Source organism: Eleutherodactylus coqui, chromosome 13, assembly GCF_035609145.1.
Source record: "Eleutherodactylus coqui strain aEleCoq1 chromosome 13, aEleCoq1.hap1, whole genome shotgun sequence".
NCBI classification, from domain to species: Eukaryota; Metazoa; Chordata; class Amphibia; order Anura; family Eleutherodactylidae; genus Eleutherodactylus; species Eleutherodactylus coqui.
Genome location: NC_089849.1, coordinates 111,510,185 through 112,086,900, shown reverse-complemented (window position 1 = coordinate 112,086,900; position 576,716 = coordinate 111,510,185). Strand labels below are relative to the sequence as shown.

At 45.8% G+C, this 576,716-nt stretch overlaps 1 long non-coding RNA gene across 1 annotated transcript; it reads left to right on the top strand.

Moving 5' to 3' along the window:
• Nucleotides 1–238,682: 238,682 nt before the first annotated feature.
• LOC136588517 (uncharacterized) lies at nucleotides 238,683–517,559 on the top strand. The gene is made up of 5 exons (XR_010787585.1): nucleotides 238,683–238,802; nucleotides 281,214–281,356; nucleotides 285,359–285,501; nucleotides 318,680–318,724; nucleotides 517,006–517,559. It is a non-coding gene; the product is annotated as an uncharacterized lncRNA (long non-coding RNA).
• Nucleotides 517,560–576,716: the final 59,157 nt, after the last annotated feature.

Here is a 576,716-nt window from a genome sequence, read left to right as displayed (position 1 = left end):
GGAGGCGGGTAGTGTTGTTGAAAGAAAAAGTTAGGAGTCGTTATCAGGGACTCTCAGGTCGCTTGTAGATGGAGAAGGAGGAGAAGAGCTAGATCACGGCTATAGAGCACAATAATTGTGCGCTGGTGCAGTGGCAGGGTCAGGCTTTTATAATGAGCCTGATTGTAAGCAAGGCGAGGCCAGGACAGGGGGACTGAAATTAGATTAACAGGAGCATGGAACAAGGCTAGGTTCAGCAGGGGAGCTTGTCCAGCAAGCTGGATAGCTCAATAGGGAGAGACACTGCTCAGAGCAGAGGAGTTCCCAGGTATTAGAGCTGACAGTGTGATTTACTGTGGTAAAGGAACTGGAAGCAGAGTAAATAAGAGTTAGAGTATGTGTGTATACACAGTAGTAGTATTATGATGTCTATTTAGCCTCCAGCGATGCTATCACTATAACCTCATCCTCTAATTAGAAAGAATCCCTGTGATAACATTTTGTCTGCAAAGCATAGATGATAAGAGACAATATTGTGCATCTTATTGTATGTAATAATAAGGTTAAGATTCACAGTTAAATGCTACGTTCCTCTCAAATCGAACCCCCCTTTTTGGATGTTTTCTAAAAACAACCTCTATAATTTAAGATTGTCACTAGAGATGAGCGAGCGTACTCACTAAGGCAAACTACTCGAGTGAGTAGTGCCTTTTTCGAGTACCTGCCCGCTTGTCTCTAAAGATTCGGGTGCCGGCAGGGGGGCGGGGGAGAGCGGGGAGGGACAGGGGGGAGATCACTCTCTCCCTCTCCCCCCCCCCGCTCACTCCCGCAACTCACTGCTCTCCCCCGCCAGCACCTTAATCTTTAGAGACGAGCGGGCAGGTACTCGAATAAGGCACTACTCGCTCGAGTAGTTTGCCTTAGCAAGTACGCTCGCTCATCGCTAATCGTCAATAAAAATAGTCTTATAGATGTTTATTTTGTAAAAGCATCAAAATGGAACATACTCAGCCCATGAAAATAGAAAGAAACAACCAATCAATTCACACCCAATAATGCAACAGCTGTTTTGAGTTCTTTGAGTCAGCTTGGTGAGTTGTCCCTCCAGACACCCTTATTATGAATTTCTAATGTGTAATGTGATAAGGGGAGAAGTGGCGTTCCAGCAGTAGACATGCATAGATGTCCCTCATTAGTAGTCCTGGGTACACAGGATCTGCTGGGTCAGTTGCTGTGGGTGGGACAAGAGTTGTTAGTAGAGTGAGTAGCCCATCACTGACTTAGATGGGTTACCCTCTTGGGGTGAGCACATGGGGTTCCATAGTGGTGATCACGGGATAGGTGTTGGGTATTGTGGCATCTGAAGGGTCTTCTGCAGGAGGAATAATGGAAGGGCAAAAGAAGAGTCTGATGGTGTGTGTTTAGCTGATAAGGCAAGAAGAGAAGTGTACACGTTCTTTGAGGGGCACTTGGGGGTCATTCCATTTGAAGCAGGAAGTATGGGAAAAGATTTGGAAAGGTAACTGCATTAAAATATTTTTGCTTCTTCCCCTAGAGAAGTTAAATCTGGACAAGGTAAGGTTTGGAGTACTACAAAAACGAAGTGGAAATATCTGTTGATTCTGAGGACTTTTGCCAATTACCCGGAGGTTTCCACCATAATAGCAAGCGTTGGAAACAAAAAGAACCTGAGCATTGCTTGACTCTGTTTTGCTATATGGATATGATTGGGGAGACCCATACGGTGTAGTAAAGTCTGGCTGTGGTATGATGAGCAGTTCCATCAAGGATATACATCCAGCGATACACTGGAATCATAAGGACATGTTTTTATGGATGGATCTTATGTCAGCTCTTGGTTTTCAGTCCTTTTGAAGGGAAAAGAAGTTGTCAGGGGTCTTCAGCATTATGAAATAAGGGCAATTGTTAGCAGTTTAAGGTAAGTTCAGCAATGCTTATCCAAGCAATCTAAAGAAAAATTGAGAGATACTTTGGGTAAAAGGGAAGATTTCGATGTGGGTTGCAGTGATGCTTCCTTTTCTAAGTATGCATCTGGATCACTGTTGTGCTCTGGCTTTACTATCAGTTTTAATATCTCCTTTGATCTTTTTGCCACGGTGTTTCACCTGGATAATCTAAAATCAGCCCATGTATATCTCAAAATATTTTGCTTAAAAAAGGTAGAGCTGGGGCACAACCGCTTAGTGACCTGCAATAGCCTCACCTCAGGGTTTCACCTTGGAAGAAATGCCAATGTAGTACCGAAGAAATTTTACCTAACTCATCACTTGGCTGGGGCGTTGAGTAATGATGGGAATCGGCCCAGAACTTTGTTAGGTTTTGGAAATGGGATTGGTGAGAACAGCAGGAAAGGCAGCACTCATGGCTAAAATGAATATCAAGGCAGTCTTTTGGTTGCTCTCAGTCCATCCTGATCACTTCCACTTGCTAGAATGCACAAGGCATGAGCAGTATTATCTAGTATGTTGTCTGTCCATGGGTTGCTTTAATTCCTGCTCTTACTTCAATGCTTTTGGAACCTTTGTGTAGTGAGTGGTCAGGGATGTGTCTGGCTTCACATCTGTCGATTCTTTTTTTCTGTGTGGGTTCCCCTGTATCCAAGGTTTGTTCAATGTTGTTATGAACAGTCAAACAGGTTGCACAAAGTTTGGGAATCCTATTAAAGGCTGTGTTTATTTAGGATTGAAACTGATTTGATTGCAATGGAGTGCCGTCTGCTGAAGGACAAATTAGTAGATCTGAAATCAATGGTGAAAGGATTCATGAGTTTGTGAAAAGTTAAAGAGCCTTGCATTCATTATTGAACAAATTCAATTTTTTCTTGTTTCATCATGCCAATGGAAGAGTTATTTGCCGGTGTTTAGCTGTGGCTACAGCTCATGTCAGATCCCCTAATGACTTTGTATGCCTTCAGAGGGAGCTTTGGGAATATTTGGAGGTCTGGAGCTTTTCCTTTTTAGGAAAGTACAACAGGTACTTTTTCTGGATGAAAAGCATGGTGTCAAATAAAACTCTTGATCTGGGGATGGCTGTATTGGGTTTGCATGGTTTTAGTGCATTCTTCATGGAACACTGGAGTGCAGGTTCTTGCCAGAAAGTTGGAGAAAATTGGATTGGGTTAAGAACCTTAAAGGGGTTGTCCCGCGGCAGCAAGTGGGTCTATACACTTCTGTATGGCCATATTAATGCACTTTGTAATGTACATTGTGCATTAATTATGAGCCATACAGAAGTTATAAAAAGTTTTTCACTTACCTGCTCCGTTGCTAGCGTCCTCGTTTCCATGGAGCCGACTAATTTTCGCCGTCTAATGGCCAAATTAGCCGCGCTTGCGCAGTCCGGGTCTTCTTCTTTTCTGAATGGGGCTCCGTGTAGCTCCGCCCCGTCACGTGCCGATTCCAGCCAATCAGGAGGCTGGAAACGGCAATGGACCGCACAGAAGCCCTGTGGTCCACCGAGGGAGAGGATCCCGGCGGCCATCTTCAGCAGGTAAGTAAGAAGTCACCGGAGCGCGGGGATTCAGGTAAGCACTCTCCGGTGTTCTTTTTTAACCCCTGCATCGGGGTTGTCTCGCGCCGAACGGGGCGGGGGGGTTGAAAAAAAAAAAAAACCCGTTTCGGCGCGGGACAACCCCTTTAAGTTACTGAGGTGATTTCCAATTCTGGTGGCAGTAGAGCTGTGGGGAACGAAACTGTGCAACAAGCTTGTCCATTATCACTGTGGCAACCAGTTATAGCTTAATGGCTCACTCTTCCTGGATGATGGTGTGTATCTTTGTTTTACGTGGTTTAGAACTGAATGTGCAGTTGTCTGCCCAACATGCTACAGCTGTCAGTAACCAGATTTCTGATGAGTTGTCTTGATAGTTTTAGTTTGACAGATTCTGAGCACTGGTCCCCATGGCAGACAGAGTTGGTTTGGAGTTCCCCATGCAACTCTGAAAGATAGTATTGGTGCAATAGCAGATCTATTGTGGTGCTCAGTGACGGACACAACTCGGTGTTGATACCAGCAGGTTTGGTGTGAATGGGACAAGCTGAATGGAGATACAGGTAAATGTTGATTAGATGGATGTGTTAGCTGGAATGTTGTTTCTAACCAGGCGTGACTTTGCTAATCAGCTATAAGCACAGTTTTTCTAATTCTACCTGCATTGGCTTTCAGGTTTAAGGTTCAAGGGGTTAAAGATAGTAAAAAAGGAATTCTTGGAAAAGCAGGCAATGAAGGGTTTTCACCAATGAGCTCAGATGTGTCACTCTTGGCGACTTGTTTTGTTATTGGAATTAGTGGAGCGTTGAGAAGCAATTTGTCCCATGAAGTATGAAACTGTTCTTTTTCGAATGGTGTTTGTTCACTTTTTTTGGAGCATTTCATATTGAGAATTTCAGTCAGTCACGTAAGGTCCAAAGAGGTTTACAAGTAACAGAAGTTGAGGCTTTCAAGAATAGAATTGAGTATTGAGTTAGGTAGTCAAAGACGGATCAGTGTGGGCATGGGAGGCTGATTGTCTTGCATGCTGTATGGGGATCAAACGTGTGCCCAGTGGAGAGCTTGTAAGGCTATTAGGAGAAGAGGGGGGATTGTTGGGCTCATTGCTAATATATGCTGATGGTTCTGCACTTTAACATTATCAATTTCCGACAGTTATTCAAAAAGGTTTACTGCATTTAGGAGAACCGCTGGGGGAGTAAGGGTCACACTCTGTACAGTTTGGGGCAGCTACTGAAGCTTCTAGGTGTGGTCTCAGTAAAGAAATAGTGTAGTGCATTTGTTACCGAAAACCCTTCAGGTATCCTTTGTACGTTCACCCACATTTGTTTACGTAGACTGCGTTAATGGATTTCTGTGGTAATTATAATAAGAGTGGTATAATTCTATAATTTCAGATTTTTTAGGTCCCTGTTTAATTAGAATTTTGGGGCACTCATTTGAATATTAGGGAGCCCTCAGAGCAGATGTTCATCAGGATGGCCACCATATTGGTGTATTCCTTGAAGTGGCGACGATGCAGTGGATCAGAGTTCAAGGTACGATTTGGAGCCAGGTGCCAAAGAGTTTTATTGCAGGGTGGATCGCCTTGTTTTATGATGTTTTTGTAGAATAAAGATGTGTTGCTGTAACTGGTGAGACAGTTTTGTAGAATTACTTACCGTACATACTTGAATATTAGCTGACCTGAGTATAAGCCGAGTCAATAAGTTTTACCACAAAAACCTGGAAAAACTTATTGACTCGAGTATAAGCCTAGCTATACTCGAGTATATACTGGGTAAAAAAATCCCTCCATACTCACCTCCCAGCCGTCATCTGTGTCTGTGCGGCAAGCTACTTGAATTCTCCCCGCTGTCTTCTCTGCTCGGCTCTGTCATCTCTGTCAGTGCTGTGTAAGTAAGCGCTGTGATTGGATCAAGCACCAGCCAATCACAGCCAGCACTCGATCCAATCACAGCACTTACTTAAACAGCGCTGATGGTAGGGGATTTGAAAGCCGAGTAAGGAGATGACAGCGGTCATCTCTCTGACGACTTTCAAATCCCCGCCATCAGTGCTGTCATCTCCCTGCTCGGCTTTCAAATCCCCCGCCATCAGCGCTGTCATCTCCCTGCTCGGCTTAAGTAAGCACTGTAATTGGATCAAGTGCCAGCCAATCACAGCTGGCGCTCGATTATTCACAGCCAATCAGTGAATGACAGTGGGGGATGACAGTGCTGAGCAGAGAGGATGGCTGGGGATGACAGCGGGAAGAGTTCAAGCAGCTTGCCGCACCACCGCCGGGGACACAGATGCCGGCTGGAAGGTGAGTATGGAGGCTGTTTTTTTTTAACCATTCCCTGACTCGAGTGTAAACCGAGCGGGGGTTTTTCAGCACCAAAAATGTGCTGAAAAACTCAGCTTATACTCGAGTTTATACGGTATTTCATTAATAAGTCAACTGCCAAGGCCTTTAAAAGACAGTCATATACAATCTCTTATATTATTTATACAGTTTGGGGGTCATACTAGGAAACACAAAGTCAAGTGGAGAATCCCTCTTCCCCAGGTCATGGGCTATTCATGTAAATGCACAGATATGCTGACCCTCCAACAGAATAGAAGATGCTCTTTGTAGCCTTCTGTACTCTTGTTTATAGATAAGAAACCCACCTATATTAACTCAAAGTTTCCAAATAAGGGTCCTTTTAACACTGGAGTGCAGGTTCCTGCCATAAAGTTGGAGAAAAGTAGATTTGGTTAAGAACCTTAAGTTACTGAGCTGATTTCTGATTCTGGTGGCAGTAATGATTCTGATTCGTTCTGATTCTGGGAACGAACCTCTGCAACAAGCTTGTCCATTATCACTGTGACAACCAATTAGGTACAAGTTATCAATAACTTGATGGCTCACTCTCCCTGGGTGATGATGTGCATCTTTGTTTTGCGCGGTTTAGAACTGAATGTGCAGTTGTCTACCCAACATGTTCCAGTTGTCAGTAACCAGATTTCTGATGAGTTATCTTGATTTCAGTTTGACAGATTCTGAGCACTGGTCCCCGCGGCAGACAGGGTGGGTTTGGAGTTCCCCATGCAATTCTGAAAGATAGTATTGGTGCAATAGTAGATCTATTGTGGTGCTCAGTGTTGAACACGACTTAGTGTTGATACCAATAGGTGGGGGTCATACTAGAAAACACAAAGTCAAGCGGAGAATCCCTCTTCCCCAGGTCATGGGCTCTCCATGCAAGTGCACAGTTATGCTTGCAGCATCTGAGGAGCAAGCCCACAGCTGAGGAGATAGCGGGGTAGATAAAGACCTGTCACAGGGCTCTACCATCTCCTCACCTGAGGGTATCTCGGAATCCGACCAAGTCACTGCTGGAGGAGGTCACAGGGAAAAGTAACCATACGTTACCTGTAGTCTTCTTGTCACATGTGACGCCATCATCCTCCGCTGTGAATCTTGATGGTGAAATAATTTAGTCCACAGACAGGGAAAACTTTCTGGACAAACGGGGAATGGTCGGTAATTTCCATTTATTGTAACTTGACAACTTCAATTAACATCAGCAGTCTGGCACAGATACAACAGAATAAAGTGGATTCTGGATGATCCACAGTCCAAGTTATCATTCCCAGCAACTCTCTTTCTCTATCTAACGCTCTACCGGTCCACAATCACATTACTTGTCTTTTCCTTTAGCCATGCAGCGGACCTTCTCTATCACTCAGTGCTTAATGCACTGGCATATCCTGGGTAGACTGGCCCCTGGCCAAGCAGAAGGGAATCGCTCGGCTTCCTCTATTCTCTCCACACACAGACTGATCAGTCTCTAGGTGGCTTGTTCACTGACTTGCTCTTGCTAACTCTACTCTGCACTCCCTTCCATAGCATCCTTGCCAGCATCTTACCTCGTCAGACGCCAGGAGCAGCGGCACGAGACGGAGGCACGAGCGGGGAGCTGAAGGGGACAGCGGAGCAGCTCAGCAGCCGAAGCAGGTGCGGGGGCAGCCGAAGCAGGTGCGGGGGCAGGAGTGACCAGTGAGACCGGAGCGCAGCAGCCGGCGCCAAGAGGCCACCAGGAGTTCAGCGGAGCAGCTGAGACAGGAGGGCAGAGTGAGCGTCTGCCGGGACAGCGGGTGACGTCACCAGGAGGAGCGGAGGAGTGGAGGAGCTGATAAGTATCTTCTGTGTGTGTTTGTGAGCTAAGTGTGTGTCTTCTGTGTATCTGGTTAGTGGTGTCTTCCGTGTGTGTGTGTGTGTGTCTGGGGGTCTAAGTGTTTGTGAGGGGGGGAATAAAAAAAAAAATAATAATAATAATAATTTTTTTTTGACTGGTTGCGCATAAGTGTCAGCGGGTAAGAGGTTACGCGAGAGCGGCAGCGTGTGAGTGGTTCCACAGAGGTAGCAGCGGGTGAGGGGTTGCGGCAGCGGGTGAGGGGTTGCGGCAGCGGGTCAGCGGTTGCGGCAGCGGGTCAGCGGTTGCGGCAGCGGGTCAGCGGTTGCGGCAGCGGGTCAGCGGTTGCGGCAGCGTGTGAGCGGAGTGTGAACAAGTCCATCTTCACTACTTCCACAAGTAAATTGTAGATCCCCATTAGGATGAGCTCCATGCCTGGCAATGTCATCCAGTGTGCTACTTGTGCAATGTATGCGGTCCTTGATCAGCCGATCGAGGGTGCATACTGTTGCGCAAGATGCGTGCACGTCAAACATTTAGAAGCCCAAATTCTGGATCTAAATGGGCAACTGGCAACACTGAGAGCCATTGACAATATGGAAAGGAGTTTGGTGCTCACTGAGCAGACACTCGCTGGGGTAGAGGCGGGGGCGGATGGTAGTACGGAAGAGCAGGGGGAGCAGGCAGTCAGCTGGGTGTCAGATAGAAGGAGGCATAGAGGAAATAGATCCAGGGAGGCTGGTCCTGAACTGGCACAACCCAACATGTCTGCAACGTTGGCAGATGAGGGCAATGCCATTACAGAGCCAGCACCACTGCAGCACGACATGCCCTCTGAACGCCAGGGGGATGACTGCTCCAGTGAGACGGGGACGGGGAGCGCAGGGCAGGCTAGACAGGTTCTAGTGGTGGGGGACTCAATTATTAGGGGGACAGAGAGGGCAATCTGCCATAAAGACCGGGATCGTCGAACGGTGTGTTGTCTTCCTGGCGCTCGAGTTCGACACATCGTGGATCGGATTGACAGATTACTGGGAGGGGCTGGTGAGGATCCAGCAGTCATGGTGCACGTTGGCACCAATGAACAAGTTAGAGGTCAATGGAGGGCCCTCAAAAATGATTTCAGGGACTTAGGGTCCAAGCTCAGGGCAAGGACCTCCAGGGTAGTTTTCTCGGAAATACTACCTGTACCTAAAGCCACACTAGAAAGGCAGCAGGATCTTAGGGAGGTAAACAAGTGGCTCCGGAGTTGGTGTAAGAAGGAGGGATTTGGGTTCCTGGAGAACTGGGCTGACTTTGCGGTCGGCTACAGGCTCTACCGTAGGGACGGGCTGCATCTTAATGGGGAGGGTGCAGCTGTGCTGGGGGAAAAGATGGCTAGAAGGCTGGAGGAGTGTTTAAACTAGGGACTGGGGGGGAGGGTAAAATGAGAAATAGTGGGGTAGCCAGTGTAATTAGCGATCCGGGTCCAAGCAAAGGGAATGGGGGACGAGCAGGGGGTGGGGTTAGTACAGTTAGAACTGATAGATCAGCCATAAGTACGAATAGCAACAAAACAAATTTAAAAAACAAAAAAAATGATATAAATTGTATGACCACGAATGCACGAAGTCTGATCGGTAAAGTTGGTGAGCTTGAAGCGAGAATGACTGATGAAAGCTATGATATAGTCGGAATTACTGAAACATGGCTTGATGATAAGTGTGATTGGGCGGTGAATTTGCAGGGGTACAATCTCTTCAGAAGAGACCGAAGGAACCAGAAAGGGGGAGGGGTATGTCTGTACGTCAAATCGAACTTGAAGCCGAGGCTACGGGAGGATATAGGGGTAGGAGACGAACAGGTGGAATCTCTGTGGGTAGAAATACAAGGAGGAAAAAATAACAAAATCCTGATAGGGGTCTTCTATCGACCACCAAAAGCAACAGAAGAAACTGAAAACTTACTACTAAGGCAGATAGAAGAGGTGTCAAAACGAAACGAAGTAATTATCATGGGGGACTTTAATTACCCAGATATAACATGGGAGAACGAAACCTGCAAATCTCACAGGGGTGATAAGTTCTTGAGAGTAATTAAAGACAATTACCTGAACCAACTTGTGCAGGAACCAACAAGAGGGAGGGCCATTCTGGACCTAGTACTAACCAACAAACCGGAACGTATAAAGGGGGTGCAGGTTGAGGGGCACTTGGGGAACAGCGACCACAATATAATCAACTTCCAGCTGTCAATCAATAGGAAGCCTTATCAGGGAGTGGCAAAGAAACTAAACTTTAGTAAAGCAAAATTTGATGAGCTTAGAACTACTATCGGTAACATTAATTGGGACAACATCCTCAAAAATATCAGTACAGAGGAAAAATGGGAAAAGTTCAAAAGGATCCTAATCGCCTCATGTGAGCAGTTCATTCCCTTTAAAAATAAAAGAAACTCAGCTAAAAGGAAACCAATGTGGCTCGACAAGACGGTACGAGGGGCAATAAACGAAAAGAAGAAAGCGTTCAAACTACTAAAGCAACAAGGCAGCGAAGAAGCGCTAAAATCGTACAAGGAAAAAAACAAAATATGCAAAGATACAATTAAAACTGCCAAGGAGGAAGCGGAAAGACGGATCGCAAAAGAGAGCAGAAACAACCCGAAGCTATTTTTCAACTACATAAACAGTAAAAGGATTTGCAGGGAGAGCGCTGGACCTTTAAAAAACAATGCAGGAGAAATCATTGATGATGACGAAGGGAAAGCAAATCTACTAAACAGTTTCTTCTCAAGTGTATTCACAAACAAAAAGCAAATGCCACACGAGATGCAGGGGAATAAAACGAACCCCTCACAAAATATCTCATACCTAACGCAGGAGGAGGTGCGGAAGCGTCTAAAGAAATCTAAAATTGATAAATCGCCGGGCCCAGATGGATTACACCCAAGGATACTAAAGGAACTAAGTGACGAGATAGCTAGGCCGCTATACCTAATATTTCTAGACACTATCAAGACCGGTGTAGTACCATTGGACTGGCGCATTGCCAACGTGGTTCCTATTTACAAAAAAGGGAGCAAAAGTGAGCCTGGTAACTACAGGCCAGTAAGTCTCACTTCAGTAATGGGAAAAATTTTCGAGGGGATTCTGAGAGACGCCATCGATGAGTACCTCAAGGAAATTAAGGGAATAACTCCTCACCAGCATGGATTCATGAAGGGTCGCTCATGTCAGACAAATCTGATCAGTTTCTACGATGAAGTAAGCTCTAAGCTGGACCAGGGAGAATCTATTGATCTTGTATATCTGGACTTCTCTAAAGCCTTTGACACCGTGCCACATAATAGGCTAATATACAAAATGAGGCAGCTCGGACTGGGCGAAAACGTGTGTAAGTGGGTAAAAAATTGGCTAAACGATAGAAAGCAGAGGGTGGTAATAAAGGGTTCGGTTCGTACTCTGATTGGACCACAGTCGCTAGCGGGGTGCCACAGGGTTCAGTATTAGGCCCCACTCTGTTCAACATATTTATCAATGACCTGATAGAGGGGCTGCACAGCAAAATATCAATATTTGCAGATGACACAAAATTATACAATATAATTAATGCAACGGAGGACAATGTACAGCTACAAACGGACCTGGATAAGATGGGGGCTTGGGAAGAAAAATGGCAAATGAAGTTCAATGTTGAAAAATGTAAGACTATGCACATGGGCAGGAGAAACGGATGTCACAAATATTCACTTAATGGGATACCACTAGGGAAAAGTGATATGGAAAAGGATCTGGGGGTATTAGTGGATAATAGACTAAACTGGAGTAACCAATGCCAGTCAGCTGCTGCAAAGGCAAATAAAGTCTTGGGGTGCATTAAAAGAGGTATAGGGGCGAAGGATGAGAACATTATCCTTCCACTATATAAGGCACTTGTCAGGCCTCACATGGAATACTGCGTACAATTCTGGACACCGGTGCTCAGGAAAGATGTCACAGTGCTTGAGGGGGTTCAAAGAAGGGCAACTAAACTAATACATGGAATGACGGGACTGGAATACCCAGAGAGGCTATCCAAATTGGGACTATTTACTCTAGAAAAAAGAAGGTTAAGAGGCGACCAAATAACCATGTATAAGTACATGAGGGGACAACACATGGATCTCTCCCGCGATCTGTTTACACCCAGGACCACGACGGTAACAAGAGGACATCCGCTACGATTAGAGGAAAGTAGGTTTCATCACCAACACAGAAAGGGGTTCTTTACTGTAAGAGCAGTTAGACTGTGGAACTCTCTACCGGAGGAAGTGGTGATGGCAAAATCCATAGAGGAGTTTAAAAGGGGACTTGATGTCTTTCTGGAGAAGAAGGATATTACAGGATATAAATATTAGGTTAAGTGTCAATCCTGGTATATAGGCAGGTAGGAACTATTAGGGGTTGATCCAGGGAACAGTCTGATTGCCATTAGGAAGTCGGGAAGGAATTTTTCCCCCAAAAGGGCTAATTGGCTTCTGGCCTTGGGGTTTTTTGCCTTCCTCTGGATCAACACAGTAGGATAGACAGGCTGGACTAGATGGACAATGTCTTCATTCGGCCTTACATACTATGTTACTACGTTACATATATAAAACTTAGTCACATGACACAAAAAGTGATACATTTTCCAGACATAACCCAGACATTAACCCATTCAATCCTGCAGAGGTGCAATACACATGGCTCAAATGCACTCCACAATTAAGACACTGACAAGACAATAGCATGAGACATTATGGAGGGGCCCCACTAACTCTAGACCACTACATGCTGACCCTCCTCCAGAATAGAAGATGCTCTTTGTAGCCCCTCTCTACTCTTGTTTATAGATAAGAAACCCACTTATATGAACTCAAAGTTTCCAAAATAAGGGTGCTTTTTACACGGGACGATAAATCGTTCAATGTAAATGCAGGCCCCGACTGAACGTCGAATGAAAATTCATTCACTTCTCTTCATTATTCAGTTTCTGCATGCAGAAAAGTGAATGATGGATTGGCCTGTGTAAACTTATGAACAACTGCCTGTTTACTGTGAAAAGAGGCAGGGAAGCTGGAACGATCCCCGGCCCACTCCGCCTAAAAGTCAATTTTTAATAGAGATGCCTCCTTAACTCCTATAAAGTCTACAATCATGAAGAGTTAACATACAAGTTACCTACATTTATTGAAATTGAGAATCATAAGACTCCATGACTAATTATGTTCCTAAGTAAGAAAAACTACTGTAACCAATGAATCTGCATTCTGATGACATTATGTCATTATCTTCCCATCTGCTTAAGATTTTATTAAGGCGACCCTTGAACTGTTGTTACATAGAAGTAGGTTTCATCTCTCCTAATTCAAAGTAAATTGAGTGAGAAGTCACATACTGGCCAGATCAAATTCATATCAGATGGGAAATTGTTGAAGAATCCAAGATCTGGAAACAGAAGCCTTACAGCAGGCCCTCTATGTCAATATCCTGTGTGTACGCCAATGGTGTTTCAGACATGCTCCGAAGTGTGAAAATATAGTAAAATACAGGTGTATGGTGTAATCACACAGCATTTGGAATAAAGAGATGTCATCAACTATTTTAGGAAGGGATAAAATTACAATATTTTTTCAACACTTAAAGGGGCATTCCCGTATACAAAACTTGACTCATATTAACAGTATGCGGTACAAAGTAAAAATCTTCAATATATAGTAATTATATATTTTCAATCATTTCCCATTCTAATAATCAATTACCCAATTACTGGCCCAAAATGTGATGTTTATAGCTCCCTGTCTAGGGTTACAACCTGTAATTCCATTTCACTTTGCCGGTCAAGCATGCTCAGTGGTGTATGCTGGAATTTCCTCGTTTGTCTGGTTTAGAAAATTCAATTTTCAAATACATTAAATCCTGTCCAAAGGAATATCCCTTAGGCCTTTTTCACACAACCATATGCATTTTTACGTGCACCCGTTCAGACGACACAGGCTGAGGCTGCAATGCCGTTGCCTCCCCTCCCCTTCCCTCCTCCTCATCTCCTCTCTCCTTCCCTCCGGCTGTTTGCAATGAGAGTTGCCGGGACATGGGCGGAGCTAAGCACCAGCCCCCGATTCTTGTCCACACCCAGCAATGGGAGGGGTAGAGTGGGGTGAAGCTTAGCTCCGCCCCCATCCCACCACCTCCCATTGCAAACAGCCAGAGGAGAGGAGAGAGGAGGAGAGAAGAGGTAGAGAGTTTAGCAGTCACGCTGCTAAACTCCCTCCCACCTCCCCTCTCCAGCCGCTGTCATTGGCTCCCATAGGAGCTCATTCAGCACCCGACGTATTTTGGCCAGAAAGATAGTTCCAGGGCTATTTTTTCGGCCCGGCGTGAAAGCACCCGGCACTATATTGGCCTAGCTGGACGCCTTAGCGCTGCGGGAATATGGCAATGTGATCTAATGCATTGGAATCTAATGTATCAGATCGTAGCGTATATTGGCCAATCGTGAAAATGGCAGCATGTGAAAGAGCCATTACCCAGACTAGAAATACTGTGACTGATTTTCTGATTTTCATTTCCACCATACACAATGTATACTGGATACATTCTTTGAGATCCCCACAAGAAAACCTCTTTTCAATGCAGTTTTGGGTGGTCATCTTAAAAGAGGTTTTACTGTACTTTATCAGGGAAGTTTGAGTTAATAGAGTTAATTTTAACTAAGAGCAAAATAAAGTAAAGTCCCTGCGCTCCTGGTGGGTGAAAATGTTAACCTAGTGTAGTTGGATTAATGCTATAGCTGCAGAGGTTTAATTAAAGAGATGATGTAGGAACTTGCTGATTATTAAAGGAGATGTCCCGCGCCGAAACGGGTTTTTTTTTTTTTAACCCCCCCCCCCGTTCGGCGCGAGACAACCCCGATGCAGGGGTTAAAAAAACCACCCGCACAGCGCTTACCTGAATCCCGGCGGTCCGGTGACTTCAATACTTACCGCTGAAGATGGCCGCCGGGATCTTCTACCTTCGTGGACCGCAGCTCTTCTGTGCGGTCCACTGCCGATTCCAGCCTCCTGATTGGCTGGAATCGGCACGTGACGGGGCGGAGCTACACGGAGCCGCTCTCTGGCACGAGCGGCTCCATAGAAGACTGCTGAAGACCCGGACTGCGCAAGCGCGGCTAATTTGGCCATCGGAGGCCAAAAATTAGTCGGCTCCATGGGAACGAGGACGCCAGCAACGGAGCAGGTAAGTAAAAAACTTTTTATAACTTCTGTATGGCTCATAATTAATGCACAATGTACATTACAAAGTGCATTATTATGGCCATACAGAAGTGTATAGACCCACTTGCTGCCTCGGGACATCTCCTTTAAGAGACATTTTATAAAAAATGATATTTATTAGGGCAAAGGTCTTAAATGCTGATGTCTAATGGGAGAAATATTATATCTTATTATGCAAAAGCTGAGGGTTATCAGGAGAAATAATGACGACTGATGGATATAATACAACTGATGATTGTAGCTGTGCAGTTAGGTTATTGTAACAGTCTCTACTGTGGCCCACGCAAACATTTTGGAAGTGATTTTGATCCCAGTCACAGTGGCCTTTATAGAATTGCATAACTGCTCACCAAGCTGTTGAGCAGCAAGTATAAGAGGTCCATGGAAGCTTGGTGTGGACTTGGAGTCGTAAGTAACAAAAGAAGCCCTAGAAGCCTGCTGTGAGAGAGGTTGGGCAAAAGCAATGGAGCCTCCTGGTTGGAGCTAAGAGCACCTAGTTACTATGGCTTGTCATAGATATGGTAGCTGCAGTAGGGACCTGCTGTATTGCTAAGAGAGTGGGAGTCCATGATTAAGAGACTGTGAGTGCATAACATTGGAAGCTGTGGAGTGCATTAATGAAAGTCTTGTAAGCGTGTCCAGGAGCCCCGCTAAGCCTGCTAAGTAGCTGGTAAGACTGTGAGTAGCTAAGGAAACTGAAACTTGATTCTACAAGGGCTGACAAGCTGAAACAGTGTTTCCAAGTATTAGAGTCAGCATGGCCAAATACTGAAACTGTGTTGCAATATTCTGAAACTGTGTTCCAAGTTAAAGGGTTTTTCAGGCAAAAACTATTGATGATTTATGCTAAGGATAGGTTAAACTCTGGAGACCCACCACATGGGATCCTTGGCAAAAACCTGATCACCCGGCCTGCTGTTAGTACAATGGACAGTAAGCCCATCAGTGGAGGCGGGAGGAAAAGGGAAATCAATGGGAACTGAAGCGGCTATTACAATTCTGGCACTTCAACCTTCAACACTGGGGATATACATGGAAGTGCAATAGCAGTGAAGCCAGCTAGGCCACTTCCACTCCCATCTCCTTTGATGAATGTTCAGCCCACTGCACTAACAGTGACCCAAGCAATCAAGTGATCACCGGTGACTCTATCACATGTTTTTACATGGTAAAACCCTTTAAATGACTTTACCACTAATTCAGCTGCCAAGTAAAGACTGTTATTGTTTATTGCAATGTATGCTTTGTCTCTTTATCCATCTGCACTAGGTACCACCCCTACACAGTGGCGTATGAAGGGGGGTGCGCCAGATGTGGGCCTCCCCGGGTGCTGTCACTGAGAGGGGCTGACAGCTCAGCTGTGGTCCTGCCCGCCATCCCGGAGCAGCAATCAATAGAGGTGGACACTGAGCTCTCATCCTGCCCACTCTGGACGGAGGCGGCACAGCTCAGGATCTCCGTGACTTCCGCCACGGACAGGAGTCCCAGCACCTTCTCCTGTTGCATAAAGACCCGCAGTGCTTCGGGACCCCCGGACAGCACCTTCTCCTGTGCCAGGTCGGGGGTGGGTGGGATGGTGACAAAAAAAATGTCCATACTTTTTGTAAGAGGTTCAGTTGAGTCAAAATAGGTACATCTGAGGGGTTGGTCTGCATGGAAAGTAGTCTAGACAGGGGTGCTGCAAGCACAAGACTCTCAATATATCAATAGATAGCAAATATACAAGATTGTTATGCTGTTTTTGTAAATCTACAGATTTGTTCCTAACAAAACCCTTAAGTAAATCTCTCATCTACTATAAAGGAATAAAGTAACTTGTCTATTGAAGGGTGTCAAAGGTTAAGGTACCAGAGAGGCCACTTCAAGGCTTGGCGAATATAGCCTGCTACCTTTGTGGAGTTATTTCCATAAACACGCATGTGATTAGCCTCTGCACAATCCATTAGTGTCACTGAAATTAGAAATTATCAAGCAGAGTTTCATTCACCAAGCAGGAATGTCCCAAAGGTGATGGAAGAAGGTAGAAAAACCCAGCAGGGCTGCATATGCCAACACATTGAGCATGATTGTTATTCAGGAAGTTAATACAGTCGGCAAGACAACTTGCTAATGTACACAAGAGAACAGACAGGGCGTCTGTTACTGCTAATGCAACACGCCGTTGGCTGTCAGGGTCATGTTCATGCTTTACTATAGACCTACTGCGTCATACCCGAAGGAAGGATGCTATTAACACAATTATTTTTGTTAATTTGTTAGAACATTTTGCAGTCATTATTTTTTGTACAGATGAAGGACGGCCGTAATTTGCAGGGTTTTGTTACATACCAAATCAATGTTAATAGAAACGGTGAACTTCAAACCAAAAGGAGAATGACAAGTAAACCCTCCAAATAAAGGGAGGAAAAGGGCAAAAAGAAATTCTAGGATAAATTAATTATGGGCTATTGATTACATATTCTCAGTGCTGCTTAATGTGATGCACTGGATAATGCTGATATTAGCCAGATTTGTTTCACTTTATGTTATTTACATGTATGGGAGGCAGCAGAGGTGAAGTCCATTATGAAGTATGTAAAAAAAATAAACCTCTATTGAAATTACTGTATGAGTCCCGGGACCATGAAAAAAGCAGAGTTATAGTTTGTATTTGCACTAACAGGTACATTATACGTCATAATGCACAATGCAGCTTCTGCAGAACCTTTTTTTTAACAGGAAGGAGTTTGACAATCATAGTGGGGGTTGAGGGTTCCCTAATGAAACAGTTGCAGAACAGATTTCTGAAATAGCAGTTTACTTTTCATCCTGTCAGGGTTTAAAAAAAAAAAAAAAAACTTTTGAAAATTACACTTCTCATATGAGGGACAACATCTTAATGGATGCAGTATACACTAGGTGGTGCTATTACACTTGTTGGTTACTATACCCCCTCCTCCTCCCAATAATAAGGAACACTTGAACATTCTAGAACTCTAATATTCTATAATGCTAGAAAGTCACAGTTAGTTTCAGAGAGCTTAAAGATCAATACAAAGCTCGTCAAGGATAGACTTGGTCTAAAAGTTTGTAGTGGCAAACTTTGCATGACACAAGTTTGCTACACTTTCTGGGGTTAATATGGGGGTGGAGGGGTCATTGGGGGGGCATATCATAATTGACTGCTGCCTACTGTGGGCAGCCTCAGTCTGGCCCTGCTAAAGACAGGTCTGTATGTGTGTTCAAAAGCAAATCCAAATATGGTTGTTGGCCGTCCATCAGCTAAGTGCAGCCTGAGTTAAGAAGTATTGAGGTGCTTTCCCTCTGATTGACTAGTTTCCCTCTGCTGATTGACTAGTTCAATTTTGTTTACTGCCAGTCATTTGACCAACTGTTGTTGACTGCCAGTCCAAACTGATACTACAGAGAGGGTGCAGCAATCCTTGATTAGTTTTGTATTAAAAATAAACAATACATTTTGTGTAATACAGTTGAGTTATTTTGAATTTCACCCCAAGCCTCAGGGTAGAGCACATTTTTCATATTCTTTTTGCTTTAGGGCACAGATGTCAAACACAAAATACCCATGGGCCAAATCTGTCCCACTGCCTCATTTTATGTGGCCCATAGCCCAGGCTTAATAAAGGGATTATCGAAGCAGCGCCCACCAGAATAGACCAGAGTCGGAGCGGAAGCCGCTGCTCCAACCCGTCTAGTGGCCGGCGCTTGTAATTGCAGACGCAGCTCTCATTGAAATGAATGGGACCCCATTCTGCAATTATAAGCGCTGGCCACTACACAAGTGTCAGAGCAGCCGTTTTTGTTCTGATGCCACTGTATCCTGGCAGGCACTGTCTGTACAAACTAAAATGTTTCTACACAAATGCCCAGAGCATGGGAATTAAAAAAAAAAAAAACGATGAGGCAGAAGCCAATTAGCCCTTTTGGGAGAAAAAACTCTTATCCGACTCCATAATAACAGTCATAATAATCCCTGGTTCAACGTTTGAAAATTTCTACCTGACTCCTGGATCAACAACCTCACTGGTTATTTAATGTCTATATCCCATATGCATAACCATACATTGATCAACATTGAACTTCATTTGCCATTTCTGCTCAAGCCCCCAGCTTATCCAGGTCCGTTTGTAGCCGCACATTGTCCTCCGTTGTATTGATTATATTGTATAATTTTGTGTCATCTGCAAATATTGATATTTTACTGTGCAGCCCCTCTATCAGGTCATTGATAAATATATTGAACAGAATGGGGCCTAGTACTGAACCCTATGGCACCCCACTAGTGACGGTGGCCCAATCAGAGTACGAACCATTTATTACCACCCTCTGCTTTCTATCATTGAGCCAATTCTTTACCCAGATACAGACATTTTCACCCAATCCGAGCTGTCTCATTTTATATATCAGCCTATTATGCGGCACAGTGTCAAATACTTTAAAAAAATCCAGATATACGAGATCAATAGACTCTCCCAGGTCCAGCCTAGAACTTACTTCATCGTAGAAGCTGATCAAATTGGTCTGACATGATCGCCTCCTCATGAACCTGTGCTGATGAGGAGTTATAACATTGTTTTCCCTTGAGGTGTTCCAGGATGGCATCTCTCAGAAACCCCATGAATATTTTTCCAATTATTGAAGTGAGACTCACCAGCTTGTACTTACCAGGCTCACTTCTTGACCCCTTTTTGTATACTGGAACTACATTGGCAATATGCCAATCCAGCGGTACAACCCTGGTCTCAATAGTGTCCCTAAATATAAGGAAGAGCGGTCTGTCAATCACGTTGCTTAGTTCCCTTAGAACCCTTGTGTGTATTCCATCTGGCCTGGTGATTTGTCGATTTTAATCTTTTTTAACTGACTCTGTACTTCCTCCTGAGTTAGGCAGGTTATATTTTGTGGGGGTTTCGTTTTATCCCCTGCATCTCGTGTGATATTTCTTTTTCCTTTGTGAATACACTTGAGAAAAAACTATTTAATAGATTTGCCTTCCCCCCATTATCTTCTATGATTTCTCCTACATTATTTGTTAAAGGGCCAATGCTTTCAGTGAAAATCCTTTATTGTTTATATAATTAAAAAATAGTTTAGGGTTATTTTTGCTCTCTTTGGCGATCAGTATTTATGCCTCCTCCACAGCAGTTTTTATCGTTTCATTACATAATTTGTTTTTTCCCTGTATGATTTTAGCGCTTCTTCGCTGCCTTCTTGTTTTAATAATTTAAACGCTTTCTTTTTTTCATTTATTGCCCCCCTTACAGTCTTGTCGAGCCACATTGGTTTCCTTCTATTTGTAGTTCTTTTACTTTTAAAGGGTATGAACTGCTCACTTGAGGTAATTAGGATGTTTTTAAACTTCTCCCATTTGTCGTCTGTACTGTCATTTTTGAGGACGTTGTTCCAATTAAGGTTACCGATAGTAGTTCTGAGCTGATCAAATTTTGCTTTACTAAAGTTTAGTTTTTTTGTCGCCCTCTGATAAGGCTTCTTATTGAATGACAGCTGGAAATTAAGAGATTTGCAGGTTTCTTCTTCACATATTATATCCGGATAATTGAAGTCCCCCATAATAATTACTTCATTGCAGTTTGAAACTTCTTTTATTTGCCTTATTAATAAGTTTTTAGTTTCTTCTTTTATTTTTGGTGGCCTATAGAAAACCCCTATCAGGATTTTGTTATTCTTTGCTCCCTGTATTTCTACCCACAGTGATTCCATCTGTTCATTTCCTACATCTATATCTTCCAGTAGCTTTGGCATTAGGATTTAACATACATACACACCCCTCCCCCTTTCTTTTCCCCATGGTCTCTTCTGAAGAGATTGTAACCCTGTAAATTCCCCACCCAATCGCACTTATCATCAAGCCATGTTTCAGTTATTCCCACTCTGTCGTAATTTTCTTCAGTCATTCTTGCTTCAAGCTCACCCACTTTACTGATCAGACTTCTTGCATTTGCTGCCATACAATATATACAGTTGTTGTTATTCTTATGCTACTTATCGTCCTATTAGCTGTTATATCAGTTTTAACTGTACTAACCCCTTCCCCCGCTGAACCCCATTCCCAATACTTGGCCCCAGGTCGCTGTCTACACTGTCTTCTCCCCTATTACTCTTTTTGCCCTTCCCCTCAGTCCCTAGATTAAACATTCCTCCAACCTTCTACCCATGTTCTCCCCCAGCACAGTTGCACCCTCCCCATTGAGATGCAGTCCATCCCCACTGTAGAGTCTATAGCCAACAGCAAAGTCAGCCCAGTTCTCCAAGAACCCAAAGCCCTCCTTCTTACACCAACTCTGGAGCCACTTGTTTACCTTCCTGAGCTCCCGCTGTCTTTCTGGTGTGGCTTGTGATATAGGTAGTATTTTTCAGAAAACTACCTTGGAGGTCCTCGCCCTAAGCTTAGATCCTAGGTCCCTGAAATCATTTATAAGGGTCCTCCATTTACCACTAACTTTGTCGTTGGTGCCAATGTGCACCATGACCGCTGGATCCTAACCAGCTCTTACCAGTAATCTGTCAACCCGATCCTCGATGTGTTGAACTCGAGTGCCAGGGAAAAAAAACACAGTTCGACAATCCTGGTCTTTGTAGCAGATTGTCCTATCTGTCCCCCATATAATTGAGTCCCCCACCACTAGAACCTTTCTAGCCTGCCCTGTGCTCCTGTTCCTTTTCTTACTGGAGCAGTCATCTCCCTGGCGTTCAGAGGGAATGTTGTGCTGCAGCGGTGCTGACCCTGTAATGGCATCCCCCTCATCTGCTAACTTTGCAAACTTATTGGGGTGTGCCAGTTCAGGACTAGCCTCCCTGGTTTTCTTCCCTTTATCCCTTCTAACTGTCACCCAGCTAGCTGCCTGCTTGTCCTGCTCTTCTGAACTACCGTCCTCCCCCGCATCTACCCCAGCGAGTGCCTGCTCAGTTAGTAGCAGACTACTTTCAATATTGTCAATGGATCTCAGTGTTATCAGTCACTCATTTAGATCCAGGATTTGGGCTCCCAAATGTGCGACGTGCACGCATCTTGCGCAACAGTATGCACCCTCGATCGGCTGATCAAGGACTGCATGCATTGCACAAGTAGCACACTGGACGGCATTGTCAAGCATGGAGCTCATTCTAGTGGGGATCTACAAATTTACTTAAAGAAGTAACGAGAATAAACTAGATCCCACTCCTCTGCCCATTCGCAACCGCTCACATCCCTCTGCTAATTCGCGTCTTAATTTTTTATTTCTTAAATCGCTCACATGCTTGCACTGCCTGCTCACTCTCAGTCACAACTGATTCACTTCGCTTACACACTCACTTACTCTCTTATACCCCATCGCCTACACACTTATACATACTAAGACACACACTTACATACACAAAATATACTTATCCGCCCTTGTCAGCAGCTGTCTTCTTCACAGCTCCTCTTTAGCCTGATGATGTCACCTGCAGGCTCTGTGTCTGGACCTCTCTCACAACGGTCACACTTTCTGCCCTCCTGCTGCTCCGGTATCCACTCTCTTCTCCTCTTTTCCCCGCCGGACAGATCCTTCCAGCGTCTCTACCCCAGAGGCTCTCTTGGTCTCCCTGCGGTTCTGGTGCCACTCCAACGCTCCCCTACTGCTGCTCTCTGCTCCACGGACTCCTGCTGACGTCACTTTCGGTATGTATTCTGGCTTGGGTGCTCTCTCTAGAAAATGGAGTCCACCTCCATGAATGAACTCTTTCTACATCAGATGGCCAAGTTCTCAAAAAAGCACAACACAGTGATCATGGGAGATTTTAACTATCCAGATATCTGTTGAGAATCTCTTTCAGGTCCCTGAAATCATTTATAAGGGTCCAAGATTAATTGGATCCAAGAAATTCTTATCCGCTCTTTCTGACAACGTTATCTTCCAAAAGGTCAAAGAGAACACAAGGGGATCTGCTATCTTGGACCTAATTCTTACCAACAGGTTGAGGAATTTAGGGTGGCTGGAACTTTAGGAGGCAGTGATCATGCTATCCTTGAATTTTGGATAACAAGGGGAGAAAGACCTGAGAAAACTTAGACCTCAAGGTTGGATTTCAAAAAGGCAGATTTTAATGAACTCAGAAAGAGGGTAGGAAGAATCAAATGGCTGGATGTTCTTAAGGACAGAAATGCCCAAGAAGGTTGGGAAGTTTTGTGAAATGAGATTCTCAAAGCACAATCGTTAACAATCCCTAAAAGGAAAAATGAGAAGCAGGATGGACAAACACAGAACTTGCACACATGTTCAAAAGGAAGAAAAATGTGTTTATCAAATGGAATGAAAAAATCATATAAAGAATGGGAGGAATTGAGATAAGCAGCACATTTGAAAAATGCTTGGGTATACTAATAGATCACAGACTGAACATGAGTCAACAGTGTGATGCAGCAGCAAAAAAGGCAAACACAATTCTCGGATGTATTAAGAGAAGCATACAGTTTATATTACATGAGGTAATTATCCCCCTCTACTCTTAGACCTCATCTGGAATACTGTGTCCAGTTCTGAGCACCCCGATTTAAAAAAGAGATAGACAAACTGGAGCAAGTTCAGAGAAGAGTTACCAGGATAATGAGCAGATTGAAAACTGCCTATGTCCTATGAAGAACAGTTAAAGGATCTGGGAATGTTTAGCTTGCTTAAAAGAAGGCTGAGAGGAGACTTAATAGCTGTCTACAAATATCTGAGGGGCTGTCGCTGTGCAGAGGGATCAGCCCTATTCTCATCTGTACAAGAAAAGACTAGAAGCAATAGGATGAAACTGAAAGGGAGGAGACACAGATTAGATATTAGACAGTGAGGGTGATCAATGAGTGGAACAGGTTACTACTGGAGGTGGGGAGTTCTCCTTCAATGGAAGTCTTCAAACACAGGCTGGACAAATATCTGTCTGGGATGATTTAGTGATCCTGCACTGAGCAGGGGGTTGTATCTGATGACCTTGGAGGTCCCTTCCAACTCTACCATTCTATGATTCTATGATACGCATCCCGAATGGCTAAGCGCTGCCTGTAATTGGCTGAGTGCTCAGCCAATCAGCACAGCCCTTTCAATAGGTGGGGATTTTTAAATCCCCGCCTGCTGAAAGCTTGACAGCAGTGCAGGGGAGCCAGCCAGAGGATGCTCCTGAGCGGCGGAGAGGTGAGTATATAATTTTTTTTTTCACCAGCTATGGATGATTTTCAGAGAAGGGCTTATATTTCAAGCCCTTCCCCGAAAATCAGGCTGTGGGAGTTGCCTAAAACCCATTGCTTTCAATGGGGCCGGCAGCAGCAGCGCCGACCCCATTGAAAGCAATGGGATTGCATCCTGGACTTCTGCCACAGCTGTGACAGCTGTGGCAGAGGATTGCTTCATCCTCGTGGTCCCCACAGGGATGAAGGAAACTCCTGCCACAGCTGTGGGAAAAGTCTGCGATATACTTCCTATGCTTTCAATGGGGCTAGCGCTGCTGCTGTTGCTGCAGGCCCCATTGAAAGCATTTTGCGATATTGCAGTGGTTTTTTTGCGTTGCGAGGTGAGTTTTTTCACTTGCTCTTGCGGCACAGGAAAAAAAAATCTAGTGGGTGTCCACCCTAAGGGCGAGCACCCACTGGCGTTTTTTTACCTGCGTTTTGCGTTTTGCGTTTTTCCTGCACAGGCATAGAGATAACATGTGTTCCTGTCCACAGGAGTTTTTTTTGCGTTGCGTTTGCGTTTTTAACATAGGAACTGTCAGTTGCATATGTGTCCTTATTTTTCTCCTAATGCACCCATGAAAGTCAATGGAAATTAATGGAAAAGCCGCGAAAACGCCGCGAAAAACGTGCGGAAAAATCGCGGGAAACGCGGCGAAAACGCTGCGTTTTTTTCCCGTGGAAAACGCAAACGCCAGTGGGTGCTCGCCCTTAGGCTGATGTGGCCCTCATTGAAAATGAGTTTGACGCCCCTGCTCTAGGGGCAGCTTTCTCCTGTTTTCACTACTACCATCTGCCGAGCAATTTTTTTTTTTTTTGGAGAACTAGAGAAGATAAGTGACAGCTACTCTAAGCAAAATATTTGCTCCCAAAATAGTTGTCAAGTTTGAAGCTTATTTAGTCATTACTACTGATATCAATGAATAATTATATGGATTTGGATGGATAAGATAAATGTCATATTTTACTGGAGACATAGCAAATGACCTGCAAAGCCAACTGTCTTCATCTAATATTTGTTTGTGACAACTTCAGATGCTACATACAAGCAGCTACTGTATACAGTGAAAATTTCAATTTTGCGATTCCGACTCAAAATATTTTTTAAAATGTGCTATTTAAAAAAAAACATATACAAAAACTCATATATCTATTCTGTAGGTCTTAGCAACTTTATGCTAATTTAGACAGGGTTTTTTTTTCTTGTTTTTTTAAAGCTATCCATATAACTAAAGCAAAAATGTTTTATTCATTTTAAATTTATATTTAAAGGGATTGTTGAAGATTAAAAAAAAAACTTTTTTTGGGGGGGGGGAAATAGTGCCATTTGTATCCATGGGCGATATATATGCTATCCCCCCTCAGCCTTTTCTACCTAAATGGGGATAAGATACAATACCGGACACAACTCACGGATAAGAGTGCCACCGAAATATCAAAAATGACTATGAATAACAACTTTAGGATTAAAAATAGCAACCATCTCACTGGTGACACGGGTGCTAATACACATTTAATAGGGCTGTCTTGTCAAGAACAAGAGGCAGGAAAGAACAAGGTAACCTGAACTTCAGAGTAAAAATAATTCCATGTTCACTCGTGTCATTAAGATTGTATTTTTCATTTATCACATCCATCATATTATGGGTCCTGTTTCCAATTCATTTCCAATATAACTCTGGTAAAACAAACAATTATTATAACCGTTGTACATCCATTGCCAAGAATCTGATTTTAAAACAATACGTCTGCAGTAATTATGCCTGAGGAAGATGAATAAAGGGTTCAGTTTTAGAGAGTTTGTTGTTTCTAGAATATTAAAACGGATGGAATATTACAAGGCAGAGAGTCAGGAGCTGGAGGAGCTCAGTGACAGCAGACGGCCCCCTGCACACCATCAAGGTGCTCTCATACCAATGGGCTTGTCTGCAACATGCAATGGAATATGCCATTGTGCAAAAAAAAACTGCATTTCTAACATACGGATTTTGACACATTCAGCACCAAAATGTGCATTTTAGACATACAGATTTTGGTGCAGATTTGCACATTGCTAATTGGGAATAGGCTAAATCCTACCTACCAAAACCGGAAAAAGTTGCACAATGTTGACCAAAAAATACCACCTATTGGATTTTTTATTATTATTGAAATTAATGTCCGACCCTTTATACAGGTCTTTATAACAATGATTGGGAATAGGAAAGCAAGCCAGAAAGCCATACACAGACAGCTGATTCAGAGTGTTTGCCTCTCATCAGTGTGCAAAGGGTCTGACATTGACTTGAAGGAATGCTGCCATCCAATAGATGGCACTGCAGAGGTATTGTTCCATCTTCCTTATTTGCATAAATTAAACCTACTGCACATTGATAAGGGGCACCCTTATAAACACCCCAAAACAGCTGTTTGTGTATGGTTTTCTGGCTTGGTTTCCTATTCCCAATCATTGTTATTAAGATTTATATAAAGTGTCTGACATTGATTTGAAGGAATACTGCCATGCAATAGGTGGCACTGCAGAGGTATTGTTCTATCTTCCTTATTTGCATAAATTACCCAGAGGACCGTGCATAGGCGTATAAGTCTCTTCACTCACCTCTTGGGTGTCTTCTCATGCCCCTTCTGGGTGCTCTCCCTGGGAAAGACAGTGTCATCCCCAACCCACTCACCCCCTAAGTGTCTCCACACATTTTTTGGGTTCTCTCCTTAAGGAAGGATGACACCCTGCTTGACCTACTATGTTGACCAAACTGTCAGGTGAAGAAGATATGCAAATTGGATGTGTGAGCATTAGGTATAAAGGAGAGTATCACACAGGCCTACCGCAGTACAGAAACACACATCTTCTGCCAAAATGTTTGCTCAGGAGGCCTCACAGGCTATTGGAGCATCTATTCGCATCAGAACCATCCATAGGCAACTACATACGAAGCGTTACCATGGACGAGCAGCTGCACACAAGCCCAAAATCATAGGAGTGAATGCACAGAAGCACCTGCGATGGTACTTGGAGTGTCATTCTTAGACTCTAAATGAGCGGAAGCAAGTGTTGTGGACAGTACTATCAGTCAGTACTCCATCTTCTGATTGGGTGACTGCACTTGGGTGTGATGGTTACTTGTAGAGCAGTTTCTACACGACTGCATTGTCTCTACAGTAAAGTTTGGAGGAGGTTCTGTTATGGTGTAGGGGTGTTTCTGCTGGGAAGGACAAGGGCCATTGGTTAGAGTGAAGTCCAACCTCAACGCCAATGGGTACAGAGACATTCTGGACAATGTGGCATTACCTAACCTGTGGAAATACTTGGGTATATCCTCATGACTCTACAAACATGACCAAGCACCATGTCATACAGTATGCAGTATTGAAGCTTGATTTGAGGAGCAAACTTTCTACAAACTTCATTGGCCAACCCAAAGTCGAAATCTCAATCCTATCAACCATCTTTGAGATAAACTAGAACACCATATCCATCGAGGAATTGAGGAAAATCTCTCCACCCATCTATCAGAATTTGGAGGAAAGCATGTCTAGGAGGTTTATTGCAATCATTGATGCTAAAGGCGGCACAACACCATATTGAAAAATGTGAATAAAATAGAATTTCACCACCTTTAGGCCTCCTGCACATGGGCGGATTTGCATTGCGAAATCCAGAGCAAATCCAGCCCATAGCATGCTATGAAAAATGCGATTTCCTGCCCATGAGCGGAAATCAATAGTGATTTTCCGCTCGCGGGTAAAAAATTGCAGCATGGCGCAATTTGCCACAGGCTACGCATGGCCGCCTTCCATTAAAGTCAATGGAAGCAGTCTGTGCCACGGCCATTCCGCAATCATCATTGTGGAATGGCCTCAGGGGCCACGTCATCACTATGGCAACAGCGCGGTGTCCTCTCAAGTCACCGGCACATTCGCAGCAGAAGAGACCACGTCATCGCCATAGCATAGGCGCAGCGTCCCCTGTACTGTGCATGTGCCACCTGGCACATTGGCAGCACAGGAGAAAATGGTAAAGATGCCAGACAGGTAAGCAAGCCTGGCACCAGGTCGAATCTCGCATGTGGGGCCCGACCCGTCCGTGTGCAGGCGGCCTTATATATGTCCCAATACTTTTGACAAAATAGTGTAGATGTACAATAGTTTACAGCCTAAAAGTTTTTTCTGTTATGATTTTAAGTAGCCACTAGAGATGAGCGAGCACCAAAATGCTCGGGTGCTCGTTACTCGAGTCAAACTTTCAGTGATGCTTGAGAGTTTGTTTCGAGTAACGAACCCCATTGAAGTCAATGGGCGACTCGAGCATTTTTGTATATCGCCGATGCTCGCTAAGGTTTTCATTTGTGAAAACCTGGGAAATTCAAGAAAGTGATGGGAACGACACAGAAACGGATAGGGCAGGCGAGGGGCTACATGTTGGGCTGCATCTCAGGCTCCCAGGTCCCACTATTAAGCCACAATAGTGGCAAGAGTGAGACCCCCCCCCCCCACTGTCAGCATAAGGATCGTTCTCCTCTGCCACAGCTGTAACAGCTGCTGTGGCAGAGAAGAACGATGTTAGCCCATTGAATTCAATGGAGCCGGCAATACAGCTGGCTCCATTGAAAGCAATGAGCTTCCGGCGATCGCGGGATGAATTGTCGGGAAGGGCTTAAATATATAAGCCCTTCCCTGCAATTCATCCAGAAATGTGTAAAAATTAAAAAAATATATACTCACCTTGACCCGGCAGAACGATGTTAGCCCATTGAATTCAATGGAGCTGGCAATACAGCTGGCTCCATTGAAAGCAATGGGCTGCCGGCGATCGCGGGATGAATTGTCGGGAAGGGGTTAAATATATAAGCCCTTCCCTGCAATTCATCCAGAAATGTGTAAAAATAAAAAATATATATATACTCACCTGGTCCCAGCAGACGGAGTTCAGCGCGGCCAGCGGCAGTCCTCCTGAACTGCTCTGAACAGCTGTGAGTAGTATTCAGCAGTCGGGGATTTAAAATCCCCGCCTGCTGAATGAGCTGCCTCTAATTGGTCACAGCCTGACCAATCAGAGGCAGATTCCACTCACACACCCATTCATGAATTTATGAATGGGTGTGTGACTGCTGCCTCTGATTGGCTCAGCGGGACCAATCAGATGAGAGGCAGCAGTCACTCACGCATTCATAAATTCATGAATGGGTGTGTGAGTGGAATCTGCCTCTGATTGGTCAGGAGGACTGCCGCTGGCCGCGCTGAACTCCGTCTGCCGGGACCAGGTGAGTATATATATATTTTTTATTTTTACACATTGCTGGATGAATTGCAGGGAAGGGCTTATATATTTAACCCCTTCCCGACAATTCATCCCGCGATCGCCGGCAGCCCATTGCTTTTAATGGAGCCGGCTGTATTGCCGGCTCCATTGAATTCAATGGGCTAACATCGTTCTGTCGGGACAAGGTGAGTATATATATATATTTTTTTTACACATTTCTGGATGAATTGCAGGGAAGGGCTTATATATTTAAGCCCTTCCCGACAATTCATCCCGCGCTCGCCGGCAGGCCATTGCTTTCAATGGAGCCGGCTGTATTGCCGGCTCCATTGAATTCAATGGTCAGTGCTCGTTTAATCGAGACGAGTACCGCGTGGTGCTCGTCTCGAGTAACGAGCATCTCGAGCACCCGAATACTCAAACGAGCATCAAGCTCGGACGAGTATGCTCGCTCATCTCTAGTAGCCACTGTTAATTCACAAACAATGGTGCCTATTTGATTTTAGGAAGACTAATTTCAAGGAAATGGGTCATTAAAAAATGAATCAAAAGGGTGGAATAAAATAACAGTCAGTGCCCAGGGGATCCTATTAACAATAACCACCCTGAAGAAAGCTAAAATATATGTCAAACAAATTATCAAAGGTGAAAGGAAGAAGGAAACAGTATGGTAAGTAGAGGAGAAGGTAGTAGTATAGTAAAAGAGAACAAGCTCGCCTATTAGAGATATAAAGAAACTGGAAGTGTATCTTACAGAGAGTTGTGTAAAAGTAGACTGGAGCCTAAACTTAATAATGCTGCTAAAGGAGGAAGAATAGCCACATTTGTTACGGAAGGGGCTAAAACGTGTTTTTCAGGTATATTCGTGAAAAAATAAAAATGTGGAATCGGCAAAATTTGAAATGAGAAAAATAAATATATTGACGGGGATCGGGCTGTTGATAACCTTCTGAATAACTACTTTGTTCCATATTTTCTGAAGGAATGATAAGGTGATTGGGCCTGGTGTTACTGCTAGCTGTAAGGGTTCGGATGCAGTGTTCTTGAAGGTTTGTAGGTAGGCTTGCATGGTTAAAAGGTCAACAAAGCAATGTGTCTAGATGCTCTGGGGGGTAAAATAATTTGGAGGAAAAAAAACACAGTTTCTCTTTCTACCATATAGAAACACAAATTAGGGAGAGCGCCATATCTATGGGGAGAGATAGTAAATACTGTCGATGATTCTACTTACCGGGTGTCAGGCGGAGCAACAAAAACTTTTGTGTCCCGCCTGCACCTGGAATCCAAGTTCCCCAAAGTTCTTGCAAACAATGGGGAAAATGTAATAAATAAACAACCAGAAAAACCTTTTTTACGGCTGCGCTACAATACCGACCCTTAGGTAGATAGGGAATAAGCTCCTGGAAACCACAGTTCAAAGTAAGCTTAATTTTTATTCCCCAAAAAACATATACATAAAAAAATAGATATTAAAAGCTTTTTTTTTTTTTTTTGTCAAAGTAAGCTTAATTTTTATTCCCCAAAAAACATATACATAAAAAAAAAAGATATTCATAAATATCTATTTTTTTTTTATGTATATGTTTTTTGGGGAATAAAAATTAAGCTTACTTTGAACTGCGGTTTCCAGGAGCTTATTCCCTATCTACCTAAGGGTCGGTATTGTAGCGCAGCCGTAAAAAAAAGTTTTTTCTGGTTGTTTATTTATCTTTCTACCATATGTGGTTTTCTGAAGTAAAAGTGCCCCTGCCCCAGAAGAGGATGCATCGACCTCAAGAAAGAATTGTATCCCCTCCTCTGGTCAATGTAACACAGAGACCACTGAAAATGCCTTCTTAAGAGCCTGTAAGGCAGCCTCTGCCTCTGGGGAACAGTGCTTAGCATCTGCTCCCTTTTGTGTGAGGGTGGATATGGGCGCCTTCAGGGAGGAAAAATGCGGTATGAATTGACAATAGAAATTGGCAAACCCCAAAAATCGCTGCATAGCTCGGAGTCCAGAAGGATGAGGGCAATTCAAAACCGCAGACACTTTTTCTGGATCCATCTCAAAACCTTGTACCCAAGGAAGAGAAGTGAATCTCCTTCAAAAAGACACTTCTCTAACTTAGCGAAGAGACTGTTCTCTCTCAGACATTTGAGAACTGTACGGACCTGTCTGCGGTGAGTGAGAATGTCCAGGAAAAAAACAGAATGTCATCCAGGTTCACAACCACACATAGGTGAAGAAGGTCCCAAAAAAAAATCTTTGACAAAATCCTGAAATATGGCTGGAGCATTGACTAAACCGAATTGCATTACCAGGTATTCATAGTGCTCGTCATGGGTATTAAAGGCAGTCTTCTACTCATCGCCTTCACAGATGCATATGAGGTTATAGGCGCCACGTAAGTCGAGCTTGGTAAAAACCCGGTCCTCCCTTAAACAATCAAATGGTTCAGAGATCAATGGCAACAGATACTTGTTATTCACCATGACAGCATTAAGCCCTCCGTAGTCTATGCAAGGCCTCAGAGAACCGTCCTTCACAAAAAAAGAAGCCCGCCCCTGCTGGGGAAGAAGATTTATGAATAAACACTTTCTCTAGGTTAACCCTAACATACTCGGCCATGGACCTAATTTCTGGAAGAGACAAGGAAAAAAACTCTGCCCCAAGGTGGTACTGTCCCTGGAATAAGCTGGATAGGGCAATCGTATGAACAATGCGAGGGCAGACATTCCGCCTCTCTCTTGTCAAACATGTCTGCAAAGTCCTGTACATCTCCGGAATGTCCTGGCGATTTGAGGATAGGTGAGAATCAGCGGGATCCATGGCTTTTGGTGTTCTGTAACAATGCGGTTGTGGATCCATTGTGTCATCCTGCCGAGTGAAACCACCCGGCACGATGGACAGCTGACTCCAAGGCGGAGGCTGCACAAAAGCTGGGACTTGGTACAAGGGAGGAGAATGAACCTGACCCTGAAGTGAGAAGGGCTACGCGTCCCTTACCTGGAGGTCGCCCCGGAAGGTGGGGAGGTCCAGGCCGCCTCTCCTATCCCTAACTCCTAGTCCTACCTACCTACCTGGTGACGATAGGAAGCCAGAGGGAGTTGTACCGAGCCAAGCAGGTATGGAGGAGTGAATGTAAAGAAAGGAAAGGGCACAGGCCTAGACAGAAGTAAGAGACACAGGGGAGAAATAGCAAACATGCTGCAGGAACCAGCAGCAGAACACAGAGAAATCTGGTTCACACATCAGCAGAATACCATCCAGCATAAACAAACACAAGGAGCTGGATGCAGACAGAATAGCTGCAGCAGCTAACATGCAGTCATGTAAGAAAATACACCAGACCTGGCACATTATAGCCAATTAGGACTGATAGTCCATGCATCACGGACGAGAATCAGACATGCAATGTCCAGTGCCTGCAGGTATCGGACGTGTGTCTGTGTGATGTGTGATGCCAGTTGCGCCTGAGAATCTTGGGCGTAATTCTTATACAGCCTTGTGAATCCAGCCTTAGAGTTTCTATGTCCCATACAGCAGGACTTGGGAGGGTTCTGGTAAAAGAAGAGGCAGAATAAAAGTTAAATATATAGAGGCATCTTCTGAGCACTGTGTGCTTTAAGAGGACCTCTTCTCCAACTCTTTGTAGAACAAACTACACTGAAAAGAAGACTCCCGGCACCCGCAGTCAACTGTTTGGTGGGGGTGCCAAGAGTCAGACCATTGATGGCCTATCCTATGGACAGACCACCAATACTGTAGTCCCAGAAAACCTCTTTAAGAGTATTTACTGAAGATATTTTGGAAGAAATTGTTCTTTAGACAAAGTGACCTACTATTAAAGTCAGACAGTGGGCCCTCCATCGATCCAAGGACAAGGGAATCTATGTCCCTGTTCTTCCTGATCTTAGAGGGGATGTGGCTGCACATTTTCCACTGAAATATAGTAAATGAGAGAATCAGTATGAAAAAACCAAGTGAGCGCGATTGGTTGTTGTTTGTCATTAGTATTGTAAAGCCTTTTTGCAGTCTTGAATCGTCATCTTCTGTGAAGTTGTTAAACACTCTATTTAGTTGTCTTTTAACTACATGTCTATCAGTTTCTGGGAATACTGGATAATATCCAATTTGGCCTACACAATATCTTGCACTGCATTGATGTAATGAAGAGGGTTTTCCTGTTGTAGCTCTTTAGATCCATGCCGATCATTTATGGGGGTAATTGATGCTACATTTTATTACCACTGCCGTTCTAAACAAATTCTGTAAACTAGAACATTGCCCAATTGCACTAAAAAGTTCATGTCAGACAAGATTATTGCAACTGTTCATGTGCAGAACAGTATGAACTCTTCCTAAAACTGTCAGTAGAAATGTATATAGACTATCATAAACACATGAAATATCAAAGCAGAAATTCAGAAGTTTACTTTGACGTACATTTTGGAAAATTGTGAGCTCCTAAGTATATTCTACCGATCATCACTTCTTCTAAGTGGACTTGTCCTTCTGCGTGCCAAGCCATCTCACCAGATCTTCATCATTAGGGCAGGGTCCAAGGGAATTCCATGAGGTTTAATGAACCATCAAACCTTATGAACTGTATGTGCTGGAACAATATATTTCTTCTCATCTACAGTAAGCGGTTTTGTAAAAGGTTAGAAAACTGGCAGCCGCTGAGATCCTAGGTTTTTACATGGCGGCCAGATAGGACATGGGAAGCTTCTTTGGTCTGCTACATGTTCCCGCCAGTGTCTTCACATCACACTTGTAAGGGGAGACCTGGGTAGGTGAGAAGTGATTAAATTTCTATGTCTGTTCTGTTCTGAGCTTTTCAAGAGCAGAAGCTACCGTCCTTTCCGTGCCAAGGTTTGAGCAGTGGTTACTGGAAGTTACAAGCTGGTTTCTCATGAATGCTAATTTCTAGCCCTTTTACTCTGCAACTCCTTTATATGAATGTGCCAGGATAAATTTAAATATGGCATTTTATTTGAAGGAACTTAAATGTTTAAAAGGGCTGCATCATTTGGGGTGGGGGTGAAGGGGGAAATGCCGAAACTCACTAAGACCTGTATCAAACATAAGCCATTTTACGTGCAAGAGTGACTTATTAGTACATGGATGGAAAGTTTCTGCTATAATTGGCTGGTCTATGTACCCTACTGTTTATTTCATGTTCCACAAATGTAATCATTATTCTATGACAGTGCCACATTAAACATTACCAAGATCTTGACCCAATTAACAACGCTTTGTCTGTGGATATTGTATGGGCTATATACTTAATTTTTCTGCACCTCTTATCAAAGCGTATAGCTGAGATGACTAAATCCACCAAACCTACAATCAAATAAGACACCTAAAGACGTTTTCTGGAGATCACAAAATTGGCCACTGTGGCAATCTGGGGGATTACACCCTCTCTGGGATCGCCATCTTCTCCATTCAGGATGGTTGGCACCATATGCATAAAGGCTCAGGACCACCAAATTACTTTAAATTCTGGCTTCCACCACTTGTATTTCATATACAGCAAACACGTACTTGAACACACAATGATTTTTAGGGTTTCCAACCCTGCAGGGTCCCCGTCACTATCCCCCACCCAGGGTGTCTAGAGAGCGCCCTCCTCTGTCAGACCCGTGACGGGCTGTAGACTGGTCCGCAATGGACCTCAGACTTCTAGTTCCTGACACTACTTCTGCAGCCTCTCACTCTGGCTTTTAGCCAACTGTACCCTTTGCAGGAGCATGTCTGGAGGTTTTATCTCCTCCAACCACACACCTACAGCTGTCCCAGCTGAATAGCACACAGAAGGCCTGCTTTCATGCCCTCTGCAGGCTCTTTTGGGAACTACCTTGCCACACCTTCCATAGAATCATAGAGTTGGAAGAGACCTCCAGGGTCATCGGGCCCAACCCCCTGCTCAGTGCAGGATCACTAAATCATAGGCCACCAGGATTAGACCAGTGATGTCTGACTCTCAGCACCCCAGCTGATTGAGAGGGCTATGGAGCTCCAGAGAGTGTTGCGCCCCCTACATTGCTTACAAGACACAACTGCATACTTTCGTAGCGGCTGTGCTCAGTATAAATAGGACTGAGTATGAATGACACTAAACTCCTCCGAACTTCAATAAAAGTTACAACCACTACTAAAAGTGCGGAGCTGTGCCTGATGAACAATAAAAGGCATATGGTGCTCACTGGGATGTTGCAACCCTTTCAAACAGCTAATTAGCCTCCACCAACCTGACATTTATGGCCTACCTTAAAGATAGGCTATCAGTTTTGCAGTCCCAGAAAACCCAGCATAAGATTCACTTTTTTATTAATATCTATAATTCTTCAACTTTTTCTTAATATACGCATTTTTACACGAAATGATGAAATAATATATAAGACATTTTCAAGAGACTGACTCAACCCAGGCATTCATCTGTAATGGCTGGAAAAGTTGCATCCAGACACATACACTTCAACTAGCGATCGTAGAATGAGGGCTTAGTCAGACGGGCATTTTTTCGCGCGATTTGCGCATGCGTCCGGCGATTTTATAAAACCATTGCTTTGCAATGGTATCAGACACATGAGCGCTTTTTATGCGCTCGTCCGAAAAAATAATAGAACAGAAATCGCAGATCGCACCTATCTGCGAACTGCGATTCCTGTTCTCTTCTCTATATGCGCTCAATGGGGCCGGTGGCAGCAGCGCCGACCCCATTGAGAACATATACTAAACAAATCATTCTTCTCTGCCACAGCTGTAACAGCTGTGGCAGAGGAGAATGATGTTTGCCCATTGAATTCAATGGAGCCGGCAATACAGCCGGCTCCATTGAAAGCAATAGGCTGCCGGCGAGCGTGGGATGAATTTTCGGGAAGGGCTTAAATATATAAGCCCTTCCCTGCAATTCATCCAGAAATTTGTAAAAATAAAAAAAATATATATACTCACCTTGTCCCGGCAGACGGAGTTCGGCCGCGGCCGGCGGCAGTTCTCTGAACTGCTCTCTGTAGTATTCCGCAACCGGGGATTTAAAATCCCCGCCTGCTGAATGAGCTGCCTCTGATTGGTCACAGCCTGACCAATCAGAGGCAGCTCTCATTCATACCCATTCATGAATGACAGCTGAGAGCTGCCCCTGATTGGTCCCTGCGCTGAGCCAATCAGAGGCAGCACTCACTCACCCATTCATGAATTCATGAATGGGTGTGAGTGAGAGCTGCCTCTGATTGGTCAGGCTGCGACCAATCAGAGGCAGCTCATTCAGCAGGCGGGGATTTTAAATCCCCGGCTGCTGAATACTACAGAGCGCAGTTAAGGAGAACTGCCGCCGGCCGCGGCTGAACTCCGTCTGCCGGGACAAGGTGAGTATATATTTTTTTTTTATTTTTACACATTTCTGGATGAATTGCAGGGAAGGGCTTATATATTTAAGCCCTTCCCGAAAATTCATCGTGAGATCGCCCACAGCGCATTGCTTTCAATGGAGCCGGCTGTATTGCCGGCTCCATTGAATTCAATGCACTGGACAGCTCCGGCCCGTTTCTATTGAAACGCGGCTAGGAGCATTTTTTTCGGGCGATTTTTCGGCCCCGGTCACGCGATTTGCGGATGCGCATCCGTCTTGCGATCCGCAAATCGCGGGAAAAAACGCCCGTGTGACTAAGGCCTTACAATGTGACTATTTAAATAAAGGCTTCTTTATGTAATGCATAGACTTACTAGGTTTGCCAGAGTGGGAGCCAAATGCATAGAGATGTCCTCTGATCTGGCACATTAAGGGGGTACACTGCTTTATCCGTATGGCCTAATGATATCCATATGGCACGTGGAGAGGGGTTGTCATACTGGGAGAACCCATTTTAGTGTGCAGTTGCAAACTGCATATTAAACACAAGCTTTAATGAGGGCTGCATTTGACTGTGCAGATAGTCCCATTTTGCCATGACCTAAATGGTCAGTTGACCTCTGTTTTCAAAGCCAATATATTAAATCTACAACACGAGTCTGTTAATTATTTTGAAAAGTGTGACATTTTTTATGTGGGCATTAGGGAAGTAGGGGGACACTTAGTAGGTATGATGCAGGGGTGGGATTCAGACGGTTTTCCCTGGTTCTCCAGAGACAGTTATTAAAATAGTTGCCAGTTTGTAGAATCGGGAGGATCATCAATGGAATCTGTGCCTTTCCAATAAGGCTACAATCCAATATGGCTGCAGCACGGCAGGAAGTCTTCTTCTGATCCCCGCCTCACTGTTCTGCACCTTCTCTATGATGCAGACAGCACAATTATGTCATTGCATTTAAGACCCTAGTCAAAAGGAAACATAGCAACTGGAAGACAGTTTTATTGTGGGGGCACAGTATGCATGTTTTTTTTTAATTGTAGGACATAGAGAGTATATTTTTTCACTGTGGGGTTAAGCAGGTATAATTTTCTATTTTGGGGCACAGATTCCATATTTTTTCTTATTGCAGGGCACAGTAGGCAACATTTTCATTGTGGGGCACAGTGGGTATAAAGTTTCATTGTGAGTCACACCGGACATTTTTTTAAATTGGAGTAGGGTAACGGTGTTTTCTTTTATTGTTGGGTAAAGTGCACATTTTTTATTGTAGTCCATAATGGGCATAAATTGTGTGATACAGTGGGCATAATTTATTGTGGGGCAAAGTGGGCACAATTTTTTATTGGTTGTGTTTTTTTTTTGTATTTTGACGCACAGTAGTCATATTTTTTATTGTGGGCCACACTGTGGCTTAATATATATTCAGGAGGCATAGTGTGGTTTTTTGTTTTTTTTTGCTGAGGGGCACAATGTGTGGCATAGTTTTACTCAGAGGCACAGTGTGTAGCACTGTTACATTTAGGGGCTTTGTGTGTGGCACTATTAAGAGTCTTACTATACAGGTCAAGGAGATGAAAAAGCAAAGAGTTAAAAGACATTTGTGCTGCAACTTCTGCAGAGATGAGTTGTGTCCAGAAAAAGTCATCATGGCAGTCTGGGCCAGATGGAGAAGAGAAAGAAAATGACTCCTATCAGAGACATGCGAGTCATTGTTTATTGTGTCACTACCTGCATCTGATCAGTTTGTAGTCACTGTATGGTCTGCAGATAATAGGGGGTAGCATTCTTGTTTGTGAAATAACACTTCCCAGCATAGTCTGATCAAAAGTAAGGTTATGCTAGGAATTGTTATCTCCAATGATAGTAGCACATATCACAAGGGTTAACCTCAGATTACTGAGGTTAGTCCCCTGTACTGATGATAGTTCTGTTGCCAAATTTGTTTACTGAGCTTGGTTCTGGTGCAGAGCATATATTTTGAGCTTGGTTCTGATGCCTCATTTATGCTATAAGCTTAGTGCTAGTGCCATATTTATGTCATATGCTTGATATGTGCTGTATTTACAGTCATAAGAAAAACAGTACACCCTCTGTGAATTCTATGATTTTAACAATCAGGACATAAGGGCATAATAGAAAAACATCTGGTCTCAGGAGGACTTAAAATTCAACAAGTACAACTGAGGATGAGGAATATGGGTGAGGGGGAACTTGTTATTTGTATAGTGCCAACTAATTCCGCAGTGCTTTCAGGTAATTTATTACCCCACCACCACCACCACCACCAAGCTGGGTACTTGTTTTACCAACCTCAGAAGCATGGAAGGCTGAGTCAACCTTGAGCCGGCTACCTTAAACATGCGGGGATTAAAATCACAACCTTCAGGTCATGAGCGAGAGCTGAGGACTGCATTCTGCTGACTAAACACTCTGCACCACGTGAGGCACATGACAAATTACACTACGTCATTATTTATTTAAAATAAGAACTAAGCCGAAATGCAGAAGCAGTGTGTGAAAAAATAAGTATACCTCATGAATCAATAGCTTGTAGAACTACCTTTAGCAGCATGAACTTGGAAGTAATTTTTTCTGTATTACTTTATCAGTTTCACATCAGTCTGGAGGAATTTGGGCCCACTCAACATTGTTTCAGTTCATTGAGGTTTGTGGGCATTCCTTTTTGTACAGATCTTTTAAGGTCCCGGTATATAATTTCAATTGGGTTGAGGTCTGCACTTTGATTGGGCCATTACAACACCTTGATTCTTGTCTTTTTCAGCCATTCTGATGTAGATTTGCTGCTGTGTTTAGAATCATTTTCTTGTTGCATGACACAGTTTCAGCCACACTTTGGCGTTTAGATAGATGGCCTCACATTTGACTCTCGAATACTGTTATACAGAGGAGTTCATGGTCAACTCACTAACTGCAAAATGCCCAGGTCCTGTGGCTGCAAAACAAGTCCAAATCATTAGCCCTCCACTACCGCGCTTAACAGTTGGTACGAGGAGTTTGTGCTGCTATGCTGCTTTTAGTTTTCACCAAATGTGGCTCTGGGCATTATGGCCAAACATCTCCACTTTGGACTTGTCTGTCCAAATGACAATGGAGCAGATATATGAAACTGTGAAAAAGAAAAACTGTCTTAGTTGCCTCTAGCAACCAATCACAGTGAAGCTTTCATTTTACCAGAGCAGAATACAAAATGAAAGCTGCGCTGTGATTGGTTGCAAGGGTAAGTAAGAGTTTTTCTATAGACAGTTTCATAAATCTCCTCCATTGTTCAAAAAGCCTTACAGTTTGTTCAGATGCAAGTTTGCAATCTTTAGCCGTGCTGCCATTTTCCTATTTAAAAAGAAGAGGCTTTCTCTTGGCAACCCCTCCAAACAAGTTATAATTGTCCGATCTTGTTCTATCAGGAACTTGGACATTTCACACGCTGAGGCCTGTAGAATCTCAGCTATAGCTTTTGGGGGTTTGCCATTTCTCTGAGAATTGTATGGTCTGACCTTGGGGTGACTTTGCTTGGACATTCACTCTGTGTTTTCCACTTGTGAATAATCTTTCTCACTGTAGAATGATGAACTCCAATTTGCTTAGAAATGACCTTATAATAACCCTTCCCAGACTGATGGACAGCAACAAATGCTTCTCTAAGATCGATACTCAATTTTGTCCTCCTTGGCATTGTTATAACACATGCATGAATGCTCCAGAGCAGCAAACTGCTAAAACCTATATTATAGAGGTGGTCACACTTGCTGATGATCAATTTATCAAAGGCATTTGATTAGCAGCAACTGGTTGCTATGTGTTATTTTAATTCCTATGGAAGGAGTAAGGGCTCTTTCACAGGAGTGTAGTCGTTGTTACTTTTTCTCGCTGGCGAAGTAATATCGAGCAAAATAACTTTTTTTCCGCCAGGGTAATTAGCGTTTTCTCGCCCATTCTCACGACTTAAATCCTATGAATGACTACTAATGCCTACATAGAGGCACCAGTAAGCTTTTCGCAGTGTTGGCTGCTGCAAAAATGCCTCCTCCTTCCTTTTGTCCCCTGCTCCAATAGGAGTCCATGGGACCCGCCGATGTATGTTGGCCAACAGATAGTTCCAGAACTATCTTTTTGCCCAACGTAGATGCGTCAGGGCATATTCCGATCGCGTATGTTCCATTTTTGACGGTTCAATGTTTTTACGCATCATATATTCGCCCACGTGAACTGATGCATTGAAAACCAATGGCTCAGATGGTCGCGTATAACGGCTGGGCATAAAAGCGACAAAGTATTTATATTTCAATATAGTGCTGAGCGCTTTCACGCCAGCCCGCAAAGATAGTCCTGGAACTATCTTTTGGGCCTGAAAACCTTGGCCGCTGCATGGGCTCCTATGGGAGCCATTGACAGCGGCCGGAGAAGGGAGGTGGGAGGGAGTTTAGCAACGTGACTGCTAAACTCCCTTCCTCTTCTCTCATCCTCTCTCCACCCCTCCGGATGTTTGCAATGGGAGGGGGCAGAAAGAGGTGGAGCTAAGCTCCGCACCTGTCCCACCCTCTCCTATTGCACACAGCCGAACGGAAAGTGAGAGGAGGTGAGCCGGCGAGGGGGAGGGGAGGCCCACAGGCATTGCGGGCTCAGCGTGTATGCACCTGGGCCTGTACCGTCTGAACGGGCGCACAAACATTAGATTTGTGCGCCCATTCACGCGTTTTTACGGTACTGAGACTTTTTAAGGACCAGATTTTTTTTTATTATGACCTGATACGTAAAACCAGAGAATTAAAGAGGGTTTACCTACTTTTTCTCATGACTGTATGTTATGAGCAAGCTTAGACTGGGCCGGTGATAATGATTATATCTATGCAGTGAATTGTAAGTGAGGCTAGCCTTCAACAGGTGTGCACGTGAGAAAAGGACTCAGTAATTAGCAGGCCTGCCATAGTAGATAGAGTTAATATTATAAACACAGAACTTTATGCAAGTTTTGGGTGCTCAAAGCTAGTTTGGGGACTGTGTTAAAGGAGCATCGCACAAGGGGAACTAGCTTTCCTGAAAGACTCGGGGGCGTATTGATTAGCAAAAGTGATTTGTTAATCCTGTATAGATGGACTATATTACATTATGGAATTCATATTTCTGTTCAAAGGAACTGATCCAGTTACAGCATTACAGGTAATGTGTTGCTGGTATTGCTATTATATTGTGCAACATATTATTACTTCTTATTGTGCATAAAGTATTAATAATCCTAGGATTTAGTTAGCCGTATTTAACGTTAAGCAAATCTACGGTAAACGTTAAATTGCTTATTTGTTATTATAACAATCACTTTCATTCTTTCGTTCGTAAAGAAACATTGTAGAATTTTTTTTACGTTTTCTGCTGCATTATATCCTGAATCTGTGTCATGATGCCACCACCTGTGGCTCTTATATTATGAGCTTGGTTCTTACACTGTACTTATGTTATGAACTTGGATCTGGTGCTGCACTTCTGTAATGAACCTTGTTCTAGTATTAATTATTGTAATAGTTTTTTTGGTCATTGGTTTAGGGGTAATTTCCATTGATACGCTATACCACAGTCCAGTAGAAAACCTGTTAAAATGTAAATACTACCCATGAATCTATGGTAATTGTGGGTGAGGAATGCTATCTTTTCTCCATAGGGAGAGCACCTAGAAGGTGAGTGAGGAGACTTATAAGGCCATTCATGGGTAATATGCAAATAAGGGAGATGGAACAATACCTCTGCAGTGCCACACATTGGAAGGCAGCATTCCCACAAATCAATATTAGACTCTTTATACAAGCCTTGTAACAATGACTGGGAATTGAAAGCTCTATGGTAATTATAATGTATGTCCAGTATGTGTTTGTTAGTAGTCTATAGGTAATGTAGTACTGACACTCTATAATAAGGATGTCTTACAATGAAGAAAGACTCCAAAAGATAAATTCATACTTTAGGTCCGTGGGGGGCTGGGGGGGGGGGGGTGTTGAGACAGAGCAAGTTCTACAGTATCCTGACTATAAAACAGGCAAATGATCAAATAGACGGTTTTATAGCAGGTAGGAAACGGCAGACTGGGTGGCAAATTCCAATTTCTTCAGCATCAAGGACTTTTATTTGGTTCATTTTGATTTACAGCTAAAAAAAGTTCTTGCACATTGGCAGTAATTCAAAATCATAAAAGCTGTGATATTTTTAATGTGCTTTCTCCCCCCTCTATGTTAAAAGCATCTCAGTTTATTTCAATAATAAAAACTTGATGACAGAAAATACCGAGGCCGGGACCTGACAACCGAGCTAATTTTACCGACCTGGGATTCGCTTACTATGTGACAGCCCAGCTGTCATTCCTATGCCTTTATCCTAGAACCCAAGACTTTCATGACAAAGGGTTAAATGATTTGACACTTTATTTGATTTGTGGTGTGTCTCGGCAATCATCTGAAATAATTTTCCCCAAATCATTAGACTCCGAGACTTTCGAAGGAAGTTCTCCAGACGACTGGCAAAATCCAGAAATTAATGGCATATTTTATTAGCTGAGAATCATCAGTGCTTGGTGAAAACTGGATGGGACATGATTAGAATATTCTGTAAAGGATTCTGGAGAGACCCTGAGTCTTAACCCCTTCCCAACATCAGCCATGTATATTGTGAAAGTATTTAATTATATTTTACACAGTAGTGTCATTTGCATAATTTTTGTGCCGTGTGCATAGCAAGAAGTATGTGTACAAAAGACAGGCATTGTAGTTTTACTAACAGGGTCTCAGACACTGAGCATGCAGCTTTGTCATGATTAACCTTTGTAATCGTCATGTCTGTGCAGCACAAGGGCGCCATGCCCAGCACAGACGCAGGGTGGCGTTCACACAGAACGCAGAAAGCATACAGAATACAATGCTGGACAGTGAGCACCACTCCAGGCACAATAGGATAGAAAAAGACCTGTCCCTCACTTAACTAGGAAATGGGGAGCCCCTGCCTAAAAGCTGAGTAAGTGGCCCTATAAGGACAGCCGCGCTGTCTTCACATGGGACCTGACTATCCCTGACAGGACCCCTGGTGAGATGCACTAACACAGCAAAGCAAAATAATAAAGGTTAATAAAACAAGAGAAGAGATCCCCAGTACTTAAAGGGGTGGTCTCGCGAAACAAAGTGGGGTTATACACTTCCGTATGGCCATATTAATGCACTTTGTAATATGCATCGTGCATTAAATATGAGCCATACAGAAGTTATTCCACTTACCTGCTCCGTTGCTAGCGTCCTCGTCTCCATGGTTCCGTCTAAATTCGCCGGCAGCTTGCTTTTTTAGACGCGCTTGCGCAGTCCGGTCTTTTCCTTTCAGCACGAGCCGCTTCAGTGTGCTCCCCGCTACAGCTCATCTGCGCATGCGCAGACGAGCTGTCACTGCTCGGGAGCGCGCTGGAGCGGCCATTCTGTACCTTCCTCTGTTAGAGGAAGGTGCAGAGCTGCCGAGCTGTCCGGAGAAGCCGCCCAGCTGTCCCACCGTCCAGCTGTCCCGGTAAGTGATGGGTCGGGGGGGCTGCCGCTGCGCCGGGCTGCGCCGGGCTGCGCCGGGGGGGGGGGGGCTGTTGCTGCGCCGGGGGAACTAGCGCTGGGCCGGGGGGGCTGTCGCTGCGCCGGGGGAACTAGCGCTGGGGCGGGGGGGGGCTGTCGCTAGGCCGGGGGGGCTGCCGCTGCGCCGGGGGAACTAGCGCTGGGCCGGGGGGGCTGTCGCTAGGCCGGGGGGGGCTGTCGCTGCGCCGGGGGAACTAGCGCTGGGCCGGGGGGGGGGGGGGGGCTGTCGCTAGGCCGGGGGGGCTGCCGCTGTGATGGGGGGGGGGGGCTGCGCCGGTTACCTGCTGCCTGGCGGTGGGTGACAGGTCGGCCATGTTCATTCCTGGGGTCCGGTCGGCGGCTGCGGGGCGTCTGGTCGGCGGCTGCGGGGCGTCCGGTTGCCATGGAGACACAGCTGGCAGCGTCTCGGGAGCGTGCACGTCGGGCTACAGCAAGCGATGCGAAAAGAGCTGGCGGCCATCTTGGGAAAAAGTTTTATAAGTTGCTGAAACGCTGGAACGGTAAGTAGAAACCAGCTAGGAAAGTAATTTACAGGGGTAATTAGTAATGTATGTTTAATTAGGGGGACTGGGCAAAAAAAAAAATTCACTGCTTCCTCGAGACATCTCCTTTAACTGAATAGAGGAAGCTTTCTACCAGGTTAGAGGTTCCAACCAACGCCAACCACTACTGGAATAAACAGCAAGGGTGTAAGGGAGGGGTAGGAATATAAAGCCTTCCACACCTGCTGATAGGTAGAGCAGCTAGGGAACCACACCCCAAACCCTCTCTCAAGGTATGAATCATAGGTAGCATATAAGTATACAGCATACTGAGAGATAGCAGCCAGCAACCTCTGCACAACGTACGTTATATAGTACTGCCTGTTGAAATTCATTGGAGAGCGGTGCCAGGCTACCAGTATTGTTTCTCCATTTGTCCCTGTATCATGGCCACCATGCCATTACACCACCGTGACTGACAAGCCATGACAGTACCTCCCCTCTGAGAAGTGGCCTATGGACCCTTAGGACCTGGTCTACCAGGATTCCATTTATGGAAGTTTCTAACTAACAAGTCAGCGTCAATCTCAGCCGCTGGAACCCACATCCTCTCCTCAGGACTGTACCCTTGCCAATGCACCAGATACTGTAATGAGCTCCTGACTCGACGGGAGTCAATGATGTGGCTGACTTTGAATTGCACATTCCCATCTACCAACACCGGTGAAAGAGTGGACGACCCAAGCGCTGGACTCACAACCTTCTTAAATAAAGATTTGTGGAACACATCAGTGATCTTCAACGAGCTAGGAATCTCCAATCTAAAGGACACAGGGTTAATGCTCTCCTTGATCTTAAAAGGACCAATAAAACATTTGCCCAGCTTAAAGGATGGTTGTTTAAACTTGATGTTCTTGATAGACAACCAGACCAAATCACCCACCTGAAAATTACTCCCCTCTGACCGACTGTTATCCGCCACCTTCTTATAGCTTTTTACCAATCTTTTAAGATTTCTCTGGACTTCTTCCCAGACTGCCTCGAGGCTGGACAAGAATTAATTCCCTTGGAGCACCTCCGATATAGACTTAGTAAATGAACCAAAACACAGATGGAAACCATAATTGTAAAAAAGGAGATGTGCCCGTAGACTCTAAAGATCTATTATTCAAAGCAAATTCTGCTAAAGTTAAATATACCGACCAGCATTCTTGATTATCAGAAACAAAGTACCGCAGGTACTGTTCGATACTCTGGTTACACCTCTCCATCTGACTATTTGTCTCTGGATGGTAAGCAGAAGAAAAAGACAGCTGCATATCTAACTGATGATGCACAAAATGCCAGAACCCAGATACACACTGAGCCCCTCGATCAGAGACAATATTAGATGATACCCCATGTAACCTAACAATATGAGCTATGAACAGCTCAGACAATTTTTTTAGCATTAGGTAGACTAGGCAGAACAACAAAATGATACATCTTGCTGAAACGATCAACCACCACCCGACCCAGATAATAGTGTTTCCCTCCGAGGACGGTAAGTCAGTGATGAAATCCATGGACAGATGAGTCCAGGGTCTTTCAGGTACTGGTAGGGGTAACAACTTCCTGGCTGGGAGATTATGAGGCGATTTGGCTCTAGCACAGACCTCGCATGCAGAAACAAGACAAAAAACATCCTGTCTTAAAGACGCCCACCAAAAAAATCTATTTACCAACCCTATATTGTGGCCACCATGCCACGATGCCGTTGCGACCGACAAGCCACGACAGTAATGTTTTAATAAGAGAAAAGTATCACACATGTTGTAGACTTTGAATTGTTTACCTTGTGAATGTTGCCACACTATATAACCTCTAGCATAGGAACATTAACACAGAAGAGCTCAGAAACATCACTCGTGTTTTTCTCATAGTTTTCTTCTCCGATGCATGAAATAATAATTAGGCAAATCTGATTGATAAGGCTATGCTATCCCTTATGTATCACCTAAATTGAACATATGCTCTAACAATATACAGCACTTTTGGGAATGACTTCTGCAAATCTGCCTTCGTAGCATGAAGGAGTCACCATGTCTAATGATACAGTGGCCAAATAAAAATGGCTGCAGTCCCTAACTGTCCAACTGTATGCTTCTTTATACTTTATGCCTATTATGAAATTTGGACTGTGTGACAATCATTGTGTGTGATTATCGCCATCACCTGCTGCAGTCTGTAATCATATGTGTTCCCTCCTCCATTACCTCCCTTCCTGTGTCCCGCGGCCGCTGAGCACTGATTGGTGACAGACATCACCGACTTTCTTTGTATGTCCTCTGGCTGCGGAGTAGCTGAGTGGAACTGTCTACTTCTAGCTCTGTACATGCTGATAGTAGAACAGTGAACAGCTGGTCGGTGTGGGTCCCAAGTGGTGGATCCTGCTGATCAACTATTGATGACCTATCCTGAGTATAGGTCATCAGTAATTCAAAACTGGACAACCACTTTAAAAAAATTACCCCCAAAAATGTTTTTTTTCCTCCAGATCTGTTACTGTCAATTTATTGAAACAGTGGTGTACTGTTAGTAACTCTTTCCAATCCACTGTCTGACGTCTAAAGACATTCTGATTGAAGGCTGTACAGTTATTGATGTCAGAAGACGTCCAGCAGGGTATTCTTACTGTATAATACTGGCCGCTCTGTTGTTGGGGCCTCTCCAGCATGTCTAATATCACAGTACTGGCTCTAGCCAGCAGATGGTGCCATTGTATAATCGCAGAAAGAGAAAACCCGCTAGGAAACCGTGAATCCAAAATTGGATTGCAAAGGGTTAAGGGTGCTTTTACACGGGACGATCTGTCAGGTGCAGAGGCCCGTCAGGCCATCCCAGCGATAATTGTCTTTGTGCTTCTACCCAGGAATGATCATCGCTGGTGAATGGAGGTGGAGAGGGCCAGGGATCGTTCCCGTCCACCTCCATTCACAGTAGGTAGGCAGTCGTTTATAAGTTAATGCAGAAACTAAGCGACCAACGAGAAGTGAAAGACTTCTCTACGGTCATTGAGTCGGTGCATGGATTTACACTGCAGTTAATTGTTCAGATTCTCGCTGGATCGTAGGAGTCCAAACGATAATCGTTCTGTGTAAAAGCAGCCTATGGCCTCATTCACACGAGGATTGCGATTCTACACCGGCCGCATTGTGGCCAATAATTGCAACAATGAAGAATAGCTGTGACCAAGTCCCAAGATTAATTAGTGTTTTCTCGTCCATTTACACGGGCGTATTGCGTGCCCGGAATACCATCAGTCGAAATTCTCGGAATGACTTCTAATGCTTAAATAGAATCAGCTGTAAACTCCCTACCTGTGTATTTTCAGTTCCCATAGGAGTCTATGGTAGCCTCCAGCGATTTCCGTCAAAAGATAGGTCAAGACTAGAGATGAGCGAGCACCAAGTTCAAGTTGAACTTTCAGTGATGCTCGAGAGTTCGTTTCGAGTAACGAACCCCATTGAAGTCAATGGGCGACTCGAGCATTTTTGTATATGACTGGTGCTCCGCTAAGGTTTTCATTTGTGAAAATCTTAGCAAATCACCAAAGTCATGTAAAAAACACAGAAATGGATAGGGCAGGCGAGGAGCAACATGCAGGGCTGCATTTCGAGCTCCGAGGCATTTCGGGCTCCGAGGACCCCCCCCCCCCCCTCCCCCAGCTGTGGCAGAGAAGAACGATGTTAGCCCATTGAATTCAATGGAGCCGGCAATACAGCCGGCTCCATTGAAAGCAATGGGCTGCCGGCGAGCGCGGGATCAATTTTCGGGAAGGGCTTAAAAATATAAGATTTTTAGTGTAAAAAAGAATAAAAATGCAGGCATTCTCTTCAATGGAGCCGCTGCTGCTGCCGGCGACTCCATTGAAGACAATGGTCCGCTGGCACACCTGAATTCTTTTTCATGGAAGGGCTTTACATATAAGCCATTCCCTGGAAATGAATTAAAAGTGATTTAAAAATCACCGGCTCCATTGAATTCAATGGGCTAACATCCTTCTGCCGGGACAAGGTGAGTATATATTTTTTTTATTTTTACACATTTCTGGTTGAATTGCAGGTAAGGGCTTATATATTTAAGCCCTTCCCGACAATTCATCCAGCGATCGCCGGCAGCCCATTGCTTTCAATGGAGCCGGCTGTATTGCTGGCTCCATTGAATTCAATGGTCAGTGCTCGTTTAATCGAGACGAGTACCGCGTGGTGCTCGTCTCGAGTAACGAGCATCTCGAGCACCCTAATACTCGAACGAGCATCAAGCTCGGACCAGTGTACTCGCTCATCTCTAGTCAAGACCTATCTTTTGATGCAGCATGAAAAATTGTCAACCGAAAATGGTCATTTTAACAGTGCGATTTTATTCACGCGCCCCAAAATCACCCAAGGATATGGATGCATTGCAATCCAATGCTTCACATGGCCGCGATTTTCGGCCAACGTTTTATTGCGGCTAAGTAGCTACGCAAATCGCCCATTTGAATAAGGCCTATGGCAGAGATTGGAGCTAGAAGTGCTCCTTTCGCACAGATCCGTACAGCCACCATGAGCCGCATCTGTCGGACTCTGCGCACAGAGATCTCCTAGAAGGCATACTTGCTTGCACCTCGGTACATACTGAGTTTAATGGAGCGCAGCATGATTTATTTTTGGATTAATATGGAATGCGACAGAAAAACCTCCGCATGTCTCCGTAGAAAATTAAAGGCATATGCCGCTACAGTAGAGTCCTTATGGACGTCTACGGAAGCCCTATTACTGCTCAAGACAAAGCGGTGATGTAAGGGGGCTGCGGACAGGAGCCCCTCCGAATGACTTCACTGCGATTGGTGCAGGCGAGGAACTGAGATGACAAATGCCGTCTCAGAAATACAGATGAGACTCCAGTTGGCCTTGTGGATAAAATGTGACAAAACCGTGGAGCAATTGTCTGCAGCGGGCAATCTGAATTTAGTGCTCAGTCTTTAAGGCCAGATTCTCACATGCGTAATTAAGATGCAAAATTTGCGCGCACAATATGCAGTGAATAGAACCCATTGAATTCAATATGCAGAGAATAGAACCCATTGAATTCAATGGGTTTGTTCACATGCACATATTTTCCTGTGCATTTGCGCACCAAGAGTCTCCATAGAAGTCAATGGGGAAGCGCAAAATATGCTAGGACATGCGTGAAACACTACGTAATTGCGCTGAAAAAAAGATCACATCTGGAACTCATTAAACTAGTAAGCCATTTCAATCGGTTCTTATTCTTTTTACACATGCCCTTGTGCGGAAAAAGTACAGTAAAATGCGGATTTTATTTTACAGCGTCTTTGTTTGCCATGCGCAAATGATCATGCCTTGTGGGCGCAACAAGTACAGAAAAATATGCCGATGCGTGCAACAAAAGCATTGTTTGTCCTGTAAAACACTACGCTCATGAGCGCGCAGATATGCATATGCTCGGGTGAATATGGCCTTGGAATGTAGCAAATAGGTTACCTGATTAGCAGATCTATCAATGGCTCCTCTTGGGCCTAAACACACAGGTGCATGTGCAAATACGCCTGCCGCTACGGAGTGTCTTCGCGCATGAACCCGGCAAAAGTCTTCTTTTTTATCTACAGTTCACATTTCACGCTATTGCGTGAAGAGAAGGTTCTGCTCTATCTTCTCTCGCACGTATAAAAACGACATGCGATAAAGATCGGGCAAGTATTAACCCTTTCCAATCCATTGTCTGACGTCTGAAGACATTATGATTTAAGGCTGTACAGCACCGATGTTGGAAGACGTCCGTCGAGGTTCTCTTGCTGTATATTGCCGGCCTCTCTGCTGTTGGAGCCTATCCAACGTGTCACCTCATGCAGTACTGGCTTTAGCCAGCAGATAGCGCCGTTGTATAACAGCAGAAAAAGAGTAAGCCCCCTAGGAATACCAGGATACAAATTGGATTGGAAAGGGTTAACGAACAAGAATCCCAAGAGTCAAAACTAAACCATTTAAATTTCAATTACAGCCATGTGTGTGAGGCCTCTGTCACACGGGCGTCGCGTTCATGCAGTATAGGCGCGTGAAAAAATTACATCTATTAGAACCAATAGTGTCCTATAGAAACATTTAGATGAAGGAATTTTAGACGCGCAAAAAACTCGCACCTTCCAAAGATAGAACACGCATGGCTACAATGCCCGCATCTAAGGCTTCTTTAGCATGAGCGTATATCGGCTGCTTGTTTTATGGCCGGACGATAAATGCTATCATCTGGGGCGTAGAAGCTCGTGAAAGGGTGCACAAAAATGTAACGTTTCGTGCGTCCGTTCACACAGCATGTACGCCGAGGTCACTATGCCGTCGCCCCTTTCCCCTCCCTCCCCATCACAGGCTCACCTCTGCTCTCCTCCCCGCTCGTTCTTTGCAATGGGAGGGGGCGGGAGCAGAGCTAAGCGCCGGCTCGTCCCGCCTCCTCCTATTGATGGCTGTGGACAAGGGGCGGGGGCTCATCTCCACCCATGTCCTGCCCCTTGTCCGCAGCCAACAATGGGAGGAGGCGGGACGGGCCAGCGCTTAGCTCCGCCACACCTCCTTTTGTTGCAAAAAACGAGCGAGGAGGAGAGCAGAGGTGAGCCTGCACTGGTTGAGGAGAGCAGAGGGAGGGAGTTTAGCAGCCAGGCTGCTAAACTCCTTCCCAACTCCGGCCGTTGCCTTTGACTCCCATAGGAGCCCATGCAGCGGCTGACGTATTCCGGCCCGTAAAAGTTCCAGAACTATTTCTTGGACCCGACGTAAAAACGCCCAGCGCTATATTGGCCGGCCGGGTGCTTTTATGTCTCAGGAATACGGCCATGTGATCTGATGCATTGGAATCCAATGCATTAGATCACAGCGTATATCAGCCGGCCATGAAATGGACAGCTGATATACACTCGTGGGAAAGAGCCCTAAGGTCTGTGCTGCGTGACAAGATAGAACCTGATACATCTTTGGTACGCGAGGTGCAGGAGTTTCCATAGACTCTTATGGGAGCTGGAGTTTACTTGTATCTGATGCTCCGAAAAGAAGATTACAAATCATTAGGAGGATTTCTGCCGACCGAGGGAATTCCTTACCGCAGCGGCGCCGCTGCACCCAGAAGCACATTTTAAATGTCTCGCTGTAAACTCCTGTTAGTCACCACGGGGATGAGGGGAAGCCCTGAGAGTTCAGTTCATCTCCCTGAGGGTTCTCTTAATACCCGCAGGGACTAACAGGAGTTTATAGCGGGATATTTAAGATGTGCTTCTGGGCATTAAGCTTTAAATGTCCCACTGTAAGCAGCAGGGAATTCCTCCAGCGCTGCTTCTAAGCAATTTGCCAGCAGTGTGTGTGTATGTGTGGGAGAGGGGGGGGGCAGTAGGGGACTCCTTCCACCTCTCTCCCCAGCATTGGGCTTTCCAAGGGATTTCCCCATAGCCGGGAGAGAGTGAGAAGCAGGGTTAGAGGGCTTCCCTGAGAGCAGGGGTGGGGCTAGGGGGCCTTATCAACTTGCCCCCTCTCTCTAGCCCTCAGCTACTCTTGCCCCCTCCCTCAGCGCTATGGGGATATCTCTTGGGGATCCCTATAGCAGGGAGAGAGAGAGGAGGGTTATGGGTTAATCTCTCCCTGCTGTGGGGAAATCCCAAAGCCTTGCGGGGCTTCTTCTCTCTCTCTTACTAGGACAGCTGTACTTTCTTTAAGCAACATGCTGCTCCAGTGAAGCTCAGGTCTTCTGCGCGTGAATTTTAGCACAGTACAACTATAATATTTTTGCGCGCCTATACTGTGCTAAAACCACGTCTGTGTGAAAGAGCCCTACGGCCTTAATCACACAAACGTTAAATCGCGCATATTTTGCTGCAATAAAACTTTGGCCGAAAATCATGACCTTCTGAAGCGCTGGATTCCAATGCATTCGTTCAGATGGGCGATTTTCTGGTGCGTAAAATTGGCTGGCCGTAAAAGATAGCGCATACGGTTCCGGAAAAGATAAGCCTTGTCCTATCTCCCATGAGAGCTGCCTGCAAAGGGATGGGCTTTAGAAGCTGGTCATGCTGATAAACTCCCTCCCCCTCCCTCCCCTTGCCAGCAGCTCTCAAAGGCTTCTATGGGAGCTTCTAATGCGGCGATCACCTGACAAAGTGAGGGGGGAGTTTAACGTGGCTAAACTCTCTTGCCCCGGCAGGTGGAATTTCGGGACTACTTTTGAAAAAAGCTGGTGGTATAGTCAAACATTTTGGTGTGCAAACTGATGGCTTTGGGCCATTTTCTTTTTACTTTCAAAAACGATACTTTTGCTTTATCGTTCCATGTGTTTCATCACAGATAGTCAGAGTTTTACTATACAAAACAGCTGAACCTAAATCCAGCAGACTCTCGTAGCCATTAATAGTCTACGTCTGATTTCGATGAAGAAACCTGCGTATTTATCAGGCAGGCACTTCCTGATGTGATTCCTAAGTGGCCGCTACAAATTCCCAAACCTCTTAACTTAATGTTTTAATTGCCTGATTTGAATAAAATCCAGACACTTCTGCAGCTCATTTTTTTTTGTCTCTTTCGGCATCACATCCCACACAAAACCAAGACAAAGGGACGGCTCCGCTCCTCCGCTCTCCCGGCTCCCGCTGCAGGTTTTCTTTCATTTTTAATGTATTGAAATGAATGCTTTGAAAATTAAACGGAAAGTGTAGCAGCCGGGCGAGGAGCGATCGCTTCATCCGCTATAGATGGGGGGGGGGGATTGTCTTTGGAGGCTTCAAATTCCCATTGTTAACAAACTTTTTGGAAAAGTTAAACTCCTAATTAATGGGTGAAACCGAATATAGACGGTCAATGGAGAAGTAAACAGGAATCCGGAAATAGCAGAAATCCAGTACGGCCGCACGGAATGTGAAATCCGCAATGGAAAAAGCACAGCGTAGTATCAGCAGGTTTTACTAAGGTATGAGTAGAATTGCGCACGCCTTAGCGCAACATTTTTGCACTATGAACACGGCTTTTTTGCTCGCATCGGCATACTTTACTGTACTTCTTGCGATTGGAGGGCATAGTATTTTGCGCACAGGACACAATCACACCCTGATTTAAATGGCTATTTAGTCTAAAGTGTTCAAGATGTGTTCTTTTTCCAGATTTGTACTATTTTGCGCATCACCATGTGTATTGTGTGTGCATTAGGGACAAAAAATGGCTTCTTTTGTTTTTTTTTAGCAAACAAAATATGAAAATGTGAAGAAACCCATCAAAATCCACTGTGTATTGTGCGCAAATTTTGAGCATGCAAATACACCCGTGTGAAGCCGTGCTAAGTCTTATCCAGATGCAGTGAAATTAAATCCGGAGTGTAAGGCCAGCCACACAGCGGCGCATTTGCAGCTGTAAAATCTGTGCGACGAATGCGCAACAAATAAAAATCATTTATTTCAACGTGATCCTTCACCTGTGTTCTTGTTCCGTGCGATTTAAACGATAACACTTGGGCATAGCAAGTCAGCTGCCTCGCCTATTCAAACATGGTGCTGCTGCGACCGAGCCGATGTGTGCAGTTCCAAAAAATTACAGTAAAAGGGTCTTATTCACATGAGCGTATATCAGCCAGCTGTGAACGCTACCATCTGATGCACGGGCTGCCAGCATTGGCAGGGGTGGAGTTTAGCTCCACCTCCGCCCGCCCCCTCCCATTGGAAACAGCCGAAGGGGAGGAGAGAAAGGGAAGCCGCTGTCATTGGTTCCCATAGGAGCCCACGCAGCAGCCGACGTAGTCTGGCCTAAAAGATACTTCCAGGACTATATTTTCTGCCCGGCATAAAAGCCGGGAGCTTTTACGTTGTGGGAATATGTCTGCGTGATCTGATGCATTGGAATCCAATGCATCAGATGGTAGCGTATATCGGCCGTGAATATGGCGGCCGATATATGCCCATGTGAATAAGCCCCAAAGCACAGATACGGGGGTTATAGCTCGCAATCATGAACCCTGTAAAGCCCATATACATCTCATAGTAGCAAGCTTTTTTGCGCTTACGCCTTTGTGCGGCCACTCTAAGGCCGGGTTGCCATGACTGCATTTGCGTACGCAATACGCAGTGAATGTAACCATTGTTTTCAATGGGGTTCATGTGCACGAATTTGACCTACACATTTCGATCGCGCAAAAAAAAAACACAGTAGGTTTTATTTTCCTACCCATTTGTGCACCAAAAGTCGCCGTGCAAATCAATAGGGAGGTGCAAATGCACGTGGAACATGCTAGGAGATGCGTGAATCGCTGCGCAAAAAGAAAAAGAACACATTAAACTTATTGGACTATTATGGCTGGGGGCATCGGTGCATATTTTTTGTTGCATGCGAATGCAACACTACTTGCGAGCGCAAAAAGTATAGTAAGATATGCCGATGCGTACGCGAAAAAAAACAACATTCGTTCTTCAAAAACCCGCCAATACGCATACGCTCGTGTGAATGTGATTTAAATTGACTTGCTGTGTGGATATCAAATCTGCAGCAGATTTTTGCTGGGTATTTGGGCCTTTGCGTTGGGTGAGGTCGGCGGTACATCCTGTATTTCCACCACCGGGCACAGTATGGCACGTGTATGTCAGCGGCGCAGGCTTTCGGTTGCTTCTTGCCCTTTCTTGCAGCTCTATGCTGAGTTGGTTACAAGCAGTTACATAACTCAGGCCGGGTGCCAAGGACAACACATGGGGGTCACGTGCGCTCGTTCTCATCTGCTCCTCTGAGTACTCAGCGCCTCTCACAATAATGCGCAGCTTTCCCCTTGGACAAGACAGTAGGAGAGCGGGGAGGGGGTATTAGAGCGGAGGCTCGCAGCCTGGAGCTAGTGTTTTTGCTAACTCTAGATTAGAGATGAATGCCACACACAGTTAGCAATCTCTGCCTCCAAGATTAAGATAAGATTCCAGTGTGTTAAACCTCAGTATAAAGTTTTCAGAGCTCCCAATCAGAAGTTTAGTAACATTGTAACACTACAGTCCCCCTGAAAGTGATAGGAGGTGATGGGAAATCAAACTTTCTTCATGCCCTGCAAACTGGTACAGCTGTTAGAGGGATGAACAGCTGCGAACTTCTACACAGAGCTGAATGTGACACTAAGGCCGCCTGCAGACGGGCGGGTCGGATCCGGCGGCGAGAATTCTCGCCGCGGGACCAGACCCGAGCGCCTGCAGGGAGGAGCGCGTACTCACCCGTGCCTGGCGGCCCCGGCTCCTTCATGTGTCGGCGGCCGGGCTGCCGGCGCATGCGCAGACCGGAGCCGGCGGCCGGGTGAGTGACGTTTCTATGCGAGGCTTTGCCGCGCGACATTTTGCGCGGCCAAACCGCGGCCGTCTGCATAGGAGTGCGTATTGTAATGCACTCCTATGCAGGCTTTCAGTGGCGGAAATCCCGTGGGAAATTCCACCGCGGGATTTCCGCCCGTCTGTAGGCGGCCTTACAGTCCCATGTAGCAGTTAGGCCTCATTCACACCGGTGTTTTCATACAGAATAGGCACGTGAAAAAAAATTGCATCTGTTAGAACCGATGGTTTCCTATAGAGCGTTCAGATGGAGGAATTTTAGATGCTCAGAAAACTCGCACCTTCAAAAGATGAGACATGCGTGGCTACAATACATCTAAGGTTCGTGCTGCGAGACGAGATAGGACCTGAGCCATCTTTGGTGCGTGCTGCGCAGGAGTTCCCATTGACTCCTATGGGAGCTGGAGTTTAGTTGTGTCTGACGCTCCAAAAGACATTAGGAGGATTTCTGCCGACTGAGCGAATTCAAAACAGCAGCGACGTCGCTACACACAGAAGCACATTTTAAATGTCCCGCTGTAAACTCCTGTTAGTCCCCGCGGGGATGAAGAGAAGCCCCGAGGGTTCATTTCATTTCCCCGTGGGTTCCCTTAATCCCTGTGGGTACTAACATGAGTTTACAGCAGGACATTTAAAATGTGCTTCTGGGCAGCACGTTTTAAATGTCCTGCTGCAACAGCTGGGAATTCCTCCAGCAGCAGGGGGCAGTAGGAGATTTCCTCCACGTCTCTCCCAAGGATTTCCCCATAGCTGGTAGAGAGAGGGGGTGGGGTTAGAGGGCTTCCCTGAGAGCAGGGGTGGGGCTACAGAGATCTGCCCTCTAACCCCACCCTCTCTCAACTTGCAATGGGGAACTCCCAGGGAGAATACATCTAGCCACGCCCTCTCTTTCTAACCCCACCCCTCCCTATGCACAATGGGGAAATCCCTCGGGGATCCCCATAGCAGGGAGAGAGCGGGGCTATGGAGGATTAACCCATAGCAGGGAGAGACGGAGCGGGTCTATGGGTTAATCCCCCATAGCCCTGCTCTCTCTTTCTCTGCTATGGGAAAATCCTGAAGCCCTGCAGAACTTCTTCTCTCTCCTCCTGGAGCAGCTGTGTTTTTATAAAGTAACACGCTGCTCCAGTGAATGGGCGATTTTCACGCGTATGAAGCTCGGGTCTTCTGGGAATTTTTTAACGCCCCTATACTGCGCTAAAGTGACGTCCATGTGAATGAGGCCTTAGGCCTCGTTCACATGAGCATAAAACACATGCTGTATTAGCATTCAGACGGGAGAATTTTAAGTGTGTAAAACAATTTCCAGTAAAATAATAGGAAATCTGCGACTGAAATTCCCTTCTGCGTGAACAGATAGGACCTGACCTATCTTTGGTGCGCGAGCTGCAGGTGTGTCCATAGACTCCTATGGGAGCTGAATAGCGAGGGGGAAAGGGAGATTAGGTAATCATTCAGATTGTTTACTTTTAAACTTCTGAACAATCGGAATGGGGATGAAGCGAGATGAGAGGGGCGCGAGTGCTGCCGCGTCGCTAAACACAGAATCAAATTTTAAATGTCCCGCTGTAAGCTCCTGTTAGTGTCCACGGGGATAGGGGGACTGACAAGAGTTTACAGCAAGACATTTAAAATGTGCTGTTCAGTTGTCTCCAAACGTGGAATTCCCCGTAGTTGGGAGAGAAGGAATTCCTCTGCATGGGAACCTCTCTCTCTCTGCAGTAGGGAGAGAGAGAAAGATGAAGGAAATCCCCGGGGGAACCCTATTCTCTGCAGGGATTCCCTTCATCTCAGCCGGGGTTCACCTGCAGGGGAGAATAAGGAAATCCTGTGCTGCTGGGGATTTCCTTATTTTCCCCTGCGGACGAACACTGACATTGGCGCAGGGGGGATATCCCTCCAGCTCAGCTGAGATGAAGGGAAGCCCTGCGGAGAAGGGCGTTCCCACATCATTCCTTCATCTCTCTCTCTCCCCTCTCGGAGTTGCTCAATTTCAGCACCATGCAGCTTTGGATCGTGTGAATGGGGAATTTTATAGCTAATTAAGCTCATGGCTTGATTACGGGAAATCGTCCATTCATGCTATTTTTCGCACACTTAGCTGCAACTTTTTTGTGCAGGGATGTTCAGCGTAAATCTCACGCTCGCGAAAATGAGGCCTAAGGCCTCTTTTACATGACCATATGTGTTTTTAGGTTTGGCCATATGCGCTCAACAAATCACATTAATGAAGAATAGCCACGATCAAGTCCCGATCTTTAACTGCATATTTCCTGCTGCAATTGCAGCGTATCAGCAAAAAAAATACGCTGCAGCATGAAAATCCCTCGGAGTGACTGCTAATGCTTAAATAGAGCCAGCTGTCTTCTCTTACCAGCGCTGGATGCAGCTAAACTCCCGCCCCCACGCTTTTTTCCCCCTTTCATAGAAGTCTATGGGAGCTTCCTGCATATCTTGGCAAAAGATAGGGCAAGAGCTATCTTTTAACACAGCATATAAAATCGACGACCACTGTGCTATTTTTCCCGACGTGATTTTATTCACGGTCGGCCGATATACGCTGCCATCTGTGGCATAAAAGCTTGCGAACGGGCGCATAAATCTAATGTTTGTTCGAAGGGGCTGCCATGCCGTCGCCCCTTCCCTCCCCCTCGCCGGCTCCCCCCGTCTCCTCCCCTTCGGCAGATCGCAGTGGAAGGGGGCGGGATGGGGCCCTAGCCTAGCTCCAACCCCATCTCGCCTCTTGTCCACAGCTAGCAATGGGAGGAGGCGAAATGGGGTGGCAATTAGCTCCGCCCCTGCCCCACCCCCTCCCATTGCGATCAGCCGGAGGGGAGGAGAGAAGAGGGAGGGAGTTTAGCACACAAGCTGCTAAACTCCCTCCCACCTCCCTTCTCTGGCCGCAGTCATTGGGTCCCATAGGAGTCCATGCAGCGCCTGACGTATTTCGGCCCAGAAGATAGTTCCAGGACTTTCTTTTGGGTCTGATGTAAAAACGCCCAACGCTATATTGGCCAGCCAGGAGCTTTTACGTCACGGGAATACGGCCCTGTGATCTGATGCATTGGAATCCAATGCATTTGATCACAGTGTATATCGGCCAACCGTGAAAACAGCAGGCCGATATACGCTCGTGGGAAAGAAGCCTGACTTGTATACCAGGAGAGATATTTGAACAAATTATTAGCATGTATGCAAGTACTTAGATAAAGTAATGAAGTAATTACCCACAGCCAGCATGGGTTTGTAACAAACATGTCATGCCAGACAAATCTAATTCTTCTATGACAGAATCACTGACTGGGTTGATCAGGGAATTGCAGTGGATATAGTATATCTTGACTCTAGTAAAGCATTTGACAAAGTATCTTATACCATACTTATTGAAAAAATGACCAAATATGGGATTGACAAGGCAACTGTTAGGTGGATTCACAGCTGGCTGAGTGATCGTCCTCAAAGAGTGCTCATAAATGGCTGCACATCCAAGTGGAAGAATGTATCAAGTGGGGTACCACAAGGCTCTGTCCTAGGCCCAGTGTTGGTCAACATTTTTATAAATGGTCTGGAGGAAGGAATTGATGGGAAACTGATCAAATTTGCCAATGACACAAAGCTAGGAGGGATAGCTAATAGAGATGAGCGAGCACCAAAATGCTCGGGTGCTCGTTGCTCGAGTCAAACTTTTCGTAATGCTCGAGAGCTCGTTTCGAGTAACGAACCCCATTGAAGTCAATTGGCGACTCAGGCATTTTTGTATGGGACCGATGCTCCGTATAGGTCATGACTTGTCAAACACCAGAAAACATCAGAAAGTCACGGAAACACCATAGAAACGGATAGGGAAGGGCAGGGGCAGCATGCATGGCTGCATCTGAGGCTCCCAGGTCTCGCTATTAAGCCAAAATGGGGGCAAGAGTCTGGCGTCACCCCCTTAACAATTTACTTGGGAAAAACCCTCATTAGCAAGGCACACACGCTGGCAAATCTTAGCTAAGCACCACACTACCTGCAACCAAGGACAATCACTGCCTGCGGCTGACACCGCTGCCTCTTCTCCTGGGTTACATGCTGGCATTGCTGTCCAACCCCCCCCCCCCCTCCCCGCACGACCCTGCGTCCACAGCGCACATAAAATTTTCCCTGCACAGCGTTCAGCTGGCTTCATGCCACAGGCTGGCCTCATAGCCACACCACCCTCATGTCTATTTATAAGTGCATACTGGATGAGGAGGAACCGGAGGCACACACTGCAGAGGGTTGGCAGGGCCAGGCAGCGACCCTCTCTTAAAGTTTGGGCGATAGCCCACAATGCGGTTGAGAATGGATGATAAATTGATGTACAATTATCATTCCAATCCCGTGCCACCTCCGTCACAAAATTGTCAGGAGCCGCAAATGTGGGCATAAAGGGGATTCATGTGCAAGCACTTCTACACATCTCCACAATGCAGCAATACTCTGTGTGGGAAGCACGTGAGCGGGCCCAGGGTCAGGCTTGGTCCCAGCCTCCACCTTATGTGACCCAAGGTGCCGCGAGTTACATAGCAATGGGAAATCCATGTGTCCCCATTTTTGCCAGACAGGTAAAACAACGCAATGGGAAGTATTTGTGCACCCACAGCATTGGCGAGCCCCTGGAAGCCAAGGAAAGTATTACACATAAAGAAATCAGAGTGCCCTCAGTAATCGTGGACATAAAGCGGACTCGGATGCTAGTGCAGCTGTGAACGTCTCCTTAATGCAGTTACGCTCCTTTTGTTTGGCCCAAACCAGTGTCTCAGATAACTGTGGTAACACAAGAGAAAATACATGTTGCCCAGCGCTGATCCCCAAACCCCAATCAAGAGGAGGAGGTGGCATAACAAGGCCGAGAAACCATGACCGAGGTAGGACCTGCAATATTCTGTGTGGGAAGTACGTGAGCGGGCCCTGGGTCAGGCTCGGTCACAGCCTCCACCTTGTGTGACCCAAGGTGCCGCGGGTTACATAGCAATGGGAAATCCATGTGTCCCTACACTATTCATTCTGCGTAGGTGTCAGATAGCTCAACACCGCAATGGGAAGTCTTTGAGTTCCTTGGGCTTGCCTATGCTGTCGGTCCACAAAGATGGTATCACATAGGAAGAAATCAGAGTGCCCAAACATGGCAGAGTTTCACCCCGCCAAGGACCTCGGTCTCGGCCCAAATTTGTGCTCAAGTCAGTCAGTGTATTTGTGCCAGCTAGGTAAAACACAGCAATGGGAAGTCTTTGTGCACCCACAGCATTGGCAGACCCCTGTAACATTTCTGTAGCAAGAGTATAGGCGGACCCCAGTAACATTTCTGTAGCAGAAGTATAGGCGAACCCCTCAAATCATTCAGTAGAAAAAAGTATAGGCAGACCCCAGTAACATTTCTGTAGCAAAAGTATAGGGAACCCCCTGTAACATTTCTGTAGCACAAGTATAGACAAACCCCTCAAACCATTCAGTAGAAACTGTATAGGCGAACCGCAGTAACATTTCTGAAGCCAAAGTATAGGCAGACTCCAGTAACATTTCTGTAGCACAAGTATAGGTGAACCCCTCAAACCATTCAGTAGAAACTGTATAGGCGGCCCTCAGTAACATTTCTGAAGCAAAAGTATAGGGAGACCCCAGTAACATTTCTGTAGCAAAAGTATAGGGAGACCCCAGTAACATTTCTGTAGCAAAAGTATAGGCAGACCCCTGTAACATTTCTTGTGCAAGAGTATAGGCGAACCCCTCAAACCATTCAGTAGAAACTGTATAGGCGGACCCCAGTAACATTTCTGAAGCCAAAGTATAGGCAGACCCCTGTAACATTTCTGTAGCAAGAGTATAGGCGAACCCCAGTAACATTTCTGTAAGAAGAGTATAGGCGGACCCCTTAAACCATTCAGTAGAAAAGGTATAGGCAGACCCCGGTAACATTTCTGTAGCCAAAGTATAGGCAGACCCCAGTAACATTTCTGTAGCAAAAGTATAAGCGGACCCCAGTAACATTGCTGTAGCCAAAGCATAGGCAGCCCCCTGTAACATTTCTGTAGCAATATTATAGGCGGACCCCAGTAACATTTCTGTAGCAAGAGTATAGGCAGACCCCAGTAACATTTCTGTAGCCAAAGTATAGACGGACCCCAGTAACATTTCTGTGGCAGAAGTATAGGCGGACCCCAGTAACATTTCTGAAGCCAAAGTATAGGCAGACCCCTGGAACATTTCTGTAGCAAAAGTATAGGCGAACCCCTGTAACATTTCTGTAGCAAGAGTATAGGCGAATCCCAGTAACAATGGTGTACCAAGAGTATAGGCGAACACCTGTAAAAATCTGCTTATTAAGAGTATAGGCGAAGCCTGGAAAAATGTGTTTGCTTACAGTATTGGCAATGGCCTGAAAAATTGGTGTACCAAGAGTACAAGTGTTCCCCTGAAAAATTGCTCAACCACGAGGGCAGGTGAAACCCACAAACATTTTTTGAAGATACAGCTCGTTATTGGTTAATTTGCAACAGAGCCTCAAGGCAGCCCTCTGCAAAAATTGGTTTAAGTTTAACTTTTAAAACAGATAAAACTTTTAAAAGTTTTAAACAGAGCACTTTGGGCCGCATAGAAATTGGCAGTTCAGCGTGATGACATGCTGTTTTAGGAGGAGGAGTAATAATATCCGAGAGGGATACACAAAACTAATTCTCCCCTTTTTTAAGGTGATAGGGGATACATTTTTCTCCTTTTGCAGCGAAAAGATTCTTTAGGATCCCCTGCTTTCCACTGGTGGAGAAGAGAAGTCTGGGGAAATCCAGCCGTTCTTCATCTTTATGAGGGTAAGCATGTCGGCGCAGTTAACAGGCGGGTACACTTATCCGTGATGATTCCCCCAGCTGCACTAAACACCCTCTCTGACAAGACGCTAGCGGCAGGGCAGGCAAGCACCTCCAGGGCGTACAGCGCAAGTTCATGCCACCTGTCCAGATTTGACACCCAATAGTTGTATGGAGCAGAGGCATCACGGAGGACAGTGGTACGATCGGCTACGAACTACCTCACCATCTTTTTATAGTGTTCCTTCCGACTCAGCCTTGACTGAGGAGTGGTGACACAGCCTTGCTGGGGAGCCTTAAAGCTAGCAAAGGCCTTGGAGAGTGTTCCCCTGTCTGCGCTGGACATGCTGCCTGATCTCCGCGCCTCCCCTGCTAGTCGGCCCTCTGAACTGTGTCTTCTGCCACTAGCGCTGTCAGATGGGAACTTTAGCATGACTTTTTCCACCAGGGCCCTGTGGAAAGGTTCTCCTTGTACCGTGGGTCAAGAAAGGTGTACACCCAGTAATCCGTATTGGCCAGAATGCGTCTAATGCAAGGGTCACGGGAAAGGCAGCCTAACATGAAGTGTGCCATGTGTGCCAGGGTCCCAGTACGCAACACATCGCTGTCCTCACTAGGAAAATGACTTTTAGGATCCTCCTCCTCCTCCTCTTCAGCTTATACACGCTGAACAGATGAGAGGCAAGCAGCATAGGTACCCTCTGCAGTGTGGCCAGCTGTCTCTTCCCCCTCCTCCTCCTCCTCTACTCCCCCTTCCCCTCCTCCTCCAAAATGCGCTGAGATATAGACATGAGGGTGGTCTGGCTATCAAGCGACATACTGTCATCCGCCGTCTCCTGTTCCAACCCCAAAACATTGGCCTTTATGCTTAGCAGCAAACTTCTTAGCAGGCAAAGTAGCAGGATGGTAACGCTAATGATTGCTGCATCGCCGCTCACCATCTGGGTAGACTCCTCAAAGTTTCCGAGGACCTGGCAGATATCTGCCATCCATGCCTACTCCTCAGTAAAGAATTGCGGAGGTTGACTACCACTTCGACGCCCATGTTGCAGCTGGTATTCCATTATTGCTCTACGCTGCTCATACAGCCTGGCCAACATGTGCCAGTCATCCGCGCTCTTACTAAAAAACACCCACACCTTTGAACACCGAGCCCTCTGCACGGAAGCTTCCCTCGAGGGGGTACTTTGCGAAACAGTTGGGGTATTCTTCGCTCTGGCCCTGCCTCTACCACTGGCCACTCCACCGCCTCTTCCAACCTGTCCTGCAGCTGCACTTGCCGCCCCTTCTGAAGCCCTGTCCTCAGTAGGCTTCGTAAACCAGGTGGGGTCAGTCACCTGATCGTCCAGCTGCTCTTCCTCCGAATCCTCTGTGCGCTCTTCCCTCGGACTTATTGCCCTTACTACTACCTCACTGACAGACAACTGTGTCTCATCATCCTCATCCACAAAAAGCTCTTGAGACAGTTGCCGGAAGTCCCCAGCCTCATCAGCCGGACTCCGGGAACTTTCCAAAGGTTGGGCATCGGTTACGACAAACTCCTCAGCTGAGAGAGGAACTGTTTTTTCCCTCTCATGGCAGGGACCCGAGAACAGTTCCTGGGAGTCTACCTGCTCAGAATATGTCATTTTCATGAAGTGAGGAGGCTGGGAGGAAGGAGGAGCAGCAGCCAGAGGATTCAGAGTTGCAGTCCCAAGGCCGGGAGTAGTGGACTGCGTAGAAGACTGGTTGGTCGATACATTGCTGGATGCGTTTTCTGCCATCCACGACTGGAACTGCTCGCACGGCTCTGTTTGTAATAAAGATCTACCACGCGGACCCATAAATTGTGAATCGAAGCTGGGAAGCCCAGAAACTTGCCTCTCTCCTAATTCCTCAGCAGCCGGCTGTGATTCACCATATCCAGGAACTCGGCCTGTGCAAACACCCTTACCCCTACTCCTCATCATGATGGATTAAAAATAGAGTAGGGCCCAAATAAATTACCCCACTGTACAGCACTGACAACAGTGGCTAATTCACCGCACACAGAGACTCGTAGATAGCGTAGGTTCTATGCTGTGACTTGAAAAAATTAACCCGCTGTCTTGCGCTGGTACCTGCACTACTGCTCCCAGCCAGCCACAACAGTAATGCACACGGTCAGATGTAGCCCAAGAAGGACCATTGGGGTTCTTGAAGACAGGATCCTACTCTAACACTTTCCCTATATCACCAGCTACTCTTTCCCTAAACTCTGCATAATACACTGCAGACTGAGAATGCTATAGTTGAAATGGCCTGCACAGCCCGAGATGCTTAAAAAAAAATTGGTGCACTACTGCTCCCAGCCAGCAACAACAGTAATGCACACTATGAAGAGTAAGTAGCTCTAAGAAGGACCATTGGGGTTCTTGACGACAGGATCCTACTCTAACACTTTCCCTATATCAGCAGCAGCACTATCCCTAACCTCCTACAGCATGCGTCTGAGGCGAGCCGCGGGCGGGACCAGTTTAAGTACTCGGCAGTCACCTGATCGGCCCAGCCACTCACTACTGTGGGGGGGGGGCTGTCACGTCACAGCAGGAAGTGGTAATGCCTTCCCCGCATGTTTATTGGCTAGAAAATGGTGCTAAACATGCGGGGAAGGAAACGCAATTGACTCAAGTACCACGTGGTGTTCGTCTCAAGTACCGAGCATCTTGAGTACCCTAATACTCGTACGAGCATCAAGCTCGGACGAGAGTGCTCGCTCATCTCTAATAGCTAACACTAGGGAAGAGAGAGAGAGAGTATTCAAAAAGATCTAGAAAAGCTTGTACAGTGGGCGGTGACTAACATAATGGTATTTAACAAGGAGAAAGTCCTACATCTGGGCAAGAAAAATGAAAAAAGCACATACAGAATGGGAGGAATTGGGCTAAGCAGCAGAATATGTGAGAAAGACTTAGGTATACTAATAGATTATAAACTGAACATGACTCAACAATGTGATGCAGCAGCCAAAAAGGCAAACACAATTCTGGGATGTATTAAGAGAAGTATAGAGTCTAGATCACGTGACGTAATTATCCCCCTCTTCTCTTCCTTAGGCTTCTTTCCCACGAGCGTATATAAGCCGGATGTTTTCACGGCTGGATGATATACGCTGTGATCTGATGCATTGGATTCCAATGCATCAGATCAAATGGCTGTATTCCTGAGACATAAAAGCATCCAGGCCAATATAGCGCCAGACGTTTTTACATCAGGCCCAAAAGATAGTCCAGAAACTATCTTTTGGGCCGGAATACATCGACAGCTGCATAGGCTCCTATGGGAGCCAATGACAGTGGCTGAAGCTGGGAGGGAGTTTAGCAGCATAGCTGTTAAATTCCCTCCCTCTGCTCTCCTTCCCGCTCCCAGGTTCACCTCTGCTCTCCTCCCTGCTGGCTCTTTGCAATGGGAGTGGGTGGAACGGGGGCAGAGCTAGCTCTGCCCCCTTCCCACCCCTTGTCCACAGCCAGCAATGGGAGGAGGCGGGGCGCCGCTTAGCTCTGCCGCCATGCTCCCCCTCCCATTGCAAAGAATGAGCGGGGAGGAGAGCAGAGGTGAGCCTGCGAGGGGGAGGGAGGAGAAAGAAGTGACAACATGGTGACCTCAGCGTAAATGCACTGGGCCCATGCCATGTGAACCAGCGCACAAACAGTAGATTTGTGCGCCCATTAACGGTCTTCTACACCCCAGATGGTAGCGTATATTGGCCGGCCGTGAAAACGCTGGCTGATATACGCTCGTGGGAAAGAGGCCTTAGTCGGACCTCATCTGAAATACTGTGTCCAGTTCTGGGCACCCCACTTTAAAAAAGACAAACTGAACTCCTATGTGAGCCTATGGGAGCTTTAGCCTGTCCCGCCATCTCCTCTTACCGAGAGCCAGTGAGGGTCATTCTGGACTCAACATATATGCGCCATACCCCGACCGTCTGAACGGGCGCACAAACGGCAGATCATTTGCAGTCGCAGGTGGCAGTGAAACGGCTGACCGAAAATCGCTACACTTGTGTGAAAGAGCCCTTAGTTTAGCAGCAAAACGACAAGTCATAGGGGCGGGATTTGTTTTGACATAGTAGTTTTTGCATGGGAGAACAAATAGCATTGAAGTAGCCGGCAATTATGAAAGTCAATTTATAATAAAGGTTTTTTTTTATTTTTGCAGGCTGGAAGAGTTTTTGGGCTCAGTATATCCTCCATATATTTTTATATTGGTAGGATCTCAGTTTCCAGTTGGCAGACCCCCTAATGCAGTGGTCCCCAACCTTTTTGGCACCAGGGACCGCCTTCAAGCAAGACCATTTTTACAAGGCCCGGCAGGGTTGGGCGGGACATGGGCGGGGCTTTGGTTATATGGGGCGGAGTTACAAAGGGGGTTGGAGTTTAGTGCATTCTTATTTAATTATGACATTTAGAATGTCCTGGCAGTACACACATAGGGCAGTATATAATCTATCCCCCCCAGCACACACATAGGGCAGCATATAATTTATGTCCCCCCCAGTAATAGACAGCCCCCATCCCTCAGTAATTAGCAGCCTCTCCCCCTGTAATAAGTAGCCCCCACCCCAGTAATAAGCAGCCCCCCCCAGTAATAAGCAGATCCCCCCCCAGTAATAGGCAGCGCCCCACCCCCAGTAATAGGCAGTGCCCCCCCCCAAGTAATAGGCAGCCCCCCCGTAATAGGCAGCCCCTTCCCCTGTAATAAGTAGCCCCCCCAGTAATAAGCAGCCCCCCCAGTAGTAAGTAGCCCCCCTCCCCCGTAATAAGCAGACCCCCCCTGTAATAGGCAGCCCCTTCCCCTGTAATAAGTAGCCCCCAGCCCCCCAGTAATAAGCAGCCCCTTCCCCTGTAATAAGCAGGTCCCCCCAGTAATAAGCAGCCCCCCCTAGTAATAAGCAGGTCCCCCCCCAGTAATAAGCAGCCCCCCCCCCCGTAATAACCAGCCCCCCCAGTAATAGGCAGCCCCTTCCCCTGTAATAAGTAGCCCCCACCCCCCAGTAATAACCAGCCCCCCCCCCAGTAATAGGCAGCCCCTTCGCCTGTAATAAGTAGCCCCCACCCCCAGTAATAACCAGCCCCCCCCCCCAGTAATAGGCAGCCCCTTCCCCTGTAATAACTAGCCCCCACCCCCCAGTAATAACCAGCCCCCCTCCCCCCCAGTAATAGGCAGCCCCTTCCCCTGTAATAAGTAGCATCCCCCCCCCCCCCCCCCCCCCCCAGTAATAGGCAGCCCCCCCCAACCCAAATACTTACCTCCTCCCTGCTGTCGCTCTCTCTCTGCTTGCCCGGACGTCAGTGTGCAGCCCGGAACGCTTCCTCCCTGAGTCCTCTCCTGCTGAACTAATGAGCAGGGGACTCGGGGAGGGCTGGCTGCACAGACGTAAGTGTGTGAGCTGGGAACAGCGCGATTACCAGCGGGGAGCTGCGGCGCCCCCGCTGGTAATCGCTTCAGTGGTCAGCGGCGTCGGCACGCCGTGGGCCACATAGCACAAGGCAGCGGGCCGGATTCGGGCCGCGGGCCTTGTGTTTAGAGCAAAAGGTTCCCGGCGGTGCCGCGGACCGGGGCTAACCACCCAACGGCCCGGCCCTGGTCCGCGGCCCGGTGGTTGGGGACCCCTGCCCTAATGCTTCACCGTGCCTCTTTGCTTGAATAGTCCGTCTGCACTGTTGAATACCCCCACGGCTTTCTTCATTGTATGGTATAGATTCTCTACATATAAAGGAATCACATATTTTGCACATTATCATATGGATTGGAAAGGTCTTCTCTTGTAGACATGTATAGGGGCCCGGTATATACAGGTCAACATCAGTACGAAGAACAATCTGCATGGAAAGGATATCAGGAGGATTTCCCTGGTTGTTCTATTATTTTCTAGGCTGCACCATAAATATTGTGTATGTAAAGCGCGTGCCATAAATAATGCTCCCATTGGTGGAGAAGCAGGATGTGCTGCAGATTGTGCAGCCCAATTACAATAGTTTTAGACAATGATTAATATGCAGTCATTTCCCTTAACGAGCACTTCCCAGGTAATCATTTACTAATTAGAACACCAATCAAAAAGACGGGGCTGAACTGCTAACATTGTTATTGCAATCTAATTGCCAGGTCGTTGCCATAATCTATAAAAGATTATATGAAATGAGCAGCGTAATTAACGGGCCATTATTTTCACGAGGGAGGTCCAGACAAAATTGCTCGGCTTCATTTAATATCACCGATGTAACATGTCAAGTGCTTGAAAATAAGTCTTCCAAATGGAAGTTAGAAAACAAGTGCAGAAGAAGTATCTTATTTCACTGAAGCTCTAGAGTTCGTTACTCCAGGAGCAATTCTATACTAGTCTGATTATAAAATGAATTGATTCAATTGGAGGTCTACATAAAATTCCTTTGGCCTGGCAAGAGATGGTCTGGAATCCCCATTGGTCCATTAAAATATTACTTCTTGGGGCTCTTTCATGCGAGTGTAGTGATTTTTGGTCAGCCGAAAAATGCATGAACGGGTGCACAAATCTGCGTTTGCGCGCCTGTTCAGACGGCCCTGGGTCCTGCGCATATACGTCGAGCCCGGAATGGCTTCCCCTTTCCACCCCCTCGCTGGCTCTCTGCAAGGGGAGAGGGCAGGACAGGGTGGGAGCTAGTGTGCTAAGGCCCCGCCCCCTCTCTGCCCCATGTTGGCTGCCAGCCTCGTCCCGCCCACTTCCATTGCAAATAGCTGGCAAGGGTCCGGAAAGGAGGACGGAAGTGGGTGTGAGTTTTTCATCTTGTTTTCTCTTGTGGTCTGCCCTACAATGTCCGGTGCCCTGCTCTGACGGCGCAAGCATTTCTGGATTTTGCTCACAATTCCCAGTCATTATTATAAGGCTTGTTTAAAAAGCCTGACATTGACTTGTTGGAATGCTGCCTTCCAAAAGGTGGCGCTGCAGAGGTATTGTTCTATCTTCCCATTTAAAACGGTAATAAACACATCGCACTTACATATAAGTTACATGACATGCAAATGTGATGCATTCCCCCCCCTGCAATAGGAAATAATGGGTGATTCTTGAACATACTGCAATTTCTTTGTCCGTCCAAGAAAAAAAATCACTTGTATCAATTGATGAGTGATTTTTGGGCGTTTAAAAAAATTGTGTCGGCAAAAATAGCACATCGACGACCCAAAATGGTGATCAATTTTTATACACAGCGTCAAAAGATAGATCTTGCCCTATCTGTAGCCAAGATATGCTGGATGCTCCCATAGACTCCTATGGGAGTTGAAAAAGAAGGAAGGGGAGGAGTTTAGCTGCGTCCAACACTGAGAAAAGAAGACAGACAATTCTATTTAAGTATTAGCAGTCATTCCAAGGATTTGGGCCGATCGAGGGATTTCCGCGCTGCAGCCACCCATGTAAATGCCAGAGAATACACAGCTAAAGATCGGGACTTGATTGAGGCTATTCTTCATTGATGCGATTTTAAGCTGTGATCAGCCAAGCGTAAAAATGCATATGGCTGTGTGAAAGAGGCCTTAGGGCTTATTCACACAAGCGAATATCTGCCCCAGTTTCACGACCGGCCGATATTCGCGACCATCTGATGCATTAGATTCCAATGCATCAGTTCAGATGGACAATTTCTGGGAGCATAAAAACAGCTAGCTGGAAAGGATAACGCATACAGTGCGCATTCCGGTCAGAAAAGATAGTCCTGGAACTCTTATGGGAGCCTGTGGGAGCTGCCAAAAAGAGAGGGGGAGGGAGTTTAGCAGAGACTTTGCTAAACTCCCTCCCCCTTTCCAACCCTTACTGGCTGTTGGCAAAGGGAGGGGGCGGGATGGGACAGGTGATTAGCACACTAGTTCCTGCCCCACCCCCTTCCTTTTGCAACAGCCGGCAAGGGGTGCAGAGGGAGCTGGAATCGGGAGGGAGTTTAGTAGAGCTAAACCTTCCCCCCACTCAACGTTATCCTGATTTTGGCATATACTCGCCGCACCCAGGCCATCTGAACAGGCATATAATCATCAAGAAAGAGTGGCAGCATGTGTGGTGCAAAAAATATTAAAGTCTTTTTATTCTTCCATGATAAAATCCAAGATGTTTTGACCTTAGCAGTCTTCGTTAAGCTCAAAGCATACTGACATATATACACATGTAAGGGCTCGTTCACAGGAGCGTATATCAACCCGCTGATTTCAATCCTTTATTGTTTCATCCATAAAATCAAGGTAACTGAATACAGCAGCAGGGTAAAAACAGACATGCAGGCAGAATTCAAGGAGCGTTTTGGACAACGCATTTCAGACTATGCCCTTATTCATGACCAGGTCGTCATAAATAAGGCTGCGGCCTGAAATGCGTTGCCATAAATTCTGCCTGCATGTCTGATTTTACCCTGCTGCTGTATTCAGTTGCCTTGATTTTCTGGATGAAGGATTGAAAGATTTTAACTGGTCTGAAATTCTCTAGTTTTCTTCTTTTTTCCAAGTACAGTATCTTCTAGCATTAGAGCTGAATTTGTCAATTAACCCTTTAAAGCTGTAACACAGTAGATTGTATATGTAGAATATTCACCTGCAGACGTTTGTAAAACCACAGATAATGTCCAGCTCAGCTTTGCTACATTTTTTTTTTTTTTTATTATAACAATTTTTATTCAAAGTTTTCACTTTTTTCAAATGACAATAACAATGGTCACAATCAAGGCTGGACCCTAAACAGAATCGGGTCTTATGCAGATCACCGTTGAAGACCAATAAAACTTTCAGCATATAAAAAAGGGAAGTTATGCATCTGTAGTTCTAATGTCCATATGTCCAGTTGGGTCCTACTATATGCAGTAGCCTAACGCGCGGCTATCCTTTACTCAAGATATCTAACACGTATAACATAAAACACAACATAGGGGGGGAATGGGGTAGGGTAAGATGGGGTAGGGTTGAGGAGGGGGGGAAGGGGGGGTAGGATAAGTGTATGTTGCTCTTCCGAGTTTACCTTTCTCTCGAGGGGGGGGGGGGGCGCTCGCAGGTACCACCTCCCTCCAAATGTCTCCATGGTAGTTAGCTTTTGACTCCTACTGTGGGGGCTTTCTATGGGTAGCACCTTGTTGAGATCTCCTCCAACGTCCGGAGCGTCTCCCCCGCGGTGCAGAGCGTCCGCAACTTGAGTGTAGAAGCTCATTTTGTGAGGGAGTGAGATAATGCTGCATCCTCCCCGGAAAGTCCAAGGGAGGGCATATCTCCTCCTGTCTTTGTGGATTAACGTGTGTTACGGGGCTTAGCTCATGCGCTTCCACAACTCCCAATCCTTAATGAATTTGTCGTGGGTGTTCCTCTTCCAACTAATGAGTTCATCTATGTTATAAATCAAGTCAACCTTTTCTCTCCACTGTGCCCCGGTGGGGGCTAATTTTTGCAGCCACCATGTCGGAATAAGCGCCTTCCCGCGTCAATCAGCAGGGCGATCAATTTATCTTTCGTGGGGTGGAACTCGGAAGACGGCTTCCACAGAAAAATTATCTTCGGAGTCAGCACAAAATTGGGCCTAATGGTTTTTATAGAGCGTTCAATCTCTCTCTAATATGGGATGATGATTGGACAGTCCCACCAAATGTGGCGGTATGAGCCACCGTCGGCTTCACATCGCCAGCACCTGTCGTGCGTGGCCAGTTTGTGCGTGTGTAGCCACTGAGGTGTTCTGTACCATCTTACGAGGGCCTTATAATGGCCTTCTTGCAGTGCCACACACGGAGACAGACCAAAGGCTAACTTTAAAGTAAGTTTTGTGTCCTCTGCTGTAAGATGAATACCAAGCTCTTTTTCCCAAGAAGTGAGAAATGCGGGTTTGTAGCCTGTGGTGGGGTTGATAAATTTCTTTTGTACTCTCGCTATTTGTTTTTGTTTGGACGCTCCATCCGAGAAAAATTTCTCGAAGGGGGTGTGAGGTCTGGTAGACCTGTGTTTCCTGAGAAATTCTTCTGTTATTTTACTGATGTGTGCTCTGTGTAAGAAAGAGATTTGTAAATTAGCGGTCAATATCTGTCCAGCTTCGCCCGGCATCTGGTTTGCCAGAGCCTGTGCGTCTCCTACTTGGGCACCTGCAAGTCCTTGCCAAATATTCCTCATGCTCGGGTCTGTTTCAATACCCACCAAATCGCACATGATGCTCAATGGGGCTATTGGGGAAGGGTCGGGTGCAAGGTTGGGCCTGTATATATCCCAGGTCTCACAGGGGGCTCTCAGCAGGGGATTGAATTTTTTGGAAGAGTAGCGCTGTCTCCCGGGTAGCCAAAGGTCTTTGACCATGTCTTCCCCGTGTGCAAGTTCTGCTAATTTTTGGAGGAGGGGGTCTCTACTTGGATGAGTAAGGTCCATCCAGTACGTGAGCTGTATGGCTCTGTATATGTTAGGAATATTGGGCAGGTCCATCCCTCCCTCCTCTCTTCGTTTGGACAGTAAGCTAAGTGCTATTCTTGGCTTCTTCCGGTTCCACACATACGTGGCTAGTAATGTGTTAAGGACCCGGAAGAATGGTTTGGGAATGTAAGTCGGGATCATGCGCAATTAATAAGTAATAATAGGGGTCACATAGGATTTGACAATATTCTTTCTCCCGAACCACGAGAGGTATGGCAGGTCATAGGTATCCAGCAGATTTTTGATCTGTGTCAGCAGGGGTTTAATGTTATATGTGTATAGGTTTTCTACCTTCTTCGTGATTTTAATCCCTAAGTACTCAATATAGTCCTCTTTCCATATTAGGGGTGATTCGGACCTCAAAACACTGCTAAATTTTGGAGACACTGAAACATTCAATATCTTTGACTTTGTGTAGTTTATTTTAAAGTCTGTTATGGATCCGAAAGTGTCCAAAGTTTTAATTAATGTGGGGATCCCTTTCCGCGGGGTCGTTACCACGAACATAATGTCGTCGGCGTAAGCCGCCAACGAAAGCTTTTGACGGCCTACTGATAGCCCTTCAATCTCTGGATGTCTCCTAATCTCCTGTAGCAGGGGCTCTAGCGCTAGGACAAAGAGGGTCAGGGAGAGCGGGCACCCCTGTCTTGTCCCGTTGCGTATGTCAAATGCCTGTGAAAGGGAGTCGTTGATTTTTAGCCTTGCGTGGGGGTTACTGTATAAGGATAGTATTGCTGTGACCCAGGGGCTTGGGAAATTGTAATTAAGCAACACTCTCTCTAGATACGTCCAATTGACGCGATCAAACGCTTTTTCAGCGTCAGTGCTGATCAGCACTGTAGGAATTTTGCGTGCTTGGGCTAACTTTATCGCGTGTAACAGTCTGTATGCGTTATCCCTCCCCTCCCTGCCCTTAATGAACCCTGCTTGCTCTTTATTAACTTAGGGATATGGTCCTTCATCCTCCTTACGAGGAATTTAGCCCATAATTTCACGTCGACATTAATAAGCGAGATTGGCCTGTAGTTTGCACAGTTTACTGGGTCTTTATCCCCCTTTTGAATAAGAGCTATATGAGCTTCTAATGCTTGTTTAGGGAGAGCTTCGCCTTATAAAAGTGAGTTTAAAAGATTTTTTAAGTGAGGGATAAGTGTAGTTTTAAAAGTCTTGAAATATGTGGCTGAGAAGCCATCCGGCCCTGGACTTTTGCCTGTGGGGGTAGCTGTGACTATGTCTTCTATTTCTTGATCTGTGGCTGGTGTCAGAAGGGCTTGCGCATCCGACTCACTTAGTCTGGGGAGTATTAATGACTCTAGAAAAGCGTTGATTTTACTTATATGTAGGGTTTGCTCTGTCGGGGTTGGACATTCTCTTAGATTGTACAATTTAGTATAAAAATCCTGAAATACTTTGGCTATTTCCTGCGTTGAAGTTTTTATCAGGCCCGCCTGATCTTTTATTGAGTTAATATGATTTCTGGATTTGGCTTTTTTAAGAAGAGCCGTCATATACTTACTCCCTTTGTTCCCTTGGATATATACTGTCTGTTTAAGGAATAAATGCTTTCTATTAAATCTGGATTGCAATAGCCGACTCAATGCCCTTCGCTTTTCTGTTAGCTCGTCCAGATTGTTCTTGATAAGTGACAGTTTAGAGGCGTTTTCCAGCTTTGCAATTTGGGATAGTAATATGTCGATCTCTCTGTTTCGCTGTTTCTTATGTTTGGTCCCTAGGGCGATGAGTAACCCCCTCATATAGGCCTTATGGGCCTCCCATATCACCAGGGGCTTGGGGCCATTCTCTCCGTTTAATCGAAAATATTCCTCCATAAGTTCCGTTAGTTTAGCCCTATCCTCCTCCCTGTCTAATAGGGTGTCGTTAATTCGCCAAATCCACTCTCTGGGGCTCTCAGTTGCTATAGTTATGTCTATATGAATGGGGGCGTGGTCCGATATTGAGGTCACACCTATTTCTGCTCTGATGACTTTTGACAGAAGGGTTGTGGATGTAAATAGATAATCCAATCTTTGATACGACCCATGTTGTTGTGAAAAATGAGTATAATCCCTGGTTGAGGGGTATCGTGTGCGCCAAACATCTGTTAGGCCAAGGTCCCCGGTAGCTTTAATGAATTTACTAATGCGTCCCTGTGAGACCTGGGATCTCCCCTTTGAAGAATCAAGATGGGGGTTCAGGGTAAGGTTCCAGTCGCCTCCCATCAAGATTTCTCCACTGGCGAAATCCTTGAGAATTTTGACTTGTTTGGGCAACCAATCAATTTGGCGGGTATTGGGAGCATAAAGGTTTGCTATAGTGAGTCTAACTCCGTTGATCGAGCCCTTAACAAACAGCGGTCTACCCTCCTGGTCGGAATATTCCTCAGAGAGAATAAAGTTAACCGACTTGTGGAAAAGGATAGATACCCCTTTGGATGCTGACGAGGGGTGAGAGTTGTGGAAAGATTGCACGAACTGTTTCCCTGGTAAGGGGAAGTGTCTGCCCCCCTTAAAATGTGTCTCCTGAAGGAGTAATATTTTTGATTTGTATTTTTTGACCAATTGGGATATTCCATACCTCTTCTGCGGCGTATTGAACCCCCGGACGTTGAAGGACGTGCATCTCAGTTCCTCCATGGGTAGAATTCGACCAGGGAGATCACTGTGTCACAATAGAAAAGGTAGAGAGATTAAGAGTCTGCAGGACCCGTATTGGTTTTTCAGAACTGGGGCTCGGCGAGTGCTGTGCGTGGTACTGTATTTCGCTCACCCGATCGCGTCAGGCGGGACAAACCCGTCACCGTCTTACTTGGTCTGCTTCGAGTTGCAGTCCGGATTGAGGAGGCGGGGTTGGACGTCAGAGATCCGGGAGAATCTAAAGAGGAAGGCAAACCGGAGAGGGGGGAGGGGGGGTGGAAGACACACGTAGGGCTAGGGGATTGGACACCACAAGACAACACAACAATTAAGCGATAAGACAATAAAGTAGTAAACTAACTCTATTTATGCAAACTTTCTCTCACTTTGCCGGTGAGAGACGAACGTGGTCAACCGTAGACCTGGATCCGTTCGTAATTGGGAGGCAGAATTAAACTACAGTTTGAGCTTTATAAACTTTAAACTCTCAGTGCCTGATCCGGATGAGGCCGTCAGACATCCCTTTTCCGTAGGGGTTCTTCTTTAACGCAGTCTTTTAAGGACCGAAAAGTCTGAAACAATCCAGGAGGGGGGGGGGGGGGGAGGTGTGGGCAGAGAAAAACGAGGATAAACGAGGAAGGAACGGGGCTCTCCATCCTCTCCGTAACACGTAAGGTCCCGGTGGTCCCCAAAAGAGCCTAGAGAGTCCCAAAGTTCTCTTGCCAGAGGGTTGTGGAACTGACCTGGGTGTAGCTTTCAGGTATCAGTCTCAATGAACTCCTCTCTTTGCTTCTTCTTGTTTTTGCCCCTTGGTGATTTTGTATTAGTTACCGTATTCCAGTTTTCTGCGGTTGGCAAGTTAGGTAAAGAGGGGAAGTCCGGCAGGGGGAGCCAATTGGGGATCTCCATGGGCTCGAGGTCCAACAGTTGCCAACTGTTGCGCAGGTCGTCAGGCGTTCTGATGTTTATTCTTTTGCCTCTGTGGGTCACTCCCAGGCCAAAAGGGAACAGCCAGGCGTACCTTATATTTTTTGCCTTTAATGCTTCCAGCAGGGGTCTTAACATCCTGCGCTTGGCCAAAGTGGTGGGAGAGAGGTCTTGATAGAATTGGATTAACGCCCCTTCATACTGTAGGCCCCTCTGATTTCTAGCCGCTTCTAGAATAGATACTGCATCCGGATATGAAAGCAGTTTGCAGATTAAGTCCCTTAGGGGCTCCTCTACAGATGGTAATGGGCGCAGAGCTTTATGAACTCGCTCTATCACGATACTCGCTGCTTTGTCTGCACCCAGCAATGTGGCGAAGATCTCTCGGACCACCCTAGGGAGAGCCTCCGACGCCCAGGATTCGGGACCCCCTTAATGCGCACGTTACTGCGTCGGCTGCGATTCTCCAAATCTTCCTGTTGCAGAAGGGCTTTGTTAAGCTGTTGGTGTTGTGATTGTAGGGCTTGTGCAAGTTCCAGGGAGTGTGAGGTTATGGCTGCGGACGATCCCTCCAGATCTTTCACCCTCCTGCCCATGTGCCTAACTTCTTCTTTGATCACCGTTAGGTCCGCTAGGACTGGGTTCATGGCCCTGGCGATGAGATCCCTCATGAATCCCCTGGAAACTCCCTGCTCCTCTTCTCCCTCAGATGAAGACTCACCCCCTCCTGCACTGCGAGGTCTCGGCTCCGCTGCCGGCGCCATCTTGCATGGGGCACGGGGGGAGCGTGCAGCTCTCTCCCTAAGGTACTTTTGCAGGTCTGCTTGTCCCCGTGCCGGTCTTGGAGTTCCTGCTGACTCTCCGCTCCTTTCCTTTGTAAATTTACCCATCCTGGGGTCTGATAGCTGTAGCGGGATGTCTGTCTTACAGCCTCAGTTACGGAGCCGCTCTAACATGCGTCCATCTCTCTCCGCGGTCAGGCTCCGCCCCCAGCTTTGCTACATTTAGGCCTTATGTCCACTAGGAAATTCGGGCCTGCACGGATTCTCCATGCAGAATTCCACAGCGGGACCCTCCTTTCCTGGGGACATGAGGTCTGAAAATAGATTTTTCTTACCTGTCCAGACGCTGCGGGTTCCCGTCCGTCGCGGCCTGATCTTTTTTCTCTGACCGGCAGATGCGCTCAGCACGCCTGAAGCATGCCGTGCACATGCGCCGTGCACTCTTTTTTTTTGTTTCTCTTTGAACTCCTGCTCTCCCGCGCTCCCGCGCCGGAGAACAGAAATTCAGCTACGGGTGTACCGCGGGACCGGACGGCTTCCATAGGCTTCTATGGAAGCCTGCAGGAGCCATCTGCGCGGGAGACCCACAGAAAATGGAGCATGCTGCGTTTTCTCTCACGTGCGGGAGAAAACGCAAATCCATTAAAATGCCATCTGCGGGTGCAAGTTTCAATTCAATTGCCCGCGGATGGCCAATGGATCCCTATGGGCAAAATTGAATGCAGATTCCGCAGCGGAAATCTGCAGCAGAATCCGCAATTCAATTATGCTACTGGACATGAGGCCTTAACAAACAATTCAGCTGCATCCGTATGTGTGGGGATACGAGTTTAAAATCCTATTCATGGGGCAATAATATCCTCCCAGGACAGATTTCATACCTTCTGTCCCTAAACCCCGTAAATAAGGCCTCTTTAGAGCTATCACTGTTTATATTAATTCTAAGCCTCTCTGGCGCAACAAAACTAAATACAGTGTTGTGTTTTATTTTCGCTGTATCTACTTTTTCCTTAAAGAAAACTTCCTTTTAAAACTTGACGACCGTCCAAGATAACCTAAACGTGGGGCAGAAGCAATGCAAAAAAATACAGCTACATTTCATTTTGGCTTCATTAGATTGCAGTCATTTTTGTAATGCGTCTTAATTAAATTACCCTCCACATTACCTTGGGTATCGGGTTATTGGCTCATTTTCAGTACCTCGTTTGTGTTGTCCAAATTTCTGGCGCTCTTTTCATTATAACATTTAAAAATAATATTGCAGGCTCCAAGAGGCCAGACCTTGCATCTCCAATTATTACCAATGCTGGTGCGCCCATTCGTTATCATCAGATACATGTAGCTGGCTTTATTAAATAACCGAGCACACGCTTGGTTCCAGACTGTACAAGTATCATAGCCAATGTGCAGAAATGGCCATAAATAAAAGGCTGAGAAAATCTATGAATTGTCGGAAGGAGGGGAGGAGCAGATTGCACACTGCCAGATAGCTTTGTTTTTGGACAAACACCTGTGAGGACTACCTTCTGCTCCTGGTTTACTCATATTTTCATCCGTAAATAGATACAATGTTAACCCTTTCCAATCCACTGTCTGACATCTAAAGACACACGTGGCTTCAGCCAATCACACTATTCAATGACATAATTGAATGGGTGTGATTGCTAACACACGTGCGCCTTCAGCCAATCACAGCCATTCAATGATGTCATTGAATGGCTGTAACTGGCTGACGGCGTGTGTATTAGCTTTCTGGAGGCGGGGATTTCAAGCCCCGCATTCAGAAAGCAATGTTCTGCCGGGACCAGATGGGAGCGATAGCCTGCCGGAGCGCAACAGACCGCCGGGGGAGGTGAGTACTGATTTATTTTTTTTTGACACTTTTTTTTTTGTATTACCGGCGTATAAGACGACCCCCGACTTCAGAGCTGATTTTTCGGGGTTCAAAAGTCGTCTTATACGCCGGTATATACGGTAGTGACCATTCAATGCAGATGGCCCCACTTTTATTTACAGAAGGGAATTGCATACACAATTTCTTTATATTATCACAATTGTCCCTTTTACAAGAGAGGCGGATCACACGTAACAACTGAGGGACGAGTCTAATGATCAGTACAGTGTATATTAGCGTGTTAACAGCCAAGCACCATTAATATACGGCACTTGGTCCTGGGCTTTAATACTGGCCGATGGCATAAGGGAGGGATTAAAGCTTTAAAGAATTGATGTTGATGATGCAATTTCAATATTTGCAGAGAACAAAGTCAGGAGACAAAGGTTTTAAGTGTTTTTGCCCACAATGTTAAGTAATAGAGATGAGCGAACCTACTCGTTTCGAGTAATTACTAGAGATGAGCGAACGTGTTCTTCCAAGCTTGATATTCGTGCGAATATTAGGGTGTTCGGGATGTTCGTTATTCGTAACGAACACCATGCGGTGTTCTGGTTACTTTCACTTCCTTCCCTGAGACGTTAGTGCGCTTTTTTTGGCCAATTGAAAGACAGGGAAGGCATTACAACTTCCCCCTGTGACGTTCAAGCCCTATACCACCCCCCTGCTGTGAGTGGCTGGGAAGATCAGGTGTCACCCGAACATAAAAGTCGGCCCCTCCCGCGGTTCGGCTCAGATGCCGTGTGAGTTAGCTGAGGGACAGTGCTGTTTGTACCGGAGCTGCTGTAGGGAAAGAATTGGTAGTTAGTGTAGGCTTCAAGACCCCCCAAAGGTCCTTATTAGGGCCACTGATAGCTGTGTGTTGGCTGCTGTTAGCAGTGCCATTTTTTTTTTCTCAAAATCGGCTCTGCAGAGCGTTGCACCCGGCATTAGGGACAGAAGTGCTGCATAGGCAGGGAGAGTGTTAGGAGTGAGTGTAGCCTTCAAGAACCTCAACGGTCCTTTCTAGGGCCATATTTATCCGTGTGCAGTACTGTCCAGGCTGCTGTTAGCTGTGCTGCATTTTTTTTTGCTTCTCAAAATCGCCTCTGCAGAGCATTCCACCCTCCATTGATACTGCAGGGAAAGAATTGTATAGGCAGGGCCACAACACAGTTATTATTCATAGAATATACGCAGTGCTGCCTTTTGCTTGTAAAACAAGTGAAAATAATTCTATTTGTCCTGCCTCTGTCCGTCCTAACGCCGGTGGACACGTGTCGGCTGCGTGTGCAACCTGTAAAAATCATACGCACCCAGCTACGTTTTACTCCTGGCTTCGCCATTTGCTTTCCTTAATTGGGAAAAAAAATACCTGCTCTGCCACAGTTAATAACTCTGCTACCCTCACGTTCTGTGACACATTAGCAGGAAAACAGCACAGTTATTAAACTTCTCATGTTCATAGAATATACGCAGTGCTGCCTTTTGGTGCAAAAAAAACGGAAAATAATTCTATTTGTCCTGCCTCTGTCCGTCCTAACGCCGGTGGACACGTGTCGGCTGCGTGTGCAACCTGTAAAAATCATACGCACCCAGCTACGTTTTACTCCTGGCTTCGCCATTTGCTTTCCTTAATTGGGAAAAAAAATACCTGCTCTGCCACAGTTAATAACTCTGCTACCCTCACGTTCTGTGACACATTAGCAGGAAAACAGCACAGTTATTAAACTTAGATTATTCATTCACTAGAGGCAGTGGGGCCTTTCGTTTTCAAAAAAGGGAAAAAATTATATTTGGCCTGCAGTCTTGCGCCAATTTATTAGCTGCCTGTGAAATCAAATCACTGGTAATACAGCATGCTGAGGGGTAGGGGTAGGCCTAGAGGACGTGGACGCGGCCGAGGACGCGGAGGGCCAAGTCAGGGTGTGGGCACAGGCCAAGCTCCTGATCCAGGTGTGTCGCAGCCGACTGCTGCGCGATTAGGAGAGAGGCACGTTTCTGGTGTCCCCACATTCATCGCCCAATTAATGGGTCCACGCGGGAGACGGTTATTAGAAAATGAGCAGTGTGAGCAGGTCCTGTCCTGGATGGCAGAAAGTGCTTCGAGCAACCTATCGTCAACCCGCAGTTCTGCGCCGTCCACTGCTGCCAATCCGAATCCTCTGTCTGCTGCTCCTCCTTCCTCCCAGCCTCCTCACTCCACTACAATAACACCTGCTCAGGAGCGGGAACACTCCCAGGAACTGTTCTCGGGCCCCTGCTTAGATTGGGCAGCAGCGGTTCCTCTCCCACCAGAGGAGTTTATCGTCACTGATGCCCAACCATTCGAAAGTTCCCGGGGTCCGGGGGAAGAGGCTGGGGACTTCCGCCAACTGTCTCAAGAACTTTCTGTGGGTGAGGAGGACGATGACGATGAGACACAGTTGTCTTGCAGTGAGGTAGTAGTAAGGGCAGTAAGTCCGAGGGAGCAGCGCACAGAGGATTCGGAGGAAGAGCAGCAGGACGATGAGGTGACTGACCTCACCTGGTGTGCAACGCTTACTCAGGAGGACAGGTCTTCAGAGGGGGAGTCAAGGGCATCAGCAGGGCAGGTTGCAAGAGGCAGTGCGGTGGCCAGGGGTAGAGGCAGGGCCAGACCGAATAATCCACCAAGTGTTTCCCAAAGCGCCCCCTCGCGCCATGCCACCCTGCAGAGGCCGAGGTGCTCTAAGGTCTGGCAGTTTTTCACAGAGACGCCTCACGACCGACGAACAGTGGTGTGCAACATTTGTCGCGCAAAGCTCAGCCGGGGAGCCAACACCAACAGCCTCACCACCACCACCATGCGCAGACATATGATGGCCAAGCACCCCGCAAGGTGGGACGAAGGCCGTTCAGCGCCTCCGGTTTGCACCCCTGCCTCTCCCCCTGTGCCCCAACCTGCCACTGAGATGCAACCCCCCTCTCAGGACACAGGCACTACCGTCTCCTGGCCTGCACCCACACCCTCACCTCCGCTGTCCTCGGCCCCATCCAGCAGTGTAGTTCAGCGCACCGTCCAGCCGTCGCTTGCGCAACTCTTGGAGCGCAAGCGCAAGTACGCCGCCATGCAGCCGCACGCTCAAACGTTAACCGTCCGCATAGCAAAATTCATCAGCCTTGAGATGCTGCCGTATAGGGTTGTGGAAACGGAGTCCTTCAAAAGTATCATGGAGGCGGCGGCCCCGCGCTACTCAGTTCCCAGTCGCCACTACTTTTCCCGATGTGCCGTCCCAGCCCTGCACGACCACGTCTCCCGCAACATTGTACGCGCCCTCACCAACGCGGTTACTGCCACGGTCCACTTAACAACGGACACGTGGACAAGCACAGGCGGGCAGGGCCACTACATCTCCCTGACGGCACATTGGGTGAATTTAGTGGAGGCTGGGACAGAGTCAGAGCCTGGGACCGCTCATGTCCTACCCACCCCCAGAATTGCGGGCCCCAGCTCGGTGGTGGTATCTGCGGAGGTGTATGCTTCCTCCACTAAAGCACCCTCCTCCTCCTCCTCCTCCTCCTCTGTCTCGCAATCAAGATGTGTTAGCAGCAGCATGTCGCCAGCAGTCGGTGTCGCGCGGTGTGGCAGCACAGCGGTGGGCAAGCGTCAGCAGGCCGTGCTGAAACTACTCAGCTTAGGCGATAAGAGGCACACGGCCCACGAACTGCTGCAGGGTCTGACACAGCAGACCGACCGCTGGCTTGCGCCGCTGAGCCTCCAACCGGGCATGGTCGTGTGTGACAACGGCCGTAACCTGGTGGCGGCTCTGCAGCTCGGCAGCCTCACGCACGTGCCATGCCTGGCCCACGTCTTTAATTTGGTGGTTCAGCGCTTTCTGAAAAGCTACCCACGCTTGTCAGACCTGCTCGTAAAGGCGCGCCGGCTCTGCGCACATTTTCGCAAGTCCCACACGGACGCTGCCACCCTGCGCACCCTGCAACATCACTTTAAGCTGCCAGTGCACCGACTGCTGTGCGACGTGCCCACACGGTGGAACTCTACGCTCCACATGTTGGCCAGGCTCTATGAACAACGTAGAGCTATAGTCGAATACCAACTCCAACATGGGCGGCGCAGTGGGAGTCAGCCTCCTCAATTCCTTTCAGAAGAGTGGGCCTGGTTGGCAGACATCTGCCATGTCCTTGGTAATTTTGAGGAGTCTACCCAGGTGGTGAGCAGCGATGCTACAATCATTAGCGTCACCATTCCTCTGCTATGCATCTTGAGAAATTCCCTGCAAACCATAAAGGCAGCTGCTTTGCGCTCGGAAACGGGGGCGGGGGAAGACAGTATGCCGCTGGATAGTCAGGGCACCCTCCTGTCTATTTCTCAGCGCGTACAGGAGGAGGAGGAGCATGAGGAGGATGAGGAGGAGGGGGAAGAGACAGCTTGGGCCGCTGCTGACGGTACACCGGCTGATTGCCTGTCATCCTTTCAGCGTGTATGGCCTGAGGAGGAGGAGGAGGATCCTGAAAGTGATCTTCCTAGTGAAGACAGCCATGTGTTGCGTACAGGTACCCTGGCACACATGGCTGACTTCATGTTAGGATGCCTTTCTCGTGACCCTCGCGTTGCACGCATTCTGGCCACGACGGATTACTGGGTGTACACACTGCTCGATCCACGGTATAAGGAGAACCTGCCCACTCTGATTCCCGAAGAGGAAAGGGGTTCGAGAGTGTTGCTATACCACAGGACCCTTGCGGACAAGCTGATGGTAAAATTCCCAGCCGACAGCGCTAGTGGCAGAAGGCGCAGTACCGAGGGCAAGGTAGCAGGGGATGTGCGTAGATCGAGCAGCATGTACATCCCAGGCAGTGCAACAGTCTTTAAAGGGGTTCTGACATGAAGAAAAAAAAATTGTACTCACCTTGCCTGGCCTGGCCCGATCGCCAGGCATGTCCCCTCCAGCCGGCATCATCTTCTGTGCCTTTAAAGCAGAGCAGGAGCGGTCAAAAAGACCGCTTCCTGGCTCTGCTCCGTCCGTCAGGCACTTCCGAGGTCAACGGACGGACCGCTCACAGCAAGCACGTCACAAGCAGTGCTTGCTGTGGGCGGCCCGTCCGTCCGGCTGAACTCCGGAGTGCTGCGCATGCGCAGTGGAGACGCAGCCCGTCCTGACTCCTGTCAGAGGGCACCTCTCTACTGCGCATGCGCGCGATCCCGGAGCGGCGCGGCTGCTGGAGGAAGAAGACTGCCTGCCGGGAGCTGACCCCCCGATGTCAACAACAACAGAAGAACAGGTAAGTGTTATATTTTTATGCTTTAGCAGCCATTAAACCATGGGTTCCCTGGGTCCATTAGGCACACCAGGGGACAATGGCTGCTAAAGCATAAAAAAATTATTCATGTCAGAACCCCTTTAAGGGCCTGGCCAGCTTTATGGCTCCCCACCAAGACTGTGTCACCGCTCCCCAGTCACGGCTGAGTCGGCGGGAGCACTGTAAAAGGATGGTGAGGGAGTACGTAGCGGATCGCACGACCATCCTTGGTGACGCCTCTGCCCCCTACAACTACTGGGTGTCGAAGCTGGACACGTGGCCTGAACTAGCGCTGTATGCCCTGGAGGTGCTTGCTTGTCCTGCGGCTAGCGTCTTGTCGGAGAGGGTGTTTAGTGCGGCTGGGGGAATCCTCACAGATAAGCGTAGCCGCTTGTCAACCGACAGTGCCGACAGGCTTACACTCATCAAGATGAACAAAGGCTGGATTTCCCCAGACTTCTGTTCTCCACCAGCGGACAGCAGCGATACGTAAGCAATACGTAGGCTGCACCCGCGGATGGAAGCTACGTTCTCTCTCACCATCCAAAACGGGGACATTTCTGCTTCATCAATCTGTGTCTAATATTCTTCCTCCTCCTCCTCCTGCTCCTCCTCCTGAAACCTCACGTAATCACGCTGAACGGGCAATTTTTCTTAGGGCCACAAGGCTCACTCAAATAATTTTTCTGAACAATTTTTATAAGTTTCAATTAGCTTAAAAGCGTTGGAACTTTAACTTGAACCAATTTTTCGTTACACTGGGCTGCCTCCAGGCCTAGTTACCACTTAAGCCACATTAACCAAAGCGATTAATGGGTTTCACCTGCCCTCTTGGCTGGCCATGGCCAATTTTTGGGATGTACATTAGTGCTGTTGATACAGCAATTTTTGTGGGCCCTCGCCTACAGTGTAATCAAATTAATTTTTAGCCCACCTGCATTACAGCTGACATTACCTCAGCTGTGTTGGGCAATGCAATGGGATATTTTTGTGTACCGCCCGTGGGTTCCAGGGAGCCACCCATGCTGTAGGTGCACACGGAGTTTTTAACACATCTGTACACTTGTAAAGAACCCCAGTCTGACTGGGGCATGCAGTGTGGGCCGAAGCCCACCTGTATTACACACAACATTACTACCTCAGCTGTGTTGGGCAATGCAATGGGATATTTCTATGTACCGCCGGTGGCTTCCTGGCACCCACCCAGGCAGTGGGTCCACAGGGAGTTTAACCTACATGTGTCCACTTCTAAAGAACCCCAGTCTGACTGGGGCATGCAGTGTGGGCCGAAGCCCACCTGCATTATGCACGACATTACTACCTCAGCTGTGTTGGGCAATGCAATGGGATATTTTTGTGTACCGCCGGTGGGTTCCAGGGAGCCACCCATGCTGTAGGTGCACACGGAGTTTTTAACACATCTGTACACTTGTAAAGAACCCCAGTCTGACTGGGGCATGCAGTGTGGGCCGAAGCCCACCTGTATTACGCACGACATTACTACCTCAGCTGTGTTGGGCAATGCAATGGGATATTTCTATGTACCGCCGGTGGCTTCCTGGCACCCACCCATGCTGTCGGTCCACAGGGACTTCACAATAGGGAGTTGTACCTGCCTGTGTCTATGAATTAAAAAGCCCGGTCTAACTGGGGCATGCAGACACCTTGACAGAATGAATAGTGTGTGGCACATAGGTTCCCCATTGCTATGCCTACGTGTGCAGCTCCTGATGGCGGTGGCACAGGATTCTATTTCTCATTGCTTCTGTACAGCATTGTGGGCTATCGACCCGCCCCTTTTAAAGAGGGTCGCTGCCTAGCCGTGCCAACCCTCTGCAGTGTGTGCCTGCGGTTCCTCCTCATGGCAGACGCACTTCTAAATAGACATGAGGGTGGTGTGGCATGAGGGCAGCTGAAGGCTGCGCAGGGACAGTTTGGTGTGTGTGCTGTGGGGGGGGGGGGGGGCGGTTGGTCAGCATGTAACCCAGGAGAAGTGGCAGCGGAGTGTCATCCAGGCAGTGATTGTGCTTTGTTGTAGCTAGTGTGGTGCTTAGCAAAGGTATACCATGCTAATGAGGGCTTTTCAGAAGTAAAAGTTGTTGGGAGGGGGGGGGGCCCACTCTTGCCGGTATTGTGGCTTAATAGTGGGACCTGTGAACTTGAGATGCAGCCCAACATGTAGCCCCTCGCCTGCCCTATCCGTTTCTGTGTCATTCCCATCACTTTCTTGAATTGCCCAGATTTTCACACATGAAAACCTTAGCGAGCATCGGCGAAATACAAAAATGCTCTGGTCGCCCATTGACTTCAATGGGGTTCGTTGTTCGAAACGAACCCTCGAGCATCGCGGGAAGTTCGTTCCGAATAACGAACACCCGAACATTTTGGTGTTCGCTCATCTCTAGTAATTACTCGATCGAGCACCGCGATTTTCGAGTACTTCCGTACTCAGGTGAAAAGATTCGGGGGGCGCTGGGGGGCGTGGCGGAGCGGGGGATAGCAGCGAGGAACAGGAGGGAGCCCTCTCTCTCTCCCTCTTCCCCCCCACTCCCCGCTGCAACCCCCCACTCACCTACAGCGCCCCCCGAATCTTTTCGCCCGAGTACGTAAGTACTCGAAAATCGCGGCGCTCGGGTGAAAAAGGGGCGTGGCCGAGTATGCTCGCTCATCTCTATTAAGTAAATAAACCAGAAAATTACATTTGCAACTGTAAGTATCTTGTTTTTCCTTCTTTTAATAAGTTTAAAATTGGGCGGTAAGGGGTGACAAAAAAGTTTTCCGCAACGGATACCAACTGACCTTGCTACGCCACTGAACATAAAGACACATTTATACGGAACGAATGTCAGGCAAACAATTCCGGACACACGGCCCCATATGTATTCGCTCCCATGCTGTTGCACAGGAGTGAGTATCATTGACTTGCAGCAGGGAGGCTGGAGGAGATTTCACTCATCGCTCCCCCCTTCCTCTCCATTCACTTAACACAGCAGCCATTCAGTACTGAACAATCATCATTTAGGTTGCATAAAATTGTGAACATTGATCATTCAGTATAAACAGCAGCCATTCAGTACTGAACGGCCGCTACTAAAATGAATGAAGGGGGGCGGGGGAGAGTGAGGAGAGAAATCTCCAGCGGTCCCGGGCCCCTGCTGGACACTCTGTCAGAGAGCCAGCAATTCTCGCTCCTGTGTAGCAGTACGGGAGCGAGAACACACAGGGATGAGTGTCGGGCATCGTTTGCCTGACATTCGTCCCGTGTAAATAGGGCTATAGTCAATATAAAACATTGCTAAACAGCATGAACGCTATAAGAGCTTAACACACAGGCACTCCTGTTCAGGGTAACTTCTGGGTATCGGATACCTACTGTATTTCTGAGTACTACATAGATGGTAAGGAGGTCACGGTCATATATAGGTCACAATTAGAGATGAGCGAGCACCCAAATGCTCGGGCCCACGCTATTCGAGTCGAGCTTTTCGTAAAAGTCGAGAGCTCTACTCGAGTAACGAACCCCATTGGCTACAATGGGAGACTCGAGCATTTCTGTATGCGGGACGCGGGTCTCGAGCTTTTTTTTTTCTTTCTTCTCTCTCTCTCTCCCCCTGCCTGCCTGCCAGCCCAAAAATTTGCCATTAACACGTGCGCTGCGTCATGGTGGGGAGGGGCCAAAACAGGCACGTCACAGCAGGGAGGAGCCAAAAACTGGGGCGGGGTCGAATACAGCGTGATGCTCATTCCAGTAACGAGCACCATCGAGTACGCTAATACTCAAACGAGCATCAAGCACTCAACTCTAGTCACAATGCCTGAGGTGACACAGAGGCCAAACTATGACGTATGAAAAAAAATAATATTATGAATGGCGCATGGCAGATGATTGGCCTTGGTACAGATTTTGCTTTGGCAGCCTCAAGTTATGGGTCACCAGACCACTGGACTGTAGCAGGGATGGAGGGTATGGGTGGGGGTGGGGGGCACGTCTGTGAGAAGAAAGCTGCTAGAGATGAGCGAGCACCCAAATGCTCGGGTCCGCGTTATTCGAGTCGAGCTTTTCGTAAAATTCGAGAGCTCTACTCGAGTAACGAACCCCATTGGCTACAATGGGACACTCGAGCATTTTTGTATGTGGGACGCCGGGTCCCGAGGTTTTTTTTTTTTCTTGGTTCGTCTCTCTCTCCTGCCAGCCCAAAAAATTGCCATTGACGTGCGCTGCGTCGCGGCGGGGAGGGGCCAAAACAGGCACGTCACAGCAGGGAGGAGACAAAAACTGGGGCGGGGTCAAACACTGTGTGATGCTTGTTCGAGTAACGAACAGCATCGAGTACGCTAATACTCGAACGAGCATCAAGCTCGGCAGAGTATGTTCGCTTAACTCTAAAAACTACTAAACGGTTTATTCCTAAACTTTACTTTAGTGTATAGAAAAAAGCTAGACATGCATTGCATGGTGGTACAGTGGCAGGCACTACAACATTAAGACTATAGGTTCAATTCCCCACCAGAGCAACATCTGCATAGAATTGTGTGGGTCTCCTCAGAGCCCTCCAGTTCCCACCAATAATCCAAAAGGATACTGATAATCTTCTCTAAATGAAAATTGCCCCTAGTCTGTGTGTTTTCATTTGAACTTTAGTCATTAGAGTCGATGCTCAAATAGGTAAAATGTATTTCCCCAACAATCCCCAGGATGAGAGAGTCTCGGCCCCTGCCCTCAGCTGAAACAAACATTCATTTTACGGAAGAGGGACACATACTGTATCAGCAGTCAGTGGTGATATATTGGGGCTGATACCTGCAGAACATGGATTTTCAGAATGTAGCAATGCACAAAACAAAAAGTCTCCATGTACTAGATTTCATCTTTAAAGAACAGGAAGGCTCTGCTATGCTCAGCTGATAAGGAGGCCTTGCCATCCCCATGCTGGGTGGGCCCAATTCCTTCAATATCTCTTAAAATCTGACATTCACGGGAAACAGGAGGATAATCCCCATTCTGGAACTCGGCAAACCAATAGCAGCTGAGTGTTAATCATGGCCTGATCCTTGCAATCCCCATAATCACGGGCAGCTGCTACTTAATACTTAGTGATGAAACCATGACGGGCCGCACACATATTTCATTCTCACCTCTGTCTAGATGTCTGAGCATCGATGTTTGCAGTTATCTACTAATAGTTAGTCCCTTTCATCTTTTGGGCATGTTCCATGCTTCAGCATATAGTGAAGGATACGTTAGCCCCCATGGTATAGTCTACAGTCGAGACGCTTTAGAGACTTCCCCCTTCTTATTGCTTCACACTTTAAAACCTTGAAGTGACCTCAGTGTGAAATGTGTTACAATACTTCAGCGGTGGAAACCTACAGCGGGGAGAAAAGCCGTTATGGATTTACTGCCTAAAATTAAAAAATCCTATCTCTTTCCGTTGCTTCTTTTGCTAATCCCGAGCCTTTGGCAAGTCAACCGTGTTGACATCTTGCATTGTTGCACAATGAGCTTCATGTATGAAAGCTAGTGCCGAAACAAAAGAAGGGCATTTGCTGATAGAACCCACTAACATAAAATCACAACAACTAAATAGTTATTTTGGGTTGAGGAAACAGAAAGCAGCTCATGGGGAATAATTAATTAGGTATCAAATTCCACATACTTATTTAGGGATCAACTCTCGTTGTGCCGGCATTACACATCAGATGAATTTAATTGCAATGGATTTAATTGCAATGGCTATTCCAATTTTTGCTGTACGATGACAAATAATAGCAGTAATAAAAATAATTGTTGTGTCTGTAGGACTGAGCCAGTTGTATTCCCATCTGAGACTTCCATGGCATATGAAGGTCTGATAGATGCAGGTCCCACCTCTGCTCTGACATATCTCTAAGGCTTCTTTCACACGAGCGCATACCAGCCGGCCTTTTTCACGGACGGCCGATATGCGCTGTGATCTGATGCATTGGATTCCAATCCATCAAATCACACGGGCGTATTACCGAGACATAAAAGCGCCCAGCCAGGCCAATATAGCGCCGGGCGTTTTTTCGTCGGGCCCAAAACATAGTCCTAGAACTATCTTTTGGGCCGGAATACGTCAGCCGCTGCATGGGCTCCTATGGGAGCCGTAGGTGGAAGAGAGTTTAGCAGCGTGGGCAGCGTGGCTGCTAAACTCCCTCCCTCTGCTCCCCTCCCCCATGTGCCGCCTCACCTCTCATCTCCTCCCTTGTCAGTCTGTACAATAGAAGGGGGCGGACGAGGGCGGAGCTAAGCACCATTCCGCCCCCCTCCTCCCATTGATGGCTATGGACAAGGGTCGGGACGTGGGCGGAGCGAAGCTACCGATCTCTCCCGACCCTTGTCCATAGCTATCAATGAGACGAGGCAGTGCGGGACGCCACTTAGCTCCGCCCCTGTCCTCTCTCATTGCAAAGAACAAGCGGGGAGGAGACAAGAGGTAAGCCTGTGATGGGCAGGGAGGGGAAATGGGTGATGGCATGGTGAGCTCGGCGCATATGCACCAGGCCCCATGCCATGTGAATGGGCACACAAACATTAGATTTGTGCGCCCATTCACAAACGTCTACGCCCCAGATGGTAGTGTATATTGGCCGTCCGTGAAAACGCCAGCCAATATGCGTTCGTGTGAAAGAAGCCTAATTCTGATGCCCTCTGTCCCTGGCCCGGCTGAATGTGGTATGCCCAGTATGAGGCACTTCCATATATTTCTGATACATTAGAAGTATGTTTTTATTCAGATTTGCCTTATACGATGCCTGTTGCCTCTCTAATTGTATGCAAAAACCAGATTTAGTAAAACTGAAAAAAATGAAACACAGATTTTGGTTGGCTGATATGAACAGGAAGTACACTTTTTGACTTGGATGTTTATATTGTTTAGGCTTTTTGTTGTAGTTTTACTAGGTTACATGCCAGTTTAAAAAAATCTGACATGCTATTGTGACAAGCTTTGATCAGAGGGGGTCTAGGTTCTGAACCCCCCATAATGTCTAGGACCAAGGGGCATTGTGCCCCTTCTATGCAGGTCAACATTGCAGGGTATGAGCTGTTGAAAAGTTGAAAAGTCTAACCAGAACTTTCCCAGGAGACCTGAAAATTGTTGATCAGTGCTGGAGGGTCCCAGTGGTCAGCTGAGCACTTTTACCACTTGGTACTAGGGGATGAGGAGGTCTGTGGACCCACCAATCAAAACTTTGACTATGACAACAGGATCCTTAGTAATGTACAATAATAAAGACATTGTTTTACATTCTTGGGCATTTTCTCCGTTGTCCAATCAGACGCTCCGAATGGTTCTAACCCCTAATAAATTCCTTCTGTATGTGATGAATGTCAGACAAATAATCAAGGATTGACCGTTTGATTACGTACTTATACAATGTAAATAATTACTAACATGCAAAATAAACATTAAAATGAAAATCATTATGCAAAATTAGCAGACAGCCAATTCTGTCCTAGACACGTGTGTATGTGCCCTTTTCAAGACCCTACAAGTCAGCATCAAATTTACATTTTATAATCACTGTTTATAAAAGGGTTTGTCCAGGATTAGAAAAAGAGGCAGATTTTTTGTTACTCAAAGAACACTACTGTTGTCTATGGCCTGTGTCTACTATCGCAGCTGAATCCCAATTTACTGTACTTAACGGCAATACCAGTTGTGGCCCATTGGTAAGGGTGGCGCTGTTTCTGCAAGATGACCAGATCCTTTTTATTCTAATCCTGGATACCCCTTCATAGCAGATGTAGCAGAGTTTAATATGTCATAGTCCTGGGGTAAAAAAAAGCACTACCTCCACAGACTGCCGCTTTTCTCTAGTAGGCTCAGGTAACCGTTCTTTAGGCACTCTCCCTCCAGGTTTAGGGACAGCAACCATTATGAGCCACGTTAGTGCTCATGGAGCTATTCTCACTGTCACCTGGGTACAGAGGGTCACCCCTTTCTTCTTCTAGGTTTCCTTGGTAGTCAAGTTCTTTTAAATGGATTACATTTGTGCCAGTAGATCAGTGGTATCCAACCTGTGGCTCTCCAGATGCTGAAGAACTATAACTCCTAGCATAATTTTCTAACGTATGTTGCATATCTCAAATAGCAGTCATTGAATGTGAACCGTTATTCTAATAGAGGTTGTAATTTACCAGAGGATGCTCATCTGTCCTAGTCATCTGATGATCATATGTATCACTAGTTACAATCACTGTATTGTAACTAGTGTTGCTCATCTTGATTGGCCGGGTCATAAAATCATGCAAATTTTTGCAGAATAGAACTGGGTTAATTCGAAACTATTTTTGGCAAAAAAGTAGCCGGCGTTGCTTTTTTTGATAGTATAAACCAAACAGGGAAACAGAAAATACACACAGTGTGTGTCGGCAGCTTCAGATGCCATCCAAAGTCGCCAGTCCGGTCACGGCAAATTATTATAGACCTTACGCAGCTAACAAGTGGGGTCTGGGGAATTCATTAACGTTGCACCAAACAGGGACAGCTTGCACAGATACAAGCTATACTTAATGGCCTTCTGTTCTTACATATCGTGCCTCCCAGGGATTGCGGCTTATTTAGTTGGCTGTGCTTTTTTGGAAAATATATAACAAAAAGAAATGTAAACAGGGAAACAGCTAATACACACAGTGCGTGTCAGACACCAGTCTGGCCACTACAAATCATTTACTGCCCTTGTGCAGCTAGCAGTGGCTTTCTGCAAACTGCATATTTAGCTGAAACGCTACATAAAACTACACAAAAAACTTTAATAAACAAAAAAATAATAAAAAGGAAACATGAAGAAAGCAAAGAGTAAGGGACATGTCGGTGGTGGAGATGGTAGAGCATGGGCCAAGTTGTTACATCAAGCCACTCACTCGGAAACTACAGCTGAACGTCCTACAGTAGGTGAGGCAAGCCAGCTGCCATTCTTTAGATGTGGTTGTGCTCGTGCGTTACATCCGCAGCACACAGAACAGGTCGCAGAGTGGATGACACAGCAAGCCTCAAGTACCACAACCTCCTCTTCCTCCAAGTCATGGACACATAGCAGTCAGTCTGCACCAGTCGGCCATGAGCATCCCCCCTCTACTTCACTCCATGCCAAATCCCCCACACCCTCTGCAGCAGTCCACATGCATTCGTCTGAGGAACTGTCATGGATGTCAATTGTGCAATCCAAATAACCAGAGGGAGAAGACCAAGACATTGAATGCACTGATGCCCAACCATTTTTTCCTCCGTAGAGGATGTTGAGGGTGGGTCAGTGCAATTAGTCAGCCCACCACAGGTAATGTGTACTCAGGCGGATGTGTAAACAGAGGTGCAAGCTTCTGGTGTTCACTTTGACATAGAGTCTACTCAGGAGGAGAAGGACAACGAAGAGGAAGATGAGGTGGAAGACGATGAGATGCTTGACCCAACATGGGAGTATCATGATAGTAGCTTGCCGGGGGGTGGGGTGGGGGAGGAGGCAGGCGTTGTGGGGCAGCACCCACCCAAGGCATCAAGCAAGGTATCGCAGAAAAACAAAAGCTCAGTGCCATCACCCTCAGCTACTACTAGTAGCAGTAGCAGCAATATTAGGACCACAGCTAGGTCTGTTCACAGGTTAGTTAGCATGCTGGCAATTTTTGCTCACATATAACTGAGCATAGATTTACATCAAAGACCACACTGTGCCTTCAGGGTGCTGTTGCTGCTTGTGGTGCTGCTGCCAATATCCTTCCCCTGCTTCCACTATATTTCCTACTTCCACTTTGCCTCAAATTAAAAAACATGTTTCCATTGGGAGCACACGCAAGCTGCCCTCACAGTGCTATTCCTGCTGAAGGGGTTGAACTGTTGTTGCTTTCCTCCTTCCACCATATTTCCTCATTCTACCAAAATCTAAATTTTCTAAAGCACAAGAAGCAGTTGTAACTCCACATCTTTTCCTTGGAGAAGGCCCGTGCTCGGCTGTTCTGTTCAGCTGGTAGAAATTGTCCTTTGCAAACTTTATGTCATTGCTTTTAAAGCAAGCACAGCAACTGCTGTCTCCCTTAGTGCAATTTTTGACCTAGGACACCCTATGTGGGCCTTTTTTTTCAGTGACACCCATGTTCTACATTTGACCCCTACACCACCACACTATTTTGACCATTTTTTAGGAAAGGCACAGTGTTCCCCAGATGTGTGTCTCTATTCCCATGCCATTTGGGGGGCATTGGCTACATTGGGTACCTTCTGGAGGGCAAATTAATGAACCCAATTTTTACTACCGTTGACTTTAACCCTTTCCAATCCACTGTCTGACGTCTGAAGACATTCTCATTGAAGGCTGTACAGCTCCAAAGTTAGAAGACGTCTGGCAGGGTATTTTTACTGTAGATTACTGGCCACTCTGTTGTCGAGGCGCCTCTCCAGCATGTCACATACCGCAGTACTGGCTCTAGCCAGCAGATGGCGCCATTGTATAATGGCAGAAAGAGAAAGCCCCCTAGGAAACCCTGAACCCAAAATTGAACTGCAAAGGGTTAATGGGAGTTGGAATCGGCTTTTCTGATTAAGGATGAAATCGATCCAATACCAACACAAACTGATTATTCCACTGATCACTAATTGTAACTGTAACAAGTGACCACATGATCAAGACTTTCATCCTTTGTACTGAATAGTAAATGCTGCCATTCAATGACTGCAATAACAGTAATATCCCGTAAACGGTTACAGATTGTTCTACAAGGTTCTGTATACTAGAAAACTGGACATTTCAAAGTTGCATTTTCATTATGTAATGGATAAGGTTTTTTGGTTGAAACCCCCTTAACATCTACGCGTTGCTATCAGTTTCCTGCAGTCACATCAAGCGTGAAATTACTTCTACACCATTTATTTAATTACTTGTTTTCAGTGGTAGAATCATAGGTGCTTCCAAATAAGACATCCAGACGAAGGCACTACAAATCCCCGAATTCTTGGCCTTGTTAATGCCCGGGGGGAGGGGTGACTGTATTCTTCATGGCGAACAAAAGACACCGTTTTTATTTACTGCTCATCCCTTTATCCTTTTGTTTGGTTCTCATAAAGCGTATCACTGCGGACATGAGCAATTCAGGATGTTAAATGAAGCTTGAGCGTTGGCTACAAGCTCTTCACGTTGGACCTGACAGCTTATTGTTCAGGCTTTGTCTTGGAGTGGAGAGAAGCTGAATGTTTGCGGCAGAACGGTCCTGGAAGCAATGCATGGCACACTGGATGGCATCAGGGATGGGCACTGACACATTGGATCTAGTTAGCTTTTAGCTTAACAACTTCCTAAAGGAGGAAAAAAATCTCTATATTCTTTTTTTGGGTCTTTATTGGTAGCTGATGTCTATATCATCTATAGGATATCAACTTTAACCCCTTAAGAACCAGGGTGTTTCGTTCCAAAAGGACACTCTTTCTGGATTTTAACCATGTAGTGGTTTTACTGCCCTGTTTTATTTTCTTTAGCTACCAAAATTATTTTGTCGCATTTGTTTCCCCGTTTCTTAGTGTTATTAGGGGTAAAAAGCTAAAACAAAAAAACTTTTTTTTAAATAGCTGTTTATTTTAAAAATTTGTATATTTACGGTCTAATAAAATTACAGAAATAGGTTTGTCATTTCGTTTTGGATGTTTTACTATACAATTGGTATAGTTGTGGACTACAGGGCCCCTATGGCGATGGTTTAGGTTGGTGTTGGGTCGTTTTCTAAAAAATTCAGACTAAAATTAAAACATTGAAAAATATATACCGCTATTGTTTTTTTAATTTCACACTTTTCCACTGTAGTTGGGGCTTTCATAGGAGCTCTGGTTATTGGGGAAAACATCCCCCTGTGGTAACAGTAGTCACTAATGAAGCTGATCTGGGTTTGCTAGGACCCTGCAGCTCTGTTGCGGCAGGGGGCACCCAGTAGTCACGTCCTCACTGGGTCAAATAGCAGAAGTGGCACCACATTCTCTATTCACTAGATAGCGTTCATGGAGCTTGCAGGATAGACTGCAGAAGCGGTTAAATATCGATTCTGCCTTCTCCTCTGGGTTCACAGCTGTTACTAACAGCCTTGGACCCGACCTGCTTCTGCTGCAAAATTTTTACTATCTGCCAGGATCAAAGCCCAGGACCAAGCACTGTAAATTTATGGTCTTTAAGGGGCTAAAGTGGTATTTGGTTCCAACAAGTTATGTGCTATCTATCACATAGAGGATAAATTGCTGACTGGGGGGTCCAACTGCTGGGACCTCCTTTGATCAAGAGAATGATGGGGAGGCAGTTGGTCCCTAAATGAGGGAAGTTCATGTCAGGTAGGCACCCCCACCCTGAACAATCAACTAGTTATCTGACCATAAGCTAGTAACTTATTGGAACCAGAATACCCCTTTACCATTATAATCGACATTAACAGTGTACATGCTAGTAAACTAGCCTTCTACTATCCAGGGGTCTGATGACCCATAACCTGAAGTTTCTGGGCCTCAAAGCAAAATCTGTACCATGGCCAATCATCTGCCATGCGCCATTCATAATATTGGCTTTTTCATACGTAGTAGTTTGGCCTGTGTGTCACCTCAGGCATTGTGACTTATATGTGACTGTGACCTCCTTACTGTTTATGTAGTACCCAGAAATACAGAAGGTATCCTATACCCAGTAGTTACCCTGAACAGGAGTGCCTTTCTATTAAAGGGGTTGTCCCGCGAAAGCAAGTGGGTCTATACACTTCTGTATGGCCATATTAATGCACTTTGTAATGTACATTGTGCATTAATTATGAGCCATACAGAAGTTATCAAAAGTTATTCACTTACCTGTTCCGTTGCTAGCGTCCTCGTCTAATTTTCAGCATCTAATCGCCAGATTAGACGCGCTTGCGCAGTCCGGGTCTTCTTCTTTTCTGAATGGGGCCGGAGAGCGGCTCCTTGTAGCTCCGCCCCGTCACGTGCCGATTCCAGCCAATCAGGAGGCTGGAATCGGCAATGGACCGCACAGAAGCCCTGCGGTCCACAGAGGGTGAAGATCCTGGCGGCCATCTTCAACCGGTAAGTAAGAAGTTACCGGAGCGCGGGGATTCAGGTAAGCGCTGTGCGGTTTTCTTGTTTAACCCCTGCATCGGGGTTGTCTCGCGCCGAACGGGGGGGGGGGGGGGGGTTGAAAAACAAACAAGCGCGGGACAACCCCTTTAAGCTCTTATAGCATTCATGATGTTTAGCAATGTTTTACCAGACCTATGACTACTTTATTCCGTTGACAGGCGGTGTCTGCAACGTATCCATGTGGTATGCAGTATGGCGAGGGTTAATCAGCCTTCCTGTAGTTTGCATACACATAGGGGGAAATATATGAAGATAGCGGTCTTAATATCACTTCCACCTGAGCACAATGTGCCTAATATATGAATTGGTGCACACCTCTTCATATACAGTATTAGACCTCCTTCACATGAGTGCACAGTTTTTGCAGAATGAACAATACTTTTTTGCGTGGGCATCGGCATATTTTACTGTACTTTTTGCGCCCACAAGGCATGTTCATTTGCGTGTGGCAAACAAAGATGCACCGATTAAAATGGCTAATTAATCTTAATGAGTTTCGGATCTGTTCTTTTTCCAGTGGCATTACGCAGCATATCACGCATTTCCTTGTGTATTGCGTATTCCCTATTGACTTCTATGGAGACCTCTACGTACTCCATGCGTTAATTTCGCAGGCGCAATTACGTCCGTGTGAATCTAGCCTTAGGACTCCTTCACAAGGACATATTTGCACATACAGAGTTTGCGCATGCAATGCACAGAGAATAGAGCCCATTGATGTCAGTGGGTTCGTACACACAGCCTCCTCCATGAATCATATTGGAAGAGTCCTTGCTGTGTTTTTGTCCCGTGATAAACCTCATGTGTGAACTGGTACATGGATGACTATTGATCCCTATGGTGTCCAAATCCTTTTCACACCGCATACAGGCTAAAAATACGGTTGTTAAGCTGGATTCACACAGCCGTATGTGAGTGTACCCGAGTAATTTAGGTACAACTTGCATCAAACAACACTTGGCCACTTTGCCAGCGCTGTCCAATCTCCGCGGACACTGAAAATCGCATTCCTATTCTCGTCCATGAAAATGAACAAGAATATGATATGCAGAGGAGCGATTTTTAGGTGCAAGCCTCTAAAGACATCTGAAGGCAACTCCGTGTGCCAGATGAAAACCTACACCAACTACAAGCTAGAGTCTAGTATAAAGTAAGGAGGTTTCTGCACATACTATTGCAGTGACTGAGACACAAGGCCAACGTTGAGGAGCTGGCAGGGTAGAGATAGCACTTGTCATGGTGGCTCTACCAGACTCCTCGGCCAAGGCACCGTTAGGCCTCTTCCAGGCAATGCTGGGACAGCTGTTACCTGTATATGTGTAATGGACTGAAGAAGTTGTCACTCGTGACGCCAACGTTCCTTCACACCGTTGATTCTCCGGCTGTGGTGGCTTACATTTAGGCTTACATTCTGAGCTGAAACAACTAAAGTAACCCTCACCGTAAGCCACCAGGGCCTGCATGAAAGTAAAGTAGAAGGTGCACCTATGACTGTTAATGCTGCTTGTCTGTGATGCCTCATAGTGGCAGGGAGGATGAGGGCTGATTAACGCACGCCGGCTGTGTCTTCTGTTCCGCCGGCCGGCTACCTGCTGCAGGCATCTCGGCGCCTATGTGCTCCCTTAAGGCGGCTCCCGGACGCACACCTAGTGGGCATTTGTCGGTCCCGGCGCAGACGATGCAGATGCAGTTCCACGGCACACTCCGATCCCAGCTCTGCTGCTGCTGGACTGTGCATTCGGCTGGCTGCAACAGTGCCTTTCCACCACCACAGGGCCCTCCCTGCTGCGACCGCCATCAGTAAGTGACACGCTGGGGTCCACGACTGCCCTGCAGGAGAAGCCGACTCCCGGGAGAATGTGTCGGCGCCGCCACTCACGATCCTGCTTTTGTCCCGCCATGCACAGTGATCCATGGTGTGCTGCTGCACCGTGCGTCCGCCCGGGTCTGACAGTGCCTCCCAGCTCCACGGTGCCGTCCCTGCTGCGGCCGCCATCAGTAAGTTCAATGGGGGGTGCGCTAGTGGGCTACAGGAGAAGCAGCTTCACGGGTCTTTCGCCTCACTGCTTACTAGGCTGGCCCAGCAGCGGCCGATACTGTATACCTTTTTAAAACACATTTCATTGGCACCTGTCCAGCCAATCAGGTTCAGTGGGCGTCACCAGGACTTCCTGGTGGCGTCAAGATACACTAATACCGAGTCCACACACTGTTAAGATTAAAAACTCAATCACTGGGAATGGGCAGTGACTGGAATCTTTACTTCTTGTTTGAAAGATAGAGCTTTACACACCATTGCAGAAAAGACAGTTTAGCAGATGGTCAGAGAGGAGGACACAGGATGAAAGCAGGCCTATAGTTGCTCTCTGTATGACTCCGCTCCTGGACACACACACTCCGGGATGCAGGATAACACCAGAGGGGGACACAACACTCCGCAAACACTCACTTAAAGGGGTTGTCCCGCGGCAGCAAGTGGGTCTATACACTTCTGTATGGCCATATTAATGCACTTTGTAATGTACATTGTGCATTAATTATGAGCCATACAGAAGTTATCAAAAGTTATTCACTTACCTGTTCCGTTGCTGGCGACCTCGTCTCCATGGTTGCCGTCTAATTTTCGCTGTCTAATGGCCAAATTAGACGCGCTTGCGCAGTCCGGGTCTTCTGCTTTTCTCAATGGGGCTCCGTGTAGCTCCGCCCCGTCACGTGCCGATTCCAGCCAATCAGGAGGCTGGAATCGGCAATGGACCGCACAGAAGCCCTGCGGTCCACCGAGGGAGAAGATGCCGGCGGCCATCTTCAGCAGGTAAGTAAGAAGTCACCGGAGCGCGGGGATTCAGGTAAGCGCTGTCCGGTGTTCTTTTTTAACCCCTGCATTGGGGTTGTCTCGCACCGAACGGGGGGGGGGGGGGGGGGGTTGAAAAAAAAAAAAACCTGTTTCGGCGCGGGACAACCCCTTTAAGATTAGTAGCTTAATGGCTGTACGCCAGACTTTTTCTCCTCTCTTTGACTCCTTAAAGATGGTTCCTGGAATTGGAGACTTCAGGATAATTATCCTCATATTACATCCCTTCCCCCCATGAGGGTTGAAGGTACCCCCATGTGGCCGGCACTCTCCCTCAGAAGAACTAACCCACTTGCACACACCTTGCAAGCACATATATCATACAACACCACATGACTAGACAAACTTGTTACATTTTCCAGACATATCCCAGCCACTCTCAGACATTAACCTCTTACATGCTGCAGCTGTGCAATACACATAACTGAAGACAAGAGACTTTGCACAGTGCATCCACTTTGAAGACATGACATGTATGACAATTATGGAGGGGCCAGATATATAGACTTCAGCCCACTACACTATACTAAGTATCATTGGCCAAGTCCGTCAATGCACTTCAAGGTTAGGTCCCACCTACTTTTTGAAAAGGTGACGGTATCCAGTGTAAACATACAAAAAGTTGCAAAAGTTTTTATTGGTACAACTTTTGTGTACATATAATGTATTCTAAAATTTGGTTCCCCTGGAGGAGAGTAGAGGGGAGGAGGCGCTGCTGCGGGCACACACACTTCCACCCGCAGCGGCGCTAAGAAGACGAGAAGGAGTAGGAAAGTCAATTAGTCTCAGGGGGGCTACTGTGATGCTCACTATTAATACTGGGGTTGATATAGGGGACAATATTAGTAATAGTGTCCCCTATATCAGCCCCAGCAGTAATAGTATTTCCACTGGAGCTACTGTGGGGGTCATTATTACTACTGAGACCAATATAGGGGTCACTATTACTATTAAGCCACTGTGGGGGTCACTATTACTACTGAGGCCTCTGTTTGGGAAACTATTACTACTGGGTCTGATATTGAGGACACTATTACTACTGAGGCCCCTCTGCACGTGGCAGCATAGCTCTAGGTAACTTAGGCTTTATTCCCACGAGCGCATATTGGCATCTATTTTCATGGACAAGGGGTGGGGAGAGGGTGGGAGCTTAGCTCCGCCCACGTTCTGCCCCTTATCCATAGCCATAAATGGGAGGAGGCGGGGTGGCCCAGCACTTAGCCCCACCCCCCACCCCCATTGCACAGAATGAGCAGGGAGGAACGAGAGGTGAGCCTGCATGGGGGAGGGAGGAGGACAGAGGGAGGGAGTTTAGCAGCCATGTTGCTAAAATCCCTTCCCACCTACGGTTGCTGCAACGTATTCCGTCCCAAAAAATAGTTCCAGGACTATGTTTTTGGCCCGATGTAAAAACGCCCGGTGCTATATTTGCTTGGCTGGGCGTTTTTACATCTCGCAAATACGCTTATGTGATCTGATGCATTGGAATCCATCCGTGAAAATGGCCGGCTGATATGCCGACGTGGGAAAAAGCCCTTACTTACACATGGTGGAAATACTGTGGAATGTCTGTAGCGGAAATTTCTGTAGCACATTATGCAGTATTTCTGCATCCAAAAACCATTTTGACTAAAAATCAGCCGCGTATCTACAGATGATGTCATACTATGCGGTGCTCCCCCGCACCTTCTCTGTAGGCTTCCCGCAGTGAGTGCTCCCTGGCTTCCAGTTCCCAGCAGCCTGGTCAGATGATGCTGGTCCGCTGAGGCCACTACAAGTCGCTGGTAACCGGAAGTCGGGGAGCGCTGACATCAGGAAGCCCACGGAGGAGGTGAGAGGCAGCGCCGCATAGTATGAAATCAGCTGCGAATAGGCAGTCAAAATCCGCAGCAATGGTACAGATTTTGACTGTTTTTTGGATGCAGAAATGCTGCAGAATTCGGTCCCTGTCTTTTTTTTTTTATGAACCGGCCCTGTACTTTTTATAACGACGGAGGTAAAGTCATAGGTTGTGATAAGCCCCGCCCCCTGACCACACCCCTCTGTCTTTGACCTCTTTCTGGGCTTTTTTTTTTACATTGTTACATTCAACGTCCCACAACTTTTTTATTTTTTCCTGGAGCTCAAAAGAAGGCTTGTTTTTTGCATGATGAGCTGTAGCTTTTATTGGTACCATTTTGGGGTACATACAGCTTTTTAAATCACTTTTATTGCGTTTTTTTCATAAGGTAAAATGAACCAAAGAAGCATTTTCTCTCCGGTTTTTGCCGTGCAGGATAAATGGTATATTCAATTAATTGTACAGGCAGTTATGGATACTACGATACCAAATATGTGAGTTAAAAAAAAATGTATACAAACAGTGAAAGTGCACAAAAAAGAGGTTTGTTTTCTTTTTCCTTACAGTTTTTATTTCTTTTACCTTTATGTCCCTCTTGGGGACTTGAACCATAAAAGCTCTGATCGCCATGATAATGCATTACAGTACTTCTGTATTCAGAATATCGATCACAGGCCAAGGCAGTCCTGGACAATAGTGTATCGTGTCCGGTTGCCATGGCAACTCATCAGCCCTCTGTGATGACATCATGGAGGGCAGATGACATCACAGAGGCAGCCCATATCCTCTGTGAACATAGATGTAGATTGATTGCGGCGTGTAAGGTGTTAAGAGCGGGGATCGGTGCTCTCATTGCAGTAGGAGGCCAGCTACCAGTCACAGCCAGCTCCCACAGCGGGATGGCACAGGCACACTTCTGAGCCAGCGCCATCAACAGGACGCAAGTTTATGTCCTGTTACGTTAACTACCACCCTGCCAGTATGTAAACTTACATCCTGTGGCGTAAAGGGGTTAAATGTTGCACGATGTTGAGAAATCTGATACAACTTTGAATATGCCTAGAGATGTGGACTGACTGCATACGCCACCCAGCTACTGGAGGGAGATTGCGACAAGTTCTGCAACTCACAAAATTAAAGTTGCAATTCTTAAATCTGTCACAAATCCTCAGGGGCAGTATTTGTGATTTTTGGTGCAAATCCAAACTAAATTTGTCTACATTCATTTGCACCAAAAAAGGCGCAACTTATGCACCGCGCCAGTCATAAATGTGCCCTAGCACCTAGAGGACATAAACTGCTGTAGATATGACACACATGCCAGAGGTTGGCACATATTAGGCATATTTCAGCGAATCATCAATTCCTGCAAACCTCAGCTATTTTTTTTCTACTTCTTAAATTGTTGTGGAGCTTCAATGCCGGATGCCAAGTTTGTTTACAAAGGGCAGCGCCAGGACCGTGGGAACGACACCGCATCAGGGGACAGTTTTATGTTCTGCTGGCCTTGTTAATGGACAACCAATGGATAGTGAACAAAGAGCAAGCTCCCAATAAACAGGGTGATATCTAAGGATTGAAAGGACGGCAGAGGGGGGAGGAGGACAAAGCCGATCGCATCAATCTATTCAACAGAGAGAAGAAAACCTCCTTTACTAAATTCATATTGTTACATGTTAGAATAATCCACAACGTCAGCGGTATCAATCTGTGTGCAGCGCCGCCGCAGTACAGGCGTTAGTAAGTAAGGGAGTATCTACATCTGGATGAAGCAGTCGTTACAATATCACATCCAACTGCTAAGAGGCAACTACAATCGTTTTTGTTGGACTTTATTCATATTTCAGCTTTTCTGCACCGTAAAAATGAAAAAAAAATGGTATCATGTGACTCGTACAGCGCCTGATAGAACCCATTGACTATGATGGGTTCCATTGGGTTTCGGTTATGGTTACATTATTGTCTAAGGATAGGCTGTCAATTTTAAAGATTTGGAAAACCCTTCTAGCCCCTTAAGGACGCGGCACTTTTTTCCCCCATTTTCGTTTTTTCCTCCCCAAATCATAACTCTTTTATTTATCCACATGAATGTCTGAGGGCTGGTTTTTTGCAGGACAAATAGTGCTTTTCACCGGCGCTATGTAATTTACCATATAATGTATTTAAAAAGTTTTAAAAAATTCGAAGTGGAGTGAAATGGGGAAAAAAAACAAATTCTACCATCTTTGGCGGGTCTTATTTCTAGGGTGTACACAATGCAGCAAAGTGACCCGAAAACTTTATTCATGGGTCGGTATGATGGTACCAAGGGGGCATCCATGGTTAGAACAAAGAAGGTTCCATCACCAACACAGAAGAGGGTTCTTTACTGTAAGAGCAGTGAGACTGTGGAACTCCCTGCCTGAGGATGTGGTGATGGCAAAATCCATAGAGGAGTTTAAGAGCGACTAGATGTCTTTCTAGAGCGCTACGATATTACAGGATATAAACATTAAATAACCTGATGGGTCTTGAAGTCAGGTAGGAACTTTCAAACGTTGGTCCAGGGATTATTCTGACTGCCATTACGGAGTCGGGAAGGAATTTTTTGCCCTGAATGGGGTAAAATGGCTTCTGCCTCACTGTTTTTTTTTTGCCTTCCTCTGGATCAACAAGGAGGGGGTTGAAATAGGTTGAACTGGATGGATATTGTCTTCTTTCAGCCTAACAAACTATATTACATCGCAGTGTGTAACAAATTGCAGCATGTCCAATCTTTGGCTGTTCCCTGGAACTCCTTTCCATTGTTTTCAATGGGGCCGAAAAAACATTGCACGTCATGTGAGGTACACGCGAGTGTTATGCGAGGTTTCCCATTAAAAACAATGAGGATCGCTACTTCCTTGAAGTGATGGGAGGCGTTTTTGACACAAACACCTCTCATCCATGCGAACATTACATATTCCTGGGCGCGATATCGGGCCGAGTTTCACAGCCTGATATCGCGCTCACCGGTATGAAATTAGCCCTAGGCTGCATTCACATGGGTAAGCTCAATATTGGGCTGAGGAACCAATGTGCATTTTCATGGCAATGCCTTTTATTTCAATAGGAACCATCTTACTTGCATGCATATCCTATGGCATGCGGGCGCCATGCCATGTCTTCATGGTCCCATTGAAAACAATAGGTGAGTTGTTCAGAGGGAATGTAAAAAGATAAAATATGGTGCCATTTTTTCTGTGGGACTGCATTCATTCAAAAGAATAGATTTCCTACTTTGTGCGAGTTTTGTGCACATCGCAGAAAACTTGCGCAAAAATTTGTATAAATGTGCCATTAGGGCCCTGCACACTGGCGAGAGCGATATCGCTCTTGCAAACCTTCTAAACCCCTGGATGGGAGGTGTATTTATGTGAAAACAGCCTCGCACCCCTGTGGGGGCTCCTTTAATCCCATTGCTGTCAATGAGGCAGCCCAATTGGAAGCAATGGGAGAACATCGCGATCTTCTGCCGCTGCTGGGACAGCTGAGCCAGAGGATTCCTTCATCCCATTGCTTTCACTGGGGCCGCTCTATTGAAAGCAATGGGATAAAGGGAGCCCCCACAGGGATGCGAGGCTGCTTTCACATAAATACACCTCCCATCCAGGGGTTTAGAAGGTTTGCTAGAGCGATATCGGGCCATGAATCCAGCTCTTGGGGTGGTTTCACACAGGCAAGAAAATTGCACAATTTTTGTGCGATTTTCGCCTGATGCAATAGTCAGTCAAAAAACAGATTAGGAAACCAATGATTCACAACGGTTTTCTTCCAATCTGCGTTTTTTTTTTTACTGATTTGATGTTGAGAGAACAAAAAATCGCGGCGTGCTCTATCTTACTGCGATGTGCGATTTTTACTTTCCAATGTTTCTCTATGGAGGCTTCTTTTTATCGCATCAAACGCGCATCGCGATGCGATTTTAATATTAGAAAGTCCCATTGACTTTCGCGTTAAGAAAAACGTGTGATTTTCTCACGTGATTCTAATGCGGGCGGCAGCGATGCGAGATTTTTCTCCATACAAAAATCGCAATTTTGCAATTTTGTCGCGGCAAAATCATGATCGCCCGTGTGAGACTAGCCTTAGGGCTCCTTCACACAATGCATATGCGTTGTTACGGTTACCCGCACACGCCATAAAATTGCATGCATGAAGAAAAGACGCGATCAAGTCCCAAGCTTAATTAGCGTTTTCTCGTCCAATCACACGGCCGGGTGTGACGTATTAGCGAAAAAATATGGCGCGTAAATCCTCCGAATGACTTCTAATGCCTAAAGAACCTGTAAGCTTCTCCCTGCGCTGGACACGGCTAAACGCCTCCCCCTTCCCTTTTTTTTTGCAGCTCCCATAGGAGTCTATGGGAGCCGCCAGGTCAAAAGATAGAGCCAGATCTTTTCTCGCAGCGTATAAATTCGGTCGCTGATGTCAGTCGCTTATGTCCTATTTTTTTTTGCGCTATGGTTTTACGCGGCTAAAAATTGGTTGTCTGAACAAATACATTGGCAGCCAATGCTTCAGATGTCCAGCGATTTTCCGCCAACGTAAAAACGCGGTTCATGGGAGGATTCTGGGTAACTTCTATGCGCCCTAATATGGCGTACAGAAAGGTTTTTCTCAGGGCTCGGTCAGATTTGTGCGTTTTTCCGCAATGTGTGTGCGGGAAAAGATTTGCACCTACAAAAGTTAGAACATACGGGTGGCAATAGACGTGGTCATGCAGATTTTTTCCCGCACGCATTGCATTTTTTTTTTCTGCGCCAATCTCCGCTCGTCTGACCGAGCCCTCATGAGGCAGCCTCTTTGAATGACTATATTCAGTACTGTACTAGAGGGCATAAACGGAGATCTACGTCTTCTTGTCTTCCGCGTGACTCTAAGCGTTCTTCATTTCACTCATTAGCGTAATTGTATCACAATAGTAGAATATATTTATTCTCGCTGTGTCTTCATTGTCATGTGACTTCATTGATAAACGGTCGCATTATGTATTGTCTTCTGGCTCTCGGAGAAGGTAATGAATTGTCCCTTCTCTATGTGTTGTTCATTAATGCCCAGCTGGGCGGCCGCCGGGCCGCTGCTCCAGCGAGGAAGAGAAAGCAAGAATTTACTTCCTTCTGGACGGGAATCTGAAAAAAATAACTCAAGTGCAACTAATTACCGGGAAGTTCTTGATAAATCGTTCGGTGTGAAATCACCCCAAGGCCAGCTGCCACAAGAAAATCACTGTAAAATCACAACAAAGTCGCATCTTTGTTGCCGCGACTTTTGAGCGCCAGCGATACTTTTTTTTATAAGCATGCTGCCATCGTTAAGATCACACATTTTTTTTATGCGAAAGTCAATAGGACTCGCAAGTTAGTTGCGTTACGATGCGATAAAAAGGAGGCTCCATAGAGAAAGAAGGGAGATTAAAAAAATCGTACATCGCAGAAAGATAAAGCAGCCGCGATTTTTTGTTCTGTAAACATGGCATCAGTGAAAACATCACAGATGGGAAGGAAACCGTAGAAAAACATTGGCTTCATACTCAACTCGCACAACAGGAAAATAGCGCGATTTTCTTGCTCCTGTGAAATCACCCATGTTTCCCTATTCAGCCTCCTTTTTATCACATCGCAACTTGCGTTATGTTAAGATTTTAACATTAGAAAAAAATTGCCTGATAAAAACGGGCGAGAAAATCGCGAACAGCAGCGATTATTTTGCGAGAAAAAGTTGGAAAAAAGATGCAATTTTGTCTCAATTTTCTCGCAGCGAAATAGCAATCGCCTGTGTGAAACTAGCCTAGGAGTGGCTTCATGGATTTTTGCGTGCGCCTCAACACAACACATTTGCGCAGTGAATAAGGTGCATTTGTGGGCATGTTTGTACATTTTACTGTACTTTTTTTGCAGACGCAGGGCCTGTTGGCATGGGTGTATGACGCTCCCCCGCAAGCATTCAAAAGGCTATCTAACCTAATGAAGTCCCGATGTGTTCATTTTCCCGGGGTTTTGCGCTGTATTTCTTTGACCCCCCCCCCTTGGGTATTGCTTACGCCTTTGAACCCCCCACCATAGACTTCTATGGGGCCCTTTGGCGTGCAAATGCGCTCAAAATAGAGCAGGTTCTATTTTTTTGCACGCGAGAGAAAAGCCTGCGCAAAAACGGATAATGTGCGCCAACCATTTAACATCAACGTGTTCTAGTCTCTGCGTTTTGCATGCGAACATTCTAGATGTGCAGAAAAACGCACAAATATGTTCGTGTGAAGGAACTGTAAATATCAGCTACAACATAAGTATATAAGGATATCAACATAGAAATCTGCGCCAAAACTGATCTTAAAAGGGCAGATAAAGAAATAGCAGCGCAAATCGGCACTTTTTTTTAGTTATATTGCAATGGGCTCGTTCTCATTTCCCAATTTTGCGTGCGCATTTCTCACAAAAAATAGGAGCCGCTCTATGTTTCTGCACATTTGCGCACCAGTCTACGGAGGATGCGGACACGCACGTGTAATATGACCCTGTGCATGAGCCCCAAGAATATCTTACTGTTTTGAATGGACCATTGAAGGATAGTAAATGGTTTCGCTGTTAAGCCTCATTCACACGGGCGATCTGTTTGTACCCCACCCAAAAATCATAGCAGTGAAGAGAAGCCGAGATTAATTAGCATTTTCTTTTCCATTCACACGGGTGCATCGTGTGAAAAATACGCTGCAGCACAGAATTCCATCGGTTGGCAGAAATCTGCAAATTGCCCATTTTGACGAAGCGATTTTTTTCACGCACCCAAAAATCGCCCGTATTAATCAATGCATTGGAATCCAGTGCTTCCCATAGTCCAGATCTTCAGCCGACGTTTTATTGCGGTTAAGTAGCTGTGTTAAAATGCTTGTGTGAATGAGGCCTTAAGCATATGGGCCTCCGGCACACTAGTATGTTTGGGGCTGTGTGCCGTCCATCTCAGTTCACAGGCAGCACACGGCCCTATTGTAGCCTATAGGGCTATGCTGATTAACGTTTACTCGGGCGGATTGGTGAAAAACCTCATCGCATGTATTATACCGGTCCAATTCACAGACAAGAAATGACACATACCAACATGTCTCTTTGCTTTGTTAATTCAGCTGGACAACTCATGTGCTGTCCAATGAGAGTTGCGATTGAACCTCTCAGTAAGTAAGTGTGTACCCGGCGTCATGTAGCTAAGGGCTCCTGGGCCCAGGTGTTACCGCATCCACTATAGTTACCCCAGTACCCCACGTTACTTTGTGGGGCTGGAGGTGGGAGGAAGGTGTGCTTGCCATCTGAAATATGGTTGCCCAAACATCACTATATCATCACCTTATGAAGCTGTCCTTTAGTATTTGCCCAAATGGTTCCACAATTATTTTACTATGTGTCTCTCTTCCTGCAACCGATGGAATATTCCAGTTTTAGCAAGTAAATAACATTCCTTGTTTAATTGTCCAAAATACTGTTCTTTCTGTATCAATTTCTCAAGATCTCTTTTTTTCTTTCTAGAAACCTTTACAAATCTGTCCTGGTCATGTGATGGAACACAGTTGAATAGTCTGAAAGTAGATGAGGAGAGTGGGAGGGCCAAGCTGAACTTTTGCACCCGGGCCCCTGATCCCTCAGTTACGCCTCTGCTTCAAGTGTATAGGAAGATAAGTATATCGAAGACTAATTATTGGTTTTACTCACTATTTGTAGAATCATACCCTTATCCCAGCCACATCAGCTTCAGATGCCACAACTAGTCGTTGGAGAGAAGGGAGGGACAAGCACATGCCAATAAATCTAACCCTATAGTCACCTGAATTTCCCCTACCTAAAAGTAATAGGGGGGTCCTTGCATTCCAATGGCTTTCAAGTATAAGCCCTATATCACATAACGCCACATGACATCCAACGCGTTTCTTCTCTGTTCTATAGACTCTAGGGTTCATCAGAGGACAAGAATTAGATTTATGAACAATATATGTATATAATATATTTAAAAAGTTTTGCACATAAGTTTAAGCCACCAATCCCTCTGTCCATCATGAACACGTCCAATCATATTTCGGGTTTCATTATAACACCTCTAACCCTTCATAATTTATACTTATCAGGAGAAATCTTACTCAATCACCACATATCATCAAGTGCAACTCCGTGTCCAACACATGACCAACTTTTATCCCCATCAAGTAAACACAAAGGAGGGAGTCAAAGCACTTGTGCCGGACAGTTCTCTGGTGCTAAAAATCACAAACTTTGCCTTTTTTGTGCACAAATTATTGACTTTTTTCAGTTTTAAGTTGTGCTCGCCATGTTGGCAGGGTTTAATAGGAGGATGTGGCCTCCCGTACCACAACAGATTTACTGTAATTTACACAAGGAAACGGACATAAATTGTAGTGCACATCTATGTCAGGTTATAGCTGGTGCAGATTTGATTTTCTGGCATACAGAGTGAAATTTCCTAAAAGAGGCACGTGCGTCTTAACCTCTTAACAACCAACCTATTTTGTGCGTTAAGGCCCAAGTGATTTTTATTACCACACATTGCAAGAGACATAATGCAGCGTCTGAGCGAGATGCGCCAAAGTAGGGGAGACCACGGGGATTGCAAGATGGATGTCACAGGTGGCTCTGCAATCTCTCTCAACAAAGTACATAAGTCTCTTGTTCTAATGAACGGTGCTTTGTCACGTGACGCCAACACTTCTTCCGGGCCTACAGTAGTCAATGGTGAGAAATAATTTGATACGAGTCCTAGTAACTGTTTTGTTAGCAAACCGGAAGTGCACAGTTTACTTCAGTATTTTAAGGTAGCTGAAACATGATACAATTAACAGTGGTGGTCTTGCAGAATGATAGCAGAGCAAACGGTTATGCAGTACAGTTAATTTGCAAGTGAATACAATTTCCTCTTCAACGCTCTCTCTCTATTTAACTTGGAAGGCTACCCAGTATGAATTCCCACAGGCCTAGTTATCTGCTGGGCTACTGGAAGTAGATTACGCAGGTGCTGAAATTAGAGATAAGATGGCCACTTTACTACCCCCTGGCTTTGAATTCACCATTCAATCTTAATCCTCCACACTGCTGGTAAAAGGACCATGTTGGTCCTTAAATAGCATATTTTAATAATTATTAACAATAAAGGTTACGTTTTAAGGGGTCCTACCAAGCTTCCACACTGGCGGTAAGACTAGGGAGCTGGTGAATCCTGGCTTCCCTGAAGAGAAACACTTGCTTCAGCTGCTCGCACTGCAGACCTCCTCCCTGCACATCCTCCTCCGACGACCTGCTATGCAGACTGACAACTGAAGTCTGCTCTGCCTCCTCCTTCACTTCCTGCCCTCTTCCTGCACTTTTTCTCCTCCCCCTCAGTATAGAGGCTCACTGTGTAGTTTCCCGCTCTGAACTCCAACCACACACTCTGACTAATCAGTGGAGGCATGACATACAGCCAATTAACAGGTTCAATATGCCTTGAACACACCCTTGATGTTGTGTTTAAAAAAATCCAGATCCACAGTATTAGGCCAACGTCATTTTATTTGGAATCGGTAGGGTACAGGAAACTGTAATGCAACACGTTTCACAGTATAAAACCTCCATTACCAAGCACAGATTAATCAAATACAAGAGCTATATTTATATACAATTCTTTAGCTACCTCCTTACCCTCCCATATACTTTGGTGGAAACACAGGAGGTGTGGTTTAGTTTTCCTGCCAATCGTTCGATTTGGCAAGCGCTCTGTCTTGGAATTGGGGAGTACCCTGCCGATACAAGTGTTGGCATGAGTTGCGTGATTGGAGTGCACAAGTCCCGGGAAGAGTACTGTAGCTTACCAAATGGTGATTAAACATGCTCTCCAGTGACCGAAAATGTGGGTGTGCGGATGTTGATATATAACTAATTTGCAATTTTTAAAGGAATTATGAAAGGAAATGTAAACCGATAAAATCATAATAAATTGAGTAAAATAAGGTAATAAAGAGATATAATCACAGTAAAAGGAGATTAATAAAATCATTACCGCTGGTTGGCAAAAGGGAGGAGTTGGATATAAAAACATGTTAGAAGGGAACTAAATGTGCACCCTGTGATTGTGGAATAACCTTGATGGAAGAATAAAATGTATTAAAAGATAAATATATATGTAAAAAGTAAGTAAAATATGTCAGAAATAAAATCTAATAAAGCCGTATACTGGAAGAATAAGAATATGCTGAAAGAAAGGTATAAAATAGATAAAGTAATATGGTTAAATGCACTTTGTGGGATACAAAACCTATGATATATCCACATATATATATATATATATATATATATATATATATATACACATACACACACACACACAAGAATTAAAATAACAGATAAAAGAAATGAGTAACAATGATGGTCAAAAGTATAAAACTGATTGTGATAAAATGTATTGATTCAAATGAAATAAAAATTCTATTGAAAACTAATGAATATTAATACTAAAATGAGACTAAAATAAAGATTTTTACACTTGGGGGACCTACGAATAGGGATGGATTGCCATGGGGCATATTAGTGGTCATAAAATATTAACTTGCTTTTTACACTTGTGGACCCTGAAGCGCTGCCTGTGTTTTCATTTAATTTCCCCAGTATTGTCTCCCCCAAAGTATCTAAAGCCCCTGATTTCATCTCTCCACTCCATCCAGCAGCATCTCACTTGCATAGTATCATCATTCGCCTATCTCCCCCAGTATAATCACTCCCACCAGAGTATAAATCTCCCCACAGTAAACTTACCCCCAGAGTATATATTGTCCCTATTATGTATTTTCCCCACAGTATATCACCCCTGCCATAATGCAACCTCATATATATATACATATTTATATATATATATATATATATATATTTATATATATATATGACACTGAAGGGGTTAACTATGGACGGTTTGTATGCTCCCCCTCAATTCAGGTATTATGCCCGTTAGGAATGAAGGGAGACACAGGAAATACCAGGGTTTGACGTGATCTCCAGCAGTTAGTTGCTGGGGATGGTTTTGGTAACACGTTTGGGCCTGTTTTTTTTTTTTTTGAATGGATGGCAGCTTGGTAGTGGGGCTGTCCATTCCACCCTCTCCACTCCAGGTCTTACTATGGGGAGGCAAACTCCTCAGGTGACACGGGCTGGGTAATTACCCAGTCCATAAAAGTCTGCATAGATGAAGACAGATGGAGGCCAGGTGCAGCTAAGCTTGCTGGAAGCTGCTGGTCTCATGAGACGCCTTATCCCTGACCAAGGGACAATTGGGACTTTTGGTGCAATGCATTATGTTCGTGCGGCTGCAGCAAGCTGTGACGTATAGGTAGGAAACAACTCTGTTTAGTTAGTGCTGGAGAAGCAGGATTTTGTTTAATGCCTGAAGCTAAGGCTGTATTTTGTTTGCTTTGTGCTTTTCAATAAACGCAGGCCAAGCCTGTATGGACTATAACTGCCTGTCTTGGTCTCTGACTGACGTTCACACTGCAACCCTGCGCTCTACCTGAGCTGACTCTCCCACTATATATATATATATATATATATATATATACATATATAATCCTAGACTGGTAGAGTTGGAAGGGACCTCCAGGGTCATCTGGTCCAACCCCCTGCTCGATGCAGGATTCAATATATATATTCCTCATTGGTTAGTTTATCGTCCACTCCCATGGTGAGGGCCCTTTCACATGGGTGTATATCAGCCCCGTTTTCAGGGCCAGCCCATATATGCTTCCTATCTGAAGCATTGGTTTCCAATGCCTCAGTTCAGATGGATGTTTTTCCGCTGCGTGAAAGCGCCCAGCCGGCCAAGATAGCGCATACGGTGCTCATTCCATTCGGGTGCAGTTACACAAGGCAGAAAAGATAGTTCTGGAACTATCTTTTCTGTCCGGAATACGGCAGCTGCCATAGACTCTTATGGGAACCTATGACAGCTGCCGGAGAAGAGAGGTGGGAGGGAGTTTAGCAGCGTGACATTGCATCATCGTTTTAGATGGGTCCAAGTTCTGAGTTTGCTCAGTTACAAACTTGGACAGAACTCGGAGATACAAGTTGGCTGTGTGAGTAGGGCTTCAATACACTCCCCCACCTCTCCATCTGTAATATCCCAATTTCCCTCCACTTCCCCACCCTATTACTGCTCTTACCCACCCATCTTGATTGGCTGAGGCTCCCTCTGATCTTCACACAGCAGCTCTACCGTTCCTGCAGCTCTGCACAGCTCCAGCGCTGTGTAAGCGGTGGGCGGAGCCTGCAGCAGAGACGCAGGAATGGGAGAGCGCTGATGTGAAGAGCAGAGGAAGCCTCAGCCGATCGAAGGGGTGAGTAATAGCTGTTATAGGGTGGAGTAGGGATTTTGTCATGGTGTCCCTTGAACTCCAGAAGGGTGTTGCACCCTGTACAGTCGCACAGGTCATACATCCCTAAGGCCGACCCAGCATGATCCCTCAGCTATTAATGTCTTGATACCAGATATCACAGGGCATCTTCAGATCTCTTGTGGAGTCCTCAGTGGGTCAGAGCTGTTCTGGTGGCATGAGGCAAACCTAAGTATATGATTTTAATATTATGGCCGATCGGTGAAGGCAAAGCAACAAATGGTACAAAATGGCCAGAGGAGTTATTTCCATGCACTGAAGTTTGGAAACTTGAACTGCAAGTGTTAACTCCTCCACTGGGATCCAAAATAAAGAAGAGGTGGAACAATACATAGTATTCAATGCAGAACCAAAGCCTTGAAACTTTTGCCTAATATAAGAAGGATGAATGGTGGCAGATGCAACACTTTGTTTCAAATTTGTATAGTGCGTTTCTTAAATTGGAACTCAATGAATAATAAGTTTCCAAAAGAGGTCACTGTGCCTTTAAGTAAAAAAAAAAAAATTACATATATAAGGAGATATATTCTCCCCTCTGGTCTCAGGACACTTCCTGCATATGAAAGCTGCAGGTGGCGAGATCATTGTTTGCCGGATAAAGACATGCGAGATTATGCAATTTGTGCGCTCAGCAACACCGAGCAAAAAAGTGGCCTTTATAGGACAATAAATTATTCCTGCCGCCCTTTTCTGGAACTCCGTGAATTGATACATCCGGTTACCCAGACACCGGCTATTATTTACTGCTCCTCATTGAACTTGGGGGTGAAATGAATTAACCTGTTCTTTATTAAGCGGGAGAGCCGGTTCAGCTAAATACCGCAGAATCGGTGCAGGTGTGAATCGGACACAATTACGCAGTGTCAGCCGGGAGCTTGTGCGAGCAGCTGGGACGGAGGGCGAGCGGCGCTTTGTGTGTTGGTTATACAGGGGTTATAAGGCACAGAACTGAGTGCAAACATTGTAGCAGAATCTGCAACAATATAATACTAGCAAAACTTAGATGTTACATTGTATGATTGTGTTATTACACACTTCATAAGGAGATGGGGATTCAATAGAAGGTAAGGCACAGAGCACCAATCAACCTAAGGCCCGATGTCCACGGGCGGAAGATCAGAAAATCAAGCCGCCCATAAGGATACATGACCATCCGCAAATGGAATAAAGCACTCGAATTTGATTTGCGGACCTTCTGGCCAGAAAAAAAATCACAGCATGCTCCATTTCAGTGTGGATCCTGCATGGATGGTTTCCATTTAAATCAATGGAAGCCGCCCGATCCGCGGCCTGTCCGCAATTGAATTGTGTATGGTCCGCAAATTCCGTGGGAAAGCAGGAGTTAAAAAAAAAAGAAGACTCCACTGTGCATGTGCCGGCGCTTCCGCACACATCCGCAGTGAAGAAAATTAAGTCCTGTACGGGTAAGTAGAAGACCCGCAGTGTCCTCGGTCGCGGGCAGGTCGAATTCTGCTGTGGACAGGAGTTCTAAGTCTTGCTGCACACAAATGGATTTGCATTGCAGAATCTGCGGTGGGCGTCCGCACTGTGGATCCACTGCAAATACCGGTGCTTCTTCCTGCACATGAGCAGAAATCAATCGTGATTTCCGCTAGCGGAGGAAAAATCGCAGTATACTCCATTTTTGCACAGATTCCGCAAGTATGGCTTCAACTGAAGTCAATGGAAGCCATCCGACCTGCGGCCCTTGCACAGTTGACATTGCAGATAGGTGGCGGATATCATAGTGACGGCGCTTCATAGTGATGGCGCAGGTAGAATAAACATTTGTAAAAAAAAACTCCAATGCACATGGCCTACGGCTCGACTTACGGACCATCCGCGGTACAGATAATGGAGAAAGAGGACAGGTAAGCGGGGGCGCCGGCTGGGGTCAGAGCCGGATTCTGATGCGGGCTCCTGCATGCGGAATCCGGCTCTGCATGTGCACACGGCCTAAGTGTGCTTTCACACTTGTGATAAAATCGCACGCCGCGAGAGTGAGTGAAAACACAGAATCATGAAGCCCACGCCAAGCTCAGGTCTGCCAGGTTGCCTATATTGGACCTGCTGTTATTGTGAAGCCATTAGATGTCTAAATGCCGATTTACACACAACGGTTATCGCTCAAAAGATGTCTTTTGAGCGACAATCGTTGTGTCATTTACAGAGCAAGATGATCGCTGAAGATGAGCGATCACCTGGCGCTACGAGCAGAGGATGCAGAAGAGAAGCGGAGTGTTCCCGCTTGTCTTCTGTATCCTTCGCTCAGAGTGTGAAGCCATTAGAAAAAAAGGGGGAGCGAGTTTAGCTGCGGCTAGCACTGACTACTAGTAGTTCTGCCAAAAGAGGGATTTCAGAGCTGCGGCGTAATTTCCCTGCATTACACTGCAGTCAGCCATGTGAATGGGCAAAAAAAATTGCGAAAAATAATTGCGACTTGGTCGTAGCTATTCTTTTTTCATGCGATTTTCGGGACGCAATTTTATTGCGCAGCTAAATTAGCCATGCGATAACGCTTGTGTGAGGGAGGCGTGAAGGTGTATTCACACAGGCGAGTAACGAGATATGGACAACATTTTTATGTGTTAATGACTGATAATTGATATCAATGTCGTTATCCACGGGAGTGATTTTTCTCCGGCAGCATAAAAAAAAAATCCCTGCATTTCCTCTTTTTTTTGCACGATTCCTCGTAAGGATGCGCCCCTTTACTTCCTGTGGAATCTTTAAAAAAAAATCCCATCTCACTAGTATACCATGTGATTCGCATGCGAGTGCAATTTTTACCATTGAAGACTATTGAAAACACTTGCACCCCCTGGCCTCTTTCACATGACCATCATTTTAGCACTCCAATAGCCGCACTAAAAAATCGCGGCTATCAGAGCGCTAAATCACGTGAACGAAGTCATAGTAATATAGCCACGGATATTTTCTGCGAGTTTACATGGCTAGGTGCGGCGTCCTGCAGCCCTGAAATCCCATGGCCACCAGAATAATGAAAGGCATCCCCGCGGTGACTCCCTAGAGCTCCGTCTCCCTCCCTTTGCCGACTGACTCACATAGACTCCCATAGGAGACTGTGGAGCCACCAGCATTGTGCCATCAAAGGATAGGACAAGTCTTGATGGAGAGACAACTTAGCGACTTCTGTTAATTATGCCTCCAGCCTCTGACGCACAGGGTACCCCTGTAAAGAGTGGTAAGGCATGTAAGGGGTTAATGCTGTGCAATCTGCCGACTGTCTAAAGCCCCATTTACACATAATGATTATTGTTCAAAATTTGCTCAAATGATGTATTTTGAGCGATAATCGTTGTGTGTAAATGCTACCATCATTTGCTTTTTGGCCGAACAATGATTTTTAGTTGAGTTTAAAATCCATTGTCTGAGAGGGGAGCGATCATAACATTGTATTCAGCTGCAGTCCCTGGGGAGAACAAAGTGGCTGCATGCAGATAACAGAGCATCCGCTGTTTTCAGCATACAGGAAAAGGAGCCTTATTTTCATGCAAATGAAGCTAACAAGCTACTAATGGGCACTACAGGGGCTCAACGTGACTGTACATAGTAGAGGTGGTGCTGCAAAAAGGTCAAGGAGAAAAGTCTCAATGTACTGCAGACAGCTGGCAGGGACGAGCTGACCACAGCTCCCGGCAGTGGAGAAGATGTGACTGGTGTGGAGGTAACAGCCATAACCATGCTCCAGCGTCACTGACTGAGAGAGACAGCCTAACGGTTGCTTCGCAGAGCAACTGCTCAAGTGTTTACTTCTATGATGCAGATGAAAAACCATCAAGCTTTGAAAGGAGTAAGTGTGAGTTACTCTGCTCTCCCGCGCTCTACCGCCTCCTGGCCTTTATTGGGGTGCACTACATGTAACATGACAGCACAGTCAGAAGCATCTAACATTTTCCTTTAACCCCTTAGTGACGAAGCCTGTTTGGCCTTAGTGATGGAGCCAAATTTTGGAAATCTGACATGCGTCACTTAATATCATAACTCCGTAAAGGTTTTACATATCCAAGTGATTCTGACATTGTTTTTTCGCCACATGTTGTACTTCATTTAGGTGGTAAAAATAGACATATAGAATTTGTGTATATTCATTAAAAGTGCCAATATTGGGAAATTTTTGAAAAAATTGTAATTTTTTCACATTTTCAACTATAATATCTCAAATATGTGCAAACATACTGTACAAGATATATACAGATATATATTTCCATCTGTTCACTTTATTCTAAATGCACGTTTGAAAAACTTTCGTTTTTTTTACCATTCACAGTTTTTTTTCAGGAGTTAAAGGGGTTCTGACACTAAAAAAAAAAAAATTTTACTCACCTTGCCTGGCCAGGACCGATCGCCAGGCATGTCCCCTCCAGCCGGCATCTTCTTCTGCGGCTTGTAGAAGCAGAGCAGGAGCGGTCAAAATGACCGCTTCCTGCTCTGCTCCGTCCGTCAGCCACTTCCGAGGTGAACGGATGGGCCGCCCACAGCAAGCACGTCACAAGCAGTGCTTGCTGTGGGCGGCCCGTCCGTCCTGGCTGAACTCCGAGATTCTGCGCGTGCGCAGTGGAGACGCGGCCCGTCCTGACTCCTGTCAGAGGGCACCTCTCCACTGCGCATGCGCGCGTTTCCGGAGCGGCGCGGCTCGTGGAGGAAGAAGGGGAAGAGCAGCGCCTGCTGGGAGATGACCCTACCGATGTCAACAACAACAGGAGACAAGGTAAGTATCATGTTTTTATGCTTAAACAGCCATTAAATCGTGGGTTCCCTGTGTCCATTAGGCAGACCAGGGAACAATGGCTGCTAAAGCATAAAAACATTATTCATGTCAGAACCCCTTTAATGCAATTTAGAGTAGAAAAAATTAAATTTCATATTTTTGCAAATACATAATTTTAAACACAGGATTTTTTTCCATAGTGCACATGAAAATGAGGATTTACACCTCAAAATGGATACCCCTGTTTGTCCCGTGTTCTGAAACATACCCATTGTGGCCCTAATCTTCTGTCCGTATGCACAACGGGGCCCAAACCGAAAGGAGCAGCAGGTGGCTTTCAGATCAGACATTTTGCTTGAAGGCGTTTTAGGCCCCATTGCTCACTTGTAGACCCCTTGAGCGGCCACAATATGGAGGACCCCCACAAATGACCTCATTTTGGAAACTAGACCTCTTAGCGCATTAATCTAGGGGTTTACTGCGTGTTTTGACCCAACAGTTTTTGAATGAATCAAAGCAAAGCAGAAGTAAAAAATTACGATTTTTTTTAAATCAATTATGTGATTTTAAAAACAGTTTTTTTTGTACAGCAGACATATGAATGGAGGCTTTCACCGAAAAATGGATACCCCCGTTTGTCCCGTGTTCAGAAACATACCCATTGTGGCCCTAATCTTCTGTCCGTATGCACAACGGGGCCCTAACCGAAAGGAGCAGCGGGTGGTTTTCAGAACAGACATTTTGGTTGAAGGTGTTTCAGGCCCCATTGCCTACTTGTAGAGTCCTTGAGCGGCCAAAATGACAGAGAACCCCCACAAATGACCTCATTTAAAAAACTAGACCCCTTATCGCATTCATCTAGGGCTGTGCTGCGTATTTTGATCCCACCGTTTTTAAATGAATCGAAGCAAAGCAGAAGGAAAAAATTATGATTTTTGTTTTTCTGGCAATTATGTCATTTTAAAAATAGGTTTTTTTTGTACAGCATACATAGGAATAAAGACTTTCACCCCAAAATGTATACCCCCGTTTGTCCCGTGTTCAGAAACATACCCATTGTGGCCCTAGTCTTCTGTCTGGATGCACAACGGGGCCCAAACTGAACAGAGCGTCAAACTTTAACTGTCTTTTAACTTTTACGTGATCGCCATTATCCATTGGATAATGGTGATCACGTGACTGAAGACCGCTCACTGCGGCCCCCCGTGACATCTCCAAGCTCTTGGCTACCTTCAGTAGCCAGGAGCAAGGAGATTTTAAATTTCCTCTTGCCCTCCCCAGCTTCTGCGCTTGCGTCCGCCATCTTGGCGACGGGCGCATGCGCCAAAACTGGGGAAAGGTCCGCGGATTAGGATCCCATCAGGGGACCTCGCCAGTGGCCTTATTCAAATAATTTCACCTCCCCTCATGGATCCGATCCATGACGGGAGGTGAAAATTGAGCTTTTTTTTACTTTTACGTGATCGCCGTTATCCATTGGATAACGGTGATCACGTGACTGGGAAACGCGTACCATGGCACCCCGTGAAGTCTCCAGGCTCTTGGCTACATTTAGTGGCCAGGTGTGGGGAGATTTTAAATTACCCCGCCAATCTGCAGCTTTTGCGCCTGCGTCCGCCATTTTGGCGATGGACGCGTGCACAGAAGCCGGGCAACGTCCGCAAAAAAATCTAGGGGCTTTAGGTACCTAATTTCATCTCCCCTCATGGATATGATCTCTTTTGATCTCATGGATATGATTTCTTTTAAACCTATTTTAACTTTTACATGATCACTGTTATCCATTAGATAGCAGCGATCATGTGACCGGGAACCGCATACAGCCGCTCCCGGTGACAGCTCCCTGTTCTCGACTACTCATACTAGCCAGAAGCAGGGAGTTTTTAAATTTCCCGGGCCTCCCGGCTCTCTGCATATGCGCGTGACGTAATGCGTCTGGCGCGAATGCGCAGATGCCGGCTGCAGGGCCGGGGAAAAGATGGAAGACACCGGACAGTGCGGAGGACCGGGGGTGAGTACTCTCTGCTCCCCTTACGGATCCGATCCGTAAGCGGAGCTTAAAGTTCCCTTTTTTTTTTAACAGCCCATTGACTTTAACACGATCGCCGGTATCCGGTGGATACCGGCGATCGCGTGACACGGGGTGGGGTCCCGCGGCCCTGGATGACAGCTCCATGCTGTCAGGTACCTCTGGTAACCGGCAGCATGGAGCTATCACGTCCTGAGCCTGCAGGGCTTACATTCCCAGAGGATGCATGTTTTTACGTCCTCTGGGAATTAAGCCCAGCAGGCTCAGGACGTAAAAAGGCAATGGGCTGGTCACTAAGGGGTTAAGACACAGTGGGAAACAGAAGTGTTGCAGCTTGTAATGACACTGCTGGTCCACTCCTTGTAAGATTGCAGCTACCACCCCTGCATGTTGAACCCCCAATAGATGGCACTAGTGAGACAGTATTTGAAGGTGAGCTACTTTGCATGTTTTAAGGGGAAATACTCTTTAAAGTGTACCCCTTGCCTCTGTGTCCCCTTAGAGTTAATTTTCTGCCCTGTCCATTTACTAATACACTGCACATGTGGCACTGGCATTACATCAGCCGAAGGATCTAACATCTGGCAGCTCCTGGTCCTTGTTTGAGTTAGTTTTGCTTCTAAGGACGACCACCCTGGCTGAGCGATCATCTCTTCATGCATGGCCGGCACGATGAGCCGTGTTTGTATGCGCTGTCAGAGGATGTGGACTGGGAACTCTGAGCATACCAATCATATTACCGTGGTCCATCGCCACCAGGCGCACTGACCGCAGCAGCCCGGCCCGCATTGTTCTGTAGACCCCTATAACTCTGCTAAGGGTTGAACTAAAGTGGATTTCGCTCCAAACTTGTAAGCAACCTGAAACACTCCAGACATGCTGGGCAATGTTAGGCACCCGTCTAAGTAAGCTCCTTCAGTCTGGCAGCACCTCCATACACCAGAGCTGTGATTTACACCAATTTGTGGCAGAAATTACAGTAAATCTTTCAGCAGCCCCACTCCTTAATGCTAGGCCATGCCCACTTAAAAGAAAAGTGGCAGAGGCCAAAGCAAACACTCAAAAAGTTGCAATTTTGGCCTTGCACCAAAACGGCAAACTTTCGATGCCGCAATTCTGGTGCAAACCACATGATAGATGTGGTTGTACAAGGTGCGGCGCATGAAGGGCGGGGCATCATTTGTTAGTGGGAGGAGCTGTTGTGTCAGTGTTTATTTTGCCAACCATGGCCAAGATGTAAAAACAGCCGTGTTGATGTTGTGACCACCGTTGACTGGGATTATGGAGAACGCCGAACTGACAGCTCTTTCTTTAATTCCTATAGAAGTAGAGTTACAGTTTCTATTTCTTCTGAGTTGTGGAGGCGGGATTTATGAATTGGCCAATCAATGCCGCCACACAGGCAATTCATAAATGCCCTCCTCCACAACCCGATAGCTGTGATTGGTTCCTCGACCTCTGCTCAGTCAATCAATGCAGCACTCGAAAACGAATCTGAGCCATCGTTTTCTGAAGGTGGGATTTATGAATCCTGTAACCAGGAAGTGATTTTCTGTGGGCGGCCAAGGACTAGAAGAAGTGGGAGGGACCTGAACCGAGCCTGCTAAGTAAGTATAATTGTTCATCCCCTGAAAATAAGTCCTAGTTCCTCTTTTGGGGCAAAAATTAATATAAGACAGGGTCTTATTTTCAGGGAAACACGGTAGTTACAATGCAATTTATGTTTGTGTTGTATATTATGTCACCTCATGGATTTCTTCCTTTGGGAAGGCTTTCATTGGTTCCAATTTTAGGGTACATGGGACTTTTTCATCATTTCTTTATTCCATTTCTCGGATGTCGAGACAAATAACAGCCCTTCTGACGTTGTTCTTCAGGGTTCTTTTCAAAAGCGTATATACAGCGACGGCGTTTTCACGCCCGCTCTGTATAAGTGCCTGAATGGGCGTTTTTCTGCGATCATGGCCAGCGTTTGCTCATCCATTCACACGACTGTGAGCGTTGTTTTTAGCGAAAAAATATGCCGCACCCCGGCATGTGTGATACCCGCATGTGTGGTACCCTGCATGTGTGATACCCTGCATGTGTGATACCCTGCATGTGTGATACCCGCATGTATGATACCTGCACGTGTGATACCTGCACCCTCAGAAGAAACTGCCTAATAACTAGTGGTGACACTCAGCACCCATTTATATATGGAAGCGCTGGAGACTATCAGAAACCGAAATATATAGACATGCGTGTCTTGGGCTAAATTTAGGGCTCCTTCACACGGGTGTATTTGTGCAGCGCAATATGCAGAGAATAGAACCTATTGATTTCAATGCTATTGTTCACGTCTCCTATTTTATGCGTGCAGAAAAGAAAACGCAGCATGCTTTACGTTTGTGCACATTTGCACACCAGAGATCCCCCTGGAAGTCTATGGAGTGGGGGCACAAACACATGCAGACTACTCAAGGAGATGCTCAATTCCATTGGAAAAGAACCCATATGGAGCTCATTAGGCGGAATAGACATTTAAAACAGGGTGTTCTATGTGCAAAAAAACATATACTGCGAGCGTAAAAAGTACGGTAAAATACACTGATATGCGCTTTTTTTGCGCACAAATAGCCGCATGATTTTCTTTCTGTATCCACCCCAAAATTTATCAATAAAGAATTTATGCAAAAAAACCAAAAACCCTTGCGTCCCTCAGAACCGATGAGCATTCACATGAACGATTTTTAGATGTGCAAAATCCTCGCACTCTAAAGATAGGAGATGGGTGGCTGCAACGCCGCATCTAAGGTGCGTGCTGCGAGGAAAGATACGACCTGTCCTATCTTTAGTGTGTTTTGCGCAGGAGTTCCCATTGACTCCTATGGGCACTGGATTAACACGCAGCACAGATCATGTGGACTAGCAAGTTATGGGCGAATGTAGATCGCGCCTTTAGCTTTGTTTACGTGATTTTTCCACACATGAAAACAGCGATGTTTTTGCGCAGGTATTTCTTACGCTCATCTGAACGAGGCCTTAGGGTTTAAACAGACAGAAGCGTTTGTGCACGTTTGTAACTCACGCCCGCAAAACGTGATGAAGCAAACTCATTGATTTCAGTGGGTTCGTTCTCGTGAGAGCGTTTCTCACTCACAATTCCTGCATGCGAAAAAAGATCAGACTCGCCCTATTTTTCTGCATGTTACGCAGAAAGCTGCCATAGTAGTATATGATAGGGTAAAACAATCAAGGTGAGGGGTGTGATGAGGTGGAATACCGGAATGGCTGCAGATCGGACAGCTCCTAATACTTCATGGAAGCCGTCCGTGCAGAATCCGCAGGAAAATGGAGCATGCTGCGATTTTTCATCCGCCAGCGTAAACTGCAATTCATTTCCGCTCGTTTGCATGCTATGGGCGGTATTTGCTGTGGAATCTAGATGCGGTCGCCCGCCCCGGATTCCACAATTTGAATCCACCCATATGCAGCCGGCCTTACCCTGTGTTGTGCGTTCATGCCCGTAGTATATGCTCACACATGGTGGATTTGGTGCAGATTTGCGCATCCATGTGGCGTGGATTTTGCCGCAGATCAGCAGCGGACTTTATACTTTGAACTAAACATCTGATGCCAGCTGCAGATCCGCTGCAAAGACTGCGCCAAATTGTGCATATTTTGATGTAGCCTTTTCTGCTGCAGAGAAAGGACCCCAAACACAAGGCGTGCGAGCAAATACTTAGTTTACAAACAACCGGCTTACACAGAAATACTCTTTCCTACATTTGTATTCATATTAACAATAAACCTGCCCAATCCTTGTACTTTATCGCTATTTACTGCACTTTATACTAGACGGCTATACAAAGATGTCTTCATAGGCAGATACTGGCAGGAACCTCCACACTGACTACTCCAACAGCAGATCGGACAGATGTCACTGCATATTTCATCTGTGTTACAGGAGCTCCCTCTAGTGCTTGTTAGAAATACTACAGTTTTACTTTATCATAGTTGTAGGAAGAAACAATTGATTGCCAATCAGCAGGAACATACTATAGCTGCCAACTGTCAAAGAAGAAAACTTACCACCACATATCTAGCCATGAGACTACAGGGGGAAATCAGTGGTCTTGTTCTTTAGACCCCTTCACAGGCATATTTGCGCGCGCTAAACACAGATAATAGACCCCATTGATCTCAATAGTTTGCTCACGTGTGTGTAGTTTTCCTGTGCATTTCAGTTGCACAAAAAAAAAAAAACCGCAGCGTGCTCTATTTTCCTGCACATTTGAGCACCCAAAGTCCTCATGGAAGTCAATGGAGAAGGGGAAGCACAAATGCACAGGCAATACGCTAGGAGGTGCGTGAAACATTGCGTAGTTGCACAACACATCTGGAACTCATTAGATTAATTAGCCAATTCAATCTGTGTGTCTTGGCTTGCGGCGAGCAACTGAACATGCCTTGCCGGTGCAAAAACAACAGTAAAAGACGCCGATGATGCGCAAAAAAGCATTGCTTCTTCTATAAATTGCACAACACTCAGACGCGTGCAAAAATGCTTACGCTCACGCGAAGGGGGCCTTAGTGTCTTAATAGCAGGCAGCTACAGTACGTACAGGACCACTGTCAGAAATGCTGCAGTCTTGGCCCCGGACCCCCTTCCCAGGAGGGAGGGGTCAGGCAGAAGATCCAAGCTGTAGCACAGAGCGGAGTCCACAGGGTGGCAGGGAATTAGTGGGATGGACGGGAGTAAGGTTGCCAGCCAGCCGGTAAACTGATAATAAGTTAACCCGCGGTACTGACTTGCCACGTCCCACTTCTGACTTGCCAGGCAAGCAGCGTCTTCTGCCACACTCACACTGTAAGAAGTTCTGGCCTGCATACTTGCTGCTCTATGTGGAGTGTCACGAACCGGGCCATCACAGCGCGAGACGCGGACGCAACCGCAGGGGATGACTTACTTCCACTCTCTCAATCCGTCACTCGTTGGATCATAAATCACATCCCAACATAATCCTACATGGCCCAAAAAATACTCCCTGCCACCAAAGACCACTTTACTGTAAGGCAGGTGAGCCGTCTAAACTTTGGTAATGCATCAGGGCACTCGCAGCGCTCCAGCAGCTAGAATGACCCTCTTATCTGGGCTATAGGTATTTTATATTGTGACGACAAAGACTGAACTTCATAAAGGTTGAAACGTAATTACAAAAAGTAGCAATGTTTGTAAAAAGGACAAAAAGATAATAAAAAAAGAAGCATACAGTATATACAGAAGAATAACAAAGGTAAAAGGAATAAAAGCGGGGTAGCAGAGCTTATTGATGAGATTGGTTAAGGAATCTGGGCAGTAGGAGACAAGCTGAGGGCAAGCAGTTCCTCTAGAGCAGGGGCGTCAAACTCATTGTCACAAAGGGCCACATCAGCCTTATGGTTGCCATCAAAGGGCTGATTGTAATTGTAACACTGTATAGTAATAGTAACCCCCATAGTGGCAACAATAGTAATAATGATCCCAGTGGTAATAGAGTCCACCATAGTGTCCCCAGTAGGTAAGTGACTCCCATAATGACCCTAATAATAATAGTGACCCCCCCCCCATAGTGAGCCCAATAATAATAGGGTCCCCATAGTGGCCCTAGTAGTATTACTGCTCCCATAAGTGACCCCAGTAATAATAGTAACTCCCACAGTGGCCCCAGTAGTAATAGTGACCCCTTATAGTGGCCCTGGCAGTCAGTTACCCCCATAGTGGCTCCAGGAATAGTAGTGACCCCAATAATGGCCTCAGTAGTAATAGTAACCCCATAGTAGCCCCAGTAATAATAATGCTCCCATAGTGACCGTAGTAGTAATAATGCCTCCATAGCAGGCCCAGTAACTATAGGGTCCCCCATAGTGCCCCCAGTTATAATACTGCTACCATAGTGGCCCCAGTAGTAAGTGACTCCCATAATGGCACTAATAATAATAGTGACCTACCCCATAGTGAGCCCAGTAACATTAGGGTCCCCCATAATGGCCCTAGTAGTAATACTGCTCCCATAGTGATCCCAGTAATAATAATAGTAATACTGACCCCAGTTATAATAGTGACTCGCATAGTAGCTCCAGTAATAATAAGGTACCTCACATAGTGGCCCCAGTAGTTAAAGTGACCCCCTATAGTGTCCCCGGTAGTAAGTGACCCCTATAGTGGCTCCAGGAAAAATAGTGATCGCCATAATGACCCCAGTAGTAATAGTAACCAGCATAGTGGCCCCAGTAATAATAATGCCCCCAAAGTGACCCCAGGAGTAATTGGGTCCCTCATAGTAGCCCCATTAGTAATAGCACCCCCCCCCCCCATATTGACCGCAGTAGTAATAGTGCCCCCATAATGGGTCCAGTAGTAACAGTGCCCCCTATATTAGCCCCAGTAGTAATAAGTGACCTCCATAGTAGTCCCAGTTGTAATAGTTACTTCCTATTGACCTTTGTCTGGGCAGCATCCTCACAGGCATTCCACTCACCTAGCCTGCAGCTCCAGTCTGCCAGCAGTTTCTACCAAGTCTGTGACCCCTGACCTCTCGCCTTGGCCTTCACATTGCATCCAGGATGGCATCCATAGACACCGAGGGGAACAGGTCAGCAGTCACAGACTCTGCACTGTCGCCGCCAGACCAGAGCTACAGCCTTGGTGAGTGGGATGCCCGTAAATGAGGTGGTGGCTCGTATTCATCCCGCGGGTCTTGAGTTTGACATGTGTGCTGTAGATGGTACAATCTCCTAGAGTTCTGACCAAGGGGCTTCTGCATCCCTGGGGTCTTATTGGCTCGCCCAGCTGCACATTCTGCCTCTCACTGGCGACATCAGAGGGAGGCAGGCCAACTGGTAGGAAAAAACTTCAGGATGAATATACAATTCAATATTTTGGCTATATCACCTCATGAGGGAATCCTAGAGGGAAGCCATGACCGCCATATTTCATAACATGATTTTATCTATCTACAGACACCAAACATGGCATAGGAGAGATTAAGTTCTCGGTTGACATCCGTTCTGGCCTGATTCAGTGGCTGCGCCAAGATGAAGGTGGATATGTTTAACTGGGATCATCTGCAGACTCTGGAGATATGATTATTCTCAGACTGCACCCCATGGATGACCCGGAATCTTCAGTTATTAATTTCCATATTGTTTTAGCACAGTACTCATCCTCTGTGATAATTTGGAGAAGCATCATCTGAGGGATCCTGTTTGAATGGCTAGGACAATAAGAAAGACCATGTGATAGAATTCCCATGGTCACCAACTGCTTAGCTGCAGGAAACGGGAAATGTATACACATGCTAAGGGGCCATCCTTGTAAGCAAAAGAGAAATAATTGGACCAAAGCCACATATTTATGACTTTACCAAGAAACTAATGAATGTTGCCGAAACGGACTTGGACAGGATATGTAAATTCAAGAATATGCTACTCCGTTGACACTCTATGCTTTGACTGCTCCTCCGGCTCCTGCACATAGTGTGCTCTGGAACAGGAGAAGGGGGAAGAGTCAGGGCATCTTCAGCATAGAGTGGCACACACATGGGCTGGAACTTCTGACAGTGTGTGTCAGAAGAAGCTGTTTGTCAAAAGGTTGCTTCCCGGCTGAATATTTGTGGGGAGTGTGGGACCACAGAGGGAGGCACTATTGCTAATTAAGAACAGAAAGGGGGCACTATTACTAAACTATGAGGTCCATAAGGGGTACTGTTACTAATTAAGATCAGATTGGGGGCGCTATTAAAAATTGGAGATACAGAGGGGGGCACTATTACTGAGAGCTACAGGTACAGAGTACTATCACTAATTTGGGACACAGAGAGTGCACTGTTACTAATTGGGGACAGAGAGGGTACTGTTACTATATTGGGTCACAGAGCAGGTTTGTTTAAAAATTTGAGACAGTTTGGCTTTTTGAGTCGGCTTCAACACTTTTTTCAAACGCGGGTTGGAATTTCAGAAGCGGGCGTGCCCCCCCCCTAACTGACAGGTCTATGTATAATTTACACAACCAGGCATTTATGCCAGAGATGTACGCCAGGTCAGACCTGGGATACATGTCTGTGTCGGTGCACGGAGGTGTCGAGATCTGTGCGCCTCTTCATGTATTAGGTGCATCGTGCACTGCGGGAGATTATACTAAAAGCACCATTGGAAATTCCAGGCTGAGTAAATTTCCCCCAATGCTTTAGAGTTCTGTGGGGATAAGAGGGGACAGGGGCATAGGCATAGCATCAGAGGTTGCTGGGGTCGCCATGGTGACCCAGCCCCTGCTCTCAGGGGGCCCCGAGGCCACCCTCCGCCATACCCACATGCACATTCAGTGCATTAATGACTGGCCGTTCTGTGTGCAGCATGATTCCAATCAGGCTGCACGCAGAACAGCCAGCCTGAGTGTAGCCCGGCAGAGCAGGGGGGAGGAGGAGGGAGAAAGTCACATGGGCCGCAGGGCACAGTGATCATCTGCCTCGCCCTGCTTCCTGCTAAATGGGAAGCTACAGTGTCTGCCTCTCTACTGCTGTGAGATGGAGAAGTCATCCGGCCCTGGGTAAGTGTATATAAGTGTAAGTGGGTAAGTGTAAGCGTGTGTGTGTATCTGTCTGTCTCCTCTATCTATCAATCTATCTATCGATCACATATCTATCTATCTATCTATCTATCTATCTATCTATCTCATAGATATCCCATATCTACCTATCACTCTATCTATCCCATATCTATCTATCTCATATCTATCCCATATCTATCTATCACATATCTATCTATCTCCTATCTATCTATCTCATATCTATCTATTTATCTATCGCATATTTATCTATCTCCTATCTATCCCATATCTATCTGTCTCCTATCTATCCCATATCTATCTCCTATCTATCTCCTATCTATCCCATATCTATCTATCTATCTCATAGCTCTATCATATCTATCTATTAGAGATAAGCGAGTATACTCGCTAAGGGCAATTGCTCGATCGAGCATTGCCCTTAGCGAGTACCTGCCCGGAGGGGAGATCTCTCTCTCCCTCTCTCCCCCCTACTGACTGCCGCAACTCACCTGTGACCCGCGCCGGCAGCCGAACCTTTTCTCTCGAGCGGGGAGATACTCGCTAAGGACAATGCTCGATCGAGCAATTGTCCTTAGCGAGTATGCTCGCTCATCTCTACTATCTATCTCTCATATCTATCTATCTATCTCATATCTATCTATCTATCTAATATCTATCTATCTATCTATCTCTCTCATATCTATCTATCCATCTCATATCTATCTATCTCCTATCTATCTATCACATATCTATCTATCTACGTATCTATCTATGTCATATCTATCTATCTATCTGTCTTTCTTCCCTGGATTTACTGTATTCACACTTTACACACAATAAAAAAATGCATCTAAATCGCATGCAGTTTTTAATTGTGTCTGCAGCTCCTTAAAAATGTACGTGGTCTTTAAATACTGCATGCAGTTTTTTATGTGTTTTTCTTTATAAAGTACAACATAAACATGACCCCCCTAAGGCCGCTCTCACACACGTGTTCAGAAAACGCAGCTTGAAATCGTGGCATTTTTACAGGAATTTCGAGCAGCATTTTCGTACACAGGTTACAGCGTGTGACAGCGCTTTTTAATGCACCCCATCATTATGATGGGTGATGAGGTGTGTTAAAAACCACTAAAATGCAAAAATAGAACAGACAGCTCTCGAAAATCACAGCGTTAGAAACACCATGTACGAGCGCAGATTTGAGTAAGCTCATTAAAATCTATGGGAGTGTTGTACCGCGGTTAGTACGGCACTCGGGGCGCTGTGCTAATAGCGGTAAAAAACTAATTTTCATGTGCAGGAAATGCGTCATGTTTGGAAAGATTACGCCAAGGGACAGATCATGTATGCAGCATGATCTAGGTATGGGTACGGGGGAGTGTGGGGTGGAGGCCCAGGGGGGGGCTCGAGCTGAACTTTTGCACACGGGCCCCTGAGCCCTTAGATACGCCCCTGGACAGGATGCACAAAGTGGCAGGAACTCTGTGGAGGGGGCTGGGCAGTATGGACAGAAGAAAAGTCCATAAAAAAAAGAAAAAAAAAACCTCCCTTAGTTCACTCTGACTTGAATTTGGACTACAAGACTCACCTTTTAGCAAGAAAGGATGTATGGTGATATTGACTTAGGCCCAGTCTGCCACTGCTTCTTAGACACAATGCAATATAGCAGGGGTGTACCTAAAGGCTCAGGGGCCCGGGTGCAAAAGTTCAGCTCGGGGTCCCCCCACCCCGGGCCTCCACCCCACACGCCCCCGTACCCATACCTAGATCGTGCTGCATACATGATCTGTACCTTGGCGTAATCTTTCCAAACATGATGCATTTCCTGCACTACATGAAGATTTGTTTGTAGCCCCGCAGGCCACTCTCACACACACCGCTTTTTACTGCTATTAGCACAGCGCCCCGAGTGCCGTACTAACCGCGGTACAACACTCCCTTAGATTTTAATGAGGTTACTCAAATCCGTGCTCGAACACGGTGTTTCTAACACTGTGATTTTCGAGAGCTGTCTGTTCTATTTTTGCACTTTCGTGGTTTTTAACACATCTCATCACCCATCACAATGATGGGGTGCATTAAAAGGCGCGGTCAAACGCTGTAACCTGTGTTCAAAAACGCTGCTCGAAATTCTGGTAAAAATGCCACGATTTTGAGCTGCGTTTTCTGAACACATATGTGAGAGCGGCCTCAGGGGGTCATGTTTTTGTTGCACTTTAGAACCACAATTAAGACACATAAAAAACCTGCATGCAGTATTTAAAGGGGTTGTCCCGCGGCAGCAAGTGGGTCTATACACTTCTGTATGGCCATATTAATGCACTTTGTAATGTACATTGTGCATTAATTATGAGCCATACAGAAGTTATAAGAAGTTTTTCACTTACCTGCTCCGTTGCTGGCGTCCTCGTTCCCATGGAGCCGACTAATTTTCGCCGTCTAATGGCCAAATTAGCCGCGCTTGCGCAGTCCGGGTCTTCTTCTCTTCTCAATGGGGCTCGGTGTAGCTCCGCCCCGTCACGTGCCGATTCCAGCCAATCAGGAGGCTGGAATCGGCAATGGACCGCACAGAAGAGCTGCGGTCCACGGAGGTAGAAGATCCCGGTGGCCATCTTCAGCGGGTAAGTAAGAAGTCACCGGAGCGCGGGGATTAAGGTAAGCGCTGTCCGGTGTTCTTTTTTAACCCCTGCATCGAGGTTGTCTCGCGCCGAACGGGGGGGGGGTTGAAAAAAAAAAAACCCGTTTTGGCGCGGGACAACCCCTTTAAAGACCGCGTACGGTATTAGGGTGACTACCCACTACAGTTTTTTTTTACGGCGAAATTCGCAGCATTTTTTTTTCTGCAGGGGTCTATGGGACTTGTAATGTTAAAATCACGATCGCGCAAAACCGCGATTTCGCGGTAAATTGCGATTTTGCACGATCGCTATTTTAACATTACAAGTCCCATAGACCCCTACAGAAAAAAACAAACGCTGCGAATTTCGCCCTGAAAAGAAAACTGTAGTGGGCAGTCACCCTAAAGGAGCTGCAGGCACTATTAATAACCGCATGCAGATTTGATGCGTTTTTTAATTGCGTGTAAAGGGTGCAAATAAATACAGTGAATTGAGGGAGATGTATAACTTATACCAAAGAGAGAGCTAGATAGATAGATATGAGATAGATAGATATGAGATAGATAGATAGATAGATAGATATGAGATAGATAGATATGAGATAGATAGATAGATAGATAGATATGAGATAGATAGATAGATAGATAGATAGATAGATAGAGGATAGTGAGATAGATAGATATTAGGTAGATAGATAGATAGATAGATAGATATTAGGTAGATAGATATGAGATAGATAGATAGATATGAGATAGATAGATAGATAGAGGATAGTGAGATAGATAGATATTAGGTAGATAGATAGATAGATAGATAGATAGATAGATAGATAGATAGATGGGAGATAGATAGATAGATATGAGATAGATAGATAGATAGATAGATAGATAGATATGAGATAGATAGATAGATAGATAAATAGATATGAGATAGATAGAGGATAGTGAGATAGATAGATATTAGGTAGATAGATAGATAGATAGATAGATAGATAGATAGATGGGAGATAGATAGATAGATATGAGATAGATAGATAGATATGAGATAGATAGATAGATAGATAGATATGAGATAGATAGATAGATATGAGATAGATAGATAGATAGATAGATAGATAGATATGAGATAGATAGATAGATAGATAGATAGATAGATAGATAGATAGATAGATAGATATGAGAAAGATAGATATGAGATAGATAGATAGATATGAGATAGATAGATAAATAGATATGAGATAGATAGAGGATAGTGAGATAGATAGATATTAGGTAGATAGATAGATAGATAGATAGATAGATAGATAGATAGATAGATAGATAGATAGATAGATATGAGCTAGATAGATAGATATGAGATAGATAGATAGATAGACAGATATGAGATAGACAGGTATGAGATATATAGAGGATAGTAAGATAGATATGAGATAGATAGATAGATAGACAGATATGAGATAGACAGGTATGAGATATATAGAGGATAGTAAGATAGATATGAGATAGATAGATAGAAAGATAGATAGATAGATAGATAGATATGAGATATATAGAGGATAGTAAGATAGATATGAGATAGATAGACAGATATGAGATAGATATGAGGTAGATAGATAGATATGAGATAGATAGATATATAGATAGATATGAGATAGATAGAGGATAGTGAGATAGTTATGAGATAGATAGATAGATAGATATGAGATAGATAGATAGATGGATGGATAGATATGAGATAGATCGATAGATATGAGATAGATAGATGAGATAGATAGATAGATATGAGATAGATAGATATGAGATAGATAGATAAATAGATATGAGATAGATAGAGGATAGTGAGATAGATAGATATTAGGTAGATAGATAGATAGATAGATAGATAGATAGATAGATAGATAGATAGATAGACAGATATATAGATATGAGGTAGATAGATGGGAGATAGATAGATAGATATGAGATAGATAGATGGGAGATAGATAGATAGATATGAGATAGATAGATAGATAGATAGATAGATAGATAGATAGATAGATAGATAGATAGATAGATATGAGATAGATAGATATGAGATAGATAGATAGATGTGAGGTAGATAGATAGGAGATAGATAGATAGATAGATAGTTTTGAGGTAGATAGATAGATAGATATGAGATAGATAGATATGGGATAGATAGATAGATAGATAGATATGAGATAGATAGATATGAGATAGATAGATATGAGATAGATAGATAGATATGAGATAGATAGATATGAGGTAGATAGATAGATATGAGATAGATAGATAGATAGATATGAGGTAGATAGATAGGAGACAGATAGATAGATAGATATAAGGTAGATAGATAGATATGAGGTAGATAGATAGATATGAGATAGATAGAGGATAGAGAGATAGATAGCTGGATAGATAGATAGATAGATAGAGGATAGTGAGATAGATAGATAGATAGATAGATAGATAGATAGATATGAGATAGATAGATAGATAGATATGAGATTGGTAGATATGAGATAGATAAATAGTGGATAGTAAGATAGATATGAGATAGATAGATATGAGATAGATAGATATATAGATAGATATGAGATAGATAGAGGATAGTGAGATAGTTATGAGATAGATAGATAGATATGAGATAGATAGATAGATAGATATGAGATAGAAAGATAGATATGAGATAGATAGATAGATAGATAGATAGATATATAGATAGATAGATATGAGATAGATAGATAGATAGATAGATATGAGATAGATAGAGGATAGTGAGATAGATAAGAGGTAGATAGATATGAGATAGATAGATATGAGATAGATAGATAGATAGATATATAGATAGATTTGAGATAGGTAGAGGATAGTGAGATAGATAGATATTAGGTAGATAGACAGATAGATAGATAGATAGATAGATAGATAGATATGAGGTAGATAGATGGGAGGTAGATAGATAGATATGAGATAGATAGATAGATATGAGATAGATAGATATGAGATATATATAGGATAGTAAGATAGATATGAGATAGATAGATAGATAGATAGATATGAGATAGATAGATAGATATGATATAGATAGATAGATAGATAGGAGATAGATAGATAGATAGATAGATAGATATGATATAGATAGATAGATAGATAGATAGATAGATAGATAGATAGATAGGAGATAGATAGATAGATAGATAGATAGATAGATATGAGGTAGATAGATAGATAGATAGATAGATAGATAGATAGATAGATAGATAGATATGAGATAGATAGATATGAGATTGGTAGATATGAGATAGATAGATAGAGGATAGTAAGATAGATATGAGATAGATATGAGATAGATAGATATGAGATAGATAGATAGATAGATAGATAGATATGAGATAGATAGATAGATATGAGATAGATAGATAGATATGAGGTAGATAGATAGGAGATAGATAGATAAATAGATAGATAGATATAAGGTAGATAGATAGGAGATAGATAGATATGAGGTAGATAGATAGGAGATAGATAGATAGATAGATAGATAGATATAAGGTAGGTAGATAGATAGATAGATAGATATGAGGTAGATATGAGATAGATAGATAGATATGAGATAGATAGATATGAGATAGATAGATAGATAGGAGATAGATAGATAGGAAATAGCTAGATAGCTAGATAGATATGAGATAGATAGATATGAGATAGATAGATAGGAGATATATAGATAGGAGATAGATAGATAGATAGATAGATAGATATGAGGTAGAGAGATAGATAGATATGAGATAGATAGATATGAGATAGATAGATAGATAGATAGATAGATAGATATGAGATAGATAGATATGAGATGGATAGTGGATAGTGAGATAGATATGAGATAGAAAGATAGATAGATAGATAGATAGGTAGATATGAGATAGATAGATAGAAAGATATGAGGTAGATAGATAGGAGATAGATGGATAGATAGATATAAGGTAGATAGATAGATAGATATGAGGTAGATAGATATGAGATAGATAGATAGATATGAGAGAGATAGATATGAGATAGATAGATATGAGATAGATAGATAGATAGATATGAGATAGATAGATAGATAGGTAGATATATAGATATATAGATAGGAGATAGATAGATAGATAGATGTGAGGTAGATAGATAGGAGATAGATAGATAGATAGATAGTTTTGAGGTAGATAGATAGATAGATATGAGGTAGATAGATAGGAGACAGATAGATAGATATAAGGTAGATAGATAGATATGAGGTAGATAGATAGATATGAGATAGATAGAGGATAGAGAGATAGATAGATAGATAGATAGATAGATAGATAGATAGATAGATAGATATGAGATAGATAGAGGATAGTGAGATAGATAGATAGTTAGATAGATAGATAGATAGATATGAGATTGGTAGATATGAGATAGATAAATAGTGGATAGTAAGATAGATATGAGATAGATAGATAGATATGAGATAGATAGATAGATATATAGATAGATATGAGATAGATAGAGGATAGTGAGATAGTTATGAGATAGATAGATAGATAGATATGAGATAGATAGTGTCGAGGGTTAGTCTGCACAAACAGACTGGTCAGTGATGTTGTCCGGTTCCAAATTGACCTAGCTATCAGATTGAGCGCTCAAGAGAGACACAGAACATACCAGTACACTCAGTATGGTTTGAAACAAGTGACTCTATTTTATTGTCTGTATCTCTTGGCTTTTATAGAAGATCGTCCTCGCAGGGACGCGACTTGTGGTAAAACAGGGAATAACCTCGTGATTTCACATACATCTGACAAAAACATATGACTTAATCATTCAACAAAAACTTGTGATATATGACATCTGGAAGGGTTTATCATAGTCTGGCAGACCCAGTGCTGGAGCACTGGTGATCTGTATTTTCAGCTGATGGAAAGCTAACACGGCTTCCGGAGACAAAGCAAATGGCTTAGAACTCAGGCAGTCGTACAGAGGCTGCATGGTCATGGAGGCAGAGCGAATCCACGGCCGACAATATGAAACTAACCCCAGAAATGTCCGCAACTGAGCATGGGAGGCAGGGAGTGGCATGTCCTCCACCACCTTGGTACGTTCTGGCGTGAGGTGTTTTGTACCAGGACCTAGGCAGTGACCAAGAAACACAACATGAGATTTGCAAAACTGTAATTTGTCTTTACTGGCTTTACACCCGCTGTCTGCAAGAAAACAAAGGAGGCTGAGTGAGGTCGCAACGCAGGTAGGTCTGTCCGGTGCACAGAGTAGGAGATCATCAACATACTGAAGCAGGGCCACACCTGGTGGGACCGTCCATGCATCAAGTACAAGCATCATACATCGGGTGAATTGATTTGGGCTGTTTTGTGCCCCTTGTGGTAGGACAGTCCAGCAGTACTGTTTTCCTCGGAACGTGAAGGCAAACAGGTACTGGCAATCGGGGTGTAGCGGGACGGAAAAGAAGGCATTGGCGAGATCGACCAGGGTGTACCAACAGGTTCCGGAAGGTATGGTGGACAACAGAGTGTAAGGGTTGGGGACCAAAGGTGTCTCTAGGATGGTCACCTTATTGATTTCTCTTAGATCGTGAACCATCCGGTAGGCATCAGGTTCGCCTTTCTTGCCTTTCTTTTTAACCGGGAAGAGTGGCGTGTTAGCGGGTGAGACGCAAGGTTTTAAAGCATTCAAGGCACATAACTCTGTAATAGTGGAGGCTATTGCGTCTTCCTGTGCCATGGCTAGGGGATATTGGCGGATCATGGGGGCTTTTTCCCCATCTTTGAGATATACCATGACTGGGGGTACGTGGAGGTGGCCCAAGTCTGTCTTCCCTTTTGCCCATAGGGTCTCTGGCACTGCTGAGAGAACCTGTGTATCTTCTGGGGTCAACACATATACAGTACAAGAAGGAGGCGGAGTGACCAAGTCTGCTGCCATGAGACAGAATACTTGGTGGTCGGCCGCAGAGGTACTGACATGAGCCTCACCGGAAGGATGGAGCTGAATACAGCACCCCAGGGGTCCCATCACATCGGTTCCCATGATGCAATCCCCAGCGGGTGACACCAGGAAGCGAGTGAGGACTCGTGACCCTTGAAAGGAGACTTCTATGGGCTCGGTCTCACGCATGGGTGTTGGTTCACCGGACACTCCAACGGCTATGGCTATGGAGTCTGAGAGGGGAATACTAAGGTCATTGACTTGTGAGGTACTGACACATGATTTAGTGGCCCCTGTGTCAATTAAAAAGGGCACCTCCTTCCCCTGGATTTTTAGAGGCTGAAAAATTTGTGGCCCACGTGCGTCAGTAACTATAAGGGACACGGGGGAAGGAGTGCCAGACCTTCATTGGTAATTGGTATACCCGTTATTTCCCTGTGGGCGGGATGATGTGGTATTGGCCGTACTTCCCTGTTGCCCCCTTTCGTCTGACGTGTTCTGTCTAGGGCGTTTAGGGGCTCTACAATTACGGGCCAAGTGTCCAGTCTTCCCGCAGTTATAACACTTACGGGTCTCCCGCCTGGGGTCGTTAAGTCGGGCTGTGTCCCCCTCCATGGTGTAATGTTTAACCATAACACCCTTTGTGTGGTCTTCTGTGTCCATGACAAATCCTACAGCTTTCTTATATAGATCACGCGGTCTGGCCTGTCGCCAATCGGGGGTACATGCTTTAACGCGTTCGGACAGGCGCTTATCTATTCCTTGCATAAAGGCTTCACAAAAAGCAGCATTACGTATGGCTTTTGGACAATCATACAAGCCCAGATCTCTGCCTACTTCCTCTAAACGGCCAAAGTAACATTCAATAGACTCGCCCTTGTTCTGTCTACACTGGGTTAGGGCTGTACGTCTCTCTTGGGCTTTGTCCTTAAACCAGGCTTTAACCTTGTCCACATATTGAGTACCACTAAGTAATGTCTGGGGGTCATCTGGGCGATCTTCAAGACCACAAAATTGAGCAATACTATTGTAAAGGCCCAGAGGACATTTTACATTCATAAGACATTCCATATCTGTCCAAGTGGCAGAGTAGTTTTTCTGTATGACTTCCAACTTTCTATGGAAAGCTGCTGGCTCTGTCTGGGGATCGGGCAGTTGCTGACACAGTGCCATCTGGTCTGTGGCGCTCCAGGGTCGCCATGTAGTGACTGTAGACCCGGGAGTTGGTCTATGTGCGTCCGTGGGTCTGTCATTAGAAGACGATGGTCTGTCGGTGTCCTCTTGTCTGACCGTGCCCAATGGTGGACTCGGTCTGTTTGGTTCTCTATAATGGGTAGTGGAGGTTGTAACGGGGAATAAGGGAACCGGTTGTCTACACTGGTCCCTGCGACGTGGAGTCCCACATACCGTACAGAGTTCTTTAAAACAGGCATTCTGTTGACCACAACGTGGACAATCCCAAGCCGGACCTCTATTTACTTCAGGGCCCGGGGATCCTGATTGAGGGCTGTAGGGAGGTGTATCCATCTGGGCAGTAGCCTGTGGATACGTAGGAGGCAGGGGCGGCAAATTGGGATACAGAGAATTAAAGGGATTATTTGGAGACATTGGTGGAGCGGCCGGGACGACAGGAGAGACTAATGAAACCGTAGGGGTTTCCATGGGAACGTCTATTGGTGGCCGGGCCATAGGACAATAAACTAAAATGCCCTCGCCTCGGGACTCGGAGTCCCAGTGTTCGTCTTCTGCTGTTTTAGAGCAGTCCAGGATGGCCTTCATGCCTTTTTCCAAACCCTTATTTCTTATTTCCTTTCTATGCTTATCCTCATATTGTGACCAAAATTCATAATTGAATGTTCCGGCCTTCTTGAGGCCTATACGTTTGTAAACTTTATAGGCTTGTCTGCAAATGTCCTCCCCTTCTCTATCTTTAATTATTTCAATAGGAGTCTGATATATCTTAGATTGTTCAGAACCCATCTTGACCACTTCCAACTATTCTTCACTAAGTATACAGGACGTATATTTCACACAGTAAACTAAGATAATCACTGAGATTATCTGGGAACACACAGTTCCCTGTCCCGGAATAGATTTACAGAACTAAAACGTGGTCAACTTCAAACACTAGGATTCAGGGGAGACCAGACTTCGCCTCTTAGGGAACTTTTAGTAATATTATAACAGATCCAGAGTAACAATATGACTGCCAGAAATGAGAGTATAACAATAACAATTATTTCAATCTCCAATACAGACAACATGACTCTTTAAGTCCCAATGAGTGAGTTCTTCCGTCTAGGACAGTTAAATGAACTTATTCACTCTAAAATATGGACGGGGCAGAAAATATAGGAAACAGGCAACAACTAACCTCTAGTCCGTTAGAGACACACAGATCTAAAGAATCCAGACTGTATAATAGTAAGATAAGCTCTTACCTCTACACCAGTGTTTTCAGTCTGGGGTCTCAGGATCCAGCATCCACGTCAACGGGCCAGGAGTTTGTTTCAGTCTACTGGTTGCGATGTTCCGTAAAGATAAGCCCCGCCCCCTTAGTTGGGCGCCAAAAACTGTCGAGGGTTAGTCTGCACAAACAGACTGGTCAGTGATGTTGTCCGGTTCCAAATTGACCTAGGTATCAGATTGAGCGCTCAAGAGAGACACAGAACATACCAGTACACTCAGTATGGTTTGAAACAAGTGACTCTATTTTATTGTCTGTATCTCTTGGCTTTTATAGAAGATCGTCCTCACCGGGACGCGACTTGTGGTAAAACAGGGAATAACCTCGTGATTTCACATACATCTGACAAAAACATATGACTTAATCATTCAACAAAAACTTGTGATATATGACATTTAAGAAATAGCTGATTTCACATGACTTTTAGACAAGCACATTATTTTTAGAGAGAGAGAGCTAGCAACCTCTTTGCGGTTAGGCCATGTCTTGCTAAATTCCGAGACATCTGTTTGTGGAACTTCCTGATTCCAATAGGTCAGTCTGCAGAGCTTCTTTCTCAATAGTCATGAGTTCTGTACACATACAAAATATTTGCAATATATTCATTTTGCTAAAATGGATTTGTTAAGCAACATATATATTCATTTTGATAAGCAACATATATATTCATTTTGATAAACAACATATATTAACTCCTTCAGCCCCTCTTGGCCCCTATCAATAGATAGATAGATAAATAGATAGATATGAGATAGAAAGATAGATATGAGATAGATAGATAGATATATAGATAGATAGATATGAGGTAGATAGATAGATAGATATGAGATAGATCGATAGATAGATAGATAGATATGAGATAGATAGAGGATAGTGAGATAGATAGATAAGAGGTAGATAGATATGAGATAGATAGATAGATATATAGATAGATATGAGATAGGTAGAGGATAGTGAGATAGATAGATATGAGGTAGATAGATAGATAGATAGATAGATATGAGATAGATAGATAGATAGATATGAGATAGATAGATATGAGATATATATAGGATAGTAAGATAGATATGAGATAGATAGATAGATAGATAGATAGATAGATAGATAGATAGATAGATATGAGATAGATAGATATGAGATAGATAGATATGAGATAGATAGATATTAGATAAAAAGATATGAGATAGATAGATATGATATAGATAGATAGATAGATAGGAGATAGATAGATAGATATGAGGTAGATAGATAGATAGATAGATAGATAGATAGGTAGATATGAGATAGATAGATAGATAGATAGATAGATAGATAGATATGAGATAGATAGATAGATATGAGATAGATAGATAGATATGAGATTGGTAGATATGAGATAGATAGAGGATAGTAAGATAGATATGAGATAGATATGAGATAGATAAATATGAGATAGATAGATAGATAGATATGAGCTAGACAGATAGGAGATAATTAGATATGAGGTAGATAGATAGGAGATAGATAGATAGATAGATATGAGACAGATAGAGAGACAGATATGAGATAGATAGATATGAGGTAGATAGATAGGAGATAGATAGATAAATAGATAGATAGATATAAGGTAGATAGATAGGAGATAGATAGATATGAGGTAGATAGATAGGAGATAGATAGATAGATAGATAGATATAAGGTAGGTAGATAGATAGATAGATATGAGGTAGATATGAGATAGATAGATAGATATGAGATAGATAGATATGAGATAGATAGATAGATAGATAGGAGATAGATAGATAGGAAATAGCTAGATAGATAGATAGATAGATAGATATGAGATAGATAGATGGGAGATAGATAGATAGGAGATAGATAGATAGATAGATAGATAGATAGATATGAGGTAGAGAGATAGATAGGTAGATATGAGATAGATAGATAGATAGATAGATAGATAGATAGATAGATAGATAGATATGAGATAGATAGATATGAGATTGGTAGATATGAGATAGATAGATAGTGGATAGTAAGATAGATATGAGATAGATAGATAGATAGATAGATAGATAGATAGATAGATATGAGGTAGATAGATAGGAGATAGATAGATATGAGGTAGATAGATATTAGATAAATAGATATGAGATAGATAGATATGATATAGATAGATAGATAGATAGATAGGAGATAGATAGATAGATATGAGGTAGATAGATAGATAGATAGATAGATATGAGATTGGTAGATATGAGATAGATAGAGGATAGTAAGATAGATATGAGATAGATATGAGATAGATAAATATGAGATAGATAGATAGATAGATAGATATGAGCTAGACAGATAGGAGATAATTAGATATGAGGTAGATAGATAGGAGATAGATAGATAGATAGATAGATATGAGACAGAAAGAGAGATAGATATGAGATAGATAGATAGATAGATATGAGGTAGATAGATAGGAGATAGATAGATAAATAGATAGATAGATATAAGGTAGATAGATAGGAGATAGATAGATAGGAGATAGATAGATAGATAGATAGCTAGATAGATATAAGGTAGGTAGATAGATAGATAGATATGAGGTAGATATGAGATAGATAGATAGATATGAGATAGATAGATATGAGATAGATAGATAGATAGATAGGAGATAGATAGATAGGAAATAGCTAGATAGATAGATAGATAGATATGAGGTAGATAGATAGGAGATAGATAGATAGATAGATGTAAGGTAGATAGATAGGAGATAGATAGATAGGAGATAGATAGATATGAGGTAGATAGATAGGAGATAGATAGATATGAGATAGATAGATAGATGATAGATAGATAGATAGATAGATAGATAGATAGATAGATAGATAGATATAAGGTAGATAGATAGGAGATAGATAGATATGAGATAGATAGATATGAGGTAGATAGATAGGAGATAGATAGATAGGAGATAGATAAATAGATAGATAGATAGATAGATAGATAGATAGATAGATAGATATAAGGTAGGTAGATAGATAGATACATAGATAGATAGATAAATAGATAGATAGATATGAGGTAGATATGAGATAAATAGATAGATATGAGATAGATAGATATGAGATAGATAGATAGATAGGAGATAGATAGATAGGAAATAGCTAGATAGATAGATAGATATGAGATAGATAGATGGGAGATAGATAGATAGGAGATAGATAGATAGATAGATAGATAGATATGAGGTAGAGAGATAGATAGGTAGATATGAGATAGATAGATAGATAGATAGATAGATAGATAGATAGATATGAGATAGATAGATATGAGATTGGTAGATATGAGCTAGATAGATAGAGGATAGTAAGATAGATATGAGATAGATAGATAGATAGATAGATAGATAGATAGATAGATAGGAGGTAGATAGATAGGAGATAGATAGATATGAGGTAGATAGATATTAGATTAATAGATATGAGATAGATAGATATGATATAGATAGATAGATAGATAGATAGATAGATAGATAGGAGATAGATAGATAGATATGAGGTAGATAGATAGATAGATAGATAGATAGATAGATAGATAGATATGAGATTGGTAGATATGAGATAGATAGAGGATAGTAAGATAGATATGAGATAGATATGAGATAGATAAATATGAGATAGATAGATAGATAGATATGAGCTAGACAGATAGGAGATAATTAGATATGAGGTAGATAGATAGGAGATAGATAGATAGATAGATAGATATGAGACAGAAAGAGAGATAGATATGAGATAGATAGATAGATATGAGGTAGATAGATAGGAGATAGATAGATAAATAGATAGATAGATATAAGGTAGATAGATAGGAGATAGATAGATAGGAGATAGATAGATAGATAGATAGATAGATAGATAGATAGATAGATAGATAGATAGATATAAGGTAGGTAGATAGATAGATAGATATGAGGTAGATATGAGATAGATAGATAGATATGAGATAGATAGATATGAGATAGATAGATAGATAGATAGGAGATAGATAGATAGGAAATAGCTAGATAGATAGATAGATAGATATGAGGTAGATAGATAGGAGATAGATAGATAGATAGATGTAAGGTAGATAGATAGGAGATAGATAGATAGGAGATAGATAGATATGAGGTAGATAGATAGGAGATAGATAGATATGAGATAGATAGATAGATGATAGATAGATAGATAGATAGATAGATAGATAGATAGATAGATAGATAGATAGATAGATAGATATAAGGTAGATAGATAGGAGATAGATAGATATGAGATAGATAGATATGAGGTAGATAGATAGGAGATAGATAGATAGATAGATAGATAAATAGATAGATAGATAGATAGATATAAGGTAGGTAGATAGATAGATACATAGATAGATAGATAAATAGATAGATAGATATGAGGTAGATATGAGATAAATAGATAGATATGCGATAGATAGATATGAGATAGATAGGAGATAGATAGATAGGAGATAGCTAGATAGATATGAGATAGATAGATATGAGATAGATAGATAGATAGATAGATAGATATGAGGTAGATAGATATGAGATAGATAGGAGATAGATAGATAGATAGGAGATAGATAGATATGAGATAGATAGATAGATAGATAGATAGATATGAGGTAGATAGATATGAGATAGATAGATAGATAGATAGATAGATAGATAGATAGATATGAGGTAGATAGATATGAGATAGATAGATAGATAGATAGATATGAGGTAGATAGATATGAGATAGATAGATAGATAGATAGATAGATAGATAGATAGATAGATAGATAGATATGAGGTAGATAGATATGAGATAGATAGATAGATATGAAATAGATAGATAGATATAAGGTAGATAGATAGGAGATAGATATGAGGTAGATAGATAGGTAGATATGAGATAGATAGATAGATAGATATGAGATAGATAGATAGATAGATAGATAGGAGATAGATAGATATGGGTAGATAGATAGGAGATAGATAGATATGGGTAGATAGATAGGAGATAGATAGATAGATAGATAGATAGATAGACAGATAGATAGATATAAGGTAGGTAGATAGGAGATAGATAGATATGAGGTAGATAGATAGATAGATAAGTAGATATGAGATAGATAGATAGATAGATAGATATGAGATAGATAGGAGATAGATAGATAGTAGATAGCTAGATATATAGATAGATATGAGATAGATAGATAGGAGATAGATAGATAGGAGATAGATAGATAGATATGAGGTAGATAGATAGGAGATAGATAGATATGAGGTAGATAGATAGGAGATAGATAGATATGAGATAGATAGATAGATATGAGGTAGATAGATAGGAGATAGATAGATAGATATAAGGTAGATAGATAGGAGATAGATAGATAGATAGGAGATAGATAGGAGGTAGATAGATAGGAGATAGATAGATAGAAGATAGATAGATAGGAGATAGCTAGATATATATAGATAGATAGATATGAGATAGATAGATAGGAGATAGATAGATAGGAGATAGATAGATAGGAGATAGATAGAAAGATAGATATGAGGTAGATAGATAGGAGATAGATAGATAGATAGATAGATAGATATGAGGTAGATAGATAGATAGATAGATAGGAGATAGATAAATAGATAGATAGATAGATAGGAGATAGATAGATATGGGATAGATAGATATGAGGTAGATAGATAGATAGGAGATAGATAGATATGGGTAGATAGATAGGAGATAGACAGATAGATAGATAGATAGATATGAGATAGATACATAGATATGAGATAGATAGATTGGAGATAGATAGATAGATAGATAGATAGATATAAGGTAGATAGATAGGAGATAGATAGATAGATATGAGATAGATAGATATGAGGTAGATAGATAGGAGATAGATAGATAGATATGAGATAGATAGATATGAGGTAGATAGATAGGAGATAGATAGATAGATAGATAGATAGATATAAGATAGGTAGATAGATAGATAGATAGATAGATAGATAGATAGATATGAGGTAGATAGATAGATAGATAGATAGATAGATAAGTAGATATGAGATAGATAGATAGATAGATATGAGATAGATAGATAGATAGATAGATATGAGATAGATAGATAGATAGGAGATAGATAGATAGGAGATAGATAGAAAGGAGATAGCTAGATATATAGATAGATAGATATGAGATAGATAGATAGGAGACAGATAGATAGGAGATAGATAGATAGATAGATATGAGGTAGATAGATAGGAGATAGATAGATAGATAGATAGATATAAGATAGGTAGATAGATAGATAGATAGATAGATAGATAGATAGATAGATAGATAGATATGAGGTAGATAGATAGATAGATAGATAGATAGATAGATAAGTAGATATGAGATAGATAGATAGATAGATATGAGATAGATAGATAGATAGATATGAGATAGATAGATAGATAGGAGATAGATAGATAGGAGATAGATAGATAGGAGATAGCTAGATATATAGATAGATAGATATGAGATAGATAGATAGGAGACAGATAGATAGGAGATAGATAGATAGATAGATATGAGGTAGATAGATAGGAGATAGATAGATATGAGATAGCTAGATAGATAGGAGATACATAGATAGATATGAGGTAGATAGATAGGAGATAGATAGATAGATATAAGGTAGATAGATATAAGATAGATAGATATGAGATAGATAGATAAGAGGTAGATAGATAGTAGATAGATAGGAGATAGATAGATAGGAGATAGCTAGATAGGAGATAGCTAGATATATAGATAGATAGGAGATAGATAGATAGGAGATAGATATGAGGTAGATAGATAGGAGATAGATAGATAGTTATGAGATAGATAGATAGATATGAGATAGATAGATAGATATGAGGCAGATAGATAGGAGATAGATATGAGGTAGATAGATATGAGATAGATAGATATGAGATAGATAGATAGATATGAGATAGATAGATAGATATGAGATAGATAGATATGAGGTAGATAGATAGGAGATAGATAGATATAAGGTAGATAGATAGGAGATAGATAGATATAAGGTAGATAGATAGGAGATAGATATGAGGTAGATAGATAGGTAGATAGATATGAGGTAGATAGATAGATAGATAGATATGAGATAGATAGATAGATATGAGATAGATAGATAGATAGATATGAGATAGATAGATAGATAGATAGATAGATATGAGGTAGATAGATAGGAGATAGATAGATAGATAGATAGATAGATAGATAGATAGATAGATATGAGGTAGATAGATAGATAGATAGATAGGTAGATATGAGATAGATAGATAGATAGATAGATATGAGATAGATAGATATGAGATAGGTAGATATGAGATAGATAGAGGAGGGAGACAGACAGATACACACACATATATACACTTACCCCAGGGCTCGGTCCACTTCTCCTCCATGTGACAGCAGCAGCAGGAGAAGTAAACTCAGAAGCTTCCCGTTCAGCAGGAAGCAGGGGGCAGCACATGATCATTGAGCCCTGCCGTCCCATGTGACCTCCTCCCCTGCCGTCCCATGTGAGTACCTCCCTGCTTTTCCACTCAGTCTGGCTGTTCTGACTGCCGCATCATGCGGGGGAAAGAACGGTCAGCCATTAATGCACTGAATGTGCATGGGGGTATGGCGGCGGGCGGCCCCGGGGCCCCCTGAGCTCACGGGCCGGGTCGCCATGGCGACCTCAGCACCCCCTGACGCTACGCCTATGCAATATAGTATGTGTTAAACTAGTGACTAGAAATGTTATTTAGGTAATGGAGTGGAAAGGCATAAGCTCGACTGAAGCTCCATTCATAGTCCTGGCTGTGATTGGCTCATTGAGTGCGGCAGTGATTGGCTGAACTGCGGCGCTCGATAACCAATCAGAGCAATTGCTTGCTGAAGGCATTGTTTACCAACCCTGTTAGCAGCATGTTCTGTCGGCGCTGAGAACTGCATAGAAGCCTGCTGGAACTGCGGAAAGCAGCGTTAGGTATTGCTCTCTTGTTTTCATGTATTGTAGCTAGCGCTTATTTTTGGGGTAGGGTTTATATGTCAAGCCCCCTACCTAAGGGTAGGTCTTATTTTCAGGGAAACATGGTATCTATCTATCTATGTAATATCTATCTATTTATCTAATAACTATCTATCTTATATCTAAATCATATCTATCTATCTGTCCCATATCTATCTATCCAAATATCTATCTAACTATCTTTCTCATATCCATCTATCTATCTATCTATCCCATATCCATCTATCTATCTATCTATCTCATATCTATCTACCCCATATCTATCTATCTATCTATCTCATATCTATCTATCTATCTAATCTCTATCTACTCATATCTATCTATCTCATATCTATCTACTCATATCTATCTACAATCTATCTATCTATCCCATATCTATATATAATCTATCTATCTATCTACTCATATCTATCTATCTATCCGTCCCATATCTATCCATCTATCTCATATCTATCTATCTATCTCATATCAATCTCACTATCCTCTATCTATCCCATATCTATCTATTTATCTTTCTATCTATCTCATATCTATCTATTTATCTATCTATCTCATATCTATCTATCTATTTATCTATCCCATATCTATCTATCTATCTATTTATCTTTCTATCTATCTCATATCTATCTATCTATCTATCTTTCTCATATCTATCTCTCTCATCTATCTCATATCTATCTATCCCTGATATCTATCTCATATCAATCTCTATCTCTTATCTATCTATCTATCTCATATCTATCATATCTATGTATCTATATATCTCAGATCTATCTACTTCATATCTATCCATCTATCTATCTCTCATATCTATCTATCTCATATCTATCTATCCCATATCTATCTTTAATCCATAATAATAATAATCTTTATTTGTATAGCGCCAACTTATTCCGCAGCGCTTTATCTATCTATTTATCTAATAACTATCTATCTATCCCATATCTATCTATCTATCTACCTCATATCTATCTATCTATCTCCTATCTATCTACCTCATATCTATCTATCTATCTCCTATCTATCTACCTCATATCTATCTATCTATCTATCTCATATCTATCTATAATCTATCTATCTATCCCATATCTATATATAACCTGTCTATCTTCTCATATCTATCTATCTATCTATCTGTCTGTCCCATATCTGTCTATCTATATTTCTCATATCTATCTATTTATCTATCCCATATCTATCTCATATCTATCTATCTCATATCTATCTATCTATCTCTCATATCTATCTCATATCGATCTCTCTATCTCTCATATCTATGTATCTATTTATATATCTCAGATCTATCTACTTCATATCTATCCATCTATCTATCTATCTCATATCTATCCATCTATCTATCTATCCCATATCTATCTTTAGTTTATCTACCCCATGTCTATCTATCTATTTTTCTCATATCTATCTATCTATCTATCTATCTCTCTCATATCTATCTCTCTCATATCTATTTATTTATCTTTCTCATATCTATTTATCAATCTCTCATATCTATGTATCTTTTTATATATCTCAGATCTATCTACTTCATATCTATCCATCTATCTATTTCATAACTATCTATCTCACATCCATCTATCTATCTATCTATCTCACATCTATCTATCTCTCTATCTCATATCTATCTATCTATCTATATATCTCATATCTATCTATATATCTCATATCTATCTATCTATCCATCCATCTCATATCTATTTATTTATCTTTCTCATATCTATCTATCTCATATTTATCTATCTATTTATATATCTCAGATCTTTCTACTTCATATCTGTCTGTCTATCTACCTATCTCATAGCTATTTATCTACCTCATATCTATCTATCTATATCATATCTATATATTTATCTAATATCCATCTCATATCTATTTCTCTATTTATCTATCTATCTCATAGCTATATATTTATCTTTCCTATATCTATCTATCTATTTATCTATCTTTCTCATATCTATCGCATATCTATCTATCTCATATCTATCTCTCATCTAATTCATGTGTATCTCTCATCTATCTCATATATCTCTCTCATATCTATCTATCTATCTATCTATCTATCTATCTATCTATCTATCTATCTCATATCTCTCTCCCTCATATCTATCTATCTATCTCATATCTCTCTTATCTATCTATCTATCTATCTCATATCTCTCTCTCATATCTATCTATCTATCTATCTATCTATCTATCTATCTATCTATCTATCTATCTATCTATCACATATCTATCACATATCTATCACATATCTATCTATCTATCTGATATCTATCTATCTTTCTTATATCTATCTACCGTGTTTCCCTGAAAATAAGGCACCCCCTGAAAATAAGACACTCCCCGAATTTTGCAGAAGTCCCAAATATAAGGCACCCCCTGTCAGTAAAGTGTGCAGGCAAGTCAAGAGGCCTGTCCCCTGCTGCCATCCCCATTGTCTCCTACCTCCAGGTGTATAGGTAGATCTGCAGACAGTCTGCTGTTATCCTGTCCCTGCTGTGCTGTACGTGTGTGCTGTTGTGAGCTTCCCTTGCTGGCTGGAAAAGTCCATACTGTACGTTCTGTTCCTGCTGTACATGTCTGCTGTGATGAGCTCCCCCTGGTGGCTGGAAGCTGCAATACCATCCCTGCTTACAAGTGGTACAGGAACTTCTGTCTGCAGACAGGTACGTTACTTTACAGCCCTTATTTTTTTATGGCTCTGTGTGTGAGTCAGGCAACCTGTGTGTGATTCTTAAGGCTGGGTTCTCACAGAGCGTATTTCCAGTGGAAATATTGCAGTTCGGCCACAGCGATAAACAGCGAGATTTCTGCCGGGAAAGCACTGCTTCAAAACCCACGGCACTCAGCTGCTTGTTTTGAAGCGACCTGGCTGCACGCTTTTCCGTCTCTGTGGCCGGTGAATCCGCACCACAACACCGGCTTCTCCCAGCTTTGCCGTGACAGATTTGCTGTCCCATGTGGACGAGATTTCTGAGAAATTTCGTCCACAAAGCTGGCCAATTGAGGGATTAGCGGCCACAGACGGATTTGCCGCGGCGAAATAAGATACCCCCTGAAAATAAGATGGGAGCAAAAATTAATATAAGACGCTTCTTATTTTCGGGGAAACAGGGTATCTATTTATATATCTCACATCTATCTACTTCATATGTATCCATTAGAGATGAGCGAACGTACTCGTCCGAGCTTGATACTCGTTCGAGTATTAGCGTGTTCGAGATGCTCGTTACTCGTAACGAGTACCACGCGATGTTCGGGTTACTTTCACTTTCATCTCTGAGACGTTAGCGCGCTTTTCTGGCCAATAGAAAGACAGGGAAGGCATTACAACTTCCCCCTGCGACGTTCAAGCCCTATACCACCCCCCTGCAGTGAGTGGCTGGCGAGATCAGGTGTCACCCGAGTATAAAAATCGGCCCCTCCCGCGGCTCGCCACAGATGCGTTCTGACATACTTTAGGGAAAGTGCTATCTTGGTGGAGCTGCTATAGGGAGAGTGTTAGGAGTATTTTAGGCTTCAAGAACCCCAACGGTCCTTCTTAGGGCCACATCTAACCGTGTGCAGTACTGTGGAGGCTGCTTTTTGCAGTGTTGCACATTTTTTTTTTTTTGGTATATCGGCCGTGCAGAGCATTGCGTCCTGCAGTAATACTCCAGGGCCAGAAGCGCTTAGGCAGGGACAGAAGACATATTGATTGAATATAGGCAGTGGGCCTTTGCAAAAACATTTGGGGGAAAAAATCTATTTGGGCTGCCTGTGACTGTCCTCAGTGTTCTGGGTCTCTGCTGGGTGTAGTAGTTCTCCAAATTCATACGCATCCAGCTAAGTGTTACAGCAGGCTTGCGCAAAATTATTTCCTGGCTCTGTCTGGGCTGTTAAATCACCGCTGTATTGCAGTCCACAGTGCAACACTCTGCAGTTCTTTGACATACTCCAGGGCCAGAAGCGCTTAGGCAGGGACACAAGACATATTGATTGAATATAGGCAGTGGGCCTTTGCAAAAACATTTTGGGAAAAAATCTATTTGGGCTGCCTGTGACTGTCCTCAGTGTTCTGGGTCTCTGCTGGGTGTAGTAGTTCTCCAAATTCATACGCAGCCAGCTAAGTGTTACAGCAGGCTTGCGCAAAAATTATTTCCTGGCTCTGTCTGGGCTGTTAAATCACCGCTGTATTGCAGTCCACAGTGCAACACTCTGCAGTTCTTTGACATACTCCAGGGCCAGAAGCGCTTAGGCAGGGACAGAAGACATATTGATTGAATATAGGCAGTGGGCCTTTGCAAAAACATTTGGGGAAAAAAATCTATTTGGGCTGCCTGTGACTGTCCTCAGTGTTCTGGGTCTCTGCTGGGTGTAGTAGTTCTCCAAATTCATACGCAGCCAGCTAAGTGTTACAGCAGGCTTGCGCAAAATTATTTACTGGCTCTGTCTGGGCTGTTAAATCACCGCTGTATTCCAGTCCACAGTGCAACACTCTGCAGTTCTTTGACATACTCCAGGGCCAGTAGCGGTGACGCAGAGAGAGAAGAGATATATTGATTGAATATAGGCAGTGGGCCTTTGCAAAAACATTTGGGGAAAAAAATCTATTTGGGCTGCCTGTGACTGTCCTCAGTGTTCTGGGTCTCTGCTGGGTGTAGTAGTCCTCCTAATTCATACGCAGCCAGCTAAGTGTTACAGCAGGCTTGCGCAAAATTATTTCCTGGCGTTCCGTAAGTGAAGTCAGCCTCCAACCACAGGGCAATAAGCGTCACATTTAATTACAGCGTTCTGTTTCTGCACTACTGGGAATATACCATGCTGAGGAGTAGGGGTAGGCCTAGAGTACGTGGACGCGGGCGAGGACGCGGAGGCCCAAGTCAGGGTGTGGGCACAGGCCGAGCCAGTGCGGTGGCCCGGGGTAGAGGCAGGGCCAGACCGAATAATCCACCAACTGTTTCCCAAAGCGCCCCCTCGCGCCATGCCACCCTGCAGAGGTCAAGGTGCTCTACGGTGTGGCAGTTTTTCACAGAGACGCCTGACGACCGACGAACAGTGGTGTGCAACCTTTGTCGCGCCAAGATCAGCTGGGGAGGCACCACCACCAGCATGCGCAGGCATATGATAGCCAAGCACCCCACAAGGTGGGACGAAGGCCGTTCACCGCCTCCGGTTTGCACCACTGCCTCTCCCCCTGTGCCCCAACCTGCCACTGAGATCCAACCCCCCTCTGAGGACACAGGCACTACCGTCTCCTGGCCTGCACCCACACCCTCACCTCCACTGTCCTCGGCCCCATCCAGCAATGTCTCTCAGCGCAGCGTCCAGACGTCGCTAGCGCCACTGTTTGAGCGCGAGCGCAAGTACGCCGCCACGCACCCGCACGCTCAAGCGTTAAACATGCACATTGCCAAATTGATCAGCCTGGAGATGCTGCCGTATAGGCTTGTGGAAACGGAGGCTTTCAAAAGCATGATGGCGGCGGCGGCCCCGCGCTACTCGGTTCCCAGTCGCCACTACTTTTCCCGATGTGCCATCCCAGCCCTGCAGGACCACGTCTCCCGCAACATTGTACGCGCCCTCACCAACGCGGTTACTGCCAAGGTCCACTTAACAACAGACACGTGGACAAGCATAGGCGGGCAGGGCCACTATATCTCCCTGACGGCACATTGGGTGAATTTAGTGCAGGCTGGGACAGAGTCAGAGCCTGGGACTGCTCACGTCCTACCCCCCCCCCGAATTGCGTGCCCCAGCTCGGTGGTGGTATCTGCGGCGGTGTATGCTTCCTCCACTAAACCACCCTCCTCCTCCTCCTACGCAACCTCTGTCTCGCAATCAAGATGTGTCAGCAGCAGCACGTCGCCAGCAGTCGGTGTCGCGTGGCATGGCAGCACAGCGGTGGGCAAGCATCAGCAGGCCGTGCTGAAACTACTCAGCTTAGGAGAGAAGAGTCAGGCGGCCCACAAACTGCTGCAGGGTCTGACAGAGCAGACCGACCGCTGGCTTGCGCCGCTGAGCCTCCAACCGGGCATGGTCGTGTGTGACAACGGCCGTAACCTGGTGGCGGCTCTGCAGCTCGGCAGCCTCACGCACGTGCCATGCCTGGCCCATGTCTTTAATTTGGTGGTTCAGCGCTTTCTGAAAAGCTACCCACACTTGTCATACCTGCTCGGAAAGGTGCGCCGGCTCTGCGCACATTTCCGCAAGTCCCACACGGACGCTGCCACCCTGCGCACCCTGCAACATCGGTTTAATCTGCCAGTGCACTGACTGCTGTGCGACGTGCCCACACGGTGGAACTCTACGCTCCACATGTTGGCCAGGCTCTATGAGCAGCGTAGAGCTATTGCGGAATACCAACTCCAACATGGGCGGCGTAGTGGGAGTCAGCCTCCTCAATTATTTACAGAAGAGTGGGCCTGGTTGGCAGCCATCTGCCAGGTCCTTGGAAATTTTGAGGAGTCTACCCAGATGGTGAGCGGCGATGCTGCAATCATTAGCGTCACCATTCCTCTGCTATGCCTCTTGCGAAGTTCCCTGCAAAGCATAAAGGCAGACGCTTTGCACTCGGAAACGGAGGCGGGGGAAGACAGTATGTCGCTGGATAGTCAGAGCACCCTCATGTCTATATCTCAGCACGTTGAGGAGGAGGAGGAGGGGGATGAGGAGGAGGGGGAAGAGACAGCTTGGCCCACTGCTGAGGGTACACATGCTGCTTGCCTGTCATCCTTTCAGCGTGTATGGCCAGAGGAGGAGGAGGAGCATGAGGAGGAGGGGGAAGAGACAGCTTGGCCCACTGCTGAGGGTACACATGCTGCTTGCCTGTCATCCTTTCAGTGTGTATGGCCAGAGGAGGAGGAGGAGGAGGAGGAGGAGGAGGATCCTGAAAGTGATCTTCCGAGTGAGGACAGCCATGTGTTGCGTACAGGTACCCTGGCACACATGGCTGACTTCATCATAGGATGCCTTTCTCGTGACCCTCGCGTTACACACATACTGGCCACTACGGATTACTGGGTGTACACACTGCTCGACCCACTGTATAAGGAGAACCTTTCCACTCTCATTCCCGAAGAGGGAAGGGGTTCGAGAATGATGCTATACCACAGGGCGCTGGTGGACAAACTGATGGTAAACTTCCCATCCGACAGCGCTAGTGGCCGAAGGCGCATTTCCGCGGGCCAGGTAGCAGGGGAGGCGCAGAGATCAGGCAACATGTACAGCGCAGGAAGGGGACCATTCTCCAAGGCCTTTGCCAGCTTTCTGGCTCCCCAGCAAGACTGTGTCACCGGTCCCCAGTCGAGGCTGAGTTGGCGGGAGCACTGTAAAAGGATGGTGAGGGAGTACGTAGCCGATCGCACGACCGTCCTCCGTGACGCCTCTGCCCCCTACAACTACTGGGTGACGAAGCTGGACACGTGGCCTGAACTCACGCTGTATGCCCTGGAGGTGCTTGCTTGTCCTGCGGCTAGCGTCTTGTCAGAGAGTGTGTTTAGTGTGGCTGGGGGAATCATCACGGATAAGCGTACCCACCTGTCAACCGACAGTGCCGACAGGCTTACACTCATCAAGATGAACAAAGCCTGGATTTCCCCAGACTTCTCTTCTGCACCAGTGGACAGCAGCGATACCTAAGCAATACGTAGGCTGCACCCGCGGATGGAAACATTGTTCTCTATCACCATCAAAAATGGGGACCTTTTTGCTTCATCAATCTGTGTATAATATTCCTCCTCCTCCTCCTCCTGCTCCTCCTCCTGAAACCTCACATAATCGCGCCGAACGGGCAATTTTTCTTAGGCCCACAAGGCTCAGTCATATAATTTTTCTAAACAATTTTTATACGTTTCAATGCTCATTAAAGCGTTGAAACTTTCACCTCAACCAATTTTTATTTTAACTGGGCTGCCTCCAGGCCTAGTTACCAATTAAGCCACATTAACCAAAGCGATTAATGGATTTCACCTGCCCTTTTGGTTGGGCATGGGCAATTTTTCTCAGGTACATTAGTACTGTTGGTACACCAATTTTTGGGGGCCCTCGCCTACAGTGTAATCAAATGAATTTTTAGCCCACCTGCATTACAACTGACGTTACATCAGCTGTGTTGGGCACTGCAATGGGATATATTTATGTACCGCCGGTGGCTTCCTGGCACCCACCCATGCTGTCGGTCCACAGGGAGTGGTAACTGCATGTGTCCACTTCTAAAGAACCCCAGTCTGACTGGGGCATGCAGTGTGGGCCGAAGCCCACCTGCATTAAGCACGACATTACCTCAGCTGTGATGGGCAATGCAATGGGATATATTTATGTACCGCCGGTGGGTTCCAGGGAGCCACCCATGCCGTGGGTCCACAGGGAGTTGTAACTGCATGTGTCTACTTCTAAAGAACCCCAGTCTGACTGGGGCATGCAGTGTGGGCCGAAGCCCACCTGCATTTAGTCGGACGTTACCTCAGCTGTGATGGGAACTGCAATGGGATACATTAATGTACAGCCGGTGGGTTCCAGGGAGCCACCCATGCTGTGGGTGCACACGGAATTCCCATTGCGGAGTTGTACATGCCTGTGACTATTTATAAAAAACCGCGGTCTGACTGGGGCATGCAGACACCTTGACAGAATGAATAGTGTGTGGCACATAGGTTCCCCATTGCTATGCCCACGTGTGCAGCTCCTGATGGAGGTGGCACAGGATTGGATTTCTCATTGCTTCTGTACAGCATTGTGGGCTATTGCCCCGCCCCTTTTAAAGAGGGTCGCTGCCTAGCCGTGCCAACCCTCTGCAGTGTGTGCCTGCGGTTCCTCCTCATGGCAGACGCACTTATAAATAGACATGAGGGTGGCGTGGCATGAGGGCAGCTGAAGGCTGGGCAGGGACAGTTTGGTGTGCACTGTGGACACTGGGTCGTGGGGGGGGGGGGGGTTGGGCAGCATGTAACCCAGGAGAAGTGGCAGCGGAGTGTCATGCAGGCAGTGATTGTGCTTTGTTGGAGGTAGTGTGGTCCTTAGCTAAGGTATGCATTGCTAATGAGGGCTTTTCAGAAGTAAAAGTTGTTGGGAGGGGGGGGGGCACTCTTGCCGCTATTGTGGCTTAATAGTGGGACCTGGGAACTTGAGATGCAGCCCAACATGTAGCCCCTCGCCTGCCCTATCCGTTTCTGTGTCGTTCCCATCACTTTCTTGAATTGCCCAGATTTTCACAAATGAAAACCTTAGCGAGCATCGGTGATATACAAAAATGCTCGGGTCGCCCATTGACTTCAATGGGGTTCGTTACTCGAAACGAACCCTCGAGCATCACGAAAAGTTCGTCCCGTGTAACGAGCACCCAAGCATTTTGGTGTTCGCTCATCTCTAGTATCCATCTATCTATCCCATATCTATGTTCATAAATGCCCCCTCAAACAAGAACAAGGAAACTAAATTTTGTTCATTATTCCAAACCTGAAGCATCAAGTGAAGTGACTCCAACTGATACTTTATTTTCATTTTTGCTGAATATAAGACATCTTCATATCAATCACCAAGGGCACAAGGTAAGTTCTTAGAATACCTGCTCTCTCCTCTTCAAAGTGTTGCTGCTCCGTCAGCTGTTCTCAGCTCCTTCTGGCAGATGAAGACGGTCCTGTATAGCGCTATGTAGGGCTGTCTTCAGCTGCAGCAACACTACAAAGAGGAAAGTGCTGGTACTAATTGGTATTTAGTTGGTTCCTTCCTGTTCGTTGTTAAAACGGGCTTGGAGAGATATTGATGGCCACATAGCATCTCTTTCTACCCGATGCACACTGTATGCATCATTGGTCTCAGACACTACACATGCTTTGATTAACCAGTGCTGCCCACATAAGCCGTGGCAGCCAATCACAGCACCATTTTTCTCCTGGCCCGGCGGGTCCCTCTAATGGCCATACAGTTTCCCTAAAACATTGCAGGTATCAACACTGGACAGCCAGTACTACTGCATGTTAGATGCCAGATGGTGGCACAGTAGACACTTCTTGGAACCCTAGCCTACCCTAAGGGTGCATTCAGATGGGCGAATGTTAGTCGCACCCGACATTCTCAGGTGTAACTCACATCACACCGGACACGGATACTCCCTCCACGTGGTGTGTGATGTGCGGGAGACGACACATCTGCATGTTCTATTCTTGGGCGAGACTCATATGAAACTAGAACATCCTGCAGTTTTTGTGTCTCGCTGCGTCACTGTGAAAGAAAAATCACCTATGTAAGTAGACCTATTGAAAAGAATGGTGCTGCCCACCGTTGAGATACGGGGTAACCCATTGTCATGTCAGTGTGAGTTGTAATCCTGTATTGCATGACGCACCCATGTATTGGCTGGCTTTTGTGGTATCGTTCACATTGCAGACTTAGTTGCATGCAGTCGCTCCTCCCCAATCTGGGCTGGGTTGAGTGGGTGGCTTCATATAGGTCTGCAGTGGACAGTTTAGCTACTCTGGTTTATAGTCTGGCTTGCTGTATATTGTTAGGTCCTACGGCCATTGTGCCGACCCTACGGCCATTGTGCCGACCCTACGGCCATTGTGCCTGCTCTGCACTTTATCAGGTATTGCATTTTTGGTTCTTTTCCAGTGAAATATATTGAAAAGAATGGGTTCCATTTTCGTACGAGTTCTGTGGGTTTCGAAATGCACAAAACGTGCACAATTTTATCGCCCGTGTGAATGCACCCTTAGAAATGATTAAATGGTCACTTTTTCAAAGTCAGGCGCTGCACCTTCAACAGACTTTAAACTAAAGAAAAGAAAACAAAAAGCAATAACATTAAAGGGGTTGTCTCGCGAAAGCAAGTGGGGTTATGCACTTCTGTATGGCCATATTAATGCACTTTGTAATATACATCGTGCATTAAATATGAGCCATACAGAAGTTATTCACTTACCTGCTCCGTTGCTAGCGTCCCCATCTCCATGGCTCCGTATAATTTCGGGGTCTTCTTGCTTTTTTAGACGCGCTTGCGCAGAAAGGTCTTCTCCCTTGTGGTCGGCCCGGGCACGAGCGGCGTTCTGGCTCCGCCCCCTTCTACGCGTCATCGCGTAGCTCCACCCCGTCACGTGTGCCGATTCCAGCCAATCAGGAGGCTGGAATCGGCAATGGACCGCACAGAGCCCACGGAGCACCATGGGAGAAGACCCGCGGTGCATCGTGGGTGAAGATCCTGGCGGCCATCTTGGAGAAGGAAGAAGTAGGAAGAAGGAAGAAGTCGCAGAGCGGGGATTCGGGTAAGTAATTTTTTTTTAATTTTAACACATCCCTTGGGTTTGTCCTGCGCCGAACGGGGGGGGGGGGGCCTATGCAAAAAAAAAAAACCCGTTTCGGCGCGAGACAACCCCTTTAAGTACTAACTCTTCTCCACCTTCTCACCTCCCCCCATAGCTCACTCTAAAACCCACATACTTTATGACAGTACCTCTATGCAATCAGCATTTACTATTAACTATCCAAGATGTATATCCGACCATCGTCCCAAGATTTCCTCAAACTTAATCAAAAATACTCTTCTTTTGGTATATGCCCCTTTTCAAAAATATAACCTCTCTTGCAACAAAATCTCCTATTGATGGGGGTAAGGAGGATGATGGGGGTGGGGGGGGGGGTAGCTGCATCCAATGGGCAGCAATCAGCTTCTGTGCCTGATGCAATGCTCTCTGAATTCCCAGAAGAGTTTTCCCATCAAGCCCATCAACACTACCCAACATACAAGTTCTGGGATTAATTCCAATATCGGCAAGATAGATTTTCTTCATTATCTCTAGTACACCATTCCAAAATTCACATAATTTCACACAATCCCAGGCCACATGCATTGAATCTGCACTCTCCATGTAACATGTGGGACCATCTGAGTTTAACCTAATCCCCATGTGAAACAGCTTTAGGCCACGGTCACACGGGGCAGATTCCCGACGGAAATGTTGCGGTTTTGCCTCAGCGAAAAACCTCAGTGACATTTTCCCCGGGAGAACCGCTGCTTCAAGACTCGCGGCGGTTTTGAAGAGGCCCGACCGCTCGCTCTTCTACAGCGGCCAGCGCTCCCATAGAGGGGAGCGCGGCCGCAGCGTAAAAAAAAAAAATGAACATGCTGCGGTCGGCAAATCCGCGCCGCAGCGCCGGTTTCTGCCAGATTAGCCGCAGCGGATTTCCCGGGATTAGCGGCCGCATGCGGATTTGCCACCGCGAAATTCTGCACGGAATTTCCACGGCAAATCCGCCCCGTATAAACCCAGCCTTAACCCTTTCCAATCCATTTATTTTTTCTCATCCATTCTCCCCAGCCCCAAATAAATTGGAGCTGGGGAGAATGGATGAGAAAAAATACATTTTCCCTGCACCTTCCTGAACTGACAGAGTTCAGGAGGGTGCAGGTGCTCACTGCACTGTGGAGGGACCTGCTTACCTGTCCGGCGTCTTCCGCATTTTCCCTTCTGCCTCGGCGATCATGTGACCGCTGGGGTCAGGTGGCATCCAGCGGTCACATGATCGCCGAGCCGGGAGGCAGAAGGGAGAATGCGGAAGATGCCGGACAGGTAAGCAGGTCCCCCCACGGTGCAGGCTCCCGGCTCGGCATTCATGTGACCTCTGGGGGTCATGGAACACCGGCGGTCACATGATCGCCGGGCAGAATCTCCTGCATTACATAGCGCTAATTGAGCGCTATGTAATGTGTAAAGGAGAAGGCAGAAATGGTTAAAAACCCTTTCTGCCTTCTCCTCGAGGGTCCTTGTTGAGGATCAGTGCAGGAGTGTATCTGCACCCGATGTGTCTGATGATTGGGTGCAGATGCACTCCTGCACTGCAGTGTTGGGCCTGCCCCGACATTGGAGCTGTGGAAGGAAATTATGATGTCGGGGCAGGCCCGACATTGGATTGGAAAGGGTTAATGTAGTACGATAAACTCTATGCACTAAATACAATTGCGACACTTGTTGACTTTCAGATAGAGATATCATTGGAATCATACAAGCAATGCGGCCCGTTTACCTTCACTAATGTGGCCCAAATGTTTTTGCCATTTTCCTTTTACCTTAATTGATAAAAGTTGTAAATAGTACGAAAGCGTCTGTCTATATAAATAAGATACTTACACCCTTCATAACTCCAGAACACCCAAGAAAATTCACTAAAGAGTGTTGAACCGTAAGCACAGACACTGACCAGCCCGAGCAGCAAACGCATGTCGTAAGTGAAGGAACTGGAAAGAATTATCATGGGGAACATCATAAACTAAATTGTTCAAAGCTATAAAAAAGTCCCCCAGAATGCATCTGTTCCAAAAAGATTACCTCTCCATTGTACTAGGTGAAAGTGGAGTGTATATAGTAAATCCATCCACAGTCAAACCTCTAGTTTTGTTGGTTATCCGTCCGAAAACCATCGGCTAAACTTGAAACCAGTGAAAGTTCAGGCAATTATTTCCATAGGAATCAATGTAAATCCAGTTAATTGGTTCTAGACATTCCAAAAAACACCAAACCACATTTTTGTGCAGCGTTTAGCACAGATTTTTCAGCGCAACGCTAAACGCTGTACAACGCACCCATTCATTTCAATGGGGCTGTTCACACAAGCGTTTTTGGCCCTACGTTGCCCGTTAAAAATGAGTGGGCAGCGGTCTCAGCACAAAGGTGCCGTGTTTTTGTCAGCGTTAACCGCACACCGATTTTCAGGGGGAAAGGCTTGAAATATAAGCCCTTCTCCAAAAATCAGCCCTAGCTACACTAGATAGAAAAAAAAAGCAATACTCACCTTGCAGGTGCCGTCCGGGTCCCGGCCGCTGGTCTCTGGCGCTGCTTCAGGCTTCCCCTGATCAGCTATTGCTGTAAGAGAGGTTTGAGAACCCCGCCTCCAGCAGTAGATTTCTGTGATTGGTTCTCAGCGCTAGCTCGATGCCCGATCACAGCCATTCATTGACTGGCTCAGCCAATCACAGCTTGTCAGCTGCGATTGGCTGAGCCAGTCAATGAATGGCTGTGATTGGACAGTGAGGTCACGTAGGCCGGCGGCTGCTGGCAAAACTAGAAGCAGGCGACAAAAGTAGACGCAAAATTCTGTGGTGAAGAAGCAGCAAAACTGGAAACTGGTGAAAGAAGAAGGCGACGAAAGTAGAGGTATAACTGTACTAGTAAAATCTGCTTAAATGTATTCCATAGAATCCAAACCGGAGGATTCTGAAGTACATAAAGGAGTTGTGGCATTAAAACCATTTTAATAAGATTTCTCTTATCAAATGTCAAACTTTCATATTAGTGGAAGCAGATGGCCGAAATATAGTCTTGAGGCTTAGAAGATACCACAACTACCAAATATTCGCATTCCTTCACTATTTGTAATTGCGTATGTTCCAATGAAAAATCTACCAGCAAGGGATCTAAGGGAAGAACTACAGATTCCCCCAATTAATAGTGAGACCCAACATCTTACCATGTTCCTCAGTTTCTCTATACTGCAATCCAACTATATCGGCTGATTGCCTTATCAAAATCAGCCAGAGGCTCGATTACCAAGGAAAAGAGATAAAGGGCAGAGGACACCCTGTCCTCTCTAACACTATTTGTCTAAAAAAATATTTACCTTCATTGTTGGCCCCACCCCCACTCCTCCTCAACAAACATGTACTTACATTATAACTAGTGTGATAACTAGGAAAAGTGCAAATCACTTTATTTACCTAATTCCACTGACATCTGTCAAATGATGCCCATTTCTAGTAACAAGATGGAAAACAGAACGTAGAGGAGGGTGACGACTCCTGATGCTCATAAAAATCTATAGAGAGGAAGAGGGAAGGGGAGAAAAAGGCGAGACCTACACACAGCGATGCCTGCAGCAAACTGATGAGTGATTTACAACTACTGAAATCATACCTCCACTGCTCAGTACTTCTCAGTGTCCTCCATGATGATGTTATCTCTTTGTGGTACAGAGAGTTAGGGAGCAGAATCTGCTGTTTTCTCCATGTATAAAAGACATAATCAGAAGGCAGCATTCTTCATCCACCAGCTAAGAAAGAATTAAAAACTATCAATACATCCAGTAGAGTTAAAACCTGTGATACCTGAAGGATACAAGTTACATAATGGCTAGAAATAGTATTATTCCCCATGGACACACACGGCAGTTTATTCTGTAAAGATACCTGAAAAGTCACAAACAATTTAAAGAATAAGTAAACTTTTAAGAAAGTTTTGGCATGCAATAGTGACAATGTCAAAACTTTCGAATAGTGGGGTTCGGGGTGCTGAGACCCCCACTAATTGCTGAAATGAAGGGGCAGAGGCACTCACACTGGGCCTCTTCAGCTGTCTTCATGTTGGCTTTCCTCAGCTGCTAAAGACAGACTCATAGACTTCTATACCGTTCTATGCAAGCATCTTCCATTGTTGAGAACATCAAACAAGAAATGATGATAGCCGAAGGGGCACAGCGCTTGGATGGGTGCTTCTTCCCCTTCATTTCAGCAGTCAGTGGGGGTCTCAGCATCTGAACCCCCACTGATCAAAACTTTTGACATGTTACTATGACATTCCAAAACTTTCCTAAAAGTGCAGTTACTCTTTCCAAGATGACAATACCTATATTGTACCTGAGTAAGATATTGTAGATCCCTAGAGTAGGCTCAATCAAAGGTGTAGCTACAGTATACTAAAACATGAGTATTATATTATGGCACATGGTAAGTAGTGACCCTGTTACAGATTTTTCATTGCCGCCCAGGAGCTTTCAGTTATGCTTCTGGGTCCATTAAAGCACGCAGGCTAATATTTTGACAGTTGCTCCTTTTAGCTTCATCACTGCCCATTTAGGGTCCTTGTAGTAAAGAGATCTGCTGTCCAGCAGCACTCACAGAGCAAGTCCAAGTATGGCTGAGGGATGCAGGGCCACAACAGGAACCATGAACCGACAGTTCCCAATAAGTCCACGGAATTTAAATGCAAATATGGCAGCATCAAGTGGTGCAGTACAATTAGAAAAAAGTTATTGTTCCATGTTTAACAGAATCGGAGCAGGCAACGTTTCGACCTGGTTGGTCTTTTTCAAGCCTTATTCAGGGTCCTTTTCTCATGTGCCTCTTAGAGTATAATGTCTCCAACCTCTGCTTTAGACACTGCCTATAATGTATCTGCCCAAGTTGCCCGCTAAAACTTCACCCAAGCACTTAGCTTAAGTACCAGCAGGAACATCTGTACTGGGACCTCAGGACACAGAGGGCTCTCTGCTTAGTGCTCAGGCGTATACGAGGGGCTGCTGATAAGTCTTTGGCTTTACCCAAAAAGAAACAAGATAGGAAGATGAAACTTTACATTTCTTCCACATCCTCTCCACTGATGCAAACACACTTCTTACATCGATATTCCAAGTTCTGTAAGCCTTGCAAAAAGACCAGTCTCAAACCAGTCACCAGTAGCAGCCATGACATCAGAAATGGTGGGAAATTTGGTCCCCTTGAGGTGTTTCTACAGGTTTGGAAACAGATGATAGTCGGAGGGAGCTAGATCTGGTGAATAAGGTGGGTGGTCAACCAGCTGGAAGCCTAGCTCCACCAGTTTTGCCATAGTCGCTTGTGCAGTGTGAGCGGAGGCGTTGTCTTGCAGGTACAAGATTCCTTTGAACAGCTTGCCGCACCTTTTGGCCTTTAGAGCTGCCTTCAATTGGTCCAAAAGTTCAATGTAATACCTTGCATTGATGGTGGAACCATTTTTTTTTTTTATTCAATAAATTTTTATTGACATTTAGCATATCATTACATTACATGCAATTAGTAATCTTCTTCTTACATGTTTGCTTACAATCAACACATAGAGTAACATGAACAGTTTAACCCAAAAACTGTTTGGGTATGCATTAGCGAACAACTCTTATTCATTTGAAGGTAGTCCACAAGCAGCACGCCCTCCTTATCCCAGAACACAGACGCCGTCACCTTAGTGGCTGAACTTCTTTGGGCGAGGAGAACCACTGTGCCTCCACTCTTTTGACTGCTCCTTGGTTTCAGGGTCATACAAATAAATCCAGGTCTCATCCATAGTGACCAGTCCAACCAGGAAGTTCTTATCAGTCCGGAAACGCTGATAAATGGACCGGGAAGTTTTTGCTCGCATGCTTTCCTGATCTGTTGTCCAACATTTGGGGACCCACTTTGCAGATCGCTTCTTCATGTTCAGATGTTCATGGATAATGACTAGAGATGAGCGAGCGTACTCGTCCGAGCTTAATGCTCGTTCGAGTATTAGGGTGTTCGTGATGCTCGTTACTCGAGACGAGCACCACGCGATGTTCGAGTTACTTTCACTTTCATCTCTGAGACATTAGCGTGCTTTTCTGGCCAATAGAAAGACATGGAAAGCATTATAACTTCCTCCTGTGATGTTCCAGCCCTATACCACCCCCCTGCAGTGAGTGGCTGGGGAGATCAGGTGACACCCGAGTATTAAAATCTGCCCTGCCCACGGCTCGCCACAGATGCATTCTGACAGAGATCAGGGACAGTGCTGCTGATGCTGCTGCTGCTATAGGGAGAGCGTTAGGAGTTATGGCTTGAAGAATCCCAACGGTCCTTCTTAGGGCCACATCTGACCGTGTGCAGTACTGTTGAGGCTGCTTTTAGCAGTGTTGCACAATTTTTTTTTTTTTGTATATCGGGCGTGCAGAGCATTGCATCCTCAGTCTGCAGTCATTGCACAGAGTATAGGGCCAGTACTGGTGAGGCAGGGAAAGAGATATACAGGCTATATAGGCAGTGGGCTTTTTCAAAAAATTTGGGGAAAATACTATATTTGGGCTGCCTGTGACCGTGTACAGTTTACTGCGTGTCTGCTGGTGATAGTAGTCCTAATTAATACGCAGCTAAGCGTTACAGCAGGCTTGCGCAAAATAGTTTCCTGCCTCTGCTGTCTCCGTTACATCACCACCGTCATCCCAGCAGAGGGAAACAGTATACATAATATTATACGCTGCCTACAGTATCTGTCTGCGGGGGGTAGTAGTCCTAATTAATACGCAGCTAAGCGTTACAGCAGCCTTGCACAAAATTGTTTCCTGCTTCTACTGTCTCCGTTACATCACCGCCGTCATCCCGGCAGAGGGAATCCGTATACATAATATTATACGCTGCCTACAGTATCTGTCTGCTGGGGGTAGAAGTCCTAAATAATACGCAGCTAAGCGTTACAGCAGGCGTGCGCAAAATTGTTTCCTGCCTCTGCTGTCTCCGTTACATCACCGCCGTCATCCCGGCAGAGGGAAACAGTATACATAATATTATACGCTGCCTACAGTATCTGTCTGCTGGGGGTAGAAGTCCTAATTAATACGCAGCTATGCGTTAAAGCAGGCATGCACAAAATTGTTTCCTGCCTCTGCTGTCTCTGTTACATCACCGCCGTCATCCCGGCAGAGGGAATCAGTATACATAATATTATACGCTGCCTACAGTATCTGTCTGCTGGGGGTAGAAGTCCTAATTAATACGCAGCTAAGCGTTACAGCAGGCGTGCACAAAATTGTTTCCTGCCTCTGCTGTCTGCGTTACATCACCGCCGTCATTCCGGCAGAGGGAAACAGTATACCTAATATTATACGCTGCCTACAGTATCTGTCTGCTGTATCAGCTCAACATTTAAAAAAATAGAAGCAAAATACTTAAGGCCTACTACTGGCCTTTGGCCACTTGACTGTTTCTGAGCTGTGAATTCCACTAGCTCAGTGATACGCACCTACGTCTCACTACAGGCGTGCGCAAAATTGTTTCCTGGCTCTGCTGTGCGTTCCGTAAGCGAAGTCAGCCTCCAACCACAGGCCAATAAGCGGCACATTTAATTACAGCATTCTGTTTCTGCTCTACTCGTAATACACCATGCTGAGGGGTAGGGGTAGGCCTAGAGGACGTGGACGCGGGCGAGGACGCGGAGGCCCAAGTCAGGGTGTGGGCACAGGCCGAGCTCCTGATCCAGGTGTATCGCAGCCGACTGCTGCGGGATTAGGAGAGAGGCAAGTTTCAGGGGTCCCCAGATTCATCTCACAATTAATGGGCCCACGCGGTAGACCTTTATTAGAAAATGAGCAGTGTGAGCAGGTCCTGTCGTGGATGGCAGAAAGTGCATCCAGCAATCTATCGACCACCCAGACTTCTACGCCGTCCACTGCTGCAACTCTGAATCCTCTGGCTGCTGCTCCTCCTTCCTCCCAGCCTCCTCACTCCATTACAATGACACATTCTGAGGAGCAGGCAGACTCCCAGGAACTGTTCTCGGGCCCCTGTCCAGAATGGGCAGCAATGGTTCCTCTCCCACCGGAGGAGTTTGTCGTGACCAATGCCCAACCTTTGGAAAGTTCCCGGGGTCCGGGGGATGAGGCTGGGGACTTCCGGCAACTGTCTCAAGAGCTTTCAGTTGGTGAGGAGGACGATGACGATGAGACACAGTTGTCTATCAGTGAGGTAGTAGTAAGGGCAGTAAGTCTGAGGGAGGAGCGCACAGAGGATTCGGAGGAAGAGCAGCTGGACGATGAGGTGACTGACCCCACCTGGTTTGCTAAGCCTACTGAGGACAGGTCTTCAGAGGGGGAGGCAAGTGCAGCAGCAAGGCAGGTTGGAAGAGGCAGTGCAGTGGCCAGGGGTAGAGGCAGGGCCAGACCGAATAATCCACCAACTGTTTCCCAAAGCGCCCCCTCGCGCCATGCCACCCTGCAGAGGCCGAGGAGCTCAAAGGTGTGGCAGTTTTTCACTGAGAGTGCAGACGACCGACGAACTGTGGTGTGCAAGATTTGTCGCGCCAAGATCAGCCGTGGAGCCACCACCACCAGCCTCACCACCACCAGCATGCGCAGACATATGATGGCCAAGCACCCCACAAGGTGGGACGAAGGCCGTTCACCGCCTCCGGTTTGCACCACTGACTCTCCCCCTGTGCCCCAACCTGCCACTGAGATCCAGCCCCCCTCTCAGGACACAGGCACAACTGTCTCCCGGCCTGCACCCACACCTCTGTCCTCGGCCCCATCTAGCAATGTCTCTCAGCGCACCGTCCAGCCGTCGCTAGCGCAAGTGTTTGAGCGCGAGCACAAGTACGCAGCCACGCACCCGCACGCTCAAGCGTTAAACGTGCACATAGCCAAATTGATCAGCCTGGAGATGCTGCCGTATAGGCTTGTGGAAACGGAGGCTTTCAAAAACATGATGGCGGCGGCGGCCCCGCGCTACTCGGTTCCCAGTCGCCACTACTTTTCTCAATGTGCCGTCCCAGCCCTGCAGGACCACGTCTCCCGCAACATTGTACGCGCCCTCACCAACACGGTTACTGCCAAGGTCCACTTAACAACGGACACGTGGACAAGCACAGGCGGGCAGGGCCACTATATCTCCCTGACGGCACATTGGGTGAATTTAGTGGAGGCTGGGACAGAGTCAGAGCCTGGGACCGCTCACGTCCTACCCACCCCCAGAATTGCGGGTCCCAGCTCGGTGGTGGTATCTGCGGCGGTGTATGCTTCCTCCACTAAACCACCCTCCTCCTCCTACGCAACCTCTGTCTCGCAATCAAGATGTGTCAGCAGCAGCACGTCGCCACCAGTCAGTGTCGCGCGGGGTGGCAGCACAGCGGTGGGCAAGCGCCAGCAGGCCGTGCTGAAACTACTCAGCTTAGGAGAGAAGAGGCACACGGCCCACGAACTGCTGCAGGGTCTGACAGAGCAGACCGACCGCTGGCTTTCGCCGTTCAGCCTTCAACCGGGCATGGTTGTGTGTGACAACGGCCGTAACCTGGTGGCGGCTCTGCAGCTCGGCAGCCTCACGCACGTGCCATGCCTGGCCCACGTCTTTAATTTGGTGGTTCAGCGCTTTCTGAAAAGCTACCCACGCTTGTCAGACCTGCTCGGAAAGGTGCGCCGGCTTAGCGCACATTTCCGCAAGTCCAAGACGGACGCTGCCACGCTGCGGACCCTGCAACATTGCTTTAATCTGCCAGTGCACCGACTGCTGTGCGACGTGCCCACACGGTGGAACTCTACGCTCCACATGTTGGCCAGGCTCTATGAGCAGCGTAGAGCTATAGTGGAATACCGACTCCAACATGGGCGGCGTAGTGGGAGTCAGCCTCCTCAATTCTTTACAGAAGAGTGGGCCTGGTTGGCAGCCATCTGCCAGGTCCTTGGAAATTTTGAGGAGTCTACCCAGATGGTGAGCGGCGATGCTGCAATCATTAGCGTCACCATTCCTCTGCTATGCCTCTTGAGAAGTTCCCTGCAAAGCATAAACGCTGACGCTTTGCTCTTGGAAACGGAGGCGGGGGAAGTCAGTATGTCGCTGGATAGTCAGAGCACCCTCATGTCTATATCTCAGCGAGTTGAGGAGGAGGAGGAGGGGGAGGAGCATGAGGAGGAGGGGGAAGAGACAGCTTGGCCCACTGCTGAGGGTACACATGCTGCTTGCCTGTCATCCTTTCAGCGTGTATGGCCTGAGGAGGAGGAGGAGGAGGAGGATGATCCTGAAAGTGATCTTCCTAGTGAGGACAGCCATGTGTTGCGTACAGGTACCCTGGCACACATGGCTGACTTCATGTTATGATGCCTTTCTCGTGACCCTCGCGTTACACACATTCTGGCCACTACGGATTACTGGGTGTACACACTGCTCGACCCACGGTATAAGGAGAACCTTTCCACTCTCATCCCCGAAGAGGAAAGGGGTTCGAGAGTGATGCTATACCACAGGACCCTGGCGGACAAACTGATGGTAAAATTCCCATCAGACAGCGCTAGTGGCAGAAGGCGCAGTTCCGAGGGCCAGGTAGCAGGGGAGGCGCGGAGATCAGACAGCATGTACAGCACAGGCAGGGGAACACTATCCAAGGCCTTTGCCAGCTTTATGGCTCCCCAGCAAGACTGTGTCACCGTTCCGCAGTCAAGGCTGAGTCGGCGGGAGCACTGTAAAAGGATGGTGAGGGAGTACGTAGCCGATCGCACGACCGTCCTCCGTGACGCCTCTGCCCCCTACAACTACTGGGTGTCGAAGCTGGACACGTGGCCTGAACTCGCGCTGTATGCCCTGGAGGTGCTTGCTTGTCCTGCGGCTAGCGTCTTGTCAGAGAGTGTGTTTAGTGCGGCTGGGGGAATAATCACGGATAAGCGTACCCACCTGTCAACCGACAGTGCCGACAGACTTACACTCATAAAGATGAACAAAGCCTGGATTTCCCCAGAGTTCTCTTCTTCATCAGCGGACAGCAGCGATACCTAAACAATATGTAGGCTGCACCCGCGGATGGAAGCATTGTTCTCTATCACCATAAAAAACGGGGACCTTTTAGCTTCATCAATCTGTGTATTATATTCATCCTGCTTCTCCTGCTCCTCCTCCTGAAACCTCACGTAATCACGCGAACAGGCAATTTTTCTTAGGCCCACAGGCTCAGTCATATTACTTTTGTAAACAATGTTTATACGTTTCAATTCTCAATTCAATAAAGCGTTGAAACTTGCACCTGAACCAATTTTTATTTTAACTGGGCTGCCTCCAGACCTAGTTACAAATTAAGCCACATTAACCAAAGCGATTAATGGGTTTCACCTGCCCTCTTGGTTGGGCATGGGCAATTTTTCTGAGGTACATTTGCACTGTTGGTACACCAACTTTTTGGGGCCCTCGCCTACAGTGTAATCCTAGTAATTTTTAGCCCACATGCATTAAAGCTGATGTTACCTCAGCTGTGCTGGGCAATGCAATGGGATATATTTATGTACCGCCGGTGGGTTCCAGGGACCCACCCATGCTGTCGGTCCACACGGAGTTGTAACTGCATGTGTCCACTTCTAAAGAACCCCAGTCTGACTGGGGCATGCAGTGTGGGCTGAAGCCCACCTGCATTAAACCTGACGTTACCTCAGCTGTGATGGGCAATGCAATGGGATATATTTATGTACCGCCTGTGGCTTCCTGGGACCCACCCATGCTGTCGGTCCACACGGAGTTGTAACTGCATGTGTCTACTTATAAAGAACCCCAGTCTGACTGGGGCATGCAGTGTGGGCCGAAGCCCACCTGCATTAAACCTGACGTTACCTCAGCTGTGCTGGGCACTGCAATGGGATACATTAATGTACAGCCGGTGGCTTCCAGGGAGCCACCCATGCTGTGGGTGCACACAGAATTCCCATTGCGGAGTTGTACCTGCCTGTGACTATTTATAAAAAACCCCGGTCTGACTGGGGCATGCAGACACCTTGACAGAATGAATAGTGTGTGAAACATGGGTTCCCCATTGCTATGCCCACGTGTGCAGCTCCTGATGGTGGTGGCACAGGATTGGATTTCTCATTGCTTCTGTACAGCATTATGGGCTATCGCCCCGCCCCTTTTGAAGAGGGTCGCTGCCTGGCCGTGCCAACCCTCTGCAGTGTGTGCCTGCGGTTCCTCCTCATGGCAGACGCACTTACAAATAGACTTGAGGGTGGTGTGGCTATGAGGCCAGCGTGTGGCATGAGGGCAGCTGAAGGCTGCACAGGGACACTTTGGTGTGCGCTGTGGACACTGGGTCGTGGGGGGGGGGGGGGGTTGGGCAGCATGATACCCAGGAGAAGTGGCAGTGGAGTGTCATGCAGGCAGTGATTGTGCTTTGTTGGAGGTAGTGTGGTGCTTAGCTAAGGTATGCCTTGCTAATGAGGGCTTTTCAGAAGTAAAAGTTGTTGGGAGGGGGGGGGGGGCACTCTTGCCGCTATTGTGGCTTAATAGTGGGACCTGGGAACTTGAGATGCAGCCCAACATGTAGCCCCTCGCCTGCCCTATCCGTTCCTGTGTCGTTCCCATCACTTTCTTGAATTGCCCAGATTTTCACAAATAAAAAACATTAGCGAGCATCAGCGATATACAAAAATGCTCGAGTCGCCCATTGACTTCAATGGGGTTCGTTAGTGGAAACGAACCCTCGAGCATCGCGAAAAGTTCGTCTCGAGTAACGAGCACCCGAGCATTTTGGTGCTCGCTCATCTCTAATAATGACACAAGCACGCTCACTTTCCTTGCAGAAACAATTTTATCCCTCCTCTGCTCTCATTGGCTGTGAATATCGTCTTAGACTCCGCCATTTTGTTTTCCCGCGTGCCTCGATCACTATTGCAATAAGCTACAAACACAATATTTTGAAAACATATATTAGACACATAAGGCTTTCATGTGATGTCACATTAGTTACCATAGAAATAAAAAAAGAACACAAAGCCAAAGACTTATCAGCAGCCCCTCGTAAACGCTGGATTAATGGAAGCAGAAATCTGTCAAGGTTTGGTGTTTCTTTCAGTTCATCCAAAATTTGGATAGATTGAAAAAGCAAATAGTGAAAAAAAATGGACCATAGGATTTTGGGGTTAAAGACAGAAGAAATTAGGTACTTCAATCCAGAATGTGTATATTTGGAGGACCTTTTATTACATGACTTATTGCATTTTGCTACTTTTATATCTCTATTAAACCTTTGGCTTAATGAAGAACATGTAGTAATACATTTTCACCACTAGATGACACCATCACCCTATTCTTCAACCCATTATAGCTCAAGCAGCCTCTAGGCTTCTAAGACTGATAGAACTATCCAGTAACTCTGACACTATTTTGTCTGTGCAGGTGTGTTAGCCTTGCTGGATGAAGGAAGATGCTAGCAGCAACCAGAATGACCATCACTATTAAATGACCTGACACAAAGAACAAGCTTATTAGACTTTGACTCCAATCAGCATGCATGGTTCCCTGCAGGAATATCAAATTATGGCTCTTGCACACTCGCGTTTTTCTCGTGTGTTTTTTTTACACGTTATTGCTGCGTTTTTTTAACGTGAATATCAATGGGACTTCCTTATGTTAAAAACGCATCACACAACAAACACAAAGCACAAGTACGATTTTTGTGCGATGCGTTTTTAACATTAGGAAGTCCCGTTGACATCTGCCTTAAAAAAATGCAACAAAATCGCGCAAGAAAAACATAAGTGTGCAAGAGCCCTTGCATTAGTCCCAGGTAGCCAGTCTTGTATATTACTCGTCTTAAATGCCTTCCACTTAGTTGAACAATTTAGGATTCCCCACTGTAATGCCACATGTCTATCCTGGCAGACGTTAGCAGTTGTAGATGGCGTCTGAGACACGTACTTCATTGGCCTATGTTAAACTACATTCACACGAGCGAGCGCAGTATCAATCGTATACTCCAATGCGTCATTTTAACGGCAATTTGGATTTGATTAAAAAAATCACACGGCTTCTGTGAAATGATGATCTTCACATGCCTATTTTACGGGCACAAAAGGATCGTAGGGGTTTCCCATAGACTTCAATGGGAAAAATCGAACCACAGTCACATACACATCGCAGGGCATGCCAGTGTCACGCAATTTTTTCCAAGGTTCCATAGGAGACAACAGGCGAACCTGTGGGAATCGTCAAAAATAGAACACGCTGCAGGTTTTTTTGGTACAAGGGGAAAAAAAAAATAAAAAAAAAAGCTCATGTGAATAAAAGCATTCAAAATGACTGATTTCATATTTGTGTGTGCTGTGTGCATTGCATCCCAAAACTCATGCGAGTTTCTCATTTGTGTGAATAAGTCCTAACTCTCCCCATTAGCTGCTTTCATGGCGATCATAATTGTAATTTATTGGTGATACCTAGAGATGAGCGAGCATACTCGCTAAGGCTAACTACTTGAGCGAGTAGTGCCTTATTCGAGTACCTGCCTGCTCGTCTCTAAAGATTCGGGTGTCGGCGGGGGAAGGGAGCGGCGAGGAAGAGCGGGGAGGAACAGGGGGGGGGGATCTCTCTCTCACTCTCTCCCCCCTGCTCACTCCCGCAACTTACCGCTCACCCGCGCCGGCAGCTGAATCTTTAGAGACGAGCGGGCAGGTACTGGAATAAGGCACTACTCGCTCGAGTAGTTTGCCTTAGCGAGTATGCTTGCTCATCTCTAGTTATACCCTGTGTCTTCCTGGCACTGTTATGGAAAGATTGTGGCTTCTTGGCACTGTTATAGGGGCACTGCAGCTAACTGGCATTGTTTTAAGGAACACTGTGCCTTACTTTGTTATTAGAAGCCCGGACTATGGTTACTTACTGTAGCTACCTGATAACACTATGGAGGCCCACTGCAGTTTGGTTGCTTGGCATTGTTTTGGGGCATTATAGTAAACTGGTATTATTATGGGGGCACAGTGCATCGGACTGTAGTACTATAGGACTACAGGAGTAATTGTTCATGTGATAAACTAGCATCTAGAAAATGAGACACCAGTGGGATGTAATTTTCTTTCTTAAGCCATGTGCAAAAGAAGCAGCATAACTCTTTTCCTTGAGCCTAGAATATTTATTCTCCAGTAGCCCAATGTAACCCTTCTCCATGAGCCCAGCACACCTCTTCTCCATGAGTACAGCACGCCTCTTCTCCATGAGTACAGCACGCCTCTTCTTCATGAGCCCAGCACACCTCTTCTCCATGAGCTCAGCAGACTTCTTCTCCATGAGCCCAGCACACCTCCTCTCCATGAGCGAAGCACATCTCTATCCCATAAGCCCAGCACACCTCTTCTCCATGAGCCCAGCACACCTCTTCTCCATGAGCCCAGCACATCTCTTCCCCATGAACCCAGCACACCTCTTCTCCATGAGCTCAGCAGACTTCATCTTCTCCATGAGTCCAGCACACCTCCTCTCCATGAGTGAAGCACATCTCTATCCCATAAGCCCAGCACACCTCTTCTCCATGAGCCCAGCACACCTCTTCTCCATGAGCCCAGCACACCTCTTCTCCATGAGCCCAGCACACCTCTTCTCCATGAGCCCAGCGCACCTCTTCTCCATGAGCCCAGCGCACCTCTTCCCCATGAGCCCAGCGCACCTCTTCTCCATGAGCCCAGCGCACCTCTTCTCCATGAGCCCAGCGCACCTCTTCTCCATGAGCCCAGCGCACCTCTTCTCCATGAGCCCAGCGCACCTCTTCTCCATGAGCCCAGCGCACCTCTTCTCCATGAGCCCAGCGCACCTCTTCTCCATGAGCCCAGCGCACCTCTTCTCCATGAGCCCAGCGCACCTCTTCTCCATGAGCCCAGCGCACCTCTTCTCCATGAGCCCAGCGCACCTCTTCTCCATGAGCCCAGCGCACCTCTTCTCCATGAGCCCAGCGCACCTCTTCTCCATGAGCCCAGCGCACCTCTTCTCCATGAGCCCAGCGCACCTCTTCTCCATGAGCCCAGCGCACCTCTTCTCCATGAGCCCAGCGCACCTCTTCTCCATGAGCCCAGCGCACCTCTTCTCCATGAGCCCAGCGCACCTCTTCTCCATGAGCCCAGCGCACCTCTTCTCCATGAGCCCAGCGCACCTCTTCTCCATGAGCCCAGCACACCTCTTCTCCATGAGCCCAGCACACCTCTTCTCCATGAGCCCAGCACACCTCTTCTCCATGAGCCCAGCACACCTCTTCGCCATGAGCCCAGCACACCTCTTCGCCATGAGCCCAGCACACCTCTTCTCCATGAGCCCAGCCCACCTCTTCTCCATGAGCCCAGCACACCTCTTCTCCAATAGCCCAGCACACCTCTTCTCCAATAGCCCAGCACACCTCTTCTCCAATAGCCCAGCACACCTCTTCTCCATGAACCCAGCACACCTCTTCTCCATGAACTCAGCACACCTCTTCTCCATGAACCCAGCATACCTCTTCTCCATGAACCCAGCACACCTCTTCCCCATGAGCCCAGCATACCTCTACTCCATGAGCGAAGCACATCTCTTTCCCATAAGCCCAGCACACCTCTTCTCCATAAGCCCAGCATACATTTTCTCCTTAAGCCCAGCACGCCTCTTCTCAATGAGTCCAGCATACCTCTACTCCATTAACTCATTAACGGACTCGATAATACTGCAAATACATTGTGCTGGGGCATGCACAATTGCACACATTCTCATGTGAAGAAACCTTTACAATAGCTTTAGGCTTTCTATCTCCGTACAGTGTGACTACATATTATTATATTGTTTATGTAGCAACAACATATTCCACAGCAATGTACAGAGATTATCATCAATCACATAAGTGTCCGTTGAAATATAAGCCCTCCCCCGAAAAATAAGCCCTAGCCACAGTAGATAAGAAAAAGTAGTAATACTCACCTAGCCAGGGCATCCCGGTCCCTCACACTGGTCTGCGGCGCTGCGGCTGGCTGGCATGTCCTCCATGCTAACAGCATTCTCTTCCTGGTAACGGGGCTTTGAATACCCAGTCTCCAGTAAGCGAGTGCTGTAATTGGATCACGAGCGCCACTGGCTTAGCCAATCAGAGCCAACACCTTATCATTCACAGCCATTCAATGAATGACATCATTGAATGGCTGTGATTAGTTCAACGAGCGCCGGCTCTGATTGACTCGCTTGGTAGAGGCGGGGTACTCAAAGCCCCGTTACCAGGAAGAGGCACCAAGACGCCGTTGGCTAGGAAAGTTTATGACACCCCCAAGAATATGACACTGTGCCTCTTTTGGGGCAAAAATTAATTCAGGATGGTGTCTTATTTGGGGGGAAACACGGTATAGTATACTTTCAAAAGTTAAGAAGATACAGGGATTTCTAAAAAACTGTATATTGTGGGTTAATGCTTCGAAAACATAATGAGTACATAAGTGCTGCGGAGGAAGTTATCGCTATAAAAAAAAGATTATTATTTATTAGAGATGAGCGAACACCAAAATGCTCGGGTGCTCGTTACTCGAGTCGAACTTTTCGCGATGCTCGAGGGTTCGTTTCGAGTAACGAACCCCATTGAAGTCAATGGGCGACTCGAGCATTTTTGTATATCGCCGATGCTCGCTAAGGTTTTCATTTGTGAAAATCTGGGAAATACAAGAAAGTGATGGGAACGACACAGAAACGGATAGGGCAGGCGAGGGGCTACATGTTGGGCTGCATCTCATGCTCCCAGGTCCCACTATTCAGCCACAATAGCGGCAAGAGTGCCCCCCCAACAATGTTTACTTCTGAAAAACCCTCATTAGCAAGGCATACCTTAGCTAAGCACCACACTACCTCCAACAAAGCACAATCACTGCCTGCATGACACTCCACTGCCACTTCTCCTGGGTAACATGCTACCCAACCACCCCGCACGACCCAGTGTCCACAGCGCACACCAAAGTGTCCCTGCGCAGCCTTCAGCTGCCCTCATGCCACACGCTGGCCTCATAGCCACACCACCCTCATGTCTATTTATAAGTGCGTCTGCCATGAGGAGGAACCGCAGGCACACGCTGCAGAGGGTTGGCACGGCCAGGCAGCGACCCTCTTTAAAAGGGGCGGGGCGATAGCCCATAATGCTGTACAGAAGCAATGAGAAATCCAATCCTGTGCCACCACCATCAGGAGCTGCACACGTGGGCATAGCAATGGGGAACCCATGTGCCACACACTATTCATTCTGTCAAGGTGTCTGCATGCCCCAGTCAGACCGGGGTTTTTTATAAATAGTCACAGGCAGGTACAACTCCGCAATGGGAATTCTGTGTGCACCCACAGCATGGGTGGCTCCCTGGAAGCCACCGGCTGTACATAAATGTATCCCATTGCAGTGCCCAGCACAGCTGAGGTAACGTCAGGTTTAATGCAGGTGGGCTTCGGCCCACACTGCATGCCCCAGTCAGACTGGGGTTCTTTATAAGTAGACACATGCAGTTACAACTCCGTGTGGACCGACAGCATGGGTGGGTCCCAGGAAGCCACAGGCGGTACATAAATATATCCCATTGCATTGCCCATCACAGCTGAGGTAACGTCAGGTTTAATGCAGGTGGGCTTCGGCCCACACTGCATGCCCCAGTCAGACTGGGGTTCTTTATAAGTAGACACATGCAGTTACAACTCCGTGTGGACCGACAGCATGGGTGGGTCCCAGGAAGCCACAGGCGGTACATAAATATATCCCATTGCATTGCCCATCACAGCTGAGGTAACGTCAGGTTTAATGCAGGTGGGCTTCGGCCCACACTGCATGCCCCAGTCAGACTGGGGTTCTTTATAAGTAGACACATGCAGTTACAACTCCGTGTGGACCGACAGCATAGGTGGGTCCCAGGAAGCCACCGGCGGTACATAAATATATCCCATTGCATTGCCCAGCACAGCTGAGGTTACGTCCGATTAAATGCAGGTGGGCTTCGGACGACACTGCATGCCCCAGTCTGACCGGGGTTTTTAATACATAGACACTGGCAGGTACAAATCCCTAATGTGAAGGCCCTGTGGACCCACAGCAGGAACCCATTGGCGGTACATAAATCTATCCCATTGCAGTGACCTGCTCAGCAGAGCTAATGTCACATACAATACAGGTGTGCTTCGGCCCACAGTGCATGCCCCAGTGAGATTGGTAATATGTACCTTAACAGTAACAGCGTTGGTGGGAATGTGGTGGCGACTGCGGACCTAGTAGCGCGGTTTTATTTAGTTGGTTTTCGGAATGTGGCCAGGATTAAGTGGGCCGTGGCGAGGGGATGGTGGGGGGGCTCTCTTGTTGTGTCGGTAAAGGTGAAATTCTTGGACTGCCACCAGACAGACCAATGCAAAGGTATTTGCCTAGAATGTTTTCATTGTTGGAGGAGGAGGGGGATGTTTTTGAGGCACTACGTGTCCTCTCCACGTGTCCGTGGTTATATGCACCTTAACAGTAACCGCGTTGGTGGGAAATGGCCTTGCCACCATCATGTCTTTGGGAAGCCTCCGTTTCCACACCCCAGTGACATAGCATTAGCAGCGGTATAGGCAGAGCCCAGAATTAGTAGCATTTCAGCGGTAGCATTAGGGACAGGCCCCAGTAACATATCACTAGCAGCATTATAGGGGGAGCACAGTATTAGTTCCATTTCAGTAGTAGTAGCAGTCCAGACAGGCCCCAGTAACAATTCCGAAGCAGCAGTATAGGGCGAGCACAGTATTACTTCCATTTCAGTAGTAGTAGCAGTCAAGACAGGCCACAGTAACATTCCCGTTGCAGCAGTTTAGGGAGATAACAGTCTATTTCACATTTCAGTATTTGCAGTATAGACAAGGCCCCAGTTACATTTATGTATCAAAAGTTTAGGCCAACCCCACACACCTTGCTGTAGCATGAGTGCAGGTGAAGCCCATAAAAATTACTAGGATTACACTGTAGGCGATGGCCCAAAAAAATTGGTGTATCCAACAGTACTAATGTACCTCAGAAAAATTGCCCATTCCCAACCAAGAGGCAGGGGAAACCCATTAATCGCTTTGGTTACTGTGGCTTAATTTATAACTAGGCCTGGAGGCAGCCCAGTTGAAATAAAAATTGGTTCAGGTGCAAGTTTCAACGCTTTACTGAGAATTGAAACGTATAAACATTGTTTACAAAAGTCATATGACTAAGCCTTGTGGGCCTAAGAAAAATAGCCTGTTCAGCGTGATTACGTGAGGTTTTAGGAGGAGGAGCAGGAGGAGGAGGATGAATATAATACACAGATTGATGAAGCTAAAAGGTCCCCGTTTTTTATGGTGATAGAGAGCGATGCTTCCATCCGCGGGTGCAGCCTACGTATTGTTTAGGTACCGCTGCTGTCCACTGGTGGAGAAGAGAAGTCTGGGGAAATCCAGGCTTTGTTCATCTTTATGAGTGTAAGCCTGTCGGCACTGTCGGTTGACAGGCGGCTACGCTTATCTGTGATGATTCCCCCAGCCGCACTAAACACCCTCTCTGACAAGACGCTAGCCGCAGGACAAGCAAGCACCTCTAGGGCATACAGCGCGAGTTCAGGCCACGTGTCCAGCTTCGACACCCAGTAGTTGTAGGGGGCAGAGGCGTCACGGAGGATGGTCGTGCGATCGGCTACGTACTCCCTCACCATCCTTTTAGAGTGCTCCCGCCGACTCAGCCTTGACTGCGGAACGGTGACACAGTCTTGCTGGGGAGCCAGAAAGCTGGCAAAGGCCTTGGAGAGTGTTCCCCTGCCTGCGCTGTACATGCTGCCTGATCTCCGCGCCTCCCCTGCTACCTGGCCCTCGGAACTACGACTTCTGCCACTAGCGCTGTTGGATGGGAATTTTAGCATCAGTTTATCCGCCAGGGTCCTGTGGTATAGCATCACTCTCGAACCCCTTTCCTCTTCGGGTATGAGAGTGGAAAGGTTCTCCTTATACCGTGGGTCGAGCAGTGTGTACACCCAGTAATCGTAGTGGCTAGAATGCGTGTAACGCGAGGGTCACGAGAAAGGCATCCCAACATGAAGTCCGCCATGTGTGCCAGGGTACCTGTACGCAACACATGGCTGTCCTCACTAGGAAGATCACTTTCAGGATCTGCCTCCTCCTCAGGCCATACACGCTGAAAGGATGACAGGCAAGCAGCATGGGTACCCTCAGCAGTGGGCCAAGCTGTCTCTTCCCCCTCCTCCTCATGCTCCTCCCCCTCCTCCTCCTCAACGCACTGAGATATAGACATGAGGGTGCTCTGACTATCCAGCGACATACTGTCTTCCCCCGCCTCCGTTTCCGAGCGCAAAGCGTCTGCCTTTATGCTTTGCAGGGAACTTCTCAAGAGGCATAGCAGAGGAATGGTGACGCTAATGATTGCAGCATCGCCGCTCACCATCTGGGTAGACTCCTCAAAGTTTCAAAGGACCTGGCAGATGTCTGTCAACCAGGCCCACTCTTCTGTAAAGAATTGAGGAGGCTGACCCCCACTACGCCGCCCATGTTGGAGTTGGTATTCCACTATAGCTCTACGCTGCTCATAGAGCCTCGCCAACATGTGGAGCGTAGAGTTCCACCGTGTGGGCACGTCGCACAGCAGTCGGTGCACTGGCAGATTAAAGCGATGTTGCAGGGTCCGCAGGGTGGCAGCGTCCGTGTTGGACTTGCGGAAATGTGTGCAGAGCCGGCGCACCTTTCCGAGCAGGTCTGACAAGCGTGGGTAGCTTTTCAGAAACCGCTGAACCACCAAATTAAAGATGTGGGCCAGGCCTGGCACGTGCGTGAGGCTGCCGAGCTGCAGAGCCATCACCAGGTTACGGCCGTTGTCACACACGACCATGCCCGGTTGGAGGCTCAGCGGTGAAAGCCAGCGGTCGGTCTGCTCTGTCAGACCCTGCAGCAGTTCGTGGGCCGTGTGCCTCTTCTCTCCTAAGCTGAGTAGTTTCAGCACGGCCTGCTGGCGCTTGCCCACCGCTGCGCTGCCACCCCGCGCGACACCGACTGGTAGCGACGTGCTGCTGCTGACACATCTTGATTGCGAGACAGAGGTTGCGTAGGAGGAGGAGGGTGGTTTAGTGGAGGAAGCATACACCGCCGCAGATACCACCACCGAGCTGGGGCCCGCAATTCTGGGGGTGGGTAGGATGTAAGCGGTCCCAGGCTCTGACTCGGTCCCAGCCTCCACTAAATTCACCCAATGTGCCGTCAGGAAGATATAGTGGCCCTGCCCGCCTGTGCTTGTCCACATGTCCGTTGTTAAGTGGACCTTGGCAGTAATCGCGTTGGTGTGGGCACGTACAATGTTGCGGGAGACATGGTCGTGCAGTGCTGGGACGGCACATCGGGAAAAGTAGTGGCGACTGGGAACCGAGTAGCGCGGGGCCGCCGCCGCCATCATGTTTTTGAAAGCCTCCGCTTCCACAAGCCTATACGGCAGCATCTCCAGGCTGATCAATTTGGCTATGTGCACGTTTAACGCTTGAGCGTGCGGGTGCGTGGCGGCATACTTCCGCTTGCGCTAAAACAGTTGCGCTAGCGACGGCTGGACGCTACGCTGAGAGATATTGCTGGATGGGGCCGAGGACAGCGGAGGTGAGCGTGTGGGTGCAGGCCGGGAGACGGTTGTGCCTGTGTCCTGAGAGGGGGGTTGGATCTCAGTGGTAGGTTGGGGCACAGGGGGAGAGTCAGTGGTGCAAACCGGAGGCGGTGAACGGCCTTTGTCCCACCTTGTGGGGTGCTTGGCCATCATATGCCTGCGCATGCTGGTGGTGGTGAGGCCGGTGGCTCCCCGGCTGATCTTGGCACGACAAACCTTGCACACCACAGTTCGTCGGTCGTCTGCACTCTCAGTGAAAAACTGCCACACCTTTGAGCACCTCGGCCTCTGCAGGGTGGCATGGTGCGAGGGGGCGCTTTGGGAAACAGTTGGTGGATAATTCGGTCTGGCCCTGCCTCTACCCCTGGCCACCGCACTGCCTCTTTCAACCTGCCCTGCTGCTGCACTTGCCTCCCCCTCTGAAGACCTGTCCTCAGTAGGCTTAGCAAACCAGGTGGGGTGAGTCACCTCATTGTCCTGCTGCTCTTCCTCAGAATCCTCGGTGCACTCCTCCCTCCCTGAAGGTAGTGACAGGCAGGCCTAATATTGTATTTTTTGGAAGTTTTTGGGAACAACCACACTGCCTGTGATACACACTGTATTTCAATTTCCCTGTTGGAGGCTGACTTCGCGTACGTAACGCACTGCAGAGCAGGCAACAATTATGAGCAAGGCTGGGTATTAATTCAACAACTACTACCCCCAGCAGAGATGCAGTAAACTGAAGGCAGTGACAGGCAGGCCTAATATTGTATTTTTTGGAAGTTTTTGGGAACAACCACACTGCCTGTGATATACACTGTATTTCGATTTCCCTGTTGGAGGCTGACTTTGCGTACGTAACGCACTGCAGAGGCAGGCAACAATTATGTGCAAGGCTGGGTATTAATTCAACAACTACTACCCCCAGCAGAGATGCAGTAAACTGAAGGCAGTGACAGGCAGGCCTAATATTGTATTTTTTGGAAGTTTTTGGGAACAACCACACTGCCTGTGATATACACTGTATTTCGATTTCCCTGTTGGAGGCTGACTTTGCGTACGTAACGCACTGCAGAGGCAGGCAACAATTATGTGCAAGGCTGGGTATTAATTCAACAACTACTACCCCCAGCAGAGATGCAGTAAACTGAAGGCAGTGACAGACAGGCCTAATATTGTATTTTTTGGAAGTTTTTGGGAAAAAGCCCACTGCCTGTGATATAGCCAGTATACCTCTTTCCCTGCCTCACCAGTACTGCCCCTATACTCTGTAAAATGACTGCAGACTGAGGACGCTATGGTCTGGACGCCCGATATACAAAAAAAAAATAAAATTGTGCAACACTGCTAAAAGCAGCCTCAACAGTACTGCACACGGTCAGATGTGGCCCTAAGAAGGACCGTTGGGGTTCTTGACGACTAAAATAACACCTAACCCTCTCCCTATAGCAGCAGCATCAGCAGCACTTTCCCTGATCTATGTCAGCATGCATCTGTGTAGAGCCACGGGCGGGGCAGATTTAAATACTCCGATGTCATCTGATCTCCCCAGCCACTCACAGCAGGGGGGTGGTATAGGGCTTGAACGTCACAGGAGGAAGTTGTAATGCCTTGCCTGTCTTTCTATTGGCCAGAAAAGCGCGCAAATTTCTCAGAGATGAAAGTGAAAGTAACTCGAACATCACGTGGTGCTCGTCTCGAGTAACGAGCATCTCAAACACCCTAATACTCGAACGAGCATCAAGCTCGGACCAGTATGCTCGCTCATCCCTATTATTTATTATTATTTTTATTAATAATGTTTGGTTTCACTGATAACAAGCAAAGATTTTGAAAATGGTCATTAAAACAAAAAGTATATTACAAAGTTCCTTAGCTTTTTATTACACATTGACTGCTTTAAAGCAGAAAGTCCTGTAAGGATCGCTCTATAATGTGTAATGATATCATAATATATAGAGTCAACTGCATGTACACTATAAACATCAGTATTCAGTAGTACACCGAGTAAAGAATATAGCTATCACAATATTATTTCTAAGGACTTGATTAGAAATACTATAATACTGCCCCCATCCTTTAGAATATAACTACTGTAATTACTGCGATAATACTGCCCACTATGTACAGGGATATAACCACTATAAAACTGCCAATATGTACAAGGATATAACCACTATAAACTGCCCCTGTGTACAAGAATATAACTACTATAATACTGCCCCCTATGAACAAGAATATAACTACTATAATATTGCCCCTATGTACAAGAATATAACTACTATAATACTGCCCCTATGTACAAGAATATAACTACTATAATACTGCCCCTATGTATAAGAATATAACTACTATAACACTGGCCCCTATGTACAAGAATATAACTACTATAATACTGCCCCCTATGTACAAGAATATAACTACTATAATACTGCCTCCTATGTACAAGGATATAGCCAATATAAAACTGCCCATTATGTACAAGGATATAACTACTATAATACTGCCCCCTATGTACAACAATATAACTACTATAATACTGCCCCCTGTGTACAAGAATATAACTACTATAATACTGCCTACTATGTACAAGACTATAACTACTGTAATACTGCCCCCTATGTACAAGAATATAACTACTATAATACTGCTCACTATGTACAAGAATATAGCTACTATAATACTGCCCCCTATGTAAAAGAATAGAACTACTACAATACTGCCCCCTATGTACAAGAATATAACTACTATAATACTGCCCTCTATGTACAAGAATATAACTACTATAATACTGCCTACTATGTACAAGACTATAACTACTGTAATACTGCCCCCTATGTACAAGAATATAGCTACTATAATATTGCCCCCTATGTAAAAGAATAGAACTACTACAATACTGCCCCCTATGTACACGAATATAACTACTATAATACTGCCCTCTATGTACAAGAATATAACTACTATAATACTGCCTCCTATGTACAAGAATTTAACTACTATAATACTGCCCCCTATGTACAAGAATATGACTACTATAATACTGCCTTCTATGTACAAGAATAAAACTACTATAATACTGCCCCCCTATGTACAAGAACATAACTACTATAATACTGCCCCCTATGTACAAGAATATAACTACTATAATACTGCCCCCTATGTACAAGAATATTACTATAATACTGCACCCTATGTACAAGAATATAACTACTATAATACTGCACCCTATGTACAAGAATATAACTACTATAATAGTGCCCCCTATGTACAAGAATATAAGAATAATATGATTACTACAATGCTGCCCCTGTGTACAAGAATATAACTACTATAATACTGCCCCTATGTACAAGAATATAACTACTATAATACTGACCCCTATGTACAAGAATATAACTACTATAATACTGACCCCTATGTACAAGAATATAACTACTATAATACTGACCCCTATGTACAAGAATATGACTACTGTAATACTGCCCCTATGTACAAGAATATAACTACTATAATACTGCCCCCTATGTACAAGAATATGACTACTGTAATACTGCCCCTATGTACAAGAATATAACTACAATAATACTGCCCCCTATGTACAAGAATATAACTACTATAATACTGACCCCCTATGTACAACAATATAACTACTATAATACTGACCCCCTATGTACAACAATATAACTACTATAATACTGCCCCCTATGTACAAGAATATAACTACTATAATACTGCCCCCTATGTACAAGAATATGACTACTATAATACTGCCCTCTATGTACAAGAATATAACTACTATAATACTGCCCTCTATGTACAAGAATATGACTACTATAATAGTGCCCCCTGTTTACAAGAATATAACTACTATAATACTGCCCTCTATGTACAAGAAAATAACTACTATAATACTGCCCTCTATGTACAAGAATATAACTACTATAATACTGCCCTCTATGTACAAGAAAATAACTACTATAATACTGCCCTCTATGTACAAGAATATAACTACTATAATACTGCCCCCTATGTACAAGAATCTAACTACTATAATACTGCCCCCTATGTACAAGAATATGACTACTATAATACTGCCCCTGTGTACAAGAATATAACTACTATAATACTGACCCCTATGTACAAGGATAGAGATTTAGTTGAATCAAACAACAAATTTTGCAGAAACTAAATCGTATCTAGTAGAAGTCTTTGTGAAAGTTTCAACTGGAAGAATCACTGGATCTATAATGGTAATATATTGGTATGGTCTGCATGGCACCTGTGTAGGGCTGGTATCTGCCACTGTATGTTCACTGTAATTACTGTGCTAATATCGGTCTTTGTGTAGTGATTTTTTCCCCAGTAACAGTATGATGATATTAATCAGCTTCTATGTGGCGGTAATATGAATGTTATTTTTTTTAACGGGGGAAGCAAGGGCTCTTTCAAACGGGCGTAGGCGTTTTTACGTTTGCCCGCCAGCGACGTAAAAATGCTTGAACGGATGCACAAATCTAATGTTTGTGCACCCGTTCAGATGGCCCTAGCCCGCCGCATACACACCGAGTCCGCAGTGCCCTCGGGCAGAGGAAGATGTGCTAAACTGTCTTCCCTTTTCCTCCCCCTCACCAGCTCTCGGCAAGGGAAAGAGACGGGACGGGGCGGAAGCTAATGTGATAAGCTCCCACCCCCTCTCCGCCCCTTGTCAGCAGCCAGCAATGGGAAGGGGAGGGACAGGGTGGGAGTTTAGGAACTAGCTCCGCTCCCATCCCGGCCTTCCCATTGCCAACAACCAGCAAGGGGCGAAGAAGAGGAGAGAAGGGGTAGGGAGTTTAGCAGTCACGTTCCTAAACTCCCTCCCACCTCCCTTCTCCGGCCGCTGTCATAGGCTCCCATAGGAGTTTATGGTAGCAGCCGTATTCCGGCCGGGAAAGCTATATTGGCCGTGTGATTTCATGATCTCATGCATTGGAATCCAATACATAAGATGGTAGCGTATATCGCCTGGACGTGTGAATAATCCCTAAAACATATGTGTTGGACTTGTATCCCCGATCTTTAATGACCGATGCTACCCACAGCTTCATGGCCATATTCCCATTGCACACTGGCCATTTCATTGCTTTATGGCAAGGGATTTCATTTCTCCGCAGCAGAAAATTTCTTTTTATTCTAGTTACCGGTTGGAAACTGAAGACGTCTTCAGCTTGTTGGCTCTTGTCTTCTAGTTTATCCTGTAAAGTGGCTCGCTCTCCAGCTGATTTTCAGCCACTCCAGTTAATAGCAACTGGCTGCATTATAAATTAATAGCCCATCGAGCGCACACCTAAAGCCATCTGATATCCATAGATATCTTAATTGGCAGCACTTCATATCTAAACACCATCAAACCTCAGTGCGAATTCCCAGCCGCCCTCCATTAAGTTACTGACTGCAGTTCCACACGATCATAAGGGTCATAACTACAGGGGGTACAGGTGTAGCAGTTCATTCTAGTCCGGGCGCCTAATGCTGCGTTTACACGCAACGATTATCGTTCAGAAAATCGTTCAAACGAGCAAAACTGAATAATTGTTCAGCTGAAGGCCTTAGGGAGGAGGATGGAGGTGGAGAGAGTTAAGCATCACTAAAACACTCTCTCCCTGGTCAACGGAATTCCAGGCTGTGGCGTATATTCGTGTGAATGAATGAGAAAACGCAAGATGTAGCCATGACTTGGTCGCGTCTTTCTCTCATTCATTAGATTTTTGGCCGTGATGCAGGCATTTGAAAATCGCAATGCCCGTGTAAAAGAGGATAAACATGTTGCCCGAGCGCAATCGAGCTCGTAGTGACGTCACTAGCTCCGTCAAACGACTCTTGCCCCATGTAAAAAGGGCAAAAAGCTGGCTTCACATGAGCGTATGCTCATTTGGACACGCCTGAGCGCTGTTTACTTGCGGAATTAATGATGATTTTGCACATGCGCATTGGCATACTTTACTGCAGGGCATGTTTATTTGTCAGCGACAAAAAAGACACATTAATTAAAGCTTCCGCTATTGCAATCTAGGAGGAGCAGGTCAGGTTCTCAGCTGTAAGACACGGCTGAGGACCGGAGGAGAAGACAGAAGCATTTTTTTAACTGCTCATACCATCTCATTTACAAGCTACATAATGCTTATTGAGCGCTATGTAGAGAATGCAGGAAGTGGCAGTGCCTTTCCTGCACAGGACCCGGCGATCACGTGATCACCGGCGACCCCCGGCATGTCAGTGCTGCAGTGTCCTAGCAGACCCCTGACCTGCTCTGTTAGTGGCTACTGTCACACTAGGAGGATGTTTTCCCCTGTAACTAGGGCTCCTATGGATGCGGCTCAGTGGAAAAGTGTGAAATCGAAAAAAAAAATTTTAAAAAGTGAATTACAGCCAGAGGTCTTATATGATGTCATGGGGGTCATAGATGGTACAAAAGAAAAGTTACAAAAATAAAAGTGGAAAAAAAATACAGAATAAAAAAATAATAATTTTCAAAACAATACATTTTTTAAAAATTTTTCTGTGTTTGTACACATTACTAATAAGATAAGAAAACGGAAAAAATTTCAGTAAAAAAAAGGTATTAAAAGGTACTAAAAAAATGCATCAAAAAATAATTTTGGTAGCCCAGGAAAAAATAATAGGGCCACCACATGGGTAAAATCGCTAAAAAGTGTCTGGTCCTATAGGACCAAAACACCCTGGTCTTTAAGGGCTTGAAGTTTGAAGGTGATGTATGGAATTCGTAAAACATGACTGCTTTCACTTGGAAATAGCATTAGGGCTCCTTCACACGGACGATGTGATGCCCTGGAGAATGTCATGGCCGCAACGCAGGCAAAAAAAAAACAACGCATCAATGGGGGGCATCCGCATATAAAACGCCTGTTCCAAGTATAAACGCCGCAGCCCCCTATATCATCGGGTGGGAGGAAAGAGTTTAGTAGAGCTAAACTCCCCCCTCTCCGCCCCTTGCGGGCTGCCGGTGAAGGGAAGGGGTGGGGCGGCATGGGAATCAATCCACAGACAGCTGTTTCATTTCATGTTTTCAATTCCCAATCATTGCTCTAGAGACTTGTCTAAAGGGTCAGACATTGATTTGAAGGAATGCTGCCATCCAATAGGTGGCGCTACAGAGGTATTGTTCTATCACCCTTATTTGCATATTATGCAGAGGAGCATGGATGGCCTTATAAGTCTCCACTTTTTAGGTGCTCATGACCATTGAATATGATGGTACTACCCATGACATCACTGCAATAATTTACAAAGTCAGCACATCTACATCTTACACATCAAGATCTAGTAGTCTAAGGGCGCCCACCCACTGGCGATTTTTTTTCCTTTGCGTTTTGCGTTTTTTCTCAAGAGCAATTAGTTTTGAATGTACTCCTGTCCACTGGCGGTTTTTTTTTCAGTCCGTTGCAATTTTTCACATAGGAACTGTCAGTTGCATATGTGTCCTTATTTTTCTCTTAATGCACCCATGAATGTCAATGTAAATTAACGGAAAAAGCCACGAAAATGCCGCGAAAAACGCGCCGAAAACACGTTCAGAGGATTGTCTAGATGGGATACATTCACTGAAAGCAAGCATAGATCTTTAAATGGCAAGGAACTGAACCAAAGTATGGTATCCTAGAAAGTCTCAAAACTTTTAATTATACTGTACCTTGACTGAGCTTTATTTACATCAAAACAGAAACACCTTGCATAGCATGTGCCGGCATGTGGGAACTGTAACATGAAACGCCTAGGAAAATACGGCCATGTGAACAAACCCATAGAAAACAATGGCTTCTATTCTCTGAATGAACCCACTGAAAAGAATGGGTTTTACGTACTCATTTTTGATTTCAATGTGTTTTCAAAAATAAGGGTGAGTTTCCATTTGATTCCGTTTAATGTCCATTTTTTAAAATGGAAAAGTAGCACAAAAATGTTTGATTTCTTTTTCTTTCTTCCAAAAACAGACCAGAAATCACTAACACTAATGTGAACTAAAGTGGTCCTGCATTCCCGTTTAGGACCACCAGCAAGGCTGTACAGCCGCTAATGCTATCAGGAGCCCAGCCACAAGTATAGAAAATGGGACCTGCTGACTTCTGCCACTTCCAGTGCCGCCATAAGCTGAACTGCTGCATTGGAACCCATATACCCTGTTTCCCTGAAAATAAGAAATACCCTGAAAATAAGACATAGCATGATTTTCCAGAATTTCTGAGGATGCAAAATGATTTTTCAGGCTTTTTGAGGATGCTTGAAATATAAGCCCTACTTCAAAATTAAGCCCTGCTAACAGTTAATTTAAAAAGTCAATTTAAATAGTGTCCAGGCAGCTATACATGTAAAAAAGTGAAACCTTTTTGAACAAAAAATAATATAAGACACTGTCTAATTTTCGGGGAAACACGGTAGTTTTATTTCAACAGGTTCCATTATATTGCCTGTCCCTTCCTCCAAACTAAACTTTAGGGGCCACAAGTGAGAAACTCTCAGTGATGTGATGCGGTGCTATACCTGAGGAAGAGGCGGTGGGAAATTCCTGACTCAATGAGTGCTATGTAGCGAGAAAGTGGATCACTACTATTCCTCTGTAACTTGAGTCCTATGGATGCTGCTCCTATGGATGCCCCAGCTACAGTGGAAAAGTGTGAAAGTAAAACAAAAAAAAAACTATACATTTTTTTCTTTTAGCTTTTTACCCCTAATAAAAATAAAAACCGGAAAAAAGACAGTGAAAAGTTATAAAAAAAAAAAAAAATAGACCTACAGGTCATGGAAAAAAAAACGCAGCAAAAATAGTTTTGATGGCCAAGAAAATAAAAAGGGCAGTAAACCCCCCACATGGGTAAAATCCCTAAAAAGTGTCTGGTCCTTAAGGTACAAAACATCCTAGTTCTTAAGGGGTTAATCCCATCCAGTAAATGATCCTCCAGGATACATAGTCTCTGCTCGGTTTTTCTTGATTTATGGTGGTCTGATGCCAGCAGGGTAGACCTCCCAAGACAAACATTAAAGAGGTTGTCCAGCGACAGCAAGTGGGGTTATGCACTTCTGTATGGCCATATTAATGCACTTTGTAATATACATCGTGCATTAAATATTGGCCATACAGAAGTTATACACTTACCCCTCCGGTGCTGGCGTCCCCGTCTCCATGGCGACGATCAAACCTCTTCTCTGGTCGCACAAACAGTCGGGCTTGCGCAGTGAGGAATCCTCTGCTGGATGTGTCCGGGCTCACGAGCTGCGTCCTGGCTCCTCCCTCTTCTCCGCATCATCGTAGCTCCGCCTCCATCACGTGGTGCCGATCAGCCAATGAGGTGCCTGTAATCGGCAGTGGAACGCAGACTGGAGAAGAACATCCACGGTGCACCATGGGAGAAGACCCGCGGTGCACTGTGGGAGAAGACCGGTATTATAAATACTATAATACTGCCTCCTATGTACAAGAATATAACTACTATAATACTGCCCCCTATGTACAAGAATATGACTGTTATAATACTGCCTTCTATGTACAAGAATAAAACTACTATAATACTGCCCCCCTATGTACAAGAAAATAACTACTATAATACTGCCCCCTATGTACAAGAATATAACTACTATAATACTGCACCCTATGTACAAGAATATAACTACTATAATACTGCACCCTATGTACAAGAATATAACTACTATAATACTGCCTCCTATGTACAAGAATATAACTACTATAATACTGCTCCTATGTACAAGAATATAACTACTATAATATTGCCTTATTTGTACAAGAATATAACTACTATAATACAGCCCCCTATGTACAAGACTATAACTACTATAATACTGCTCCTATGTACAACAATATAACTACTATAATACTGACCCCTATGTACAAGAATATGACTACTGTAATACTGCCACTGTGTACAAGAATATAACTACTATAATAGTGCCCCCCTATGTACAAGAATATAGGAATAATATGATTACTACAATGCTGCCCCTGTGTGCAAGAATATAACTACTATAATACTGACCCCTATGTACAAGAATATAACTACTATAATACTGACACCTATGTACAAGAATACAACTACTATAATACTGCTCCCCTATATACAAGAATATAAATACTATAATACTGCCTCCTATGTACAAGAATATAACTACTATAATACTGCTCCCTATGTACAAGAATATAACTACTATAATACTGCCTTCTATGTACAAGAATAAAACTACTATAATACTGCCCCCCTATGTACAAGAAAATAACTACTATAATACTGCCCCCTATGTACAAGAATATAACTACTATAATACTGCACCCTATGTACATGAATATAACTACTATAATACTGTCTCCTATGTACAAGAATATAACTACTATAATACTGCTCCTATGTACAAGAATATAACTACTATAATATTGCCTTATTTGTACAAGAATATAACTACTATAATGCAGCCCCCTATGTACAAGACTATAACTACTATAATACTGCTCCTATGTACAACAATATAACTACTATAATACTGACCCCTATGTACAAGAATATGACTACTGTAATACTGCCCCTGTGTACAAGAATATAACTACTATAATACTGCCCCCCTATGTACAAGAATATAAGAATAATATGATTACTACAATACTGCCCCTGTGTACAAGAATATAACTACTATAATACTGACCCCTATGTACAAGAATATAACTACTATAATACTACCTCCTATGTACAAGAATATAACTACTATAATACTGCCTCCTATGTACAAGAATATAACTACTATAATACTGCCCCTTATGTACAAGAATATAACTACTATAATACTGCTCCTATGTACAAGAATATAACTACTATAATACTGACCCCTATGTACAAGAATATAACTACTATAATACTGACCCCTATGTACAAGTATATAACTACTATAAGGGCGCCCACCCACTGGCGTTTGCGATTTTCGTGCGTGAAAAACGCCGCGTTTTCGCGGCGTTTTTCCCGCGTTTTTCGCCGCTTTTCCATTAATTTCCATTGACTTTCATGGGTGCATTAGGAGAAAAATAAGGACACATATGCAACTGACAGTTCCTATGTTAAAAAACGCAACGCAACGCAAAACGCCAGTGGACAGGAGTACATTCAATTCTAATTGCTCTGCAGAAAAAACGCAAAACGCAAAGAAAAAAAAATCGCCAGTGGGTGGGCGCCCTAATACTGACCCCTATGTACAAGGATAGAGATTTAGTTGAATCAAACAACAAATTTTGCAGAAACTAAATCGTATCTAGTAGAAGTCTTTGTGAAAGTTTCAACTGGAAGAATCACTGGATCTATAATGGTAATATATTGGTATGGTCTGCATGGCACCTGTGTAGGGCTGGTATCTGCCACTGTATGTTCACTGTAATTACTGTGCTAATATCGGTCTTTGTGTAGTGATTTTTTCCCCAGTAACAGTATGATGATATTAATCAGCTTCTATGTGGCGGTAATATGAATGTTATTTTTTTTTAACGGGGGAGCAAGGGCTCTTTCAAACGGGCGTAGGCGTTTTTACGTTTGCCCGCCGGCGACGTAAAAATGCTTGAACGGATGCACAAATCTAATGTTTGTGCACCCGTTCAGATGGCCCTAGCCCGCCGCATACACACCGAGTCCGCAGTGCCTTCGGGCGGAGGAAGATGTGCTAAACTGTCTTCCCTTTTCCTCCCCCTCACCAGCTCTCGGCAAGGGAAAGAGACGGGACGGGGCGGAAGCTAATGTGATAAGCTCCCACCCCCTCTCCGCCCCTTGTCAGCAGCCAGCAATGGGAAGGGGAGGGACAGGGTGGGAGTTTAGGAACTAGCTCCGCTCCCATCCCGGCCTTCCCATTGCCAACAACCAGCAAGGGGCGAAGAAGAGGAGAGAAGGGGTAGGGAGTTTAGCAGTCACGTTCCTAAACTCCCTCCCACCTCCCTTCTCCGGCCGCTGTCATAGGCTCCCATAGGAGTTTATGGTAGCAGCCGTATTCCGGCCGGGAAAGCTATATTGGCCGTGTGATCTCATGATCTCATGCATTGGAATCCAATACATAAGATGGTAGCGTATATCGCCTGGACGTGTGAATAATCCCTAAAACATATGTGTTGGACTGGTATCCCCGATCTTTAATGACCGATGCTACCCACAGCTTCATGGCCATATTCCCATTGCACACTGGCCATTTCATTGCTTTATGGCAAGGGATTTCATTTCTCCGCAGCAGAAAATTTCTTTTTATTCTAGTTACCGGTTGGAAACTGAAGACGTCTTCAGCTTGTTGGCTCTTGTCTTCTAGTTTATCCTGTAAAGTGGCTCGCTCTCCAGCTGATTTTCAGCCACTCCAGTTAATAGCAACTGGCTGCATTATAAATTAATAGCCCATCGAGCGCACACCTAAAGCCATCTGATATCCATAGATATCTTAATTGGCAGCACTTCATATCTAAACACCATCAAACCTCAGTGCGAATTCCCAGCCGCCCTCCATTAAGTTACTGACTGCAGTTCCACAGGGTCATAAGGGTCATAACTACAGGGGGTACAGGTGTAGCAGTTCATTCTAGTCCGGGCGCCTAATGCTGCGTTTACACGCAACGATTATCGTTCAAACGAGCAAAACTGAATAATTGTTCAGCTGAAGGCCTTAGGGAGGAGGATGGAGGTGGAGAGAGTTAAGCATCACTAAAACACTCTCTCCCTGGTCAACGGAATTCCAGGCTGTGGCGTATATTCGTGTGAATGAATGAGAAAACGCAAGATGTAGCCATGACTTGGTCGCGTCTTTCTCTCATTCATTAGATTTTTGGCCGTGATGCAGGCATTTGAAAATCGCAATGCCCGTGTAAAAGAGGATAAACATGTTGCCCGAGTGCAATCGAGCTCGTAGTGACGTCACTAGCTCCGTCAAACGACTCTTGCCCCATGTAAAAAGGGCAAAAAGCTGGCTTCACATGAGCGTATGCTCATTTGGACACGCCTGAGCGCTGTTTACTCGCGGAATTAATGATGATTTTGCACATGCGCATTGGCATACTTTACTGCAGGGCATGTTTATTTGTCAGCGACAAAAAAAGACACATTAATTAAAGCTTCCGCTATTGCAATCTAGGAGGAGCAGGTCAGGTTCTCAGCTGTAAGACACGGCTGAGGACCGGAGGAGAAGACAGAAGCATTTTTTTAACTGCTCATACCATCTCATTTACAAGCTACATAATGCTTATTGAGCGCTATGTAGAGAATGCAGGAAGTGGCAGTGCCTTTCCTGCACAGGACCCGGCGATCACGTGATCACCGGCGACCCCCGGCATGTCAGTGCTGCAGTGTCCTAGCAGACCCCTGACCTGCTCTGTTAGTGGCTACTGTCACACTAGGAGGATGTTTTCCCCTGTAACTAGGGCTCCTATGGATGCGGCTCAGTGGAAAAGTGTGAAATCGAAAAATTTTTTTTAAAAAAAAGTGAATTACAGCCAGAGGTCTTATATGATGTCAAGGGGGTCATAGATGTTACAAAAGAAAAGTTACAAAAATAAGTGGAAAAAAAATACAGAATAAAAAAATAATAATTTTCAAAACAATACATTTTTTAAAATTTTTTGTGTGTTTGTACACATTACTAATAAGATAGGAAAACAGAAAACATTTCAGTAAAAAAAGGTATTAAAAGGTACTAAAAAAATGCATCAAAAATAATTTTGGTAGCCCAGGAAAAAATAATAGGGCCAAATAAACCACCACATGGGTAAAATCGCTAAAAAGTGTCTGGTCCTATAGGACCAAAACACCCTGGTCTTTAAGGGCTTGAAGTTTGAAGGTTATGTACGGAATTCGTAAAACATGACTGCTTTCACTTGGAAATAGCATTAGGGCTCCTTCACACGGACGATGTGACGCCCTGGAGAATGTCATGGCCGCAACGCAGGCAAAAAAACCGAAACGCATCAATGGGGGGCATCCGCATATAAAACGCCTGTTCCAAGTATAAACGCCGCAGCCCCGTATACCATCGGGTGGGAGGAAAGAGTTTAGTAGAGCTAAACTCCCCCCCCCCCTCTCCGCCCCTTGCGGGCTGCCGGTGAAGGGAAGGGGTGGGGCAGGATGGGAATCAATCCACAGACAGCTGTTTCATTTCATGTTTTCAATTCCCAATCATTGCTCTAAAGACTTGTCTAAAGGGTCAGACATTGATTTGAAGGAATGCTGCCATCCAATAGGTGGCGCTACAGAGGTATTGTTCTATCACCCTTATTTGCATATTATGCAGAGGAGCATGGATGGCCTTATAAGTCTCCACTTTTTAGGTGCTCATGACCATTGCATATGATGGTACTACCCATGACATCACTGCAATATTTTACAAAGTCAGCACATCTACATCTTACACATCAAGATCTAGTAGTCTAAGGGTGGTTTAACATCTACGTTGAAACCTCCAGTTGGAGGTCCCACCGCAAATCCAGCTCAAAACACCGGAATAATAAGTGCTGAACGTAAACCGAATGGAGCCTATTATAGTCAATGGAGTAAGGTTGGTTCCGTCCTGAGACGGGCCATTTGGACATGGGGATTGCCCTTTGCTGCCCCCAGAATAAAGCAGGAAAGCGGAACCCCCGATGCAGGTATGAAACCACCCAACACTATGGTTGTGGCTCTGCTGACATACAGAGCTCTGCTACATCAAATACTTTAATCTGTAATATTGTACATCTCACAAAGGTCCCAGTGATGGGGCATCTGATCCATTCAGCACCACTACATCTGTGTATGTTACAGAGTGTTCAATTTGTTACCCCATTCCTCTACTTTAGGTTATCTCACATGATAAATCACAGCTTCAGACTAAGTAGAAGGTCACTTCATAAACACATTCCCTAATCCAACTCCAGACCCATTTTTAGAGCATTAGCCTTGGCACTTAGTCAGTCCTGAAGAGGTCTAGTTACCTCTGGTAAGATTTCAGTCTTCTCCGAAAATGGACCTGCCAAATTCCAAAGAGATCAAGGACCCTTGGAGAATGATTACCGCAGCAAGGGGCGTTTATTAATAACTAATCTGCACGATGGTATTCTACCCACGCCCAAGCAGAAGACCCCCGGGCAGGTCCAACCTCCACCCTACAACATACATCCAAGACAGACAGTAACTCCCCGGCTCGTGTGCCCCATGGAGGAATTTGCCACATGAACTATAGGCTCATTAAGGAGCCGTCATTGGGAGGCAGGGGGCTTATCATATTAACATCTCGGAAAACCATTAAAGGGGTTGTCCCACACCGAAACCTAACATTTTTTTTCCCACAGACCCCACCTTAGCAGGCAGTTAAATTACATCCATTTGTTATTTAAAAAAAAAAATTTGCTTACCTGGATCCCCGATCTGCAGCTTTAATGATTCTTCTTTCAAAGATGGCGCCGCTGGTCTTCTCCCACAGTGCACCGCGGGTCTTCTCCCATGGTGCACCGTGGATGTTCTTCTCCAGTCTGCGTTCCACTGCCGATTACAGCCACCTCATTGGCTGATCGGCACCACGTGATGGAGGCGGAGCTACGATGATGCGGAGAAGAGGGAGGAGCCAGGACGCAGCTCGTGAGCCCGGACACATCCAGCAGAGGATTCCTCACTGCGCAAGCCCGACTGTTTGTGCGACCAGAGAAGAGGTTTGATCGTCGCCATGGAGACGGGGACGCCAGCACCGGAGGGGTAAGTGTATAACTTCTGTATGGCCAATATTTAATGCACGATGTATATTACAAAGTGCATTAATATGGCCATACAGAAGTGCATAACCCCACTTGCTGTCGCTGGACAACTTCTTTAATGTTTGTCTTGGGAGGTCTACCCTGCTGGCATCAGACCACTATAAATCAAGAAAAACCGAGCAGAGACTATGTATCCTGGAGGATCATTTACTGGATGGGATTAACCCCTTAAGAACTAGGATGTTTTGTACCTTAAGGACCAGACACTTTTTAGGGATTTTACCCATGTGGGGGGGTTTACTGCCCTTTTTATTTTCTTGGCCATCAAAACTATTTTTGCTGCGTTTTTTTTTCCATGACCTGTAGGTCTATTTTTTTTTTTTTTTTATAACTTTTCACTGTCTTTTTTCCGGTTTTTATTTTTATTAGGGGTAAAAAGCTAAAAGAAAAAAATGTATAGTTTTTTTTTTGTTTTACTTTCACACTTTTCCACTGTAGCTGGGGCATCCATAGGAGCAGCATCCATAGGACTCAAGTTACAGAGGAATAGTAGTGATCCACTTTCTCGCTACATAGCACTCATTGAGTCAGGAATTTCCCACCGCCTCTTCCTCGGGTATAGCACCGCATCACATCACTGAGAGTTTCTCACTTGTGGCCCCTAAAGTTTACTTTGGAGGAAGGGACAGGCAATATAATGGAACCTGTTGAAATAAAACTACCGTGTTTCCCCGAAAATTAGACAGTGTCTTATATTAATTTTTGTTCAAAAAGGTTTCACTTTTTTACATGTATAGCTGCCTGGACACTATTTAAATTGACTTTTTAAATTAACTGTTAGCAGGGCTTAATTTTGAAGTAGGGCTTATATTTCAAGCATCCTCAAAAAGCCTGAAAAATCATTTTGCATCCTCAGAAATTCTGGAAAATCATGCTATGTCTTATTTTCAGGGTATTTCTTATTTTCAGGGAAACAGGGTATATGGGTTCCAATGCAGCAGTTCAGCTTATGGCGGCACTGGAAGTGGCAGAAGTCAGCAGGTCCCATTTTCTATCCTTGTGGCTGGGCTCCTGATAGCATTAGCGGCTGTACAGCCTTGCTGGTGGTCCTACACGGGAATGCAGGACCACTTTAGTTCACATTAGTGTTAGTGATTTCTGGTCTGTTTTTGGAAGAAAGAAAAAGAAATCAAACATTTTTGTGCTACTTTTCCATTTTAAAAAATGGACATTAAACGGAATCAAATGGAAACTCACCCTTATTTTTGAAAACACATTGAAATCAAAAATGAGTACGTAAAACCCATTCTTTTCAGTGGGTTCATTCAGAGAATAGAAGCCATTGTTTTCTATGGGTTTGTTCACATGGCCGTATTTTCCTAGGCGTTTCATGTTACAGTTCCCACATGCCGGCACATGCTATGCAAGGTGTTTCTGTTTTGATGTAAATAAAGCTCAGTCAAGGTACAGTATAATTAAAAGTTTTGAGACTTTCTAGGATACCATACTTTGGTTCAGTTCCTTGCCATTTAAAGATCTATGCTTGCTGTCAGTGAATGTATCCCATCTAGACAATCCTCTGAACTAAATAACCTGAACAACCTAGAGGCTGATACGTTTTAATCTACAGTGATACATTGTAGCAAACTATAAGGACAGGAGAGGGATTTGTTCTCCGGAAGTGATTGGCTCCCCAAAGTTTGCCTAGAGCAGATATACTGTAATTGCAAAGAACCTTCAGCTGCGAGAGAGAAGACTGTACTGTACAGGTTTTGAGCAACTGGATGTAAAGAAGAATGTTCCCATGCAAGAATTTACAGAGTTTACTACTAGTACCATACTAGAGAATGAAGTAAGACTATTAGAATGTGTAACTTTTGGCTATATGCTGTTTAAACTGTAAATACATAAGGCCAGAAAACCCTTTTAAAGACCGGTCTGCGTACTGAGGCCTTGCAAGATGAGCCCTTAAAGTGTGCCTGACTCCTCAGCTAACTTTTCAGAATAAACTTCATGTGTGTACATGAGCAATGCCACTATTTCTGGCCATTATATGACTTATATGCATTATCACCAGTTTTCCCCCTTTGATTTTCAGTTCTCTCTGAGCTGGTGGGAGGAGCCTGCTGTTACGTTATCTTCTATACACTGAACAGATTCTACTTTCTGTGATACACAGAGAAATAACATCATCAAGGAAGATACAAGTGAAGTATTGAATAAAGAGATTAGAGAATTATTGAGCAGTGAAGATGTGAATAAATAGCAGTAAATAACTCACCAATAGCCCTAACAGCATATCTCTGTGTTTCTGTGCTTCACCCTTCCTCCTCCCTCTCTTCTCTATAGATTTCTGTGGGTAGCATGATTCATCACCGTCCTTCATTTCCTGTTCTCCATCTTGTTATCTTCGTTACTAGAAATGAGCATTATTTGACAACAGCCAGAGTACAGCAAATTCGAAGGGAGATCCATAGTATCACATAAGCACAAAATGTTTGAAAAAACAGTGATTTAAAGGGATTGTCCTGGAATAGAAAAAAAAAGGTCTACTTTAAGGGTTTATTTGCTTGGGCAATGAATGGATAATAGGGACACACAGGAGGCTTAAAGGGGTTGTCTCACGAAAGCAAGTGGGGTTATGCACTTCTGTATGGCCATATACATGCACTTTGTAATATACATCGTGCATTAAATATGAGCCATACAGAAGTTATTCACTTACCTTCCCTGCGCTGGCGTCCCCGTTTCCATGGCTCCGTCTAACTTCAGTGTCTAATCGCCCGATTAGACGCGCTTGCGCAGAAGGGTCTTCTGCCTTCGGGTCTGCCCGGCAGCAGCGGCGTTCTGGCTCCGCCCCCTTGTACGCGTCATTGCGTAGCTCCGCCCCATCATGTGTGCCGATTCCAGCCTCCTGATTGGCTGGAATCGGGACACGTGACGGGTCGGAGCTACGCGATGACGCGTAGAAGGGGGCGGAGCCAGAACGCCGCTGCTGCCGAACCAAGCCGAAGGCAGAAGACCCTTCTGCGCAAGCGCGTCTAATCGGGCGATTAGACGCTGAAGTTAGACAGAGCCATGGAGACGGGGACGCCAGCGCAGGGAAGGTAAGTGAATAACTTCTCTATGGCTCATATTTAATGCACGATGAATATTACAAAGTGCATTAATATGGCCATACAGAAGTGCTTAACCCCACTTGCTTTCGCGAGACAACCCCTTTAATTCCTTCCCATACATCTAGAGCTCCTGCTCACTGGTGAGAGCGATATTAGGATGTGATTGATGCCCCGATATCGCCCTCACAATCCTTCTAAGCCCTGGATGCGAGGCGTTTCTGCACGGAAACAGCCTCCCATTCCTGCATGGCTGAAGGAATCTCCTGCTGTGGCGGTGAATCCATGGGAGATGCTTGCAATCCTCTGCTATTTCTGTGACACCAGTGGCAGGGACTTTCCGCAATGAGAATTTTTTTGTGGGCCATGAAATATAAGCCCCCTCCCCCCTGAAAATAATCAATAACTGTAGAAAAAAATAAAAAAGAATACATCACCTTAGGGCCGCCTGCAGACGGCCGGGTTGGATCCCTCTGCGAGAATTCTCACAGCGGGACCCAACCTGAGCCCCTGCAAGGACCAGCGCGGCACTCACCTCTCCCGTGGCTCCGGCTTTTTGATGTGCCGCCTGCCGGCCAGCCGGCGCATGCGCAGGGCGGAGCCAATGGCCAGGGAGTGACATGCCGCGATTTGTTTTCCGCGCGAAATCCGCGCGGACAAATCGCGCCCATCTGCCTAGGATTGCGTTTTCTAACGCAACCCTATGGCAGCTTCCACAGGCGGAAATTTCTGGGGGAAACCCCCCCCACGGAATTTCCGCCCGTGTGCAGGAGGCCTAACAGTGCTGTCATCTCTGGTGCGTCTGCTTGCAGGTCCCGGCACTCTTCTTCTGCTGCTCTTCTGGCCGAGAATTGAAAATCCTCGCCTCCTGAAGCGCTGCCTCTGATTGGCTGAGCACTGTGACCAATCAGACGCAGTGCTCAGCTCGTTGTCTTGTGAGTCCTTACACTAACAAGACAACTACAACACAGGAATGGGGGACCCTGCCTGCAAGTGGGGCGATCATCCCAATAGGGACTGCCCCACACTGGAAGCTAGGGACCAACCATTTTACCCTAGATGGTAATAAGCAGGAGCACCAGAGAAGGAAAATACAAGGTAATACACCCAACACCTAACATACTGAAGGAGACAGTGCACACCTAGTGTTGTCAACACCTACAGACATACACAGAACACAACCTTGTTCACACCAAGTGACTGCAACCTAAAGGGAAAACCACACAGAACAAGTCCTAGTTCACACCTAATGTAGCCTGTACCTTTAGACATACACTGAACAAGACATTGTTCACACCTAGTGTAGTCCGCACCATCTTCAGGGCAAATGGGGGAAACGACTCAGACAAGCAGCATGCATGACACAAAATACCAACGTTCTGAGGGACAAAGGGATACTGGATAAATGTCCAGCACCTTCTAGCAAAGGGTCTTGTCTGGAACTTATCTGCAGAGGCCGGTGGTGATCGGCTGGCTGGAGCAATCTACACCCAACCAGCTCAATCATCCCACACCAATAGAACTACAGGTCTCAGGAACAACAGGTAACAAGGCCCAATGCAAAATCTGTACCTACTTATTATGTGCCATATATAATACTGATGTCCTCTTATGTGGCAGAAGAGACGTTCAACCCTTAGGCGACATTCCCTTAAGAAGGCACATTCCGTTACGATGTGATTTAGCTGAAATGTAGCAGTCAGATGAGAGATAATGTAACATCATTTTGCGTTGGTACATAGCATGAGCTATGCAGCCTCTGTAATGGGTGTCATTTGTTGTAGAGTTCTCATCAAATATTGAAAAGGGAATGTAATAGCTTGAAGACTAAAATGGATCTGAATAGAAAATAATGACATTTCTATGACTGCGACAAAGACATAATGAAATCTAATTTTCAAGTTAGTAAGAGTTTTGCTTGAGTTGCTCTCTAGCCATAAACGCCAGTTGAGGACTTGGGATTTTAATAAATAATCTCGGTCCAAAATTCTGGGCACCATTTTTTCTTCATAATTTTTATAGTGGTCACAAGTCCGTTTTTTGAATACAGAGCTCCAAAGCAATGATTATCACTAGAGATGAGCGAGTATACTCGCTAAGGCACATTACTCGAGCGAGTAGTGCCTTAGCCGAGTATCTCCCCGCTCGTCTGTAAAGATCCGGGGGCCAGCGCCGGTGACAGGTGAGTTGCGGCGGGGAGCGGTGGGGGGGGGGGGGGAGGGGGGGAGAGAGAGATCTCCCCTCCGCTCCTCCCCGCTGTCCCCCACCACTCCCCGCATCTTTAGAGACGAGCGGGAGGATACTCGGCTAAGGCACTACTCGCTCCAGTAATGTGCCTTAGCGAGTATACTCGCTCATCTCTAATTATCACTCAAAAAAACATTCAAACGAGCGAAACTGAACGATAATCATTCAACATAAACACGCACCAACGACCAAAGGACAAACAATAATCGTTCATGTTTCATTCGTCGTTCATTTTATGTTGGCAAAAAAGTCATCGTTGGCTCGTTCAGGTTAAAGAGCGCTCGTTCAGTCCCTCTCAGTCACTTATACAGCCAATGGGATAAAATCAGGTCATCCCAAAAGTGTGTTTTTTCATGAATATGGCTCAGTTATTAGCATTGTCTGTGCTGGGATCCTATGTTCAAATTCCTTCAAGGATAACGTCTGCATGGACTTTGAAAAACTCCATCAAGATGTTGCCCTTGGTCAGATTTGAACCTACAACTCCAGTGCTACAAAGCAGCAGTCCTAACAATCAAGCCACCACATACTTGTCTATATAGGAGGGGGAGAAGAACAAGAATAAACACAAACCGAACATAGAGACGCCATTCAGATGTCACACTTGGTCACATTTGAGCCTAGAACTCCAGTACTGCAAAGCTGCAGTGCTAACCACCAAGCCACCACACTTGTCTGATCTGCTTGAAAGGAAGAGAAAAAGAAAAACAAGAATAAACACAAAGAGAACATAAAAACAACATTCAAATGTTTCCTTTAAACACATTTGAACCTAGAATCCAGTACTGCTAACAACTGAGCCACCACACGTGTCCTTTCTGTTCTAGAGGAGGAGAGGAAGAATACAAAACATCCAGATGTTGCTCTTGGACGCAGTTGAACCTAGAATTCCAGCACTGCAAGGCAACAGTGCTAACAACTGAGCCACCACACCAGCCTTTTCTGCTCTATATGAGGACAGGAAGAATAAACCCAAAAAGAACATAACAACATTCAGATGGATATGAACCTAGATTTCCAACACTGCAGGACAAAACTGCTAACACCTGAGATATCACACTACTTCTTTCTTTCCCCTTTTCCAGAGGAGGAGAGAAGTAATAGACACAAAAAAGAACATACATACTTCATGCAAAAGTTGTTGATAATCAGCCATGAAACTAGAAACCCAGCGCTAAAAAGCAACAGTGCTAAGCACTGAGCAGAGGCGTACCTTGAAGCTCCTGGGCCCCAATGTAAAACCTGTAACAGGGTCCCTAACTATAATGCTTTATTCATAGTACTGGGCTCCCTATATGAAGAGGAGGGGCCTTATGGGCTCCATAAGACTTCTGGGCCCGGGTGCCACTGAATCCCCTGCATCCCCTATAGTTACACCAGTGGCACTGAGCCACTAAGCTAGTTCCTTCATCCTCCACCTCTCCTTCTCTGCAGAAGGAGAAGAATGACATATTTTTATTCTCCATCTCCTTCACTCCTTTCTCCTTGAGGTGAAGGAGGAAGAAGAAAGAGAAGAAGGAAGGAGTAACAAAAAGAAGGAAGAACAAGCTTGGTGGCTCAGCCATTAGCAGTGTTGCCTTGAAGTGCTGGGGTCCTAGATTCAAATGCCCAGAAGAACATCTGCGCGGACTTTACATGTTCTTTTTGTGTTATTCTTGTTCTTCTCCCCCTGCTCAGGAGCACCACACACATGTGTGGTGGCTCAGTTGTTAGTGCTGCTGTTTTACAGTGCTGGAGTTGTAGGTTCAAATCTAAGCAAGGAGAACATCTGGATGGAGTTTTTCATGCAGATGTTGTCCTTGATAAGATTTGAATCTAGGACCCCAGCACTGAAAGCCAACAGTACTAACTACCGAGCCGCATTCATGAAAAAACTCCCTGTCAAGTCATACACGTTTTACTTTGGCATTGGAGTAGCTGTATACTGACTGTTGGACAGTGAGTATACAGCTAAGCCAAAGACCTGGAAATTCAGTGGGTGGTGATATGCTGTATCCAATCACAGATTGCACGTCATGCAGTAAACAATTCACATACTGTGTAGAGCATGCAGCATCACATGACACTTTCTCCAATGCTAACCGTGTCATGTAAGCTGCCTTATAATATCCAACACCGGATCTTCCGAGAGGTAATCTTACACCTCGGAAAACAGGAGAGTGAGCGGCAGCTGGCACCATCATGTGCCACACATTTCAGAAAAACATATGCTACACACAACAACCCAGATACAAACATAGAACCTCTAGGACCCAACAGTAAAAGGTGACAAAGTTCTTTCCTTAAAGTCTCAGACCCCGTGTGACCCTTGACCATTTCTTAAATTGGCGTTTGCCGGAGAATTGTCCGTCTGTAATTCAGATGACGAGTTATTTGACTTCCTCCATCAGATCATTCGAGTTACTTTACTGTCTCCAGCTTGTCTGAAAATTAACTAGATGCCAGCAGACAGCAGCTCTCATCCATCCGATATTAACAATTAATTTCAGGCATATCTCTAGGACATGAAAGTTTTTTTTTATCTTGGAGTAGGCGGCTGCTCTGATCTTCTATGGGTTGTACACTAGGGAGTGAAGGGCTTTGTGCTGCGAAGGATACAGTACATAAATGGTGGAGGGCTGTGAAGACGGGAAATTGTCTATTCTCTGGAGGCAGGTGACTTTGCAAAGTTGATTAAAAGACCAATGATGTAAAATTAATTTCTGACTTGAGGACTTTGTTAAGCAAAGCCAGACATAAAATAGAGGTGACCAGAATGTTCATTTGCAGAATTACACTTCAATGTCCTGTATTTACCCTTTGCCCTTCTTTCTCAAATGAGAATGAACCTTCTGCAGTGTTCCTCGAGTCCTGAAGGAGATCTTCTATTTACTGCATGCAGTGGGTTTTAAAAGAAGAAAACGGACCTTCTGGATTTTGCCACCCACCCTTGGGAAGATTTCCCAACCCTTGCTTGCTAACAATGGAGTTCCTATATAGCAAGGGAAGTTTTATACAGGATCGCATTATCTAGAAGCAAAGGGCATAAGGACCAAACTAGGCTGTGCCCATTCTAAGTGCCTTACAGCATGCTCTTTTTCTATAGTATCTAAGCCTTCGATACATTATCTGCCCCTACATTACTGCTGGTCAGAATTGGCTTTCAGGGCTCTAGGAAAGCTAGATGCAAGCGCTAAGGTACCATAGAGGTATCTAGCTTGGCTACTATGGTGTCTCCAGAGAGTTTGGTGGTGTATTCCAGTTAGCAGGGGGTGGGGACCTGCCCATGAGTGTGGTCTCAACAGGTGTGACATTATTAGCCAAAAAGTGGAAAATGTTGAGCCATGGTAATGCAATAGGGCACCAAAACGTCATCTTATAGGTACAGTAGTTAGAAGTGTGCTGAAGTCAAGGATCACATGATCAATTCTTAGTTTTTATCTTTTGTCATCTATCTATGCAACTGCCTGGATGCATGGTGGCCATATTGGTTCACCTCAGCATTCACATCAATGCCAAAAATGTTAGTGAAAACCAATATTTGCTATACGATATGCTATTGGGGTCCCAATACAATTTTAGAGGTAAGCTGAGCTCAGGAGAATAACATTAAATAAACCAGCATGGGATGTGGTCCTAAGTAATCTGTTTGAGTGACAGATGACAGTTTATATATTGGAACGTGTTTAATTACAATAATTCAAATCTATTATAATTCATTTGTTACCTTTGGTCAAAGAAACATAAATAAAATATAAATATACAAGATAAGGAATTTAACATCTAAAATGCCAACCAAACGCATGCAGGCGCAGAGTTGACCATACATGATAAACTTAAAAAAGTAGCACGCACTGCTGGGATGTCGCAGATAGTTTATGGTGCAAACCGGAAATATTCTCTCACATAGAATTACAACACTAGAGGTGGTTACTGTCCCTTTAAATTATACCCATTCGTAATGGTTATACTAGCGAAAAAAGGAACTGCAGTTTTATGACTTTTCTCACACTTTGTCAACAAAAAGAAGAATGATAGAACAGTTGCAGAAATTCACACTATCTTTCTGGCCTTTGGGGGTTGTTTGGAAGACAGTGAATTAGGATTATTATGTGAGCATTTATTTGCTTATCTGTGGTGGTGGATATTAAAATTATGCCTTATGAATTTTCGCATTTGGGTATTTAATGTGCCGCCCAATACAACTCCTGTTTTTCCAATGTGGCTCAGAGAGGCCAAAAGGTTGGACGCCCCTGCAGCACAGCATTAATAGTATAACATCACCGCATATTAACATATGGCACAATGCTTTACAGTGTAAGTGTAAGATACTATCAGTTCACCTCAATGACAAGTGGAGCCCACAATTTATATTTACCGTGAGAAGAATCCAAAAAAACCCAGAAGAAGCACTGGGAAAATATATAACTGCTGGGGGCGGAGCCTGGACGCCAAGCGGAATGACTGCTTGAGAGCTGCGCTCCTTCAGACAGGCACCCACAGAGCCTTACAGCAGCGGTAAAATGAAAGAAAAATGGGAAAGACAACAAAAGATAAGAACACAGACCTGCAGAGCACCTCCCGGCCGGCCAAAATGCAGGTGGATGTACAGCGTTTCTTCAGAGAACGGACCGCTCGTTCCCCTCGGCCCCCGTCCAAGATGGCGCCGGCACGAGCGCTCGTCCCTGCACTCAACCATGCGGAGGAAGAGGAGCTTCCCTCAGAAGGAGAGGAGGGTGAGTCAGTATCGAGGGGATTCATGAAAAACCTAATTTCTCAAGCACTGCGCCCCATTAGCTCTGATTTAGCTGAAATAAAGGATAAGCTTAAACATCTAGGACACAGGGTGGAGGATTTGGAGTCCTCATCTGCCGCCATTGTCTCACATTCCTTGCAGCTAGAGCAAGCAGTTAAGGAACAACATCTACATCTTAACAGAGCGCTCTTACTTCAAGAAGATCTTGAGAACGGGAATAGGCGCAATAATCTGCGCCTCAAAGGTATTGCAGAATCCTACGCTAATGAATGTCTAGCAAAGGTTGCCAAATACATTTTTGTTACCCAGCTTGGGGAGGAAAGAGCATCTATTATCAGCATTGAGAGAATACATCGAGCTCTCAGACCTCCGCCTAGCACTTCTGATCCCCCCAGGGACGTGATATGCAAGTTGCTTGCCTTCCCCGACATAGCCGCGATGCTGAGAGCAGCCAGATCCCATGGAGAACTGAAATATACAGACTCATAGGCGTAGCGTCAGGGAGTGCTGGGGTCGCCATGGCGACCCGGCCCCTGCGCTCAAGGGGCCCCGTGGCCGCCCTCCGCCATACCCACATGCACATTCAGTGCATATACCCGGCCCTTGAGCTGAGGGGGCCCGGGGGATCGGCGCTGTCGGCCGCATGATGGCTGAGGAGAGAGAAGAGAGACGGGAGGCAGCGCCGCAGGTCGGCAAGAGCAGAGGGGAGGGCTGTTACACGTGGAGCCGGCAGCTAATTACAGGCTGCAGACTCCCACGGCGCGGCCCTCCAACTGATAGACTGCAGCTGTGAGTGGTCACAGCTGCAGTCTATCAGTCTCTGCCGGCTAGTGATTACCAGGGGGAGGGGCTACTGCGGCTCTACTCACCTCCGGAGCGCTGTATGCACAGGACCTGGGAGAGGACCTGTGGCTGCAGATCACATGAAGCCTGGTCATGTGATCAAAAGACGGGGGACTTTCCATTACAGGCTGCCCAGAGACTGCTGCAGAGGTGAGTAAAGAAGGAATTATAATTATATATGTAAAGCTGGTATAAGTTATACCAGCTGTATATATATAATTATATACAGGGAATACACAGGTTACACCAGCATGGGACATGCCACTATATACAGGGGGATACACATCCTGTATATAGTGATATGGACCATGCTGGTGTAACCTGTGTATCTACTGTATATAATTATATATGTGCAGCTGCTATAACATATACCTCTCCTGTGTGTATATATATATATATATATATATATATATATATATATAATTATATACAGGGAATACACAGGTTACACCAGCATGGGACATGCCACTATATACAGGGGGATACACATCCTGTATATAGCTATATGTACCATGCTGGTGTAACCTGTGTATCTCCTGTATATAATTATATATGTGCAGCTGGTATAGGTTATACCTCTCCTGTATATAATTATATATGTGCAGCTGGTATAGGTTATACCTCTCCTGTATATAAATATATGTACGGCTGGTATAGGTTATACCTCTCCTGTATATAATTATATACCGTATATACCGGCGTATAAGACGACTTTTGAACCCCGAAAAATCTGCTCTGCAGTCGGGGGTCGTCTTATGCGCCGGTAAAAAAAAAAAAAAAGTGTAAAAAAAAAAAATTTTATTACTCACCTCCCACGGCGTTCTGTCGCGCTCCGGCAGGATGTCGCTCGCTCCGGCAGGCTGTCGCTCGCTCCTCGTCCCCGCCGCAGCATAGCTTTCTGAATGCGGGGCTTGAAATCCCCGCTTCCAGAAAGCTAATACACACGCCGGCAGCCATGACAGCATTGAATGGCTGTGATTGGCTAAAGCACACGTGGCTTCAGCCAATCACACTATTCAATGACATCATTGAATGGCTGTGATTGGCTGAAGGCGCACGTGTTAGCAATCACACCCATTCAATGATGTCATTGAATAGTGTGATTGGCTGAAGCCACGTGTGCTTTAGCCAATCACAGCCATTCAATGATGTCATGGCTGCCGGCGTGTGTATTAGCTTTCTGGAAGCGGGGATTTCAAGCCCCACATTCAGAAAGCTATGCTGCGCCGGGGACGAGGAGCGAGCGACAGCCTGCCGGAGCGAGCGACATCCTGCCGGAGCGCGACAGAACGCCGTGGGAGGTGAGTAATAAATTTTTTTTTTTTTCTCCACTGAATACCGGCGTATAAGGTGACAGTTGGGGGGTCGTCTTATACGCCCCGTCGCCTTATACGCCGGTATATACGGTATGTATAGCTGGTATAACCTGGGTATATACTGTATATAATTATATATGTACAGCTGGTATAGGTTATACCTCTCCTGTATATAATTATATACGCATAGCTGGTATAATCTGGGTATATACATGCATTAAAATACAGCACGCCATGCTTTTTCTTCCGAGAGTGGAAAACCGCAATTGCTTTCTGCTCGTGTAGAGAAAAAAAGGCTTTTCCATAACATGCTATGGGCAGTACGCCCGCTCCATATTCCGCAATGCAAATCCAGCCGTGTGCAGCCGGCCTTAGGCTAATTTCACATGAGTGAGTCTGATATCAGGCCGTGAAACTCTGCCCCCTATCACACTCACCAACGTGTGTCGTCCCCGCGGATGTGAGCGGTTGTTGTGTTAAAACCAGCTCGCATCACATCATCATATTCTCGTGCGATGCAGAGAAAAACAAAACATCGCTCCTGTGTATGATTGTATTCAAAACAATGGGGTTCATATTCATGTGCGATTTGTACATCTTGCAACGCACAAATCTCACGCAATTTGTGCGGCCGTGTGAAAGCAGCCTAAGACATTACCAACAGGTTTTTTGTAGTCAAGGAAAGGAGTCATAATGAGAAGGTTTACACCAAGGGGCTAGATCATGTTTGTAAATTAGCACGGTTTAGGTATAGGTACGGGTACAGATGGAGGGGGGCCCAGCTGAACTTTTGCACCCGGGCCCCTTAGGCTTTAGGTATGCCCCTGTACAGACTCTTTGGTTCGGATTTTCCAGGACCTTGCACCCTCCATCCTAGCTAAGCGATGTGCTCTACGACCACTGCTGGAGGTCCTTAAATCTAGGGAGTTAAGATATGCCTGGTTATTCCCCTTTGGCATCAGCATTCCTATCAAAGGCAAAAAGCTTAATATTCGCACCCAGGAAGATATGCAAAAGCTGTGGGAGCTCCTGGATATTGAGCCAATCGATCTTCCTAATTGGCAGTCACTCCCTGATCCGCTTCAGTTCCAACCGCTTGAGGACCCAGGGGACTGGCTGTTAGCGGGTAGTTCAAAATCCCCCAAGGGGAAAAAGAAGAAACCCTGGCAGGATCCGTGAGACCAGAAAATGCAGAGTCCGTGAGCATCTTGCTACCTCTCGTCAGAGTTAGAACAGACCCCATGGGCAGCCCTATTTCCACCTACACTGTCCGCTCATTGAAGGGGTCTATTTTCCTCTATTGTTTCTCTGTTTCTCTTCCTTTTCCCATCTCTCTACTTTCGCAGCCCGGTGAGACCCGAATATGGAGAATTGCTTAATCCGACGCTCCATAGGGAAGTCCAGAAGGATACTGAAGAATCGTATTCCCTACAACCCTCTGGCACATTGCCTAGAGACCGGTGACTGTTCATAAACAATTTATTGACCATTGCTGATTCATCATATTACCGGCCATATCGCATGTTATATAATATGTTTTACCGTTACAAATTGTCTTTTTCTGGGCGTTTAACCCTTCTTTTTTCCTCCTTTGAAAGGACAAAGTGGGTGCCTATACTGCACTGTCCAGGCAGTAATTAGTACTCTGACCTCCTGACAGAGTCTGTGACTTTGCGGGATATCAGTAGACCGTCCTCGGTTATAAAGTTATAAAGTTATTTTTAGCTGGCAGAGATTCTCTCTTGAAGGGAATCTTGCTCTCTATCTTACTAGTAAGACTTGTGTTTGTCCTCCCCCACCTCCTTCCCCTCCCCCCCCCCCCCCCCCGTCGTCGGCCTCGAAAGGAGTCTCCATACTCTTACATAAAACGATCAATTTCGTTGAGGAGGCTCAGTTTAGGGATGACGAGGGTAGAGTCCTCTACTTGAGAGGTACATTGAACAACACCAAAATGACCTTAGCGAATATTTATGCTCCCAATACAGAGCAGATACCCTGGCTGCTAAAACAATTGGAAATCTTGAAGCACTTCAGTGTAGGTCAGGTTATTTTGGCAGGCGATTTCAATATCACCTTTAATCCCGCGCTAGACTCTTCCTCCGGCCGATCCCAGATCTCGCAGGGCAAATTGAGAAGGCTAGGCAAACAGCTCCAGGAACTTGGGTTGGTGGATACGTGGCGCTCCCTAAATCCCACCACGAAAGACTTCTCATATCTCTCCTTGGTACATTCCACATATCAGAGGTTGGATTACATCTTGGTCTCCTCCGCCCTCCTCACATCACTGATTAGAGCGGATATCGACACTATGATGATATCAGATCATGCCCCCGTGCATGTGACAATACGGCCACCCCACCCATGCGCCAGAGAGTGGAGATGGTCACTCAACACATCTCTTCTTGACCAGGTAGAGGACAGAGAATACATTGCCAAACAGTTAGAGGAATACTTTCATCTCAACTAAACAGAGGGGTCAGAGTCCCCGATGGTTTGGGAAGCCCATAAGGCTTATATGCGCCGCCTGTTGATTGACCTGGGCTCACGTGTCAAGAAACGCACACAGAAAGCCATCGATGAGAAGCTCTCACAAATTGCCAAACTAGAGTTAACAGCGAAACTGTCTCAAACAAAACCTAGATAAACTCTCAGAGGTAAGAGCTGACCTGAAGCTATTATTTAACTCTAAATTCAATAAAAAACAGCTACACTTTAAACATAAGATATATGCCCAGGGCAACAGAGGCAGTAGACTTATGTCAGCGCTAATTAAAAAAGCCCGAGCAAAGAACCAGATTAGGGCTATTAAGTCCCCCACGGGTGTAACTATGACCACCTCCAAGGACATAGCGGAAGAATTCCGAAAGTATTACTCGGACTTATATAATATAAATGACCTTCCCCCCCCAGAGAAATACTCTGACCTTATCGACGGATTTATTCGACAGATTAATATGCCTAGACTAGATTTATTAGAGGCTTCCTCTCTGGTCAAACTGGTAACGCAAGCCAAGGTGGAAGAACTGATAGCATCCAGCCCCCCTAACAAAAGCCCTGGACCTGACGGTTTCCCTCTTCAATATTACAAAGCATTTCTTCCAGTGATAAAACCGAGATTAACAATTTTGTTTAATGACCTGATGGGGGGCGCATCCCTGCCGAGACAAGCCCAGGAGGCCCACATCGCCCTGATCCATAAGGATAATAAAGACCCAGAGTTATGCGGAAACTACCGCCCCATATCTTTAATTAATTTAGATATGAAACTTTGGGCTAAACTGTTAGCAAAAAGATTAGAACCCTTTATACCCTCTCTGATTGATAGAGAACAGGCAGGCTTTGTCAAGGGAAGGGAGGGGAGAGATAATCGCCTTAGACTACTCCATGCGGCCAGATATGCTCAACATCATAAGATTCTGATGCCGAAAAGGCTTTTGATAGGGTTGATTGGCTCTACATGGAGAGGGTGCTGCACCACTTTAAACTCCCTGTGCAGTTTATCCGGGCAATTTTCTCGCTTTATGCTTGTCCCCATGCAAGACTTAAGGTAAACGAGATTCTCTCCCCTCCCTTCCTCATAAAAAACGGCACTTGGCAGGGATGCCCCCTATCTCCCTCTCTCTTCATTTTATCTTTGGAACCTCTGCTTTTGAGGATAAGGCAGGACCCCGGGGTTAGAGGCCTCTATATCGGTGGCCAACAATTCTCAGCGGCGGCCTTCGCGGATGACGTGGCATTCCTAGTTACCGAACCTCAGAAGAGCTTGCCCAGGCTCTTACAGCTACTAGAGGAGTTTGGCGGAATATCGAACTTTAAAATTAATTTTGCAAAGTCAACAGCGTTGAATATTTCCATACCATCAAAGCAGTATGACCAGTTGAGAGCCAACTCACCCTTAGCTTGGTCATCCTCCTACCTAGAATACCTGGGTATCAGACTGACCAAAAAAGCCGAAGACTTATATAGCGCGAACTTCATCCCCCTTATCAATCGGGTCAAACATCTTCTTAAATCTTATGACATCCCATGTGTATCATGGTTTGGGAGAAAAAACATTATAAAAACCTATATTCCCATTAAACTATACAAGATCAGGATGCTCCCTATCCACCTCCCTTCCAGTTTCTTTAAAGAACTACGCACGACCTTCTCGGGTTTTGTGTGGAGGCGGAGGGGACCAAGACTGGCGCACAGCCTGATGATTAGAAGGAGCATTGAAGGAGGCATAGACCTCCCCAATCTATGCGACTATTATCGTGCATCCCAACTACGCTACTCTACGATCTCTCTCAGTTAGAGAGTGACAAGCTACTCACAAAATTAGTGGAAGGTTATAGTAGGTCTCCGCTGTCAGAGGACCTATGGTTCCCGGTATGCGCCCGCTACCAGTCCAGGACCTATAATCCACTTCTCAGAGGCCCTTGCGAGGTTTGGGACAAGCTTACAGCGGAACTTGCTCCAGCTCCCTCACCCATACTCCCAATGTCCTCCATCTCAAAAATACTGAACCCCCATCTGAGTCAAGATGTTGCCCCGGTGTGGAGGAAATTCAATTCGCTCCATATTGCAAAGCTACAATCCCTCGCCCATCTGGACCCTGACAACATCCTTCAAAAGCTACGGCCGGCGGAAAACTTCTCATTTTTAGAGATAGCCCAAGTGACTGGCACATTTAGAGCATATCTCAACACACACAAATCCACTAGACCTTCTACACCTTTTGAAAAGGCTCGGTTGGAAAACAAAGCCTCCCAAAAGAGAATTTCCTCTTTACGTAAAAACTTTATCTCCCCGCACCAGCCTTACAAACCAGCCTTCCTCACTTCGTGGGAGAAGGAGCTGGGTATTCATCTAACAGCAGAGGAGACTAAATCGATCCTAAATACATCATTTGGTCTGACCCCTTGCGTCTTAGCCCAGGAGGCGCACTATAAACTGCTTGTAAGGTGGTATCGGACCCCACAGTGGTTATTTGAACATAAACTCTCCACCCAGGAAGTCTGCTGGAGATGTAAGAACGATGTGGGGACGTACCTACACATTTGGTGGCCATGCCCGGTTCTGACTTCCTTCTGGAGGGGCGTGGATAAAATCATCCAGAAGACTGCACCAAATATTTCCATCTCCCCTGACTTAGTCCTACTATGGAGACCACATGAGCATTTCCATCCTATAAGAAATAAATTGATTGCTCTGCTTCTGGATACAGCTAAATCCCTAATCCCCTGCCTTTGGCTACAAAATACACCCCCAACGTTGGGTCAATGCAGAGAGAGAATTGACAACTTATACTCATTGGAAGAATTACACAGCTGGTCGAATAACACCTATGACAAGTTCATTGTAACCTGGGCGCCATGGCGTGAGGTGCGGCTCATGGCGGTGTGGGACTAATGAGACAAGGTACACCTTGCCCTCTCCCCCCTTCCCTCCCCCTCTCCCCCCCCCTTTTTTCCCTCCCCTCACACCCCACAGATGTTGACTTTTGAGTTTATCTATGCCATTTGTCTGGTAAGAGAGAGAAAATAGAGGAGAAGCATTTGATCTACGGCTTCGTACTTAGACTCCTCTAGTATAGCTACAGACAATGTAATACAACGCCTACCGCAGAATGAGTAGTCGAGTAGGAGGTAGTCGGTACTGGCGCATTTGTACTCTCCTTACCAATGAGTGTTTTGTTACATGTTGTGTCGCTTGATACCCCTGTATAATTGCTAAAACTTTAATAAAAATCTGATTTGAAAAAAAAAAGAAAATATATAACTGCTATACCTATGTTGTCCCTGAATAGACAGAAACCTTGGATGTCATTGGGGCAAGTCATCAGTCCCATCCTTACTTAGTATTAGTTAAATACTGATTCTCAGGAGAAAATAATTTTTTATTCATACATACCCACTTTTTCTGTCCATATGCCAGCTGAATCACATTTCAAAGAAGCTCTCCGAACTTGGTCTAGATACTGTATTACAGTATATTATCCAACTCTAGCCAGGGAACACAAAACCCTGTTCTGTCCTGGAATGCAACCTTTACCACACAGAGTACATATATCACCCTTACAAGATGTCCTTGCTTCTTGACCTGCCTCAAAATCCCACACAAATCTAGCCTTCCATTAATTCTTTATATTTTAACTCCTTAAGCAACAAGCACAGTGAATTTATGGCGCTTATACCTGGGCTTTAATCCCAGCCAATGGTAAAAATATGGAGCAGATTAAAGCCCCTGCTCCTGCAATATGGAAGGAGAAGGCAGTTTTTAACCACTTCTGCCTTCTCCTTTACAGACTACATAGCACTCAATGAGTGCTATGTAGTGATGAGGGAAAGCAGAAGTGTCACATCCGCTATTCATCCCAGCAGTCACACAACTGCTGGGTGTTCCCTGCCATGGCAGAGCTGCAGGGTCCTATCAGACCCATATCAGCTCTGTTAGCGACTACTGTCACTACGGGGGGGGGGGGTGTTTTTCCCTGTAACTGGGGTTCCTATGGATGAGGCTACTATTGATGCTCCAGCTACAGTGGAGGAGTTTGAGATAAAAAATAGATAATGTGAATGTCCTTCAGACATTCTTATATGATGCCGTGGGGAACATAGATGTTAAAAAAAATAGTTTCAAAAATAAATAAAGACCTATACAGAATAGAAAATATATATATATATTAAAAAGACAATGACGCAAACCTAAACTGTCACCATGGCAATGTAATCTGAGACTATACAACTCATATATGAAAACGTCATAGACCAAATGAGGAGCCCATTCCCGTACTTTGTCTTACCCCAAATAAAAACTTTAAAAATGGAAAAAAAAAGGAAGTGAAAAAAGATATAAAAAATAGGCCCATATGTTATGGAAAAAAACGCTGCAAAAAACATTTTGGTAGCTGAAGAAGAAAAAAATAGGGCCATAAAACCACCACATGGGTAAATCCTGAAGGGGTTGAAGGCCTGAAAGGCAAATAGTATTTGTCGGAAGGGAGCATCGCTGAGAGAATACAAATGGAACCTACACAAGTGCAGGCTTGGAAGGATCCCTATTAGAGATGAGCGAGCACGCTCGGTAAGGTCAGTTACTTGAGCGAGCCTCGCTCATCTCGAGTAACTGCTTTCTCCTCCGAGCGTGCTCGGGGGGCGGTGGGGGATAGTGGGGGGAAGAGAGAGAAAGATCCCCCCTCTCCCCTGCTGCCCCCTGAGCACTAATCTCGCTAATCTCCAATCCCTATTTAACCACCCTGTTTGCCATGACTTGAGGAAGCTGTGCAGCGCTGTAGAGCGCGGGCAGCCTTAAGTTGTACGGTGCTCCTCGTGGTGCTTTATATTTAGCCATTCTTGCTATGGTGTGCAATATAGTGCTCTAATAAGAATGCTTTCACATCTGCGTTGGAACCTCCAATCGGAGGTTCCATCGCAAGTCCGGGTGACAATACCGAAAGAAAAGGTGCTACACGCAACACTTTTTCTTCAGTCCAAAAGCTGGGCAGCTGGGGGGAAAGAGGGCGGACTCCATTATAGTCAATGAGATATGCGCGGCGCTGTTTGGTTTGGTTGAGCGAAAGTGAACATCGAACGATAATCTTTACTTTTCGTTCGGCTTTCATTTGATTCAGGCGTAAAAATCATGGTTGGCTCATTCACTAAGTCTGTCTTCACACGGGCGAGATGCACGAATATGAACTCCATTCTTTTGAATGGGTCATACACATGAGCAGCTTTTTTCCCGTATCGCGGTGCAGAAAAAAATCCTGACACGTCCCATCTTTATGCGTAATCTCGCATTGCATGTCCCATTAATTTCAGCGGGGCCGATGGCAGCATCGCACCACGTGCTGGGTGCACACGATGCAATGTGACGTGTTGGGATTTTTTTTCCCGAAGTGATGTGAGGCTCTTTTGACATAAAAACGCCTCACTTCTGTGGAGAAATCGCATGTTGGCAAGCGTGATATCGGGCCGTGAGTAACAGCCCGATATCGCACTCGCCAGTGTGAAGTTAGCTGAATCGTTCGTTATAAAGAGCAGCGCAAAAGACTGAACGATCTATTGTTTGAATGAGGCAACGTTGTATCCACCTATCTATACAGGCGGCCCTAGAGCGAGCGAGCGAGCGAGCTAAAGATGATGTCACTCACTCATCTAAACGGACCATAAGGGCTTCTACAGACGAAGTACATTTGCATCAGTGCAACGTATTTGCGCAGTCAACGAGGTTGATTTGCGCATAGCACTGCACTTTTATAGTACTGTACTTCTTGATCGCGCAGGGTCTCACATGCGCGTGACACCCCGCCACCCTGATTTAAAAGGCTAATGAGGTCTAGATGTGTTCTTTTCTTCATGGAATTACGCAAGTTCTTGCATTTTGCACGCACATTTGCGCACCTCTCTTACAGTTCTATGGGGCGCACGTGAGAAATGCGCATGCAAAAAAGGGAAATGAGAATGAACACATTGAAAACAATAGGTTCTATTCTTTGTGTTTTGCACATGCAACGTTTGCGCGTGCCAATATGCACACAAATACATCCGTCTGAAGAAGCCCTGAGGTTGTCCATGGATGGAGTTATACAGATTCCAGGATGAGGGCAAATGAAGCGCCCACCAGTTAAACATCTCTCCTCTACGTCCTGTCTTAGGAATATGGACTCAGTATTTGGACAGGCAGTGGTCTACCGTTAGGTTCCCCCACCCTGTTACCCACTGTTGTAACACGGGTACTAAGACAAAGGTTGCAGTCCCACCGAATATCTGCAACGTGGGGACACTAGTCCTATAGATTGTATGGTTGAGTTGAAGGACCCAACTACAGATTTTGCTTCGGGGTCCAGGAGCTTCATCATGCATCTCTCTTGGTCCCCCATACTAGTGCATAGTTGCCTATTTTTCTCCTATTGTCACCTTGTATGAACTTGACTTATACAGGAATTGTCCTTGAAAACTAGCGCGTTGTCAATTGTGTTCTGCAATCTTGAATTACTGAAGTGTGAGCCAACTTCTAGACAATAATATGTTATTTCTACAGCTGGCACTATAATAGTTGGCAGCGTATGCCCACGGTAAGAGATGCCAGGAAAGCTTGCCGCTTAGGCTTTGACATCACAGGGGCGTTTCTTGCCCCTTGTTTTGCTTACTTGTCTCCACCCCTCAGGTGTTAATAAGTCCTGTTTGCACTCGGCCATGTCTACATTTACACAATGCACCTGCTTCTACCAACCACTCATTATACTGACACTGTTACAATATAGATGGCAGATGGTATTACAGATATTCGCCCTCCAAAGCTTACAAAGGTGAATGACCGCTACACATGTGACTTTAATATGTAGCAACTCATTTTCTTAAAGGGGCACAGTAGGATGTATGTCAAACATGGCACATACTTCAGAACAATTGGGCACATGTATAAGAGTAAATGCAAATAAAAATAGCTATATTCTAATTATCATCTGCAAGGGAAGCTTACCGAATGTCACTATTGTCTATATGGCAGTACCAGTCCCGGAGGTAGAGGCGGGCACCCCTCGTCTACATGTCTAATAAGAGGCAGATTCCTGTAATGTACAGTACCAGCCCCGAGTAGAGGCGGTATCCCTTGTCTACACATCTAATAAGAGCCAAGTTGCTGCAATGTACAGTACCAGTCCCAGAGGTAGAGGCGGGCACCCCTCGTCTGCACGTCTAATAAGAGCCAACTTTCTGTAATGTGCTGTACAAATTCCGGAGGTGGAGGCTGGCACCCCTTATCTGCATGTCTAATAAGAGGCAGATTCCTGTAATGTACAGTACCAGTTCCGGAGGTGCAGCGTCCAAGGAGCGGGATCTCAGCCTAGCAGACAGCAGGGTAGAGTTTGGGCCTTGTCACTGGGCTCTACCATCTCCCACCCTAAGGGTAGCACAGGACCCATCCAAGTAACTGAGGGGAGGCCTTTCAAAGGGGTAACCCAAGACGGGGTTGTTACTTCAGCAGTCTGTTGTCATGGGTAATGCCACCATTCCTTGCTCAGCTGTGAACCCAGATGTTGGAATAAATGGTCTACACTTACATGGAATTTTTAACCCCTTCCCTCTCCATGACATACCGATACGTCATGGAACGGCGGGGTATGTATGAAGAGAGGTTGCGTTTATAACAGCTGACACCCGCGGGCAATAGCCACTATCGACTATTAACCATTTAAATGCCCCGAACATCTGCATGGCCCCCCTGCAGTGAGATCAGGGGAGCCGTGCAGGTGTCGTGGTATCCGGGGGCCTAATGAAAGGCTCCAGGGCTGCCTTACCAGACTGCCTATCAAGCCATCCCCGTGGGGTGGCTTGATAGACTGCCTGTTAAATTGCAGTATGACGTAATGCTATTGCATTACGTCATACTGCAGGAACAATCAAAGCATCGCATGTTAAAGTCCCCCAGGGGGACTTTAAAGTAAGGTAAAAAAAAAATCAATAGTTTTTTTAATTGTAAAAAAAAAAAGTTATAAAAGTTTAAATCACCCCCCTTTTGCCATATCTATTGTTAAAACATCTAAATCATAAAATAAGAATATGTATTTGGTATCGCCGCGTCCATAAAAGTCCGATCTATCAAAGTAGCGCATTTTTTTCCCGCACGGTGAACATCGTCAAAAAAAAACAAAAACGCCAGAAATGCACTTTTTTAGTTACCCTGTCTCCCAGAAAAAACCCAATAAGAAGCGATCAGAAAGTCGTATGTATTCCAAATTGATACTATCGGAAACTACAGGACATCTTGCAAAAATTGAGCCCTTGCTCAACTATGTTGAACGAAAAATAAAAAAGTTATTGCACGCAGAAAATGACCGCAGAAAATAATTGAAAAAATTTAAATGTCTTCGAAAAAAAAAAAGGAGTATAATAAAAAAAACCTATACAAGTTTGGTATCGTAGTAATCGTACCGACCCATAGAATAAAGTTATCATGTCGCTTTTGTTGCCGTTTGTGCACCGTAGAAACAAGACGCACTAAATATGGCGGAATGTCGTGTTTTGTTTTTTTTCATTTTACTCCCCTTAGAATTTTTTTACAGTTTTTCAGTACATTATATGGTAAAGTAAATAGCACCATTGAAAAATACAACTCGTCCAGCAAAAAACAAGCTCTCATACAGTGACGTCGATGGATAAATAAAGGAGTTACGATTTTTTTGAAGGGGGGAGGAAAAAACGAAAATGGAAAAAGAAAAAGGGGCCACGTCATTAAGGGGTTAAATAGTAAAGCCGGGAACGGTTGGCAGAGCTCCTTTACTTGTAGTAACTTATTTACAGTTCAGTAATGAGACAAACTCATGCCAGCAGGAAAATTGGTGCAGAAATCGCAAAGTGGTGTGACAGGGAGGAAATCACGGGTGCACAGAAGAATCTACAGTCCTAGTTATCTGCAGGGCTCCATGCCCGGTACAAACTCCTTTTACTCTTGCCAGCTCTCTACCAGTCAGAACTCACGTTTGGCACACACTCCACACTGCGAGGGCTGTTCCACACTCTCTCTAAAACTATCAGTGGTTGAGGGCACCACTGCCATCTCCTGGGTAAAGCAGGCCCAGGAAACGCTGAGAATACCTAACAGCTTCTTCCATTCCTAGCCTCACAGAACCAATGGTAGCACAGGACCCATCCAGGTAACTGAGGGGAGGCCTTTCAATAGAGGGTTGTTACCTTAGCAGTCTGTTGTCACGGTCATGCTCCACTATGGACAGGAGGAAGGCAATGTGTAGTATGCTGGTGTTATTAAGTATTTGATTGACAATCCTTATATAGATGGTGATATTCCACAGAAAAGCACGGAAGAGATTTCTCGAATGTTGTAGAACCGTGATGGCGAACCTATGACACGCGTGTAAGCACTGACACGCGTAACCATAGTCGCTGACACGCGGCTGCTGTCGGCCGTTCACCCCATTGGTGAATACTAGCATGGGCCGCGGCTCCCCTGCTGGTATTCACTAACCAGCGCTACTACAGGTAGTAGCGCTGATCCCGGCGCACACTGTGATGTCAGTGTGCAGCCGGGATCCTCCTCCCCCGACGTATCTTACCACTTGGTTCTGCGAGAGCGTCCGGGGAGGAGGAGTCCGGCAGCACACTGACGTCAATGTGCGCTGGAGATCATCTCTGCTAGAAGCGCGGAGGCCAGCGGAGGAGCAGAGCTTCCAGGACGTGGATGGGGTGAGTACTTGGGTCTTGGCGGGCACTGTCACTGCTGTGGGGGCCACTGGCGATGCTGGGGGGTACGCTGTTGCTACTGGGGGTCCACTGTCACTGCTGGGGGGGGCCGCTGTCACTGCTGGGGGGGGCCACTGTCACTGCAGGGGGGCGCTGTCACTATGGGGGGCTGCTGTGGGGGGCACTGTAGGGGGCTGCTGTCACTGCTGGGGGTTCATTATTACTAAGATAAGTGAGGGGGAGGCTGGGAGAGGCGAGGGCCTGTGCTATGGGTGTTTTAGGTTTACTAAATACTGTTATACATTACAATTATACTTTTTTGTTATTTAAACTATAAATATCGTGAATTTATGTTTTTTTTCATGAAGTGACACACCACCCAAGTTATGCTCGGTTTTTTGGCGAATTGTGGCACACCGAGCTCAAAAGGTTGCCCATCACTGTTGTAGAATATCATTGAAAGGGTTGTTTGTGCACCAAGAGTATTTGCATAACTGGGATGACCCATTGTTTATGGGGGTTGGCGATTGTTCAGACTCTTACGTTCCTCCACATCACCCCATCCATCATATTGGACACCCCTGTGGGGCCTAAATAGTGTTACACACTCCTTAGCACTAGAAAACTGGGGCCTCAAACTAGAAAAAGACTAATGCAAATCTACAGCACCAGAGCAATGTACTGTGATTCCACTGTGTGGCACCAATGGCTATTTGGCCATTTGGGTCTCTTGAAAGAGGATCTAGTAGAGAGGCCTACAACATCTATCTTTATCAGTTCATGTCTATGCGTTCTACTGTTTGGGTTTTCCCATAAAAGACCCTTACAGCGCATCAATGAGATATGTCATGAAAGTCAGATGGATGAGGTCCAACGGATAAGACCCTAAAAGTAAAACAAATCTCACAAGTTTGCATCACTTCACCCATATCAGTGGACAGTGGTAATGCAGTTGCCACTACCCCACCATGAAAGCTTCTGATTAGGACCAATGCATTTTAGATATGACAGGGATTCCCAGATGCTGGACCTTAAAACTCGTTCATCGACATTTCATACAAGTCTTTTAGAGGCAATATAATGCAGAGACAATGTAATGTTGCTAAACAGATATTGAAAAGCACTTGGAGATTTTAGTTAACTATAAACTTAACTGGAGCAACTAGTGTCAGGTAGCTGCTGCCAAAGTACCAGGGATAATGGGGTGCATCAAAAGAGGTCATGGAGAACATGACAAGAACATTGTTCTTTCTTTGGCAACTGGAACTCAAGAAGGACATATCAGAGCTTAAGTGGGTACAAAGGCGGCAACTAAAGTAATAAATGGAGTGGGTGGACTACAATACCCAGAGAGGTTATCAACATTGGGGTTATTTAGTTTAGAAAAAAGCCAGCTGAGGGGCTAATAACTATGTATAAATATATCAGGGGACAATACAGAGATCTGTCCCATCACCTATTATACCCAGGACTGTAACAAGGGGGCGCTATAATAACTATGTATAGATATATCAGGGAACAATACAGAGATCTCTCCCATCATCTATTATACCCAGGACTGTAACAAGGGGGCGCTCTAATAACTATAAGAATATCAGGGGCCAATACAGAGATCTCTCCCATCATCTATTTATACCCAGGACTGTAACAAGGGGGCGCTCTAATAACTATGTATACATATATTAAGGGACAATACAGAGATCTCTCCCATCATCTATTATACCTAGGACTATAACAAGGGGGCGCTCTAATAACTATGTATAGATATATTAGGGGACAATACAGGGATCTCTCCCATCATCTGTTTATACCCAGGACTGTAACAAGGGGGCGCTCTAATAACTATGTATAAATATATCAGGGGACAATACAGAGATCTCCCCCATCATCTATTTATACCCAGGACTGAGAGTGTAACAAAGGTGCGCCCTCTACGTCTAGAGAAAGAAAGGTTTCTACACCAACATAGAGGGAGGTTCTTTACTGTAAGAGCAGTAAGACTATGGAACTCTCTTCCTGAGGACACTGTGATGGTTAACTCGATAAAAGAGTATAAGAGTCTCCTGGATGTCTTTCTTGAGCATTACGATATTACATGTTATAGTCACTGATTGCTTCAGAAGAGTGATTCGGGGATTATTCCGATTGTTAGATTGGAGTCGGGAAGGAATATTTTCCCCTTAAGGGTGCCTTTCCACTTGGGTTTTTTTACACTGCTATATCGCTGCGTTTTTTAAACGCGATTGTCAATGGGAATTTCTAATGTTAAAAACGCATCGCACAAAAATCGCAAAGCAGAAACTTGCGATTTCTGTGCGATGCGTTTTTAACATTAGAAAGTCCCATTGACAATCGCGTGAAAAAAACGCAGTGACATTGCAGGCACCCTAAGGGTGACTACCCACTACAGTTTTTTTTCACTGCGAAATTCGTAGCGTTTTTTTTTTTCTGCAGGGGTCTATGGGACTTGTAATGTTAAAATCGCGATCGCGCAAAATCACGATTTCACGGTAAATTGCGATTTTGCGCGGACGCGATTTTCATATTACAAGTTCCATAGACCCCTGCAGGAAAAAAAACGCTGCGAATTTCACAGTGAAAAAAAACTGTAGTGGGTAGTCACTAGAGATGAGCGAGCACCAAAATGCTCGGGTGCTCGTTACTCGGAACGAACTTTTCGCGATGCTCGAGGGTTCGTTTCGAGTAACGAACCCCATTGAAGTCAATGGGCGACCCGAGCATTTTTGTATTTCGCCGATGCTCGCTAAGGTTTTCATGTGTGAAAATCTGGGCAATTCAAGAAAGTGATGGGAACGACACAGCAACGGATAGGGCAGGCGAGGGGCTACATGTTGGGCTGCATCTCAAGTTCACAGGTCCCACTATTAAGCCACAATAGCGGCAAGAGTGGGCCCCCCCCCTCCCAAAAACGTTTACTTCTGAAAAGCCCTCATTAGCATGGCATACCTTTGCTAAGCACCACACTAGCTACAACAAAGCACAATCACTGCCAGGATGACACTCCGCTGCCACTTCTCCTGGGTTACATGCTGACCAACCGCCCCCCTCCCCCCCCACAGCGCACACCAAAGTGTCCCTGCGCAGCCTTCAGCTGCCCTAATGCCACACCACCCTCATGTCTATTTAGAAGTGCGTCTGCCATGAGGAGGAACCGCAGGCACACACTGCAGAGGGGTTGGCACGGCTAGGCAGCGACCCTCTTTAAAAGGGGCGGGGCGATAGCCCACAATGCTGTACAGAAGCAATGAGAAATAGAATCCTGTGCCACCGCCATCAGGAGCTGCACACGTGGGCATAGCAATGGGGAACCTATGTGCCACACACTATTCATTCTGTCAAGGTGTCTGCATGCCCCAGTCAGACTGGTAATATGTACCTTAACAGTAACCGCGTTGGTGGTAATGTGGTGGTGACTGCGGACCTAGTAGCGCGGCTTTATTTTGTTGGTTTTCGGAATGTGGCCAGGATTAAGTGGGCCGTGGCGGGGGGATGGTGGGGGGGCTCTCTTGTAGTGTCGGTAAAGGTGAAATTCTTGGACTGGCACCAGACGAACCAATGCAAAGGCATTTGCCAAGAATGTTTTCCCTGTTGGAGGAGGAGGGGGATGTTTTTGAGGCACTACGTGTCCTCTCCACGTGTCTGTGGTAATATGCACCTTAACAGTAACCGCGTTGGTGGTAATGTGGTGGTGACTGCAGACCTAGTACCGCGGTTTTATTTTGTTGGTTTTCGGAATGTGGCCAGGATTAAGTGGGCCGTGGCGGGGGGATGGTGGGGGGGCTCTCTTGTAGTGTCGGTAAAGGTGAAATTCTTGGACTGGCACCAGACGAACCAATGCAAAGGCATTTGCCAAGAATGTTTTCCCTGTTGGAGGAGGAGGGGGATGTTTTTGAGGCACTACGTGTCCTCTCCACGTGTCTGTGGTTATATGCACCTTAACAGTAACCGCGTTGGTGGTAATGTGGTGGTGACTGCGGACCTAGTAGCGCGGTTTTATTTTGTTGGTTTTCGGAATGTGGCCAGGATTAAGTGGGCCGTGGCGGGGGGATGGTGGGGGGGCTCTCTTGTAGTGTCAGTAAAGGTGAAATTCTTGGACTGGCACCAGACGAACCAATGCAAAGGCATTTGCCAAGAATGTTTTCCCTGTTGGAGGAGGAGGGGGATGTTTTTGAGGCACTACGTGTCCTCTCCACGTGTCTGTGGTTATATGCACCTTAACAGTAACTGCGTTGGTGGTAATGTGGTGGTGACTGCGGACCTAGTAGCGCGGTTTTATTTTGTTGGTTTTCGGAATGTGGCCAGGATTAAGTGGGCCGTGGCGGGGGGATGGTGGGGGGGCTCTCTTGTAGTGTCGGTAAAGGTGAAATTCTTGGACTGGCACCAGACGAACCAATGCAAAGGCATTTGCCAAGAATGTTTTCCCTGTTGGAGGAGGAGGGGGATGTTTTTGAGGCACTACGTGTCCTCTCCACGTGTCTGTGGTTATATGCACCTTAACAGTAACCGCGTTGGTGGTAATGTGGTGGTGACTGCGGACCTAGTAGCGCGGTTTTATTTTGTTGGTTTTCGGAATGTGGCCAGGATTAAGTGGGCCGTGGCGGGGGGATGGTGGGGGGGCTCTCTTGTAGTGTCGGTAAAGGTGAAATTCTTGGACTGGCACCAGACGAACCAATGCAAAGGCATTTGCCAAGAATGTTTTCCCTGTTGGAGGAGGAGGGGGATGTTTTTGAGGCACTACGTGTCCTCTCCACGTGTCTGTGGTTATATGCACCTTAACAGTAACCGCGTTGGTGGTAATGTGGTGGTGACTGCGGACCTAGTAGCGCGGTTTTATTTTGTTGGTTTTCGGAATGTGGCCAGGATTAAGTGGGCCGTGGCGGGGGGATGGTGGGGGGGCTCTCTTGTAGTGTCGGTAAAGGTGAAATTCTTGGACTGGCACCAGACGAACCAATGCAAAGGCATTTGCCAAGAATGTTTTCCCTGTTGGAGGAGGAGGGGGATGTTTTTGAGGCACTACGTGTCCTCTCCACGTGTCCGTGGTTATATGCAGCTTAACAGTAACCGCGTTGGTGGGAAATGGCCTCGCCGCCATCATGTCTTTGGGAAGCCTCTGTTTCCACACCCCAGAGACATACCATTAGCAGCGGTATAGGCAGAGCCCAGAATTCGTAACATTTCAGCCGTAGCATTAGGACAGGCCCCACTAACATATCACTAGCAGCATTATAGCGGGAGCGCAGTCTTCGTTCCATGTCAGCAATAGTAGCACTCAAGACAGGCCCCAGTAACAATTCCGAAGCAGCAGTATAGCGGGAGCGCAGTCTTCGTTCCATGTCAGCAATAGTAGCACTCAAGACAGGCCCCAGTAACAATTCCGAAGCAGCAGTATAGCGGGAGCGCAGTCTTCGTTCCATGTCAGTAATAGTAGCACTCAAGACAGGCCCCAGTAACAATTCCGAAGCAGCAGTATAGCGGGAGCACAGTCTTCGTTCCATGTCAGTAATAGTAGCACTCAAGACAGGCCCCAGTAACAATTCCGAAGCAGCAGTATAGTGGGAGCGCAGTCTTAGTTCCATTTCAGTAGCTGCAGTATAGCCATGGCCCAAGTTACATTTATGTAGCTAAAGTGTAGGCCAACCCCACACACACTTCTGTACCATGAGTGCAGGCGAAGAACATACAAATTGCTATGATTACACTGTAGGTGAGGGCCCCAAAAAATTGGTGTACCAACAGTACTAATGTACCTCAGTAAAAATTGGCCATGCCCAACCAAGATGGCAGGTGAAACCCATTAATCGCTTTGGTTAATGTGGCTTAAGTGGTAACTAGGCCTGGAGGCAGCCCAGTTTAACGAAAAATTGGTTCAAGTTAAAGTTTCAACGCTTTTAAGAGCATTGAAACATATAAAAATTGTTTCGAAAAATTAGATGAGTGAGCCTTGTGGCCCTAAGAAAAATTGCCCGTTCAGCGTGATTACGTGAGGTTTCAGGAGGAGGAGCAGGAGGAGGAGGAGGAATATTAGACACAGATTGATGAAGCAGAAATGTCCCCGTTTTGGATGGTGAGAGAGAACGTAGCTTCCATCCGCGGGTGCAGCCTACGTATTGCTTACGTATCGCCGCTGTCCGCTGGTGGATAAGAGAAGTCTGGGGAAATCCAGGCTTTGTTCATCTTGATGAGTATTAGCCTGTCGGCACTGTCGGTTGACAGGCGGGTACGCTTATCTGTGATGATTCCCCCAGCCGCACTAAACACCCTCTCCGACAAGACGCTAGCCGCAGGACAAGCAAGCACCTCCAGGGCATACAGCGCGAGTTCAGGCCACGTGTCCAGCTTCGACACCCAGTAGTTGTAGGTGGCAGAGGCGTCACGGAGGACGGTCGTGCGATCCGCTACGTACTCCCTCACTATCCTTTTACAGTGCTCCCGCCGACTCAGCCTTGACTGGGGAGCGGTGACACAGTCTTGGTGGGGAGCCATAAAGCTGTCCAGGCCCTTAAAGACTGTTGCACTGCCTGGGCTGTACATGCTGCTCGATCTCCGCACCTCCCCTGCTACCTAGCCCTTGGAACTGCGCCTTCTGCCACTAGCGCTGTCGGATGGGAATTTTACCATCAGCTTGTCCGCCAGGGTCCTGTGGTATAGCAACACTCTCGAACCCCTTTCCTCTTCGGGAATGAGACGGGGAAGGTTCTCCTTATAGCGTGGGTCGAGCAGTGTGTACACCCAGTAATCCGTAGTGGCCAGAATGCGTGCAACGCGAGGGTCACGAGAAAGGCATCCTAACATGAAGTCAGCCATGTGTGCCAGGGTACCCGTACGCAACACATGGCTGTCTTCACTAGGAAGATCACTTTCAGGATCCTCCTCCTCCTCCTCCTCCTCCTCCTCCTCCTCATCCTCCTCAGGCCCTACACGCTGAAAGGATGACAGGCAAGCAGCAGGGGCACCGTCAGCAGTGGGCCAAGCTGTCTCTTCCCCCTACTCCTCATCCTCCTCATGCTCCTCCTCCTCCTCCTCCTGAATGCGCTGAGATATAGACAGGAGGGTGCTCTGACTATCCAGCGACATACTGTCTTCCCCCGCCTCCGTTTCCGAGCGCAAAGCGGCTGCCTTTATGGTTTGCAGGGAACTTCTCAAGATGCATAGCAGAGGAATGGTGATGCTAATGATTGCAGCATCGCCGCTCACCACCTGGGTAGACTGCTCAAAGTTTCCAAGGACCTGGCAGATGTCTGCCAACCAGGCCCACTCTTCTGAAAAGAATTGAGGAGGCTGACTCCCACTGCGCCGCCGATGTTGGAGTTGGTATTCCGATAGCTCTACGCTGCTCATAGAGCCTGGCCAACATGTGGAGCGTAGAGTTCCACCGTGTGGGCACGTCGCACAGCAGTCGGTGCACTGGCAGATTAAAGCGATGTTGCAGGGTGCGCAGGGTGGCAGCGTCCGTGTGGGACTTGCGGAAATGTGCGCAGAGCCGGCGCACCTTTACGAGCAGGTCTGACAAGCGTGGGTAGCTTTTCAGAAAGCGCTGAACCACCAAATTAAAGACATGGGCCAGGCATGGGACGTGCGTGAGGCTGCCGAGCTGCAGAGCCGCCACCAGGTTACGGCCGTTGTCACACACGACCATGCCCGGTTGGAGGTCCAGCGGCGCAAGCCAACGGTCGGTCTGCTCTGTCAGACCCTGCAGCAGTTCGTGGGCCGTGTGCCTCCTATCTCCTAAGCTGAGTAGCTTCAGCACGGCCTGCTGACGCTTGCCCACCGCTGTGCTGCCACGCCACGCGACACCGACTGCTGGCGACGTCCTGCTGCTGCTGACACATCTAGATTGCGAGACAGAGGTTGAGGAGGAGGAGGAGGGTGCTTTAGTGGACGAAGCATACACCGCCGAACATACCAGCACCGAGCTGGGGCCCGCAATTCTGGGGGTGGGTAGGACGTGAGCGGTCCCAGGCTCTGACTCTGTCCCAGCCTCCACTAAATTCACCCAATGTGCCGTCAGGGAGATGTAGTGGCCCTGCCCGACTGTGCTTGTCCACGTGTCCGTAGTTAAGTGGACCTTGCCACTAACCGCATTGGTGAGGGCGCGTACAATGTTGCCGGAGACGTGGTCGTGCAGGGCTGGGACGGCACATCGGGAAAAGTAGTGGCGACTGGGAACTGAGTAGCGCGGGGCCGCCGCTGCCATCATAGCTTTGCAAGCCTCCGTTTCCACAACCCTATACGGCAGCATCTCAAGGCTGATAAATTTGGCGATGTGGAAGGTTAACGATTGAGCGTGCGGGTGCGTGGCGGCGTACTTGCGCTTGCGCTCCAACACTTGCGCTAGCGACGGCTGGACTGTGCGGTGCGAGACATTGGTGGATGGGGCCGAGGACAGCGGAGGTGAGGGTGTGGGTGCAGGCCATGAGACGGTTGTGCCTGTGTCCTGAGAGGGGGGTTGTATCTCAGTGGCAGGTTGGGGCACAGGGGAAGAGGCAGCGGTGCAAACCGGAGGCGGTGAACGGCCTTCGTCCCACCTTGTGGGGTGCTTGGCCATCATATGTCTGCGCATGCTGGTGGTGGTGAGGCTGTTGGTGGTGGCTCCCCGGCTGATCTTGGCGCGACAAAGGTTGCACACCACTGTTTGTCGGTCCTCAGGCGTCTCTGTGAAAAACTGCCAGACCTTTGAGCACCTCGGCCTCTGCAGGGTGGCATGGCGCGAGGGGGCGCTTTGGGAAACAGTTGGTGGATTATTCAGTCTGGCCCTGCCTCTACCCCTGGACACCGCACTGCCTCTTGCAACCTGCCCTGCTGCTGCCTCCCCCTCTGAAGACCTGTCCTGAGTAGGCGTTGCACACCAGGTGGGGTCAGTCACCTCATCGTCCAGCTGCTCTTCCTCAGAATCCTCTGTGCGCTCCTCCCTCGCACTTACTGCCCTTACTACTACCTCACTGCAAGACAACTGTGTCTCATCGTCATCGTCCTCCTCACCCACTGAAAGGTCTTGAGACAGTTGGCAGAAGTCCCCAGCCTCATCCCCCGGACCCCGGGAACTTTCCAATGGTTGGGCATCAGTGACGATAAACTCCTCTGGTGGGAGAGGAACCACTGCTGCCCAATCTGAGCAGGGGCCCGAGAACAGTTCCCGAGAGTCTTCCCGCTCCTGAGCATGTGTCATTGTAGTGGAGTGAGGAGGCTGGGAGGAAGGAGGAGCAGCAGACGGAGGATTCGGATTTGCAGCACTGGACGGCGCAGAACTCTGGGTGGATGATAGCTTGCTGGAAGCACTTTCTGCCATCCAGGACAGGACCTGCTCACACTGCTCATTTTCTAATAAAGGTCTCCCGCGTGGACCCATTAATTGTGCGATGAATGTGGGGACGCCAGAAACGTGCCTCTCTCCTAATCGCGCAGCAGTCGGCTGCGACACACCTGGATCAGGAGCTCGGCCTGTGCCCACACCCTCACTTGGGCCTACGCGTCCTCGGCCGCGTCCACGTCCTCTAGCCCTACCCCTACCCCTACCCCTCAGCATGCTGTATTACCAGTGATTTCACAGCCAGGAAATAAATTGGCGCAAGCCTGCAGGCCAAATAGAATTTTTTCCCTGCTTTTTACAAGGAGCACCCACACTGCGTGTATTCAATGAATACTAAGTTTAATAACTGTGTTGTGGCCCTGCCAATTTGTCCCAGAACTGCAGTGATGCAAAGTAATTCGCTACCTACAGCAGATCAGGGATTTCCCATGCAGGAAAAAAATTGCCGCACGCCTGCGGTAAAACGTAGCTGACTGCGTCTGATTTTTTCTGAACGTTCAGTGCACAGCACACACGTACACAGAGCCCTGAGTACTGTAAGAGGCAGGCCAAATAGCATTTTTTCCCTGCTTTTTACAAGGAACACCCACACTGCGTGTATTCAATGAATACTAAGTTTAATAACTGTGTTGTGGCCCTGCCAATTTGTCCCAGAATAAGTAATTCGCTACCTACAGCAGATCAGGGATTTCCCATGCAGGAAAAAAATTGCCGCACGCCTGCGGTAAAACGTAGCTGACTGCGTCTGATTTTTTCTGAACGTTCAGCGCACAGCACACACGTACACAGAGCCTTGAGTACTGTCAGAGGCAGGCCAAATATAATTTTTTCCCTGCTTTTTACAAGGAACACCCACACTGCGTGTATTCAATGAATAATGTATGTCTTCTGGCCCTGCCTACACAATTCTATCCCTGTAGTATTAATGCCGGGTGCAATGCTCTGCACAGCCGGTTTTGAGAAAAAAAAAAAAATGCAACACTGCTAACAGCAGCCTGGACAGTACTGCACACGGATAGATGTGGCCCTAGAAAGGACCGTTGGGGTTCTTGAAGCCTACACTAACTCCTAACACTCTCCCTGCCTAACCCCCACTTCTGTCCCTATTGCAGGGCGCAATGCTCTGCAGATCCAATTTTGGAAAAAAAAATTAAAAATACTGTGCTAACACAGTACTGCACACTAGTAGATGTGGCCCTAAGAAGGGCCGTTGGGGTTCTTGAAACCTACACTAACTCCTAACGCTCTCCCTACAGCAGCTCCAGCACGATAGTACTTTCCCTCAGCTAAGTCACAAGGCATCTGTGGCGAGCCGCGGGAGGGGCCGATTTATATACTCGGGTGACACCTGATCTCCCCAGCCACTCACTGCAGGGGGGTGGTATAGGGCTTGAACGTCACAGGGGGAAGTTGTAATGCCTTCCCTGTCTTTCAATTGGCCAGAAAAGCGCGCTAACGTCTCAGAGAGGAAACTGAAAGTAACCGGAACACCGCGTGGTACTCGTTACAAGTAACGAGCATCCCGAACACCCTAATATTCGCACGAATATCAAGCTCGGACGAGTACGTTCGCTCATCTCTAGTAGTACACTTAATTGAAATGTTTGGCTTCCGCCTCATTGTTTTGTTTTTTTAATTCCTCTGGATCAACATTGGGGAACATAGACTGAACTGAATGGACAGATGTCTTTTTACGGCCTTATATGCTATGTTAATGTAATCTATATTGATAGCACTGGCTTTTTATGGGTGGCGCTATGTACACTGTGGGGCTGTATCTATGCATTTGTCATATGCAAAGTGATGACTAATAACAAGCTGCTGTGGAAATATGGCAATTGAAATCCTATATGACAATTAACTCTAATGGGAGATATTTTAGTGAATGAATGAGCCCTCTTTAAGCATTGCATTTAGCCCTTGACAGTATAACCCTTTCGTATGTAACACCATTAGGTCAATGATATGGCAGGCAATGTCTTGCAGTGAGGCAGGTGTTAATATTAGCATTCTTTTGGGGCTTCCGTAGGAGGAAAAGCAGAAATAAACAGGGAATCCAAAAGGTCAGACTCTAGATCAGGTTCCTGGGGCCCGTTTGTGGAGATGAACTTGTATGCTGTCTGTCAACACAATGAACGGCCATCGCAATCTTTGTTCTAAATAAGCCGCGTAATTTGTAGGATGGCTGGAATCAGGGATGGGCTAACAGGGACATCATAGCCAGACCAAGCAAAGGACAGATATTGTTTACCATGTATTAATAGTTTCTCGAACAAAGGCAGCAATATGGTGGGGTGCTCAATACTAGAGGAATGAAGACAGAGGTACATAATGTGTGAATATCTCTGGGGACACATTGGTGATACACTACATCTCTGGGGACACATGGGTGACACACTACATCTCTGGGGACATATGGGTGACACACTACATCTCTGGGGACACATGGGTGACACACTACATCTCTGGGGACACATGGGTGACACACTACATCTCTGGGGACACATGGGTGACACACTACATCTCTGGGGTCACTTAGGTGACACACTACATGTCTGGGGACATATGGGTGACACACTACATCTCTGGGGACATATGGGTGACACTACATCTCTGGGGACACATGGGTGACACACTACATCTCTGGGGTCACATAGGTGACACACTACATGTCTGGGGACATATGGGTGACACACTACATCTCTGGGGACATATGGGTGACACTACATCTCTGGGGACACATGGGTGACACACTACATCTCTGGGGTCACATAGGTGACACACTACATGTTTGGGGACATATGGGTGACACACTACATCTCTGGGGTCACATGGATGACACACTACATCTCTGGGGACACATGAGTGACACTACAGCTCTGAGAACACATGAATGACACACTACATGTCTGGGGACACATGGGTGACACACTACATGTCTGGGGACACATGGGTGACACACTGCATGTCTGGGGACACATGGGTGATGCATTATATCTCTAGGGTCACATGGGTGACACAATAAGTGTCTGGGGACACAAAGGTGACACACTATCTCTGGGGTCACATATGTGACACACTACTTCTCTGAGAACACATGGGTGACACACTACATCTCTGGGGACACATGGGGGACACACTACATCTCTGGGGACACATAGGTGACACACTACATCTCTGGGGTCACATAGGTGACACACTACATCTCTGGGGTCACATAGGTGACACACTACTTCTCTGAGAACACATGGGTGACACACTACATCTCTGGGGACACATGGGTGACACACTACATGTCTGGGGACACATGGGTGACACACTACATGTCTGGGGACACATGGGTGACACACTACATGTCTGGGGACACATGGGTGACACACTACTTCTCTGAGAACACATAGGTGACCCACTACTTCTCTGAGAACACATGGATGACACTCTACATCTCTGGGGACACATGGGTGACACACTACATCTCTGGGGACATATGGGTGACACACTACATCTCTGGGGACATACTGTATGGGTGACACATTATTTCTCGGGGGTTACATAGGTGACACATTACATCTCTGGAGACACATGGGTGACACACTACATCTCTGGGAACACATCGGTGAAACATATCTCTGGGGTCACATGGGTGACACATTATATCTCTGGGGTCACATAGGTGACACATTACATCTCTGGGGACACGTGGGTGACACACTACATCTCTGGGGACACATGAGTGACACACTACATCTCTGGGGACACATGAGTGACACACTACATCTCTGGGACCACATGGGTGACACATTATATCTCTGGGGACACATGGGTGACACATTATATCTCTGGGGACACATGGGTGACACACTACATCTCTGGGAACACATGGGTGACACATTATATCTCTGGGGACACGTGTGTGACACACTACATCTCTGGGGACACATGGGTGACACACTACATCTCTGGGGACACATGAGTGACACACTACATCTCTGGGGACACATGGGTGACACACTACATCTCTGGGGACACATGGGTGACACACTACATCTCTGGGGACACATGGGTGACACACTACAGCTCTGGGGACACGTGGGTGACACACTACATCTTTGGGGACACATGGGTGACACACTACATGTCTGGGGACACAGGGGTGACACACTACATGGCTGGGGACACATGGGTGACACACTACATGTCTGGGGACACATGGGTGACACACTACATCTCTGGGGACACATGGGTGACACACTACATGTCTGGGGACATGTATGTGTAGCAGTAGCGTAACTATAAGGGATGCAGAGGATGCGGTTGCACTCGGGCCCAGGAGCCTTAGGGGGCCCATAAGCCTCCTCTTCTCCTAATAGGGAGCCCAGTACTATGAATAAAGCATTATACTTGGGGGCCCTGTTATAAGCTTTGCATTGGGGCCCAGGAGCTTCAAGTTACCCCTCTGGTGTGTAGTATATCTCTGGGGACACATGTGTGTAGTATTTCTCTGGGGACATGTATGGTGCACAGTATATCTCTGGAGACATGTGTGGAGTATATTTCTGGGGACACATGTGGAGTATATTTTTGGGGACATGTGTGTAGTATATCTCTATTGACCTGTGAATGTCACACTACTTGCATATCTCTTGCACACAATAGTCTGATAATGACCGACTGTCAGACTCTGCTAGTGGTTACCCATAAATCTATGGCTACACCCTTTGATGAGGAGTGAATGAAGGCTGGCCAGCCATTATAGTATATACTGTATGTAACATATTTCCTCTGACTGAGACGAGGCATTTTGGCATAACAGTATCGCCTGCTGTCCTTCAGTCAGGACGCAGTTAATTCTTTTAACAGTAGGAACCTTTTTGTTTCCCGGTAACTTACCTTCCATCCTTTTGAGGATAATTTCCCTGTGGTTTATTTATAAAAGCACTGGAACATCTAACGACGGCCACATCAGACCTTCCATGAAGGTAGAGCAGGCTTTCGTGTTGTAATTCAGCCTCCAGCAGCTAGTTAAAATTGGCAAGTAGCCCCGGCCAGACCACAATGGCTTCTAGCCCAAGCTAACATCATGCCTACCCCACTTATGTGGCTAACCTTCCAATATAATGAGCACATGCATGCAACCGGGCTACGTAGATGTGGCCGCCGCTAGCCACAGAATCCTAAGCTAAGCCTTGAAGAATGAGCGCTCTACCCAGATGACAAGGGATCAAAAATGACTCATGGGCACTTATGATCGGCACAGTGCTATTAAATTACTAGTGACATTTCCATGCAGAATGTATTACACTGTATCGTGCGTGGACTTTCAATTAGCCTTCACTTGGTACAAAATAACAATTCTTCTTATTACGCAAAACCAGTAGTGATGGGTTCCCAACAGCCTACAGCTGCAAGGACTTTACTTTTAATTAAATATTGTAAATGGCTCAAAATTGCAGAGTGATGTCGGCTCAAGTAACTTTCCCAAATCTGATAATGTTCAGCTTTCATTGCCAAGCTGTATGTAAACACTTACTGGAAAGTAATATTTATTTTTTACTATGGAGTTGGTAATGAATGCACTGGTAGACCATACAAAAAGTGACCCTGGAACCTACAGGCCAGTAAATCTTACTTCTATTGTGGGTAAAATGTTTGAAGGGTTTCTAAGAGACGCCACCCTGGAGAAGCTCAAGGAAAATAGTTGTGTAACTCCATATCAGTTGGTTTATGAGGGATCGCCCCGGTCAAACCAACCTGACCAGCTCCTACAAGGAGATAAGTTCTGGACTGAACCGGGGGAGTCACTGGATCTTGTATATCTGGACTTTTCCAAAGCGTTGGATACTGTGCCGCATAAAAGGTTGGTATATAAAATGAGAATGCTTGGTCTGGGCGAGAATGTTTGTAAGTGGGTAAGTAACTGGTCAGTGATAGAAAGCAGAAGGGGGTTATTAATGGTATATACTCTGATTGGGTTACCATTACTAGTGGGGTACCACAGGGGGCAGTATTGGAGGGGGTCACCATAACTAGTGGAAAACCACATGGGGCAGTATTGGAGGGGGTCACCATTACTAGTGGAAAATCACAGGGGGCAGTATTGAAGAGGGTCACTAGTGGAAAACCACAGGGGTCAGAACTGGAAGGGTCACTGTTACTAGTGGGGTACAACAGGGAGCAGTACAGGAAGGGTCACTGTTGTACTACAGGGGGCAGTACTGGAGGGGTCACTATTACTAGTGGGGTACCACAGGGGTCAGTACTGGAAGGGTCACTGTTACTAGTGGGGTACCATAGGGGGCAGTATTGGAGTGGTCACCGTTACTAGTGGGGTACCACAGGGGTCAGTACTGGAAGGGTCCCTGTTACTAGCGGGGTACCACAGGGGGCAGTATTGGAGTGTTCACCGTTACTAGTGGGGTACCACAGAGGGCAGTATTTGAGCGATCACCATTACTAGTGGGGTACCACAGGGGGCAGTATTGGAGCAGTCACGGTTACTAGGGAGGTACCACAGGGGTCGGTACTGGGCCTTATTCTCATTGAGCTCATCTGAATGAGCTGCTCTGAAATCTGAATGGGGCTTTCAAGGTGTAGATAATACCTAGCTCTATTGAGATCACTCCGGATCTAAACCACTAGTTGACTTAACTAGCTTTCTGTTGCAGGTTGTCACATTATCCTACCTGCTTTGACAGTTATTCTCTTTTGCTAAATGTCCAGTTTTTATAGTTTCCCTCCAACCTGTCTAGACTCAATAGTAACTGAGGTCCATTGCCTGTTAGTTATATGAAGACAAATCTATTGCTATTAGTGTACCCTACTGAAGACTCTTTAAAAAAAAGTAAACCTCATCAATAAAGTACTGTCATTATAAAGAATCCAAGCCAGTTGAAAGTAAGATCTCACTATATACCTTCTGATTCTAATTAAGCTTGTGGGCAAAGGCGTAACCATAGGGGGTGCCGAAGTAGCAGCTACACCCATTCTTCTATAACTGGCACATGGTAAGTGTTACAGAGTTTGCATTGGGTCGTAGGATCATCCTTACACCTCTGCTAGTAGATAATATACCTCTGAATATTACTGAATATCTAATTGCTCATGTTGTGTGTAGCATCTGCAAGAAGAATTCTGACGGAAGGCCCCTCTGTTGCTCCTCTCAGACCAATATTAGAAAAAAGAGCCAAGAATCCCCATTTCAGCACTCGGTTTCCCTCTGTTCTTCCTCCAGCAGCTGACACTTAATGTCGTCATCCTTGTGCCCGGTACGTTGCTGCTAAACAGCGTCAGATTATTGGCGACCAGGGGCGTACCTAAAGGCTAAGGGGCCCGGGTGCAAAAGTTCAGCTGGGCCCCCCCTCCATCTGTACCCGTACCTATACCTAAACCGTGCTAATTTACAAACATGATCTAGCCCCTTGGCGTAAGCCTTCTCATTATGACACCTTTCCTTGACTACGTAACAATCTGTTGGTAATGTCTTAGGCTGCTTTCACACGGCCGCAAAAATTGTGCGAGATTCATGCGTTGCAGGATGCACAAATCGCACATGCATATGAACCCCATTGTTTTGATACACAGGAGCGATGTTTTGGTTTTTCTCTGCATCACACGAGAATATGATGATGTGATGCTAGCTGGTTGTAACACAACAACCCCTCACGTCCATGGGCACAGCACACGTTGGCGGGTGTGATATGGGGCATAGTTTCATGACCCAATATCAGACTCACTCATGTGAAATTAGCCTAAGGCCGGCTGCACACGGCTGGATCTGCATTGTGGAATATGGAGCAGGCATCCGCCTACGGATTCTGCAGCATGTACCGCCCATAGCATGCTATGGAAAAGAGTTTTTTCCTCTGCATGAGCAGAAAGCAATTGCGGTTTTCCGCTCACGGAGGACAAATTACGGCATGCTGTATTTTAGTGCAGATTCTGCCCAGATGGCCCCCATTGGACTCAATGTAAGCCGTGCAACCCGCCGCCCTGACATTGCGGAAAAGTCGCAGGCACCCGCGTCATCTCCTAGCGACGGCGCTGGAAAGTCAGTGATTAAAAGAAAAAAACTGTACTGCGCGGGTCCGACGGCTCGCCTTGTGGACCATAAGCAGTACAGGAAAGAAATTACAGCTACGCGCGGATGCCAGCGGGGCACAGGGTTAGATTCCGCCGCGGGCTCACGCATGCAGAATCCGACCCGGTCGTGTGCAGCCGGCCTAACACTGTGTTCATGGATTTTGTAGCATTTTTGAACCACAATTAAAATTACATCCAAAAGCCACGTGCAGTATTATAAACCGCACGTGGATTCAACCAGTATGTGCGAGTTTTAACTGCATGCAGGTTTCTGGTGCATTTTTCAGTTGTGTGTAAAGTGTTCAAATATACAGTATATACCCAGGTTATACCAGCTGTACATATATAATTATATACAGGAGAGGTATAACTTATACCAGCTGTACATATATAATTATATACAGTATATACCCAGGTTATACCAGCTGCACATATATAATTATATACAGGAGATACACGGGTTACACCAGCATGGTACATATCACTATATACAGGATGTATATCCCCCTATATCCCTGTATATAGTGGTATGTCCCATGCTGGTGTAACCTGTGTATCTCCTGTATATAATTATATATATACAGCTGGTATAACTTATACCAGCTATACATATAATTACAATTCCCCCTCTACTCACCTCTGCAGCAGTCTCTGAGCAGCCTGTAATGGAAAGTTCCCCCCTCTCTGTCCTTTGATCACATAACCAGAGCCTGGTCATGTGATATTGCAGCCACAGGTCTTGTGCATCCAGCGCTCCAGAGGGCATATTCCGGATTTCAGCCGCAGTTCAGCAGCGCTGCTGAATAGAGCCACCTGATTGGCTCTTCGGCACCACGTGACTACACAGCGTGCACGCGGTTTGCCTTCAGCAGCCGTGCACTACACATTACACTTAAGCAGCCGTGCACAGACCCCCCTTTAGGGTTAGGTTTAGAGTTAGGTTAAGACTGCATTCAGACGGACGTATATCGGCTCGGTTTTTCACGCTGAGCCGATATACGTTGTCCTCGTGTGCAGGGGGGGGGGAGGATGGAAGAGCCAGGAGCAGGAACTGAGCTCCTGCCCCCTCTCTGCCTCCTCCCCGCCCCTCTGCACTATTTGCAATGGGAAGAGGCGGGCAGGGGCGGGGCTAATTCGTCGTACAAGAGGACGACGTATATCGGCTCGGCTTGAAAACCGAGCCGATATACGTTCGTCTGAATGCACCCTTATGGTTAGGTTTAGGGTTAGGTTAAGGGTTTGGTTTAGGGTTAGGTTTAGGGTTAGGTTAAGGGTTAGGGTTAGGTTTAGGGTTAGGTTTAGGGTTAGAGTTAGGTTTAGGGTTAGATTTAGGGTTAGGGTTAGGTTTAGTGTTCGGTTTAGGGTTAGGTTTAGGGTTAGCACTAACCCAGGCTGGGTTCACACAGGGCGGATTCCCGTCGGAAATCTCGCGGTTTGGCCGCAGCAAAATCCGCGAGATTTCCGCCGGGAGAACCTCCGCGGTTTAAGCCGCCCGGCCGCTTGCTTTTCCGTTGCGGTCGGTGCTCCCATAGAGGAGAGCGCGGCCGTGACATAAATAAACAAAAAAGAAAAGGTAAATAGGCATGCTGCTTCTTTTGAAACCGCGGCTGCGGCGGCCGCAGCCGCAGCCGCGGTTTCAGCCAGATTTACCACAGCGGATTAGCCCTCCCGTGTGGACGAGGTTTCTGAGAAATCTCGTACACATGGCTGGCTAATCCCGAGATTAGCGGCCGCGGGCGGTTTTGCCGCGGGTGGATCTGCTGCGGCAAAACCGCGCCAAATCCGCCCTGTGTGAACCCAGCCTAAAGGGGGGTCTGTGCATAGCTGCTTAAGTGTAGTGTGTAGTGCATGGCTGCTTAAGGCAATCCGTGTGCACGCAGTGTAGTCACGTGGTGCCGAAGAGCCAATCAGGTGGCTCTAATCAGCAGCTCTACTGAACCTATTCAGAATATGTATATATGCCTCCGGAGGTGAGTAGAGCCGCACTAGCCCCTCCCCCTGGTAATCGCTGGTTGGCAGAGACTGATAGACTGCAGCTGTGACCATTCACAGCTGCAGCCTATCAGTGGGAGGGCTGCGCGCCGTGGGAGTCGGCAACCTGTAATTGGCTGCCGACTCCAGTTGTAACAGCCTTCCCCTCTGCTCTTGCCGACCTGCGATGCTGCCTCCTGTCTCTCTCCTCTCCCTCCTCCCCTCTCCTTTCTCAGCTATCATGGGGCCGACAGCGTCAGTCCCCTAGGCCTCCTCAGCTCAAGGGCCGGGTCGCCGTTGCGACCCCTGCTTTCCCTTACCGTACGCCAGTGTTGGCGATACTACTATAGACAAAAAACCATACCCACCCTGGTTAGTTAACTTAACCATAATCCGTTCAATCTTCACTTCCCATTTTCGTATGATCCAGTTCACATTTCTTTTTTGGATTTGATGCTGTCAGACAATGCTATGCAGTCTTTGGTCAAGACATCCCCTTACCTCAAGCCCACTGCAGGCAACACTATATTATATGCTTCATCGTATCATCCTATTCATGTGTTTAAAAGTGTCCCAGTGGGAGAATTGCTGAGTGCCATAAAACCCTCTTCTTCATATAGGGAGCCCAGTACTATGAATAAAGTATTATATTTGGGGGCCCTGTTACAGGTTTTGCAGAAGCTTCAAGTGATGCCTCTGGCAGTTACCCAAAATGGATGTTATCTAGGACTCAAACACTTTGAGTTAAACCACACCCATGTAGTAATGGGAGGCACATGATGATTTTTTTCTACCCCATATAGTGTAGAATATCCGTCTATCTGTCAGATTCTGAAAAATAGAATGTCAACAGCACTCATAAAGCAGTTCCAAACTATGGAGAGGTGTATACCTGCACGCTATTCAAGGAAAAGATCCAATTTCCAAACAGTACTGAAAGGCAAAAAAGAAGGCAGCAGTATATGGTGCAAATGGTAAAAATGCATCCAGCAGGATTAGCCTTTATTCCATCGTTACATCAGGATATGCAGTGTTTCGACCCCAAATATCAGCTTGACAAAGACTCCATATTGGGGGTCGAAACATCGCATATCCTGATGTAACGATGGAATAAAGGCTCATCCTGCTGGATGCATTTTTACCATTTGCACCATACACTGCTGCCCTCTTTTTTGCCTTTCTGTCTGTTGGATTATGCAGAAATATCTTTCTTTATTAAGTGCTGAAGGGGATTTTATCAGGATTCTTGATTCAAGTTGTAAATTTGTAGGTAAGAAAGCACCTTAGGACATTTATTATCCCCCAGTATGATGATTGACCATCGAATTGAGCCGTCCTCTTGGTTTGGCTATTCAGTCTGTGTGAAATGTGGCCATTACAGATGGATTTGTTACTCCATTGTTCACACTACAAAAAACTTTGTGTCACAAAAAGGACTTTCACCATCGCTCATTATAAACTGTAATACAACTTCTGTGGTTTATCTTATTACATGTCTATCCTGCCAAGTGCAGTATGTTGGGGTTCTGTCTGCAGTTTAAAAACTAGAATAAGAAGACCTATATCTGATATTGAACATGCTGGAAGAAAAAAGCTATCGTCTGTTTCATCCCTTGTTTTTTGGTATAATGAAAAAGTTTGGTCCGATGTCGTCAGTAGAGCAAAATGTGATTGTTCTCAGTAAGAGAAACCAAGTATTCCTGTAGATATGAGACTTTTTAATGGCTAACAAGCATGCATGATGTTACAGCGAGCTTTCAAACCTCTCAGGGTTCTTCCTCAGGGCTCAGTCACACGGGCGCCAATCCGCCCGTGTTTCTGCAGGATAAGACGGCTGCACCGCGTGCTGATGACTCTCTGCATGACCGGCTCCATAACCGGCCATGTGTTCTGTCTTCCGGCCGATGCGGGGAGTCGTCCGCACCTGCAGTGCAGCGGTCTTATCCTGCAGAAACACAGGCAGATCGATGCCCGTGTGACTGAGCTCTCAGGCATAATGAAATAGATCCAAAGAGGCATACATAGTTATGACAAGGCACAGACATGGATGTGGTTAATTTTCATTTAAAAGAATACCACATCAGGATGGGTAGAGAAATAAAGAAATACTTAAATAATCCACTGATAAAGATGTGAAGGTTCAGGGACCATAAAACCTTCACATCTTTATCAGTGGACTATTTAAAGGGGTTGTTCCGCGAAAGCAAGTGGGTCTATACACTTCTGTATGGCCATATTAATGCACTTTGTAATGTACATTGTGCATTAATTATGAGCCATACAGAAGTTATCAGAAGTTATTCACTTACCTGTTCTGTTGCTGGCGTCCTCGTCTCCATGGTGCCGTCTAATTTTCAGCGTCTAATCGCCGGATTAGACGCACTTGCGCAGTCCGGTCTTCTTCTCTTCTGAATGGGGCCGCTCGTGCCGGAGAGCGGCTCCGTGTAGCTCCGCCCCGTCACGTGCCGATTCCAGCCAATCAGGAGGCTGGAATCGGCAATGGACCGCACAGAAGCCCTGCGGTCCACCGAGGGAGAAGATCCCGGCGGCCATCTTCACCAGGTAAGTAAGAAGTCACCGGAGCGCGGGGATTCAGGTAAGCACTGTCCGGTTTTCTTTTTTAACCAGTGCATCGGGTTTGTCTCGCGCCGAACGGGGGGGCTGTTGAAAAAAAAAAAAAACCGTTTTGGCGCGGGACAACCCCTTTAAGTACTTATTTATTTCTCTACCCATCCTGATGTGGTATTTTTTGGATCTATTTCATTAAGCCTGAGGAATAACCCTGAGTAGGTTCCAAAGCTCTCTATAACAGCATGTATTTTGTTAGCCATTAAAAGGTCTCATATCTACAAGATTGCTAAGTTTCTCCTGCTGAGAACAATCACATTTCTTTTTGGTTGATAAAGGAGATTTTTCCATCCTATGAGTATTGAAAGAGTTAACCACCCATTACGGGGTGGAGATCATCGTTGCAAATTTCTTGATAAAGAGGCATTTTGGATGCATCTTTTGCAAACCTATGAACCACCTGGTATGAGCCGCCAACTGGACTTTTTATTGCATTATTAGTTATTTTTTATTTTTATTTTGCTTCCTTGTTATTGTATTTTGCCTCCGGGGTCATGTGTCTTTGTTTCAAGCATCTCATTGGCTGTCTAATGTGATTTAAAGGGGTTGTCCCGCGGCAGCAAGTGGGTCTATACACTTCTGTATGGCCATATTAATGCACTTTGTAATGTACATTGTGCATTAATTATGAGCCATACAGAAGTTATAAAAAGTTTTATACTTACCTGCTCCGTTGCTGGCGTCCTCGTTCCCATGGAGCCGACTAATTTTCGCCCTCCGATGGCCAAATTAGCCGCGCTTGCGCAGTCCGGGTCTTCTTCTTTTCTGAATGGGGCTCCGTGTAGCTCCGTGTAGCTCCGCCCCGTCACGTGCCGATTCCAGCCAATCAGGAGGCTGGAATCGGCAATGGACCGCACAGAAGCCCTGCGGTCCATGGAGACAGAGGATCCCGGCGGCCATCTTCAGCAGGTGAGTATGAAGACGCCGGACCGCCGGGATTCAGGTAAGCGCTGTGCGGGTTGTTTTTTTAACCCCTGCATCAGGGTTGTCTCGCGCCGAACGGGGGGGGGGGGGGGGGTTAAAAAAAAAAAAAACCCGTTTCGGCGCGGGACAACCCCTTTAAGTGTTACTACCATATGCCTTTATGTCTATGGTTAAGGGCAACACGCTTGCCTGAAACATGTAAGACGGCACATGTCCTCTGTTCCTTCATGTCTGTCCGGATTGTTTCATAAAGACTGAAAGCTTTTTTTTTTTTTTTTTTTTTTTTTTTTTAAACATTGGTTTTTTATTTTCATTTTTCATTTGAACATGAATAAATGGTACATAGGAAACAACGTGTCTTGCATTGTGTACATACAAAGAGTGAACAGTAGAGGAACGCAGTTTGATAGCTCTAGAGTGTAGATAGTATCACTTCTCAGGAGTTCCGTTTATAGTAGTGTTATGAGTCCCTAAAAGGGACCGGCTGTAGGTAAGTCGTTTCCTTGGACACTGTCTTCGAAAGCATTCATGCAAACACTTGATATCCTCCTCGTGACAACAGTTAGCGTCAAACCAAGTAACATAAAACCTGAACATTGGCATCATTAAGTGAATTATACTACAAGAAGGTTTATAATGGTTCCCTCCATCCGCTCCACATCTCTTCGTGCCTTACCAAAGAGTCTTCTCTGAATGCCAACCATCTTTCATACACCCTCTGCTCCGCCATTCGATTTTTAAATTCGTGAATGTTTGGTGGGTCCGGGCCACGCCAGTGTTGTGCGATAAGAGTCTTGGCGGTCATGAAGGCGTGTCCTACCAGAAACCTGGCTGGAATGGGGATATCTTCCAAGCCCACTAGAAGTAAAATATGTTTGGCCGCTCTCGGGACACGAATCCTCAAGACTTTGTCAAGTAGGTTCAATATGTCTTGCCAAAAAATGGATAATTTAGGGCATGAGCAGAAGATGTGTGAGAGAGTCCCCACCTGATCGCATCCCCTCCAACACAGGCCGTCGCCCCTCTTGAGTCTATTGCGTAGAAGCGCCGGGGAGTAATACCACCTCATTACAATTTTTATTTGGACTTCCATTATGCCTAACCCCTTGGTAGATTTTCCAACCAGTTTAAGGGCATTTTTCCAGAGATCCAATGGGATATCCGATTTTAACTCTTGTTCCCAGTTCAACATATGGGATTTCTTTGAGATATCGTTATTGCCTGTCAATATGTCGTAGAAGGGCCTGATTTCTGATTTTTTAAGGTTAGGCGATGAATTAAGTCTGTTAATAATGTCATATGGGATCTTTACAGTGTGTATTAATGATCTATTAATGAAATGGGTGACTCTAGAATACTTGAATAAGTCTTGGCTATCCAGACCATATGTAGTTTTAAGTGCTGTAAAGGGCTTCACACCATTTTTTGACATCAGGTCGGATACCATACATATCCCCTTCTCCTTCCAGTCTTTCAGGTCTAACTCTGGAACAAACGCTCCCAAAGTCTCAAGAGGAATGTTGGGCGCCTTCAAGGTGCTGGTTGTAGCCATTTTTTTTGTCAGTTCACTCCATACTGTAAGAGATGTGAGTGTGGTAGGGGAAAGCACTTGAGTATTTATTTTTAGTTTTGCATTATTTGGGGGTGCCGCTGACATAGCCTCCAGAGATGCTGCGAGAAGCAACGAGTTGCTCGATGTGGTTTTGGCGAAGCTGCTTTCCATTCCTACCCACCCTGTCCTATCCTCTCCCGCAATTAGGTATCTGGTCTGATTTAAGAGTGACGCTCTGTAGTATTTGCTCAGGTTCGGGATATCTGCACCCCCTTTATCCCGGCGCATGGATAAGATAGAGAGTGCCAGACGAGGTTTCTTACCGCCCCAAACGAAGCTCGACATCTGTCCTTGTAGCTTAGTTAGAATATTCTGGGATAGGGTAATCGGCAGAACTCTAAAAAAGTAGAGAATTTTAGGGAGGAGCTTCATTTTGTAAGACATAATTCTGCCATACCATGAGAGATTGAGTTTTGCCATGTAATCTAACTCTTTCTGCAATTGGGTTATCAAGGGGAGGTAGTTTATTTTTTCCAGATCGGCCGCGTTGGGGGTTAGGTGGATGCCTAGGTACGGGAGCCCCCCCTCCTTCCATACGTAGGGAAATTCTTTTATAATTGCCTTTTTTAGCTCCCTGGAAGTGTTAACTCCCAATATTATAGATTTATCTATGTTGAGTTTATATTGCGAGATATCGCTGAAGGTTTGAAGAACACGTTGGGCTGCCCTTAGGGAGCTGAGAGGACGTGTCAGAGTGAGAATGACATCGTCCGCAAACAAGCCAATCTTGTGTTGACGATGGTTCAGTGGGATACCTCTTATCTCAGGAGATAGCCTAATCGCTTCGGCCAAGGGCTCTATTGAAAGAACATATAGGATCGGAGAAAGGGGGCAGCCCTGCCTCGTGCCGTTAGATATTTTAAAAGTCTCAGAGAGCATGCCGTCCACCAGAACCCTTGCTGACGGGTTAGAGTACAGGGCCCGGATAGCACGCCGCAACCCTTCCCCAAAGCCAAACCTGGCCAATGTTTCAAAGGCATAGTCCCAGTGGACCCGGTCAAAAGCCTTTTCGGCGTCGAGGGCCAACATGACCGCTGGGGAGTGCGAGAGTCTCAAGGAATGTAGAAGGTTGAGGGCTTTGCGGGTGCCATCCGGGGCCTGCCTCCCCTTCACAAAACCGACTTGGTCGGAGTGTACAATCTCGGGGAGAATCCCGAGCAGTCTTGTTGCAAGAATCTTGGAGTAAATTTTTATGTCCGAATTCAACAAAGAAATCGGACGGAAATTAGAAGGGTCATCCGGGGGCCTGCCCGCCTTAGGTAAGACTACAATAGTAGCCTGGAGGGCTTCTTCTGGAAAGGTTCCACTACTCATGGCATTGTTAAAATATTTAGTTAGGTACGGGGACAGCACCTCAGAAAATAATTTGTAATATTCTGACGAATATCCGTCAGGCCCGGGAGCCTTTTGATTTTTCATAATTGCAATTGTTTCGGTCACTTCTGAAACCGACATTTCTCTATCTAACTCTGACGCTTGAGCACCGGTGATATTCGGGAGGTTTAGCTTATTTAGAAAATTGTCTATCATTAATTTGCTAGGTTGGGTAGAGGCTGGGTCCTCTTTTAGGTTGTATAGTTCGCTATAGTACAAGCGAAACTTGTCCGCTATCGACTTTGGATGGGTGATCTTAGACTCCTTATGTTTTGAGTTCCATACGAAAGGGATGGAGGATCTAATCGTCTTCTTTTTAAGTAGGTTGGCCATCCATTTAGATGGTTTGTTCAATGACGAGTAAATATTAGCCCTACGGGATGCTACCTCTCTGTCAAAGTCATTTTGAAGAATTTTGCGTAATTCAAGTCTAACTTTGAACAGTTCTTTATGGGATTGTGAGACGGGATTGTCCCGTACCTCTCTTTCTAGTCGCTGTATTTCTGACACCAAGGTTTCTGTTCTTTCTACTTTCTTTTTTTTGTATCTGGCGCCCAGTTTAATAAGTACCCCCCTCATGAATGCCTTATGGGCGTTCCACAAAGAGCGAGGGTCTACGCCAGGGGTGTCGTTTAAAGTAAAAAACTCCTCCATATTTTTTAGAATTTCAGTTTTATAATCCGGCAGCTTCATTAAGTATACATTATTTCTCCACGTTCTTCTCGGTTGTCTAATCCCGCCCAGGGCAATTGAGGTCACTATTGGGGCGTGGTCCGACCACGTAGCTGTGCCTATCTCTGCTTTTGTTACTGCCGTAATGAGGTGTTTGTCAACCAAACATAGGTCGATACGGGAGAACGATCGATGGCGGGGGGAAAAGTACGTGTATTCCCTGGTCGCAGCATTAAGACAACGGAAGGTATCATAGAGCGCGTGCTTACGCAGCCAGTGGTTTAGATCCCCACCCACTCTCCCGGAGGGGTGAGTGGAGTCAATAGAACTTTCGGGGGTTGAGTTAAAATCGCCGCAAAATATTAATGCGCCTTCCGCCTCTTTTCGTATTACTCTCATAAGCTTGTTTAAAAAACTTATTTGTTTTTTGTTAGGGGCATAGACGTTAATTAGGGTGATTGGATTGTCTCTCAATTTCCCCACCAAGACTATATATCGGCCACCTGGGTCACATATTTGTTTCGTGAGAGTGAATGGGGTAGATTCTCCAAACGCCACCATCACACCCGCTCGTTTCTTTGGAGCGCATGCAAACGTGGCGTGCGGGAATTTCTTGTGTGTCATGCGGTGTGTGTCTGAATCTATCAGGTGTGTTTCCTGTATACATACGATATTGATGTTATTTCGACTGGCCTCTTTCCACACGTAGTTTCTTTTCTGTGGGAGATTCAACCCGTTGGCATTCAACGATAAAATTTTCAAAGCCATAATACTGGACTAGGCACGTAGGAGCTAAGAGACAGGAACCAAACAGTGGAGGTGATGCCTAACAAAACATAACTGAGTAAAAAAGAATAGTTTGTTACACAGAAAGCCACACAATTGTAAGATATGGAACTGCATAGTAAAGGCTTGCTGTAGGCGTAAAAAAAACAATAAAAAAGAATGAGAGAAAAGTGGCAAGCTATCGCTTGCTGATACATTTGGGGGGTAGAAAACAGTTCACTTGAGTGATCAGCAGAGTTCTCTAGTCTGCCATATCCTATGGCAGCGGAAGTAAGTGCGGATGGAATGTAGACAAAACTCCTCTCTTCCGGAGTCTGACGGGGTAGGCAGTTATGACCTTCTTTCTCTAGGTTTTCCTATGGGGTCCTTCGTGCAGGCAGGCGGGGGGTCCCCCATATCCAATCCCCACGAAGACAGCGTTACTCTAGCAGAGGCCACATCGTGAAACACATGCATTTTGTTTTCTCTGTTAATAATAATTTTCGTGGGGAATCCCCACCTGTAGGGAATGTTCGCCTCTCTCAAGGCTAAGGTTATGGGGGCGAAATTTCGCCTGGCCTCCATGGTTGCTTGAGAAAGGTCGATGAATAGGCGAATGTCGGCATACGGGCTTGGTAAAGTTTGCATTTTTCTCGCAGCTTGCATAAGAGCCTCCTTCGTGCTGAAATGGTGAATTCTCACTATAATGTCTCTGGGACTATTGTCTTTCAGGAATCTCGGTAGCGGCAACCTATGGGCTCTATCAATCTTAAGGTCGCGTTCAGGAAGGTTCGGAAGCACTTTTTGAAACAGTCGCATAACATATTCAGGAATTTTGTCGTTGGTGATTTTTTCGGAGACGCCGCGAATCTTGACGTTGTTACGTCTATTTCTATCTTCCAAATCGTTTAATTTGTTTTGGAGCTTAATAACAGTCCCTTCGAGCTCATAATGTGCGTCAATAAGCTCGTTGTGCGACTTCACAAGCTCCTCTGTTTTACTTTCTGTGTTCTTTAATCTGGTGTTGACTTCAAAGATTGATTTGTCTACGTGGTGAGACAGGCTTTTTAGGTCTACTTGTAAGGTGTTTCTCAAAGCAAGTATCGCCTCTTTAATATATGATTCTGAGGCCGGTTTATCTGAGGCCGGTAATTTAACAATTTCTCCGTCTTGTGCAAATTGGAAAGGGGCTGCATCAGAGTACTCTCCCCCTGTATCATCAGACAAACTTTGCCCTTGTTTGGCTGGGTTATTTGAAGCAGGATAGGTGGTTTGTGACATACTTGGCGCCATTTCGTGAGGGGGGCTGCGGTTTATAAGCAGGTTATGGCGTGGTATATTTCCCTCTGCTAGACTGCTTTCAGGGAGGGGAGCGTGTGTGTCCACAGAGTCGGGGTTCTCTCCCTCTGTGTCATTTAATAATCTTTGTTTTTGCTTGGCCGGGCTGCCAGAAGCGGAGTGTGCACTCCCTGCAGCAGCCGGCGCCATTTTGTTCTTGGAGCTGCGGCTCGTAGGTGCCCCGGACTTAATCCTGTTCCCTCCTGTGGGAGCCTTCTCCTCCCGTCCTGCTCCCCTTGGCCCCCTCTGCCCACTATCCACATCCTCCCTGCTTGTGGGTGTCGGGATAAGAGACTTGCGGGGTTCTCTTACCGGGGTTCCCGCCGCCGCGCCCGTCACCTCTTCAGCCGCCATTTCCGGAAGCGAGCCGCGCGGGACAAAGAATTCCTCCAAACGGGTCGGAATCGCCTTAGCAGTCCGTCTTCTTGCTACCGCCATGCTCCAGAGGGCTTTAGCCAGCAGTAAGGTGGGTTTTCTCCTTCCGCTGTGTGCTGTGAAGTCGCTGAGATTAGCTGCCGAGCGGAGCCTACGGGAACACTGCCGTCTCGGATTCACTCCAGGCCACGCCCCCGACTGAAAGCTTTTTTACCCAATGTTGGACTTTCCCAATTTTTCTGTGCGAAAGAAAAAATCATTATAGAGTCTGAGACTCACAATGAATTATTACAATGTGGTCACCTGCTTTATCCGGGTGTTCCCCTTTAATTTGGCAGGGGTGATAACATGGTCTGATTGTCTTCTTGTGTTTGTTAAATATACAGTAGAAAAAAAATCCATGAGGGGCTTTGGCTCGGGCATCGTCCTTCCTCGTGCATCATCAGCTCTAGGAAGTCTTCCCCAGGATTCAGTGGGAAAGGAATAGATTGTTATGAAAACATCACAACATAACAGGAACTCTCAGGCGCAGGCAAGCAGATGCAGAACATCTAAAAGATGTGAAAGGATCAGATAAGAAGTATCATTTCCTATCAGGAGAAAAATATCTTCTCTGTTATTGTATCATTGGATTCAATAATTATGTGTCCAAGAGGTAAAGACATACCGATAGGGTAGACTGAGAGCAGAGGTGGTCAACCTGTAGTTGGGAAACTACAACTCCCAACATACCCTGATCCAAAGTTGGTTCTCCCAGTCTCTGTTGCCAGTAGAAGTCACATGACCACTGTCTGCCAATCAGAGGTCACAGCACCACCGTTCCCCTGGCATCATGAAGCGCAGATGCCAGGAGAACGGATAGTGACACAGCAGACTCTGATGGGCAAGCAGCAATCATCTCACCCCTAAAAAAGGAAAATTGGCTTCTACCTTTTTGGAGTTTTTTGCCTTCTTCTGGATCAACATTAAGGGGTAACAGGCTAAACTGGGTAGACACAAGTCTTTTGTTCAGCCTAAGATACCCTGTTACTTCTGTTGTCAACAAAGACCATGAGAATCACAGGTGGATATGAGCATGGAGAAACAACTACCAAACACCACGGGTGTTGAATATTTTGGGGAAACCAGTAGAATCAGACTTTTTGAGAATCTTACAAATCAGTTCTGGTTTTCATAGTTTACGTTTTTTTTTTTTTTATTAATGTCATGGCCAACTTTACATTACAAAAACAGGGCAAAACTCTTCAGCTACATTTATAATTAGGATTTATTTTAATGAGATTAGATAAAAGTTGTGTTTGGCATTGCTTTTACTGATGCTGAGCGCGGTACCAGCACAGTATGCGACACGAGTGCTGCTACTCCATGAAAAGTTTTAGGTCTATTTTTGTAATCCCAGAACTCTTTAAAAGTTAACAACTTCCCAGAAAAGTCACATATTTTTAGGCATTTTGCTACATATCTGATCGATGGGTAATCACTTAGGCTGGATCCACATGGGGGATAATTGGCTGCAGAATGTTCGCAACGGATATTCCAGATCAGCAGCTAAAGGTCTGCGTGGTGTGGATTTTGTCGCAGGTTTTATTGTGTATTTTTGTGCAGAATTCACCCCCTTATTGGGAAGAGGTGAATTACGCCACGGAAACGGCGATACAATCGACATGCGGCTGAACTGAATTCCATACCGCATGTCCATTTCTGCATGGGTTTTATGCTAATTTTCTCCGCAGCTTGTGAACGAGATTTTCAAAACCTCATCCACTTTGGTGCTACTGTAAATGCCGTGTGGAGGGTCTGCATGGAAATTCCACGGTAAATCCGCCCGTGTGAACCCAGCCTTCATTATAGCCGTGGGAGCTAAAAGTTGTGAGTAAAGTAACGGGGAATTCCCTGTAATGACCGAACGTGCAGAATCAGTTAAGAGAAGGCTGCAGTACTTGGAGTACGTGGGAGAGCGCAGTTTAAGAGCCGACTGGTAATCTGAAATGTTCTCTTCTTACAATTGTGCTGAGTTCTCAGAATTCACTCACTGAACTATTAACTCAAGAGCGACAATTTGTTAAAGCAAATCCTGACAATGCAGGTGCTAAAAGAGTAGGGAATTTGCTAATGGATTGGGCTAGTCCCAGTTCTTTATCGCGGGAGATATGTAGTCTGGATATATGTTTCTTAGTTACATAGTTAAAGATTGAACATTTTATACAATGTATCTGTTGGCTTCCAGCAAGTCTCAAATGTATCTAATTTCAGCGCTTGACAAAAAGCTGCAGTATGTGGCATCCCCCTAAAGAAAACATAATATAGACCAATAAAATGAGGCAAACAACAAAATAATACTGCAATACAATGCCCAAATAATAACACTGCATAATGGCCATACATTACTGTATATCGTATACCATAATACCACAAAGTATATAGTGCCTAAATAACAAACCTATGCAGTGTCCAAATAATACTACCATACAATGCCAAATCAATAGTGCCATGCAGCGACTAATGACAAAAGTTGCATCAAAGTTTGTCATCTAGACTCAAATGTATCTATTAGCAGGACTATGTTGCAAAATGTGGAGGCCCTTAGGAGAAATACTATATGTTCATTATACACTTCAGGAAAGGAAAAATATAATATAAACCAAGGAAACCTGTCAAACAGAATAATATAACCGCTTTAGGCTATGTTCAAAAGGGACGGACACACTGCTGAATGTCCGCTGCAGCAATTTCTGGCGGATTTTAACCCTTTCCAATCCACTGTCTGACCTGTGAAGACATTATGATTTAAGGCTGTACAGCTCCGATGTTGGAAGACGTCCGTCGGGGTTCTCTTACTGTATATTGCCAGCCTCACTGCTGTCGAAGCCTATCCAACGTGTCACCTGATGCAGTACTGGCTTTAGCCAGCATATGGCGGCGTTGTATAACAGCAGAAAAAGAGTAAGCCCTCTAGGAAAACCAGGATACAAATTGGATTGGAAAGGGTTAATGTTGTGGAAATGCAGCTTTATTTCCGCAGCGGAATTTAACATAGAGGAACATAGATGAAAATTTGCATAAACAAACGAAAACCAAAAGCGTGCTAAAATCTGCAAAAAAACCCCGCACCATTAGCTGAGAAAAACACCTACAACAAACAGCAATTTTATATCAGACAGATTTCAGGACGGTTTATCAACTGCTCTGCGGACTTTCCACAGCAGTCAGGTTGTTTCTCCGTCTCCCCCACCCTGATTTAAAGGGCTATTTTACCTAATGAAGTCCAGATGTGTTTGGTTTTTTATGGAATTGCGCATTTGTGCACCTTTGGTAGACTTCTATGGGGGCCTTTGCTTCGCAATATGCAAAAAGATAGAGCAGGTCCTACTTTTTGCGCTCTTACAAAATACGGGCGCAAAACACATGAAAGAGAAGGAACCCATTTATATCAATGGGTCATATTCTCTGCACATTGCAAGTGTATATTTTATGCAAGCAGAAACGCGCGCAAATACGGTCATCTGAAGAAGCCCTAAAGATCTTAGAAATTGAAAAGCAATGCTCACCACCACGCAGTAATCATTGTAATTCACCCAGCGTAGTTGACCCGGTGCATGGAGAAAAACCACCAGCTGAGGGCAAAAGTAGAAGCAATAGAACATTTCCAGCACGTAGAGTAAAATCCTTATTTTCTTTATTAAGCTTTCATCAAAATACATATAGGGACCCACATGGGTGTAGTGTCTGCATGCCAACACGATTGGAGCGAAATGTTCTTGTTCGGGGTTACCATAGTAATAATACAGAAGAAAAGGAGTTTACTCTATGTACTAGAATTGCTCCGTTGTTTATACCTAAAGATTAGTGATGAGCGAGCATACTTGCTAAGGGCAATTACTCGAGCGAGCATTGCCTTTAGCGAGTACCTGCCCGCTCGAGAGAAAAGGTTCTGCTGCCGGCGGTGGGCAAGGAGCGGCAGAGGAGAGCGGGGAGGAACGGAGGGGAGATCTCTCTCTCCCTCTCTTCCCCCCGCTCTCTCCTGCTCACTGCCGTAACTCACCGCTCCCCTGCGCCGGCACCCGAACCTTCTCTGCCGAGCGGGGAGATACTTGCTAAGGACAATGCTCGCTCGAGCAATTGTCCTTAGCGAGTATGCTCGCTCATCTCTACTAAGGATCATAGACATTCCCAACCAGGAATATATAATGGATACTATAAATTAAATTGCTAGACCGTCTCTATGCTTTTGCTAAAGCTTAAAGTGGTACAATCCATAGTGCATATACTGTGCAAGCATCCACTTCCCGACGCTATGTTGTGTCTCTGACTCGTTAGAGGCTGAATGGGATGTAACAGGCATAAGAAAAGCCAGAACATAAAATATATTCTCCCATAGCCTACAGTAACACGATGCATAGGGATGTCTGTATACAAGAAATATTTATAGGACCTCTTCCATACAACTCTATCTGGCAGCAGATGCAACCGATCTCATTCACACCCTGCACCGGGAAGAGGCGTAGGTCGGCTTGGGAGTTAAAGGCTATAGTCCTTCCAATTAAAACACATTAATATAGTTTATAAATGAAGGAAATATAACCCTAATGTCAACTTAGAAACCTCCAAGAATGAATTATTTCCATTTATCGACTTCCCAAAATTCCCTTTGACCCTATCAGAGCCAGCAGCTGTGATTTGTGACCTATCACGGATTGCAGTATGTTTTGTTATTACAGGCTTGAGAGAAATATCGCTTAAATGGAGTAAAAATGACAGAGAACAAAAATTACAGATTTAGTTCTGATCTCATAAAGGAGAACTCTGGATTTCCTGATCTTCACAAATATTGTAAACAGAAAATGTGAAAACCACAATGTTCAATTTTGGCACAAAAATGACTGAAGGTTGATGCAAATGGTTTAATGTGGGAGTAAGTGAGCTGCAAGAAGGACCAGATTTAAAGGTGTTTTCTGGGAAATTAAAAAAATTGTACAGGGTTAAAATAAAGAGAAATTGAATCCTCCCCTATCTCGGTGGCCGCAGGTAACTCAGAAGACACGGCAGGCGGTTATGTGCCATTCATTGTGCACATGACCGCTCAGCCACATTCACAGGCTTCAGTGGCCATGGAAGAATGGCCATTGTCATACTATATAATACACACCTCCCACTGCGCCATCTCAGGAGGTGCCCGGATTATCTCGGACCGGCGTGCTAGGTTTATGAAGATCCTAACTTGACTTGGGACAACTTTCATTGGCCATTTAATTAATGATATGCTTGATGGTTTAGATGTTTATATATGTGCTGTTTTTACTCTGGATCGGTTTGATGGCTTTGTCCTTTGACCTTGCTGGCGCATTATTGATTGATGAATCACACAACTGTTTGGTCTGTATTTTGGGTACAATTTTGTTAATTCTAATATTTTTTTCCATGGATTTTGTACAACTGCATTTACTCAGTAATTTTGCTATTTTGGAACAGTAACTATGTTTTCTGCCACTCATGAGCTCCATGGGATACTATAATTAATAACTATGTTTTGCGCCATCCAAGCACTTTAACAATGTTATTATTTAATACACTCATTGTCAGGAATATTCCCTCTAGAAGTTGGCAGAATCAAATGAAACTTTTGTTGTGTAATTGTAACATTGGTATGTCTATCAGAGCAAAAGGAGAATTTATTGTGGAGAACTGACCCCTTGTAGGGAGGCTCTATTACCCTGTTGTACCGCCTCTAGCTTGGATACAAGATGTGATACAGGTAGGCATGGAGGCTCTAGTACCTTGTTGTACCACTGCTAGCTTGGATACAAGATGTGATACGGGTGGGCATGGAGGCTCTAGTACCCTGTTGTACCGCCTCTAGCTTGGATACAAGATGTGATACGGGTGGGCATGGAGGCTCTAGTAGCCTGTTGTACCGCCTCTAGCTTGGATACAAGATGTGATACAGGTGGGCATGGAGGCTCTAGTACCCTGTTGTACCACTGCTAGCTTGGATACAAGATGTGATACGGGTGGGCATGGAGGCTCTAGTACCCTGTTGTACCGCCTCTAGCTTGGATACAAGATGTGATACAGGTGGGCATGGAGGCTCTAGTACCTTGTTGTACCACTGCTAGCTTGGATACAAGATGTGATACGGGTGGGCATGGAGGCTCTAGTACCCTGTTGTACCGCCTCTAGCTTGGATACAAGATGTGATACGGGTGGGCATGGAGGCTCTAGTAGCCTGTTGTACCGCCTCTAGCCTGGATACAAGATGTGATACAGGTGGGCATGGAGGCTCTAGTACCCTGTTGTACCACTGCTAGCTTGGATACAAGATGTGATACGGGTGGGCATGGAGGCTCTAGTACCCTGTTGTACCGCCTCTAGCTTGGATACAAGATGTGATAGGATGGGCATGGAGGCTCTAGTAGCCTGTTGTACCACCTCTATCTTGGATACAAGATGTGATAGGATGGGCATGGAGGCTCTAGTACCCTGTTGTACTGCCTCTAGCTTGGATACAAGATTTGATACGGGTGGGCATGGAGGCTCTAGTACCCTGTTAGCTGCCTCTAGTTTGGGTGTAAGATGTGATACGGATGGTCATGGACATCTAGTACCCTGTTGTACCGCCTCTAGCTTGGATACAAGATGTGATATAGACAACCATGGAGGCTCTAGTACCCTGTTGTACCACCTCTAGCTTGGATACAAGATGTAATACAGGTGGACATGGAGGCATGCAGGTTCCATATGGCATCCTGCAACTTATTGGTCCACATTTTCTGTAACTGAGTCTCCAGATCATACATGTTCTATTGGCAATAAATCTAGTGACAGGCCACAGAAGTGTGATAATGTTGTGGGGGCTTCCTGTGACCCCCTTGCTGTGTGCAGCTGAGCATTATCCTGCTGGAAGCCTCTTGGAAGCTGCTATGAGAGGAACACATGTGGCTGCAGAAAGTCCTGAACATATCACTGAGCTGTCGTTGTTCTCGTACCACTACTAGGGGTGACTGACTGTCGTATGTGATGGCCCTCTAGACCATCACACCAGCAGGGGGCAGTGTGCCACTCCACAACAAAGACAAGAATGAGGTGCTGACCCCGAGGTCTCCAGGAAACCTGGATTCATTGCTGAAGACAACCCAGTTTAACTCCGTAGCATCCGGTTTTGTCATTAACCACCCCACTGCAAATAGAGGTAATGGTGTGTGAGTGTCAAAGACAGTACACGTAATGGGTGCGGTGAGACCAAATGTCCTGCGACCTGGAATTGGTCCGACAGACACAGGGGTGTAACGATGGCACCACCTGTCACCGGATGGTGGACAAGGAAACCGTTGTAGCTGCTTGTGCTTGTCGGGAGATCAGACAATCCTCTCTGCTTGGGATCCATCAAGAGCCCAGTTGCCTCGTGTGCGTACCCTCAACATCCACTGGTCCCAACACCTCCTGGCAAGACCGTTCATCTAATCCCACCACAATTCTAATCATTTGCACTTCTGCCTAAGATGTAATTGCATGCCTGGTTTAGCAGCAAAACGACAACTTCTTCTAGGGGTGCATTTTTTTTACAGAGTGTATATTTTATATACATTTTGGTTTTATTTCTGTTTCTTTTGCCATCTGTTTCTCATCCTTTGATCTTTTAGCACAACACGTCTTGAATCATTATCCCGTATTGAGAGGGAAGGTTGCAGCTTTCAGGAACGTTTCATAGATCATTAGAGGTATTAATATTCCTCTCCTCCCCCTAATTATCTCATGCATTACACCATGGGGCGCTGGTTCTGTTTCTATAATAACACTGACACGGAGAGTACAATCGCACCAGGTAAAAGGCCTTCTGATCTGCAATTTAAGGGGTCATAAGATAGTGGTCCATCTTTATCCCGCCCAATGTTTAGCCTTCTCAGTCATCACGGTAGTGTCAGGCCTTTGACAGCATAGCCTTGGCCTGAAACGTTTGCAGTTGCACGTTGACTCTGGTGACTGAGGGGGTCCAAAGACCCTTCTACCACATATAAAGTTGCCACGTATCTCACGAAAAATACCATTCAGAGTAAAAGGTTTTGGGGATATAATTTAACACAGTGTGATTTAACAATTATGTCCTCAAAAAAAGCACATATTTCCCCCTGTATAACTATATACCACACATATCAAACACAAGGCCCGCCGATCGGATCTGGCCCATCACCTCATTTTATGTGGCCTGCAGGCTGTGCAGCAAACCCATGCAGCATTCCACTCACCCAGCCTGCAAGTCCAGTCCAATGGCGCCCATACAGACTGACCACAGGCCTCTCTTCCCGCGGTGTCTGCATGCACCATCATGTACGCAGTGCAGATGCCAAGGGGATAAGTCAGCGGTCACAGACTGCACTACTGCACTGCAAGCTGGTTGAGTGGAATGCCTGTCCCAAGACCAATAGGGGGGTCACTATTGCTTCTGGAACTACTATGGGGGGGGGGCATTATTACTACTAGGGTCGCCCATATAAGGAACACTTACTACTGCAGCTACTATGGGGGTCACTATTAGGGTTAATTCACATTGGCATAAGTGCATTCCAGTCGTGTAAATACGCAACATATTTGAATGACCGAAAATCGCTTACGCTCTGTGTTGTTTGGCCACTCCTGCGTGTTTTTGTGTCCCTAAATACATTGCTTATTTGTGCACACAAAAAAGACCGCAGACAGGCCAATTGAAATAGTGCACAAATATGGTATTTGGTGCCGAACCTGTGATCAAACCTCCAAACTGAGGTTCCAGCACAGATGTGGAGGCGGCCTATCAGCAGTTCCCTAATCATCTGGTACATTGTATCATGTAAATGCAACATAATCATAAACACACTAAAATAAAGACAATTGCCGCACTAGATAATAAGTATTACAGATAAGCGGATGTATTTCTAGTGTGAGTGTCTTCCACATCTCACTTGAGATTATTATTTATACCACTTAAGACTTCCCAACTTCCAAGAAGGTAACAAGAGCGAATAGTTCAGCATACAATGAAGAAGGATGGAAATGGAAGGTCTATATATAGGAATAGGAACAGGAGAAGAGTGGGCAGAACAATGGCTGATTCACAACATATAGTGCAGAAAGATGATTAGGAAACTACTACTAACGAAACATATTTAGTCATCCCAAGACATTTTACTGTGACAAGTGGACAGGATGTTGTATTCTTAATATTAGAGTGCAGCTGCTGGAGGAGGCACTTCCTTCATCTTGTATCTTAAAGGGTAAGCTAGAATTCGTCAAAGACCAACCATTTATGTCATCTGCAATGTACATAGTCCTGACTAGAGATTCTGAATTTTATTGGGATTGATCCTATAGGTTCCTTTCCAGTCAAGTCAAAATGCCCCAAGATTCATGCAACATGTCCCATTACAGAAAACTAGTAGTCCATGCTTGTCAACTCAACCTGTCTAATCTTATGGCTTGTATACTAAGGAGGTTGGGCACTTTGCAAGTCCTTTGAGTCAATGTATTACTCCATAGTCTCATAATACTCAGACTGCAACTTGAAGCTTTTCGGTTCCAAAACAAAATCTGTAAATGGACCCCCAAATTACTATTTATTAAACTAGTGTCTTCTTAAGTGGCCTTTGTGGACTCTCAGGACCCCAGAGTAAGCTCTACACCCCTATAGCTATGTAGTGTAAGGTAGTGGAGGAGCCCCTTGTTCCCTCAACATGAAGCATTGAATGTCCACAGCCATTCATTCAGGTGCACTGTGCACCAGAAAAATGCAGTACCAGTAGGGAAGGAAGTGCCAGTCCCTGTGTGTGGTATGTGGTTAGCTCGTCACCTGCTCAATATAAATAGCGCCTATGGGAGCCATTTTAGGAGAGAGCAGCAGAATTCTCCCATCGGCAATGCCAATCAGGCCCCTCTGTTAGCGATGCAACAGGTGAAGGGGCAGAGTGCAGTTGAGATGATGGAGACCCATGAGTGACCAGAGAGACCAAGTATAAAGTCTAGTGCAACTGTTGCAGTGACTGAAGAATGACTACTGATGACTGGGGAGCCTAAAAAACAGACAATGGCCACTTATAACTAGAGTGGCATAGAGTGATAGAGCACCAGAGCATGAGAAGAGAGGAAGGCTCTTGGTGAAGACATGGCTGCAGACCAAGCCAAATGACCAGCGCGGTCAGAGCAGACGTGCCAACAATCTGGGAGGCTAAGAGCAAGTGTCAGGCCATGCTCACATAAAAGACTACATCTTTGCAGGCACAAGGCCCATTGGGACTGTTTGGCCCATGTGTTTGACATGGTTTAAAGTATGATGTGCCCTCCTGTGCACAGAAAGGATATAAAATATGAACAATAACATGTTTTGTGTTGCAAAAACAGTTTTACCTCCACCTATCTTACTGCCGCACCATATAACACCTTACTGCCCTATCAGCGTGGCTTCTGTTAACGGGAACTGTTCTTGGTTTCATACTCCCCGTGGGAAGGAGTGATGGTGCCAACCTGAGAGTGGATTTATTTTTCTATGGACTCCAAAGTAGCCATATTGTTTGCTGACTTTATATGTATAACTTTGAATTTAGACACAAGTCAATAATATAATGGCAGGATCACAACACTGGACAGCATTGTCAAGTGGACTGGTCTTTTCGAAGAGCAAGGCTATCATCAGTAGTATTTGGGCTGCATACAGATGTATAGCAAAGGACTATGGAGTTCCATAGACTTCTTTGTTTACCTTGGTGGATGCAGCAACGCATACCGGACTTAGGAGTGGTAGTCATGGTGGCGCCACTGCTCTACTCAGATGGCAAACATGGTTTGGACTGGTGCTACACAGTGGTAAAACGTCAGTTCTTATTGTGTGCTGCTCACGGGGTCGGGCAGGGTAAGATGGCGATAACCCAGTGGGGCGCTACACACGGAGTCGGGTAGGGAAAGATGTTATTTTGTCGTGACATCAGTCCGTGTACGGGTAGGAACCTATTCCGAACAAAATAATAATTATAAAAAGTGGAAAAATTAATATAATGGGGATGGAACCTCTATTTCCCTGGAGCAAGTAGTGTGGTACCTCAGTGCAGGTGATAAGTTGGTAGAAAGGGACTCCAGGAGTAGGGTTGCAAAAAAACAGCTTTATTCTTCAAGAGCAAATGAGAGTTCAGATTAACTTGCTTTCAACAGTTCACATCAGATGATTTTTTGATAAACAGTTACATTTGTAGACATTAAAGGGGTTGTCCCGTGGCAGCAAGTGGGGTTGTACACTTCTGTATGGCCATATTAATGCACTTTGTAATATACATCGTGCATTAAATATGAGCCATACAGAAGTTATTCACTTACCTGCTCTGTTGCTGGCGTCCCCGTCTCCATGGTGCCGTCTAATTTCAGTGTCTAATCTCCCGATTAGACGCGCTTGCGCAGAAGGGTCTTCTCCCTTCTCTTCGGTCTCGGCACGAGCGGCGTTCTGGCTCCGCCCCCTTCTACGCATCATCGCGTAGCTCCGCCCCGTCACGTGTGCCGATTCCAGCCAATCAGGAGGCTGGAATCGGCAATGGACCACACAGAGCCAACGGTGCACCATGGGAGAAGACCCGCGGTGCATCGTGGGTGAAGATCCCGGCGGCCATCTTGGCTGCAAAGAAGAAAGAAGCTGCAGAGACGGGATTCGGGTAAGTAAAATATATATATTTTTTTTTTATCACGTCCCTTGGGTTTTAATGACATCTGCATTTTCCTCAGGAAATTGTTACAAGAAACTACATTTGTACACTTTGCTTTTTAGAGATGAGCGAGCCTACTCGGCCACGCCCCTTTTTCGCCCGAGTACCGCGATTTTCGAGTACTTCCTTACTCGGGCAAAAAGATTCGGGGGGCTCCGTGGGTGAGTGGGGGGTTGCAGCGGGGAGTGGGGGGGGAGAGGGAGAGAGAGAGGGCTCCCCCCTGTTCCCCGCTGCTACCCCCCGAGCCACCACACCTCCCCCCGCCGGCGCCCCCCGAATCTTTTCACCCGTGTACTGAAGTACTCGAAAATAGCGGTACTCGATCGAGTAATTACTCAAAACGAGTACGTTCACTCATCTCTATTGCTTTTACTTCCAGCTTTTCTCCCTGGCTGTGCCTAGGATAGGCTGACTTAGTTCTTGCTCTTGAGATGATAATCCTTCCCACCACACTGGCTGCTCTGTGATGACTTGCAGAGGCTTTCTCCTTCTCCCTGGTCTACTTCAGTCTCCTCTGAGCAAGCTAGACTGACTTAGCTTTTCCCACTCCTCACTTTTATACTTCCACACTAGCTCAACCTGTCTAGGGGATTCTATTCTACCAATCACAGTCCCTCTATTCTTGCTAAGCCTGGCTAACCACTCCCCCGGCTGTTGCTAGATGACTTGTACTCACTAAGGGACTGGAGACCACTGCCAGCTAGCACCCTACAGTGACATGGATCAACATCACAATCACATGAAAACTTTAACTTTGTAATACTGACTATAAACATGAATTAAAACTTTGCATAACCACAGAAGTGCGGTAGTACCCAACTGCGGGGTATATAAGGATTAGAGTAAGGGTTATCTCTAACCTTAACCCCTTAGTGACTACGCTATAGTCTTTTTACGTCCTGCCGTTGCTATCTCCTTCCATACATCGCAGGTGTCAGCTGTTTATTACAGCTGACACCTGCAGGCAACAGCTCCGTTCGGCCGCCCGGCCGATCGGGACTATTAACCCTTTAAATGCTGCTGTCAAATCTGACAGCGGCATTTAAATCCCCCGTGCACTTTGTGTGCCGTAGAAACAAGACGCACTGAAAGATGGCAGAATGTCTTTTTTTTCTATTTCTCTCCACTTAGAATTTTTTTAAAGTTTTTCAGTACATTATATGGTACATTAACCCCTTAGTGACGGACCAATAGTCTTTTTACATCCTGCTGTTGCAGGACGTGTATGGAGGGAGATAGTGCCACTATCTCCCTCCATACAGTGCGGGCGTCAGCTGTATATTACAGCTGACACCCGCGGGCAATAGCCATAATCGGTCATATGGCCGATCACGGCTATTAACTCTTTAACCATTTAAATCCTGCGGTGAGATCGGGAGAGCCATGCAGGTGTCATGGCAGCCGGGGGCCTTCTGAAAGGCCCCTGGGCTGCCTTAGCAGACTGCCTATCAAGCCATCTCTGTGGGGTGGCTTGATAGACTGCCTGTCAAAAAGCAGTATGACGTAATGCTATAGCATTGCATAATACTGCAAGAGAGATCAAAGTATTGCTGGTTGTGGTCCTCTAGGAGGACTAAAAGAAAGTGTAAAAATAAGAACAAAAAAGTTTTACTAATTATTAAAAAAAATAAAAGTAATTAAAGTTAAAAAAAAAACTCTTTTGCCTCATTTGCAATAAAAAAATAAAAATAATAAACCAAAAAATACGTGTTTGGTATTGCTGCATCTGTAAAAGTCCGATCTATCAAAGTAAGGCATTATTTACCCTGCATGATGAATGTAGTCCGAAAAAAAAATAAAGACCGGCAGAAATGCACTTTTTTGGTCACCCTATCTCAGAGAAAAAAATGTAATAAAAAGCGATCAAAAAGTCAATTGTAAGCAAAATTGGTACCAACGGAAATGACAGAACGTATCGCATAAAATGAGCTCTCACACAACTATGTCGACAGAAAAATAAAAAAGTTATTGTGTGCAGAAAATGGACACAGAAAATAATTTTAAAGAATTAAATATCTTAAAAAAAAATACAAGTAGTACAGCAAAAAAAATTATATAAGTTTGGTATCGTTGTAATCATACTGACCCATAGAATAAAGTATCGGGTCATTTTTGTTGCAGTTAGTGCGCCATAGAAACAGGACGCACCGAAAAATGGTGGAATGTCATTTTTTTTTCTATTTCTCTCCACTTAAAATTTTTTAAAAGTTTTTCAGTACATTATACGGTACAATAAATAGCACCATTGAAAAATACAACTCATCCCGCAAAAAACAAGCCCTCATGCAGCGACGACGATGGATAAATAAAGGAGCTACGATTTTTTAAAAGGGAGGAGGAAAAAACGAAAATGGAAAAAAGCAAAAATGCTCTGTAATTAAAGGGTTAAATAGTACAATTGAAAAATACAACTAGTCCAGCAAGAAACAAGCCCTCAAACAGCGACGTCAATGAATAAACAAAGGAGTTATGATTTTTTAAAAGGAGGGAGGAAAAAACGAAAATGGAAAAAAGCAAAAAAGTGTGGTCACTAAGGGGTTAATTATAGTAGTGCATAGTGTATACTATACTATATACAGAGAGCATACTCGGTAAGGCGATTTACTCAAGAGAGCATCGCCATTTTCGGGTACCTGCTGGCTCATCCCTGAAGATTCGGGGGGGTGGCGGAGGGGAGCAGGCTGGAGAGTGAGAGATATTTCTCTCCCTCCCGATCCCCCCCGAATCTTCAGGGATGAGCCAGCAGATACCCGAAAAAGGCGATGCTCTCTCGAGTAAATCGCCTTAACGAGTATGCTCGCTCATCTCTACAAAGCACCCTTAGCAAAATAATATCCAGATTTAGAAAGCATCAGTCACCATATTAGTGTTTTTAGTGTTCTTTCTTCCAGTTTATCAAATGACTTCAACTCCCAGTAGTATTCTGTAGGAGGAAAAGTAAAGTTAAAGGAAAAAATTCAGTAAGACTAGTTTCTCCTCGGAGAATCTCTTCAGATGTGGCAGGAAAATCCCTTCAGAAGCAATGGGTGTGAAGGGATTCCCCATAGGGATGAAGGAATCCCCTGCCACTGCTGTCACAGAGGATCGTGGAGTTCTCCCATTGCTTTCAATGGGGTCAGTGCTGGTGCCGCCCTATTGGGAATGAAGGGATGAAGGGATTCCCCACTGTGATGTGGGACTGTTTTCACATGAAAACTCATCGCATCCACGGGACTTTCACATGGTGGAAAGTGTGATATCGGACTGTGATTCACGGCCCAATATCACCCTTGCCTGTGTGAAACTAGTCTACACCATCAATAGCCATCAACTAAACGTATATAATGTGCTGTAAAGCACTGGTGAGGAGGACACTGGAGGAAGCACTTGGGACCTGTTATGCGGAGTGCACACAGTGTCCCAGTTATGCAGTAAAGTGATTCAGGAGCACTGCTGACCACCAGAGTTGGGGGGTGCTGGTAGTGGAAGCCCTCCTTCTGTGGCGAGGTGAACCTCTGTACCTCCCCTAGTTGGGAATTCTGGTCGCAGTCATGACCACCGCAGCCCCCATAGCTGCACCACTGCTTCATGTGTTTTCAGTGGGGAAAACTGTGGCCTGACAACCTTGGAAGTGGCTTTTCTCAAGGGAGAACTAAAGAGTCAGGCATTCCAGATGCACTTCTATGGTGACTTCGGTCCCCTACTTACCAACAACGCAATTTGTGGATTTGATAGATTTGTTGCTCAGACTTTGCTACATGCTTGACAAAGGGCACTTAATGTTGCAAATTGCAAACTGTTGTGGACATCTGGATGACGTCAATAAACCTTGTGAGCACTTCAAAGACTCAGACTATGAGTTTCTACAGCTTCCTGCTGGACATCCTCAAATCTTGTGTCACATGCAGCCCTGCTATTACTAATATCATATGAGTGGACTGCCAAGATCAGCATACCCCTCTGAAATACTTTGTACTGCTGAGATACTATTCAATCTACTAAGTCCAGCAGCCCAAATGGCACTAACATAGTGACAGCTATAGCATCCCAATGTGAGTGACAGCCTAAGCTCCTCCGTATAATTCACAATCACGATGTCACCCAAAGGGTCCCCTACAGCAGTGCCAGCAGCAGGGTCTTACCTGGGTTCGTTGATGATAGCAGGTTTAATTCCTGCCATCCACACAGCAGTAAGTTAATACTTGGGTCGAGGTGCAGGCAGCAAGGGCAAATATCCATAGACGTTCCGAATAGACATGAGTTCATGAATCTCCATTTCCATCATCACATTTTGACATTTCCCATATACTTTGTCTCACTTGCTTTATCACATGATTGGACAGATCATTGCCCTCTACAATATAAGCATAATCTCCTTCTTAAAAGGAATCTGTCGCCTAATGTTAGCCCTATAAACTAAGCTTATGGGTTGAAAGTAGGTGAGTTCAGGAATGTACGTTGTTATACTTACCTCCTGCGTTGTTCCCCTGGTGTTGGCGCTGAAAGCTGCTGGTCAATGCATTGAGCAGCGCTGCTAAGCAGTCTGCCTGTTCTCTTGTTATAATAGACGGACTATTTAGGAGCGCTGCCCAATGCTTCGGACGGCAGCTTTCAGTGTCAACACCAGGGGAACGATGGTGAAGGTACGCATAACACTTACATCTCCAGACTCAGCAGATCACAAACTTTCAGCTCATAAGCTTAGCTTTTACGGCTAAAAGTAGGTGGCAGAGTCTGTTAAACTCCTTAAGGACCAAGCCCAATAAATTTACAATGTTTGGTCCTGGGCTTTAATGCTGGCCGATAACAAAAATATGTCTCTGGATTAAAACTTCTGCTCCTGCAAGTTAGCATGAGTAGGTCGGGTCTTCGGCTGTCAGACACAGCCAAGGACATGAAGGAGAAGCGAGAAGCAGTTTTACAACCTTCTCCTTTCAGGCTACATAGCACTTAATGAGCGCTATGTACTAAAGAGAGAAAGCAGAAGTATTATTTCCACTATTTGACCCTGCAATTACATGACCACTGGGTGCCTCCTGACACAGCAGAGCTGCAGGGCCCTAGCAGACCCAGATTAGCTCTGTTAGTGATTACTATCACAGTAGGGGGAGGTTTTTCCCTGTAACTGGGGTTCCTATGGATGCGGCTCCCATGGACGCCCTAGCTACAGTGGAGACCATGTAGAAGACCATGTCCCAAATGTCCAAAACAAAATGAGGAACTCATAGCTTTTTACCCCCAATAAAACTAAAAAAGAATAAAGAACCAGCTCCAACAACTAACCCTCCCATTTATTTCATGGCTGGGCAGAAAAAAACTATTCTCTACCTATATACTGCCATATATTATCTATACCCTACATACAGTACCAATAGAAGTGTGTGGCTTCTTTTTCTCTCAGATACACCAGCTTTTAAAGGATTTGACTGTGACAGACATAATCCATGCTTAGCATTCTATTATTTAACCCCAAAAAGATCTCAAGGGGGCTATTGGCTTGTCAAACCTACATTTGTACTACAAGGCAATCCATATTGTCAGATGGATCTCTTTGGTAAACCATACCTCAGCTTTGCCTATTATAGAACTAGAGAAGTCTCTAGTGAAACCGGATAACTTACTCCTTCTGTGAGCTCACCCCCTGAGCAAACCCCTAGCACTTCGCCCTATCACAAAAGGCACAATTAAAGTTCTGAAGTTGTTACAGCTGGAGACGGCAGATAACAGGTCACTCCCCCCAATGACCCCTGCATCCCCAATACCAGCCATTATAGCTAATAGACCCCTGCACTCAGGGGGTCAGTGGGAAAGACTTAGGGATTGAACTATTTTTGACATAGTTAAAGGCCCCATATTAACAAATCCGAACCAGCTAGACACCCTTCTCCCAAATCATCCACTTGATTTTCTGGGCAAAATAGACTTATACAACTGCTTGAAGAAGTTTCAGAGTTCCAGTTACAGCAAACTAAGAGACCCCCCTCTGGTTTGAGACGTAACTTTCCCTCCCTTCTCACCATAAGAAACTGGGAACACATCTATACAAAGCTCTACTCCTACAAACCTCATCAGGCGGCCTTGATTTCTCAGAGAATGGGGAAAGACCTAGGCATTTTCCTAAGCAAAGAGGAAACCCTCAGGGTGTTAAAGAATTCCCACGGCTTCTCTAGATGTGTTCCCACTCAAGAGAACTCATACAAATCCCTCACCAAATTGTACAAAATGCCTGTAGCCTTAGCTAGAGTAAATTCTGAGAAATCCGATTTATGCTGGAGATGTGAGGCTCAGAGGGGTACCTACCTGCATATATGGTGGCACTGCCCTAGAATTATAACCTATTGGCTTACAATATTCAACCCCATTAACAAAATCTGTAGAAACTCCCATTCCTTTTCACCTGAGGAGATACTGATATGGAAACCTTCCAAACATTTTGAACCCTCAAACAAAGACCTGCCTACAATCCTAATTTCAGCCGCAAAACTCCTCATCCCCTTATATTGGAAAGAGAAAGAGGTCCCCACAATATCCCAGTGGAAGTATAGATTCACAAATCTTCCTATTCAAGTAGATTGTCGGTTGAGAAACGGGCACAGGAGATAATTTCTCGACCCTATGGGCATCGTGGATTCAATTTTTTGAGAAATAGGACAACCATAATTGATAAATTGCAACTGCTCTGACGCCAATCCTAGTAGACCTTGATACTTTTCCTATAACCCACCTATATTACAAGCTAATTTGCTGTTTGTTACCCTCCTGATCTGGGTCTGCTAGGACCCTTCAGCTCTGCTTTGGCAGGGATAAACCCGACGGTCACATGATCACCGAGTCGAAGTGGCACTTCCATTTTCTCTCTTTACCACATAGTGCTCATTGAATGCTATATAGCCTTTAACCCCTTCCTGCTATAGGAAGTTCAGTTACGTCCTGCAGGGTCAGGGTATGTATGAAGGGAGATCGCGGGGTGACCTCCCTTCATACAGCACGGGCACCGGCTGTTTATTGCAGCTGACACCCAGCGGTAACAGCTCCACTCACCCACGTGGCTGAGCAGAGCAATTAACCATTTAAATGCCGCTGTCAATTCTGTGCGGGTGTCATGGCAGCTAGGGTCCTTCGGAAAGGATCCCCATGGGGTGACTTGATACACCGCCTGCCCGATCACAGTATGATGTAATGCTATGGCATTACATCATACTGCAGGAGCGATCAAAGCATCACTAGTTGTGGGCCCCTCTGGGGACTAATAAAAAAAAAGTAAAAATAATAACAATAAACAAAAAAAAGTAATAAAAGTTAAGAAAAAAACCTTTTGCCATATTTACAAAAAAAATCAAAATTATAAAACAAGAATATATATTTGGTATTGCTGCATACGCAAAAGTCTGATCTATCAGAGTAATGCATTATTTATCCTGCCAGATAAACGTCGTCAGAAAAAAAATAAAGAACCCTAGAAATGCGCTTTTTTTTGTCACCTTGTCGCCATGAAAAAATGCAATAAAAGGTGATCAAAAAGACGTATGTATGACACAATGGTACCAACACAAACTACAGGATATCCCACAAAAATGAGACCTTGCACAAATATGTTGATGGAAAAATTAAAGTTATTGTGCGCAGAAGATGGCGGCAGAAAATAATTTTTAAGAAATAAATGTCTGAAAAAAATAAAAGTAGTACAGCAAAAAAAAAAAAAACTATACAAGTTTAGTATTGTAGTAATCGTACTGACGCACAGAATAAAGTTGTCTTGTCATTTCTGTTGCAGTTTGTGCACCATAGAAAGGAGATACATCAAAAGATGGCGGAAGTTTAGTTTTTCTTTTTTCATTTTACTCCACTTAGAATTTTTTTTTACTTTTTCAGTGCATTATACGTACATTAAATAGTGCCATTGAAAAATACAACTTGTCCTGCAAAAAAGAAGCCCTCAAACAGTTAGGTCAATGGATAAATAAAGCTGTAACGATTTTTTAAAAGGGCGGAGGAAAAAACGAAAATGGGGAAAAAAAGGGCTGTGTCATCAAGGGTTTAAAGGAGAAGGCAGAAGCGGTTAAGAACCATTTCTGCCCTATACTCCGGGTCCTCAGCTGTGACTAATAGCCGGGGATCCAACCTGCTTCTGCTACATTGCAGGAGAAGGAGCTTAAATCCCACGCCACATTTTTACTAGCGGCAAGGATTAAAGCCGAGGACCAAGTGCCGTAAGTTTATTGTGCTTGGTCCTTAAGGAGTCAAAGGCTGACAGAGATTAAAACCGTGTGAAACAGAGACCTATTGAACCCTATGGTTTTGTTACGATTCTATTCTTTTATTCTCTATCCTTATGCAGTTTTCTGCATAGAAGATGGAAACCCAAGATGAAACAAGTGTTGGTCAGGTAAACGTAATGTGAAAAAAGCCAAAGTGGACACAGCAAAGAGATGTTCTTCACATGAGTACATCCATGAGGTACTTGAGTCACAGTCACGTAAGAGGATATGCAGACAGAGAAGCCACCACTCTCTAATAGGAAAGAGTATTGTGTTACTATTTTTATTATTTTATTTATATAGTATCTATAAAGTGGGTGCCAGATTACTTCTAGTAATTTCTAGAATATTCATGCCCTGCCAAGTACTTCTGTTACGGAAGATGTTTCAATGAGACTCCCATTTCTGTGACTCGGAGGGGAAATGCAGACCAAGACCCGGATGAAGCTTTACATAAAATCTGAGCCCTATGCTAAGGGCAATTGGTTTTGTTTTCCAATTAGGGAAGATACAGATGGACTTTTTCTATTTTTACCTAGGTTTTAGGCATTTAGCCAGTAATCCATCCTGCTGCTGTAGCCAAGAACTGGCAAATAAGTCTATCCTCATCTACCTGGAATTTAGTGGGAAATATCTGGAAGTCTTCACAGATCTGGACGAGTTTTCTTCTTTAGACTCTACTCTATGTAAAAAGATACTTGCACGTTGGCAGTAAATTAGAATGCAAACATAAGCCCTGTAGCCCGAAGTTCATGGTAGGAACCCCAATGTAGCTTATTATAGGATGATTAAAGGTTTAATGATGGTTATCTATGGCAGTAAAGTCTACCTATAACACTGGTCTACATCAAAATCCTCCCGTCAACAAAAATGTAATTTCCTTATCTATTTTGCAGTGCTCGATACGAATCTGGCCTTCAACTTCCTCTGACTCCCAGTTTTTGAGAAAAAACATTTTCAGTAATATAAAAAACACAAAAAACTATTTTTCCATGCAAGATATAAACATTTCTGTTAGCTTTCCTCATAATATATTTTGATGAAAATTTGAAGAAAATATTAAAGGGGTTGTCCCGCGCCGAAACGTTTTTTTTTTTTCAATAGCCCCCCTGTTCGGCGCGAGACAAACCCGATGCAGGGACTTAAAAAAAAAAAAACCGGACAGTGCTTACCTGAATCCCCGCGCTCCGGTGACTTCTTACTTACCTGGTGAAGATGGCCACCGGGATCTTCACCCTCGGTGGACCGCAGGGCTTCTGTGCGGTCCATTGCCGATTCCAGCCTCCTGATTGGCTGGAATCGGCATGTGACGGGGCGGAGCTACGAGGAGCCGCTCTCAGGCACGAGCGGCCCCATTCAGAAAAGAAGAAGACAGGACTGCGCAAGCGCGTCTAATCGGGCGATTAGACGCTGAAATTAGACGGCACCATGGAGACGAGGACGCTAGCAACGGAACAGGTAAGTGAATAACTTCTGTATGGCTCATAATTAATGCACGATGTACATTACAAAGTGCATTAATATGGCCATACAGAAGTGTATACCCCCACTTGCTTTCGCGGGACAACCCCTTTAAGGGGGTTCTTATTTCATTCCTTCTTGTAAATTTTTATTGTATAATCTTCAAATTTTCAAAAATTATTAAATGTGATGTCAGTTTATTTAGATGTAAAACAAAGTTTTAAACTACAATAAATCTTATTACAAATTTTCATTTTTTCTATAAGATATTGGAATAGAGCAGGTTTCCACCTTTAATTTGGTGTATTGGAAGTTAAGACTGTGCCTGTTAAAGTAATGACTTAATTTAGGTGATACATAAGGAGTATCGTAGCCTTATCAATCAGGTATGCCTAATTATGATTCGGTGCACCAGAAAAGAATACAATGAGAAACACTCAAGTGATGTTTCCAAGCTCTTCTGTTTTATTGTTCCAATGCAAGAGGTTATATAGTGTGACATCCCCTATAGTCAACAATACAAAGCCTATAGCGTGTGTTATACTTCTCTCTTAGACTTCTTTCACATGGGCATTTTTACGCTGGCAGCATCACAGCCAAAGTTTGCATGAATGGGAAAAAGCTGTGATCGTGTTGCGGCTAAAATTTGTTGTCCATTCACACGGCCAACATAAGTCCTCAGATTTACTTCTAATGCCTAAATAGAGGCACCTGTCATGTTTTAGCAGCACTGGCCACTGCTAAACTCCCTCTCCCTCTCTTTTTGTTCGGCTCCCTTAGGAGTCTATGGAAGCCTCCAGTCTATAGTGACCAAAAGATAGGCAAGACTTATCTTTTCAGGCCACGTAAAAAATCGTCCATCTGACGATTGCTTCAGATGGTCGTAAAAACACTTGTGTGAATAATGCTTCAGGGTGCTATTAGATGAAACAACATTCAAAGAATTGTTCAAACAACCAAAAGTGAACCATAATCGTTCGGTCTAAACGACCTGTACGTCCACAGCAATTGTCAATGGGCAAAATCTGCATTTGAAATTCCAATGCATTTCAGCACAGATCGCATCTTTGCGCAGAAACGTGTTGGAATTCCACACTGAAGATTTTGCCTATCGACGGGGCTAAATCTGCGCATTGATCAGGGACAAAAATCATGGCAGAATAGCGGTAAATTTCTGCCAATGTGTGAACATAGGCTAAGGCAGGAGTGTCAAACTCATTTTCACTAAGGGCCACATCAGTCTTATGGTTGAATTCATTGTATAGTAAAGCAACCCTATAAGCTTTACACTCACCCCGTCGGCAGCCCTGGTCTAGCAGTAGCAGCTGCTGCTGAGTCTGTGACCGCTGACTTCACATCTCAGTGCAGGCGCTGGTGGTCACAGACTCTGCAGTGCGCCACTGGACCAGGGCTGCAGGCGGGAGGAGTAAAGGCAGCGCCCGCTGGGATGCACCAGGGTTGGAGCTGAAGCCATTGCTTGTGTAGTGGCCAGCGCTCATAATTACAAGCGCCGGCCACTACACAGGTGTCGGAGCAGCGGTTTCCACTCCAACCCTGGTGTATTCTGGCGGGTGCTGCCTAGATAACTTCTTTATTAAGCATGTCCAGGGGGTCACATAAAATGAGGTGGCAGCCTGGGTTTGGCCCACAGGCTTTGTGTTTGAGATCCATGGCCTAAGGCTACACTAAACTAACACATCATTTGGATGCCCATCCAGGCTCTCTGCCTAAGTGCTCTATATGACATGCCAAAAACACCACTCAGACAGAACCCTGGATGGCTCCAAGACTCTCATTTCTAAAGCTTGCTGCTTTGGTCTGCATTTCAGCAGGTTTCTTTTCATTTTCAGCATTCGGTAACTTATTAAGGTTTTTTGCCTTCCTCTGGATCAACATTGGGTGGTAATAGGATGAACTGGATGGACATATATCTGTTTTTCGGCCTTAAATAAAATAAATACTATATTACTGCTCTGTCTGGCCAAAATGTTGGAAATTAACGGAAACCCTCTGAAACGGAGACCAAAGCTTGGTCTCCGTTTTAGAAATTAGAGTCTTGGAGCCATCCAGAGTTCCATCTGAGTGCCATTTTTGGTATGTCAGATGCATTACTTGGACAGGAAGCCTGGGTGGGCACGTGAATGCGGTATCAAGGCAGCCTTACATGCAGAGTTGTCAATTTTTTGGTGTGGATTAACTGAGGATTTCTTCCCCTGATTTAAAGTGAAATCTGGAGTGAAAATTCGAAGTACAAATTTATATGCTATAGATTTAAAATCCGACTGCGGGACAATTCATGCTGCAGATTTTTCCTCCTGTGTGTGGATGAGTTACTTTAACCCCTTAACGACTGCCCCATCGGGAAACTACGTCCTCAGCAAGTGGGCTTTAATCCTAGAGGACGTAGTTTTATGCATCCTCTTTGGATTAATGTCCACTTGCCTGAGGACGTGACAGCTTCATGCTGTCGGTGCCCGCAGGTAGCCGACAGCATGGAGCTGTCATCCCAGGATGCGGGCAGTCCCCCCCAGCATTGCGATTGGCGCTATGCAATGGATAGCGCCGATCGCAATAAAGTAAATAAAAGTGTGTAAATAAGTAAAGATTCAGCAGCCCTGATGGATCGGATCCATCAGGGCAGCTGAAAATACTCACCCGCCTTCTCCACGCTGCCCCCTAAGATTCGGATCCTCCCGGACGCATATTAGCACTTTCTGTTTAGCTTAAGCAGTGCTGCTGATTAGAGCCACCTGATTGGCTCTTCGGCACCACGTGACTACACAGCGTGCACGCGGAGTGCCTTCAGCAGCCGTGCACTACACACTACAGTTAAGCAGATATGCACTACACACTACACTTAAGCAGCACGGGGTTAGGGTTTAGGGTTAGGTTTAGGGTTAGGTGTAGGGTTAGTTTTAGGGTTCAGGGTTAGGTTTAGGGTTAGTGTTTAGGGTTAGGTTTAGGGTTGGGGTTAGGGTTTAGGGGTAGGTTTAGGTAACCCTAAACCTAAACCTAACCCTAAACCTAACTCTAAACCTAACCCCGTGCTGCTTAAGTGCAGTGTGTAGTGCACGTCTGCTTAACTGTAGTGTGTAGTGCACGGTTGCTGAAGGCAATGCGCGTGCACGCTGTGTAGTCACGTGGTGCCGAAGAGCCAATCAGGTGGCTCTAATCAGCAGTGCTGCTTAAGCTAAGCAGAAAGTGCTAATATGCCTCCCGGACCCGCCGCCGCTTTTCTGCGCATGCGCGCCAGATGATGATGTCACGTGCATGCGCAGAAGCCCGGGAGCCCCTGGCAAATTTAAAACCTGAGCGGTCCTCGGGCCCGCGATCGCCGCTATCCATTGAATAGCAGCAATCGCGAAAAAGTTTAAAAAAAAGTTTTAAAAAGTGTCAGTTTCACCTCCCCTCATGGATCGGATCCATGAGGGGAGGTGAAAATACTCACCTAAGTCCTCCCCGATTTCCGGGGTGCCCGAATCCCCGTCTGCGCATGCGCGCCGGATGTCAATCATCGGGCGCGTGCACAGAGGGGCTCGAGCCCCGGGAAATTTAATACCCTCTGCTCCTGGCTGCCATGTGTAGCCAGGAGCAGAGAGATTATACTGGGGACATGATCACTAGTATCCAATGGATAGCAGTGATCATGTAAAGTAAAAAAAAAAGTGTGAAAAAGTAAAAAAAAAATTTTTTTAGAAAAGTAAAAAAAAAGTTAAAAAATCTTACGTCTCATCACCCCCCACGGATCATATCCGTGAGGGAGGATGAAATGATGTACCTAATGATGTACCTAAGGCCCGCGGTAGCATTCTACCTTAGGCCGGTCTTGCATGACCGGATAGGAATTACGGATTCCGCATGCGTCTGATCCGCGCTAATACGCAGATCAATCGCATTGGATTACACAATTCCGCTCACATTAGCGGGTTGGAATTGTGTAATCCACTCCCAGAAAAGAGAACGCAGCAGGTTCTATTTTACCGCGGCTATCCGCAGCATAGAGCCCATTGTGCTCCATTGTCGTGGATATACCCGCTGCCCATACGCAACTACGTTGTATACGGGCTGCGGGTACCCGTGTCATCGCTAAGCGACGGTGCGGGAAATACAAGCAAAAAAAGAAAAGTACTGCGCATGAACGCCCGTGTGAGTATGCAGTTATGCGCAGTACATTACGCGGCATTACGCAGGGTCACGGCCGGCTCACAGCTGGGATCCGCTGCGGGCCTCTGCAAGCAGATTCCGCCTACGGCTGCGTGAGCCCGGCGTTATTCAGACTGCTACCTGTAATACGCAATTTACAAGAAGCCCCGGGAACGCTTGCCTTCCTGCAGTTCCAGGAGCAGCTTCTTGAGCGTCTTCTTTTTACACCCCATCCCTGCCGCTAAGGTCACGAAATACCCCCAAAAAGCATGAGAGGAGGGGGGATACCCGGTTTTATTGCCCCATGTACCCATCCCAACCAGCCTCCGTAATTACCCGTCTTCAGAAATCCTACACAGTTCACATTATTACTTCTATCTAAGATTTGGGGAACACCGAAAAGGGCGCGGAGGGGGGTGCGGGATTTTTTTAAGGTGTCAATTTTTATTCCTTACAAGTGGGCAATGGGGCCAGGAATTTATTCAGTTGTGCCCTGCAATCCAACGGGTGTTCCCTCCATTATAGGCCTTGCCATGTGTCCTATAATTAGATTAGGGCCACAACGGGAATGTTTCTGAACACGCGACAAACAGGGGTATTCATTTTGGGGTGAACGTCTTCATTCCTATGTGTGCTGTACAAAAAAACAGTTTTTAAATTGAGAAAATTGCCAAAAAAATGAAATTCGTTAGTTTTTAAAATGGGGTCATTTGAGGGGGTTCTTTATCGTTTTGGATGCTCAATTGCTCTATAAGTGGGCAATGGGGCCTGGAATTTATTCCGTTGTACCCTGAAATCCAACGGGTGCTCCTTCCATTATAGGCCTAGTCATGTGTCCTTTAAGTAGATTAGGGCCACAATGGGTATGTTCCTGAACACGGGACAAACAGGGGTATCCATTTTGGGGTGAAAGTCTTCATTCCTATGTGTGCTGCACAAAAAAACCAGTTTTTAAATTGATACAACGGCCAAAAAAATGAAAATTGTAATTTTTTCCTACTGCTTTGCTTAGATTTATTCAAAAATTGTAGTGTAAAAATACACAGTACACCCCTAGATAAATTCATTAGGGGGTCTAGTTTTCAAAATGGGGTCATTTGTTGGGGTTCGCTGCCGTTTTGGCCGCTCAAGGGCTCTACAAGTGGGCAATGGGGCCTAAATCACCTTCATGCTAAATTTCAGTTCTGAAAGCCACCGACTACTCCTTTCATTTTGGGCCCTGTGTGCATCCAGACAAAAGATTAGGGCCACAATGGGTATGTCTCTGAACACGGGACAAATAGGGGTATCCATTTTGGGGTGCAGGTATTCATTCATGTGTGTGCTGTACAAAAAAAGCAATTTTTAAAATGATTGAATTGCCAATAAAACGAAAATCACATTTTTTTCCCTTTTCTTTGCTTGAATTCATTCAAAAACGGTGGGGTCAAAATAGGCAGTACACCCCTAGATAAATTCGTTAAGGGGTCTAGTTTTCAAAATGGGGTCATTTGTGGGGGTTCTCTATGGTTTTGGCCGCTCAAGAGCTCTACAAAAGTGCTATGGGGCCTAAAACGCCTTCAAGGAAAATTTATGTTCTGAAAACCACCGACTACTCCTTTCATTTTGGGCCCCGTTGTGCATCCAGACATAAGATTAGGGCCATAATGGGTATGTCACTGAACACGGGAGAAACAGGGGTATCCATTTTGGGGTGCAAGGCTTCATTCATGTGTGTGCTGTACAAAAAAAGCTGTTTTTAAAATGACAGAATTGACAAAAAAAAACGAAAATCACAATTTTTTCCTTTTGCTTTGCTAGAATTCATTCAAAGATTGTGGGGTCAAAATGAGCAGTACACCCCTAGATAAATTCATTAAGGGGTCCAGTTTTCAAAATGGGGTCATTTGTGGGGGTTCCCTATGGTTTTGGCCGCTCAAGAGCTCTACAAAAGTGCTATGGGGCCTAAAACGCCTTCAAGCAAAATTTATGTTCTGAAAGACACCGACTACTCCTTTCATTTTGGGTCCCGTTGTGCATCCAGACATAAGATTAGGTCCACAATGGGTATGTTTCTGAACACGGGAGAAATGGGGGTATCCATTTTGGGGTGTAAATCCTTATTTTCATGGGCACTATAGGAAAACAATATGTCTTTAAAATGACATATTTGCAAAAATATGAAATTTTATTTTTTCCCCTCTAAATTTAATTAATTCCTGAAAAAAATGGTGGGGTCAAAATACTCATGACCCCCCTCAGTGAATACATTAAGGGGTGTAGTTTTTAAAATGGGGTCATTTGGGCAGGTTTCTATTATTCTGACACTCATGAGCCTTTGCAAACTTGGCTTGGTACAGGAAAACAAAGTGTTCCTCAAAATGCTGAAAAGTAATGTTACATTTGTACGTCTCCTAAATGGTTAAAAAAAACGAGTTTTTCAAATGTGCATTCAGAATAAAGTAAACAGATGGAAATATATATCTTATCAAAAATGTGTACTGTATGTTTGGACATATTTGAGATATTACAGTTGAAAATGTGAAAAAATGAAAAAAAATTCAAACTTTTTCCCAATTTTGGCGCTTTTAATAAATATACACAAATTATATTGGTCTCTTTTTACAACCAAAATGAAGTACAACATGTGGCGAAAAAACAATGTCAGAATCACTTGGATATGTAAAGCTTTTTCGGAGTTATGCTACGTTGAACGACGCATGTCAGATTTCCAAAATTTGGCTCCGTCACTAAGGCGCAAACAGGCTTCGTCTCTAAGGGGTTAACTCTTATCTACACTGATTATACAGTAATACAGTATGCACCAGGTGTGGCTATACTGTAAAACCGTCTCGGTGTGTTGGTAAGATGCGATGTTATGTGTGCTACTACAAGTATGTAAAAGCATATTGTTGTGTGAAACGCTCAGATGTTTGGGCTATATTTTCAAAATCTGTTATTTATAAGGTTTTTAACATGCATGTCCTCTTTTGTCATAGAACCATGGAATGATTGGAAGACACCTCCAGGGTCATCAGGTCCAACCCCCTGCTCAGTGCAGGATCACTAAATCATCCCAGACAGATATGTATCCAGCCTTTGTTTGAAGACTTCCATCGAAGGAGAATCACCACCTCCTGTGGTAACTTGTTCCACTCATTGATCACCCTCACTGTCTAATATCTAATTTGTGTCTCCTCCCTTTCAGTTTCATCCCATTGCTTCTAGTCTTTCCTTGTACAAATGAGAATAGGGCTGATCCTTCTACATTGTGACAGCCCTTCAGATATTTGTAGACAGCCATTAAGTCTCCTCTCAGCCTTCTCTTCTGCAAGCTAAACATTCCCAGATCCTTTAACCGTTCCTCATAGGACATGATTTGCAGACTGCTCACCATCTTGGTAACTCTTTTCTGAACTTGCTCCAATTTGTCTATGTCTTTTTTAAAGTGGGGTGCCCAGAACTGGACCCAGTATTCCAGATGAGGTCTGACTAATGAAGAGTAGAGGGGGATAATGACCTCACATGATCTAGACTCTGTGCTTCTCTTAATACATCCAAGAATTCTGTTTGCCTTTTTGTGGCTGCTGCATCACATTGTTGACTCATGTTCAGTCTATGATCTATTAGTATACCCAAGTGTTTTTCACATGTGCTGCTTAGCCCAATTCCTCCCATTCTGTATGTGCTTCCTTCATTTTTCTTGCCCAGATGTAGGACTTTGTATCTCTCCTTGTTAAATACCATTCTGTTAGTCGCTGCCCACTGTGCAAGCGTTTCTAGATCTTTTTGAATACTCTCCCTCTCTTCCCTAGTGTTAGCTAGCCCTCCTAGCTTTGTGTCGTCGGCAAATTTGATCAGTTTCCCATCAATTCCCTCCTCAAGGTCATTTCCGCGCTAATACGCAGATCAATCGCATTGGATTACACAATTCCGCTCACATTAGCGGGTTGGAATTGTGTAATCCACTCCCAGAAAAGAGAACGCAGCAGGTTCTATTTTACCGCGGCTATCCGCAGCATAGAGCCCATTGTGCTCCATTGTCGTGGATATACCCGCTGCCCATACGCAACTACGTTGTATACGGGCTGCGGGTACCCGTGTCATCGCTAAGCGACGGTGCGGGAAATACAAGCAAAAAAAGAAAAGTACTGCGCATGAACGCCCGTGTGAGTATGCAGTTATGCGCAGTACATTACGCGGCATTACGCAGGGTCACGGCCGGCTCACAGCTGGGATCCGCTGCGGGCCTCTGCAAGCAGATTCCGCCTACGGCTGCGTGAGCCCGGCGTTATTCAGACTGCTACCTGTAATACGCAATTTACAAGAAGCCCCGGGAACGCTTGCCTTCCTGCAGTTCCAGGAGCAGCTTCTTGAGCGTCTTCTTTTTACACCCCATCCCTGCCGCTAAGGTCACGAAATACCCCCAAAAAGCATGAGAGGAGGGGGGATACCCGGTTTTATTGCCCCATGTACCCATCCCAACCAGCCTCCGTAATTACCCGTCTTCAGAAATCCTACACAGTTCACATTATTACTTCTATCTAAGATTTGGGGAACACCGAAAAGGGCGCGGAGGGGGGTGCGGGATTTTTTTAAGGTGTCAATTTTTATTCCTTACAAGTGGGCAATGGGGCCAGGAATTTATTCAGTTGTGCCCTGCAATCCAACGGGTGTTCCCTCCATTATAGGCCTTGCCATGTGTCCTATAATTAGATTAGGGCCACAACGGGAATGTTTCTGAACACGCGACAAACAGGGGTATTCATTTTGGGGTGAACGTCTTCATTCCTATGTGTGCTGTACAAAAAAACAGTTTTTAAATTGAGAAAATTGCCAAAAAAATGAAATTCGTTAGTTTTTAAAATGGGGTCATTTGAGGGGGTTCTTTATCGTTTTGGATGCTCAATTGCTCTATAAGTGGGCAATGGGGCCTGGAATTTATTCCGTTGTACCCTGAAATCCAACGGGTGCTCCTTCCATTATAGGCCTAGTCATGTGTCCTTTAAGTAGATTAGGGCCACAATGGGTATGTTCCTGAACACGGGACAAACAGGGGTATCCATTTTGGGGTGAAAGTCTTCATTCCTATGTGTGCTGCACAAAAAAACCAGTTTTTAAATTGATACAACGGCCAAAAAAATGAAAATTGTAATTTTTTCCTACTGCTTTGCTTAGATTTATTCAAAAATTGTAGTGTAAAAATACACAGTACACCCCTAGATAAATTCATTAGGGGGTCTAGTTTTCAAAATGGGGTCATTTGTTGGGGTTCGCTGCCGTTTTGGCCGCTCAAGGGCTCTACAAGTGGGCAATGGGGCCTAAATCACCTTCATGCTAAATTTCAGTTCTGAAAGCCACCGACTACTCCTTTCATTTTGGGCCCTGTGTGCATCCAGACAAAAGATTAGGGCCACAATGGGTATGTCTCTGAACACGGGACAAATAGGGGTATCCATTTTGGGGTGCAGGTATTCATTCATGTGTGTGCTGTACAAAAAAAGCAATTTTTAAAATGATTGAATTGCCAATAAAACGAAAATCACATTTTTTTCCCTTTTCTTTGCTTGAATTCATTCAAAAACGGTGGGGTCAAAATAGGCAGTACACCCCTAGATAAATTCGTTAAGGGGTCTAGTTTTCAAAATGGGGTCATTTGTGGGGGTTCTCTATGGTTTTGGCCGCTCAAGAGCTCTACAAAAGTGCTATGGGGCCTAAAACGCCTTCAAGGAAAATTTATGTTCTGAAAACCACCGACTACTCCTTTCATTTTGGGCCCCGTTGTGCATCCAGACATAAGATTAGGGCCATAATGGGTATGTCACTGAACACGGGAGAAACAGGGGTATCCATTTTGGGGTGCAAGGCTTCATTCATGTGTGTGCTGTACAAAAAAAGCTGTTTTTAAAATGACAGAATTGACAAAAAAAAACGAAAATCACAATTTTTTCCTTTTGCTTTGCTAGAATTCATTCAAAGATTGTGGGGTCAAAATGAGCAGTACACCCCTAGATAAATTCATTAAGGGGTCCAGTTTTCAAAATGGGGTCATTTGTGGGGGTTCCCTATGGTTTTGGCCGCTCAAGAGCTCTACAAAAGTGCTATGGGGCCTAAAACGCCTTCAAGCAAAATTTATGTTCTGAAAGACACCGACTACTCCTTTCATTTTGGGTCCCGTTGTGCATCCAGACATAAGATTAGGTCCACAATGGGTATGTTTCTGAACACGGGAGAAATGGGGGTATCCATTTTGGGGTGTAAATCCTTATTTTCATGGGCACTATAGGAAAACAATATGTCTTTAAAATGACATATTTGCAAAAATATGAAATTTTATTTTTTCCCCTCTAAATTTAATTAATTCCTGAAAAAAATGGTGGGGTCAAAATACTCATGACCCCCCTCAGTGAATACATTAAGGGGTGTAGTTTTTAAAATGGGGTCATTTGGGCAGGTTTCTATTATTCTGACACTCATGAGCCTTTGCAAACTTGGCTTGGTACAGGAAAACAAAGTGTTCCTCAAAATGCTGAAAAGTAATGTTACATTTGTACGTCTCCTAAATGGTTAAAAAAAACGAGTTTTTCAAATGTGCATTCAGAATAAAGTAAACAGATGGAAATATATATCTTATCAAAAATGTGTACTGTATGTTTGGACATATTTGAGATATTACAGTTGAAAATGTGAAAAAATGAAAAAAAATTCAAACTTTTTCCCAATTTTGGCGCTTTTAATAAATATACACAAATTATATTGGTCTCTTTTTACAACCAAAATGAAGTACAACATGTGGCGAAAAAACAATGTCAGAATCACTTGGATATGTAAAGCTTTTTCGGAGTTATGCTACGTTGAACGACGCATGTCAGATTTCCAAAATTTGGCTCCGTCACTAAGGCGCAAACAGGCTTCGTCTCTAAGGGGTTAACTCTTATCTACACTGATTATACAGTAATACAGTATGCACCAGGTGTGGCTATACTGTAAAACCGTCTCGGTGTGTTGGTAAGATGCGATGTTATGTGTGCTACTACAAGTATGTAAAAGCATATTGTTGTGTGAAACGCTCAGATGTTTGGGCTATATTTTCAAAATCTGTTATTTATAAGGTTTTTAACATGCATGTCCTCTTTTGTCATAGAACCATGGAATGATTGGAAGACACCTCCAGGGTCATCAGGTCCAACCCCCTGCTCAGTGCAGGATCACTAAATCATCCCAGACAGATATGTATCCAGCCTTTGTTTGAAGACTTCCATCGAAGGAGAATCACCACCTCCTGTGGTAACTTGTTCCACTCATTGATCACCCTCACTGTCTAATATCTAATTTGTGTCTCCTCCCTTTCAGTTTCATCCCATTGCTTCTAGTCTTTCCTTGTACAAATGAGAATAGGGCTGATCCTTCTACATTGTGACAGCCCTTCAGATATTTGTAGACAGCCATTAAGTCTCCTCTCAGCCTTCTCTTCTGCAAGCTAAACATTCCCAGATCCTTTAACCGTTCCTCATAGGACATGATTTGCAGACTGCTCACCATCTTGGTAACTCTTTTCTGAACTTGCTCCAATTTGTCTATGTCTTTTTTAAAGTGGGGTGCCCAGAACTGGACCCAGTATTCCAGATGAGGTCTGACTAATGAAGAGTAGAGGGGGATAATGACCTCACATGATCTAGACTCTGTGCTTCTCTTAATACATCCAAGAATTCTGTTTGCCTTTTTGTGGCTGCTGCATCACATTGTTGACTCATGTTCAGTCTATGATCTATTAGTATACCCAAGTGTTTTTCACATGTGCTGCTTAGCCCAATTCCTCCCATTCTGTATGTGCTTCCTTCATTTTTCTTGCCCAGATGTAGGACTTTGTATCTCTCCTTGTTAAATACCATTCTGTTAGTCGCTGCCCACTGTGCAAGCGTTTCTAGATCTTTTTGAATACTCTCCCTCTCTTCCCTAGTGTTAGCTAGCCCTCCTAGCTTTGTGTCGTCGGCAAATTTGATCAGTTTCCCATCAATTCCCTCCTCAAGGTCATTTCTAACAATGTTGAACACTGGGCCCAGTGTTGTTTTTATGTAGGTAGAGCTTACTACATGAAAGGGGACACAACTGTATGTCTACTAAATGCTGCTTTTGATGGATCCTTTTTTAACAATCCAAGTAATAATCAATCCTGTGCTTTCACAAAGGAGAGAAGAGAGCTCAGTGAATAGAGGTGAAGCAGCTGGGACAATCTTCTGCCCGGCTATCTCCATTTGTGGTAAATAGGCCATCGTTCATATATGAATGACATCCTGTTTACATGGGCCGATTGTTATTTAATTTTTATGCCTGCAGAAATTGAATGACAAACAAATTATTGCTTGTTGTTCAGTTGCTGCTGACATTAACAAGAATCTGAACGATGATCGGGACGTGTAAAAGGGCCCTAAGCCTCTACTAGAGGTCTCTGGTAGTAACTTGATTCGTTTCCCCAATAAAACCCCTGGCACTTGGCCGAGCGGGCATGTAGAGAAATTGGGAGTGATAGCTGTTGTCTAACAAGTATTTGCCCAACAGGTATCTAAGGTATATGGGCAGCAGCCTTAGCTTGACTTTTTAATAGGGGCATGAGCACTAAGAGTGCCAAGACAGCATGAATTCTAAATGCGGCCGTCCATATTAGTCAAGTATTATTACATCCTTTAGTTTTTTTTTTCTATATGAAAATTTGGCTCCTGGAATCCTTCTCTTGGGGGGGGGGGGGGGGGGGGGGTCATGTGACCTCATTGTGACAACCAAGAATTACTTGTGTGTGACTCCTTAAATCTCAGTCACCATGGTTTCCTGTATGATGAAACTGCATGAGCTATACCACACAGGCTCTTCACAAGGGGGGAAAGCAACTCCGATCCCATTACTGCTAATGATTAGAGGTTCTTGCCACACAGTTATAATGAAGTTGTTCATTGTTCATTATCCTGACTGTATACATATGACCTTCAGCTTATTTATTCCACTATAGAGCAGAGGTGCACAACTCCAGTCCTCAAGGGCCCCAACAGATCATGTGTTCAGGATATCTTATGAGAACACCTGTGGCAATGTCTAAGGCAATAATTACATCACCTGTGCATCACTGAGGAAATCCAGAAAATATGACTGCTTGGGCTCCCTTGAGGACCGGAGCTGTGAACCCCTGCTATAGAAGGTAATGATAATCATACTGTTCTCCCAGCAGGCAGAGATGGTACTGACTCTAACTCATGGTCATGTGATGCTGTGCTGATATGTCATGGAATTGCTAGCACTGCGCAAAGAAAGACAAAGCTGGGAGAAAAATCTAAAAATCAAGATGGTGTCTAATATATATCAGACAGTAAGCTTTGTTGCTTGGAAGTGACTACAATATACATAGCAGACGTCCAGAGGGTCTCAGGATCAGTTATTTGACAGATTTTATATAAAAAATGCATGATTCCAGAATTTAAAGGACCCTCTGCTATATAAGAGATGCTAGTATTAGCAATGGCAAATGATAGGTGGACTTTATATTGGGGCACCAGAGCTTCACATAATACCTCCGCCTATCTGTAGTATAATATACCCCAATCATATATTTACCCAATCAAGTGTAATGTTTTGAACTGAAAACAAGCTAAAAGTGATGTAGTATTAATGGACATCATACTATATAAACAACAATGTATCAGTCAGCAAGGAAGCCCGGGGTCGAGATCACTTTAATTACTGTCACTTTTATTTATTCTACATTCCAAATCCTTGTATATAAAGGGTGAAAATGACAGCTTGTCATCTCCCGGGGGCCTCGGGCACATGGTGTGCACCTCATGATTCCATTTAATAGCTTCCTGAATAAAATGAAACTTCTGACTTCATAAAATATTTATGGTCCTTTATGTCAAGTGTTTCCTGGTCCCCACATTGACCTCTTCCTCTCCTTTCAGAACGACATGACTCGGTCCCAGCTCTTTGTATCCTCTCTGTAAATAGTTATTAACACTTTCTCCATTATTGCTGAAATGTATTATTGCAGACCAGTCTAATAGCATTGTATTCTATAGTTACTCTGTGGTATGGCTATCACAGCCGAGGAAGCAAAAGGCCGGGGAAGCAATGCAGCAAGCATGAAACACACACCAAGAAAATAGGAATAGGAGACCATTAGGGTTACATTTAATGCCGTCGCCTCCTCTTTGCATTGTACTTTCTTCAAAAAACATATAGTGTCAGCATAAGAGCCATAAAGAACCCCCCCAAAAATTGCCACTGACTAGCCAAATGATACTTTCAAACGGTGATATCGAACAGTGCTATAAACTTTCCAACTAACTTTTATTGTGCCTTAGGGCGCCCACCCACTGGCGTTTGCGATTTTCGTGCGTGAAAAACGCCGCGTTTTCGCGGCATTTTCGCGGCTTTTCCATTAATTTCCATTGACTTTCATGGGTGCATTAGGAGAAAAATAAGGACACATATGCAACTGACAGTTCCTATGTTAAAAAACGCAACGCAACGCAAAAAAAAACGCCAGTGGACAGGAGTACATTCAATTCTAATTGCTCTTGAGAAAAAACGCAAAACGCAAAGAAAAAAAAATCGCCAGTGGGTGGGCGCCCTTAGGGTGAACACCCACTGGCAATCTGACTTCCCTGCGATGCTAGAGTGAGTGAAAACGCATGATAATGAAACCAATGATTTTCAATGGTTTCATTCCCATTTGTGATGTTTTCAATGTAATCTCGCATCGCAAAGAAGAATGGGTGATATTGCCCATTGTTTTCAATGGGGCCAGCGGCAGCAGCACTAGCCCCATTGAAAACATAGGGAAAACATTGCGCTCCCCTGACACAGCTGTGACAGCTATGGCAGGGGATTCCTTCACCCCCGTGGGGATGAAGGAATCCTCTGTCACAGCTGTGGCAGAAGCTCGTGAAGCTATCCCATTTCTTTCAATGGGGCCGGCACTGCTGCAGCCCCATTGAAAACAGTGGGTTTGCAGCGATGATTTTCAGGGAAGGGCTTGAAATATAAGCCCTTCCCTGAAAATCATAGCACGCTGTAAAAAAAAAGTAGAAAAAACTGCTTAACTCACCTAGAAGAGCCGTCCTCTCTTCTCTCATTAAATGACAGCTGAGTACCGCCTCTAATTGGTCTTAACAATGATAGGGAATAGAAAACAAGCCAGAGCCCATACACAGACAATTGTTTTGGGGTGTTTGCTCCTCATCAGTGTGCAGTAGGTTTCTGGCTTAGCGTCTGGAGTCCTTTCACATGCAATGCCAGCACCAGATTCTCCGTGTTCATTGGTTCGACTTCATCAGAAACAGCGAGATACAGGCTTGCACGGGGCTTGAGTCAACCACAGAAACAATAACAAGGAGCCGACTCGCACTTTTTGGTCATGTTGCACGCTTGTCAGAAGCTGCCCCAGTCCACAGTGCTCAAACCACAACAATTGCTAGGAAAATGAAGAGACGACCCCCTGCCGGATTGCGGAAGCCTCCTCGTTGTCCGCGGCGCTCATGTGTGCAACAGATAGGCAACGGTACCTCCTCCGACATCTGCACTGAATGGAACAATGCTCTCGGTCGTGGTCATTCTAGATCGGCACTACGGACCATCGTTGTCCAAGCGTGATAACTAACTAACTTGTGAGAGGCCTATGATGTGGGTCAGGAGGAGTGTCATGTCTCCTTAAAGAGAGCACTCAAAAAGTGTGTGGAGACACCTAGGGGGTGAGTGGGCCGGTGGTGCTGCAGAGGTATTTTTCCATTTTCTTTATTTGCAACTTCTTTACTGTACTGTAGTTGGTTCCAGTCTAGGGAGTGATGAGCGCAATAACGTGGAGCTGGAAGTTGGAGACATGCGGTGCAGACTGCAGGAAGTGAACTGTTTGAGCGGTCCTACTGGGCTGGTTGCAAGCAGTTGCTCCAGCTGGTAGGAATGGAGATAAGCACTGGCGTACGGTGAGGGGAAGCAGGGGTCGTGACGGTGACCAGGCCCTTGCGCTGAGGGGGCCCAGGGGCCCCGGGGCCCCGCCATATTCAATATGCACAGTGCATGTATTACCGACGCTGTCGGCCGCATGATGGCTGAGAAGGGAGAGGAGAGAGATGGGAGGCAGCGCCGCAGGCCGGCAAGAGCAGATGGGAGGGCTGTTACACGTGGAGTCGGAAGCCAATTACAGGCTGCAGACTCCCACGGCGCGGCCCTCCCACTGATAGGCTGCAGCTGTGAATGGTCACAGCTGCAGTCTATCAGTCTCTGACAACCAGCGATTACCAGGGGGAGGGGCTAGTGCGGCTCTACTTACCACCGGAGCGCTGGATGCACAGGACCTGCAGGAGGACCTGTGGCTGCAGATCACATGACCAGAGCCTGGTCATGTGATCGAAGGATGGGACTTTCCATTACAGGCTGCCCAGAGACTGCTGCAGAGGTGAGTAGAGGAGGAATTGTAATTACACATGTATAGCTGGTATAAGTTATACCAGCTGTATATATATATAATTATATACAGGAGATACACAGGTTACACCAGCATGGGACATACCACTATATACAGGGATATAGGGGGATATACATCCTGTATATAGTGATATGTACCATGCTGGTGTAACCTGTGTATCTCCTGTATATAATTATATATATACATCTGGTAGAAGCTCTACAGCCTGTATATAGTGATATAGACCATGCTGGTGTAACCTTGCTCAGTTTATATCAGCATGCTTTATATTACTATATATAGAATGTATAACTTATATCAGCTGTACATGTATAAATATATACAGAAGATATCCAATTTTGGTGGGTTTAACATCTGCCCTGGGGAATTCCGCTTTCCTGTTCCATTTGGGGAGCAGGAAAGGGGAATCCCTGAGGACGAGCGATCCGTCTGTGGACAGAACCGAATAGCGCCAGAAGGACTCCATATTTGGTGATGGAATCTCCGGCCAGAGGTCCTGACGCAGATGTGAGACTGGCCTTACACCAGCATGGCCGATATCACTGTATACAGGAGATGTATATACTTATACATCTCCTGTATGTACCATGCTGGTGTAACCAGGAGATCTCCTGGGTATATACACTATATAATTATATATGTACAGCTCGTATAGCCTGGGTATATACTGTATATAATTATATATGTACAGCTGGTATAACCTGGGTATATACTGTATATAATTATATATGTACAGCTGGTATAACCTGGGTATATACTGTATATTTGAACACTTTGCACACAACTGAAAAGCCCATCAGAAACCTGCATGCAGTTTAAAAACCGCATATATTGATTGAATCCACGTGCGGCTTATAATGGTGCATGCGGTTTTTGGATATGACTTTAATTGTGGTTCAAAAATGCAACAAAATCCATAAACACAGTCTTAGGTCGGCTGCACACAAAATGGGTCGGATTCTGCCCCGCTGGCATCCGCGCGTAGCTGTAATTTCTTTTTTCTGTACTGCGAATGGTCCACAAGGCGAGCCGTCAGACATGCGCAGTACAGTTTTTTTCTTTTAATCACTGACTTTCCAGCGCCGTCGCTAGGAGATGATGCGGGTGCCTGCGACTTTTCCGCAATGTCAGGGCAGCGGGTCGCACGGCTTGCATTGGGTTCAACGGAGGCCGTCCCTGCAGAATCTGCACTAAAATACAGCATGCTGTGATTTTTCCTCCGTGAGCGGAAAACCGCAATTGCTTTCTGGTCATGCAGAGGAAAAAACGCTTTTCCATAGCATGCTATGGGCGGTACATGCTGCAGAATCCGTAGGCAGATGCCCGCTCCATATTCCGCAATGCAGATCCAGCCGTGTGCAGCCGGCCTTAGGCTAATTTCACATGAGTGAGTCTGATATTGGGTCATGAAACTATGCCCCATATCACACCCGCCAACGTGTGCTGTGCCCATGGACGTGAGGGGTTGTTGTGTTACAACCAGCTAGCATCACATCATCATATTCTCGTGTGATGCAGAGAAAAACCAAAACATCGCTCCTGTGTATCAAAACAATGGGGTTCATATGCATGTGCGATTTGTGCATCCTGCAACGCATGAATCTCGCACAATTTTCGTGGCTGTGTAAAAGCGGCCTAAGACATTACCAACAGATTCTTACGTAGTCAAGGAAAGGAGTCATAATGAGAAGGCTTACGCCAAGGGGCTACATCATGTTTGTAAATTAGCACGGTTTAGGTATAGGTACGGGTACAGATGGAGGGGGGGACCCAACTGAACTTTTGCAGGCGGGCACCTTAGCCTTTAGGTATGCCCCTGGAGATAAGCTCTAATCTTAGACACCATTGCTATCTAATGATAGTGTAGGATCCTTGTAGATGAGCCGATTCTCGTTAGAACGAGTAAATGAGCAAGTGACGTCACCGCTGACTTGTTCGATCTCATGCAGCGTTGGTTCGTTCAAATGAGAATCATTCAAAACCGTTCAGTGCCTGTATAAGCCAAAGAAATGTTTAAATTGAACTATAAGTGAACGAGCCAACGGTGATTTTTATGCCTTCATAGAATGAATGACGAACAAATAGCGAATGATTCAACGTTGGCTTGTGTTTAGATGGAACGATTATCGGTCACGTTCGCTCATTTGAATGATTTTTTGAACAATAATCGTTGTGTCGAAAAGCGCCCTACAAAATGTTCCCGCTAAACTGAACCCATGAGGAGACTGAATCCCCAGCTGCTCCCTCTGGCCCTGTGGTGAGCTAGCATGGGGCCTTGTCTTGTGTGCCCTCAAGGTGGACTGATGGTTGACGTGTTTACTTGTGGTTCCAAGATAACATTGGGTGTTTTTTGCCACAACAGCCTTTTCAACAATTTGTATATCACCATATTAGGCTGATCCTGGGAAGGCAAATTGACCAGGCAGTGCTTAACTAATGGCCATGGAGTGCTAAGTCTGTCAAGCAGAGGTAATGACTAGCTACAGCTTGGACCTACTACCCATACTTGCTGTGGAGCAAGTATGGGGCGTTTGGTGCAGCCTCAGCCTGCAGTTGTGGTATTCCGCAAAGTAGACAGGGGCCCTCTGGAACCCATGGAGGAACTTTGGTTAAACAGAATGGTTGCTCAGGCATGGACGGACTCTGGTGAGAACTCCAACGTGGTCAAGTTTCCCGGACCTCAACGCATTCTCTTTCTCAAAGGCTGTTCTGTTTTTATATTATAGAGTGGAATAAAACCCATGACAAATAAAACGTGTCCAGCCTGTTTTTCCATGTGCACAAAACCCTCTCATATGGGGCACATATTACAAGCTGTCTCCAACAATCACAATGATTTATGGTCAACAGCAGGGGCATAACTAAAAGCTATGGGGCCCTGATGCAAAACGTGAGCTGCCCCCCCCCCCCCTCTATCTGTATCTGTACCCGTACCCATACCTAAACTATGCTGCACAGAGACATAACTTGAAGCTTCTGGGCCCCAATGGAAAAACTTGTAACAGGGCCCCCAACTATAATGCTTTATTCATAGTACTGGGCTCCCTATATGGAGAACAGAGGCCTTATGGGCCCCCTAAGGCTCCTAGGCCCAGGTGCAACCGCATTCCCTGCATCCTCTATAGTTACGCCCCTGGTCAACGGCGTGAAGTTCTGTTTTCTCAATTTGCACCATTTTCTATCATATACAGTTTGATACTTGAGCCCCAGTTATACTTTACAGGCAGGCATCTTGCTATCTGCTATCATTGGGTTGAAAATAAAACTAGTGGTGATTCCTAAGTCCACCAATCTGTTTACCATTGTCATATATTTGGTCAAGAATTGATGATGAGCGGATTGGTTACTTTTAATAAGTTGCACCTCTTTCCTTTCCTGTTGAGAATCCTCATTTTTAATCAAAATCAAACTTTAATATTTTCCATGATGTGTTCTGCAAATTTGAGCTCAAAATAAATATTACACACATATTATATTCATTCCATGTTTCAGTGTACGATCACCAGTTCCCAGAGTATCCCAGAATATCTCATATTGACCCCCTTAAAGTCCATAATGAAGAATCCTTCTGGCCTTGGCTATGTGACATGAGGTTTGCTTGCATGCCACAGACCATATTACACTATCAACGCATATTGTGCCAATTTTCTGTAGAAAAAATGAAATGCCATTGTCTTTCTAAGAAGAAAGGATTTAGTTTTATTTAGCTGATAGAGAAGGATTACTGATAAATCCTGACAAATCCTCAACCACACCACCATGTACTGCGTCACTGATATATGTTATACTGCAGGCGGCAAGAGAAAACAGATATGCAATACTTATATGCATCGTGGGACTATTAGAATACAGTATAGTCCCTATGAAGACTAATTACACTACTGGCGCTTGCTATGCACGGACAAGTTGAGGTGCACGACTGGGACTGGCTCATACCAATATACAGTCAAGATCATATGCAGCACTTGCCCCTTGTCCCCTGGAACCTCGGAAAGAAGAAAATGCTATTTTTTTGACCCTTGGGTCCCTTGTCCTTTTTTGGTCATATAGCAGTCTGGACCGGCGTGTAGCAAATAGGAGGTGCACAGATTGTAGTCATACCCACCCCCCGGTGCCTGAAGGAGCAAAGACCCCTCTGCTACATAGGAAGACACCAGCATTATAAATCACACATGGAGAATGGGGCCCAGGAGCTTCAGAGTCCAGAGCAGGTTATGGAAAAGAAGGGCATGGACAACTTCAGATGGGCCCTCTTCTCTACAGGCCCAACAGCAACTTTTATGATGATGCTGTGTCCAAAGTACATACACTCTTGGATTGTACATGTTTTGATTGAAAGACAGAATTACATTGACCTACATTAGGAAACGTACAATATCCCAAAATATTCCCATAATCAATGAGATGCGGTTTCCTCCTATATTCGATTTACTCATTGTATTTTTGTTGTTGTTGTGGAACTTAATTAGATATTTTGTTGCAAAACATTAAAGGCGTTTTGTCATTACAACAAAGTCCCATCCACCCGTTGGGCCCGGCCTAAATGACAAAAGAGGGCATATTCAGCTGTCCAGGAGCCCCGGGACACAGCTGAGAGCCACTGCTGGTATTGGCAGCGACTTCCGGGTAAATGGCCTGGTGGAGGTCAGGTGTCCACTGCGGTCATTTAGAGACCCCAGCATCCCCATATATACTGCTGGTAAGTATGTACGGTGATGTTGCAGCCTCTAATTGGCCGCAGCGAATACCTGACCTCTGCCGAGCTATCTACCTAGAAGTCACCACTGCTACCGGCCACGGCTCTCAGCTGCATCCCAGGGCTCCAGGACAGGTAAGTATGCACTCTTTTTTATTTTTGGCCGGGCCCTATGGGTGGACAGAGTTTTGTTGTAATGGAAAAACTCCTTTAAGTTGATTTGTATCTGAATGTTTGAGAGAGATGCGATATGATTTCCTGTAATGTAAACTACTTAATACGAGAGGCTGCTGGTAAGTCTTTGGCTTTACCCAAAAAGAAATGAGATAGGAAGATAAAACTTTACATTTCTTCCACATACTATCTACTGATGCCAACACATTTCTTACATCGGTATTCCAAGTTCTGTAAGCTTTGCAAAAAGAAGGATTTCGGTTGTGCCTCAAACCAGTCATCCGTAGCAGCCATGGCATCAGAAATTGTGTGAAATTTGGTCCCCTTGAGGTGTTTCTTCAGGTTTGGAAACAGATGATAGTCGGAGGGCGCTAGATCTGGTGAATAAGGTGGGTGGTCAACCAGCTGGAAGCCTAGTTCCACCAGTTTTGCCGTGGTCGCTTGTGCAGTGTGAGCGGAGGCGTTGTATTGCAGGAAGCAGATTCCTTTGGACAGCTTGTCGCGCCTTTTGGCCTTCAGGGCTGCCTTCAATTGGTCCAAAAGTTCAATGTAATACCTTGCATTGATGGTGGAACCATTTTGAAGGTAGTCCACTAGCAGCACACCCTCCTTATCCCAGAACAGAGACGCCATCACCTTAGTGGCTGAACTTCTTTGGCTGAGGAGAACCACTGTGCCTCCACTCTTTTGACTGCTTATTGGTTTCAGGGTCATACAAATTAATCCAGGTCTCATCCATAGTGACCTGTCGATCCAGGAAGTTCTTATCAGTCCGGAAACACTGACAAATGGACTGGGAAGTTTTCACTTGCATGCTTTTCTGATCTGTTGTCAAACATTTGGGGACCCACTTTACAGATAGCTTCTTCATGTTCAAATGTTCATGAATAATGACACAAACACTTTCACGAGAAATCCCCATGATGTCTGCTATTCCTTTAGCTGAAATTGGCCGATTCTCCAGTATGAGGTTGTGCGCAGCTTCGACGATCTCCAGAACAACAACCTCTCTCGGTCGTCCAGGACGTTCCTCATCATTGGTGCTGAAGTGGCCCGTTTTAAATTTGGCACCCCAGTCCATAACTGTAGAATATGAAGGGCATTGATCCCCCAATGTCTGCGTCATATCACCATCAATATCCTTCGCAGACTTTCCCTGCAGAAACAAGAATTTTATCACTCCTCTGCTCTCATTTGCTGTGAATATCACCTTAGACTCCGCCATTTTGTTTTCCCGCGTGCCGAGATCACGATAACATATATTAGACACATAAGGCTTTCATGTGATGTAACATTCGTTACCATAGAAACAAAAAAAGAACACAAAGCCAAAGACTTATCAGCAGCCCCTCGTATTGAGTTGAATTTCATCCATATTTCTTCTCCTCTCCCCAGCAGACTATGTATATGTCAGTCTCAGCTGCAGGATTTCTCCAGTACTACTAAATGTTCTCCACAGATAAAGTACTCTGTGGAATTCACTGCTTGCACCATTATGTCTTCTTCTAACATTTACAGTGTTACGCATGCTTAGAAAACTCTTTTCTTCACAGAGACCCATGTTTCACATTAACCATGTTACCTCACTGACCAAACGTTTAGTATCTCTCAATCATACATTACGACCTCATCCTCTCTCTGTTGGTGTCCTCCAAGGCTCTGTCCTTAGCCCTCTACTCTTCTCCGTCTACACCTTTGTTTTAGGAGGGCTCATAGAAACCCATGGCTTCCATTACCACCTTTATGTAGATGACCATCAAGTCTATCTCTCTGGTCCAAATGTTACCTCTCTTCTATCCAGAATCCCAAAGTGTCCATCGGCTATATCCTCCTCCTTACCTTCCTGCTTCCTAAAACTTAACATGGAGAAAACTGAACTCATCACCTTCTGCCCACCACACTTATCAATCACAATCAATAGCTCCATACATTCACCAGTCTCTTCTTCTGGCAACTGCTCCACCATGGAAATTCATGTTGCTTTGTACTCTGTGCTTCCACTGTAAAGGCCCATTTACATGCAAAGATAATCTTTCAAACGATTGAAAGTTTAATTGATCATTTTGCATAAAGTGTTAATAGACACTAATGTCCATTAACACTTTATCAGCTCCATTTGCCTGTAAAAGGGCCTCCGGGAGCTGTTTGCAGAGCCCAGCATGTGGGCTTGGCTCTGTACACAGCTGCATTGTTCTTGAGTGAGCTGCCAGCAGAATACAATGCAATCTCCTGGCACCAGCTGCAGCTGAACAAGGAATTTTAAGTGCACCTTAAAATCATCGTTCAGCCAAAAAGTGCACCATGGCCACGTTTACATGCAACGATTAGTGCTCATCTGCGGACGTTTTGATTGATAATCATTGCATGTAAATGGGCCTTTACACTTCAATAGTAGTCTTTTTATCAACTTTTTGTGGCCTTATTGGATGGCAACCAGCTTGCTGTTGCCTTGAGAAAGAAATAGTTTAAGACCTCTGGCACGCTATCTGCGAGTGCCAGTTGGGTCCAAGAGGCCTGGACACAATTGGCATTGGAGGGCACACGGACAGCAGTCCAGGCCATTAGAAATGTAGTCTGGTCATAAAGCAGTGATGTAGTCTCAATGGGATAATTTGTGGTTATGGAGGAGAGTTGCACCATAGAAGTTTTTGATACTTTTATGTTATTCCATTTGATCATGAGAACCAGAACTCTGAGTCTATATTCATCACACAACGTTAAAGAAGGAATAACTAAGACAGATTCACTGGTTCTCAAGAAGATATGAAGAAAACATCTGTTTATTCCATAGCAAAATGTTCCTGAAGTTTGAACACACGGGCAGCCGTGTACGCAATCCAACATCAAATGACTCAGGAAGATTATGTAGAAATGATGCCCGGGTGAGGGGGCATGACCCTCCGCTCTACTGTATATGCCAAGAGACTTCTTAAGGGAGAATCTCACTTAAAATCAGTTTTAAAATCATTGTCGCACATATTAAAATAGCAGAGCTGAGTTTGCCATTTGGCACAGCCTATTCTGATATTTCATATTTTCCCATATACATTATCTTAGAAAAACAGTGCCACGCCCGTCCGTAAATTGTTTATGGCATCGCAGCTCCGCTCCATTCGTGTCAAGCTGCTAAACCATTTAGATTGGAGTTACGCTGTTCCAGGGGGAAAAGCAACAATATCTTTTCTAATCTTTAAGAACCCCTTTAATTCTTTGAGTTAGTAGTCTGAATGATAGAAATAGTTCAATCACACATTCAGCTCTGCTACACCTGTAGCGCAACTTTTTTTTTAGATCTAATGGGATCATAGAGAAAAAAATCATAGACTTTAATGGAGACCGTTTCTAATGGCCATAGTAAGGTGGATTTGATTTGCGGAATCCACGCGGGAGACCCGCAAATCAAGCTGCCCATAGGGATACATGGGCGGCCGCAAATTAATTAAAGCACGCAGAATTGATTTGCTTTGCTGTCAGGAAAACAAATTGCAGCATGCTCCATTTCTGTGCGGACATATATAATTTTATACAGGAGATCCCCAGGTTATACCAGCATGCTCCATATCACTATATACAGGGAGATGTATAACTTACACCAACTGGGCATATATAATTATATACAGGAGATACCCAGGTTATACCAGCATGGTCCATATCACTATATACAGGGAGATGTATAACATATACCAGCTGTACATATATAATTATGTACAGGAGATACCCAGGTTATACAAGCATGGTCCATCAAACTACTAACGATGACCTGTCTAACCGTGCGTGAATGAGTGGGTAAGTGGGTTTGTGCGTGATCAAATGATGGTGACATCATCACAGGTCCTACACGCACACGGCTAGGTGTTCAGTAGTATTCCATAGCAACTGAGGCCGTGGGGGTTTGCAGGGGTCGTAGTCCGCCTGTAATCTGCACAATGATGCAGGACCTTTGATGACATTACCGTCATGTGAAAACGGGTGGACCATGTAACTCCCTCACTTGCAATGAAGGAATTTGATGACGCCACCATCATGTGATCAGGGGCGAAGCATGACAGTGATGTCCTCACAGGTCCTTCATCTCCAGTGCTGTACTGCTTCTGATCCCTGTTGTATGGGATGAACAATGTATGTAGCAGTGCTCTGTTTGTGGCGTGCATGTAGCAGAGCTGTATGTGTGTGAGACGTGCATGTAGCACAGCTGTGTGGTGCATTGCGCCACCAGAAACACTGGTACTATAATTTCCTAATAATTACTAGCATCACTATATACAGGATATGTATAACTTATAGCAGCTATACATATATAATTATATACAGATATACCCATGTTATACCAGCATGGTCCATATCACTATATACAGGGAGATGTATAATTTATACCAGCTGTACATATATAATTATATACAGGAGATACCCAGGTTATACTAGCGTGGTCCATATCACTATATACAGGAGATGTATTTCCCTGTATATAGTGATATGGAGCATGCTGGTTTAAGTAACAAATCTTGCATATAGTCATATGGACTATGCTGATATAACCTGGGTATCGCTTATCAGATGTAGTAAATGTTAACTTAACTCTTAACATGTTTAATTAACATTTTCAGCTAATTTTAAATGCATTTCTTAAAAGGCTTCTGTTGTGTTGAGTGTCCATATAAAGTTTGACCCAACTATGCATTTAATCTGTAGTGGCCCGGAGTTAACAGGGCCCCTCCATAATGTATGAATGCGTTTGTCTTGTTCCTATGTGTTGTCAGTGTTTTTTATGCTGAATGAATATGGTGTGTATTGCATAGTTGCAGCACTGAATGGGTTAACTGTCTGGCATGTGAGATGTCTGGAAAATGTATCTTGCTGTATGTCATGTGATCGTGCTATGTATATGTGTTTGCAAGGTGTGTGCAAGGGAGTTCTGTTCTGGTCTTGCAAGAGAGAGTAGCGTCTGGACCTCTGTAAGTGAGCCACACAGACGCCATCAGTTCTGTGAGGGCCGGAATGGAAGAAGCTGAAAGGTATCCCCAGCCTTCTCTGAGCCTGCTTTACCCAGGAGATGCTAGTGGTATCCTGAACCATTGAGAAGAAGAGAGAGAGTGGAACCATCATGTAGCGTGAAGTGCCTGCCTACCAAATGTGAGTGCTGACCGGTGGAGAGCTGGCGAGAGTGAAGGAGCTGGTACCTGGAACAGAGCCCCGCAGATAAGGTGGACTGTGGATTCTTCTGATATCCTGTAATTTCGTAACTTTTGCACTACTTTGTATTTTGCACCATTTTCCTGCTGGCATGAGTTTGTGCCATTGTTGGACTGTACAGTTATCATTCATGTAAAAGTGCACTGCCGACCATTCCCAGCATTGCTCCTTAAACGTTTCCCTGTGTGTGGATCACTTATTTCGTCATCCTGATTCACCGCGGAGGAAGGAACGGTGGCGTCACGAGTGACAGAACTTTTAAGGTAATCTACATCTTGGGTAACTTCCGTGAAATTTCCCCCAGCAGTAACTTGGTTGGGACCTGAGCTACCCTCAGGAGAGGAGATGGTAGAGCCCCGAGACAAGGCCCAAATCTACCCCACTATCTCCTTCGGCTGTGGGCCTGCTCCTCGGACGCTGCAAATGTATTAACTGTCAGTTAATATTTGGTACACCTGTAGTCCCTGTGTATCAGTGACATATTGGGATATCATAGTATGCCGTGCAACGCAATGCACATCGGGCTTATTACACAAGCAAAATAGCAATGCCATCATAGTCTTCCTCATTCAGGGGCCTTCACCACTCCAGTTTGATGAGAACGTCTTCTGAAGGCTTGGTGTGAACCTACTTGATGGCACAGTGTGTAGTACTATTTAAAGGTCTCCTTCACATTGGCGTATTTGCGGCGTGTAAAATGAATGCATGCAATACGCAGAGAGTAGGACCAATTGATTTCAGTGGGTTTGCTCTAATGCCCTGCCCTATTTTTGTGCACATTTGTGGTCTGTGGGAGGTGCGCAATATGCTGCACAAGTCTGTGAAAAAAAAACCCTCGTCCATAGCGCGAATACATGGCAGTGAGGTGTGCAAAACAAATACGGCCAAAACTAGCAGCCCTAAGGAGTTGTCTAAGCTCTGTGTCCGTTTTTGTCGCAGTGACTTTGACTAGGTACCATTCGCACTGGAGCTCCGTAATAGAGCTCCGTGCAGCTTGTTCTCAGGTTCACTAGAAGTTTGAAAGGAGACAGGAAAATCATATGTCCCCTTTATTTCACCTTTTGCTCCTCTGATCCAGTTTTGACACTAAATGAAAGCCCAGCTGCAGCTACTGATCTAAACCATTTTTCCTCTTTTACTTGTAATTTCAGCTGTAAGCTCATCAGTAACCCGTCCCTTAATCTGGACAGGAACAAATGGAGACTGGGCCAAATGACGCACACTCTTAAGCCGCTTGCTGCCTGAATTAGATAGTCTATCTGCTGATTAGATTTTCCCTGACCTCTCCTTAAACAAAATATACACTGTATTAGAACAATTTATGAGCAAAACTGCATTTTTTAAACCCAAACATCTGTCGCTGAAAAGCAAGAGGAGTAGCACACAACATGAACACATATGACCTTGACAGGCGCGCCATGTGGCGAAAGAATGAGCGGGATTTTGTCGCTAGGCGGGAGGCTGTTTCAATCGGAATCAGAAATGCTACCAAATTTTGATCATCCTGAACTAGAGAGATAGATAGATATTAGATAGATAGATAGATAGATAGATATTAGATAGATAGATATGAGATAGATAGATAGATAGATAGATAGATATTAGATAGATAGATAGATAGATAGATAGATAGATAGATAGATAGATAGATAGATAGATAGATATGAGATAGATAGATAGATAGATAGATCACGGCTCGATTATTGCAACTTGTTGCTGATCGGCCTCCCCTGCACCAGACTCTACTCCCTCCAATCCATCCTCAATGCGGCAGCCAGGCTCCTCTTCCTGTCCAACTGCTACTCGGACGCCTCTGCCCTGTGCCGGTCACTGCACTGGCTGCCCGTCAAATGCAGAATACAATTTAAACTCACTACCTTCATCCACAAAGCCCTCCACAGTGCAGCGCCCCCCTATATTGCCTCCGGGCTCTCCGCTCTGCTAACGAAACTAGACTGCGCGCCCCTCTAATTCGAACTTCTCATTCCCGCCTTCAAGACTTCTCCAGAGCAGCACCGGTCCTCTGGAATGCACTACCAAAGGCTACCCGAGCAATTCTGGACTCGCAGAACTTCAGGCGTGCTCTAAAAATGCACCTCTTCAGGGAGGCATACCGAATTCCCTAGACAAACCCCTCTGTACTCTGCCTAATAACATGCTCCCTAACCTACTGACTGACCATTGTCTGTGTATAGAATCCCTCACTCTCCACCTCACCATACCGTGCACATCTCCAGCCCCTTTACCTTCTGTATCACCCCATTACTTGTAGTATGTAAGCTCGTTGGAGCTCCTCACCCCTACTGTTTCCATCAATTGATTACTATGTAACTGGGGTTCTGTAATGTTTGTACTTTTGTCTCTCTGTATCCCCCTGTCTATGTAAGCGCTGCGGAATCTACATGTTCCAATTCATTTCTGTCAATCTCCTATGCCAACATACAGAACTTCACAAAGTCTAAACTTGTGGACCTTTTGGAAAAAAAGGACATTCTGGCAATGAACATCTAATCAAAGCAAATAGTGAAATTTATAATTACACTAATAGCATTTGCTGATATGACTCGGACAGACTATTTAATAAAGGGTTCCCGGAATTTGTGTTCCATCCTGTGCTCACAGCTTCTTCTCCTCATGATGTACAGATGCAACAATTTTTACCTTGATTGTGATAGCAGAAAATTATCTTATCTGAACCCATTAAAAGCCATTGTTCTCTTATCTTAACACAACACAGCCCATTGTAAAGTAATTCAAAGTGTAAATAAACCACCCTGATAGCAGGGTACACTGTCATATCACCTTGTGTTAAGAGTCAACCTAAAAACATGCAGTGGGAATAATTTATTTAAAGAGAAGCCTAAAGGCCCACTTACACGAAATGATTATCGCTCAAAATTCGCTCAGACGATGTCCTTTGAGTGCTAATCGTTGTGTGTAAATGCTACCATCATTTACATTTTGGCTGAACGATGATTTTTAGGTGAGCATAAAATCCATCCTTCGGCTGGAGAGCTGATAGCAGGGACCGCACGCTGTGTTCTCCATGGGAGCGCTGATTACTTTGTGTTCAACTTGCAGTCCTGCGGCAGAACAAAGAAACTGTATGTAGAGAACAGACCACCTGCTGTTCTCTGTATACAGCTCTGGAGGCTCATTTATATGCAAATGAAGGTAATAAACTGCCAATGGGCATTAATGTCCATTAGCAGCTTATGCAAAATGATTGCTAAAACTGTCAATCATCCGATCTTTTGAACTAATTTTGAGCAATCATCTTTGCGTGTATATGGGCCTTTAAGCTATCTAAATTGAGAAAGAACATTTAATTTAGAATCTTACCGTATATCAATGAGTTTCGGGTTTCAACTTATTTATTTACCCAAGTTCATTTTTAAAGGGGTTTGCCTGATTTTGAAAAGCAATTGTCAAATACTCTATATAGGAAATTTTGAGTTAGTAGAGAGGAGTTGTCCTTTATTCAGGACCCTCATCTATAAGTCAAGGATGAACAGCCACATGGAACATTTTTCATTCTGACAGACCTATCACAAATGATTTATTGTTCGTTATCTGATCGTTAGCTGCGTTTACGCTAAACGATTATCACTGACTTGAGCACATTTGAAAAATTTTTTAAATGATAATGTTGCGTGTAAAAGGGCCTAAACTAGCATTTTACCAATTTGGCCCCAACGATGCTTATGCACTAGTGACCCAATTGTATGCATTGATGTAGTAATAGGGTTGCAGATAGTGGTGTGCTTTAACTCATATAGGCAGGCCTTGTTGCTACTTTAGGACATAGGGTCCAATTCCAATAGATGCTTCTGAAATCAACCCCTATGGAGGAGCATTATGTTGTCATCCCTCACCCTGACTCTGCCCTGTGAATTGTTGCACTGACAACCTCAAGAAGAGACTTAGCAGTTGTTGTCCTGGACAACACAAAAAAAGTTGTGTTGATACAGCAGGTTAAGGGTCTTATTGACTGCATGTCTTCTTAGGATTATTGCATAGCAGTTGTGTAGTAATAATGAATATAGAGTTTTATTTGCATGAGGGTCCTAAACCTGGAGAGCCCACAAGCCTCCCTGCAATATTAAGAGAACAGCAATGTGAGGTGAGGCCATCAATGGTGTGATGTCATCACATATGATGATGTAATGCTTCACAGAATCTATTACGCTTATATTGTACATGACATAAGTTGTGGTCAGGTGTAAAATATTCCACACAGGGAGCACAGAGGCTCCAAACTACACTATTCTATATCCACAAAGTGATAGTAATGAACAACTTTTAATGGCCATGAAGCCCCCTCAGCATCCAGAGACTGAAAAGTTTATTTCGTCTTGTTTTATCCCATTTACTCAAATTCTACTTCCACTACCAGGAGTCCTGCTTTTGGTGAAAGTTTCCTAGCAGCAGTAGTAGTTAATGTCCGCAGCAGAGTAAGAGTGCCCGTCATGGAAAAACTATTGTAGCTGTAATTTCCTGAAGAAATCTTCCATGCCACTACAAAGTTCTTTTATCTAAAGGGTCTGTGGAGCAATAAGGGGCACATTGTCAGCCGCCCCCAGGGTTGCACATGAAGTATGCTCCAGCTCATACTTTGAATATTTATATAATTTAAATACACTATATATATATATATATATATATATATATATATATATATATATATATATATATATATATATATATATATACACATACTTTGGCTCTGTCATGCCTCCTCTCCTATATATATAAATAAGTGAAGGGGGCATGACAGAGCAGAAATAGAAATGTAAGCAGCACCCCATTAGTGTCTAGATAAAGAATTGCAGTTATGTAGTGGCCCAGTCTATGCTTTCCTGGCCCCCTCCATAATGTCATATATGTATGCCTCATATGGATGCTCTGTGCAAAACTGTCTTGTCATTGTGTTATGTGTATTGCACAGCTGCAGCAAGTGATGGGTTAATGTCTGAAAAGTATGAGCTGACTGTCTGCAAAAGTATCAATTTCTACCCTGTCAGTGGTATGAGAGAGGTTATATACAGATAGTCCCCTACTTGCGAACATTCGAGTTACGAATTTCGCTAGATACGAACTATCTGTCCTGCACAGTATGATGTAATGCTATGGCATTACATCATACTGTGCAGGGACCGGACAAGCTTCTATCAAGCCTGATAGAAGCCTGTCCGGTCAGATCGCGGTTGCTAGGCAGCCGGGGGCCTTCTGAAAGGCCCTAGGGCTGTCTATGCAGAGCGCCTATCAAGCCGTGCGCTGGATGGGCACTCTGCATAGGCAGCCGTGGGGCCTTTCAGGAGTTCCCCGGCTGCCTAGCAACCGCACAGCGTTCCGCGATCTCATCGTGGGACGCTGTACGGGCCCCCTGAACGTCGGGTGCAGGCTGTTTCTTACAGCGGGCACCCGGCGGCAGCAGTTCCGACGAGCCGCGCCGCTTGTCAGAACTGTTAACACTTTAAATACCGAGCGGTCTCGGTATTTAAAGTGTTAACAGTTCTGACAAGCGGCGCGGCTCGTCGGAACTGCTGCCGCCGGGTGCCCGCTGTAAGAACAGCCGGCACCCGACGTTGTATGGAGCGGGATCCACCCGCAATCCCGCTCCATACTACCATTTGTTCGACTTGCGAACAGGCTCCTGGAACGGAACCTGTTCGCAAGTCGGGGAGTAACTGTTTGTGAGTGTTTGAGAGCGGGTAAGAAGTTCCATGTCTTTAGAAGTGGTAGTTGACAGGTCCAGCTGAATGGGGGCACCTTCAGTCCTCATGTGGTGAAGCATGGAAGAGGGGGAGAGATTTCCCATCATGGATGTATTTGTGAGGAGAAGAGGAGTGAGTCCCACCTGAGGGGAGTGAGAGCAAGGGCAGTTGTGAGCAAGTGCGTATCAAGGCCCAGTGTAGAGGTTTGTTATTATCTGTATTATCTGTTATTATCTGTATTATACAATTATCTGTATTACATACGTGCGCGTCCTGAAGTCTGGGACCGCCTGGTGGAGGTACTCTATAGTCATTGTTCACACTCAAGCGTCCAGAAGTCTGAATCCTACTGAGTGGAGGTACGAGTCTTTAATTCTTCATGCACGGGTTGATCTGACGTCTGGGTGACCGTGTGGAGGTTCTACTGCCAAGTTTATTGAATTTGCCTGCACTGTCTTGTCTTTAACCCTTTCCAATCCAATGTCGGGCCTGCCCCGACATCATAATTTCCCTCCTCAGCTCCGATGTCGGGGCAGGCCCGACACTGCAGTGCAGGAGTGCAGATACACTCCTGCACTGGTCCTCATTGAAGAGCCCCGAGGAGAAGGCAGAAAGGGTTTTTAATTAGCACTATGTAATGCATGGAGATTCCAGACGGCGATCATGTGACCGCCGGTGTCACCTGACCCCCAGCTGTCACATGAACGCCGAGCCGGGAGCCTGCACCGTGGGGGGACCTGCTTACCTGTCCGGCGTCTTGTGCATTCTCCCTTCTGTCTCCAGGCTCGGCGATCATGTGACCGCTGGGTGCCACCTGACCCCAGCGGTCACATGATCACCGAGCCGGGAGGCAGAAGGGAGAATGCGGAAGACGCCAGACAGGTAAGCAGGCCCTCCCACGGTGCAGTGAGCACCTGCACCCTCCTGAACTCTGTCAGTTCCGGAGGGTGCAGGGAAATGTATTTTTTCTCATCCATTCTCTCCAGCTCCAATTTATTTGGAGCTGGGGAGAATGGCTGAGAAAAAATAATTGGATTGGAAAGGGTTAAAGTGTGCCTTGTATTGCTGAAGTTTTCCAGTAAAGTTATTTCCAGGCCCTGACCATTCCTTGGGACCTGAGGTACTCAAACTGTCTGTGGTTCATTTATTTTCCCAGCCGATGTTCATGCCGGGGGGTACCGGTACAGTGACGTCTCTCATGACAAATTCCTTAACACTTGTCATTGGACATTTCCATGCTAGGGGTGTCCAGAAGAGGCCCAGCGCTGCCCTGGCCTTGATTACGCGCGTCCCTCCGGAAGGGAGCGTGGTGAGTGCCGCTGTGACAAGCCAGCATCTTGCCCTCCCAGCTCCTCAGAGTATGCCATGTGTCCAGTGTCACCCTACAGGAAGCTGCAGATACATAGCCCAACTTTATAAGCAGAGGTGTGAAGAGACGGTTTATGAAGGCAAAGTACCATTGAGGAGCCAGTTGTTCACCTCAGTAGAGGAACTAAACAAGTGGCATAGAAAGTGTTGTATTTCTTGTCATCCTCCGCTCTAAGGCTAGGGTCACACAGGGCGGATTTGCCGTGGTTTTGCCGCAGCAGATCCGCCCGCGGCAAAACCGCCCGCGGCCGCTAATCCCGGGATTAGCCAGCCATGTGGATGAGATTTCTCAGAAATCTCATCCACACGGGACGGCTAATCCGCTGCGGTAAATCCGGTTGAAACCGCGGCTGCGGCCGCCGCAGCCGCGGATTCAAAAGAAGCAGCATGTCCATTCTTTTTTTCATTCCGCTGCGGCCGCGCTCTCCTCTATGGGAGCGCCGGCCGCAGCGAAAGAGCGAGCGGCCGGACCCTTCAAAGCCGCCGCGGCTTAAACCGCGGCGGTTCTCCCGGCGGAAATCTCGCGGTTTTTGCTGCGGCCAAACCGCGAGATTTCCGACGAAAATCCACCCCGTGTGAACCCAGCCTAAGTTCTTACATGTACAGTAAAGAATTAAAGGGGTTGTCCGGCCACACAGGGTAACATTTTTTTATAATGCTGCTTCCCTTTCAGTAAGGATAGTAACACACAGCATACAGGGGCTCAAACCGGCCGGCAGATCAGCTGCAATGTCAGTTTATTACCTTAGAATCTGATATTCACTGCAGCTTTCAAAGATGGCGCCTCTGTGCTGCCTTCCCGCAATGCTCTGCACTCTCCCTCTTCTGTGTGCGCGCTCTCGATGGCAGTAAGAGGCATGAAAAGGCAGGATTTCATGGCCTCCCTCAGCTCACGTCCTAGCCCCGCCCACAACACGCCCACATCTATTGAACTGCTCTACAGTCTCTCCCCGCCCAGGCCCCGCCCCCTGCTGCATACTATACTCAGAGGGGGTGTGGCCAGGGGAGACTGCGTTATACACTCATGATTCAGGATAAAATCCTGGCACGAGTGTAAACAGCAGCACTATGTATAGTGAATGGAGAGGGGCGGGGGAGAGCCGAGAGAGAACTCTCCTGCAGCCCCCCACTGCAAGGCTACCTACTGCCCCCCCACCCTACTAAAATAAAGTAAAACAAAACATTTCCCCCCACACACATGCCCTCATAGTGCCCCTCACACAGTGACCCCCCCCTCACAATGACCCCCCCCACAGTGCACTCTCCCACAGTGCCCCCCTAATGATCCCCCACAGTCCCCCCTACAGTGCCACAAACAGTGCCCTCTACAGTACCCCCTACACATGCCCCCCACAGTGCCCCCCAGTGTCACCCCTACAGTGCCCTCCAAAGTAGCCCCCCTCATTCCCCCCAACCACAGCATTCTCCACAGTCCCCCCTCAACAGTGCCCCCCCAGTATTCCCCCCCACAGTGCCCTCCACAGTACCCCCCTACACATGCCACCCCCCCAGAGTCCCCCCCAGTGCACTCCAAAGTAGCCCCCCTCCACATGCCCCCCACAGTCCCCCCATCCACAGCATCCCTATACAGTGCCCCCCCTGTGACCTCCCCCACAGAGTCCCCCTTTACAGTGCCCATACACAAGTACACTAACAGCATCCCCTGCCCCTCCCCCCTCCAACCCCACGTGACAAATTACTGTGACAGACCACCTCCCCACAGCTACAAATCTATGTGATGGGACACCCCACCGCGACAAGTCTATGTGACAGCACACTCCACCGCGACAAGTCTATGTGACCGCACACTCCACCGCTACAAGTCTATGTGACCGCACACTCCACCGCGACAAGTCTATGTGACCGAACACCCCACCGCGACAAGTCTATGTGACCGCACACTCCACCGCGACAAGTCTATGTGACCGCACACTTCACCGCGACAAGTCTATGTGACCACACACTCCACCGCTACAAGTCTATGTGACCGCACACTCCACCGCGACAAGTCTATGTGACCGCACACTCCACCGCGACAAGTCTATGTGACCGCACACTCCACTGCGACAAGTCTATGTGACCGCACACTCCACCGCGACAAGTCTATGTGACCGCACACTCCACCGCGACAAGTCTATGTGACCGCACACCCCACCGCGACAAGTCTATGTGACCGCACACCCCACCGCGACAAGTCTATGTGACCGCACACCCCACCATGACAAGTCTATGTGACCGCACACCCCACCGCGACAAGTCTATGTGACCGCACACCCCACCGCGACAAGTCTATGTGACCGCACACCCCACCATGACAAGTCTATGTGACCGCACACCCCACCGCGACAAGTCTATGTGACCGCACACTCCACCGCGACAAGTCTATGTGACCGCACACTCCACCGCGACAAGTCTATGTGACCGCACACCCCACCGCGACAAGTCTATGTGACCGCACACCCCACCATGACAAGTCTATGTGATCGCACACTCCACCGCGACAAGTCTATGTGACCGCACACCCCACCGCTACAATTCTTTGTGACCGCACACCCCACCGCGACAAGTCTATGTGACCGCACACCCCACCGCTACAATTCTATGTGACCGCACACTCCACAGCTACAAGTCTATGTGACCGCACACCCCACCGCGACAAGTCTATGTGACCGCACACCCCACCATGACAAGTCTATGTGACCGCACACCCCACCGCGACAAGTCTATGTGACCGCACACTCCACCGCGACAAGTCTATGTGACCGCACACTCCACCGCGACAAGTCTATGTGACCGCACACCCCACCGCGACAAGTCTATGTGACCGCACACCCCACCATGACAAGTCTATGTGATCGCACACTCCACCGCGACAAGTCTATGTGACCGCACACCCCACCGCTACAATTCTTTGTGACCGCACACCCCACCGCGACAAGTCTATGTGACCGCACACCCCACCGCTACAATTCTATGTGACCGCACACTCCACAGCTACAAGTCTATGTGACCGCACACTCCACCGCTACAAGTCTATATGACCGCATCCTCTGCCCCCCCCCCCCCCGGGACTTTTGACAGCCGGGTCTCCTGACACCACACTAGCACACACATCACTGCACAACCCAGACAGCCCCCCCCCCCCCCGCGACTTCTGTCAGCTGGGTCCCCGGACACCACTTGCACACATCCATCCATCCTCCCCCCCACGAGAGCCCGCCCCTCCACTCATTCTTACCTTGGAGATGAAGAGCCAGCAGCCACGCCTCCCCTGCAGGCAGAACTGAGCTTCCCAGCGGCTGAAGTTCTTCTGCACATGCGCAGAGCTGTGCTGGAGAAGCGCGTCCCCGTCGTCCCGACAAGAAGAGGACAAGAGACTTGTCGGAACCAATGGCAACCGAGGAGCAACACAGGGGGGGGGACCCCAAAAGGTAAGTGAATAACTTCTGTTTGCCTAATTTACAATGCACAATGTATATTACAAAGTGCATTGTATTGGGCAAACAGAAGTAATGAGATCTAATGTTTATGGCCGGACAACTCCTTTAAGGGCCTCGAACCACATCACCCGAAAGGAAGTGGATTAGAAGACTTCCATAGCCATGGTATGATCTGGCACATAGTGCGATGTGCGAACAAAAAATTGAAGTACACCCCTCTTAGACCTTGAGATAGGGCCCAGGATCATAGATAATAGGGCTATTTCGGAGTTGACCCGGACCGATGATTGATATATTGCATTATGCAATGAGGAGATATCGCTCCAAAGTGGAGCTATGGAAATGCAAGCCCACCATATATGCAAGTAAGTACCTGGAGCCATGTTGCACCTCCAGCAGACATCCGATATCCAATAATACATTTTGGCTCAGGAAACAGGGGTCTTGTACCATCGTGTGAGCAGTTTATGATTAAGTTCCTATAAGTTCCTGATAGAGCTGCAGACTTGGAGGTATTGGAGTCATGACCCGACCAGCGGCCCCCCCGGGCCCAGTATCTTCCTCAGGGGCTTGATCCTGGAGTTTAAAATCATGTCAATAATATAGGTGAGGGACTTAGTGAGTCTTAACAGTAATAGGCAGCCCTGATGCAGAGCAGGGAGGTGAGGGTTATTCACAAATAATGTGAGTGGGCCCAGGGTTGAAACCAGGTGGAAACGAGCTAAGATGCTATCCCAGATCTCTCAGAGAGTGATTGAAAAGGAAGCCAAAAAGACCTTGAGCCCAAAAAGGGAAAAATCCTGCTTGTGGTTCAAAAGCTTTTGGAAATAGTGGTGGAAAAGATCCAGGACCGACTTGCACATCTAGGAAGCTTAGGGCTTAGGGCAAATCAGTAGGCTGTATTTAAAGTGGGGCCTGGATCATCCCCAAACTAGAGCTTAATTACCAAATGCGAGAAAAGTATGATCTAGGCAAGCCAAGTAGTAAGGTTTGTAAAAAATAGACAAATTTCAGCAGGATATCCATCTTCAGGATAATTACTTTGCCAAACCAGGAGAAAGGGAGGGACTTTCATCAATCAAGGCCAACCCCTAGTTTGGCTAGCATGGGTTTCTAGTTCAAGTCAAATAAATGGGCAGGATTTTCAGGAATGTGGGACCCATTGGGGCACCCCAAATAATTGATTAAGCTTTCCTGACAACAAAATAGAAATACAGTATGAAGATGCTGCACTTCAGAGGATAATATTGAGAATTTCTGACTTCTGGACATTGACTTTGAAGTTACTGATGGCCCCAAACCTCTGAAATTCCCCCAAACCTCTGGGAGACCTATTTTAGGGGAAGTCATATAGATCATCAGATTGTCAGTGGAGAGAAAGAGCTTGTGTTCTGTGGTCAAGTCCCTCAGCACTGAATTGTTCAGGAATTCAATGACCAAGATGCACAAAAAGGGAGAGAGGGGACAGCCCTGTCTCATACTGTTTGTGATCTGGAAAGGAGAAATTTGGAACCATTGATTCAGACTTGTGTTGTGGGATTATGGTAAAGGGTCATGATCCAGTTCCTCATGCAGTTGCCCCAACTGATTTCACAGTGTCACCTCCAGGAACACCCAGTCAAACCTATCAAACTCCTTCTCAGCATAAACCAACAGAAGGCACAAGGATCCTCGGAAGGCAAGCCCTGGACATGAAAGATAAAGTTTTAATTGTGTTGTCACCGACCGCACAAAACCAACCTGCTCTTTATGAATTGAGAAGGGAAGAGAAGGAATGTGGGGCTGCAGCTTTAATGCAAGTATTTTAGCAAGTACCTTCATATCTACATTGATTAAAGGGGTAGGGCGAAAGTTGCTGCAGATAAAAAGATCCTTCCCTGATTTGGGAAGTACCGTGACAGTGGCATGCAGAGCTTGGTGAAGGAATAGACAGTTCTGGGAGATATGATAGCCTGGAGTACGACAGGTATTAATAGGTTCTCACAAAGCTTATAAATCATGGAGTGAAACCGTAAGGGCCCCGACTCTTCCCAGTCTTCAGTTCCTTTATGATGGCAAGCATTTTGGTTTCTGTAATGTCATGATCTAAGACTGGGGAATCTATTGCAGAAAGACGAGCAGGGGGAAAATTGGCTAGAGAAATCTCAATACCATTTGGGGTCTGGAGGGGGGAACCCTCAGGTCAGCCCCAGATGTTATACAGAGAGCCATAGTAGTCTCAAAGTGTCCAAAATATGTGAGGTAGCAAAAATCGGTTAAGTGAACAACAATGCTTAAGGCCCAACGTCCACATTCAAATTTTATTTATAAAATCTGCGCGTGGCCCCCGCACGAGAGATCCGTGTGTCTTGCTGCCCATAGTGATGCATTAGCATCCGTAGGGCAGCTAAAAACATGCGGATGGGATTTCTTGCCGGTGTGCAGGTTGCACGTATGGGAAGAAATCGCAGTATGCTCCATTTTGCTGCAGATCTGTCGCACAGACAGCTCCCGCAGCTTCCATTGAAGCCTATGAAAGCCGTCCGTACACAACCGCAGCTGTTTTAGTGCTGTGCCGTGGATACGCAGGAGAGCAGAAGATTTAAAGACAAATGGTGTGCATGGCGCATGCGGGCGGCACGCTGTCGGCATGCAGAGCACATCTGCCAGCCGGAAGAAAGAAGATCCGACCTGCACTGAGGAGAGCACCGCAGCATCCGGAGAGGTGAGTATAATGTATTTTCCCTCTCCATGGACGCAGGCACGCACGGATTTAACTGTGGGATTCAGCACCGTGCGTGCAAGTGGGCATGAGGCACAGGGATTTTCCGGGCACAAACACTCATGATGATCTATCCGCAAGATGGGTCATCAAAAGTTTATCGGTTGGGGCCTGCAACTTGGCAACCTGGCCAATCAGCTGAGCGGACGCATGGTGTCAGTGCCGCTATACACAGGGGTCAGAACAAAAGCGGCTGCTCCGATCCCTGTGTAGTAGCCAGCATTTGTAATTACAGGCGCAGCTCTTAATGGGACCCCAGCCTGCAGTTGCAAGCGCTGGCCACTACACAAGGGTCAGAGCAGTGGCTTCCACTCCGACCCCTGTGTAAAGCAGAGCGGACCGCATCTGCTCATTTGACCGGTGGGGCTCCCAACCAGCCGACACTGGACGATCAAGTATTGATGACCTATCCTGAGGATAAGTCATCAATAGTATTTGTGCCTGAAAACCCACTTAACCTTCAACTGTGGACGTGATTTATTTGTTACACTTCCGTGTCCTGTATATTGTGGTTGAATTTTTTTTTTTGCGCAATAATGAACTGGATGTTTACAATAACTTGTTTTTATTGATTTTCAGGTTATAAATAAGAAAAAACATGTAGAAATAATCAACTTTACTTTTACTGTTTAGTAATATTATATAATAAAGAGCGGGGGAATAGGCGATTTTTGAAAATCCAGAATCCAGACTGATCTGTGAGAGTCCATGTCCACAGTTAAAGGTTAATAGAGCCAATATATATATACTCCATCCTAGGACTATATAAATCCCAGATACAAGTGTTACCACAATCATAGTCAAAACACGATCTTGCTGTTAAGGAGCCAATGAGATGCAAGTAAATGCTATGGAAGAAAACTAATTCCCATGTGTATTGATACTTTTTGTGGCTTGATCAGAGGGAATGCCGCTCATTCACTATATAGTTTGGAGTATTGATTGGGGAAACTATCAGTTGGCTGATGCCACAAACCCTTGATTCTGTGCACTTGTAAGGTGGTCCGACCCCTTGGAGATACCTGGTAGACAAAGCCATGTTGTGTTAGTAATATGTTAATTTTCCAGGTTCTCATCTTATATAAGTGATAGTGATGACTGCCAGCCCTGTGTAGCATGCTATTGAGCTAAATTCTGTCTGTATTCAGTGCATTGCATGTGCTATTTTGCCGCTGATATGTTGACTGTGTGCCAGACCTCTGGCGCTTGAAAAGGGCTGCTTCACATGAGCGTATGCGGAATTGCAAAGCACAAATACCGTTGTGTAAAGGAGTCCTAAGTTCTATCTTCAAAAAAGGGAAGAAGGTGGATCCAGGAGACTACAGGCCTGTGAGCCTGACCTCTATACCGGGAAAGATCTTTGAACAAATTATTAAACACACGGACATATGCATTTCTGTGCACGACTCCGAGCAACATATTTGCGCCGTGAATGAGACTTTTTTTGATATTACACGGATGACCTCCTCTTCATATACTAATATATTACACAGACGACTTCCTCCTCATGCAGTAAGATATTACACAGACAATCTCCTCCTTATATACTAATATATTAAATAAGTACACATATATATATACACACACAGACATATTTAAATTATTTTCGTGTCTAAAAATAAAATACATGTGAGCTAAACATAGGGTCTGGGAATGTCCAAGCACAGCAGAGTCGTCTCCTATATATATATATATATATATATATATATATATATATATATATATATATATATATATATATACACACACACACACATTTTTTAAATGTCATGATGTTCCACCATCTTGGTATGTACATAATCACAACTATGTCTTCACCATGAAATGAAGTGTTTGCGCACCTTTTTGCCCCCGTGAAGTTATGGCAACAAAACAAAAACAGAAGAGGGATCTCTGACAGCCTACAGGAACGGTATGAGCTGAATTCTTCTCATTTGCTTCATTAGTGGTCTGACCCTTGTGACCCCTTGTGACATCTGCAGATTTATCTTTCAACACAGGCATCACCTTCTGATTCCAAAACCATGTTTCCATCATTCATTAATAGAGCCCCATGTTCACATTACTCCTGTGGTGCAGGGGTGGTCAAAAGAGTTTAGACTCTACTTTAAATTAGGATTGAGTTGCCTGCAAAATCTTGTCTTGTTTGGGTTACCGGTATGAAGTAAGAAACTTTATAATAGATTTAATATTCTGTTTCTAATCCATTTCAAGATCTTCCGCTTGCTGTCACTAAATGGAAATATTCTTGTTTATATGTATTGGCTGGACAGACCAAGCACTTCTCTGAGGGTTTGCTAAAATTATATTGAGTCTAGTGAGTTTTCAATGAGGTCAATCGGTCATGTCACTTTTTGAGACAACATGATCTGCCCTACTTTTCTGAGCAAAGTTAAATACGTTGTCCAGGATTAGAAACACATGGTTACTTCCTTCCAAAACTAGCACCACACCTGTCCACAGATTGTGTGCAGTATTATAGCTCAACCCCATTCACTTCCATTGACAGGTGTGGTGTTGTTTTTGGAAAAAAAATTGGCCAAGTTTTTCTACCTCCAGACAACCCTTTTAATGCAGCAGGTTTACCTGCCTTCCATGTGAAGCTACAGGTCTTATATGGTCTATCGTTATATAAAGTTCAAATAATTGTACCAATGAATTTAGGTCTCCAGGTCCAGATAAATTACATCCTAGGATACAAAAGGAAGCAGCAGAGGTAATTGCTGAACTACTCGCCATAATCTTTGAAAATTCCTGGAGAACAGGAGAAGTCCCAGAGGATTGAAAAAAAGCGCAAATGTTGTCCCTATTTTCAAAAAAGGGAAGACCGTGGAACCAGGAAACTATAGGCCTGTGAGCCTGACTTCTATATCAGGAAGGATTTATGAACAAATGATTAAACAGCATGTATGCAAGTACGTGGATGAGAATGGAGTAATTAACTAGAGCCAGCATGGGTTTGTGACAAACATGTCATGCCAGACGAATCTAATTTCCTTCTATGACAGAATCACCGACTGGGTTGATCAGAGAAATGCGGTGGATATAGTATATCTTGACTCTAGTAAAGCATTTGACAAAGTATCTCATAGCATATTTATTGAAAAAATGACCAAATATGGGATTAACAAGGCAACTGTTAGGTGGATTCACAACTGGCTGAGTAATCGTACTCCAAGAGTGGTCATAAATGGCTGCACATACAAGTGAAAGAATGTATCAAGTGGGGACCACAAGGCTCTGTCCTAGGCCCAGTGTTGTGTAACATTTTTATAAATGATCTAGATAGGGAATTGAGGGTAATCTGATCAAATTTGTAGACGACACAAAGTTAAGAGGGAGAGCTAACACTGAAGAAATGAGAGGTTTGAAAAGGGTCTAGACAAGCTTTAACAGAATGGCATTTAGCAAGGAGAAATGCAAAAACCTACATCTAGGCAACAAAAATGAAAAAAGCACATACAGAATGGGAGGAATTGGGCTAAGCAGCAGCACATGTGAAAAAGACTTGGGTACACTAATAGAACACAGACTGAACATGAGTCAACAGTGTGATGCAGCAGCCAAAAAGGCAAACCCAATTCTGGGATGTATTAAGAGAAGCATAGAGTCTGGATCACGTGAGGTCATTATCCCCTCTACTCTTCCTTAGTCAGACCTCATGTGAAATACTGTGTGCAGTTCTGGGCACCCCACTTTAAAAAAGACATAGACAAAAAGGAGCAAGTTCAGAGAAGAATTACCAATATGGTGAGCGGTCCTAAATCATGTCCTATGAGAACGGTTAAAGGGTCTGGGAATGTTTAGTTTGCAGAAGAGAAGGCTGAGAGGAGACTTAATAGCTGTCTACAAATATCTGAAGGGTTGTCATACTGCAGAGGGATCAGCCCTATTCTCATCTGCACAAGGAAAGACTAGAAGCAATGGGATGAAACTGATAAGGAGGAGACACAAATTAGATATAATAAATAGCAAAAAGTATAGCAGCAATGGAAGATGCAAAAAGTAAAGTAAAAAAAACTTTATTCCTCCATAAAACTCACAAGCAGCAGCAACGTTTTGACCAATAGAGTAGGTCTTTCTCAAGCTTCCAACTCTATGATTCTATACTCTGAATCTATGAGGTGGTTATGTATATGCGTGGTTTTCTTTACACTTACTTCCACAGAAAGTTGAGTCTTGATTATAGATGAGCGAGTATACTCGCTAAAGGCAATTGCTTGAGCGAGCATTGCCTTCAGCGAGTATCTCCCCCGCTCGAGACTGCAGGTTCGGGTGCCGGCTGCGGGGGAGAGCGGGGCAGAACGGAGGGGAGATCTCTCTCTCGCCCCCGCTCCCTCCTGCTGACAGCTACTCACTGCTCCCCTGCTGCCGGCACCCGAACCTGCAGTTTCGAGCGGGGGAGATACTCGCTAAAGGCAATGCTCGCTCGAGCAATTGCCTTTAGCGAGTATACTCGCTCATCTCTAGTCTTGATCTATCAAACATTCATGGCATATCCTGTGAATCCGTCATAAATGCCCTAAGTGGGTAAGCTGGCTTGTGGAGGTCACTAGCCTCGGACGTCAGGACATATTATGCTGTATAATGGTGTTTCACACACAGAGCTTTTAGTTTCATTTTTTTGTTTCTTTTTTATATCTGCAGTTTCTGTGGCAGTTTTTGATCCAAATCCATGAGTGGATCCAACAGGTAAGAGAGTTAGAAGTCCTTCCTCTATATGTCTCATATCCTTTGAATGCACTTCTGACCTTGGCTCAAAAAACTGAAAGAAAAACAGCCCCCAAAACTGTAGTCTAAGGCGGCCTGTACACTGGCGAATCTTTGCTGTGGAATCCACGATTGGCGTCTGCGCTGTAAATCCGCAGCAAATACCACCTCTTACTTCCTATGGAGATCCGCTGCTTCCCACACACGAGTGGAAATTAATTGCAATTTCCGCTCACATAGAAAAAATCACTGCATGATCCATTTTCATGCGGGCTCCAAATGGACGGCTTCTATTGAAGTCAATGAAAGCTATCCGACCTGCATTGCAAATAGGTCATGGATTCTGCGTAAATGCCTAAAGCACGCTGCGGGAAAAAGAACGTTAGAAAAAAAAATTTGTACTGTGCATGTGCAACGGCGAGCCGCTGGGTCCACCCGCAGTATAGAAAAGACGACGACAGAGCAGGTACACACGGACGCCGTTGCTGCCATTGCCGGATTCCGCATGTGGAATCCCGCTCTCCCGTGTGCTGAAAGCTGAAGGCTGGAAACACATGAACATATGTCCGTGCGTACAATTTGCATGCACAATACGCAGAAAATAGAACCCATCGATTTCAATGGGTTTGTTCACATTCATGTATTTGGCGTATTCAGTCAGGCCAAAAAAATACACTGCATGCCCTATTTTCCTGCGTAAAGAAGGAGCCCGTGTAGAACTTAATACACTAATTAGCTAATTGGCTTAGAGCATTATTGCGTGTTTTTTGCGCATGCAAAATGTACAGTAAAAAACGCACTTGTGTGCGTAAATACGCAACTCCCATTCCGCAAAAACGCAGTGCACAGGCGTGCGTAAATACGCATACATTCGCGTGAATCTGGCCTTACGCTACTTTCATGCAATTAAAAAGTTGCACCCCAGATTCTAGGACGCAATTCGCATAGGACAGCGCTCAGACATCATGTCCGTGTGCTGTCCGATGTGCTGAACACCACTAATTGACATGTGCTATTCTCATGAATAGGACATGCATCAGTCCGAATTAAAATAAGCCTGTGCGCATACGCCCGTTCAAATCCATGGGTGCTATTTCCGTCCGATTTTCGGACCAAAAATCAGACAGAAAAAAAATGTCTTTGTGCATGGACCATGTGCGAAACCATCATATACACGTACTTCCTCACCTTACAGAGGCACTATATGACCGACCACCAAACAACTACGGCCTCATATGCCGCTGTACAGGAGTAAAGATAACACAGCAGCCCTATGTAAAAGCACAATGCTGAACTAAGTCAAAGGACAAACTAAAGTTAGCTATGTCCCCTAAATCCTGCCCAGACATTAAGCGTCCGCTCCTCTTTCTTCCAGTAGTCCTCGTGAGGTTATCTCTCTACGCTGCCTTGCCAGCTAACCCCGACCTCCATGCACATTAGGTGACGACCAGCCCTAGAGATAAGCCCAATATCTCTCTGTCTCACCCAAAAAAATGTAACCTGCAGTTTACTCTTCGCAGACGGCGGTTATTTGTGACATCGCTAATGTGTTCCTTTTGGCAGATTCGGCCCGAAAAAAAAAAGAAAAAGCCATGACAGACTATAAAGAGATGGATTCAGACCCAGCTGTTTCCTGTTTCCTCTGCAAAGTGATTTAGAGCGCTTGTAAGAAAGAACAATGCAGCTTCTTCCAAATATTTGCAGAAGAAATATCTGCTGTCTGCACCGAGACCATAAAAATTACTTGTTACTTGGTAAAATAACCTTTCAAAATTATCACCTCCAGCCTAGACACTCACAAATCAGCTCTCTATTTTTCCCCTAAGTAATCATGTTTTAAGTTTCCATTTCAACGAAAAATGTTACCCGCAGCTTGGAGAGATTAAGGATGAAATGCAGAGAAGGAACGCCAAAAAATGGTTTATAGGTGAAGTCCTGTCTGATGGCAAGAAAACGGCGAGATTTCCTCCCCGGGCTGCGATCCCTTTCACGACTTGGGATTTGAGGGTTTTGACGTCTGGGCGGAAAAGTTATTTTTAAGACGGCATCGCGAGTTGGAAGTGTTGAAACCACATAAAGAAAGCGCGGAAGTGAAAGGCAGCCGGCTCATTTTGTGATTTTTTTCTTAATGTGGCGAAAAAGTGGAAAATGGGCGGAGACTGCGCCGTCGTTAAGTAAATAAGAAATATTTGCAGTCCGAACAAAAGATCTCAGGAGAGTAGAAGGAGCATCAATTAAATCATCACGGCTGCTCGAAATAACACAGGGTGTGCCGTACTGAAAGGTATTATTTCCATGGGTCCAAAACAGTCCACATTGAATGAGTGGCATAGTACAAGTCATTATGTAACTAACGCTACGGGATGAGGCTGCAGGACGGGGGCAATAAAGTTGTAAAGGGGGTTTCTGCTTTTATGGTGAAAAGTTCTGCAACTTTCTAATGTACTTTGTGTATCAATTCCTTACCTTATCCAAGATCTTTGCTTGCTGTCATTGAATTATGTGTTTTGCCCTTGAGCCTACAACTCCAGCACTGCAAGGCAGCAGTGCTAATGGCATGCTCAAGAAGAATTAACACAATGAGAATATACAACCTCTATGCAGATATTGCCAGACGTGAACTTTGAAGTCCAGTGTTATAAGGTGAGGTGGCTCAGCTATTGGCACTGCTGCCATGTTGTAAGTTCGAGTCTGACTAAAAGTGATGTCTGTATTGGCTTTTTTATGTTCTCTTTGTGCTTATTCTTTTTACTCTTCTATTTCTGCGGCAATGAAAGAACAAGCGTGGTGGCTAAACAATCTAACATTTGTGCGCTCATTCAGATGGCACGCACCCCAGCGCATATACGCTGCAATGCTGTTGCCTCCCCGCCCCCCCTCAGTAGCTCACCTCCTCTCTCCTTCCCTCCAGCTGTTTGCAATAGGAGTGGGCGGGAAGGGGGTGGAGCTAAGCACCTGCCCCCTCCCCACCCCTTGTTTGAAGCCAGCAATGGGAGGGGTGGAGCTAAGCGTGTGATCCGCGCCAATAGAGATGCATTGGACACCTGTAGGTAAGTGAATACCTGCGGATGTCATTTTTCCCTGCCATGCGGATCACACGTGCGGGAAATCACCCGCAGCATGCTCTATTTTCTGTGGGTTTCCTGCACGGACGGCTCCCGCAAGCTTCCATTCAGCTCCCGCAGCTGAGTATATGCTCTGCCGCGGGAAAGCAGGGATTCAAAAAGCAAAGAGTGCACGGTGCATGCGCGCGGCACGCTGCTGTCGTGACGAGCACATACACCGGGCAGAAGGAAAGAAGGTCGGCCGCGACGGATGAGAACCTGCAGCGTCCGGACAGGTGAGTATTATCAATTTATAGGCCTCATGTCTGCGGGAAAGGAGGGACCTGCTGTGGGATTCTACATGGAGAGTCCGCGCAGGCCCCAATTTCCTTGTTAACATGAGGCCTAAATGGTAGAATATTTGTAAACAAGACATTTGTGATGTTATTTTTTTTCATATATTAGATACATTGTAACAATAACAGAAGCTCCTGCAGCCTCTGGCAGCGTCACTCGTGACAGGAAGGAAGGCTGCAGGATTTCCATGCAGATTTGTGCACAGAAAACTCACAGTGGAATAAAGTCATAGGCAGGCGGATGAGATTTTAGGGGCTCTTTCACACAGACAGATTTGCGCACACAATAGAATCCTTGATTTCAATGCGTTCCCTCCCATTACTCGGTTTTGCACGTGTATTTGCGTCAGGCAAAATACTCTATTTTTGTGCACATTTGCGCACCAAGGGCCCCATAAGAGTCTATTAGAGTACGCACGAACTCCGCACTAATATGCGTGAAAGATGGCATAATTGCGTAGCCGGCTGTCAGGACGCTATAAAGTTCGCAGCTAATTGCAGGGAAGACACATTTTGGAGCTTGTTCAGGATCATCACATTTTGGAAGCTCCACTGACTGTAGATGGAGATGCCCATCAATTTAGTAGATCAGAGGCTGACACTCTGGGACACCAGAGGAGGAATTCCGACCCGCCAACTCCTCCTTCTGCGAACATCATCCGCCATCTCACGTGATGTCCAAATCCAGCAACCAAGGCAAAAGAACATCCTGATCATCAGAAGACGTCTCCAACCTCAGCTGCTCTCTCACTAAGAACGTACGCTCGTCTGCAGGAGCGCTAACACATTTCTTCTATGTGCTGCAGAATAACTGCGTGGAAATGTCCCTACAGCGCAAATTCTCAGATCCACACTGTGAATGCTGGGAGAAGAGACGGATTACTGATAGAATTTTCCACGGATTTCAAAATCAAATTTTAGGCCAATTCCACACAGCATGTAATCGCTGCTGGCGCTCCGCAACAGAAAACTGCAGCAAATACACAGTGGTTAAGCAGCGACCAAATCTACACCTAAGGGCTCATTCACACGAGCGGATAAATAGCGACGGCGTTTTTATGTTTTCACGACTGCTCCATATAAGCTCCTGAATGGGCGTTTTTCCGCGGTCAGGGCTAGCGTTTTCTCTCCACTCACACGACCGCGAGCGTTGTTTTTAGCGAAAAAATATGCTGCACCCCGGAAAACCCTCACTCTACCAAAATCCTCGGGATGCCTTCCAGCGCCAATATAGAGGCACTTGTAAGCTTTTCACAGTAATAGAAGCTGCAAAAATTCCCCTCCCCTCCCCTTTTTTCCCCCTGCTCCCATAGAAGTCTATGGAAGTCGCCAGTGTATATTGGGCAAAACATGGTTCCAGAACTATCTTTTTGCCCACCGTATATACGCCGGACGTATTTCAGACGCTTATGTTCCATCTTTCACGGTGCTGACTTTTTTACGCACTGTATAATTGCCCATGTGAACAAATGCATTGGGAACCAATGCTTCACATGGGTAGCGTATATATGCCCGAGCGCGAAAACACAGCGTATATGCGCTCATGGGAATGAAGCCTAAGGGCGGCTTCAGACGACCCTATATGCAAAAATGTTTGCAATAGCGCAACTTTTTGCGCTGTGAAGGTTGTGCTATCACATGCGTTTTAGTGCATTTTACTGGACTTTCTGCGCTGCTGGGGACTGTTCACATTGGCGCGGGACTCACCCACACCATGCTTGATAAGGCTGTTCAGCCTAATTAGTCCCCGGTGTAATCAATTTCCCCACAAATTTGCGAGGTTCATTGCAGAACGCATTTGCATACCCCCATAGACTCCTATGGGGCCTTTACTGTGCTTTCTGCACTGTCGGGTACAGGTCACATTGGCGCGGAACAGACCGGCGCCATGATTAAAAAGGCTTTGTAGCCTAATTAGTCCCCGATGTTATCGATTTCCCTGCAAAATTTTGCAGTTCATTGCGCAACTTTCTGGGGTTCGGGCATGCATTTGTGCACCCCCATAGACTTCTGTGGTGCCTTAGGTGCACAAACGCACCAAAAAATAGAGCATGTCATGTTTTATTTTTGTGCACGCGAAATGCATGTGCAAAGTGTGAATGACCGCATTGAAAACAATGGGTTCCATTCTCTGCGCAATGTGCAAGTGTGCAAAAACGCCTGCAAATATGGTTGTCCTGAAAGTCGCCCTAAATGGTACAGATTTACTTGCGCAAATGTTGCAGGTTTTAATCTTTGTCTTTCAAGGGCTGAAAATCCGCAGCGTAAACAGACGAGTCGTCGATTTAGAATCCGCAATGTTTATCAAAAATGCTGCAGATTCATTGCTGAACATTTTCGCACCTTGGCGCAGCATTTCCGGCATGTGTGAGGGCGCCCCAAAGCCTGCAATGCCCAGAGAATAGCGCCAATTGACATCACTGGGTATGTTCTCATTTCTGTATTTTGCGGTGTATTGCGATTGCACAAAAAAATAGAACATGTTCTATTTTTCTACATTTTTAAGCTTCAAAGGTCTTCATAGAAGTCAATGTGCGATGTTCAAGTCGCAAATATTTTACGCTAACGCCCATGGGAAGCCGCCATTGATACCAGTTACATTCATCTGCGCTCTTTCAGCAGCAGGCATGTGGATTTCTGCAGGCTGCATGCAGATGAGTGACATGAGCTGCTGCGGTGATCAGTGGTCGTATTTCTCGACTGCTGTTCTTACGTAAAGCCAACAGGTTATCCATTTAGGACATTCCGCAGCGAACAACCTGCGGCAATTCCTAATGCCGCGCCAATGTTCTTTCCATACTATAATTAGTCCGTACGATTTTAGTCACTCTTTTACACGGGCGCCTGTGCAACTACGCTCGCTGCTATTTTGTGCAGGTTTGAAAAAAAGCAGGAAGATAGGTCCTACCTTATCTTTTCTTGCCCGTAAGGGATCTTTCCTACGAGCGTATATTTGCCCGCTTTTCACGGCCGACCGATATACGCTGTGATCTGATGCATTGGATTCCAATGCATCAGATCACATGGCCGTATTCCCGCAACATAAAAGCGCCCGGACGGCCAATATAGTGCTTGGCATTTTTGTGTTGGACCCAAAACATAGTCCTGGAACTATCTTTTGGGCCGGAATACGTCGGCCGTTGCACGGGCTCCTATGGGAACCAATGAGAGCGGACGGAGAAGGGAGGTGGGAGGGAGTTTAGCAGAGTGGCTCCTAACTCCCTCCTTCTTCTCTCCTCCCCTCCAACTGATTGCTAAGAGAGGGGGCAGGACGGGGGCCGCTCCATCCCACCTCCTCCCATTGTAAACAGCCAGAGAGGAGGAGAGAGGAGGTGAGACTGCGAGGGGGAAGAAGGGGGAGGGAAGAGGCAACGGCATGGTGGCCTCAGTGTATATGTGCCAAGGCCATGCTGTCTGAATGCGTGCAAAAACGTTAAATTTGTGCGCCCGTTCACGAGTTTTTACGCCTCAGATGGTAGCGTATATCGGTCGGCCGTGAAAATGGGCAAGAATACCACTAGTGAAAACGAAACCAATCAGTGGTTTTGCTTCGTCCCATTATGCGGCCGTGATTACCGTAATGGGACAAAATCTCGTTCATCTGTTCATACGGCCGACTGAGGGCCAACTGCGCTCCGCCCCTGCGCACACGGTCATGTGTTTTTTCACACATTGCTGATTTGCTGTAGATCTTGACACCGATCTGCAGCAGATTTCATCCTTTCAGGGCTTAGGCCTCCCTCACGCAGGCGCTTTTTACCACAATTAGCGCGGTATATTGCTCCTATTGTTTTCAATGGGAGCCGCTCAGACAGCCGCTCGATCTCAGCACTTTTCAGCACCATGATTTCCGAGTAGAGTCTGTTCTATCATTAAAGAGGAGCGCTAAAAGCCGGCATTGAAAACGAAAGTAAAACGCAGCAAACCGCCGCGCCGTAAATCACGGGGCTTGCCACAACACGTGTGAGGGAGGCCTAAGGCACAGGACTTCAATGGATTTAAATGATTTCATTTTCACAATCGGGACCCTCGCAGTTAATTGTACGGCCGGGAAACGATCGGAGCGGCCCTGCAGTGAATGCATCGCGTGGGAAGGATAGGGCAGCCGCTATCTTCCAGTGTTTTTTTTTTTTAATTCCTGGGCTATGGCACGGATTGAACATCCGGCGAGCATAGTTGCGCCTACGGACATCTGAAGCCGCCCTCAATTGAATTTAAACTGAGGAAGTGATATCTGTTGCAGGTTCGCACCAAAATCTACAGCAAAACAGATACCTGCCTGCGTCCCCCGGGCTCCATTCACACGGGGCAGTTCGGTTACAGTTAAAACCGCAGCAAAAAGTGCAAAAAAGGTAAAACCTTGGGTTTTTTTAACAGAGTTCTAGTACAATGTGGCAAAAAACAGTTTAAAAAAATGCACTTTTTGATGCCTCTTTAACAAAAGCCTCATTTTGACACAGAGTGGGTGCGCCAAAAATTGCATCTAAAAGAACCCATGGCCTAAAAATTTGCGCGTCAAAAGATCACACAAATATCTTCTGACGGCACAACGCCTGCGACTTCCTTAGACTCCTATGGCATTCAGCCACAAAAGGAGAGGGCGGAAGGGGGAGCGGCGTACTCGCGAATACTAGCCGCAATGTGCTCACTGCTGCTATTCGTTAACACGATTTAATGTTCCGATAGCCGCCATATTTTAGCACGGCTATCTGAACGTTAAACTGAAGCTTGTGTGAAAGAGCCCCGAGGGTTCCGATTAGTTCAAAAAATTGTTCAAACAAGCAAAAGTGAAGGAATATTGTGCAGCTTCAGCGCAGTCAGCGGCTGAACGCCAAATGAGAAGCGTTCACTCGGCATTCATTTTATGCAGCCATAAAGATCATCGCTGGCGCGTTCACTGAGGACGACTTCACACGGGCGTATATGTATGCATTTTTACGTGCTTAAGGCCTCTTTCACTCGGGCGTAATTTTCATGCAGTAACAGAGTAACATAGTATGTAAGGCCGAATGAAGACAATGTCCATCTATCTAGTCCAGCCTGTCTATCCTCCTGTGTTGTTGATCCAGAGGAAGGCAAAAAGGCAGAAGCCAATTAGCCCTTTTGGGGGAAAAATTCCTTCCCGACTCCCTAATGGCAATCAGACTGTTCCCTGGATCAACCCCTAATAGTTCCTACCTGCCTGTATACCCAGATTAACAATTAACCTAAGATTTATATCCTGTAATATCCTTCCACTCCAGAAAGACATCAAGTCCCCTTTTAAACTCCTCTATCGATTTTGCCATCACCACATCCTCAGGCAGAGAGTTCCACAGTCTCACTGCTGTTACAGTAAAGAATCCCCTTCTATGTTGGTGATGAAACCTGCTATCTTCTAGACGTAGCGGATGTCCTCTTGTTACCGTCGCAGTCCTGGGTATAAACAGATCGCGGGAGAGATCCTTGTATTGTCCCCTCATGTATTTATACATAGTTATTTGGTTGCCCCTTAGCTGTCTTTTTTCCAGGGTGAATAACCCTAATTTGGATAGCCTCTCCGGGTATTCCAGTCCCTTCATTCCATGTATTAGTTTAGTTGCCCTTCTTTGAACCCCCTCCAGCACTGTGACATCTTTCCTGAGCACCGGTGACCAGAACTGTACACAGTATTCCATGTGGGGCCTGACAAGTGCCTTATATAGCGGTAGAATAATGTTCTCGTCCCTCGCCCCTTTTAATGCACCCCAAGACTTTATTTGCTTTTGCAGCTGCTGACTGGCATTGGTTACTCCAGTTTAATCTACAATCCACTAGTACCCCCAGGTCTTTTTCCGTATCCCTTTTCCCTAGCAGTACCCCATTTAGTGTATATTGGTGACATCCGTTTCTCCTGCCCATGTGCATAACCTTAGAATTTATCAACATTGAACTTCATTTGCCATTTTCTGCCCAAGCTTATCCAGGTCCGTTTGTAGCCGCACATTGCCCTCCGCTGCATTGATTATATTGTATAATTTTGTATCATCTGCAAATATTGATATTACGGTGCAGTCCCTCTATCAGGTCATTGATAAATATATTGAACAGAATGGGGCCCAATACTGGACCCTGTGGCCCCCCACTAGTGACTGTAGCCCAATCAGAGTACAAACCATTTATTACCACCCTCTGCTTTCTATCATTATAGCTGCGTGAAAAAAAACGTGTCTATTAGAACCGATGGTTTCCTATAGAAACATTCGGATGAAGGAATTGTAAATGCACAAAAAACTCGCACCTTACAAAGATAGGACGCACATGGCTACAAGGCCCGCATCTACCGTCCGTGCTGCGTGACAAGATAGGACCTGAGCCATCTTTGGTGCGTGGAGGCGCAGGAGTTTCCGTAGACTCCCATGGGAGCTGGAGTTTAGTTGTGTCCGAAAAGAAGATTTTAATTCATTGGGAGAATTTCTGCCAAACGGCAGCGGCGACGCTGCATCCAGAAGCACATTTTAAATGTCCCGCTGTAAACCTCTGTTAGACACCGCGGGGATGAGGGGAAGCCCCAAAGGTTCAGCTTAATCCACACAGGGACTAACAGGAGCTTACAGCAGGACATTTAAAATGTGCTTCTGGGCTACAGCAAATGTGAACAATTCTCATTTGAGCGAGCCAACGATGTATCTGCTGCGTAAACAGGCTGCACAAAAGTGAACGATCAGTCGCTGGTTCAAATGATAATCAGCTGGAGGGAATCCCACATGGGGTCCAGCACTGCCCGGGCCAGAGAGCCCTGCTGATCCGCACTTCCCCAGTAGCAGCGTCCGTGTGGATTCCTCCACTTCCGCGTTCGCTGTACTGCGAATGTTTTTTTAAATCTCCGGCTTTCCCACAGAACCGCTGCACATCCGTACTTTCAGCTGCGTGTGTGCCGCGGATCGGACGGCTACTATTGACGGGATCCGCACAAAAATGGAGCATGCTGCGATTTGTTTTCCGGACCAAAAGTTTTGCAAATCAAGTCTGCATGTTTTAATCTATTTGCGGACGCCCATGCTTATCTATGGGTGGTTTGATTTGCGGATTTCCCACGCGGATTCTGCAAATCAAGGTTGCCCGTGGACATTGGGCCTTCCAGTATAGTTTAGGGGTTGTTACTTTTTTGACACAAAGTTGCCACCCGGTTATTGTCCTACAGGCAATAGTTGGCAAGACTCCATCCGAGATGGGAGCACGACTTGCGGAAGTGATACATTACGGCACTGATGATACAAAAAAGGCTACATGTATATCCCTCGGTTGTGTAGTCTTCAGGACTCACCATGGTCTTCCTACAAGGAGGCCATCGATGTACAGTTAGAGGATAAGCGGCGCTCCCCTTCTTTCCTTGGACGCGTGCGAACGTCATTCCACAGTTAAAAATACACCCAGAACATAGAAACAAGCAAACAAAAACACCGTCCTCCCATGATCCAATTTCCTTTGGCTTCGCTGACAGAGACAAATACAAAGCAGAAAGTAAATATATGACCAGACAACTGAAGACGCTCAACATACAATGGAAAAACCAGGGCGATTCCAAAAGCTATAACCACCCAATATTTTAATATATTCATTCACCTCTCTGGAAAGATTTCCCGGCCATGCTGAAATCACACCTTGTAAATTGTGGCAGGATGCTGAAAATATCCAGAAATTACATTGTTTGGGTCGGAAATTTGTGGCACGCCAAAGCACAGGAGAAATGCATCCGTTAACCCCTTTGGTGCTGGGTGGAAAAGTAATGTAAGCTTTAGGGCCCCTTCACACCAGCGCAGTACACACAGAATAGAACCCATTCTTGTCAATGGGTTCACTTTCATTCCTCTTTTTTGCGCGCGCCAAAAAAATGCAGCGTGCTCTATTTATCTGTAGAAGTTTATGGAAAGTGCGCAAATGAGCGATACACAATTGCGCAATTCTATGGGAAAAAAAAATAACACATCTGGACGTCATTTGACTAAATCGTTTAACCACGGTGGGGGTGGGGCAGGGTTCATATGAACTGGCCCTACAAGAGCAAAAAGTACAATAATATACGCAAAAGGGCATCGGTCATGGTGCAAATACGTCGCACTTATGTGAGCACTTTTTGTGCATACGCTCGTGTGAAGGGGCCCGAGGTGTAGGGTATACAGTATATTGGCAGCAGAAGGAGCCGATATATATTCTGCAAAAAAAAGGTTGTCTGGGACTTGGAAGGGTTTTTTAGGGACTGTAAGGGAGCCTTTAGACAGAATGATCAACGTTCAAATAATTGTAAAGCCATCGTTGGCGTGTTCGCGTATCATACGGTTTAACCAACGCTCGTTCAGACATTCTCAGCCACCTATACAGCGAATGTGAACGACTGAACGATTCTGAAAGATGATGTATCTGCTGCCTAAACAGGCTGCACGAGCGAACGAGGTAATGATGGCGTCACTTGTCGGTCGAAACGTCGCGTGGTCATTTTTATTCTGCAATGGAGTAATAAAGCTGGAATTTTTTTTTTTTTTTGCACCAAAGACGTCTGCTGCTGTTTGCATTTCTATAAGGACTATTAATTTACTGGGAGATTGGGGTCCATTTTCCCCATACAGCTTTGCAGTTGGAGAAGCCTTCCCTGAGAAGGGTTTTAAACTGGTGGTGCTGGTGGTCGAACAATTGGATATGATGGTGTATTCTAAAGATAAGCCATGAATAAGGACTTCTTCAGACAACTGCATTTGCACACGTCTTTATGTATATATATATATATATATATATATATATATATATATATATATATATATATGATGTCAATGGGTTCGCTTTCAGGAGTGTGTTATGTGCGCATTTTGCGTGCGCAGAAAAAACAGGACCTGCTGTATCTTCCTGCGTATTTGTGCATCAAGGGCCCCATAGATGGGAGTGTACGCAAATACACTCAATATGCGCACAAGTAAGCAATATGTTGCACAATTTCATTAAAGAAAGACATACCTGGACCTCATTAGGCTAAATAGCCTTTTAATTCACTTCAGGGGTGCGGAAGGAAGGGGGTGTCAACAGGCCCTGTGTGTACAAAGAGTACAGTACTATGCGCCGACGCGCGTGCAAATCTGCTACAGCAAACCTTGTTCATAGCGCAAACATGTCACCCTGAAGCATGCGCAGTTGCGCATACGGTTGTCTGAAGCTGTTCTAACCGATAACTCCCTGGTACAAGGGCATGTAACTCCCTGGCTGGTACTGGAGCTCACAGCTGCTCAGTCCCATTCCCAGGGTGCATCCATAATGCTGTGCCTACATTAACACTTTAACTATGAAGTGGAGGTGCTGCTCACTGGAGAGCCACAAGCCCTTCATGCAGCTGATCAGCAGGGGTGCAGGGAATCGTACTAACACAGATTTCATAGTCTACTTAAGAACTGGCAATCAATATTGCAGTCCCTGAAAATCTCTTTAACCTGATGGCAGTCTGACCTCCAACCATCACAATGAAGAACCCAAACCATTCTAGTGCCTGTCCCCTGCAGCGACTTGTCCGTATGAGTGGCTGTGTCTGGTGCTACAACTTGTCCCATTCAGTCATTGTCAAGGTACTATGACAAGCTGCAGTATCTGACAAAGCCATCCATATGAATAAGCCACTGTGGATGTGAAAGCAGTGAAGTCTTTTGCCAAATTCATTGTGCTTATCAGCTAGGCGATTGTTGCTCCTGGGACCTGTAGTTCTATGGGTCACCAGCACACTTCCACAGGTGTGGGATAATTAAGCTGGCTGGGTACGTATTGCTCCAGTCAGCCAATTACAACCATTCTGTGGAGATAAGTTCCAGACCCTTTTGGTAGAGGATGCTGGTCATTTATCTATTCCTTATCTCTTTCCCTCTCAGTACTTGGAGCTTTGTGTCATGCATGGTGCTTGTTTGAGTTGCTGCCCCCACCTTCCCTGAAGATGGTCTGGACACCTGATCTCCCTATCTGCATGTTCTTTAGACCCCTTCTCTTTTAGCCGGTCCGGCCTCTAGACATCGGATGTCCTTTGTTCTGTCTGATGGGTGATGCCTGACACACTTGTCCCTTTCACGGTGTGGACATTTAAAATATCTGCAGTTCATCATGTGTATGCATGAGGTTCTAAATGGGGTTTCCTTCTATCTGTGAGGTGCAGACTATAGGTGGGAACAAGGTCCTGTTCAGTGTCTGTCTGTACGTGTTGACTACAGTAGGTGTGAACTGTCCTGTTCAGCATGTATTATGTTGTATTTCCCTTGTCTGGTTCTCCTGCTTATTACAATCTGGGGAGACAGTTGGCCTCTAGTTCCCTATTGGGAGGATCGCCCTGCTTACAGGCAGAGTCTTTCTTTCCTGTGTTGCAGTTGTCTTGAAAGTGTAGGGGCTCACGAGACAACAAAGACCCTTGACGTGGGCTTGTGAGTTTCTGTGTTTTGGCCAAAATACAAACAATACCTCATACCTACTTATAGGCATTTCCATCTATCTGGTTGTTTGGTACATTGGTAAGTATGAGGCCATCCGATGTGTTGTTGGGTCTGTTGTCCCTGTATTCCCTCTGGGTGATTGTATGCATGTCAGGTTTCTGCTTGTTTGATGTTGGTGTCGTGTATGCACGTCCCAACTCCCCTTTTTTTTTCTCTCCAGTCATAAAATAGGTTGCGTTCGTGTAGATCGTTGTTCCGAAACCTTGATGGCCTATGGTAATCATAGGACATCTACACTATGCGAAAATCCTAGAGAACCTCTATAAATATACAGAACAATGAAGTCAAGAAATACGTGATGAGTAGTGGACCAGTGAGCTTTGGGACCACCAGAGGAACAGAGGTCATTACCTACAGACATTGCCTGAATCATAAACTCTAGGAATAAATAAAAAATAATGGCTAGTGTTGAGTGAACTGAACCAGAAGAACCCTAATTCGGGTTGAACTTTGCTAAAAGTTTGGTTTGACAAGAGCCCAAACTGAGTTTTTAGCAAAGTTCTACCCTGAAACAGAGTTCTAGTCCTGAACACTGGTGTACAACATTGTCTAAGGGCCATAAAAGCTCTGTATAGCACTCTTATACAGGGCTTTTATTGTTCTTAGACAATGTTATACATCAGTTTTAGGGGTTTGATGAACGTACGCTGCAGTTCGGACTAATTCAGACCGAACCAAACTTTTTTGCAAAAGTTCGGCGAAACAGCTAAACCAAACTTCTCAAAAGTTTGCTTATCACTAATAGTGATGTCCCCAGATGATGTTTGTGAGCCTCAGGACCTTATGGGCCATGTTGGCACTCCATACTGTTATTATGCTGCCCTGTGCATCAGTCTAACCTTGGATGTACCAGCTTCATGGTTATCTATACTGGCCACAAACGTGCTGTTGGCTTGGCCGAGTGTACATGTTTAAGAGAGGGAAGCAAATAACTTCCAGACATATCTGTCAGTCACGTATTTTCCTGGAAAACCCCACAGAGCAAAATGTCAGGCATGTTCGGATCCATCATGCAGTACCTGAACTTTATTTTCCCTGACATCTGCTTTTGGGGGACAGTAGGAAGGCATTACACAGCTGGCTGGCTGGAGCCACAGACATTTTACTAATGTGGATGAGCATCATAAGGCTGTATGAATGATTTTTTCACAAGTTCTGTCCAAGTCCGAGATGAATAGAACTCACATTGAAAAAGACGCCTTTCATTTGAATGAGTTAATTCATAGATGCGATTTTTCACTCGGCCAGCAGTCCAAGCATGAAAAGTCGCTGCATGTCCTATTTTGTGCAATTCTAATTAAAGAATTGCTCATTATGTTCTATGGGAGGGTCCAAAAAAAGGATTGCACTGGCATGGCACGCAAATTGCATGTGAGTGTAATCCATTTTTAACTCATGCTACCATGGAGGCCACATGATAAAAAAGAACCATAATGGGCAGATCAGCAAAATTTGTTGGAAAGGGATTTTTCCTGTTTTCTATCACCAAACTTTGGGAGGTCTAAATAAATCTACACTTATGCATTCAACTAGTGCATATTCACTGCTGGTATAGGAAAAATTGCCTTTATGAGCAAGGCTTCTCTAAAAGTTAAGCAAGGTAGTGACTGGGCATTCAGGTTTGCCATTGTTGCCCTACACTTACTCTGCTGCTGCACTTACTCTGAGCTAGTGCAGCAGCACACAGACAGTAGCCGTGTGGTACTGTAGTACCCCGCAGTTGGGTACTACCGCACTTCTGTGGTTATGCAAAGGGTTAGTTCATGTTTGTTGTCATGCATTACAAAGTAAGAATTTTCATGTGATTGTGATGTTGATCCATGTCACCATATAATGTTAACTGGCAATGTTTTTCAGTCCCTTAGTGAGTACAGGTCATCTAGCAACAGCAGGGGGAGTGGTTAGCCAGGTTTAGCAAGTAAAGAGGGCCTGTGTTTGGTAGAATAGAATCCCCTTGACAGGTTGAGCTAGTGTGACAGTATAAAAAGGGGGAGTGGGTGGAGTTAAGTCAGTCTAGTTTGCTCAGAGAAGACTGAAGTAGACCAGGGAGAAGGAGAAAGCCTCTGCAAGTCATCACAGAGCAGCCAGTGTGGTGGGAAGGAATAACATCTCAAGTGAGTACTCAAGAGCAAGAACTGGTCAGTTGAGAGCATCAGAGGGACAAGGGTAAGAAGGAGATCTAAATACCAAGAGGAGAAGCTAAGAAGAGGAAGGAAACTATGTAAGACAGTCATAGGCACAGCCAGGGAGAAAAGCTGGAAGGAAAAGCAAAGTGTACAAATGTAGTTTCTTGCACCGATTCCCTGAGGAAAATGCAGACATGATTAATGCCTGCAAATATAACTGTTCATTTCAAAGTCATCTCATGTGAACTGTGTGAAGCATGTCAATCTGAACTCTCATCTGCCCTTGGGAAATAAATCTGTTTTTAGTTTACTTTAAAACCCAACTCCTGGAGTCCCTTTCCACTAACGTAACATCTACACTGAGGCACCACACTACAAGCTCCAGGTGGATAGAGGTTCTACCCTATTATATTTATTTCTCCACTTTTTGTAATTATTATTTTGTTTAGAACGAGTCCCAGCAGTACACGGAGTGGCGTCACGACAAAACAACATCTTCCCTTACCCAACTCCGCGGGTAGTGCCCCACTGGAGTATCACCATATTACCCAGCCCAACTCCACAGGCAGCGCACAATAATAACTGCCAATTTATCACTGTGCAGCACCAAGCCGGGCTGCATTTTTCCAACTGGAGAGTAGCAGCCGTGCAACTGTGACTACCACCATTTTGCTGCCCTCCTCCTCGGTCTGGTCCGCTGCAGTATTCACTGATATTTGTTAAGGTTGTGTCTCTGGGACCTGTGGTTCTTCAGGTTTCCTTGTTTATACCTTTACAGGTAGCAGTTAATTGAGCTGGCTGTGTGTGGTATTCTCCACCAGCCAATCCCCCTTGTCTGTGGCAGATACATACCAGCAAACTCTTGTGAGAGATTGTTGGTCATTTAAGTGCTTTATGTATCACTATTAATCCCACTGTGAGCTGGTGTGGTCCATGCTTGTCTGAAGTGTCTCTCACCTTCCCTGAAGACGGTCTGGACACCTGTAGTCTTTGTCTGTATCATATGCAGACACCCTCTTCCCTTCCCTTTGACAGGTGTGGCCCCCAGACATCTGATGTCCTATGTGTGTTTGATAGGTGATGCCTGACACTGCTCCATATGTCAGCACAGTGGCTGACTCTCTATTCCCCTGGTGTGAGGACACTTGGACTGGCTATGGTTTACCATCTGTATGTATGTGAGTTCTGGGTGGGGTTCCCTATATATATTTTATGCACAACCTGGTATATTGGTGTGAACAGCGACATTTGTTATGTCTGTGCAGGTGACCAGACATGTGCTTTATGCGCAGTCCTGTTCTGTGTTCAGTGTGTGTGAACAGTGACGTGTCCTATGTGTATTTTGTGCACTTCTCCCGGTTCTTAATCAGGAATAGCCAGGTCCCAGATGAAGACAGTGGGGCTGAGCTTATCGGGACTATCCCCCCGCTTTTAGGCAGGGGTTCCTCACTTTCCCTGCTTAGTAAGGGACAGGGGTCCTTCCATCATTACCTGGAGAGGTGTAATTAGTCCTTGCAATACTAAGTGTGTGGTTGTGGTTTTAGAAGGACAAAATCCTGCGTTCTCACGGAGACAAGGCGCCTTAGTGTGCCGTATAGACGTAACAATATTTATGTATACCAATGACAGGTCTCTCTTTTTTACTGGGTATACAGAGACCTGTCAATCAGTAGGTGGAAGGAGAGGAAAGGCGGGAAGAGCATTAATATACCACCAGACTTCTGCCCGGCCGCACGCTGCGCTGTTTCCATTGTGAGTTTTGGAAAAACACTACTACATGGATCAGAATATGTAACAGACCACTCATGTGTGTTAGAAACCTGACAGGTCCACTTTAACCCCTTGAGTGGCGGGTTTCCTACCCCCCTGTTGTGCCCATCAGGGCATGCTTTTTAAATGAGCCAATCATTTAATTTCAACTAATTTTGCAGTCGCGTTCCAAGAGCCATAACTTTTTTAATTTTTCTATTGTTACGGCCATATGAGGGCTTGTTTTTTGCTGGAGAAGTTGTACTTTTTGATGGCATCATTTTGGGGTATATATATAATGTATTGCATAACTTTTGTGAAAAAATTTGTAGGGAGATTAGGGAAAAAAAGTAATACAAGTTAAATCACCTTCCTTTTGCCATATCTATAATAAAAAAAAATCTAAATCATAAAAGAAAATACATATTTGGTATCGCCACGTCCGGAAATGTCTGATCTATCAAAATAGTGCATTATTTACCCCCACGGTGAACGTAATCCGAAAAAAAAATAAAGAACGCCAGAAATGCACTTTTTCAGTCACCCTGTCTCCCAGAAAAAATGCAATAAAAAGCGATCAAAAATTCGTATGTACCAACATTAACTACAGGACGTCCTGCAAAAAATGAGCCCTTGCTCAAGTACGTCGATGGAAAAATAAAATAGTTATTGCGCGCAGAAGATGCAGCAGAAAATAATTTTTAAAAATTAAATGTCTTTGAAAAAAAAATACAAGTCCTACAGTAAAAAGTATACACATCTGGTATCGCAGTAATCGTACTGACCCATAGAATAAAGTTATCAGGCCACTTTTGTTGCGGTTTGTGCGCTGTAGAAACAAAACGCACTGAAAGATGGTGGAATGTCATTTTTCTTTCATTTTACTCCACTTAGATTTTTGTAAAAGTTTTTCAGTACATTATATGGTACATTAAATGGCACCATTGAAAAATATAACTCATTCCGCAAAAACAAGCCCTCATACAGCGACATCGATGGATAAATAAAGAAGACCTTGAAAATGGAGCTCTTAAGAAATTAGTAAGTACAATGTATCAGAAAGCTCTGTCTCATAGAAGGAAGGAGCCCATTAGTAATAACTAAGATAATATTTTAGGTCACATCTTGCTATTTTTCGCCCAGCCTTTGCTGATTGGCTGTCAGCTAATGTTCTGGCTGTTCTTGCTATCCAGCTGTTCCTACCCGTTTTCTGCGGTGTGTTACACCGAGCGATCAGCATTTTATCTAGATAAATTAAAGTGCTGACACCGGTTCCATTATAAGAAGCACATTTTTTATTAATGGAAGCCTTGGCATCTTCAGGTCGGAGTTGTCCGCACTTGACAAGTGGAGAAGCTGCAGTCACCATGCTAAATTGAGTCTGTCCCTGACAGTGAGGAGATCATGTTGTATCTTATTTTCCATTTAACAGGTGTTGGCCACCACAATAACTGTCTGGAATGGAACATCTGGTATTAACATTACACAGCCTTAATAGTGCCGTCCACACAGGAGCTGCACGGAATGACAGTAGGGATTACATGGATGAGAATGGCCAGTACACGTGTGGAACGGGAGAGCGATAGAAGATCTGGGCTAAGAATCCTTACAGAATAGAGAAGTTGCTTCTTTCATGGAGGCACAATTTAGTTTAAGGGCTCGTTCGCTCCCGCATGCGTATTTTGCCTGCTCCTGCATGGGGGTTTTTGTGCACAGATACGCAGAAGGGACCATGTATTTGCTGCACATATACGCAGTGCATACGCAGGTTTCCTGTGTTTTTGTACCAGACCATTCTCTTCAATCGCCTTTTTCGGTGCCTAATACGCGCAAAAATAGGTCATGCCGCATATTTTTTAATGTGATCAAACATTGCATGAAAAAGTCTGCTCATGTGAACAAACCCAATGAAATCAATGGGTTCTATTCACTGCATATTACAAACGCAAATATTACACGTTTTACATGACACAAATACGCTTGTGTGAACAAACCCTAAGGGCTCACACCCGCTGGCGATGCGATATCTTTGCGATGCGAGAGTAAGTGAAAACGCATGATAATGAAACCAATGATTGTCAGTGGTGTTATTCTCATTAGTGATGTTTTCACTGCAATCTCACATCGCAAAGAAGAATCTGCGATATCGCCCATTGTGTTCAGTGGGGCCGGCGGCAGCAGCACCAGCCCCGCTGTAAACATAGGGAGTACATCGTGCTCCACTGACACAGTTATGACAGCTATGGCAGGGGATTCTTCACCTCCGCGGGGACCACAGGGTGAAGAAATGCCCTGTCACAACTGTCACAGCTGTGGCAGAGGTCCGCAATGCTTTCCCATTGCTGCAGCCCCATTGAAAGCAATGGAATGAAGAACCACCACCGTGGCAATGATTTCCAGGAAAGGGCTTGAAAGATAAGCCCTTTCCTGAAAATCATTGCTAGCTGTGAAGAAAAGTAAAAAAAAAAAAAAGATTAACTCATCTAGAAGAGTCGTCCGGCTCTGCTCTCTGGCCCGGGCAGTCGTCTTCTGTGTTCTGAAGGCCGGGGATTGAGAAATAATAATAATAAGAAAGCACTGCCTCTGATTGGCTGAGTGCTGTGGCCAATCAGAGGCAGCGCCCAGCCCGTTATTTAATGACAGCTGAGTGCTGCCTCTGATTGGCTGAGCGCTCAGCCAATCAGAGGCATCACTTCCTGGAGGCGGGGATTTTCAATCCAGAAAATCTGACCTCCAGAACACAGAAGATGACTGCTGGGGCTGGAGAGAAGAGCTGGATGGCTCTTCTAGGTGAGTTAATCTTTTTTTTTTACAGCTAGCCATGATTTTCAGGAAAGGGCTTATATTTCAAGCTCTTCCCAGAAAATCATTGCCGCGATGGCAGCCTTCATTCCATTGCTTTCAATGGGGCTTCAGCAGGGCCAGCCCCATTGAATGCAATGGGATAGCATCGCAGACCTCTGCCACAGCTGTGACAGGGCATTCCTACATCCCCCTTGGTCCCTGCAGGGGTGAAGGAATCCCTTGCCATAGCTGTCACAGCTGTTTCAGGGGAGCGAGATGTACTCCCTATGTTTACAACGGGGCTGGCACTGCTGCCGCCGGCCCCATTGAAGACAATGGGCGATATCACAGATTCTTCTTTGCGATGTGAGGTTACAGTGAAAACATCCCTAATGAGAAAATCATTGGTTTTATTATTATGCGTTTTCTCTCACTCTCGCATCGCAAGGATATCATATCGCCAGTGGGTGTTCACCCTAATAGTGATTTATAAGCACCTGTGGTTCTTGCTTTTTCTGCTGATACCAACCCAATAGGTGAGCAATCTTGTGTGCAGGTAAAACGACTTCTAGGACACACTGCTTGTCACGGACCCAAGGGCTCACGTCTCATGCGGGCCGAACACATGCTTGACTTATTTCCACTCCCAACATCTTGCACTTGTTGCAAAATGGAGTATAATCTCACCCTGACACGGTCCTTTATGTCCCAAGAATTACTCACTGCCACCACTAACCAATTTACTGCAAGGCCGGTCAGCCACCTAGATTCTCCTCGCTGGCTGGATACAAACTCTTCCAGCTCTACAGCAGCCTAAATGACCATTATTCTGCCACCGATGTACGTGTGAATGAGTTCGGATGCATGTGAGAACAGACTCTGTACAAGCAATGGTAGATGGTTGAACTTAAAGGGTTTATCCAGGCAGCGTGAGATACACCGGGATCAGAGCAGAAGCCGCTACTCCAACCCCTGGGCAGTGGCCGGCACTTGTAATTGCAGGCACTGCTCTAATTGAAATAAATGGGATCCCAAGCCTTTAATTACAATCACAGCTCCCATTGTTTGCAATGACAACTGAGCTTGGAATTACTAGCGCCGGCCACTACACACGGGTCAGAGCAGTGCTGCCGCTTCAACCCCGGTGTATCCTGGTAGATGCTGCCTGGAAAAACCCTTGGAAGGAATTCTACTCACCCCACCTGCAACTCTGCTCTGGTGGCACAGTGAATAGTTTGTGACCACTGGCATCTGCACCAAGGTGAGAGGTCAGCAGTCATGGACTCAGCAGTGACTTCTGTGGTCGCCAGACTGGGGCTGCGGGTGGAGTGAGTGTAAAGTCTGTAGGGATGCTCCCAGCAGGGGCCAATAGTGGGGGTGCTATTGGCCTCTGGGCAGGCAGCATCCCTGGGACTACTATGGGGGTCACTATTATTACTGGGCTCAATATAGGGGACACATTTACCACTGTGGCCACTATGGGTGTCATTATTACAACTGGGACCATTATGAGGGCACTGGTACTACTGCAGCCACTATGGTGGTCATTATTATTACTAGGGCCAATATGGGTGTCACTACTATTACTGCTGCCACTGTGGGGGTCACTATTATGGCTCTTTACAGGGCTTTAAAGGGGTTGTCTCGCGAAAGCAAGTGGGGTTCAGCACTTCTGTATGGCCATATTAATGCACTTTGTAATATACATCGTGCATTAAATATGAGCCATACAGAAGTTATTCACTTACCTTCCCTGCGCTGGCGTCCCCGTCTCCATGGCTCCGTCTAACTTCAGCGTCTAATCGCCCGATTAGACGCGCTTGCGCAAAAGGGTCTTCTGCCTTTGGCTCGGCTCGGCAGCAGCGGCGTTCTGGCTCCGCCCCCTTCTGCACGTCATCGCGTAGCTCCGCCCCATGACGTGTGCCGATTCCAGCCTCCTGATTGGCTGGAATCGGCACACGTCATGGGGCGGAGCTACGCAATGATGCGTAGAAGGGGGCGGAGCCAGAATGCCGCTCGTGCCAGACCGAGCCGAAGGCAGAAGACCCTTCTGCGCAAGCGCGTCTAATCGGGCGATTAGACGCTGAAGTTAGACGGAGCCATGGAGACGGGGACGCCAGCGCAGGGAAGGTAAGTGAATAACTTCTGTATGGCTCATAATTAATGCACGATGTACATTACAAAGTGCATTAATATGGCCATACAGAAGTGCTTAACCCCACTTGCTTTCGCGAGACAACCCCTTTAAGCTCATTTCGGTCTTAAAAATACACTAGATATTTGTGCACACAAAAAAGAGTGCAGACCGACTGATTGAAATGGTGGGCAGGTATGCAGGTCTCCTGCATATTTACTACGTATGTGCACCCACCCATTCACTTCAATGACCTATTAGGGTGCCTAAAACGCACCAAAATAGGTCATGCTGTGTATTTTTTTTATGCAATTGCACAGCAAGTGAAAAAATACGCTCAAGTGAACGAACCCATTGAAATCAATTTATTCCTGTTCACTACGTATTATGCGTGAAACAATTGCGTACGTAATATACTACACAAATACATTCATGTGAATGAGTCCTTACTATACAATTACAATCGGCCCTTTGAAGGCAACCATGAGGCTGATGTAGCCCTCGGTGAAAATTAGTTTGATACCCCTGCTCTAGCAAAAATTAGTCTGATACCCCTGCTCTAGCCAAAGCAGTTGTATCTGGAGATTCCAGGAGGAAGATACATTTGTAAGTTTTATTTGACTAAACCTAAAGTAGTAAAAAATTAATAGAGTCAAAGCAATATTCTTTCTCCAGGTCTGTGATATCTATCCAATGCCAAAACAAGATGGCACTGCCCAGGGAGTTGGATATGACCTCACAGCAAACAGGAGGGGTTACATATAGAAAGGCATACATGAAACAAATATAACAATAGCTACTAGATGGCAGCAAAGCACAGAAATATAAACAATGCATATAAATAACATAGTAACTCAGCTCATGTTATTAACTCCTTCTTAGCTGTGACAGCACAACCACACTTATCATAATCTTTGGATTGTTTATAGAGCTACAAGGACAGACTAATAAAGAGTTAATACTCTATTCCACAAAAATAGCATTGCTATAACTATATACAAAAGGGTAATAGTGAAAGGTGCATCTATATATATATATAAAGGTGAAAGCAATCACTGACTGACTCGCCACTAACTCTCTAACTTCCCGGTATCGTAAACTTGAAATTTGGCAGGAGCATTCTTTAGGTCCTAATTAGGAAAAGTAAAGGGATCACAACCTGATTATTCAATTCTAAGTGCAAAAGTAAGTGAACCCCAATGTTATGCACCTAATCTAATTCTCTAACCTCTATTGTAGTACAAACCTGAAATTTGGCATAACCATTCTTTAGGTTCTAAATGGAAAAGTAAAGGGGTCTCAACTTGACTAATCAATTCTAAGTGCAAAAGAAAGTGACCCCCTATGTTATGTAGCTTCCTGGTGTCGTATAAGCGTGAAATTTGGCACAAGCAATATTTAGGTCCTATATAGGAAAAGTAAAAGGAATAAAAAATATGAAGCCAGTTCATACGGATCAGATCAGTTGAAACTGGATGCGAAGACACACGGAATTCTCTGGACAGTCCCGATGTAATTCTACCATCTCCTGGAATTATTGGCAATTTTGGGTTTGTGCCCCCAGAATCTTAAAGGCTTCCTTGTCTGTGCCTCTGACCTCCCACTACAAGATGGAAATACAATTTCATATATCAGTCATATTTCCCCAGGAGGCCCTCCAAAAGAGGAACTATGGCTGCCACATTTTATAACATGACTTTGTCTACTGTGAACACCAAACACGATGTGCAAGAGATCATTAATTCAGCAGATAGATGATTTGGCATCACGTCCAGATGCTGGTAATATGGTTATCTTCTGTCCATACGACAAGGATGAATCATAATTTTTAGTTATTACATTTCCCTTTCTTCTACCAGGAGCCTCTGTCCTGGAACAATGCGGAGACACAGAGCCTGCCTGATGCAGGAAAAACATGGACATGCTAATAGCAGCATCCTTGTTGGACCAAAGGGAGGATGAGGGGGCCAAAGCCCTCACTCAGGTGTGAGCAGGAAGCCAATGAATAGTCACAAGCCTGGTTTGGAGAGGACGGGAGGTGCTAATTTAATAATGTGGTATTTCTAGGAGAGACAAGATGTGCAAGCCTAGGTATATCTTACTGCATACCACCAGTAACAAGAAGGTGGATGTAGGTCTGGCTTTCTAACCTGGGGTAGTATCCTTCTTATTCTGGGGCAGTATCATTAGTGCCAGCAGAAGCTCCCAAGTAGTGTTTTGGTTTTTTAAGTGGGCACTGCACTTTGAACAAACATGCTTATGTGGAAGCTAATGTAATAATTAGCAAAATTTCACTTTATTAACTAAAAATTATGTTTTTGTGCTCAAAAATTTGTCTAAAGTTTTGGACACTAGAGGTCCCCTTCTTTCAAACTTGCTGTGTGGGAAGTGTTTGTGTGTGGGGAGGGGTGCTATCTCATGTTGCCCATAGAAGTCTATGGAGAGAGTAAATGGAAAGAGGAAGCTGCTACAGAGTAAGGCCTCATTCACACGAGCGTATATTTGCTATATTTATACATACATGCGTGCAAAAACCGTGTGTCTATTAGAAAAATTGGTTCCCTATGATGTGTTCACATGTCCGTATTTTACAAGCGTGCAAACATGCGCACCTGCAAAAGACAGGACATGCATGCACATGACAGCTGTGGCAGAGGATTGCAAAGCTCTCCCATTGATTTCAATGCCGGCGGCCCCATTGAAAGCAATGGCATGCCCGCATCCCCTGCAGTGATTTTCGGGGAAGGGCTTTAAATATATGCCCTTCCTGAAAATCGACCCTAGCTTGTGTAAAAAAAATTAAAAAAATATATATATATTCACCTCTTCGCTGCTGTCGGGGCTCAGAAGCCTGTTTGCCTGTTTGGTCCCCAGCAGTGTAGTGAAGCTCTTTCAGCCTCCGGAAAGGTCTGCGTCTGATTAGCTGAGCGCTCAGCCATTCATTGAATTGACGGATGTAAAAAGTGAACATTCACTCACATGGACATGCACGCTCATTAAAATTGGTCTGTTTTCCATGCACATCTACTGAAATCACATCTACACTAATAAGTACTGCTGTACTATGTTCTTTATGTTGCTTTTCATGGTGTGCCACAGAAAGGTCGAGAAATAGACATCCTGCTCTCCTATTTTCCACCCAAGATATATAACCTTAAGATTTTCTAGCAACGTTCTTATAAATGGGATCTTTTTTGTACTTTGGCTAAAGATTATGTCCAAGCATAACCGGCTATAAGCACCAGGTGCCTTCATAGCAGCGGTTCCCAAACTGGGCTCTACAGAGCCCTCGGGGCTGCGCGAGTGATAGTCAGGGGCTCTGACTGAAGTAATTACCGGCAGGGTGCCGCAGCTCCAAACCTGTTATCACACTGTGATGCTGATACTGGTGCACACTCTGACGTCACTGTGCACCCGGGATCCTTCTTCCTTGAGGCTTCTCAGCCTTAGTTCCGCAGGAGGGGATAAGGGAAGAAACGTTCTGGGCGCCCACACTGACGTCAGTGTGCACTGTGGATCATTGTTGAGCAGAGGAAGAGCAGCGCTGACTGCAAGGAGGAGGTAAGCATATGGGTTGTGGGTTGGGGGGGCCAGTATTACTGTGGCTACTGTGGGGTTAATATTACTGAGGGGGTTAATATTATTACTGTGGGGTTAATATTACTGAGGAGGTTAATATTGCTGGGGCTACTGAGGGGGTTAATATTATTAATGTGGCTACTGTGGGATTATTATTATTGGGGCCACTATGGGGGTCACTATTAGTACTGGGGCCACTGTGGCAGTCACTATTACTAATAAGGTCACTGTGGGGGTTGGTCTTACTACTGGAATCACTGTGCAGGTCACTATTACTACTGAAGCCACTTTGTAGGACACTATTACTACAGAAGCCACTGTTGGGGAAACTATTACTACTGGGGCCACTGTGGGGGTCACTATTACTATTGCAGCCACTGTGGGGGTCGCTATTACTGCTGGGGCCCCTGTGGGGTTGCTATTACTACTGTGGCTACTGTGGGGGTCACTATTACTACTGGGGCCAATATGAGGGATGCTAATACTACTGGGGCCAATATAGGGGACACTATTACTACCGGGGTCAATATAGGGGTCGCTATTACTACGGGGGTGGCAATGGGGAACCCTAATACTACTGAGGCAGCAATGAGGGACCCTATTATTATTGAGGCTGCAATAGTGGTCACTATTACTACTGGGGCCACTAATATAGGGGGTCACTATTACTACACAGGGTGGATTTGCTGTGGATTTTACAGTAGCAGCAAAGTGGATGAGATTTTGAAAATGTCATCTACACCCTGTGAAAAAAATCTGTACAAATCCCGTGTGGATAATGCCATGTGGTGCGGGATTTAATTGCACAGCATGTTAATTTAAATATAATTTATATCAATAGCCCATCCAGCACTCCAGCGTTACTCCCTGTTTTTTTTTTTAAATGGCCCTGTCCTTTTTATAACGATGGAGGTAAAAATTATGTTGTGATAAGCCACGCCCCTAACCCCTCCCCTGACCACACCCTCCATGGGGCTCCACGAGAAACTATAGCTTCAAAAAGCGCTTCATAGCTCAAAAAGCCGCTGCTTCATATTGACCCTAACAGATGCATAAGATGTCCATCTGACATGGCTCTTGTACACCAAGCGTGATAATGCCAGCTGAACTGTAGATTATATAATCCACAATCAGTCTGTACATGTTTCATGTAATATTGGTCACACCAGAATATACTGTATTTCAAAAGATATTCTTAAAATACCATAACTGTGGCAGTAACAGCATTTTCCTGTATCTATGTCCAAAAATGCAATTCTCTTCCCTAGCAACATATTTAGTCACTCTGGTCTGGAAATATTTAAGCACTGTCTGGACCCTAGAAATTAAAGGAAAAAAATATACACAGTCCACCTAGAAGAGGCTCTACTTTTCTTCTTATTGTGATTGTTTGCTATTACCTTAGGCTTTCTTACAGCCTCCTCTAGTCCCAAACCTCTGATACTCATTGTGGTCCATTCACAGAACACACGTGTGAAGGAGTAAGTAGCTTAGGTGACCATAACTTTTGGTCTATCATCAAGACAAGGTTTAACCCATAACTTCCAAAACACATAACACAACGTTACCTTCATCTGGACAGTAGGTAGTATTTACCTCGGGTTACCTTGAAGGTTCTCAGGTGCTCAGGCTGACCGAGAGTCAAACAGCTTAAATAGCAACAACAAAGGAGAAAAGCCGGCTCCTTAAAAACACTTCTTTTATTCCAAAAAATCCACAAAATTACAAATGGTAGGTACCATTTAGCATCATGTCTTCGCTCAGACATGTTTCGAAAGACACTTCTTCAACATACAATAGAAGCAGAAACCAAAAAGTGCCAACAGCACTCAAAATACATCTACTATCAGAGGCATACATACCTATAATAAATACTCTAACCACATTAAATAATGCAAGGTTCTTGGTATATAATTTGATCAAATCATATTGGCCCATCTACCAACGTCCAGGTGACCGAGCTCTCAGATGGGTCCTAACGCTAACACCAGGTGGTATAATCTTAAGCTGGGAAAGATGGGTACCTACCTATAACAATGCTCCTCTCTTGGGACTAAGCCCACAAATAAAATCAGGGAAGGTAGGATACTATTTATGTGGTCCAATAGGAGAGACAGAAGGCAAATGGGCGGCAGGTGTGCATGACCAGGTGGAGGCAGCCAAAACTCCACAATATTTGTATAAAAAAAGGATAAAATAGGTCAGCACTTCTCAATACAAATCCATAGGTGCAGGTTAAACCATGTCTGTACATACAATAGAAGCAGAAACCAAAAAGCGGCACTCAAAATACATTTACTATCAGAGGCATACATACCTATAATAGATACTCTAACCACATTAAATAATACAAGGTTCTTGGTATATAATTTGATCAAGAGAGGTGCATTCTCCTAAATTGGTAGATGGGCCAATATGATTTGATCAAATTATATACCCAGAACCTTGCATTATTTAATGTGGTTAGAGTATTTATTTTAGTATGTATCCTTCTGATATTTAATGTATTTTGCATTCTGTTGCCACTTTTCAGCTCTTTTTTTCTTGTGATCCAGAAAGAAGTGTCTTTTGAAACACATCTGAACGCAGACATGGTGTCACTCCGGTACCTAACATTTGTAATTTTTATGGATTTTTTTTAATAAAAGAAGAATTAAAGTGTTTATAAGGAAGCAACTTTTCTTCTTGGTTTTTACCCATAACCCCTTCTTCAGCATCCATATCCAACTGTCCAAAATTTATAACTGAAAACCCAAAACACGTTTCCATGTAATTTCTCTTCACCATCATAAACATCCAAGATCTGCAATGAGATAAAAAAAACCTTTATAACAGCTTGTCCCACATTGCCTGGATTTACTATTAATATCATACAGTATTACTGCAAATCCTCCAAATGCAGTAGGCCAAGTGCGCTTCACCGGCATGACCTTGTTGTAGAAAGATCAATACTTTTATGGGCCTTTGTTGGTGCTTTTTATAGTTTGGAACAATTTATAGCTTCTGGAGCCTTCTCTCCAGATGATAATTATCATATAATACTGATCTCCCATAACAGGCCATTACTATACAGGATAAAGACATGACCACGCCATCCTTTCATACACATCTGAATGTTATCTTGACCCTACAGTGTGAATAACATGTTTATCAGTACTGCCAAAATGTAACCTTCTTCTTTATTTTTCAGCCTAATTTTTCTACTCAGCATCCGCTCCGTACGTTTATTCAGCGGGGCTGAGGTAATGAGATAATAACTTTAGCAGACACAAAAGAATCATAACAGGTACCTAAAAATTTCCAAAACAAAACCTTGTCACGATGTCTTTATCTGCCCGGCAAATAATGCGCGGATTGCAAAAAGAGCGGAAATTGGACTTTTTTCCAGTGCGATAGTCGCCAGGGTCCATAACTCATAACCTGACAGCAAAGAACATTATCAGTACCAACAGATAGGAACCAGTAAGCCGTAGCTTTTTCCTCCACCAGATCAAACCTCACGTGAACCCACAGAATTTTGTTTTCCTTCATAACATTGGGTTGTCAAGTTTCGATTGTCTTACCTAGTGTCGTCCACCTCTCAGAAGCTCTTGAAAGTCCCATTGATGCTATGGAGTGGCAATTTATGTGTTTCTTTTCCCTAAAGGGGTACTGTAAGAAACAAGGTACAACATGGCTCTTATAAATGACCTTCAGGTGTGGAATCCCAGCACAGACCAGGAATCCGAACAAGACACACCCAAATATTTGAATAGAATACTACTGAGGTAGACCAAGATGATAGGCCTTGACCTACACTCAATGTGTTGTGCTGACCATCAAGGACTGGTACAATATATATAAAGAGATCATAGAAGTTGTCTTCAGCCTGTGATACATCAGACTGATATAACAAACAGCTACAGTTCATGATTTAGTAGTATAAGGTTGGTTCTTTAACAAAATTTACTCAAATTTTACGACATTTTTCACGAAAGGATCCCTTTCTGTGCAATTTTCTGCATGCATTAACAATCCTCGTATGGAACTTTCTGATGTATTACTATTTCTCTTTTGATTATCTTTTACTTGTTAACCTCCAAGAAAAATCAGTTAGCAATGCTCATTAATCTAATGGAAGTGGTCGGTTCTCAATTGGATAAGCCTTGCTGTGATAATGTAAAAAACTGTCTGTTGCATGGTCAATTATCCAAGGAAAAAGGGGAGAAACTATTGATCAATGTTGGTTACCAGTAAACTAAGCAACATCAGTCAATGTCAAATAATGTCAAGCAGCAGCTGCAAAAGCACATATGTTTATGGCATTATGAAAGGATTTTCCCAACATAATCTGAAAGTTTCATGGAGAACTCTAAGGCTAGGCATGATGTTAACACAATATGATGTTACAGTTTGCCTCTGTTCACATTGTGTCGGAGCCTTTTTTTTTGTCATATATGCTGAGAAAGCTTTCAGCGTATACATCAATAGTATCCATGGGACTCCATGCGCCTGATGGAGGCCAAAAGAGTGTCCTTTTGGACATTTGCCTATGTGTTTGCATGAGCACCTGTATGTACATAGTGGGCATACATGTGTAGGCATGAGTGTAGGTAGTAGGCATGTGCTGTATGTGTTACGTGTATCTATGCTCAAGTGAGAGTACATGAAGGTAGCAATAACATGTGCGTTCTTATCTCATGGGTATAGCTATAGATAGTACAGATGTACAGTTGCATTCAGGCGCTGGAGCCTAAGGGGGCTGAAAAGTCACATATCATAGAATTAGTTCATGCTAGGTGGAGGCTCTTTCACAGAATGTGGGACTCAGATGCTTCAAATTACACCCCTGGCTCGTGCCTGGCGTGCATGTGCTAGTAAATTTTTGCCAATCTGTTTTTGTTCCTGTTTTGGGGCACTGAATGGTCTGTGACGTGAGGTTACCTCAATCATTGATGAAGTTCATATTGAACTTTGTTTTTGACTTCCCTGGCACACAGGATATAGAGAAATGCAAGATTAAAAGATAAAGCCCCACATTGGCGCCCCATCGATGAGTGTGCTATAGTATCACGTATAGTACCCACCAGGCGTGTGGCAGCAGATGGTGATACACTAGTCTACACATAAGCCTTAACCTGTTATGGACCAAGCGCCGTAAATGTACAGCACTTGGGCCTCATGTCCACGGGCTTAAAATTGGCAACGTTTCTCCCGCACGCGGATCCGCGCCCCATAGGGATACATTGGACATCCGCACGTAGTTAAATACCTGCGGATGTGATTTTTCCCGTCAGGCTCGGATCCGCGTGCAGGAAAAAAAATGGACCTGCTCCATTTTCGTGCGGGTTTCACCGAAGGGACGGCTCCCGCAGGCTTCTATTGAAGCCTATGGAAGCCGTCCGGATCCGCGGGAGACCCGTGCCTGAATTAAACTCACCTGCTCCGGACGATGTGGTTCTTCCCTTCTTTGTGCCGGATCTTCTTTCTACGGCCCGGCGGATGTGCCCGGCACATGCGCGCGGCACGCTGCCAGCGTGCCGAGCACATCCGCCGGGCCGAAGAAAGAAGATCCGGCCGTGAAGGAAGGAAGATCCGCATCGTCCAGAGCAGGTGAGTTTATTCCGATTCTTAGGCCTCATGTCCACGGGGCAGGAGGCACCCGCTACGGATTCTACATGACATGAGGCATTAGGGGGCTGAAAAGTCACATATCATAGAATTAGTTCATGCTAGGTGGAGGCTCTTTCAGAGAATGTGGAACTCAGATGCTTCAAATTACACCCCTGGCTCGTGCCTGGCGTGCATGTGCTAGTAAATTTTTGCCAATCTGTTTTTGTTCCTGTTTTGGGGCACTGAATGGTCTGTGACGTGAGGTTACCTCAATCATTGATGAAGTTCATATTGAACTTTGTTTTTGACTTCCCTGGCACACAGGATATAGAGAAATGCAAGATTAAAAGATAAAGCCCCACATTGGCGCCCCATCGATGAGTGTGCTATAGTATCACGTATAGTACCCACCAGGTGTGTGGCAGCAGATGGTGATACACTAGTCTACACATAAGCCTTAACCTGTTATGGACCAAGCGCTGTAAATGTACAGCACTTACTCCTGGGATTTAATCCTAGCCAGATTAAAGCTCCTGCTCCTTAAATGTAATAGGAGCAGGTTAGTTCCTCGGCTATCAGTAACAGCCGAGGATCCGGAGGAGAAGGCAGAATCAGTTTTGAACTGTTTCCGCCTTCCCTCTTGCAGGATACATAGTGCTCTATGAGCACTATGTAGTGAATAGAGAAAGTGGAAGTGTTATTTAGGCTATTTGACTTGACAAGCGCATGACCGTCCGGTGCGAACAGCCATGGCAGAGCTGCAGGGTCTTAGCAGATGCAGATCAGATCTTTTAGTGACTACCGTTACTACAGGGGGATGTCTTCCCTTGTAACTGGGGCTCCTATGGATGACAGTGAAAAAGTGTGATATTAAAAAAATAAATAAAATGGGAACGACCCCCAGAGGTCTTATATGACATCATGGGGGACATAGAAGTTAAAAAAATAACTAAATGAAATAACAGAATACATTAAAAATATATGTAAATTGAAATGGGATACCTCCAAAATTCCCAATAAAATTGTACTTACATCCAAGGGAAGGGAGCAAGTCGTCACCCTCCTATTACTGAAGGAAGACCCAGGTCATGTAGGAATGAATGTTGCAGAATTTATTTTTGGCTTATGGCTATTGAAATAAATCCTACGACATTCATTCCTTCATGACCTGGGTCTTTCTCCAGTAATAGGGGGGTGACAACTTGTTTTCTTCCCCCCTTGGATGTAAGTACGATTTTCTTGCGAATTTTGGAGGCATTTCTGCTACAATGCTCTTTGAGTGCTACTCTCACATTGCTTTTTCCACTATAACAGGATATAGGGATTTCCAAAGAGAACAGATATGATACATTTTTCTAATAGTGCTACAGGACAAATATAACAGTCAGCCCATCAGCCCATTTACAGAATCCCCAGCGGCAGCTTTCTTCAGTGACACAAAGGTTGTCGGCCTCTTATTAATGCAATAAAGCAAGATGTGTGGCGCTTGTCACGGCCGTCAATACCCAGCACTGAATGTACATTAAATCCCCTGCATTCACTTATTATTGACAAATCTGTGCATTTCCCGGAGAGCGGCTGCTGTTTACCAAGCCAAATATTTGCTTCCTGATTGGCAGCTCCTTTCAGTCTCGACAAAGCGTGCCAAGTCCACTGATGTTCTGCTTCCTAAGACTGCAGTAGTGCTGAAGTTTCACAAGACTCAAGGGCTTATCCTGAACACCTTGTAGGAATCAAAGTGTTCTTATTTTAGACTCGAAAATATTTGTTCACATCGTAATACAGACTTCGCCTCCCTCACGGCTCTGTAGGGTGAATACAGTGGCACACATAGAGCGTACGTCAACTGCAAGGAGATATCAGAGGGGCACAAATCAAAACAGCGTAAGTGGCTCTATTATCCAGAATATCGGAATGACTCCATAACCAGAGCAACTAGAGTGCCCCCATAAACAGAGCCAGTATGGTGCCCCCATAAACAGAGCCAGTATGGTGCCCCGATAAATAGAGCCAGTATGGTGCCCCCATAAACAGAGCCAGTATGGTGCCCCAATAAATAGAGCCAGTATGGTGCCCCCATAAACAGAGCCAGTATGGTGCCCCGATAAATAGAGCCAGTATGGTGCCCCCATAAACAGAGCCAGTATGGTGCCCCAATAAATAGAGCCAGTATGGTGCCCCCATAAACAGAGCCAGTATGGTGCCCCCATAAACAGAGCCAGTATGGTGCCCCCATAAACAGAGCCAGTATGGTGCCCCCATAAACAGAGACAGTATGGTGCCCCTATAAACAGAGCCAGTATGGTGCCCCCATAAACAGAGCCAGTATGGTGCCCCCATAAACAGAGCCAGTATGGTGCCCCGATAAACAGAGCCAGTATGGTGCCCCCATAAACAGAGCCAGTATGGTGCCCCGATAAACAGAGCCAGTATGGTGCCCCGATAAACAGAGCCAGTATGGTGCCCCCATAAACAGAGCCAGTATGGTGCCCCCATAAACAGAGCCAGTATGGTGCCCCGATAAACAGGATGCCGCCCTATTTGCATGGCTCACAAATAAACATAAATGAACATGCCTCGCTACCTGAAAAAGTACAGTAAAATACGCCAATATGCTCGCAAAAAAAGGATTGTTGGTTCTGAAATATCACAGCGCTCAGGTGCAGACGAGCATACGCCTGAGTGAGGGGGCCCTAAGATTAATAATCTGGAAAGGAAAGAGTTCAATCAACATGAGGTCAACAGGCTTAAAGCGGTTACCCGGGGGTGATATGACTTTTTTAAAATTCGATTCAAATCTGTTTAGACCATAAAACCAGCGGTACTTACCCGTCCTCTTCCCTAGTGATCCAGCGCTGCAGCTGTCCTCCTGGTCTTTGCTTTAGAACGGCTACCACTTACCTCTGCAGCCAATCAGAGGCCGCAGCAGTCAGGTGCCGTTCTACTGGCATCACCATTTAGATGCTGGGAGCCGTGATACTAGGAGATCAGCAACTGACCACTATGGCCTCTGATTGGCTGCAGCAGTCAGTTGGTAGCCATTCCAAAAGGAAGACGGTGCTGCAGCACTGGATGAGGATAGGGTGAGGATAGGTGAGTACTGCTGTTGTTATTGTTTTAATAGATTTGGGTCAATTAAAAAAAAATCCTATAGCACCCATTTTATTATTGATATATCTGTGTAGTATTTTTTACCTCCATTACTTCACATCACTGGTGAAGAGCAGTTTATCTCGCTCTGAAACATTATTTTTCTTCTCCATTCTAAAACCTGTTTGAGAACTACTGTAGTTCTTATGAGAGAGGGTCAAAAGGTGTGTCATCTCTCCTTAACGAGAGCACCCAAAAAGTGTGTGGAGATACCTAGGGTGTGAGTGGGTCGGGGGATGGCATTGTCTCTCCCCAAGGAGAGCATCCAGAAGGGGTGTGAGAAGACTCCTGAAAAGTGAGTGTGGAGACTTATAAGGCCATGCATGCTCCTCTGGGTAATTTATGCAAATAAACTGGATGGCAGCATTCGTTCAAATCAATGTCAGACCATTTATACAGGTCTTATAAAGAGCTTGGTTTCCTATTTCCAATCATTGTTATAAAGACCAGTATAAAGGGTCCGACATTGATTGGAAGGATGCTGCCATCCAATGGGTGGCGCTGCAGAGGTATTGTTCCATCTTCCTTATTTGCATCTTAGAAGAGAAGAATATGTTGTTTCCTTCCTCCTCCTCCTCCTCCTTATTGCCCCATCTTCTTAAGTCTCTCCTCTCACCTCTCTGGCTCTGATTTCATTCATAGTCATGCTGTGTATTTAGCACTGACCTTCAGTTAGTCAAGAATAACATGGGACACTGGTTAGGGTATCCAAATGCTGAAAACAATAGTATGAAGAAGTGAACATCTTCCCACCTTCTTGACAATCCCCTTGCTCTGGAAATGTGCACAAAGTAAGTATGCTGGTGACGAGTGCGAACATTACAAAGTCAGATGCATCCTCAGGAAATTATTGCGGGCTGAAGAGACCCCCTACATCCTCTTCTGCGCACTCTTTTCACAGTCTTATTGTTTTTGTAACATCGGTGGGATTACCAGTAACTTTCGTCTCTCCATTAGCTGAGAGTCTACATCCGGAATGCTAGTTTCCCTAGTATTTCAGCATAAGCCTAGCCACCTATTTATCCATTATGTGCGCTAATTCCGCTAACATTGGCCATGCACCTGCCAGGACAACAACAATAGGGTCCTGGAAGTAATTCAAAGATTGCAGAATGTTTCCACATCCTCATCAGCTCTCACTTTATAATAAGGACCAGGTAAACATACTGATATCTGTTGCTCACCAGTAAATTTAAGAAATTACAAAATCTTAAAAGTTTTTATCATGGAGATTCCAATACATTTACTCACACAAAGCATAGTGTCCCGTCCTTTGCCCGTAGATCACCAGGTCCCAAGCCACAGACAAGTAATTTTTCGGAAATGAATTTCTCCTGCTTATAGTAAATTAATGATACCTAAAGTGTTTCTGCTTCCATATTCCATTGACGGCCATGGAAATTGTCTGACTTTTTGGAAATTTTTTGCTTTTTTTGTTTTGCTCCAAAAACATTTCAAAACATTTCTGAAACTGATGAAGTCACTGTCCAATCTTTTTGTATCCACTGTAAAAGGCATAAAATAATATATCTAGAGATGCTTTCATGGAATAACCCAAGTGGTCCAGGTGCTGCTGCTATTGGTATACTGTTATATCTGCTGTAGGGTCTTAGGGAGTGGAGCATTACACTTTGATGTTATTTAAATCCTTATTCATGTTCTGGTCCCCCAACCCTACACTGTTGGGGAATTTTGATTTAATAGTGAGGGATTCCCCAGTTGGGGTCATCCAACTATTATTTAGAGCAGAGCGTAGCTATAAAGAGCATCAAGGGAGAACCAACGCTCTGTGTATTTCATGGGCGGTCTACTGATTTCAGTGCCCAACATGTGTTATCTAAAGAGGTTGTCCCACTTCTAAAATTGATGACCTACTCTCAGGATGGCTGGTTAGCAGGGGTCCACCGCATGGGACTCCATGAATCAACTATCCCCTGGGCTGCTGTTCTAATCCAAAATTAATGTTAAATTAATAGTTTATGGTTACGTATGCCTCACAGGCATCCCTCTGGTCATAGCCCGGGTTTAATACTTACTTACAGTTGAATTACTTGCAATGTAGTTTGAAGGTGATATTGCTGCATTTGAAGGTGATCTTGTGCTACAGGAGCTGCTCCCTACAATGATAAACTGGCGGTTGATCTACCGTCCCTCTATCATTCACGGTTGTGACACTATTTTGGGGAATTTATCCCCCCACATTTAGAGTTTACTCATTAGCTTTCTTGTATTCACAGTTTTCCTTTGTCTCATGTCTATTTTCTTTCCTCTTGTCCCCGCCTCCCTTCCCTCCCGTACAGGGCCTTAGGCATTTTTCTTCGTGGCAGGGTAGCCTAGATGGATTCCTTTTAGGTTATTCTGACCTCTTGTTCATTACTAGAGATGAGCGAGTATACTCGCTAAAGGCAATTGCTCGAAAGACTGAAGGTTCGGGTGCCGGCGGCAGGCAGGTAGCTGCGGGGGAGAGCGGGGAGGAACGGAGGGGAGATCTCTCTCTCCCCCCCGCTCCCCCCTGCTGACTGCCGCTACTCACCGCTCCCCCGCGCCGGCACCCAAACCTTCTGTCTCGAGCGGGCAGGTACTCGCTCATGGCAATGCTCGCTCGAGCAATTGCCTTTAACGAGTATACTCGCTCATCTCTATTCATTACCATGCACCTTAAAAGGCATTTTTATATTTTGTCCAATTATGCCTACTAAACATATTTTCTTTCTCTCACACAACGTCCAGCAGTTTAATTCACCTATGATGCAAAGCCTTTGAATATGATCACAGGATGCGGGAAGATGTTGTTTTCCTCCAGGAGATGCACTTTGCCTCTGCCTTGACCCCGACATTCTTCCACCACAGATACCCAACACATTTCTTGGCTTCTGCGTGGGAGAAAAAGTGGGTGTGGGGATCTGGATATCCAAACAGACATTTTTTGTTCTACAGAAGATACACCGAGACCCCGAGGGTAGGTTTTTAATAGTCTCAGGCGTACTTAACGGCTCAGAGGTTACACTAGTGAAAACAATTAGGATGGTCCAGATATAAATTTTTCTCACAGGGAGATCAACAGGGTAGACTGTTGGCCCCGGCACTTGGCTCCCAGGCACTTCGCCCCGGCACCCCCTAAGTTACGTCTCCATCTGAGCCAAAATTCAGTAGTGATCGAAAGAGCATTTGGTCATTTCTACAATGACCTATACACTAAAGAACGTTTTCCACAGCAAATGTGCAAGATACTGCTTGATAAGATCCTTTCCAGATTAACACCAGAACACAGGGGCATTCTTGAGAGGGAGGTGACGGTTGAGGAGGAGTGGGAGGCAGTAAAATCACCTAAACCTTCAAAGGCACCCGGCGAAGAAGGTTTTTTCCAACATACATTATAAGAACTTTTACAGCCCCCTGGGTGGTCCCATGGTTGGGTATTTCAATTCCGGCCTACAAACCCCTTTTCTATCGCCCATAGCCAATAAAGCTTTCATTCACATCCTAAAACCTAATAAAGACCACTCAATTTGCGAAAATGATGGTCCGATTTCCTTAATCAATAATGATGACCTAAAGATTCTCTCCAAAATGATGTCCATCAGAGTAAATATAGTAATTAGCCAGCACATTCACCCAGACCAGGTTGGATTCATCCCTGGTCAGCAAGCCACTGACCAAACAAGACAGGCAATTGATATTAACTCGGCTGTCAGGTCCGGTTGGGAGAGGGTGGAAAATAGGCAAAGACTTTTCCTTAGTCTAGATTTATGCAAGGCGTTAGATTCGGTCTCTTGGCAATACTTATTTTTTTATTTTTTATAAAGAAAAGACTTCAGCAGCATCAGCGATGCCAATTAACAACATAGATTTTATTCCTCCATCACATATAGACAGGAGATGTCTCAAGCTTGAGAAAGGCCAAGATAGCCGAAACGTCGCCTGTCTATATGTGATGAAGGAATAAAATCTACATTGTTAATTGGCACCGCTGATGCTGCTGAAGTCTTTTCTTTATATTGATTTGGTCTCCTGGGTACTTCAGCTGCTGCATGAATCCGTCCGACCCTTATGAGGGTTTAAATTTGGTGCTGCTGACGGACATCTTTACTATTTTTTATCCTTGAGGGAATGAGTTTTGGTGCAAAATTCAGAACTCTCATCCAAGCTCTTTATTTGTTCCCCTCCTCCTCAGTCCGAATCCGTGGCTTTAGATCTGACAGAATAGCAATTGAAAGAGGAATGAGGCATGGTTGCCCCTTATCACCTCTCCTATTTGCATTAGCAATTGAGCCTCTAGCATCTACGCGTAGAGCAAATGTGAACATTAAGGGTTTCCACATTGGGGGACAGTAACATATATCAAATTCTAGATAAATGTGGAGCGATCTCGGGCCTCCGAGTTAATGATACTAAATCATTGGATCTGAACCTAAACTTACCTTCCCCCACCATCATACTTTTTAAACTTAACTTTTATTTTCTTTGGGTCACATAGAGCCTTCCTTATCTGGGCATACATCTTTCAATCTCTTTTGAGACCCTATATCAAACCAATTATTCCCCCTTGATTAAAAATTTAGAGCAAAATCTAGATACACGTTCCTTACCCATCTCTATATCAGCTGTCGATTTAAAACACTTACAATAGAAACTGTTGATCTTCACTTGGTCAAATAAATACAGCGTATCCAACAATCTACTCTTTATGCACCTTGGAATGCTGGAGGCCTGGGGTCCCTAATATCATAAAATATTACAACGCAGCCCAAATTGCACAGTTAACCTCTATTTTCTTACGTCATGAAAAACCCCAATCGGTATCGATAGAGGCACAGGCAGTTACCTGTCTTTTGGCACAGAACAAAATATAAAAAAGTATCATGCACCCTGCCCTGTCCTCCACTCTGGCACTCTGGGACAGACTCTCTAAAAGATATAAGCTCATATCTAAACACCTTATATCCAGTATATTTGGTAATCCATCCCTCCCTTCTGGTATGAACAAAACTGACTTCAGATAGTGGATAGCCAGAGATCCCACCAGAATAATCAATTTTGTTGATAGACCTGGCTTCAGACTATTTGAATTCCTTCAAGTTGTTCCCTCTATCCCAGATTCTGAGATTTTTCGTCTTCAATAAATCAAGCATTATATATTAGCTCTCATCGAAGACAGACAAAATCTGGCGTTAACTATCTTTGAAAACCTTTGTAATACAAATGCCAGGGGTCCAGGAATAATTGCCAAAATGCACAGCTATCCTAATGGATTTTGAAGCTCTAAATGAAAAAACCTGGTCGTCCTGCCACCAGTACTCTCTTACTGTGTGTCTATGGAATCCAAGTGCCAGATCTTTGACTTTTCCAGCTTACCATCAAGCATATCCTCTATCCCTCCAACATATGAAGGAACAAGACCCTTGACCTGGGCAATAGAAGAGTCTATCTTAACTTTCCCAACATAGGTGCACCAATTCCTCTACCCCTCCCGATTTTCTCCTTGTGTGTTTCCCCCCACTTTTTATGTCTTTCTCCAACCATTCTTTCTGTCTTTGGTCTACTCAGTTTGACACTATTCTACGTTATTATTATATTATGGGTAAAGTTAATGAAGAAACAGAAACGGGTATCTTATTTTATGTTTTTAAAATAAATAATATTTGGTGATGTATGTTACTTTGGTCGATTTGCTTAATTTTGTAACCCTTTGACTTTCTCCACGAATGTAATGTTAAAAAACCTGAGTGATATGTTTTGGGCATTCTAAAATTAATTTTGTTAACTGAAATGGGCAACTCTTTTTAGGACAATATGCTACTGTGTACGTAAAACAATGCAATGTATTCAGTCCAGTTATTTTGTGCCTGCATTGTCTTCCATTTTATTTCCATTTTCCATTTTAGATCCTCACCTGTTATCTCTATCATACTTTCTAATTTCCACAGTGGAAAGTCACTCAGAGTTCACCCACACAGCAAAGGCCAGGCTATTTAATTTGTCAGTAACTCAAGACAGTGAACGCTATTAACACAGCCCTATATCTGCAAATAGACCTGGCCATTTCTATCATTTGCATCTCATCTACAATATTCTTCCGATGGGGCTCAAACTGAAATTTGAAGAGTCCTTTGGGAACACAGACAACTCTGTCTGACACAACTAGCAGGTCAACTGCAGGCAATTTACAGAATAAGCAATTAATTGTTTGCAAGCTAGGCTATGCGCTATTACAGTATGTACAAGGGAACTTATTTGGGTTTTTTAGTTCCATACTTTAACTCGTTAAAACATTTAGCATCAAAGATATTTTAATTAATTGAAAATACACCAAATAATCTCCAAATTAAGAAAAATTAGGAATACAATGTAAGAAAAACAAATAAACAAGAAAAGCAACACATTATGTGTAGACAAATGCACAAACACAAACTAATTTAACAATTTAACAATTAAGGTAAACACTGAGTTACATCAGATAGATAGTTAGATTGAGTGAGCGAGCGAGAGATAGATAGATATGAAATAGGTAGATATATGAGATAGATAGATATATAGATAGATATGAGATAGATAGGAGATAGATAGATAGATAGATAGATAGATAGATAGATAGATAGATAGATGACATAGATAGATAGATAGATATGAGATAGATAGATATGAGATAGATAGATAGATAGATAGATAGATAGATAGATAGATAGATAGATAGATAGATATGAGATACATAGATAGATAGATAGATAGATATGAGATAGGTAGATAGATAGATAGATAGATAGATAGATATGAGATAGGTAGATAGATAGATATGAGATAGATAGATAGATAGATATGAGATAGGTAGATAGATAGATATGAGATAGGCCGCCTGCAAACGGCCAGGTCCAATCCGGCTGTGAGAATTCTCGTAGTGAGACCCAACCTGAGCCCCTGCAGAGAGACTGGGGAGTGATGTTTCTTTGCGAGCCCCGCACAGAAATAGAGCATGCCGTGATTTGTGTTCTGCACGTAATTTCACGCGGACAAATCGTGGCCGCCTGCATAGGATTCTGTTTTTAACGCAACCTTATGGCAGCTTCCACGGGTGCAAATTCTGTGGGAAATACAGCCGCAGAATTTCCGCACATGTGCAGGGGGCCATAGATAGAGACATAGTTAGATAGAGACAGCTAAATAAATACATAGATAGATAGATAAAGCCCCATTTACACAGGACGAGTGTCAGGCAAACGATGCCCGACACTCGTCCCTGTGTCTCTACGCTCCAGTGCTCCTGCACGGGAGCTAGCAGAGCAGGCTGGTTCACGGAGCGGCCAGCAGGGGAGCGGGGCAGTGCAGGAGATTTCTCTCCTCTTCCTCCCCCACCCCCTTCATTCACATAACACAGCGGACGTCCACTACTGTACGGCCGCTGTTTAAACTGCACAATGAGCTTCATCACTGATCGTTTATGCAGCATCAAAGATGAGCGATGAAGCTCATCGCTCATCGTGCAGTTTAAACAGCAGTCGTTCAGTAGCGAACGGCCACTGTGTTATGTGAATAGAGGGGGGCAGTGGAGCGAGAAGAGAGAAATTTCCTTCACTGCCCCGCCCCCTGCTGGCCGCTCCGTGAGCGAAACAGCTCTGCTAGCTCCCATGCAGGAGCACGGGAGAGTGGAGACACAGGGACGAGTGTCGGGCATCGTTTGCCTGACATTCGTCCCGTGTAAAATCATAGATAGATAGATAGATAGATAGGAGATAGATAGATATGAGATAGATATGAGATAGATAGATAGATAGATATGGGATAGATAGATATTAGATAGATAGATAGATATGAGATAGATATAAGATAGATATAGGATAGATATGAGATAGATAGATAGATAGATAGATAGATAGATAGATAGATAGATGGATATGAGATAGATAGATAGATAGATAGATATGAGATAGATAGATGGATATGAGATAGATAGATATGAGATAGATAGATAGATAGATATGAGATAGATAGATATGAGATAGATAGATAGATAGATAGATATGTGATAGATATGGGATAGATAGACAGATAGATATGAGATAGATAGATATGAGATAGATATGGGATAGATAGATATGAGATAGATAGACATATAGATAAAAAGATATGAGATAGATATGAGATAGATAGACATATAGATAGAAAGATAGATATGAGATAGATAGATAGATAGATAGATATGAGATAGATAGATAGATGGATATGAGATAGATAGATAGATAGATAGATAGATAGATAGATAGATAGATAGATATGAGATAGATAGATGGATATGAGATAGATAGATATGAGATAGATAGATATGAGATAGATAGATATGAGATAGATAGATAGATAGATATGTGATAGATATGGGATAGATAGGCAGATAGATATGAGATAGATAGATATGAGATAGATATGGGATAGATAGATATGAGATAGATAGACATATAGATAGAAAGATATGAGATAGATAGACATATAGATAGATATGAGATAGATAGATAGATATGAGATAGATAGATGGATATGAGATAGATAGATAGATAGATATGGGATAGATAGATAGACAGATAGATATGAGATAGATAGATATGAGATAGATAGATAGATAGATATGGGATAGATAGATATGAGATAGATAGATGGATAGATAGAGGATAATAAGATAGATATGAGATATGAGATAGATAGATAGATAGATATGGGATAGATAGATATGAGATAGATAGATAGATAGATAGATAGATAGATAGATAGATAGATAGATATGAGATAGATAGATAGATAGGTAGATAGATATGTGATAGATATGGGATAGATAGACAGATAGATATGAGATAGATATGGGATAGATAGATATGAGATAGATAGACATATAGATAGAAAGATATGATATCTATCGATAGACATATAGATAGATATGAGATAGATAGATAGATATGAGATAGATAGATAGATGGATATGAGATAGATAGATAGATAGACAGATAGATATGAGATAGATAGATATGAGATAGATAGATAGATAGATAGATAGATATGGGATAGATAGATATGAGATAGATAGATGGATAGATAGAGGATAATAAGATAGATATGAGATATGAGATAGATAGATAGATAGATATGGGATAGATAGATATGAGATAGATAGATAGATATGGGATAGATAGATATGAGGTAGGAGATAGATAGACATATAGATAGATAATCTACACAGATATTTGCACACACTTTAAAAGTCTCCACACAAAGAGTATCTATTATAAGTACAACAATTACTTATTATTTTATTTCCTCAGTGTTGTCTTCTACAGCTGCAGATTTGTAATTACACATTAATGTACAGGGAAGGATTTAGTATTTATATGTTGATATGTTTTATACATTATATGTTGAAATTGACGTTTTGTTTTTTGTCTACTGTGTCAGTATTGTAATTGCATATCTACCTGACCCGGAACCCAAGTTGTATTCTCCTTACATCACATGATGCTATTCTGTAGAAACAAGAAACTCTCCCACTTTTATTGCACTTTCTTTAAAAAAAACAAATTAAAAAAGCAAACAGAAAGCGGATAAAAATGTATTTTATACACGCCGCTCATCAAATATAACACTTAACGAATAACAATGTAAGACAAGCTCTTGGTTCCATTTTAGAACAGTTGACGTAAAAAAAAAAACCATAAAAAGTTTTTATTTAGTGAAAAATAAAGTTATACAACAGTAAAATCACAGACAATAAAGTGACAGATCCGGCACTGTATTAAATAATGTTATCACGTGACGTTATCTTCTGAGCTATATCACCTTATGGCAGCAATGAATTATAAAGCTGCCAGTACTCCAGACCAAATAAGAAAAAATTGTCTTCTTGAGCGCTGATTCAGACGACTGTTTTTTTTCACGCATGTATAGGTGCGTTTTAAAAACGTCTCTATTAGAACCAATGCTTTCCAATGCTTGCGGTCACATGCTGTTTTTTTTTAGAAGCGATTAAAATTTGCACCTACAAAAGATATCACATGTGGGTGCAAATCCACCCGGGCACACAATTTTTTCTACATGCGATGTGTGATATTTTTTCCCCCATGCCTACACATGCGTGAAAAATTTGCTCTTCTGACTGAGCCCTATGGCCGGATTACCACAGTCAGTTTGTGTTGTTTTTGGCGTTTCTTGTTAGTCAAACCTGCGTTGGTACATTAGGAGACGCATGAGTCCATCCCAGGTATAGTCCCTTCCTATTGGATTCACTTCTTGCTATAGCTAAAAAAATAAGGAATTATAGTCAATTGTGGCTCTCTATATTTTCTATATATTTCTTAGGGAATCTAGAACAAAAAGGCAAACATTTTTAATGCTCAATATTGTCACAAAAATATTTTATATTTTTTCTTAATGTTTAATACTATTTAATCAAAATAAAGGACTGGCATGAGCACAGGCGTAAGACACTGCATGCAGAAGGGGCCGCAATTCTGCACTGCGCATGATGGCATATCTCACGCACGTTGTATAGCATTTATTACAGCAGGTCTATAACATGTAATACGCTGTAATATACAACAGGCTGCATTCTTTTGCAAGTGAGAGCGGATCAATGAAAATCAATGTACTTTTACCATGTATTATGCGCACTTACATCACGTGTGTAATACATGATTAAATGACGCTGGTGTGAACCTGCCCTTATTAGGTAAAGTACATCTACCTGATAGCAGCACGTTTTTTGGAGGGCTCAGAAATGACCCTACAAGATGTTTGAAATGCGCTGATTTATATTATACCATGCAGTGCCCGCTGTTTGCCAGCACTTGGCACCCGTAAGAAATGGCTGCACAGCCTCTTATAAAAAAAGGGGTTGTCTTTATAAGACAAGAATTCCTTTAAAGTATACCTAAACCCTCATGAGTAAGTTGTTGTGCATGTCCATGAGGAATAGCACCAGGCAGTGGGCGCTGTGAAAGAAGTGACTGTAAAGTCATTTGTTTTAATCTTACAGCCTTTTGACACTTCATAAAAATATTTAAAGTCACTGAATAATGACAGTCCCCTTTGTATGCTTCTACTTTCCCTGTGCCTGGGAGACATGCCAATTCCTCTGGGAGTGCGAGAAGACTACTTTTCTTTCTTTGAACGCCTCAACATTCTGGAATAGTTGCTCAGTATGGGTAAAACACTAACTAGGAACTGCAGCCATGTCTATATGCCTGTTTCCCTTCAGCAGCTCTGTCTTCCTACCCCTTCCCTTTCTTCCCTATAGACATCTATGTGCAGCATGAGACCACAGCATGCAAAGGTCCGACCCTACTTACTGAAATCCATCTCAGTATCTCAGATGCTAGAGACACATTTCAACAGACAGTGGACAAAAATTTAGGAGAAAGTAAGACCCCTATTAGCTATCAACTTGAGCTTTTTTTTTCTTTTTTAAGCACAAAAACATAACTTTTTTTTTTATACATATATACACACACACATATACATATACACACACACACACACACACACACACACACATATATATACATACACACACACACACACACACACATATATATCCAGTTTAACAGAACAAACTAATAAAAAATGTGATATTTCACAAAATGCCAAACTACTAGAACAATATGACTGCATAAGAGTTAAGGTAAAATTTGCAATTTGTTGTTCTCTTCTGCTTCCATCCTGTTTAAAAATTCACATAGTAAAAATGAATCTGCTAATTTCCTCGCATCAAAAGTCCAGGCCTGTTCAGGACCGCTGCAGAGTTTCCTCTATTTAGATTTGACAACACAGCAGCTGTATGAGAACTGTTTACAGCAGCAAAACAGCTGTGGCCGAGATTAAAGATCTTATCACATGGACCCTTTAATCTTAATGCCCTGGGGCTTGTGCACATGGACTATAGCACATCCTCTAGGAAGCCCTTAAAGGTGCCAACTATATATTTATCATGCTTATGGATACATCATGCAGATCTTTGACTTCCTTTAGATGCCAACTTTTCTGCTGATTATACAAACAAACTGCATGTGAATCACTGACAGCTCTAAATACTGCAAATATACTCTTATATGAGCTCTTTTTTTTATCACCTTTTGGGAACTCTTCATGTTTGCAAATATAATGTTTTTTGTTTCTATGAACATTTCTATTTTTTATTTATTTATTTATCCTCACCCATGATCAACTCTAATGACTGCAAATATACTATTTCTATAGTTTTAATTTACAATTGTAGGAGCATTTGTACTAAATTATCTAATATCACCCATTAACAACTTTTAATGATTCTAAATATGCTAGTTTTATATATATATATTTAGAGAGAGAGATAACATTATATACTTTAAAAAAATTAAGTGGGAGTCCTTAAAAGTTGAAACTATATATATCGTTTATTTTTATGTATTTCTTTTCAATTTATAAGTTTGCGGCTTCTTTCCCACGAGCAAATATAAGCCGCCGTTTTACGGACGGCCAAAATACGCTACGTTGGGAGAGCTAAAACTGGTGAATGGGCTCACAAATCAAGTGTTTGTGCACCTGTTCAGACGGCATGGGTCCTAGAGACTACCATGCCATTGATCCTTTTCCCTCCCTCCCCGTAGCAGGCTCATCTATCCTCTCCTCTCCGCTCGTTCTTTGTAATGGGAGGGGGCGAGATAAGGGCGGAGCTAAGCTATGGCCCATCTCGCCTCCTCTCATTGATGGCTATGGACAAGGGTGGGGAGAGGGCACATCTCACTCTTTGTCCGCAGCCAGCAATGGGAGGAGGCAGGACAGGGGAAGAGCCAGCGGGGAGGAGAGGACAGGTGAGCCTGCGTGGGGGAGGAGAGCAGAAGGAGGAAGTTTAGCAGCCACACTGCTAAACTCCCTCACACCTGCGACCGCTGCCATGGGCTCCCATAGGAGCCCATGCAGCAGCTGATGTATTCCAGCCCAAAAGATAGTTCCAGGACTATCTTTTGGGCCCAACGTAAAAATGCCCGGCGCTACATTGGCCTGGCTGGGTGCTTTTACGTCTCAGGAATACGACCATGTGATCTAATGCATTGGATTAAAAATGCATCAGATCACAGCGTATATCAGCCGGCCATGAAAACGTCCGGCTTATATACAGTCATGGGAAAGAAGCCTAAGCCTGTATAGATGTCATGAGAAATGCATTAAGCCAATTATTAGGTACATCCACCAGTTATTGATGGGACATGTTTTTGGCTTCAAATGGACCCGTCACTTCATGATTTCAACTATACACAATAGCTGAAATGTATTGGATTATATAATACCATTTATAGCATTCTGCTATAAGTCCTTTTTTTACCATTATTATACTGGAGTATTCTTGTTAACCTCAGTCACCAGTATGTGGATGCCACTAATACGCCTGTTCCTTCTACAGCCATAACCCTTAAAACCATAAAGTTTTAATCCGGGGTTTGTGTAGGTCATCCATGTATCCATTTAGCCATGGATGAAGAGGAGCCACAAAGTGTCTTCAAGTAGACTATGATGACTACTTCTTGTGAAGAGGACTATACTGAAGCTAAACAAATATCCCAAGGTAGACATGTAGAGTAAGATGCTACTGTATGTTTGTGGGGACGTTGCAGTAAATGTCAACCAATATTAGCCCCCATTACACCCAGCTCTACCAGATCACGCAGTGTCAAAACATTGGATATTAAATGGCCCCTTTACTTTTGAATTCCTTTCCCATATCCCGGCTTGAAAGCACATTACAAATGGTACAGTAATTCTCTTTACTAAATTGGCCATCCATGCTCACTGTTCCTTTCATAGCACATAAATCACATGTTGCCTTCCGAATAACCTCTGACTCCCATATATTTTTACTCTCGGACTTTCCCTCCTCCGAAGTTAAGCATCATGTTCTGATAAGCAAACCTCCATCCATATTTCCAGAGCAAGTCCTCCCGAGTCTTAACATTATGCTAGAACTGGAAGCATGGCTTCTTACAATAGCCTGTAATGTTTCCAAAGGTCATGCCTTATTACAGAGATGGCACTTGCCCAATCTGAGGTCTAAAAGGATCACAGCAGCTCCAGTGAGGATTCCACTCTATTCCGGTTTCCTCTAACTAATTATAATACCTGTGGACATCTGCACTTATTTAATGCCACTAAAGGGTCATTTAATGACAGTGCGATTCCACCAGAGCGGAGTGTTTCCATTTTTTTCACAGGCTTGCCGCCTTCCTGACTATGTGCTATGGGGACGTGGGAAAACAGAAGCAAAAACTGCAAAAAAATAAATAAACAGTGAAATGTGAAGTATAAATACAATAAGCAAAAAACAGAGTTAGAGTGATTTGCCCAAAATTTATTAAATTTGCATGCCTTTTATAAATGTGGCAAATTTTGTCAAAAAGTTGTGCCTTTTTAGGGGTTTGTGCTTAATAAATTTGACTAAAATTCGGAGATCACATTGACTCTTTTGCAGACCCCGCCTGCTTTTCTTGTAATTTTTCAAATTTGGTGAGTGACAGAAAAAGTCGCCAACAGTGGTGCTACAGGGAGGCGGATAAGATCTGATCCCTGAGGTCTCACCAGTGGGATAACCTGGGATCTGCTCCTATGCTGAGCTCTTGGAACAAAATATGATTGTCTAAAGCAGACAACCCCTTCATAGCATCATTCAGAGCAGAAAAATCTGATTATGAATTTATGAATCTAGTAGACCTCAAAAGATGAAGGTGGAAGCAAGCCATTCATTCTTATGGGACTGAAGTAGGTAGCAAAGTGTTGTGCTCGAGTATAATAATAATCTTTATTTATATAGCGCCAACATATTCAGCAGCGCTTACAAAACAGGGAGAACAGATACAAAAAACAAAGATACAGAAACCACTGTTACATGAAGTAATCAATTGATGGAAACAGTAGGGGTGAGGGTCCTGCTCCAGCCAGCTTACATGCTACAGATAATGGGGTGATACAGAAGGTAAAGGGGCTGGAGATGTGCACGGTATGGTGAGGTGGTCAAGCATACATACCAATGGAGTGGTGGTCAAGCATACGTACCACTGCTCCATTCACTAGGGAGACTAGGGGACCACTGCTTTTATCATCCCAGGAGGTCCCCACAGTCTAAACCCCAACAGTCATATACATTTGTCACCTATTAGTTGACAAAAATGTGTTTAGGGGAATACCCCTTTAACCCCTTAAGGACCAGGTTACTTTTGATCCCAAAGGAACAGACATTTTTTTTAGGAATTTTACCCATGTGGTGGTTTTACTGCCCTTTTTATTTTTACTTCAGCTACCAAAATTATTTTTGCTGCTTTTTTTCCCCCCGTGACATATAGGGTTATTTTTTAATATCTTTTTTTTTCACTGACTTTTTTATTCAGCTTTTTTTTGTTTTATTTGGGGACAAAAAGCTAAAAAAATGAACTTTATCAGTTGTATATTTATAGTTGTTTATTGTAAAAATTAGTATATTTACACTAAAATAAAGTATGGGAACAGGTGCCTCATTTTGTTTCAGACCTTTTGATATATAATTTGCATAGTTTTGGATTAGAGGGCGCATACGGCGATGGTTTTGCTTGGCAACGGCGGTCGGTCTTTTTTTTTTTAAGTATGTATTTTTGTTTTATTCTGTAATTTTTTTAAACTTACTTTTGTAACTATTTTTTTAACATCTCTGTCCTCCACAACATCATATAAGACCTCTGGGGTCATTCACATTGAGTTTTTTTTTTTATTTCACCATCCATTGGAGCCCCAATTACAAGAGAAAACATCTCTGTAGAGATAGGAGTCACTAACAGAGCTGATCTGGGTTGCTAGGACCCTGCAGCTCTGCCTTGGCAGGGAGCACCTGGTTGTCATGTGATCACCGCTTTGCTTAGTGGAAGTAACATTTTTGCTTTCTCCCTTTACTACATAGCTGGCATTGAATGCGCAAGTTATAAAAGAGTACAACTCTGGAACAAAACTCAGTATTTTTCTATTCTTCCACTATTTCTCTATAAATGTATGAATAAAGTGACAAGTGGGTGTTACCGTTCTCCTTATCAATTGGTCAGTCCCCAACACACTCTAAGGCCTTAGTCAGACGGGCGTTTTTTTGCACGATTTGCGCATGCGCATGCGTCCGGCGATTTTTTAAAACCATTGCTTTGCAATGGTATCGGACACATGAGCGCTTTTTATGCGCTCGTCCGATAAATTATAGAACAGAAATCGCAGATCGCACCTATCTGCGATCTGCGATTCCTGTTCTCTTCTCTATATGCGCTCAATGGGGCCGGCGGCAGCAGCGCCGACCCCATTGAGAACATATAGAAGACAAATCATTCTTCTCTGCCACAGCTGTTACAGCTGTGGCAGAGAAGAACGATGTTTGCCCATTGAATTCAATGGAGCCGGCAATACAGCCGGCTCCATTGAAAGCAATGGGCTGCCGGCGTGCGCGGGATGAATTGTCGGGAAGGGCTTAAATATATAAGCCCTTCCCTGCAATTCATCCAGAAAAGTGTTAAAATAAAAAAAATATACATACTCACCTGCTCCCAGCAGCCGGAGTTCCGCGCGGCCGGCCTGCAGTGGGTGTGAAGGGGGTGTGAGTCTGACCTGCCCCCTGATTGGCTCAGCGCTGAGCCAATCAGAGGCAGGTCTGACTCACACCCGGGGAACTCCGGCTGCCGGGAGCAGGTGAGTATGTATATTTTTTTATTTTAACACTTTTCTGGATGAATTGCAGGGAAGGGCTTATATATTTAAGCCCTTCCCGACAATTCATCCCACACTCGCCCGCAGCGCATTGCTTTCAATGGAGCCGGCTGTATTGCCGGCTCCATTGAATGCAATGTGCTGGACAGCTCCGGCCCGTTTCTAATGGCTAGGAGCGGCTAGGATCTGCGATTCCTGTTCTCTTCTCTATATGCGCTCAATGGGGCCGGTGGCAGCAGCGCCGACCCCATTCAGAACATATAGTAGACAAATCATTCTCCTCTGCCACAGCTGTAACAGCTGTGGCAGAGAAGAACGATGTTTGCCCATTGAATTCAATGGAGCCGGCAATACAGCCGGCTCCATTGAAAGCAATGGGCTGCCGGCGAGCGCGGGATGAATTTTTGGGAAGGGCTTAAATATATAAGCCCTTCCTTGCAATTCATCCAGAAATGTGTAAAAATAAAAAATAAATATATACTCACCTGGTCCCGGCAGACGGAGTTCAGCCGCGGCCGGCGGCAGTTCTCCTGAACGGCTCTCTGTAGTATTCAGCAGCCAGGGATTTAAAATCCCCGCCTGCTGAATGAGCTGCCTCTGATTGGTCACAGCCTGACCAATCAGAGGCAGCTCTCACTCACACCCATTCATGAATGACAGCTGAGAGCTGCCCCTGATTGGTCCCTGCGCTGAGCCAATCAGAGGCAGCACTCACTCACCCATTCATGAATTCATAAATGAGTGTGAGTGAGAGCTGCCTCTGATTGGTCAGGCTGTGACCAATCAGAGGCAGCTCATTCAGCAGGCGGGGATTTTAAATCCTCGGCTGCTGAATACTACAGAGAGCAGTTCAGGAGAACTGCCGCCGGCTGCGGCTGAACTCCGGCTGCCGAGACAAGGTGAGTATATATATATTTTTTTATTTTTACACATTTCTGGATGAATTTCAGGGAAGGGCTTATATATTTAAGCCCTTCCTGAAAATTCATCGTTAGATCGCCCGCAGTGCATTGCTTTCAATGGAGCCGGCTGTATTGCCGGCTCCATTGAATTCAATGAGCTGGACGGCTCCGGACGGTTTCTATTGAAACGCGGCCAGGAGCAGTATTTTCGGGCGATTTTTCGGCCCCGGTCTCGCGATTTGTGGATGCGCATCCGTCATGCGATCCGCAAATCACGGGAAAAAACGCCCTTGTGACTAAGGCCTAAGAGAGGCTTCAGACGGGTGTATGTGTGTGTGCAAAATATACAGAATAGAACCTATTGATTGCAATGGGCTTGTCCCCAAAGATTTATTTTGTGCTCGCCCTCTACAGCATGCTCTGTTTTTGTGCACATTTGTGCACCAAGGGTCCTCATAGAAGTCAATGGGAGGTGCGCAAATGCGCGCTCAGTGCAAAACACCACATCTGAACCTCATTAAGGCAAATAGCCTTTCAAATTGGGGCGTGCTAGTGTCCCGCTTGCAAAAAGTACAGTAAAATGCACTAATATGCGCACAAACCTACCTCGTTCATAGCGTAAATACATTAAGTAAAGCAATGAGTAGGCAATGTTTAAGCGCTACGAGAAGTGAATCAGCCAACAATAACTTTTATGCCGCCTGAAACTGAACAACAAACAAGAAGCGCGCGATGGCTGCGGTTAAACCGATCGATTATCATTCATTTTTGCTAGTTTTAATGACTTTTTAAACAATAATCGTTATGTCTAAACAGGCCTTTATTCATATATTCCAGGAGGAATAACAGAGGGACTGAACAACTCCAAGTTGTAAGAAAAGCATTATTTCATGAGGAATAGAAGGTAGAAAGAGGTGTCAGCGAAGGTGACAAGCCCTCCTTAAATCATGCACTTCTCCTTGGGTGTGAAGGCTGTAATTCTGCACGGCTCCATCTCCCATCTGTATACTTCTGCATCTATTCCTGGCGCGCTCCTCAGGAGGAGTTATCTATATTCTGGCACGCTAATGTTCATTAATTATTCCCATTTAGTGGAGTAGATAATAATGGAATGTTCTGATATTCCTGACAATTACTACTTAAACATTCATGATTTTTTGACAAAGAACGAATTGCCAACTAGGAGTCGCACGTCTACAGATGCTCCACATCTGTAGAAGTTCTCTCTTGCTTCCCACTTTCCGAGTCTTATGCCCCTCGATGCTTCATTTCAGATTAATCTGGACTTTTAATCAAGGAAATGACATTGAAAATTTACTCTGTTCTGGAACTATTTTTGAGGCTAAATCATAAATCCTCGTATCTGGGATATTAATGTACAGTATGCTCAATGTTTGGCTCGCACCCAACGGAAATAGTGCCCTAATTCTCATCCATGTTTGCCATGTTAGAGGTCTTTTAAATATGCAGATGAAGCAGAGCTGACTTTGCATTTAACTCTTTACGGACCCTTTACACCAACATGTACTTTTTTGTGCACGCAAGGGTTGTTCATAGGCGTGCGCAACTCCCCTTTCCCCCGCCTTATTAGGTCCAGCTGTATTCTTCTTCCTGCAGTTTCTGCTGTATTTCGCACATCCCCTTGCATATTGTGTGCACATTTGCGCACCATAGAAATGCGCACAAAATAGAGCATGTTCTATTTTTGGTGCGCAGGAGAAATTTATCACACGCACAAAAAAGAAACCAATGGGTTCTATTCTCTGTGTATTATGCATGCAATTTTTTACACCCGTGTGAAGGAGCCCTGAGACTCCATTTAGACGAGTCAATTTCTCGTTTGGATGAGCGAATTATGTCAGAGTTCGCTGGTTCTCCTGGGCAGCCCGTTTATACAGCAGATACATTGTTGGCTTGTTCAGACAAGAAGTCCTCCAGTCGTTCCCATTCGCTGTATAAGTGACTAAGAGGGACAGAGCGATCCGTATTTATACTGAACCATTAGTGAACGACGCAACGATGAGTTTCATGCCTGCATACAATGAATGATGAATGAAAAGTGAGAGATTCATGGGTAATTCGTTGGCTGCATTTACACTGAATGATTATTGCTCACCTTCACTCTTTTGAATGAGTTGTTGACCGATAGTCGTTTGGTGTAAAAGGGCCTTAAGCCATGGAGTCTCTTAATCCCTACAAGGGGGTATGGGCCCTGTTTCTAGGGAATTTTACTACTGCTGCTCTTGCAATGGTCTTTTATTCACTGAGACAGTAGGGTTCTCGTTTAATGTAAATTAATTCACTGGAAAGGACCCACTAGAAAATATAATTGTTTTACAATTAAAAAATAACTTTTATTTATCCTAATTAAAATAGACAAACATATATGACAGCAAAAAATGTAATAATACCTCCGTTATCAGTACTGTATTCGCAATAGATGACAGTTATTTTAATACTTGTTATTGCTTATGTGGAGGTATGCGCATATGATAGGGATCACCCTGAAAATGGTCTGTTACCCAGAGATCCAAAGGTCACAAAATAAACAGTTGGCCCAGATACGGCCTTGACTGTATAAAGGATTAGACCGTGGATCTCGTGTGATTATTCCACTACTTTAGTGCAGTTTATTATAATTTATTGAAACTGATACACATATAGTTATTCACAAAAAAACGTGGATCTTTGGGAAAATATTGCATTTCTAGGGCGCAGTAATTGATGATTATTGCGATTAATGCGCCTGCTATTTGTTCAAACGATCTTGATATTATCCACTCAGGAAAGTAAAGCTGGGTGTTTACAAAATCGCAAGAGGGTGCTCAAATTATGATATAGAGCAATTGATTTTCCTAGCAGTTCAGCTTTATAGCCCACTTTGATTGCCACACTAGAGGCTACATTACTGATAGGATGGATATTTACTCAGATGCAAATGGACAATTAAGTCTATGATGACGTCTGATGAATTTAGGGCGCAATCATAGAGACATGTAGTGCATTGCGGTACTGTCATGCGTGTTGTGTTTGCCACTAAGAAGGCAGTTATAGATAGGTATAGATATTTCCACCATATAGTTCAATAAGGTTATTCCAACGTTATGGAAGAGCTGGGGTAGCTGGATGAGCTGGATAACATTGCTCATTAGGAAGTCAGCTAGCCACTATATAGCTCAATGAGATTGTTCAGGCGTTGTGGATCAGCTGGGGTAGCTGAATGAGCTTGATCATCAGCTAGCCACTATCTAGCTCAATGAGAATATTCAAGTGCTATGAACCAGCTGGGGTAGCTGAGTGAGCTAGATAACATTGCTCATTGAAAGTCAGCTAACCACTACATAACTCAGTGAGATTATTCAAGCGCTATGAATCAGCTAAGGTGGCTGAATGAGCTAGATAACATTGCTCATTGAAAGACAGCTAACCTCCTAAACTGATTCATGCCTATGGAGACGTTTGGAGTGTTTGGCCTGATGTTACCCACTCCAAATGTTCACACACAGACACGCACACATTCAACAAGACAACCGCTGAGATCTGTGTCTCATGATATTCTGGCAGTCTTCAACCAATATCTTGGCCAGGTAGACCATACACTAAAGACTAATGTTGTCTGAAAGGTTAGAAAATTCAAAAAAACATAAGCCAGAGTGAAAACCAGAAGAGCCAAAAGTCAGTGAAGATGGAAACCAAAAAGCATAGGAATAGGTGGGCACTAGTGGATGCAAAGCTAGCTCCAAACGGGGTTGTCTTCTGCAGAATGTACGGTGGTTGGTTGTATCAGGAGAGCATTATTGTGTCATAACCTGGGCCCAACATTCTGATCCTGTCTGATACACACCACAAGTGAGGATGGAAATGGAGTGGTTTGGCGCATAGGATGGCTGAGGAGTTAGTGGTTTGTTGCCTATAGAAAGCATAGAGAGAGAGAGAGGTTGGTACCAAGTGTCGGAGCCAGAATCAAGCACTGGAGTCAATGCTAGACCAGGAACAGAATCAAAACCACAGAGTGACCAATGTGTCATCAGAAAATGGCCTATTGTTTAAACTAGGTTTTTGTGCTAAACATATTTTCTGAATTTCTGGTGCTCTCTCCTTTTCATTTTTAAAGGTTACTATCTATATAAAAAATCCTGAAACTAACAGGATCCACCATTGACAAGAGATGATAGCCATCGTTACAGATCACAGAGCATGCCTAGAACACTGTCTCATACATGTCCCCAATCATCTTAAATTACAGATTCCTATGGGCGCTGTGGTTGCTGTAAAGCATATCGCTGCATGCTGTTAATAGCAGTTGAGCTCTAATGGCCATCACCATAGTCATATACATAAAATACTAAAGAAAAATCTACAATCAGAGCATAAGAACAAATTTATCACTATTTGGTTCTATTTTGTAAAAAATATTGGTGATACATTCCCCTTAACTCCCTAAGGACCAAGAACCGAAAATTAATGGCGGTTGGTCCTGGGATTTAATCCCGGGCAATAGCAAAAATACGACGCTGGGATAAAGCTCCTGTTTCTGCAATCAAGCAGCAGGTTGGGAGCTCGGCTGTCAGACACAACAGCGACTCAGAGGATTTTTTTCCAGACTACATAAAGTTCAATGAGTGCTATGTACCAAAAACTACAAGCAGAAGTCTTCGTTTCACTGTTTAACTTGACAGTCACGTGACTGCCAGCTGTCCTCATGCACAGCAGAGCTGCAGGGTCCCAGCAGACCCAGATCAGCTCTGTTAGTGACGGATTCCACTATAGGGGGATGTTTTCCTCGTAACTGAGGATCCTATGGATGCTGTTCCTATGCATGCCCCAACTACAGTGGAAAAGTGTTAAATTAAAAAAAAGGACAGTGTGAATGACCTCCAGAGGTTTTATATGACTTCACGGGGGGGTACCGATGTTAAAAAAAATAGTTAAGAAAATCAGTTAAAAAAATTACAAATTAAAATAAAATAAAAAATAAAGAAAAAAAAATATATATAAGAAAATGACCCACCACCGACGCCAACCAAAACTGTCGCCATATGCACTCTGTAATCTAAAACTATACAAATAATACATCAAAACATCCAAAACAAAATGAGGAACCCATTCCCATACTTCATTTTAGCGTAAATACCTTAAAGGGGTTGTCTTGCGAAAGCAAGTGGGGTTATGCACTTCTGTATGGCCATATTAATGCACTTTGTAATATACATCGTGCATTAATTATGAGCCATGTAGAAGTTATTCACTTACCTGCTCCGTTGCTGGCGTCCCCGTCGCCATGGCTCCGTCTAATTTCGCTGGCTTCTTGCTTTTTTAGACGCGCTTGCGCTGTGCGGTCTTCTGCCTGGTGAATGGGGCCGCTCGTGCCGGAGAGCTGCTCACCGCGTCGTCATCATAGTTCCGCCCCGTCACGTGTGCCGATTCCAGCCAATCAGGAGGCTGGAATCGGCAATGGAACGCAAGGAAGGAGAAGAAAATCCACGGTGCACCATGGGAGAAGACCCGCGGTCCACCGTGGGAGAAGACCAGCGGCGCCATCTTTAAAAGAAGAATAGAAGAAGCTGCACAACGCTGATGCAGGTAAGTGCAATGTGCTTTTTAAAAACTAACCTTTTCTTTCTTTTTAACAGGGCAGAATGCGGGGGTAAGTGAAAATTTTTTTTTTTCGCTTTCGCCGCGAGACAACCCCTTTAATTTTAAAAATAAACAAGTATACATTTTAAAAAATAATTTTTTTTTGCTTTTTACCCCTAATAAAACTAAAAATCGGGAAAAAAGTCAGTGGAAAAAAGGTATAAAAAATAGACCTATATGTCACCGGAAAAAACACAGCAGAAATAATTTGCGTAGCTGAAGAGAAAAAAAGCATAACAATGGGGCATAAAACCACCACATGGGTAAAATCCCTAAAAAGTGTCTGGTCCTTTAGGACCAAAACACTGTGGTCCTCAAGGGGTTAACATAGTATAGTCACCTGTGGCTCTACGTAAAACCACGGAGAAGACATTATGGCGTCATCTTGAGTTGTGCCTGACTAGCTCAGCTACACACACAAACCTAACTACGTTCCATCTGTAAGAACAGAATTTCTTGATAAGGAATTAGCACTTTTCCGGCGGGAACGAGAAGGGTTAAACAGCCAAGAATCTACTTATTTTAGCTGTTGTTTTTTTATTAAATAAAAGGCTGATGGGAACGAGCAGATCAACTATAAATATTCCTTTCAGATGGCACCGGGCCAATAAGTTTTGGCGTAGGCAAAGTAGGCTTGTTAATACTCCTACATCATTGCTAACGTCAACCTGGTTACTGGTTAGACGGGGCATTGAGCTCACCAGTTATCTTGTGGGTGCACACCCCTGCCAACTAACACTTGACTGCTGTTAACCCCATTAACTTGAGGCCGGCAGTAAACACGCATGCTGTCTTAAGATGGGTTGTTTCTACATGATGATTCAGTTGTGGTAAGTTTGCTTTCTTGAGAACAGGCCAGCATGGAAAAGCAGTCATTCTCGTGTTAACGTTTGTCAAAATGTCTTCTAAACCTTAAAGGGGTTGTATGGGATTAGTATAAAACAGGACGGTTGTGTTTCTGCTTCTTCAATCGTGCCGCCTCTAGTCTTGAGTTATGTTTTAGCCCTTGGCGGTTCTGTTCTGGGAGAGTGAGAGTATATGTTTTCTCATAGGCTGTTCTTCTTCACAACAACAATACAATTGACATGGATAGTTCTAGCAAGGCAACATTTGGATAAACTGACTTGTTGCATATTATTGATGTCCTGAATGAGTCTCTGTTGAGTGTACAATGGAGGAGGATCGGGTGAAGAACTGGATTGGAAATAAACGAAATCTAGCACTCAATGTCTTCTGTATGGATTGCCAACAAGATATTGCCTTGTATTAGAAAGGCCATGACTTCTAGAGAAGTATCATAGGTGCAACGTGAAGCTGCTAGGAAATGCAAAATCTAGACTAGGCCTCCCCACCTCCCTGTATCCATTTCTAATACCGATGTCTTCTTATTTGACGGAGGAGCCTTTGAGCCACCTCAGACAGCAAAACTTTTCAAAATCAACTATTGTACCAAAAGGGAAATAATTGGAAAAAATGGGTGCTTGAGTGGACTGATGAATATAACAGATTGGGGAGGGATGGTTTAGCTAGGGAAGGAGGGGTCTGATATATCCGATAGCTGGCAAAGGTTAAGCTCTCAAAAGTAGAGCTAGGGAAGGAAGGGCCCCATATATACTAGAGCTAGTAAATAGTTGATTTAGCAATAAAACAGCACAAGGTGAGGTGGTCTAACATAAAAAAAAACTGGGGAAGGAGCAGCCTCTTAAGAAACATTACCAGAGCTATTAATGCAAATAAGAAAGATGGAACAATACCTCTGCAGCATTATCTATTGGAAGGCAACATTCCTGCAAATCATTGTCAGACTCTTTATACAAGCCTTATAACAATGACTGGGAATTGAAAACCAATCCAGAATAACCATGCACAGACAGCTGTTTCAGGGTGTTTGCTCTTCATCAGTGTGCAGCAGGATCCTGGTTTGGCTAGTGAGAAGCCTATGATGTGGGTTGGGAAGGGTATCATTTCTCCTTAAGGAGAGCACCTAAAAAGTGAGTTAGGGGACTTATAAGATCTTCCATGCTCCTCTGGAATTATGCAAATAAGGAAGATGGAACAATACCTCTGAAGCGCCACCTATTGGATGGCAGCATTCATGCAAGTCAATGTTAGACTCTTTATACAAGCCTTATAACAATGTCTCCTCACACACCTTCTAGGTGCTTTACTTAAGGAGAAATTATGTCCTTACCGACCTATCTCACAGGCCTCTCACTAGCCAAGCCAGAATCCTACTGCACGCTGATGAGGGGGAAAAAAATTGCAACAGCTGTCTGTGTATGCTATTCTGCCTTGGTTTTCAATTCCCAGTCATTGTTCTAAGGCTTATCTAAAGAATCTAACATTGACTTGCAGGAATGTTGCCCTTCAATAGGTGGCGCTGCAGAGGTATTTTTCCATCTTCTTTATTTGCTCCTTTTGGAAATATGCAAATAAGGAAGATGGGACAATACCTCTGTAGAGGAGCATGGAAGGCCTAATAAGTCTCCTCACACACCTTCTAGGTGCACTTCTTAAAGAAGAAAGGATATCCTTCCCAACCCAGAATCATTAACCAAAAGCACAGTTTGATAAACTGGTGAAGCAACAGTTTGCAACAAATAGCTGAGTGCGAACAAAAGGAGAGAAGATGGCTTTGATTTACAGGGTTAAATGACAAACTATTAAAAAACAGTATAAATGGGAAAAAGGAGATATTACACAAAACCTCATACTAAGGTCAAGCTGGTTGCACATCTCATCATCTGTAACCTCCACTGCGTCCATAGCAGTTTATATTGCCTATAAAAAACATGAATCAGGCTTCAAAAAAAATAAAAAAGCAATTGAAATCTTCTATGCAAAGGTTTTACAGGCAAATAATGAGACTCAACAGATTTCCCGTGAGCCACATCACTACAACCTAGACTACCGCGCCGTTCTCTATGGGATTATGAGCCGCCAATCTAGAGCACGCAGACATGAAATGTCGGAGAGAAACGCTCTAAACGGAAACATGTCCTTCATGAAAAGATATTGTCATTGCTTTTATATACATAGTTGTGAAAATATGGATCAGTCGGGAAGGGAAATTGCCACCGGCTGTTCCGTAAGCTACTTTACAGCTGAAGCTGCCGCAGGCTCTTCATTGTAGGGGCGGTTCAATAGAAAATCAACACTATATGATTATTTTTCACTTATGCCTCCATTAAAGGGGTTTGCCTCATGAAGATAACCTCTATCCATAGAGCATCCATACAGATGTCATAGACGGGGTCTCCTCCTGAGGACCACCTTCTATGAGTTGCTCTTGAACTGGTGGAGCTGGCACTTCCATGTGAAGTCAAGGCTGGCTGTAGCTTCCCACAATGGTAACAAATGATTGCCGAGGGGTTCTGAAGCTAGCTTAAAAAAACGGAAAAATAGTTGTTATAGAGGGACAGCCTGTTTAAGGATTGTGAAACTGCTTGGCTATAGGTTGTTTGGACCAAAGTGAAAATGTAGGCATCAGGTATGGTTCAACAATTCTGAAGAACAGAATCCTTCATTACCACGTAAGGAGAATATTCAACATCTTCTTGAGATCTTGAGACACCCCCCCCCCCCCCAGCATACATACCAACTTCACTGTAAGGAAATCTGTAAAAGGGGCCATGATAAGGGTCCGTCTACACCACACAATATACCGGTTGAATGAACCAACGATGTCAGCCGGTTTATACAGCAGATACATTGTCGGCTCGTTCAGACGAGAAATCCTTCAGTCGTTCACATTGGCTGTATGAGTGATATAGACTGAACGAGCGCTGGTTGACCTGAATGATTAGTGAACGAGACAACGAGATGACGACAGAAAGTGAGCGAATCTTCTTTCATTGTTCGTTCGTTGGCAGCGTTTACACTGAAGGATAATCATTCACTTTCAACAATTTGAAAAAAAATTTTCAGAACAGAAAGTATTTTATATGTTTCTGTAAGGCTGGGTTCACACAGTGCTGATTTGCTGCGGTTTTGCTGCGGATTGCCGTTGCATATCCGCACTGCGGAAAAACCACTGCGTTTGCAGTGCAATGCAGCACAAATGAGTTTTGGAAAAAAGCTGTTCTCACAGGGCGGATTTCTTCCGCACAGCCTCAGTGCGGAAATGCAACTGCGGCGCGGTTTTCAAAGATGCAGCATGTCCATTCTTCTGTCTTTTCCGCAGCGTTTTTTGTCCATAGACCTCTATGGATGCAGCTAAATCCGCACCAAAATACGCTGCAAAATGTAAAAAAGCGCTGCGGAAAAGCATTTCTTCTGCGGCAAAACCTCAACGGAAAAACCGCTGCAAAACTGCAGCAAATCCGCCCTGTGTGAACCCAGCCTAAAAAACTAAACCCCGCTGATTCCGCTGGTAACACTGAATACTCGCAGCATCTCACTTTCAGGTTACGAACCATTTCCTTTATGGAGGGTGGTAACGGTTTGGACGCGCCGTAATATTACTGGTCAATGGTTTTGGTGGAAAAGGACGCTTGGATCTTTACTTCCTCCTGGAAGAAACATTACTTTCCCTCTGTAAGACCCAGCAAGAGTCGCCCATCAGATTTGGATTGTACTTCCTGTTGTAATAGTCTTCAACGACTGAGATGTCTCGTGTGCGGAATATGCAGTGAATAGAACACATTGATCCCAATGGGTTCGTTCACATGAGCGTATTTTGTTGCACGATGAACAACTGCTTGAAAAAATACGCAGCGTGACCTTGTTGGGGCGTATTACACACTGAAATAAGCCAATGAAGTGAATGGGCGGCACAAATATGTAGTGAGTGCGCAGGCAACCTGCCTATTCACACACCATTTCAGTGAGCCGGTCTACGTTCCTATGTACATGTGCAAATATGCAGTGTATTTGTGCACTTAAAAACACGCCAGAGTAGGCGAAAAACACAGGCATAAGCAATTTTTGGTTGTGCAAATACTAGAGATGAGCGAACACCAAAATGTTCGGGTGTTCGTTATTCGTAACGAACTTCCCGTGATGCTCGAGGGTTCGTTTCGAACAACGAACCCCATTGAAGTCAATGGGCGACCAGAACATTTTTGTATTTTGCCGATGCTCGCTAAGGTTTTCATGTGTGAAAATCTGGGCAATTCAGGAAAGTGATGGGAATGACACAGTGACGGATAGGGCAGGCGAGGGGCTACATGTTGGGCTGCATCTCAAGTTCACAGGTCCCACTATTAAGCCACAATAGCGGCAAGAGTGGGCCCCCCCCCCCCTCCCAACAACTTTTACTTCTGAAAAGCGCTCATTAGCATGGCATACCTTTGCTAAGCACCACACTACCTCCAACAAAGCACAATCACTGCCTGCATGACACTCCACTGCCACTTCTCCTGAGTTACATGCTGCCCAACCGCACCCCCTCCCCCCCACAGCGCACACCAAAGTGTCCCTGCGCAGCCTTCAGCTGCCCTCATGCCACACCACGCTCATGTCTATTTAGAATTGCGTCTGCCATGACGAGGGACCGCAGGCATACACTGCAGAGGTTGGCACGGCTAGGCAGCGACCCTCTTTAAAAGTGGCGGAGCGATAGCCCACAATGCTGTACAGAAGCAATGAGAAATAGAATCCTGTGCCACCGCCATCTGGAGCTGCACACGTGGGCATAGCAATGGGGAACCTATGTGCCACACACTATTCATTCTGTCAAGGTGTCTGCATGCCCCAGTCAGACCGGGCTTTTTAATTCATAGACACAGGCAGGTACAACTCCCTATTGTGAAGTCCCTGTCGACCCACAGCATGGGTGGCTCCCTGGAACCCACCGGCGGTACACAAAAATATCCCATTGCATTGCCCAACACAGCTGAGGTAGTAATGTCGTGCGTAATACAGGTGGGCTTCGGCCCACACTGCATGCCCCAGTCAGACTGGGATTCTTTACAAGTGGACACATGTAGGTTTAACTCCCTGTGGACCCACTGCCTGGGTGGGTGCCAGGAAGCCACCGGCGGTACATAGAAATATCCCATTGCATTGCCCAACACAGCTGAGGTAGTAATGTCGTGCGTAATACAGGTGTGCTTCGGCCCACACTGCATGCCCCAGTCAGACTGGGATTCTTTACAAGTGGACACATGTAGGTTTAACTCCCTGTGGACCCACTGCCTGGGTGGGTGCCAGGAAGCCACCGGCGGTACATAGAAATATCCCATTGCATTGCCCAACACAGCTGAGGTAGTAATGTCGTGCGTAATACAGGTGGGCTTCGGCCCACACTGCATGCCCCGGTCAGACGGGTTCTTTAGAAGTGTACAGATGTATTAAAAACTCAGTGTGCACCTACAGCATGGGTGGCTCCCTGGAACCCACCGGCGGTACACAAAAATATCCCATTGCATTGCCCAACACAGCTGAGGTAACGTCAGCTGTAATGCAGGTGGGCTAAAAATTAATTTGATTACACTGTAGGCGAGGGCCCACACAAATTGCTGTATCAACAGTACTAATGTACATCCCAAAAATTGGCCATGGCCAGCCAAGAGGGCAGGTGAAACCCATTAATCGCTTTGGTTAATGTGGCTTAAGTGGTAACTAGGCCTGGAGGCAGCCCAGTGTAACGAAAAATTGGTTCAAGTTAAAGTTCCAATGCTTTTAAGCGCATTGAAACTTATAAAAATTGTTCTGAAAAATTATTTGAGTGAGCCTTGTGGCCCTAAGAAAAATTGCCCGTTCAGCGTGATTACGTGAGGTTTCAGGAGGTGGAGCAGGAGGAGGAGGAGGAGGAATATTAGACACAGATTGATGAAGCAGAAATGTCCCCGTTTTGGATGGTGAGAGAGAACGTAGCTTCCATCCGCGGGTGCAGCCTACGTATTGCTTACGTATCGCTGCTGTCCGCTGGTGGAGAACAGAAGTCTGGGGAAATCCAGCCTTTGTTCATCTTGATGAGTGTTAGCCTGTCGGCACTGTCGGTTGACAAGCGGCTACGCTTATCTGTGATGATTCCCCCAGCCGCACTAAACACCCTCTCCGACAACACGCTAGCCGCAGGACAAGCAAGCACCTCAAGGGCATACAGGGCTAGTTCAGGCCACGTGTCCAGCTTCGACACCCAGTAGTTGTAGGGGGCAGAGGCGTCACCAAGGATGGTCGTGCGATCCGCTACGTACTCCCTCACCATCCTTTTGCAGTGCTCCCGCCGACTCAGCCGTGACTGGGGAGCGGTGACACAGTCTTGGTGGGGAGCCATAAAGCTGGCCAGGCCCTTAAAGACTGTTGCACTGCCTGGGATGTACATGCTGCTCGATCTACGCACATCCCCTGCAACATGGCCCTCGGAACTGCGCCTTCTGCCACTAGCGCTGTCGGCTGGGAATTTTACCATCAGCTTGTCCGCAAGGGTCCTGTGGTATAGCAACACTCTCGAACCCCTTTCCTCTTCGGGAATCAGAGTGGGCAGGTTCTCCTTATACCGTGGATCGAGCAGTGTGTACACCCAGTAATCCGTCGTGGCCAGAATGCGTGCAACGCGAGGGTCACGAGAAAGGCATCCTAACATGAAGTCAGCCATGTGTGCCAGGGTACCTGTACGCAACACATGGCTGTCTTCACTAGGAAGATCACTTTCAGGATCCTCCTCCTCCTCCTCCTCCTCCTCAGGCCATACACGCTGAAAGGATGACAGGCAATCAGCCGGTGTACCGTCAGCAGCGGGCCAAGCTGTCTCTTCCCCCTCCTCCTCATCCTCCTCATGCTCCTCCTCCTCCTCCTGTACGCGCTGAGAAATAGACAGGAGGGTGCCCTGACTATCCAGCGGCATACTGTCTTCCCCCGCCCCCGTTTCCGAGCGCAAAGCAGCTGCCTTTATGGTTTGCAGGGAATTTCTCAAGATGCATAGCAGAGGAATGGTGACGCTAATGATTGTAGCATCGCCGCTCACCACCTGGGTAGACTCCTCAAAATTACCAAGGACATGGCAGATGTCTGCCAACCAGGCCCACTCTTCTGAAAGGAATTGAGGAGGCTGACTCCCACTGCGCCGCCCATGTTGGAGTTGGTATTCGACTATAGCTCTCCGTTGTTCATAGAGCCTGGCCAACATGTGGAGCGTAGAGTTCCACCGTGTGGGCACGTCGCACAGCAGTCGGTGCACTGGCAGCTTAAAGTGATGTTGCAGGGTGCGCAGGGTGGCAGCGTCCGTGTGGGACTTGCGGAAATGTGCGCAGAGCCGGCGCGCCTTTACGAGCAGGTCTGACAAGCGTGGGTAGCTTTTCAGAAACCGCTGAACCACCAAATTAAAGACGTGGGCCAGGCATGGCACGTGCGTGAGGCTGCCAAGCTGCAGAGCCGCCACCAGGTTACGGCCGTTGTCACACACGACCATGCCCGGTTGGAGGCTCAGCGGCGCAAGCCAGCGGTCGGTCTGCTGTGTCAGACCCTGCAGCAGTTCGTGGGCCGTGTGCCTCTTATCGCCTAAGCTGAGTAGTTTCAGCACGGCCTGCTGACGCTTGCCCACCGCTGTGCTGCCACACCGCGCGACACCGACTGCTGGCGACATGCTGCTGCTAACACATCTTGATTGTGAGACAGAGGAGGAGGAGGAGGAGGAGGGTGCTTTAGTGGAGGAAGCATACACCTCCGCAGATACCAGCACCGAGCTGGGGCCCGCAATTCTGGGGGTGGGTAGGACGTGAGCGGTCCCAGGCTCTGACTCTGTCCCAGCCTCCACTAAATTCACCCAATGTGCCGTCAGGGAGATGTAGTGGCCCTGCCCGCCTGTGCTTGTCCACGTGTCCGTAGTTAAGTGGACCGTGGCAGTAACCGCGTTGGTGAGGGCGCGCACAATGTTGCGGGAGACGTGGTCGTGCAGGGCTGGGACGGCACATCGGGAAAAGTAGTGGCGACTGGGAACTGAGTAGCGCGGGGCTGCCGCCTCCATGATACTTTTGAAGGACTCCGTTTCCACAACCCTATACGGCAGCATCTCAAGGCTGATGAATTTTGCGATGCGGACGGTTAACGTTTGAGCGTGCGGGTGCGTGGCGGCGTACTTGCGCTTGCGCTCGAACACTTGCGCAAGCGACGGCTGAACGGTGCGCTGAACTACACTGCTGGATGGGGCCGAGGACAGCGGAGATGAGGGTGTGGGTGCAGGCCATGAGGCGGTAGTGCCTGTGTCCTGAGAGGGGGGTTGCATCTCAGTGGCAGGTTGGGGCACAGGGGGAGAGGCAGGGGTGCAAACCGGAGACGGTGAACGGCCTTTGTCCCACCTTGCGGGGTGCTTGGCCATCATATGTCTGCGCATGGTGGTGGTGGTGAGGCTGTTGGTGTTGGCTCCCCGGCTGAGCTTTGCGCGACAAAGGTTGCACACCACTGTTCGTCGGTCGTCAGGCGTCTCTGTGAAAAACTGCCAGACCTTAGAGCACCTCGGCCTACGCAGGGTGGCATGGCGCGAGGGGGCGCTTTGGGAAACACTTGGTGGATTATTCGGTCTGGCCCTGCCTCTACCCCTGGCCACCGCACTGCCTCTTGCAACCTGCCCTGCTGATGCCCTTGACTCCCCCTCTGAAGACCTGTCCTCCTGAGTAAGCGTTGCACACCAGGTGGGGTCAGTCACCTCATCGTCCTGCTGCTCTTCCTCCGAATCCTCTGTGCGCTGCTCCCTGGGACTTACTGCCCTTACTACTACCTCACTGCAAGACAACTGTGTCTGATCGTCATCGTCCTCCTCACCCACAGAAAGTTGTTGAGACAGTTGGCGGAAGTCCCCAGCCTCTTCCCCCGGACCCCGGGAACTTTCGAATGGTTGGGCATCAGTGACGATAAACTCCTCTGGTGGGAGAGGAACCGCTGCTGCCCAATCTAAGCAGGGGCCCGAGAACAGTTCCTGGGAGTGTTCCCGCTCCTGAGCAGGTGTCATTGTAGTGGACTGAGGAGGCTGGGAGGAAGGAGGAGCAGCAGACAGAGGATTCGGATTGGCAGCAGTGGACGGCGCAGAACTGCGGGTAGACGATAGGTTGCTCGAAGCACTTTCTGCCATCCAGGACAGGACCTGCTCACACTGCTCATTTTCTAATAACCGTCTCCCGCGTGGACCCATTAATTGGGCGATGAATGTGGGGACGCCAGAAACGTGCCTCTCTCCTAATCGCGCAGCAGACAGCTGCGACACACCTGGATCAGGAGCTTGGCCTGTGCCCACACCCTCACTTGGCCCTCCGCGTCCTCGGCCACGTCCACGTCCACGTCCTCTAGGCTTACCCCTACCCCTCAGCATGCTGTATTACCAGTGATTAGATTTCCCAGGCAGGAAATAAATTGGCGCAAGACTGCAGGCCAAATATAATTTTTGCCCTTTTTGGAAAACGAAAGGCCCCACTGCCTCTAGTGAATGAATTATCTAAGTTTAATAACTGTGCTGTGTCCCTGCTTATGTGTCACAGAACGTGAGGGTAGCAGAGTTATTATAACTCTTGGAGAGCAGGTATTTTTTTTCCCAATTAAGGAAAGCAAATGGCGAACCCAGCAGTAAAGCGTAGCTGGGTGCGTATGATTTAGCAATGTTTTTCACGCAGCTCACACGTCTACACAGGCGTAAGGACGGACACAGGCTGGACAAATAGATTTGTTTTCAGTTTTTTCCCACCAACAGGCAGCACTGCGTATATTCAATGAACCTGCGAAGTTTAATAACTGCGCTGTGTCCCTGCTTATGTGTCACAGAACGTGAGGGTAGCAGAGTTATTATAACTCTTGGAGAGCAGGTATTTTTTTTTCCCAATTAAGGAAAGCAAATGGCGAACCCAGCAGTAAAGCGTAGCTGGCTGCGTATGATTTAGCAATGTTTTTCACGCAGCTCACACGTCTACACAGGCGTAAGGACGGACACAGGCTGGACAAATAGATTTGTTTTCAGTTTTTTCCCACCAACAGGCAGCACTGCGTATATTCAATGAACCTGCGAAGTTTAATAACTGCGCTGTGTCCCTGCTTATGTGTCACAGAACGTGAGGGTAGCAGAGTTATTATAACTCTTGGAGAGCAGGTATTTTTTTTTCCCAATTAAGGAAAGCAAATGGCGAACCCAGCAGTAAAGCGTAGCTGGGTGCGTATGATTTAGCAATGTTTTTCACGCAGCTCACACGTGTCCACAGCCCGTAAGGACGGACAGAGGCTGGACAAATAGATTTGTTTTCAGTTTTTTCCCACCAAAAGGCAGCACTGCGTATATTCTATGAACATGAGAAGTGTAATAACTGTGCTGTGTCCCTGCTTATGTGTCACAGAACGTGAGGGTAGCAGAGTTATTATAACTCTGGCAGAGCAGGTATTTTTTTTCCCAATTAAGGAAAGCAAATGGCGAAGCCAGCAGTAAAGCGTAGCTGGGTGCGTATGATTTAGCAATGTTTTTCACGCAGCTCACACGTCTCCACCGCCCGTAAGGACGGACAGAGGCTGGACAAATAGATTTGTTTTCAGTTTTTTCCCACCAAAAGGCAGCACTGCGTATATTCTATGAATAATAACTGTGTTGTGGCCCTGCCTATACAATTCTTTCCCTGCAGTATCAATGGAGGGTGGAATGCTCTGCAGAGGCGATTTTGAGAAGCCCCAAAAAAATGCAGCACAGCCAACAGCAGCCTGGACAGTACTGCACACGGATAAATATGGCCCTAGAAAGGACCGTTGAGGTTCTTGAAGGCTACACTCACTCCTAACACTCTCCCTGCCTATGCAGCACTTCTGTCCCTAATGCCAGGTGCAACGGTCTGCAGAGGCGATTTTGAGAAAAAAAAAAATGCCACTGCTAACAGCAGCCAACACACAGCTATCAGTGGCCCTAATAAGGACCTTTGGGGGGTCTTGAAGCCTACACTAACTACCAATTCTTTCCCTACAGCAGCTCCGGTATAAACAGCACTGTCCCTCATCTAACTCACACCGCATCTGAGGCGAGCCGCGGGAGGGGCCGACTTTTATATTAGGCGAACACCTGATCTCGCCAGCCACTCACAGCAGGGGGGTGGTATAGGGCTTAAACGTTGCAGGGGGAAGTTGTAATGCCTTCCCTGTCTTTCAATTGGCCAGAAAAGCGCGCTAACGTCTCAGGGAAGGAAGTGAAAGTAACCAGAACACCGCATGGTGTTCGTCACGAATAACGAACATCCCGAACACCCTAATATTCGCACGAATATCAAGCTCGGACGAACGCGTTCGCTCATCTCTAGCAAATACCTATCACACAACTGAAATGCGCTCACATCCATGGGAATTAGCCTCAGTAGTGACCCCTATAGTAGCCACAAGAGTAATAGTGACTCCTACATTGGCCTGAGTAGTAATAGTGACCGTTATAGTAGCCCCAGTAGTAATAGTGACTTCTACAGAGGCCTCAGTAGTAATAGTGACCCCCATAGTTGCCCCAGTAGTAATAGTGACCCCCACAGTGGCCTCACTAGTAGTAGTGACCCATATAGTGGCCACAGTATTAAGTGACTCCCATAATGGCTGCAGTAGTAACAGTGTCCCCTATAGTGGCCCTAGTAGTAATATTGACCTCCATAGTGGTCCCGATAGAAAGAGTCTCCTATAGTGGCCCCAGTAGTAATAGTGACACCCACAGTGGCCTCAGTAGTAGTAGTGACCCCCATAGTTGCCCCAGTAGTAATAGTGACCCCCACAGTGGCCTCACTAGAAGTAGTGACCCACATAGTGGCCACAGTATTAAGTGACTCCCATAGTGGCCGCAGTAGTAACAGTGTCCCCTATATTGGCCCGAGTAGTAACAGTGACCACCATAGTAGTCCCAGGGATGCTGCCCAGCAAGAGGCCAATAGCAACCCTCCCATTGGATCAGGAATAGGTAATCTGGCATCTTGAGGCATGTGATTTATTGCAGAAGGTATATCTGGATACATGTTATCTTTCTTGACTCCATATTGATGATCAGTGGGAGTTTGCTACTCGGGACCCCCGCTGATCAGCTGTTTGATGGGACCGCAGTACTTGAGTGAGTGCTGCAGTTTCTTTTCAAACCAGTGACTTCATGTTCATTTGTCACATGGGCTGATGGGCAGCTCACTTCTATTCAAGTGAATGGGATTGAACTACTATACCAAGCATCACCACTGAAAAATGTACCACACTGTGCCTAGTATGCAGTAAAGGGGCAGTGAGCCACCACAGTTTCTTCAATTGTTGGATTCTACTGATCAGGTATTGATGACATATACTGACTAATTCGATAAAAGAGATTAATAGGGGCGTGGATGCCTTCCTTGAGCGTTATCGCAATGCATGTTATAGTCACTGATTATTTAAGAAGGGCCAAGTTGCAGCGGTTCTGGAATTGCTGCCTTGCTGATAGTCTGGTTCTGGTTTGGGATGTGTTTCTACGTCTTCTGGCTGTGGTATTAGGTGTGATTGTGCTTGGTCACCAGTGAATGATTACTTGGCCTATTTAACCTCACCTGATACTCAGCTGAACTGTGGTTGATTGTCAGTCTCTTGACCCGGGTATGTTAGATTCACTCCCCCATTAACACTCACTCCCATCCTTACTTAACTAAAATAACCACTGAGACCAAATTCTTTGGAAATTTTTGGCCACAGCAGCCAAGTTTATTAAACAAAAAACATACAATTATTTCTTCACCATTTAATACGAGGGGAGGCCCTGGAGGCAAACCAAAAAATACCAAAATACCAAAAGGGGTCTGGTGTTAAATAAATAAAAACCGTACCTTGCCTCCAGCCGTCACCCGCCTCGGAGACACCACTAGCCCCCCCTCCACCGGGATGCTAGAAAACAAAATATCTTAAGGCCACCCGGGATCCCTTCCCTGGCCTTCTCCCACACACCAGCCCCAACACCATAACACCAGGGTGATAATACCGGTGAGGCCGTCCCCACCCATACTTCCTTTCACCCAACATACCAACTCAGCCTCCAAGGACCCCTCCCCCCGTCCGCCAACGGCTGCCACGACATGTTATACATATCCTTTTGCCACTTCGTCATTGCACCTGAAAATATTAAATAATGTAATTAATTCTATCTACGAACTATATCAAGGGAGGGAGGGTGGGACTCAGCTACTACCAGTTTTGAAAATGGCGCTCCCGCCCAAACTACCCTTTTTATGCGATCTTTAACCCCTCCCCTTACTTAACCCCTGTCCAACCAAATTGAATATAAACAGCCCACTCTCCTATGTCCTCCCCCCTTTTCCCAAGTGTACTTCTCTATTTATTAACCCTATCCTACCCGTTCCGTTCCCTAACAACCCTGTCATGCAGGGCCTTCTCTCATGGGCCCTTGCAGGGCCCGATCCGGCCCCGAGCTTTCTGGCTGAGCTATCATTCAGAGCTCTGGTCCTGGATCGTTCAGTTACCGGCTGCATCTCAAGCTAAGTACTGCACTTGCTATCATTTCTTGTTTTAGTTTTCTTGTGTTTTGCCCTTCCCACATATGGTCAACTAGGGGCCGAGGTACGCGGTCAGGGCGATTGCTCTGCATTCAGGCAGGGCCCTTCCCTGTGTTTGGTATTGTAGGGACAGTGCTTCCCATATTTTGGTTCTATCCCTGTTTTGTTATTTGTTTATTTGCATTGGTGCTCCCACCAATCTGTGGGTGACAGAGCCAGCGCATCCTCGTTGGACATAGCATAATAAACCGCCTCACTTACTTGGTGGGATATTTTTTCTTTCTAACATGAACCACATCGAGGTTTTGTAAAATAAGCTGAGGGCTCTGTCAATTGAAGTTGCTGAAATAAAAGATCAGCAACCGACCCTAGGGGCTTCAGGAAAGTAGCCTAAACTTGAGCTGTCACACTGTTTTTTCTGGAGATAGACATAGATTTGTTTGCTTAAAGGGGTGGTCTCGCGACACAAAGTGGGGGTATACACTTCCGTATGGCCATATTAATGCCCTTTGTAATATACATCGTGCATTAAATATGAGCCATACAGAAGTTATTCCACTTACCTGCTCCGTTGCTAGCGTCCTCGTCTCCATGGTTCCGTCTAAATTCGCCGGCAGCTTGCTTTTTTAGACGCGCTTGCGCAGTCCGGTCTTCTCCATTCAGCACGAGCCGCTTCAGTGTGCTCCCCGCTACAGCTCTTCTGCGCATGCGCAGACGAGCTGTCACTGCTCGGGAGCGCGCTGGAGCGGCCATTCTGTACCTTCCTCTGTTAGAGGAAGGTGCAGAGCTGCCGAGCTGCCGGAGAAGCCGCCCAGCTGTCCTGCCGTCCAGCTGTCCTGGTAAGTGATGGGCCGGGGGGGCTGTCGCTGCGCCGGGGGGGGGCTGCCGCTGCGATGGGGGGGCTGCCGCTGCGATGGGGGGGCTGCCGCTAGGCCGGGGGGGGGGGGGCTGCCGCTGCGATGGGGGGGCTGCCGCTAGGCCGGGGGGGGGCTGCCGCTAGGCCGGGGGTGATGTTCACTGACAGGTGAAGGCCCCGGAGCCCAGCGCTGGGCTCCGGGGCCTTCACCTGGGCTGAGGGTCCAGCGCTGGGGAGCCGGGAGCGTAGCGCTGGGGAGCCGGGGGCTAGCGCCGGTTACCTGCTGCCTGGCGGTGCAGGGCGTCTGGTCGGCGGCTGCGAGGCGTCTGGTCGGCGGCTGCGGGGCGTCCGGTTGCCATGGAGACACAGCTGGTAGCGTCTCGGGAGCGCGCACGTCGGGCTGCAGCGAGCGACGGGGAAAGAGCCGGCGGCCATCTTGGGGAAACTTTTATAAGTTACTGAAACGCTGGAACGGTAAGTACGAACCAGCTAGAAAAGTAATTTACAGGGGTAATTAGTAATGTATGTTTAATTAGGGGGACTGGGCAAAAAAAAAAAATCACTGCTTCCTCGAGACATCTCCTTTAATAGAGTCATGCAAGCTGTATTTCAGATTATACCGTGTCTTCTGGTGATGAGTTACAGAGGGTTGGCATCGTCATTTCCAAAGGCGTGGGCTCCAAAGGCGCCTCCAAAGGAATGGGCTATTTCCTTGCCTCTACAGCGTCTGAGGAGTGGGAACACAAGCAAGGAGATAGTGGGGTAGATAAAGACCTTGTTACCATCTCCTCCCCTGGGGGTAGCTCGGGACCTGACCAAGTTACTGCTTGGGGAGGTCACAGGGAAAAGTAAACAGAGTTTACCTATAGTTTTTTTCTGTCACTCGTGATATCACCATTCTGTCCTCTGCCGTGAACCATGACAGTAGAATAAAGTAGTCCACACATAGGGAAACATTATGGACAAACTGGGAACGGTTGGTAATGTCCGTTTACTGTAAATTCAACAAAGTCCACTTTATAACAATAGTTTGGCACAGTTATAACCAAAGAAGGTGGTGTGACAGGGAGGATTTTTGGGGTATTCTGGACAATCCACAGTCCTAGTTATCTGTGTGATCCCGCTCCCAGTGACTCTCTCTCTCTCCAACTCTCTATCAGTCAACACTCACACTTGAGATCTTCTCCTATTCTCATAAAAATCAAACAACAGTCTTTTAATTTCGGTCCACATTTATCGGTCCTTTCAAAATTATTGAAAAAATTAATCCGATGTCTTTTCGGTTGGAGATTCCGAGTTTGATGAGAATAACTAATGTGTTTCATACGTCTCTGTTAAAGAAGTTTGTTGATTCAGGAAATGGTTCATCTCCACAAGCCCCAGCGGTGGTTGATGGGGATATTCATTTTAAGATAAATCACATTCTGGACTCTCGCCTAGTTAGGAGATCACTACAGTATTTAGTGCATTGGAGTGGTTATGGTCCTGAGAAGAGGACATGGGTACCGGCTGCTGATGTCCATGCGGATCGACTTGTGAAAAATGTTCACAGACTGAATCCAAATCGAACCAGTTCTAAGGGTCCTGGATCTCCTTCTGAAAGGGGAGGCACTATTGCAGCGGTTCTGGGATTGCTGCCTTACTGATACTCTGGTGCTGGTTTTGGATGTCTTTCTACATCTTCTGGCTTAGTAAGTGTAGTATTAGGTGTGATGTGCTTAGTCACCTGTGAGTATTCTGGGGCTATTTACCCTGGCCTGATACTGAGCTGAACTGTGGTTTATTGTCAGTATCTGTCTGGCTGAGCTAGCATTCAGAGCTCTGGTCCTGGATCGTTCAGTTACCTGCTACATCTCAAGCTAAGCATTATGCTTCTTATCATTTCTTGTTTTTTTTTTGTGTGTTTTCCCTTTCCCACATAGGATCAACGAGGGGCCGAGGTACGCAGTCAGGGCCACCCTTATCGGGGCGATCCCCCTGCGCTCAGGCAGGGCCCTTCCCTGTGTTTGGTTTATAGGGACAGTGCTTCCCATACTTTGGTTCTATCCCTGTTTTGTTATTTGTTTATTTGCATTGGTGGGAGATCTGTGGGTAACAGAGCCAACGTGTCCTGGTTGAACATAACAGGTCCGTGATCCGGGCAGGGGTGTAAGCATAGTGGGTGCAGAGAGTGTGGTCCCACAAGGGCCCAGGACCCCTTGGGGGCCCATAAAGTCTCTTTTCCCCATATTGCAAACCAATACTATCAATGAAGCTTTATAGTTGGGGGCCCAGTTCCAGATTTTGCACTGGGACCCAGCAGCTTCAAGTTACACCTCTGGATCCAGGATTTATTCTGATTGCCAGATTGGAGTCAGGGAGAAAAATTGGCTTCTACCTCATTGTTTTTTTGCCTTCAAGATGCCTTGGCGTCATGAGGCACTGGTTTTATTGCAGAAGGTATATCTGGATACAGAATTGTATGTTTCTGCTTACTGGAGAAACCTTTGGTATTTATCGCGCAGAAAAAAAACAGTCAGCATGGTGGTCTCTTTGTTCTCACCATACCATTGGAACGGCAGATGGCATCTACTCCTGCCTTTCAGCCATTCTGTGAGATGAGTGTTTCATGACACACAGATAATGTGCCGTGCCACTTCTTATCTTGGTCACCAAGCTTTATTCCCAAATACTTGTGATTGGCACACTCTACCAAATATGTTATTTTCCCCTGCTGTGTCTTTGTTGTGATCTGTGCGCAGACACAGCAGAATTTGTCTCGGTTGTTCAGACCTCCACGCCGTTCAGCCATCTTGTATTAAATTTTAAAAAATAGTCCCAGTCTAACCAATGACCTGTAAAAACACAGTTCATTAATTACAACTTACTAGTGGATGATCCGCAGTGTTTACGCCACGTGGAAACATACCCTATATGTTACATAAACCTACCCTCATAGTGTTCAGTTACTGTGTGTAACAGCGATTGTGGATTAGTTGCGTAATCACTTTAGTTATTCTTTTTGTTAAGCAGGTTAATGGCGAGCCTACTGGATTAATTGTATGGGCAGATTTCCAAAAAAATAAAGTACAATGACAATGGGATTACATTATTGCCCATATCTGGAAAACCTTACGTGGCAGAAAAAAACGGATATCATATTTGAATTCCGTGCACTAAAGCTACTGTAAGCCGCCTATCTGCGTATCCGTTACAGAAATTGTGTTGCGTGGTGTAATCGTTCCATGTAAGGGGGCTTTAAGATAATATTGGTTAGCTGACAATATAATGGGTATGGGGGCTCTGTATACTTTGATGCCTGATCCTTTGTTCTCATAGGTGATAAGCCTCTGGCCGAGGGGGTTGGCTGTGATTTGTGTCTCTTTCCCAACTAGTGAAGTCAGAAGCAATAGCAGTTGGTCAAATAAGTGTTTGACTGATGGTCACTAATGGCCCTTTTATACGGGAAGAATATAGTTTAAGGGGCTCTGTCAGCACAAAAAAACATTCTATACTCACCTGTACCTCACCGGGCCGTTCACCAGACAGCTCCTCGTCTTCCCATGTCTGTCCTGCAGGCTGTATAAGGCAGTGCAGAAGCTGGCAAAGTTCCAGCTTCCGCAACTGCCTTGACCACTGCCGGGGGCGCGGACCCCATCTGTGCTAAATCATGCACTTAACTGCATGATTTTGCGCTGTTGATTGATAACACTAATTAGGCTGCTCAGCCTTTTCAATGACGGCACTGGCATATCCCGCATCGATGTGAATGGGCCCAGCAGTGCAAATAAGTACTGCAGAATGCACCGATATGCACGTGACAGCCCTCCATTCACAGCGCAATGGCATCATGCTCTCAGGAGCGTATATATGCTCTTGTGCGGGAGCCCCTATGAGGTTGATTTGCACGCATATAGTACTGCATTTTTGGCACACGCAGGTCCAGCTCACAAGCGTGCATTGCAACCCTTTCATGATTTTAGGGCTTTTTAGCCTAACAAGTTCTAGATATGCACTTTTTCTCATGAAATTGTGCAGTGTATTGAGCATCTCCATGCATATTGAGTGCGTATTTGTGTAACTCCCATAGACTTCTATGGGGTGGTTGGTGTGCAAATCTGCAGGAAAATTCAGTAGCACCTTTTTTTTTTCGCATGCATTTCGTCATTTGACATCAATGGGTTCTATTGTCTGAGCAATCCGCGCATATATTTCAGGCACGCAAAATACGTCCGTCTGAAGCAACCCTGAGGCTGCTTTCAGACGGAACGATCATCATTAAAATAAAATCATTGAAACAATTGAAAGTGAACCGTAAGTATCGTTCAGTCTAAACACGATGCAATGATTGAACAATGAATGAGAATCGTTCGCTTTTCATTCACCGTTCACTTTAGGCAGTCATAAAAATCATCGTTGGCTCATTTGTGTATCGTTCGGTTTAAATACCGATCGTTCAGTCCCTCTCACTCGCTTATACAGGGACTGACTGATTCTCGTTTGATCGAGCCTACGATGCATCTGCCTGTGTAAACCGGCTACACAAGAGCGAATGGGTCAGCGGTGATGTCACTCGCCCGTTCGCTTGTTCAAACGAGAATTGGCTCGTCTAAAGGGACGAGCTCAGTTTAGAGGTAAGCAGGTTTCATCACCAACATAGAAAGCGGTTCTTTACTGTTAGAGCAGTTAGACTGTGGAACTCTCTGCCTGAGGACGTAGTGAAGGCAAAATCCATAGAGGAGTTTAAAAGGGGACTTGATGTCTTTCTGGAGAGGAAGGATATTACAGGATATAAATCTTAGGTTAATTGTCAATCCTGGTATATAGGCAGGTAGGAACTATTAGGGGTTGATCCAGGGAACAGTCTGATTGCCATTAGGGAGTCGGGAAGGAATTTTTTCCCCAAAAGGGCTAATTGGCTTCTGGTCTTGGGGTTTTTTGCCTTCCTCTGGATCAACAAAACAGGAGGTTAGACAGGTTGAACTAGATGGACATTGTCGTCATTCGGCCTTACGAACTATGTTACTATGACCCCTAACGTCTGCAGCCAGTCAGGAATCTGCAGCTTTTTAAAATGCATTCATTAACATTCCACAGAAGTGATGCTTTAGCCGTTGACTACTGAGACCCGTTAGCCTGTACAGTACCGTGCATGCCCTCCGCTCTGCCTGGTAAGGAGACATGGCACTGAACAGAAGGCAGGTGGCAGGCTGCGTTCTCTGCTGTCTTGTGGCTCCGGCACAAAAGGCTGTACGACGCCAGAAGCACGTGGGAGACTGTCTCTTCCATCACAACTCCTGCAAAATCTGTCACTGTTACCGCTTGTTGATAAACTGTGTTACACAATTAATCCCAGTGATTAAAGCTTTAGCAGATGATTGCAAACGCCGCATTATGGGAAGAAAGCCTGTATTACACAGACTGCGTTCGAGTCAATATTTGAGTCTACGAACTCCAATACTCATAGACTGCAGCGTATGCCACGTATGCAGAAAAGACATGGGGGAAGAATATTCAATTGTGTATAATGTAATATCATACAATGGAAGACAATTTAAAGGGGTTTTTCATGATCAGTAGGGGTCTGCTGCTCGGGACCCCCGCTGATCAGCTGTTTGAAGGGACAGCAGTACTTGAGTGAGTGTTCCGGTCTCTATTCAAGCCAGTGACTTCATGTTCGTTTGTTACATGGGCTGAAGAGCAGCTCACTTCCATTCAGGTGAATAGGATTGAGCTACCAGGTAACGGCACTGCAAAATGTACCGCAGTGTGACTGCTAGATGGGCTGTGACTCACCACAGTCTCTTCAAACATCTGATCGGAACGGGTCCAAGTGGTGGACCCCACTGATCAGGTATTGATGCCATATACTGACTAATTCAATAAAAGAGATTAAGAGGGGCCTGGGCGCCTTTCTTGAATTTTACCATATTACATGTTATAGTCACCGATTACTTCAGAAGGGTCAGTGATCTGGGGATTATTCTGATTGCCAGATTGGGGTCGGGAAGGCATTTTTTGCTTCTACCTCATTGGTTTTTTTGCCTTCTTCTGGATCAACATTGAGAAAAGGGGTGGGGATGGAATAAAATGAACTAGATTGACATATGTCTTTTTACGGCTTAATATACTAGGTTATTGGATTCCCTAAAAACTCCTTTAATGCTTAACAATATGATAGACCATAATAACAAAGTCTAATAACATGCAATATATCACATGGGTCCTGAAAAAAAAACCTACCAAACAGGAAAGCTCCGGGCATTGACCACATACCAGCTGAACTGCTCAAACCTGTGTCAGTCAAGATCCTAACTGACCTATGTCAAAAAATCTGGAGCTCCAAAATGTGGCCCAAAGACTGGACAAGATTAGAGATGAGCGAACACCAAAATGTTCGGGTGTTCGTTATTCGGAACGAACTTCCCGGGATGCTCGAGGGTTCGTTTCGAACAACGAACCCCATTGAAGTCAATGGGCGACCAGAACATTTTTGTATTTCGCCGATGCTCGCTAAGGTTTTCATGTGTGAAAATCTGGGCAATTCAACAAAGTGATGGGAACGACACAGAAACGGATAGGGCAGGCGAGGGGCTACATGTTGGGCTGCATCTCAAGTTCCCAGGTCCCACTATTAAGCCACAATACCGACAAGAGTGGGCCCCCCCCCCTCCCAACAACTTTTACTTCTGAAAAGCCCTCATTAGCATGGCATACCTTTGCTAAGCACCACACTACCTCCAACAAAGCACAATCACTGCCTGCATGACACTCCACTGACACTTCTCCTGGGTTACATGCTGCCCAACCGCCCCCCCTCCCCCCCCACAGCGCACACCAAAGTGTCCCTGGGCAGCCTTCAGCTGCCCTCATGCCACACCACGCTCATGTCTATTTAGAATTGCGTCTGCCATGACGAGGGACCGCAGGCACACACTGCAGAGGTTGGCACGGCTAGGCAGCGACCCTCTTTAAAAGTGGCGGGGCGATAGCCCACAATGCTGTACAGAAGCAATGAGAAATAGAATCCTGTGCCACCGCCATCAGGAGCTGCACACGTGGGCATAGCAATGGGGAACCTATGTGCCACACACTATTCATTCTGTCAAGGTGTCTGCATGCCCCAGTCAGACCGGGCTTTTTAATTCATAGACACAGGCAGGTACAACTCCCTATTGTGAAGTCCCTGTCGACCCACAGCATGGGTGGCTCCCTGGAACCCACCGGCGGTACACAGAAATATCCCATTGCATTGCCCAACACAGCTGAGGTAGTAATGTCGTGCTTAATGCAGGTGGGCTTCGGCCCACACTGCATGCCCCAGTCTGACTGGGGTTCTTTATAAGTGTACAGATGTAGTAAAAACTCCGTGTGCACCTACAGCATGGGTGGGTGCCAGGAAGCCACCGGCGGTACATAGAAATATCCCATTGCATTGCCCAACACAGCTGAGGTAGTAATGTTGTGCTTAACCCTTTCCAATCCAATTTGTATATGGTTTTCCTAGGGGGCTTACTCTTTTTCTGCCGTTATACAACGGCGCTATATGCTGGCTAAAGCCAGTACTGCATGAGCTGACACGTAGGATAGGCTCCGACAGCAGAGAGGCTGGCAATATACAGTAAGAGAACCCCGACGGACGTCTACCAACAACGGAGCTGTACAGCCTTAAACCCTAATGTCTTCATAGGTCACACAGTGGACTGGAAAGGGTTAATGCAGGTGGGTTTCGGCCCACACTGCATGCCCCAGTCAGACTGGGGTTCTTTACAAGTGGACACATGTAGGTTAAACTCCCTGTGGACCCACTGCCTGGGTGGGTGCCAGGAAGCCACCGGCGGTACATAGAAATATCCCATTGCATTGCCCAACACAGCTGAGGTAGTAATGTCGTGCGTAATACAGGTGGGCTTCGGCCCACACTGCATGCCCCAGTCAGACGGGTTCTTTAGAAGTGTACAGATGTATTAAAAACTCAGTGTGCACCTACAGCATGGGTGGCTCCCTGGAACCCACCGGCGGTACATAAAAATATCCCATTGCATTGCCCAACACAGCTGAGGTAGTAATGTCGTGCTTAATGCAGGTGGGCTTCGGCCCACACTGCATGCCCCAGTCAGACTGGGGTTCTTTACAAGTGGACACATGTAGGTTAAACTCCCTGTGGACCCACTGCCTGGGTGGGTGCCAGGAAGCCACCGGCGGTACATAGAAATATCCCATTGCATTGCCCAACACAGCTGAGGTAGTAATGTCGTGCGTAATACAGGTGGGCTTCGGCCCACACTGCATGCCCCAGTCAGACGGGTTCTTTAGAAGTGTACAGATGTATTAAAAACTCAGTGTGCACCTACAGCATGGGTGGCTCCCTGGAACCCACCGGCGGTACATAAAAATATCCCATTGCATTGCCCAACACAGCTGAGGTAACGTCAGCTGTAATGCAGGTGGGCTAAAAATTAATTTGATTACACTGTAGGCGAGGGCCCACAAAAATTGCTGTATCAACAGTACTAATGTACATCCCAAAAATTGGCCATGGCCAGCCAAGAGGGCAGGTGAAACCCATTAATCGCTTTGGTTAATGTGGCTTAAGTGGTAACTAGGCCTGGAGGCAGCCCAGTGTAACGAAAAATTGGTTCAAGTTAAAGTTCCAATGCTTTTAAGCGCATTGAAACTTATAAAAATTGTTCTGAAAAATTATTTGAGTGAGCCTTGTGGCCCTAAGAAAAATTGCCCGTTCAGCGTGATTACGTGAGGTTTCAGGAGGAGGAGCAGGAGGAGGAGGAGGAGGAATATTAGACACAGATTGATGAAGCAGAAATGTCCCCGTTTTGGATGGTGAGAGAGAACGTAGCTTCCATCCGCGGGTGCAGCCTACGTATTGCTTACGTATCGCTGCTGTCCACTGGTGGAGAACAGAAGTCTGGGGAAATCCAGCCTTTGTTCATCTTGATGAGTGTTAGCCTGTCGGCACTGTCGGTTGACAAGCGGCTACGCTTATCTGTGATGATTCCCCCAGCCGCACTAAACACCCTCTCCGACAAGACGCTAGCCGCAGGACAAGCAAGCACCTCCAGGGCATACAGCGCTAGTTCAGGCCACGTGTCCAGCTTCGACACCCAGTAGTTGTAGGGGGCAGAGGCGTCACCAAGGATGGTCGTGCGATCCGCTACGTACTCCCTCACCATCCTTTTACAGTGCTCCCGCCGACTCAGCCGTGACTGGGGAGCGGTGACACAGTCTTGGTGGGGAGCCAGAAAGCTGGCCAGGCCCTTAAAGACTGTTGCACTGCCTGGGATGTACATGCTGCTCGATCTACGCACATCCCCTGCTACCTTGCCCTCGGTACTGCGCCTTCTGCCACTAGCGCTGTCGGCTGGGAATTTTACCATCAGCTTGTCCGCAAGGGTCCTGTGGTATAGCAACACTCTCGAACCCCTTTCCTCTTCGGGAATCAGAGTGGGCAGGTTCTCCTTATACCGTGGATCGAGCAGTGTGTACACCCAGTAATCCGTCGTGGCCAGAATGCGTGCAACGCGAGGGTCACGAGAAAGGCATCCTAACATGAAGTCAGCCATGTGTGCCAGGGTACCTGTACGCAACACATGGCTGTCTTCACTAGGAAGATCACTTTCAGGATCCTCCTCCTCCTCCTCCTCCTCCTCCTCCTCAGGCCATACACGCTGAAAGGATGACAGGCAATCAGCCGGTGTACCGTCAGCAGCGGCCCAAGCTGTCTCTTCCCCCTCCTCCTCATCCTCCTCATGCTCCTCCTCCTCCTGTACGCGCTGAGAAATAGACAGGAGGGTGCCCTGACTATCCAGCGGCATACTGTCTTCCCCCGCCCCCGTTTCCGAGCGCAAAGCAGCTGCCTTTATGCTTTGCAGGGAATTTCTCAAGATGCATAGCAGAGGAATGGTGACGCTAATGATTGTAGCATCGCCGCTCACCACCTGGGTAGACTCCTCAAAATTACCAAGGACATGGCAGATGTCTGCCAACCAGGCCCACTCTTCTGAAAGGAATTGAGGAGGCTGACTCCCACTGCGCCGCCCATGTTGGAGTTGGTATTCGACTATAGCTCTACGTTGTTCATAGAGCCTGGCCAACATGTGGAGCGTAGAGTTCCACCGTGTGGGCACGTCGCACAGCAGTCGGTGCACTGGCAGCTTAAAGTGATGTTGCAGGGTGCGCAGGGTGGCAGCGTCCGTGTGGGACTTGCGGAAATGTGCGCAGAGCCGGCGCGCCTTAACGAGCAGGTCTGACAAGCGTGGGTAGCTTTTCAGAAAGCGCTGAACCACCAAATTAAAGACGTGGGCCAGGCATGGCACGTGCGTGAGGCTGCCGAGCTGCAGAGCCGCCACCAGGTTACGGCCGTTGTCACACACGACCATGCCCGGTTGGAGGCTCAGCGGCGCAAGCCAGCGGTCGGTCTGCTCTGTCAGACCCTGCAGCAGTTCGTGGGCCGTGTGCCTCTTATCGCCTAAGCTGAGTAGTTTCAGCACGGCCTGCTGACGCTTGCCCACCGCTGTGCTGCCACACCGCGCGACACCGACTGCTGGCGACATGCTGCTGCTAACACATCTTGATTGCGAGACAGAGGAGGAGGAGGAGGAGGAGGGTGCTTTAGTGGAGGAAGCATACACCTCCGCAGATACCAGCACCGAGCTGGGGCCCGCAATTCTGGGGGTGGGTAGGACGTGAGCGGTCCCAGGCTCTGACTCTGTCCCAGCCTCCACTAAATTCACCCAATGTGCCGTCAGGGAGATGTAGTGGCCCTGCCCGCCTGTGCTTGTCCACGTGTCCGTAGTTAAGTGGACCGTGGCAGTAACCGCGTTGGTGAGGGCGCGTACAATGTTGCGGGAGACGTGGTCGTGCAGGGCTGGGACGGCACATCGGGAAAAGTAGTGGCGACTGGGAACTGAGTAGCGCGGGGCCGCCGCCTCCATGATACTTTTGAAGGACTCCGTTTCCACAACCCTATACGGCAGCATCTCAAGGCTGATGAATTTTGCGATGCGGACGGTTAACGTTTGAGCGTGCGGGTGCGTGGCGGCGTACTTGCGCTTGCGCTCGAACACTTGCGCAAGCGACGGCTGGACGGTGCGCTGAACTACACTGCTGGATGGGGCCGAGGACAGCGGAGATGAGGGTGTGGGTGCAGGCCATGAGGCGGTAGTGCCTGTGTCCTGAGAGGGGGGTTGCATCTCAGTGGCAGGTTGGGGCACAGGGGGAGAGGCAGGGGTGCAAACCGGAGGCGCTGAACGGCCTTCGTCCCACCTTGTGGGGTGCTTGGCCATCATATGCCTGCGCATGGTGGTGGTGGTGAGGCTGTTGGTGTTGGCTCCCCGGCTGAGCTTTGCGCAACAAAGGTTGCACACCACTGTTCGTCGGTCGTCAGGCGTCTCTGTGAAAAACTGCCAGACCTTAGAGCACCTCGGCCTCTGCAGGGTGGCATGGCGCGAGGGGGCGCTTTGGGAAACACTTGGTGGATTATTCGGTCTGGCCCTGCCTCTACCCCTGGCCCTGGCCACCGCACTGCCTCTTGCAACCTGCCCTGCTGATGCCCTTGACTCCCCCTCTGAAGACCTGTCCTCCTGAGTAAGCGTTGCACACCAGGTGGGGTCAGTCACCTCATCGTCCTGCTGCTCTTCCTCCGAATCCTCTGTGCGCTGCTCCCTCGGACTTACTGCCCTTACTACTACCTCACTGCAAGACAACTGTGTCTGATCGTCATCGTCCTCCTCACCCACAGAAAGTTGTTGAGACAGTTGGCGGAAGTCCCCAGCCTCATCCCCCGGACCCCGTGAACTTTCGAATGGTTGGGCATCAGTGACTATAAACTCCTCTGGTGGGAGAGGAACCGCTGCTGCCCAATCTGAGCAGGGGCCCGAGAACAGTTCCTGGGAGTGTTCCCGCTCCTGAGCAGGTGTCATTGTAGTGGAGTGAGGAGGCTGGGAGGAAGGAGGAGCAGCAGACAGAGGATTCGGATTTGCAGCAGTGGACGGCGCAGAACTGCGTGTTGACGATAGGTTGCTTGAAGCACTTTCTGCCATCCAGGACAGGACCTGCTCACACTGCTCATTTTCTAATAACCGTCTCCCGCGTGGACCCATTAATTGGGCGATGAATGTGGGGATGCCAGAAACGTGCCTCTCTCCTAATCGCGCAGCAGTCGGCTGCGACACACCGGGATCAGGAGCTCGGCCTGTGCCCACACCCTGACTTGGCCCTCCGCGTCCTCGGCCGCGTCCACGTCCTCTAGGCCTACCCCTACCCCTCAGCATGCTGTATTACCAGTGATTTGATTTCACAGGCAGGAAATAAATTGGCGCAAGACTGCAGACCAAATATAATTTTTTGGAAAACGAAAGGCCCCACTGCCTCTAGTGAATGAATAATCTAAGTTTAATAACTGTGCTGTGTCCCTGCTAATGTGTCACTGAACGTGAGGGTAGCAGAGTTATTATAACTCTGGCAGAGCAGGTATTTTTTTTCCCAATTAAGGAAAGCAAATGGCGAAGCCAGCAGTAAAGCGTAGCTGGGTGCGTCTGATTTAGCAATGTTGTTCACGCAGCTCACACGTGTCCACCGCCCGTAAGGACGGACAGAGGCTGGACAAATAGATTTGTTTTCAGTTTTTTCCCACCAAAAGGCAGCACTGCGTATATTCAATGAACATGAGAAGTTTAATAACTGTGCTGTGTCCCTGCTAATGTGTCACTGAACGTGAGGGTAGCAGAGTTATTATAACTCTGGCAGAGCAGGTATTTTTTTTCCCAATTAAGGAAAGCAAATGGCGAAGCCAGCAGTAAAGCGTAGCTGGGTGCGTCTGATTTAGCAATGTTGTTCACGCAGCTCACACGTGTCCACCGCCCGTAAGGACGGACAGAGGCTGGACAAATAGATTTGTTTTCAGTTTTTTCCCACCAAAAGGCAGCACTGCGTATATTCAATGAACATGAGAAGTTTAATAACTGTGCTGTGTCCCTGCTAATGTGTCACTGAACGTGAGGGTAGCAGAGTTATTATAACTCTGGCAGAGCAGGTATTTTTTTTCCCAATTAAGGAAAGCAAATGGCGAAGCCAGCAGTAAAGCGTAGCTGGGTGCGTCTGATTTAGCAATGTTGTTCACGCAGCTCACACGTGTCCACCGCCCGTAAGGACGGACAGAGGCTGGACAAATAGATTTGTTTTCAGTTTTTTCCCACCAAAAGGCAGCACTGCGTATATTCAATGAACATGAGAAGTTTAATAACTGTGCTGTGTCCCTGCTAATGTGTCACTGAACGTGAGGGTAGCAGAGTTATTATAACTCTGGCAGAGCAGGTATTTTTTTTCCCAATTAAGGAAAGCAAATGGCGAAGCCAGCAGTAAAGCGTAGCTGGGTGCGTCTGATTTAGCAATGTTGTTCACGCAGCTCACACGTGTCCACCGCCCGTAAGGACGGACAGAGGCTGGACAAATAGATTTGTTTTCAGTTTTTTCCCACCAAAAGGCAGCACTGCGTATATTCAATGAACATGAGAAGTTTAATAACTGTGCTGTGTCCCTGCTAATGTGTCACTGAACGTGAGGGTAGCAGAGTTATTATAACTCTGGCAGAGCAGGTATTTTTTTTCCCAATTAAGGAAAGCAAATGGCGAAGCCAGCAGTAAAGCGTAGCTGGGTGCGTCTGATTTAGCAATGTTGTTCACGCAGCTCACACGTGTCCACCGCCCGTAAGGACGGACAGAGGCTGGACAAATAGATTTGTTTTCAGTTTTTTCCCACCAAAAGGCAGCACTGCGTATATTCTATGAATAATAACTGTGTTGTGGCCCTGCCTATACAATTCTTTCCCTGCAGTATCAATGGAGGGTGGAATGCTCTGCAGAGGCGATTTTGAGAAGCCCCAAAAAAATGCAGCACAGCTAACAGCAGCCTGGACAGTACTGCACACGGATAAATATGGCCCTAGAAAGGACCGTTGAGGTTCTTGAAGGCTACACTCACTCCTAACACTCTCCCTGCCTATGCAGCACTTCTGTCCCTAATGCCAGGTGCAACGCTCTGCAGAGCCGATTTTGAGAAAAAAAAAAATGCCACTGCTAACAGCAGCCAACACACAGCTATCAGTGGCCCTAATAAGGACCTTTGGGGGGTCTTGAAGCCTACACTAACTACCAATTCTTTCCCTACAGCAGCTCCGGTATAAACAGCACTGTCCCTCATCTAACTCACACCGCATCTGAGGCGAACCGCGGGAGGGGCCGACTTTTATATTAGGCGAACACCTGATCTCGCCAGCCACTCACAGCAGGGGGGTGGTATAGGGCTTAAACGTTGCAGGGGGAAGTTGTAATGCCTTCCCTGTGTTTCAATTGGCCAGAAAAGCGCGCTAACGTCTCAGGGAAGGAAGTGAAAGTAACCAGAACACCGCATGGTGTTCGTTACGAATAACGAACATCCCGAACACCCTAATATTCGCATGAATATCAAGCTCGGACGAGTACGTTCGCTCATCTCTAGACAAGATCCATCTTCATAACACTTCCAAAAAAAGGTGATGCTCAAGAATGTTCCAATTACCGCACCATTGCCCTTATACCTCACACAAGCAAAGTTCTCCTAAAAAACCATACAAAAACGCAACGCGTCAATTGTTGAACAGGAACTGCCGGGCATTCGAGCTGACTTCCACAAAGGATCATGAAGAAGACCAAGGACTATCAAAAGGACGTGTACATTTTATTCATCGACTACAGCAAGACATTTGATTGTGTCGAACATGACAAGCTTTGGAAGTGTCTGTAGCAAATGGGCGTCCAAGAACATCTTGAACTTATAAGGTCGCTTTACAGCAAGTAAGAAGAAACGGTCAGGATAGCTTGTGGAAACACAGATTGGTTCAGAATCGAGAAAGGCGTACGGCAAGGCTGCATTCTATCACCAGTCCTTTTCAATCTGTACGCAGAAACGATCATGAGGTGATGCAACTTGGACGAATTAAAAATCGGGGTCAAAATCGGTGGCAGAAACGTCAACAACCTCTGATATGCAGATGACACCACCCTGCTGGCGGAAAGTGAAAGGGACCGGGAATACCTTATCCAAAAAGTGCAAAAGGAAAGTGGACGCATTGGACTGGACCTCAACAGCAGGAAAACGAAGGTCCTGATGCTTGGCAAGGTCAGTGGAAAGAGAAGACCAGGATGACAAAGAACAAGATGGCGAGATACAATCAAAGCCACCACGAACGTGTCAATCACCGACAGGCAGGAATGTGTGGAGAACATTGATCCATAGAGTGACCGAAGGTCAGATGCGACTGAACGGATAATCATCATCATCATACCATACAATATAATATGACAGATAGAACAGCATAACAAGGCATATCATGATATAACAAAGCACGATACTATACAAGCTAATACAACATAGCATGGTACAATTCAGTATGCTACATAGTGTATTATAACATCATACCATAGTATGGCAAAACATAATTCAGCACATATAAATAAAAGATGTAGTAAACCAGACTAGCCCACCATGACCGGGTGAATCACCCATTGGGCCCTTGAATTATAAGGTGGGCTTTCTTCTTTGGAAGCTTCCCATGGACCGCAGGGGCCGCCAACACACTATCCATACACCCCCAAAGGTACACAAAATATATTTACTAAGGAAAGATGACCAGACATCTTAGAACTTGTGTCCTGCATAGGTCCAGTAGGGCCTTTCTTTTACCCCCTGTCTCCTGATCATGTCCACAGCCAGTTCTCAACGTATTGCTGCTACCACTGCATCCACACTGCTCAGGCAGGCAGCATATCCCCAACGTTCATCCATTCCTGGACTCTGAGACAAGTTAGGCAAAACAAAGGGCCCACAAAAGCAGGCTGCCAAGAAAAACTGTATGTGTGTCCCAGTGCAGTCCCCTCTGAAAAAAAATGGTATTTATTGTTATACACATTGATTTATTACAATTCTGTGACTGTCTTCCTTTTTCCCTCCATCTGTTGGGGAACTAGATTTCCTAGCATACCCCGACCGCTGCAGACCTTCAGGACTTGCTGAGAGTTGTACTAGTTGTACTGCTCCTTGCCCCCATGGAGCCTTAGTTAGATTGCATTCCCTTCTTAACCCTTTCCCTGCGAGGCAATATTTTGTTACAGGTTGAGCGAACATACTGTTACTTCCTAGGGATGGTGCCAGCTGTTTTATGTATCCCTTTTTAGCAGCTGACATTGAAGAAAACTGTGATTCTCTCTGTTTAACCACTCATATGCCATAGTCAATAGTGTCCCCAGCACCTTGATGTACTACTAATGTAATACTGTATAGTCATAATATAGTACTTTTATCATATGGCACATGGCATGAAAAAAATAGAAATCAGGTTTGACTTGCTCTTATTTTCCCATTTCACCCTAAAAGAATGTAATAAAAGTAAAGTAATGAATTACATGAACCCCAAAATAGGGCTAATAAAAAAATACAACTTTTCCCACAAAACAAGAACTTATCAGGCTACAATACATCGGAGAAAAAGTTAAGTTATGACTCTTGCAATGCAGTGCACAAAAATGATTATTTTTCCATAACCTTTTACGTTTTTACAGCGCAAAAGCAGTAAAGTATTAAATCAACTAGACATACAGTATTTGGCATTGCTACAGTCACAGCAACCTGCAGAATAAAGTTAGTATGCTATTTATACCGCACAGTACATACTGTAAAAAAGCTAATATATTATAGTAGATTTACTGTTTTCTCACATCCCTTACCAAAAGAATTAATAAAAATTAACAGATACTCTGTTTCCCTGAAAATAAGACATACCCTGAAAATAAGACATAGCATGATTTTCCAGAATTTTTGAGGATGCAAAATGATTTTTCAGGCTTTTTGAGGATGCTTGAAATATAAGCCCTACTCCAAAATTTAGCCCTGCTAACAGTTAATTAAAAAAAGTCAATTTAAATAGTTTCCAGGCAGCTATACATGTAAAAAAAGTTAAACCTTTTTGAACAAAAATTAATATAAGACATTGTCTTATTTTCGGGGAAACGCGGTGGTACCGATGTAGTAAACATTAACCCAACATTTAATTAGTTATGATAACCTAACTACAATGTAGTAAACTGAGTTATCACGATGCACCAGTCATGTTAATTATTGGTACATCTATACCTACATCCAAATGCCGTTGGCAAAAAAAACCTAAAAGATAAAAAGGTCTGGCTCTTGGAATACTGCACTAAAAAAATGAAAAAAATTGGCTTTGAAGTCCTGAAGACCCAAAGTAGACTAAACCTTAAGGGTATGAAGGGGTCTTTCTGACAGTTTCGAAATGAGTCAATAGTGCGATCAAGTAGCAGGGAAAGCAACTAAGATACTGGGCTGCATAGAGGTATGACCAGTAGAAAGAGGGAGATTGTGATCCTGCTGTATAGCACTCTGGTGAGAGCATATCTGGAATACTGTGTTCAGTTCTGGAGACCTCATCTGCAGAACGACATTGATAAAATAGAAAGATAGACTACAAAAATGGTGGAAGGCAGGGGTGGAATTCAGCTGGTTCAGGAGAGTCGGGCATTAACCCCTTAATGCTACAGAGTGTAAGTTTACCTCCTGGCTGCAGGGTACTTACCGCAACAGGACGTAAGCTTATGCCCTGAGGATGGCACGGGATCAGAAGTGAACCCACATTATCGCACAGTGGGAGCCAGCTGTTACTGATGGCTGGCCTCCCCCTGCAACAGCGGGGGGAAACGAGGACAGCGACCTCAACTGTTAACCCCCTACATACCGCAATATATGTCGATTGTGGCATGTAAAGGGTTCACAGATGGGGGGGCGCTGCCTCTGTGACATTATCGGACCCCCGCAATGTAATCGCGGAGGGTTGATGGGTTGTAATGGCAACAGGACACCAGACACTGGCGTCCTGTTTTGCCATTGCCAAGGATTGCTATTACAAGCGATAAAGGCATTGCAATACTTATCAAAGCGATCACAGTTATTATGCATGAAGTCCCCTTCAGGGACATAAAGAGTGTAAGAAAACGAAAAAAAATAGTGTAGAAAAAGAGCATTAAAAAAATTACGAAAAACACCCCTCTTCGCTCATTTTCCCCTATTTGTATATGAAAAATAAAAATGTAAGAAAAACCCGACATATGTGATATCATCATGTTCGTATTGACCAGTTCTATAATTTAGGCACACAAAAACCGTAAAAAAAAAAGAAGGCAAAATGCTATTTTATTTTTTTTGTTTTACCTCCCAAAAAGTGCAATTAAATCGATCAAAAAGCCATTTGTACAAATAAAAACTACAGCTCGTAATGCTAAACAAGCTCCGTCCATGGAAAAGTAAAACAGTTATGGGACTTTACATGCAGTGATGTAAAAATATTTATAATTTCCAAAAAAAAGGGTTTGTGTTGTGCAAAAGTGGGAAAACCTAAAAAAATGATAAGATTTTTGGTATCGTCGTAGTCATATCGACCCGCAGAAAAAATGTATTGTGTCATTTATGCTGTATGATTGACACTGTAAAAAAAAAATGGTAGAATTGATCTGTTTTCTCTTCTTGCTCTCAGAAAAAGAATAATTAAAGTTTTACAATACATTGTATACCACCCAAAAATGGTACCAATACAAACTATAGTTATAACTCCCGCTTATGTCTATCGGACCTCACCAAAAAACAATAAAAAATACTCGTAGCAGCAGTGAGAAGTGCCTCAATCTGGTTCTGCTTGCCCAAGGCATGGGAGATGGCAGAATGTTAGAGTCTTATACTCACCTCTCACTCCCCACTTGGTCTCAGCTTGCCACTCAGCAGCCAGTTAAAAAATGCCGGAGCTGAAGCCGCAGGGCTGTAAGGGAAGCAGGCATGACAGGGTTTTTGGGGAGGGCAGGGGTTAATGTAAGGTAGAGGTGCTGGAGAGGAGAGAAAGTGCGGGAAAGAAGTAGGAGGAGCCAGTCATGGAGCAGGGCGTTGGAGAAGAAGGACAAGCAGCGGGGATGGAGAAGTGTGAAGACAGAAGTACCTGAAGAGGAGTTTGTGCTTACCTGGACATGGAAGTTATTCTGGAGAGGATCCGGGCAGCAGCAGAAGTGCGCGGGCTGCAGTGGCTGGAACAGCAGTCAGGAGAGGCCCTAGGAATGCCGGAGATCAAGCCTACTGTCGGAGCAGTGAGAGAGAGGAGGCCATGGGGGGTGCGTGTGCTAGTGAGGCTTAGCCCCGAGCACACACCAATGCGCCAGCGCCGCATAGGGAGCCCATCACCAGTCCCTCCAGGCAGGCTCTCTCCAGAGACACAGCAGAAGGGAGAGAGATGGCCTGGGAAGAATCCCACCAGGCACTGTGGTGCGGTGTTTGGCGTGAGGCCCTGTGCTGAGAGGAGGGAAGGGCCCAGCATGCGACAGTCTGCAGGAAGAGGAGGCAGAGCAACCCTGCAGCAGTCAGAGATCTCGGATGACCAGTGGTGCATAAGATAGAGGGACTGGCAGTTCTGGAAGTCGGGTGGAAGAGAGCGGCTGGACCGATGGTGGCAGAAGAGATGGCACTGCAGGAAGATCGCAGGAGACTGCAGACACAGAGCAGCGCCTGCAGTCATGGAAGAAGCAGACAGGCAGGAGAAGAAGCCTTGCAGAGGAGGAGATAGAACTGCTGGAAGAAGAATCAGCAGCTGGTGGGTTCACAGCCCCTACGCAGCCAGGTGAGTCGATATCTATTGCCTGTATGTCTACCTTAACTATTCAGATCACGCCTGCAAGGGTTAGCTTAGGTGGTGATGTGTGTGGTGAGGGAGCGGTGGAAGGCGCGCCTGGCAGGGATTTTAGGGGTATACTTGATCAAATGTGTGATTTTTTGTAGAAATAGGAAGTGTGGCCGGGTCCGTTGCTTGTGTTGTTGTGGACCACGCTGACAAGAGCGCCATCTAGTAGTGGATGTGTTCCAGCGGAAGCTCAGCTGAGGTGACTGGGTTTGAGCAGGTGGCAGGGATAGCGATCTCAGTGCAGACTGAGAAGGAGGGTGACGGGGTCCATCTGGATGACAGGGCTAGAGGCGAAGTGTATGTGTATTTTGAAGAACCTTTGGGGGCACACTTAAAAAAGGAATTGTGGGAAAAAAATATGGAGGAATGAGTATGTGGAGATATTCTCCCTTCTCCCACTAGAGAAGTTTAATCTGGATAAGGGTAAGCAGACAGAATACAAAATGGAAAAGTAGAAGAAGGCATTTAATCCCTCAGACACTCACCAATTGGCTGCAGGCAGTCACCATCTTAGCAAGTGTCAATGGGGAAAAGACGCTGGAGAATTTCTGTGGCCTTTTTTGTTATTTAGATTCGATAGGTGAAGCGTATAGGGTATATGGGGGACAGACCTGTCTGCGCTATGATGAGCAGTTCAGGTAGCAGAAAGTGGTTCATTCATCCATTAGATGGGACAAAAAAGACATGGGGCTGTGGTTAATAGTGATGGCCCCAGTGAGATATGGGCAGCCCTTTCAAGGGGGAAGTGGGTCGACAGGCTTGGCAAGTAGTTCACAGGGTGGAAGCCAGTATGTTCAGGGAGGAAGGAACAGGCTTGGGTTTTGTTGGCAATTGGGTTTTGTTAGGCGGTTGGGGGGATGCAGGTTTAAGCATGTCTACTCCCACTGTAATGCGGTATCGAATGGAGCTGCAAAGTGTTTTAAGAAAGTAAAAGGAAAGGGTCCAGGAGTTTCTGAAAAAAGCGATGACCCTGGTGTGGCTGGGAGAGATGGTGCCATTTTTAAATAGATGCCAACATAGGAAGAAAGCAGAGCTATTATTGGAAGCTTTCAGGGATGGTTTTAAAATTCCACCCCTGGATCACATAGTTCCGTTTTCTACAAAGAACTTTTGATCAGCAATGTTGTGTCCAAATGTCGTAACTGAGAAACTTCACAGGGAGGTTTGCTTAGGTTGCATGGTCGGACTGTTTAAGGAACCACCTTTGCGGGATTTCATAGTGTCGCTACTAGGGATAGTGCCAAAGATGAAACCGAATAAATTTTGGTTGATGCATCATTTATCCTACTTGAAACGGGTGTTAGTGGATGATGGCATAGAACCTGAGCTTTAGTCGGTGGTGTAGACTTCATTTGATGCCGCGGTTCAGTGGGTAAGGAAATATGGGGGGGGGGGGGGCGTTGCTGGCAAAGCCCGATATTGAGTTGGCTTTTCGCCAGCAGCCAATGGCGCCTGAAAATATTTAGTTACTGGGGTGTTTTTGGCCCAGAAACTATTTTGCTGGTCGGTGCTTTCCCATGGGATGCTCCATCTCATATGTGGATTTTGAAGCCTTCAGTTCTTTTCTGGAATAGGTGGTGCGGGATGCCGCAGGAGTACAATCGGTCATTCACTACCATGACAATTTTCTTACCGCCAGTGGTGAATTTGGTGCAGCACTTGGTGCTGGAAGCTTTGTCGCTGAACATGAACTGTTTGGTGGCAGTGCATGTTCTGGGGCTTGATAACTTAATTGGGGATGCTCTCTCTCATTTTCAGTGGGAGTGGTTCAGGATGTTGGCCCTGGGAGCAGAAGAGGACGGGAAGAATTGTCCGATTCAGCTTTGGAACGTGGTAAGCGAGCCGTCGGGCACCTAATCGAAAGGTCGCTGGATCGGGGAACAAGGGCGGCTTACATGGCTGCTTGGCAGGAGTGAGAGGTATGGTTAGTACATTGTGAGGTTGGTAGTTCAGAGGAGGACAGAGTAGGGACATTATTGAGCTGATTGGGCGAAGGGCTGTTAAAAATGTTTTTGGTGGGGCGGGTTAACCGCTTTATAGCAGGAGTGGTTTTTGGATGTAAGTTAAAAGGGGTGGGTGACATTACGAAGAATTTTTTGGTAAGGCAAACATTGAAGGATTTTAGAAAAGGGAAAGGAAGAGTGGATTCGCATAGGCCAATCTCATTTACCTTGTTGGAAAGTCTGGGGGTAGCGCTAGAAATGAATCAGTTTGAGAGGTTGTTATTTAAGGTGGCGTTTTCATTGGCGTTTTTTGTGGCTCTAAGGATTGGGAGTTGGTATTACCCAGTAGAAAAAAAGGACAGGGGGAGGATATTAGAGTGGTAGAGGGTCAGTTGGAATTATTTATGCAGCGTTCTAAGACAGATCAAATGGGTAAAGGACAGAGGATAGTGTTGAAAAGGATTCAGGGGGTGCAGATGTGCCGGTTGCGGTTATGGGGTAATTATATACGAGTTTCAGAGGTGCACACTGGGCCTTTGTTGAGGCACGAGGATGGTAGTTTTTATAGTTTGATCATCTTGTAATCAGAAATTGTTTCTCGGAAAATGTTTGAAAAAGGCCACATATAGTGGCTGAAACGCGTTGCAAAATAAACTAGTTATTTCCATACACATTGGAATATTTTTCTCCAGCGAGCGCTGGGGCCATTTTTCTTTCTATCATTTTCCTGAATTTATTGGGTCTCCTTCTTGGGGCACTTAAGGAACCCTGCAGCTCTCCCAATCTGTGGATGTGGAGGAAGAATTTTCATCAAAAATTTTAAGGCGATCTTGGACCGAGAGGTGCTGGCAGGACCTGTCTTGGAATAAGACCCTGCGCAGTACCGGGTAAGTCCTCATTAAATATCTTTTATATCTCACTATATATGACCGCAGGAGCGCTACGCTGACCTCTGTATATTTCATTCTCGGAAAATGTGGTGGTTTGCCAGATCAGTTAGGGGTTAGATAAGGCTCAAAAATAAATTAAATAGTGAGGTGTCTCATTTGGTGGGGCTAAATAGGGGAGTGGCAGTCAGACATGGGAATCTGGAGTCCGGTGAGGGTAATTTTTAGAGAGAGGATGGGGTTCATTTACAGTAAATGCTACAGGAATGGATATATGGTTATTGGCAGTGCAGGAGTGCATTGAGCGTGCTCTGGTATTGTGGGGTGTGGGGTGGCTTGAGGGGGTCAAGCCATGCTGGCTGTTGTGGGTAAGGGGGTCCTTGGAGTAAGCACAAAAGTGGGGTGGTAGGGAAGGCAGGGGCTGGATAGCTACCCCCCCCCCCCCCCTTTTGATGGATCATTAGGTGGGTATGTCACCTCTTGGCTTTCACAGGGCGGAGTCCCTGCAAAGATGGTTGGAGTGGACAGCTTGGGTATGGCTAGCGGGCCTCGGTGTTGGGAGATAGGCGACTAGAGGCTATTTGGTAAGTTTGGGCCTCCTGAGTCGGTTGGCTTGCAGCGGAAGGCATGGTTTGGGAAATAGGGTCTTCCAATTTGGTTGGTTTGCGGAGGGAGGCACTACAAATATTTCCCTGTTTGGTGAGGCAACAGAATTAGTTGGGTCTCCAAGGATCTCCCTTTCTCTTGGAATTGAGTCATGTTATGATATGTTATAAGATTTAATCTTATGTTGTTTTGTAATAAATGGCTGCTGTGGCCAATTAAATCCAAAGAAGGTGTCCATGGTCATTTAGGTAATGTCCAGAGGGCTAAGGATGGTGGAAAGGCTACAGTAGAATGACTCTGTTATACCTCGGTCATGCACTGCTATGACCAATAACCAGAAGTGAGGGGAGTCTCGAGCTGCAGAGATGCGAGAGGCAGGGCAGTAAGGTGAGTATAGTTTGTTTTTGTTTATTTTAGAGCACTGTTGATAACTAGAGCATTACTATAGAATGGGGGCATAAAGTGGGCATTATTAAAGATTGGGGCATAAACAGAGCACTATTAATGAGTGGGGGAATAAACTATTTAAGAGTGTGGCCTGGGCCATTCTGATAAGACTATTATGGCGTGCTGGGACCAGTGGATGCATGAAGGCATGAACACAAGGCAACCAGGCTGAGGACACACTTAATAGACCACCAGTTTCGTTGTCCACTATCCAGATACATCGTTACAGGTCCCTGTGTCTGTTAGAACCATTTCCAGGTGCTTTGCTAAAGGATATTTGGTCTCTCATCGCCCATTACGTGTACTGCCTTTGACACCCAACATCGCCTCTGTTTGTAGCAGTGTCGTGAATGACAAAAATGGACTGTTACAGAGTGAAATCGGGTTATCTTCAGCAACAAATCCGGGTTTAGTTTGGGCACTGATGACAGCGGTTTTCATGTCTGTTTTCACTGTTCTCACTGCTGGTGGGATGGTCTTGGGGGCCATCACATATGACAGTCGGGCACCCCTAGTAGTGGTACGAGGACAATGACAGCTCAGTGATATGTTCAGGACATTCTGCAGCCAGATGTGCCCCTCTCATGGCGGCTTCCAGGAGGCATTTTCCAGCAGGATAATGCTTGGCTGCACACAGCAAGGGTATCACAGAAATACCCTCACAACATTGTCACACTTCCGTAATCTGTTGCCAGATTTATTGCCAGTAGAACATGTGTGGGACCATCTGGGTATGCCAACATTGACTTTACACGATCTTGAGACTCTGTTACAGCAAATATGGACCAATATGATGCAGGATACCGTATGGAACCTATATGCCTTCATGCCCAGCTGTATCACATCTTGTATCAAAGTTAAAGGGAGCCCAACAGGATAATAGAGCCTTCATGCCCACCTCTATCACATCTTGTATCCAAGCTAGAGGTGGTACAATAGGATACTGCAGCCTCCATGCCCATCCATATCACATCTTGTATCCAATCTAGAAATGGTACAACAGGGTACTAGAGCCTCCATGGCCGCCTGTATCACATCTTGTATCCAAGCTAGAGGTGGTACAACAGGGTAGTAGAGCCTCCATGACTCCCTGTATCACATCTTGTATCCAAGCTAGAGGCGGTACAACAGGGTAGTAGAGCCTCCATGCCCACTTGTATCACATCTTATTTCCAAGACAGAGGCGCTAAAACGGGGTACTAGAGCCTCCATGCTGGCCTGTATCACATCTTGTATCCAAGCTACAGGCGGTACAACAGAGTACTAGAGACTCCATGCCAGCCCTATCAAATTTTGTATCCAAGCTAGAGGCGGCCCAGCAAGGTTTTAGAACCTCTATGCCTGCCCGAATCCCATCTTGTATCCAAGCTAGAGGTGGTACAACAGGATACTACAGCCTCCATGCCCATCTGTATCACATCTTCTATACAAGCTAGAGGCGGTACAACAGGGTACTAGAGCCTCCATGCCCGCCTGTATCACATCTTGTATCCAAGCTATAGGTGGTACAACAGGATACTACAGCCTCCATGCCCATTCATATCACATCTTGTATCCAATCTAGAAATGGTACAACAGGGTACTAGAGCCTCCATGCCTGCCCGTATCACATCTTGTATCCAAGCTAGAGGTGGTACAATAGGATACTGCAGCCTCCATGCCCATCCATATCACATCTTGTATCCAATCTAGAAATGGTACAACGGTACTAGAGCCTCCATGGCCGCCTGTATCACATCTTGTATCCAAGCTAGAGGTGGTACAACAGGGTAGTAGAGCCTCCATGACTCCCTGTATCACATCTTGTATCCAAGCTAGAGGCGGTACAACAGGGTAGTAGAGCCTCCATGCCCACTTGTATCACATCTTATTTCCAAGACAGAGGCGCTAAAACGGGGTACTAGAGCCTCCATGCTGGCCTGTATCACATCTTGTATCCAAGCTACAGGCGGTACAACAGAGTACTAGAGACTCCATGCCAGCCCTATCAAATTTTGTATCCAAGCTAGAGGCGGCCCAGCAAGGTTTTAGAACCTCTATGCCTGCCCGAATCACATCTTGTATCCAAGCTAGAGGTGGTACAACAGGATACTACAGCCTCCATGCCCATCTGTATCACATCTTCTATACAAGCTAGAGGCGGTACAACAGGGTACTAGAGCCTCCATGCCCACCTGTATCACATCTTGTATCCAAGCTATAGGTGGTACAACAGGATACTACAGCCTCCATGCCCATTCATATCACATCTTGTATCCAATCTAGAAATGGTACAACAGGGTACTAGAGCCTCCATGCCTGACCATATCACATCTTGTATCCAAGCTAGAGGTGGCACAACAGGGTACTAGAGCCTCCATGCCTACCCGTGTCACATCTTGTATCCAAGCTAGAGGTGGTACAACAGGGTACTAGAGCTGCCCTTGAAGGGGTCAGTTCTGCACAATAAATGGTCCTTTTGCTCTGATATTGTAACCACTTACTTATATGACAATCAAACAGAGAAAGTTTTATTTGATTTCAACAATTCCTTGTAAGGGAATTTTTTCGATGAGTGTAGTTGTAATGGTAGTGGCCATGGTGTGGCAGTATTATTTGGGTCTTGTATAGTGGCGTTATTGGTAAAATTGGTAATATTAGACCAATAGAGACATCAGATAGGGGTAGCAGAGTTAACACTCTGGCCTGGTGAACCCCTAGCTGTAATTCAGAGACCATAAAACTTTCACATCTTTATCAGTGGATTATTTAAGTATTTCTTTATTTCTCTACTCATCCTGTTCTGGTAAATGCAAATTAATCACACTATGTCTACAAACACCTCTTAAGATCTGTTTCATTATGCCTGAGGAAGAACCCTGAGTAGGTTGGAAAGCTCGCTATAACATCATGTATTTTTGTTAGCCATTAAAAGGTCTCATATCTGTAGGATTACTTGGTTTCTCTTGCTGAGAACAATCACATTTTGAGTAATTTTTGTGGGGACATACATAAGTATAGAAATGCCCCTGAAAGCCATAGAGCTCAGCACTGCATGCCGCTTTCTGAATTGACTAACTGCCTGGTGTTGGTAGCATGTTTCAGTACTTGAGGCCCCACTTTTAATTTGCCCAGGGCAGTACTTTATCTAAAACTGACAAATTTTGGCATTACATAAGCCAACCAATAGGGGGTCTACAGCGAGAAAAAAGTGTTTAACGAGTCTATTAAGTCTATTAAATTTATCACATGATATATTTGCAGTTTTCGGTTCAACTAGTCGAAGTTAATGCTGTATAAATATTAGGCGGGATTAGTAAAAATGTTCCACTGTATTTTGGTACTAAAATTCACAAATTCATGTACATTAGGTCTAAGGCAGGGCTGACATGGGCGGATTTGTATTGCCGTCCATGCGGGAGATCCGTGGAAAAATGTGGGCATTGAAAGCCATGCATTTTTGCTTTTTTGTTCACAAATACGAATTGTGCATTCCACAAGCAGAAGAAAAATCGCAGCATGCTGTATTTTGTCACAGAATCCACGAGGACGGCCACCATTGATGTCAATGGAGGCTGTCCGCCCCCCCCCCCCCCCCCCGCCTCCGCCCACACAAATTAACATTGTGTATGGGCTGCGGGAAACCATGTCATTGCTAAGCGACGGTGCAGGTAATACAAATAAGCAACAGGGGGGCGGAGCCTGACCTCCGAGCTTAATGGCTGCCTGAGCTTTGAGCTCCGTCTGTGAGGTGCCCTTCTAAAGCTGATACAGCTGCAATCTGAAGCGGACATGCAGAGGAAGGCAAAGGAGAGGAGCGGCGAACAGCTGAGCACACCCCGCTCTCATAAAAATCAAACGGGTATTCAGAAATACCTTAAGGACCGCGGCACCCACTCCCCGCACCCAGCGGTCAAGATGGCGCTGGCCCACGAGGCTGCAACAGCTCACAGTAAGGAGGGGGAGGGAGAGCTCACCTCCGATGAGGAGGACAGTGAAGCAATCTCTAAGGGCTTCATGAAGCAGCTCATCACAAACGCCCTGTGCCCTGTTATGACTGAGCTGGCCGATATTAAGGAGGACATTAAGCACATGGGGAGGAGAGTGAAGGAGTTGGAGGGGTCCTCAGCTAACATCACCTCTCATGCACTGGCTATTGCACAAGCCCTCAAAGATCAGCATGAGCATATTAATAGAGTCCTGATTTCCCAAGAAGATCTGGAAAACCACAACAGACGGTCTAACATCAGGATAAAGGGGATCCCTGAAACCTTTGCCACAGAGTCCCTCTTTAAGTTTGGGGCAGAGATCTTCGGTCTGTTGCTGGGAGGAGAAGCTTCAGCTCCTATTAATATAGAGCGTATTCATAGAGCGCTCAGACCCCCCCCCCCCCCCCCTTCCTCAGCTGCTGACCCCCCAAGGGACATTATTTGTAAGCTCCTGAGCTTTCAAGATGCGCTGGCTATACTTAAAGCGGCCAGATCTCGCAGAGACCTGAAGTACAACGATCACCCTATACAGATCTTCCAGGATCTTGCTCCCTCCACCCTATACAAGCGACGTCTCCGGGCTAGAGATATTAAGTACTCTTGGTTATTCCCCTTTGGCCTGGGGATATCAGTGAATGGTCGCAGGCTTACTATCCGCTCCCCGGAAGACCTCGAGAATGCCTGGACCCTTCTTGATATGGAGCCAATCAAACTGCCTTGCTGGCTCCCCCTACCGGAGTTCCCCAAACTCCCGAATCTGCCATCATCAGAAGCCTTGCAACAGGCGGGAAATCCAAAATCCCCAAGGGGGAAGAGGAAGAAGGTGAAGGAGGCTAATAACCACCCAGACACTTAATGCAAGAGACTGGTTCTTATATGATCTTTTCTCGTTCCACTTCGGTTATGGTGCTACCTCCCGGGAAAAAAGGGCATTTAAGTATCCCCCTCAAATGATTTATATGTGATGCCTCCCCTGAGTAGCGCAATTCATATGCACAGTTTCGAGTTCAAGCTGCTAAAAGTTCAGGCTGTGTTTGTTAACCAAATTGTGTACTACTTTATCTCTATTGCATATCTGTTTAATAATATTCCTATATTTAGTAGGCTCTTCGCCAGCGGAGAGCCCCTCTGTAGTATTCCTCTCTGTTTTTCTCTCAGTGTCCCACCTTTGTTGGGGCGAGGGAGGGCGCCATGCAGCACAGGCTGTACTAAGTTGACTGGCCTACTTGTTTATTAGACCAGGCAACCTGCCCTACCCCTTTGTTATTTAATTACCTGCTCTAGTGGGTTTTTTCAAACTCCTATCAGAATCATAGTGCAATTGTTTGTCCTCCCCCATCCTTCAGTGTTCTCCACCCCTAACTTTCCTCTTGTTTCCTCCCCAACTCCCATTCCTAACTCATCGCGCCAACAGAGGTGGCCATCGAAATTGTGATCTAATATTTAACGATTGTATTTCCTCTCCAGACACCCTTAGTGACATAACCGCAACCTGCATTTCGCCAATATGACGGAATCTCTTCGGATTATCACTTTCAATGTAAGAGGCCTCAATTCCCCGGAGAAGAGGCACCACATCTCGCTGCTCCTGAGGAGGTACGGTACAAAAATAGCTTTCTTACAGGAGAACCATTTCAGGGGAAATAGGTGCATATCCCTCCCCGGCAAGCAATTCCCGCAGGGATATTATAGTGCTCATCCGACGTCGGCGTCCAAGGGTGTCTCGATTTTAGTACACAGGTCCGTCATTTTTTCCTGCGAGGCCCAGTACTCGGACGAGGAGGGAAGGGTTTTATTCCTGAGAGGGACTTTGCAGGGCAACAAGGTGACACTAGCGAACCTATATGCCCCCAATAAGGGACAGGTGCCGTGGCTGATAAAACAGCTCGAAATACTAAAACAGTTCACCACTGGACCGATCCTTATGGGAGGTGATTTAAATCTCACTCTCTGCCCCCTTCTGGATTCCTCGACGGGAAAATCACAAATACCACAGTCCGGATTAAAGAGACTGAGCAGAGAACTGTCTGACATGGGTCTGGTGGACACCTGGCGATACACATACCCGTCCGTAAAAGACTTTACATATTTCTCAACAGTTCACTCCTCCTTCTAACGTCTAGACTGTGTATTTATTTCCGCATTGTTTTTAGAGTCGGTAGAGAGCGCCGCCATAGATCCGATCACAATATCTGATCATGCCCCTCTTCATACTAATATAAAACTGGCTACCGCCTCTCCACGCGAGTGGCAGTGGAAACTGAACCCATCGCTTCTTGACAATGAAAAGATAGGTTACAACTAAAAATAGCCATTGAGGAATATTTCTTACTCAACAAAAACACCGAGACGCCCATGCCAATAATCTGGGAAGCCCATAAGGCGTTTGCAAGAGGCCTTCTGATTGCCCTGGGTTCAAGGGTTAAGCGGGCCCAACAGAAGGTGATTGATGAGATGCTAAAACAAATCGCCAGACTAGAGCAAGCAACGAAGCATTCCCAGAGTAAGTCCACACTAGACAAATTAACTTCCCTTAGGAAAGAGCTAAAACTCTATTTGGAGAGCAGATATAATAAAAAAACACTTATACCTCAAACATACCGTCTATGCCCAGGGAAATAGAGGCAGTAAATACACCACTGCGCTTATTAAAAAAGCCTGTTCTAGAAATCTCATCAACTCTATTAAAACCAACTCCAGCCATTCGGTCACCTCCTCCAGGGAGATTGCCAACGAGTTCCAGGCGTTTTATTCACGCCTTTATAACATTCAGGAACTCCTCTCTCCTAAAGATGTTCTAGAGGCTCGGACTCGTACTGAGGCCTTTTTGGAGGACTTAGACTTGCCTAAGCTGGAAGAAAAAGAGGCAGCAGCCCTAATTTCTCCAGTTACCGCGCAGGAAGTAGACGATCTCATTGCCTCGTTCCCACCTGGAAAGAGCCCTGGCCCAGATGGCCTCCCACTAATATATTTCAAAACATTCAAATCCCTCCTGATCCCACAGTTAGTAGACCTATTTAATTCTTTACTACTTGGAACTCCCCTCCCAAAGCAGGCCCAAGAAGCCCATATTACCCTAATTCATAAGGACAAGAAGGACCCGGAAGACTGCGGAAGCTATAGGCCTATTTCGTTGATCAACTTTGATATGAAGTTGTGGGCTAAACTCTTAGCAAAACGGCTTGAAAAATTTGTCCCCCCTTTGATAGATCCCGAACAAACGGGGTTCGTCAAGGGTAGAGAGGGGAAAGATAATTGTATTAGACTGCTACATGCTGCAAGATATGCTCAAACACATAATATCCCTTTAGCTTTTGTAAGCTCAGACGCAGAAAAAGCTTTCGACCGGGTCAACTGGTCCTATATGAAACACGTCCTTTCACACATTAACTTCCCCCCTGCCTTTATATCAGCCATATTTTCATTATATGCTGCACCACATGCCAGGCTAAAAATAAATAACATTCTGTCTTCTTTTCATTCTTTCCATTGAACCCTTTCTGCAAAAGATTAGGAGGGATTCAGAGATTCAGGGATTATGTGTAGGTGAGGTGGTTCTTTCAACTGCAGCATACGCAGATGACATTATCATTTTGGTCACGAACCCTGAGAGGGGGCTTCCTCGGCTCACCACCCTTATGGAAGAGTTTGGTGTCATTTCTAATTTTAAAATAAATTACTCCAAGTCTACGGTTCTAAATATCTCCATTCCGTTAGCCCACTTCAAAGAACTGAAGAGTAATTCACCTTTCTCTTGGTCCAATTCCGTTATGGATTTTTTAGGTATAAAATTTACAAAGAAAGCAGAGGCTCTGTACACCACAAATTTTATTCCCCTACTTACCAAGATTAAAAATCTGCTCCGTTCTTACGATCTCCCCTTCATATCCTGGCTGGGGAGGAAGGACATTTTAAAGTCTTATGTTCTTCCGATAATCCTATAAAATTTCCGTCTACTCCCTATTTATATTCCAAACACTTTCTTTAAAACATTGAGAGAAGCCTTCTCGAAGTTTGTGTGGAAAGGGAAAAGACCTAGACTTCCTCACTGTCTATTAACAAGGAGGAGGGGTGAGGGTGGAGTAGACTTACCCTGCCCCAGGGAATACTATTTGGCCACCCAGCTCAGTCAATGGATGGAAATGGCGTACCCGTCTAAAGACCCCCAGCTTTTTATGCTAGCCAAAGGTTCACATGGCCCCACCATCTTACACGATTTGTGGTTCCCCACAGTGAAGGCCCGGAGTGGAGGAGGGTGCAATCTGCTGCTTAAAGGGACTTTCGAGACCTGGAATAAATTAAGAGACTCCCTAGCTCCTTGTCCTTCCCCTCTCACCCCAATGTGCGCATTGTATAGAACTCTAGGTCTTAGGCTAGGCGCGTGCTCAGTCAGTGCATGGCAGTTATTTAAAAACAAGACTATCTCGGAAGTCCATTCATTGGCCCAAGAACCCACCTCTGCAATAATCGCGGAGCTGCTTCCCAATCACAATCTCACATTCCTTGCTCTAGCTCACATAAACAAAACAATTGCGGACTTCCTGAAGGTACACAAAGCATCTCGCCCTCTAACCATTTTTGAGACTGCATTAGCTGAAAAAAACCCAAACAAAAGGAAGGTGTCGTTTATTCGTAAACAATTCATTGCTCCCGCAACTCATACAAATCCCACTTTTATCACGTCCTGGGAAAAGGAGCTAGGGATCTCCCTCACTCCCAGCGAAACACGGCTCATACTGAGAACAGCATATGGGTTTTCCCCTTGTATCACCTCACAGGAGTCACACTACAAGTTATTGGTGAGGTGGTTTAGAACCCCTCAATGGTTATATGATCACAAACTGGCCTCGCAGGACAAGTGTTGGAGGTGTGATTCGCATACCGGGTCGTTCCTCCATATCTGGTGGGACTGCCCCTCTCTGCGACCTTTCTGGAACGATGTCGGATGTGTGCTGAAAAAGCTATCTCCAGGTCTAGACCTCTCCCCTGAGGTGGTTCTCCTTTGGAAGCCCACAGCGACTTTTCATCCCCTAAAACACAAATTAATAGCGTTTCTCATCGACGTAGCGAAATCTCTAATTCCACTTAGGTGGCGCCAACAAGACCCACCCACTTTATGTATGTGGAAGGATAAAGTAGATCTTCTTATGAATTTAGAAGAACTCTCAAGCTGGGCGAGGGGCTCACATGAGACGTTCCACAAAATTTGGTACCCCTGGAGATTAATTAGAGACGAAATAGGTTAAACAAGCGGGTGATGTGCCTCTTTTCCGGCTAGAGTAACAGAAATGCACTATCGAAGCCCTACTTCGAGGGTCATGGAGTCAAATCTGGTACAAGCGCGCGTTCTGTACTTACTATCGCAGACAGGGACAGTGTTCGGAGTATCTTTCGGACTCAACCGGGAGATGCTCTCTCCCCACCTTTGAGCAATACAATTGGCAAACCTCCCCCTGCCCCCGGTCCCCTCTCTTACCCCCCCCCCCCTTTCCCCCCCTGTCTGTCTTGTCTACATTTTAGGTCGTTATTACTTTGCTTGTGGTTGATTCTGATCCGCGGATTTCCCTGCGGGAGTGGTTGACCCAATCAGCATGCAGTTCTATGTTTGTCTTCCTGCGGGACGGGGAGACTTCGGTATTATGATGTGAGTAAGGATTTGATGTATACTGCCAATACCGGTACCTTTGTCTGCCCTCCTTAATGGATTCTGTTTGCAATGTATCCAAAAAACTTTTCAATAAAAATTGATTGGAAAAAAAACAAATAAGCAACAAAAAAGCTGTACTGCGCAAGTAAGCCTCCGCGGTCATGCGCAATACAATTAATTGCCGAATACAGGGTCATCGTCCAGGCTCACAGCCGGAATCCGATCCGCCCGTCTGAGCGCAGCCTAAGAATAAACATAGGCTCCCAGAATCAACTGCACTGGTGACCTCTAGGCACCCCAGTCCAACACTGGTAACCATTATATATTACATCACAACATAAAACAATATAATTTGCAGCATAATATAGTATATCATAACATGAAATAACAATACAATTAATACTAAAATGAAATACACCATAAAACTATACATTGTACAGCATAACATAATAAAACCTAACGCAATGCATAGTATACCATAGCAAAATATAACAAAGCATGATACAGAACCATAAAATACATAATCCAACATAGCACACTATAACAAAATATAATATAATGCACAGCATAGCATAGGATAATATAACTAAACAATGAAACATAATATCAAACATGTCATGACATAACATAACATAAAATACAGGATGGGCCACATAAAAGTAGCCCGCCTTCGATCCTGGCACCGCACTCTTTAGAGAAGGCTGTAGCTCCTTGTGTCTTGACTCCAAAACTTGTGTTGTGTTGCCCCGTGTGCAGTGTGCTGGCTATACTGCATCTTGGTATTTAGTTCTTCTGTGCGCGTTGTGTTAGGCGGATGATGTTTTCCCTGCAACAGTGAATAGTTATTGTAAAAGGTTATGTGCAAAGTGGATCAATGAAGGGCTGCTGTCCACGGGCGATAGTTCATTGCGTTATCCATGGTGATAATCAGGCCGCAGATAACGCAGTGAACGCTTTACATAGCATTGCTGTGGAAAGCTCAGCCCGACGTCCACGAGCGGAGAATCATAGCGATTCTTTGCTTGCGGGATTTAAATTGCAGCATGCTGTGATTTGCCGCGATTCTTTTCGGTGAGTCTATCTGTCAGATAGGCTCTGCGCGGAGACCTGACAAATCTCACCCCTTCTCTCCCGCAGTGGAATATCGCTAGCGTCCATCACGGCCGTGGACAGGGGGCCTAAAGAAACATAAGAGACCTTTTCCGAGACGTGCCCAGATACAAATCCATATGCTACATGTTGTATGAAGAACTTGGTTCACACCGGGTCTGTTGCAAATATGAAGAAACCAAGGCCTCTGTCAGTCCGGACGTCCTAAGTCATCCACAATATTCAACAGCAGATTGCAAATAGCCCTAGAAAATCAGCAAGCTGGTGTATCACGAACAACACGTCAGTGAATGCTGAAATCTCTGAACCTGAGACCATCCCGAATAACGTGCAGGAACTGAAAGAGCTCAACAAAGCTAAACACATATTACATTACTGTACATGGTTAGATGATAAGCGAGTATACTCGCTAAGGCACATTACTCGGGTGAGTAGTGCCTTAGCCGAGTATCTCCCCGCTCGTCTCTAAAGATTCGGGGGCCGGCGCCGGTGACAGGTGAGTTGCGGGGGGGGGGGGGGGGGGGGGTTGGGGGAGAGGGAGAGAGAGATCTCCCCTCCGTTCCTCCCTGCTCTCCCCCGCCCCCCGCCGGCCCCCGAATCTTTAGAGACGAGCAGGAAGATACTCTGCTAAGGCAATACTCTCTTGAGTAATGTACCTTAGCAAGTATACTCGCTCATCTCTATTTATGACCTATTGCTGAACTTTGTGACACAGCAGAACATGCTTTCATGTATGAGATCGCAGGAATTCACAGAATACGAAGTACTGGTCTACTGAAAATCCCCACCTGATTCAGGAAACACCACTGTATGATCAGAAAATGGGTGTTTGGTGTACAGTGTCAGGAACTTTAGTAGTAGACCCAATCAAGATACTAATGACCATCTGTCCGTCCATGAGTGAGTTACATGCTCTGCCCCTGATCACATAATGGTGACATCATCGCAGGTCCTTCATCCCCAGTGAGAGAATTACATGCTCCACCCCTGATCACGAAAGTGACATCACAGGTTCTGTACACACACAGCTGCTGTCCGTTTAGGTGTTCGTGAGTAGTCCATAGCAACTGAGGCCGCAGGGAGTATGTAGCAGATGCAATCCGCTCATAATCTGCACAGGGATGAGGGACCTGTAATGATGTCATCTTCATGTGATCAGGGGCGGAGCATGTAACTCACGCAATCGGGATGAAGGACCTCTGATGACATCACCATCATGTGATCAGAGCGAAGCATGTAACTCACTCGGGATGAAGGACCTGTCATGATGACACCGTCCTGTGATCAGGGGCAGAGCATGATGGTAACGTCATCACAGGCCCTTCATCCCGAGTGCTGTGCTGCTTGTGATCCCTGTTGTATGGGATGAAGAATGTATGTAGCAGAGCTGTATGTCATGTACATGTAGCAGGGCTGTGTGTGTGTCATGTGCATATAGCAGAGCTGTGTGTGTGTCATGTGCATGTCATGTCACAATTATTGTACCAAACCCCGTGGAAGCACGAGATTTTGAACGACCAGAACGATAACACTGTGCAGCACAATTTATCTAACAGATAAATAGATAGGCGGCTTATAGTAACTTTAATGCGCAGAATTCAGATATGATATCCGTTTTTTCCTGCCACATAAGGTTTTCCAGTTATGGGGAGTAATGTAATCCAATTGCCGTTGTATTGTATTTTTTTGGAGATATGTCTATACAATTAATCCAGTGGGCTCGCCATTAACCTGCTTAATAAAAAGAACAAACGTGATTGCGCGACTATTTTGCAATCATTGTAACATATAGGGTATGTTTCCACGTGGCGGACACGCTGCGTATGATCCACCAGTAAGTTATAAGTAATAAACAGTGTTTTTACAGGTCATTGGTTGGACTGGGACTATTTTTAAAAATGTAATAAGAATATGGCTTACGGCTAAGAATACGTCCTTTAGGGATCTCTTGTGACTTTCTATTAGGTGTTTTCGGCGTGCTTGACAGCGTTACACAGGCACATGTGATCTTAACATTTACCTTATGGTGCTTATTATTGTTCTGATATATGTTCATTACATTGCCTTCTTAGACTGGACACATGTGGGTTGGATGAGGCATCAGGTGAGTGCACTTTGTGTTTAATTATATGTTAATTGGTCTCTTATCATGTTCCTGTATTCGATTGGTGGTTGGTGGTATTTGCTCCACCTCCATTTTCTTTGCCATTACTATTTAAGATCTGGGTGGTGGGCTTACTAGCAGGCTTGACAAAGACTAACTGTAGTCGAAACGTTGCCTGTACCGCTTTGAATATGAAGTAATAAAGTTGCTGATTTTACTTTAAAACCCTCAACGGATGCTGCCACTTCTTCTTTGTTGATGTCTGACTTGGGGACTGGAGGTCCCTTCTGAGTCCCTTCAGTGGCTTGGCATACATTGCTGGATACCTCTGCGCTGTTAGTGTATTGCCTGGTGTGCTGCGGGATTCTCTCTTGGATACCAAAGACACAGCAGGGGAAAAATAACATCCTTGGTAAAGTGTGCCGATCACAAGTATTTGAAAATAAAGTTTGGTGACCGAGAAAAGAAGCTCCGCACATCATCTGTGTGTCATGTAACACTCATCTCACTGTCAGGTCCGGCTGCGGGGGTGAGGCGCAGAGGAGCCCCGGTCTTGTTGACCTCCCCTGGCCGCCCTGATCCGGTATACCGGCTCAGGGCGCATGCTCCCATGCGCAGGGAGCATGTGCCTAGTTAGCTGGGTTGCTGCGGACGCAGATGTTACCACCCTGTGCCGCGTCCCCATTGCCTTGACACCCGGGCGCATTCCTTTTGTCGCTGCCTGTCTTTAGCAGGCACCGGGGGCTGTTCACTCATGGCGTCCTGTGATTTGGTCCTGCTGCTGTCAGGCTCCCCGCCCCAATCAGCGGCTGGGGTGGGAGTTCTGAGAGTATTTAAACTGCTCAGTTCCTCCTGACCTTTGCCAGTGTATGTTTGGTCTCCAGCTACACCCGCGTTACCGGTATTTGATTCCCTGCTTTGACTTGCTTGCTCTGGACCTGACTTTGCCTTTGCCTGACCCCTTGTACCTCGTTCTCTCCTGTTGCAGACTCGGATTGCCTGACCAGCCTTTGTGTTTGTGTGGTTACCTGTATTTGTCTGTGAGTGTGACTCCTACCCCGCATCTCTAGCGAGCCTAGGGACTGTCACCCAGTTGTCGCCCTAGGGCCTAGCATAGGGGGGCAAGAATGTAGGGACAGGGGTTGCGGGTAGGACTAGGGACTTCCCTGCCCGGACCCTGTTTTACTGACTCAAGCTTCTATACAAGATATAGTACGGATGGGCATGGAGGCTCTAATACCCTGTTGTACCACCACTACCTTGGATAAAAGATGTGATACAGGCAGGCATGGAGGCTCTAGTACCCTGTTGGGCCACCTCTAGCTGGGATGCATAATGTGATATGGGAGGGCATGGAGGCTCTAGTACCCTGTTGTACCAGCACTATCTTGGATACAAGATGTGATACAGGCAGGCATGGAGGCTCTAGTACCCTGTTGGGCCGCCTCTAGCTGGGATGCATAATGTGATATGGGAGAGCATGGAGGCTTTAGTACCCTACTGTACCATCTCTAGCTTGGATACAAGATGTGATACGGAAGGGCATGGAGGCTCTAGGACCCTGCTGGACCACCTCTAGCTTGGATACAAAATGTGATACGGGCAGGTATTGAGGCTCTAGAACCCTGTTGGGCTGCCTCTAGTTAAGATGCAAGAAGTGATACAGCCATGCTCTAGTACCCTGTTGGGCCGCTTCCAGCTGGGATTCAAGATGTGATACGGGAGGGCAAGGAAGCTCTAGGACCCTGCTGGCTACTTCTAGCTTGGATACAAGATGTGATACGGGCAAGCATGGAAGCATACAGGTTCTATATGTTAACCTGCGTCATATTGCTCCACATTTGCTGTAACTGAGCTTCTAGATCAGTGTTTTCTAGGCCTAGGAGACCCCCAACAGGTCATGTTTTCAGGATTTCCTCAGTATTACATGGGTGATGTAATTATTGTCGGTGCCTCAGACATTGCCACAGGTGTTCTTACTATAGGATATCCTGTAAACATGACCTGAGGACTGGAGTTGGGAAACACTGCTCTAGATCGTGCAAACTCATAATCTGTCAATGTTGGCATCCCAGATGATTCCATACATACTTTATTGGTGCTTAATCTGGTGACCAGGCAGGCCATGGAGCTGTGGCAATGTTGTGGGGACATTCCTGTGACCCCCTTGTGTTTGGGGCCAAGCATTATCCTGCTGGAAAATACATCTTGGATGCCGCCATGAGAGGAACACATGTGGCTGCAGGATGTCCTGAACATATCGTTGAACTGTCATTGTCACTCATACCGCTACTAGGGGTGACCAACTGTCATATGCGATGGTCCCCTGATCACCATACTAGCAGTTGGGGCAGTGTGCAGCTCCACATGAAAGGCAGGATTGAGGCGCTCACCCATAGGTTTCCAGACACGAACATAACTGTCGTCAATGCTCAAACTAACCATTCGTTGCTGCAGACCACCTGGTTCCACTCCATAGCAGTCAAGTTTTTTTGTTCACGACACCACTGCACGAGAGGCAACGATGGGTGTCAAAGGCAGTACATGTAATAAGCGCCATGAGACCAAATGGCTTTCAGCCAAGTGCCTGGAATTGGTTCCAACAGACACAGGAGTGTACTGATGGTGCCACCTGTCTCTAGATTCTGAGATGTAACTGCATGCTGAGTTTTGCAGCAAAACTACAACTCCTTATAAGTGCTTGATATTTTTTTGACAAAGAGTGAAGCACTAAAAACCTATAAGTAACAAAATTAATTATGCAAAAAACAGTTAAAAGCAGAAAAGATGAAGACAGAAAGATTTCTTGCCAAAGAGAGCAAAACTAACCCTAAACTGTTCTTTAACTATATAAATAGTAAAAAGATTAAAGGGGTTGTCTCGCTCCGAAACGTTTTTTTTTTTTCAATAGGCCCCCCGTTCGGTGCGAGACAAACCCAAGGGATGGGTTAAAAAAAAAAAATATATATATATATATATTACTTACCCGAATCCCCGCTCTGCGACGACTTCTTTCTTCCTTCTCCAAGATGGCCACTGGGATCTTCACCCACGATGCACCGCGGGTCTTCTCCCATGGTGCACCATGGGCTCTGTGCGGTCCATTGCCGATTCCAGCCTCCTGATTGGCTGGAATCGGCACACGTGACGGGGCGGAGCTACGATGACGCAGGGCCAGCTCTCCGGCACGAGCGGCCCCATTCACCAGGCAGAAGACCGGACTGCGCAAGCGCGTCTAAAAACGCCAGAAGACAGCGAATTTAGACGGCTCCATGGCAACGGGGACGCTAGCAACGGAGCAGGTAAGTGAATAACTTCTGTATGGCTCATAATTAATGCACGATGTACATTACAAAGTGCATTAATATGGCCATACAGAAGTGTATGACCCCACTTGCTGCCGCGAGACAACCCCTTTAATAACGAAAGTGTTGGCCCTTTAATAAATAATGTGTGAAAAATTGTGGAGGGTGATGAGGAAAAAACAAATATATTAAATAGCTTTTTCTCCAGTGTATTCACAGTAGAAAATAAAATGCCAGATATGATGCAGAGTGATAAAATGAACTCTCCACTAAATGTCAATAGTCTAACCCAGGAAGAAGTGCGAAGCAAAATCGCTGGGTCCCAATGGCACACACCCTGGGGTTTTAAGGTAATTGAGTATTTTGATTTACAGAACAGGGTCTGTTCCACTGGATTGACCAATGTTGTGCCAATATTAAAAAAGTGAACCTGGAAACTACAGGCCAGTAAATCTTACTTTTATTGCGGGTAAAATGTTTGAAGGGTTTCTAAGAGATGTGATCCTGGAGCACCTCAAGGAAAATAGCTGTATAACTCCGTATCAGTGGGTTTATGAGAGGTCGCTCCTGTCAAACCAATCTGATCAGCTTCTATGAGGAGGTAAGTTCTAGACTGAACCATGGTAAATCACTGGATCTTGTGTATCTGGACTTTTCCAAAGCGTTTGATACTGTGCTGTATAAAAGGCTGGTATATAAAATGAGAATGCTTGTTCTGGGGGAGAATGTGGGTAAGTAACTGGTCAGTGATAAAAAGCAGAGGGGGTTTATTAATGGTACATACTCTAATTGGGTCACCGTTACTAGTGGGGTACCACAGCTGTGCTGAACCCCACCGTCGGCCACAGGGCGCCGCGTCCAAAAACTAAAGTAAAATCACTGCGCCTTGCAGCGCTGCTGTGTGAGGAAGGCCATACTGGAGCAACCAGTGTCAGGCAGCTGCTGCCAAGGCGAATAGGATCATGGGGTGCATCAGAAGAGGTCTAGGGGTGCATGACGAGAACATTGTTCTTCCTCTTACAAGTCACTGGTTAGACCACATATGGAAAATTGTGTACGGTTTTGGGTTCCGGTTCTAAAGATGGACATATCAGAGCTTGAGCGGATACAAAGGCGGTCACCTAAAGTAATTAGCAGAATGGGCAGACAAAAATACCCAGAGAGGTTATCAAAATTGGGATTATTTAGTTTAAAAAAAAGATGTCTGAGGGGCGACCTAAAAACTATGTATAAATCTATCAATGGACAATACAGAGATCTCTCCCATCATCTATTTATACTCAGGACTGTGACTGTAACAAGAGGACAACCTCTGCGTCTAGAGGAAAGAAGGTTTCTACACCGATATAGAAGGTTCTTTATTGCAAGAGCAGTGAGATTAGGGAACTCTCTGTCTGAGGACGTGGTGATGGCCAATTAAAAAAAAAGAGTTCAAGAGGGGCCTGGATGCCTTTCTTGAGCGATACAATATTATATATTATTATCATTAATAACTTCAAGGGTTGGTGATCTGGGGATTATTCCGATTGCCAGATTGGAGTCAGGGAGGAATTTTCCCCCAAAATGAGGAAAATTGCAGTACAATGGATGAGGCGAGTAATGTAGTCAGGTAGAAAGCCAAGAGTCAGCAATGGGAAGTCTCAGTTTTCAGTAGAATAGATGAGGCGGGTAATGTAAGAAGGGAAGCCAGAAGTCGGTATCAGAAAGACTTGTAGCAATTGCAGGCAGAAGAGAAGCTGGATCAAACTCTGTTGAGCAGAATAATCTCATACTGAGGGACTGGCAGGGCCAGGCTTTTATACGAAATCTCAATAAGTAGAAGGGCAGGGCAAGGACAAGAAGACAGGAAGTGGATTTAGCAGGAGCAAGGACAATGCTATGGTCAGCAGAGGAGCTGGTCCAGCAAGCTGGACATCTCACTGGGGAGAGAAACCGCCTGGAGCACAAGAGTTCCCAGTTGCGAGTCCCTGTTATGTAATGGGATGGAAAGAGGGATCCTTGTTCGACGTGTTCTGGCACAAGAAGCATGAGTGTGAACCAATAGAGAGTTGGAGAAAGAGAAAGAGAAAGAGAGTCACTGGGAGCGGGATCACACAGATAACTTAAAGGGGTTGTCCCGCGCCGAAACGGGTTTTTTTTTTTTTCAACCCCCCCCCCCCCCGTTCGGCGCGAGACAACCCCGATGCAGGGGTTAAAAAAGAACACCGGAGAGTGCTTACCTGAATCCCCGCGCTCCGGTGACTTCTTACTTACCTGCTGAAGATGGCCGCCGGGATCTTCTCCCTCCGTGGACCGCAGGGCTTCTGTGCGGTCCATTGCCGATTCCAGCCTCCTGATTGGCTGGAATCGGCACGTGACGGGGCGGAGCTACACGGAGCCCCATTGAGAACAGAAGAAGACCCGGACTGCGCAAGCGCGGCTAATTTGGCCATTAGACGGCGAAAATTAGTCGGCTCCATGGGAACGAGGACGCCAGCAACGGAGCAGGTAAGTGAAAAACTTCTTATAACTTCTGTATGGCTCATAATTAATGCACAATGTACATTACAAAGTGCATTAATATGGCCATACAGAAGTGTATAACCCCACTTGCTGCCGCGGGACAACCCCTTTAACTGTGGATTGCCCTGTGTATACTCCCTGTCACACCACCTTCACTTGCTGTATCTGTGCCAATCTACTGTTGGACTGTTTTCCAAGTTACAGTAAATGGACATTACCGACCGTTCCTGGTGCATAGATTATTTTATTCCATCATCAAGATTCCCACGCAGAGGATGGAACGGTGGTATCACGAGTGACAAGAAGACTATAGGAAACTTCCGGTTACATTTTCCCTGTAGCTCATGAATATGCAGGACTACTTCTGTGTCTCGCTGCTACTAATAAAATGTAAGTTTCTCTAAAACTACTGCACGGATCTACATAGCAGACATATCACTGTAATCAGTGTGATGGGCGCTTCCTTATGCTACCCTCAGAGAGAGGTTCAAAAAGATGGTGACAGATCCCCTTTAACGTATGCCACACGTAGAATTTGTTTTTTTGCCACATTGTATTTTATTTATTTATTGTATGTATTTTTGCACATCTGTCTTCAGATTTTAGTTTACTATAATCATTGTATGTAGTTTACAAATGTGCAGGAAAGTAGAGCACGCTGCAGTTTTTTTCACGCGACTGAAATGCACAGGAAAAATACGCATATGTGAACGAACCCATTGAAATCAAAGAGTTCTGTTCTGTCCGTATTACACATACAAATCGTTTTCTGCGCCAATATGCCTAAGGCCGCCTGTAGACGGACGGCTCGGATCCCGCTGCGAGAATTCTCAAAGTGGGATGCGGACCCGTGCCCCTGCACAGCCCTGTGGCTCACCCACTTCCGGCGTCTCCTCTCTGCGCAGTGTGCCGGCTGCCGCCCGGCCAGTGCATGCGCAGAGAGCAGCCGGCCCGTCACCACTGACAATTCTGTGTGGGCCTCTGCGAGACCGGAACAGAAATAGAACATGCCGTGATTTGTTTTCTGCGTGTGTTTTCACACGGACAAATTACGTCCTTCTGCCTAGGATTGCATTATGTAATTCGTCAGGAAATCCCATTGCGGAATTTCCGCCCGTGTGCAGTGGGCCTATGTGAATCCAGCCTAAGTAGGATCGAATCTACACAAATTCTTTACCTATAATAACAAATAAAGAAATTATCAACATGAATATTCATTTTCAGAAGTCGCCTCTGGGAAGGTTTGTCCTTGAAGCGCAATACCTTGGATCTAGCATATGTGACGTGAGGACTGACAATTAGTATTCTGCACTAGGACATCTCTGCTTTGAATACAGGAACAATGTCAGCTTGCACATTTTCAAAACCCGTCTCATATGGAACCTTATGTGTACGTATATGTGTTGGTAAAACTCAGGAAGTATAGTACTAATCGCTTTAACATGATTTGGTCATATTAGATTGGCTCATGTGTAGTGAAGATCTGGGGGTTTAATTGCACAAATCTGGCACAAAAATGAGCCCCATTCCATTCAGTGATGGTTTCCCGCATGGCGCAGCGTTGTGATGCCAAGCAGGAAACAAACTGTGTCATGTTCTATCATTCGATGAGCCTCGCAGCGCCCATTGTCTTCAATTCATTGAGCTATGTGATCCTCGTCTGACAGCCACAGCAGAGGTTCCCTGCATCCCCAAAGTGATAAGTAATGTCATTTACTTATGGGCTGGACGGCCTCCATTGACATCATGATTCTACGGCAAAATAGAGCATGCTGCCATTTTTTTTCCGCTTGAGGATTACGCAATTTGTATTCAAGAGTGTGAACAGAAAAGCGGAAATGCATGCCTTTCAATGACCGCGTTTTAGCACGAATCTCCCACGCGTACGGCGATGGCGGAATCCACAATCCAAATCCACCTGTGGGATCCTGGCCTAAGAGGCTTCATACATAGCTATAGGATTGGACAAAGGGAAGGCTTTGACACAATCAAGTTGACACTAGCTAAACTGAGGAACAGTCTAGTGGATTTCCTAGTGTTCATCCTTGACCAAGGGTTTGGACTCCGCTGTAGGTCAATCCCCAGGTACGGGTCATTGGAGTCAAACAAGAGCAGAGCTAAAACAGGTAAAGAATGCTGAATCAGTACCCTTTTGAAGCAACTTGCAGAATGTCAAAATTTTATTTTGGTCCCCATGGTCCTGAAAATCTACAGCCACGACAGGTTAGAGAGTTTGTCTCATCACAGACAGCCCCTTTAATCTGAGTGCTGCAGTGGCCATCAGATGATCACCGTTGGTCAAGCTTCCACAACCTCCGACAACAAGATGATTTTAGTAGAAGATGCGTCTGGCTATTCATTTCCCTTGCAGTAGTGGAAATTGTACTATTCATGGAGTCTATTCAGATGAAAGATGACGAAAGGAAACCATTGATTTCAATGGTTTGGTTTTGAATATTGGGATTCTCACACGTTAATACTATGCGCAGTCAAAAATAGGACTTACCCAATCTTTCTCGCCCCTAGTTTTTCTATGTGCAAGAAAGATAGGACAGAACCTATCATCCTGCTTTTTTCTACCTGCACTTAATGGTGCGAAACTAGAATGGTAAAAAAAAAAATTACCTGGTTCATGTGCCAATACGCTCTGTAGCGCCCAGCATAATTGCACATGCACCCATCTGTTATGCACTTCTGTATGGCCATATTAATGCACTTTGTAATATACATCGTGCATTAAATATTGGCCATACAGAAGTTATACACTTACCCCCTCCGGTGCTGGCGTCCCCGTCTCCATGGCGACGACTGAAGCCTTCTTCTCTGGTCGCAGCAACAGTCGCGCTTGCGCAGAAAAGAATTATCTCCTGGTGGCTCCGGGCTCACGAGCTGCGTCCTGGCTCCTCCCCCTTCTCAGCGTCATCGCGTAGCTCTGCCCCCATCACGTGGTGCCGATCAGCCAATGAGGTGGCTGTAATTGGCAGTGGAGCTCAGACTGGAGAAGAACATCCACGGTGCACTATGGGAGAAGACCCGCAGTGCACCATGGGAGAAGACCAGCGGTGCACCTTGGGAAATGACGGCGGCCATCTTGGAAGAAGATTTTTATAACTTCACTAGCTTACCCGTCGCGCGTTGCTGCGAAGACATACATACATACATACATTCGTTTTTATATATCTAGATTACAACCAATCACAGCGCAGATTTCAAGTTACCTCAGCGGTATAATATATAACAACCAATTACAGCACAGCAGCTTTCATGTTACCTCAGCAGTATAATATATAGCAACCAATCACAGCACAGCTTTCATGTTACCTCAGCAGTATAATATATAGCAACCAATCACAGCACAGGTTTCATGTTGCCTAAGCAGTATAATATATAGCAACCAATCACAGCACAGCTTTCATTTTACCTCAGCAGTAAAAGAAATTGCAACCAATCACAGCACAGCTTTCATTTTGCCTCAGCATTCTCAATATCCAGTAATTGTCTTGCAAAACGTTCGGCGGATGCATCATTTTGTAGTTGAACACTCATCCCGTCATCCCGTTGCTCGTAATGCCTTTTGCTTTTGTGCTTGAGATGGAAATCAAACGATCTTTGTCTGGGGGGCATAACTGTCGACGATGCTCGGACGCGTGCCACCTATCGTAGGATAGATGTACTATGCCAGTAATCTTCCCAGGAGTGTACTCAACAACTTCCCAAAGTTTCATGGCGATTAGATGAATGGTGTAGTAATGCATAAAGGACAGACAGACAGACACACATTCATTTTTATATATACAGATGACATCAGGAAGTGAGAGAATTAGATTCCGTACTACGTAAAATTTGGACGCTAATTCTTTAGCACTTAGAATTAAATAATAGAGTTGGGACCCATTAACTTTTCCTATTTATGACATAATCAATGCTAATGCCAAATTTCATGTTTCTATGACATCGGGATGTGATGGATTTAGATTCCGTACGTAAAATTTGGACGCTAATTTTTTTGCGCTTAGAATTACATAATCGAGTTGGGACCCATTAACATTTCCTATTTATGACATAATCAATGCTCGTGCCAAATTTCATGTTTCTATGACATCGTGAAGTGAGAAAATTAGATTCCGTACGTAAAATTTGGATGCTAATTCTTTGGCGCTTAGAATTGAATAATCGAGTTGGGACCCATTAGCTTTTCCTATTTAAGACATAATCAATGCTCGTGCCAAATTTCAAGTTTCTATGACATTGGGAAGTGATGGAATTAGATTCCGTACATGAAATTTGGACGCTAATTTTTTTGCGCTTAGAATTCAATAATCGAGTTGGGACCCATTAGCTTTTCCTATTTATGACATAATCAATGCTTGTGCCAAATTTCAAGTTTCTATTACATTGGGAAGTGAGAGAATTAGATTCCGTATGTAAAATTTGGACGCTAATTTTTTTGTGCTTAGAATTGAATAATTGAGTTGGGACCAATTAGATTTTCCTATTTATGACATAATCAATGCACGTACCAAATTTCAAGTTTCTATGACATTGGGAAGTGATGAAATTAGATTCCGTACGTAAAATTTGGACGCTAATTCTTTTGCACTTAGAATTAAATAATCGAGTTGGGACCCATTAACTTTTCCTATTTATGACATAATCAATGCTCGTGCCAAATTTCAAGTTTCTATGACATCAAGAAGTGAGAAAATTAGATTCCGTACGTAAAATTTGGACGCTAATTCTTTGGCGCTTAGAATTGAATAATTGAGTTGGGACCTATTAACTTTTCCTATTTATGACATAATCAATGCTCGTGCCAAATTTCAAGTTTCTATGACATCGGGGAGTGAGAAAATTAGATTCCGTACGTAAAATTTGGACGCTAATTCTTTGGCGCTTAGAATTGAATAATCGATTTGGAACCCATTAACTTTTCCTATGTATGACATAATCAATGCTCGTGCCAAATTTCAAGTTTCTATGACATTTGGAAGTGAGAAAATTAAATTCCGAACGTAAAATTTGGACGCTAATTCTTTGGCGCTTAGAATTGAATAATCGAGTTGGGATCCATGAACTTTTCCTATGTATGACATAAGCAATGCTCGTGCCAAATTTCATGTTTCTACAACATCGGGAAGTGAGAGAATTAGTGGCAATGATGGAAATCGAACGATCTACGTGGGGGGCGTAACTGTCGACGACGCTCGCAAGTGTGCCATTTATCATAGGACAGTTCTACTAAGCCTATAATCTTCCCAGGAGTGTACTTAACAACTTCCCAAAGTTTCATGGCGATCGGATGAATGGTGTAGTAGCGCATAAAGGACAAACAGACAGACACACAGACAGACAGACACACACGCATACATTCAATTTTATATATATAGACTAGCTTACCCGTCGCTGCGAAGACAGACATACATACATACATTCGTTTTTATATATCTAGATAACAACCAATCATAGCGCAGCTTTCAAGTTACCTCAGCGGTATAATATATAACAATTAGAGATGAGCGAGCACCAAAATGCTCGGGTGCTCGTTACTCGAGACGAACTTTTCGCGATGCTCGAGGGTTCGTTTCGAGTAACGAACCCCATTGAAGTCAATGGGCGACCCGAGCATTTTTGTATATCGCCGATGCTCGCTAAGGTTTTCATTTGTGAAAATCTGGGCAATTCAAGAAAGTGATGGGAACGACACAGCAACGGATAGGGCAGGCGAGGGGCAACATGTTGGGCTGCATCTCAAGTTCACAGGTCCCACTATAAAGCCACAATAGCGGCAAGAGTGCCCCCCCCCTCCCAACAACTTTTACTTCTGAAAAGCCCTCATTAGCAATGGATACCTTAGCTAAGCACCACACTACCTCCAACAAAGCACAATCACTGCCTGCATGACACTCCGCTGCCACTTCTCCTGGGTTACATGCTGACCAACCCCCCCCCCCCCACGACCCAGTGTCCACAGCGCACACCAAACTGTCCCTGCCCAGCCTTCAGCTGCCCTCATGCCACGCCAACCTCATGTCTATTTATAAGTGCGTCTGCCATGAGGAGCCGAAGCAGGTGCGGGGGCAGCAAGGAGCGGAGCAGCCGTTACCGGAGCCGAAGCAGGTGCGGGGGCAGCAAGGAGCGGAGCAGCCGTTAACGGAGCCGAAGCAGGTGCGGGGGCAGCAAGGAGCGGAGCAGCCGTTACCGGAGCCGAAGCAGGTGCGGGGGCAGCAAGGAGAGACCGGCAGCAGCGGAGGGCACCAGTACGGAGCAGCTGAGACAGGAGGCAGAGTGAGCGGCCGCCGGGACAGCGGGTGACGTCACCAGGAGGAGCGGCGGAGTGGAGGAGCTGATAAGTATCTTCTGTGTGTTTGTGAGCTAAGTGTGTGTCTTCTGTGTATCTGGTTAGTTGTGTCTTCTGTGTGTGTGTGTGTGTCTGGGGGTCTAAGTGTTTGTGAGGGGGGTAAATAAAAAAAAATAAAAATAAATTTTTTGACCGGTAGCGCGTAAGCGTCAGCGGGTAAGCGTTTGTGCGAGAGCGGCAGCATGTGAGTGGTTGCACAGAGGCAGCAGCGTGTGAGCGGTTGCAGCGGCGTGTGAGCAGTTGAGCGGTTGCAGCGGCGTGTGAGCGGTTGCAGCGGCGGGTGAGGGGTTGCAGCGGCGGGTGAGGGGTTGCAGCGGCGGGTCAGCGGTTGAGCGGTTGCAGCAGCGGGTCAGCGGTTATAGCAGCGTGTGAGCGGAGTGTGAGCGGTTGCAGCAGCGGGTCAGCGGTTGCAGCAGCGGGTCAGCGGTTGCAGTAGCGGGTCAGCGGGTGAGTGGTTGCAGCAGCGGGTGAGCGGTTGCAGCAGCGGGTGAGCGGTTGCAGCAGCGGGGGAGCGGTTGCAGCAGCGAGTGAGTGGTAGCAGCAGCGGGTCAGCAGTTGAGCGGTTGTAGCAGCGTGTGAGCGGAGTGTGAAGAAGTCTATCTTCACTACTTCCACAAGTAAATTGTAGATCCCCATTAGGATGAGCTCCATGTCTGGCAATGTCATCCAGTGTGCTACTTGTGCAATGTATGCGGTCCTTGATCAGCCGATCGAGGGTGCATACTGTTGCGCAAGATGCGTGCACGTCGCACATTTAGAAGCCCAAATTCTGGATCTAAATGGGCAACTCGCAAAACAGAGAGCCATTGACATCATGGAAAGGAGTTTGGTGCTCACTGAGCAGACACTCGCTGGGGTAGAGGCGGGGGCGGATGGTAGTACGGAAGTGCAGGGGGAGCAGGCAGTCAGCTGGGTGTCAGATAGAAGGAGGCGTAGAGGGAATAGATCCAGGGAGGCTGGTCCTGAACTGGCACAACCCAACATGTCTGCAACGTTGGCAGATGAGGGGAATGCCATTACAGAGCCAGCACCGCTGCAGCACGACATGCCCTCTGAACGCCAGGGGGATAACTGCTCCAGTGAGACGGGGACGGGGAGAGCAGGGAAGCCTAGACAGGTTCTAGTGGTGGGGGACTCAATTATTAGGGGGACAGAGAGGGCAATCTGCCATAAAGACCGGGATCGTCGAACGGTGTGTTGTCTTCCTGGCGCTCGGGTTCGACACATCGCGGATCGGATTGACAGATTACTGGGAGGGGCTGGTGAGGATCCAGCGGTCATGGTGCACGTTGGCACCAATGAACAAGTTAGAGGTCAATGGAGGGCCCTCAAAAATGATTTCAGGGACTTAGGGTCCAAGCTCAGGGCGAGGACCTCCAGGGTAGTTTTCTCAGAAATACTACCTGTACCTAAAGCCACACTAGAAAGGCAGCAGGATCTTAGGGAGGTAAACAAGTGGCTCCGGAGTTGGTGTAAGAAGGAGGGATTTGGGTTCCTGGAGAACTGGGCTGACTTTGCTGTCCGCTACAGGCTCTACCGTAGGGACGGGCTGCATCTAAATGGGGAGGGTGCAGCTGTGCTGGGGGATAAGATGGCTAGAAGGCTGGAGGAGTGTTTAAACTAGGGACTGGGAGGGAGGGTAAAATGAGAAATAGTGGGGTAGCCAGTGTAACTAGCGATCCGGGTCCAAGCAAAGGGAATGGGGGTCGAGCAGGAGGTAGGGTTAGTACAGTTAGAACTGATAGATCAGCCATAAGTACGAATAGCAACAAAACAAATTTAAAAAACAAAAAAAATGATATAAATTGTATGACCACGAATGCAAGAAGTCTGATTGGTAAAGTGGGTGAGCTTGAAGCGAGAATGACTGATGAAAACTATGATATAGTCGGAATTACGGAAACATGGCTTGATGATAAGTGCGATTGGGCGGCGAATTTGCAGGGGTACAATCTTTTCAGAAGAGACCGAAGGAACCAGAAAGGGGGAGGGGTATGCCTGTACGTCAAATCGAACTTGAAGCCGAGGCTACGGGAGGATATAGGGGTAGTAGACGAACAGGTGGAATCTCTGTGGGTAGAAATACAGGGAGGAAAAAATAACAAAATCCTGATAGGGGTCTTCTATAGACCACCAAAAGCAACAGAAGAAACTGAGAACTTACTACTAAGGCAGATAGAAGAGGTGTCAAAGTGAAACAAAGTAATTATCATGGGGGACTTTAATTATCCAGATATAACATGGGAGAAGGAAACCTTCAAATCTCATAGGGGTGATAAATTCTTGAGAGTAATTAAAGATAATTACCTGAACCAACTTGTGCAGGAACCAACAAGAGGGAGGGCCATTCTGGACCTAGTGCTAACTAACAAACCGGACCGAATAAAGGGGGTGCAGGTTGAGGGGCACTTGGGGAATAGTGACCACAATGTAATCAACTTCCATTCAATCAATAGGAAGCCTTATCAGGGAGTGACAAAGAAACTAAACTTTAGTAAAGCAAAATTTGATGAGCTTAGAACTACTATCGGTAACATTAATTGGGACAACATCCTCAAAAATATCAGTACGGAGGACAAATGGGAAAAGTTCAAAAGGATCCTAATCGCCTCATGTGAGCAGTTCATTCCCTTTAAAAATAAAAGAAACTCAACTAAAAGGAAACCAATGTGGCTCGACAAGACGGTAAGAGGGGCAATAAACGAAAAAAAGAAAGCGTTCAAACTACTAAAGCAACAAGGCAGTGAAGAAGCTCTAAAATTATACAGGGAAAAAAACAAAATATGCAAAGATACAATCAAAATTGCCAAGGAGGAGGCGGAAAGACTGATCGCCAAAGAGAGCAAAAACAACCCGAAGCTATTTTTCGACTACATTAACAGCAAAAGGATTTGCAGGGAGAGCGATGGCCCTTTAAAAAACAATGCAGGAGAAATCATTGATGATGACGAAGGGAAAGCAAATCTACTAAACAGTTTCTTCTCAAGTGTATTCACAAAAGAAAAGGAAATGCCACACGAGATACAGGGGAATAAAACGAACCCCTCACAAAACATCTCATACCTAACGCAGGAGGAGGTGCGGAAGCGTCTAAAGAAAACTAAAATTGATAAATCACCTGGCCCAGATGGATTACACCCAAGGATCCTAAGGGAACTAAGTGACGAGATAGCTAGGCCGCTATACCTAATATTTCTAGACACTATCAAGACCGTTGTAGTACCATTGGATTGGCGCATTGCCAACGTGGTTCCAATTTACAAAAAAGGGAGCAAAAGTGAGCCTGGAAACTACAGGCCAGTAAGTCTCACTTCAGTAACGGGAAAAATCTTCGAGGGGATTCTGAGAGACACCATTGATGAGTACCTCAAGGAGAATAAGGGAATAACTCCTCACCAGCATAGATTCATGAAGGGTCGCTCATGTCAGGCAAATCTGATCAGTTTCTACGATGAAGTAAGCTCTAAGCTGGACCAGGGAGAATCTATTGATCTTGTATATCTGGACTTCTCTAAAGCCTTTGACACCGTGCCACATAATAGGCTAATATACAAAATGAGGCAGCTCGGACTGGGCGAAAACGTGTGTACGTGGGTAAAAAATTGGCTCAATGATAGAAAGCAGAGGGTGGTAATAAATTGTGCGTACTCTGATTGGACCACAGTCGCTAGCGGGGTGCCACAAGGTTCAGTATTAGGCCCCACTCTGTTCAACATATTTATCAATGACCTGATAGAGGGGCTGCACAGCAAAATATCAATATTTGCAGATGACACAAAATTATACAATATAATTAATGCAACGGAGGACAATGTGCGGCTACAAACGGACCTGGACAAGCTGGGGGCTTGGGCAGAAAAATGGCAAATGAAGTTCAATGTTGAAAAATGTAAGACTATGCACATGGGCAGGAGAAACGGATGTCACCAATATTCACTTAATGGGGTACCACTAGGGAAAAGTGATATGGAAAAGGATCTGGGGGTATTAGTGGATAATAGACTAAACTGGAGTAACCAATGCCAGTCAACTGCTGCAAAGGCAAATAAAGTCTTGGGGTGCATTAAAAGAGGTATAGGGGCGAAGGACGAGAACATCATCCTTCCATTATATAAGGCACTTGTCAGGCCTCACATGGAATACTGCGTACAATTCTGGTCACCGGTGCTCAGGAAAGATGTCACAGTGCTTGAGGGGGTTCAAAGAAGGGCAACCAAACTAATACATGGCATGACGGGACTGGAATACCCAGAGCGGCTATCCAAATTGGGACTATTTACTCTTGAAAAAAGAAGGTTAAGAGGCGACCAAATAACCATGTATAAGTACATGAGGGGACAACACATGGATCTCTCCCGCGATCTGTTTACACCAAGGACCACGACGGTAACAAGAGGACACCCGCTACGATTGGAGGAAAGTAGGTTTCATCACCAACATAGAAGGGGATTCTTTACTGTAAAAGCAGTTAGACTGTGGAACTCTCTACCGGAGGAAGTGGTGATGGCAAAATCCATAGAGGAGTTTAAAAGGGGACTTGATGTCTTTCTGGAGAAGAAGGATATTACAGGATATAAATATTAGGTTAAGTGTCAATCCGGGTTTACAGGCAGGTAGGAACTATTAGGGGTTGATCCAGGGAACAGTCTGATTGCCATTAGGGAGTCGGGAAGGAATTTTTTCCCCAAAAGGGCTAATTGGCTTCTGGCCTTGGGGTTTTTTGCCTTCCTCTGGATCAACACAGGAGGATAGACAGGCTGGACTAGATGGACATTGTCTTCATTCAGCCTTACATACTATGTTACTATGAGGAGGAACCGCAGGCACACACTGCAGAGGTTGGCACGGCTAGGCAGCGACCCTCTTTAAAAGGGGCGGGGCGATAGCCCACAATGCTGTACAGAAGCAATGAGAAATCCAATCCTGTGCCACCGCCATCAGGAGCTGCACACGTGGGCATAGCAATGGGGAACCTATGTGCCACACACTATTCATTCTATCAAGGTGTCTGCATGCCCCAGTCAGACCGCGTTTTTTTATAAATTTATTTACATAAATAAATCCCATTGCATTGCCCATCACAGCTGAGGTAATAATGTCATGTTTAATGCAGGTGGGCTTCGACCCACACTGCATGCCCCAGTCAGACTGGGGTTCTTTAGAAGTGGACACAGATGCATTTACAACTCCCTGTGGACCCACAGCATGGGTGGGTGCCAGGAAGCCACCGGCGGTACATAAATATATCCCATTGCATTGCCCATCACAGCTGAGGTAATAATGTCATGTTTAATGCAGGTGGGCTTCGGCCCACACTGCATGCCCCAGTCAGACTGGGGTTCTTTAGAAGTGGACACAGATGCATTTACAACTCCCTGTGGACCCACAGCATGGGTGGCTCCCTGGAACCCACCGGCGGTACATAAATATATTCCATTGCATTGCCCATCACAGCTGAGGTAATAATGTCATGTTTAATGCAGGTGGGCTTCGGCCCACACTGCATGCCCCAGTCAGACTGGGGTTCTTTAGAAGTGGACACAGATGCTATTACAACTCCCTGTGGACCCACAGCATGGGTGGCTCCCTGGAACCCACCGGCGGTACATAAATATATCCCATTGCAGTGCCCAACACAGCTGATGTAACGTCAGCTGTAATGCAGGTGGGCTAAAAATTTATTTGATTACACTGTAGGCGAGGGCCCCCAAAAATTGGTGTATCAACAGTACTAATGTACCTCTGAAAAATTGCCCATGCCCAACCAAGAGGGCAGGTGAAACCCATTAATCGCTTTGGTTAATGTGGCTTAATTGGTAACTAGGCCTGGAGGCAGCCCAGTTAAAATAAAAATGGGTTGAGGTGAAAGTTTCAACGCTTTAATGAGCATTGAAACGTATAAAAATTGTTTAGAAAAATTATATGACTGAGCCTTGTGGGCCTAAGAAAAATTGCCCGTTCGGCGTATTTATGTGAGGTTTCAGGAGGAGGACCAGGAGGAGGAGGAGGAATATTATACACAGATTGATGAAGCGAAAAGGTCCCCGTTTTTGATGGGGATACAGAACGATGCTTCCATCCGCGGGTGCAGCCTACGTATTGTTTAGGTATCGCTGCTGTCCGCTGTTGGAGAAGAGAAGTCTGGTGAAATCTAGGCTTTGTTCATCTTGATGAGTGTTAACCTGTCAGCACTGTCGGTTGACAGGCGGGTACGCTTATCTGTGATGATTCCCCCAGCCGCACTAAACACCCTCTCTGACAGGACGCTAGCCGCAGGACAAGCAAGCACCTCCAGGGCATACAGCGCGAGTTCAGGCCACGTGTCCAGCTTCGATACCCAGTAGTTGTAGGGGGCAGAGGCGTCACGGAGGATGGTCGTGCGATCGGCTACGTACTCCCTCACCATCGTTTTACAGTGCTCCCGCCGACTCAGCCGTGACTGGGGAGCGGTGACACAGTCTTGCTGGGGAGCCATAAAGCAGTCAAGGGCCTTAAAGAGTGTTGCCCTGCCTGTGCTGTACATGCTGCCTGATCTCCGCGCCTCCCCTGCTACCTGGCCCTCGGAACTGCGCCTTCGGCCACTAGTGCTGTCGTATGGGAATTTTACCATCAGTTTGTCCGCCAGGGTCCTGTGGTTTAGCAACACTCTCGAACCCCTTTCCTCTTCGGGTATGAGAGTGGAAAGGTTCTCCTTATACCGTGGGTCGAGCAGTGTGTACACCCAGTAATCCGTAGTGGCCAGAATGCGTGTAACGCAAGGGTCACGAGAAAGGCATCCTAACATGAAGTCAGCCATGTGTGCCAGGGTACCTGTACGCAACACATGACTGTCCTCACTAGGAAGATCACTTTCAGGATCCTCCTCCTCCTCCTCCTCAGGCCATACACGCTGAAAGGATGACAGGCCAGCAGCATGTGTACCCTCACCAGTGGGCCATGCTGTCTCTTCCCCCTACTCCTCATCTTCCTCCTCCTCCTCCTGACCGCGCTGAGATATAGACAAGAGGGTGCTCTGACTATCCAGCGACATACTGTCTTCCCCCGGCTCTGTTTCCGAGCGCAAAGCGTCTGCCTTTATGCTTTGCAGGGAACTTCTCAAGAGGCATAGCAGAGGAATGGTGACGCTAATGATTGCAGCATCGCCGCTCACCACCTGGGTAGACTCCTCAAACTTTCCAAGGACCTGGCAGATGTCTGCCAACCAGGCTCACTCTTCTGAAAATAATTAAGGAGGCTGACTCCCACTGCGCCGCCCATGTTGGAGTTGGTATTCCACTATAGCTCTACGCTGCTCATAGAGCCTGGCCAACATGTGGAGCGTAGAGTTCCACCGTGTGGGCACGTCACACAGCAGTCGGTGCACTGGCAGATGAAACCTATGCTGCAGGGTGCGCAGGGTCGCAGCGTCCGTGTTGGACTTGCGGAAATGTGCGCAGAGCCGGCGCACCTTTCCGAGCAGGTCTGACAAGCGTGGGTAGCTTTTCAGAAACCGCTGAACCACCAAATTAAAGACGTGGGCCAGGCATGGCACGTGCGTGAGGCTGCCGAGCTGCAGAGCCGCCACCAGGTTACGGCCGTTGTCACACACGACCATGCCCGGTTGGAGGCTCAGCGGCGCAAGCCAGCGGTCGGTCTGCTCTGTCAGACCCTGCAGCAGTTCGTGGGCCGTGTGCCTCTTATCTCCTAAGCTGAGTAGTTTCAGCACGGCCTGCTGACGCTTGCCCACCGCTGTGCTGCCGTGCCGCGCGACACCGACTGCTGGCGACGTGCTGCTGACACATCTTGATTGCGAGACAGAGGTTGCGTAGGAGGAGGAGGAGGAGGGTGGTTTAGTGGAGGAAGCATACACCGTCGCAGATACCACCACCAAGCTGGGGCCCGCAATTCTGGGGGTGGGTAGGACGTGAGCGGTCCCAGGCTCTGACTCTGTCCCAGCCTCCACTAAATTCACCCAATGTGCCGTCAGGGAGATATAGTGGCCCTGCCCGCCTGTGCTTGTCCACGTGTCCGTTGTTAAGTGGACCTTGGCAGTAACCTCGTTGGTGAGGGCGCGTACAATGTTGCGGGAGACGTGGTCGTGCAGGGCTGGGACGGCACATCGGGAAAAATAGTGGCGACTGGGAACTGAGTAGCGCAGGGCCGCCGCCATCATACTTTTGAAGGACTCCGTTTCCACAACCCTATACGGCAGCATCTCCAGGCTGATAAATTTGGCTACGTGCACGTTTAACGCTTGAGCGTGCGGGTGCGTGGCGGCGTACTTGCACTTGCGCTCAAACACTTGCGCTAGCGACGGCTGGACGGTGCGCTGAGAGACATTGGTGGATGGGGCCGAGGACAGCGGAGGTGAGGGTGTGGGTTCAGGCCAGGAGACGGTAGTGCCTGTGTCCTCAGAGCGGGGTTGGATCTCAGTGGCAGGTTGGGGCACAGGGGGAGAGGCAGCAGTGCAAACCGGAGGCGGTGAACGGCCTTCGTCCCACCTTGTGGGGTGCTTGGCCATCATATGTCTGTGCATGCTGGTGGTGGTGAGGCTGGTGGTGGTGGATCCCCGGCTGATCTTGGCGCGACAAAGGTGGCACACCACTGTTCGTCGGTCGTCTGCACTCTCAGTGAAAAACTGCCAGACCTTTGAGCACCTCAGCCTCTGCAGGGTGGCATGGCGCGAGGGGCCGCTTTGGAAAACAGTTGGTGGATTATTCGGTCTGGCCCTGCCTCTACCCCTGGCCACCGCACTGCCTCTTGCAACCTGCCCTGCTGCTGCCCTTGCCTCCCCCTCTGAAGACCTGTCCTTAGTAGGCGTAGCAAACCAGGTGGGGTCAGTCACCTCATCGTCCTGCTGCTCTTCCTCAGAATCCTCGGTGCGCTCCTCCCTCGGACTTAATGCCCTTACTACTACCTCACTGATAGACAACTGTGTCTCATCGTCATCGGCCTCCTCACCCACTGAAAGGTCTTGAGACAGTTGCCGGAAGTCCCCAGCCTCATCCCCCGGACCCCGGGAACTTTGCAATGGTTGGGCATCAGTCACGATAAACTCCTCTGGTGGGAGAGGAACCACTGCTGCCCAATCTGAGCAGGGGCCCGAGAACAGTTCCTGGGAGTCTGCCCGCTCCTCAGAATGTCTCATTTTCATGGAGTGAGGAGGCTGGGAGGAAGGAGGAGCAGCAGACAGAGGATTCTGAGTTGCAGCAGTGGACGGCGCAGAACTGTGGGTGGACGATAGGTTGCTGGAAGCACTTTCTGCCATCCACGACAGGACCTGCTCACACTGCTCATTTTCTAATAAAGGTCTACCGCGTGGACCCATTAAATGTGCTATGAATGTGGGGACGCCAGAAACGTGCCTCTCTCCTAATCCCGCAGCAGTCGGCTGCGATACACCTGAATCAGGAGCTCGGCCTGTGCCCACACCCGTACTATGGCCTCCGCGTCCTCGGCCGCGCCCACGTCCTCTAGGCCTACCCCTACCCCTCAGCATGCTGTATTACCAGTAATGCAGAAACACAACGCTGTAATTAAATGTGCCGCTTATTGGCCTGTGGTTGGAGGCTGAGTTCGCTTACGGAACGCCAGGAAATAATTTGGCGCAAGTCTGCTGTAACACTTAGCTGGCTGCGTATGATTTTGTAGAACTACCACACCCAGCACACACGGACCCAGAACACTGAGCACAGTGACAGGCAGGCCAAATAGATTTTTTGCCCAATATTTTTTAGAAAAGGCCCACTGCGTATATTCAATCAATAATATATGTCTTCTGTCCCTGGAGTGTGTCACGGAACTGCAGTGTTGCACTGTTATTAACTGCAACAGAGCGGTGATTTCACAGCCAGGAAATAATTTGGCGCAAGCCTGCTGTAACACTTAGCTGGCTGCGTATTTATTTGGAGAACTACTACCCCCAGCAGACACGGACCCAAAACACTGAGCACAGTGACAGGCAGGCCAAATAGATTTTTTTTCAAGATTTTTTTCAAAAGGACCACTGCCTATATTCAATCAATAATATATGTCTTCTGTCCCTGGAGTGTGTCACAGAACTACAGAGTGTTGCACTGTTATTAACTGCAACAGAGCGGTGATTTCAGAGCCAGGAAATAATTTGGCGCAAGCCTGCTGTAACACTTAGCTGGCTGCGTATAATTTTGTAGAACTACTACACCCAGCACACACGGACCCAGAACACTGAGCACAGTGACAGGCAGGCCAAATAGATTTTTTGCCCAATATTTTTTAGAAAAGGCCAACTGCGTATATTCAATCAATAATATATAGGTCTTCTTTAGTAAGAACACCTGTGGCAATGTCTGAGGCACCAACAATAAATGCATCACCTTTGCAACACTGAGGAAATCCTGAAAACATGGCCTGTTGGTGCTCCCTGAGGGCTGGAGTTGGGGAACACTGCCTTAAAGGGGTTGTCCCGCGGCCAAAACGAAACATTTTTCACACCCCAGTCCCCCATGTTAAGCAAGCATTACAAACTACCCCTGTAAATCGTTTTTTTAGAGCGTTTTTACTCACCATGAAGCTGTTTCATCTATATATATATAAAATTGAATGTATGCGTGTGTGTCTGTCTGCGTGCGTGTCTGTGTGTCTGTCTGTTTGTCCTTTATGCGCTACTACACCATTCATCCGATCGCCATGAAACTTTGGGAAGTTGTTGAGTCCACTCCTGGGAAGATTGTAGGCATAGTACATTTATGCTACGATAAATGGCGCGCATGCTTGCGTCGTCGACAGTTACGACCCCCCCCCACGTAGATTGTACGATTTCCATCATTGCCACTAATTCTCTCACTTCCCGATAGCCCATCTACACACACAGATAATCTTTCAAAAGATTGCAAGATCAGCAATCGTTTTGCGTAAAATACTAATAGGCACTAATTGCTATTAGTACTTTATCAGCTTCTCATCTGCATGCAAATGAGCTTCTGGGAGCTGTTGCAGAACTCAGCAGGAGGTCTGAGCTCTGTACTTAGCTCCATTGTTTAGCCGCGGGCTTCCTGTGGAGAATTTAGCACCATGGGCAGCAGACACTGCATGCGGTCCTGCTTATCAGCTGTCCTGTTGGTGGGGCTGACAGCTGAGAACAGCTAATCAATGTTATGAGCTGTAATCAGCTCTCCACGAGCAGAGCACAGTGTGCAGTCCTGCTTATCAGCTGTTCGGCCGAAAGATGGTTTTCAAGCAGAACTGAAAACCGTACTTTGGCAGACAACTGAAAGATGGCACATTTGACACAGCGATTATTAATTTTGAGCGATTACCGTTGTGTCTAAATGGGCCTTTATTCCTGTTTTTAAATGGTTTTATCTTTGTATTTGTACCTGTTTGTATAATAAAGACTTTGTTATAGCCTTCATATTGCATATTCTTTGTAGGTCTGTTTGCTCTTGAAGTATAAAGCTGTTGTTAGACACTTTATGCCTACAACTTGCATTTATTGGTTTTGGTAGTGCCCATTCCTCTTTTTTCCTTCTTCCATACATTTTTTGGGAGGCTCCGAGGCAAACGAATTCAGCTGGATTTGTTCCTATCACTAGTCTGTTGTAAAATAGTCTATTATGTCAATCCGTGAATTATGAGAATGTCAGCACATTCTGGGTTTTTTATGGTTCTGGCTCATAGGGGGTTAATGCAGTACAGTACAATCTCTGTTCTGCTTATAGAAAGTCATTCTAACAAGTATTACAGATAGAGTGAAGTAATAAAGGAGCATTGTTCTGAAGAATAGGCAATTCATTACCATCTACAGAAAGGATTTTCTGCATACAATGTGTAAGCTGATTAATTGGAGTGATTATTTTGCTGTTTTACAAGCCCTGAAATCATAGCTCTCAAATCTTCCAATTTGTGTGCAACAAAAGTACGTACCCTCCGTTTGCAGAAGTGCAATTGCAACCAGATTTTCAACACCTTGTAGGGTACCCTAAAACATAAAGAGGTGCTACTAATAGATAAAACAAAGGTGGAGATGCTGCAATCAGATGAATGCACCTCAATTGATCGGGTAGGAATTTTAGAAATAGTGCCATTCTATTGCATGGGCTGTGGCTGGTTTTGCAGCTCAGCCCTATCTTGCAATACCAGGTTCAGCCCATGGACAAGAGTGGTGTTGTTTCTGGAAAACAAAAGTAAACTCTCTTTGGAATTTCAGACAACCTTTGTAAAGGGTTGTCCAACTGTAAACTACTAATAGCCTATTCTCAGAATAGACCATCAATAGTAGATTGGTGGAGGTCTGTCACAAGGGACCCTCATCAATCAGCTGTTCTTCGGGCCAAGGTGTTGGTGCACTAAGCTGATTTCTTCAGCTCTGTTTGCATTGCAGTGGCTAGGCTTGGTATTATAGGCCAAGTTCCATTTCATTTAAATGCAAATTCGGCCTGCAATACCAGGCCAGGCCTCCAGACTGGAAACAAAGCTGTCTGCTTCCTGTAAAAAGGAGGGCACTGATTCAGAGAATAGTTGATTGGAAGTTCCCATGCACTGGACCCTTTCCGATCTCCTATTGATGTCCTATTCATGAGGATAGACTTTCAATAGTTTACAAATGGACAACCCTTTTAAGTTTTGGGTGATTAGTTGGAGGGCCTGGGAATATCAAGCTGGGAAACTTACTACTGTATGTTTATCATGTAATTCCACTTCTAAAGGGACCAGAAAATTGTGGAAAGCCAAGGTGAAATTCTGAAGTAAGTATTTGGTAGTGAGGTGTTTTGCCCACATCTAGAGGACACCAAATTGGACTTTTTTTCAGAACTGTCAATCCAAATTGTGGGTTCAACTTGCCCAGACTGTGTGCCCTCATAAGTAGTCATCGCTGCCATTGACCTGGACTCTGGGGAGGGTGGTATATGAGACCACATTTAGTGTCTATAACATACTTTTATCTCTGCAGTTCCTTGGTAGCAGCACATCCTGCATAGACATCAAACGCCCCCTTTTCCCCATCACTGATAATCCTGATTTCCCCCCAGGCCTCATCGGTTCCTGTCCGCTCCCACATTGTCCCTTGCGCTTTAGTCACGTCTTATCTGGCCCCTACCTGCTTTTATTCGAAATCCTTCCTGGGCCTCCCTATCTGCTCACCTCAGGTTTCAGTATAACCAACTCCAACAGTTACACAGAAGTCAAACTCTACGGTAACTTTCACCGTTCACTCACAGCTTTCGAACAGATGTGTCTCTCCTCCTTCCCTGTGCTGCAGGCCATTTCAGCAATCTATAAGTTATTGATCTCCCAGCGCTCACCACAGCTTCTTGCCTACTGTGAGGCTTGGGAAAGGGAATTGGATAAACAATTCTCTGAATCACAGTGGATCTGGTGTTTATATCTCACTTTTAAGGCTGTAATAGACACTAGAGCACAAAACAAGTTTCAAAATCTTATCTAGGTGGTACCGGGGCCCCGCATCCCTCCATAGATGGAATTACTCAGTCCGAGACAAATGCTGGCAGTGACTCACGTTTGGTTGGGTTGCCCTACCCTGATTTTAGATGGTGGTTCTTAAAATTATACATGAGCCGACAGGCGTAGCCATCCCACATACCCTTCAGGCTGTCCTACTTTTCATGTTTCTAATGCGTCTATCCACGTATAAATGGTTTCTTACATGGCATTGGCTACAGGCCACTAAGACCGTGATCCTCCGCAGATGATAGACTGGAGATCCCCCGACCATGGAGGACTGGTTCAACGTAGAGAGTGAAAGAGTTGATTGCCCTAACTTTGGAGACATTGGCTCGTTGCGTCACCATTTCAGTAGACACTGTGGCTAACACTAATTTGAAGCACTTGGGCTAGCAATATTTAACCTCTCAGTGACCAGCCTATTATTTGCACCTTAATGACCAAACAATTTTTTTTCATCTTTACATTGCTGTGTTCCAGGACCCATAACAGTTCTATTTTTGCGCTGACATAGCCATGTCGATGCCTTGGTTTTTGCGAGATGAGTTGTATCCATCCACTTTTTGGAGTGGATGGAAAAGAAACTTGAATTCCACCATAGTTTTTAGTTTTTCTTTTACAGGATACGCCATTTTCTATATATTTGTCAATGTCTGCTTGTTGGAGCATCACCCACAAACTGTCCGACCGGCTGACAGGACATTTTGCACACAGTATAATCTCAACCCGGAGAAGGTTATAGGCTAAAAAAAAAATGAAAATTTGGTTGTCTTGGCAACCTTATTTGCATTGTTTTGCCCTTGCTTGAAGTTTAATGCAGCAGCCCCCAAATTTGCTTCCACCAATGGATTCGACGGACTCGGTTTAGTATTCATGGTTATTTCCAACAAGTAATTCCCACTAGAAGAGTCAGACTGAGCGCTGGACATTGGTGCTTCAGGACGGCTCTTTAGCCCTGTCTAACCCTGCAGGAGCCACCAATTATCGGCCCATTTTGTCCTTCCTAATTCTGCCTTGGATGTCCATGTGGATAATGATCTGTCCCCAGACAGAAATACATGGAGCAATGTCATTTATCAAACCTGTCTAAGGCTGCCTGTCCAAGGGCAATAATCCGGCAGTGGGCAACGCAGTGAACGCTTTCCATAGCATTGCTATGGAAACCGCAGCCGCAGCATCCACAAGCAGAGAATCATAGCGATTCTCCGCTCGTGGGATCTTAAATGCAGCACGGTTAGCCTATCTGTCAGAACACCCCCCTGCTCCCCCGTGGTGGACTATCGCTGGCGATATTCCGCAACGGCCGTGGACAGGGGGCCTAACAGGAAATCAACAAACAGTAAAAAAACTGTTTTTGGTGCCCATACCAACCAATCACAGAGCAGCTTTCATTTTCTCTCAGCACTGAGGATTGAAAACTGTTGCCCATAAAAAACAAATCACAGCGCATCTTTCATTTTACCTCAGCAGTATAATATATAACAACCAATCACAGCGCAGCTTTCATGTAACCTCAGCAGAATAACAAATGAAAGCTGAGCTATGATTGGTTGCTATTGGCAATAAAACATGACAAATTTTGCTCAAATGAGTCCAGAACTGGGTATTTATATACGACACAATCAAACAGATTTTGTGTTTTAGAATAAGATGTAGGAGGAGTCCTGCTTTTCCCACGGTCAGTTGTTCGTGGCGTTTCAAGAGTTGGGAATGGGAAAAATCTTTGTTTCCGCTCCCAATGGAAAAAACAGAAACATTGTGTATCAAAAGGCCTCGCAGTAAAAGTTATATAATAAAAATGTTAAATGGGAGGATCATTGAATTTGTCTATTTTAGGGTGATACAGTCACCTAGCATTAATCAGCATCGGTGCTTCCATGTATTTATGCCGACGTTCCGATATCATCTTTTTTTTACTTAAAATGTGCCGTTTTGTATTGCCCGTGTTCTGTATCGGGTACCCGGGTAGTACGCTAGAAATGAAATGCTACCTTTAGGGCGCCTACCCACTTGCGATTTTTTTTCCTTTGCGTTTTGCGTTTTTTCTGAAGAGCAATTAGGATAGAATGTTCTTGTCCATTTGCGTTTTTTTTTTCGGTCCGTTGCAATTTTTAACATAGGAACTGTAAGTTGCATGTGTCCTTATTTTTCTCTTAATGCACCCATGAATGTCAATGGAAATTAACGGAAAAGGCGCGAAAAAGCCGCGAAAAACGCTGCGTTTTTCACGCACGAAAATCGCAAACGCCAGTGGGTAGGCGCCCTTATTCTGCGGGCAAATTGGATTACAGCAATACCGCATTTTTAGAGCTATTTTTATGTGTTACTGTTTTTCTGCAATAAAAACCTGCTTTAGACACAACGATTATTGCTCAAAAAATCTTTTGAGCGATAATCATTGTGTTTTTTACAGCGTAAGGTGATTGCTCAAACAGGGCCGCTTGTCTTCTGGATCCAACTGTTCCCTGCTTGGAGCGCCCGGCTGTATAACAGCCGAGCGCCCTGAGTGGGGTATGGAGAACACAGCTGGACCGCTCTGTTCTTCACACCCCGCCTGTCTTCAGGGAGCGGGATACAGCTGAAACAATAGTATCAACTGTATCCCGCTGTGAATTCCTGATAACTGATCGGTGATTCTTCAGCATGCTAAAAGATCATGCGACGGCTTAACGAAAACTGCACAATGTCAGTGCAGTTAGACACAACGATTATTGCACAAAAGACGGCTTTAAGCAATTTTTGAGCGGAAATCGTTGTGTCTAAAAGGGCCTTTAGCCATTAAAAGGTATCATATCTACAAGATTACTTGGTTTCTCTTGCTGAGAACAATCACACTTTGCAAGACAGACAAACGGAAAAAAGCAATTTTGCCATTGTTTTTGCAGTGGTGTACTGTGGCATGTCCTGCTTCCGCAAAGAGTTTGGGGGCTGGGAACCCACTACTGCCTCATGGTCTATTTGGGGGACTCACCTTTTGTCCTGTGGAACAGGTGAACCTGAGGGGGATGCTAATACAAATATTCCCTTGGGCCCCCAGAATTACTTGTTATTGCACTATGGCCCTATCTACCATGTAGTTGGACTCTGATTAGTTGCTAGGGTCAACAAGGTCACTTTTTCTCAATTTTGATAGTCACCATGTAACCTGATTTTGAATTCATTGAAGCTAACTGATAGCCAAACACGCATGGCGGCTTTACCAAAATAGAATTATATTCTATAGTAGCGAAGGATGCTTCAACTTCATTGGCTGAAAGCAATAGACCAATGTTCCAAAAGAAGTCTAAACGAACTTGATCAAAGTACAAGTTTAACCTAGGTCGCCTTGTGTACTTGTAAGATAACAAAAATAGGGAATACATGAAATAGCTCTCTATATAGGCAACTCCGTCAAAGGTATTATAGAAAGTAGAGAGCCACTTCGGTGAAATTATTTCTATTCATTCATTATGTAACGAGCCCCCCAGTATATAGAAGTCAACTAGTATTATGTTGGTTAGTTTTCCCCTTCTATCTCAAACTTCCTGCAGTCCTTCTCCCTAGGTGGGTCATTTCATCTCATTGTAATCACCTGAGAACCACCTGGCTTTATGTTGTCTCAAGGAGCAGTCAGCAAAATTGCTGTGTGATGGACCCTACGACATAAGCTCTTTAGAGTACTATATGCTGGCTAAAGCCAGTACTGCATGAGGTGACACGTTGGATAGGCTCCGACAGCAGAGACGCTGGCAATATACAGTAAGAGAACCCTGTCGGGCGTCTTCCAACATCGGAGCTGTACAGCCCTAAATCATAATGTCTTTAGACGTCAGACAGTGGATTGGAAAGGGTTAAAGCTTCTGTGCCCCAATGCAAAATCTGTAACAGGGCCCCCAACTGTAATGCTTTATTCATACTACTAGGCTTACTTTATGGAGAAGATGGGCCTTAGGGGCCTCCTAAGGCTCCTGGGCCGGGAGCAACTCCATCCCCTATAGTTACGCCCCTGGCCCTCGTCCTTCCTATAGAACACCCCCACACCATAACAGAACCTCTTCCAAACTTCACTGTTGGATGATGCAGTCACGTAGAAACTGCTCTCAGGTAACCGCCACACCCAAGTGCCACCATCCGACCGGAAGATGATGAACTGTGATTCAGCTGTCTACAACACTTACTTCCAATTGTTTACAGTCCAAGAATGATGCCTCAAGCACTATTGCAGGCTCCTCTGTGGATTCACAGCTGTGATGTTGGGCTTGTATTCAGCTGCTCGTCCCTTCGCATGCAGTTTCCTACAGGTGGTGCTGGTGATAATAAACGTTCCAATCGCAAGTGAGTGTTTCAGCCTATGTGTGATGCCTTCACAGCTCATACAAGGCTTCTTTGTCCACGTGTTGTCAGTTTACAAGGTTTCATTGAACGTGGCTGCCCGCACACCAGATGGTTTTAATTCCTAAATGAAATTGCCAACAGTGGACTTTGGAAGGTCCTAAAGAACTGCAAAGTCCCATACTGATTGATTGCTCAGGTGACATCCCACCACCATACATAATATAAGACATATAGAAATACACTCTTTGTGAAAAAAAAATCAAGCACCTAGAAGGGGTTGTTGTAATTGAGTGAAACATTATACAGTGGGGGAAAAAAGTATTTAGTCAGATCCCAATTGTACAAGTTCTCCCACTTAAAAAGATGAGAGCGGCCTGTAATTGACATCATAGGTAGACCTCAACTATGAGAGACAACATGAGAAAACACATCCAGAAAATCACATTGTCTGATTTTTAACGAATTTATTTGCAAATTATGCTGGAAAATAAGTATTTGGTCAATAACAAAAGTTCATCTCAATACTTTGTTATATATCCTTTATTGGCAATGACAGAGGTCAAATGTTTTCTATAAGTCCTCACAAGGTTGGCACACACTGTTGCTGGTATGTTGGCCCATTCCACCATGCAGATCTCCTCAAGAGCAGTGATGTTTTGTGTCTGTCGCTGGGCAACACGGACTTTCAACTCCCTCCAAAGGTTTTCTATTGGCTAGGCCACTCCAGGACCTTATAAGTAAGTGATTACAATATCAGAGCAAAAGGAGAATTTATTGTGGAGAACTGACCCCTTGTAGGGAGGCTCTAGTACCCTGTTGTACCGCCTCTAGCATGGATATGAGATGTGATACGGGCAGGCATGGAGGCTCTAGTACCTTGTTGTACCGCCTCTAGCATGGATACAAGATGTGATACGGGTGGGCATTGAGGCTCTAGTACCCCGTTGCACCTCCTCTAGCCTGGATACAAGATGTGATACAGATGGGCATGGAGTCTCTATTACACTGTTGTACCGCCTCTAGCTTGGATACAAGATGTGATATGGATGGGCATGGAGGCTCTAGTACCCTGTTGTACCACCTCTAGCTTGTATACAAGATGTAATACGGGTGGGCATTGAGGCTCTAGTACCCTGTTGTACCGCCTCTAGCATGGATACAAGATGTGATACGGACAGGCATGAAGGCTCTAGTACCCTGTTGTGCTGCCTCTAGCTTGTATACAAGATGTGATACAGGCAGGCATAGGGGCTCTAGTACCCTATTATACCACCTCTAGCTTGAATACAAGATGTGATACGGTAGGCATGGGGGCTCTAGTATCCTGTTGTACTGCCTCTAGCTTGGATACAAGATGTGATACAGACAGGCATGGGGGCTCTAGTACCCTGTTGTACCGCCTCTAGCTTGGATACAAGATGTGATACGGCAGGCATGAGGGCGCTAGTATCCTGTTGTACCACCTCTAGCTTGGATATAAGATGTGATACGGACAGGCATAGGGGCTCTAGTACCCTGTTGTACCACCTCTAGCTTGGATACAAGATGTGATACAGAGAGGCATAGGGGCTCTAGTACCCTGTTGTACCACCTCTAGCTTGGATACAAGATATAATACGGGGCGCATAGAGGCTCTAGTACCCTGTTGTACCAACTCTAGCCTTGACACAAGATGTGATACGGGTTGGCATGAAATCATATAGATACCTTGTGTTATCCTGCAGCATATCACTCAACATTTGTGCAAACTTTTAGGTGAAGTTGGCGTTCCAGATGGTCCCATACATGTTCTATAGGTGAGGGTGTCCTGAATTCCTTGTGTGCGCCATCCACTGGTCCTAGCACTTCCTATCAGTCTGGTCAGAACGGCCCAAGTGGCAATTAGACAATATGACTATCCAGCTTCTCATATTCAAACAATATGTTCCCTCTCAAACTCTATCAACTTCACAAAATCTGTTTGATTGTATCATAGAGTAATGTCTAGTGGTCAAAGGCCGTATATATAATGGGTGTCGTGAGACCAAATGTCCTTCCGCCAAGTGCCTGGAAATGGTTCCAACAGATATAGGGGCCTATAACGATGGTTCTACCAAGTGGAAAAAAAAGTCACTACACACAATAAGCCTCTGAGAGCCTTCTTATAGGCAAAGTGCGGAACCACCATTAGGGCCTCAGGTGGCAAGACTGTTCATCTAATCATGCAGCAAGTCTAAACATGTGCATGTCTGCCTGAGATGTAACTGCATTCCAAGTTTTGCAGCAAAACAACAACTCCTTTTAGATGTTTGAGGTTTTTTTTTACGAGTCTGCATGAACCCGGGACAGGAGTGCTCATTGCCTTCGTGAATGTTTTTTTCCGAAATACTGTGATGTTTCAGAATCAACACATTTTGAGGTATGGCTTGGAAGGGAGCTGGAAAGGATCTTCGAGTCAAATTTGTGGGCCACAGTGGGAATATTTAAGGGAAACTGTCTGGGAATATAAGCCAAAAACAGAGTCTTCTTCAGAAAGAAAAGATAATTATGTATAAACAGTCTGTTTTGTGTTTTTTCCCCATCGCCAGTGCCACAAGAAGACACTGTACCCCTCTCAACCCACATCATAGACCCCTTACCAAGCCAGCCTGAAAACTACTGTAGATGGCAAAAACCAGAAAACAGCCTGTCTGTAAATGGTTATCTTTTCCTTCTGAAGAAGACTGTTGTTTTGGCCTACATTGCCGATCATGCCACATGGTTTGAGACCCCTACAGGCAGCAGGGCATACAAGAAGCTGGTTTGTTAGGGGATGACCTTCTTTATAGGGTTTTTTTTGGTTATTGTTATTGATGACTTCACCTCAGGATAGAATAAGAAACAGGTGTACCAGCAGCACTCATACGACAAACCTTACAGGCGAGGCAAATTCAATGCAGAGCCACTGTAGAATTTAGGAACCAAAAATTCCCAAATCGACAGCTTGTAAAGAAGAAATTCATAGCTGTGATGCATAACAGTATCAAAAGATTTTATTCCTCCATCATATAAAAGGCGACGTTTCGACCAATAAAAAGGAATTTATCAAGCATCAACCTCAGGATAGGTCATCAATAGATGATTGGCTGGTCTCTGCCACTCGGGACCCCAACCAGCTTTCAGACTGTCTTTGCTGTCAGTGCCAGAATATGCAGGGTATGGCGTGAAAGTGGATCACTCTGACCACTGTGTAGTGGGCAGTGCTAGTAATTGCAGGTGCAATGCTCATTGGTTTTAATGGGAGCTGCAATTACCAGTGCCGGCCCCTACATAGGAGTCAGAGCGATGTGCTTCCATTTCATACCTTTTGTGTTGTGGTGTTGACAGCAGGCACCCAAATAGCTGATTGGTTGGGTTCCTGAGCAGCAGGCCCTAGTTGATCAGCTATTGATGACTTATCCCGAGGATAGGTGTTTTGGCATAAACTGAATATCTACCTTTTTTTTTTTTTTAAATCAGATTTTTATTAAGGTTTTTTATTTTACATACACAGTATCAACTGGAAAATCGAGTTACTATTAGTTTTGTCAATACAGTCCATGTACCCCAGATTTTTTAAGTTCAGAGAGTTTCCTCCCTCCGTGTGCTGTCTTTTAGGCCACTCCAGTATCCCTCATGGGGATGGTGGCGTATAGCCATGTGCCTTAGAGAGATGGATTGTTTTCTCGAGCGGTGATTAGGGCTCGTTTATCAGCAGTCGGAGGGAGAAGATCCTTATAGGACACTTAAGGTAACTCTTATAGACGTGGGTTATCCACTGAAAATGCAATGAACACGTAATGAGTTAATGCATGTAAACAGGTAGAAGTAAGGAAGTTGGGACGGTGACAGTGGGAGAGGGTAAGAGAGATGAAGAAGAGGGGGGGACGGTGGAAGAGATGGGGGGGGGGGAGTCGTCGTACACCCTTTTTCTAAGAAAGAAAAAATAAATAAAAAATAAATAAATTCACTCTCCCCCTCACCTCCCAAGCGGTGTTGCTCACCACAGGGCCGCAACGCACCGCCGCTCAACGCCCGAGGTCCGCTCCAACAGTTTGTGTCTGCGGCTCGCCATTCTCCGCTTCCGCATTCGTCAGGCAGGGGGAGGAGGCTACCTTCCCTGGGGCAAGTCGGTAGTGGTCTTTCTTCTCATATCTCTCCAGGGGTGCCAAGTTAGGATAAATTGCTTTTGTGTATCCTTTGACCAGCTCGTAATCTCTTCTAGGTTGCATATTAAGTCTGCTTTTTCCCTCCACTGATTTACTGAGGGCGGGGTTTGCTTGAGCCAGTTCAATGGTATTAGTGCTTTAGCCGCATCAATCAAGTGTGCTGTTAGTTTGTTTTTACGTGGGTGAAAATTTGCCGATGGTTTCCACAGGAAGACCATGTCTGGCGTTAGCGATAGATCAAGGGAAAGAGCCTTTAGGTCCTTCTCCACCTCCCTCCAATATCCAGAGATGCCCGTGCATTCCCACCAGATGTGGAGAAAGGAGCCTATTTCAACTCCACATCTCCAACATCTATTATGTGGGGCTAGCTTGTAATTGAAGAGCCATTGGGGGGGTTTGTACCACCTAACCAGTAGTTTGTAGTGGCTTTCCTGCATGAGTACACATGGAGATAGTCCATAGGCCAAGCTCAGGATTAGCTTGGTATCTGCTATGGATAGTGAGATCCCCAGTTCTTTTTCCCAAGTGATCAGGAAGGTGGGCTTAGTATACATGGGAGGTGCTGTGCAGGTTTTTCTTATAGTGGAGATTTTCCTTGAGTTAGAAGTATTTGTTTTCAAAGCGTTTTCAAAGTGTGTCTTAGGTCTGGTAGACTTGAATTTTGACAGGTATTCACTGAGTACCTTTTTGACGTGCGCTTTTTGCAGAAAGGAGAGGGAATTGTTGGGAGCTAAATCGGCCATAATCTCTTCTGGTGACTTGTGCGCCTAGGTTCTGAATGTCCTCTAACTTTCTATTTTCGAATTGCTTCCATATACTCATGGACCCCGGATCATGTTGGACACCCAATAACCTGCTTAAGCCTCTAACTGGTGTCAGAGGGGAAGGATCAGGTGCGAGCAATTTTTTGAGATTGTCCCAGTTCTCGCATGGGCCTCTAAGTAGGGGATTAAACCCTTTTGCTCTATTTCGATGTTTTGCCAGGAACCACAGGTCCTCCATCAGTGTGTCGCTCTACGATGCCCTCGCCAGGTTTTGTAATAACGGGTCTCTGGACGGGTGTATCAGGTCTATCCAGTAATTGAGTTGTATAGCTTGGTAATAGTCCCGGACACTTGGCAAGTCCATCCCTCCCTCTGACCTCCGTCTGATCATTAGGCTATATGCGAGTCTGGGTCTTTTTTGTCTCCAGACAAAGCCTGTAAAGAGTGTTTTCAGCAGTTTGAAGAATGAGGCTGGTAGGTAGATCGGGATCATGCGCATTCTATATATGATTATGGGGAGTACATACGATTTTAATATGTTTTTCCTCCCGAACCATGATAGGAGCGGAAGATCATATGACCTCAATAGGGATTTTATTTGTAGTATTAATGGTTGGAAGTTATGTAGATAAAGTCCTCAGTCTTTTTTGAGAGTTTTACCCCCAGGTAGTCTACCACCGTCTCTGACCATGTGAAGGGTGAACTGGATCTTAACGGTTCACTTTGTGCTTTCGGGATTGAGATATTGAGGATTGATGATTTGGCAAAGTTCACCTTAAAGTTCGAAAGTGCGCCAAAGTCTTTTAAGAGTGTGGTGAGTCTGTGGAGGCTCCTCTCTGGCTTAGTAATTATAAACATTATGTCGTCTGCAAATGCCGACGTTGACAGTGTATGTGAGTAGACCTTCAGGCCCCTGATGATGGGGTCTTGCCTTGTACATTGGAGGAGCGGTTCTATGGTGAGGATAAAGAGCGTGGGGGACAGGGGGCAACCCTGTCGTGTCCCATTCCGTATATCAAATGGTGGCGAAAGGGATTAATTGATTTCAAGTCTGGCATGGGGTTTTGAGTAAAGGGAGAAGATGGCTGTGACAAGAGAGGGGGAGAAGTTGAACCTGAGTAGAACCCTTTCAATGAAGATCCAGTCCACCCTATCAAATGCCTTTTCCGCATCAGTGCTGACAAAGGCCGTTGGTATTTTGCGGATTTGCGCATATTTTGCCGCATGGAGCAGTCTTAAGCAATCTTCTCTGCCCTCTCTACCTCTGACGAAGCCTGCCTGTTCGGAGTCTATTAATGCTGGGATGAAATCTCCCATTCTCTTGGCCAAGAGTTTGGCCCAGATTTTTACGTCTTGGTTAATGAGCGAGATAGGTCTGTAGCTGCTGCACTGCTCAGGATCCTTGCTCTCCTTCAAAATGAGAGTGATATGCGCTTCCTGTGCTTGTTTCGGAAGCTCAGCTCCGCTCAAAAGGGCATTGAACGTATCAGTTAGACGGGGAACTAATTGCGCCGTAAAGGCCTTATAGTAGGTTAGGGAGAGGCCATCTGGCCCTGGGCTTTTGCCGAGTGGGAAGGAGTTCAGAACGTCTTCTATTTCTTTACCCGTGATTGGGACTAATAATGATGAAGCTTCTGTAGCTTCCAGTTTAGGAAGGTTAAGGGAACTAAGAAACGCGTCTATTTTTTCTGTAGTATTCTGTCGAGTTAGGTGGTTCTCGCTCTCCCCTAAGTTGTACAGTTTCGAATAGAAAAGCTGAAATTCCTTTGCAATTTCTTGTGTGGATGAGACTGAGATCACTGTGTTCTTATGGAAAGGATCGTGTTCCTAGTTCTGTCCTTCTTTAGGAGTGCAGTCATAAGTTTGCTGCCTCTATTTCCATGGGCATAGTATGCCTGTTTGCAATATATATGTTTTTTTTATTAAATTTGTCTGTGAGAAGGCAGCAGAGTTGGTGTCTTAGGGAGGTTAGTGTATCTAAATTATTTTTTGTCTGCTAAAGTTTTGCTGCCTGTTCTGTATTAGCTATTTGGGATAATATGTTATCTATTTGTTTTTGTTTTTTAACTCTAGATCCGAGCGCTATCAATAACCCTCTCACATAGGCCTTGTGAGCTTCCCAGACCATGGGTGTTTCCACACCCCAGTCTAAGTTGTTTTTGAAGTATTCCTCTAGGAGGGTCTCTATAGTAGTTCTTTCCTCTGGGGAGTCTAGGAGAGAGTCGTTTAAGCGCCACCTCCATTCGCTGGGTGCTGGTTGAGGTATGCATACGTCTATGTGAACAGGTGCATGGTCAGACACGGTGATAGAGTCTATGTTAGCGTTTTTGATGTGGGGTAGGAGATCCGTCGAGATGCATAGGTAGTCAAGTCTTTGGAAGGAGGCATGTACCTGGGAGAAGTAGGAGAAGTCCAAGCGTCCAGGACCCCCAGCTCCTGCATGGCTCTGTGCAGTCTTTTTAATTTTATTAGCGAGATCTGGGAGCGGCCTGTTGACGAGTCAAGTATTGGGTTTAAAGTGACATTTAGGTCTCCCCCCAGGATAATGTGTCCCACAGTGAATTGCTTCAGAGTCTCAAGTTGTTTGATTAGCCAGGGAATTTGCTCTGAATTTGGTGCGTATAGATTAGCTAGTGTTAATTTTGTGTTGTTAATTGAGCCTTTTAGAAAGAGTGCTCTGCCCTCTCCGTCCTGAAGCAGGGAGTCCAGTTTGAATGGAATTGTTTTGTGGATCATTATAGCGACCCCTTTAGAGGCAGACTCTGGGTGTGTATTATGATAATGTTGTTGGAAGCCTAATCCTGGTAGGGGGAAATGTTTATCTCTTTTAAAATGGGTTTCTTGTAGCATTAGAATTTTTGTTTTGCACTTTTTGAGAAGATGAGCGACATTATGCCTCTTACCTGGAGAGTTGAGACCTCGAGCGTTGAACGACGTGATGCGCACAGCGGCCATGGCGGTTCCGACCCTTCCAGTGGAGTGCTGGACCTGTGGAGTCAGATGAGGAGAGAAAAGGGGTGAGACGTCTCCCTAAGTTTTCCCCTGAGCCAATTACTTCAAAGCCCTGGGCCGGGTGTACTTAAGAGAGAGTAGACCAGAGGAGTCAAAATAAGGATGAGGGTAGGACTAGGGGTAAGAGTAGATACTAAAGTGAGAGAGACAGGGATGTAGAAGAGGGGGGAGAAAGCAAAGACAAAAGCGAAGGCAAAGAAGAGGGGGGAAGCTGGATATTAGTGTCGATTAGATTCGGTTTAGATGGGAAAGGGAGTAAGAGCAAATCAGTAGTATTGAGGAACTATCTGAGAAGTCTCCGAGTGTATGGTCTGGTCGCCCGGTAATAAATGCGTCACTCGTTTAACTGGAAATCTCAGGTTCCTCAATCTAGTAGGTGCTCTAGGGGGAGACAAGTAACGGTTAACAATGTGATAACAATTAAAGAAAGCCTGGGCCTGCAGAGGGCAGGCCTCATCGCCGTAGCGAATTATATTGTATTATCCTTATGTTTGTAATATCTGAAGTCGTCAACTTCAGAGAAACATTCAAACAATAGAGAGGTGAATATATCCTCTGTCAACGATTGTGGTTGTTTAGTTTGCCGAGGAATGTCAGCCGCTCAGCTTCTCAGGTGGTTTCCTAAAGAGATCCTTCTTTGTTTTTCTTCTTCTTTCCTCTGGGGGACCTAGTGTCACCATAGGTCCGTTCGACCTCCGCCAGGGTCAGTGCGGGAAGTGCATGGAGTTCCAGGAGCGGGAGCCACGAGGGAATGTCGATAGGTTCCATCCCCAGGATATGCCAGCATTTCTGCAAGTCCTCCGGGGTGCGAATGTTAATTCGCCGGCCTTTTATGTTTAGTCTCAGTCCAAAGGGGAAGAGCCAGGAGTACTTGATGTCCCTGGCTCTCAAGGCTTCGAGTAGGGGTTTCATTACGCGCCGTTTGGCCAAAGTTGTCGGAGCGAGGTCTTGGTAGAACTGGATTGGTGCTCCATCATACTGTATGTCTTTGTTGTGCCTTGCGGACTCCAGTAAAGCCTGTGTGTCTGTAAACGTTAATAGCTTACAAATCACGTTCCTTGGCGGTTTGGATCCAGAGGGAGGGGGTCTCAGGGACCTATGGATTCGTTCTATGATAATTTGTGCAGCTCGTTCTTGGCCTACGAGTAGTGCAAACAGTTCTGCTGGGGACTTCCGCCCAAGACACAGAGGGAGCAGGACGTGCCTTACATAGCTCCTGCCGGCACTATCTCCCAGAGCCACCGGGACCCTCAAAAAGCAGCTGCGGGGAACAGAAAACACCCCCGCTTGCTCAGCGGAAGACCCCCATATCCGAGGGACATTCGGAAAGCCCCCGACGAACCACCAGATCTGACCCGCGGGGAAAAAAAAAAAGAACCGGGACGCGGTCGGGAAGAAAAGGTGCTCAGCCCAAGAGCCACCGGACCCTTGTCTGCCCAGAAGGTCTCCGGTGAAGCGCGCAGACCCGCCGACCCCCTTGCGGGACGCACCGGGAGTGGTCGTGACGCCGCGGCCTGGGCTGCACCTGAGACCGCGGCCTAAATTTCCGGCCGTGAAGGCCGCGACCACCGCCACCACCGCTGACCGGGCCGTAAGGAAGGTGAGGGGCCTGGGGAGCAGCGGAAAGAAACGGGAGCCCCCCCGGAGGTAGCGGGCCACGCCGGGAGACCGCCAGAGAACCGGGACCGGGCGACGGAAGGAGCCGCGACCCCGCTCCCAAGCAGAGAAGGTCCCCACTTACCACCAGGTGAGAAGAAAAGCCTCCGGAGGTGTCCGGACGGCCCAAGGGACATCCCTGCAGCGGCGACCCCACGGGAGAACGGCCGAAGCACTGCGGCCTGGTAGAGCCTAAAGCCGCGGCCTAGATTAGCGGCCGTGACGTCAGGGATAAGCCCCGCCCACCACAAGCGTCAGGGGGAGGAGCTGAAAAGAAGCTGCAGCAAAGGAGAACCCCAAATACCGGCACAAGCATAGTAAAAAGGGGGCCCAGAAACACAGGGGACGCAAACCCCCCAAACAAAGAGGACATATACAATAAACAAAACAGCAGGAAGCCACAACCCCTCCCCCGAAGCCCATTCCAAGCACAAATAACACCCACATAAAGCAAAAAATAAAAAATAATACCAGAAAAGTGGGAAAAGAAGGAAAACAAGACAGAACCAACAGGACACTAGACAAAAAGAAAAAAAGACATGAATAAATAGATCTAAGATAAAAAGCCGCATCCACAACAAAAAATAAACCGCAACAAAACACCGACAATCTGGATACAGGAAACAACTTCTAATACAACAAAATCGCACAAAACACCTGACACCGAGAGGTCATTAAAGAAAAATGGACAAATATCTAAACGAAAGAAGCGCAGGCACCCCAGCACGAGCAACGCGCCAGTCAGACACGGACAAAACAATCACAGGTGGAAAACAAAAAAGTAGACCCGTTAAAAACATCAAGGAAAAAGAGAGTAAGACTGCGCATCAATCTGCATCCCCTCAAAAAAATACTCCACCACGTGCTGCGGTCTCACCAAACCCTGACCACGAAGCAATGGACACTTCTTCTGCACAAATTAACGAACAACCAACGAACAACAGTGCAGAACTGACGCAGGCAACACTAGTGGCACAAGAGGTCTCAAAAATGCTTCTCCCTCTATTTGATAACAGACTTGAGGCGCTGCACAAATCCATAAACTCAGCAATGTCACAAATAACAGACAACACCCAAAGGCTGACGGAACTAGAAACAAAAAACCAGAACATAGAACAGACTATCACAACGCTAGAAACCGCGCTACAAAGAAGCCAAACAGAAACTGAAATGCTCCGGGAAAAAGTCGACGATTTGGAGAACAGACACCGTCGTAATAACCTCCGTTTCGTGGGTATACCAGAGACAGTATCTAACAGTCAGCTTATAGCCTACCTAACCACGGATCTACCGCAAGCACTCCAGATCGATATACCCAATGACCCCCTAACAATAGAAAGAGCCCACAGAATCGGCCCACCAGGGGATGGGCGGAATAACAGAAGCAGACCTCGACCAGTGATAGCAAAATATATGCACTGGACAACAAAAGAAGCAATTCTACGAGCCTACAGACGACAAGGAGAACTGATAATACAAGGGGCAAAGATCCTGCTGTTTCAGGACTTCTCGGTGTCGGTGTCACAGAAGCGCAAACTGTTCACCCCGATTTGCCAAATCTTACATGAACGAAACACGCGCTTCCAACTGCTGTATCCAGCAAAACTCCGGATACAAGACGGCAACAAATCTTTAATATTTAACACTCCGGAGGAAGCAAGAAGACATTTACACATGGAAGAAAATGAAGAACAGGGATGAAACAGCCAGGAAAAAGGAACTGTCATGTTGCTTTTTACAACAACCCTGATCCAAACATCGTGGATGTGGCACTTGCCACGTGAAAGGCGAACCTAATGTTGAATGTTTACATGTCCATCATTAAGTTTTATATGTTTTTTATGATGTTTTTTTTCTCGACCCATTTGACCTCTAGAAATAAGACCAATAGGAAGATCGGAGGACCCCGCAGGCACGGCACGACCAGCACTCAGTCGCATCCACGGCTCGCTGGGACCGAGGGATGTGACAACGATAAAGAGGCAAAAGTAACGGTAATTATAACCAACATAAACACACCAACATGCCTATAGATACAGAAATAACCGACTATCAAACACCCAACACGATACAAACACTATCATGGAACGTAGATGGACTAAACACGCCAATCAAACGGAAAAAAGTATTAACACACCTGAAACGATACAAACCCGACATAGTATTTCTACAAGAAACACACTGGAAAAAGGAGGGAAGGGGCGAACTAAGAGCACCATGGATAGAAGCATGCTATACGGCCTCACACACATCGGCGTCACGAGGAGTAGCCACCCTGATCAGGAAAAATATACCACACACAATACTACAAAACGTAGCTGATCCGCAGGGCAGATATCTGATAACAAGAATAAACCTGGAGGAACAAATTTACGCCCTGGTGAACATTTACGCCCCCAATACAAACCAATCAACATTCTACACCACATTAATAGAACAGTTACAACCATACCTTAACGATAGAATAATCATGGGAGGAGATTTCAATAGTACACAGGATGAAACACTGGACAGAACAGGGACATCCACCCAAACATTATCAACCACACATGCATTATTAACACTAAAAGAACAACTCAGCGTATGCGATCCATGGCGTCTCATGAACCCTACCAACAAGGAATACACATGTTGCTCTAACACCTACCACTCATTCTCACGTATAGATTTCTTTTTAATCTCAAACAACATCTTTCAAAATCACCATCAATCGGTAATACATCCAATATCCCTCAGTGATCATGCGCCAATAGCAATGAGACTGCAACTGATCGCACCGCGAAGACTAACAAAAATATGGCGCTTCCCCTCATATCTGTGGGAGTCAGAAGATTTTAGAACATACATAAAAATCAACTGGAACAACTATGCAGATGACAATAGGGCACACATAGACAACATAAACCTATTTTGGCAAGCCTCGAAGGCAGTAATGAGGGGACACATTATAAGTTACTTATCTCACAGAAGGAAAAAGTTCCAAACCGAATTCGATACACTACACCACTCCCTCCTGACAGCACAAAAAGAACATATGAACTCACGAGACGATAACTCGTATCAAACTTTCACCACAGCAAAACATTTACTAAACACGTTCGTACATACCCACGCGCACTGGCAAACCCAATTAACAAAAAACAAATTTTATAGATGGGGAAACAAGACAGGACGTCTGCTAGCTAACCTGACAAAAGAAAGACAACCACACAAACCGATATTGACATTAAGACACAACAATGGAGACAACCTCACAACGCGACAGGACGAGATAGCCCAAATATTACAAGAATATTTCGAAGACTTATATAGAGCAGAGCCAACGGACATGCAAGACATAAACAACTTCCTGGACTCCGTAAACTTACCAAAACTAACTGAAGAACAAAAATCCTTACTAGACGCTGACATACAGGAAGAAGAAGTACGGGAAGCAATAGCGAAGGCACCAGGGGGAAAAACACCGGGCCCCGACGGATTCACGACAGAATACTACAAAATATTAACAACAGACATTGTGCCAATACTGACTCAACTCTACAACACAATATACACAAACGACACACAAACAGAAGACTTTGGAAACTCTAGAACGATCCTGCTCCCCAAACCAAACAAAGACACAACAGACCCAAAGTCCTACAGGCCAATAGCGTTACTAAATTGTGACTACAAATTCCTATCCAAGATATTAGCAGACAGACTTCAACAAATTCTTCCGTCCATACTAGACCCGGCACAAAAAGGCTTTACACAAGGGCGAAGCGCTATAAAAAACATCAGAGCTGCCATAGCGGCGACGGTCGTAGCACAAAACCCTGAAAGCCAAACTACGATGCTGCTGAGTCTGGACGCAGAAAAAGCTTTTGATAAAATGGCATGGCCATTCTTAAATACATTGCTAGAAATACGGGGCTTCGGACAGACATTTATGACCTACATAGACACAACACACACAAACGCTACCACGACCCTCACAATTAACGGACTCAACACCCCCAGAATAGACCTATTTAGAGGGGCTAGACAGGGTTGCCCGCTCTCTCCGCTATTATTTAATCTATCGATAGACCCATTACTCAGACACTTAGCACAGACACCGCTCTTCACAGGAGCAAATTGCGGAAACATAAAAATAAAGACAGAAGCATTTGCGGACGATCTGCTCTTGGTGGTAAACAACCCCAGGGAAACACTAACACCTTTAATACAAAGTATCGAGAGAATTGGCAAACTCTCAGGATACACTATAAACCTAGACAAAACAGAAGCCCTACTCCTCAGAGGACCAGCCAAACCCTCATGGGCGACCAAATATCCATTTAAATGGGAAAAACATGCCATAAAATACCTGGGCATACAAATCACAAGAAACCCTTCCAAACTATATAATAAGAACATAGAACCGCACATTAAAAAGCTAGAGACAACCCTGAACACGTGGAAAAACTTCACGATCTCTTTTCTGGGGAGGGCGAGCCTCATAAAGATGATAGAATTCCCACGCCTATTATATATATTACACTCACTACCCATATTGCTAAAGTCAAAAGAAGTAAAAAAAATAAATTACCTATACAGGAAATTCATCTGGGGGGGAAAGAGACCGCGTATAGCACTCAAAACATTGAATAAACATAGAGAAAACGGAGGAATCAACCTACCCAATATCCGAGACTACAACCTAGCAGCACAGGCGAGAATCATACATGATTGGATCCACTCCAAGTCATACTTTACAAACAAATCTCTCGAGCAGGAAATGGCCGGCCCAATAAGACTCCAGAATATACTCCATAGCCCATATACAGAACTCTCAGGAAAAATTAAAAAGAACCCCCTGATATTAACGGCCTGGAAATCATGGAACAAGTTACGTAAGGACAGTCAAGCCTCACCACAAGTATCGTTACACCTGTCACTAATAAATAACCCTAACTTTCAGGAGGGCAACCCTCACAACATCTTTGCTGAATGGGAGGCTCAGGGAATAGATTCAATAGAAAAACTACTACACATAGGGGAACGACGTATAATGACATACGATGAACTGAAACAAAAATACCCTGAACTCCAAATTCCGCTGTTCTCATATCTACAAATTAGGCATTATACCACGGAACTTATACCAAAACTCAGAGAATTCGATTGGACACAGACAGGACACACATGGATAACTAAAAAAACAGGGCCACGGGGCATGATCTCCAAGCTGTACAGGGCGATAAGAAACATGAGAGAACAAGATGACATAGACCTGGGGATTGGAAAATGGGCCCTGGACAACCCAGACTTCACCCCAACACTGATAATGCAATCACTGACCTCGGCACACAGATTCCTACCGTCGGCAAGGTTTCTGGAGATGAGGCTACAAATTGCCCACAGGTCATACATAACCCCAAGCAGGGGATTCCATATGGGAATTTATGACACTCCAAAATGCCTCAAATGTCAGGCACCTCATGCAAACCTGTATCACAGCTTGTGGACATGCCCCGTAATACAGGCTTTCTGGACACGAATAAGCGAATATACAAAAACACACCTGACGAATTTCTGCCCACAAGAGCCAACATGGGCAATATTTGGGTACTTAGATCCTGAAACATATCGGTGCTCAAGAGGCGTTAGGAAACTACTACATTTCATAGCAGCGGCAGGTCAAAAAGCCATTTTACAAACATGGATCCAACAAACAGGGCCCCCATTCAGGCTGTTCCTGGACAAACTAGCGTTCCTGTTCCAAATGGACTGGGCGGAGACATCACTTTTTAAGGAAAAGATGGCACAAGCCTTTTTTGAAACTTGGGGGAGCTTTATCCAACTACTACCACAAAGGGTAAAAGACAAACTGAGAGACTGCTTTTATTACACTTGCTGGTTCCAGGAGCAAATGATAATGGGGGACACACCCATCTAGGGTGACACATCCAGGTCGTGCCGTAGCCATGTGGGGACTCCACGATTTTGAAGATCTTCAAGAGACAGGTCAGTAGACCAAAAATATATCTGTAGTCATAATGGGTCGAGAGTTTGGGTTAGTGTAGGTAGATTACCTGTTTTAATGTTTTGTTCGTGATGTTTGACATAAATAAGATAAAAAAGACAGGCTGTGACAACACATCCATGCAAAAAGAAGATACTCAACAAACTCACTGTAATGCTAAATGTTTGTCATAACTTGTTCAATAAAGACAAAGTTTAAAAAAAAAAAAAACAGTTCTGCTGCTACTTTGGGAAGCACTTCCGTGGCCCATGTTTCTGGGATGCCTTTAATTCTGATGTTATTTCGCCTATTGCGATTTTCGAGGTTTTCTTGTAAGAGCAATGCCCGATTTAGGTGGTGGTGTTGGTCTCTGACCATCTGTTCGAGCCCTGTTGAGTGTGAAATTAGGGAGGTTGAGGAGGCTTCCAGGGCCTCAACTCTTCTGTTTGTGAACTTCATTTCCTCCTTAATCTCTGATAGGTCTGAGACGATCGGTTGTAGGGCTTTGGTGATCAGATCCCTCATGAAGCTCCTAGAAACTGGTTCTGTTTCTTCTCCTTTCGATGAGGCTTCATCATCCCTTTCTGAACTACCCGGTGGTGGGGCTGCTAGATTCAGTGATTTCTTGCTGGAGGGATAGGGGGATCTGGAAATTCTCTCTTTGAGGAACCTTTGCATATCGGATTGGGCTTTTGCCGCTCGAGGTGTGCTCAGAGAGTCGCTGCTCCTGTCTCTGTTATTTTTCCCCATATTACTTTAGTGTTGACTCGGACTTGTTTATGCAATGAGGTCTGCCCCTTAACGTGTCTCTTTATCGGGTCATTAGGTGGGTGCGGTTACGTAGTGCCGCTGGAGACTAGACCCTATTAAAGACGCCTTTTCTTCGGGGTCAATAGGCGCAGTGATCGCGATGTGGGTTTCGCGTTATGGTTGGTGAGGACCTCCACTAATGTTATGGCTCAGCGTGCCCGGTGCCTCAAGTGTGGCCTATGTGGAGGATGGAGATCACAGGGGCTGCGTAACCGGGGTTCACTGTAAGAGATTCGGGCTGAGCCTGTATGTGGTCCTTGTATGGAGCTGTTTAAGTGGGTGAGAGAGTAGGTATATACACAGGAGGTATGTGTTGGCCTGTATATATGTATTAGCGGGGGGGGGGGGGGGGAGTGTTTGATTGCCTTCAGGGACTTTGAGAATTTTCTCCCTGTTCAGGTAAAGCTGGGTCCGTTGTTGATCTTTGTGCCCCAGTTATGGCAGGTAACAAGCAGCAGTCCTGCTAATATATAGGGCTCTCCCTGTGGGGAGATCACAGTCCTCTTTGGTGTGGTTTATAGGGGTGCAGTGGGGTGGTGTTGTGCTGCGGTCAGTAGGGCTGCTGCAGCGCTGTTAAGCTGGTGTGAACCTTGAGCTGTTTAACTGTGAGGAATGGGGAGATGGCTTCTGGCCCTCCTCTCCTCTCAGCTCTGCTATGTTTCTCCCCTCCTTGGAAGTCCCGACTGCCGCGCTGCTTATAGCCGGCCCTCCTGCACTCCCCCCGATCAAACCTTATCCGGGAGACCCCTCTGGGGGTTGCCGGACTGCTGCTGCTTGTATGTGTGGCTTCGGCGACTCCTGCTCGTCGCTCGTCCCGCCCCGCGCTTCCGGTTTTAGCGCGGAAATCTAGGCCCCGGTCTTCTCCTCAGCGCTAGGCCCGAGAAAATTTCTGCGGCTGAGAGCGGTCTGGAACAGCTCATTCTGTGCCTCGGCCTGTGGAGCAGGTTTTCTTGTATCGGGTGCAGGAGCAAGGTTCCCGCGCTTCTGCTCTCTCCGCTGGCCAGGCCACGCCCCCGAATATCTACCTTTTAACATCAGGTCCAACACTTTGCGCTGACTGATTCAGGGACGTTTCACACAGGTGGAATTGTTCTGCAACATGCAATGGAATTTGCCATTGCTTAGAAAATTATACACCAAAACCCACATGTCTAATGTGTGGATTTTGAAACAAAACTGAGAATTACTTAAGTCTGCATGAAAATGTTAGTGCGGATTTCCACAGCGGCAAATTTTGTTATGTGTTGTGTAATAATTCCCTTCTGTGTGAAAGGTCCCTAATATGTATAATATGTATAGTGGTAGGGGTCCTGTTTTTTCTGCTTTTCAGAGCTTTAAGTGAGGTGTTACTTTGCCTCCTGGTTGGAACGTTTCCATACATTGCTGCTCCCTAACAACATTGGGATGCTGGCCATAATGAGAAACTCCTCCTCTACTATTGCTGCGTGCCCTTTGAGAGAGAGAGGAGAGATAGAGTAGAGGGAGATTGCTAAGACAGAAGGGAGACATCTAGTGGCCGGCAGTTTATAGCAATTTTTCAGGCAAAAAATATCACTTTAAGTAAATTAGTAATTTATCATTTTGATTGTCATTACATGGGCCATTATTTTAGAACACATTTATTGAACCATTAATTACCAAAATACTAAGTAAGAATCTCCTTAACCCCCTCCAGTAGTGGCTGCAGGCAGCCAGAATACATGTCATATACCTTGATCTCTATCTAGTTAATTTCAGAATCTGTAAAAGGAGAAATTGATCTCTGAATTTTAAACCCATTTGGATTAACGAAAGCGATTTGATATACAATGGTGGACATTCTCTTTCAAAGATCCCTCTTGAGGTGACGGCAAGTCGTTGTTCCTTATCGAAGACCTAGGGGATGTAGATTAAGAGTTCTTAACATTCAAGATAAGCATAGAAATCATGGAGTTTCATACCAAAAGTCCCTGTAGAGGTGAATGGCTCCCTGATCACTGTGCTGAGGATAGGTCAAACTTATGTGATATTAGCAAGGGTTACATATGAATAATTGTACTGAAAAACATAGAGGTCTATGGTGAGTATATGGCAAATCCACACCGAAGCTTGATTGGCTTGTCTTGGAATAAAAAAATTATGTCTGCTTTCTTCCAAAAGACAATGTCACGTCTGTCCACTGCGTAGTATGATATTTCAGCTCAGCCCTATTTACATCAATGAAGCTAAACTGTTATTCCAGATACAGCCTATGGAAAGATGTTGCCAGAAGAGAAAAATGATCCAGACATGTTGAAAAGGAGGACCAGTCAATCAGCAACACCTTATTGAAGTTAGGCACCTTCATCTAGCCGTTTACTAAAGTTGCCGCTTCGGCACAAAATTTGCGTTGTCTGACTTTCTGTAGTACAACCGTCGAAAGTACCAATTCTCCTAACCCTTTATTTCATGTACCATATATACTCGAGTATAAGCCTAGTTTTTCAGCACATTTTTTTGTGCTGAAAAAGTCCCCCTCGGCTTATACTCGAGTCAGATAAGGGTTAAAAAAAAACCTCTATACTCACCTCCCAGCCCACGTCTGTGTCCCCGGCAGTGGTGCGGCGAGCTTCTTGAATTCCTGTGTTCCTGGCGGCGATGCAGCAAACTGCTGGAAATCTCCCTGTTGTCATACCCCGCCGTCCTCTCTGCTCGGCTCTGTCATCCCCCGCCGTCAGTGCTGTGATTGGATTGAGCGCCAGCCAATCACAGCCAGCGCTCGATCATTCACAGCCAATCGCAAGCTGCTTTAGAATTTTGCCCGCCGTCATCTCCCTGCTCGGCTTTCAAATCCCCCGCCGTCAGCGCTGTGTAAGTAAGCTCTGTCATTGGATCGAGTTCTGGCTGTGATTGGGTGGCACTCAATCCAATCACAGCGCTTACTTACACAGCACTGACAGAGATGACAGAGCCGAGCAAAGAGGACGGCAGGGATGACAGAATTCACGCAGGTTGCCGCACAGACACAGACGCCGGCTGGGAGGGAAGTATGGAGATTTTTTTTTTTTTACCCAGTGTATACTCGAGTACAGCTAGGCTTATACTTGAGTCAATAAATTTTACCATTTTTTTGTGGTAAAACATATTGACTCGGCTAATACTCGAGTATATACGGTCTTTTTGCACTATGGAGCGCTTTTCTGTTTAACCTACAGAAAGATGTGGCACTGTGTTTGGAAGAAGATAGGCCTAATTTTCGAACCCTGCACAACTTCTATAAATCAATACAAAGGACTGGAAACTATTTGATGCCAGGTCCTTCTGCCCAAGGGTCCTTTTAACAGTGTCTTGGCTTGCCTTTATAATGGCACCTTTATGACATTAGAGGCGGAATCATGAACTAGTTAAACGGAAAAATGTTTAACCGATATAGCATTAATTCATCTGGAAGTAAAAGGGTTTATTTAGTTGTAATGTTCTCATTGCGATTGTACAGAGACATTTTTCCAAAAATAGCAGAGCAGACGAGTCTCTGCAGCTGTCTAAAGAGCTTAGTGCATGGGGAGGGAGACAGATTTGAACATTAAAATTATTAACTTGGCAATAAGTGAGGTCTCTCCATTTTCAAGGCATTATTTTATCTCTTGCAATTTGTGAGAATCTTGAAACAGTGAGCAGATAAAAAATGTGATTTTACGCATTGCTTGCTGATGATGTCCTAATATGGATCCTGCACACATGTAAATGCATAGAAACATATTCGCCAAATTGAAGCTACTGTACTCAAAGAGCATTCAACCCCATATCAAGGTCATTTATAGTATTTCAACTTCTTAGAAAAGTTGGGTGACCAGGGGTATAGCTAGAAATTGCTGGCTTTGAAAGAAAATTTTTGAATCTCCCATCACCAGCATTTACCAGATCCATGTCTAAATTAGGGTAAGGGCACACTTGAAAACCAATTCACAGTACAAAAAAAAAGTAATACAATCCCTAGCATGGTCTGATAATTGAATCATTAGACTCTTATAGTACACATTTGTCCCTAGAAATAAACTCAGCCTTCACATTTTCCCAAAAAAATATGTGTGCTCGATATGCTGCACAGACAAGACCCCAAAATTAATGCACACCCTATTCCAAATAAATTAAGACCTTTAAATATATTCAGACCACATTCGAGGCCCTAAAGTCAATTCAGACCCCCAAAAGACCCTACAATTAATACAGACCCCTGTCCAATCCCCCAAATTAATACCTCCAATCAGACCCCAAAATAAATTAAGACACTATTCCTAAAAAGATCAATGCAGACCGAAGGCCATACCCCTCAAGTTTCTTACTGCTTCTTGCTCCTGTGCTTTCTTGACCTCTAACCATACTTATACCCCCATGGTTGACTGCTAATTAGAGATGAGCGAACATACTCGGTAAGGCGATTTCGCAATCGAGCACCGCGATTTTTGAGTACTTCACTACTCGGGTGCGCTGTGGGTGAGCGGGGGGTTGCAGCGGGGAGTGGGGGGAGAGGGAGAGAGAGAGGGCTCCCCCCTGTTCCCCGCTGCTACCCCCCACTCCCCTCTGCAACCCCCCGCCCCACAGCGCACCCGAGTACTTTTCACCCGAGTAGTGAAGTACTCGAAAATCGCGGTGCTCGATTGCGAAATTACCCTTACCGAGTACGTTCGCTCATCTCTACTGCTAATATCATACCTTTCAACATCTGCAAGACAAATTTAGCCTGAACCCCAATTTCTTCAGAAATGCCCACAATCCTTCAAGAAACACACTTGCCTTCACAATTATGTAGGCATCTGGCTTGAAATGCCCCGAATTTGTTGTTTTCTCAACATCAGCACAGAGCTTTCTCTGATGACTTCAATACTTGAAAGTGTCCTCTGTACACTCCTTAAAGTAACTGTCTAGCCCTAGGACGATATTCTGTCCCTGGATCAGAGGGGGGATTATATTACCTGCAATTGGTCTTCTGTGCCGTTGTCGTTCTGATCTTCCAGTTCTAGGTCCCATTTTTGACCATCCAAGATGACCACTGTAATCTTCCAACTGCCTAATCCACATATTGCATTGATAGTGTTAAATTACTGATGTACTACACCTACTCTCCGATTAGCTAGCGCTGCTCATGTGATAAGTGCTGACCAATCAGAGAGCACTGCAAAGTTTGCATTAGGTAATTAAGATTGTGGTGGTCATCTTAGACGAGTAAACAGGAATCGGAAATGGCAGATCTGCAGGTAATATAACCCTTCCTTCCTCTGGTCCTGAGATAAAATTTTATCTCTGGGCCGGAGGATCGGTTTAAGGAATGCGAGCTGCCTATTCTTCTGAAAGTTGTTGAATACTTTATTTTTTTTTTAACTCAAAAGAAATAGTACCACTTTTGTCCATAGACTCTGCCTGGATCTACAGATCAGCCCCAATATGACTGATGTTTATAGATTGTGCCTGGTTCTACAGATCATCCCTAATGACACTCTTGTCCATAGACTGTGCCTGGTTCTACAGATCAGCCCCAATGTCACTGATGTTCATAGACTGTGATTGGTTCTACAGATAATCCACAATGCCACTCTTGTCCATAGACTGTGCCTGGTTCTACAGATAATCCCCAATGCCACTCTTGTCCATAGACTGTGCCTGGTTCTACAGGTCAGCCCCAATGTCACTGTTGTCTATAGACTCTGCCCGGTTCTACAGTTTGGCCCCAATGCCACTCTTGTCTATAGACTGTGCCCAGTTCTACAGGGTTTCTCCAAGGTACAGCACCTTCCATGTCTCCTAGGAGCCGAAAGCTGGGTGTTACAGGACAAATGATTGTGCCTATTCTGGAGGAGCCTCCGGGCCACTACATCCGCAGCGCCACCTATTGCATGGCAGCATTTTTTCAAATCAATGTCAAACCCTTCATATAGTTCTTAACAAAGATTGGAAATTAAAAACCAAGCCAAAAACTTTACACAGACAGCTGCTTCAGGGTGTTTGCCCCTCATCAGTATGCAGTAGGATTCTGGCTTGGCTAGAAAGAGCCCTGTGACGTGAGTTGGGAGGAGTATTATCTCTCCGTGAGGAGAGCACCTAGAAGGGTGAGTGAGGAGACTTATAAGGCTATGCATGCTCCTCTGAGAAATATGCAAATAAGGAAAATGGAACAAGTATGTAATCTTCCACCCAAATATGAGCTACACTAAGACTGCGTCTAGATAGTAACATTGCTTGACTGCAACTTCAATGTCAGCAGTTGGACCAGCCAAAGCAGACGGGCACTTGTATTTTCAGTTGGACTGGTTCCAGTGGTCCACAGCTACTGCATTTCACCTAGTTATAGATATGACAAGAGGACCCTTGACATGGATTGTGAGCTTGCCTATTTTCACCAAAATATCAACTAATACCTCATTTAGTAAATACATTTATTTACATAAGTAGTCTAAGAGTCTAAGTAGTCATAAGAGATTCTGAGAGGTTTCAAGATGTCAATGCTTTGTGTGGTATATTTACAAGATATGGGGCAGCCTGCCTAGTCTAATAGTATGGGTGCAACCGATAGTCTGTAATCCTGCATAATGCATTAGTGCATCAAGTCTTATCTGTGTACAAGTATAATACTATCAATCCCCCACCCAATGTATGGTTGGTGTATGAGTGGTTGTTCATCAGTATTTTACACCTGTGTTACCTGCCCCATATAACATTTTGCCTTTCTACATGCTGCCAAGAATTGTTTTTCGTACTTGCCCTTATGTCTTTGTACTTGAATGTATGACCTTTTTCAGTGATTCTAGTCATGGATGTGAACAACTCAATGCTAAGTCTATGGACAGTTATGTGTTGAACTCACACATCAAAACATATCTACAGTAGTTATCTAGTCTTAGTAAAAGGGGGGTCCAATACTTTCAAAAAACTTTGTGTAACAGTAGGCAATAATATAATGTGGCTTTCCTCCTCTTGTGATCATATATATATATATATATATATATATATATACAGTATATATATATACGCACACATCCGCTGTCTTGTAAAATGTGATCTTGACCTGTATAGTTGGTATAGGAGACATTTTGCAGTAGAATGACAGTGTTATCTGGAAGTGGGAAATGGCAATGCCAAGGTTTCACCAATTGTTCCTGACACAGGAATTTTAAAAGTCTGCGGCTGGAGCGAAGTGTGAGTATGATGGCTGAGCCAACTGAGGAAGGAGAGGTTGTGAGGGCTGAGAGAAGTGACAGTATGGCGCAGTGTCATCAGGGGAAGACAGAGTGCACCGGAAGTAGCGATACCACTCCATTTGAAAACCATAGCATTAGGATCAATGGCGGGAAACTACCAAAAGGACATCCTACTTTATGTGCACAGTGATGCAACCAGCAAGTGATCTCAAGTCCAACAGAGAACTTACAAACAAAAAACAAATGTGGGAGTGTGATGACATGTGGTTGTCTTAAGTGTGTAACTTAAAATAGTGTGACTTGATAGGCCTGCAATGCTGTGAATGGAGGTCCACATAACAGGGTTAACATGGAAGTGGGAAGGAGTGGGTTAACAAGAGGGCAGGTAGTTAGTAGGGGGATGGGAGGAGCTACAAAAGTGCAGGGGGAGGGGAAGAGGGGGAATTATTGGAAACATAAGAGGTGATTACCGTGATTACCGCAGCATTTTGAACGCCACGGTAATCGTGGTATGATGATCCCATTGATTTCAATTGGGCCTGGCAGACCTGCGCTCGAATGCTGTATTTTCTAACACCACGATTTTTGAGCACCGTTTGCTCTATTTTGGCGTGTTTCCGTGCTTTTTAATGCACCTCATCACCAAACACAATGATGGGGTGCATTATAAAGAGGTATGAATGCAGTGGCATGCGTTAGAAAACGGCGATCAAAATCGTGGCTTTTGGTCAACACCATGTGTGAGAGTGGCCTAAGAAATCACATTCACATGTTACTGAAAAACTCTGCAATGTAAATTCACCTGTGCTGCAAATTTTAAATTCTTAGCATGTCCATTTTTGCTAAGGATTTTCAGGATAGCACCTCTTTAACCCCTTAATGCTGCAGGTCAAACAGTTATGTCCTGCATGTTCAGAGTGTGTATGGAGGGAGATCGCGGGTTGATCCTGCTCTGTCATCACTCGAACCAGGATTCTCCTGTACTCCAAGCAGTAGCCCTTCTTATTGAGTCATCAGTTACCTTGCATACCTGTTACCTTGTTAATCCAGCCCATGTCCTAGCTGCGCCCAGCTCTTGATTAAACTTCCTATAAAAGCCTTGCCCTGCCACTGCACTAGCGCATCATTTTGTGCTAATTATTATGCTCTTGCCTTGATCAAGCATCATCTCCTAAACCTGCTCCTCTCCTGTAAACATGACTACCCGATAATAACTCCTGGCTTCCATCTGACTTCGCTTCCTGACTCATCTATTTGCACTTCAAACGTGACTATTCAACTCCTGGCTTCTATCTGACTACTCTCCCGTCTCGCATGGCTACTATACTTGGGGCTCTTATCCAGCCCTGGTAAGACATTACAAAATAAATCATGCCAAAACATGGAGTCTGTAGTGACCACTCTGCGGAAGCAAGTTACAGAGCTCCGGGAATTTTGCGCCTCCTACCAAGTTCACTGAATTACAGACAATGGTGATAGATCAACAAAATGAAATCATCAGTTTACTGAAGCAACTTCTGAAATTCCATTGCTAAGGCTCTGATGTTCATATGGCATTGCCAGCAAAGTTCAGTGGGAATCGTGTCAGTACAGAGGCTTCCTTAATCAATACCGGATTTATTTCCAGATGTAGCCCACCTTGCTTACCAGTGATAGAAAAAGGTGTTTTTCATTATTAACCTCCTCATTGATGAGGCGCTTACATGGGCCTTGCCGTACATAGAGGCCAATAGTAATAACCCTTACAGCCTTGATGCCTTCATGACCACTATACGTCAAATCTTTGATGGTCTAAATCATTGTGCCATGGCTGAAGGGACGCTACATAATCTACGACAAGGACGACATTCCGTTACAGAATATACGGCTGAATGTCGTTGCTGGCTGAATGATACCACATAGAACCCAACTGCACAACATAGCCAATTTCATTAGGGATTATCTGAGTGGGTAAAAGATGAACTTGCTAGGGTGGAGACCCCTGATAACCTAGAAGATTTTATGCAGCTGTGCATTCAAATTGACCAGAAACTTTCTAAGCAGCGAAAAGAGAGACTGCGGGTTTGGGCACCAACAACCCTTATTCTTTCAGTCAATCCACGTTGAGTCCCTGGACGAAGACTGAAGCCGCACCAGAACCAATGCAGGTTGACATAATCCGCAAACCCCTCTTTACTACTGAAAAAGAAAGACGCCGTACTGAAAATCTTTGCCTTTACTGTGAAAGCTCTTGCCATTATGCCTTAAACTGTCCAAATAAGCCCTAAAGGACTCTCACCCTAGCCAAACATGACCAATCTAGCCATCACGAAACAATAGGATGCTACCAAACACACCCTTGCACCAGTAATTCAAGACAGTGTGAAAACCCTTCCCCCACCCCACCACTTTGTCCTTCTGATAGATATCTTAAAGGGTAATTAGGAGGCGCAGTGCTCAGCAATGTTGGATTTACGAGCGGGAGGTAACTTAAAATTCGCTCTTGATAAAAACATTGCCACCCGGCTTAAGGCCATACCGGTTGATATGGAAACCGTGGATGGGTCACCCTTGTCCTTGCAACCTGTAACACAGGAGACAATCGAACTATAGCTCCGCATAAAACCTGACCATCAAGAAACAATCAGCTTCCAGTTCATCTCATCCCCTAAATTTCCAGTGATTCTCAGGATCCCCTGCTTCTCTACCCATAATCCCTCTACTAACTGGGAAACAAGGACCATTGCCTTCTGTTCAGAATACTGTTGAAAGAATTGCCAGATGGCACCATCTGCCCCTAAACCAGTGCAAGACCTCAAGGATGGTCAAAATTACCAGTTCACTACCAGATGTTAAGGGATGTCTGCAGCAAGAAGAAAGTTGACCAGTTGCTGCCTCATCGACCACATGACTGTCCTATTAAGCTGCTCCCTCCGGCCCTCTTCCTCCCTAGCGGGAGCACTCCTTTTCTTTGTTAAAAAGAAAAACTCTACTCTTAAATCGTGCATTGACTTCTGGGAACGAAACAAGATTACTGTTAAGAATCGCTATCCTCTCCCGTTAATTCCAGAATTGCTGGAGAGGCTTTGGGCAGCTAAGGTCTTTACTAAACTTGACCTGAGAGAAGCAAATAATTGGTTGTCTTGTGCGACCTGCATTGTTATTTCAATTCTACATAAAACCCAATAAAGTTTGATTAATTTGATTAATTGTTTGACAACCCACTAAAAATAGATGGACAGAAAAGTCCATCTGTCCATTCCCTAAAACAGAAGCAAAAAGCAATCAAAAAATGAAATAAACCTCAAAATGGTGCCAATAAAAACTACAAGTTATGTAGCAAAAAACAAGCCATCATACAAGCTCTGTCGACAGAAAAATAAATGGCCTTGGAATGTAGTGACACATAAGAAGTGTTTGGTAAAAAAATGTGTTTATATCGTGCAAAAGTAGTAAAACATAATAAAACCTGTATAAATTTAGTGTTGTCATGATTATAATGACTTGTAAGGTTAAAATAATACTTATACCAGATGGTGAATGCCATAAAAATAAATCCAAAAACAATGCTGAAATAACTTTTCTTTCCATTTCCCCCAGCAAAAAAATGAATAAGTTATTCAATATTTTTTATGTACCTGAAATTAGTATAAAAACTAGAACTCATCCTGCGAAATCCAAAGTCTCATACAGTGACACTGACCAAAGAATAAAAAAGTGATAACTTCTGAAGCAAAAGGGACTATAATGTACTTGTTCTTAAAGCTAAATTAGTTATGTAACTAAGTGGTTAAAATGGGCTTTAGGTAACTGAGTTACGCACCAAATAGAATTACATGAGAAATAAATTTAAAATCTACAATAAAAAATTGACATTTTTGGGAGGGGTTTTCCAATTTCAATGTGACTGTTAAAGGGCTACAAATGTGATTGCTGGGATCCATCCAATGTAAGGATTCAAATGGAGGATCATCATAGAACCAATCTCATATTTACTCCAAACAGACAGTAAGACTCCATGCTATATAAAATTACCTTTTAACCCCTTCCCGCCCCATGACGTAAGGGTACTTCCCGCAAAATGACGTACCCTTACGTCATGGGGATAGTGCGAGATCATAGCAGGCTGTCACTAGTAGGAGATGCGCCCCCTCTGCTGTTAACCCCTTCCCTGCCATAATCTAAGTAGATCACGGCAGGGAAAGGGTTCACAGAGAGAGCGTGCCCGGCTGGTTGCTATGGCGTCCTGTACTGCCAGAGCCTATGATCGCTATAGTAAGCGATAAGGCATGGCAGGGAAGAAGCCCTGCCATGCATTATCGCAGCGATCTGAAGTGCTACAGTAAAAGTCCCTCAGGGGGACACAAGTATTGTAAAAAAAAAAGAGAAAAATAAAGTTCAAAAAATAAAAATGTAAAAAAAATGTTAAAAAAACCTTTTTTTATGCTTTTTCTCATATTAGCATAAAAAAATTAAAAACCCCACATATTGTGGAAAAGTGGAAAAACCTAAAAAAAAAATATAAGAATTTTGGTATCGTAACCGTACCGACCCGCAGAAAAAATGTGTTGTATCATTTATGCTGCATAATTAACGCTTTAAAAAAAAAAAGAAATCTATGGCAGAATTGATGCGTTTTCTCTCCCTACGATCATAAAAAAATAATAAAAGTTTTACAATGAAGTCTATGTAACCAAAAATGGTACCAAAAAAATCTACAGTTCGCCACGCAAAAAACGTATCCCTGAGGTACTACTCTACTACTGAGATATTAGGTCTACTATAACAGAGGAAAGATGGTGTTGCACCGTTCTGAGGTTTTCACCTTGCTTTCAGGCCGGACCAGGGTTTGGCGGCATTCCTACCTCTCCTGGAGCTGAGGGGTGTGGTGGAGGCAGAAGTGATGTCATTCAGCACCTGCTGCTGACTAGCTCAGCTGCTATTTAAGCTGTGCTAGCTTTGACCTCTGTGCTGGTCAATTCACTGCAGTTCTATGTTGGACAGTGACGGTGCAACACACAGAGGTGGAAGCTCTGCATCTTAAAGCTAAGTGCTTTGCTGTTTTGGTTTGGTTTCTGTTTTCCTTTTGGTTTTGTGCTAGGGCCCCCAGTGAGGGACTGGTCAGTGGCCCAGGTTTGAGTGCAGGCTCGCACTTATCAGCGCGGTCGGTCTGCCGAGTAGACAGGGCCCCGTCCCGGGTTAGGGGACGATAGGGAGAGCTTTCCCCTTTAGTTTTTGTTTCCTTTTGCACAGTTGTGCCTTTGTTTTATGTTATTGAGGTTGCACATTCTTAAGACGCAACAGATGGCTTCATAGTGGATTTGCAACTCACGGTACCGTGAGTACAGGTGGATAATGGTTATTAGATTAATAGCTAAGAGATGATGGGTTACCTGTATACTTAGTTTCCATTTATCAGAGAAATAACCACATTGAATATACAATGTCTTTGGAAAGTTGTTAATTGTGGAAGTCCGTGATTTTTATTAACGATTCCTCTAGTAAAATCACTCTGCCTCTTAAGGGAAAATAAAGATCTAGCATCAACATCTCTGTGTCATATTCCTCAGCCTGCTAATACATGGCAACGTATTTACACTTGTCCATTGGGAACAACTGCACATTCTGCAGTGATACAATGCCACAGAAGTCTTTGGATCTCACATAACTAGACAGACATTCCTGTCTGGAGAAGCCAAAGGGATATTTCCATCACAAACATTCATGGCATACTTAAGCAGCATATCTTGTATATATCAATGATGGCAGCAATTACTTAAAGGAGTTGTCCGCCAGATGAAGTTAATTTTTTTTTTGGAGATACAACCTGCAAATACAAGCGAATAAAATACACACTAAACCCCCATTTAAGTAGCCCTTTCCGCTTACCTGAACTAGCTTTTTATCTTCTTTGTAAAAATTCTCTTCAAAGATGGCGCCGGGGGTCTTCTTCTATGGTGTACCGAGGGACTTCTCCTATGGTGCACCACAGTATATGCTCCGACGTGCGCGCTCCCGATGGTGTGTTCTTGGCTCTTCTTCCAGCAGCGGCAGGCATATTAGCACTTTCTGCTTAGGTTAAGCAGCGCTGCTGATTAGAGCCACCTGATTGGCTCTTCGGCACCACGTGACTACACAGCGTGCACCAATCAGGTGGCTCTAATCAGCAGCGCTGCTTAACCTAAGCAGAAAGTGCTAATATGCCAGCGGCAGGCAGACACTCACTCCACTGGTATCTGAAACCAGGAAGTGAGTGTACTGCGCATGCGCCGACCGGCGGCGCGCGTCCCCTGCAATGATTAGGGAAAGAGCGCGGTCCCGGCGGAAGAACGAAGGACTGCGCATGAGCGGAGGGGAAGAGACGCGTTCCCGCGCTGACGAGAGCTGCTGCCGGCCCGACAAGAAATCCAGACGATTTCCTGTCGTAACCTGGGACGACCGAGGGGCAACACAGGGGGGGGCACTACTAAAGGTAAGTGAATAACTTCTTTTTGCAACATTTTCCATGCACAATGTACATTACAAAGTGCATGGAAATGTGCAAACAGAAGTAATGAGATATGATGTTTATGGCCGGACAACCCCTTTAACTCTTTCTATGGGTTCCATAGACTCCAACAGTGAGGACCACATTCAAGCACATCCACCTATCTATCAACCACTTCAGGACTACCCATAGACTATGAACATCCAGGCAATCCATATTTATCTCTGCAAGAACATTGTAAAATTCCTTGCAAAGAATCCCCATAGAGCCCACTGTGCAGAAACTCTGTTATGTTAGTGTTGGATGACAGCTGCGATTACAGAGCTTCACCTGGAAGACAATCAGCATGGTTTCCAGGCATGTGATGGCTGTGAAAAATTGAGTTTTTGGAATATTCTTCAAAATTAGAAAAATTGCTGCTATAGTTAAAAGCCCTGTAACATCCGTAAATATATATATATATATATATATATATATATATATATATATATATATATATATATATATATATATATATAATTTTTTTAATTTTTTTTTTAAAGTTAAGAAATGATGCCGACATAGTGTGGACCTATGGTAAGTGTTATTTATTAACCATTTTGTGTAGTGTGACTGTGTGTATTATAACCAGAAATTGTCAAATTTTAAAAAAATGCAAATTTCCAAATTTTCTCTAAAGTTTGGATTTTGTTTTTTTAAGTAAAAGCAAAACATACCAACCAAATCAAAATTATTACCACATAAAGTGAAAAATGTCAGGTTTGAAAAATTGGCCTTGGTCACATATGGAAAAAGTGGCTTGTAAGGGGGGCGGGGAGGGAGTGGCTACCTTCTATGGAGATAGTGACTGGTGTTAATCAGTGAACAGAGCCACAGGATGGGTCTCAATAGATGAGGTCTCGGAGGTGGGACTCATACTTATTAATTACATAAACTCATCATGTTTATGAAGGGGGTCACACATTTAAAGGGGTTCACTGTTTTGGCTAATACCTGCTTGTTATAAAGGTCCCTTGACAACAAAAGGATTATAAACTGCCCCCCCCCCCCTCACCCTCCCTCCAGACTAGGACCTCTAGTAATCATTAGAGATGAGCGAGCATACTTATCCGTGCTGGATGCTCGTTCGAGTATTAGGGTATTCGAGATGCTCGTTACTCGAGACGAGCACCACGCGATGTTCGAGTTACTTTCACTTTCTTCCCTGAGAAATTAGCGCGCTTTTCTGGCCAATAGAAAGACAGGGAAGGCATTACAACTTCCTCCTCTGACGTTCCAGCCCTATACCACCCCCCTGCAGTGAGTGGCTGGGGAGATTAGATGACACCCGAGTATTAAAATCTGCCCTGCCCGCGGCTCGCCACAGATGCATGCTGACTAGAGATGAGCGAACGCGTTCGTCCGAGCTTGATATTCGTGCGAATATTAGGGTGTTCGGGATGTTCGTTATTCGTGACGAACACCATGCGGTGTTCTGGTTACTTTCACTTCCTTCCCTGAGACGTTAGCGCGCTTTTCTGGCCAATTGAAAGACAGGGAAGGCATTACAACTTCCCCCTGCAACGTTTAAGCCCTATACCACCCCCCTGCTGTGAGTGGCTGGCGAGATCAGGTGTTCGCCTAATATAAAAGTCGGCCCCTCCCGCGGCTCGCCTCAGATGCGGTGTGAGTTAGATGAGGGACAGTGCTGTTTATACCGGAGCTGCTGTAGGGAAAGAATTGGTAGTTAGTGTAGGCTTCAAGACCCCCCAAAGGTCCTTATTAGGGCCACTGATAGCTGTGTGTTGGCTGCTGTTAGCAGTGGGATTTTTTTTTTTTTCTCAAAATCGCCTCTGCAGACCGTTGCACCTGGCATTAGGGACAGAAGTGCTGCATAGGCAGGGAGAGTGTTAGGAGTGAGTGTAGCCTTCAAGAACCTCAACGGTCCTTTCTAGGGCCATATTTATCCGTGTGCAGTACTGTCCAGGCTGCTGTTGGCTGTGCTGCATTTTTTTTGGGCTTCTCAAAATCGCCTCTGCAGAGCATTGCACCCTCCATTGATACTGCAGGGAAAGAATTGTATAGGCAGGGCCACAACACAGTTATTATTCATAGAATATACGCAGTGCTGCCTGTTGGTGGGAAAAAACTGAAAACAAATCTATTTGTCCAGCCTGTGTCCGTCCTTACGCCTGTGTAGACGTGTGAGCTGCGTGAAAAACATTGCTAAATCATACGCAGCCAGCTACGCTTTACTGCTGGGTTCGCCATTTGCTTTCCTTAATTGGGAAAAAAAAATACCTGCTCTCCAAGAGTTATAATAACTCTGCTACCCTCACGTTCTGTGACACATAAGCAGGGACACAGCGCAGTTATTAAACTTCGCAGGTTCATTGAATATACGCAGTGCTGCCTGTTGGTGGGAAAAAACTGAAAACAAATCTATTTGTCCAGCCTGTGTCCGTCCTTACGCCTGTGTAGACGTGTGAGCTGCGTGAAAAACATTGCTAAATCATACGCAGCCAGCTACGCTTTACTGCTGGGTTCGCCATTTGCTTTCCTTAATTGGGAAAAAAAAATACCTGCTCTCCAAGAGTTATAATAACTCTGCTACCCTCACGTTCTGTGACACATAAGCAGGGACACAGCGCAGTTATTAAACTTCGCAGGTTCATTGAATATACGCAGTGCTGCCTGTTGGTGGGAAAAAACTGAAAACAAATCTATTTGTCCAGCCTGTGTCCGTCCTTACGCCTGTGTAGACGTGTGAGCTGCGTGAAAAACATTGCTAAATCATACGCACCCAGCTACGCTTTACTGCTGGGTTCGCCATTTGCTTTCCTTAATTGGGAAAAAAAATACCTGCTCTCCAAGAGTTATAATAACTCTGCTACCCTCACGTTCTGTGACACATAAGCAGGGACACAGCGCAGTTATTAAACTTCGCAGGTTCATTGAATATACGCAGTGCTGCCTGTTGGTGGGAAAAAACTGAAAACAAATCTATTTGTCCAGCCTGTGTCCGTCCTTACGCCTGTGTAGACGTGTGAGCTGCGTGAAAAACATTGCTAAATCATACGCAGCCAGCTACGCTTTACTGCTGGGTTCGCCATTTGCTTTCCTTAATTGGGAAAAAAAAATACCTGCTCTCCAAGAGTTATAATAACTCTGCTACCCTCACGTTCTGTGACACATAAGCAGGGACACAGCGCAGTTATTAAACTTCGCAGGTTCATTGAATATACGCAGTGCTGCCTGTTGGTGGGAAAAAACTGAAAACAAATCTATTTGTCCAGCCTGTGTCCGTCCTTACGCCTGTGTAGACGTGTGAGCTGCGTGAAAAACATTGCTAAATCATACGCACCCAGCTACGCTTTACTGCTGGGTTCGCCATTTGCTTTCCTTAATTGGGAAAAAAAATACCTGCTCTCCAAGAGTTATAATAACTCTGCTACCCTCACGTTCTGTGACACATAAGCAGGGACACAGCACAGTTATTAAACTTAGATAATTCATTCACTAGAGGCAGTGGGGCCTTTCGTTTTCCAAAAAGGGCAAAAATTATATTTGGCCTGCAGTCTTGCGCCAATTTATTTCCTGCCTGGGAAATCTAATCACTGGTAATACAGCATGCTGAGGGGTAGGGGTAAGCCTAGAGGACGTGGACGTGGACGTGGCCGAGGACGCGGAGGGCCAAGTGAGGGTGTGGGCACAGGCCAAGCTCCTGATCCAGGTGTGTCGCAGCTGTCTGCTGCGCGATTAGGAGAGAGGCACGTTTCTGGCGTCCCCACATTCATCGCCCAATTAATGGGTCCACGCGGGAGACGGTTATTAGAAAATGAGCAGTGTGAGCAGGTCCTGTCCTGGATGGCAGAAAGTGCTTCGAGCAACCTATCGTCTACCCGCAGTTCTGCGCCGTCCACTGCTGCCAATCCGAATCCTCTGTCTGCTGCTCCTCCTTCCTCCCAGCCTCCTCAGTCCACTACAATGACACCTGCTCAGGAGCGGGAACACTCCCAGGAACTGTTCTCGGGCCCCTGCTTAGATTGGGCAGCAGCGGTTCCTCTCCCACCAGAGGAGTTTATCGTCACTGATGCCCAACCATTCGAAAGTTCCCGGGGTCCGGGGGAAGAGGCTGGGGACTTCCGCCAACTGTCTCAACAACTTTCTGTGGGTGAGGAGGACGATGACGATCAGACACAGTTGTCTTGCAGTGAGGTAGTAGTAAGGGCAGTAAGTCCCAGGGAGCAGCGCACAGAGGATTCGGAGGAAGAGCAGCAGGACGATGAGGTGACTGACCCCACCTGGTGTGCAACGCTTACTCAGGAGGACAGGTCTTCAGAGGGGGAGTCAAGGGCATCAGCAGGGCAGGTTGCAAGAGGCAGTGCGGTGGCCAGGGGTAGAGGCAGGGCCAGACCGAATAATCCACCAAGTGTTTCCCAAAGCGCCCCCTCGCGCCATGCCACCCTGCGTAGGCCGAGGTGCTCTAAGGTCTGGCAGTTTTTCACAGAGACGCCTGACGACCGACGAACAGTGGTGTGCAACCTTTGTCGCGCAAAGCTCAGCCGGGGAGCCAACACCAACAGCCTCACCACCACCACCATGCGCAGACATATGATGGCCAAGCACCCCGCAAGGTGGGACAAAGGCCGTTCACCGTCTCCGGTTTGCACCCCTGCCTCTCCCCCTGTGCCCCAACCTGCCACTGAGATGCAACCCCCCTCTCAGGACACAGGCACTACCGCCTCATGGCCTGCACCCACACCCTCATCTCCGCTGTCCTCGGCCCCATCCAGCAGTGTAGTTCAGCGCACCGTTCAGCCGTCGCTTGCGCAAGTGTTCGAGCGCAAGCGCAAGTACGCCGCCACGCACCCGCACGCTCAAACGTTAACCGTCCGCATCGCAAAATTCATCAGCCTTGAGATGCTGCCGTATAGGGTTGTGGAAACGGAGTCCTTCAAAAGTATCATGGAGGCGGCGGCCCCGCGCTACTCAGTTCCCAGTCGCCACTACTTTTCCCGATGTGCCGTCCCAGCCCTGCACGACCACGTCTCCCGCAACATTGTGCGCGCCCTCACCAACGCGGTTACTGCCACGGTCCACTTAACTACGGACACGTGGACAAGCACAGGCGGGCAGGGCCACTACATCTCCCTGACGGCACATTGGGTGAATTTAGTGGAGGCTGGGACAGAGTCAGAGCCTGGGACCGCTCACGTCCTACCCACCCCCAGAATTGCGGGCCCCAGCTCGGTGCTGGTATCTGCGGAGGTGTATGCTTCCTCCACTAAAGCACCCTCCTCCTCCTCCTCCTCCTCTGTCTCACAATCAAGATGTGTTAGCAGCAGCATGTCGCCAGCAGTCGGTGTCGCGCGGTGTGGCAGCACAGCGGTGGGCAAGCGTCAGCAGGCCGTGCTGAAACTACTCAGCTTAGGCGATAAGAGGCACACGGCCCACGAACTGCTGCAGGGTCTGACACAGCAGACCGACCGCTGGCTTGCGCCGCTGAGCCTCCAACCGGGCATGGTCGTGTGTGACAACGGCCGTAACCTGGTGGCGGCTCTGCAGCTTGGCAGCCTCACGCACGTGCCATGCCTGGCCCACGTCTTTAATTTGGTGGTTCAGCGGTTTCTGAAAAGCTACCCACGCTTGTCAGACCTGCTCGTAAAGGCGCGCCGGCTCTGCGCACATTTCCGCAAGTCCCACACGGACGCTGCCACCCTGCGCACCCTGCAACATCACTTTAAGCTGCCAGTGCACCGACTGCTGTGCGACGTGCCCACACGGTGGAACTCTACGCTCCACATGTTGGCCAGGCTCTATGAACAACGGAGAGCTATAGTCGAATACCAACTCCAACATGGGCGGCGCAGTGGGAGTCAGCCTCCTCAATTCCTTTCAGAAGAGTGGGCCTGGTTGGCAGACATCTGCCATGTCCTTGGTAATTTTGAGGAGTCTACCCAGGTGGTGAGCGGCGATGCTACAATCATTAGCGTCACCATTCCTCTGCTATGCATCTTGAGAAATTCCCTGCAAACCATAAAGGCAGCTGCTTTGCGCTCGGAAACGGGGGCGGGGGAAGACAGTATGCCGCTGGATAGTCAGGGCACCCTCCTGTCTATTTCTCAGCGCGTACAGGAGGAGGAGGAGGAGCATGAGGAGGATGAGGAGGAGGGGGAAGAGACAGCTTGGCCCGCTGCTGACGGTACACCGGCTGATTGCCTGTCATCCTTTCAGCGTGTATGGCCTGAGGAGGAGGAGGAGGAGGAGGAGGATCCTGAAAGTGATCTTCCTAGTGAAGACAGCCATGTGTTGCGTACAGGTACCCTGGCACACATGGCTGACTTCATGTTAGGATGCCTTTCTCGTGACCCTCGCGTTGCACGCATTCTGGCCACGACGGATTACTGGGTGTACACACTGCTCGATCCACGGTATAAGGAGAACCTGCCCACTCTGATTCCCGAAGAGGAAAGGGGTTCGAGAGTGTTGCTATACCACAGGACCCTTGCGGACAAGCTGATGGTAAAATTCCCAGCCGACAGCGCTAGTGGCAGAAGGCGCAGTTCCGAGGGCCATGTTGCAGGGGATGTGCGTAGATCGAGCAGCATGTACATCCCAGGCAGTGCAACAGTCTTTAAGGGCCTGGCCAGCTTTATGGCTCCCCACCAAGACTGTGTCACCGCTCCCCAGTCACGGCTGAGTCGGCGGGAGCACTGCAAAAGGATGGTGAGGGAGTACGTAGCGGATCGCACGACCATCCTTGGTGACGCCTCTGCCCCCTACAACTACTGGGTGTCGAAGCTGGACACGTGGCCTGAACTAGCCCTGTATGCCCTTGAGGTGCTTGCTTGTCCTGCGGCTAGCGTGTTGTCGGAGAGGGTGTTTAGTGCGGCTGGGGGAATCATCACAGATAAGCGTAGCCGCTTGTCAACCGACAGTGCCGACAGGCTAACACTCATCAAGATGAACAAAGGCTGGATTTCCCCAGACTTCTGTTCTCCACCAGCGGACAGCAGCGATACGTAAGCAATACGTAGGCTGCACCCGCGGATGGAAGCTACGTTCTCTCTCACCATCCAAAACGGGGACATTTCTGCTTCATCAATCTGTGTCTAATATTCCTCCTCCTCCTCCTCCTGCTCCACCTCCTGAAACCTCACGTAATCACGCTGAACGGGCAATTTTTCTTAGGGCCACAAGGCTCACTCAAATAATTTTTCAGAACAATTTTTATAAGTTTCAATGCGCTTAAAAGCATTGGAACTTTAACTTGAACCAATTTTTCGTTACACTGGGCTGCCTCCAGGCCTAGTTACCACTTAAGCCACATTAACCAAAGCGATTAATGGGTTTCACCTGCCCTCTTGGCTGGCCATGGCCAATTTTTGGGATGTACATTAGTACTGTTGATACAGCAATTTGTGTGGGCCCTCGCCTACAGTGTAATCAAATTAATTTTTAGCCCACCTGCATTACAGCTGACGTTACCTCAGCTGTGTTGGGCAATGCAATGGGATATTTTTGTGTACCGCCGGTGGGTTCCAGGGAGCCACCCATGCTGTAGGTGCACACTGAGTTTTTAATACATCTGTACACTTCTAAAGAACCCGTCTGACCGGGGCATGCAGTGTGGGCCGAAGCCCACCTGTATTACGCACGACATTACTACCTCAGCTGTGTTGGGCAATGCAATGGGATATTTCTATGTACCGCCGGTGGCTTCCTGGCACCCACCCAGGCAGTGGGTCCACAGGGAGTTAAACCTACATGTGTCCACTTGTAAAGAATCCCAGTCTGACTGGGGCATGCAGTGTGGGCCGAAGCACACCTGTATTACGCACGACATTACTACCTCAGCTGTGTTGGGCAATGCAATGGGATATTTCTATGTACCGCCGGTGGCTTCCTGGCACCCACCCAGGCAGTGGGTCCACAGGGAGTTAAACCTACATGTGTCCACTTGTAAAGAATCCCAGTCTGACTGGGGCATGCAGTGTGGGCCGAAGCCCACCTGTATTACGCACGACATTACTACCTCAGCTGTGTTGGGCAATGCAATGGGATATTTTTGTGTACCGCCGGTGGGTTCCAGGGAGCCACCCATGCTGTGGGTCGACAGGGACTTCACAATAGGGAGTTGTACCTGCCTGTGTCTATGAATTAAAAAGCCCGGTCTGACTGGGGCATGCAGACACCTTGACAGAATGAATAGTGTGTGGCACATAGGTTCCCCATTGCTATGCCCACGTGTGCAGCTCCAGATGGCGGTGGCACAGGATTCTATTTCTCATTGCTTCTGTACAGCATTGTGGGCTATCGCTCCGCCACTTTTAAAGAGGGTCGCTGCCTAGCCGTGCCAACCTCTGCAGTGTATGCCTGCGGTCCCTCGTCATGGCAGACGCAATTCTAAATAGACATGAGCGTGGTGTGGCATGAGGGCAGCTGAAGGCTGCGCAGGGACACTTTGGTGTGCGCTGTGGGGGGGAGGGGGTGCGGTTGGGCAGCATGTAACTCAGGAGAAGTGGCAGTGGAGTGTCATGCAGGCAGTGATTGTGCTTTGTTGGAGGTAGTGTGGTGCTTAGCAAAGGTATGCCATGCTAATGAGCGCTTTTCAGAAGTAAAAGTTGTTGGGAGGGGGGGGGGGCCCACTCTTGCCGCTATTGTGGCTTAATAGTGGGACCTGTGAACTTAGGATGCAGCCCAACATGTAGCCCCTCGCCTGCCCTATCCGTCACTGTGTCATTCCCATCACTTTCCTGAATTGCCCAGATTTTCACACATGAAAACCTTAGCGAGCATCGGCAAAATACAAAAATGTTCTGGTCGCCCATTGACTTCAATGGGGTTCGTTGTTCGAAACGAACCCTCGAGCATCACGGGAAGTTCGTTACGAATAACGAACACCCGAACATTTTGGTGTTCGCTCATCTCTAATGCTGACCGAGATCAGGGAAAGTGCTGTCTTGCTGTAGCTGCTATAGGGAGAGTGTTAGGTGTTATTTTAGTCTTCAAGAACCCCAACGGTCCTTCTTAGGGCCACATCTGACCGTGTGCAGTACTGTTGAGGCTGCTGGGAGCAATGTTGCACAATTATTTTTTTTTTGTATATCGGGCGTGCAGACCATAGCGTCCTCAGTCTGCAGTCATTTTACAGAGTATAGGGGCAGTACTGGTGAGGCAGGGACAGTGGGAAAGGTGAAAGAAATATACTGGCTATATAGGCAGTGTGGTTGTTCCCAAAAACTTCCAAAAAATACTATATTTGGCCTGCCTGTCACTGCCTTCAGTTTACTGCGTCTCTGCTGGGGGTAGTAGTTGGTGAATTAATACCCAGCCTTGCGCATAATTGTTTCCTGCCTCTGCAGTGCGTTACGTACGCGAAGTCAGCCTCCAACAGGGAAATCGAAATACAGTGTATATCACAGGCAGTGTGGTTGTTCCCAAAAACTTCAAAAAAATACTATATTTGGCCTGCCTGTCACTGCCTTCGTTTTACTGCATCTCTGCTGGGGGTAGTAGTTCGTGAATTAATAGCCAGCCTTGCACATAATTGTTTCCTGCCTCTGCAGTGCGTTACGTACGCGAAGTCAGCCTCCAACAGGAAAATCAAAATACAGTGTATATCACAGGCAGTGTGGTTGTTCCCAAAAAGTTCAAAAATATACTATATTTGGCCTACCTGTCACTGCCTTCAGTTTACTGCGTCTCAGCTGGGGGTAGTAGTTGGTGAATTAATACCCAGCCTTGCGCATAATTGTTTCCTGCCTCTGCAGTGCGTTACGTACGCGAAGTCAGCCTCCAACCACAGGCCAATAAGCGGCACATTTAATTATAGCGTTCTAGTTCTGCTAATCTCGTAATACACCATGCTGAGGGGTAGGGGTAGGCCTAGAGGACATGGACGGGGGCGAGGACGCGGAGGCCCAAGTCAGGGTGTGTGCACAGGCCGAGCTCCTGGTCCAGGTGTATCGCAGCCGACTGCTGCGGGATTAGGAGAGAGGCAAGTTTCTGGGGTCCCCAGCTTCATATCACAATTAATGGGTCCACGCAGTAGACCTTTATTAGAAAGTGAGCAGGTCCTGTCGTGGATGGCAGAAAGTGCATCCAGCAATCTATCGACCACACAGTCTTCTAGGCCGTCCACAGCTGTAACTCTGAATCCTCTGGCTGCTGCTCCTCCTTCCTCCCAGCCTCCTCACTCCATGAAAAGGACACATTCTGAGGAGCAGGCAGACTCCCAGGAACTGTTCTCGGGCCCCTGCCCAGATTGGGCAGCAATGGTTCCTCTCCCACCAGAGAAGTTTATCGTGACCGATGCCGAACCTTTGGAAAGTTCCCGAGGTCCGGGGGATGAGGCTGGGGGACTTCCGGCAACTGTCTCAAGAGCTTTCAGTTGGTGAGGAGGACAATGACGATGAAACACAGTTGTCTATCAGTGAGGTAGTAGTAAGTGCAGTAAGTCCGAGGGAGGAGCGCACAGAGGATTCGGAGGAAGAGCAGCTGGACGATGAGGTGACTGACCCCACCTGGTTTGCTAAGCCTACTGAGAACAGGTCTTCAGAGGGGGAGGCAAGTGCAGCAGCAGGGCAGGTTGGAAGAGGCAGTGGGGTGGCCAGGGGTAGAGGCAGGGCCAGACTGAATAATCCACCAACTGTTTCCCAAAGCGCCCCCTCGCACCATGCCACCCTGCAGAGGCCGAGGTGCTCAAAGGTGTGGCAGTTTTTCACTGAGTGCAGACGACTGACGAACTGTGGTGTGCAAGGTTTGTCGCGCCAAGATCAGCCGGGGAGACACCAGCCTCACCACCACCAGCATGCGCAGGCATATGATGGCCAAGCACCCCACAAGGTGGGACGAAGGCCGATCACCACCTCCGGTTTGCACCACTGCCTCTCCCCCTGTGCCCCAACCTGCCACTGAGATCCAACCCCCCTCTCAGGACACAGGCACGACAGTCTCCCGGCCTGCACCCACACGCTCACCTCCGCTGTCCTCGGCCCCATCCAGCAATGTCTCTCAGCGCAGCGTCCAGCCGTCGCTAGCGCAACTGTTTGAGCGCAAGCGCAAGTACGCCGCCACGCACCCGCATGCTCAAGTGTTAAACGTGCACATAGCCAAATTGATCAGCCTGGAGATGCTGCCGTATAGGCTTGTGGAAACGGAGGCTTTCAAAAACATGATGGCGGCGGCAGCGGCCCCGCGATACTCGGTTCCCAGTCGCCACTACTTTTCCCAATGTGCCGTCCCAGCCCTGCACGACCACGTCTCCCGCAACATTGTACGCGCCCTCACCAACGCGGTTACTGCCAAGATTCAGTTAACAACAGACACGTGGACAAACACAGGCGGGCAGGGCCACTATATCTCCCTGACGGCACATTGGGTGAATTTAGTGGAGGCTGGGACCGAGTCAGAGCCTGGGACCGCTCACGTCCTACCCACCCCCAGAATTGCAGGCCCCAGCTCGGTGGTGGTATCAGCGGCAGTGTATGCTTCCTCCACTAAACCACCCTCCTCCTCCTACGCAACCTGTCTCGCAATCAAGATGTGTCAGCAGCAGCACGTTGCCACCAGTCGGTGTCGCGCGGGGTGGCAGCACAGCGGTGGGCAAGCGCCAGCAGGCCGTACTGAAACTACTCAGCTTAGGAGAGATGAGGCACACGGCCCACGAACTGCTGCAGGGTCTGACAGAGCAGACTGACCGCTGGCTTTCGCCGCTGAGCCTCCACCTGGCAGCCTCGGCAGCCTCCAACTCGGCAGCCTCACGCTCGTGCCATGCCTGGCCCACGTCTTTAATCTGGTGGTTCAGCGGTTTCTGAAAAGCTACCCATGCTTGTCAGAACTGCTCGGAAAGGTGCGCCAGCTCAGCGCACATTTCCGCAAGTCCAACACGGACGCTGCCACCCTGCGGACCCTGCAACATCGGTTTAATCTGCCAGTGCACCGATTGCTGTGCGATGTGTCCACACGGTGGAACTCTACGCTCCACATGTTGGCCAGGCTCTATGAGCAGCGTAGAGCTATAGTGGAATACCAACTCCAACATGGGCGGCGTAGTGGGTGTCAGCCTCCTCAATTCTTTACAGAAGAGTGGGCCTGGTTGGCAGACATCTGCCAGGTCCTTGGAAACTTTGAGGAGTCTACCCAGATGGTGAGCAGCGATGCTGCAATCATTAGTGTCACCATTCCTCTGCTATGCCTCTTGAGAAGTTCCCTCCAAAGCATAAAGGCAGACGCTTTGCGCTCGGAAACGGAGGCGGGGGAAGACAGTATGTCGCTGGATAGTCAGAGCCCCCTCATGTCTATATCTCAGCGAGTTTTGGAGGAGGAGGAGGGGGAGGAGGATGAGGAGGAGGGGGAAGAGACAGCTTGGCCCACTGCTGAGGGTACCCATACTGCTTGCCTGTCATCCTTTCAGCGTGTATGGCCGGAGGAGGAGGAGGATCCTGAAAGTGATCTTCCGACTGAGGACAGCCATGTGTTGCGTACAGGTACCCTGGCACACATGGCGGACTTCATGTTAGGATGCCTTCCTCGTGACCCTCGCGTTACACGCATTCTGGCCACTACGGATTACTGGGTGTACACACTGCTCGACCCACGGTATAAGGAGAACCTTTCCACTCTCATACCCGAAGAGGAAAGGGGTTGGAGAGTGATGCTATACCACAGGGCCCTGGCGGACAAACTGATGGTAAAATTCACATCCGACAGCGCTAGTGGCAGAAGGCGCAGTTCCGAGGGCCAGGTAGCAGGGGAGGCGCAGAGATCAGGCAGCATGTACAGCGCAGGCAGGGGAACACTCTCCAAGGCCTTTGCCAGCTTTATGGCTCCCCAGCAAGACTGTGTCACCGCTCCCCAGTCAAGGCTGAGTCGGCGGGAGCACTGTAAAAGGATGGTGAGGGAGTACGTAGCCGATCGCTCGACCGTCCTCCGTGACGCCTCTGCTCCCTACAACTACTGGGTGTCGAAGCTGGACACGTGGCCTGAGCTCGCGCTGTATGCCCTGGAGGTGCTTGCTTGTCCTGCGCTAGCGTCTTGTCAGAGAGGGTGTTTAGTGCGGCTGGGGGAATCATCACGGATAAGCATACCCGCTTGTCAACTGACAGCGCCGACAGGCTTACACTCATAAAGATGAACAAAGCCTGGATTTCCCCAGACTTCTCTTCTCCACCAGCGGACAGCAGCGGTACCTAAGCAATACGTAGGCTGCACCCGCGGATGGAAGCATCGTTCTCTATCACCATAAAAAACGGGGACCTTTTAGCTTCATCAATCTGTGCATTATATTCATCCTCCTCCTCCTGCTCCTCCTCCTGAAACCTCATGTAATCACGCCGAACGGGCAATTTTTCTTAGGCCCACAAGGCTCAGTCATATGACTTTTGTAAGCAATGTTTATACGTTTCAATTCTCATTAAAGCGTTGAAACTTGCACCTGAACCAATTTTTATTTTAACTGGGCTGCCTCCAGGCCTAGTTACAAATTAAGCCACATTAACCAAAGCGATTAATGGGTTTTACCTGCCCTCTTGGTTGGGCATGGGCAATTTTTCTGAGGTACATTAGTACTGTTGGTACACCAATTTTTTTGGGCCCTCGCCTACAGTGTAATCCTAGTAATTTTTATGGGCTTCGCCTGCACTCATGCTACAGCAAGGTGTGTGGGGTTGGCCTACACTTTTGCTACATAAATGTAACTGGGGCCTTGTCTATACTGCAAATACTGAAATGTGAAAGAGACTGTTATCTCCCTAAACTGCTGCAACGGGAATGTTACTGTGGCCTGTCTTGACTGCTACTACTACTGAAATGGAACTAAGACTGTGCTCCCCCTATACTGCTGCTTCGGAATTGTTACTGTGGCCTGTCTTGACTGCTACTACAACTGAAATGGAACTAATACTGTGCTCCCCCTATACTGCTGCTTCGGAATTGTTACTGGGGCCTGTCTGGACTGCTACTACTACTGAAATGGAACTAATACTGTGCTCCCCCTATACTGCTGCTAGTGATATGTTACTGGGGCCTGTTCCTAATGCTACCTCTGAAATGTTACTAATTCTGGGCTCTATCTATACCGCTGCTAATGCTATGTCACTGGGGTGTGGAAACGGAGGCTTACCAAAGACATGATGGTGGCGAGGCCATTTCCCACCAACGCGGTTACTGTTAAGGTGCATATAACCACGGACACGTGGAGAGGACACGTAGTGCCTCAAAAACATCCCCCTCCTCCTCCAACAATGAAAACATTCTTGGCAAATACCTTTGCATTGGTCCGTCTGGTGGCAGTCCAAGAATTTCACCTTTACCGACACAACAAGAGAGCCCCCCCACCATCCCCCCGCCATGGCCCACTTAATCCTGGCCACATTCCGAAAACCAACTAAATAAAACCGCGCTACTAGGTCCGCAGTCGCCACCACATTCCCACCAACGCTGTTACTGTTAAGGTACATATTACCAGTCTGACTGGGGCATGCACTGTGGGCCGAAGCACACCTGTATTGTATGTGACGTTAGCTCTGCTGAGCAGGGCACTGCAATGGGATACATTTATGTACCGCCGATGGGTTCCAGGGAGCCTCCCATGCTGTGGGTCCACAGGGAATTCACATTATGGATTTGTACCTGCCAGTGTCTATGTATTAAAAACCCCGGTCAGACTGGGGCATGCAGTGTGGGCCGAAGACCACCTGCATTTCATCTCACGTTACCTCAGCTGTGCTGGGCAATGCAATGGGATTTATTTATGTACCGCCGGTGGGTTCCAGGGAGCCACCCATGCTGTGGGTCCACAGGGACTTCACATTGGGGATTTGTACCTGCCTGTGTCTATGAATTAAAAACCCCGGTCAGGTTGGGGCATGCAGTGTGGGCCGAAGTCCACCTGCATGTAATCTGACGTTAGCTTTGCTGTCCAGGGCACTGCAATGGGATATATTTATGTACCGTCGGTGGCTTCCTGGGACCCACCTATACTGTCGGTCCACACGGTGTTGTAACTGCATGTGTCTACTTATAAAGAACCCCAGTCTGACTGGGGCATGCAGTGTGGGCCGAAGCCCACCTGCATTAAACCTGACGTTACCTCAGCTGTGCTGGGCACTGCAATGGGATATATTTATGTACCGCCGGTGGGTTCCAGGGAGCCACCCATGCTGTCGGTCCACAGGGACTTTACATTAGGGAGTTGTACCTGCCTGTGTCTATGTATTAAAAACCCTGGTCTGACCGTGGAATGAAGTGTGGGCCGAAGCCCACCTGCATTTAATCTGATGTTACCTCAGCTGTGCTGGGCATTGCAATGGGATATATTTATGTACCGCCGGTGCCTTCCTGGGACCCTCCCATGCTGTCGGTCCACACGGACTTCACAATAGGGAGTTGTACCTGCCTGTGTCTACTTATAAAAAACCCCAGTCTGACTGGGGTATGCAGTGTGGGCCGAAGCCCACCTGCATTTAATCTGACGTTAGCTCTGCTGTCCAGGGCACTGCAATGGGATACATTTATATGTACAGCCGGTGGGTTCCAGGGAGCCACCCATGCTGTGGGTGCACACGGAATTCCCATTGCGGGGTTGTACCTGCCTGTGACTATTTATAAAAAACCCCGGTCTGACTGGGGCATGCAGTGTGGGCCGAAGCCCACCTGTATCTAATCTGACGTTATCTCTACTATCCGGGGCACTGCATTGGGACAAACTACAGGAGCAATACAGCGGTAATGCGACGTGCACAGCTACGCTAGCATAGGAGTCCGCTGTAGGCCCGCGATTGCTGAGGGTTTGTGCACAGGCCTATGTACTGGGTGCAGTAAAAGTCCGCTTCCTGCCTAGGATTGCTAAAGCTGTGGGCCAAGGCCTATGTCATGGGCGCGGTGCAAGTCTGCCATGTTTGGCCGCTCAGACCAGTTTTTTGTTCATATCTTGGGCTTCCTAGGACCCCCCTATGCTGTTGATGCAAACTTAGTTCCCATCGCGGTGTTTGACCTGTCTGGCACAAAGGCACTGACTGACTTGGGTAGAGGGCAGAACACTGACGGCTTTCCCCTTGCAGTGTGGATTGAGCTATGCGACACCTTGACAGAATGAATACTGTGTGGCACATGGATTCCCCATTGCTATGCCCACGTTTGCAGCTCCTGAAGGAGGTGGCACAGGATTGGAGTTCTCATTGCTTCTGTACAGCATTGTGGGCTATCGCCCCGCCCCTTTTAAAGAGGGTCGCTGCCTGGCCCTGCCAACCCTCTGCAGTGTGTGCCTGTGGTTCCTCCTCATGGCAGACACACTTATAAAAAGACATGAGGGTGGTGTGGCTGAGGCCAGCGTGTGGCATGAGGGCAGCTGAAGGCTGCGCAGGAACACTTTGGTGTGCACTGTGGACACTGGGTCGTGCAGGGGTGGTGGGGGTGGGGGGGTTGGGCAGCGTGTAACCCAGGAGAAGTGGCGGCGGAGTGTCATGCAGGCAGTGATTGTGCTTTGTTGGAGGTAGTGTGGTGCTTAGCTAAGGTATGCCTTGCTAATGAGGGTTTTTCAGAAGTAAAAATTGTTGGAGGGGGGGGGGCACTCTTGCCACTATTGTGGCTTAATAGTGGGACCTGGGAACTTGAGATGCAGCCCAACATGTAGCCCCTCGCCTGCCCTATCCGTTTCTGTGTCGTTCCCATCACTTTCTTGAATTTCCCAGATTTTCACAAATGAAAACCTTAGCGAGCATCGGCGATATACAAAAATGCTCGGGTCGCCCATTGACTTCAATGGGGTTCGTTACTCGAAACAAACCCTCGAGCATTGCGAAAAGTTCGACTCGAGTAACGAGCACCCGAGCATTTTGGTGCTCGCTCATCTCTAGTAATCATCTGTAATCTGTGTGGAAATCTGGCAGTAAGTGTTCTATTTCCCTGCAGCACCACCACTGGAGAAATAAGGTATTACATAATTTAAATCAACGGGTTGTGTATGTAGAGAAAGAAAGGATACGTCTGCCACAGAGAGATGCTCTTTGCAATCAGTCTTGATTCTGGCCAAGAGATGAGATTCCTGGACAGAGGAGCCTCTATGAACTCAGAATTCCCTAGTAGGCTAAATCAGTTAAAAGGCCTTTTTTAAAATCTGATAGCCCCTTTAAGTAGCAACCTCTGCACAGAATTTTCTCAGAATCAGATACAACCAAGACTTGATAGAAATGATCAAGGTGTGATTTTAGAAGTGATTTTTTTTAATAGGCAGGGAATGATAAGGGGTTAATATTTCCCAATCCTTCAAATATTGATGTTCAGACCATACAAGTATGTGAAATTGCAGAAATGACCTTGTCCTTTCATTTGTATGTGCAGCTGCAATGCAGCATTCCTATAACCATGTTAATCTGCTGCTACCGAAGTCACCGGCCTCCGAAACCGATCACAAATCTTCCTGTAATCATGGTATTGTAGATGTTGTAATTAAAGAAATGGGTAGAGTTATTAGCGAGCTATTTTTACATGCACACACCAAATGTAATTGCTTATTATCTCCGCATCCAGGAAGTGATGTCATCAGCTGCCTTATAAAAATATCATTATCAGGTGATATATTTCTGTTGTGATCTGCAACCACAGACTCGTATATATGGCTGCAATACAACGAAAGCCTCGGCACTAGGGATCACAAATGTTTGTTTTTTCCGGAAAACAATAGATCACATATCTTGAGATAGTTTAACACATCGGGGATTGTGTCTATATCCCTATAGTACATATGATATTTGGCATAATACAGAAAATTGTAGAGGAAGATGTTAGAAACGTAACTGGGCCCCAATACCTTAGGATCCCACAAGAATGAGCAACCAGCAACATTGACCTACTGATATACTGCATGGTCAGAAATATGTGGATGTCTACAAACCACATCCGTATTGGCTTCTTTATATTTCAAATGTACGGGCATAGGGAATGGGTACTACTGTTGCTATAATGACATGGTCCACTCTTCTCTGAAGACTTTCCACTAGGCTTTGGAACAAAGTTGGAGGGCTCCATGCAAGAAACGTATTAAGGTGCCTAGCTTAGGATAGCGCACCAACGTATGTCTCTCCAACATTCATCCCGTAAGTAAGTCATGAAATTCATCAACTCAGTTCTTTACATGTAAACTAATAGTCAATTTCAAGTTGCTTTTAAGTTGGTGGCGGCCCAATTATCTACTGTACTCCTGTGCAGTTAAACAAGTTGTATATATGGCTTGTCTGCCACTGTGTTGATATGCAGGAGTATAAAAGAGGTCCAACTCTGATATTGGGAATAGAGGCTTGGCTCATGCTCAGAAAGCTTTTGATGAGTTGAGGTCCAGACTTTGTCCATACCTGTAAGTTCCTCTACACTAGTGCTGCGCCTACCATGAGGTGGGTTGAGCAACTTGCCTCAAGTGGCGGCACTCACTGGGCAGATTTTACAAAGTAAGGGCAGCACATGGCAGCAGCATCAAACCAATGTGCAGCTCTCACACAGTTAATTATTTACCCTCACGTGTCTCCTAAAGCAGTGTTAGAGCAACCATAGGTCTGCACACAGCATCCTTCAGCTGTGGCTGCTGGCAGTCAGAACCTAGAGGAGGAGAAGGCAGGACCTCAGCAGAAGCCGCACCCTGCAGAGCAGGTCCGGGATGTTCACAGAAGGCTCTCAGTCCTGTAATTTTTGTCTGCAATCATAATACCTTTTGAGTTTAGGATGTTGTCTGCGAACATTTACTGACCTTTGTAGAAGGGTTCAATGCGAAGGCATGGGTGAAAATTTGCTCATTTGTGCACATGAGTATGTTTATTCATCTGAGCGAATATTCACACTCTTGAGCAAAGTCCCAACCCCTCTCACGAGACTACGGGTGGGATATGACAGTATCTTCTGTATATGATATGACAGTACTTCTATGACAGAATCACCGACTGGGTTTATCAGGGAAATGTGGTGGATATACTATATCTTGACTTTAGTAAAGCATTGGACAAAGTATCTTATACCATACTTATTGAAAAAATGACCAAATATGGAATTGACAAGGCAACTGTTAGGTGGATTAACAACTGGCTGGGTGATCGTACTGAAAGAGTGGTCATAAATGGCTGCACATCCAAGTGGAAGAATGTATCAAGTGGGGTACCACAAGGCTCTGTCCTAGGCCCAGTGGTGTTCAACATTTTTATAAATGATCTGGAGGAGAGAATTGATTAGAAACTGATCAAATTTGCCGATGACACAAAGCTAGGAGGGATAGCTAACACTAGGGAAGAGAGGATTCAAAAAGATCTAGAAAAGCTTGAACAGTGGGCAGCAACTAACAGAATGGTATTTAACAAGGAGAAATGCAAACTCCTACATCTGGGCAAAAAAAAATGAAAAAAGCACATACAGAATGGGAGGAATTGAGCTAAGCAGCAGCACATGTGAAAAAGACTTGGGTATACTAATAGATCATAGACTGAACATGAGTCAACAATGTGATGCAGCAGCCAAAAAGGCAAACACAATTCTGGGATGTATTAAGAGAAGCATGGAGTTTAGACCACGTGAGGTAATTATCCCCCTCTACTCTTCTATAGTCAGACCTTATCTGAAAAATGGGTCCAGTTCTGGGCAAGTTCAGAGAAGAGTTACCAAGATGGTGAGCAGTCTGCAAATCATGTCCTATGAGGAATGGTTAAAGGATATGGGAATGTTTAGCATGCAAAAAAGAAGACTGAGAGGAGACTTAATAGTTGTCTACAAATATCTGAAGGGCCGTCACAGTGCAGAGGGATCAGCCCTATTCTCATCTGCACAAGGAAAGACTAGAAGCAATGGGATGAAACTCAAAGGGAGAAGACACAGATTAGATATTAGACAACGAGGGAGATCAATGAGTGGAACAGGTTACCACAGGAGGTGGAGTTCTCCTTCAATGGAAGTGTTCAAACAAAGGCTGGACAAATATCTGTCTGGGATGATTTAGTAAATCCTGCACTGAGCAGGGGGTTGGACCCGATGACCCTGGAGGTCCCTTCCAACTCTTCCATTCTAGGATTCTGTGATATAAAGAATTGTTGCTGCGCCGTTAGCTAAGTGCAGAAGAGGCAGCAGACTTAGGAGCAGCAGGTTTTGCCTAAAGGGAAGCGAACCGCAAATCAAGGAAGCGTCCCAAAGGCAAAAAATATATTGGATTCCTGTGTACTAGGTACATCTACAGTAGGTGGAAAGTCACCAGAGGAAGAGCTCGGACCACGTCTGCAGTCCAGTGAAAGGCCATGTATATAAGAAAAAAAAAAGAAATCCTGCGCTCACAGAAACCAATGCAAATGGTACTTATGCGAAGAAATTTACTTCCGTTAGAGGTCCTTGTCCCTGAGACCTCCCTGAAACATCATATGGCGAAATCAAGTGAAGACTTTCCAGAAAAGAACGGAGAATTTCCTCAGGGCTTCAGACGGCAGGGTTTATTTTTTAAAAGACATACATACATAGGTTTCTGACAATTGGGGGTGACTGAAGAATACAGGGTGCTGTGCAACACATTATGGGGCTCTGCTGTGGATCCTTTATCAAGCATGCTAGTGTATGACGTAGAGGGACTTTTATAAGAGGGGTCTGTGGGTGTGGTGTTCTAACTGGAACTCCCCCCATCCATGACCCCATCCAAGTTACATGCTATTGCTAATTGATATAAGTCTACTGACCATAATGGGGATGACTTGGGAACAGAAGAGCATTCTAGAAGTTTAAGAAATGGCCTCAGTCGTAATAGTTACCCCTATATCCACCCTAGTAGTAATAGTAACACCTACAGTAGCCTCAGTAGAAACAGTGACCCCACACTGGCCTCACTAGTAATAGTGACCTCAGTAGTAATAGTGTCCTCCACACTGGCCTCAGTAGTAATAGTTACCTCAGTAGTAATATTGACCCCCACAGTAGCCTCGGTACTAATAGTGTCCTCCACAGTGGCCTCAGTAGTAATAGTTAGATCAGTAGTAATAATGACCCCCACAGTAGCCTCAGTACTAATAGTGTCCCCCACAGTAGCCTCAGTACTAATAGTGTCCCCCACAGTGGCTTCAGTAGTAAGTGTCCCCCACAGTGGCTTCAGTAGTAATAGTGTCCCCCACAGTGGCTTCAGTAGTAATAGTGACCCCCACAGTGGCTTCAGTAAGAATAGTGACCTCCACAGTGGCTTCAGTAAGAATAGTGACCTCCACAGTGGTTTCAGTAGTAATAGTGACCTCCACAGTGGTTTCAGTAGTAATAGTGACCCCCACAGTGGCCTCAGTAGTAATAGTGACTTGCACAGTGGCCCCAGTAGTAAAGCTGACCCCACAGTAGCCTCAGTAGTAATAGTGACGCCCTCAGGGGTCTCAGCTCTAATAGTGACCCCCAAAGTAGTTTAAATAGTAATAATGACCCCTAAGCAGTGCACCCAGTAGTAATAGTGACCCCCATAGTAGCCTCAGTAGTAATAGTGATCCCCACAGTGGCCTCAGTGCTAATACTATTACTAATAGTATCCCCTATATTGACTCCAGTAGTAACAATGACCCAAACAGTAGCCCCCGTAGTAATAGCATCCCCCGTAACAGATATACTTACCTTTCCCCTGGTCTTCAGAGCTGCTATCAGTGTGTGCATCCGGCTGCGGTGGCGCAAACTGATTACCAGCCAGGGAGCTGCGGCACTTCAGCTGGTAATCATTTTAGGATGTTTAAACATCTCAAAAGTGGGACAAATGTCCTGAAAGCAGGACAATTTGCTGTCCCCCTGGCATCCTGGGGGAAAGCAGGACATGGGATCCCAAAGTGGGACTGTCCCACCTAAACCAGGACCTCTGGTCACCTTATGTTAATGGAGCACATTACAATAAGAACACATCTGGACCTCATTACACGAACTAGCCATTTAAATCGCGGCATGGTTGTGACCCATGCACAGAAGAACATGCCCTGTAGGCACAATAGAATACGCTGACATGCATGCAAAAAAAACTTGTTCAGAGCACAAATATATTGCGCTGAGGAGTGCGCAACTGCACATATGCCTGTGTGAAATCTCCCTTACTGTTTGGGTGTGCTTCAGAGTAAATTAAATTATCAGACAAATGTTGTGTGGTCACTTTAATTGTACCTCCATTCTAGTTGGCTAATGTATAGGGAAGTGTACAGAAATTCTATAATACAGACAAGCAAACTGTAGAATATGCTGATTAGTATTATAGTATATAAGGCCGAAAAAAGACATATGTCCATCCAGTTCAGCCTATTATCCCCCAATGTTGATCCAGAGGAAGGCTCCTGTAGAGAGTTCCCTGGGAGCAGAGAAGTGTAAGGGTGCATGCAGACAGGTGACAAAATTATGCAAGCATTATGCATTGCAAATTGCACAAAGCTCGCCCAAAAATACAATCCGTTATTTGCAATATGGACGACTCTTCTATTGCAGCAATGCTGTGAGACAGAAAAAGTGCAGCATGTTCTATTTTTGTGCAAGTCTCTCATGAGAATAGAACATAAAGATGTGCGTTCTCCCACACATTGCACAGCCTACGGACAGAGTGTGCTGTGCCATGGAAGTTCCGCCAGAGAATGCTGGGTGTGACTTGCTCTAGTCCCTGTGAATGCACCCTCAAAAACATAAAGGAGCTTTGTCAATGCTCCCTCATGAACACACAGATCTGTTAGTGGGGATGTAACCAACATACTGCTGGCCATCTGATAAAAAGCCAGGACAAAGAGGGCGACCTCCCAGCCAAGTGCCAAAATCTGACCATGAGATACATGGAGACACTGTACCTGTTCGCAATTGCTGAGTTCTAGTGGTCTTAACAATTAGAGATGAGCGAACGTACTCGTCCGAGCTTTATACTCGTTCGAGTATTAGCGTGTTCGAGATGCTCGTTATTCGTAACGAGTACCACGCGATGTTCGGGTTACTTTCACTTTCATCTCTGAGACGTTAGCGCGCTTTTCTGGCCAATAGAAAGACAGGGAAGGCATTACAACTTCCCCCTGCGACGTTCAAGCCCTATACCACCCCCCTGCAGTGAGTGGCTGGCGAGATCAGGTGTCACCCGAGTATATAAATCGGCCCCTCCCGCGGCTCGCCACAGATGCATTCTGACAGAGATCAGGGACAGTGCTGCTGGTGCCGGAGCTGCTATAGGGAGAGCGTTAGGAGTATTTTAGGCTTCAAGAACCCCAACGGTCCTTCTTAGGGCCACATCTAACCGTGTGCAGTACTGTGGAGCCTGCTTTTTGCAGTGTTGCACTTTTTTTTTTTCTTGTATATCAGCCGTGCAGAGCATTGCGCCCTGCAGTAATTATACATAGTGCAGGGCCAGTAGTGGTGAGGCAGGGACAGAAGACATATATTGTGAGGCAGGGACAGAAGACATATTTATTGAATATAGGCAGTGGGCCTTTGCAAAAACATTTGGGGAAAAAAATCTATTTGGGCTGCCTGTGACTGTCCTCAGTGTTCTGGGTCTGTACTGGGTGTAGTAGTCCTCCTAATTCATACGCAGCCAGCTAAGTGTTACAGCAGGCTTGCGCAAAATTATTTCCTGGCGTTCCGTAAGCGAAGTCAGCCTCCAACCACAGGCCAATAAGCGGCACATTTAATTACAGCGTTCTGTTTCTGCACTACTGGTAATACACCATGCTGAGGGGTAGGGGTAGGCCTATAGGACGTGGACGCGGGCGAGGACGCCGAGGCCCAAGTCAGGGTGTGGGCACAGGCCAAGTCAGTGCGGTGGCCAGGGGTAGAGGCAGGGTCAGACCGAATAATCCACCAACTGTTTCCCAAAGCGCCCCCTCGCGCCATGCCACCCTGCAGAGGTCAAGGTGCTCTACGGTGTGGCAGTTTTTCACAGACGGCTGACGACCGACGAACAGTGGTGTGCAACCTTTGTCGCGGCAAGATCAGCTGGGGAGCCACCACCACCAGCATGCGCAGGCATATGATGGCCAAGCACCCCACAAGGTGGGATGAAGGCCGTTCACCGCCTCCGGTTTGCACCACTGCCTCTCCCCCTGTGCCCCAACCTGCCACTGAGATCCAACCCCCCTCTGAGGACACAGGCACTACCGTCTCCTGGCCTGCACCCACACCCTCACCTCCGCTGTCCTCGGCCCCATCCAGCAATGTCTCTCAGCGCAGCATCCAGACGTCGCTAGCGCCACTGTTTGAGCGCAAGCGCAAGTACGCCGCCACGCACCCACACGCTCAAGCGTTAAACGTGCACATTGCCAAATTGATCAGCCTGGAGATGCTGCCGTATAGGTTTGTGGAAACGGAGGCTTTCAAAAGCATGATGGCAGCGGCGGCCCTGCGCTACTCGGTTCCCAGTTGCCACTACTTTTCCCGATGTGCCGTCCCAGCCCTGTACGACCACGTCTCCCGCAACATTGTACGCGCCCTCACCAACGCGGTTACTGCCAAGGTCCACTTAACAACAGACACGGGGACAAGCACAGGCGGGCAGGGCCGCTATATCTCCCTGACGGCACATTGGGTGAATTTAGTGGAGGCTGGGACAGAGTCAGAGCCTGGGACCGCTCACGTCCTACCCACCCCCCGAATTGCGGGCCCCAGCTCGGTGGTGGTATCTGCGGCGGTGTATGCTTCCTCCACTAAACCACCACCCTCCTCCTCCTACGCAACCTCTGTCTCGCAATCAAGATGTGTCAGCAGCAGCACGTCGCCAGCAGTCGGTGTCGCGCGGCACAGCAGCACAGCGGTGGGCAAGCGTCAGCAGGCCGTGCTGAAACTACTCAGCTTAGGAGATAAGAGGCACACGGCCCACGAACTGCTGCAGGGTCTGACAGAGCAGACCGACCGCTGGCTTGCGCCGCTGAGCCTCCAACCGGGCATGGTCGTGTGTGACAACGGCCATAATCTGGTGGAGACTCTGCAGCTTGGCAGCCTCACGCACGTGCCATGCCTGGCCCATGTCTTTAATTTGGTGGTTCAGCGCTTTCTGAAAAGCTACCCACACTTGTCATACCTGCTCGGAAAGGTGCGCCGGGTCAGCGCACATTTCCGCAACTCTAAGACGGACGCTGCCACCCTGCGGACTCTGCAACATCGGTTTCATCTGCCAGTGCACCGATTGCTGTGCGACGTGCCCACACAGTGGAACTCTACGCTCCACATGTTGGCCAGGCTCTATGAGCAGCGTAGAGCTATTGCGGAATACCAACTCCAACATGGGCGGCGTAGTGGGAGTCAGCCTCCTCAATTCTTTACAGAAGAGTGGGCCTGGTTGGCAGACATCTGCCAGGTCCTTGGAAATTTTGAGGAGTCTACCCAGATGCTGAGCGGGGATGCTGCAATCATTAGCGTCACCATTCCTCTGCTATGCCTCTTGAGAAGTTCCTTGCAAAGCATAAAGGCAGACGCTTTGCACTCGGAAACGGAGGCGGGGGAAGACAGTATGTTGCTGGATAGTCAGAGCACCCTCATGTCTATATCTCAGCGCGTTGAGGAGGAGGAGGGGGAGGAGCATGAGGAGGAGGGGGAAGAGACAGCTTGGCCCACTGCTGAGGGTACACATGCTGCTTGCCTCTCATCCTTTCAGCGTGTATGGCCAGAGGAGGAGTAGGAGGGGGGGAGCATGAGGGGGAAGAGACAGCTTGGCCCACTGCTGAGGGTACACATGCTGCTTGCCTGTCATCCTTTCAGCGTGTATGGCCAGAGGAGGAGGAGGAGGAGGAGGAGGATCCTGAAAGTGATCTTCCTAGTGAGGACAGCCATGTGTTGCGTACAGGTACCCTGGCACATATGGCTGACTTCATGTTAGGATGCCTTTCTCGTGACCCTCGCGTTACACGCATTCTGGCCACTACGGATTACTGGGTGTACACACTGCTCGACCCACGGTATAAGGAGAACCTTTCCACTCTCATTCCCAAAGAGGAAAGGGGTTCGAGAATGATGCTATACCACAGGGCGCTGGTGGACAAACTGATGGTAAACTTCCCATCCGACAGCGCTAGTGGCCGAAGGCGCAGTTCCGAGGGCCAGGTATCAGGGGAGGCGCAGAGATCAGGCAGCATGTACAGCGCAGGCAGGGGACCATTATCCAAGGCCTTTGCCAGCTTTCTGGCTCCCCAGCAAGACTGTGTCACCGGTCCCCAGTCAAGGCTGAGTTGGCGGGAGCACTGTAAAAGGATGGTGAGGGAGTACGTAGCCGATCGCACGACCGTCCTCGGTGACGCCTCTGCCCCCTACAACTACTGGGTGTCGAAGCTGGACACGTGGCCTGATCTCGCGCTGTATGCCCTGGAGGTGCTTGCTTGTCCTGCGGCTAGCGTCTTGTCAGAGAGTGTGTTTAGTGCAGCTGGGGGAATCATCACGGATAAGCGTACCCACCTGTCAACCGACAGTGCCGACAGGCTTACACTCATCAAGATGAACAAAGCCTGGATTTCCCCAGACTTCTCTTCTTCACCAGCGGACAGCAGCGATACCTAAGCAATACGTAGGCTGCACCCGCGGATGGAAGCAACGTTCTCTATGACCATCAAAAACGGGGACCTTTTTGCTTCATCAATCTGTGTATTATATTCATCCTCCTCCTCCTGCTCCTCCTCCTAAAACCTGACGTAATCACACCGAACGGGCAATTTTTCTTAGGCCCACAAGGCTCAGTCATATAATTTTTGTAAACAAATTTTATACGTTTCAATGCTCATTAAAGCGTTGAAACTTTCACCTGAACCAATTTTTATTTTAACTGGGCTGCCTCCAGGCCTAGTTACAAATTAAGCCACATTAACCAAAGCGATTAATGGGTTTCACCTGCCCTCTTGGTTGGGCATGGGCAATTTTTCTGAGGTACATTAGTACTGTTGGTATACCAATTTTTGGGGGCCCTCGCCTACAGTGTAATCAAATTAATTTTTAGCCCACTTGCATTACAGCTGACGTTACATCAGCTGTGTTGGACACTGCAATGGGATATATTTATGTACCGCCGGTGGCTTCCTGGCACCCACCCATGCTGTCGGTCCACACGGAGTTGTAACTGCATGTGTCTACTTATAAAGAACCCCAGTCTGACTGGGGTATGCAGTGTGGGCCAAAGCCCACCTGCATTAAACCTGACGTTACCTCAGCTGTGCTGGGCACTGCAATGGGATTTGTTTATGTACCGCCGGTGGGTTCCAGGGAGCCACCCATGCTGTGGGTGCACACGGAATTCCCATTGCGGAGTTGTACCTGCCTGTGACTATTTATAAAAAACCGCGGTCTGACTGGGGCATGCAGACACCTTGACAAAATGAATAGTGTGTGGCACATAGGTTCCCCATTGCTATGCCCACGTTTGCAGCTCCAGATGGAGGTGGCACAGGATTGGATTTCTCATTGCTTCTGTACAGCATTGTGGGCTATCGCCCCGCCCCTTTTAAAGAGGGTCGCTGCCTAGCCGTGCCAACCCTCTGCAGTGTGTGCCTGCGGTTCCTCCTCATGGCAGACGCACTTATAAATAGGCATTAGTGTGGCGTTGCATGACGGCAGCTGAAGGCTGGGCAGGGACAGTTTGGTGTGCGCTGTGGACACTGGGTCATGCGGGGGGGGGGGGGTTGGTCAGCATGTAACCCAGGAGAAGTGGCAGCGGAGTGTCATGCAGGCAGCGATTGTGCTTTGTTGGAGGTAGTGTGGTGCTTAGCTAAGGTATGCATTGCTAATGAGGGCTTTTCAGAAGTAAAAATTGTTGGGAGGGGGGGCCCACTCTTGCCACTATTGTGGCTTAATAGTGGGACCTGGGAACTTGAGATGCATCCCAACATGTAGCCCCTCGCCTGCTCTATCTGTTGCTGTGTCGTTCCCATCACTTTCTTGAATTGCCCAGATTTTCACAAATGAAAACCTTAGCAAGCATCGGCGATATACAAAAATGCTCGGGTCGCCCATTGACTTCAATGGGGTTCGTTACGCGAAACGAACCCTCGAGCATCGCGATAATTTCGTCCTGAGTAATGAGCACCCGAGCATTTTGGTGCTCGCTCATCTCTATTAACAATATTAGTTTCTCCAAGCCGTTTCTGGTTGTACTACCACATGTATGTGTGTAGCACATTGAAGTCATTTATTACAAGAGTCAAGTTAGGGCACCCTTTAATTTTATTGCTTCTGGTGGAAGAAAACCTAAATTTGTCCCTGCTCTTCACCAACTTCAAATTCTTGTAACAAAGTCTTTTAGAAATGAGAAGGTACAGGTCCATAAAAAATAAAGAATCTGTCTCAAAATGGCCACTAGATACAAAATGGAGCATTATAAGATGTAAATAAGCTTGTGCGTAGTGAAACAATAATTCAAGCAGAAATAGCTTTAGAGCAGAAGGTGCGGTTCAATGTCTAATGATTTGTCTCTGTTCTTTTTCATGAGAACCAAGTCTGGACGCAGTTCTTATCAAAAGAAGCCCTCCCACACCTCCATTCGGAGACTTGGACAAAGGAACTGACTGTACTACAGCCACCTGAATCACAAAGTGAATACAAGGGAGGACCAAGATAATGCTGGGAGAAACAGACATTTGAAGAACATTACAGATATATTCTCACTACGCTGATTGCTGAACAATGCATGATTCTTAATGTTTTTCTAACCCAATGAGATTAACGCCATGACTAATGATGTATTCCTTTCCTGGATTAGAACTATACCAAGTCAATAAACGCTCAGTGTACGCACGCCTTAAGCAGAGTGAGCTGTAAATCTGCCGCGGCTCAACTCTACGTATCTGTGGGAACTGATAACTATCTTTATATAGTTTTTGGCCTCCTTGATGCATCCAGGTACAAACTAATTTGGACTTCAAGACTTGAAAGGTTATGTGGTCGCGCAGCGGCCCTTAACAGAAATCCATCTTCTGATTTTCCTCCATTTGCAGACGGGGGCAAGTCTAGTCCATCTCAAGAAGCATTAGACCATTGATACTTTCCTACCAAACTTCACAGGTGGGTTGACTCTACTTGTTTTACTGAATGTTGTCAAACAAAGAGCTGACCATCTCCATTCTAGTCAATGCTTGCTCATTATTCGCTTTGGCCCTATCCAGTTCTGCTTAGAGATGAGCGAGCGTACTCGTCCGAGCTTGATACTCGTTCGAGTATTAGGGTGTTCGAGATGCTCGTTACTCGAGACGAGCACCACGCGGTGCTCGACTCCATTACATTTCTTTCCCTGAGAAATGTGCGCGCTTTTCTGGCCAATAGAAGCACAAGGAAGGCATTACAACTTCCTCCTGTGACATTCCAGCCCTATCCCACCCCCCTGCAGGGAGTGGCTGGGGAGATTAGATGACACCCGAGTATTTAAATCTGCCCCGCCCGCGGCTCGCCACAGATGCACGCTGAGAGAGATCAGGGACAGTGCTGCTGATGCTGCTGCTGCTATAGGGAGAGTGTAAGGTTTAATTTCAGTCTTCAAGAACCCCAACGGTCCTTCTTAGGGCCACATCTGACCGTGTGCAGTACTGTTGAGGCTGCTTTTAGCAGTGTTACACATTTTTTTTTTTGTATATCGGGCGTGCAGACCATAGCGTCCTCAGTCTGCAGTCATTTTACTGAGTATAGGGGCAGTACTGGTGAGGCAGGGTCAGTGGTACAGGGAAAGAGGTATACTGGCTATATAGGCAGTGGGCTTTTTCAAAAACATATTATATTTGGGCTGCCTGTGACCGTCTTCAGTTTACTGCGCATCTGCTGGGGGTAGTAGTCGCTAATTAATACCCAGCTAAGCGTTACAGCAGGCTTACGCATAATTGTTTCCTGGCTCCGCTGTGCGTTTCGTAACATCAATGTCGTCATCCCGCCACAGGGAAACAGTACACATTATATCCGCTGCATGCAGTGTCTGTCTGGTTTTTCACCTCACCATTTTAAAAAATTGAGGCAAAATACTTAAGGCCTACCACTGGGCTTTGTCCACTTCACTGGTTCTGCACTGTGAATTGCAGCAGCTCAGTCATACACACCTAGGTCTCACTATAGGCTTGCGCATAATTGTTTCCTGGCTCCGCTGTGCGTTCCGTAACATCATTGTCGTCATCCCGCCACAGGGAAACAGTACACATTATATCCGCTGCATGCGGTGTCTTTGGTTTTTCACCTCACCATTTTAAAAAAATTGAGGCAAAATACTTAAGGCCTACCACTGGGCTTTGTCCACTTCACTGGTTCTGCGCTGTAAATTGCAGCAGCTCAGTCATACGCACCTAGGTCTCACTACAGGCTTGCGCATAATTGTTTCCTGGCTCCGCTGTGCGTTCCATAAGCGAAGTCAACCTCCAACCACAGGCCAATAAGCGGCACATTTAATTACAGCGTTCTGTTTCTGCTCTACTCGTAATACACCATGCTGAGGGGTAGGGGTAGGCCTAGAGGACGTGGACGTGGATGCGGAGGCCCAAGTGAGGGTGTGGGCACAGGCCGAGCTCCTGGTCCAGGTGTATCACAGCTGACTGCAGCGGGATTAGGAGAGAGGCAAGTTTCTGGGGTCCCCAGATTCATCTCACAATTAATGGGTCCACGCGGTAGACCTTTATTAGAAACTGAGCGGTGTGAGCAGGTCCTGTCGTGAATGGCAGAAAGTGCATCCAGCAATCTATCGACCACCCAGTCTTCTACGCCGTCCACAGCTGCAACTCTGAATCCTCTGGCTGCTGCTCCTCCTTCCTCCCAGCCTCCTCACTCCATGAAAATGACACATTCTGAGGAGCAGGCAGATTCCCGGGAACTGTTCTCGGGCCCCTGCCCAGATTGGGCAGCAATGGTTCCTCTCCCACCGGAGCAGTGTGTCGTGACCGATGCCCAACCTTTGGAAAGCTCCTGGGGTCCGGGGGATGAGGCTGGGGACTTCCGGCAACTGTCTCAAGAGCTTTCAGTGGGTGAGGAGGACGATGACGATGAGACACAGTTGTCTATCAGTGAGGTAGTAGTAAGGACAGTAAGTCCCAGGGAGGAGTGTACAAAGGATTCGGAGGAAGAGCCGCTGGACGATGAGGTGACTGACCCCACCTGGTGTGATAAGCCAACTGAGGACCGGCCATCAGAGGGGGAAGCAATTGCAGCCGCAGGACAGGTTGGAAGAGGCAGTGGGGTGGCCAGGGGTAGAGGCAGGGCCAGACCGAATAATCCAGCAACTGTTTCCCAAAGCGCCCCCTCGCGCCATGCCACCCTGCAGAGGCCGAGGTGCTCAAAGGTGTGGCAGTTTTTCACTGAGAGTGCAGACGACCGACGAACTGTGGTGTGCAAGGTTTGTCGCGCCAAGATCAGCCGGGGAGACACCACCACCAGCCTCACCACCACCAGCATGCGCAGGCATATGATGGCCAAGCACCCCACAAGGTGGGACGAAGGCCGTTCACCGCCTCCGGTTTGCACCACTGCCTCTCCCCCTGTGCCCCAACCTGCCACTGAGATCCAACCCCCCTCTCAGGACACAGGCACGAGCACCTCCCAGCCTGCACCCACACGCTCACCTCCGCTGTCCTCGGCCCCATCCAGCAATGTCTCTCAGCGCAGCGTCCAGCCGACGCTAGCGCAACTGTTTGAGCGCAAGCGGAAGTACGCCGCCACGCACCCAAACTCTCAAGCGTTAAACGTGCACTTAGCCAAATTGATCAGCCTGGAGATGCTGCCGTATAGGCTTGTGGAAACAGAGGCTTTCAAAAATATGATGGCGGCGGCGGCCCCGCGCTACTCGGTTCCCAGTCGCCACTACTTTTTCCGATGTGCTGTCCCAGCCCTACACGACCACGTCTCCCGCAACATTGTACGTGCCCTCACCAACGCGGTTACTGCCAAGGTCCACTTAACAACGGACACGTGGACAAGCACAGGCGGGCAGGGCCACTATATCTCCCTGACGGCACATTGGGTGAATTTAGTGGAGGGTGGGACCGCTCACGTCCTACCCACCCCCAGAATTGCGGGCCCCAGCTCGGTGGTGGTATCTGCGGCGGTGTATGCTTCCTCCACTAAACCACCCTCCTCATCCTACGCAACCTCTGTCTCGCAATCAAGATGTGTCAGCAGCACGTCGCCAGCAGCCGGTGTCGCGCGGCGTGGCAGCACAGCGGTGGGCAAGCGCCAGCAGGCCGTGCTGAAACTACTCAGCTAAGGAGAGAAGAGGCACATGGCCCACGAACTGCTGCAGGGTCTGACAGAGCAGACCGACCGCTGGCTTTCGCTGCTGAGCCTCCAACCGGGCATGGTCGTGTGTTACAACGGCCATAACCTGGTGGCGGCTCTGCAGCTCGGCAGCCTCACGCACGTGTCATGCCTGGCCACGTCTTTAATTTGGTGGTTCAGCGGTTTCTGAAAAGCTACCCACGCTTGTCAGAACTGCTCGGAAAGGTGCGCCACCTCAGCGCACATTTCCGCAAGTCCAACACGGACGCTGCCACCCTACGGACCCTGCAACATCGGTTTAATCTGCCTGTGCACCGACTGCTGTGCGACGTGCCCACACGGTGGAACTCTACGCTCCACATGTTGGCCAGGCTCTATGAGCAGCGTAGAGCTATAGTGGAATACCAACTCCAACATGGGCGGCGTAGTGGGAGTCAGCCTCCTCAATTCTTTACAGAAGAGTGGGCCTGGTTGGCAGACATCTGCCAGGTCCTTGGAAACTTTGAGGAGTCTACCCAGATGGTGAGCGGCGATGCTGCAATCATTAGCGTCACCATTCCTCTGCTATGCCTCTTGAGAAGTTCCCTGCAAAGCATAAAGGCAGATGCATTGCGCTCGGAAACGGAGGCGGAGGAAGACAGTATGTCACTGGATAGTCAGAGCACCCTCATGTCTATATCTCAGCGTGTTGAGGAGGAGGAGGAGGGGGAGGAGCATGAGGAGGAGGGGGAAGAGACAGCTTGGCCCACTGCTGAGGGTACCCATGCTACTTGCCTGTCATCCTTTCAGTGTGTATGGCCTGAGGAGGAGGAGGAGGAGGAAAGTGATCTTCCTAGTGAGGACAGCCATGTGTTGCGTACAGGTACCCTGGCACACATGGCTGACTTCATGTTAGGATGCCTTTCTTGTGACCCTCGCGTTACACGCATTCTGGCCACTACGGATAACTGGGTGTACACACTGCTCGACCCACGGTATAAGGAGAACCTTTCCACTCTCATACCCGAAGAGGTGCTATACCACAGGACCCTGGCGGACAAACTGATGGTAAAATTCACATCCGACAGCGCTAGTGGCAGAAGGCGCAGTTCCGAGGCCGAGGTAACAGGGGAAGCGCGGAGATCAGGCAGCATGTTCAGCGCAGGCAGGGGAACACTCTCCAAGGCCTTTGACAGCTTTATGGCTCCCCAGTCAAGGCTTAGTCAGCGGGAGAACTGTAAAAGGATGGTGAGGGAGTACGTAGCCGATCGCACGACCGTCCTCCGTGACGCCTCTGCTCCCTACAACTACTGGGTGTCGAAGCAGGACACGTGGCCTGAACTCACGCTGTATGCCCTGGAGGAGCTTGCTTGTCCTGCGGCTAGCGTCTTGTCAGAGAGGGTGTTTAGTGCGGCTGGGGGAATAATGACGGATAAGCATACCCGCCTGTCAACTGACAGTGCCGACAGGTTTAAACTCATAAAGAGGAACAAAGCCTGGATTTCCCCAGACTTCTCTTCTCCACCAGCGGACAGCAGCGGTACCTGAACAATACGTAGGCTGCACCCGCGGATGGAAGCATCATTCTGTATCACCATAAAAAACGGGGACCTTTTAGCTTCATCAATCTGTGTATTATATTCATCCTCCTCCTCCTGAAACCTCACATAATCACGCCGAACGGGCAATTTTTCTTAGGCCCACAAGGCTCAGTCATATGACTTTTGTAAACAATGTTTATACGTTTCAATTCTCATTAAAGCGTTGAAACTTGCACCTGAACCAATTTTTATTTTAACTGGGCTGCCTCCAGGCCTAGTTACAAATTAAGCCACAGTAACCAAAGCGATTAATGGGTTTCACCTGCCCTCTTGGTTGGGCATGGGCAATTTTTCTGAGGTACATTAGTACTGTTGGTACACCAATTTTTTTGGGCCCTTGCCTACAGTGTAATCCTAGTAATTTTTATGGGCTTTGCCTGCACTCATGGTACAGCAAGGTGTGTGGGGTTGGCCTACACTTTTGCTACATAAATGTAACTGGGGCCTTGTCTATACAGCAACTACTGAAATGTGAAAGAGACTGTTATCTCCCTAAACTGCTGCAACGGGAATGTTACTGTGGCCTGTCTTGACTGCTACTACTACTGAAATGGAACTAAGACTGTGCTCCCCCTATACTGCTGCTAGTGATATGTTACTGGTGCCTGTCCCTAATGCTACCGCTGAAATGTTACTAATTCTGGGCTCTGACTATACCGCTGTTAATGCTATGTCACTGTGGTGTGGAAACGGAGGCTTCCCAAAGACATGATGGCCATTTCCCACCAACGCGGTTACTGTTAAGGTACATATTACCAGTCTGACTGGGGCATGCACTGTGGGCTGAAGCCCACCTGTATTGTATGTGACATTAGCTCTGCTGAGCAGGGCACTGCAATGGGATACATTTAAGTACCGTCGATGAGTTCCAGGGAGCCACCCTGCTGTGCTGGGCAATGCAATGGGAATTATTTATGTACCACCGGTGGCTTCCTGGGACCCACCTATGCTGTCGGTCGACACGGAGTTGTAACTGCATGTGTCTACTTATAAAAAACCCCGGTCAGACTGTGGCATGCAGTGTGGGCCGAAGCCCACCTGCATTTCATCTCACGTTACCTCAGCTGTGCTGGGCAATGCAATGGGAATTATTTATGTACCACCGGTGGCTTCCTGGGACCCACCTATGCTGTCGGTCAACACGGAATTGTACCTGCCTGTGTCTACTTATAAAGAACCCCAGTCTGACTGGGGCATGCAGTGTGGGCCGAAGCCCACCTGCATTTCTTCTGACGTTACCTCAGCTGTGCTGGGCAATGCAATGGGAATTATTTATGTACAGCCGGTGGGTTCCAGGGAGCCACCCATGCTGTGGGTGCACACGGAATTCCCATTGCGGAGTTGTACCTGCCTGTGACTATTTATAAAAATATGAGGCCAGCGTGTGGCATGAGGGCAGCTGAAGGCTGCGCAGGGACACTTTGGTGTGCGCTGTGGACACAGGGTCGTGTGGGGGGGTTGGGCAGCATGTTACCCAGGAGAAGTAGCAGCGGAGTGTCATGCAGGCAGTGATTGTGCTTTGTTGGAGGTAGTGTGGTGCTTAGCTAAGGTATGCATTGCTAATGAGGGCTTTTCAGAAGTAAAAGTTGTTGGGGGGGCAACTCTTGCCGCTATAGTGGTTTAATAGTGGGACCTGGGAACTTGAGATGCAGCCCAACATGTAGCCCCTCGCCTGCCCTATCCGTTTCTGTGTCGTTCCCATCACTTTCTTGAATTTCCCAGATTTTTTACAAATGAAAACCTTAGCGAGCATCGGCGATATACAAAAATGCTCGAGTCGCCCATTGACTTCAATGGGGTTCGTTACTCGAAACGAACCCTCGAGCATCTCGGAAAGTTCGACTTGAGCAACGAGCACCTGAGCATTTTGGTGCTCGCTCATCTCTAGTTTTGCTGTTTTGCCCATGGCCACCAACTCTCTGCTCACACTCGCAGGTTGTGTGAAGTCTAGATGATGCCTGGCCTGCTCTGATAATGTCCCCCACCAGTAGGTTTAAAAAGAGAGATTCAAATAAATTCCTTTGCCTGTGAATTGAGGTAGAGTACATACTTTCTAGCTAATCAGCCAGTATTTGACCCGGTTACAACCTTAACCCTAGCCTTGTCTCTGGGTTTTGCATTTAACTAGTTGCTTCTAGTTTGCTGCCTTTTACTTGTAATTTGACCTCCTGGGTTTGATTCTTGGCCTGTTTTCTGATTATACCTTCCTCTCCTCTTCTGGTTTGTAGCATCTTCTCTTCTGGTTTTGTGCACTGAGCAGGGGGTTGGACACGATTATCCAGGATGTCCCTTCCAACTCTATGATTCTATGTTCTTGATTACTCTCCCAATGCAGACTCTTGGCTGCACTCCAACTCTAATTTCGCACTGCTCAGACATTCTTAGAGTGCAGCAATCACCAATTATTAAATACTTCCAGAAACACAACCTGGGAATCCAACCAGCTAAGATCATACTCCCTTGCAGTAGTTCTAGCATGAAGAATGGCAAGATTCTTTTGACTCTCAGTTTTGGCAGCACCAAACCAGTTCCAGTTTAACGATCTACTTCTACAGTGAGACCTGTAACATTGGCATTACACATCGGACTAATTTGATCTCAGGTTTGTGTGTGGCTTCCCAACCTGGGAGCTTCAATTCATGAAGAGCCAACAAATAGTTCTTGCATAGATGTTGTTCTGGAAAACCTTTATTAGTTTGGTGGTGAGTAATGAAACCAAAGTGAGGGGAACACTACAGTTCTATGACCATATGTGGCCCACCATGTCTTGGTTAGTATATTACTGGCGCTATCTATGAATGTAGCAACTTACCAGTTCCCTGTAGCTGGGAAAAATGTTTGCATTGACTGTTGGGCAGATGTACCTTTCAACAATAAAGTCAGAAAATAAGTTTTGTTTTTTTTGTTTTTGGAAAGGAGGGGGAGGGGTCTGAAAAACAAACCTATACTGGAATTTACATAATATGCTTTGTGTGATTCAACTGTTTTCATAATAAGTATTTTTCCCAATTTATTATGAATTTGAAGAGCGTTAAGCCTCTATGTGACAGTGAACTGAAGACAGAGAACTGAGGTTGGTGGATTTTCTCTTGTGTCTATTTATCTAAGAGGAGTTAACAGACCTCCTGTGTTTACAGAAAAGCTTTCAGTCTTTGCAAAGAAGATATAATCAATGATTGTTTAATTGCATGTAAAAGACAAAGTGGATTCGCAGCACCTGAGCATTTCCACAAACACCAATCACTTGTGGAAAATTCAGAAGGACTAAAGGTGGTTTTACGCAGGGCGATAATCTGCCTATGGTAATGGGCCCTGTCAGTCAATGAACACTTTGGTCAGCACGTTTTCCTTTTACGTACATTGGAGGATTATCTGTAGTATGGGGTAACTCACTATGCTGCATTGTTTGCACAATTCTCATTAACTCCCATTGCCATGGGTCATGAGCTTCTAATATCAATCAGCTGGGCCAAGGACCAAGCTATATAGGGCACATGGGCAGTAGTCACGCCCAGGACCAAAAGCTCTGCTGTCATGTAAAAAAACACTAATATTATAATGGCACATGGTAGGTAATGTCTTCTGTTTTCTGTTTCAGACTTTGCATTGGGGCTCAGGAGCTTCATGTTACGCCTCTGACCAAGGCAAGGAATGGCCCAGTAAAATTTTAATGGCGAGCATACAATACATGGGTGAGCCGAGTGTGCCAGAGCAGGAGACACTTTTTCCTTGAATTTGTCTGTACTGGCTAATAAAAGGGATCACTAGCAGCAGACCCCCCTCTATAATAATATCCGTGTGTTCCAATTCAGCATATGGGCAGAGGTTGTCCTTTTGAGGCAACACCTAAAGGCCCTTTTACATGCAAGGATTACCACTCAAAATTCATTCAAAGGGCTTAAAAGTGGATTTGTTTGCTTGGCATACACAATGAGGGCAGTGTTTACTGATGTCCAGAGAGGACAATGTACTCATTGTGTATACAAGGGAGAAAGACAATGGAATCTACTGTCCAGATAATCTCTTGTTCAAACACACGCCCAGCTGCTACTGAGTTTATATAAGATAATGAGGGAAAATACAGATTATTAGGTGCAAGTAATTTTATTTAATGCGATTGTTTAAGTGATAATTGTTGCATGTAAAAGGGCCTTAAGTAAAAGGTTCCGACCAAGATAACAATTTATATATGGCCACGCTCTTGGGATTGTCAGTAGGTCTGGCTTCTCTTTTTGTCAATTTACAGTACCTTTGTCAGTCCTTTTCCCAGTTTTTGGTAGTCAATATATTCTTCACATCTTTCACTAATGGGAGAGTCGTCATTACGTTATAGATACTGTAGAACCGATTTTCCACCATTGCAGATATTATTGGTGTGCACATACATTTGTGACATAGCCACTGTATTGGGATTGAGGTGTCATACTATGGAGAAAGCAAAGAGCAAGTATAAGCCCTAGTCAAAAATGTAATTGTCGTTCTTTTGGCTGAATTTACACCTGGGGCCTTTAGTGTCTTGTCTAATTCCATATTTGCAAATTTCTTATTAAAATGGCATTTTTATTCCAGAATTTTTTTTTCTAAATGTGCACTCTAAAAATACTGGTGGATGCATGAACTTCTGACCATACTAGAGATGCGCGAGCACACTCGTCCGAGCTTGATGCTCGTTCGAGCATTAGGGTGTTCGAGATGCTCGTTACTCGAGATGAGCACCACGCGGTACTCGAGTCAATTCCATTTCCTTCCCTGCATGTTTAGTGCCATTTTCTAGCCAATAGACATGCAGGGAAGGCATTACCACTTCCTCCTGTGACGTGCCAGCCCTATCCCACCCCCCTGCAGTGAGTGGCTGGTGAGATCAAGTGACCACTGAGTACTTAAAGCGGTCCCGCCCGCGGCTCGCCTCAGACACAAGCTGGCAGAGATTAGGGAGGGTGCTGCTGGTGCTATAGGGAAAGTGTTAGTATAGGATCCTGTCCTCAAGAACCCCAACGGTCCTTCTTAGGGCCACATCTGACCGTGTGCATTACTGCTGGGAGCAGTTTTGCACAAAATTTTTTTTTCTTCATCTCGGGCTGTGCAGGCCATTACAGCTATAGCGTTCTCAGTCTGCAGTCTGTAATACAGAGTATAGGGAAAGTGCTGCTAAGATAGGGACAGTGGTAGTGTAGGATCCTGTCTACAAGAACCCCAACGGTCCTTCTTAGGGCTACCTCTGACCATGTGCATTTTACTGGGTGGCTGATGGGAGTTGTAGTGCTTCAGTATTTCACAGCTAGGCCTGTTTGCAGCCTTCCGTATAATTTTTTTCTGGCTGGAGTTTGCGTTACAATACCGCTGTCAGCGTCAAAGTGTACGCAAATAATTCCATAATTATTTACACCGGTCTGTGTCTGCAGTGAATTATACGCACAGCATAGGGCCAACACAGACACTTTTAGAGGGAAAGTGATATAGACAGTATACAGCCTGTATTCTTTTTCACACACACAAAAAAAACCTTCGTTGGGCTGCATCTCACTGTCACCATTTTGCTGGGTGCCTGCTGGGAGTTGTTGTGCTTTAGTATTTCACAGCTAGGCCTGTTTGCAGCCTTCCATATAATTGTTTTCTGTCTGGAGTTTGCGTTACAATACCGCTGTCAGTGTGAAAGTGTACGCAAGTAATTCCATACTTATTTATACCGCTCTCTGTCTGCAGTGAATTAGACAGAGGTCTCACCGCTAAACAGTACTGTAATATTACCGGGGCCACTGCTAAGTATTTCAGCTCTGCCGCTGTGCAGAGCGTCCCACAATACCATTGCCGTTGGTGGGGTTGAGATCGCCGCAGTTACCAGCACTATCCACTGGCTTTACAGTCTTCTCCCACTCCACACAGCCTCTATTATCTGCAAGTCTCTGCGAGCGGTAAATTACCCCAAGGTATCAGGGCAAGACAGCGGGTTACTCTTTTCAAGTCACAGCATAGAGCCTCCGCTATCTGCAAGTCTCTGTGTGCGGTGAATTAAGGCCCAGTTGTCAGTGCTGTACAGTGGGGTAATTTATTTGGCCCCTGCTATATTCGTAATCCACCATGATGAGGGGTAGGGGTAGGGGTCGAGGACGTGGACGAGGACGCAGAGGTCCAAGTAGGGTGTGGGCACAGGCCGAGTTCCTGGTCCAGGTGAATCACAGCCGGCTGCTGCGGGATTAGGAGAGAGGCAAGTTTCTGGGGTCCCCAGCTTCATATCACAATTCATGGGTCCACCTGGTAGACCCCTTATTACAAACAGAGCAGTGTGAGCAGGTCCTGTCGTGGATGGCAGAAAATGCATCCAGCAATGTATCGGCCACCCAGTCTTCAACGCAGTCGACTGCTGCAACTCTGAATCCCGTGGCTGCTGCTGCTCCTCCTTCCTCCTCACTCCATGAAAATGACATATTCTGAAGAGCAGGCAGGCTCCCAGGAACTGTTCTCGGGTCCCTGCCTTGAGTGGGAAAAAATGGTTCCTCTTTCACCTGAGGAGTTTGTCGTGACCGACGCCCAACCTTTGGAAAGTTCCCGGGGTCCAGGTGATGAGGCTGGGGACTTCCGGCAACTGTCTCAAGAGCTTTCAGTGGGTGAGGAGGATGATGATGATGAGACACAGTTGTCTATCAGTGAGGTAGTAGTAAGGGCAGTAAGTCCGAGGGAGGAGCGAACACAGGATTCGGAGGAAGAGCAGCTGGACGATGAGGTGACTGACCCCACCTGGTTTGTTAAGCCTACTCAGGACAGGTCTTCAGGGGGGGAGGCAAGTGCAGCCGCAGGACAGGTTGGAAGAGCCAGTGGGGTGGCCAGGGGTAGAGGCAGGGCCAGAGCGAAGAATCCCCCACTGTTTCCCAAAGCACCCCCTCGCGCCAAGCCTTCGTGCAGAGGGCTAGGTGTTCAAAGGTGTGAATGTTTTTCAGTGAGAGCGCGGACGACCGAAGAACAGTGGTGTGCAACTTGGGTCGCACCAAGATCAGCCGGGGAGCCACCTCTACCAGCCTAACCACCACCAGCATGTGCAGGCATATGATGGCCAAGCACCCCACAAGGTGGAAAGAAGGCTGTTCACTGCCTCTTCCCCTGTGCCTCAACTTGCCACACAGATCCAACCCCCTCTCAGGACACAGGCACGAGCACCTCCTGGCCTGCACCCACACCCTCACCTCCTCTGTCCTCGACCCCATCCAACAATGTTTCTCAGCACAGCGTTCAGCTGTCGCTAGCACAAGCGTTGGAGCGAAAGCGCAAATATGCTGCTACGCACCCGCATGCACAAGCTTTAAACGTGCACATTGCCAAATTAATCACGCTGGAGATGATACCGTACAGGCTTGTGGAAACGGACGCTTTCAAAAACATGATAGCGGCGGCGGTTCAGCGCTACTCGGTCCCCAGTTGCCACTATTTTTCCCGGTGTGCCGTCCCAGCCCTACACCAGCACGTCTCCCGCAACATTGTACGCGCCCTCATCAACGCCGTTACTGCCAAGGTCCACTTAACCACAGACACGTGGACAAGTACTGGTGGGCAGGGCCACTATATCTCCCTGACGGCACATTGGGTGAATTTGGTGGAGGCTGGGACCGAGTCAGAGCCTGGGACCGCACATGTCCTACCCACACCCAGAATAGCGGGTCCTACCTCGGTGCTGGTATCTGCGACGGTCTATGCCACCTCCTCTAAACCCTCCCCCTCCTCCTTGTCAGGGATCAGGGGTCCGGGTCCGGGATTCCCTGAAAACAACCCACTACCCCTGTCCCTACCTACTTGCCCCCCTGGGCTAAGCCCCAGGGCGACAACTGGGTGACGGTCCCTACACTCACTAGGGATGCGGGGCACCGGGACCGATACAGACAAACACTGGAAACAAAACAAACAGAGGAGAGTCAGACAGTCCGAGTCGGCAACTGGAGGGTACGAGGTACAAAGGGGTCAGGCAAAGCAAAGTCGGGTCCAAAGTCCGAGGGTCAAAAGCCGGGAGCACAATCCAAATATGCGGGTGTAGATTGGAGACAAACATACACTGGAAATGCTGGGAGGAAACAGGCATGTTTAAATGCTGTCAGAACTCCCGCCCCAGCAGCTAATTAGGGCAGGGCCCTGCCAGCAACCAGACCCAGACATAAGGCAACGAGTGCGAAGATCCAGACATCCAGCAGCAAGTGACGAGATCATGCTAGTCAGGATATCATGGCAACGGGGACGGCATCAGCCGCATCCCCAGCAACTCGATTACCCAGGCGCTGCCCCCTGAGCACAGGAGCATGCGCCCGGAGCCAGTTTCCGGGACCCCGACAGCCGGGGGAGGTCACCAAGACCGGAGCTCCCCTGCGCCGCACCTGATTAGCTCGGGTGATAGGACCGGTGGTGCGGACACGGAGACCCCGAAAGCAGCCGGTCCTAACACTCCTCCTACGCAACCTCTACCTCTCAATTAAGAAGTGTAAGCAGGACATCGCCAGCAGTCGGTGTGGCGTGGCGCCACACAGCGGTGGACAAGCGTCAGCAGGCCGTGCTGAAAGTACTCAGCTTAGGTGACAAGAGACACATGGCCCCCGAAATGTTGCAGGGTCTGACAGAGATGACCGACCTCTGGCTTTCGCCGCTGAGCCTCCAACCGGGCATGGTCGTGTGTGACAACGGCCGTAACCTGGTGGCGGCTCTGCAGCTCAGCAGCCTCACACACGTGCCATGCCTGGCCCACATCTTCAATCAGGTGGTTCAGAGGTTTCTGAAAAACTACCCGCACTTGTCTGACCTGCTCGGCAAGGTGCGCCGCGTCTGCGCACATTTCCGCAAGTCCACCACGAACGCTGCCACCCTGCGGACCCTGCAACATCGGTTTAATCTGCCAGAGCACGACTGCTGTGCAAGGTGCCCACACGGTTGGCCAGGCTCTATGAGCAGCGCAGAGCAATAGTGGAATACCAACTCCAATATGGGCGGCGTAGTGGTAGTCAGCCTCCCCAATTCTTTACCGAGGAGTGGGCCTGGATGGCAGACATCTGCCAGGTCCTCGGAAACTTTGAGGAGTCTACCCAGATGGTGAGCGGTGATGCTGCAATCATTAGCGTTTCCATCCCGCTGCTATGCCTGCTGAGAAGTTCGCTGCAAGGCATGAAGGCCGACGCTTTGCAGTTTGAACAGGAGACGGGGGATGACAGTATGTCGCTTGATAGCCAGATCACCCTCATGTCTATATCTCAGCGCGTTTTGGAGGAGGAGGAGCAGGAGGAGGAGGAAGAGACAGCTGGGCCCACTGCAGAGGGTACCCATGCTGCTTGCCTCTCATCTGTTCAGCGTGTATGGGCTGTGGAGGAGAAGGATCCTGAAAGTCATCTTTCTAGCGAGGACAGCCATGTCTTGCGTACTGGCACCCAGGCACACATGGCTGACTTCATGTTAGGCTGCCTTTCTCGTGACCCTCGCGTTAGACATATTCTGGCCAACACGGATTACTGGTTGTACACCCTTCTCGGCCCATGGTACAAGGATAACCTTTCCACACTCATTCCCGAAGAGGAAAGGGGTACGAGAGTGATGCAATACCACAGGGCCCTGGTGGACAAAGTGATGCTAAACTTTCCATCTGACAGCGCTAGTGGCAGAAGGCGCAGTTCCGAGGGCCAAGTAGCAGTGGAGGCACGGAGATCAGGCAGCATGTTCAGCGCAGGCAGGGGAACACTCTCGAAGGCCTTTGCCAGCTTTATGGCTCCCCAGCAAGATTACGTCACCACTCCCCAGTCAAGGCTGAGTCGGAGAGAGCACTGTAAAAGGATGGTGAGTGAGTACGTAGCCAATCGTACCACCGTCCTCGTGATGCCTCTGCTCCATACAACTATTGGGTGTCAAAGCTGGACACGTGGCACGAACTTGCGCTGTATACCCTGGAGGTGCTGGCTTGCCCTGCCGCTAGCGTCTTGTCAGAGAGGGTGTTTATTGAAGCTGGGGGAATCATCGCGGATAAGCGTACCCGCCTGTCAACTGCCAGTGCCGACATGCTTACACTCATAAAGATGAACAAAGCCTGGATTTCCCCAGACTTCTCTTCTCCACCGGCGGAGAGCAGCGGAACCTAAAGATTCTTTTCGCTGCAACTGCAGATAAAAGCATTCTTTTCTATCACTGGAAAAATGGGGCATTTAGCTTTGTCAATCTCTCTCTGATATTAGTCCTCCTACTCCTACTCCTACTCCTCCTCCTGAAACAACTTGTCATCACGCTGAACTGCCAATTTTTCTGCGGCCCAAAAGGCTCATCTAACAATTTTTTTACAATTTTTCAAAGTTTCAAAAGTATTGATATTTTAACATGAACCAATCTTTTCCACAGGGCTGCCTCCAGGCTCCGTTACAAATTAAGCAACAGCGAGCTGTATCTTTCAAAAAATATTTATGGGTTTCACCTGCCCTCTCGGTTGAGCAATTTTTCAGGGGGACATTTGTACTGTTGGTACACTAATTTTTTGGGCCCTCGCCTATACTCTTATCCAACTAATTTCTCCGGCCTTTGCCTACACTCATGGTACCACAATGTTTCAGGGCTTGGCCTATACTCTTGCTACAGAAATTTTACTGGGGTCTGCCTGCCTATACTTCTGCCACATAAATGTTACAGGGGTCTGCCTCTACTTCTGCTACAGAAATGTTACTGGGGTCTGTCTATACTTCTACTACAGAAATATTACAGGGGTCTGCCTATACTGCTGCTACATAAATGTTACAGGGGTCTGCGTATACTTCTGCTACAAAAATGTTACAGGGGTCTGCCTAAACTTCTGCTACATAAATGTTACAGGGGTCTGCCTATACTTCTACTACAGAAATGTTACTGGGGTGTGCCTATACTGCTGCTACATAAATGTTACAGGGGTCTGCGTATACTTCTACTACAGAAATGGTACTGCGGTCTGCCTATACTGCTGCTACAAAAATGTTACAGGGGTCTGCGTATACTTCTGCTACAAAAATGTTACAGGGGTCTGCCTAAACTTCTGCTACATAAATGTTACAGGGGTCTGCCTATACTTCTACTACAGAAATGTTACTGGGGTGTGCCTATACTGCTGCTACATAAATGTTACAGGGGTCTGCGTATACTTCTACTACAGAAATGGTACTGCGGTCTGCCTATACTGCTGCTACAAAAATGTTACAGGGGTCTGCCTATACTGCTGCTACATAAATGTTACAGGGGTCTGCGTATACTTCTGCTACAAAAATGTTACTGGGGTCCGCCTATACTTCTACTACAGAAATGGTACTGGCATCTGCCTATACTTCTGCCACGTAAATATTACAAGGGTCTGCATATACTTCTGCTACAGAAATGTTACTGAGGTCTGCCTATACTTCTACAACAGAAATGTTACAGGGGTCTGCCTATACTGCTGCTACCAAATGTTACTGGGGTCTGCCTATACTTCTGCTACAGAAATGTTACTGGGGTCTGCTTATACCTTTGCTACAGGAATATTACAGGGGTTTGTGTATTCTATGGGTGCATTAGGTCTTCCCATCGCGGTGTTCTACCTATCTGGCCCCAAAACAGTGGCTTACTAGGGCATGGATTGTGGGTTGAGTCCAATATGTATTTTCTCTCGCGTTACCACAGTTATCCGGGGCACTGGTTTCAGCCAAACAAGAGGACCGATACTGCACTAATGAGACGTTTACAGCTGCGCTAGCATCGGAGTCCGCTCTATGCCCGCGATTGCTGAGGGTTTGTGCAGAGGCCTATGCCCTTGGTGTAGTGAAAGTCTGGCATCTTTGGGCACTCTGATTTCTTTATGTGTACTGTCTTTAAATTTCTTGGACCCACCCATGCTGTGGGTGCACACAAACTTCCCATAGCGGTGTTTGACCTGTCTGGCACAAAGATACTGACTGACTTGGGTAGGGTGTAAAGTGCAGTTGGCTTTCCCCTTGCATTGTCGATGATGTATCCGACACCCAAACACAATGAGTAGTGTGTGGACACATGGAGTCCCTATTGCTATGTCACTCGCAGCACCTTGGGCCACACAAGGTGAAGGCTGGGACCGAGCCTGATCCTGGGCCCGCTCACATACTTCCCACACATAGTATTGCTGCATTGTGGAGATGTGTAGAAGTGTTGGCACCTGAGTCCCCTTTAAGCCCAGGTTTGCGGCTCGTGACATTTTTGCGACGGAGGTGGCACAGGATTGGAATGATGATCGTACGTCAATTTATCATCGATTTTCAAAAGCATTGTGGGCTATCGCCCACCCCTTTCGAAGAGGGTCGCTGCCTGGCGCTGCCAACCCTCTGCAGTGTGTGCCTCCGGTTCCTCCTCATCGCAGACGCATGGAGAAATAGACATGAGGGTGGTGTGGCTATGAAGCGAGCATGTGCCATAAGGGCAGCTGAAGGCTGGGCAGGGACACTTTTGTGTGCGCTGTGGACACAGGGTCGTGCAGGGGGGTTGGGCAGCATGTAACCCAGGAGAAGAGGCAGCAGTGTCACCCACAGGCAGTGATTGTCCTTTGTTGCAGGTAGTGTGGTGCTTAGCTAAGGTGTGCCTTGCTAATGAGGGTTTGTCCGAAGTAAAAATTGTTAGGGGGGTGGGGGAGGCAGACTCTTGCCCCTATTGTGGGTTAATAGTGAGACCTGGGAGCCTAAGATGCAGCCATGCATGCTGCCCCTGCCCTTCCCTATCCATTTCTGTGGTGTTTCCATGACTTTTGAATGTTTTCTGGTTTTTCACAAGTGAAGACCTATGCGGAACATCGGTCATATACAAAAATGCTCGAGTCGCCCATTGACTTCAATGGGGTTCGTTACTAGAGTCAAACTTTCAGTGATGCTCGAGAGTTTGTTTCGAGTAACGAACCCCATTGAAGTCAATGGGCTACTCAAGCATTTTTGAATTCATGAATGGGTGAGTGAGTGCTGCCTCTGATTGACTCAGCGCAGGGACCAATCAGAGGGCAGCTCTCAGCTGAATGACAGCTGAGAGCTGCCCCTGATTGGTCCCTGCGCTGAGCCAATCAGAGGCAGCACTCACCCATTCATAAATTCATGTGAGTGGGTGTGAGTGAGAGCTGCCTCTGATTGGTGAGGCTGTGACCAACCAGAGGCAGCTCATTCAGCAGGCGGGGATTTTAAATCCCCGGCTGCTGAATACTACTCAGAGCAGTACAGGAGAACTGCCGTCCAGACGCGGCTGAACTCCGGCTGCAGCGGAAAGTTGAGTATACATTTTTTTTTTTTTTTTACACATTTTAGGATGATTTTCAGGGAAGGGCTTATATTTTTAAGCCCTTCCCGAAAATTCATCCCGCGCGCCGGCAGCCCATTGCTTTCAATGGAGCCGGCTGTATTGCCGGCTCCATTGAATTCAATGGGCTAACATCATTCTTCTCTGCCACAGCTGTTACAGCTATGGCAGAGGAGAATGATCTTTATGCTAACATTTTTTTAAATTTTTCTTTTTACACATTTTAGGATGATTTTCAGGTAAGGGCTTATATTTTAAAGCCCTTCCCGGAAATTCATCCTGAGATCACCGGCAGCCCATTGCTTTCAATGGGGCCGGCTGTATTGCCGGCTCCATTGAATTCAATGGTCAGTGCTCGTTTAATCGAGACGAGTACCGCGTGGTGCTCGTCTCGAGTAACGAGCGTCTCGAGTACCCTAATACTCGAATGAGCATCAAGCTCGGACGAGTACGCTCGCTCATCTCTATTCGTTACTCAAAACGAATTCTCGAGCATCGCCAAAAGTTCAACTCGAGCAACGAGCACCCGAGCAGTTTGGTGCTCGCTCATCTCTACTGACCATTAGATAGCTGTTGGCCAAATACGCTAGCTCTTCCAACTCTCCCATACAGTTTTGAAGCATCCAGGGAGCTGGCCCACAGCCAAGGAGACAGCAAGGTAGATTTGGGCCTTGTCACGGAACTCTACCATCTCCTCCCCTGGGGGTAACACGGGACCCTTCTAAGTTACCGCTGGGGGAACTTTCACGGGGGTAACCCAAAACGTAGATTACCTTAAAAGTCCTGTCACCGTTCCTTATTTCGTGGTGAATCCAGATGCTGAAATAAGTGGTCGACACACAGGGAAATGTTTAAGGAGCAAAGCCGGTAACAGTCAGCAGTGCTCGTTTACTTGAGAAATTATATACAGTCCAAAACAGTAAATATACACGCCAGCAGGGAATGCTGCAGAACACAAAGTGGTGCGACAGGGAGGAAATCACAGGATAACAGAAGAAGCCACAGTCCAAGGTTATCCACGGGGTCCTGTTCCTGGTCACTGTCCTTACTCTTCAGCTCTCTACCGGTCAACACTCACATTGGAATCAGGAAGCACTCAGCACTGCTTGGCGGTTCCACTCTCTCTTTTCACTCACAGTGTTTTAGGGATAACACTGGCATCTCCTGGGTAAAACAGGCCCAGGGAAGGCTGGTGGATATCTCTTAGCCTCTTCCATTCCGGCCCACACAGAACAGATGGTGTCTGTGTGGCTCACTTGTAGAACTCCAAACGCTCCTCTCTCTTGCAAGACCAGAACAGAACTCCTTGCAAAACACCTTGCAATCACATATATACATAGCACAACCACATGACGAACAGCAAGATACATTTTCTAGACATCTCACATAACAATACACATCATATTCATGCAACATATAAGACACTGACAACACATAGGCACACGACAATTGCATTCATACATTATGGAGGGGCCCCGTTAACTCCGGGCCACTACAGATGCATGAGTGATAGTCGTTTAAGTAAATGGAGGCGGAGTGACCAGAGATCATTCCAGTTCCAATCAGAATAAAATGTAGAGGCTCAAAAATTGAGCAGCTCCTGTTTATATCACCTGATAGTAACTTGGTTCTTAGTTCTGGTAAAAACTAAGCGACTCTGACAGGTTTATGTATATTAACTATATGTATACTTTTTATATATTTGGACTTCATGCATTTGGATTTGGAGCTTACGGTATGGATCACCCATTTTATCTTGGACATTGAAATTATATTAAAGTTCAATTTGATGTGCTTGCACTTGACTTCTATGATATATTGGTGTATATTGTCTACTGCATGGAATATAGAATAAGTAATAAGTGGGGTTAAGCATATATATGTTGTTGGACTATATTGGTATACGTCATAATCCCCTTAGTGCCCGGTTCTTCTTAATGGGGTTTTCCAGGAGGGAAGAGGTCGGGACGGCATACCTCAAAGTCCCTGCATCCCCGGCCTGCGCCGTCATGGAGCCGTCAGTCGCTAAGCAGCGCAAATCTCCTTGTGCGGGTCAGCACCTTCTGACAGCCGCCACTGCAATCAGGTAGTTCCTCCTGGCAGGGGAACGGTGGTGGCGGCTTCCACGGACCAGCGAGCGCATTCTGGTGATGTCATCTGGCGTGGTGAAGTCACGTGTACGACGTAGGGGGCGTGGCTATGGGTGCAGACCCGGAAATGACGCCAGATTTAAAATCTGCTTCACAGACAGGCTCTACTCCTGCATGGAAGTTATCCTGCAAACTGTCAGCAGTGCTTCAGCAATGTCTACACACGACAGCTCAGCACGTGAAGGAGAAGCAGATGCCCTACAAACCGTGAGTGGCTCATACCAAAAAGGAATATGCAAACTTGTCTCTGTGGTTGATTAAGATGCATATATGTTCCCTTTTCTCCCTCTTCTCCCCCATTCTTGTGTATGGGTTAGACCAGTGATGGCGAACCCTTTAGAGACAGAGTGCCCAAACTGCAACTCAAAACCCACTAATTTATAGCAAAGTGCCAACATGTCGGGGGCGGGGCTTATCATGACGCATGAGTTTTACCTCCGTCGTTCTTTAAAGGACAAGGTTGTTTCAAAATAGACCGGGTGCAGATTTTGACTTCTTTTGACTATAGAAATTGCCACGGAAATTTCCGCTAAGGACATTCTGCAGCATTTCCACCATGTGTAAACATTTCCCAGCAGTGATATTGACCCCCCCCCCCCAGAGCTGCCGCAGCGCTAATAGTGACCCCCATCACCCCCCCCCCCCCCCCGAGCGGCTTTAGTGGTTATAATGACCCCGCACAGCGCCCCGAGTAGTAATAGTGACACCACACAGTGGTCTCAGTGGTAATACTGACATCCCACAGTGGCCCCAGTAGTAATAGTGACATCCCACAGTGACCCCAGTGGTAATAGTGACATCCCACAGTGGCCCCCAGTAGTAATAGCGACATCCCACAGTGGCCCCTGTAGTAATAGCGCCCCCCCCCCCTCTGAGACCCAAATTCCCCCCCTACCCCCACACCTCCTCTGCTTGGCGCTGTTGCTGCCGCTGATCCCAGGAGCACACCGTGACAGGCTGCCGGACACCTCTTCCCCTCCCCTGCTCTCGCGGAGCCAAGTAGGAGACATCAAAGGAGGGAGGAGGAGGATCCCGGCTGCTCACTGACATAACAGTGTGCGCCGGGATCAGCGCCTCTAGCATTGCTGCTGAGTGAATACCAGCAGGGGAGCTGCGGCACCCATGCCGGTATTTACGAATGTGGTGAGTGGCCGACGGCGGCGAGTGCCAGCTGGGAAGGCTCTGAGTGCCACCTCTGGCACGCGTGCCATAGGTTCGCCACCACTGGGTTATACTGATAAAGAAGGTCCGAAGATTAAGGCGGACCCGAGAAAAAAATCCAGAAAGTGTGTTATCTGTAGCAAGAGACTTGAAAATAATTACAAAAAGTCTATTTGTGAAGAATGCACTGGAAAGATCCTAGCAGAGGAAAGGGCGGCTTTCAAAACTGATATTAGGTCAACGATTAAGGAGGAATTGCAGGCCTCTATGGCGTCCTTCTCTCACCCTCAGCCTGGACCATCAAGGCCTCCTATAAGGTCAAGGCAGGTAGAATCAGCAAGTTCAATCTCCGGGGAATACCTGGAACCCCTATCAGATAGTGAACTAGAAGATTCGCTGCCGATCGCTGAGGATGAGAAAAAATACTACTTTTCCTCAGATGACATGGGACACCTCATCAAGGCGGTGAGGGAAACGATGCAGATTGAGGAGGACCGTCCACCCCGAACTGTCCAGGATGAGATGTTTGGGGGACTTCGGTCAAAAAGGAAAACTTTATTTCCGGATAACCAAACCCTGCAGCAGATTATCGCAGATGAGTGGCAGGAACCGGAAAGAAGACTATCAGTCTCAAGAGAGATCAGAAACCGCCTGGCTTTTTCTCCAGAAGACGTCCGCCTGTACAGGGAGACCCCAAAGGTTGACATGCAGATTGCCAAGGTAGCAAAAAAGACTCTGCTACCCTTCGAAGATGCGTCCCAGCTCTCAGATCCTATGGACAAAAAAGTCGATGGGCTGATGAGGAAAACCTGGAAAGCAACCACCTTCACAATTGAGGCTAATATAGCGGCAACATCTGTAGCTAGATCCATGGTCCGGTGGCTAAACAGGATGGAAGCCTCAATTAAAGAACGGGCTCCCAGGGAAGAAACTAGCCAGCTGCCTCCCCCTCTTGAAAATGACCACCGCTTTTCTTGCAGATGCGTCAGCAGAATCTGTTAGATACTTCACCAGAACGACTGTCCTCAGCAACACCGCAAGAAGGGCGCTGTGGTTGAAATCATGGTCAGCTGACGTGACATCCAAAAACAAGCTTTGTGGAATCCCATTCCAAGGCGAATATGTGTTTGGACCTGTCTTGGCAAGATCCTTTAAAAAGCGGGAGACAAAAACAAGATCCTTCCAGACAGAAGGTCCTATAAGAAACCATCCTTTCCCAGGAGGACACGGCAGCCACCTCCAGAAGTTAAAGGGAAAGGGAAAACGGGGAGATGGTCATACCCCAAAGGTGGTCGGGGTAAGGAAGTCCAATTCGTTTCTGACCCAACAGGGGGTAGATTAATACGATATCTAGACCAGTGGAGAGGAATAACATCCAACACCTGGATACTCCAGATCATCGAAGCAGGGTATCGAATTGAATTTAACTCGTTACCCCCTAGAAGGTTCTTTTTAACCTCCCCAGGGTCTCCGCAGGAGCAGAAAAATCTATTTAAATGCATCCAGGAGCTTAAAGACCTAGGAGTCATTATGCAGGTTCCCAAACACGAAAGGGATGAGGGATTTTATTCCACCCTTTTCCTGATAAAAAAAAACAAACAGTTCTATTAGAACCATCTTTAACCTCAAAGCGCTAAACAACTTTATCTCTTACAAGAAATTTAAAATGGAAACAGTGAGGTCTATTGTACCCTTGATAGATGCCGACAGCGTCATGTGCACCATAGATCTTAAAGACGCGTACTATCACGTCTCGATAGCCGCAATCCATCACAAATACCTGAGATTTGCTCTACAGGATGGTGACATAGTCTATCACTATTAATTCGTGGCTCTAACCTTCGGTATCTCTACTGCCCCTAGAGTCTTCACGAAGATAGTGATAGAAATGGTGGCTTACTTTGGGCGGAATCAAATTCTTATTTTCCCCTATCTGGACGATTTCCTGCTTGTATCAAAAACAACAGAGGCCATACGTGCAGACTTGTCCATAGTCCTATCCACCCTGGATGACTTAGGGTGGATAATAAACAAACAAAAATCAGATCTAAGCCCAGGTATGCAGAAGATATACCTAGGAGTACTCCTAGATTCCCACACCCAGGAATCACGGCTTCCCCTGTTTAAGAGCAAGGCTCTTATTCAATCCGTATCATCTCTTTGTCAGGCCACAACAGTGTCCATCAGGGAAGCAATGAAAGTGCTAGGCCTGTTGACAGACTGCATATAAATAGTTCCATGGGCACAAGCCCATACCCGCCAGCTACAACAGTTCATCCTCACCCGGTGGGACAAACGACAGACGTCCCTAGACAGGAAAGTGAGCCTGTCCATCCAGGTTAAACAGTCCCTGCACTGGTGGACTTTACAGAGCAACCTGAGCAAGGGTACCTCTTGGTCAAGAGAACCCTCCATATCCGACACAACGGATGCTAGCATGACTGGGTGGGGAGCATAGGTCGCAGACATGACCCTGCAGGGAACCTGGGATTCCCGAATAGCCTCACGTTCATCTAATTATAGAAAACTAAGAGCAATAGGGGAAACCCTTCGTGCAGCAGAACCCCACCTAAAAAGAAGGCACATCAAAATTCTAACTGATAACATGACAGCCCTGTCGTTTATTTGTCACCAGGGGGAACATGACACCCGAACCTCCAAAAACTGTCGGCAAGGATGCTTCACTGGGCGGAATCAACGGTGCTATCCCTTTCAGCCATCCACCTGAAGGATCATCAAACGTCATCGCAGACTACCTCAGCAGGCAAAGAGTCCTTCCGGGAAAATGGTGTCTGAACCAAAAAGTCTTCGATCATCTAACACGCCAGTGGGGACAGCCACAGATCGATCTGTTTGCCACAAAGGCAAATACAAAATGCTGGGACTTCTATTCCCTCAACCCAAGGAACAACCCATGCGGGGTAGACGCCCTGTCTCAAAAATGGGACATGGACTTAGCTTACGCATTCCCTCCCTTCCCGCTGATCCCGTACATTCTCAAAAAGATTCAGAGCAGCTGGGCAGCCGTAATCTTAGTGGTCCCCATGTGGGACAAGAGGCCCTGGTATCCCTTACTAAAGGCCCTAGCAATCTAGGGTCCATTCCAGCTGCCGGACAAGAAGGATCTCCTTGTCCAGGGTCCTCTACTGTACTCGGAGGTTGAGAAACTGAAGCTAGCAACCTGGATGCTGAAAGCGTAATTCTCCAAAGGAAGGGGCTTTCATAAAAAGTAATCACCACCTTGTCTAAAAGTCGCAAACCCGTAACCACAGCCATTTACAGTAAAGTGTGGAAGAAGTTCTCAGAATTCCGTAACATAGACCCTAGCAAAGTTTCAAGTGTAGATATACCTGTAATCTTGGAATTCTTGCAGGTGGGCCTGGAAAAAGGCATTAGCCTGAGAACTCTTAGGGTTCAGGCGGCAGCTTTAGGATCCTATTTGGATTTTCCCTTGGCGGAGCACCGCTGGGTCCGTAGGTTCCTTAAAGGAGATGTCCCGCGCCGAAACGGGTTTTTTTTTTTTTAAACCCCCCCCCCGTTCGGCGCGAGACAACCCCGATGCAGGGGTTAAAAAAACCACCCGCACAGCGCTTACCTGAATCCCGGCGGTCCGGTGACTTCAATACTTACCGCTGAAGATGGCCGCCGGGAACCTCTTGCTTCGTGGACCGCAGCTCTTCTGTGCGGTCCACTGCCGATTCCAGCCTCCTGATTGGCTGGAATCGGCACGTGACGGGGCGGAGCTACACGGAGCTACACGGAGCCCCATAGAGAACAGCAGAAGACCCGGACTGCGCAAGCGCGGCTAATTTGGCCATCGGAGGCCAAAAATTAGTCGGCACCATGGAGACCAGGACGCCAGCAACGGAGCAGGTAAGTATAAAACTTTTTATAACTTCTGTATGGCTCATAATTAATGCACAATGTACATTACAAAGTGCATTATTATGGCCATACAGAAGTGTATAGACCCACTTGCTGCCTCGGGACATCTCCTTTAAGGGAGCAGACAGACTTCGGCCCTTCATTAGGGAAACATTTCCCACATGGGACCTAAACTTAGTCTTAAATAATTTCTGCAAACCTCCCTTCGAACCTCTCTCCCAACTTCCCATAAGGTTGCTTACATTAAAAGTTTCCCTCCTAGTAGGAGAACTACAGGCCTTATGCTGTGTAGAGCCACACATGAGGGTACAAGATGATAGAATCACCTTTCATCTAGATCAAACTTTCCTCCCAAAAGTGGTGTCAAAATTCCACAGAGAACAGACAATCACCTTACCCTCCTTTTGCCAGAACCCCTGCAACGACAGAGAGAGAGTTTCATAGCTTAGATGTTAGGAGAGCTGTTCTAACATACCTAGAAGCTACTAACATACCTAGAAGTTACTCGTTCCTTTCGAAAACATAATAACCTCTTTATCCAATTTCAGGAGCCGGGCAAAGGAAAGACGGCATCTAAAAGTACCATTGCCAGGTGGATCAGGATGGCCATCCAGGAGGCGTACAAAGTTAGGGGGTCTCGATCCTCCGGGAAAGATTAAAGCCCATTCCACTAGATCCCTCTCCTCCTCATGGGCAAAGAAAGCCCAGACCTCTGCTGAGCAAATCTGCAAGGCGGCTACCTGGTCCAGTCTGCATACCTTCATAAAACACTATAGGGTTAATGTACAGTCAGACAAGGACCTGGGATATGGACGGAAAGTCCTCCAGGCAGTAGTCCCACCCTAAGTCACCTATAATTTGGTATTGCTCCATTGTAAATAGGGCCGTCGGGATGACGACCTGGAAATATAAGGATTACTTACCGGTAGTCCTTTTTCCAGGAGTCATCACGACGGCCCATAGTTCCCTCCCTTATAGAATATTTGTGTTCTTTTCAATGTAAATATGACCGAATAAAGGTAAATTTTGGTTCAGTAAACATTGTCCACCGTAATAATTTGAAAGTCACTGAACCATGGTGGAAAGGGAGGTGCTTTAACCCCTTCCCGCTCCTGGACGTACCTGGTACGTCATGGTAGCGGGATACTTCCCGCAACATGACGTACCTGGTACGTCATGCCATTAAAGTGTTGCCGCGGTGACAATCGCGGCGACACAGCAGTGATGTCTGCTGACATAGTCAGCAGACAAGTGCTGCGTCCGGGCTGGGGACCAATCAGAGCGGTCCCTCCCCCACGATCGCTGTGATTGGTCAGGGAAAAACTCCCTGACCAATCACAGCGCAGCAGCGGACTTCGCGCTGTTTACAGTAGGGGCTCCATGTGCAAGCACCGCAGTGTGTTTCCGGTGCTTGTACAGAGAGCACCTACTGTGTTTTTTCTGAATATAAAGTGCGATTAGAGTGTAGATTAGGCAGGGAGTGAGTGTAGTGTAGTGTAGTGTAGTGGAGTGTAGTGTAGTGTAGTGTAGTGGAGTGTAGTGTAGTGGAGTGTAGTGTAGCAGAGTGGAGTTAGTGATCAGTGTAGTGAAGAGGAGTTAGTCATCAGTGTGGTGTAGTGGAGTGAGTGTTAGTGATCAGTGTGGTGTAGTGTAGTGAGTATAGTGAGTGATTGATCAGGCAGTGTAGTGTAGTGAGTGTAGTGAGTGATTGATCAGGCAGTGTAGTGTAGCAGAGTGGAGTGAGTGATCAGAAGTGCAGTGTAGTGTAGTGAGTGAGGGATCTGTAGTGTGTGATCAGAAGTGTAGTGAGTGAGCTGTAGCGTGTGATCAGCAGTGTAGTGTAGCGCAGCGTGTAGTCAGTGTATCCCTTGGTGTAAAAAAAAAAAAAAAAAGTTCCTGTTGTTCCCATTTCGTTACCTGTCCCGTCACCCGTTATTAGTTAGTGTAGCGTTTAGTTAGTCCGTCTAGTGTGTAGCGTGTCGTTAGTCCGTGTACTGTCAGTGTATTCGTCTGTGTAAAAAAAAAAAAAAAAAAAAAAGTTCCTGTTGTTCCCATTTCGTTACCTGTCCCGTCACCCGTTATTAGTTAGTGTAGCGTTTAGTTAGTCCGTCTAGTGTGTAGTGTGTCGTTAGTCCGTGTTGTGTCAGTGTATTCGTCTGTGTAAAAAAAAACCCAAAAAAACAAAAAAAGTTCCTGTTGTTCCCATTTCGTTACCTGTCCCGTCACCCGTCATTAGTTAGTGTAGCGTGTCGTTAGTCCGTCTAGTGTGTAGTGTGTCGTTAGTCCGTGTTGTGTCAGTGTATTCGTCTGTGTAAAAAAAAAAAAAAAGAAAAAAAACAAAACACTTACGTGAATACACCACATAAGTTTCCGCGTTCTTTCCGACCCCCGTCCCGTGGTCACCCCATCCAGCAGTGTCCCATCTAATAAAACTTTTTCCCCGTGTGCCCCATTTTATATAAATATGGCCCGCAGGAGGTACACTTCAGAGGAACTGTATGCAATCATTGCATCAGACTCGGACTCAGGTAGTGGTGATGACGACCCCACTTTTTTGGCATTCTCCGACTCCTCATCCTCATCCTCATCCAGCGAGTCTGAGCTCCCTGCACCCCCGAGAAGGCGTCCAAGGACCGCCACTGACCCCAATGCATCAGATGCTCACTGGAGTACCCCGGAAGATTACAGACCCCAGATCCCTGATTTTATTGGGAACCCAGGGATTCAATTTGATCCGGAAGGGCTCAGAGGGAAGGACTTCTTCAAGTTTTTTTTTTCAGAAGAGTTCATTGCCCACATTGTTACCCAGACTAATTTGTACGCCCAGAATTTTATTCAACAAAATCCCACCTCCAGCTATGCCAGACCCGATAAGTGGACCCCTGTGGATGCACCAGAGATACAAAAATTTTGGGGGCTTATACTAACCATGGGGCTAATAAAGAAGCCAACAATCAGGGCGTACTGGTCTACCGATATTTTGTACCACACCCCAATGTTCCGCATGGCGATGTCGAGGACGCGCTTTGAGTGTATTTTAAAATTTCTGCACTACAATGACAACCAGCTGTGCCCCCCCAGCGAGCACCCCAATTACGATCGGTTGTATAAGATCAGGCCCGTAATAGACCATTTTAACGCCAAGTTTGCCCAGGCGTATGCCCCACAGATAAACATTGCAGTAGACGAGTCCCTGGTACACTTCAAGGGGAGGCTAAAATTCCGCCAGTACCTGCCCAGTAAGCGGGCACGGTATGGTGTGAAGTTGTACAAGCTGTGCGAAAGTACATCAGGGTACACCCACAAGTTCCGTATTTACGAGGGGAAGGACACTAAAATTGAGCCCCCAGAATGCCCCCCCGTGCTGGGAGTAACAGGGAAAATAGTGTGGGAACTGGTGCACCCACTATTAGACCAGGGTTACCATCTGTACCTGGATAACTTTTATACCAGTGTCCCCCTGTTTCAGTGCCTCGCTTCCAGAGGAACAGTGGCATGTGGCACTGTTCGGAAAAATCAAAAAAGCCTCCCTAAGACGCTGCTTGGGCAACTGCTCAGAAGGGGTGAGAGCCGGGCCCAATGCAGCGACAATGTATTGTGCGTTAAATATAAGGACAAGAGGGATGTCCTTATGTTGACGACAATACACGGCCACAGCAGTACCCCCTGCCCAGTACGAGGTACCAGTGCAGAGACCCCCAAACCAGACTGCGTCCTCGACTATAATAAGTACATGGGAGGGGTCGATCTATCAGACCAGGTACTGGAGCCCTATAGAGCCATGCGGAAAACACGGGTGTGGTACAAAAAACTGGCCGTGCACCTCGTACAGATGGCACTGTATAATGCCTACGTGCTGTTCCGAGGTGCAGGCCACAGGGGGACATTCCTTGAATTTCAAGAGGAAGTTATCAAGGACCTAATATTTGGGGACCAGGAGGTGGGGGAGAGGCCCAGTACTTCTGGAAGCGAGGCCACAAGAATTGTACCAGGGCAGCATTTTCTCAGTGAAATTCCCTCCACTGCGACGAAGGGAAGGCCCCAAAAGAGGTGCAGAGTGTGCTACAAACAGGGGATAAGAAAAGACACCAGATACCAGTGTGAAACGTGCCCCACACAACCCGGCCTCTGTATAAATGAGTGTTTTAAGATCTACCACACGTCCCTGAAATTTTAATTTTTTTATTGCCCTGACGTTTTACCCTGATGTACTTCGCACAGCTTGTACATAAAGCCACATGCTAAGTCCTTCCCTTCTGAGCCCTGCGCCCTAAAAACAGTTTAGATTCACATATGGGGCATTTCCCTGTTGGGTAACATCATGGATTACGTTTTCTCCTTCTGCCCCTGGTAAAAAATAAAAATCTGGGCCTAAACTGAGCATTATTGGAAAAATGTGAATTTTTCGTTCTCAACTCAAATTGTTAAAAAAAATTCCTCAAATACCTGTGGGTTCAAACCGCTCACTACACCCCTTAAAAAATTCCCTGAGGGGTGTAGTTTCCAAAATGGGGTCAGTTGTTGGGGGTTTCAAATGCACTGGTACCTCAGGGGCTGCAAACACTACACGGTGTCTGAAAATTATTCCAGCAAAATCTGCATTCAAAAAGCCAAGAAGCGCTCCTATCCTTCTGAGTCCTGCCATGTGCCCATACAACAGGCTACGTCCACATATGGGGCATTTCCGTGTTCGAGAGCAACTGGGTAACGCATCATGGGGTACGTTTTTTCCTTCTGCCACTGGTAAAAAATATAAATCTGGGCCTAAAGCTGAACATTATGTGAAAAATGTGATTTTTTTGTATTGAACTCAAACTGTTAAAAAAATTCCTCAAATACCTGTGGGTTCAAACCGCTCACTACACCCCTTAAAAAATTCCCTGAGGGGTGTAGTTTCCAAAATGGGGTCAGTTGTTGGGGGTTTCAAATGCACTGGTACCTCAGGGGCACTGTAAACACTACATGGGGTCTGAAAATTATTCCAGCAAAATCTGCATTCAAAAAGCCAAGAAGCGCTCCTTTCCTTCTGAGACCTACCATGTGCCCATACAACAGGCTACGTCCACATATGGGGCATTTCTAAAAACTGCGGAATCTGGGTCATACATTCCAAGTTTTGTTTCTTTGCTAACTCCTACTGTTTTATATTAAAAAAAAAGGTTTTATATTGAAAATCAGTAGAAAAAAGGAACTGTTCTAATTTTTGATGCACTTTCCTTTAATTCCTGTAAGACATCTAAAGGGTTAATAAACTTTCTAAATGCCATTTTGAATACTTTGAAGGGTGCTGATTTTAAAATGGGGCAATTCATGGGGGATTCTGATATACAAGCTCGGCAAAACTATGTCTGAACTGCATTGGTCCTTAAAAAATTTAGATTTTGAAATTTGCTAGTAAATGTGAAAAATTACTGCTAAATTTATATACTTTGTGGAGTCTGCAAAAAGTAAAATAACACTTAAAAAATGATTGCTGTGTAAAGTAGGCCTATGGGAAATGTTAATTGATAACTATGTTGTGGTGTTTGACTTTCTATCTTACAAAGAAAACAATTCAAAGTTTGAAAATTGTGAATTTTTCCAAATTTTCAGTAAATTTGGATTTTTTTTCCAAATAAGGACAAAATTTATTGATGAAATTTTTACACTAACATAAAGTACAATATGTCACGAAAAAACAATCTCAGAATCACCTTGATAAGTAAAAGCATTCAAAAGTTATTAGCACAGAAAGTGACAGATGTCAGATTTGAAAAATAAGGCTTGGTCCTTAAGCTCAAAATAGGCCATGTCATTAAGGGGTTAAGGGCTCTTCCTGTCCCTATCGAAGTCACAGGGCAACCTCCATTGTAAATGGGGCCGTCGTGATGACTCCTGGAAAAGGGACTACCGATAAGTAATCCATATATTTTTGTAACCCCCCTTTTTTGGTTTTGGCCTACATGGGGTACTGCTTTTAGGCAACACCATCTATGTCTCGTGCGGGGCACTATTTATATTAGGTGACAACGAGGGGTTTGAGCTAGCACAGTTAAGTTTTTATCTGTGGGTCTTCCTTGGATTATTCACATATATAAGATTGTTGTCCCGTGCTCTGCGCATGCGCATTCATCTCACGGCAGTGACAGGGGGACGTTTTGTCAGTTTCAATTGCCTCTCATGTGATCTCAAAGGTTTGCGCATGCGCAATGTGGATTGCTCGCTGAGATCATCATAGCTATATTAATATACAGTTTAGTTAAGTGTCTCCTTTCCCCTTATATATTGGTATACTCTACATCTACTGGGAAGATAGTATACGGAAGTATTTAAGATAAAAGGAGTGCTGTGTGTAATCTCGCGAGGTTCTGAGATTTTGCGCATGTGCAGTGATGCGAAAACTGGCATTAGCATTGCTGAGATTGGCCGGTGCTGGCACATGCGCTTTGAATACATGGAGACGCTGTGGAATAGCGATATACACACTTATATAGAGGTCTGTTGCTCAACTGCACATTATCAGATTCAGATAGTGAGGGCCCGTTCTGCAAGCTCCAGATCCAATTGCAAGTGTTTTCTATTGGTGTATGTTTATATATATATAAAGAGGATAAGACTTCTGAAAGAAGCTGCTATGGAAAGTGAGGAGGTTATGAGGAAATACCCAATGGCTCGCAAATTAAGGTAAGCTTATCCAGTTGGCTCTTTGAGAGAGCAGTCAAACACTTCAGAGAACGGATATCTTGTACTCGTTTATGGGAATCTAGTGTTGACGAAGAAACTGTACACCGCTAATGAAACGCAATTAAATAAATTGTTGCTGATTGTTTTTAATACCCTGTTTGTATTGATTAAATGATTCTTAATACTTTTTTACTTTTGGTCCGGATAACACCCTTTTCGGCTTTTTCTGGACTTTAGGCTGGATTCAGACGAACGTATACCGACTGGGTTTTCACGCCCAGCAGATATACAGCGTCTCTCTCTGCAGGGGGGAGGCTGGAAGAGCCAGGAGCAGTGCTCTGAGCTCCTGCACCCTCTCTGCCTCCTCTCCACCCCTCTGCACTATTTGCAATAAGGAAAGGCGGGACGGGCTAACTTGTGGGAACTTAGCCCCGCCTGCACTGCCTCCTTTCATTGCAAATAGTGCGGAGGGGTGGAGAGGAGGCAGAGAGGGGGCGGGAGCTCAGTTCCTGCTCCTGGCTCTTCCATCCCCCCCCCCCCCCCCCCCCGCAGTTGAGGACACTGTATATCGGCTCGGCGTGAAAACCGAGCCAATATACGGTCGCCTGAATCCACCCTACGTTCTACGTAAAAAGTTAATTGTTGCATAGTTGCCATTATTCCGTTACATTTTAATATACAAATATAGTTACAGGAACCGTTCACCCGTAACAGGCAGAGAGTTATGTCTTTTTCCAGTATTCCCTGGACCTTTGTACTATATAATATACATTAATGTGCTGGATCACTGTTCTTTATGTTATTTTAGTTTCTTTTTAAGAATCTCACAAAAAAAACTGTTTTAGGGTTCCTTCAGACAAATGTATTTCTGTGCGTTTCGCGCACGCAAACATTGCATGCGCAACACACAGGGAATAAAACCTGTTAATGTCAATGGGTTAATTCACATTAAGTATATTTTTTGTGCACAAAAACATAGAATATGCTCTATTTTCCTGCGTATTTGCACACCAAAGCTCCCCATAGAAGTCAATGGGATGTACACAAATGCGCACGCAATATGCAACAGGATTCGCAACACACTGCCCAACCCTGTTGGGAAAAGGACACACCCTGACCTTATTACACATTTCAGCTATTTAAATTAGCGTGGGGGGGTGTGCCCCACCCGTGTGAACATGCCAGTTCAAATATGTACAGGTAAGTACAGAGACACACGTGCCAACAAGCCTCATTCACCGCACAAATATGTTGCACTGACGCAAGCGTATTTGTGCATATATTCAGCTGGAGCCGCCCTTACAGAAATAGAAATAATCTGCAATATTTTTTAAAAAGTGTGCGAACAGCATCAATAGAGAGTCCTGCTTAATCCACCTTCTGTCCTGCCCCTGATAGTACAAGTTGGTGAACATTTGAGCAGTCACAAGAGGGGCTCATTTAAAGAAACAGGCAACTAAAAAGGATACATAGCAGTCCATTAGTTGCAAATAGGTTACATAGTTGACCCCTCTTACCACCATATTACATCTTTAATTGGGCCACACTGCAATTCTCCGGCACAACAGGTCACCAGGGAAATACATAGAAGGTAATGCAGCAGTATACCAGTGGTGCAAGGGTTGGTGGGGGTCCTAAAACATGGGATATCCCTCCAACAGCATTTCTCAACTGCATGAAATGAAAGTTCAGGTAATCTGTTCTGATCTACCTGGATGGCCACCAATGAATTACCGTTGGCCACCATTGGTCAAGATCATTTTATAATTGAGTCTCTGAGGCAGTGATTCACTGCCAGATACCTTTGTCCAGCTGTCTCATGAAGAGGTATATGTTGCCTCGTAACAGATTGCCTGCTGGTTTTGAATAAAGCTCTTTTATGTTCCAAACCATCAGAATGTCTCCTTCCTAAATATCCTATCATCTAGAGGTCGCACCAATGCTGCAGTCTTTTCCATCAGCATCTTCCAACCACCAGGACGGCTACCTTTGTCCTGCTGATATAGAGTAGCTATGGGGGTGCAGTTTTTTCTGGGACATGATGTCTGAGGGGGCCAAAAAGGCTCCTTTTAGAAACCAGAAGTCACCTGTATTATAAATGACATATGGTAAGTGAGGATTCCCTGGCATTGAGCACTGAAGGCATACCCCACCAGCCCCATACAGACAAGCTACACCCCTAGCCAAACGTTGAATCTTGCTTAATATATGGCCAAGCTAAAGATGAAGCATCACTTCAATTGGAGGCACTAAATCTGCCTCTATCATGTATTCTTGGATAGAATGAAATTTAACAAAGGCAGAGCTCCTAGGATTAGAACCCGGACACCCTAGGTATGGGCAGTCACCATGCCTGGAGCGATTAAATTAAATGGTGTATATTGGTAGGGTGGGGATCAATCCTCCCTGGTCACGTGGACATCCGAGATGCAGGAGAGCGTCAGAGGGGACTCCAAATCCAATGCTGGTGGAGGGAAACAAAAAGACACAAGATGTATAAAAAAAACACTGTGCTCCAAGTGATAACTTTCTTCACAGGGGGGTCTTAAGCAAGAAGCTCCCTAATCCTAGTAGGCGATGATAAACAATGGTGCTCCCAGCAATAGTGTAGGTATCCAAAAGTATTTGACTACAACAACATGGGTGGAAAGCCCCACAGATTACAAACAAAAGTAATGATTAAAAATACTGGTGGGAGGAGATGGCAACGCGTTTCTGTGTACTCAGCGTCTTCAAGCCTACTATGTGTTTTTAGCCACTTTCAGACAGTTTTTCTGACTTGTCCAAAAAATGGGCATGGCCTAAATTGCCACGAATTACTGCACAATTTTGGTGCAACTTTTGGCATAAACTAAGCCAACTAATAGACTAAACTTAGACTAGACAGTCTTATAAGTCAACAGATTTATCACTCAGTAGAGCTACTGTTATAAACTGGCACATTTTCAGACTGTTTAATCTACATTTGCACTGTCTAACTTTTAGACAGTATTAGTAAATAAGCCCTAATGTTTGCAGGGCATTTAATATTGTATTATTGGCCTAAAGCAAACATCTGGACATGTCAGGTTAAAAAAAAAAAAAAAAAAAAAATCACCACTCTCCCAGCATGCCGTCATCTATACAAAAAACTACATGGGGATGGAAAGTAGGATGGAATTATGATGGAACGATGAGGTTCAATATGTGAGACTGGGACCTCTTTGGTTTCCGTTTCACATGGTTTACGACCCTGTCAATCTTTTAAACTAGCTAAAAAACGTTGCCCTTGTTAACCATTTAGATGCCACTGTAAATTCTATCAACAACATTTAAATGACCTGATAAAGGGAGGGGGCTCATGTCAAGATCATGGGTGGCCGTTCATACATCATGGCAGTCTGGCACCTTCTGAAGCCCCCAGGTCTGCTATGACTGTTTGTCTATTAAGCCCTGTCCATGGCAAGGCTTAATAGAATACAATATACTGCACCTATTAGACTTTGATAGCATATTCTATGGAATATGCTATAAAAGGAAAGATAATAATACCCCATTGATATTCTGTTACGTTACCACAAATGCTGCGTAAACAAAATATCCTCAATAATTTTTATGCGGTAGTGCAGGACCCCCCTTACCACACATGAAACCAATGGGGAAATCATTGATCACATTCATGCTGATTTCCAATAACTTCAACCATGAAGCAGCAGATGTTACAATGTATACTTTCTATAGCAAACATGTCGTGTCTCCAGGTAACTGCACTACTCATTAACCCAAGGGAAAAGTAGAATGTAACAGAAAACGATAGTCCATCACCACTACCATGCCCACAGGATATGTCTACAATACCAATTGAAAAAACCTGCTGCATGGGTTTATAACACATTATTTTCATATCTAGAATAGCTCATCATAAGGTTGCTTAAGTTTGGGAAATCAATTTGGTTTTTCCACAGATGTTCCAGAAAGACCTCTTCATCACCGGCAACGCCATGGGATATGGAAGAGTGCTGATCAGGTCCATAACAAGAGCCATATATACTACTACTATGTTTATTTCTCCATACCCAGAAGTGTGGACTTTATATCTATGGTGCCTCACAGATCAAATCCTTTGGTCACTGGTGGATTCGTACCAGTAGCTTTATGCTGCAACCCCAGATCTGTGGTGACTTAGTAGTTCCAGGAAGCCCGCATAGCAAGTCGATAACTAATCCTCCACTATCACAAATGGTTATGAAGCAGCCATGATTGAAAACATGCAGTCATCTAAAGTATCTTCTAGTTATGCATAGGCTAGACTAGTTACTAAGCCCGAGTGCAAAATCTATACCAATCGTCATTCCTTAATCTTTATGTGGTCTTTTCCGCAGACAAACCGCCCAACATTTGAATCCCTATTAGCGGGGCATTTTAAGCCATGCATTTGATCCACCCAGTCCCATTTAACAAATATGGGCTGTGTGTCATTATGACATCACTAAGCATTTTTCACAAAGAAATACCTCAAATACTTTTTTGTAACTTTGATAACAGAGGGGTCATAGGGCCCTCCTAGGCACCAGGGCCCAGACAGAACTGCAACCCTTAAGCGGATATCATTTACGGACTCTGCAGTCGGTGTCTGCGGAGACTTTTCCGCGGAAAAAAAGTGGGCATTGAAAGGCGTGCATTTCATTTTTCTACTAATTGTGTATTCCGCGAGTGGGGGAAAAAAAATCGCAGCATGCTCTATTCTGCTGTGGAATCCACGTGGATGACCTCCATTGATGTCAATTAACATTGCAAATGGGCTGCGGGTAGCCGCGTCATCGCTAAGTGATGGTGCAGGAAATACAAACAACAACAGAAAAAAATTGTACTGCGCTGACCGCCTGCGAGCCTTTGCGGTCATCCGCAATTCAGGTTTTTTCAGAAGGGTCGGTGGGTACATGGGCACACACTGATCATGAGAATGCAGTGCTCCATTCATTTAAATGAGAGCACGAAGGCTTCCCTAGTCTAGTGCAGCGTCCGTGTGAGATGCGCCAAAGTGGAGGAGACCACGGGGATTGCAAAAAGGATGTCAAAGGTGGGTCTGCAATCTCTTCCGACGATGGCGGCAAAGGTGCCCTACTCGGTCGCCACACAGTGGCACAAAATATATATATATATATATATATATATATATATATACACTCTTATGATGAACAGTGGTTTGTTACGTGACCCAGCACTTCAAGGGTCAATGGCGGAAATAATTTGACACAAGTTCTGGTAGCTTTTGATTTAGTAAACTGAGAGTGCACAGATTGACTTAAGCTTGAATTTTGCAGTACAACATAACAATGGCAGTCTTGTAGAAGCTTGGCAGAGCAAATAGTTATGCAGCAGTACAACACTTTGCATGCAGTACAGTTGTATTTGGATGAGACACAGTTTTCTCTTCAATGCTCTCTCTATTGGAATCTAGAGGTTACACAGTAGAAATTCTAACAGGCCTAGTTTTCTGTTGGGCTTACTGGAAGTCATTTATGCAGTTATTGAAGTTGAAGTAAAGATGGGCCTCTTTAATACCCCTGGCTTTGATTTCACCGAGTTGTATGTAACTCACTGTTTTAGTAGAACAGGTCCCAGCTTCTCTCCTCCTCATTGCTAGTAGACTAGGAAGCTGAAGAATCCTGGCTTCCTTGTTGAATAGTGTGTTGTAGCTTCTCACTCTGCTGACCTCCTCCTGTATGACCTCCTCCAACGACTCTCTATGCAGACTGACTTCCGGACTCCCCTTCACTTCCTGTCTTGTTCCCGCACTTTTTCCTCTACCCCTCCCCTTCAGCATACTGTCTCACCTTGGAGTTTCCCCGCTCTGAACTCGCACCATCTCCCTCCACCAATCAGTGATGGCATGACATACAGCCAATAAGAAGACAGCTATTGCCAAGTATTTAGTTTAGTTTGTAGAAAGAAAGGGGTAAACAGGAGTTTTCCAACGTACGGCACTTTCCATGTCTCCTAGGAGCACATAGCTAAGTGTGACAGGACTATGAATGTGTGGCTATTCTGGAGGACCCTCTGGGCCACTACAATAGCATTCATGAATCTTTGGCACCCTCATTGAAATGAATGGAGAGCAGTGCGCTTGCCTGACCTGCTCTTTCTTCGTTCAGGGACCGACCAAATCCCCGTTCTTGTAACTAGTGGGGGTCCTAGTGGTCGAACCCACATGATCAGCTAGTTATTGGAAAGAAAAACAGACCTTTTATCTAATATCAGAGGACCCTTTTAAGATAAAGTAGCAATGCAAATAATGGAGTAAACTAAGAAAATAAAGGAAATGAGACCAAAACTATATTTGAGAGTGGTGAAGTCTACTAGATTTACTAAATTCAGGGCTTGGCCAGTAAAGCAGGTGAGTTGATATTTGTGACGCATCACTTAGTGGAATCAAACAATTAATGCTCAACATAAAAAGAACAGCCGGGGGAGGGGGGGGGGGTGTTCAGAAGAAATGACTGGATGGTTTACTTATTAACAACCTGCCGCTATGTTCCCATGGTAACCTTTAGTAAAGACGGTATTATAATTAGACAGTGATACATACTGGAACACGGTCTCTACTGATCTCTGCTATCTATGTTCTGAGATTAGTAAAACACGACCGATCGGGTTAAATATATTGGAAATTAATGCAGAAATATTATGGCTCATCAGCAGAATAAATTAGTCTATTATGTAAAAGACTATTACGTGTGGATTACACGAGCAACAAGCAGAGGAGTAACTTGAGCCTCCTGGACACAATGCAAAATCCGTAACAACTATCACATGACCTCCAGGCCCCTTCACACGAATGTATGTGTGTTTGCGGAACAAACAATGCTTTTTTGCGTGTGAATCGCCACATTTTACTGCACTTTTTCTGGACATGAGGCATGTTCAAACAAAGGTGCACTGATTAAAATGGCCAATTAGTTTAATGAGCTCCACATGTGTTCTTTTTCCTGCACATTTACGCATCACCCAACCTATTTTGTGCGCATTTTAGCTTCTATGTGGACTTTTGGTGCACAAATGCGTAAGAAAATAAGAACATGTTCCTTTTTCTTTTTTGAATGACCGAAATGTGCGGGAAAATGACCCAAACCCGCACGCACATTTTTTATATCTTTTTTTCACTCACTTTTTTAATCCAGTTTTTGCAGTATGATGTAATGCCTTAGCATTATATTATACCGCGATCTGATAGGTAGTCTATCAAGCCACGTGCTGAGGTAGCCTGTTTAGACTGCATGATTCCCAACCAGGTTCTCGTTCACTAGTCCGTCAGCGTTTTTCATTTCTTATTTGTCGTTCAGTTGTTGGCTCGCGTTTAAACTGAGCAATAATCATTCTGACTAAACGCAGCTTTATTTAACCCTTTCCAATCCACTGTCTGACGATATTCTGATTGAAGCCTGTACAGCTCCGATTTCGCAAGATGTCCGGCAGGGTATTCCAACTGTATATTACTGACCGCTCTGTTGTTGGGGGCCTCTCCAGCATGTTCCATACTACAGTACTGGCTCTAGCCAGCAGATGGCACCATTGCATAATGGCAGAAAGAGAAAGCCCACTAGGAAACCTTGAATCAAAAATTGGATTGCAAAGGGTTAATACTTTCAGTCCCTAAACTGTTGGATAGGCACTAACATAATCTTCACAAATTCCTAGTGTTCTCATATACAACAAACACTCACTACATTTTCACCATCCGCATATCCACCCTCCACACCCATGTGTAGGGTTGGGTATTTGCAGAAGATTGTGCTAGCTTCTTTAGTTCCTTTCCCGGCTCTATTCTCTTTTAGCTTAGAGTCTCCTTTTAACCCTTTGCAATCAAATTTTGGATTCAGGGTTTCCTAGGGGGATTTTCTCTTTCTGCCATTATACAATGGTGCCACCTGCTGGCTAGATCCAGTACTGCGATATTGGACATGCTGGAGAGGCCTCCGACAACAGAGCGGCCAGTAATATACAGTAAGAATACTGTGCCAAACATCTTCCAACATTGGAAGCCTTCAATCAGAATGTCTTTAGATGTCAGACAGTGGATTGGAAAGGGTTAAATGCATAAAAGGCGTCCCCACTCTTCAAAGGTGCAGTAATCAGCGGCTTACTCTGCTTACCTCTCGTCCGGCCCCATGAACACAGGGTCTATAAAAAATTTTGAATTCACTTCACAGCATCAGATCACCTTGAAGAATATGTTGGCTACAAGTTTATTGGATAGCATGCCTTGGACTTTGCGCCAGTAGAAGAGGCAGACATGACGGATGGAACATAAACAGTTTGGAACGGCTTTTTAATTAATTGTTATGTAAATGTATTGACTTAATGGCTATAAAATGCAAAGTACTTAAGTTGCAGATAACATTCGATCTCTCAGCCAGGGTTGAGTTTACCATTAGGTAAAGTATAGAGAAAGGAAATACACCATTGGCAGCTGCCAAGGCCAAAAGTTAACATCTAATCAAATGTTCTACAGCGGCCGGCCGTATTACAGCATTACAGACGGGTTTTATGGACACTTTTTTTCTATTTATCTTTTGTCAAATGGACATGAATGATTTTAATAGAAGTAACACATGATGCTGACAGAAGGCACATGTCTACCAGCACACATACCTCAGCTAGTGTATGTAGTGAACCTTGCGTAGGACCACCAATTACATTACAGGTGCATAAATAAGCTGTAATACAAGGACAAAAAGATCGGTTGGGTATGCTAATTGGGGGTCGAGTAACAGGATGGTACCAGAGAAGAACTTTATTATCTCCCATATAAACTAAGAGACCTGGAGGTGAAACCTCATGACTTATCAGTAGTTGTTCCACTGATTGAATTTCTTGCATAAGGCTATGTTTACGCGTAGCAGAAATGCTGCGACTTCTCCGCAGAGGAAATTTCTGCAGCAAATTCCGTAGCATTTCCACATCCAAAACAGTCAAAATAAGGCACTCCCCCTCACCCCTGAAATCTGTGCGCTCTCGGCACTGCCTTCACAGGGCACCCGGCAGCCTCTATTGAGCGCCGCCCGCTGGTCAGATAATGCGGAAGTGACCAGTGGTGATACGCTCAATAGAGGCAGCCAGGAGCCCTGTGAAGGAGGTGCCAAGACGACTGAGGAGTGCGGTATCTTCTGAAATCAGCTGCGGATGCACAGCTGGTTTGGGGTCAAAATCCAGATTTTGACTTTGTTTTGGATGCAGAAATTCTGCAGCATTGCCCTACGTGTAAACATACTCTAAAAGAGGTTTTCACACTATAGAAAGTGATGGTATATAGCAACACTTTTACAAGTGGCACTCGGTGTGTTTTGGGTACTGTCATTTTAAGAGGCACAATCAACTTGGTGGTTTCAGTACACACAATGAGGTACTCTTTCTTATAACCTTCCAAACAGACTAATGAATGGAACACTTGACAGTTGTAAAACTAACTCACAGACTATGTTACTTCATACAATCTTACACCAGGCTCTCAACACCTACCACGTGTCCCTGCCATGTGTCAGGCGTCCAGTCCCTTTCTCCCTCCCAAGTCCTGCTTCATCTCCTGAACACAGTTCCCTATATCTCAAGGATTCGATCTCACACACTCCACTCCAGTTATGTTCAGTAGACACGTTTACTACTGGAGAACTCAGACGACAACTCAGATCCTTTACACATTCACTCATTGGCAGTATGGTAGTTGTCACACCAGGACCCGGACTCTCCCAAGGGTTCCGGCTTACCACCCCTCCCACTGTCTACTATACTCAGTCCAGTCTAGTTCATGCCTGTATCAGCAGACCACATCTCAGTCCTGCAGGACAACCAATTAGCACTATAGTTATCACAGGGGCTTACAAAGACAGGGTTCCCCCTTCCATTCCAATCAGGATCTGACTACAGCACAGCTCATGCTCAGCACTAGTTCCCATACTGGGCTAACTATTCTCATAGATCCCAGGGAACTTCACTAAGCATACCGCATGAGTTTATGTTATACCTGTGCCGTCATCATCTAGGCTGCAGCCCCCCACTGAACACCAGAAGGTTTACCTACCATATGACATTCAATCTGTCTGCTCCTGGACCACTAACGATCAGTTGATAGCTCTCCATCCACTTCATTAACTCATGGCCTGGTTTGACAAAGCAGCCATACTGCTACCCGCTAAAGTTTCGCTAACTCCCTGTAGGTGACCTCCATGTTCGGCACAGGCTCATGTCACAAGCTCCCAATCTCCAGTTACCAGCACTCTCCAGCTGACTCTAGTCTATTCCACCGCACAAAAACGCTTTGGTTGGCCAGTCCTAGCCAATCTCATGCACATACCCAAAGCGTACCAGTCTGGCACTTCACACGGATTACTGCACTCTTTTAGAATGGCACAAAGTTCCTCCTCATATGGGCTCCTACTGCTTCTAACTCCCAGTATGGTGGTGCATCAAACCAGTGTCACCACACTCTGTCCCCAACTAGTACCAAGTACCTCCTGGCCATTGTCATTTCACCCTATACCCCCTTCAACTGTCTCCCAGAAGACTCTCATTCCTTAGAGCCTTGTGTGGTGCAGAGTGTTCAGGCAGCAGAAATGCAGTCCTAAGCTCTCACAATCTGAAGAGGTAGCAAGTTCAATCCCCGCATGGTTCAGGTAGCTGCTCAAGGTTGATTCATTCTTCTGAGGTCAGTAAAATGAGCCCCCAGCTTGGTGGGGGGTAATAAATAAATTACCTGACAGCGCTACAGAATAAGTTGGCGCTATACAAATAACATGATTTGTACAGTCACAACACCAGGACACAAATTTAAGTGTTAGGAAGGATGAGTGCGAGACAGGTCGTGTTATTTATTTAAAGTTACAGAACCCTCTAATATACTTAATTCCAATTAATCCAAATTGGTTTGGAGTTTCCACTGGGGGAGGGCCAGGCGTTGTCATTTCTCATTACTATAATAGCTTTTGGTCATAGGCATTTACAGTAATACTCCTCTGTAAAGTGGAAGTGAAGATAGAGAGTTAATCACTGTTTATCCACAATCCATAAAGCAAATGACTATTTGAACTCATTTAACCTCATTTGTGTTTAACTTAACGTCCGTAAAATCCTGGAAAGCGTGGCAGGAACAGGTTGATCAAGCGAGCCAGTGTAGAATTCCACCTTCCCTGGCAGGCATATAATAGAAGCCAGCCCTGGCCATGATCTTCCTCCTGGTACAAGTGTTTACCATTCTGCCAGCACTGAATAGCTCAAGGCAACCAAGTTATTCCGCGTGGGTCCGGAGGGAGTGATGTCAGGTGGAAGCGAACATTTTCTTTTTATCACAGCCAGATCCACATGTCCCTACGGATGGAGAACAGATGATCAACAATCTAAATAAGGAGCTCTGCGTAAGCCAATGCTGTGCTCCTGGTTGGGACACCTGTACGAGAGGGAGGAGGCTCTGGTATCAGAGCGAGCAGAAGAAACTGTAACTTGGCCTTACTGTTCTTGATATGGGTACGGAGGAAAAGCTTGGCATGTAGAGCGTCAAGGCTGCAGATGTTTTACTTTGTTGCCACTACGCTTTTACACCTACTAGTTGTTGTTAGTGGATTAAAGCTGTTCTGCTCCACTAGGTGTTAACCTACAGGGTTACAAAATATTACTAAGCAGCCGAGACTCAAGTTTTCTGGAAAAATATTATTACTGGAAACCACTCAAGACAACCGTTTTCTTGTATGTCCTATTATCCCTCTGTCTAACCACTTAGATGCCTACTGACAGGATTAACCCCTCAGTGCTACAGGATGGGGGGAACTTAACGCAACAGGACGTAAACTTATATCCTGTGGATGGTGCAAGCTCAGAAGTGAGCCTGCGCCATCCGACAACAGGAGACAGCTTTGATTGTTAGCCGGCCTCCTGCTGAAACAGTGGGGATCAATGAGAGCTCTTAACCCCTTACATGCACTGAATACCTCAAGGCAACTGAGTTATTCCATGTACGTCAGGAGGGAGTGATGACGCTCCATCTGGGAAATCATGGGCACTCAGCGATGTAATCACAGAGTGTTGATAGGTTGCCATGGCAGCTGGATGCCAGACACTGGTGTCCGGGCCTGCCATGGCCTGCGATCGTTATTATAAGCAACAATGCATTGCAGTACAGAAGTACTGCAATTCATTATCGTAGCGATCAGAGCTTTTATAGTTCAGGCACATAAAAAAATAGGCTAAAAAAAACCTTTTGCGCAATTCCCCCTGTTTAGATAAAAAAAACAAACAAATAGAACCTAAACACATATTTGGTATCCATAAAGCTGTACCAAGCTGTACAATAAATTGAGAACACTATTTATCCTGCATGGCACCCCCCCTCCCCCCCCCCCCCTAAAAAAAGGAAACAGAGGCAAAATGCTTACTTTGTTAATTTTACTTGCCAAAAGAAAACACAATTAGCCCGCGGTCAGACGAGCAATTTTTTTTAGCGCATGGATCGCCTCACTAAAAAAAATATATAAATCACACATGGCATGTAGAAAAATCGTATGAACGGGTTAATGTCTTATCTTTTGCAGGTGCAATTATTTAGCGCTTCTAAAAAAAACGTACATGTGAACGTTTTCATTGGAAAGCATTGGTTCTAATAGAGACTCCTTTTAAGCAGACTATTTACGTGCTAAGGGCTCGGTCAGACGTTCACGGGATTTTTCTACACGCGTGTAATGTGCGATTTTTTTTTTAGCGCAGCTCTTCATGTGCTAAAGAAATCTATATAAAAATCACTTGTCTGACTGAGGCCTAAAAGTGATTAAAAAAACATATATTCCCTAAAATAAACTACAGCTCAGCAAGCAAAAAAATAAGCCCTCACAGAGCTCCGTCCATGGAAGAATGAAGCAGTTATAGGATTTCCAATGCAACAATGTAAAAAAATAATAAATTCCATAAAAAGGGGGTTTTATTGAGCAAAAGTGGAAAAAACCTATAAAAAAAACCTAATAATTTTGGTATTGTCGTAATCGTACCAGCCCGCAGAAAAAATTGATGTCATTTATGCTGCATGATTAATGCTGTAAAAAAATGGCTAAATGTATGCATTTTCTCTCCCTGCCCTCCAAAAACAATGTGATAAAAGTTCTACAATACCTTATATGTATCCAAAAATGGTACCAATAAAAACTAAAAAACAAGCCTTCATACGGCCAGTCCTGGAACTCTGCACGTCTAACTACAGATTTTGATGGAGATTTGCTCCAGGGGACTTTACCTGTACCTACCTTCTCTCTTAAAGAAATTGTGAGCCCCCCATCTTGTGAATGGGGCTGATCTGCAATACCACCTGTGGACAAGTGTGGCGCTGTTTAAGAAAATAACAGCCATGTTTTGCAAATCCTAGACAACCCATTTAGGGACCTTTCACACAGCATAGCGTTAGGGAATACTCAGCAGAAAATCCGCACTGCTACTTGCTAAACTCTCATTCTGTCCCACCCCCTCCCATTGCTGGCAGCTGACAAGGGGCGGAGAGGGGTGGGGAGCTTAGCACACTAGCTCCGCCCTGCAAAGGGGGCAGAAAGGGGGAGGCAGTTTAACAGAGCTAAACGTTCTCCCTCCGCCCAACAGCGATCCGGGCTCAGAGTATTTGCGCCGAACCCAGGGAGTCTGAATGGGCACACAAACAGCAAGCACAAACATTTTCATGACCAACTGAAAATCGCTATGCTCATGTAAATGAGCCCTTAGGCCCCCCTGGACTAGGCTTTCTCCAGGCCTGAACCAGATTTGCTCCTAGAAGACTTTGTAAAGATGTTTGCCTTGTTCCTCCCTGATCTCTATCTCTGGCTGTCTTCTGTCCCCGAACTGGCTAACCCTGCCCACTCTACGCCCTTTATACCTTTCCTGCCTAAAAAAAAAAACAAAACATACTCACCTAGCAGCCTCGTGATGGCCTGCGGTGCTGCTGTAGGCTACCGCGTCCTCCTTAATGCCGGGGAAAGGGGAAAAGGGGTCAGCACTAACCACTGGAAATATATCCTAATAGAAATGTATAGGTGCAGGTTAAACCATGTCTGTACATACAGTAGAAGCAGAAACCAAAAATGGCAACAGCATGCAAAATACATTTACTATCAGAGGTATACATGCCTATAATCAATATTGTGAAGTTTTGGCTGCCTTCACTGGGTCATGCACACCTGCCGCCCATTTACCTCCTGTCCCTCCTATTGGAACATCTATATGGTATCCTACCCTCCCTGGTTTTATTTGTAGGTTTAGTCCCAAGAGAGGAGCATTTTGGTAGGTAGGAACTCAGCTTTCCCAGGTTGAGATACATCACCTGGTATTAGCGTTAGGACCCATCTGAGAGCTCGGTCACCTGGACGTTGGTAGATGGGTCAATATAATTTGATCAATTAATATACCAAAACCTTGCATTATTTAATGTGGTTAGAGTATTGATTATAGGTATGTATACTTCTGATAGTAAATTTATTTTGCGTGCTGTTGCCATTTTTGGTTTCTGCTCATCCTTAACGCCGGCAGAGCAGTTCTTCCTGGAAATGAGGCTTGAAAACCCCGCCTCCAGCAAGCTAATGCTCTGATTGGTTAATCCAGGACAGCGTCAGCCAATAAAAACCGGCATTTGATTAACCAATCACAGCCATTCAATGATGTCATTCAATGACTGTGACTGGATAATCCAGCGCCAGCTTTCATTGGCTGACGCGGGCGCTGGATTAACCAATCAGAGCATTAGCTTGCTGGAGGCATGTAGCCTAGCTATGGGGGGTTTGTTTAAAATGTTATTTTTTAACAGGGACCTATAGTGGGATATAAACATAGAACAGTACTATGTACTTCAGTATATACTACTATGTACTATATACTACTACCGTGTTTCCCCGAAAATAAGACAGTGTCTTATATTAATTTTTGTTCAAAAAGGTTTAACTTTGTTACATGTATAGCTGCCTGGACACTATTTAAATTGACTTTTTTAATTAACTGTTAGCAGGGCTTAATTTTGGAGTAGGGCTTATATTTCAAGCATCCTCAAAAAGCCTGAAAAATCATTTTGCATCCTCAAAAATTCTGGAAAATCATGCTATGTCTTATTTTCAGGGAAACGGGGTATGTACTGTATACTAATATGTACTGTTTTATGTTTAAAATCTTTTTTTCTTAATTTTGGGTGGGAAAGTAGGGGGTGCGTCTCATACATGGAAAAATACGGTAATACACATAATTTACACACATATATCCACACATTACATGAGGTAGTAATAGCAATGCTGTGGGACCCAACTCTGGGGTACTACACTGTTTTATATGATACAGGAATCTCTGGGCCCGCTAAGGCTCCGGGGCCTGGTAGTGACTGCTACCTCTGCACCCCCTATAACTACGTTCCCGTCCATAACCTTAATTTATGGGGCTCAGAGGATGTAAGAGGTTCGATTTAAAGGGCACTAAATACTATTTCAGACATGGCAGTCAATAAAATCCTAACCTCTCATTGCTTCATACATGATGGACACAGGGGGGTTAACATAAGATTCGGCCCTTCTCGTGTACACCACTAATGTGTTCTCTTGCCTTGTAGAAATGAGGATTAACAAGATTTCTTGCTCCAGATTATCAGGAACTCCGAGCACAGAGAGACAGATCTAAGAAGCAAATTAATTAATAATAAGCAAACTGTCTCATTACTGCTCGCAGTTCAACCTGATCAGCTGCTATCATTTCCTGAAACCATCCTGTGCGTCTTTCCTCTTATATGAAGGAGAAATCAGCATTTTAGAGATTTTATGTTGTCTTTATAAATTGTCTATTAACCCCAAAGTACCCATCAAGTGGCCAAACTGACTTCATCCGTGATACACACAGCCTAATACATCTATATCACTGGGGTTGAATTAAAAGGGGCGTTCAACTTATTCCAAAATTGATCTAAACAAGCTCCCGATGTGTAAAAATACCAAACAAACCTATACCCCCCTCTCCCGCCCCCCCCTCGCTGTGTCCAGCGCTGCAGCTCCTAGTCCTCCCCTTGTAATGTATATCTCACAGGCTGCAGCAGCCTTTGCATGACTGTGGTCTTGTCTACTAAAGTCTATGAGAGTTTTGGGGATCAGCAAAGCCAGTGGCTCCCTTGGACTTTAAATGAGAGACATACTTCGTATTACTAGGATAAGACTGTCAAACCACCATCTGGGTCCCCAGAATGCTTAGCAACTAGATAAACATGAGGCACAGAGTGTAGGCTCTCGCTCATGACCTGAAGGTTGCAAGTTCAATCCCTGTGTGGTTCAGGTAGCTGGCCCAACTGGCTCAGCCTTCCAAGGTTGGTAAAATGAGTACTCAGCTTGGTGTTGGGGGGGGGGGGGGGGGTAATAAATGAAACCTGAAAGCGCTGCGGAATAAGTTGGTGCCATACAAATAACAAGATTTGTATTTTTTAAACTGCCAGACAAAAAGGCAGAAACAGATAGATAGAAGCAAGTGATGGTAGTGAAGCCTCTTGGTTCCTGAGGTAGTGGAGGCCCCACTGCATACGCCTCTTATACCCTTCCCATAATATGGCCCTGCGTATCACTGTTTTCTTAATTTTTACAAAAATTGGTCCATGGAAAAAAATAAAAAAATATTCCTTGCAACTGGAGACTGGTCCTCCGTGCAACAAATGACCACCAGCTGAGACGGAAGCATCAAGAAAGTAGTTGTAATTATAAACACTTTGGATGGAGAAGCCTCTAGGTCAGTCCTCTACAACTCATGTTATAACACTACAATACGGAATACTATGGCTTAGCTGTGCCCCCATAGCTGAAGGAAGATGACTGGATCCCTGAGATCAAACTTCCTTAAAAGATTTTACCTACAATGTTACCATTGCCTTTTAAGTAGAACTTTAATGGCTCTTCAGCAACACAAATGTCCTTCATTTCAGATTATTCAAGCTTGATACAGGAGGGGTTGGCCTATCAGTCGATTGTCTTTTTAAGAAGGCACAAAAGCTCAGAAACGGAGTTGTCAGACCTCATCCTATCTACAATGCATCAGGCAAGTCATGTAGGCCATGAAGGATGGTAGGGTTTGTCCATTCAAGATTCCCTTCTATTAGCCAGAGTTGTAAACCATGTTGATCAAATTTTAAGATATCGCTTACAACAAGTGTTTACTGCAACCCAGGGGCGTAACTGTAGGGGATGCAGAGGATGCGGTTGCACCAGGGCCCTGGAGCCTTAGGAGCCCCATAAGGCCTCTCTTCTCCATATAGGGGGCCCAGTACTATGAATAAAGCATTATATGTGAGGGCCCTGTTACAGGTTTTGCATTGGGGCCCAGAAGCTTCGAGTTACGCCTCTGCAAAACCTATTGATGTCTGTTAGCTTCCAAGTCCCAATACTGTACTTACAAAGGGTTTGTTTAACATCACAACTCTAGGCAAAAGCTGAACTAAACTACAACTGAAATTGCACCTTCGAAAACTTATCTGGGGTGCTACAATTTGATGATTGGGGCTTCTTTTACATGAGCACATATTGGCTGGCGTTTTCACAGCCGGCCAATATACGCTTCCCTCTGGGGCGTAGAAATTTGTGAACGGGCGCACAAATCTAACGTTTGTGCACCCGTTCACACAGCATGGGGTCCGGTGCATATGCACCGAGATCACCCTGCCGTCGCAAATTTCCCCTCCCTCCCCGGCGAAGACTCACCTGTCTTCTCCTCCCCGCTTGCTCTTTGCAATGGGAGGAGGCGGGTGTGGGTGGATCTAAGTGCTGTCCCGCCCCCTCCATTAATGGCTATGGACAAGGGGCGGGGAGAGGGTGGGAGCTTAGCTCTGCCCCATGCTACGCCCCTGTCTACAGCCAGCAATGGGAGGACGCAGGCTGGGCCAGCACTTAGCTCCATCCCGGCCTCTTCCATTGCAGAGATCCAGCAGGGAGGAGAAGCATGGTGAGCCTGCATGGGGGGAGGAGAGCAGAGGAAGGGAGTTTAGCAGCCACGCTGCTAAACTCCCTCCCACCTGCGGCTGCTGCCATTGGCTCCCATAGGTATTTCAGCCCAAAAGATAGTTCCAGGACTACCTTTTGGGCCCGATGTAAAAACGCCCGGCGCTATAGTGGGCTGGCCAGGTGCTTTTATGTCACGGGAATAGGGACATGTGATCTGATGCATTGGAATGCAATGCATCAGATCACAGCGTATATCAGCCGGCCGGCTCGTGTAAAAGAAGCCTAAGGGGCATTATCTTGCCTACTACCTCCTGATTGTGATACCTATTTGTGGCAGTGATGCCATGGTCCTATCCCTGTCCATTAGGGGGACCTCCAAGATCTCTGTACACTATGGGCGTAGTTTTGGGAGAGGACAAAGGGGTGTAATGTTACCTAGGCGTAAAGAAAAGTACTGACCTAACTCATCATTTCAAAATAGCCACTTACCTGTTCAAGAGTTTATATGAAAGGCAACGACTCATGTTCTTTCTCCTCAACGGTCCTGTTCGTGATGCTAATGGCACAGGGAACTCTAGACATAGGTTGGTAATTAGCAAAGGAGTTTTTAATTACTTAATGCCGGGTAGGTTTCTGGTAACACATTAAGTAGGCGCATGGTGAATTATAGTAGGACAGCAGCTACGTCCCTCTGCTGTCAGCGCCATATACTATGCAAAAACATATATACGAAGTAAAAGGCAGCCTGCGCTGGGCGTATAACACAAGCCGGAGAGCTCGTGCACAATGTGCAGCCAGCTGACTCATTAGTATGTTGCCATTTAATAGGTCTCATTAATCTTTCATCCGATTTGGTTGCCCATAAATGCTTAATGATAACATGATGTCCTAATGACAATCTTAGCCTTAAAACTGTAATGTTTCCAGGAGTATAATATTCATGAATATTGAAGAGTAGGCGTTTAATATCAGATTTTTGGGGGGTCCGAACCCCCTAACACTTACATTGATCAGCTGACTGAAGGGACCACAGTGCTCCAATGAGCACCAATTACCCTTCATTTTCTACCAGGAACAGCGCCATACATATGGTTGTGGCTGTGCCTGGTATTGCAGCTCAGTTCCATTTACTCAGTGCTTCGACAGATGAGCGTGTAACATAATATGCTCATTTCTGCGCAACTTATTTGCGCAGTGGACAAGTGTATTTAGCTCTCGTGCCTGCGCAAATACGGAGCGTTCTTGCACAGGCAGACACTGCTCGTTTACATAGGCAAGGGAATCACCTTACCCTAACTTAAAAGGCTAATTTGCCAACCGAGGTGTCGGTGATCACAGATATGTGCTGTACTTAGCACATACCTGCGGGGGCAGATGTACATATTTGCGCACCTCCCATAGAGCTCTAGGGAGGTCTTTGTAGTGAAAAAGGGGGCAAAAACAGACTGCCACTACGGAGCGCAGTGGTGACTGAAAAAGGAAGGTTTCTTTCTCTTCACCAGCCGTTCAAACTCTGTGCCAGAGCGCAGGAAAATGCGGGAAGATAGCGGCTGCTGGATCTTTCCGGCACGTAATATTTACTACCTGCGGGTCAGATAGAGCCGGTCCTATCTGTTATAGTAGTATTAACGGCTGAGAAATCCCGACAGTGAAAACAAAACCACTGAACCCCTATTGACATTAGTGGTTTCGTTTTGTCCCATCATACAGCCGTCATTATCACCGCTATATAAGGGGAGAAAACCGCGTCCGCGTCTTTATGCCCTAAGACACCACAAACTGATCTGACCTGTCAGCACTGCTCATGTGGACAGCACTGGTCAATCAAAACAGGTGGAGCATCTTAGGGCATAGTAACATAGTATGTAAGGCTGAATGAAGACAATGTCCATCTAGTCCAGCCTATCTATCCTCCTGTGTTGATCCAGAGCAAGGCAAAAAACCCCAAGGCCAGAAGCCAATTAGCCCTTTTGGGGAAAAAATTCCTCCCCGACTCCCTAATGGCAATCAGACTGTTCCCTGGATCAACCCCTAATAGTTCCTACCTTCCTATATACCCGGATTGACAATTAACCTAAGATTTATATCCTATAATGTCCTTCTTCTCCAGAAAGACATTCAGTCCCCTTTTAAACTCCTCTATGGATTTTGCCATCACCACTTCCTCAGGCAGAGAGTTCCACAGTCTAACTGCTCTTACAGTAAAGAATCCCCTTCTATGTTGGTGATGAAACCTACTTTCCTCTAATCGTAGCGGATGTCCTCTTGTTACCGTCATGGTCCTGGGTGTAAACAGATCCTGGGAGAGATCCTTGTATTGTCCCCTCATGTATTTATACATAGTTATTTGATCACCCCTTAGCCGTCTTTTTTCTAGAGTAAATAATCCCAATTTGGATAGCCTCTCTGGGTATTCCAGTCCCGTCATTCCATGTATTAGTTTAGTTGCCCTTCTTTGAATCCCCTCAAGCACTGTGACATCTTTCCTGAGCACCGATGACCAGCACTGTACGCAGTATTCCATGTGAGGCCTGACAAGTGCCTTATATAATGGAAGGATAATGTTCTCATCCTTCGCCCCTATACCTCTTTTAATGAACCCCAAGACTTTATTTGCCTTTGCAGCAGCTGACTGGCATTGGTTACTCCAGTTTAGTCTATTATCCACTAATACCCCCAGATCATTTTCCATACTACTTTTCCCCAGTGGTACCCCATTTAGTGTATATTGGTAACATCCGTTTCTCCTGCCCATGTGCATAACCTTACATTTTTCAACATTGAATTCATTTGCCATTTTTCTGCCCAAGCCTCCATCTTATCCAGGTCCGTTTGTAGCCGCACATTGTCCTCCGTTGCATTAATTATATTGTATAATTTTGTATCATCTGCAAATATTGATATTTTGCTGTGCAGCCCCTCTATCAGGTCATTGATAAATGTTGAACAGAGTGGGGCCTAATACTGAACCCTGTGGCACCCCGCTAGCGACTGTGGTCCAAGCAGAGTACGAACTATTTATTACCACCCTACGCTTTCTATCATTGAGCCAATTTTTTACCCACTTACACACGTTTTCGCCCAGTCCGAGCTGCCTCATTTTGTATATTAGCCTATTATGTGGCACGGTGTCAAAGGCTTTAGAGAAATCCAGATATACGAGATCAATAGATTCTCCCTGGTCCAGCTTAGAGCTTACTTCATCGTAGAAACTGATCAGATTTGTCTGACATGAGCGACCCTTCATGAACCCATGCTGGTGAGGAGTTATTCCCTTATTCTCCTTGAGGTACTCATCGATGGCGTCTCTCAGAATCCCCTCGAAAATTTTTCCCGTTATTGAAGTGAGACTTACTGGCCTGTAGTTACCAGGCTCACTTTTGCTCCCTTTTTTGTAAATTGGAACTACGTTGGCAATTCGCCAATCCAATGGTACTACACCGGTCTTGATAGTGTCTAGAAATATTAGGTATAGCGGCCTAGCTATCTCATCACTTAGTTTCCTTAGTATCCTTGGGTGTAATCCATCTGGGCCCGGCGATTTATCAATTTTAGTTTTCTTTAGTCGCTTCCGCACCTCCTCCTGCATTAGGTATGAGATATTTTGTGAGGGGTTCATTTTATTCCCCTGCATCTCGTGTGACATTTGCTTTTCGTTTGTGAATACACTTGAGAAGAAACTGTTTAGTAGATTTGCTTTCCCTTCGTCATCATCAATGATTTCTCCTGCATTATTTTTTAAAGGGCCAGCGCTCTCCCTGCAAATCCTTTTGCTGTTAATATAGTTGAAAAATAACTTCGGGTTGTTTTTGCTCTCTTTGGCGATCCGTCTTTCTGCTTCCTCCTTGGCAGTTTTGATTTTATCTTTGCATATTTAGTTTTTTTCCCTGTATGATTTTAGCACTTCTTCGCTGCCTTCTTGCTTTAGTAGTTTGAACGCTTTCTTTTTTTCGTTTATTGCCCCTCTTACCGTCTTGTCGAGCCACATTGGCTTCCTTTTAGTTGAGTTTCTTTTATTTTTAAAGGGAATGAACTGCTCACATGAGGTGATTAGGATCCTTTTAAACTTTTCCCATTTGTCCTCTGTACCGTTATTTTTGAGGATGTTGTCCCAATTAATGTTACCGATAGTAGTTCTAAGCTCATCAAATTTTGCTTTACTAAAGTTTAGTTTCTTTGTCGCTCCCTGATAAGGCTTCCTATTGATTGACAGCTGGAAGTTGATTATATTGTGGTCACTGTTCCCCAAGTGCCCCTCAACCTGCACCCCCTTTATACGTTCCGGTTTGTTGGTTAGTACTAGGTCCAGAATGGCCCTCCCTCTTGTTGGTTCCTGCACAAGTTGGTTCAGGTAATTGTCTTTAATTACTCTCAAGAACTTATCACCCCTGTGAGATTTGCAGGTTTCCTTCTCCCATGTTATATCTGGATAATTAAAGTCCCCCATGATAATTACTTCGTTGCGCTTTGACACCTCTTCTATCTGCCTTAGTAGTAAGTTTTCAGTTTCTTCTGTTGCTTTTGGTGGTCTATAGAAGACCCCTATCAGGATTTTGTTATTTTTTCCTCCCTGTATTTCTACCCACAGAGATTCCACCTGTTCGTCTCCTACCCCTATATCCTCCCGTAGCCTCGGCTTCAAGTTCGATTTGACGTACAGACATACCCCTCCCCCTTTCTGGTTCCTTCGGTCCCTTCTGAAGAGATTGTACCCCTGCAAATTCACCGCCCAATCGCACTTATCATCAAGCCATGTTTCCGTAATTCCGACTATATCATAGTTTTCATCAGTCATTCTCGCTTTAAGCTCACCCACTTTACCAATCAGACTTCTTGCATTCGTGGTCATAAAATTTATATCATTTTTTTGTTTTTTAAATTTGTTTTGTTGCTATTCGTACTTATGGCTGATCTATCAGTTCTAACTGTACTAACCCCACCCCCTACTCGACCCCCATTCCCTTTGCTTGGACCCGGATCGCTAGTTACACTGGCTACCCCACTATTTCTCATTTTACCCTCCCCCCCAGTCCCTAGTTTAAACACTCCCCCAGCCTTCTAGCCATCTTATCCCCCAGCACAGCTGCACCCTCCCCATTAAGATGCAGCCCATCCCTACGGTAGAGCCTGTAGCCGACAGCAAAGTCAGCCCAGTTCTCCAGGAACCCAAATCCCTCCTTCTTACACCAACTCCGGAGCCACTTGTTTACCTCCCTAAGATCCTGCTGCCTTTCTAGTGTGGCTTTAGGTACAGATAGTATTTCCGAGAAAACTACCTTGGAGGTCCTCGCCCTGAGCTTGGACCCTAGGTCCCTGAAATCATTTTTGAGGGCCCTCCATTGACCTCTAACTTGTTCATTGGTGCCAACGTTCACCATGACCGCTGGATCCTCACCAGCACCTCCCAGTAATCTGTCAATCCGATCCGCGATGTGTCGAACTCGAGCGCCAGGAAGACAACACACCGTTCGACGATCCTGGTCTTTATGGCAGATTGCCCTCTCTGTCCCCCTAATAATTGAGTCCCCCACCACTAGAACCTGTCTAGCCAGCCCTGCACTCCCCGTCCTCGTCTCACCGGACCAGTCATCCCCCTGGCGTTCAGAGGGCATGTCGTGCTGCAGCGGTGCTGGCTCTGTAATGGCATCGCCCTCATCTGCCAACGTTGCAGACATGTTGGGTTGTGCCAGTTCAGGACCAGCCTCCCTGGATCTATTCCCTCTATGCCTCCTTCTGTCACCCAGCTTCTTGCCTGCTCCCCCTGCACTTCTGTACTACCAACCGCCCCGCCTCTACCCCAGCGAGTGTCTGCTCAGTGAGCAGCAAACTCCTTTCCATGTTGTCAATGGCTCTCAGTGTTGCCAGTTGCTCATTTAGATCCAGAATTTGGGCTTCTAAATGTGCGACGTGCACGCATCTTGCGCAACAGTATGCACCCTCGATCGGCTGATCAAGGACCGCATACATTGCACAAGTAGCACACTGGATGACATTGCCAGACATGGAGCTCATTCTAATGGGGATCTACAATTTACTTGTGGAAGTAGTGAAGATAGACTTGTTCACACTCCGCTCACACGCTGCCGCCTCCGCTCAACCGCTCACACGCTGCTGCAACTGCTCGCCCGCTGCTGCAACCGCTCGCCCGCTGCTGCAACCGCTCGCCCGCTGCTGCAACCGCTCGCCCGCTGCTGCAACCGCTCGCCCGCTGCTACAATTGCTCACCCGCTCACCTGCTGCTGCAACCCCTCACCCGCTCACCTGCTGCTGCAACCCCTCACCCACTGCTGCAACCGCTCACCCGTTGCTGCAACCGCTCACCCGCTGCTGCAACCGCTCACCCGCTGCTGCTGCAACCGCTCACCCGCTGCTGCTGCAACCGCTCACCCGCTGCTGCTGCAACCGCTCACACGCTGCTACTGCAACCGCTCACACGCTGCTGCTGCAACTGCTCACACGCTGCTGCAACCGCTCAACCGCTCACACGCTGCTGCAACCGCTCACACGCTGCTGCCTCTGTACAACCACTCACACGCTGCCGCTCTCGCGCAACCGCTTACCCGCTGACACTTATGCGCAACCGGCCACAAAAACTTTTTTTTTTCCCCCCTCACAAACCCTTAGACCCCCAGACACACAGACACACAGAAGACACAACTAGGGCACACCAGATACACAGAAGACACACACTTAGCTCACAAACACACACAGAAGATACTTATCGGCTCCTCCACTCCTCCTGGTGACGTCACCCGCTGTCCCGGCGGCCGCTCACTCTGCACTCGTGTCTCAGCTGCTCCGTTCTGGTCCCCTCCGCTGCTGCTGGCGCTGGACTCCTGGTGGCATCTTTGCGCCGGCTACTGCGCTCCGTTCTCACCTTATTGCCCCCGCACCTGCTTCGGCGCCGGTATCGGCTGCTGAGCTGCTCCGATGTCCCCTTCAGCCCCCCGCTCGTGCCTCTGTCTCGGCACGCTGCTCCTGGCGTCTGACGTCACTTCCTGCTGCTGTGCTGGGCTTCGACAGACAAACAAATGCGCAAATATGCTTGCCCCAACAGAGCGTATTTGTGCATGAACTAGGTTTGGAGATGGCAATTCTCAGGCTGATACGCTTGTGTCTGCACATAGTACCATAATTTTTGCGCTCGTCAATGCCAGTTCACACGCGTGATACTCCCTTTCCATGGAACAGATTTGCAATTTAAAGCCCAATAAGGGCCGCCTGTCTTCTTTTCCCTCCGTTGTCCGCCGGTGTCACTCTTCCCCTTGCTTTTTTTAAATGCAGAAAGACAAGGCAAGTCCTATCTTTTCTCGCGTGCTGGAATTGCGCTCCATAGAACGAACCCATTAAAATCAAGGGGTTCTATTTGTCTCATTTTATGGGGGTAAGTCTATGCGTTTTTGCCATCTCTCAGTAAAATTGCATAAAAGTCCGTTTTTGCGCAATCACAGCCAGTATTTTCTTGCCCATATACACGACCGGGAGCGACTCTTTTAGCGAAAAAAAATATGTCACCCGGAAAGCCCTCGCTCTGCCAATCCTCGGGATGCTTTCCAATGCCTGTATTGAGGCACCTGTAAGTTTCTCCCTGCGTTGGACGCTGCTAAAATGCCTTCCCTCCCTATTTTTTCCAGCTCCCATAGGGGTCTATAGGATCTGCCGCCATATATCGGGCAAAAGATAGATCCAGAACTCTCTTTTTAGCCACTGTATATACGCCGGCCGTATTTCGGTTGCGTATGGTCCATTTTTGACGGTCCAACATATTTACGAGCCGTATATTCGCCCATGTGAACGAATGCGTTAGAAACCAATGCCTCAGATGGTCGCGTATATCGGACGGCAGTAAAAACCCTGCTGTTTATGCGCTCGTGTGAAAGAAGCCTAAGTTTCACATGCGGAAACATGTTGGTCTGTTTAAGCAGCTTCACTGCTGTTAACAGATCTTGTTATATACCGACAATATTTACTCTCATTTTACTGTAATTATGTCTTTAGGACTTATTTCATCCTGCAACTAAGTTCCTCAACAAATAAACATCCAGGGGCCCAATGCCAAATGTCTACCAGGGCCCTACCACCCACCATGTGCCTCCTTCTGTAGCAGAGGCATGAGGGCTTGAGCGTGGCATCATCTCCACCGACATCAGCTTGCTGACGGTTTCTATATTTTCTTGTACAAACTGTAAAAAAATGAGAATAGAAAACATATTACAGTCCGGCTTTCACTTCTGCAATGTGAATCAAAGGGCAAGTTCTACTTTTAGAAAGTTCTTCCGTCACCGATGGCGCTTCATTACTCATTGTACCCGTGCGCTGCACTGGCAATTTTTTTTCCTGTAGTGCAATAATCGTCTTCAACTGCTTAATATTGGAATTTAGTACCTCACAGGAATGGCAGGTGAGTATCTCATCTAAGGGTTTGATAGGCTAGGAAATCTAATCTAGTGATCTCCTATGTAACCCTGATGAGAGTTTCTGTAAATCGCCCAGTTCACTCCGCAGCGATCAACAACGATTTTCAGAGATGTTGTATCAACAAGTTTTAATTGTTTTTAGGTGTCACAATAATGTGATTTCCTGTATAACATCATTTACATTGTTTATACATCTCTTCATACAGCGTGGGCGCCAGCAGTTTATGACAGCTGACACCCGCCGGTGATAGCTGCAATCGGCCGTGTGGCTAATCAGTGCTATTGACCCTTCAAATGTTATAAATTCTATCAAAGTAACCCATTATTTACCCTGTACGGTGAACGTCGTCCGAAAAAAAAAAATAGAGAACACCAGAAATGTACTTTTTTCGTGCTCCTGTCCAAAAATGGCACCAACGCAAACTACAGGACATCCCACAAAAAATGAGCCCTCACACAACTATGTCGACGTAAAAATAAAAAAGTTATTGCGTGCCGAAGACGGCGGCAGAAAATAATCAAAAAAAATTAAATGTCTTTGAAAAAATAATAAAACTAGTATAGCAAAAAAAGAAAAACTATATAAGGGCTCAGTCAGATGGGCGTTTTTATGTGCGCATGTGACTTGGGCTTGTGATCCGCATCTATTAAGAACCAATGCAATACAAAAATGCGCAGCGGTAAATGTTGGGCAGTGGATTTTAAAGCGCAAGTAACTGCAGCATCCGTCTTTTTTGGATGTTGCATCCAGCGGTTTCACCTTGTGCTCAATGGGGCCAGCGACAGCAGCGCCGACCCCATTGAGAACATACAATGAAGATTGCGATCTTCTGGCAAAGCTGATACAGCTGTGGCAGAGGAGTGCGATGTTCTCCCATTGTATTCAATGAAGCCGGCGCTACAGTTG